At 46.9% G+C, this 538,280-nt stretch overlaps 11 protein-coding genes and 1 long non-coding RNA gene across 21 annotated transcripts; 1 reads left to right on the plus strand and 11 right to left on the minus strand.

Moving 5' to 3' along the window:
- Positions 1 to 6,212: 6,212 nt before the first annotated feature.
- Positions 6,213 to 20,883, minus strand: ST6GALNAC6 (ST6 N-acetylgalactosaminide alpha-2,6-sialyltransferase 6). 3 transcript variants are annotated; one of them, XM_090022909.1, is made up of 7 exons: positions 13,767 to 13,955; positions 11,932 to 11,994; positions 8,681 to 8,860; positions 7,530 to 7,616; positions 7,219 to 7,424; positions 6,649 to 6,756; positions 6,213 to 6,554 (listed from the first exon to the last, which is right to left on the minus strand). In XM_090022909.1, the coding sequence occupies exons 2-7, from the start codon at positions 11,944 to 11,946 to the stop codon at positions 6,365 to 6,367; spliced, it is 786 nt and encodes a 261-aa protein (XP_089879035.1). In that variant the 5' UTR covers positions 11,947 to 11,994; positions 13,767 to 13,955; the 3' UTR covers positions 6,213 to 6,364. The 3 variants fall into 3 exon arrangements, with proteins under 3 accessions (XP_089879035.1, XP_089879034.1, XP_089879033.1); XM_090022908.1 differs by lacking the exon at positions 13,767 to 13,955 and adding an exon at positions 20,831 to 20,883 and having other exon boundaries at positions 7,219 to 7,616; XM_090022907.1 differs by having other exon boundaries at positions 7,219 to 7,616; positions 13,767 to 13,954.
- Positions 20,819 to 30,321, minus strand: ST6GALNAC4 (ST6 N-acetylgalactosaminide alpha-2,6-sialyltransferase 4). The gene is made up of 5 exons (XM_090022906.1): positions 29,993 to 30,321; positions 24,327 to 24,512; positions 23,137 to 23,549; positions 21,792 to 21,899; positions 20,819 to 21,008 (listed from the first exon to the last, which is right to left on the minus strand). Exons 1-5 carry the CDS (start codon positions 30,002 to 30,004, stop codon positions 20,819 to 20,821), a joined length of 909 nt encoding a protein of 302 aa, XP_089879032.1. The 5' UTR covers positions 30,005 to 30,321.
- Positions 30,322 to 31,533: 1,212 nt separating this feature from the next.
- PIP5KL1 (phosphatidylinositol-4-phosphate 5-kinase like 1) lies at positions 31,534 to 44,410 on the minus strand. 2 transcript variants are annotated; one of them, XM_090022905.1, is made up of 11 exons: positions 41,799 to 44,410; positions 40,299 to 40,434; positions 38,811 to 39,005; positions 38,197 to 38,247; positions 37,623 to 37,777; positions 36,664 to 36,788; positions 36,215 to 36,249; positions 36,002 to 36,057; positions 35,425 to 35,537; positions 34,222 to 34,378; positions 31,534 to 33,626 (listed from the first exon to the last, which is right to left on the minus strand). In XM_090022905.1, exons 2-11 carry the CDS (start codon positions 40,299 to 40,301, stop codon positions 33,194 to 33,196), a joined length of 1,323 nt encoding a protein of 440 aa, XP_089879031.1. In that variant the 5' UTR covers positions 40,302 to 40,434; positions 41,799 to 44,410; the 3' UTR covers positions 31,534 to 33,193. The 2 variants fall into 2 exon arrangements, with proteins under 2 accessions (XP_089879031.1, XP_089879030.1); XM_090022904.1 differs by having other exon boundaries at positions 41,710 to 44,410.
- A 146-nt stretch (positions 44,411 to 44,556) lies between these two features.
- Positions 44,557 to 48,054, minus strand: DPM2 (dolichyl-phosphate mannosyltransferase subunit 2, regulatory). The gene is made up of 4 exons (XM_090022910.1): positions 47,935 to 48,054; positions 47,752 to 47,841; positions 46,029 to 46,131; positions 44,557 to 45,746 (listed from the first exon to the last, which is right to left on the minus strand). Exons 1-4 carry the CDS (start codon positions 47,935 to 47,937, stop codon positions 45,688 to 45,690), a joined length of 255 nt encoding a protein of 84 aa, XP_089879036.1. The 5' UTR covers positions 47,938 to 48,054; the 3' UTR covers positions 44,557 to 45,687.
- Positions 48,055 to 55,151: 7,097 nt separating this feature from the next.
- Positions 55,152 to 96,701, minus strand: EEIG1 (estrogen-induced osteoclastogenesis regulator 1). 2 transcript variants are annotated; one of them, XM_090021870.1, is made up of 12 exons: positions 96,331 to 96,701; positions 94,900 to 95,582; positions 74,140 to 74,260; positions 73,494 to 73,523; positions 69,006 to 69,122; positions 68,312 to 68,358; positions 64,556 to 64,713; positions 62,994 to 63,098; positions 62,483 to 62,672; positions 62,178 to 62,299; positions 61,223 to 61,292; positions 55,152 to 60,431 (listed from the first exon to the last, which is right to left on the minus strand). In XM_090021870.1, exons 2-12 carry the CDS (start codon positions 95,043 to 95,045, stop codon positions 60,386 to 60,388), a joined length of 1,152 nt encoding a protein of 383 aa, XP_089877996.1. In that variant the 5' UTR covers positions 95,046 to 95,582; positions 96,331 to 96,701; the 3' UTR covers positions 55,152 to 60,385. The 2 variants fall into 2 exon arrangements, with proteins under 2 accessions (XP_089877996.1, XP_089877997.1); XM_090021871.1 differs by lacking the exon at positions 96,331 to 96,701 and adding an exon at positions 96,034 to 96,304.
- Positions 96,702 to 101,135: 4,434 nt separating this feature from the next.
- On the minus strand, positions 101,136 to 107,070 carry NAIF1 (nuclear apoptosis inducing factor 1). 2 transcript variants are annotated; one of them, XR_016438555.1, is made up of 3 exons: positions 106,284 to 107,070; positions 104,473 to 105,163; positions 101,136 to 103,311 (listed from the first exon to the last, which is right to left on the minus strand). XR_016438555.1 is itself a non-coding variant. In XM_090022600.1 (2 exons), the coding sequence occupies exons 1-2, from the start codon at positions 106,792 to 106,794 to the stop codon at positions 104,691 to 104,693; spliced, it is 984 nt and encodes a 327-aa protein (XP_089878726.1). In that variant the 5' UTR covers positions 106,795 to 107,070; the 3' UTR covers positions 101,319 to 104,690. The 2 variants fall into 2 exon arrangements, 1 of the variants encoding a protein (XP_089878726.1); XM_090022600.1 differs by having other exon boundaries at positions 101,319 to 105,163.
- A 529-nt stretch (positions 107,071 to 107,599) lies between these two features.
- SLC25A25 (solute carrier family 25 member 25) lies at positions 107,600 to 149,832 on the plus strand. Of its 3 annotated transcripts, none has more exons than XM_090022233.1 (10): positions 107,600 to 107,971; positions 141,094 to 141,220; positions 141,315 to 141,402; positions 142,394 to 142,505; positions 143,244 to 143,402; positions 144,159 to 144,311; positions 144,744 to 144,851; positions 145,128 to 145,295; positions 145,651 to 145,801; positions 147,260 to 149,832. In XM_090022233.1, exons 1-10 carry the CDS (start codon positions 107,714 to 107,716, stop codon positions 147,442 to 147,444), a joined length of 1,509 nt encoding a protein of 502 aa, XP_089878359.1. In that variant the 5' UTR covers positions 107,600 to 107,713; the 3' UTR covers positions 147,445 to 149,832. The 3 variants fall into 3 exon arrangements, with proteins under 3 accessions (XP_089878359.1, XP_089878360.1, XP_089878357.1); XM_090022234.1 differs by lacking the exon at positions 107,600 to 107,971 and adding an exon at positions 131,223 to 131,900; XM_090022231.1 differs by lacking the exon at positions 107,600 to 107,971 and adding an exon at positions 138,013 to 138,680.
- A 2,603-nt stretch (positions 149,833 to 152,435) lies between these two features.
- On the minus strand, positions 152,436 to 160,850 carry LOC149855442 (alpha-1-acid glycoprotein 1-like). Its single transcript, XM_090022656.1, has 6 exons — positions 160,555 to 160,850; positions 159,802 to 159,944; positions 158,858 to 158,931; positions 157,443 to 157,553; positions 154,799 to 154,902; positions 152,436 to 152,591 (listed from the first exon to the last, which is right to left on the minus strand). The coding sequence occupies exons 1-6, from the start codon at positions 160,666 to 160,668 to the stop codon at positions 152,505 to 152,507; spliced, it is 633 nt and encodes a 210-aa protein (XP_089878782.1). The 5' UTR covers positions 160,669 to 160,850; the 3' UTR covers positions 152,436 to 152,504.
- Positions 160,851 to 170,949: 10,099 nt separating this feature from the next.
- Positions 170,950 to 177,689, minus strand: LOC149855443 (alpha-1-acid glycoprotein 2-like). The gene is made up of 6 exons (XM_090022554.1): positions 177,496 to 177,689; positions 176,076 to 176,218; positions 174,540 to 174,613; positions 174,068 to 174,169; positions 172,515 to 172,615; positions 170,950 to 171,362 (listed from the first exon to the last, which is right to left on the minus strand). The coding sequence occupies exons 1-6, from the start codon at positions 177,607 to 177,609 to the stop codon at positions 171,279 to 171,281; spliced, it is 618 nt and encodes a 205-aa protein (XP_089878680.1). The 5' UTR covers positions 177,610 to 177,689; the 3' UTR covers positions 170,950 to 171,278.
- A 1,267-nt stretch (positions 177,690 to 178,956) lies between these two features.
- Positions 178,957 to 185,407, minus strand: LOC149855444 (alpha-1-acid glycoprotein 1-like). The gene is made up of 6 exons (XM_090022492.1): positions 185,219 to 185,407; positions 183,336 to 183,478; positions 182,475 to 182,548; positions 181,820 to 181,921; positions 180,723 to 180,823; positions 178,957 to 179,369 (listed from the first exon to the last, which is right to left on the minus strand). The coding sequence occupies exons 1-6, from the start codon at positions 185,330 to 185,332 to the stop codon at positions 179,286 to 179,288; spliced, it is 618 nt and encodes a 205-aa protein (XP_089878618.1). The 5' UTR covers positions 185,333 to 185,407; the 3' UTR covers positions 178,957 to 179,285.
- Positions 185,408 to 193,995: 8,588 nt separating this feature from the next.
- Positions 193,996 to 428,617, minus strand: COL27A1 (collagen type XXVII alpha 1 chain). Of its 2 annotated transcripts, none has more exons than XM_090021040.1 (62): positions 428,404 to 428,617; positions 427,235 to 427,514; positions 413,363 to 413,433; positions 404,667 to 406,108; positions 389,412 to 389,465; positions 374,988 to 375,041; positions 366,812 to 366,865; positions 364,743 to 364,796; positions 356,289 to 356,333; positions 355,344 to 355,397; positions 350,728 to 350,772; positions 348,010 to 348,063; positions 346,853 to 346,897; positions 329,366 to 329,419; positions 324,208 to 324,252; positions 317,777 to 317,830; positions 317,288 to 317,332; positions 307,649 to 307,702; positions 305,898 to 305,951; positions 305,687 to 305,740; positions 303,536 to 303,589; positions 303,228 to 303,281; positions 301,125 to 301,169; positions 299,475 to 299,528; positions 297,927 to 297,971; positions 288,306 to 288,359; positions 285,574 to 285,627; positions 283,710 to 283,763; positions 279,006 to 279,059; positions 263,516 to 263,569; positions 261,882 to 261,926; positions 261,648 to 261,692; positions 261,375 to 261,428; positions 259,690 to 259,743; positions 255,534 to 255,587; positions 253,161 to 253,214; positions 251,725 to 251,778; positions 249,069 to 249,176; positions 229,716 to 229,769; positions 229,472 to 229,579; positions 226,633 to 226,686; positions 226,251 to 226,304; positions 219,570 to 219,626; positions 219,332 to 219,385; positions 217,759 to 217,812; positions 213,313 to 213,366; positions 211,722 to 211,775; positions 211,539 to 211,646; positions 211,001 to 211,108; positions 209,625 to 209,732; positions 206,586 to 206,639; positions 205,867 to 205,929; positions 203,922 to 203,975; positions 202,814 to 202,849; positions 202,363 to 202,380; positions 201,814 to 201,849; positions 201,433 to 201,459; positions 201,087 to 201,152; positions 199,525 to 199,693; positions 198,428 to 198,537; positions 196,385 to 196,603; positions 193,996 to 195,853 (listed from the first exon to the last, which is right to left on the minus strand). In XM_090021040.1, the coding sequence occupies exons 2-62, from the start codon at positions 427,285 to 427,287 to the stop codon at positions 195,707 to 195,709; spliced, it is 5,241 nt and encodes a 1,746-aa protein (XP_089877166.1). In that variant the 5' UTR covers positions 427,288 to 427,514; positions 428,404 to 428,617; the 3' UTR covers positions 193,996 to 195,706. The 2 variants fall into 2 exon arrangements, with proteins under 2 accessions (XP_089877166.1, XP_089877167.1); XM_090021041.1 differs by lacking the exon at positions 428,404 to 428,617 and adding an exon at positions 427,946 to 428,222.
- Positions 428,618 to 448,694: 20,077 nt separating this feature from the next.
- Positions 448,695 to 451,906, minus strand: LOC149855446 (uncharacterized). 2 transcript variants are annotated; one of them, XR_016438500.1, is made up of 3 exons: positions 451,638 to 451,847; positions 451,307 to 451,465; positions 448,695 to 449,376 (listed from the first exon to the last, which is right to left on the minus strand). It is a non-coding gene; the product is annotated as an uncharacterized LOC149855446 (long non-coding RNA). The 2 variants fall into 2 exon arrangements; XR_016438501.1 differs by lacking the exon at positions 448,695 to 449,376 and adding an exon at positions 451,885 to 451,906 and having other exon boundaries at positions 450,355 to 451,465; positions 451,638 to 451,793.
- Positions 451,907 to 538,280: the final 86,374 nt, after the last annotated feature.

Consider the following 538,280-nt stretch of genomic DNA (forward strand, 5'->3'; position numbering starts at 1 on the left):
GGGGTGAGACGCGCAGTTTATTAGCAAAGGTCAGTCCCATGCCGTTACCAGCAGGTGTCATCATGTATCAGCCTGTCTCTAGAGCCTCACGAAAGATCCACATTCATGGTCTAAAAAACAGAGGCTGAGACTGCAGCAACAGCTTTCTCCTCTATGGAGAGTTACAAAACCATCTCTCCTGGCTGGTTTGACAGTCAGGAATTACTGGGAAGCAGAAATGCACATCAAGACTTCCAGACTCTTTGTCTCCCCTTGGCAATGGCAGCTTTCCAGAGGGGTAAACAAGGCTCACAGTGCTCCTGTGAGCCACATAGCTGATTCCTACGGTAGGGGGAAAACTGAGGCACAGAGAAGTGGCACCATTAGTCAGCAGTAGAGCCCAGAACAGAGCTCAGGAGACCCAAGTGTCAGGGCATGTTTAGACATAAGCTTCTCTGTATTGGAGGTGCCCAGGACAGATGTGGTTTACATGTCTACTGCTCCATGGCTGAGAAATTCATTACAAACCCCAAAACCAATTGGCGCCATATAGGCAACCATCATGTGTTCCTTCAGCTGTCTGCACAGCAACAGCACTGAACAAACAAATGCTATTCCCACCGCTGCTGTGACGCCATCCGCGATGCTGATGCACAAACAAGGATGTTGTGGCAAGATAAGGTGCCACGGAGGTTAACGCTGCTGCTTCGTGCAGAGGCTGCGGCGAGCGCCATTCCAAACACTGGAAAATGTGCCTGCCTGCCAGCTGGAAGGGGACAGAGCCAGGAGGGATGGAGATTGCATGCCAAGCTCCTGTGCTGCCCAAACAATGGGAGGGGAAAGCGACGCTCTGTGCTCCATCTCTTTGTACCATGTGTTATTCTTTGAGTGCGCTGCTTAGCTCAACAGCACTACTGTTGAGTGTTCCCAGATTCTTTTCCAGCTGGTACTTTCTATTAAAGCTCCATTTGTAGTAAATGGTTAACAAATGATTAAGTGATGTTCCCATCACAGCTAATTCATTGTTAATTATTACAGGCGGCTTCTCCGCACAGTTCTGCCATTTCTCACACTTCAACTCAGCTTCATTTAAAATGCACGCTACTCACATATGTAACATACTTTTAGCAGCAGCCACTCATCATCTGATGAGCCTATGGAATTGTGTATTATATTGACTGTGACCGATTACTGACTTGTCTTTACACTTACCCAGAGCAACAGATCCATTCAAATAATGGTTTAACAGAGTGGTTTAATCAGATCAGCTCTTTACAGAAGCACAGAAAAGTAGCAGCAGCAAGAAAACAAAACAAAAGGGACCAATCTAATTTCTTTAGAATCCATTTTCCAGCACCCTAATGGGCTTCATAGAAAGAGCCAGTGCAATAAAAGGCATGTGGCTGGGATTTCCAAAGGCTCCTAAGTACCTTAGGTTCCAAATCTCATTGAAAGCCAAAGGGATTAGGCAACAAAGGCTTACAGACCTCACCCTATATGACCATGTTCAGACACCAAGTGCCCACAACTCTGGCTGATAAAGAGGGGATAGAATGGTTAAGCAAGTGCTGGTACTGTCCTTTGACAGGCTCTGCCCCCGAGAGTCCATCTCATCACACTTCTTAGTTTTTAAATGTAATAACATTATTTTAGGAAGCTAATGCAAATACAAGAAGCAAAAACCCCCCTCTCATCCCCAACCCCTTTGTAAAAAATACCTGGACAGTGTCCCTTTTAAGTACCTCCAAAGGTCCAGGCTATGGCAGATTAGCAGCTCCATAGCCTTCCCAAGGACTGGATAGATCAGGTGCCTGTAGTGGCTGAGTTCAGGTCTTGTCCAAACTACGTCCTGAAGGCAGTGAAGTTTAGCAGAGGCACCGCTGAGCACAGCCAGAGTCTGCGGAGGCAGCTGTGCTGTGAACTGGTCACTTCTTGTGCTCCTAGAGAGAATCTCGGGTCATATGAGGCTTTCAGGTCCTGGTGGTATAAGTGCAAAGCAGCCCCAGCTCAGGGCACTGGGTAGAGGCCAGAGGTGGCTCTTCCTTCTCCCAGGAAGTTCTTGGAAGTCTCAAGGTTCCCCACCAAGCAGCCCCAAATCTCCCCCACCCCTCCCCACAGCACCCTCCAGCTTCTGCATTTAAACCCCATGCTGGGAGAGAGACAACTCACGTGGCATCAGAGGAACATGGAAGAGACCTCCTAGGCCCAAACTACTGGCTGAAGCCCAAGACAATGGACTGAGGATCCCTCCTGCCTGTAGGTATCAGAGTAAACAGGGGATTTGCTCCCATGTTACAGTCAAGATGCGCTATTGCATGGACCAAGGGAACCCACTGAGAAGCGTCTCTGCAGACCTAGGGATGCTCCTGCTGGAAGGAAGGGAAGCAGGGAGCAGACAGAGGCCGGGAGCTGGTCAGCATCTCTCACCATCAGTCATTCCCTAGTCTGACAAGCAAATGATGCTGTACGCTGCAGTCATGGGACCAGTCTGACCTCATTTGTGCTGGATTGACACTGGCTCAATTCCACTTCCATTGGTTAACCTAATTCACACTGGGAAAAATGGAATCTGAAGCAGGCCCGTGGTCTACACATAGCCAGCCAGTCTGGTAACTCCAGGGCCCAGTCCTGCCCCAGACCAATGCCCTGGATTTCAGGGTGGAGGGGTTGCCCAAGCAAGGATCTGATCAAGGCTCTTCAGTGCTGTCCCTAGAGAAGGCTGCAGTGTGCATTTGTTTTAAACTTGGCCATAACTGGTAAAAATGTCCGAGGAGCAAGGAAGAGCCAAATCCAATTGTGTAGCAGATCAGAAAGTGTCTAATGGCACCAAACTGCCAGACACTTTCAGAGCAGACCCTGAACAGCGGGGCGAGATAAAGGAAGAAAAGTGACCATGAGTCCCAGTAGGAAGCATGGGATAAGAGGGAGATATGAAGGGAAACTGTAAGGTGATGCACCTGGGCAAAAATAACCCAAATTCTACCTACAGTACAATGGGCTCTACATTAACTGTTACCACACAAGAATGAGATCTGGGAGTCATTGTGGACAGTCTGCTAAAAAACATCAGCTCCGGGCTCAGCAGCTGTCAAAAAGGCAGACAAAATGCTAGGGATTATTAAGAAGGGAATTGTAAACAGAACAAAGTACCATCATGCCCCTTTATAAAGCCAGGGTGTATCCACACCTTGAATACTGTGCCCATTTCTGGTCCTCACACCTCAAAAAGGAAATAGAAGTACAGAGAATGGCAACAAGGATAATTAGTGGTATGGAGGGGCTGCCATATGATGAGAGACTAAACAGGCGAGGCCTATTGTTTTCAAAAGAGACACTTGAGGTGGGACATAACGGTTTACAAACTAAATGGCAAAGAGATAGGAAATAGGGATTTATTATTTACTCTCTCTCACAACACAAGAACCAGGGGTCACAAAATGAAACTAGTAGGTAGTTGTTTAAAACTAAAAGGAAGTTCTGTTTTCACACAGCATGTAATTAAAGCCTGGAACTCATTGCCACCTGATGTTGTGGAAGCTGACAGTTTAGCCAGATTCAAAGATGGAGTAGACACATCCTTGGAGGAAAGGGGCATCAGTAGCTATTGAGCACCAGGGCTAGGGATACAGTGTCTCAATCAAAACTTCCTGGACCCTAAATGCTGAAGGCTGCAAGTGAGAGAGGAACAACAGGAAAAACCGTGTTCATACCCAGGTCACTCATCCTTTCAGCACTCTCTCTCTGCCACTGTGCAATGCAGGATATGGGGCAAGATGGACCTATGGTCTGAACCAGTAAATGGCAAGTCTTATGTTCCTATGAGAGGCTGCACCAGGGGCTCAATTCATGCTGTTGTGCTGCCCCTTGGGTGGTTGTTGTCTCTCCCCTCGCCCATTTAGAGTGGGGTCCAAGACAACACGCAGGGCCGCACAATGCAGAATCAGACCCCAGACATGCCTGCCTTGGGAACAATCACTTCTGGGTCCCAAATCCAGTTCAGCAAGCCCCGAGGAAATCTCCCATTCCATGCAATCGTGATCAAAGAAGCCCACTGCCTGGGTGTTTCCTGTCAAGTCTCAGGGTTGTGACCTATGGAGTTCAGGCCAAACAGGTGCAGTGGCAGAGAACGGAGGCAGCCAGGAGAGTGGCACTGCTCTTCACAGGTTGAGGAGCTGGCAGCATGGTTTCCATTTCCAGTGCATCCCACAGCCCCTCACTCAGGCTGCAGAGACAGGTCTCCCTGGCAGGTGGGGAGGCAAAGGACCAGGGACCCCACAAGCAGCTGCAAGGGACTGTACCCCAGAGGGCTGCCCAAGAGATGATGTGGGAGAAGCCACACAACAACTAAAATGAACAACTGGGGCCACAGTGGGCACCACCACCCCACACCAAGCCTGGGCAAGCAACAGGATAGTAACCTTACCGTGCCTGCCAGGGAGCAAGTCCACTGGGAACAGTGCTGGGTCGTGTGCAGCCCACCCCACCCCAGTGCTGAGGGACATCTTCTCTGTCTGCCCCTTGCTGTGCTAGGCAGGGCTGCAGCAGCTGCTCTCTGCCCAAAGAGGCTTCAGCACTTGCTATTTCAACATTCACATAATGAGGGGGCCTCATACCCTCCCTTTCATTCTCTGCAGCATACAGATGGGGCAGCAATACGTGGAGCATGCCATGTGCCCCAGACAACCGCCTTCAGCGCTCCTGGCTCCCAGCCCTGGGCGTGGTCAGTCCCCTGCAGCTGATGATCCAGCCCCCAGACCACTCCACCCCCAGCTGCACGGCTGTGGCTAACCACCACTTTCAAAACTGTGAGATAGGGGCCTGAAATTCAGAGCTGGATCCTGAATACCCAAACCCTGGGGGGGGGGGGCTGCTGGGGTCAGGGCCCATCCGCAGCTGACTTAGCTTTCCCTGTAATCAGTTACGAAAGGGAAAAGTGGAGCATCGTTCCACTCGCACCACGTGTCCCTGCCCTGCTTCTAGGTAGCTGCACTTCAGCTGTTGATGGCACTGCCCCCCCTACTCCAGCACCAGCTCCTGGAGCATTCAGGCACCTTTACAACAGACACAGAAACCCCCGTGAATACAAAAACAGACCAGAAAGCCATGGGCAACTCAGTCCAACTGGTTGCCCCAGCAGTAGTTAGGAGCCAGCATCAGCCCATCAGTCACTTCTTCAAGGCATCTCAGCTCCTGTGAACAGAGCACTGGGTGAGGGGAACTGTCTTAAGAGCAAGCAGAGACCATAACTCCAGCCTAGGCGTCAGAGCAGCAAGCCCACCCGCCTGCTGCCAAATCTCCATTTCACAAGCAGGCTGAGGAGCGCTGCATGAGCCTGTCCGCCTGAGGAAGGAGACAGCGCATGGCCCAGGATCCCAGGAAACCAGTGATGCCAAAGCAGAGTCTAGTGAAGCCTGTGTACACCCATGGGGACTAGCAAGGCCCTCTAAGCCACGGTACCCCTTTGAGATTGTCACATAAAACAACATGCCTCACAGTATCTGTGACACATGTATGCATGCACAGTGCAAGACAACACACCCAACCAACACAGTATACCCTGCTCTGAGCAGCCACCTAGAAGCTGGGCCAACCTCCGTGGTGGCCAGCCAGGCAAAGCACCTGAGGGGAGAGCCAGCTCCATCACTGCCTAGGGCTCACAGAGCTTGGCTGGGTGTTTCTCACACTTCCCAAGCAGACCTGCCCAAGGATCTCTGGGGCTCCTTTCCCTGACACTCATCCTCTTCTCTTTAAGCCTTGGTGGATGGTGTTTGCAGGCCTTGCTGGCAACCTCAGGGATGCAGAGGCTGCAAGGGCAGGGCTCTTGCTTTTAGGTTTATGCTCTATGGTACATGCAACCTCCCAGATGCGCATCTGACAGCCTAGCAGAGCTGAAAGGAGGAAAGTCCTCCCAACTCTAGCCTCAAATATCCCTCTGAGGTCAGGAGGGCTGAGAAAAAAGCCCCACGCAGACAGCTAGGACAAGGGCAGCCTCAGGGCTGATAACGAGCATGGGGGAGGCATCTTGTCACAGAAGTGGTGCCGTCACCCTGAAGCACAGATCCTGTGATGTGCGTGACTGTGTGTTACGGGGGTGTAACACGAACCAAGCCCAGTGTGTGGCTGTGCTTCCAGGGCCCAGCCTGTGTGTTCAGTCACAGGCACTGTCCCAGCCTGTCCCCCCTCAAGCCCAGTCCTTCCTGAACATATAGCCCCTGGACAGAGAATCCTGATAGCAGCGGTCTGCAGTATGTGGCCTCTCTTACCTCTGAGCCCCTGGCTCAGAGGGTTCGTACCACAGACCTTCTCCCTTTGAGTCAGAGACATCCCGCTCTTGACACCAGTCACATTTGGCACTTGACTGACTCTGTGTTCCCTGGCAAAGCCCCTAGGGCCAGGATGGGTGGGAGAAGGTGATGTTATAGAGGCTTGCCCAGCTGGCAAAGACCCGTTTCTCAGTGATGAAGCGGTGGTGGTTGCCTTTGCGGCTGCGCTCGTTGTGGATGTAGATTGTACACTCATCCGGACTCTTGGGCTCGTAGTAGTGATATGGCATCTTGTGGGGCTGAGACCTCTTGCTGTGGAGGATAGAGATACAGGGTGAGCCACTTGGGTGAGGGCAAAGTGCTGGGGCCCAAAGTGAGGTGGCTGACACAGAAGCTCAGGCCTTACCTGCAGTAGTTAGGAGGGACCATGCCATAGACATGCACCTTGTCACACAGCTCCACAGCAATGACCATGGTAAACCAGCCTGTGCTCAGCCATGACCGGGACTTCTCCCTGAGGGACAGAGAAGAATGAGTGAAGGCAAGGGAAGACAGAGGGAGAAAGAGAAGGGGAGAAAGAGAGTCAGCCAGAGAAAGAGAGGAGAGGGGATAAAAGGAGGCAGAACAGTGGAGATGAGACAGGGAGAAGCCAGTTGGGGGCAGAGGAATGGGATGAAACAGAATTACACCAAAGCCTTGCTCCCACCATTCCTCCATATCTGCTCGTCTAAGGTCCCCCACCAATCCAAAGGGCCTGGATCCTCCTGTCAGCTCTGAATCCAGTGACAGACAGCGAGACAGATGAGTGGCTGCAAGAGAACTGCATGGCTTCTTGTCATGGGGATGAAAGGTGATATAGCAGAGGTAACAATGCAGCAGCATGGGGTGTGGGCAGGCTGGTGGGGTGGGAGCTGACTGGTAAGGCTGGGATGCTGATGGCACCAAATAAGAGGTCAGGAAGGAGGCCCCTAAGTACCTGTCTTTCCCAGTCTCTCCCCTGAACAAGTCATCAAACTGCTTCATACGACCAGGGGACACAACGTAGGCTGACATGTTGGGGAAGGACATGCTGACACGCTGGATGATCCTGAGCAGGCTCCTCTGCATCTTGCTGGGTGGCCCCCAGAAGATGAAGATGGTTTCCGGGGTCTTGTTGACAAACTCCTGTGGCTTCTTCAGCACCTGGTAGATGCTGGAGTGAGCCACCACGCGGAAACTGGTCTTGTTGCCCACGTCTGCCTCATAGCCGGTGGTGGGGGCATCGTTCATGCGGATGGTGCACTCTACCTGGTTGATCTCTGAGCCTAGCTTGCTCCCCAGCAGGTGGCTGGAGCTGGTGATGATCACACACTGGTGGCAGTGGGAATTCAGAGTCTGGGGAAGAAAGAAGAGACAGCAGTGACTTTATCAGCTTCCAGCTTTGGCACTTCACCACTCCCTTGCACCCTCACTGCACAGAGCAGCAGCCCTCTTCCCCAAAGACACGGTCTGTGCCCCCAAGTTCCTGGAAACCCTCTGGCTGATGACAGGAGCAGGAAGGGTGAGGGGATAAGGTATTGGATGGGGACTCGAGAAATGAATTCCCAGCTCTGCCATAGACTCCCAATGCAACCCAGAGGATTCTCCTAGTGTTTCCATAGTCCTCTCTTAGCGTGCAAGATGCTGAGGATAACATTTCCATTGCCTACTCAGACTGGAAGTGCTCTGAGGCAGCACCTGCTCTGTCTGTGTGCACAGGGACCGCGGGGCAAGGGAATCCGATCGGACAGCAGTGCTGTTCCAGACATAACTGAGAAAGGAAGTTAACCGTGTTAGTCCACCCTGCTTTCTGCCTGAAAAAAACGGCTCTGCAAGGCTTAGGCTGGCAGTTCTGCTTGCAGGCAGTAGAGGGCTGTTCTGCACGCAGCAACTACTCTTGGCTCCCGATAAGCATCTGAGAAGTCCAGCCTGCTGTGCAGAATTAATTAACAATTCCTTTTAATATGTCTGTGAATTATTACCCCTCTCTGACCTATGGGCCGACTGGGGCGCAGGCAGGCACAATAACTCATTAAGGGCTAGTTAGCAAGTGGGATGGCAGTAGAAGCCAGGAGTCCCAACAGCCAAGGGCCTGCTCAGAGCAGCGGCTGGAAGAAGCTTGAAGGTCAGACTTCCATCTGAGACACGCTGCAATCTGCACTGTAGTGCCTCTGCTCCTCAGTCCCTCAGACAGCACCGTTGTTAAGCACAAGCAGTGCAGGGTGGCATGGAGGCAAGGCAAGGAAAGCTCCTTTAAGCTCCTACTGCACCAGACTGTTAACTGCTGTCAGAGCCAAGGGATACCAATCTGCTGAGCCCCCGCGTGGAACTCCTGCAAGCTCAACCTGGAGCTAGTCTGCAAAGCTCCTTCCTCCGGTGAGGGCAGGAACATGAGGGAGCCTCAGCTGGATGCCCCATACCTTGTTTCCATATACAGGGAGGTATCCGTTCTTCAGCCCCCATTTCTTGAGGTTAGGTGGACGATGGGACTTGCTCCGCAGGTTTGTGTAGTGAAAGACTTCGTTCCCGCTGTTGGAGCTGTAGATGATCAGTAGCATGACCAGAGCAAACAGAACCACAAAGATCGCCGTGTGTTGGCCCTGGGGTTTGGGAGAGGGAAGAGTGAGATTAAAAGAGCTCAGACCCAGGGGCAGCACTCAGACAGGTCCGCAGCTCTCAAGAACCTCCAATTTTAGGCACCCACCCACTGAGTACCTCTGACAGTCAGGACACAGGGTCCCATTCTCACACACAAAAAACAAAGTCCCCCCTCCAAAATCAATGCTGCATGGAAGATGTGCTCTGCAGCCGGGAGGTAAAGGCCCCTCACAAAGCCCCTATTGCTCCCCCTTTCTGGGATCTCACTCCCCTGAAGCAAAAAGCCCAGGAAGCACAACACTGCCTTTACTTACCAGGCAGCCAAGCCCAAACCATCCCTTCTCAGCTCTGCTGCAATGCACAGATACATATATATGAACGGAGGGCTCTGTTGCAGACAGCTTTTTTGCCCTGCAACAAAGCCCTGACTGGACTCCAGACAAATTAAAATCCTATCCCCGTAATTGTCTATCATGGTCAGCAGCTCCTGAAGCCACCTGCCTCTGAGCACCAACCACCTACTGGGCCAGTCTGGTCTATGGCAGCAAAGCAATCAGGATTGAGAGGGTTACATACAGGATGGGGTTGAGGGGATACTCCAGAGACCTGCAGCAAAGCCAGTGCTGGATGCTGGTGGCTAGGAGGTGCTGGTGCTGCTGAGGGGACAAGGACCACATGCAGGCCAAGGGCAGGAAGAGGCCTGTACTCCCACTTGCCTGTATTAGCACAGTGTGATCCTAGCAGAGCTGGCAGCTACTGAGAGAGCTGGGCCCAGCCACTGCCTTGACAGTGCCCTGTGCCCCAGCAGCAGTGGTCCAGACCCCTATCAGCATGCCCAAACTTTCATCCCAAACCCTAGGGTGGGCATACGCAGTAACACAGCAACAGAAATCCACCTTACCCAGCTCTGGGACAGAGCGGGCAGCAGCCGGGTGAGCTCTCCCACCAGTGGCTGTGACTGATAGGGACTGGGAGGGAAAGTTCAGTGGCCAGGACCTAGCTGGTCCTTGGCCCCTCCGAGGAGAATGCCAGCGTGAGCACCAGCTAGCGAGACGTTCTGCGATGGCAAGAACAAGAGGGCAGGGAATGTTAGCCAGCTCTTATGAAGGTACCCGTTATAGATAGTGGATAAGTTTTCACACACACAGGCACCCATGGAAATTATAAAGATCAGAGAGAAAGAGAGAATCTGGCCGATTTTTAGTTTTTAATTTAGCCTCCTAAATTAGAAACGTTCTGATGCTTTTGTGCATTCCTGTCTCAACAATAATGCTTCACCCTTATGTAGTGCCTTTTGGCAGGTGCTTTCCAGGGGCTGTGCAAAGTTGGCCAAATATTGCCATTACCCCCACTTTTCAGGGTAAATAACTGGGGTGTCAGAGATTAGAATTTACACGCCAGGGGGAGAACCCAGGAGTCCTGATTCCCAGGGCTGGGTGTGAAGCAGCAGTCAGTGCTACCTGCGACCAGGTACTGGTTTGAAAGTCAAGATAAGAGACTATGTAAATCAGACCCAGGCAGTCTAACGGTCCTCAGGAAATTCAAATGCGCCAGAATCCCTGGGGCTAGGTTACTGGATGTCAGCTTGTAAGCAGAAGCAGACCCATGGATGTTGGCTGTGCTTGCAAACCCACGCAGACAGACAGGCACATCTGTTTTCCTTTTATATTTCAATTACAAATGATTTTTAAAACATCAGACACGTTGCTTCCGGTGCCATAAACACAAATAGCTTCTTTCCAGGGTTCCACATCCAGAAAGGGAAACTGGAGAGAAACATGAGAGATTGACCTGGCTGATTTGACTGTCCAAAGCCAGTTCGAAAGGGGGAAAGTTATGCAGTCTCTCAAACAGGCATAAGTAAAATGTGAGGTTTTAAAGCTTGGATATTTTTCTTTAATAACTAAGAGAAGGATTCTAGTCTCAAAGTGCAGCATGTGGGGCAAAGTCTCCCCTGTTACACTATGCAGGGTTTAGGAGCTGGCACTTCAGGGCACTGGGACTTTTGGTGAGATTTTCACAGCAGCAGAATTATGCCACTGCCGACCAGCTCTGAACCGACAGGCCAGTCTCTCTAACATCAAATTGCCAGGACTTTCTGCGCCAGCTCTTTGCTTCCCTGCTCCCTCCCAGTCTTTGGCTCAGTCAGAGATGGGAGCCAGTTACTTGAGCCACGTTCCCCTCTGCCCCATGGCAGACTGGGGCCTCTTTTATTCTACCCAGCCTGTTTGTCTGTTTCTCCCCACAGCCACCCCTCTGCTATTCCCTTTTTGAAGTCTGTTGGGCACCATGTGCATGGGCCAGCTCGCCCGATAGCTGCTGTGATCATCCTTACACCTGATCCATCAGACCTGCCTGGCTATGAGAAGCGTTTGGCTGGTCGAAGCTTTGCACGAGAAGTCTCACATTCAACTGATCCTGCAGCGTGCTTATAAGCCCCAGGTAAACCGATTAAATTGATAATCCCCAGGCATTAGAGCCATCAGCGCTCAGCCCCTGCCCCACTGTCTGGTGGCTCCTACATGTTGTCTCCCTTCTTTTTGCATGCCAGGGATGGGATCTCACTTCAAGTTGGAAGAAGTCAGGTTCAGGAAGCACCAAGAGGCAGATAAGCAGAGGGAGCCATTGTCCAGCTGCTTAGGGATGACCGAAGTCCAGACCCCAAACACCTGACCCTTCTCCAGCCTCATTCAGCTGGCTTCACTTAGGAAAAAAGATCTCACAGCAGCAGCCATGATACTTGGCAAAACCTCGCTCAGCTATGAGAATATTCACCCTCAGTGGCTAGTGCTGCCAGGCATTGCCTCAGTCCCCATAGAAGCCGATAAGCCAGCTCTGAGCTGGAAGGAGCTGGTACTCAGCAAGTTACCAAGTAGCCCTGGGCCCCAGCCCCCTCCATCTATGAGGGAGGGTCCCTATAGTATGCAGGACTGCATGGACCACTCAGGTGCGGATGTCCTGCAGATGAAGCACGCTTGCTACCTGTGGGCGGGAGGGTCCATGACACTGTCCAAAGGCCCGGGATGGATGTCCGGGACAAGGACAGCAGGGCTGCTTCGTGAAGAGGACTTACCGTGTTGTTACTCATGTCTCTGCCAACGTTAGCATGGAGTCTTCATCAGCACAACGCGGGCACCTGTGGAAAATCCCGGGGACACGGTTATGATCAGAGCCATCCTCCCCTCCTGTCCTCAGCACCTGATCTCCATGCTCTCCCATAGCACAGCATGCAGGGCGCAGAGGCAAGGGGCAGCCTAACACCCCATGCTGGTGTGAAGCAGTCATGTGCTCTGATCCTGAATGTGGTGAATTTAAGGAGGGGGGGGACCTTTCCATGGGTCTTACAGGCCTTTGGATCAGGCATTTTGGCATCGTGCTGCCCTCCCAGACAGGTGACATCTGCTTGGCAGCACATCACAGCCTGAGGCTTTCTCCAAGCACTGGGACATTATCATCTCTCTGCACTGGGGTCTGATCTTTATAAGCCACCCAATCCCTCCTGCTCTATCCCCCAAACACATTCAGGCCCAGGGTCCGAGTAAAAAAAGCTTCCACCTCTCCTGACCTGCTGGGGATCAGACCTTCTTCCTACAGCATTTAATGAAACCTGGACGGGCAGTAATCACATTGCAGGGACCTGAATTTAGGGCACCTTTAGGTACGTCCCCCATCAGCCCACCCTTGCCCCTGGAGCCAGGGAAAGGAGTGCTGGTTTGAAAGCTGGATTAGCTATAGGCAAGAGCAGCTTGTGTCATTTGCTGTTACAGCGAGCACAACACTATGGGTTGCAACATGGGTCTCGGAGCCAGGACTCCTGGGTTCGCTTCCCGATTCTGCCGGAGCCCCTGGGCAACCTCGGGTGAGGCCCTGAATCCTCTGTGCTTTGGGTGCCCTATTTGCAAACGGGGACAACAATCTCTGCGAAATACTGGGGAGGGCGACGGGGGCAGGGCTGGAAGAAGTAAGTTCATTGTCTAACGCCTGTGAAGGGCTTTGGGGCTGCCACAGAAGAAAGGCATCACACGACAGAGGAGCCAGTGACCCCCTACTTAGCAATCCAGGGCAGATCCTTCCACCCCCCAGGGCTTTGCTGCAACTTTCCTTACTGAGCTCGCACTGGGGGAAGGAGCCCTAGATCAGAGCAGCACTGGCATAACAAGATCGTGTACTAGGGCTGGTTGTCTGACCTGCTGAAATCCCATCCCAGGCTCGTTCCCTGGCAGGGACAGAGCTCCTGCAAAGTTAAGCAACTCAGCGCTAGCTGGCCCCCAGCCCTTGGCTTAGCGCAGCATGATCCCACGCGGGCTAAGCCTCGGAAGGGGATTATCCTCCTACCCGTGACGCCAAGAGAAATCCACTCAAACAAATATGTGATCGGGCAACATAAACCTGTCCCAAGGTAGCGCTCACCCCTGATTGCTTCCACCCAGCCTCTCCCAGGGACCAGATCCTATTCAAGTAAATAGCGGAGAAGCAAAGCAGCCGGGCACGGGAGGGGCAGAGGCAGCGAGGCCAGCCCAGGCGAGAGGGCCTCCGGGCCAACCCGTGGCAATTCTCGGGCAGCCTGTGCAGAGCGGGCGCCCAGGACGAGGGAGACGCAGATCTGAGGCGCTAGCCGCTGCCTGTCGCCTTGGGCCCCGATCCTCCAAGGGATTTAGGCACCCAGCTCCCATTGATTTGCCCCTCCGGGGCTCGGGCCCCTCCTATAACGCCCTGCCCTCCCGCGCCGGCCCGCGCCCGCCGCCGCCGCCGCCCCTCCCGCGTCGGACGGGGCAGGTCGTGCTCCGGCCCGGGCAGGGGCGGCTCGGGCTCGGGCCCCGCGGCCGGCTGCGCGCAGGCTCCGTTCACGCGGGGCTCGCGGCGCCCTCCCCGGCACCGAGCCCCCGGCACCCCGCTGCGGACACCCGCCTGCTCGCTTTCGGCGCCGCTTCCACGTCTCCCCCGCGGTCCTCCAGCCGCACCGTCTCCGCCGAGTGCCCGGGGGTGGGGGGCAGCCCGGCAGCGCTCGCCCGGCGCCGGGCCGGGCCGGGCCCGCACGCGGCGGCTGCAGCGCGCGCCCGCCTCAGCCCCGGGCGCCGCTCACCTGCGCGCGCCCGCGGCTCCCGGCCGGTCCTGCCGCCGCCTGCCGCTCCTCCCCCGTGCACCGGCGGTCCTAGCGCCGCCGGCCCGCCCGGGAAACTGAGGCAGCGGCTCTGCCGCGTCCCCCGCTTGCCCCGAGGACCCTGCCCGGGCCCGTGGCTCCCTCCGCAGGCGGCTCCCGGAGCTTGGCCTGGGGGGGCAGGGCCGGGCCGCACCCTGGCAGAGGGGAAGCTGGGTTCCCCCCCCAGGGCAGCCTCCAGCATCCTCTGGACGATGCCCCTTTGCCCCAGGACCGCGTCCGACCCCCTCGCGAGTCTGGCTGAACGCCCCACGTCTGCCACGCGAGCGCCACGCTCAGCGACCCGCTGTCCGAGACACCTTCCTCGTGTTAGTGTGCCACCGACCCCCCCCCCTTCTCGCACGGTGCGAGAGGCGATACTAAAGCCCTATTGACTTTCTCTCCCCCCCCTCAGGATTTTGTAAACCCAGATCACGCATCTCCCATCTCAACGGACTAGGCCGAGCCTCTTTAATCGCTCTTCGCAAAGTGCCCGGGGGCGACGGGAAGGTCCCGTCGCTCCCCCCAGCGCCGCCACGCCTCGGTCCCACGCCCTGGTGAGTCGGCCCCGGCCCCTCGCGCTGGGACGCCATCTCCTCCCTGAGCAGAGGGTGTTATACAGCCAGGAGGCGAGGGCAAGCCCTTGCTGGACCACGGCGAGCCGAATCCTGCTCAGCCGCCTCTGATCTGGGGCGAGTATAAATAGCAGTGAGCGTGGGAGCCGCCTCGCTCCAGGGTCGTGCTGGCTGAGTGCCCGCCGCAGGTTCGGGACGCGCAGCACCCGCCTGACCCGCGCTTGGCTTACCCAGCCCTGCAGGCCCAAGGCCGGCCTGGCCGGGGTGAGACCGCTGGTGCGGGACAGGCCCTCGCTGTCGCGCCCACGTCACGCGTTCCTGTGCTGATCCCCTTGGCTACCTGCTCTGCAAGCGTGGTTGCCATGGCAGCGCTGCGAGCTCCCCCACACATCACATTCTCCTGTGGGTGATGCATTAGCAAAGCTGAAGATGGCAAACAGCACCCGTCTCGCCAGGAAAGCCCTGCTTCCCTCCCCTCCCTTTGAACACAGCTGCACCCCTGCAATGGGGCAAAGGGGCTGGGGAGGAGAGCTGCAGGCACACCAAGCGCCCTGCTCTTCAGATGACAACTCATGCCAAGGCAGCGGGGTCTGGAGCCAGGAACTCAAGAGGCTCACGAGGACAACTTTCCAGGAACCGCAGAGCACATTCATTGACTTAGCAAGTCGGGGGAGGAGGGGGAAGCAAGCAAAAAGCAGCAAGCCAGCTCCCTGCAGCAACCACCCATTTATCCATCAGGCCCATAATGATCTATGCAGGGAGTCTGTATCCGCACCTGCAGGGACCCTGAGGCCCAGGAGTTCAGACCAGTTGTTTGTAGTCACCCTGCAAGCAGCCCTAGGGTTCGACCTTGAACTGAGGTCACCAAAGGGCCAGATGGGGGCACTGGCCACTTAAGAAACACCACCTCCCAGGAGCGCCTGCCGTGGTGTTCAGAAGACAGACTGAAGATCAGGACTCCCGGGATCTATTCCTAGCTTGGTGCGGTGGGCAAAGAAAGGGATTGCAACTCAGGCCTCCTGTCTCACTTTGCCAGTGGCTGAAAGAGCAATACTAGCCCCCATGGGATGGCATTTCCTCATCTGTGAAATAACAGGGATGGTCATAAGCTTGAGGGGGAAAGAGGAGACTCAGCTTCATAATGCCTGTAAGGAGCCCAGCACCCCTTCAGACCAATGTGCCGCCAAGGGATACATATCTGAGGCAGGGTCCCAGCCTTCCTGAAACTCACTCACCTGGCACCGAGTGCACTGCCAGCACCTCGGCAGTAGATACGGGCAAGCGCAACCCTGCGTGTTCCAGAAGTTTGGTAGCGTTATTGTTGAACAGGCTTTAGCTGTGCTTCATTTGGGGCTGCCTTAGTACGATGCTTTTGTAAATGCACCTAAGATCCATACAGACTCATTAGCCCTGGGTGGAGGGATGGGGAGGATGCCCGAGAAGAAAACAGTAGGTGCCGGCACCACCTTGCTTACATGTCTCATTCACTGATTTCACAATCCACCCTGTGCACTGCGCTCACTTCCAGGTCATCAGGGAGAACAGGACACACCAAGGCAGGTGCTCAACTCATTTACCTACTGTCAGCTCCCAGGACCATGTACTGAACTCTCCTGCCGCAAGACAGGACTGATGTCTCAAGTGAAGCAACAGCATGTGCACCTTGGCTGACAACAGACACGTTCAGCCAAGGCCAGCCCCTTCTTAATGAGCAATACTGTCTGATGGCGGCTCTGAAAGGGAAGGCGGCAGGAAACCCACTGTTTGAAGTGAGAGCAGCAGAGGAGGACTATATTTAAATGGTTAGTGTTCCCAGGGAACGGGGCCAGCAGCTCAGTCAGGGATCCTCTTTCCTGTATCTTCCTCCTCAGTGACTGCACAGAATATCCACCGTCTAACTGCCTGGGGTGTACCAGCTCAGACCAAGGCCCCGTTGTACTCTGCACACAGGCCCTGCCTCCAGGGCATTACAGACTCATTAGCCCTGGGTGGAGGGATGGGGAGGATGCCCGAGAAGAAAACAGTAGGTGCCGGCACCACCTTGCTTACATGTCTCATTCACTGATTTCACAATCCACCCTGTGCACTGCGCTCACTTCCAGGTCATCAGGGAGAACAGGACACACCAAGGCAGGTGCTCAACTCATTTACCTACTGTCAGCTCCCAGGACCATGTACTGAACTCTCCTGCCGCAAGACAGGACTGATGTCTCAAGTGAAGCAACAGCATGTGCACCTTGGCTGACAACAGACACGTTCAGCCAAGGCCAGCCCCTTCTTAATGAGCAATACTGTCTGATGGCGGCTCTGAAAGGGAAGGCGGCAGGAAACCCACTGTTTGAAGTGAGAGCAGCAGAGGAGGACTATATTTAAATGGTTAGTGTTCCCAGGGAACGGGGCCAGCAGCTCAGTCAGGGATCCTCTTTCCTGTATCTTCCTCCTCAGTGACTGCACAGAATATCCACCGTCTAACTGCCTGGGGTGTACCAGCTCAGACCAAGGCCCCGTTGTACTCTGCACACAGGCCCTGCCTCCAGGGCATTACAGACTCATTAGCCCTGGGTGGAGGGATGGGGAGGATGCCCGAGAAGAAAACAGTAGGTGCCGGCACCACCTTGCTTACATGTCTCATTCACTGATTTCACAATCCACCCTGTGCACTGCGCTCACTTCCAGGTCATCAAGGAGAACAGGACACACCAAGGCAGGTGCTCAACTCATTTACCTACTGTCAGCTCCCAGGACCATTGATTAGAGCCTCTCAGCCCTACTTTCATACAAATAAACAGCTCCTCCCAGGCAGGAGGGTAGAGGCTGAGAGAGCAGAGGCCAGGGCTCCTGTCTATCTGACTCCCAGTCCAGTGCCTTTTCAGGGTTGGATGTCACACCCCTATCTGCTGGGGCGATGTCTCCACTCCCAGTCCATAGTCTCCTGCCCAAGTTCAAGGTCACCATGCAAGATTTCTGCTTCCCAAATAAGCCTCACTCAAAAGTGTAATGCCCTGGAGGCAGGGCCTGTGTGCAGAGTACAATGGGGCCTTGGTCTGAGCTGGTACAGGAATGCAAAGGACAGCAGGAAGTACAGACCAGTTTCCCTCCCCTTCGTTCCTGGGAAGCCGCCCTCCCACCCCAGGGCTTGGCAGCAAGCTTTGAGAACAGCCTCCTCGAGTCACAGGCTGAAACCAGCTGCTGGGTCATACTGATGGCAGAATCAGGCTGTCTCCGAGCAAGCTAAGAGTCCGATTTGGCTCTCAGTGAAGCCAAGTGATGATTGACTCCAACAGGAAGGGGATCCAAGCGTAAGGGCTGAAGACACTTGGGCCATTCATTGTTCCCACAGACAGATGTGACATTCTCCCCTGCCACGTGGGTGAATCTGTACCCAGGGAGCTGAACACGGACCACAGCCAGCGCTCTCCGTCTCTGAATTCCTTCCCCTCAGACAACAGGCTGTTGTGCACTTCCTCTTTCTCCAGGGGAACCACATGCCCTAACTTCCAGTCTGGGCTCAACAGGCCCTGCCAACGCAGCAGGGAGGAGAAGGGCATGGCGGAAGTGAGGGGCTCTGCTCCAAACAGCCAGCCTGTAGCAGAGCCACTCCCCAGGGAGGCAGGAGTGGGGGAGCTGACCGCACGTGCCAGCTGACACCTGCTTAAATGTAAATGAAGATCCCAGGGCATCATCCAGGAGCTGCGAAGTGCTCCCCTTACAGGACATCAGATCAGGTTGCACTTCAGGACAAGGCTGGCATTTCCAGACAGGCAGAGAGCTAGGAACAGCCCCTGGCGTCAAGGTGACCTGGTGCTGTTGAATGGGTAGTGCCTTGGGGCCCTCCCTTGTGGCTGGGAAATGCCTGGAAGAATCCTGCCTCAGTTTCCCTCTCATAAACCCTCACATCCAACAGATTCTCCCCCTGGGGTGGTCTCCTGTCCTACCCTCCCCAGCCTCTCCACTTCTACCCCAACTCAGGATCTCCACAGCCTCCCTCACAGGATCATGGTCTAGCCCTGGCCTCCCAGGAACTCATCTCCTCACAGCAGAGCCCAGGATACCAGTGATCCCTGGCAGGGCAAGGCAGCCCCATTGTAAGGGATACAGGAGGAAAATGTATCCAACCCTGTACTCATAACTCAACCAGGGCTAGCCAGGAGGGGAGCTTTGCCCCACTCAACAAAGCTCATCAGTCCAGGCCCTTAACAAGGTAGTAGCCTGGATACCTTTCCCCCTTACTTCCCCTCCAGCACTACTGGGGGACCTGGGAACCACATCCTTTCTGAGCAGTGCCTTTATTCTTCCTTCAGCCATCACCTGGAGCTTAAAGGGCCACATCATGGAGCAGGTTTTGTCTACGTCCTGCTTCCTGCTAGAGACAAGCCAGGGCTGGATGGCAGGAGAATCCAACTTGATGGGCAAGTTAAACCAAAGGCTCCATTAACTAGCCTGCCCCACCTCCTCCTGTCGCACAGCCACGAGGGAGCAGGCAGAGACCCAAGCTGCATGAAGGCACGGCACATGGGCGGCCCGAGCATGGATTATTACAGGAAACGGCTGAAGGAATGCTAGTCATGTGTTGGGAAGGAATGCTGAGAGCAGAAGTTTCTGCAGGAGCAAGCATCTCACCCCCCCACACACGCACACAGGCCTGGAGTCTCAGCAGCAGAAGAATCTGTGGGGATGAAGACTGCTGAAGGACAGCAGTAGGACCATGTGGGACCTTTCTGACTGAGCCCAGGCAAATAAACTCCTCCAGTTTGCACAAATGCTGCGAGATCAGAAAATTTAAAAGGACTTTATTAGGTCCAGGTGCTTTGGTATCAATCCAAGGGCACTTGGTAACAAAGGCAACACAGGGGCCTGAAGGGGACCCACCCAGGAAAAAGGGACAGAATCTAGCCCCAGGGCCTTCCCCCACTGGATGCCAGGGTGGCTGTGCTCAGCTGCAGTTAAATAAATACCTGCAGGTTTAAAGTGCGATTGATTCGGGGTACTATTGGGGCTGGCACCTCTTCTGCAGCAAAAAGCTGCCAATGCCACTGAAGTCCACAGCAAGCCACTGCCTCTCTGAGAATTCAGGCCATGGAGGTCTCAGGTCATGGGGCAGGCTAGGACACTGCAAAGTGCTTGGAGATGCATGTTTCTCAAACTCTTAGAAAGGTAAGAATAGGACTCACCCTTAAGTGCCCAGACCAGAGCATGAGGTCAAAACTCCCTGCACTTGGAAACAGAACTGAGACAAGAAATGTAAACTTCAGCTTGCCAGCCCACAATGCAGAGTTTGAAGAGGTGCCCTTTCTAATGTGGCTGGCACCAGGACAGTTGCTGCCCTGACTGGGAGATGAGCAGCCTCTTCTCTCAGGTGAATAGCAGAGCAGGTACCACCCACCACTTGCTAACAGGCTGTTTCCTTCTGCTTGGCTGAGTCCAAACAAGAGAAAGCTTTAGAAGGAAACTGAAGGAAGCATCAGAGCACTGAAAAGTCATCACTCCCCATTATGTTTCCAGTAGAGGAAAATCACCCACACAAGCCTCGTGTGCTGCTTTATGCAAGACCATGGGAATCAGCGTGGCTCAGAAACCCCAACAGAGATCAGGACCCCCGTGCGCTAGGTGCTGCACGTACAGATGGTAAGAGGCTTGCAGTCTAAAGAGGGTGGAAGGGAGAGATACTACATCCAAGCAGAAGAGTTGAAATGGGAAGAGAAACTAAGGGCCCAAGCCAATGCCCATCGAAATAAATGGGAGTCTTTCCACTGACCTGGATCAGGTCCTAGATAACTTGTCCATGATCACACAGGGAAACTAAGGCAAAGCTGGGATTTCACCTCCACCCCTCCTGAGTCTCAGGCCAGCGCCCTAATCCTTCCTTCCGGGCTTGAGGGCACACGTGAACTTTGAGCGGGGTATGGCCTTTGCAGCACAGTGATGAATTCCAGCCCAGATTAAAACATTATCAAAGATTAAAACATTTCTGAGGCAGCTCCTCGGGCCACAGCTCAGCACACTGAGGGCCTATGAGATGCAGGCTCCCTCCAGCTGAGGCCTCAAGTGCTCTGAACTGCACCCTGGGGTTTCTCTGCCTCCCTCCAGCTCAGCACCTTGCCTGAGCAGAGACCAAAGATCAAACCTGCAGAGAGGCCAGGCCCTGTGGTGCTAGGCTCCAACACAGACAGAGCCTCTGGAAAGAGTGGGCACCTGACACCACCTGAAACATGCCTTTGTAGGTTAGTATGGCTGGTAAGCGCCCCCCCCTACCCACCCACCCATGAGGGGTGGATGAAGACCATGTTCCTCCGCTTGGCCCAGCGAGAGAAGACAACTTTCTCAGTGATGAAGCGGTGCGCACCACGCGGGGCTCTCTCGTGGACCAGGTACATGCGGCACTCGTCCAGCTTGCCCTTCTCAAAGTAGTGGTACTGCACGGTGGGGTGGTTCTTCTCCCTGGTGACAAGAGGGGGGGTCCTACAGCTCCTGCTCCCTGGGTGAGGGAGATGCCAGCCTGAACAGCTCAGGAGCAGAGAGCCCTCAGGGGCCAGCTGCAATCAGGGATCTCTGCTCTCCTCTCTGGGCACGTGGGACTCTAGATCCCACAGCTACACAAGGCCATGGGGGTGCATCCTGCCCTCCCTGAGCCTCAGCAGTAGAGGATTTTACAAGCAGGCTGGATAAGGGACAAGTCCTGTCCCCAGGACAGGGCTGGGCCAGAGGAATGCACCAGCAGTCTCTTCCCACATGCCAGAAATGCCGGCCCTGCTGGAAACCCACCTCCCCCCCACCCCACCAGCCCTTCACTGCTTCAGGCTGCAGCTGGCCCTGGGCCCTCCTCCATGACCTCCCCTGGCCCAGCTCCAAGGCTCCAGCTGGCACAGTCTCCACTCAGAGCAAGGCTCTGCCTGTGGCCAGCAACCTGCTCCTTACTCACTTTGTGTCCCTGCTGCACACTGCCTTTTCCACTGACAGGAACCCTTGAGAAAGCTCCCCAGCCCTGGACTCCAGACCCCCGCATCTCACTACGGATGGGGCGAGGACCTTCTCCTCAGCAGCCCCCATATCTCCAGGCGTTCTCAATTGCCTGCATCTCCCCACATGTCTCGGCTTCTTTTTACTAGATTCCACGCCAAGACTTGAGGGAAGACTCTGGACCTTGCTGCACTGGTGTGACAGCCATGGCGTGCAACCCCAATCTGGACCCGCAAAGCATCACGCCCTCCCTTGCAGCCATACCTGCAGTAGCCATCGCTGATCATGCCGAAGATGTGGATCTGTTCGCACAGCTCCATGGCCAGAACCATGGTGAACCAGCCAGTGCTTAGGTAGGTGCCAGACTTCATCCTGCAAGGCACAAAGCAACAGAGCTGGAGGGCAATTGCAGGGGAGGGGGGTGGCTCCATGAGGTTCCCCTGCCCCGCAACAGCAGAGGTGCAGACTGCAGGAGGGGCCCCTGGCACCTGGAGACTTCCACAGAAGAAGCTGACAGTACTGCCCAGTCCTGGACTGGCTCAGGGCATGGGCATTTGGAGCAGTCACTGCAGCAGGAAGCAAAGAAGAGAAAGGGCACTGGCTCTTAGCCCAGGACAGCTGCTCTCTGCAGAGAATAAGAAGTCCCACCCAACTGATTAGTACCACTGGGGACCAGATCTCCTTGCAGATTCCCTCTTCCCCATGGGCTCTGTCCCAAGAGCACACAGCATCTTGCAGGAGCCGACCCAGCCGCTGAGATCTGGTGTTAACTGGGGAGCAGCTGATGGGGACTCAGATAATGCAGCACAGATAAAACCTTGGAACAAGCTCCAGCAGAACCCGAATGAGACAAGGCTGGAAAGCACGAGGGAGGGGAGTTCAAAGCAACTGACATCTGCAGTGGGGGTGAGAGCTGGGGAGTGGATACTATACGTACTGTATCAGCAGCCAATTGAGCGGAACAAGTCCTTCACCCATAAGCTCATTTCCTCTGGAGAAGCTGTAGTGCAAAGTTCAAGGCCATGCCCCTGTAAATAGTCTTTGCATTCAGGCTGGAGGAAACCAACTCAATACCAGGAGTAGGAGGACGCAGGCAGAAAAATACCAGCACCAGCAGGATGCATGAATGTCCTCAGACTCGTTTTCCAGTTGGTCTCTGAGCACCTTTTTCTCCTTTAAGTGAGCAAAGTGCTGCTGTATGAGGCTGAACGGACAGCTCTGGAGACTATGACCGCTGTTTGTCCACAGCTCTAGTATAGGACAAGCTACAGCAAGGCAAGCATCCTCAGACTGCCCGACCATCCAGCCCAGTCAGTCAGTGCTTGACTTCTCTCCTGAGACCGCCAACTGGACAGAGCCCAGTGGGAGACTAGCGGGCTCTCGGTGCCAAGTACAGAGCCTTGTGCACTGTGGCCGCCTTGCTGCCAAGATCTGGAAAAACCCCTTTAAGCAGGGGGCAATGACTTGCAGTCTCTCCTGACCTGTGCTGGACAGGAACTGACACCCCACAGCTGGAGAGAGCTCACAGACTCGTCACCACAGTGAGTGGTGTGATGTGGAGGCCTGGGGACCCGTGCGAGGAGGGGGAGGGAGGGAGGCGCTTGCTCACCTGTTCTTGCCCGTCTCGTTCTGGAAGACCTCGTCACAGTATGCCATCATCTTCTCGGTCAGTGTGTAGATCTCCAGGCTGGGATACATCTGCTTCACCTTCAGGAGGCTCCTATAAGTCCTCCCCACCTTCTCCCTGCCCATCACCTTGGCAGGCCCCCAGATGATGTAGAGGGTCTCCAAAGACTGCTCGAAGAAGTACGAGTGGTTCTTCACAAGCAAGGGGATGCTGGTGTGTGAGACGACTCGGATGGTGCTCCTTGTCCCCACGTCCTCCTCATAGCCAGTGGTGGGCGCCTGGTTCATGCGCAGCACACACTCCCTTCGGTCAATCTCCTTCCCCAGCCGTGACCCTAGCATCTGGCCTGAGCTGGATACGATGGCGCATCGGTGGCACGGGGCTCGGACAAGTGGCTGCAGCAAGACCAGTCGTTAGCAATCGCCAGAGACCAGAAAAGAGAGTGGGGCACGTCTCTCTGCTGGCAGCAGGCTCTCATCACTCTCCACAGCTTCCCGCCCATTACCGCATGCTGTTTAGAGCCATGCCATCCTTACAGACACTTCCATGGCCTCTTGTCAAACCTCAGGTTCCCTCATTGCAACTCCCCAACATTGACCCAGGCCATGCGGCTTTCCACAGAAGCAGCATCTACACAGGAACTGCAGTCATGTCACTGGACATGCTCTAAAATGCAGCCCAGAGAACTGCTCGCACTGGGGAGACGAGAGCAGCAAAAGCAATCTGCCACTTCCCAGGCCACACGAGCTCCACTGCTGACACTTTGTACTTTCTTTCCCACCTTAGGAGCTTAAATCACTTTGCAAATATTAACTGGGTCACTCCCCTTCCAGGCACAGTGATACATGCAATCTGTTCTCACCAGGGAGAAGCTGAGGAAGTGATCACTGAAAGGACTCAAGAAGGAAAGGAATCCACGAGTTGCAGAATCATAGAAAACGGGGTAGGAAGGGACCTCAGGAGGCCCCGTGCTCAAAGCAGGACTAGCCCCAACTAGACCATCTCATCCAAGGATTTGTCTAGCTGGGTCTTAAAAACCTCCAAGGATGGAGATTCTGCCACCTTTCTGGATAACCTGTTCCAGTGCTTTACTACCCAGATGCCTGGCCTCTTGCTCGAACCACTGACACTCCCCAGTTCACCTGGAAAAGTATTAACAGTACCTTACTCACCTTTCCATCAGGAACGCGGCTGTAGCCCTGGAAGCTGCGGGTGCTGGAAGTGGTGAGCCGGGAACTTTCCTGCTTCTCCCCAGGCTTGAAGCTCAGCCAACAGTGCTGCAGACAAAAGTGCGGGCAGAGCAGGACACAGAGGATGGTACCAGTAGCCACAATCAACAGAGTCACGAACGTACGGACCTGAAAGAAAAGGACAAGGGGGGCTAAGGGCTCTGATCCCAGCACAGGGGACAACTGTGCCATGATGACAGGGGCTCTCTCATCACACTGTTGTTACAGCACAGGTTTTCTAGGGAACACCGCCAAGGACAGCAGGTCCTTGTGTTTCCCCAACAGGTCCCCCCTCTCCCTTCTAGGGTACCCCTCTGTCTTGTAGGATGGAAAAGGGGGGGGGTTCTCACTCATGCAGGATCTCCAGGCTTATTTACCCGGACATAGCATCACTGCAGCCCCTCACTGCAATGTGGTTGAGAGAAGGGAAGAGCCAGCTGATATGGCTGGAGCAGTGGCTTCCAGGTAATATGGCAGGAACCCATGTGGGGTCATGTGTCCCAGCAAGAAACTGGCTCACATAAGTAGAGCCATGAGCCCAGACAGACTGGGAACTGATGAACTAAAGAATAATGGAGGCAGGGGAGAAGCCATATTTTGCAATAGAAGTAGGGGCTTAGGGAGAGATTGACTGGGGTTTTCCACACTTCCGCAATCTTTATAACATGAAAACTCATGTGGGGACTTCTGTCAGGGCGCTTTGCTCTGTGTGCTCTGCTCAGAGCGCTCTCACAAGGTCACATCATCCTTGCTTGCCCAGGGAAAGAAAAGCTAAGCTGTGGGGCAGTAAGTGGCCTCCTGCAGTCACACAGTGGGTTTGTGGCTGAGAACCCCCCTTCCAGATTGCCTGCGCCTGCCACAGGACAAGGCTCCTTCCCCTGTAACACCTCCACATGGTATCCCATCCCAGTGACAGGAGGGCAGGGCGTACACTGCAGGGAGTCCCTGCCGGGCGAGCACTTCCCTCTCAGAGCAGAGACCTCTGGCTTAGCTTCCTCGTACAACCACAGGCTTCACTGACCCTGGCTCAGCTCCCAAGAGCCGGCCAGGGGATGGGCAGCACAGCAAAGTCAGCTCAATACAAAACCGTTGCTTGCAAGCCAAAATTGGCAAGTGTTGGCACAGAAGCTGCTTCAGAATGACTCATTTCCTGTCTGGCAACAGCCAGGCAAGCAAACCATGGCTGTCAGGGAGAGGAAGAATGGTACTGAATGAGCAAAGAGCAGTGTGTAAGGCCTGGTACATGCAGGGTGTGACAAGTTTGCACTGGATCAGCACAGTTGTCCCTCCCGCACTGGCAGTCTTAGCACACAGGCAGGCCATGGAGGCTGACCTGTGGAGCAGAGCACATGCGCAGGGCCACATGGGTCCCGCCATTGCCTGTGCTCAAGCGGCCACTCCCTAGGCTGTCTATCAGAGGATCACAGTAAGGAACCTGCTCTGGACGCTTTGCACTATCAGCCCCGGCACTAATCACACCCCTCTCCACAAGTCCTTTGCAGATAAAGATGTCCTTTGCAGTTCTCAACCTGCTTCACACTTACTCCAGGTGCCTCTCCATAACGTGTCTGCATTTAGCAGCACTCCATTTCCAAAACTAATTTTTTTTTTTTTAACAGGGCGTAAACAAATACCATGACTGGAAACACATTTCTTAAACAGCTCAGTGGGTTTTTGACACTCTGGATTCCCGTTGGAAGCCTCTGGTTTTACCTCATGAATCACATGTAGGTGTTTGCACACCTGGTCGTGCTAATACTTCGCAGCTTTAAAAGGATCCCAGGGCACCCCACCTGAGGATCACTGCTCTAGGGTGTCAGCCTGCAGCCACTACAGCCTGAAACAGAACAGCCATGTGGGAGCAGCAGTCGTGGCCCCCACAACAGCATTCAAGGGGAGGACAAACCAACCACCCTACTCCCAGCCAGAGCAGGAGGCTTTCCTCAGTGCTCTCTGCTTTGAAATGCCCTGTGCCCAAGCATCACGGGGTGTTTGGAAAGTTGCTTCCACTCCATGCTCTAAATGACTTGGATGTTCCCTCCACCTCTGGTCTGATCACAGCTGCTATCTGCTGAGCGCTTCCAGCTTCAACAGAAAGGGGCTGATAGCAGAGCCGTTGCAGTGGAGGGTAATGCCCAGATGCGTCATCTTCCGGGGCACAGAACAGCACTGTGGGGTGGAGCGAGTTGGACCCAAGATGACTGATGGAGGAGGGCTTTGAATACTTGGGAGTTGGGAAGGTTGTGGTGGATTCCTCTACACAAGTGTGGACTGCGCAGTTGTAGCAGTGGACCTGCATAAGCAAGCACTAAATGTACCATCACTGCACATTTTTTTTCCAGATGCTACTGCGCTGTAGCAACAAATTACTGTACAACAGCTCATTACTACTGTGCAGTATCGTCGCCAAACGGTTAGTGTCTGGCAACGCTACTGCATGGTAGCAACAAGCTACCGTGCAGTAGCATTTCATATAGATGCACCCACAGAGCGCCAGGACCTCAGGAAGGCACATTAGAGAAATCAAAATACAGCACAATCTGATGAATTGCATCCTGTTATTTGCATAGTCTTGTTACTTACAGGAAAACATGCAAGACCAAAACCATTAATTCACCTGGTTATTTGCACATCATTTTTTCACATATTTCCATTTACCCATATTTTTGCATAAGCCAAAAGTAGGACAAAAAGATATTTGATTCGCTGAACCTTTGTTGCTGCAAAGATCAAGCAGTGCTGAGTTAACCACTATCTTGAATCATGGTTTCGGCAAGTCTAAAAGGAAGAGGGGAAGGAGGACTGGCACGTCCCTTGGAGAAAAGCACTAAATTCTGAAGTGGCTGGATCACAAATTAGCCAAACCAAGAAAATGGCAAGGCTGGGATGCTCCCAGTCATCAAGATCAAGACTAGAGCCAGACAGACCAAAATGGTCAGCAATTGCCATAAAGCCCATAGCAGAAGCGCTCATGTTGCAGCCCTGTCAGATTCTCAAGAATCTGCAAATTCTGCTAAATACCTGTCATCAACCATCTCAGACAGGACATGAGAAGCAGCAGCAACAGGTATGAGAAAAATGAAAACCCTGCCCGAGAGCCAGCAAGGCCACAGACATCAAGGCAGCTCTGTCACAGGGGATTACACATGTCAAAGTTGGAGATGTTCCCACATCAGGGTCAGTTTTAGAAGGAAAAGCAGAAGACTGAGTGCAGCCTCTGACATTGCACAGCAGCAGAGAGAGGCACTTTCTACAAGCTCTTCCAGACACATCACATGACTTTAGAAATCAGACAGCATCAGTGGCTGTAAAAAAGGCAAGGGGCAGACTGACCATACTGGTATCCTGCATTAGGGCAGGGACAGGGAAACGGGAATTACAGGAGCACAGACATGTGAAAGGAAAGGCAGTTCCCCAGTCACTTACACTGCAAATTAAAAAAAAACAAACCCATGGGTGACTGGGCTTGGAGACTTCAACCATGAGGTGAACCAAGCACAGTGCAATCTCCCATTTCCTACTAACTGCAGTGCCCATCCAGCCAATGTTGCTGGGAGACTTAAGAGCACAAAAACTGGTTTTCCTACCCCCTAACACCACTGCAGCTATTCAGCCAGGTGACCAAGGAGTCAGTCGGCACTTTACCAGAGCCATGCTGTGCAGATGATTATCATCTCAGGCACCAGCTCAGACGCGTCTGCTGACAAAGCCATGAAAACCAACACTTTTGGACCCATTACGTAGGATCAACAAAACCTGGAAAAATGTGACACCAAATACCGGCACTCACCTGCTTCCACTGGTATCGTGCTATAGCCAAGTAACAGTGGAAGAGCTCCCACAATATAGTTCAGCATATATGCAAAGACTTGCTATGGTATGAGGCACCAGATGTTGAAGGCAGTATGAAGCCAACTTTCAGGAGGGCCTACAGAGGCCCCAAAGGATGCTGCTAAAGATGCCGGTACCCGAGCACCCATCTTAGCAACTGATCCACACAACGCTCAAAACACATTTGGCTGATTTATGGAAGAGACTCTCCATGAGGACTCAGGCTGTTGGGTTTTTTTCCAAATAGAAGAGCTGCTCACAAACAAACTGAGACAACGGATTGTTTCTTGAAAGACAGCCTGTCTTTTCCGAACTGCCCGAAGCGCCTTGTTGTGACTCAGTTTGCTGGATTTGCTGCAGTTCGCACCATTTGTTTTTCTGGGTTCTTTGACCTGGCGAGCCGTCTCCAAGCTGCATTACTGAGCTGGCTATATTTGTTACTGTTTGCACTACTGCAAATAAAGCAATGCTGAGGTTATTTTTAGGGACACCCCGGATGTTTGTGGTAAGGCAATTCTGTTTCGGGGGGGGGGGGTGTTGTTCTGTTCCATATATTAGCAGAGTCTGCTCCTTCGCATTGTTTTCCTGGGAAGAAAGGAAGCCAGGACTGACTGCATGCTGCGCTCTATAGCAGTACTAAGTGAAGCCCCACTGTGCCAGACCCCACATGAACCCTCATGCAAAAGGCATCTCCAGCCCACTGAGCTTACAGGGCAACACAACAGGGGAACCAAACAAATGGGGAGGCAGAAAGCATGGAAAGCAGAGTAACAAGACAGCAGGGACAGTCTGGCTCAATGAGCACTTGCCGCAGCCCTTGAAGACACAAGTTTGAAGGAGGAACGTGAAGGCAGGAAGGAGGTTGCCCACTTGGATTTGCAGGAGGTTACTCAACTCCCGCAGGCCCTGCACCACCCCCTCCATGTTAAACTCTTCAAAGACGGCTTTGCTCAATAAGCCACTGTGCCAAGAGAGCAGGACTACCTGCTCTGCAAACACATCTCCTCCAAATACTGTGTAACGCTCAAGCAATCAATAGCGGGTAAGTCCTGGATGCGAGTGCCTGCCACTCTCACTCCTTGGGAATGGGAAGCTTTGCCTTTGAAATGGCAGATCCTGTGACATGGCCTGCAGACACCTAGTCATTAAAGTCACATAGGGAGAAACAAGATCCAGCTGCTTTTGTGACATCTTCCCTCAGCTTTCCCTGCCAGCCCGGTCTATTGTAGCCCATTCCTGAGACAGAGAGACTGCTCCGTCCCATACGGGAGAAGAGGAGAGGCATGCCTGCTTGCTAACGGCCTTCTCAGCCCCTCGTCTCCCCACAGCCTCCCTCGTCTTCGCGGTTCCTTCCCAGGGAGGGTCAGCAGTCCTAGCGCCACCCTGGAACGTGAACATGACATGCCTGTCCAACAACGCTTTTGAGAGGGTGGCCATCATAGAGGATGTTCTGGTTTTCTGCTACTCTGTCCCCTATTGATACAAAACCCAACACCTTTATGTCCTCTATTTTTCTCTTCAAGAGAGGACATAAAGGCGCCGGGTTTCATATCAATAGAGGGCAGAGGACAACCGGGCTGTCCTCTGCGACGGCCACCCTAGCTCTTGATAAGTTTTGATCAACTGTGACAAGACACCAGCCGCTCCCGGCCCCCACCCACGACACGATGTCAAGAGCGTTTCCTTAGCGCACAGATCTTAGACCATTTTGCCACATGTTACAGGCTACAGTCCCAAGGTGCGGGACTATCACCAGGTCAGGGGGTCTGGCTACTTACCAACACCGTCATTCTTCGGTTTCTGACTCGTCACAGGTCCATCTCGGGATTCAGGGACTGCACCCAGCAAAGCTCCAGCGAGTTAGCCACCTGGCTGCAAACCAGACACGGGGCAGAGGAAACAAGGAGCACCAGGGCACTTTGTCACCCACCCCATCCTCTGGGCAGTCAGCCCCGGGAGGCACGTCGAGGGTTGCCGACAGGATGGCTCTGCCCGCTGAGATTGCCCCGCTCAGGCCCAGATCCCATTAAACAACTCCTCGTCCTCACAGCCCCCGGACTCGCTCCACATCACCCCTCGCTCTGGTCCCTGCCCCCGCCCCAAGCCCCGCGGAGCTCGTCGCCCGCGGCGCCGCGGCCTCCCCCCCGGCGGCTCTCCGCACCTCGCCCCCCGCGCGCCAGGCCAGGCCAGGCCAGGCCTCGCCCGCCCGGGGGCCAAGACGCCGCCACCTCCGCCGCGGAGCCGGACAGCGGGCGGGCGCACAGCGCTGGCAACCGAGGCCGGGCGGCCTCCTTGGCAGCACGGGCTGGGCGCGGCTCTCCACGCCCTGCCCCGGGGTGCACCCCGGCCCGCCACTCACCCCCGCGGGGCTGGGCCGTCAGCTCCGTGCCTCCGCCGCCCGCATCCCCGTCCCCGTCCCGGCAGCGCGGCCGGAACCGCCGCCGGCCCCGGCAGCAGCGCAGCCAACCGCGCCGCCGGCCCCGCCCCGCCCCGCCCCGCCCCCGCCCCCGGCGCTGCGCGGCCAGGCTTTGGGTGAGGGTTGGACCCCCGGGGCCGCCGGCTCGTAACGGGCAAAACCCGGCGGGTGCCGGGCCCCGGGTTTCACCTGCCTGCGCCGCCGGGCCGGGGCCAACGGCCCGCGCCCGCGGCTCCTCCGGGCTGCAGCAGAGCGCCGCCCGGGGGCAGCACCACCTCGCGGCCAGGGCGGGGGGCGTCAAGCAGAGACCCGCATACGGAAACCCGCAAAGCCCTTCCCCGCCCGTTTTATAGATGGGGCAACTGCGGCAGAGAGGGGCAAAAGGATTTGCCCAAGGCACACGAGGAAGTCTGTGGCAACGCCGCGGCTCTCTCTCCGGCCCCAGCCACAAAAGCAGCCTCCCTACTGCTTGCCTGCTGGGTGTCAAGGGAAACGCCAGGCCCATACAGCTCTGCGAGGCCCAGTGACTACTTGGATTGGGGACACAAAGCCAGGTCGGGCTCTAACCAGCTCACATTATTCCTTTCAATTGCTTTGGAGAGGCAGGCGTTCCCTGGAGGGAGTCTCAGTAGGTTTCCGATTCATAAGGTCACTTGGCCGGCAGCCCAGGGTCTTTTTGTCCCGAAGAGGAAGTCGGCACCCCGTGGGGAAAGAGCTGACTCGGTCTTAGTTTCTAGCTCCATCGTTTGCAGCAGGCTGGAGCAGGTGTGGGAACCTATGGCAAACGGTGGTTGGCTTGTTTCACACATTTGCACTTGCCCCCAGCATTTGCCACACGCATGGTTGCGGAAGTGTGTGGGAGATGACAAACAGCAATACACGGCTGATTTGCATCCAGCTAGATTTATCATCTAATCCGGTCAGGGCCAGCCTGCGTGCAGTGACATTTCAGAGTTGTGCACTGACTTTTCAGGAGCTAGGTCAGGGACTGCCAAGCACGCGCAAGTGTCGTCTTGCCAATGCCCAGAATCAGCACTTGAGTGAAAAGTGCGCTTAGCCTTGGTCTGTACAAAACCGGCCCAAGAGAGACCAGAAGGGAAGATCTGATGCAGTGCAGTTAGTCGCACAGTTTGGAGCATGGGACTTCTGACAGTGGCTCTGAACCTGGCTGGAGCAGCCTTGTAAGCAGTTAGAGCAGGATCCATTGGTTCTGTGCATATACAGCACCTTGCACAAAGGGGTTCTGGTCTAGAAGCAGGGATGCTAGGTGCTAGTCTACCCAATCCAAGTGATTTTTGGTGCAGACGAGTCCTTATGCACCACCTTTTAGGCAAGGATTAAAAAACGCTTTTTAGACATTAATGAGCAAAGCCTCAGTGCCACCATAGTGAAGCAGAGGAATATTTTTATCCCCATTTCAGAACTGGGGAAATTGAGGCACAAGGAATCCAGGTCACATGGCGAATCAGTGACAGAGCAAGGGAGAAACCCCAGGAGCCCTGATAATTAGCCCCATACTCTAACCACTGCATAGTGCTGCCCCTTCCCCCTTTGTGTTTCATTGTCTGTTTAGTGCACTGGCATTTCGGACTACCTTTTTAGGCACTGTATTAGATGCTGGGTGAGACTCTGGAGCTACATGCTCTCGGCTGCCTTTAGGAAAACATCCCCGATTTAAAATTATTATTGGTTTTGAGTTTCCCCCTGCCCCCCATCTTATTATTTAACTCAACATATCTGAATACTTAGGTTGAAATAAGCCCAAGGTCTGCATTCCTTAAAAGCCTTATGTTTCTCCCTGCGCTGACTGGCAAATCTCCGTGGTTCTTTACCTGTCTCAGGACTGCAAATCCTTCCAGTTACAGAAAGAGAGCGCCAGGCTGTCAGCACAGAGGGAGCAGCTCGGCCCCTTCTAATGCACGAAGATGGAGCTGGTGCAGGACTATCAGGACAGGGACACTGATGCAGGCAGGAGCTCCCAGAGTTCAGCCAGGGTCACCCCTCCAGGAGCACTCTCCGGCCCTGTGCTTCCCTGGCGGAGGGTTGTAGGAGCATTTGACAGCCTCCTGACTATCCTAAGTTCCTCTACCACAGTGTGAGCAGCTTTGCTGGGAGGAGCACAGCCCTTCATCAGACCCCGCTCAGCCTTAGGGACAAGCAAGAAGCATAGCCCTTGACCACACAACCACTCCATGCTGGCACGGCACCATCTCAGACCACCCCCACCCCAGGACCTGGGCAGAGACGCAGCATGCTCCCTACCCAAGACACAACCTGGCCACCCACAGATCCCCCAAGACCAGAGCAATGTGAGCTGGCAGCTGGTTTGCAGGTTGCCCATTTACTGGATTTCTGGGACTTACACTGGGCCCTGTCCTTGCTGCTGCTGCAGGGCAGAGCTCCCCGCCTGAGAGAGGCTTTCCTTTCCATCCCAGACCCGCTCCCAGGTGCCGGCTGGGTTACTTTCCTCGGGGCTGTGTCGATCCTGCCCCCTGGTGGCAGGAGAGAGCAGTGCCAGGCGGGGGGCTGGCGGATGGGGCTGGCTGGGAAGCCCCCACGCGGGTCAGAGGGTGTGCGTTTCCACCCACTGGCAGAGGCGCCGGGCGTACTGGGCTGGGCAGACAGTGGAGAAAGTCTGTCCCCGGTACCGGATGCACTTCCAGAGGTGCTCGAGCCTCTTGCGCAGGCTATACACAGTGAAGAGGTCGATGATACCCACAAAGTAGCGGAGCTCCGGCCCGTCAATGACATGCAGGGGGTTCTTGTAGTTGGGCAGCAGGCGCCGGTTCTGGGCCAGGGCCTGGGACAGCTCAGGGCTGGACTCGGGGCTGCTGCGGAGGCTGACGTCTTGCAGGTTGCCCTTCCCATCAACAGTGGCCTCACATGTCTGGTACACGCTGGCCCCCGAAAGAAGATCGGATACCAGGATGGCAGACTCCTCGCTGATGGCCCCCGGCACCATGGCTCTCTGGTGGCAGCCCCATCCATCGACAGACCTGCAGAGGGGGGCGGGGGGAAGGCCAGCATGGCAGCATGGACACAGCCCATATCGGGCAGGAGCATGTGCACCAGTGGCTGCTTTGAAGAGCTCTGGCACCAGGTACTTTGGGACGTGTAGGATCTCTGAGGCTCGGTCACCTACAGCCGCACACTGATCTGGAGGCTCTGCCTTGTTAGGGGAAAGAACTGCTAGGGAGAGCCTCACCAGCAAGTGGGATAGAGGCTCTCTCCTGGGCCTCCTCTTAGCCAAGGTGCATGTCAGGAGTGGACAAGGACAGGCAGTGAAGAGGAGGAGCTGTCTGATAGCTTTTTTCTATGTCTGAGGCTCATAAATATCCCGTAGGAAACAGGATATCAGTTTAAAGCAGCCTCAAGGCTTCTCCTCCTGATAGCAGGGTGCGGGCAGGCCCTCCAAGAGCCCTGAAGCATGGGGAGGATGGAGGCTTTGAGTTTCAGGACTTTCACAGGCTGCACCCAAGCAGCCTGGCAGGCGCCTGCAGGCACTCTTGTTTCTGCTGCTTCCAGCCACTCAACTGGACCTGCAGAAACCCAGCTCAGCCATGCCCCCCCCGACAGAAGCTGAGCACTCACTTTGCAGTCCTGGTGATGATGCTGGCAAAGTTATGGCTCAGTTCATCTGCGTAAAGTGGCTGGAAGGCCACCAGCAAGCTGTAATCCAGCACGTTCAGCCCCTCCAGGAACTGGGTGTCCAGCTTCACCTGGCGGATGAACCAAGAGCGCTGATGACCTGCCAGTGGTGGGAGAAAGTACAGAGAGGCTAAGAGAGACCAGATGGGAAGCCTGGCATGGAGGGGAAGGGCACAGGAGCTGAGCAAAGCCTGGCTGCACGAGGGACTGAGTATGGGGATGGGCCAGAGGCCCCGCTGCTGCTGAGGCAGCTCGCCTGTTCTTTGCATAGCACCACAGCCATCTGCAGCCATCCGTTCAGTGCCAATGCAAGAATGTGGCCAGACCCTCTTTCAGGCCGTGGACAGGAATCCAGAGCCCCCTGCTTCTTGCTGGTGAGTGAAGCCAGCAGCTCCAGGCACCCTTGGCAGGGTCCACATAGTGTCCCGATAGACGCAGCATGCCCTGGGAGCTTCTATTACAAATGGGCTCAAAGGGCAAGAATCTCAGCAGACAAGCTGCAGGGAGGAGAAGCAGTTGGTGCAGACAGGACTGGCGCTGATGGGCAAGGCAAGAGAGGAGGGAAACACCAGCTGAGAGTACCACAGCCCTGACAGGCGTTACAGTGTGGTAACAGGGCATCTACCCCTTGGCTGAGACACTGGGGACTGAACGGGAGACCACAGAGCCAGAAGCACAAAGCTCTTCAGCTCCTGCTAAACATCCAGGCTCCAGCCACCGGGTTCTAGTGGCCTGAGCTTTCATGTGGGGGCTCAGCCCAGTTCAGTGTCCCAAGCATAAAGCCACTGCAAAGCATGACTTGGCCTCCCATGCTGACGGTGAGGCCAGGAGCAAACAGGAGCACAACTCGAGCGACCTGCTTGTCCCTGGAGGTGGCAGCTCCAGGGCAGCAGGGCAGGCAAGTGCCATATTCCTTTGGTGGGCAGAGCACATTGACCCAGCATCTCCAGCAACAAAGGGTCTCTCTTTCCCCTCCTCTCCCCTCCCAGTGCCTGTGCACTGACCAGTGGTGCAGGGAGGCTCTGTGCAGCTGTCCACTGGTGCTATGTAGGGACATGGAGTTCCCTGGTGGTGGGACAGTATGAAGGGGCAAGTGGCCCAGCAGAGCCCATTGCCTCCATGAGCCTAGGCCAGGGAAGGACTCACTCAGGCAGATGGCCTTCCCTTCGAAGTTGAGGTCCTTCAGCACCACAATGACCTGTCTGCCCTCCGGGACTGGCTCCATCCAGCGGCTCACCTGACAGCCCTTGATGTCATACCTGCATGTAACAAGTAGGACAGGTGACTCCCATGGGACCGAATGAGACTCTGCTTAACCACTGCTGTGCCTCACCCAGCTCATGCCCATGTGACATGACAGGCATGGCTCAGAGAGCAGAGGGGAAGCCTCGTGCTGTGTTGCAGAGTCTGAGGCAGTGAAGTGGGGAAACCCAGGACTTTGGATGGGGCTGGATGCTCACTAATTTAATCAGGTTTACCTAGGACATGTTCACACTTGACCTGCTCCTTGGACTTATCTCACTGCAGCCACCAGAGGGCAACCTGATGACCCACACCTGCTGCTTGTGCTTTACAGCTAGGAGCTGTAGGTAGCTCTGGATGTGTGAGCACTGGGGCTCCTGGACAGACAGGCAGACCCTCTGGAGTGGGGAGCACTGCTGGGGAGAGGAGATGACCATGCAAAGCACTCTGAGCCCTTGAGCCCCACCAGCCTGGAGCTCACCGCTCGCTGATCCTCTCGTCAGGGTAGAACACACTCTGCATGATGATGAAGTATTTCTGGAGGAGAGAGCAAGAGCACGCGTGAGCTCCTGGCCCAGAAGCTTTGGCTTATAGCAGGGGAGATTTCAGAGCGCAACAGAGAGGCAGAACTGGGTGCGCCCAAGGGTGAGGCAGCAATGTGGGTGGCGGGCTTCAGCAAGCAGGTGAAACATACCTTCTTCCTCCCAGCTATGATGATGCTGTGGACACCTGAAGGGCAGGACACAGGAGCAGAGTTCAGAGGAGAATGGCCTGGATCCAGAATCTCAGCCAGAGGCAGCTCCATCTGTTCACAGACACTACTCTACCCAGGCCGGGGCAGCACCTCCAGGGTCCTCCTTCACCCAGGTACAAAAGAGCCAAGAGCCCCTAACAAGGTGGGATCAACATGGGGCAGGGCCAGGCAGAGCGAGAGCAGGGCTTGCAACCACCTGCTGCAATCTCTGTCCCTCCCCTGGATGGCACAAGGGGCCCACCTCACTGTTGGTCTAACTAGTGATCAACCCACGCTTGGCTCTAAGAGGGGTTACACTGCCAAGCCAGCTGGATCAGCCACCTTTGGCTCTTGCCTATGCTCAGCTTTTCCTTCCAGCCACTTGCGTGCTCCTCTGAGGCTGCTCTTACCCAGGAACTTGACAAGGAGGGAGTGCGGGTATCTCTCAAGGTGCTGGAGGTACTTGGGCAGATGGGTAAGGAGGAACTGGATCTCCCTCTTACTCTGTGTCTTGAGGAAGAAGCCTTTGTTATTCCTGCAGGGCAAGGAGGTGGGAGGTCATGGCAGGGGTCCTGAGGTGCCCCTAGCTCCCCAGCCATGTTCCCCTGGGCCCATGCCATGCACAACACATCTGCACACAGGAAAACCACTTCAACTCCAGTAATTGACTTGCGGTCCCGTTCCCGGAGAATGGACAGGAACAACACCCATGGCCAAGCACATACAGCCGTGCAGCCATACCCCAAAACCACCTTGCACTGGGTTCCAAACACCACCCTTCACCCCACTCAACACCCAGCACTTCTGCCCCAAAGCCAGGTCATTAGAAGTGCTGTCCTCCAGCGCACCCGCTTTAAGGAACATACTCTCACAAACCCTGATGCACTGGGTACCTGTATGGGGCCTTCACAAACAACATCCACCCATTCATGTGCATTTCCTACAGACAAGCACATACAGCACAACACACCCTTTATGTGCGCACACGTGCATGCATTGTCGTCAAGGGTGCGCATAACATTCATGGCTGCAGCAGAAGCAATGCGGTCTGCTCTGCTCTGTGAGTAGAGGCCCTCACAGAGCTTTCTGGTCCCTTGTGCTCTTGACAGTTCACTTAGACAGTCAGGGACAGCTTTTCAAAGGTATTTAAGGCCTCTGCATCATAGTAATTTCCACGGGTGTTAGGCACCTGGCCACTTTTACAGGTCTGGCCATCAGGTCCTCACAACACAGGGTTAGTAGATTTTGGGGCTGAATTCTGCCAGCAGATATTCACGGGCGTCTCCCAGGGATGATAGTGGGACTTGGGTAGAAGCAGTACGAACCAGTGGCCACCCTGAGAGCATAGGCCTGTCTGGCAGAGACTCACGTGAGGAAGAAGTCTGCCTTGCTCTTGGAGTTGCTGATGAACTGCAGGTAGGGGCTCTCAGAGGACAGGGACAGCTGGTATTCCTTCTCCGACATGCCCAGTGAGCGTCTGAAGAAAGCGAAGGCAGGGCCAGCATATGTCCGCATCTCAAAGCCCTGCAGCAATACAGAAGGTGGAAGCAACACTCGCTTCTACCGCCCCCAGGTATCTGATCCACCTTTTATCTGTTGGAGAGGTGGGGAATGCCACTACTCTGGGCTGTCAGGGAGACAGGCAGCAAGGGCCTCAGGAATGGCAGCAGCATCCATGTCCTCTGCCAGGGCTACCAAGTACAGATGTTGCCACGTGCGGGCCAGAGATGTCCACTGGCATAAGTGCACACATGTGGGATATGAACTGGTCTCTGCATGCGTGCAGTGTATGTGCACACAGGTATGGATGTGGGGTGTACAGGGGAATGAAGGTGTGGGGAAGAGGGGGAATGCAGGGTAACTCTCTGGCTGGGTGAGTGAGGGTCCAGCACCTTCCCCATGTACCCCATGCTTCGTTCTCCTCTGCTGAGGAGAGTTCCTACCTCATGGACCTGCTTCAGTACAGCGGCACATTCTGCTTCAGTCAGGACATCCTGGCAGAGAGAGGCAGAGAGAGACTCAGTCCTGCTGGGGCCTTCCTACGCACCCTTCTCTGCACTCAGCCCCCTTAGCAGTCCCTGCTACATGCTGTGCAAAGTCATGACAGGGGGAGAAGCTGGCCCTCAAGAAATGAGTGACAAGTGCAATGGCCACTCTAGGAGCCATGCCTGCCTCTGCCTGCCCCTGCCTCCTCCCCTTGGCCCCATGCTGTGCATGGAAGTGAGGTATGGAGAGGGTCACTCCTGTTCCTGGCCTCATCTCCTATCTCTGATCCAGATGGGGAGGAAGGAGCTGCATCCTCTGTCAGCAGGGCAATGCAAATGGACCTCGTGTCCTAAGCCTTGTGATGTCCTTATGAGTCATGGGCTGTCGGAGGGGGATGCAGCCTATCTGGCCATGGCAGGAGATGCTTTAACCCTCTCCCTGTTTGAGCCCTGCTTGGGGAGGTTGCAATTGGCTGCCTGCACCTAGCCCCAAAGAGCTGATCTGCAGCAACCCCTACTTCTCCAGCCCCTGGTCCTACAGGTGAATGGTCTGGCCCCCAGGCCGCACTCACCACAGGTGGGTTGTCAATGGCATCCTGGACAGCAGCCTTCAGCCCTGCCTTCAGCATGCAGGTCAGGTCATAAAACTCATGCTCCTGGTCAATCTCAAAGAGGCCCAGGAGCTTCCACTGCTGGCGGAGCCTCCAGAAGGACCTTCGCTTCATCACGGAGGACTGCCTGCTCATCCTGCTGCCTGAGGCATTGGCCTGGAAGGGACAAGGTACCACAGGAGGTCAAAAGGGAGAGCCCTGCCACGTGGAGGAGGGGAACACATGGCTCCTGGTCTTGAAAGCACCATCCCAGTCCTGGCACTTATGGCCATGGGGCAGAGGAGCTGAGAGTGAAGAGGTGGGAGGAAATGGGGAAGAAGAATCTTGTAAGAAACTTCAGAGGGCAAGAGGATAATAGGGAAGTGCGGGGAGCTGACAGAGGACACTGTAAGAGAGCAGAGAGCTGATGAGGTAGATCATGTGCATGAACCTTGTGCCCCCGAGACTGGTGACAGCTACATAGGGGATGCAACAGCAAGGCTAGCCCAGGGGCAAGACAGCAAAGGGGAAACATGGCATGTGCCATGCCTTGGGTGAAATCCTGGCCCCATGGGAGCCAACAGCTAAAGTCCCACCAACTCCAGTAAGGCTGGGACTTTGGCCCGGGAACATTTGAATTGCTGGTGAAAAAGCAAAGCACACAATTACTTTGCAGACAGGAGCTATGTGCACACACCACTCCAGGCTGGGCAGATCTGATGGGAAGGGGGGTTATACTCCAGGGGCTAATGGTAGGAGTTTACTTCAGTGACTATCCCGGAGCTCATTAGACAGCTGCAGACCTCAGAGGCTACCCAGCAAAGCACTAAGCCCTTTGGTCAGCAGGACCTGGCCCAGGTAGCTTAACAGGGTTCCTCAGTTGCAAATGCATTGGCTAAGATATTTAACTGCAAGCTGAATGTGCTAGACAGAGAAAGGGCAAGACGGCAAGAAGAGACCAAGCTTCTCGGGCACTGGACTAGCTGGAGGGATATACCCAGGGATTTCTCTGTGAGAGAACTGCCTGCTGCTGGCTATTTTTGCTGTGTCCAGAACAGGGCGCCGCGTCTCATACTGGTAAGTGAACAAGGCTGCCTCAAACAAAATGCCTCAACTGCATCATTGAGTTCTCCTCCTAACAGGAAGAAACCACTAAGGCCCTGAATGGCTCTGAGCACGGTCGCAGATGAAGCAAAGGGTCCCTAGTATAAGAGACCAGGGATCTGCACCTTCTGCCATGAGTGCAGACCACAGGACCACAGTCCCCTGGAGAATGCGAATTCTCACCTAGACCTTGCCACTTGCTATCGCACAAACCCATCTGCCCCCACCTTTTGCCACCACATGGCCATGCCTCCTCTCTCCCCCGTACACCATGTTGCAGACCCAGCTCCCCTCCCACAGCCCTTCCAACAGACAAGGGGGATGAGAGCCCCTCTACCAGGCAATACCGTCTTCTTGATGACTTACCATGGCTCCTGTGTGCGTGTCAGGCTGCAGCTCAATAGCAAATCCTTCCTGCTGGGGCAGCTTAGCGAGGGATTCCTACTAGCGAGCCCGAGTCTATTGTGCATCGGGTGCTCCACCCATACCGGGGACAGCCAGGCTGCACAGAGAAGAGCACAGGGTGTCGGCATATCAGTGCACCTGAAAAAGGGCAGCTAAGCAAAGCATGCATGCAGTGGGGGAATGCAGCGTGCAAAACTAGCCCTATAGGTTACCGTGTCATGGGACAGGTGGGTATGAATCCAAGTGGAAACAGAAATCACAGCTTGTAGCAGGACTCCAAGAGGAAGTGGAGCTTAAGTGAGCTCTGAATAACCAGTGGAAGCTCAACACTGGGGTGGGACTGACTAGGGAGAATCTAGTCTCCAAAGGGACTTAGCAGCTGGAGGGGCACAGAAATGCATGGCAATGGGAGACTGAGCCGCAGGAGGCTGCAAAGAGGAACCCACAGAGTAGCGGAGACTGGACACCCACACGCTCAACAGGGCAGGGCCACCAGATTCAGGAAGGCAAATCAAAAGGGCCATTGGGCTGGGTGCATCACTGCAGCTGACGGGCCCGTCTTCTCAGTGACTCACCCCAGCTCACGGCAGTGATGGGCCTCTCTGAACAGGGACTTGCCTACAGGGGAAAGTGCCCGGAGCCACGCAGGCGGGTGGGCCAGGGCCAGGGCCAGCTCCTTCCGGAACCGGGACACTTTGTGAGCGCAGCGCGGGTTCCAGAACGCCCGGGCCCGCGTCGCCACCGCAGTCTCCGCTGGGCCGAGGAGATGCGCCCAGCTCCGGTGGGTGGCCAGGGACCCCTGGCAGGCCAGATGCACCCAGCCGGCAGCAGGCTCGTGGCTCGGAAAAAGCCGCAGGCAAAGTGATGGAGCTGGTACCCAGGATTGGAGCAGGCTGGAGTGGGGGACCCCAGGCAGGGCCAAGGCGGCGGGGGGCGGTATTCCCCTGGGCACTGGGAGCAGGGGGGTTGCAGCCGGCTGCCCCTGACCCGGCCCGCGCCCAGCACCTACCTACGGCCGCCCCGCCCAGGACTTGGCTGCCCGGCGAGCAGTGCCCGCAGCAGGGCAGGATCCTGCCCGCCCCAGCAGGGAGCTGAGCCGGCCCAGGCGATGCGGACTCACCCCCGAGGCTGCTGGCTGTGAGCTGCGCCCGTCCCTCCCAGCCCGACTCGTCGCCTTGGAGCCGGAGCCCGGAGGGAGGCAGGGATTTGGAGTAGCATGGGCTCAGCTGCCGGGGAGGCATTTGCTGGCCAGACACGGGAAACCTCGCTGGGATGCAAGGCCCTGGAGACCCGGGCAGGACACGAGTGGTGCAGACCAGGGGTCGGTTTGTCTTGTGGCCTGGGAAGTGACCTCCCCACCCACACCCCTTACCTGCATGGTAAGATGCCTTGCAGGGGATTATCCCTGGCCCCTGAAGAGCTGCGGTCTCCCCCCACCCGGGGTGCTTGAATCCCAGCTACCTGGGCCAGGCCGCCGCTCCCATGACTAGTCTCAGCTCCGCTCAGCCACTGCAGAATGGGAGAGCCTGGTCTGGGGATGCGAGGCCCTCAGCCAGCACCACAAAAAAGGCATTGTGGGAGCCCTCCAAGCTACCGCCTCCGTCAGCATATTGCAGTGACAGCCTGCTTTCGCCTGTGTGTGGCGCAGAGCCAGGCGCCTGTATTGACCCAGAGCTCTTTGAAAGATGTGGCTCCAGGCCTGCGGCAAGCACTGGGAGGGGAGCAGTTGTCACTCATGGTTCTCTCCATACCAGAGGGCCACTCTTGATCTTCTCCCAGGCATAAGGGAATCCATCTCCTGGGAGGAGATCCCACCTGTCTGCATCCACCCTGAGAATGAGTTTGCCTTCAGGGCTTTCCAACTTAATAGCCAAGTTTTATTCATTCTTTTGACTGTTAGAACAAAGAGCCCCTCATTATTGTGTCTCCTCCCCCAGCAGGACTTTTCACCTACAACAAAGCACTTCTTCCCTTGCTTTGAGGATCCTGCTGAGGGAGACCCAGCAGATCTCACCTCCCAATGTCCCGAGTGCTCCACAGGCTCACCTGCCCCACACAATCTGAGATGGGAGCTCCAAGCCCTGAAAGCATTAGAGGCCATAACCTGACAAGAAAGGTAAGAAAGCAGAGTGCAAAGGAGAAGGCAGCAAGGACACAAAAGTTCAGCACATACCACACACTGAGCAGACAGCTAGGAGGTAGCTCCAGGGACCTGCACATTTTGCTAAGTGGGGGAATCTCTTCTATTGCTTTAAGAGCAATAAAACACAGATGGAAAGATGACTAAGGCTCAACTGACCGGAGTCACTGACTGGGGAAATCTCCACAGGCAGGCGGCTGCTGCATACAACCGAGACGCTTCCTGCAGGGAGGGAGGGGGATAAGCACTTGCCACAGGCCAAATTACTGCCCATTCCAGAATTTGTCAGGAGGGAACAGTTCCTGCTTTTTGGCCAGTGTCCTTGTTCTGTTTCAAGCCCATTTTCACAGCACAGCCATGCAAGGCGAGCAGAATGGGACAAAGCTGCTGGGCAGCCTCCTCAGCTGGGGCATCGCGGGTTTAGCTGGATGAAGTACTGGGAGGTCGGGACCCCTGGCTCCTGGTCTAGTCATCCCCTCCCGCCACCATCCTCCTCACCAGACCTACCCCACCACCCACAGCTGTTTGCTCCAGGCTGCTGTTCTTGTACTGATTTGTGGATTTCCCTGCTGAAGATGCCATGGAAAGGGTCTCTGGGATCATTCAAGTCATGCAAGCAGAATCCCTACTTGGCTCAGTGTCCTCAGGCTCCTAAAGCTAGAGTGTGACACAGGGACTGAAAGCTGGAAGTGGTGGATCAGCAAAGACAGAATGGGAAGGAATGAGCCAGCAGCCACTCCAGGGCAGACAGGCTGGGCAAGTTGCCTGCAGCTGCTAAGAGATGTGGCTTTTTGCTCTCCCACCCCTTCACTCCTGGGTCTAAATGTGCATGGGGGCTGGTTACTGTTTCCAGTGCTGAGGAAAGGGGAGCCAGGATAAAAAGATGGAAAATACACTAGAGGAAGCAAAGCAGCTGGAGCATGATGCAAAAAACTAGGAATACCCTGGCCCCTGCCTTGCCCCAGTCCAGCAGCACAAAGATGGTCAGGCTGAAACTGCAGGGGGGGGCGCAGGTGTCAGTGACAGGAAGCAGTGCCAACGCAGTGCAGCAATCTCGAAATAGCAATCTCCTGGCTAGAATCTCTGCTCACCTCCCAGCCCAGCCCCAGTGCAAGAGCTGCACTTAAGCAAACAGACATGACCTTCCCAGAGCACAGGGGCTGCAGCTCTTTGGGAGCTAGGAAAGGTTTTCTTTCAAGAGCATTCCCCAAGCCTCCCTGGTGTCAGTTCACCTGGGCACAGCCTCCTGCACTGGCCCAGTTCAGTGAGGAGCAGGAGAGGAGTTACTGAGTCACTGCTGTGGCACAAGGGGAACTCGTCAAGCTGGCTAGAAGAGGAACTGAGCTTCTCCTGAAGGCTAAATTCTGCCCCCTCGCACAATATGACAAGTAAATCAGGCTCTTCATGTCCAATTGGAGCAGGCTACAGACAGATCTATTTGGTAACTGCAGCCTTTCCCTTGGAGCATCATTCACTGGGCTCCACACTATCACTTTACCGTCCATCTCCAGGATGCTCCTGTTACTAGATTTGCTCTTTGGTTGGTTAATCCTTTGACAGGCATTAGTACAACGGCACAGAAACGCTCCTGGGATCAGTGTTTTCTCAGGCACTTCTTGGGTAAGGAGGAACAGCATCAGGTTGCTTTGTTCCAAGAGCCTGGCTTTGAAGGGATCCCAGTAAAGGCACTTCCTTGAGAACGTTAGTGCTGCGTTCAGGTAAAACAATGCCTGCACCCCAAGATCCAAGCCTGGGTCCCACCCTCACACCCCACAGGCCACTGGGTTTGGTCCGTGAAAGCTGTCGGGGCCTCCTGCTTGGCATCTCCACGCACAGCTCCACTTCATTTATATATCCATCCCTTAAACACACAGTGGAGCCAGGGAGAGGATACAAGAGCAACCCCAGAATGAGAAGCAGGCATAACCTGGGCAGGACCTGTCCTAGGCCAGGACCCCTGTGAGCTCACATAGCTGCAGACTGGTTGCATTCCCCAAGGTTCCTCCTGCTGGAAGGCTGTGTTCCCAAGGCCCTTTTGCACCATTTCATGTCCCCCCACATTGGCAGGGCACACAGAGAAACCCTCTGAACACTTTATTGAGGGAGATGCTGTTGCTTCCCATTCTACTGGAGCTGCTGGAAACAGGCATCCAGGTGCTAAGGAGCAAAAGCCCTGTTGTCCGAGAAGTGCCTAGCACAGAAGGAGCAGGCAGAGGCACTCTTTTTTCCCCCACCACCTACCAGGCACACACACAGCTGGCTGGCACACAGCAGAGCCTGCACCATCTTGTTGCAGTTCATATCATGTTCATCAGCCCATTATTCAAGCTCCTTCCTTCTGGTTCCCAGTCCAGGAGAGCCTATGATTTGCTTCCACACCCCTCTCCAATGCAGACACCAGGCTGAAGAGTACAGCACTGAGGACAAGGGTAATTCTTTTACATGCCAGGATGGGGCCTCAGGTTTCCACTACCTCCCCTGCCTTCTGGCCAATAAGGGAGCTGGAGGAGCTGTGGCTTCTCGCCAACATGTGAGGGATCATGGAAGTGCTACCTGTGCCCTAAGATACAGCCAGAGAGCCTGGGTGAGCTCCGTGCAACCCTCCTAGTGCTATGACTACCATTAGCACAAAACAAGGTTTGTTGCACCCCCTACAGGCAAGTAAGAAGGGATCCACCCCTAGTCACCAACCTTGGTCCACAATCTCTTGGTTTTTCACATAATGGATCTGATTTGTAAACTCTAAAATACTTGAAGGAGAAAAAAGAGAGCAACAGAGCAAGAGGTGTTGCCAGAGGCAGAGATCCAACGGAGCCAGGCAGCCAGCTATTTGCTCTGCTCACTAGTGCTGCCTTCTCCCCTTAACACAGGGCAAGTGGAGGCTGCACAGAGCTCCCCGACTGCAGAGCCCTAAGCTGTCAGTCTGTCCTGGTCAGCCCTAGCTGAGGTAGTTTCACTAAAGCCGAGGCTCTGGTCCCTGTCTAGATGTGTATGATATCTAATCAGTTTCTCTTTCATTTGATCAAGTGGCTGGATGTGCTCCGCAGGGTAGGAAGTGCTAAGAGCATGGTGAGGCCCAGCATCCAGGCTATAACACAAAGCAGTCTTTGGTTGCGGGGGGAAATGGCCACCTGTTACTGCAGGTCAAAGTATTGGCCCCATCAAGACACTGCAGATAGTTTCCTGCACCCGTTCCCTGGCCCGCTGTCTTCAGTTCAATTTCTTGGCAGGTTTCCTGTTCTTCCACATCACAATTGCTATGAAAGTCCCTGAGAGAGAGAGAGAGAGAAAGAAAACACATGTGAACAAAATGGCCAAAAACCCTGCAAGTACTACAGATTTCTAAACACCATTGCTACGGGGAACAGAACCACTTCACAGGATGAGACCACGGCAGCTCCACTGTGCAGGAGCTCACAGCTGGAGCAGGCAGTGCTATGAGAGAGGTCATGTGGCAAATTCCTATCACTTCCAAGTAGCTGAGCCAACAGTGACCAACCAGCTTCTGTAACAGACTTCTGATCCCCAAACAGAAGAGAAATGTTACCCACCTATGAACAGCAGCAGCAGGAGCCCTGCAACCACAGGAATGGTAACAGAATATTCCCTGGGCAGGAAGTACTTGTGAATCCCGTGATTGCTATCAATGAAGGGCTGCAAGAAACAAAGAGGGGCATCAGCAAGCTGGGGCAATATGCAGCTACTTGCCAACACTCAGACCTTCCTGCTTGTAGGGACAGAACAACAAGCCTTAAGAGTGAGAGTTAACAGTGATGCTGATGGATAGAGGATAGAGCCAAGGGGCCAGGAACTCTCCCCTCCAAAGCTTGTCTTGATTTCAGACTAGCTGCCTGGCACTAAACAACCTGTTCAACCTGGTGAGCAACTCCCATGTTTCACTGGGCAAAACAGAGACAATGTTTGCCTTGCTTTAGATGCAAGGCAAAGATCATCCTTCACAGAACTTAGAACAGACCGAGCGTTACAGAGCGGCACGTGGGTTGACAGCAAGGCATACGGACAATGAAAAAAACCCAAGCATACAGAGTTTACAGCCACAGAACAACGAGCTGAGAGGATGTCAGAAGCAAGCACCATTCAGAGCACGGTCAGGAGCTGTCAGAGATCCATATGCCAAGCAAACTGAAGCAAGTCTCCAGGCTGGCCTTGCAGCCTCAGAAAAATACTTCCTCACCAGAGATGTGGGTTTTCCACAAAATTTTGAATTGGAAAATATTCTGGAAATTTTCCCAATGGCCTAAATAGAGCATGATCTCATTTAGCATATTTATTTGACATATATTTAGTAAACAAAACTAAAAAAGCACCCCACGCTAATTATGTCCCAACAGCCATGAGTATTGCAACTGAAATATTTGATTAAAAAAAATTAAATACAGCACACTTAATGCGATTTAAATGTTACATTTAAACAAATTCAAAGCAAAGCTTTGATGTGGAAAGAAATTATTTTATTAGCATACTTGTAAAAATGTAAAGACAATACACAATAGCATGTACTTCCCTTACGTTGCTTAAATTTAAGAAAAAAAACAGCAAAGGTACTGAAAACTGCTGACACACTGATTTTAGCACACCCAAAAGCTGTGCATGAGATGCCGTGGTTTGGTTTAGATTTGGCCTGCACAGCCAATTAGGTGAATTCATAACTTGATTTTTGGACTGGAGGATTATGTGAGTGCATTTTCCCTCCTGCTAACACATCAATACAACATACATGTACTCTCTCTCTCGCTTCCTAGGGATAATCACCTGAAAAACATGAATGACAACTTTGACACTGCTGAGCTTGCCTAATAGGGCATTAGCATCCCTTCATTGTTACTAACAAATTTTAGGAAACAATGAATTTTTAGAAATGGACAATTCCCATGGAAAAATAAAGTACTGGACAATTTTCCACCCCACCATGCTCCTCACCCAATTCCCTATGCGTCTGCGAGGCTTTCCAGGACCAGATTCAGCTCAGTCGCTGCTCACTCGAACCAGGAAACAGGGGGACCCCAGAAGTGAGCAGCAATGGGAGCACCTGAAGCCCCCAAGCCGGCCGGGGGCTATTTGAAGCTGCCGACGACGGCCAAGGCAGGACGGTTACGGCAGCTCTTGCTTCCCCCACAACTAGGAAGCCCAACGCGGGATGAGGTGGTGACCCCTCGGCCCCTCCGCCACCCCAGCGCTGCCAGCTCGTGCCTCGCGCAGCCCTGACGCACCCCCCGGGCAAGGCCCAGGGCAGCCCCTCCCGCCGGACCGTACCAGCGCCACGATCCAGACCGTGTAGTAGGCGAAGAACGCGAGGCTGAAGGCCACCAGCCCGAAGCCCACCAGCTGGTCCGTCGCCGTGGCCTGCGGGCGGGAGAGCAGAGATAGTCAGAGCGGACCGGACCCGACCCTCCTCCTCCTCCCCGACCCGGCCCGGCCCGGCCCCGCCACCCTCACCATGGCCTCGCGCTGCGCCGACACCACCACCGCCCCGCCCACTTCCGGGAGCCACCGCCCAATCCACGGCCGGGATTTCAGTCCCGGAGCACGACGGGAGTTGACCCCAGCCGCATTGCACCATGGGAGCCGTCATCCGCGGGCCTTTCCTTTCCGCTGGGCATGACGGAAGACATCCGTCCCCTCTTTAGCAAAGCATCATGGGAGACGTAGTCCCGCCTGGTGCGGGGGCCTGATGGGAGATGTAGTCCCCAGGCTTAACCCCTTGGCTGTCATGGTTGGGGAGCTGTGCTGCTGCAGGCGAGGTGGCAGCGGTGCAGGGAGTGCAGCCAGCTCCGCACCTGCAGCCTGGGTGGCCCGGTGCGGGCAAACTTTTAGTATCGGGCCCCAGTCCGCCAGAGATCATGAGAATAATAATTGCACAATGGAAAAAAATACTATCCTTTCTGTAATTTGCCCATGCCCATGTCCAGCCCTTCGCTGGACAGGGCCTCGTGAGCCGGCTGGGCCGGAGCTCCGCCAGCCCAGCCCGTGCACCCGCAGAGGGTGGGGTTCAGCCCCGCGTGGGTGCGAAGGGGACCCTACAACCTAGCCCCGTGCACCTTGTGCCCCTCTGCCCTCTTCCCACCGGCTCAGGCCCAGCAGGGCCGTAGCCCGCAGCCCGCGCCTCCCCGCTGCCGTGTCCCGTTTTCCCGGACAGGATGGGCCGAGCCTGCGTGCTGCTCCTGGGCTGCTGCTTGTTCAGTGGGGCAAGCAGGGGGTATCCAGGTGAGCCCCTGCCCCTGCCTCGTGGAGAACGGGACGGCCAAGGAGCCTCCAGTGAAGGTCCTGGTGCACAGGGGCAGGAGGTCTTGGCTCTGTTCAGTCCCTGCTGCTCTTCCAGAGAGCCCATCAGCTTCACTGGCATGGCCCGGTGGCAGCCGTGTGTTGAATAGTCAAGCAAGGAAGAAGCCCAGCTGCTTGGGAACCAAACTGAGCTCAGCCACAGTGAAGGGAACAGAAAACGCCTGGTCAGAGCCGGTCAACAAAGCTGGAGGTTTGTTACAGCCAACAGGCAGGCGAGGGGCTGCATCCCACCGGAGAGCTTTCTCAGGAACCCCAGTGCAGACCTGTTTGCAGAAGTGACTTGCAGAGGTGAAAATCAGTGGGGCTTGGCAGCCTAAATCACTTAGGTGATTTTGAAAATGTTCCCTCAATCTGTTCACATTGTACACGTCAAATCCTCTGACGTGGCTGGGGGGAGCGGGGGTAGGGCAGCATGCAGGAAATTTGAGAAAGGATTTGTGACGCAGGCAGGAGCAGAGCAGTTCTGGAAAGAATCCGGCTCCACCCTGCCCAGCCCTCCGTTTCCTCTTGCAGGGACCCCAGCTCCCACGGTAAAGCCACCCACTCTGTTGGCCACAGCTGACTAGAGAACAATAAACCCAATTACAGGAATGCTACACACATTCTTACTGTTACTTATTACGATAAGGAGATGCTGTGCTGGGGGCAGAGTGTCTACGTCAGGAAGCTTGCCACCATGATCACACTGCATGAGATAAAACACTGGAATTCCCCAGCTGAAGGCTTTAAATCTGGAATAAGCCTGTCCATCAGGGTAGGATGTGGCAATTATCCTGGCAGCGGATGCCCCTGCATGGGCAAGGTGGAAGGCAGTGTCTCAAGGGGTGGTTCACCTCGGGGTCTGCAGACCCAGGGAAATGCTCCAGTTTGGAGCTCTGCCCCAGGAGCTATGCAGGGCTTTACTTGCATTTTTGTGCAGGACAATAGGGGTGGTCATGTCTTGGGGCTCCTGCCCTTCCCCTTGGATCTCCCAGTTCTTCAGTCTTGGCTCTTTTTAGCTTTTGGGTCTATGCTTACCAGTCCAGAGGCAGGTTCTGCACAGACATGGACAGACTCCTGTACACAGATCAGAGGCATGTCAGAGTCACCCAACCCCTGTGAGGGCCAAGGAGCACAAAGCATAGGATCACCACATTTGGGGGGAGAGATGCAGGGGCAGAGACTAATTCAGGGCTATGAGGGAGGCTTTGGGGGCCTCCAAGGCATTGGAAGCTGCTCCGGGATTCCTCTGGGATGGGACTGGGACAGGTTCTTGTGTGGGGGCAGCAGCCACTCTCCCTAGGTGGTGCTAACACTCCCCCGGTCTCTCTCCAGCCCAGCCCAGCAGCCCCTCAAAGACTGGCTCATTTCAACTGCAGATCCTTGCATTCTGCCTCTTACATCTCCAACCGCGCCAGCCCACACAAGCTGGAGACCTTCATTCTGAGCCCCTGTGCCTGCCCCGGCAGCTGCCAGGCCAAGGACATGGGTCCTGCCCAAGTCATAGCAGACCTGCTCGCTGCAGCTGTAGCCCTCTACCTTCTGTCCTCTAAGTCAGCCCTTCAGGCCCAACCTTCACTAAGGTACAGCAGAAACCACGTGCTCTGGGGAACAGTAGAAGCACTTTCCCTTTGCTCACAAGTTCTGCTTAGATCTAGAGCAGTCTGTGACTCGCTTCTGCTGGCATCTGGGTGGGAAATGATGAGATGACCCAAGGAGCTGACCAGTCTTGGGCAAGGCATGTCTGAATGGGGATTTTCCATATTGCAGGATGCTTGGAGTGAGCCAAGAGACCCAGCTGCAGACTGGGAGGCCTGGACTGTAGTCCACTTAGCTTTCTTGTGTAACAGAATCTACAGCAAAAGCAGCAGGAGACGTGCAAGGGCAAGCACTCAGGAGCTGGGAAATGTGGCACTTTGAGCAAGCCATCTTCATTGCCCCTGCACACTCACCTTAAGTTCTGAGATCACGCACCGTGTCTCTCCAGAGTCCTGGCCTTGCTCTGCACGTGGCTTGGCTTGGCTGGTGCTCACTGCACAAGGAGTTGGGCAGTACTTTGCTTGCCTTTTCCCCAAAGCATCTCTGGCCACAGGCTTCTATGCCCTCCACTCTGTGCACGCTGTTGCCAGGATCCACATCACCCCAAGCAGCGGCTCCAGTGCAGGCCCTGCAACACCATTAGTGGCTGGATGGCGAAGCCCAGCCAGATTGCAGCTCACCCAACAGGCAGCGGAGTCTGAAAAGAGGTTCCCCCTTCAGCAGGGCTGTTAGACCAAGATGCCTGGGGTCCCTTGCTGTGGTTCACAGGTGCCTGGGGCAGATTTCACTTTACACATACACCTCTGGACTTGCCTACAGGACTAATGCTGCAGACAGAGCACCGACATCCAGGGGATGCTCCAGCTGAGTTGGGGTGGTGGCATTAGACCCAGGGGTAAGGGATTGCTCAGGGTACCAGGCAGAGGAATAAAGCCACAGCAGATGGTGGAAAACACCAGAGTGCAAGAGTCCTGACAAAACATGGCACCATGTGTGAGTGGCCACAGGTCGGGTGTGAATGCCCCTATTCCATCCCCTCCCCAAATGTAAGCCAAGGGGACATTACAGGATAAGAAACCAGCAGCCAGCCCTGCCTTCCATATACCCCTGCCCCACCTGTGGCCCATATCATGCTTAGAAGCTGTTTGGAGTAGGGGCCATCTTTCTGTTTAGCTTTTGCCCCTGGTCTGGGCTAGGGCTTCTAGGTGCCACCCCAGTGCCAGCAACGGAGATCTGATGTACGTGGTTACAGCCAAAGGCTCCAGAGTTCAGGATGTGGGGGAGAAGTGTTTCAGCTTCCCATCAGTGCTAAACCCTTGTCTCTGTGAGCAGCAGCAACAACGGGACTTGTGGAAAGAGATGCTCCCTGGTTTTGCAGCACTAATTTGCTCTCTGCTTATTTGGAAGCCAGGAGGGAGTTTTCTAACCCTCAGAGGCAGGACCAAGGCCTGAATCCACATGGGACTGCCTGTGGTTTTGCTCATCTCTCCCTCAAGGGCACATGAGTGGGAAAACAAGCTTCCCACTTCCTGAGGAGTTGTTGTTTCCCACCGAAGTGCAGCAAGTTGCAGAGAAAGGGTTGAGATCAGCTTGCTGGTTTGAAGCCGTGTGGAAAGCATGAACTCCAGTGGAGCTCAGATGCAGAGACTTATTCAGCAGGTTTCAGTGATTGCAAGAACCACCCAAGAAGATAGAGCCCTGCTTCAAAAGCACTGTCACCCAAGACCAGCTGCCTCCTACACAGCAGACTGGTACCCTGAGCAATCCCGTATCCCTGGGTCTAATGCCACCACCCCAGGTCAGCTGGAACATGCCTGGTAGCGGGTGTTTGTACCTCAAAGCCACTTCCTCCACCCAAAGGGCTGACCTGCAGGATCCCCCTCCCTTCCCCAGGACCTGCATCTTCTCATCAGCCCTTTTCAGGGCCTTCATCCCTGCCCCAGGCTACCCGAGCCTTCATGTCACTGCAGACAGGTCCAAGACTTGCCCAAGCTGGCTCCTCAAATGCAGCCTTGAAAAGCTTGAACAAAACATTGATGTAAAAAAGGCTGAGGGAGCAGGAGCCTGGCAGGTCCACAGCACCCTTTGTGGGGACACCTACGCTTCAAAGTCCTGCAGATGCATCTGCAACTGGCTGCATCAATGGCAGGGACTTGGTTAAACCTAGACAAGTCTCCAGGCTGGGGCTGCAGCTTGAATTTAAGCTGCTGAACAAACCTAAGCAACAGCTGGAGGGAGTTCAGCTAACATCAGCAGCCCTTAGCAGCAGCCCTGAAGAATACAGTTACGTTTCACTGATCAGTATTAACCCCTAGGGCCAATGGGTGACTTTATTAGTAGGTGATCTCTTGAGCATGCAAATTTCCTACTAACACCGATTTAACAGATCACTCTTGTTTAGCACAAACTGGTGGGAAGACTTGATTAATTTTGCTGAGTAGGTTATCCCAATAAGCCAGTATCTGCTGTGTCCCAGGTCTGTCTACATGTAAATTAACATCTCTGTAATGGTATTAGCTCTTCCAATCACAGCTAATACCAAAGTGTGTAGTAGGGAGTGACTAATTTAAGACGTATCACCAACATAAGGGAAGAACTAGCCAACACACAGCTTTATCAACAATGAATTTGATTTGATTCATAATGTGGGGCTTAGTCCCATGTCTGGTCTGTGACTCCAGAACACAAATCCAGCTAAGGGGCCATTTGTACCAGAGCAACATCACTTAATGAAGTCAAGAGATGCGTCCCTCAGAAAAGCCAAGGGTGGAGCAGCAGTAGACACAGGGACAGGTAGTGCAGAAAAATACATTAATGTGGGGGGAAAAGAAAATTTGCTATAATTCTAGCTGTTACACATGTGGATTTGTGAAGTCCACAGAAAAGAGGATAGAAGACAACACTGGGAGTCCAGCTAGGATAGGGACAACTCCAACAAGTAAATTGTTAGCCTGATGCTGGATTAACTAGACAGTTTTCACCTGGCTCTGCCACAGCCTCCCCCTATGACGGTGGCGAGGGGGCAGGGGGTGATCAGTGCTGCGGTTGGTAGAATTCAGGGAAATGCTTAACCTAGAAAGTGAACAGAGCCATATTTTGTTTTTGTTTTTTGGAAAGTGTTTCATGTCTCAAGTCAAATCAATTCCAAACCCGTGAGTCATTCAAGAACCATACGTGGTCCTACTACTGGCAAGCATCCGCCACCCCCGCCTGGGGCTTCAGATGCTTCCATATCCTTTGGTAGGCATCCTATGTGTAGGCACAACCCCAGAGGCTTGGGGGTTGGATGTCCCCGAGTTTCACTTGCCCTCAGCTGTACGACTACAGGAGCAAGTTATAGGGGAGTCTCCCATTTCCATAAAGCTGGCTTGAAGACAAAATCTTCCTCGCGGAAGTGGGAAACAGAACTATGCTTCATCTCCATCAAGGTACTACCCCCTGCCAAGAAAGTGTTTTTCCCCAGCCACTCAGAAAGCCACCTTAGTGGTCATGGTATTTCCCCTGCCAGGTAAGCCAGATTTGTGTTTCACACCTCCTGCGTCCTATATCATGCATCCAAGGCCAGTGGCAAAGTGGTCTTTAAGAGGTTCTCATGCAGCAGCTCCTAGGCTGTAGCCAGGCTGCGAAAGACAGACAGAGGCACTGGCCTTCATTTACTTTTGCCCAACAGGTTGGTCCGGCTTCAGGTTCTAGAAGCACGGGTGGTTGTAAACCTTTGAAGAGGGAGCGGCTCATCTTCACTGGCTAGATTAAGAACAAGCTCATCCAACATAGCTGAGCTCCCAAGTGCTAAATATTTTATGTGGTCAGAAAAGGGCAATTTTGAAAATCCTAACACCTGTTTGCATGCAAAAGACACTCCTACTGCCTGAGGAGAGAAGCGAGAGCAGACGCTTGCAGCCAGGCAGTAGGTTCAGAAGGGTACATGTTGAACAAATGGGGCCTGAAGGGAAGAGGCAGGGGCTAAGGAGATTCACCTGTGTTTGATGTATGTGGAAGGAACTTCAAGAGAGGAGAACAACCAAAGTCTGTTCGCTCTTTCAGTGCAAACTGCTACAATCAGGGCCTTGGAAGTCACATAGGGCAAGTCTCTTTAGAAAAGACCACTCATGTTAGTTGGGATGTCACTACCTGGCCTGTCGCTTCCCCCACGTACAGTTGCCACAGGGAAGCTATGGCTTTCCCCATGGAAGGACAGCATTGGGAAGATAACAGGCTCCTATTCTTTTCAATGCAGTTTAGCAGGTGGCCATGGGGGGGACTAGCACTACTCCACCCACTCTGCAGGGGGCCAACAAATGCTTCATGGACCAAACATCTGCTAATGCATCGGCTGTGGTTTCTGCTAGGGAAGAGCAAGTACTGGGTGGATCTGAACTCTAGCCCTGCTGTTTCTGTGGCTGGGTGGGATGACAGCAGGTGTATCAAGACAGAAAGCCTCCCTCTCAGTGCAGGTTGGAGGTGCTTATAGCTCAACCTAATTGTGCATCGTTCTTACATTCCTAGGACTTTACACAACCTCCCCATGTGTGTATTTCAGGCTATCCCTAGCACTTTGCCATTAGGTTTGCACAGTTCCCTTCCCTCACCCCCACACTTTTAAGTTGCATAGAAAAATCAGTAGCAGGGGAGAGTCCTACTAAACTCCTCACAGTTCAGCTCCCATGGACAAGCTCCCAGCAAATCCACCACTGGTGCTATGGTGGCACCTTGCAATCCCATTCATGAACCAGACCCCATGGTGGCAGGCGCTGTACGTTCCCTCTCTGAAGTCCTTTATCCATCACCTTGCCTGACATGGAGAATTAAGAAAGAGTATTGGGTGCAGTTGAACATCATCAAGGATCAATATGTGAAGTACCAAAAAAAGAAACCAAAAACCTTTATTTTCCCCGAAACCGTAACAACATTTGACATTATATTGATTTCCTCATATATTTGTTATTTCTCTACATTAGGAACCAGATACAGAAAATACAAACACGATCTGTTGAATCAAAGACGGCACAGCATTCCGTTAGAAAAAGAAACAGAAAGAAGGGAAAAAAAAACCCAACGAACTAGAGGAGCAAGATAAAAATGGTGAAAATATAGTCACTCTCTCCAGCCCCCAAACTCTCCAAGAATCATCACCAAAATAGAGCAGTGGAAGTAACTTCTCTCTAAACGCACTTCTGCTTTAAAGAAAAAGAGTTAGAATTATCTTTAGATTTCAAAGTAAAAAAAAGTTAAACTATCTTTCAAGCGATTTTGGAAGTTTGCATAGACCCATTCCCTTTCCAAAAATATTTGCAATCTCTCTGTATAGATTCTGAGTATAAATCAAGTGTGCTTCTCATCTGAAGATCACCAAGCTCAATTCACTTTCAAGAAAATAAAACACGATCTCCCCTTTAACCCCCTACAAAAAAATATGGGCTTTAAACCAACGTGATCTACGTTTGAGGCCAATAAGACGATCAGCCACAACCTCCAACTCAAAGTTTCTCCTGAATTCCAAGGATTTGCCAGGTTTTTGATGCTTGCTCCTTCCTGGATAGAAAAGGGCTGATGAGAAGATGCTCATCAGGTCCTGGGGAAGGGAGGGGGATCCTGCAGGTCAGCCCTTTGGGTGGAGGAAGTGGCTTTGAGGTACAAACACCCGCTACCAGGCATGATGTTTGCAGGAACAAGCCCCGAGAGACCAACCCCGTCTACAGGACTGAGTCTCCAGAGTACCTCCCTCAGCAAGGGACTGGGTAGGGGGAAGGGAAAGGAGCAGAGAAGGGAGGACCAGCTCCTGAGGTAAGGCAGTGAGGGGTGGGGAAGGTCTGTTCAGCCCCCTCTCCAGGAGGGGGTCCGATTCACCTGGGCACTCTCGTCTCAAGCGTACCTGGAGTGCGGATCCCAGAGCTTCACGCGTGCAGAGTCCAGCTGCACGGCTGCCAATTTAAAACATGAAAAAAACAACTAAAAGAAATCACCTCCCTCCTGCATAATTTCAATGCAACAAGCTGCTGCTTGTGGTCTTGGCCCCATTCAGAGCCCTCTAAAACCCAACAGAAAAAAGAAAAGACCCCCCACTCATTTAAAAAAGGGCTCAGCTTCCCCTCCAGAGCGAGAGGCGAGGGGGTGCAGGGAAGGGATTCAAACCCGCTGCCCACGGCTCGCACTCAGGACAGCGTGAAGGCTCCTACTAAAGTGCCAATCGTAGGGTGAAAGGAAGAGGCAGTGCTGCCCCCCTCCTTCTCCCATCCCCATTCCCAGCAACCCCTGGGCCCAGCCCCTCTCTGTTACTCATTTATGTATATTCAGCCATCCTTATATTCGGCTCTTCACTTTATATGGTTGCTTTAACGCGTCAGGAAACAGCTAAACAAGTCCATATGCTCAAGACCCGAGTCTGCATCAAGCTTCAACGTAGAGAGAGGTCTAGGAAGGTCACTGTACAGTAATGGGGGAGCAGGGTCCTGCCATTCTGCTCTGACCCAGGACTGCATCAGGAGACCAGCTCTGCTCCCCTGGGGCCAGCCCAGATTAACAGCCCTGCTCCCCTGTGCAAGAGGCTGGGGTGGACACTACTGATAGGGGACACAGTCTTGCTAGCGAAAGGCCTTTTACTCACCTCGCTTACTTTTGGATCCCCCAAGACAGGGCAATTTGGAGAGGAAGAGTTACCTCTGTGAGCCCCCAGGAATATAATACCAACGAACAGACAAAGACAATGCAGTCAGAACACCCCAGCCTGCTGGGGTATTAAAAAGTAAAAAACTTCAGGACAAAAATGAAACAACAAAAAGCCCAAAAGGAAACTAAACTAAACCAGTGGTCTGAGTCTGACCAACCCACTGGCCCCTGAAACCTTCAGGGGACAGCTAACAACCAAAGACAGGCAATGCCACGAGAAGAAAGTGCTTGCAAGATACAAAGCTTCGAAGCAGCAGCAGACCTGCCAGTGAAATAGTCCCAGCTCCACCTCAGCTCCCCTCCATGCCATTACACCCACGCAAGTGAGGGTGGTGGCTATCGTGAGACGGAAGGCAGCACAGCTGGATTTCAGGGTGGTCTCTGGAAATAGGAGACCTCTTCCCTCTTTGCCTGGCTCCGGTTCCAGGTAGTGGGAACCCTGCTGCATCATTCACGTTTCAGACAACTAGGGCCGCTTTCTTACTCGATGCAGGTGTCCGAGTTCACAGGCTCTACAAAATCGTCAACAGCTGTCAGGAGAAACAAACCCCAAGAGGCATGAAAGACAGCCACAAATGCAAGCAGCAAAAAGCTGGACTGCTGGCAATGACACCAAGCTACCGAATGACAGCAGCCACCCAACACAAGGAGATTATGGCTGCCTGCTCCCCTGCTGAGAGGGAAAGGAGAGAGAGGCTTCTGCACTGCAAGTCAGCCCCGCTTCTCTCCTTGGAAGGGGATTTCTCTCAATGTCTGGCAAGCGCCTCCACCAGTAACATGTCCCTTGCCAAGCAGAGCCCAGAACAAATGGGTCCTGGGCCCCCACTGTTGTGAGAAAAACAAAAAAGATGGGTGGATGGCTATTGAGGGGAAGGAGCTAGGCTGACCTGGGCTCCTTCCTGCTGGATCTTGACAGTGCTGCTGCCAGGCTGCTAACATTTGGTGGCTGGTTTCCAAAAGAGCAGTACTGAGCCCAGCTGGAGCTCTGCACAGCAAATTCAAGCCCTCTCTCTGACCAGTCTGGTCCTCAGGCAAGGAACCGCATTTCTTCCAAAGCCCCGTGCTCTTGCACCAATAGGAACATCGAGACCCAGCCTATGAAGGGCCAGGGAGAGGGGAACAAGCAGGTCCCCCTTCTAAAGCTTGACACCCCAAGAAGTGCAAGGTCCTTCCTAAAGCCCAGCAGGCAAAACCCTGTCCTTACAACTAACTACCAAACAGAGCCAAGCCAAACGGAGCAGAGACTGCAAGACGCTTGCCAGTGTCAAGCGTCTTCGACTGGGGACAGGTCTCAGAGGCTGTGGTGCAATCCAGCACTCTTTCCCACATTAAGCTACAAGGCTTTGCCTGCCCCAAACCAATATAAAAATTCCCTTCTGGGGGGTGGGGGGGAGCACAAAAAAGACAAGTGGGGCAAACTGAACCTTCTCCCCCCCCAACATGTGGTTTGTACAAGTAAAGCAAGCAGCCCACTGGGCTCAAGAAGGGTTCACAGCATGAAACAAGATCCAGCCTTGTTATTCTGCCTACAGAATCCCCCTCCGATGACCCCCATGTGCAGGTGAGACCACTGCTGCCAGTTTAGCCTGTTCCCTTTCCCAGGTGCTCAGTGCGCTCTGTTCGCAGACATGCGACAAGGAGCCCCAAGGGAGGCTTGGCAACAGTAAGGATTCAAAAGACAAAATAAAACTGATTAGTTACAAAACCTTCTCTTCTCGCTAAATGGGACGGAGTGTGTGCACGTGTCTGAGTGGGTGTGTACGCACGCACGTCAGAGGCCACTTCATAGCCAGTGATCTGGAGTGTGCCATTAGTCAAAGTGCATGGCTGCCAAGTGCTACTACAGTACAACAGCAAAAATAAAGAGGAAAGGACACTACTCAGAAATAGCTTAAAGGCTGGAAGTATCTGTACAGAGGGCTGCGCATGCAGCCTGCTGCCAACTCCGGGCTGGAGTCTGCATAGATCTTCACCTGTAGTTCAGCTGCCAGGAGAGTTCTACAAATAGAAGTTGGAAAAAAAGACCTACATCTTTTCTGCCACAGCCCATGAGGAAGAGAGGCAGCTACAAGTATCCAACAACTGCAGAAATCAAACTAGAAAAGAGATCCATTGAGAAAAAGATAATCAAAAAACAGTTAAGTCTCATTTGTTAGAAGAGTTCACGCATCTAGAACCAGGCGAGAACAAAGGCTGTGGCCAAGGCAGGAGACAGCCAGTCTGCCCAAGAAGCAGAGATGCCAACATTTTTTTTGCATTGAACAAAACTCCTCTGCCCAAGAGGGGACAGACTCAGCCATAGGTCCCTTCTCACAAAGCACAAAGAGTCACCTAGGACCAGTGAGTCCCCTTTTTGGCCCAGAAATATTGAACCATTTAACTACTCCTGTCACAGCTGAAAAAAACAAAATAACCACCACACCTAGTTGCACCTTATCCTGGCCCAGAGGAGGGGTATCAGGATAAGATTCCTCTTTTGGTCCACCATGGGCAGGTAGAAGCACTGCAAAGCCTCCCACCCCGAGCCAGGCTGCCAGTCCCCCCCTCCCCAAAACTGCAACCACGACTATTTTGTCAAGTGAGTCCACAGAACATATTGTTTCAGGAACAGCAAGTGCGAGCCTCCTCCAGACACATCTGGAATCTTTAAAGTGCTCCTACTAATGCCAGCAACTGGAAGCTGCCCATCCATGCCCAGCCGTGGAAGGGATACTGCAGTTCATGATGTCAGCTAGCGCCAGCCTTTAACCTTTGTTGCCGAGTTCCATCTAGATTCCAGGTGCTTTCTGAAATGCACTTCTGGGAAATGTTTCCGATACGTAGGGGACAGTGGGGTTTGGTTTCGTTGGGTGCTTTGCTCAGTCAAGTGTTGTTTTGGGAAGTAAAAAGTTTCCTTGCAATCCATGATGCAGTCAGAGGAATAAAGCATTTTGTGAGTGGCCAGCTCACCATTTCACCACGCCAGATTTCTGGTTACATTCGTATTGGTTTTCCCCTTTCAGTGGTTTGAAAAAAAAAAAAAGTTCACAGTGGTACAACCCAATGGTTTGCTGAGACAGGAGGTGCAAAATCCCTTGCTGGGCATTAATCTATGGAATGAGGAACTGGGGAGAGGGGATGTGGGGTGGGGAAACACCCTCCAGATAAAAGTGTGCTCCCTGAAGAGAGACACCTTGGATCTGGTATGGAACAATGTGGTGAATGGAAGCATGGGAAAAAGGGGAAGTAATGCCAGGGTCAGGGAAAGTGCATGGTCTAGAGTGGTATGGTCTTGGAGTAGTTCTGCAGTGCAAATGTAAGGGGAGAGGTCTGCAGAAATCCCTTCTGGAATGTTGCATGTAGAGAGGTACAGATTGGCATCCGTATGGCAGCGGACGGGGCAGGAGGTCTGTTTCCAGCAGGTCTACCCTGTTCTTCACATTTAATGGGTTTCAATCACCACTGGCTCATAAACTCCAGATGAGACCCTGTGGAAGAAGGGGGAGAGCATGTTGGTTTTTTTTTTTTTATTCATTCAGATTCCAGAGCTGTAGCAAAGCACACTGCCCTCATGCAAGATATGGAGAATGACTAGCCAACCTGGCAACATCTCAGCCTATATAAACAGAAAGCAGACAGTCACACTGGCAATCCAGTGCTGAATGACTTGAAACTGTAACCCTGATCCTTCTTAAGGATTGCAGAAAGCACTCATGGGATGACCTTTGGAAAGGGGACGAGCACTCCTGGGCTCCAGGCTCAGCTTTGCGCCCTTGCTGAAAGTCCACTTTCCCCAGGACAAGGGAGGCATGATGCCTTCTTACCTAATGAAAGGTTGTGAGGGTTAGGGAATGTAAAAAGGGAAGTGAGGCTATGCACAAAGGCACTGCAGCAGGACACAGCATTATTATGTGACCAAATGCAGTAGAAAGACTATTCAATGGAGGAAGGATTATTTAAAATCAGGCAGGTGCAGTTTTGCTATACTCCAGCTGGGGGCAATAGGACTCCCATCTTGACCCAGATTTGAGAAAACCACCACAGATAGGCCATTCTCCCCATGGCTTTGTATTTCTCTACAGACCATTCCCTGCTCTAGCAACAGAGATCAAAAATTTTCCCATTAAGCTTGTACAGAGCTCTCCACAGCTGTAGCCTGTGAGCAGAAGGATCTCAGGGGCACTGATGCAGGAACAAAGCCGTCATGTACTGCAATGCACAGAGAACCAGGCAACCCCTGCCAGAGCACCAGTACCTGCCTGCCAGACAGCAGCCTTACCTGTTTCCCAGCTGAATACCACTAAGCGTAGTTGTGCCATCTCTGCTCACAAACAGCCGCAGGTTACTGTCTGCAGATCAGATGGGAGAGAGTAAAGAAGTGAGATCCAAAACCATGACAATCTGCATGCATCTCCTCCAAACCATGCTGCACCACATTGGGAGCGGGAACAAATCCCTTCTACAAGTGCTTCCCATTTCTCTGACAGCCATCAAATCTCTGAGTACTTCTCCACTTTGAAGACACCCTCAGGTACAAAGTCGGCCACAATATTTGGAGGAGTCAGCTCAGAGAAAGGGACGTTAAGAGGCAGGGAAAGGTCTTTTTTAAAAAATGTCTAAAGCACTGAACCTCATTTCAAGAATCCCAAAAGATGTTCCCTTGCAGTGGTGCAGTACTGGGACCATGAATGTGACGGAGGTTGTTTCCTAGCTCCACCCATATTTATTTGTGTTTGGTCTAGTTTTTCCCCTACCCCATACCTACTCACCCATCCATCCACCCACATAGGCATAGATCCCTTACCTAACCACAAGCTCCTCTGCTAGTGTTGAGGTGATGCTGCCATGAAAGTCCAGGAGATATGCAAGACAGGAATTCTTGTGAATCACCTTTTATTGGACTAACTATGGTTGGTACAGATGCAAGCAAGCTTTTGGGCATCACAGTACATCGGGCCTGAGGAACAGTGCAGCGATACCCGAGAGCTTGCTTATGTTTGGACCGACCATACAGTTGGCCCAATAGAGAGAGCTTGCCCACAAGAATTCTTGCCTTGCACATACGGTCTTTGTTATCCAAGCACACCTGCTCCAGAACACCTCAGCCAACCCCAGCAACATTTCAGGTGTGCCACATTTAAACTACATGAATTTGGGGATCAGAGGGTCAACAACATTCTGGCTGCTTCTCCCTTGCCTTCACCATCTCCCTTTTGAGGCTCGGAGTCTCTCACCTTCTGTATTGCTGACATCTGTGAAGTCCTGACTCTGCATGATTTTCTCCACTATATCATCAGCATCAATCCTGGTGTCATCCACCCAGGTTGGGTGACTCTCCACTGAATCTTTTTTTCTCCTGGAATAAAACCAAAACAGACTCAGCACATCTGAGACAGGCTGCCAGATATGCCATTGTGTCCCTTCACTGTTACAATGTTATCTGACAAGAGGCTGATCAGGTTGCAAAGGAAGGGCAAAGGACTCTTTGTCTCTCTGGATGGCAGAGCACCAAAAGCTTCTCCTTTGTAGGGCCACTTACCGGGAGGACCTATCCATTAGGAGGGCTGGTCTTGGGGGCCGAGGCGGTTTGTCCATTTTGTGGTCCTTCTCTCCTTCTGGACACTCAACTGTCATGCTGAGTCCCCCGGATGCACTGCTGCTGGTGGAGGTGTTCCGGCGATGGGTCAGGTCCGACATGCTGGAGGAACGCGAGTGCTCTGTGCTGTAACCTGTGGACACAGGCTCATCGTTACACACGAAGCCTGCCCCTCTGCCGCAGCAAGATATCAGTGCAAAATATTAACAGGCAAGCCTCCAGGACACAGAAGCTTCACTAAGATGGTCTGAGGCCTCTAGCCCCCAAAGGGGGCTACAGATTGGTCCTGGTGCACAATCACCCCAAACACAGGGTCCAGAAACCAGACCCTAGAGCGAGTCTTGGCCAGAGATCTGGCTGCCAATCACTGGAATGCACCACAGGAAAACAGGCTGGAGGTTTGAAGACTTGCAGTCTCCCAGGGGGTGCAAGAGTTTAACAGGTCAGTAATTACCAGAGATCTTGGACTGCTGACTAGCGTAACTGGAGTTCCGCGAGTGCCCCGAGTGAAATACTTCCTCTGGACTGGACAGATTCTGGTCTGGCTCCTCTGGTACACCTGCCAACAAACGATGCATCACTCCGATTATATCTCAGCCAGCGCTGCTCCGTGTTGAAGGATTTGAAGGAAACCCTGTCACACTGGACCAGGAAAGGGCGCTTCTCCACAGACTGCTGCAGAACTAAAAGCTGCCAGGGACTATTTATAACAGTAGCTGTGAGAGGGTCTATCAGACGTGTGGCAGAGTCCAAGGTCCAGTGCCCGAATATGCAGGGATGCAAGGTGTTTCAAGCCCACTCAGATGGTGGGTCACATCTGAGGCCATTTACATCAAAAACTAGCTGTTAAAAAGCATTATGCCAACTTGGTATGTGCCATGCAAGCAGCTAGATAGTATTGCTGGCTCCCATAATTTAGGACTACCTGTGCTGCAAAAGCTACAATTCAAGACCTAGTACTGGAACAGCAGCTGGTGATAGTAGAAAGGAGCAAGAATCTCAGTGTACAATGCAAATGTGGGAAGATCCCAGTGAAAAAGGATACACTAGGTATTTACAATGGGCTAAAACTGGACAGTGTACTGTAGGGACAGGTGGAATATAAACCTTAACTGACAAATCAGATAGGGCTCCAAGTCAGCAGAAATTCACCACTACCTACTGCTAACTCAGTGCAAGGGGCAGGGGGTAGCAGGACAAATTGTTATAAAAGCAAGGAAGGGCAGAGCCTGTGCAATGGGACACCTCCCTATTGACTGCTTTTCTGTTACAACCTCATCTTTCAAAGGGTGGGTCATGGTGGTGAGTTGTTCCACTACTGTTCACATCGCCTTTGAATTTGGCCCGAAGGATCAGATTTACCTCTGCACTTCCTCATTTACATATTAAAAAAAAGCCTGCCCAAGAGATCAAACTCCTGGGGAAAGCACTAGCCAGTTTTTTTAAGCTACTTTGCCCTTTGCTGTGCCATTAAAAAGTGAACTACGAAACATGCTATTTCTCCTGCAGTATGGATCTGCTGTGGTCCACGTAGGGAAGCACAATCTCTCTGGGAGAGAGCTGGGGAAGTACAATGCCCTTGAAAACAGACTTGTGGAAACTGAAGAATGCTGCTTCAGCACCTAAATGAAGGTTATTAGATCTCAGACCAAAACGCTAAAAACTGCACAGTAACTTTTCCAGAAGAGCAGCCTGAACAAATTGAACAGCCAAGCAGAGAAAAAAAAAATGTTAAGCTTTACTGAATATAAAGAGGAACCACAGCACTGGGTACCTTTAAGAGGACTGCAATACATATATCAATTATTAACTCCCTGGCAGCAGGAAGGAATGGCTTATCTCTCTGGCGAACAGAGAGGAGTGCTGCAGAGATTCAGGCTTCCTCTGCTTTGTTACATTTAGTAGGTAAGGAGCTTGCAAGTTCTCTTACTTAAGGGGGTTGAGAATGACCATGCAGTGGGAGCCCTTCCACTGGTGGAGAGAGCACTGCACAGTCCTAGAACCAAGGGCCTGTACCTGAGCTGAGAATGGTGGGTCTTGACTTGGTCTGTCGGACAGAGCCAATGGAGGCTGAACCACTTGTGCTGCTGCTGGTGGTTCCCTCGCCCTTGCAGGTCAACTGCAGGGTGGAGTCCTGTCCCGGGATGGTGATTGATTTGGCTGTCGAAGGAGGTCTGCAAAAGCCAAAGCACAGATGGTTATACAGGAAGTCAGACAGGGGCTGAAAATTGACAGCCACTTGCAAGGTCCAAGGTGACCTACAAAGGGAGCCATTCTCCTTTTGCTCCTTCACGCAGAGTGACTGGACTTGGAAGGGGACACACAGCAAGGCCTCTGCTTCTGCTGGTGTCTTTATATTAGGAATGCAAAACCTTTCTAGGTTTGCCTCCATGGTGACTGCAGAGCTAGCGAGACTAAAACAAAGCAACCAATTAAAAAAGGAAACGTGGGTCTCAGACTCATATTAAAGGAGTTTGGAGCCAGAAGGGACCGTAAGGTCCTCTAGTCTAACCGCCTGTCAAATTTCATCCTGTTCCAAGGCCAGCAACTTGTGCTTAGTTGAAATGAGTCATGCAGAGACGCAACAAGAGGTTGGGCATCCACCACCTCCCTCAGTGGCTTGTTACAAGAAGCTTCTGACTCGAAACAAAATACAGACCTTGGGTGTCCTTACACGTGCTCCTGGGATGGTGCAGGCGCTTTAATTAGGGTGGCTCTTAGAAGCCACTTTTAATTAAAGCCCATACAGTGTCTTGTGTATTCAGGGACCCATGCTTCAAAATGGTGGTGGGAGCACTAACTAAAGCTAATTCAACTACCTTTAGTTAAAAGTGCCCCTGCTGCCATTTTGAAGCACGGTTAAATGCACGTGATGCTGAGGCCGCTGGAGTGTGCCAATCCACACTCCAGCAGACTCTATTAATCAAGTTTGCTCTGACATGTGTTAATTAGCATGCATTAGAGCAGGGGTTGGGCATGTGTACAGGTGTCCCTTGAGTTCAATTCTGCTTGGCTCTAGCTTCCTGATGCCACCTTGTTATGCCTTTCTGCATGAAGCTAAGAAGTTCTTTCAGACCTGGTGTTTTCTCCTCATGAAGCCCTTTTACTGGAAGTCATCACCTTGAAACAGAAGTGAGGTAAGATTCTATTTCTAGCTCTGCCACCAACTCCAGGACCTTCAGCAAACTGCCCACCTCTTGAGTGGGTGGAATACAAGGTTGCATTGCAGATGCTTCCCAGGCAAAGATGTAACCCGAGAATCCGCAGCACAGAAGGATTTCTATTTCCCCCGCAGATGCAGGGTCCAAGGCAGCCCCAAAACTGCAAGCCACTATTTACATGTTTGCAGCTTGCTAATTCAGAGTTGTTGCTTTGTGGGTTAATAAGGCACTTGCAATGTCAGTCAGGCTAACTGCTCAGCAGCAGCCATCAGAGGCTCACATACCCGTCAGGCTGGATATACATGGATGCTTTCCTCCACCCCCGTCCTTGGGTTAGATTGCTACTTCAAAATGTTAGGAGGTGCCGGCTGAGTAGAGCCGCAAGCAACTTTCTCCTGTGGTTTTAATGACTGATACCCTAATGAGCTCTGTTTCTCAATGGTACAATGTATCGATGACTGTTTTACATGGAAGTCTCAACTGTGGAAATTTAAGCCATTAGCATGTGATCACTATACCAAGGAAAGCCAGGGAGCCAGAATGGGAGATAAGAGACTTGAGAAGGAAAGAGGGAGGAGGAAGAAAAGAACAACATTCTCCAATTCTGAAAAAGTTTCTGGTCCACAGGGAAGTTGAATGAAGTTGTGAACATCTTAAAAGGCAGGTTCATATTGGTAACAGTGCCTACCTAGGTTATTATGAAGTAGGCACTCACCTTTGTGACTGGCAATTACAACTAAAAATTGCATTACCAGAAAATGAGCACTTTACTGAGTTTCATTAATTTTATGGTTAATGGAAAAATGAGGCAATGTTGTTGTTAAAGTAAAACTAGATCTGTGCAGAGCTATAACTGCCAGGTTAGGCCCTCCCCATCTTCCCAAAAAAGAGCCAGTGGAGTAGGAGGAGAAATGTCCCTTCCTCATCTTACAAAATTCAAGGCTTTATCTACATTAGAAAAAAAAAAAAGATGGCAGCTTATAGCAGTAAAACAGTATTATTCCTGGCATTATTTATACATGTTCTGCAAATGCAATAACCCACACCAGCACACCTCCCTTGACAGCATAACTGCATCTGCTAGTGCAAGTCATAAATTGCCACCATAATCAATATCGTCATAAATCAATGAGAGTTTAGAGATGCAGTCCTGGCCTAGGAGCAGGCAGTAGAGCTAGAGATTTATTTTGTTGAACAGAAAAGCACAACAATAAATCAAAACATTTCAACCACTGCTGCTGTCAGGTTCTGATTCACTGCTCTCACACAGTGAGTCGGGACATCACTGAGCAAAGACTGAAAGCCAAATGTCAAATCTCACTCCACAAGTTGTCTGCATCTCTTCAAAGCCTTGTTTTCTATAGCACAACTTCCCTCTAGGTCCTCAAGCTTGATTATCACAATTCAAATTAAAACCCTGTGGTTTGTTGCCAGTATCTATTAGTCTCTAAGGCCTAACAAACACCAGGGGGGGAAAAAAAAAAAAAAAAAAGCGCCTTCAGTTAAAGGTACAAAATAACATATCATTGAGTTGAAACTACTCCTCATCCCCACCTGCTTCATAAAAATACTGCGTTTACTTGCCACCCTGCCTTGGAATGCATTTTTAAAGCAGGGATATTTATTTTTCTTTTTTTGCTGGAACAGAAACATGGAAATGCTGTGCTCTAAACAGCTCTTAGGAGGGCTCCTGCTTCTCTCTGGTCTGGCAAGCAGAAGGGATGGAGTCCAGTGTTAACCCTCTCACAGCCACTAGGGAACTGGCAGTAGCTCTTGGCCAACCAGTCAAAAGTGGCTATGAAGCCCTTAGTAGCTGTGAGGGTAAACGCTAGCTTCCATCCTGAGCCAGCTCACTTGCTGCTTTAGGCAAGTAAGCTGCTGCAGGCAGGTGGCCACAATTTGGGGGAGGGGGGGAACCTCCCCCCCAAAAACCCCCAACACACATACACACACAAAATCAACTAAAGAAACCGAAAAAACTTTTCTTCTTCATTTTGCCTTCCAAATAATATGATTCAATGTCTTATCTGGGGAATGTGGGGCATGTAAGAATATTGCAGTCTTTTCTGCAAAGCCAAGGAGGCCAATCAGACAAAACACTTGTGTTTTTTTTTTTGGTAAAGGTTGGAAACCCCCCCCGCCCCCACTTTAAGTTGGGTCTTCTGCCTTTGCTGCTCTTGAAAGAAGTGGGCACTCACTCAGCAGTCTCCTGTAGGTCATCTGGCAGGCTCCTGCCACCTACTACCTAGAGGTATCATCATTAACCCTTTGATACAGGATCGGGGTAGTTTTAAGAAGCCAAGTCCAGTCTTCGGCAAAATCTGAAGATGAATCCTTCAGTCCAGATTCCCAGTTTTAAACTGCTCTACTGTGCTCTTAGGGAAGTTTGTCAGCTTATAAAAATTAAACTAGTGATCTATGGAAGAGGAGACACCCAAGGTCACCCTGATATAAAAAAATCACCGGCCTCTTTCAGAGATCCACGTCAGTTCACGGAGCGGTTCTGTGACCCCTTAACTGTTCTCCTCCCCGACTGAATTTCACCAATATAGGATGAGACCCTGTAAATGCAACAAGTCCCCAAAGAGCAGAAAAGAATCTAGAAACTCACGTTTTGAAGCAGGGGTCCCCAGAGAGCAGAGACATCCCAATTGTGACCTATGGGAGACAGAAGGGGCACCAGTCAGAAGTAATAGTCAGTTCCAAGACGGTCCACCCATCAGTGACAACCATAGCTTGTAGGTCCTGTGACGGGGTGGAAGGAGATCTAGGACTAAGAAGCTAGCATTGCACTTGCACTCAACAGGACCACCTCTCTCCTGCATAGTATTTAACTCAGTACATCAGTCTCTCCAAGTCATGCCAGCAACTCTAGCAGCTTGATCCTGCAGCTAAGGCTGCTTTCCTGCTGATGTTACTTGCAAACAGAGAATATCACTGAAACATCATTGTTTAACTCAGTGGTCTCCAAAGTGGGGTGCATGCAAGATTATTTATTGGGGTGCAGGAAGAAAATATTAGAACTTCTATTTATATTTATATAAATATACATATATTGGGGGTGCGTGCTCAAAATTTTTTTTTTTTTTTTTTTTTACTGATGGGGTGCACGATCAAGAAAGTTTGGAAACCACTAAGTATCTAAGAGCGGCTGCTCTAGGCAGAAGCTGGAAGCTCTAGACGTGCCTCTGTTAAAGGATCCCACCATCGAGAGTTTACAAGTGGAAGGGCTAGGGACCAACTCCTGGACTAGAAACTCTGGGTGGGTTTTGTGTAGAGTACAGAGCCTAGGATAAAGCCTGTACCTTTAGGATAGAGTTGTCCTGTCGGGTGTTCTTGGTGTCATAGCCTTCCAGTAGGCAGCATCGGACTGTGAATCCAGAGCCAGCAAATTCTGCCAGGTTCAGATCAGCAAAACCCAACTGTGACCAAGAGAAAACAGGATTGGGTGTTTTATACACAAAGCAAAGGAGGACAGTGCATTTATGATGGAGGGCAGAAGCATATGCACTGCAGGCCACCATGCAAGTGTAATTATGAAGGTGCATCCTACAGTCATGGATGAAAAAGATCACGCTCTGAATCTTTGACAGTAGCATCTGGGAGTGGCAGAAAGCCCCCACACAGGGAAAGGGAACAGTTGTAATTCTGGTCAGGACAGTGTTAACCCGCCTGCAGTTGTTGCATAACCAAGGATATGGAAGGCACTAGGTCAATGATGTGGAAAAAACAGAAACGCACATACACAAACATAAGGCACTCTTTGTACTGTGACATCCCAGAATGCACTGGAGCATGAAAACCAGGAGATGAAAGGATATTGTTGTGGATGAAGCTGACGCATTGTTCCTGAGAAACAAGAACGAGCCTTTCAGAGGCTCAAGGGAAGAAGCATTTGGAGATCCAGTATTAAGCCCCCCCCCAACCATGCAGAAAGCAAGGGCAGGTCTGGCTCCCATCAAGCCTGCCTTTGCAGTCATTACGGGGCACGCCCCAAGCAGCAGAGTTCCTCATACCCCTGACAGCTGGGAAGCAAAACAGGAGAGAAACTGAAAGCGAGGGAATTAAGTTATTGCATTTCTACATCTTGGCTCTTTTCATAAGCTAGTAGAAGAGGTAGGTAGCAAAAAGCCAGGAGGACGAAAAGAAAGGAGGCAAGCGAGAAGTGTTCAGAGAACTGGGTCTGTTATTCTGCTTGCTGGTTCTTCGAGGAATTACCATGTTCCTAGAAGAGGGAGCCCAAGGGGCCACCAGGATCATTCTTTTGCTCTCCGAAGTTTAGTGATGGGGATAGATGGGCAGATTATACCCATCAACTAGCCAGGGGCATCCCTCCACCCCGTGAATAACCAAGTAATAGTCCCACAGCTGGGCAATGAGAACAAGCAGCTTGAACAGGTAGGCCCTTCACACATGAGGGTTAGAGAGACATGGTAAAAATGGTTAGGATAAGTTGTTATTCCAAAATACTTCTTTGCACAGTCTGAAGTACTTATTTCTTTTACAGGAAGGGTCATTGCCTCCTTTTAATAATAGACATTTGTCAGAGATGGCAGCTTCACTTCCTGATCTACTGCATTACTCCCAGAACTGAAGCCACTGTTATATGTTTAAAATTTCCTTTTAATGCATCCCTCATATTGTAAGCAAACAGCTGGCTGCCACATGAAGGTGGATTCTGTTTGAGCTCTAAAGGGGCAATACTACTATTCCCTTGCCAGTTTGAGCCCAGATGAATGACCTAGTTCATCAAATTTTTCCTCCGCTGACTTCTTAACAGATTTCTCCATCTGCAACCTGGGCTAGCGCAGCAGAAGTCAGGTATGTCCTACCAGAAGGTCTTACATCAATGAATTATGCACCTGGATCAGTGCCATCCTCATGAAACCTGGAGTTTTGTCGATCTTGGAAGCTGACAGGGCTATTCCAGTGCTATTGTAAATCACAATTATTGACTACTCTATGAATTTTGCATTTGGATGGGTGGAAGCCAAGCTCTAAATCATAGCTGGGATGCATTTGCACAAGAAGGATGACTAATGGGAAAGCAGCAGTGAGACTTCAAGCCCCTCCACCCCCCACCACTACACACCCGGAGGAATGCAGGGATAGTCAGACAGAATTAGGGCCAAGTATAGGAGGAAAAAGGCAAGACAAATACAGTTCCTTCTTTAACAGCAAAGTGGGAAAGCCACCCAGTCTTCCCACCAGCCTTTAAAAAACCAAACAAAACAGCTCTGCGTTAGGGAAGTGTTCTTACAGCTCCCACTGTACTAAGCTATCTGCAGGGTTCAAATTAATGCCCAAGGAACAGAGAACAAGGCTTCACCATGCAAGCCTGACACCAAAGCCCTGCCTTACCTAATATGCCATTAAACAGGACAGACTCCCAACGTGGACATGGCAGGGATAGCCCAGTGCGGGTTGGCAGATTGAAGTGGACGATCTATTCCCCACTGGTCCAGGCAGGCTGCGCTCCACCTACACTTCCATAGACAAGAGCTGTCCTGCCTATTGACTTTGTTTATCAGTAAAACACACTGAGGTCATGCCTTTCTAGCTCAGAGAATGGAGCAGAGGGAAACTGCTATCTGTCCTTTTTAAAGACAATCATATGGACTGGGGATCTGGGGGTCACAACTCTACCAACAAGATAGTTATGCAGCACACCTCCCATTGCCTCCAGGCACTGATGCAGGCCCCAGGGCCATCCCGTGAGAAGGTAGATGACCCCCTGCCATACACTGCCTGCTGATGCAAGGTTTGACGCAGTATGTCAAGGCCTGAAGCTTTTTCCAGGAAGCAGACTCCTAATGCAGGGAGTTGCCTGCTGGAAGGCAGAAGCTTCAGGAGGAAGGATCCCTTAATAAAAGGATGTTCTCAGCTGTAACCTTTTGGAGCAGTTTCCTTCATTTTTTCCAGTCAGCTGCCAGTGTTCTCATCCAGCCCCAGGAAAGCATTTCCACTTGGATGGTGAATCCCTCTGGCCCTGCTCCAGCACCTCTGTACCCAGTAATGTCAAGCCCCAAGCTCTACAGAAACCCAAGGGCTGCCCTTCACGTGGGGACAGCTAGAAGCACGAGCAATAGTCCAAGTCTCATGGCCCAGCTTAGTAAAACTGGGTGAAGGAGAAGAGAGTCAAGGTCTTGTTTCCTTCCCAACAAAGGGTGAGGCCCCGAGATAGCCTGATACTGGGGTCTCCACAAAACAAGGCTGCTTTTCTCTTGCCAGAGCTCAGGGAGATTTCACTCCCCAAATGCACAGCTGTGCTCAGGGAAGTTCAAGAAGGACTGCTCTGGATGCAGCCTGCTGACACTCATCATATCCCTACATCCCTAAACTTCGTGCATCTCAAGCTCTTAACCATACCAGGAGAACTTAACTGGGGGGGTGGGGGTTAGCATAGGGGATTGGCACCTACATTAAATCTCTCCTGCATGCAAGCTGCCATGCTGCAAAGCTTCTCCAGCTCACCTCTGTTGCATCTGCCTCTGTAACGAGCTCTCAAGCAATTTAGCTTGTGCCTCACTGACAAGTGGGTGAACTACTGGTTTGAAAGAAATCAGCGCTCCAGGTTTTCCTGAACCTCAGGAGTGGACAAGGCAAGTCCTTGCTACTACCACTAACCTCAGATGAGAGGAGAGCAGGCAGGAGTCTGACTAGAGACAGTGGCTAAATCAGAGCCTGGGTTAACCGCAGTAAAGCTTTTCCAATGCTCTCAGTTGCAAGACTTGAAACACATTCAGTTTGAACATAAAGGGAACCGGGGTGGGGGAGGGGGGAGCAAGTCAATGCACAAACTCTTCACTAGGCTGCACACATCTCTCCTCCCCCCAGTCACGCCACTCTTGCAGGGTAAACAGCTCTACACAGTGAGAAAACAGTTTTTCTTTCACTGAATTCAAATTTTTTAAAAGAACCTGACAGCCCTAGAGATTGATGTTGTAATTAGCCACAGAAAAGGAACAGCGTAGGCAGCAACAGCATCCTCCACCCATACACCTCAACCCAGGAGTAAGGATGCAAGAAATGCATTCTCCAGGGCAGATTCCTTTGCTTCAGATGCTAGTCAGCAAGGGTGCCTAATGAAGCGCGCTGTGACGGGGCTGTGCGTGTCCTGAACACCTGCACATTAGAAGCCAAGACCAACCCATCTCATACACGCCAAATAAAAACAATCTTAAAAATGCAAGCAGCTGGCTTTGGGATCTGGGCAGATACCCCCCTGAAGCCAACCTATTCTCTCCTTCCAGTGAGACCAGAGAAGGAAACAATTCAGCCCACTGCGTCTCTGGTAGACTCCTAAATTACACTGGCCTGAGAGGAGGAAGGAGGCATCAGCTCTGTCTATGTAAAGCTCTGTCAAGTCCACAGTACTGTCATAAGCCTATTTTGCTCCAACCAGACCTTCAGTCTGGCTGCATGATCCTTGCCCAAGGGTCAGCTAACCCAGCTAGCAGCCCTTCTTGGGGGAGGGTAGTAGATTGCATACATGGTTCATATCTGACTCAGAACTTCCCCAAAGTTTCAGGCTGTGCCAGTCAGCAATTCTGGATGAACCCAATTCCTCTCTCAAATTCATTCATTCAGTGGGATCTGGAATCCATCCTGGCAAGTCTCAACCCTTTGGCTTCAGGGAAGTAAATAAATCTGATCCCTGGCTACATACAAACACAGCCCTGCTTCCTGAGAAATTCCTCCCCTAGTCATTTGTCATCGTGCTGATGGGCTTGAAGCATGAACAAGACCTAGGAAAGCCCAGTCTGCTATGACTGTCCTTTCTGTGCTCTTACCTTGGAGTAGGTCTTTCCTCCCTTCAGTTCCTATAAGGGGAAACAAAAACAGAAACAGGAAAAGCAGCCATCAGTTTTTCTTGTGGGAACAAAGGAAAACCCATCACCCTGACAGTGCTGGAATTTGTTTCAGGGTTTTACAAGCTGCTCTGATACCAAAAGGCAGCACCTCCTTAGTCTCCCATTCAGACAACAGCTGGAGGAGGGAGTGGGGAGAGGGCAAAAAGGGGGGGTAGGGTGGGGGGAGGAGGAGACTGTGTGCAAAAAGGGGTCCAATTTCCATCCAAGTAACCCAAGCATAAAAATACCTTTCCTTTTACTACACAGCATCCATGTACCCACCCATGCCACCAAAAGGCAGCCAGGCAACAAATACTGCGCAAACCCATTTTGGCTGCCGTGGTTCCCCCGATTCACCTGTGGCAGGCTAGGGGATTATGCTTTGCATTGTGTCAGAGTTGACAGTAGTTTTACTAAGACATTAGATTATGGATTTGTATAGGATAGTTTGCCTAGGGATGATCCTGCCTCAGACAGGGGGCTGGACTAGATGATTTATGGAGGTCCCTCCCAGCCCTACTTCTCTACGATGACTTCCAATTTCTCGCTGACAGTAGCATCTTCAGGGGTAGAGGGTGCTACTGACCTTACGGACAGACACTCTGCAGATGCAAGGATCCAGGAGGCCTGTGGCAGGGTTGGCACTCATTTTACATACAAAGGTGAATTTCTTCTTCCAACGAACACAGTTCTCCTGAACCTCCTCTCTGTGAAGAAAGACAAAGCAGTGTGAGGAAGCTACATAGCGGATCAGGTCAAACCCAGCTCCATAATATTCTTTTGTGACCAGATGTCTGGCTGGCAAAGCCCCACTGTACCGTGTATTAATCCTCACCAGTCAGAGCCGAGGTCATTGCTATTTAGGTATCAAACAATCATCTTGCCTGTATAAACAGAATAAAATCCGGGTCAAACTAGATGACATCTCAAATAGAGGGCAAGAACTGTGTTTAAAACATTTACCAGCTAGCTGAACGAGTTTAGCAGGAATGTGGATCAGGTTCAACTTGGCTCTAAAACAGAGGTTTTCAAACTGTGGTCTGCAGACCCCATAGGGTGCACAGAGTAAGTCTAAGGGGTCTGCAAAAGATGACTATAACCAAAAGTATGTGAATACCCACACTTACAATGCAAAGGGGTCCACACCTCCATTCAACATTTCTAAAGGGGTCTACAAATGGAAGGAGGTTGAAAACCACTGCTCTAGACTCGAATACAAAAAGGCTTCCCACCTAATGCATTGTTGTAGCCTAATATGGCCCTCAAGTTTCACCTCATGGCTGAACAGGCAAGCCATTTCTACTCACGTATCTGTCCTCGAGGAGAGGATCCTGTTATACTAATAACACTGAAAGGGCACAATGCACTTCCAAGAAGGATAGAGGCTGCAAGTGGGAGCATATGCTGGGTACAGACAGCAAGATGATAGTATGTCCAGCTATGGTCCAACATTAGCAACTACTGACTATCCTGTCCAGGAGAAAGAGCATGCTGCTGCCTACCTAATCCAAGCTCTGCTTTATTCCAGCCAAGCAGAGAAGCAAGAAGTGTTTAAACTGAAGTGCTGCTGCCTTTCTTCCCTGTCATGGTTCAGGCTAGACCATTAGAAGGCTTTGGGAAATGTGAGAATTGCTCCCATTTTCTTTTCTTTTCTTTACAAGTTTGGTCTTCCACCTTCTCAGGGTCTCAGAGGAGACTGGATGATGCAAGTTCTCCTTGGGGGGACAGGATAGAGGAGGGAGGTTGTCATGTGAGTGGAGGGAGAGTGTGAACAGGCATCAGGGAGAAGCTGCCTGGAGATATGCAGGATGCTCACATTACCCCAGACATTTCTTCTCTACGTGAGCAAGCCTGCTCTCATCTATTTACAGCTCTGGCCTCGGCCACGAGCCAATTAAGTTCTCAGGGTATTTGGGCTGGGGGTGGGATGAACATTTGAGAATGGATTTAATCAGCTGAGGTTAGCCATCATCTGCTCAGCCTCCCTGCACAGGACAAAGGTTGGGGAGAAAGAGGAAGGGCACCTGGCACAGCATGTGCTTCAACAGGAAAAAAAAAAATTCTGATTCATCTTATTGGGACATAAAACCTCGAGCTGTGGAGCTCCATGGTGGGAAGAAGACAGACCCTCAAGCACCAACCGCAATGCCTCCCCCCGTGGTTTCTGTGAAAGAACAGGCAGAAAAGTAGTTTGAGGAATAGCACAAATAACCTCTTACATTTAAAGCTGGGAATATACAACTCCACTGCCTGCAATAGCAGGGGACCAAACTCAGTGACTCATGAAGGTCCCTACCAGTCCTATGCTCCTATTTGTATGGTTCAAACATAGTGGTTAGGGTACTAGGAGGGGACCAGAAAAGGGTAATGGGCAAATGACTGAAAGATGCATATTATATTTGCTCTTGCCTCCCTCCCAGGGGGCTGCTTCTATCCCCATATTACCAACAGGGAACTAAGACGAGATTGGCGATTTCCTCACAGTCTTTGGGAATCGTGCACCTTTATTCAATCTTTGATCTGTGAAGTTCTGGCTCCCAGGCCTGCGCTCAAACCATTGCAGACTCTTGGGTACAAAGTTCTCCCTGACAATGAGGTATCCTCTGCACTCACCGAGTTGGGAAAAACTAAAATAGGAATAGGAAAGCTAATCTTAAAACACAACCCCTCCCCCCGAAAACAAACCAAAAAACCCAAATACTCAAGCATGCAATGCCAAGGATTAAACCCAGCAGGACCACATGCAACACGAGCTAATAGCTCAGAAAAGGAAATTCCCTGGACACTGGAACAGATGAAGATCCATCAGGGCAGAAATGCCTGCAAAGAGCCTCAAGTGCTTCAGGAACCAAGGCAGGCATTTGGGATGCAGAACCCTGAAAAACTTTGAAGCAGAGAGTGCTTGGCATCCAGATACATTTTATAGCTCAAATCTCTAGAAGTTAGCAGGGAGAAAAAAAAATCACCAGCATCAGGGAAGTCGTATGGAATCAGGCCCATTTGCTAGCATGCAGGGGAACTGGAGAGAAAGGATCCAATGTCTAAATAATCACTTCCCTCCTTCATTTAAGGGGCTCGAAATGCTTCAGATGTTTTACGGGATGTATTTGGTAGCTGTGTTGGTCTGAGGAAGGGCATGTGTGCCCGAAAGCTTGAAGAAAAAGATAATTTTTTTGTGATTTCTCAGTCAGTCTAATAAAAAGGTAACATCTCTGAACCAAGAGTTCTAGAGTTTTGCATTTCAGACGTTTTAAGCTTCACAGCCGTGGGTCACAGTTGGGGCAGTCAAGCGCTTTACAGATATTTTGCAAAGGAGTAGCTTTAGCCACCTGGGGGTGTATTAGGATAAATACATTGCCTCAGCAACAACTCAATTTGCCCCCCCTCCTCTGAAAGGAAGGAAAGGCACAACAATTTGTTAGTTATGCTCTGCCTAACAGGTTCCCCCACCCCTCAAGACCCCCAAGAGCGAACATGCGCTTTCAAAAGCTCTAGGAAGAGTGCATTCGAACTGTTTTGGTTTAACAAATGGGTACCAGCAGGCCTGTAATTTGCATGTAATCTGCTGCAGGTAAAGCTCCTTGGCCCAGCAAGGCATTTAAATGACTGAGCTCCAGTGCATCAACATGCACAGTTCAGAATCCAGTCAAACGTCTGCAGCTCCCGACACTTGCTGCAGCTGGTTACATCTGGTACGATCTGCCTTTGGACTGTACAGACTGATTTTCTTACCTGTAATTTTTTTCTCATATTACACCGGAATGAGGTTTAACCCTCTGTAGCAAGAGTCAGGATACCAGTGGATAAGCAGCAATCTGCAGATGTGCACTGATCTTCCAACTGAATTTTTACCATATTTTAAAAGACAGACAGGGACCTGCTTAGCACTGATTTGTGTAACAGCTAGTTGAAACCCTTGGAATGGCTGCAGTCCTTACAAATCCTGTATTATTCTGCAGTTTCCAAGTTCCATCTTGTGCTGCACAATGTAACAATGGGCAAAGAACAGGTGAGAAAGCCTCTTCTCAAAAGGAGCACCTTGTGCAACGGTGGGCAAGAGGGAGGCTTGCAGGTGGATGCACTGCTGGGGTTCAATGCGAGCATCTCAAGTCACCTGCTTAAGGTGACGTTTGCAAGAAGACTTTCAGATCTCCATTCCAGTCACAAATTTTTACAATACTTCAGGAACCAGTTTCCTCTCTCCCCACAAACAAGCAGTTTGAAACCTCCAAATGTCATTAGAAGAGCAAGTGAGGGGTGCAGCATGCATGCACAAGCGTGCGCACACACCTCCCACCACAAAACCTTGTTTAAACAGTTTCTTGATAGTCTGAGTGTTAGGAAGTGACAAACCTCGTCTGCCTCATCTCCTGACATCAAACTGCAGCTGGGCAAATGATTAGAGGGAACATGGTTTTAAAAAGGTGGCCTTGGATGAGGGCCAGAGTTTTGCTTTGAACTCTGGGGGATGTACAATTAGAAAACATCACATGCAAACCAAGAAGAAGACAGAAGTGTGGCGAGACAACGCAACAGGAGTCCCCCACAACCCTGATCACAAAGCATCTCACAGTCTAGCAGAACTAGGAGTTTACGGGCAGATGTGTCCAATTTTAAGAACTTCTGTCTGCATTTAAAAAGCCAGAAATAGACCAGACCAAGGCCTGGCTGTAGGTGCCAGCTAGCTGGGTCTTCAGAGATCCTATTTTAGAAGCTGTCTTATTACAGCCTGCTCCTTTCTGCATCCCCAGAAACTTGAGTCCCTGCCAGGCAAGCTTCAGCCCCCACCAGACTAGGACTTACATATAGGCTATATTTAGCCCTGGAGAGTAATTCTAGCACTCTCACAAGAAACCCAATCAAGCTCAGAAGTGCCAGTGTCTGCAGCCTGCATGGAAAGCCCGAGTCTAAGGGTGCAGACAGAAGGAAGCTGCTTTAGAAACTTGCTCTTTCAATGCAGCCATAGCCCCCTAGCTAGCTAGCAAGATGGTCCAATGGATCCTTTTGGCTAGGGACCCATCAGATTTAGAAGCGCAGCACAATCAGCATGAGAAAGAAGTGAAAGCAGCTGCCATGGTGCACTGCAGAAGATGGAAGAACATCTCAACATCCCACTGGCTAACCTGCAATTTGGGGAAGGCAAGTGTGAGACGGGATACTTTGGGGAGGAATTGTACGGCCTTAGATCTTTGTGCTCTGGCTTTACATTGGCTATGCCTAATCAAAGGCGGTAAGTGCCACATGGTTTAAAATAGACGTGCTTGGTAGAATACCTCTGCCACACAGTGAGCAAAGCCACAAAATGAAACAGGACTTTAAGACAGCTAAATGGGGCACTCAGGAAATACCTCTAGAATAGTCCATGCATGCAAATGCAGTCCCCCCCACCCCCCCAGTGCCAATACCCAACAAGCAAAAGACCAGAAACTAAATAGATACCAGTTTTGTTTTGTTTTTTAAATGGTTCCCCTCAAAATCCACCCAACCTACTGACAAAAAAGTAGGTACCCAGTTTGGAGCAAGTCCCTTACTAGTTCACCCAAGAAGAGCTATAAATCGCCTTTAGTTCCTCACAAAGAGCAGCCTGTGGTCTTGTTTTGGAAAGCATAGTACTATTTTCCCCTCATTAAGAAGATAGCTCTTATTGCCTGACCTTTCACTATTGTAATACTGCTTTGCTGTGGACTGCCTGAACTTTGACACTCAAAAGGGGATAAGGCAGGAAAAGCCAAATATCTGTGTGCGGTTAGCTATCATGTCAGCAAGCAAGCTCTGGCCCTTCACACTTTTGCAGAAGGAGCCAAGCCGCGTTAGCTCTGCGCACCGATTCTGAGCATCTTTTCTTGTCATTCCTGCTTTCCAAGATGGGGATCTTTGTCAGGCTCCTCAAGCAGCACTAATCCTCCTCCTTGCATGCAGCAGATGGGCCCCTCTGCTTTCTGTTTGCTGGTTCACAGCTCCATTCGGCAATACTCCAGTGACAGCTCTGCAAGCATGAGCCTTCCTGTGCCAAATCAGATCAAGAGAGCGATACCATTTTAAAAGAGGTCAACCAGCCACCTCCTAGCAGAGATTCCTAATATATAGGCAGCTGGCTGGAGCAGCTCTGGCTGCCATTTCCAAGCTTTACAGAGGTTTCTTTCTCTGTAGCAGAGATGGTTGGTCCAGTAGCATCAGTGAAGCTGGGAGAGGCCTCCACTCCAAGCTATTGGTAAAAAGTTATTCCTACAAGCCAATGCCAGCAAATAAATTCTTTCCAATTTTCCCCCTTGCATCCATAGCACTACAGCTAGAGAGAACTAGAAGACTAGTTATAACTTGCAGTCCCTAGCCTAGTTAGGGACCTAACTCACTTAAACATCAAAAGCTGTACTGTAGATGGGACCACGCGTGTCCCTGTAATTAGTCTGTAATCTAGGACAACCCAGGGTTTTAAACCCTGCCGTTTCCCCTTTACAGTACGATATATATCATATTTCCATTAATATTTTTAATAGCCCGGTCAAACTAACTATAGTGTTATTGTGGCTCAAGTCGGAGCTGTAGCCTGACTGAGGGTCCAGTCAGACACCTCAGCAGCTCTGGGGAAAGGTTTCTGGAGCTAGCCAGGTCTGGGGTTGCTATGGGTTTGCAGTGTTCCCATGGGCTATTCATGCTCCTGTTATTTACTGAATCTCCAAACAAGACACCTGACCTACAGAAACCTGGCATTTGGTGCTCAGTCAGGAACAGGCGGGCTCACTACATAAACTTAAAAAAGAGTGTTGTAAAGCAGATAAGCCCCTGTTCACACACAAGTCTCGACTACTGCATCACGAAGCAGACCCCTGTAAAGAGGTCATGGAAGGCCAATGTCCTACCTCTGGCTTTTGACAGGTTGCGAGCTGTGGCCCAGAGGCAGATGGGTGCATGTAGATAAATTCAGGGCCAAGGGCTTTGGTTACAGAACAGCCGTTACAAGAGGAAACCCTGCAGCCCTGAGGTTCAGCCACCTCCGGATGCCGTGCAAGGAAACAGGGGGAACGAGATCAGCAGCAAACACGCTATGCAGTCAACGGCACTACGTGGCAGCTTATGCATGGTCAGCAGCTGGCTAAGGCTGGCACACCTGTAAGCCTGTTGCAATGGGTTAACTCATCCTAATACGCTCTGTCAAGGTGCACTGTAAGGGCCCAGAAGCACTAATTCTGGATCTCAAGTGCACCAGGTATTGGTATCTTGAAATCCTAACAAGAAGATGCTTCTTCACCAGGTGGTTTACAGCTTAAAAGCCACAGAAATATAGCAATATAGACAGGAAACAATGGAGACCATTTTTGGTCTGCAGGATAGACTGCCAATGTGCTCACTGCGGCTTAACTGTTGTCAAGTGTTCTGCAGACAAAGCAAAGGAACTTAAAATAATACATCACACAAAGGGGGGGAGGGGGGAGAAATCTCAGCCACTCCCGATTCTGCAGAAGATCGAGGACCAGAACTGGAGAGAGATGGAGAAGGCACCCGTAAATCAAGTTGTATGATCAGCCAGGACAACTATTAGCTCAATGTTTAGTTCATTGTTGGGGCTCACTGCCCCCTGCCCCAACTCAGAGGACTGCAGGGGAAGCAGGCACAGACGTGTTTCACAGCAAGTCCCAATTAGCATTTCCAGGACTGTAGAGAAGGGCAAAGATGAGGCAGTAAATGGGCTATGCCTATTTCACTGTGGGAACAGCTGGGCAGAGGTGCAGCTTCCCAAACAAGCAAGGCCAGTAACTATTAGTCACCTTCAGAAAAGCCATTTATCACAGGGAGAAGTGGTGCCGATGACTCAGACAAAAAGCACCCAAACCTGGTTTTAGGAGGAGATGCACAGTCCTGAGCACAAGTTCAATAATGCTTCTAGAAGTGCCGTCATTGTGAAGGGACTTTACTCCAGTATTCTGACCAGGATCCCAACCTGAATGATTACATTTGGCCTACTTTCATTTCCCTGCGGTTTCAGACAACGGTCACCTCACCCAGACTATGCCTTTCACTTCTTTAACTGGGGCTGGGTATCGTTCTGGTGTATGCACAAGAGCCTCACATGGCCACCTACTTCAGCTCCCCCAAACTTGGTCTCATCCTTTTCATATAGCAGCTTTAATGCTCGGCTACTTACAGACATTTCAGGTCCAGGTGAAAGCCATAAGCCACCAAACCCCAATTCTTCTGTTTTGTACCCGCGCACTTGGACTTCCTCCCCTTGTGCAGGACACCGACACTTCTCAGTACAGAATCCATTTCTCTATCCTGCATTCTCTCTACTTTAAATGCCATACCCCTTGGCTCCATGGTCATTGCATCTGCCCTTGCACCCCCTGCCCCCAAACTGGAATAAAGCTGAATGGCTTGCGTGTGGGGAAAAAAAGAAGCCAATTGAAGAGACTGACATTTACGTACCACATGCTTGGGGAGTTGGTGGTACCAAAGCATGACTAAAAAATTAAGCTTCTGGGATATGGTCCCACTAAGTAGCCCTAGAAAAAGATGGAGTCCTTACCCCTCGAAAGGGAGGTGGAGGGTGTAGGGAAACATGGGACATGCTACCAACTGGTAGCAAACAAGAACTGGACCCATAATGCACTTGAATTCAAGGCAATAAACTTCACAACACAGCAGTGTACAAGAGACTAATGGTGAGCTATTTACATCCTAGATCTGTCTCTCCTGGCCCAAAATACAAAGATCCTGGCTATTCAACAACTCATGCTACAGTCACTGAATTATGACCAAGCTTACGTCACTTATTAAAACAATAGCCAAGCTAAATAGATGACTGTCAGCTGTTAGCAGACACGTTTTTCCATCAACAACCCAGTATTCTCCAACTAAAAGAGATGGTTGTTGTGGACTAGACATTAGCAGCTATGATGGAAAAGAATGGCTCAGCGACAGATGATATAAACTTTGTTACTAAGAGAACTCAGTAAGTCTTTATTGTTTGGAACAAGTTGTTTTTGATGTTTTATAAAAAGCGTTTTAAGCCAAGGACTCACTCCCATGGGTCAGCACACCCACACTCCTCACAAGACTCAGGCATGGGCTCCAACAACCTATTTACCCCTGCTGCATAGGCAAATTGCAGTAAAGCAACAGGCCTGTTCATGCTCAGATGGGATGAGAACTTGCACGTTTTAATTCACTCACTCCACGCCAATACCTGGATCAGTAGGGCTTCTCCTTCAGGAACTTGCCCATAGACGGCACGGATGTTAGAGCTGGCTGTTCAGCCAAACGCATTAGTCTGTTTGGGGTCAATGGCAGTAATAGTTTAATGACATTCTCAGAGTGCTTTGCAACCTATTAAACCCGCTCCATTCCTGGAAGTGAACATACATCTATTTCTCTTGCTTCTCTGTGACATTTGTGGGGGGTGGAAATGAGTGTGAAAGCCTCTTTTCAATTACTGCCACTTAAGCAGAACAGCCTGGGCAGGGCTCATCTAATTTGAGAAGTTCAGGAGGGAGGTGTACCAGCAGTTGGATAACGGAGAAAGCAGTAACAGAAGCAGCTGTAGTCGAAAGTGAGACGGGGAACAGCAAGGAACAAACTGCTACCGAGCTCAGTTGAGGAAGAAGAGAGTCACGGGTGGAAGAGCAGGTAAAGCTGGAGGGACATGACAGAACGCAAGACAGGAAGAAGAGGTTGGGAAATCCCCAGAAAAATAAGGAAGCACCTAGTTCTCACTGCCCTGACTTTGAAATAAGATAGCAGCAGTGATGCAACTCATTACAAAGAGAAGAAAAAGCCCATACCTACAGCTGACCTAACCGATGAGGAGTGTGCAAACCAGGGGAGTAATATTTCTCGCAGAAGGCCTGGGGCTGCAGACAGTTACCAGTAAAGAGTTCCAGAGGATCCAGCTTTTGGGATGATTAGGAACCGCGTGCATTTATTTTACCAGCGTCTTGCTTGTCCAGAGTTAGGTACACAGGCTTCTGGGCAGACTCCTCCCAGAGGTTTAGGATTGTGCATTAAATGTACTTCACACAACACCCCATTAAGCCAATGAAGCGTACTAGGGGGCATTTGATCTAATCAAATAATCATTCCATAAGAGCCCAAACGCAGACTTAACACATATCATCAAGGCACAGCCAGGGTCTCCAAAATCCCGAATCAGAAGTATACACTGCAGCATTCCTAACGACTCCTGGCACATCTGAACTAAACCATTAGGAGAGAGTTGGCTTAGAAGTCAAAATGTGTTATGACAGCATTTGAAATGTTTGCTGTACTTCAAAAAGGTCCGTCTCTAAGCACAAAGCTTCCATTTAAGTTTAATGGGAGTCAGTCACAGAGAGTACAGAAGTCTTAAAAGGTCCAGATCCTTAGAACAAGCCAAGTGAGTTGACTGCCACGTCCTTCAACAAAAGATGCAAGGATATTCAAGCCGACTCAGTTCCACAGAAACTATATACAGTATAACCTAATGGGCTTTGAAGCAGGGGACAAGCCCCAGCTATGAGGAGTTTACAAGCTATTTTCACATACTGAAGGTTGGAGGGAAGGAGATATTTCCCCCCCACTGAATAAAATGACTGTGCTTGAAAGAAGAACTTATGACCAGCATGAAGCACAAATGCAAGTCCAAGGTTTTACTGCCACATCTACAGAAAACACAAATTCCTTTTGGTCTGAGGCCAGGGATGTGGGCCAGAAGGAAAAGATCGAGTCAGAATCACACTAAGACTAAGCAGAGAGTAAGGAAGAGTTGGATGAGTGACTCGGTTCTTGAGATACGAGTCAGTAACACTGTGTATATTCAACAACAAAAAAAGCAAGCACATTTGCCAGCGAACTCGGATCACCACGCACTGAGTCACTGTACAACAACTCCTACTCGCAGCACCCTGATGGCAAATGCAGCTCCAGTGTCTAAGGAGCAACAGCTTGCCAGGTTTCAAACACACAGCCATTGCTCTCTTATAAGCGGGCTGTGGCTGGAACAAGGCACTAAGGGCAGACTCTTCACTGCACTGTTCACTCAAGTACAATGATCCCTCCTGATAACTGGAGCGTGGCTGCTCATGCTTAGGCTCAGCTCAGTCACCAACTTCTTTTTGGCCAAGCCAAATCATTAGACGCAAAGAGGAGATGCAGAGAAAACGTGCGCGCAGACTGCCCAGTACCAAGCAGTCTGGGCTGGGTAGAAGGTAGTGTTGTAAGCAGTTTTGAATAAAAATTCGTGGGATTGAGACCAAGTTTTATAACTACAATGGCCGCTGCGAGACATTCTAGGTCAGCTCCTTGCTGCCTAACCCTGGCTCTGGCTGAAGAGAGACTGCAGCGTCCAACAGAGAGAGTCTGATCACATTCCTATTATTTAGTTGACAAGGGGCTGTGTCACCATGCATCCAAGAAAAAGCTGTCAGCCCTTGTACAAAGAGGCCTATGAAGCAAAAAGGAATACCAAGAAAAGGGAAGGAGCCTACACTGTGAAGCTTTGCTAGTCTCAGTTACATCACTTACAGTCATTGCGTTGGAAGGGACTTAAGGCCATCTAGCCTGATATCCTGCACACATTTGCTATTTTGAAACCAATGATATGTGCCCATTTATTCTTCTAATTAAGTCTCCAATGAAGAAGGTTCTACAGCTTTGCTAAGCAGCTTGTTCCACTGGGCTACTCTTCTTATGGGGAGGGAATTTTTTTTTTTAGATTTGATCTAGATCTGCTCTGCTGCAGTTTGAAACACTGCCTCATATCCTGTCCTTTGTGGAAACGGAATAGTTTCTCTTTCTTTATAGCAGCCTTTCAAATATCCGAATACTATGCTCCCTTCAATCACCTTTTCTCCAGACTAAAAGCACCAGTTTTTTCAGCCTTTCCTCACAGGGCTTGTATTGCAACCCCCTGATCATCTTCACTTCTTGCCTCTGGACCATCTCCAATTTATCTTTTTTAAAGACCCATAATATTCAAATCAGGCACTGCTCCATATTACTCTGCAGTGCTGAGCAGAAGCAGTACTATATCTCCCTCTATCCATGCATGGTGGGAAAACCCATGCCTAAAACTCACAGCTCTGCCAGCAAAACACCTGTGCAAGTGAGGCTTACATCAGCAAAGAGTCCTTTTTACCAGTATACTGTCTCAGGAGAGGAACTCCTTTTGTTGCTATAGGCGGTCTCCACCAGGGAGGTTGCTGGTATCTGTCTGCCAACAATACCTCTGTCACATAGGTCAGCCCTTGCACCAGAACAAAGGTTACACCAGGTATTAGTGTGGCTCAAGGCCCTAGTGCAAAAGCATTAGTCCAGGCAATCTGAAATCAAACCCAGTATGAATAGTCTGGATCACCCACAAGGTAACACCCAGACTTGTCTGGACAGGACCCAACCCGAGTCACTCCCAGGCAGGGCCCAAGTTTACAATCAAAGAATCAAACACAGCCCAAAAGAGGGCCTTTTTTGTCTCTCTTTTTTTTTTTTTTTGGCAGAGCTGCCCTCTGACATCAGGAGGATTCTTGCGTGCTGGCCTGCAGCGTGAACATCTTCTGGAAGCAGTCACCAGCAATCCTGGTACCAGGGCTCAAGGTACAAAAGGCTATTTCTAGATGCAATATAGAATAAGGAACACTCAAAAAGTCAGGGAGTGCGGGGAAGAGGGAAAAGTTGTCAAATCTCTCTTCTCACAGCAGCTGAGGGAGTTTACCCGCACAGAGGTTACTCTTTTTGACTCCTTGTTAAAATCTGCAAGTTGTAAAAGGATGCCAAGCTTGCACACAGCATACCCCCTGGCCCTTCTGCATACTCAGAAGGGAAGCTCCACCAGGATGCCCCCAAAAGAATATTTATCCTGCATCTTCCCAGATTGAAACAATGTGGGATGTGGTCTCCAGACTGCATCTGGAACCGTGAACAAGGGTTACACCTCATGAGTTGCATCGAGCAGAAGTGGAAGGCCGAAGAGCGTGGTTCGCCAAGGCCGCTTCCTTTGTGAAAGGGGCAGAACTCAGCCCCCTGCTGCAAGCACCTGCCAGTGAAACCAAGCAACTGGAAGAGAGCTAGGAGTAAAAGCAAGAACAAACACCCCCCCCCCAGAAGTCCTAGAAACCAGCCTCTTCCACTTTCCCCCACTGCTGCCTTTTTTATTACTGAGTGGGTGGATCTGCACAGCAAGCTGTCACAAGCCGAGCCCAAGTGACAAAAAAAATTATGAGGAACCCTGGCTCCATTGGACAGAGCCAGAGGGTGCGACTGTCCTACATGTGACCCCAAAACAAGTACACAAAACAACGGGGAGATTTCCTTTCACCCATCTTAGCCCTTCTCTCCAGCTGCAGGGCCAGCGCATTTGGCTCCCCAGAAACAAAGTAAGCAAATCAAGACTGAGGCGGGGAAGGAGGAGGAGGAGGAAGGGAAATCAGCTGCTTGTGTTTTGTGGCACTCCAAGATGGAGGGAAGGATGAAGGAGGCAAGACCTTTCCCAGTGTGCAGCTTCAACAAGAGTTACCTCCCAGAGAAAAGCTTCCTGCCTTTCTACATGGATTTTGCATTTGAGGTATGTGATCCAAAGTATGCAGTGATCGGCTCAAAACTGCTATTTCATGCTGCAGCTCTGTGCACTTCACCCCATCTCGCAGCCTTTCTTCCTTCCTTGGAGGGAAGGAGCTCTCCGGTGCTTCTCTAGGCCAAGTGACGAGTCGACAGCCTGTGCTCATTTTTTATTTAGAAGCCCACAGACCCCCTAGCATAACACAGTAGAGGGGAGACTCCTCTATTATAGCGTGTGTCCTGCATCATAATCCAAAGACAGGACTGTCTTCCAGGCATCCCCCTCACCCACAAACCCTGATCAATTCAGCCACAGGGAAGGTCTGAACCTGATATTTTCCCAGCTCAGTTATTTCTGTCTGAAAAGAAAAAGCATCTGTTCAACACAGACTGCCTTTGCTCTGGTTTTATCTAGAACATCCTGTTGACCCCAATACTGCTGCCTCCTCCCAAGCCTCTGGTCTACACGCGTTTCCTCTTTCTCCATCCCCTTACCCCATCCCACTTCCCTCCTTTTTTCTAGAGATCAGCTGTGTCAATTGATCTCAAAGGGAGGCCCACCAAAAGTACACAAGAAGGACAGCCATGGGTATCAGCAAATTTAACTCCTTTTCTTGTCAATGACAAGATTAAAATGCACTGAAATAAAACAACAGGGCTGTTCATCCAGCAAACACAAGCACAACTGTTTGTCTAGTGGGAAGTGCCTTTCAAACCCAGGCACTAAAGCGAGATTCAGAGTTCTGAGCTGTACGGTACCAAGGAGAGATCACCCTTCGTTGGGAGTTAACACACAGAGACACAGGCTATTCCTACCAGCAGGTGCACAGAACAAGATAGGGACACAAAGCATGAGAGACTCGTATTTCCCTCCATCACAAGACACTAGTTTGCAAAAACTCCCATATGCCAGCAATTATGGACCTGCAGGCCTAGGCCACTACCAAAGGAACAGACTAGGTGAAGGGCCCAGCGTGCACTCAGACTGAGGGTCTGATGTTTCCTGAGCCAATGCTAAGAAGCAATTCTTTATCCATTTCAAAAGGAGCTTGTAATCCCAGAGGTCACATGGCACAGAGCAAGGGATCCACAGACAAACATGCCCAACAAATCCTGTCCAATACAGAAGGTGATATCCACCCACAGATGTGACCCTATGCAGTCAAGGTAGGGAATGAATCCTGGAACAGCTCACTGCACATTTATCACATAGCCCAATGTTTAAACTTACACAGAAAAGGAACAAGCTCTCTCATTTGGAACAACAGAAGTGGGTGCCTGTCTTGGAGTACTTTGAAACAGCAGATGCAATTTCCTGCAATAAGAAAGTCTAAGCCTTCCATGGTACTCATCTAGAAACTGGAACTAGAGCAGCTTGCCACTGGCAACTTATGGCCTACTGAAATACCAACAGATGTGCACCAAAAATCACAGGGCCCCAGTGGCACTCAAGCATCCTTCAAGTATTTAGGCATTAAATCAACACCGATGGCGGTTAAGGAGCATGAAGGAGAGGCAGCTGGTTTTTCTCACCTCCTCCCTCAAGCAGATAGTCACAGAAGTCAGGAGGGAGGATAGACCTCCCCACCCTTTCCACTTGGGATTTAGCCCCAGCGCCAGAGGTGTGGAGAATGCCAACATCAGCATCTATGCCATGGGTTCTTGAACCCCAAAAGAGAGCATTTAAACTAACGAGTATGCCCAGATAGGGGGTTCCCAAGTCATACAGAAGAGGCTGAAGCCAGAGCTTTCCACAGCATGACTTGCACTGTGTAGTCAACATGCTCTGTATTCTGCTGGACAGCCCCTGCCCCAAGCTCATTCGGCAGAACAGAAAACCGAGCTGTGATGTTCACCGAGCCTCCTCCTCGCACAACAGGATATAGCCCCGTCACAGGGAAGTGTTTAACGTAACTTTGTGCAAGACAAACAGAAATCTGGAACTGTGACCCGACAGGAAGAGACCAGTTCAACACAAAGGGTCTGTGTCTGAGGCTGCAGGTGTATGAACCACAGCCCAGGAAAGTGCCAAGAAAATATGCTGTAAGTCATCAAACAGCCTGAGGGCAGTGTTGAGGGGATTTACCACACCTGATGAGTCACAGGTTTCTCCCTCCACTGTCTTGCCTTGTCTCACTAGCACTGGGCTCCTCTGTAACAATCCAGATAGTTCGAACTGCAGAGAAAAGTCTCTCCCACGGCAATGGGACTGACAGTCTCACTGAGTTATGCATTTTGAACTTTACCAGAACACAGTTCTCTTGTCTATGCCTTCCAACTTCTGTCTCTAGGCTTGGAAAGCAAAAAATGCATGTCTGTGTGCGCACACATGCACAACAGACTGCATCCTGGATAAGGCTGCGAGATACTAGAAGAAAGAGCTCACTCCAACCCCTCCCCGGCCCAAAATCAAGTTGCTTTCAAAAGCCTCCCCCACCAACGCCCCCATCTCCATTCTCGAGACGGTAGCTCAGAGCACATGTTCTAAACCCTGCTATCTAGAGAAATGCACACAGGCATAATGAGCTCTCTGTCCCTGCACAGGGATGGCCTTTCCTTCCAGTTAGGCCTGTCCAGGAAGGTGACTTCTCAAGTACATGTCACAGATACTTGGATGATACAAGTCAGGCTCTACTGTACAGGTAGGACAGTAAGTAACCCTTCCACTAAAGCCACCAGCCCCAACTAACTTAGAATCAGATTCTGCCTTCATTTACAATTGAGGTCAAAAGCAGAATTTGAGTCCAATTCCTTCCCAATTCTACAGACAGCAGTCTCTTCCTTGGCTGAGAGGGACTCCAAAGAAAGCTGTTTAATTACCCAGGTTTCAGGTTTGCGATACAGAGGCCAAGTAAAAATGGAGGTTAAAATGCCAGCAGGCCAAGGGCAGCTCTTCATTCTCTGAAGAACAGTACACAACTCACTGTGTTTGGCTCTGCAAAATGAAGCCTTGAGAAGCATCTTGGTTACCATGTATAGACATGGACCATGCCACAAGCAGCAGAGGTTTATGGAGCTCTTGAGCAAAGCTCCCCAGAGCCCTCATGTGCATTAGCGGGTACTACCCATCTCCACCCTTCAAGCAGCTGCTTTTCAGTGGTGGCAGTATCTTGCAGGAGGAGTGCCCTTAATGCTAGAAAAGCCTGCTATTTTGAATGGAGAATGTCAAGGTCAGCGCTGCACCGAGTCCAGCTCAAAAATCACATTGGGTGAGCAGCTACAAGAAGCATCTCTCCCAATTCCCACTTCTACATCCCTGCCTTCAGCATCTCTGGCAGCAAATTTGAGTAAAGCATGTTCAGCAGAGGAAGTTGCCTTTTGCTCTCAGTGCATTTGGTTGAAAGTCATAAGACTAAGTCAGCAATTTCCTTAGAGAAACCTACAGCACTGGGTGGAAAAAAGTCTTAGTGGGCCAGACCACCCTAATGGGGTCAGCTCTCAGCTTATTTATGAACAGCTGCTGTCATGGAAGAAAGAGGGCGAAAGGCCTGGTTCCCTGGCATGAAGTGACGTCAGAGGTAATTGAGCTAAAACGCTGCTCAAGTTCAGAGGATCATGCTCCAAGGGCATATAATCCCCAATTGAAATTAATGGAGCTGCTAAATGGTTAGGAGCGTGAGATCGAAACCTCTGGCACCTTGCAGGATGACAAACTGAAACAGCTCAGTTATGAGCAGACATCCCTCCATGGCAAGTCATCCAGTAAAGGGGCCCATGAATTTCAACCCTCTCCCTCAATAGGAAGTTGTTTCTCTGGCTTTCCAGCAGCATGGGCTGAACATCCGCAGGATGCAGATGACACCTGGCTCTCCATTTCCTTCATATCCCATGTAAACCAGCATCATCTCTCAGCTGTCTCAACACAGGGCTGCGATCTGCACTCAGATGAAGAACATGCTCAACTCAGACAACAGCTCTCCTGTCATTTGGAAAGGAGAAGTACTTTCAACTGATCACTTACCTCTAACAGGCCTCATTACCAAGGGTGGAAGCTCTCAAATTCTCATATCAGTCAGTAAAATTTTAGGGTCTCTTTTGGATTTTGCAGTGCTTTATCCAGTAGCAAAGAGCCACAATGGCAAGAACTAGCCATTTCTACCTGCAAGTGGATGGCATCCCATACTCTTAGGAGATATCTGGTCATGGCAATCCATGCAATTTAGATCTCTAGACCAGGTTATTACAGTATCTATTTAGAAATGAAGATATGCACCCTGGGGGGGGGGAGGGGAAACAAGCTTCAACTGGTACAAAATGCAGCAGTCCATCTGTTTAGCAAAACTGGTTGCTTTGAATACATCTTCCTAGTGCTCTGCTCTTTATTTCTATTTTTAAAAGATACTTAGGAGGCACTCCGATCCAATGGTGATGGGGACTACGTAAATGCCTTGATAAGCATACATTAGATAGTTGTCTTGGTAGCTCAGTGGGGAAACACACAGTAATGACTTGCCCTACCCCTGGCTCTAACCGAAGCTTTAATGAACACAAAGTCCAGCAAGAGAGCAATAAACCAACTGAGATACAATAGCCTGTTATTCAGCCTAGAACACTAAACCTGACACTGATAAGGTAAGTCTTATCCTCACAGGACCCTTCCCAGCTCTACTCAAAAGGACATGAATGGTTGACTGGAGGTGGGGGTGGAGGGGAGAGAAAGGCAGGGGGGAGGTGAAAGGGAATTCACAACTTGCAAGTTTGTACTTTAAGATATTCACAGTCTAATGCAGAGCCTCAAGCCACCAAGAGCATATAAAGGGCACACTTCTGAACAAACAGCCCTCCACACCAATGGAGAGTGCTCACGGGACTTGGACCTTTTCCAGGATGTTTTGAATTCCTGAGAGCATTAAGTCTTAATGCATTTTGGACAGGTTTCCCTCTCAGCAGGGCTGTTTTGCTTTCCCCCTGGTCAGAGGAGCTGCTGGCCACTGCATCAGGCAGAGAAGTGGGGCTCGGGCTCAGGGCGTTACCATTCCCTGTCTGGAATCTGCATGGCCCACAACCCTTTGCCGGCCTCCTTCCACCTCTACTGTATGGAACAGCAACATATACATGCAGTTCAGGCTAGAATGAACTTGGATCAAGAACATGCTGCTGGGGATAAAGCTTCCTGACACCTCCCTTCCTTGCAATTCTGGCTAAGAGACTGTTTGATCACATCAATCTGACCCACTCAATGCTACCTACCATGTGACAGATCAGATCTACCACTTCCCCCAATTCTGACCAATCTCTCTCAGTTGTGCCCACAAGTTGTTCAGCGATGAGTCTGTTCCAAGTGCCAGAGAAGGTCTCTCGCAGGTCGAGTTCCAAAAGCAGATTCTTTTGCTCAGACTCATTGCAGAGGGCTCCTTCCACATTCAAGACCAATTTAGGGAAACTCCTAGCAGATTTTGCAAACGGCTCCTTTAAACTAGATTTTCAGGTCCATCACCAGTCTTCCCCGCTACACACCACCTCCCCATAGCACAGAGCTCCACATTTGAAGGCAGGTTCCACCTTAGTTCCTTTAGAGAAATCGAGGTAGGTGTTGTTCTGTTTGCTCACATTTATAGAAGAAAAAGATCTGAAACTTTATTGCCATCCAGACTTTCAGAACAAGAGGGGCCTGCCCGCTGTGCAGAACAGCAGGGCCAAGGCCCCCAGGGCCACTTACACCAAGCAGACTTGTAAAAGAAAGCTTGTCTCAGGAAGTGCTTCAGGTTTCTTTTTGGAGATGTGTTGATACCAAAGAAATCATCAGAAACCTTAACTACATCTTAGTCAGGTTCAAACTAAGCATCTTCCTTGACCTTTTTCCATATTCTGAGACTGAGGGGAGGGGGGAGATGATGGGAAAGGGAAAGGCAGCAAAAGAAAGACGACAAGACAAGACTGGGAATGCCTTGCACACGGTAACTGCGTCTGGCTGTTCCTAGCAGATGAACATTTCTTGCAGTTAGAGATGGGAAACAAGGGTTTTGAAGAGGTCATGTAGGTCAATACCACTGAGCCTAGTATCTTTCCAAATAGGAACATGTTTCCATGTGCTTTCATTTAGACTGGAGACAGGTTAGGGGAACGGCAGCAAACCCAACAGCCAACTTCTCTGTGGCTGGTTTACGGGCAATCAAGCCTGTTGAGAGCAATGTATGCGTTTGGTTTAAATTACACACAATTTCTGCTGGAACATGCCTGTGATCTACAACACATACTGCATGCTGAGAGAGCTCCTGAACCTCAGTCAGCACAAAAAACAACACACCCAGCACACAACCCACCAGGCTGGCGGCAGCACCACACACCAAAGCTGCACTCTGACAACCTGATTTCAAAGACCAGAAGTTTTACACCTGGACTGAGAGAACAAGACCACCCAGCACTTCCCAAGTTAAATGAGCTGATCTAGGAAGTGAAAGGGTTAATTTCTCCCAAGCTCTCACACAGCTCAAATTCCTTAGATAAATCTGCTTCCACCAAATCCAGAGATGTAGCCACAGGGGAGGAAAAAACTGTAAGGAAAAGTTGTTTTGGTAGACTCTTCCTCTCAAGAGAGATTCCTTTAGGGCCAGCTTTTCCAGAAGTGGTTGGTGCCCAGAGCTCTCATGCACTGCAGTAGGAGCTAGGGTCATTGAACTACACTGGAAAGTCAGGTCTTGGTGCTCTGTTTAAGCATTGCTCACACTCACACGAAGAGAAGAGACTTAAATGACTCACCTTCTCCTAGAATCTGCAATCACAAAACTGTATTGCATCTTTAGATCTCTATGCTAATATCAAAACAAAACAAAAAAACCCAAGACGGGTTCTGGAAATTGAGGGCTGCCCTCACCTACAGAGGCAGTAGGAAAACAAGTCCAGGGCTGTTTTGGAATTTGTGTTTGCACGGCGCTAGGTGATAATCAATGTGCATAGTTGGCAACAATGCAGATTTTGATTAGCAGTTCAGAGAAGGAATTGGGGACAGTCACTGCTTAGACTAGTCAAGAGAAAATAAAAAAACCAAGCTAACCCACAGAGGGGAAGGGGTTCCACAAAAAAAGAAGAGTTTCATACTTAGATTGGCCAGTGTGACGGATCACGTTATTACTGCAGTGTTTGACCCACTGCTTTTACTATTTTCTTTAAAACTAGGAGATGCAATGGCAGCCGAATAAGAAAAAAAAAAAAGTTGTGGCTTTGAAACTAACACCTTTGACTCCCAGGCAGCAGTTTACTACGCAAAATAAATTTGCAATGCAAAGCAAGCTACTTCAACCCTTACCAAGGACAGTAACTCAAAAACAAAAACAGGGAGAGCAAAGTGGAGCAGGGTTCACTTGTTCAGTTTAGATGCAATTTTCTGAAGAGGTAAGTTTCTAATTAGGCAAAAGTGCAAGGCAGCTCTTTCTTATGGATGTCCTTCACGCAAGCTCGGGGGAGAAGCATGGAGGATTCTGTGAGCCCAACTGTCCACCAACAGATCCCAATGTGTTTCAGAAGAGTCACCAGTAAGCCTCCAAGAATTGAATCCAATTCTGATCGGAGGCCACACACACAGCTGGCCAACAATAACCAGCCCCTCCAGGCTAGCCTCTTCCCAAATGGAGGTGGGGGTAGAAACACCCTGTGGGGCCCTGTGCCAGGACTATTAAAGAAATGCAAAAATCTACAACTCTTGCAGTTTTTTTGCATTTTTTTTTGGTCTCAGACCAACACAGCTACCAAATACAGGACTATTAAAAAGTCACATGAAAGCAGCAGGCAAGCACTAGCCCACACTAAACACCTCTAATCCAACCAATGCAGGAATACTGAAACATGAGGCTGGTGAGAAGAGCAAGTAGGAGAAGCTCCTTACCTAGAAGACAAGCTAACAAAGTCCCCTCCATCCAGCAGCCTGATTTTGCAGAAGAGAACCCCATTTACAAAGGGGACAGCAGTCAGCTCCTCCAGGGTGAAACTGGTCTGAAATTTAAACTTCTTTTTCTTTATCAGGAAAGCCATGGGCAGGCTCAGCAGCAGAAGCCCGGGGACTTGCAACAACAGTCAGGAGCCGCTCAAGCCACACACAGATGCACAAAAAAATGACCACTGTTTCAGGAGTAGAAGCAGGGGGTTAATTTCAGTTTAACGATTGGTCAGCTTCAAAGTAGGATGCTCTTCTCTCGCTGGTGGTCGGATCTGGCTGTGGGATCATTGCCACGACGGGCTTCAGGTGAGGAGGAAAAGCACAGATCAAGGCTCTGGAACATCTCCAAGAAAAGAGGGAGGGAGAAATAGCTAAGCTCCAGACCAGCAGGAGCTCTTCTAGCCACAGCAGTCTGGATTAGAGGCTGTGGTGGTCTGCGTGCATCAGAGCCTGTCCAGAAAGCATGTCCGATAGGAAGTCATCCTGAGCCAGGTCTCTGCAGAAATCTTAAGTCTGCGGGCAGCACATTGGACTCGGAAAGCCCGAGTCTCCTCTCCTCCCCTTGCCTGACCAACGGGCCTCACATAGGTGTCTGCGATCCGTGCTACGGCTCCCACAGGTTTGCGTTAGCCCTGGGAGAGAAAGCAGTACATTAGTCTCAGCCAGTCTTGAGCACCCCCCCTCAAAAAAACCCTGTTTCCATGGATAAAATTCAGCCCAGACTCATCCCAATCAGAGGAGTAATCCAGTCATCTCAGCCCAAATAGCCTCTTCCCCCTTCCTAGCTACAGCAATCCTTACCACCCCAGGCCTGCGCATGCTCGCTCGCTCTCGCTCTCTATTTGGGGATGTTTAACAACAATTAGCTTGTCTGTGACTTTCTCTCCAGAGATCGCAAAGCAGTTTACAAAGGAAAACAAGTAGGAGAGCAGCTGCAATGAGGAAAAAAAAATGGAGAGGGGAAAAAAAAAAATCAGAGCAGGCTAGGAAGTTTTTAACGAGGAGGGATTTGCAAGTAATCTCTGGCTCTGAATCCGCCCTAACCATCCTCTTCTTTCACCCGGCAGGGGCCTCGCTCCGCACCTGCAGAGGGGCCCCGCGACGGCAGCCGGGGGGCTCTGCCCCAGTGCCAAGGCTGCACCGGGGGTTTCTGGCGTGGCCGACCCGCGGGTAGGGCCCGGGCACTCTGCCCCGCAGCGCGGGACAAGCCGGAGCCGGCTCCTGATGTCCGGCCGCGGGCGCCGCATCTACACTAGGGCAGCGAGGCTGGCCGGCCGGCCGGGCACCCCCCGCCCTGCACTAAGCGCGCCCACCCCGGCCACGAGCTCCGCGCCGGCTCTGCCTGCAGCGCCGAGCACCGACCCCGCCACCGCCGCTCACCTCCCGCCGCCGCTGCCGTCCACAGCAGCCTTTGCCACGGCTACGCCAAATACGGCCACTACGCTACCAGCGCAGACAGCGGCCGAGCAGAACGAACCCACCACGCTTCGGGAATACGAAACCCGAGACAACATTCCTTCCCGCGGGGAGGGGAGAGCGGCAGCGCCACCGCATTGGCTAGCTCCGAGGGGAGGGAACGCCTGAGCCCGGGCTCCGATTGGCCACTGCCGCGCGCCCAGAGGGTGGTGCTGCGGGCTCAGTGATTGGAGGAGGCACCTGTCAGTCTGGTGAAAGGCCGGCCTCTTACGGCGGAGGGGAGGAGGGGGTGTAGGCAGCATCCTTTGACTTCCAGACCTTGCAGAGCCCTTCGGTCCCTGGCACCTCTCTGTGCCCTCCGTGGGGTGCTTGCGCTGCGCTTGCCAGCTTCTCTGGCTGCAGGCTCTGGCGTTTTAAAGCAAACCTTGGGCTCTCTCCTGGTTATGGGACTCCAGGAGCTGGGGCTTCGTAAAGCTAATGCAGGCCCTGCTGATGCTAGTATGGCAGTAAGGCTCGGGCCTAGTCCATAACAGCTGCCAAGCCCTTCCAGTCATGCCTCTGACCCAAGCGACCTACTGGTCCGAATTCGGGAAGCTCCCTAGAGGTGCCCCTGGCTTCGGCCCTGCGAACGAGTCCTGTCGCCGTTCGTACTGGCGTTGTGGTAGAGCCAGGACCCCCTTACCAAGGTGCATGGGGCCAGGACTCAGCCCCTGTCTCCCGGGGCCAGCCCGATTTGACCTTCTTAGAGTTGGGCGTGTTTAAAGGCCTTCTTGAATGACGGTCACTCCTTGCATGGTACAGAAAGAAAAACTGAGGCTCAGCCAGGGTAGGCAGTTTGCCCAAGGTCACGTAGCAAGCTTGGCAGGGCCTGGATAGGAGCCAGGGAGTCTCCTGTTGCCATGCTAAGGTGTCTAGACTGCCATTAACCCTAATCACCAGCGGTGACTACAAAAGCTATCATATTATTTTCCCCATCTATGAATCCTTGTTACTGCAACTGAAAAAACACATGGAAACTACTTTGGGGTCTGATTAGAGTCAAAAGCATTGCCGTGGGGGACCTTGCTCACATGCTGAGGGTGGAGCTAGTGTTGGGCTGAAATCATTTGTTTTCCTTCCAGCCTCTTGACAGGCCCCAGCCAGGGGAGGGGTGTGGAGGCATTAGTCCTCTGGGTGAGGTACCTTTCTCCAATTTAGGGGGTGTTTTATCTCCCTTTGAACTGATGTTTTGCATTTACATGGCCATCAGCTGTTGATAGATCTTGGCCCTTTCCTGACCCTTCTCTGTATATAATAGGGATGCTGTGGCAAGGAATTAGGGTCTGCTGGATGTGTAACATCTGCAGAGCTGGGAAGGAGGAATTTTAGAAACATTTCAAGGTGGAAAAAAACCCAACCCCAAACCCTGACACCTTCTGCTTCTCCTCCCCAAGTCTTTAGAAACATCTATGGCCAGCCCTTTGGTGCTTAACTTCTGTCATCAGAGAAAAGACTAATGGTCACTTTATCAATGTAGGAGGCAGGTGAAGGATATCTTGTGAGTCACACTAATAATAAATCTCCCTTTGGTACTTCTTGTTGTTTATAGCAACAGAGCTGGGTGTTCAAGTTAACAGAGTTTAAGCTGTTCTCACGCATATTTACTCTGTAGCTTTGTCAGAAAGATCTCTTGAAAACCTCAATGTTTGCTTTGTAATTAACTGAATAATGTGACTGCTGTTAAAAATAAACTAACTTGGAAAAATGCCCAGAGAGCTGCTGAACAGCCTGGATTCTCCAGAGGGTGTATATGAGTGTATGTGTGCACATACATTTATATGTATTTCCCTAACACAGGCAGTTTCATGAAAATGGGATTAAAATCCTGGGCCATAAATACTTGATTATTCTGAAATTCACTGGGTTGCTATTTCTGTGTGTTCACCATGCCTTTGTAACTGTATACATTTGAAAAGCAAAATAATTAGGAAAATATGACTTAGTATCTGCTGGCAAGACAGAAGGTACAACTACTGTGTGTGTTAGAGTTCCATGAAGCTATTATGTAGGAAACAGAACTGGAAGGACATGACATCTCTGAGTACTTAGCTCGTCCAGCTACAGGTGCAGAATACTACTTTCCAGTTTCCTACAGGTAAGGAGCAGCATAGTTACTTCCTCCCATCCTCAGCTTAGCTAGCTCCTTTTCATATTTTGATCCAGGTACTCACCTTGGACTAAATGGATGAGTAGCAATAAATCCATTTAAATGGATGGAGTTATTCTGGAGATGAAATTGGCCCATGTAATCAGATCCTCAGGTCTGCCTATGCCATTTCTGAGCTCAGGACCAAAAAAGGGTGGGTGGATACATAGGAGGGTTTTTTCCTGGATGGATATACAGCAAGAGTCTGGAAAGCATAAAGCATTCTGGGATATTTCTAGTCCTATCACTTAGGTTGCAGGGTTTCCAAAATAGAAGACCACCAAACATTGTCAAATAAATCACCCATTTCCTCCTCTGGAAAATACCTTTGGATTAATATATTTGGCCTAGCAGCCAAACACGGAAGCTTTGGAAACCAAATGATATATGGTCGTTATAACAATGTAAGCAATGGATCTGTTACATTACCATTTATGACTACAGCTCCAATAGCTTTAATGAGCTTTCAGTGTTATTATACAAAGACCATAAATGTTAATACAATATGTATTATGCTGCACAAATGTGTTCTTCAGGCTGCTGTCTACTGTATACCTGCTGTGCATCTGCTTAGTGGATGGGTGAGGGAGGTACCCATAGTGCTGCCATGCTTAGAGAGAGCTCTGTGCATTGACTTTGGATAGTTGTGCCTCCAGAGCAAGATGATTAAGGAGGTATGTTGTATGAGTAAGTCTACAACACCAGTGATAGTTCTCCAGTGCAGACAAGAGCCCCTAGTCCTGTTACTCCAGAGAGACACTCCATTTATAGTAGGCAGGACCTGGCGAGCCGCTGAAAGAAAATGCATGTCTATCCCCATTAGGTAGGATTATCTGATGATATGGAGTTAGTCTAAGCTTGTATCTTCTCAGCTTAACTCAGTAACAGCCTGTGAGCTCCTTTCTGATCCGCTTGTGTTTTTATGAGCTCCATACGTTAATAGTGCTTATAATGATCAAGGGCCATGCACTGATTTCACACTTACCGTGCCAGAAAACAGTTTGATTTGGGGAATGCAGTGGACACGCCAGCAGTGTGCTCCCAACTCCAAGGGACATGCAACACCGTGATTCCAGAGCAACTGAGCACAGGGAGCTGGACTAGTTGGATTCCTTTCCTCAAGCAAACAAACTCAACTCTCCTGCAGCTTTATCATTCCTATTCACTGGTCTGCATGTCTTCCCTGTCTCCTTCGGGATGTTAAGTACCTGGTCAGGCTCTCCTGGAAGGCTTCTCAGCACAAAAGAACGGAGTTGTTTCTCCTTGTAACTCCAGTCTGCACTGGTGCAAATTGCTATGCAGGGATGCTAGTTCAGTAGTTTTCCTGTTTTAGAGGCACCAGGCCCAGCCCTAGTGCTCCCAAGGGTTTGTATCCATCCTGCAGTTCCTGGTGCTGCTTTTTAAAGACTCAAACAAGCAGTGCCTCCTGTCAGTAGCATGCCACACCTGTATGCATTTGCCCATGTGTTTTTGTCCCCATGGGTGCTGTGAAGTTATATATTGCTTGAGGAGCCACGCATGTGCTGCAAATGGTAGTAGCTCCACCTTGTACTTGCACTGAAGATGCTGGGGCACAGCCCCCAGCTGGCAGCTGTCCACGTTCACTTTGAAGTCCCTGCCAGGCATCTCTGTGCCTGTCTGCCCCTGAGGAGGCAAGGAACTGGTGGCTTAGTACTGTTATTCTTTCAATGTTGTTGCATAGTTTCCCTCTTTTGATTTCTTTGATGGTGGAGATTTTGGCTGTCCTGCTTTCTTCTTTCTGTGTCCCCTTAGGAGGCTGAGACAGGGGCTTTATGATGCTATTGCTTCCAGTGCAGGGTCCTGCCAAAAGCAAGGAAGTAACTGGGAAATTTAAGCTGATAGGATTTGATGCTGATCTACTAACTACTTCAGCCTTGGCCACATCCCTCTCTTGTTCTTGGCGACAGACAGAGCTCACAGCTAGGCCTGTAAGTCCCCTGATAGCCCAGCCAATGTTAAGCTCTGCCATCTCCTTCGAAATAAGAGGAGAGTTTAAGAAAAGCATTGTTTTAGGGGTCAGTCACCAGGTCTGGCTGTAACAGGGGGAAAGGAGCCTTGTTTATTAGGAGTGCTGAGAGGAAAGAGATTTGCAGACAGGTAAGAGGAAGGCCTGCTTGTCCTACCCACAGCTCTGATCTATAAGCCCCACTTGCTGGGGTTCTGGACCAGGGCTGGGACTACCTGCATGGATCACCTTGCAGGACTGGGACTCACATGGCCAAGAGTGCAGCAGGTTATGGATGAGGGACCCTTCACTGCACTCTTATGTGGTTACCAGCCGTGAAACACAGCAAAGGAGCAGCACAGCAGATCTCTGGGAAAACTGCCTGTCTGTGACTTGAAGGAGTGTCCAAGAAGAGTGGAGGGGTGAAATGCTTACTTTCCTGGCCAAACCCAGACCTGGTCTAACATCACTTGAGTCAGGGATGAACTTGGCCAATAGGTTTGACAGTTAAGCATAAAACATATGCTGTTGGGAGGCAGGGAACTTAATCAGATATTCAATAATGGTCATGCTATGCCTGCCTTATCACTTTGCCAATTATAAGCAACTGGAACCATAAGCTAAGTGTTACATGCAAACCAGGCAAGTGGGATGGTCAGGCCTATTTATGGACTGTGTTTGTCCCATTGCTTGTCAACAACAAACTTCTTTGCCAGAAATATTGCATGTGCCCAAAAAGAGAGTTCCAAACATTCAGGCCTTTTGTCTTCCTGGTTTTGCTGGCAGGAATGGAGATCCCTGGTTGCATTTCCAAGCTTCTGCCTTTTATTTAGTCACAGGCGTTCTTTTTTCCTGTGCTCAGGTGACTTTCTTCCCTGACAACCTGTTAAGAGGAGACAGGAGTGCAAGAGAAGCCAACCAAATCATACAAGAATCCTCCCAGTCTCTCAGCCAGCGCGGGGCTCTAAATATACAGGTTAATTGTCTGTAGCTGAACGAAGGTCTTGGTGCTGCCCATCAGGCTACAGGCTTAGCTGCTGCAGTTGTCCCCTTCTGGTACGCAGTGCCATCTATTGGAAAGAAGTGAAACGAATTCTGTATGCTCCCAGCTGGCTGAACACCTATTTATTTGCCCAGGGGGTGAATTGGCATGTTGAAAGCAATTTGGCAACTCTGGTTAATGGCCTGTGACAGACCAGAGACCATATCTAGGTTTATCTCCTGAGCCTTCAACTCTAGAAATGTGTGCTACATCTAACTGGCAAACTTATGATCCCAGCAGCACGTAGCATATAGCTTTAGGGGCTTGTATGATGTAAACTCTCAGATCACGTGTGCTACGCTCTCCCATCTGCTGCGTCCTGTTGTAGAAAATCATCTCTGTCTAGTGCCCTCAGTTCAGTCAGCTGGCTACCAAGAAACCAAAAGGCTTGGAGCACATGGGCTGCTTTCCTCTGCCTCTGTTGTCTCCATTGGGCACCAGCTTTGTACTGTTACACACCTCGGTTACATTCCCCAAGAAGGTTGGGGTTCCTTGTTTGGCCACTTCCCTTTTATGCTTTGGTTCCTTTAATGAGTGTTAATTTTGCATACTATTAACATACTAATTAGCACTTACTTAAACACCCCATAATAGAAAAAGGGGAGATTCCCAGTGCAAGGGATTCAATTGTAAGAAGTAACAATACTCTATGATGAGTTACTAGGGATACACACAGAGTAGAGCACAGTAGAGATCCCAGCTAGTGTTACAGCTGTGGTAGTCAGGAGTGCCACTAGAAGCAGGGTATCACTACACCTCACTTCCATCCACAATGCACTCATCCCAAGTGAAACACAGCCAATAGCTGCAGTCACTGCAGGAGTTAATGCCATGGTTTAATGCTAAAGCTTTATAAAGGCAGCGTATAGTTCTCTATTATTTCAGGTTGTTACAGCTCATCCAGATCATGGCGGATGAGTATAGCGTACTGCCCAGGGGCTCCAATTGTGTGTCATACACAGCATAGTTACCAGTACTGCAAGATAAGGTTGCAGAGTTGATTGATATTTGAGCAACAGAATGTGATCATATCACCAAAGATTATATTCTAAAGCTTGTGCCAAAGGAGAAGAATTAAAAGTGCACCTGCTTTCAGCAACCTCAGCTAGCATTTCCTGATTTCTGAATACTTTGCGAGTTGTAGGTGTGGCACTTGGATGTGGTTTGTTCTATGGAGGGGAAACCCCCCCATAAACTGAAAGAGCCTATTTACCAAAATGTGTATTTTTTATTAAAATTACTATTTATGGAGACCGTTCTTTTTACAAATGAGGTAAAACCAAATCCACTGCAATTTGCTTTAATTATAAACTTCAATTAAAGAAGTGATTCGCTTCCACCAGGTTTGAATCTGCCTGAAGAAGTGTACTCCTGTGGTTAGGTTAAATGCTGAGCATGGTGGGAAGCCATTACTGTTGCTGTTCTGACTCGGCACGGAGATGAGGGTGGATAGCTCGTATCTTCCACAAGCCAAAACCTTCAGTGGATGCTGTTTGCTCTCTCTCACTCAGTGACTCAAGACACACAGAAGAGGGGGTGCTGAGTTCTAGCACAACTATAAAATACAGCAGTATCCTATGGACTGCTCTTGCCAAGGTTCCTATCATGAAACATTCAGGGGTCTATAATTAGATTGTCCAGATTTGTTCCTTCACGAATTCCAAATCTACGACCAGTTTTGCCTCAGCATTAGAAATTCCATTTCAATAGTGATGTCTGGCGAGTGATTAATCCGTAATTTTGGCTCTGGTTCTGCAGCGGGGTAAGGTTGGGAGGGAGGAAAAATTTGACAGTGAAGTTATTTAAAAAAAATCAGTTTCTGTGCAAGTACAGGCAAGCTTTTCAACAAGCAATAAGCTTAGTTAGTTCATGAAGTTAGTGTGTATCTATGACAACCACATTCACACATAGTGATTAACATTTCATGGAATTAAGCACTTTTACTTGGGTTTGCATGAAACCAGTTTGTAAATGAGGCAGTATATGCTAGGAAGTGGACAAGCATTTTTCCCAGTAGTCTTAAAAAAACTTTCAGGGCAAAAATCCCAGAGTCCTCAGTCCAAATGCCTGCTACAGTCAACTGGCATACTGATGGAGTAAGGACTGCAGGATTCTTTCCAGTTCTTTAGAAATACAAAACAAGTTTAAAACTGCAGAAAAGGGGAGAGTGGGGGAAGAACCCTGCCCCAATCCATACAGTTGAATAGTGAGTCACTGAAACCCATGCTTGCCAAAATTTCAGCATTACCGCTCTGCTGAAACCCCATCTTCAGCTCAGCTTGCTGTGATATTGGACTGTAGAGGTTCCAAACTAAGCGGCAGCACCAGGCACCTGGGTGACAGAGATGGAGTTTTGGCTGTAACTCACCCAAATAAAATTCATATCTACTCATGCCCTCAAGTTCCACCCCAGACATTTAACACCGTTTCCAATGCGTTTTCCAGGATGGCAACTAAGACATAGACAAAGATGCCTCTCCCAGCCCCATGTGTGCAAAAGGCTGGCACCATTTAACCCTACTTTGAGGGCTGCAGCAGGACGTGCAGAATTTGGGTTGTTCAGAGGCTTTGTGCCGGTCTTCTGCACAGGAGCGAATTCCACCCTTGAAGAGCAGTATCCACAACATTCCAGCACAGATGCCTGCCTGCACTACCTCAGATATCTATATTTTTTTGTACTTAAAAATGTCCAGCAAAAGACAGGAATGCATTCACTCCCCTGTACTGCAGCATGGGATCTGGGTTCTTTCAGCAACAGGATACAACTCCAAGCCCCCCACCGTGTTAGGAGTCGACTAGAAGCTGCAAGCCCTAGGTGAGAGGTTTCCTTTTTTTAAGATCGGCCTTCACACAGACATAAAAAAAATAATTGTCTTTTTATAAATCTAGATTTTTTAAAGGAACCAAACCCACCAACATTACGTTTCAAGTTCATCGCACATCCTGGCTTCCACTCTGGATGGTAAGTCCATCAAGGCTCAGCGCAGAGAAGGAAGCTCTCCAGGAACAGTTTTCTACTCCAGAGGGCTACAGCTGAACCACTCCACTGTGACGAGAGTGATCTGTCTCTGTGCCCTTGTGTCCTACAGCAGCAAAGACAGTTTTTTTGAGAAAAACAGCCAGCCCTTCCTTCACTGGATGATACTGTCTTGTTGCCCATTTTGGGACACTTGGCTCGGGTCAGAAGTCACCGAGGGATTGGGTGTATTGCTCTGCAGGAATCGACGGAAGTCCTTGATCATGGGGCGCAGGACCTGGATGAGAGCACTCAGAGCAGCCTGCGTCCCCTCCATGGCCTGCGCCTGCCGCTCCTGTGCACAGGCCTGCACCTCCTGGGAGCGACGGATCATCTGCAGCAGGTCATTCTGCTGCTCCAGGTGCTGGGCAATCTCCTTCACATGCAGGTTGGTCACTCGCTGCTCCTGCAAGAGCTTGGCTGAATTTAAGGCAATTCTGCTTTTCAGCTCCTGGGGCTTGGCAGACACCTCAGGTTGATGTGCCATCATCTCCAAGGGAGCTTCAGCAGTAACTGTGGTGGGAGCCTCTGTGGTACAGTACTCCACGACCCCATCATCCAGACTGTGATAAGTTGTCTCTGTGGGGACTAGAAACAAAGGGAAAAAAGGGTCAGAGGCTGTAACACTTTATGTGAAGGGTTTCACCATTTTTCAGCCCTGCCTCATTCAAGAGGACCTCTCCAAGGAATATTAAAAAAAGGACACAAGGGAGTCACAAGAGATTAAACAGCACTGGTCAGAAAGTCTTGACTGCTCAGATTTCCCCTGGAACATCTCCGAAGACCCAAACACCTATTTTTACTTGTAGCACTGCAGGTGGTAATGGAGGAACAGCTTGGACTGGACTGAAAAAGAAGTCTTAAATCTATTAATCTCAGGCTCAGAAGGACAAAATAGCTTTAATTCATTCACCCTTATGTCTGTACAGCTGTGTGTGCCTGTGAACATCTAAACACTGTAAGTTATAAATAGTCTCCCATTTTGCTGCACCCTGTCCATTGGTTTTACAACCAGAATATAATCAGTAGACATTGAGAAGGAACATGTAAAAAGAGAACTGCATAGGTCAAGAGAGATCTCTGCCATTAGGTTTTATTTTGGGTTAAGAAAAGCTTACTGTTCAAGTTCTCCTTTTGGCTACACTAGCCCCCTTTTGCCAATCTGCTTCCTACTTATGCTGATTTGTACCCACTCAGATTCAGCTATAATAAAACCCAGTGCTATATCAACTGTAATCTCAATGTAGAGCCAACAGCCATCCATTCAAACAGCCCTATAGTCCCTGGGGTGTCTGAGATCCCAAGGATGAAGTATGGTAGTATGCTGTATCCCACAGGACCAGCTTGTTTGGCATGGTAGTGTGTCCTGTCTGCTCCACAGCCTGCTGAGGGAGGCTGGAGCAGCTCGAGATGGGCGAGGGCCCCCTAGGACGTGCAGGCCCAAGACAATGGTTCACATGAATTGCGCCTAACGTGTCCTTGCTGTCGAAGTTGGCCTTCGGCACCTGCACAGCCTAGAGGCGCCCGTCTGCAGCATGCAGGCTCACGGGGCTGCCGCATCCACTATGCTGAAGACGCCGCGGCTTCGTTTTGCCGCTCCCTGGGGCCGCGAGGAGGAGAATCCTCCATATGGACGACGGGCTTCCTTGCCGCTGGCCAGGGCCTGCCTATGACCTTGCCACTCAGCCCCTGGCTTTCTGGCACTCACTCTGCGTCAGGGTGACGGTGGTGGCAGAGGCCGGGATAGGGATCTCAGCTGTGTCCCCGGCCGTGCAGTCCCCGGCCGGCAGGCTGATGATGGTGGCTTCTCCCAGCAGGTTGCAGATGCGCTGCTGCATGGGCGTGAGGATGACGGGGGCAGCGACAGCGCCCGCCGGGTCCTCGCTGTCCTGCCCGCCGCCGCCAGCGGCTCCGTTCTGGCCCTCACCGCCCCCTTCCATGGCGGCGCGCACCTGGGCCACCTTGCGCCGCACCTCGGTCTTGAGGTCCGACCACTTCTTCTTGACCTCGGGCAGCTCGCGGCGGCAGGTGGCCACAGCGTTGACACGCCGCAGGATGTCGTGCCAGGCAGCCGCCTTGGCTGCCAGCGGGACGCCCGCATTGAAGTGGTTGATGAGCAGGTGCTTGCCCCGCTCCAGCTCCTCCACGATGATCTCCACCTCGCGCTCCGAGAAGTTCATCTTGCGCTTCTTGGCCGGGGGCGCCGGTGGTGAGGCCATGGCAGCAGGGCTGGGCCCACCAGGCCTAGGGCAGGCCCAGGGGCCTAAAGGTGGGGGGGAGGGGGGGCCGCCTGGGGGCCCCCGCCCGGTCCCTGGGGGATGAGGGGAGGGGGGGGCGGGGCCTGCTGGTCTCGGGGCCCGAGGGGGCCCCGGGGTGCCACCCCCCCTCCCCCTTCCCTTTCCCTAGCGAAGGATACGCAAATTGCGTACCGCCACCACCCGCCAGGCCCCGCTCAACGACCTCCGCCCTGCGGCACTGGCGTAATGGCTTCCAGAATCGGCCCCTTTTCCTGCCCCGGTGGATTGGCGCGCGCGCTTGCCCGTCAGGCGTTGATCCCGCCTCCCGTCACCCCAGGCCAAAATCCTATTGGTCAAAGCTGAAGCTCCTCCTCCCCCCCACCGGTTGTTTCAGTTTAATGGGCCGTGCGCCTGTCAGTCAGAAGTTGTGGCCGCCTTCAGAACCCAGCTCAAGAAGCCATTGGGTACCGTCTGTTCCAATCAGAGCTCGGTAGGGCTCCAGTCTCTCCAGCTATTGGATCCGCCCTGCGACGTCAACACACAAGTGCGGGAGACCCATTGGGTCTGCTGCTGCCTTCTCCCCGCCTTCCTCGGCGGCCCCGCCAATGGGAATCCTCCCCTGCTTTCACGCCCACGCTCTCTCCCCTCCTACCGCGCTCCAGTGGCTGGCTCATTCCAATTGGTGTTGGCGTGCGTGTGACGTTAGGCGAGCGGGTTGGCGGAGGCTGCTGGTAGTGCGGCGCCGCCGGCCACGCGGCTCCTCACCCACGCGCTCTGATTGGCGGCAGGCGAGTCACATTGGTTGTGGCGGGAAACCGGAAGCAGGTTGAGTCATTTCCTCGCTGCCGCTCTGACGGAAGGACGAGGCGCCGCCATTTGCCGGCGTCTCGCGAGCCGGGGCATGCCAGGCCCGCGGCGCTCGCTGGCCTCGCCGGTGGTGAGCGGCGTGTTGTGCCAGTGCAGCCCCCCGCGCGCGGCAGCCGACGGCGGCGTCCCGGGCCCGCACGGGCGCGCGCTATGCGGGGCCCCCGAGCAGGAGCGGCGCCTCCACGCGCTCTTCCAGAAGCTGGACGTGAACCGCGACGGCGCCCTCTGCGTGCACGACCTGGCCGTGGGACTGGGCCGGCTCGGCCTGCACCGCACCGAGCGGGACCTCTGGGTGAGCGCCGGCTCGTGGACCGCGCAGGCCTTCCCCATGCCGTCCCCGCGCGCCGGGCTGTCATCAGGGGGTGCGGGGTCCTTTTAACCCGTTGCCTGAGGGGGGCAGGCACCCAGAGATTTAAACGGGCCCCGAGCAGAGGTGTGGGTTTTCCGGAAGTTTTTCCAGTGCCCTAAATAGCGCGTGATCTAATTTTGCATGTTTATGTGACTTATATGTAGTAAACAAAACTAAACTACATGAAACATGCTGCATTTACTACTCCCCCCACCACTGATCTGCTATTTCAGTCCAAGTACCTGTTGCTGTTGGGACATGAAATGAACAGGGGGGTACTTTTTTTAATGTTATATTCAAAGCTTTATGTGGGAATCGATTATTTTTATTGGCATATGTACTTGTAAAAACGTAAAGGCAGTACACAATAGCATGCACTTTCCTTACGTTGTTTGTTTTTAATGTAAGGGAAGAAGAAACAAAGCACTGAAAACTTGTTAACACACTGCTTTTAGCACATGCAAAGATGCTGTGCTTTGGTTTGGATTTGACCTGCACAGCCAATTAGGTGAATTCATAACTTGATTTTTGGTTTGGAGGATTAAAAGAGTGTATTTACTCTCCTACTTGCACATCAGAAAAACATATGAGTGAGTAGTCTCTCATGCTTCCTAGGGATAATCACCTGAAAAAACATGAATTACAACTCTGAAACTACAAAGCAGTGTTACCTGTGGGCTGCGCTCACACTGCGCTCCTGGGTGAGCCTGCACAGCCGCGCACGCCACGTGACACACCTTAGGGAATGGTGCTGCCAAGCTTGCCTAATACTGTATTGGTATCCATTTGTTGTTACTAATGAATCTTGTGAAACAATGAATTTTTAGAAATGGAAAATTTTCCATGGAAAAATTAAGCACTGGAAAATTTTCTGTTTTGGAAAAATTTTCACCCTACATGTCTGGCCGCAAGAGCCTCCAAATGTTTTGCCTGACTGTGATCTGTCCGAGTCCTGTGCAGCAGAGGCAGGCTTCTGTGGTTTTCTGTCGTCAAAAAACAAGCAAAAGCAAAGAGTTGGTAGTTGTCAAGGTTTTAAAGGCAGTCCTGGTCACTTTTGACACTGAAACTGCAGTGACCCATGTGTTTCTGTTAGTGTCTGTGATTAGGTGTAAACTGAGCAAAAGCAAAGGTTGAAAAAATGTATCTCTTCCAGAAAAAAGAACATTTAAAAGCCCATATTTGTGTTACAGGGGTGTAGGTTGTAGCTGTGTTGGTCTAAGGACATAGGCAGACAAGGTTCTTTGGGTGAATCTGATATCTTTTATTAGACCAACTTAAATAGTTGGCAAACAATTTTTAAGCAAGCTTTTGGGTTCAAAACCCCTTTGTCAGGCTAAGGAAGTTTCAGCAGTTGGTGTGTGGTCTTCCTGGATAGAATGAATAGTAAAGAAGCCAGAGGCTGGGCTGGTATGCATACGAGATGGGCAGTCAGTGAAGATGTAGATTGAGGAGTCAATGAGTGAGAGACAGGCTGGGGGAGGGGGGCGGGGGCAGGGAAGTAGGGGGATAAATAGTGGAGAGGTACATGGGGGATCCTGTGTCATAAATCCAATGTCTATGTATAGTCCATGATTTAATATCCACGAGGTTGATGAAGAGGAGTTCATAGGCTCGTCTGCGGGAAGTGTTGTGTAAGTTTCCTTTGAGGATCCGGACTGAGAGATTGGAAAGAGTGGTTTTCTTGTGAGAAATGTGCCCCCACAGGTAATTGGGTATTCCTGTCTTTGATAGATTTCCGGTACGCATTCATTCTGGTGCACAGTTGTTTTTTGGTCTCTCCTACGTATTTTCCATTAGGGCATTCGGTGCATTGGATGAGATGCAGTACATTTCTGGAGGTGCAGCTGCAAGATCCGGGAATGCTGATGGCTCTGTTGTGGGGCATAGTAATTGTGGGGAGGGGTGGAGATGTGTTGGCAGGTTTTGCATGTCTTGTCATGGCATGGTCTGGATCCATTTGGTGCGTTCTGGGCCTGAGGAAGTTTGCTTCTGGTGACGAGGTTAGTGAGGTTCGGTGCTTGTTTGAAGGCTAAGGATGGGTGGCTCTGGGAAGATCTCTTTAAGAATGGGTTGCAATTGTTTGAGGATTTTTTGTACGGGTTTGAGGGAGAGGTGATATATGTCGTAACCAGTGGTGTGCGATTTGTGGAGGGTTTTCTTCTGGACTGCAGCAGTTCTTCACGTGGTTTCCAGGTGGCTCTTTCAAACGTGCGATCTCTCTCTCTCAGAGAGTGTCCTTGTTGGGAGAGAGCCTTTCTAAGATCGGTGAGGTAACAGTCTTGCGTGCTCACTTCAGTGCAAATTCGGTGGTATCTGAGGGCTTGGCTGTATATCACAGCTTTTCTGGTGTGTTATGGGCGATTGCTGGTTCTGTGCAGATATGTATGTTGGTCTGTGGGTTTCTTGTATAACGAGGTCTGTATTATCGTTCTGGATACCGATCATCGTGTCTAAAAAGGAGATGTTGGTGCTGGAGTATTCTAGAGAAAGTCAGATGGAGGGATGGTGATTGCTGAATTTCTGATGGAACTTGATCAGAGATTGCAGGTTTTCAGTCCAAGTGATGAAGGTGTCATCGATATATCTTAAGTATAGCAAGGGTTTGATGGTGCTGTTCTTGAGGAAGTCTTCATTCCATTCAGAAAGACCACACACCAACTGCTGAAACTTCTTTAGCCTGACAAAGGATTTTTGTAACCTGAAAGCTTGCTTAAAAATTGATTTCCAGCTATTTAAGTTAAAAGATAGCAGATTCACCCAAAAAGCTTTGTCTGCCTATGTCCTTAGACCAGGGGTGGGCAAAATGTGGCCCGGGGGCCAGATACGACCCACCAGGCCATTCTATCTGGCCTGCGGGGCCTCTAAAAAAAATTTAGAAAATTAATATTAATCTGCCCTGAGGTGCCTGTCATGCGGCCCTTGATGCCTTGCTGAAACTCAGTAAGGGGCCCTCTGCCCAAAATAATTGCCCGCCTCTGCCTTAGACCAACACGGCTACCACTCACACCCCTGTAACATGGAAGATATCGAATTCAGCCATTTGAAATGGAAAATGTACAACATGAAAAAGAAAGAAGCCAAACTTAACAGCGACATATATTTTTGTAAGCCTATCCAAGAAGCACATCTTCGTTCCCCGAGCACTAAACATTACAGTCCTCTGGCTACTATACACAACTCCAAAACTTCACTGCTATGCAGAAGTACGTCAGAGAAAATTAGAAATCATCTACTTCACCTAATCTACTCCAAGAGAGAAACTCTGGAAGGAAATCATCACATACTACAACAACTTAAAAGACAGAAATATAATATACAATGGATACAAAGAAACTATGAAAAAAATTCTACAACCTTCATCCTACATAAAAAGAAGAAATGGAACAAATTACTCCAAGAACAAGTTCCCTAGCTACAAAACAACCGTCTGAGGAACACCACTAGCACCTTATGACGTTCCAACCTCAGACTTGATGAAACATCAACCAACCCTCAAATATTATCAATCTCTCCACACACTTGCTTACCTAGACTGAAGAATCTGTCCTTTCTGAAGTCCTAAATTTCTGTCCAGAAAAATACCCTAATAAAATACTTCAGAGTGGAAAACTAGAAGAATTCTTCCGACACCTCCACCTCAAGGAACATTTCCATGACCAAACTGAATCCACTCCCAACAGCAACTCATCCTCTGAAAACATTCAGGAAAAGATCAACCCCTAAAACGCCCCTAAAAGTCAGATTGGACACCTCACAGTGGACAAAACCCTAACCATGACCACTACATTGACTGCTTCAGGGAAAGAATAAACAATTAAGTAATCAACAACACATGCCACCATAGCAATCTCTCTACCAGTGAAAAAGGCCATAGAAACTCTCCAGGAACTGGGGGAATGTCTGTTCACCACAGCACCCCAAGGAATGACAAGGTCAAATGGTCACAAACTCCTCCACGACTGTTTCAGGCTTGACATAAGGAAGAACTTTACTGTCCAAGCCCCCAAGGTTTGGAATAGACTGCTGCCAGAGGTGGTTCAAGCACCCACTTTGAACACCTTCAAGACACTATTGGATCTTCATCTTGCTGGCATCCTATGATCCCTGTTGACTTCCTGCCCCTGGGGCAGGGGGCTGGACTTGATCTTCTGAAGCCCCTTCCAGCCCTAATGTCTATGAATCTATGAACCTTCCCAGCAACACCCTCCTAGCCACCATGGACATTACCAGCCTATATACCAACATCCCACACCAGAGTGGCATCCAAGCCTGCCTTACATATCTTCAGGAACAAGATTACAATTCAGAATACGGAACCAAGGATATTACTGACATTATACACTTTATACTCGCACACAACTATTACACTTTTAATAACCAACACTTCCTCCAGACGATGGGAACAGCTATGGGCACCCAAATGGCTCCACAGTATGCCAACCTTTTTATGAACTACCTGGAAGAAGACTTCCTCAAGAACAGCACCATCAAACCCTTGCTATACTTAAGATATATCGATGACACCTTCATCACTTGGACTGAAAACCTGCAATCTCTGATCAAGTTCCATCAGAAATTCAGCAATCACCATCCCTCCATCTGACTTTCTCTAGAATACTCCAGCACCAACATCTCCTTTTTAGACACGATGATCGGTATCCAGAACGATAAAATACAGACCTCGTTATACAAGAAACCCACAGACCAACATACATATCTGCACAGAACCAGCAATCGCCCATAACACACCAGAAAAGCTGTGATATACAGCCAAGCCCTCAGATACCACCGAATTTGCACTGAAGCGAGCACGCAGGACTGTTACCTCACCGATCTTAGAAAGGCTTTCTCCCAACAAGGACACTCTCTGAGAGAGAGATCTCACGCTTGAAAGAGCCACCTGGAAACCACGTGAAGAACTGCTGCAGTCCAGAAGAAAACCCCCCACAAATCGCACACCACTGGTTACGACATATCACCTCTCCCTCAAACCCGTACAAAAAATCCTCAAACAATTGCAACCCATTCTTAAAGAGATCTTCCCAGAGCCACCCATCCTAGCCTTCAAACAAGCACCGAACCTCACTAACCTCGTCACCAGAAGCAAACTTCCTCAGGCCCAGAACGCACCAAATGGATCCAGACCATGCCTTGACATGACATGCAAAACCTGCCAACACATCTCCACCCCTCCCCACAATTACTATGCCCCACAACAGAGCCATCAGCATTCCCGGATCTTGCAGCTGCACCTCCAGAAATGTACTGCATCTCATCCAATGCACCGAATGCCCTAATGGAAAATACGTAGGAGAGACCAAACAACTGTGCACCAGAATGAATGCGTACCGGAAATCTATCAAAGACAGGAATACCCAATTACCTGTGGGGGCACATTTCTCACAAGAAAACCACTCTTTCCAATCTCTCAGTCCGGATCCTCAAAGGAAACTTACACAACACTTCCCGCAGACGAGCCTATGAACTCCTCTTCATCAACCTCGTGGATACTAAATCATGGACTATACATAGACATTGGATTTATGACACAGGATCCCCCATGTACCTCTCCACTATTTATCCCCCTACTTCCCTGCCCCCGCCCCCCTCCCCCAGCCTGTCTCTCACTCATTGACTCCTCAATCTACATCTTCACTGACTGCCCATCTCGTATGCATACCAGCCCAGCCTCTGGCTTCTTTACTATTCATTCTATCCAGGAAGACCACACACCAACTGCTGAAACTTCCTTAGCCTGACAAAGGGGTTTTGAACCCAAAAGCTTGCTTAAAAATTGTTTGCCACCTATTTAAGTTGGTCTAATAAAAGATACCAGATTCACCCAAAGAACCTTGTCTGCATATTTTTCTTAAGTCTATCAGGGTTTTCGGTTAGAAGTTCTAGATTTTTGTTTTTTTTTTTTAAAGTGCTTCTCTTTGGAACTGTGGATGTTCTTGTTTTTGGGGACCCAAACAGTCTTTCCTGCCCAAGTGCAGCGGGGCTGGACCCGATGATCTTGTAAGGTGCCTTTCAGCCCCAACATCTATGAATTCCCCAAGGCGTTAAGCTACTTGTCGTACTTCAGACACTAAATGTGTCTTGTTAATTGCTGCAAGATGGAAGCTTGGGGATTAAAGTGTTTTAAATTTTGAAAGACTGAAGTACTTGCATGTTTTTTCTATATGGCTTATAATAAATATGTGTTACAACACACTGGTGTTTGGGGCTCTCAGACTCTCTTCATAAAGCTGTAAACCAGGGATTTTAGACTTACAGGTTGATACCTGTAGCTGTCTTGAATTATAATTGGTTCCAGTTGTATTTTTGTGGGTCAGTGTAAAGGTCTTGTTAAAAAAAAAGACGCACGGCATATTAGAGACAAGTAACCAAAGTTCTCATTGCTCTGTCACCTGTGTATGTGTACCCCTCATAAAGAAGAGGGGTATTAGGGATTAGTAATATATGAATAGGTGAATGTTACTCAAATTGCCAATTGCTCAAATCACGAGTGAGATTTTTATAAAGTGGGATAAGGTAGGGTGGCACGTTTATTGATCACATGAGTTAGACATAGAGGTTCGGGCACACCATTCATACAAATGCACACAAATCGTCATACACATCATTACACACAGGCATACACATATACACAAAACAACCACTTCATCTCCACACGCTAGATATAATTACTAGCAATAGTTGCTCAATATCAGCCCAGGGTGGCCAACCCGGGCTTATTGAATAGATCAGGGGTAGGTAACATTTTTTGGACGGAGTGCCAATAAACACCATAATGCCTACCTCGGAAGGTGCCGGAGTGCCCATATGGCGGAAAAACAAAATGAGGGCAAGGGATACATGGCAGGATGCCCTGCTGCCCCTTGGCCCTCACCCAAAGCCACTGCCCACCAGCCTGGACTCTGTGGCTGCCAGCAGCTACCCCAGCTCTGGGTAGCTGCTGGAGCCCGGGCTGCTCCCAGCAGGGCTTGCAGCATCACAGCTGCCTGCTGGGAGCAGCCTGGGAACCTGGCTGTTAGCAGCTCCCCACAGCCAGGGCGGGCTGCAGCTGGGAGGCTCCAAACAGCTGTGCCAGGCTCTTGCGTTAGCTCCGCACTGGCACGTGCAGCCGCACCTCAGAGCGTATGGGCTCATCACCTCCGTTCCGGGAGTGGGGGAGCGACTGGGGCTGCACTGCCTCAGGCCCTGCTCCCACCGCCCACTGCAAGGCATGGGTGTGCACGCTCGTGCAGAGCTGATGCAGGAGCCTGGCACAGCTGTATGGAACCTCCTGACTGCAGCCCACCTTGGCTCTGGGGAGCTGCTGCCTGCTGGGATCCCGGGCTGCTCCCAGCAGGCAGCTGTGATGCTGCAAGCCCTGCTGGGAGCAGCCTGGGCTCAGTCGTTGGTAGCAGCTACCCAGAGTCGGGGCTGGCTGAGGTGTGCCAAGCAAAATGGCCTTGTGTGTTACACTTGGCACGCGTGCCAGATGTTGCCGACCCCTGGAGTAGATGACGATTTGAAGATAACAGCTGGAGTGGGGTGAACAGATGCATCTGTGCTCTGATGAAACGGCACTAGAGAAAGAGACTCATCCAACTTGGTATTTTTAAAATGTTTTTTATAGGGATTGGCATCCTTTGTTTCAGTGCTTTGAGGTTTTTGCATACCCAGCTTCTGTTTTTGCGGTTGTTCTTCGTCTTCAGCTTGTCTTAGCCTCGGTGTGTTCTTGCTGTCCATTTGGCAGAATAGTTGCATTCCTTCTCTTCGTTATCTTCTTTGTGCCTTAAGCCTAAAAGGGATTCTTCAGCCATTCGTTAATTAGCTTACTGACTGGTAACTTACATTTGGCGCCTTGTTGCTTACATAAACAGTTAAATCTTCTCCTCCTGTCTCTATGCCATTCTCTCACCATTCACCCTTTTACACACACTCATACATATATGAATAAACTCTGCAAGCAGAAAGATACAAAACTGAGTTTTCAAGTTGCTTACAGGACAAGACTAACATGGTTATATTTCACTACTATTACACTCTATGTTAACTTCAGCTTACATTGGTTCAGTTTATGCTGCATGAAGCCATATATGATCTGGCAGTGTTCTTAATCTTTAATGTGAGGAAAGGTGATGTGTCGAAAGGTGGTGTTGGTGAGTTGAGTAAAAATGAATGTGCATGTTCATAAAGTTGTTATAATCTTCAAAGGTGGCTGTTGTGAGGGCAGGTATTAGCAGATTCAATTTGACTGGGTGTACATTGACCATACATTTTCACCCTTTCCAACCTTCCTGCTTTTTTAATTCCAGCTTTCCAAATTTTTAGCGTGCATGTGGCCAGAACAGTGTTCTTACAGGATTTGTCCAAAGCGGTATTATTTTCAACTGTAATGATGTTAAGATGGGGGTTTTTTCATTGTAGACTGTTTTAGGGTTGTTTTATATGCAAGAGATTTTGCAGCATACACAGCTGTGAAGAAACTTGCCACCAGTATAAGTATTTTGTTTCTGAACATAACTTTCAAACCCTGTCTTTGATTAGTGATTCTCTACATTGAAAAGTGTTTTAGGTAGTGAAATCTAATCATAACAGTGAACTATAAATCACCTATGCTTACTCTCATAAAATACCAGACCTGCTGCTGTCCCTGGGCACTGAACCTTTTAATTCTAGGAAAACTGTTTCCTCCTCCAACAGAACAGTCTGTGCTTGCATCCACATGCCCTCCTTGGCTTCCAGGCCCTTTTTTCCCTTTGAATGCTATTCTAGCTGTCTTGAGATTTTGCAGGGAGCAAGGGGTAGGGGAGTGCATTGGGTGATGACACCCATTTTCACTCCCAACTGATTCTTCTGTCCCTGCCATGCTGTGGGGAAAACCAGAGTGCAATATTTGGGTCAGGAATAGACACTGTATGAACCCTCTTTTGTCCAGCTGGTCCTTCAGTGCAGTCTCTCAGTCCTGTCCCTGCACCTCTGTTGGTTGGACTGCTGAATTTAAAGTATTATAAAGCCTGGGAACATGCAGACAGTTTCAGTAAAGCTGATTGGACTATATTTGCTCAAGTAACTTTTACTTGAAGAAACTTCCTGTTTTCCAGTCAGTTCTGATTCTTCTTTTCCCTCTTCTCTCAAAACTGTCCAGAGAAACCAGTATTAGCTGGGTATGGCTCATCTGGCATTATGGTCAAAAAGAGAGAATTAGTGAGAAGATTTGAATCCCTGTGTCTGCAAATGCCATGTGTTACATCTCGGGCATTTTAGGAAAATTCTGTCCTGGCATCAGTTCACATCCGTGAAATTTCATGTGGGTTGGCTTTGGTTCAGCAAAATATTCCATGGCTTGGGCACCTGTGACACTTTTTTCCTATCATCTCTAATCAGTTGGAGTTCTGTTCCAGTTCTTGGGAGGCAGGCAGAGGGACTTGTAGGCACCTCATGTTTGGTTGGCTTCAATGTTAATTGGGGTTCAGGCTAAGTGTTTTGTAGACATTAGGGCTGGAAGGGACCTTGGAAGATCATTGGGTATAGCCCCAAATCATTGGGTCCAGCCCCATGTCAGTAGGCTAAATATTCTCTGTTCTTGACACTGCTGCTTTTTGTGCTAGGTGTGAACAGTGAGCATCAAAGCATGCAGAATCTGGGATAGTATTTTGGTTATCTCCAGGCATCTCTTGGTCATTTCTATGCCTAAAGAGTTTTCACCATTTTATAATGTAGTTTGGGCAGAATAAGTGCTGCTTTCTATTTCTAAAGTAGCTTTCAGTGCTGTGGGATTTTGTATGCAAGTGACCTCAGTGACCGTTGCTATGTAAATGATGTAGTTTTATCCCTACTGTTACTTCTAACCTATATAACTTATTGACATATCACTACATTTTCCAAAGGAACAGCTTGTTTTCGCACTATGGGGCATACAAACACTGAGATGTATATTAAATAACTGTGCCTAATCATGAAAAAATCTCAATATTTTACTGTACTATAGGGATCATGCTTTCACCACTGAACCGTTCCTACCTCTGAAACAATCATTTTCTAAGAGAGATTAGATAAGTTGTTGTTGTGTTGTGGTTTTTTTTTTTTTTTTAATGTGGGAAAGTCAAAAACAACTTCTCCAATGGAAATTATAGTGTGTTCAGATGGGAAACCTTGACTAAATTGTAACTGAAAAACATGTTTCTCTACTGAAGAGGCAGATGTTATTGTTGCTTCTCTGTTTGCTAATTCCCATTTTTTTTATTACCAAACTTAGTTGCAGGGCCGGAGTACTGTTCTAAAGACTAGTCTTGACTGGAGCTAAAGCTAGTGAACTGGTGGGATTTGTTGGCTAGGCACCTAGGTGCAGAGTCTGATGTGATGAGCTTAGTCTGCAGTAACTGCTTCTGAGATGGGGGAGAAGATGTTTTACATGGACTAACCAGTCCCAAGTTAAAACTCTGAGTCAAGCATAACAACCCCTTGCCTCTTTCAGCTGTGACTGCCTCTGCTGTCTGTTACCACGATGTCCCCTCTGACCTTGAACTTTGTCGTCTTCCACACGTATATCTGAAAATCTGCCAATTCCCACCTTCATGCAGTTTCCTCTGCCTGATACTACTTCAGCTCCAACTGTAGTGAAATCTTCATCTATGCTTTCACCTTCTTTCATCTGTCTTATCTATGATCTCCAAGCACCATCTGTGCAGACCCTGGCCTGTGAGTTTTGCTGCTTGTGTAGCAAGAAAGAAGCTTGACCATCACTCCAGTCAGACTTGACTGCTTGCTGTTGCTTTAGATTCAACTTCAAAATTGCTCTCCTCTTTAAATCCTCAATGGAATTTTTCTCGTTTAACTTGAAGAACTTGTCTGCCTGTACTCTTCTGTGCTGGCCTACCAGTTGCCTCCTCTTCAAACAGATGGATTAAGAACTTTTGCTACTGTAGCAACTACAGTCCTACATAGACTTTGATATTTATGAAACATGGTCAAATAATAATTTAGGAGTAGAGAAAGCAGGGAATTCTGCTCCCAGCAGTGTGCAGAAAAATCTGGTAACACTTGATGCCTATAATAGGAAATGTGATGGACTTTGTGAATCCACTGTGACTAGAACAAAGAACTGGTGGGATTTAATCCCAGTGCCGCCAGGTACCCGGTGCAGCCCCGGCTTAATGTCCCTCCTGCACCCATGCGCTGGGAAGAGCCAGGGCTGCACTGCGTAGCTGGTGGCGGCGGCGCTGGGGGTGGAGCGGTGGTGAAATTTGGGGTGTATGTTGAAATTTGGAATATCCTCCCAATCCTGCTGGTGCCTGCTCTGAGCCCAGCCCCTGCTGAGAAGAGCCCTGGCTGCAGCTCACCCTGGCCCACACAGATCTACTGCCCCCCCCCCCCCAACACACACACACACACACACACACACACACACACTCCCCCTGTGCCCTTCTGCTGTGTGCACAGCAGCGGGAGCCCTTCCCCCCCCCCAGACATGGCTCCAGCTCCCCCCCCCGACCTGGGCAGCGCTTGCCCCTGCCCCCTCCCTCACCGCAGGGGGTGTTGAGCTACCTGTTCCCCTTCCCTCCCCCTCCCCTTCCACCACACCAGACTTAACCAGCTGCTGGCTGTGCTCCTTGCTGCTCAAGTGCTGCGGCTGTACGCAGCACAGCATTTATCATCCAGATTATCAGCCTCATTGGGCTGATATCCGATACAGCCAGTTTTCTTTTATATCCGTACTGATCTGATATTGGACCAATGTAATGGTGCACCTTTAAAGACCTGTTCAATTATTCCAACATTTTAAAGCTGAAAGTATTGGAATTTGGATGATGCTCATAGTTGTTCTTTAAACAGGCCATAAGACCTTTAAAACTCTGTATGCATTTGATAAAGTATATTTTATGGTAAATGTGCTGGGACACTTTCAGAGCTGTTAGAAATGTGTGATGACTTTACACAATGTTAAACAAGGGTTTTGCAATATATGTGAGCGCTAGCCAATTGCCTGTCAAGAATGGCGGAGGGGGAGAGGGCTGGGATGGAGTGCTGCCCCCTAACGCCCCATGCTACTGCTGTTCTGCCTCTTGCAGGGAGCAGGGTTTGGGAGCGCAGCTTTGGAATCATGGAGCACTCCCCCACGCTTGGCGCACTCTTGCTGTTTTCATCAGCCAATCGGTGTGTGAATAAAGTGTTATGGACAGACGGACAGATTTAGGCTTTTATAATATTAGAATACTGTTGCACTTCAAAATCATAGATTGTAGCCCCTCTGCCTGTTGCAGTGTATTTGCCAGAGAGTTCTTCAGCAGTCTCTCTTCTGACCAGTGCTGAAGGAGTATTCTGGATGCATTAAACTGGTTCTAGCATCAGGGGAAGTTGCTTTCAATGAATACATTAATAAAACTTTTCAGAGCTAGGTTAAGTTAAGACTTTTGGGTAAAAGGTACCCTCAGTTGTCAGGATATAGGAATACACTAACTTGACCTCTAGTGGAGTCTCTCCTGTTGTGGGTGATGAGAAGTGTGGTTTGACTATTCTGCTTTTGCATACCAGGGGAGTACTGGGCAAGTTGCATAGAGATGGTGGGTCAGAGTTCTTTTGGCTGCAGTGTTTGGGAGTCTTGTAGGGACTGGGCGAGGAATCCAAAATTCATGCTATTTTTATCAGTTTAGGAACACTGACCGAGAGACTAAAATTCTCTCTTTATAAGCACTCCAAAGAGTTCTTGACAGCCACAGCAAAGACTCTCTTTAAGGAGAAATGTGGCAATTGGCTTTGGCACAAGCAAACCCCACAGCTGCAATGCCAGCTTATTAAAAGATTTGGCTGTTAGCCTTGTAAAGCTGGAACTGTGCTAGAGGGTTGGATTTGATGGTCTATGTGGGGAGCCACCTGGCTTGTTCACTGTCTGCAGTGCTTACTCTGCCTTGATCCCCAGGGCTAATGAAACATTTGACTGGGGCATAAGATGTGGGGAAGGGATTCTGCATACCTTGGGCTCACTGAGCAACAGTAATGAAAATCTTCATCCATGCTGTTCAAATTTTGGCTACCAGATATTGGCCTCCATGCACTTATATGTATACACACTGCAACATATGGCAATTCTATATGTCTTAGAGGAAAATACTTACAAAATGTAGATAAAGGAGAGCCCCACCCTTCCTTCCTTTCTCATTTCAATAAACTTCAGGCAGCGTGTGCAGACCTAATTTCTTATGCTGGTGTACAGGAAGTCCTAGATACGAATTATCGGGATAAGTGATCACGGAACATTCTTTAAATTGCACAGATCATTCTAGTCTGCACTTGCCAGTAAACTGGAGGAGTCTGGTGCTTATCAGGTGTACTAGCCAACTGCCTATCAAGAATGTGGGGGGACGGGAGCGGGCGGGGATGGAGACCTGCCCCCCCTGTCTGGGCCCTCTCCCCTTTCCGTCCTGCTGCTTGGGGTCTGGGCCCATTCCCCCCCTCTGGGCCTTTTCCCCTCTCCCCTGCACTGGGCCTGGGCCCACTCCCCCACCCCACATTACCTGCAGGGAGCAGGAAGGTGGGGCTGCATCCCCTGTGTCCCCATCGTCATAGTGGTGGGCTGTCTTCTGTCAGAATGCTTCTTCATGCTCTGATCAACTGTGTCAGCCAATCAGAGTGCAAATAAAGCATTACGGACAGACAAACAGATTTAGGCTTTTATAATATTAGAATTCAGCTGAAGCTTTTTATTCATAGATGTTCGGGTCCGAAGGGACCTCAACAGATCGAGTCCAACCCCCTGCCTAGGCAGGAAAGAGTGCTGGGGTCATGCCTATCCAGTCTTTTCTTAAAAACCCCAAGGTAGAGGGGACAGCACCACCTCCCTTGGAAGCCCATTCCACATTTTGGCCAGCCTTACCATGAAGAAGTTTTTCCTGATATCTAGCCTGAATCTGCTCACTGTCAGTTTGTGACCATTGTTCCTTATTTTACCCCAAGAGGTGCCATGGTGAACAGAGCATCTCTGATCTCTTGCTATGTTGATTAATTCTGGCAAGTGGTAACCACCTAGGAATTTGGACCTGACTTTTATGGGTTGTAGAAACAACAATATCTCTGACATGATGTGACTTTCATGTAGTGAGGGGATGTCTCTTGCGTGAATGTACTCTGTGTTGCCAGCTTGTTTTTGCACTGTTGAATTCTTACTGGATAGTGCACTTTTTTGCTTCTCTCTCAGATGGATTGGTCAGAAGAAACCTGCCAGCTTGCAGAGACTTGTTGGAGACTAATCAACAAAAAGTAAAAGATCTTAAGCATCTGTTGAATCTAGGAGCTGTGTAGCCTTGAGCAAGGGTCAATGGACAATATTGTTGGTCTTTCATAATCAGCACTTTTGAACTGGCAAATAACTTGGGGGGGGGTGTAATTTTCTCTCAGTTCTCTTTGCTGAAGTCTCCTTTTGAAAACAAGTGTCATAATCCTGGCTGTAGGGGAGGACAGTGTTAAACTAAAGAATGGTGTAGGTGTTGTGCTCTTCATTTTAAAAATAGGTTGGTATGTAAGATGGCAAGATTTAGTACAGTCATTGGTACTCTTCCAATTAAAGAACTTGATTTAAAAGTAAAATCACTTTTAAATGTCTGAAATGTGCTATGTAAAGTGCATTAGGGTTTGCACTGTTATTTGGAGAGAGCTTTACAAAATTATTAGTTATATAGCATCTGCTATATTCTAGCATTCAGGGCCACGCTGTCATTTTGTAAAGTGTGGTTTGTGAGTGCACTTACAGTGACTAGGAAGGTGTCAACCTTTGTTCTTGTGCACATGTTGTTAGAGGATATCTCTCTGAGCCTTAGGCACAAGTGCAGTTGGAGGGATGTTTGTAAACTGCAGCATCTCTTCCCCCAAAGTAGATAAGCTAATTTTAGTGCCATATCAATAAAGAATGTAAATGATATGCAACTCCAAGAGACATTTCTGTAGGGTAAAATTACTCCTCAAGGCAGCTTGGGTTAGAGAAAATACTTTTGCTCTAAGAATGCTAGGCTGTTAAAACATCAGGTATGTGAAATGGCGGGACCCATCAGTACTTGCACTGGGCTAAATATGTTCCCCTAAATGCTTCAGATGTCACGAAGAAGAGCACTAGTGCCTTTCCTACACGGCTCCTGGGGTGCAATGTTGCCTAACGTCCAAGATTACTGAAAGAGAGTAATTTCACACTAGTTCTGTTCTTGGGGTTTAACCTGCTGCAGTTGATAACTGGATGCATACTGGGAGGTTTAAAATGGTACTTGCTGGTCCAGTTAAATCAGGGATGGCAAAATGTGGCCCACCAGGCCATTTTATCTGGCCCACGGGGCCCCTAAAAACTTTAGAAAATTAATATTTATCTGCCCTATGCTGCCTGTTGTGTGGCCCTCGATGGCTTGCCAAAACTCAGTAAGTGGCCCTCTGCCCAAAATAATTGCCTGCCCCTGAGTTAAGTGGACAGCTCTTTAATATCATGATATTCAGTCTGCCCTTCCTCCTGCCTACCTCCTCTCCCCTTTCATGTGACTTACATGATCTCATTGAGAACTCACTGTTCAGTGACCCTGCTGGATTCTGGCTGTGTGTCAATTCCCCTCCTCTGCTATCATATTCTTCTGTATTTGTCCCTGATTACCAGATGACTTGTAACATATCGACTGAAATACTGGAGTTTATTGTGGCATAAGCTCCCTCCAGAGGTGGTGCAGTCACCTACCCTGGAGGCTTTCAAGAGGAGCCTGGACAGTCGCTTCACTGGGGTTGCTTGTTCCCAGTTGTCTTCCTGCCTAGAGTCAGGGGGCTGGACCTGATGATCTGCAAGGTCCCTTCCAGCCCCTAACAATCTATGAATGAATCTTTTGACTTGGTAGAAATGATAATGCCATATGGGAGTGTACTTACCTATAGTTAGAGCATACACTCCCATAAGGAGCAGTGTCTTGTAGCTTTACTGTGTTGTGCCCTGTAACAGCTTAAAGCTTAACATAGTTGTCTGTTACTAGAGCCTTTGTAAGCAGTTTTTTGCACCAGACAGTTTAATTACCCAAGAGGTGATGGCCAAAATGTCTGGTTCTGACTGCCTGATGCAAGAAGCACTGCCGGGTCCATTCAGCTTCAGCTGTAGAATGTGAAAAGGTCGGGCTAGATCCTATTTGTGTTTGCAGCAATTTCAGTTTAAAATAATTGGGATGTGTTTGTCTCGCACTGGAACATGAAGGGCTAATGCACAGGGTTGCTCATTTGGAGCCAGCACTTATATTCTTTTTGGCTGGGTGTACTGAGGAAAGCTTTGAAATCAGATGAGTCATTGCTCATTCCTGTGGGGTCACTCGAGGAACTGGAGATGGCCTCATCGGCTGCTGCCGTTCCTCCCTCTTGGAGTCAGGGGAGGAGAAAGATGCCGGGACAGGAAATCCAATCAGCAGATTTGAAGCAACCCTTTTTTTTTCCTTTTCTTTTTTTTGCTTCCCCCCAGGTCCTCTCTTCTGGAGCATTGGCCAGCTGTGACAAGCAGATTCTACTTCTTGTTGCAAACTGAAGTGTTGGAAAAACTTCCTTTAAAACCATCCTAAGAAATAAAAAGGTTTACAAATCAGTTTCCCAAATCACATAGGGGCCTTCAATCACCCTGGCATTTGCTGGGAGAACACTACAGCAGTGCTCAGGCAATTCAGGATGTTTTTGGAGTGTGTTGGGGACAACTTCATGGTGCAAATATTGGAAATGCTTTTCTTGACCTGCTGTTCACAAATGGGGATGAATTGGTGGGAAATGCAGAAGTGGATGGCAACTTGAACAGTAGTGACCACAAGATGATTGAGTTCAGGATCCTGACAAAAAGAAGAAAGGAGAGCATCAGACTAAGGACCCAGGACTTCAGAAAAGCAGACTTTGACTCTTGGGGAACTCATGGGCAGGATTCTCTGGGAAGCCAGTCTGAGGGGAAGAGGAGTCGAGAAGAGAAGGATGTACTTCAAAGAAGCCTTATTGAGAGTACAGGAAGACTAGCAAGTACGGCAGAAGACCAGTATGGCTTAGCAGGGGAGTCTTCAGTGAGCTAAATCACAAAAAGGAAGCTTATAAGTGGAAACTTGGACAAACAACTAGGGAGGAATATAGGAGTAGTATTGCTTGGACATGGAGGGATGAAGTCAGGAAGGCCAAAGCACAATTGGAGTTGCAGCTAGCAAAGGACCTGAAGGGTAAGAAGAAGGGTTTCTACAAGTGGTGTTTGTAACAAGGGAGGATCAGGGAAAGTAGAAGTCCTGGACAATTGGAAAAGGGCAAATATAGTGCCCATATTTATAAAAGGGGGGGGAAAAAAGAGGATCCAGGCAACTACAGATTTTTCCTCAGTCCCTGGAAAAATCATGGAGCAGGCCCTCGAGGAATCTATTCCTAAGCACTTGGAGGAGAAGGTGATTAGGAGCAGTCGGCATGGATTTGCCGTGGACAAGTCATGCTTGACCAGCCTGATTGCCTTCTATAATGAGATGACTGGCTCTGTGGATGTGGGGAGAACAGTGGATGTGGAATACCTTGACTTGAGCAAGGCATTTGATATGGTCTCTCACAGTGTCGTTGCAGGCAAGCTAAGGAAGTATGGGTTGAATGACAGTAAGGTGGATAGAAAACTGGCTCGATCATTGGGCTCAGAGGGCAGTCGTCAAGGGCTAGATGTCTAGTTGGCAGCCAGTATCAACTGGAGTGCCCCAAGGGCCAGTCCTGGGCCAGGTTTTGTTCAATATCTTCATAGTGACCTGGAAGATGGCATGGGGTGCACACTCAGCAAGCTTGCTGATGACACCAAGTTGGGGAGAGGCGTAGATATGTTGGACGGCAGAGATGTGGGTTTTCTGGAAAAATTTCCAATGCCCTAAACGGAGCATGATCTGATTTAGTATGTTTGTTTTACTTTTTTTAGTTTAGTATCCCCATATTAATTTTGTGTCCCAGTAGCCCCAAGTATTTGAACTGAAATACTTGATTAGAAAAAAAAAATAAATACAGCACACTTCATGTGGTTTAAATGTTGTATTCATACAAATTCAAAGCTTTATATGGAAACCAATTATTTTTATTGGCATACTTGTAAAAATGTTAAGGCAATACACAATAGCATGTTACTTCCCTTACATTGTTTGTTTAAATTTAAGAAAAAAAAAAGAAGAGACTGAAAACGTGACATACTAATTTTAGCACACCCAAAGAACTGAGTATGCCATGCCATGGTTGTCCACTCATCTACTTCAACAAAGTTTAACTGTCTTCCAATAAGGTCATTGTGGCACCTCCATTTTCCCTGTCGCTATCTGTAGAATCGCTTGCATTACTTATTAGTTTCATTTCAGAATCGGATTCAGGCAAATCTGATTCAGAACTACTTGAATCACATTCTCTTTCGCTAAAGGATGGTTTTACCACTGAGTCTATGGGCAAGGGCAACTTATCACACTGCATCTTCTTCACTAATTGTGCTTCTGACTGATTCTTCAGAAGCAAGAGATTTTGAGAAATGGAAGCAAGCTTAGTGGTGCGTTCATTTGTTAGTTTGTTCTTCTTTTGCCTTGATTGAGCCGAAAACCTTCCAGTTTAGTTCACAAGAAGCTGCTGTTGGGGAATGCTTAGGATCCTTAAAGCAATCTTAGACAGCAGTCGGGTGTTACAGTATCCCTTCCAGCATGAGAGGAGACACGATCTCTGCTGCCCGCCAAATGATGTCTTTGCTCTAAAGTTTTTTTTTTTTTTCATTTGTGTGGTACTTGGCATTGTCTGTCATCATGGCTATTGTCATCCATTCATTGTTACTAATGAGTTTTATGAAACAAAGAATTTTTAGAAATGGAAAATTTGCTGTGGAAAATAAAGCACTAGAAAATTTTCCACCCCACATCTCTGCCGCATGGTAGGGTTAGGATTGCGAGAGACCTAGACAGATTGGAGGATTGGACCAAAAGAAATCTCATGCGGTTTCAGTAAGGACAAATGCAAAGTCCTGCACTTAGGATGCAATAGTCCCATGCATAGGTTCAGGCTGGGAGCTGACTGGCTGGGCAGCAGCTCTGCAGAAAAGGCCCTGAGGGTTATAGTGGACAACACGTTAAATATGAGCCCATAGTGTGCCCTTGTTGCCAAGAAGCTAATGGCATCCTGGGCTACATTGGTAGGAGTGTTGCTAGTAGGTCAAGGGAAGTGATTATTCCCCTCTTTTTAGCACAGGTGAGGCCACATCTGGAGTCCTGTGTCCAGTTTTGGGTCCCCCACTAAGGAAAGGGTGTGGAAAATTGGAGAGAATCCAGCAGAGTGCAACAAAAATGGTGATGGAGCTGGGGTGCATGATTTCTGAGCAAAGGCTGTGGGAACTGGGCTTAGAAGAAGGGAAGATTGAGAGGGGATTTAATAGCAGCCTTCAACTACCTGAAGGGTGCTTCCAAAGGGTATGGAGCTGGGCTGTTCTCACTGGTGGCAGATAAAACAAGGAGCAGTGGTCTCAAGTGGCAGCAATGGAAGTTCAGGTTAGATACAAGGAAAAACTTTCTTAGTAGGAGAGTGGTAAAGCACTGGAGCAGGTTATGCAGAGAGATTGTGAAACCTCCATCCTTGGAGGTTTTTATGACCTGGCTAAACGCAGTCTTGGCTGGGATGATCTAATTGGGGCTGGTCCTATTTGGAGCAGGGGGTGGGAGTAGCTGACCTCCTGAGGTCCCTTCCAACCCTAATTTCCTATGATTCTAAGATGCTGAATTTCACTTCAGGATCATGTAGGCAGAAAGGGAAGGAGACAAGTTTGACACTCTGGTGTTGGAAACAGCAGGTCATAGAAGTTGCCAGGTTCGCTATGACATGGGCTACCTTCTGAATGAGCAGAGAGAGCATGTGGTCTTTTTTTCTCTCCACCCTTCTTATTTCCTAATCACAGAACTTCCCCATGGCAGCTGACACCATCATTTTAATACAAAAGTGTCATGGAAAGAGCTGTTCTATATTTAGCTTTCAGGAAGTAATTAAAACAACTCAATTGTCCTTTTTTCTTTCTTTCATCTTCCCCCTCCCATCTGTTCTCCTTTCTCTCTAGTTGGAGAGACTGCCTTGCTCTCGTCTTCTGTCTGGATATTCTAATCCCATTTTTGGCGATATGGTTTAGTTTCAGACACTGGAGCTGTAACCCTGGGTGGTCACCCTAGCCACCTGTACCACATCCAGTGGGCTTAAGGTTGTTGTAGGTCAGTTCAACCTTAAGTACCACCAGCAATTTTTTGTCATATAAAGTAATTATAATAAATTTGTTAGTGTGTACACTGACAGGTTGTCTGCATGCCACTGGTGGTGCCTGTACCACAGATTGGGAACCACTGCGCTAGGTGTTTCTCTTCCTTGGAGAGCCTGGACTGGAAACAAAAAGAGCTAACATGAGACCAGCTTATTCTCAAGGGACCATCTTCAGGGCCTTCAATATGGGACTGTTGCTATATGGATCATCTAGTTCTCGATTGCAAAGCAGATGGCACTGAATTGTGCTGTTGGTCATCATTTCAGTGTATGGGGGTCTGGACATCTCTGGTTGGTACCAGATGTGTTTGTTGCGTCTCTAATTACTCAGTTGGTTTCGAGCAGTCTTGTTTTTTGGTGCCTTTGCTAGATGGTATTTTATAGAAAACCCAAATTTTGTTAGCCAATACCTCAGGTCTAGCAGAGCTCCCTTTAGGCATCCAACCATTAACTGGCTTTGTATTTTGTAACTTTCCTTTACAGGCTTGCAGGGTGAGGAGTGCACAGCTTTCTTATACGTGGACTGAAAAACAGGAGTTACAGTGGAAGAATTCCTTTGAGGCTTAGCTTGGGGGACAAAACCCAGAGGGCTTGGCTGGATTTCTGCTTTAATTGCACCTGGGCATAATATCATCCCCTGCACGGGCTTCTGTTTGTGAATTACTGGTCTCTTCAATTCTGTGCTATGTCAAAAATTATATAATCTTAACAGTAGGTTAGTTCAGCAGAGAAAGTATGGAAATGTACTTCAGCTGCCTGAGTAGGCAGGGAGAACAGATCATAATTAGAAGTCCACTGGGGACAGGTCAGGTATTGTTGCACCTGTGTGCATGCTGCCTTTGCAGCTTCACTCTCAGGCTTAGTGAATGGAAAGCTGGCTTGCAAGAAGTCTAGTTTAGACAACTAGGTTTGTTCACAAAAAAATAATTTGGTGCTTTAGCTGAGTGAGGATAGAAACACTTGAATCTAAGGGATTTAAAATGGGAATAGTCCCCCCCCCCAGCTTATGTTTATAGTCATTGTGCCTATTGCCCTGGCAAAATTCTTCAGACTAGTGGCAAGGCGTTAATAAGACTCTCCCTGTTTCTGCCCCTCCTCTGTCCCCCCACACACTTTTTTTAAAACCAGAAGCTGGGTGTCTAAGTAGACTTTTTAAAGCAGAATTATCTTGTGCACTCTTAACTAGTAGGAGGGGGTTTTCCTGCATTTTCATAGTTTTTTGTGTTAAGTTCTCTTTTCGGGGACTCCTAGTGTAGCAGCAGTAAAATACTTACTTGAAAAGGGGGTGTAATATTGAAGCATAAGATCAGCATTTTGTAGCTTGAAACTCCACAGACACATTGGCAATGTGAAGCCTCAGTAGATTTTTTTTCCTTCTTTTTGGAGAAGACTGACCCCAGGGAACCTTGTCTCACTCTGTGCATGATTCTTTAAGATTTGAAATATTGCTTAAGGGTTCATCGACTTGCTAATGTTAGTAAGTCCATTGAGGTGTAATGTTTCACACGCAACTGGAAAGCTTGCTTGCAAAATGAGTTGCTACTTAAAGCTTATAATTACTCTGGCACCTCTTGTTGCTATTTTCACTGGTAACATCTGCAGAATTAACAGGCTACTCCTATAATTTTCTGTAACCCTTTGTTCCAGTAATCATAATGGGCTAAAAACCTAAAAATAGATCACCCTTACTGAGAAGTCAATTCCATACTTTTCCTCCTTCCTGTGCCTGTGGTGTCTGTGCATAAGGATGGAGAGAAGAAAGCATCTAATTGTATTCTTCCCTCTTTTCCAGCATCACTTTTGCCTGATATCCATGACCATGTCTGTGGATTCCTGCTGGTGTACTATATTTTGCTTATTTTAAAAATTTTTCTATTCCAAAATGTCCAGAATCAAAGTAATAATATTTTGCTTGATACAGACTGCTGCTGCACTTGTTATAGTAAGAACTCTAAAGCATCGCACAAGGGGGCTACATTACTGCTTTGCTGGGATCCAGAGAGCAGCATTTAATAGCCATAAAATGGAGAACTGTAACAAGTCATCTACCGTGGTCCGGCCAGTTAAACCAAGTGCTATATGGTGGATCTCATTTGCACATTTACTACAGAAGTACAAAGTGTGAGCATCTGGAGAAGTCAAAGCACTTTTACAAAGATGGGTGTTGTCCTTGTTTTATATTGGGAAACTGAGGCACAAGGTAGTCTGGTTTCTTGTCTAGGGCTATGTCTGGAGATGGTTGCAGTTCTGGACAGAAATCGGGAGTCCTTGTGTCTTCTGTTGTGTCCCCTAGACTGTACATCCTGTTGGGTCGGAGCATGCAGAGGCTTCAGAGAACCCTGCCTGGATCTGACTAGTAGGATGTAGTTTATTTAGAGTATATTGGGTTCCTTATAGAGGAGAAATTATGAAAGCTGTAAAACATGCTGTGTTATTATGGCATTAACTGCCAAATAGCACCAGTGGAATGTAAAACAAAACTGCTAGCGTAGTGGCTATCTATAATAGACTCAAGGGAAGGGCACACAGCTAGAGGTCGGCTTAGTTATGGGTGAGGGCAGTGGGCTGTTAGCGATTGAGACACCATCTGCTTTCCAACAAAGACTCCACCGTAGCCAAGTTTGATCAGTGCAGCGTGTGATTATTTGGGGTTTTTATAGTATAAAGAAGCTGTGTCAGGGCGCAGTTAGGAAGCTCAGAGCATTTCTTGTAGAGGGGGTTTCATCACTGGTACCTGCTAAGGGAGCCTCAGACTTTCATTCTAGCGGTTGCAGTTAACGCTTCTCTGCAGGACCGCCTGGCTGCATGTAAGAAATCAGCCGGTTGTACACTCTTCTGATTGGGCGAAGATTGCTGGTTTGAATAATGAACATGTTAGTGTTGGGAGAGGTGATTGGCTGGGCACTGCTGCAGTGAGAATGCAGGCTGGATGCTCAGGGTTTCTGCTTGTTTGATGTGCTGTTAGATGAGCCAGGGAGAGCAGATTAATTGGTAGCTCTGTGATGCTTCCCAGAGTGAACGGGTCTATTCTAGCTTTCCTGTTAAATTCAGCATCTGGGCTTTTCTCTACAACCTTCTTCTTCAGCTCAGCATCGTTTCCTCCATGCTAGAGATCCTGTGCTTTCTATTCTGTGCCACAAGAGCTCTGATGCTTTTGTACAGTGAACTGCTTGTCAGGCCAGGCACGACTGCAGTAGCAGCAATTTCAAAAGGCAGGAAGTGGCTGTAGGAGTAGCCTGTTAAAAATCTGAGCCACTGGAGTTACTGGGTTGAACCTCTTTCTGGCTGCTGTGCAGATTCCCATTTTGGGGTGCTTGGTAGTACAGTCACATCTTTGGCAGCCGGCAGCCACTGATTGTGCAGGATTTCCCTGCCTGGGACTCTCACTGAAGCAGTGATGCTGCAGATCCTCTGGCACTTTCTGTCTAGCCTCTTTCTCAGGGCTACGTGCCAAGGTCCTACAGAAGGAAAAGAGGATAAGGCCAAAGAGATGACCCCAGTTCCAGACCCAGGGGACAAGGGCCCAAAGCTGTTGGGGAAGTCACAGGACAGAGGAACTGATTCTGCTGAAAGGAGACCAACTATCTTGCTGGTGGTTGGACCCGCAGAGCATTTTCCACAGGTAATGGGATTTTGAGGGCCTTGCTGAGGGTTGGCTTGTTTTGGGAAGCTCAGAAGTCTGCCTACCTGAACAAAGGGAGGTGAGGAGGGGATGTGCGAGGGGAGGTAGAATGAGAGCTGCCAGGAAGGAAGAAAGGGATCCTGGGCGTGGGCTTTCTAGATGTGTACTTGTGCAGAAGGGGGTGGGGGAGGACTTTTGTAGGAGAGATGTTCTCCTGTTGTTTTCCCCCAAAATGTTTTAAAAGGCGACTTCACTAAGGATGCTGCTGCTTTGAAGGCAGGGTGGGATACCGGGGGGCTCCAGAGTCCCTTGGCAACTAGAAGGGGAGGTCTAGTTTGAGAAGACAAGGAGCAGTAATATTGGCTACTAGAGTTGCATGTGCCTCTGCCTTTGTGATGGTGACTAGTTAATGGGGTACATGGGGTATTTTGGATATTCTGAAGATACTTTTGTAACATGAGTATGAGGAATGAGTGCTCTGTAAATACAAGATAATTCTGCTTTTTGAACGGGCTAAGTGCTGACAGTGTTACCTGAATGCCGGAAAGAACTCAAGTCTGCTAGAAGCAGGAGGGATTTGCCTCTGGGAAGTCAGTAGTTTTCCAGAGAGCATGGAGAAAAGATACTGAAATGAGAATGGAGATAGAAACTTCTTGTGGTGGTGGTTGGGGAGGAGGCGGGGAGGGATGGTGGGCAGGTCTAATAGCTGGAGATCAAGCCGTGAGCCTATTGTCTGGGGTGGACAGACAAAAGCTGTGTAACCAGTTGCTTGGGGTGCTGCAGCCTGGGGTAGTGTTACAGTAACAGTTGGGTACAATCTCACTTCTCTTAATTCTGTTAACATTTTAAAGAGGGAGAGAGAGACTCCATGTTGTGGAAGTCAGTGTGGGGATGAGAAGGAATGAGCTGTGAGGCTGCAGTTTCTGTTTGTTATAAATGGAGTGATCTGGAGTGTGGGGAGAGGGGGAGGTGGTACCAGCCAAACTCCAAGTTTATGGGGGCCAGAGAAAGAAAGTATGCTGGGAGAGTTGACTGGGCTTCAGGGGGAGTAGTGAAATCTGGCCCTCGAGCTGCCTAACCTGGTTCCCTGCAAGGTATAAAGGCTGTAAGTTGCTTTATCAGACAGCTCTAGTCTGCTCGTCCCATGTGGTGCATGCAAATTAAAATCCTTGCAGCTTCTGGCTTTGGATGGAAATGAGCAAGGTGATATAAGAGGATGTTATATTCCCTGTCAGAGTCTAAGAACATGGCAGGGACTCTGCTTCTCTGCTGGCTGGCCTGTGATGGGTGCTCCATGCCCTTTGTGAGGAGAGCTGTATATGCCCACTGAGAGCAGAAGAGGGGTTGAGTATGGAAATGACGGTGAAGAGAAGCTTAAAGAGGACGTGAAGGAAATAATGAGAGGAGCCTGGGATTAAAGCTCTTAAGTGTAACTTCTTGGAGGAGGGTGACAACCACTGAGAAAAGTCAGTCTGTTCTCCAGCTGGGTGTCATTCCTAGTGTGGTGATGAAGCTGATATCTGTCCTATTGCTTTCCTGTATGATATACAGAGTCCGTTCCCTGCATAGGGCGCTAAAATTGGTTAGTGCAGAAAGAATTGACTACACCTCAATCTGCAGGAGCAAGGAGTAGTGAAGGAGTCCAACTCAGCATCCAGGTGGGAATTCTAATTGTCCTTTGCTGTCATAGAGGAGATCACTGTTGTTGGTTTTCAGAGTATGGGAGAAGAGGGGCGTGTTGTTCCTGCTTCTGTCGCTGAATGGCTATGACCTTGGGTGAGTCTCAACTCCTCCAACTACAGTACTCAATTGCTATACATATGTGAAGATTAACAACTGTGACCCAATTGCTGTGATGGCTTCACTTGTCCAGACAAATCTGATGAATCAGGTTCCAGAGCTGAGACTCTACAGACCAAAGCTTGCAGTTGGCCTGGCTTTGCTTGTGTGTTGGGTTGGCTTACAACTGCACATGTGAAAAATCTTGGTGCACATGTGATGTGCTGGCATGCTTATCATGTGTGCACAGAAAATATCTGATAGTGACGCCACCGCCAGGACGTGTCATTCTGATCTGTGTGTGTTGTCAGTGGGAGAGGTCAGCTTTCCTGGCACTACCTTCAGGTGAGATGTTGCTGTTCTTCTGGTGTGGCCCTTTCCCCATTTCCATGGCTAGCAACTGTACTTTGGGTCAGCTCAGCTTGTTGCTAACAAATGATTAATTCCATCTCCTGCTTTGGATCTCTGTTCACTCCCCATTCATGACCTGTTAGGATTGTACAGTCAGTTATAAGCCAGCTTCCAGGAATGAAAAAAAACCCCACAAATGAATAGGCAGTGCCTTATTCTGAGCCCATAGTAGTTCTCAGATACCTTCATGCACAAGTAGTAACCCACCAAGTGGTTTCTGTCACAGTGAAGTAGTATGTTAGTTTTCCAGCTGGTCACAGTTTCCCAGTCCACTTTTTTTTTTTTTTTTTTTTTTCAGAGTCTGTAACAAAGTAGATGCAAATCTGTACAACTACCTTGTGAGCTGCTTCATTTTCTTGAGTGGATGTGTTTTTGCTGCAACTTCAACTATGATCTGATGAAGGGATGGTGGTAAAACTGGAGAGGAAGCAGATGCTCAGGAAACTAGAACCAAAGGGACCTGGAAGGATTAAGGTTAAAGCAGCCACAAGGAGGTTTGCTTCTTGCTGCCAAGTCTCCACCAAGAGAAAGGGGGAAAAAATGAAACCATTAAATGGTTGGCATTAAAGCAGGTGCATTCATTTTAGCCTAGGATACCCTGAAGAGAGGGAGAGGCTTTGAGAACTGCTGGGATAAGACATTTTTGCAACTGGCAGAGATGGGTCTTGTGGTCTTGGGTTGGGCTTCCAAAAACTGTCCTTGTAGGCAGGCTGTGCACAGCAGTAGCTGACTTGCACATGTCCTTGGCTAGGTGGTGCAGCCAAGAACAGAACAAATTCTTGCAGTGCTCAAGGTACCTGCTACATTTTTTGAATGACCTTAAGAGTAAACTTGTAGTTTTCTTGGTAGAAGTTGCAGGAAGTTCATCAAAAGAGACTAATGTAACTATGAATCTGTCCAGTGATTCTTAGGAGGAGTAACTGGGGGGATTAGTAACGAAAGATCACAGGAATGGGTAACTGTCAGTGTCTAGCTTCTACCTGGCATTTGACAGGTAAGGAGCAGGAGAGTCTGATGGTGAGGTAGGCATCTGGTGCAGCTTTTCACTTCTAGGGCCCTCTGCGTTTGGGTGTGTCGTCTCATCTGTATGACTGTGCAACTTGGCCTTGCACACTGCAGGAGGATGCAGACTGGGGCAGGCAGTCATGCTGCAGCTTCAAAAAGGCCGTTGTTATAATTGTGTGAAGTGTGGAGAAATCGATTGTTACCCAAGTAATGCAGGTCTCAGATGCTTTAGAGAACAATTTGCTTACCTATGCCAAGATTTCGAAGGTCCCTTGAAACGAAATCCTGACACATGCTTATCTCTAATAGCATGTGCAACCGTGGAAGTCAGCTGCACTCTGGCTGCTTTTCTTAGCTCCATTGCTGTGCAACTAATACCCTCTTCAGAAATGTCTTTCGTCTCTTTTCTTCTGTGACATAGGGGCGTGGGACTTTCTTCCTGGAAATGCTTAGCATTCCCATTGTCTCAAGATGCCTTGCGTAGGTGGAGTTCACGAGAAAAAATCTGCATCCTGCTGTCATAGCAACTGTGCTGTCAGGCAGTTGTAGCAAAAAATGGCATCTGGGAACCTGTGGAAGTTGGGAGGGGGAGGGAGGCTGTCATGGACGGGGTAGTGGGGTATGTCTTGAGTAGCATCTGCTCCTACACCTGCTGGGGGAAAACCACTTGTTTCAGTTAGTCTGTATGAGAGATTTGCCTTCAGCTTAGGCAGAATGTTTTCCAACATTGGTTTTAGTGAGGCTTGGTCTTGTGGGGAAGGTGGGGTACACTGTTGGCTTGGAAGTAGCCCAAGCTGCTGCAGCTGATCTCTAAGAGGATCAGGATTCAATGAGAGGATCCTGTTTTTTATTGAGATGGACGTCAGAGAGGAGAAGGTTAAGCCCAGTTAGGTAACTGAAATGAAGGGTCATGAAGGGTGAGATGGCAAGGAGAGGGGTTAGGAAAGCAGTAGTGTAGTCACGTACTTGGAACTGGAGATGGAGAGGGAACCAAGTTTTGCTTAGTGGAGTGTGACTTGCTTTTGTAAAATCCTAAAATTAAAGCCTCAGATTAAATATGCAGTGTGTGCAACTCAACCACTGTTCCATGATCAGCTTGTAACAACACTTCAGAACTGCAATAATCTGGAATAATTTTAAGACCTCATGTATTCCTGAACGGTAGAAAATAATTCATTTACTGATCCATGTTAAATTGTTGCTGGCCAAACAAACCTTGTGCCAGAATGGACAGAGCAGAACAATTCAGAAAATGTTGCTTGGTCCCCAGTGGCATGTAAAATATCTATTGAGGTGGTTTAAAGCAGTTTAGCAAAGAGTCTTCCACTGCATGCAAAACAGTAGTGCTTTGGGAAGCTGGAAGTTGAGTGATTCATGTATCCGTTTCACTTGATAGCCTTTCTGTGGCCAATCTTGGGAACAGAGACCAGCGAGCCCCTTGGGTCTTTAACTTCCAATTTAAATTCCACACTAATCATCTGGAGAATGAAGCAGTAACAGATCTGGTGTGCACTACTACTTTTCTCTTTGTACTTCAGTACCAGACAGCAGGGTGTGTGACATGGGCCCTATTTGATTCGGATTTGGATTCGGACCGAATTGGAGACGGAGATTTGATTAGTTGATTTGGGTCACCGTCCGTGATTAGATTTGGCCGAATCTGAAGATTTGATGCTGATTCGGAGAGGTACCAGGTGTGGCTTGTGAATGATACGATGCTGGGGTGGATGGAGCATCCCACAGGAGTGTGGGGGTGGTCCCCTGCATGCTCGGCAGTGAACCTGGAAGTCGACCGGAAGTATGGGGGGAGGGAGGCACAGGTGGGGCCCCAGTGCACTCCCTGGTGGACTTGTAAGTGCTGCCAAGCACACTAGGGAGCCCCCCATGCTTTTGTGGGACACTTCATGTGCCCCAGCATCGCAGCATTCACGAGCCACCTGCTACCTAGAGGTATGTAGAAAAAACATTTAAAGCTGTCTGTCTGAATTGCCGAATCAATTTGGAGGGTTCCGAATCGATTGAGAGAGATTGAAGGGTCTCCTGATTCGATTTGGATTTGGAGATTTGGCCACCAAATTGGTCTGAGTCTCTGCCAAATCGAATTAGGGACCGAAACTTCGCACAGCCTACCAGACAGTACTCAGGACCCAGTTATCAACATCAGCCTTCCCGGAGCCTGCAGTCAGGGTATCAGTGTTGTAAAGGATGCCAGACTCCTCAAACCACACCCTTCCCCAGTCTGACAAGCCCTCCTTGCACAGGTGCTTGCTTACCAATTGGCTTAATAGTAAATTGGATAAGGGAAATGGGATGGATATGCAGGCAGGTGCTGCCCTATGCTTTTCACAGTGTCATTAATTACACACACAATACTTTTCCTCTCCTCTCAGCTATAATTAAATCGCTTGGTATGAGAATGAGTTGTCATCTCTGCTGTACTGAATTTCCCAACACAGAGATGAAGAATGGATTTGAAGCATGTGCAGTCAATCTGGTTTTTGATTTAATGGCATCTTGGAAGTCTGTTGCAGTAGCCGACAGTCTTTCCAAACATCTCATTGCTACCGTATATTAACATGCCTCCAAACAGAGCTGGCATCACCCAAACTCCTTCACAGTTACTCTGGATATTTGTAAGTGATTCTAATGATCCTTTTGCTACACGGCAGCTTCCTCCACACGTGGACCCTTCTGGGTTCTCAGCAGAGCAGACTATTGAGAGGGGTGTTGGAAACAGTGGATACATGGAGTATGTTGCTTTCTATACATTTTGTAAAAAGAAAACTAAGAGATAAAGACAACAGATACTGAGGATCAGGTGCTATTGTATTGTGCTCGGTAGAAGCACCTGGAAAGGTATGATTTCTTCTGTTCCGAAGAGACTCATTTGAATTTGAGGCCAGAAATGGCATCCGAGCATTGTTATGGGGATGATGAAAGGTCTCCTAGGTTCTCCTGCTTTTGCTCCTGTCTTCCCTCTTAGGAAGAAGTCCCTTGGTGGCTCTGCCAGGCCCAGTTCTGCATGGGATTGTCCTGTCTGGGGTCAAAGACAAATTTGGGTGAGGATTGATCTGGGATTAAGTGAGAAGCTTGGGAAGAGTTAACTCTGCAGCAAGCATGACGTGAAACTGCCTGGTCTTTCCAAAAGCCTTGTGTTAAGCAATCGGCAGCTCGTGTTCTTGTCAGGGATCCAGTGTCTAGTTGGCAGGCGGGGAGGGGACTGCACAATGAGCCCTTCCCTTTTAAGTAGAAGGGCAGGGCCTGTGTGGCCAATGGCAGGAGCGCATAGACCGCTCATAGGCATGTGTCATGAGACTTACCGGCATTTCCTCTGCACTTCTCACTGAAACTAGCCCCACATCATTCCACTCGCTTCCTTCCTTGCGTGGCTGTATAGGAGGGCACCTGAGTCGCTGGCTCAGAAATATGCTCTGCCTCTGTTTGTATGTGCCAGTGTTTGGGGAGTCCAAGGCAGAGTTTGAATACTTTGAATCGAAGGGGCTGCCTGCTCAGCTCAAATCTATCTTCCGACTCAGCCTCTTCATCCCTTCCCAGGAATTCTCTACCTACCGGCAGTGGAAACAGGTATGGCTTGAAGGGGGTGTGGTGGCAAGGATGGTGAGGGTGTTGGGAGGAGAGGGGTGGAAAGCAATGTATGACTGACATGCATTGAAATGAATTGAACTGAGGGGTGGAAAGCAATGAATTGAACTGACTGACTAATGGGAGCAAATTCATGTTGGCCCTTGCTACTAATAAATAATCAAAGCCAGAAGGCCTATGCTTTGTTCTCTTCTCCTGTCCCTTGCTGTATGCTGTTGATGCCAGCATGGGGCATTTGTCTTTCTTCCTCCTTAACTGGGATAAGCGAACATGAGGAGCATGAGCTAAATGCCCTTCCCCCAGAGCTCTAACTTCCTGTATATATCATCCTGCTGAACTAGGAAGTCAGAAACCGACTGATTAACTGCAGAGTATTGTGGTGCGCTCTTGAGAGTTGGTCTTAAGTTTGTCTTCTCTGCTCTTAGAAAATCTTTCCTGCCTTCCTTCCTTTTCATGCTACTTTCCCTCCATCTCTTCTTGTGCCATGCAAGCAGCTCTCAGACTGAACCCCTCCTGAGAGATGAGGTTGCTGAACCAGAGGCACACTGTCAGCAAATGAAGATGGTGACAAACTCAGCACTGTTTTAGCAACCATCCTTAAACCATGCACTGAAATGCAATGGCCTAGTCTACAGTACAACCATTGCCATGTAAAGTACAGGCTGAAAGAATAAACATATTAGAAATGTAATGTTGTCCCCCTCTTTTTTTCTTCTTTGCACTCCATCCCCTCATGTTCAACGTGCAGTTGCTGGCACTAATTTCATGGCTAATGGCCATGCTATCAAGGACACTGGCAGCTGATTTTTTTTTTTTTTTTTTAATTGGCAAGCGTGACAAGTGGCTGGATCTAAGAAAGATGTGTGCATAGCAGGCTTGGGTATGAGGAATTGGGTACCCTGCCTGGGTACCCTATACAAGTAGTCATGAAAAAATGCATGCCACTGAGCAAGCATAGATGTCAAGCTGGACCTGCCTGTAGACCACACTGTGAAATGTCTGCAATGGTTCCTGTTTGCTTTTGAAGGCAAGAAGCCAGATGTATATGTTCATCTGTGTCCCTGTTGAAGACAATGGAAGGTGATATATGCGTCCTTGCATAAGCTGGAAAGAATCCAGGCCTTTGATATGAGCGTAGACGTGTAACTTTAGAAGCAGTTTGTGTTACTACTAACCTAATGAATTTTGGGATAGTTAATTGGCCAGGCCTGCATCTAAAAGATGGTGTCAAATTATCAAGGCTCTTGTAATCCCCCCTTTCCCTCTGCATTGGACTTCTCTTTGACACACTCTTTATGGAGATATCGTGGGAGGAAGGGAATGTAAGCATTTTACAATGGCTGTGATTTATGGCCGTGAATTGCTCAGAGTTATTGGCTAGAGGGAAGCCCTGAATCAGCTATTTGACACTGATCTGCTGACATGCCAGAGGTGTTGGTCTATCTATAGCCTACAGATTGAAAAAGGGGCCCTATCTGTGTCCTGTACAGCAGTCATATGATGGTCTGCAGACCAGAGACATTTTGGGCATATCTCAAAGGTCACTGCAGCTGGGGACAGCACCTTGCTTTTTAAAGCTCACAAGCCTGATAAGAATGTTTCTGAGGTGCATTGGGGCCAAATTGACCACAGGCTGAAAAAATTGAAGTGAAGTTGGCTTTACATATTGCCTTTGAAATAATGCCATTCTGAAGCAAACACATTAGAGTGAGTTTTAGATATGGATAAGGGCGGGGACCTGGGGGTCCAAAACAGAGCCGTCACAAAAGCCATGCATTATTTGCATAGTGATTTGAAAAGCAGATGAAAGAGGTAATGTGACTAGATAGTCACTTGCTGCTGAGGATAGGTCACTAGTTTCTATAGAGGAATTTCATGTAGTCTAAGGCAGTTGATAAGCATGGAACAAAGCAGGAGCTGACTGAGTCGGATGATTGCAGGCCAGTGCTTGCCTACATATTAACAAGTAGTTGTGTGCCTGAATACAGATCGGGTGTGGTACTGCCACATGTTAGAGGGAGTTAATTTCAGGTTTCCTGTCTTTCTCCACTTATTTTAAGCTCTCCATCCTACAAAAGTAGTGTCTTGCTTAATTTATATCTGTAGGGAGCTTACATAGTTTCAGTTTACATAGTTAAGCCATCCTGCAGGTATGTACTGCCTAAAGGCAGCTGCAGTGCCAGCCTTAGCTTTGGCATTGTCCCCTGGAGCTGGACTTCAGTTTGACCACAGGCTTTTGCTGGTTGGGACTGGTTATTTCCCAGTGGTGGTTTCACTCGGTAACTTGGTATGAAACTTGGCTTTGACTGTTCTGCTTAATGATGTGAACGAAAGTGTAAATACACCCGAAGGGGCAAAGGAACTGAGATTTTGTTTATTTTTATCTTCCAAACAGAAAATTGTAAAAGCTGGAGACAAGGACCTGGATGGGCAGCTGGACTTTGAGGAGTTTGTTCACTATCTCCAGGATCATGAGAAAAAACTGAGGCTGGTCTTCAAGAGCTTGGATAAGAAGAATGATGGTGAGACTCATTGTGTAATAGGCACAGATCACTGGCTACTGCAGGCCAAATTTGCAAAATGTGTGCTATGAGTTCACTGCCTTCTTTCTTGCAGGCCGTATTGATGCCCAAGAAATCATGCAGTCCCTTCGTGACCTGGGAGTCAAGATCTCTGAACAGCAGGCTGAGAAAATCCTCAAGAGGTGAGTATTTAGCTGGCATGCACGTTTCAGTTGGCACGTAAACTCTAAGAGGGTGGTGTAAAAAGTAGCCTTATCTCCACTTTTCTCCTTACACGCACTCCTTACCAACTGCAGCTTCCCCTCCTACTTACAATCTCTTGTTGCTCTTTGACATTTCTGTGTATTGAAAATTATGATGCCATATTGCATTGTGAAGGGATAAGAGCAGCCACCCACTTCCTTGTATGCACTCTTATCTGAAACTGCAGGGCCAATTCACTGGTCTGGTACAATGCAGTAGAGCAATGATCTGATGCTGAATCAGACTGCCGGGCTGTGAAGATGGAATTCCATCTCTAGCATGGTGACCACATGATGGATTGAGAAGATGTGACTTTCATCTGTGCATATTCTAAACTACTGGACAGTAGTTCCTTGCATCAGAATCACTGAGCCTGGCAGCTAGGGTCTGACTGCCTTGCTAGCTTTTTGTGGGGAGGAGCATGCATGTGAGCCTGTCAGCATCCCTTACTGCCCCGTTGTCCACAACTTGCTGCTGTCCAGAAAGACTGTTTACTGTACTGAAATGCTTAACACTGTATGCATGTGGCACTAACACATTAACAACCACTTATCTGCACTGTTTTTCCTATTTCTTTCTTTTGCACCCTTTCCTCTGTCTGTCAGAATAAGGATGGGCCATTTCTGGGGTCCTGTCACCTAGTAAGTATCTGTGGAACTTCAGTCTCTGCCAATTACTTACCTTCCCTGTAGTGCTAAGTTTGTTCATATATTCATATGAGGGGGCTTGAATCCTTTGTGGCTAGTGGGGAGAGAAGAAGGAAGATAGTTTCCCTACCCCCTGCATGGTGTGGCTTGAAAGATTCCCTTAGCTATGCCTTATACTCCAAACCTTGGAGCTATTTTAGTAATTGCTCTGAGCTGGGAGGGGACAAATAATATTACCTGTGGTGCCTGATGCTCATTTTCTGTTTGTCATTAATATTTGCAGCATGGATAAAAATGGGACTATGACAATTGATTGGAATGAGTGGCGCGACTATCACCTGTTGCACCCAGTAGAGAATATTCCTGAGATCATCCTGTACTGGAAGCACTCCACGGTAAGAGCCATAAAAATTGACTCTTTAGCACAGCAGGCCTGATCCCTTCCCCAGCTTCTCAGTAAGGGTCCCACTTCTCCACAGCTTCTATCAGCACTCTCCATCTTTTTTTTGGTTCAATAGCTGCCTTCTAGCCCCAGAACCTGGCTGGTTATCTTTTATATATCGCTGGCATGGTTTCTGAAGTCCCTGGCGCAGCTGACAACTGTACATTCCGAGAGAGGGGAGAGTGGGTGAACAGGTTTACTTGGATCACAGCTCTGGGAGCTAATACTAGTGACCAGCTTCTGCTAGTTCAGAACTTGCCAAGACTAGAAACTGATATGACAGGCACCATTTTTTTCAAGATATATTTATTCAGTACTGCATATAAATACGTAACAAGATCAAGCTGGCTGTAAGCTCTAGAGAGGACCAGATCTCTTTCAGCACCTGACTGCTCTCGGCTAGTAAGTTTGATCATTAAAGTGATGCACTTTGCATTGGTACAGCCGAGGGCATTGGCAAGCCTCCAGGTAGCTGAATAGGGCTTATGTGAAAGGTTTCCTTGGGTGTTTTGGGTGTCTTCTAGCAATGGCAGTTCTTGTTTTTCACTGACCACTTTAACATTTGTGGGCAAGCTGGGGATTAAAATAGCAAGCTTGCGTTGACTTTGCTGGAATGGTATTGATACTGAATATGGTAGCCTTCTGAAATAGTAGATTCATTGGGCATTCTCAACACCATGTTCCCTTGCAGATCTTTGATGTGGGAGAGAATCTGACAGTCCCAGATGAGTTCACAGTGGAAGAGAGGCAGACAGGGATGTGGTGGAGACATCTGGTTGCAGGTGGAGGTGCGGGTGCTGTGTCCAGAACCTGCACAGCTCCCCTGGACCGGCTGAAAGTGCTCATGCAGGTAGGACAAAAGCAGAGGGCAGCTTGAGTCTGACGGTGTATGGGCTAATGCTGTAGGGCCCTGTCCCAGTGAAATGGAACCTAAGAACCGTTTCATGTTCCTCCAAACAGTGACTCATTCTGGTGGGGCTCAGTTTCAGTACTTCCTTATTGGAACATAGAAGCCTTTGGTTTGTACCAAATACCTAGCCATAGAAAAGCCACTCTTGACTAATTAATCATGTGCCTTTTGGACCTGAGCAGATGAAGGTCAACAGCTGCTGAACCTTGTGCTTAACAGCATTGGGAAACACTGACTTCCATGAAACTGGGTTAACAGTCAGTCTCCTGAGGCTCCCAGTTGGCAGGGCTACTGGTTCTAGGTTCATAGCGATAAGTGCAATCAGTGTTAACAGAGTTGTGAAAGGAGGATTTTGGACTTTGCTTAGCAAGACTCAGCATCGACTCCCTGAGAGCCCTCTTCACCCTTCCTGGTGTCAGGGTCTGTGATGGGTGCACGAGTGATGTTTCTCTTGCTTTTCCTGTTTCTTTTGGGGGATGGGGTGGGGGCAGGAAAGGGGAGGCTCAGGTGGATTAATTAGTTAATTGAAGTCAGGCTTTAAAAGAAGCTTTGCTTACCTTTTGTAAATATGTAGGCAGGATTAAAGCCTTAGTAAATCTCGGGCCATGTAAGAAATGCCCTTTGTCCTAGGATTACACAGGCATGTAGAACTGTCGTAAGCAGGACTGGAACTGATCCAAGCTTTCTCTCTTCCAGGTCCATGCTTCCCGCAGCAACAACATGTGCATTATTGGTGGCTTTACCCAGATGATCCGAGAGGGTGGGCCCAGGTCATTATGGCGTGGGAATGGCATCAATGTATTGAAGATTGCACCAGAGTCTGCTATCAAATTCATGGCCTATGAACAGGTGAGATTAAAAGCATACAGGAGTTTGGATACAGAAATGTCAGAGGACCCTTTTTTCATTTTGGATTGGCTGTACATGGAATAGACAGCAATCTGTCAGCTGGGATACATGTATGGTGCCACCATGACCACTATGTTGGTGCTTAGAAAACTCTATTCTCCTTTGGTGGGGGAAGAAGTCTTCCATCCCAAGGCAGAGTTGGAAAAACTGGATGGCATGAAGTCAGAGTAAAGTGATACTAGTCTATGGTTGAAGGTGAAGGGAATGTTCAGGTCTGACAGAAGCTGAATAGGGAAATGAGGCATGAAAATGGGGAGGTATTTTTTAGGCCAAGTTAAAGAGCGGAGAGGGGGAATGTAGCCCTGTGGGTCAGTTTGACACCACTATGGGAAGCTACCAGCTAAAGTCACTTTTCTGTCTTTGACTCTACAGATCAAGCGGTTCATTGGCAGTGACCAGGAAATACTGAGAATTCACGAGCGACTACTGGCTGGGTCTCTGGCTGGGGCAATTGCACAGAGCAGCATCTACCCGATGGAGGTGAGGTGTCTGGCCAACATCCTGTGGTTGGCAAAGTGATTGTGTGGAGAGATTAAAATGTGGAAACAAGCATCGTGCTTGCTTTGCGGTTTACTGTGTTGGACATTACAAGCACCTTTCTGAATGGGCTGCCAAAAGAACTTGCCAAATAATGGGACTGTAGTGATACAGGGATTGGAGGCATTTGTCCTTCTGCCATATAGCTTTACTCATAATAAAGGTATTGGCTGTTTTCTTCCTTATGCTAAAGGTTTTCATGTTCTCTTGGGCTTCTAGGTTCTGAAGACACGAATGGCCCTGCGCAAAACAGGGCAATATTCGGGCATGCTGGACTGTGCCAAGAACATCCTCTTGAAGGAAGGAATGGCCGCTTTCTACAAAGGCTACATCCCGAACATGCTAGGAATCATTCCATATGCCGGTATCGACCTGGCAGTCTATGAGGTACGGGGCTTAAATAGTTTCTGGGGGAGGGGAGAAATGCCAGTATGCATGGGATCATCCATGTTAAGTTCTTCACATAGCCTGAAAAACCCCAGTCTAGCACCAGTGTCAGCCTTGCGTCCTTGCTTTTTGATGAGGATATCAGCACCAAAGGTGTTAATCACCATCTCTCCCAGGCATTTTAGTGGCAGCAGATCAAGAAAATCTGAGAAGCTAGGATCATGTCCTTCCAGTCTTTTCTGGCTGATATTGCATAGATCATTCTGAATCTTAGCCCAGGATTCTTCATTACCTGGCCCACTCTTGCTGCCTGGTGGTCTGTCCTTCTTTGCTAATCTCTGGCTTGTTCTTTTAGACGCTGAAGAATGCTTGGTTGCAGCGCTATGCTGTGAACAGTGCTGACCCAGGAGTCTTTGTTCTTTTGGCCTGTGGCACCATGTCTAGCACCTGTGGGCAGCTGGCCAGTTATCCTCTGGCTCTTGTGAGGACACGCATGCAAGCTCAAGGTAAAAGCAGTTTTGGACATGCTGGGGATACTGTAGCGTGGGGGTTATGCAGTATGAATTCATGTTGAGCTGTGTGAATCACAGGTGCTCTGGTGGAGCCTGCAGCCATGCAGAATTCTTACCTGTGAGATTCTAGGCTGCCTGTTTGCCAAGGATGAAGGGGAGCATAGGCTTTGTGCTATCTGTTGCCATATGACAAAGTTTGTTTCACTAACTTTTCAACCTTTTGGCTTTGGTCAGTCTATGAGCTCTCTGAGAGATGGCAAGCACACGTGGCAGGGCTGTATTTTGCTGCCTAATCGGAGGTTATGCACTGTCAGTACTATCAGCAGAATACAGGAATCTCCAGCTTGTATGAATGCAAATGCTGTATGCTATGCAGGGATCCTGGTTTTCTCTGCTTTAAAAAACAAACAAACCACTCTTCAGTTAAAAAAAACTAATCCAAAATCCACTTTTTCCCCATAGTTTAGTGGTGTTTCAGTTTAATCACAGATAAATGTGATTTTTGAGTTACTTTTTTAAAATCAGAAAGTGAGGATTTTTTTTTTTTTTTTTTTTTTTTTAAATCGGAGAAGACCAGGGTCCCTGGCTATAAGTAAACTGAGCAGTAGGGGTGCGCGAAGTAGGCCCTATTTGATTTGGCTCGAATCGGGGACAGGGATTCAATTTGGCTGAATCTGAATCTGAAGATTTGATGCTGATTTGGAGGATCAGCGATTTGGACACAGACACAGCTTTAAATGTTTTTTCTACATGCCTCGGGGTACTGGTGCAGCTCATGAATGCTGTGATGCTAAGGCACGTGGAGCATCCCACAGGAGTGCAGGGAGGGGGCCTCCACGTGCGTGGTGGTGAGCCCTGAAGTGGACTGAATACTTCTGGTCCACTTCTGGATCTGCCAGGGAGCATGCTGGAGCCCCCTCTGCACCTCCCCGGCTTGCCAGTCGGCTGCGGGGGGGCCCCGGGTGCCCCCCTCAGAGCCAGGAGGCATCAGTTGCTGAGCTGGGGAAACATGGTGGGGGCCCCAGTGTGCTCTCCAGAGGACCCAGAAGTGGACTGGAAGTACTTCTGGTCCACTTTTGTATCTGTTGTCAAGCGTGCCTGGGGCCCCCCGTGCTCCTGTGGGACGCCCTATGCACCCCAGCATCACAGTAATCATGAGACCCTGCTACCTAGAGATATGTAGAAAAGACGTTTAAAGCTGCATCTATATCCAAACCTTTCCAAATCTCTCCAAATCAATTTGGAGGGTTCCACTTTGATTCAGAGAGATAAAGGGTGTCCTGATTCCATTTGGATTCAGAGATTTGGCCGCTGAATCGAGCCGAATCCCCACCGAATCGAATTGGGGACCGAAGCTTCGCACAGCCCAACACCTGCCTTTTGATAAAGGTTTTAAGAAAATGCCCATCACAACTTGCAGTCTCATACTTTGTGTGGCTTCTTCTGTTGCAGCTTCAGTTGAGGGAGCACCACAGGTGACAATGAGGGGACTGTTCTCACACATTCTGAAGACAGAGGGTGCTTTTGGCCTGTACCGTGGACTGGCTCCAAACTTCATGAAGGTGATTCCAGCTGTAAGCATCAGCTATGTGGTTTATGAAAACCTGAAGATGACCTTGGGGGTGCAGTCTCGGTGACAAGGACTTTAAAATTGAAAATCTTGGGATATGATCCCAAGGTGTATAGCCATCTCATTCTGCGAATGTGTCAACACTAAGCTGACTAAGCAAAGCTGTGAAATCCCAGACTGTGCGTGTCAATGGTGGCAAGAATCTGGTGTTCTTTGTCATCTTGCTACTTAGGGCACTGCATAAATCCATCAGGTGGTCCTTCAGATGTCCAAGGGACCAATTGGGAAACTGGGGGGATCGACTCCCAGGTGCGTCTCAAACCGCATTGAAACCGGTTCCTAGGAGGATGGTGGTGCAGGGATTTGGGAACAGGTCTGCTTTCAGCATCTTACACATAGAAACAGAGCTGCTAGCCTGGAGAATGTAGCAACTTCCAAGTCTCTGAAAGGGCTTCTGTTTCTGTTCAGTTGTTAACCTCCTACCCATTGTTTAAATTTGTAAAGACTTTGTGTAGGAGTTGCTGCCTCACCGGGCTTATTTATTATGTTTACACATCTTCCTTGGGGTAGGAGGCATCCATGTTCTGCTTCCAAGACTTGATGACATGAAACATAACTTTAAACTATATTGGTTTAGGGCACTGGTGGGCAGTGGTGGCTTTGATCTGGCTGAAGGCTACTTACGCCAGCCTAGTGAAGAACTAGGTTTATTTATTTGTATAGGTCTTATTGAGTATGTCTCATAAACCGCTAACAAAATGCACTTACTAACAGAAGCAGCAGACTAGAGCCTGCATGCCTGCATTGTTTGCATGCCAGATTGGCTTGTCTTGTACCCAGCAGGATTTGGAAAGGGGGAAAGTCAGAGAGCCCTAAATGGACTGGCACCTTGATGCATGGCTTTACTGAATAACTGACACTATTCTACTGCTCATGTCCATGTGTACCAGTGTGCCCCCAGCTCAGTGGGAGGAGCCTCTATGCTGCCTGTTCAGCATTACATGGAGCCCTGACACTTTTCAGCCTGTTGCTAAAGCTGGATGCAGTCTTCCCCCAAACCATGGGCCAGAGCTGCTATCTGTCTCTCTCTTTAGATCTCTTTGTAGGATGGGATTTTACATTTGAGGGCTGGAGCCTCTTGGCTAGAAGGTTTGCTGTGGGCAGGGGTGTTAGGGAGAAGAATTAGCTGACGTTGAGAGAAAAGTAATTTTCATCACAGGGTTGAAGATGACTGCTTGCTTTTCTTCCAGAGGGTGCTTTTCATGGGGGGGAAGGGGAAGAGATGGCTTTAAAATTTCTCTGACTGTATGTTATGCGCCACTTTAGGATTAGGCTCCTGGGGCCTGAAAGATCCTCAGGCAAATTTTCATTTGAGGCAAAACGGACCAACATCACATTCCACTGTTTCACTGCTTAAAGCATATTTATTTTGTATTTATTTGAACAGAGGTATGTCAAACTATTTTTATAGACTTGTTTAAATATTGTTACCATGTGCTTGTATTTCTCCTGTTTTTTAAGAAAAGGTTCTTTATTTATGTTCTTTTGGCATCATGCAGTGGAGCAGCAAGGGAAGACACTGAGATGTCAATAGTGCTGTCTCCCTTCAAGGCATTAGCTGCCTTTCTTACATCTGTGGCTGTGGATGGCAGACCTCAGTCAGTCCAGAGAAATTCCTGTAGCAAGAAGCCATAGGATGGAATGGGACTGAGCTACAAAACAGTCAATTGGGATGGGGATTGGGAGGAGTATACTTTTGAGGCTCACCTTATTTTGGAATCGTCTCATTTGTATGTGGCTGGAAGGACTTTACATGAATGGTTTGAGTTTAGGAATGGAAGGTCTGTGTATGTTGAATGTTACATTGGCTAAAGGAGAGAGAGGTGGTGAGAATTGTATTGGGAGGGAAAAAATCTCAGGGATTTAAAAAGAGAAGCTGCCAGTTCCCCAAAACATGGAAGGAACTTTACACTTGGACCCACACTGTTACAGCTCTGTGAAACTGGGCTGGTTGATGCACTGCAGAGTCCCAGTGCTCCTTGCATACAAGCATGCACTGGAGAAGTTTGTGTGTGAAAAGATGGGAAGGGCTTTCTTAGCACTCCCAGCAGTTGCTCTCTACTTGGTGGGCTTTGGCAGTGTGGAGGGCCTTGTGTTCTTAGGTACTCTGCCTAAATTATCCAGTGCTGTCAGTAATAAACACTTGAAAAATCTAATTTTGTACCTGGATTAGTGATATGATTTCTTTTATTTTACATCCCCTTTGAGACCAGCTGTAAAAAATCAGCAGTGACCCCTTCTACCAGTGTGACTTAATGGGAATATTCAGAATGCAAAAATCAATGCAAAATGACAACTGTCTTTGTAGCTGTAACCAGAAATTGTTCAAATGGAAATCTACTAATGAGATTCTCTGTGTAGGACACAGTCTGCTAATAAAGGTCTTTCAAAGAGATACCACTGAGTGTGTTTTGGTTCTGTGTGAGGACATGAGGCCACTGGTCTTAAAACCCTTTTCACTGAGGATAATTGGGAGCTCTGCCAAGAAAACCTCTCAAAGAGCAGAATTCCATTTGAATTTGAACTCAAGGAAAAGCTTGACTCTATCGAAGATTAAATGGTAAACTTTGGCGATGGAAGTCCTGTTGTCAGCCCCTCTTGCACGAAGCATTGGAGAACTCTGGTCCTCATCTGTTTTGCTCAATAGCTGGATTCTTTTGTTGAGAATTTTAACTTTTAGAAGATCTGAAATTCCTTTCATTAAAGCTAATTGCATGCTCCTAATTTCAACATTTTGGGTTTTTAGGGGATTTTCACTGACAGCTGCCTCTGTACAGGCTTTTTGAAACTGAAATATTCTAATACAGCTATCCTGGAAAGAACAGAAGCAAGTATACAAGCAAGCACTTCTTGCACCAGCCAAACAATATGAATCACATGGGCCTCATTACATGAGTCCTCCAAGGTGTGCTGTTTACCTAGTGACTTGCAGTTACAATTCATGGTTTGAGTTTTAGCTGCCTCAGATTGCCTCCTGCAAAGACGCTGTGACCTGCAGTTAGCTGGGGCACTTGAGTTAGCATTTCCTGGATGGAATCTTCTAAGCCTGTTGGCAGGACATCATCGGTCAAGAGGCTTTAACATCTGGTTCCTCACCATAGCCTGACTTTCAGGGTATAGCACCAGGCTATGCTAGATGAGCTTTGTGGGTATGGTTTTAATTTGTGGGGATGATTCTGTACATCTCTCAGACCACAAGGGTCATGCAAATGTTTAAAAACCTTTTCCATTTTCACTGCAGGACATTTGTAGTGGCACCTACTTCTTTCCCCTTATTGAAGTTACAGTGCCCCATTACCTACCTCCTAGAATGTGTGAGTAATTTGTTATCTACATCTGTTTCCTGACATCCCTTCATGCTCGGCTTTATTTTGAAAAATGGGGAGAGGGCAGCCTTAGAGCAGTGGTTATCAAACTTTTTAGACTTGAAGCATCCCTTGGAAAATGTCAGTTCCTAGTTTTCACTTGATTTTTTTTTTTTGACTGCAGAAAAATAATAGAACAATTCTGTCGTGAAGAACTCATATCCCAACAAGGCAGAATGCTTTTAACACTATGGATTCCTATTTGAAATCCCTGGGTTTATCTTGTGAATTATGTTTGCACACCTAACAGTACTAACTAACATTGCTTGGTAGCCTGCAGCACCCCTGAAAAGTGCTCAGGGCAGCCCAGGGTGCTGCAACACCCTTGTTGAGAATCACTGGCCTAGTGGGTGACATCCCTGGACTAGGGCTAAAGCTTTGTTCTACTCCTGACCTGTAGTAAAACTTCTGTTGGCATCTTGGTTTTACTATTTGTGAAAGAGGCCACTAGTATTTCCCTATATCACAAGTCTGTGGAGAAGTGACATCAGACACTTCCGTAGCGAAGTGGTGAGTGTTCTGGGAAACTGCTCTTCTGGGAAATTGCTGTCTGACCTGCTGGGCTTCTCATGAAGATGCTTTTATCCAGGCCATTCTGCTTTTAATGTTAGTCTTCAATTGTGGGGGTTTTTCTTGTTTTTAATAGAGTCTCCCTTGGAACTGAACTATTTCTGGTGGCCAAACTTGTGTGCAGCAGCATTTAGCTGCAATTTTGCCCACATCTCACTAATGTTATTCAGGCTATTTCAAGGAATATAGAAATGACATTCTATTCCTTTGGATTATCTATTACTTAAAATATTTATTGACCTACTATTTCATAAAATGGTAAAAAGTTCTCTCTGCTGGCTAGTCTTGATATTCTCTGATACCTAAGATACCTAAACACAGCATTTATATTCTTATCTAGTTCAGTGGTCTGGCTGGCTGCACTCCCCCACCTTATTTTCTGTATATTGCCTACTCCCACCATGTCCCTGTATCTTATGGTCAACCTGCTCCTGGGCCTGACCATGCTGTCCCTCCACCAGGCAAGGACAAAGGCCCTGGGGGGAACCCAGTCAACCCTGAGGCTGTCTTCTTTTCACTCATCAGTGCATGGCTCTGGGCATTTTCACTAGGTGAGATCCACAGTTTCCTTGTATTTGTTCAAGGGGCAGTGGGTGCTAGCTGGTGTTCTCTACTTGGTGTCTTCTCTTGGCACTCTAATTATTAACCTTTGACCTGCAGTCCCGTTTCTGTTTTATCACCCTCTGTCCCATGGAGTAGTTGTATATGCATTGGCTTCCCTCCTAGCCGTTGAGGGGGTTTGGTGGGCCCAGGCCCATGGGCTGTATGCAGTTATTTAGACCTCTTTCTCCAAGTGGATGCTAAGGGGAAGAGCATTTAAGCAGGGAAAGTCCAGGCTGATCCGTCCCCCAACGCCTCTCCACCTTCAGCTTCCTATACATGCTTCCTCATTAGTGAAAATAAATGAAAATAAAACTGCTTTCTCTTTCCCATTAGGAAAGGTGGCCTGTTAACTGCGCATTTGTATAAGCTGTAGTTACATTTCTACAAACCCATTTCTCCTCTTTCTGGAAGAGCAGGTCCTGTGATCCATGGCACTTGTTCTGCCAGCAATACCCATTCAAACAATGAAGAAAAACTTTATTTACTGAAGAGGTGATAAAGCATTTGTTTTGGCTTGCTAGGCTCAGAGTTATCCTTGGCATGAAGCTGTGACTGCAGCTGGGTGCTCCTGGTCTTCGGAGCTGCTTGGCTTGCTTTCTTCCTTTGGACACGGATCCTTTCAAGACAATGGTTAGCAGGAAATAAATGCAACTGGTGTGGGTATGGCACTAGTAAGAAAACCATTTCTTTTTATTGAGCTTTTTTTCAATACTGGACTGGAAAGGCCCTCCTGATTATTGCCAGCAACCAGATTAGGTATCGCTTCTACAGACTGATCAAGCTGGTAAAAGAACTTTGGCCTCTAAATATGCCGATAGCAACACCTCGTGGGAGGAACTGGTACTGTATACATTGCATTTTCCCACTGCTAACATTTAGTGCATGGAGGGGACCCCATTCCCCAGCTTCTGCTGCTGATTGACCACAGAATGCTTCTGGAAGGAAGGGTAAGGCAAGCTGGGTTCAAAGCAGACCTTTGAGTGTAATGTAAAATAAGAACTTAACTTCTGTAACACCTGATAGCAGCACTGCATTGCAACTTGCACAGTCTGGATACTCTGAAGAAAATAGGGGAAACTCAATAGGATGAATTAAAAAGGTTGAAATGTAGTTTTTAGAATCACAAGGAATTGAGTAGAAGGCTGTACTCTTATAGAAGGCCTCAAAGCAATTTTAATATATTGAATTGAACTGTTATTACTAATCCTGAAATGACTGAAAATATCAGAGAAGGTCATTCTACTTCTCATGTCATTTTTAAGGGGATGCAATAATTTGGGTCTCATTTGCTGCAGAGGAAGCTTACTTGTCAAAAGCTTCAGAGGAAGATAGACCTGAACTGTTCCTATTGTCTCTGTTTTTCTAGGAGTTAGGCTTAAATTCTGGTAAAATCAAACGCAAATACAGGATTGTATCTTTAAGTTCACAGCAACCTGCCATTAACTCAATAGAAACAAGCAGCTGCTCCCACAGGTGATTCCAAATTGACTAGAGAGAGGACTTGCTGCTCAAAGTGGAAAGAGAGCAAATGCAAGTCTGAGGAGGTCTGTTCTCCTGACTCCTTGGGATAATGGCAGCAGTCATTTCAGAGTTCTAATTCTAGCACTTCCCCTTTGGTGTCCCCATACTTTCATATTAAACGGGGACATTCCCCAGGAGGAAATCCTCTGCTTCTCTTGGATGAAAATACTGAATTTTTCTCTGGGACCATGCTGTCTCTAAGATGTGAACTGCTTGATTTACCTGGGGATGGTTTTTTCCCTCCCTACTAATGCAGACATCTGTGAAGAGACCAAGCAGATCACACTTAGGAGAAGGAGATGCATGACAACATATGGAAAGACTTACTTCTCCATCACCAGTTTTTCTGGAAAAAGATCCTACTGGTATTATCAGTTTTGGACACAAGTCCTTTAACCAGCTGCTGATATGCAAGATGGTGTGACTGCCCAAGTTCCTATCAAAAGTTTCATGGGCCTGGTTACTTTTTGGACAAGAGACTTTCAAGGGAAAATTCCACTTCTATAAGAACCATGGTTGGTCTTTTGGTAGGTAGCACTTTTTTTTTTAAAACTAAATAAATACTTTGGAATGGGGTTGGAGAAGTTGCTGATGTGTGCTTCCTTTCAGCTGACACTTTTTATGACATCAAGGTGAAATGAGTTGATTATGGCTAAATTCAAGTACTTCCTACTTGAAATACCTCTTGTAGTTTCAGGTAAATATGTCATTCTTAACTTTCAATCCTAAACCATCTGGGTAGTTGTGAATTGTACAACTGGTGGCATGTTTTACCTCAGAGGAGGTTGCATTTTAATATTAAGAGATGTTTTCCTACAATGTGTGACTTATAAATTACTCCGATATGAATAATACTATAGAAATGCAAGATCGAGTTAATGGCCTGGGGGGAGTATGGTTAGATTTCTTTTTCTTTATTTGATTCCTATTCCAGGCTGTAAGAAGGGGTTTGATTGTGTGGTTGTTTTTAGTGTGCTAGTTGTTGCACTTGTCACATGGAGATTTCTTTGCTGGGTACAATGTCTTTTAAAAACACAGAAGTCTTGTTTTCAAAAGTACTCCAAGCACTCTGGGATGAAAATGCCAAGTCACCCTCTAAAATGGGACTTTAGATTCCTAAGTCACTTTTGCTTTTGAAAATTTCCTCAAGACTATATACCCTTTGGTGATGTACAGCTATTGACTCATTTTAAGTAAAATGCTTTGTAGCTTTTTATTTTCTCCCAGTTGCAGGGTGTTCTGATGTTTCAGGACACTGCAAACAGGGCAATGACTCTTAGGAATCCCCGAAGAAAACTTTACCTTCTTCCACGGTGCATAAACTATTTTCTCTTCACTGAGGCCCAGACATTCAGCATGGTCCCTGAGTTCATTCAAGTGAACTTTACTTGGGGGTTGATTCCGGGCTGTTTAGAAAGAGAGAAACCATAAGCTTAAGTACTTGAGAAAGTACTGAGCAGGACCTGGATGTGTATCTCCTTATCATACATAGGTGTATAATTATGAGGTCTCATTTCCTGTTCCTATTCTCATGTCTGGATTCCCTTTCTCTCTTGACACACTTAATTCTTTATCTCCATTCATGTCATTCCACCTGTGCTGTATATGAGATATAAGCATATACCCTGTGGGAGACTAATATCCCTGTGAGGAGTTTGGGGTATTCCCTTCTGATGGCTGGTCTATGTAGTATGCTTTCACCTTCCAGCCCTGGAAGCCAATGGAGGCTTTGCTTTGCTTCGGTGGTAGAAAATCGGAGCTGTAGTGCTGAACATCCCAGGCTCAAACCATGGTGCGTCTCAGACCTACTTTATCTTAGTTATTCTATCCTCTTGGCTTCAGTAGGGCCAGCCCTGCCGAGAAGGGGATGTGGTGCCTCCGGGGAGCACAGGTGGTTTCATTGTGTTCCCAGGGAGGCAGGTGGAGGCTTACCAGCTCTCCTTGCTCCCCAGCTTTTCTGAGGGGACAGGCCAACGAAGTTTTTGTCTGACTTCTAATAAGCAACCTGGGCCAGTAATAATTGGCCCTGCTGCATTGCAGTCAGCTGCTCACTCCAGGCAGCCTCAACTCCCTGCATCTTCCCTGGCAGGAGGGGAGCCAGGCAGGGCTGGGCAATGGGCATGCCAGCTTCTTCAGTACTCACCCTTGCTCCTTCCCTTCTTCCTCAAGTCAGAACAGGCTTTTCCAACTCCTGCAATATTTGGGACTTGTTTCTTTGGAATGGGGCGATTATAAGGAGGCCCGTCATCTTTTGGTACTTTCAGGGTATTTCTGCAGGGCACCACATTGAGCTTATAGCTTTTGTATGTAGAAGTCAGGCTGTCCTAGCAAAGATGGCAGTCCAGTGGGAGGGAAGCCAAGCTGCTGCCTGAGGAGGCAGGGGAGAGACTGAGTGGTGTGGGAGGGATGTGAGCTGGGGGCAGGACAGAGGGAAAAGATGAAGGAGGTGAAGCTATTAGATTTCACAGACGCTAGAGCTGGAAGAGACCTCGTGAGATCGAGTCCAGCCCCCTGCCTAAAGGCCACGAAGTCAGCTGGAGTCAAAGGTCCCAGCAAGGTGAGCATCCAGGCATTTCTTGAATGTATCCAAAGTAGGTGCTTGCACCACTTCTGGGAGGAGTCTATTCCAGATTTTGGAGACCCAGATGGTAAAGAAGTTTTTCCTTGTGTCCAGTCTAAAATGGTCTTCCAGCAGTTTGTAACCGTTAGACCTTGTCATCAGGAACAGTCGTTCCCCCAGATCCTGATGCACACCCCTGATGTACCGATAGGCTGCCACCAAGTCCCTCCAGAGCCTGCACTTCTCCAGGCTGAAGAGTCCCATGGCTCTCAGCCTCCCCGTATATGGCTTGTTCTCTTGAGCTCTGATCATGCACGTGGTTCTCCTCTGGACTCTCTCAATCTTTTCCACGTCCTTTCTAAAGTGTGGAGCCTAGAAGTGAATGCAGTACTGCAGCTGCAGCCTCACCAAGGCCGAGTAATAATAGAAGCAAAGAAAGGACAGAAAATTGGGGGCGCATAGAGGGAGAATGTAGCTGGAGCAAGGAATAGCATGGCTGCTTCTCAGTCCTAATGTAGGTGAGGGTATGTGGAGTCCCCTTTACTGAGCTTGTTGCATCTGGGTTGTGATGATGAGGGGGCCAACCTGGCAGTGCGCCTGTTGCCCTGGTTTGAGTTTTTCCTGAACACTGTCAGCAGAGGTGACCCCAAAGGGCAACAGCTGCAGTTATCTGGGCTCAAAATTAGGCTCAGGCATTGCTCTCGCTCTCCGCTCCATATCCTTCACTTGTGCTCCGGTGTTACCCCTATTATTAATATTCCACTGAGTAACTATTATTAATAAAAAAGTTACCAGCTTTGAGGGTACAAGCACGAACTGTGCTTGCAAGTTCTCTATAGAACCACTGTGGGGAGAGAAGATGGAGATATTACAGGGTAGACTTCAGCCTGAAGTGGGGCTAGAGAGAATAAGGCATTCTAGAAAATTAAGCGATTACTTAAGATTTTTTTTTAAACTATGCCTTGTGGAGGAACACAGCACTCTCACTAGTGACAGGGTTTTATACCAGCCAGTATTGCCAACCCCAAACTATCTACAGACCAGGAGTCAAGCCCTCAAATTCCTGAGAAGGGGGTAGAAAAAGTTATAAAAGATCTAGGAAAACATCAGATATGAGGTTATTGCATGCCTTTACCTTTTGAAAACTTAATTCTCAAAATTTCCTTTGCCATCATGATAGTTAGCAATTGACTTTAATTAAAAAAAAAAAAAAAAAAAAAAGCTGACATTCTCACATATTCATGTGACTGCCAGAAAAGTATCAGGCATTGCAAGAGTTACCAACACTAAAGTTCTGCCCCATAATTTCATTTGGCAGGTAATATGTGAGAAACTTCACGCCATCGGAGTGCAGCTTCAAGAAGTTTTGTTCTGGGGTTTGCTTACCGTACAGATACAATCCTGTGTAGTTCTTCTCCTTTTGCATTTCAAATTGAATTAGCAAGATGTCTTCAGAACTGCTGTTCATAAGCTTCCCCATGGTGCGTCGGTTCTGGACTTCAAGGGAACAGAATCAGAGGTTGGGGGCAATTAGGATATTAATTCAGCTCAGCTTTCTATAATAGAAGGACTCTGTAAAATCTCTAGGGATTAATATGGAACAGTCTTACCACCTGCTGAATAACTATAACTCCTTCAGTGGGTCCCAGTACAACTCCTTTCCATTGATTTCAATGTAAGCTGCAGTGGGTCCTCAGTTTATCAAGCTTTGTTTAGACAGAGGCCTGGGATTTTAAGGAGCTAAAGGTGCCTAGTTCTTGTCTTTAGGAAAATATTTGCAGCTGGCTTATGAGTCCCTGATACATGCATCCACAAGCGGTTGTATGTTGATCCCTAACTGTATTCTCTTACGTGATCTGCTCTGAAATTCTGCCTTTTGGATTCCTGTTTGAAATCTCTGGGTTTATCTTGTGAATCATGTTTACACACCTAACAATGCTAAATTCTGTGGCACCCTGCAACACCCTTGAAAGTCTCTCAAGGTACCCCAGGGTGCCGTGGCACCCTGCTTGAGAATCACTGGGCTAGATTCATAAAGATACTTAGGCTTCATAGACTTTACTGTGCTGAACATTAACTTAGTAGACGTCTGTGTAGTGTCTTGAGGCGACTCTGGCAATGAAAGTAATAAAAGCATTGTTCTCCTTTTCTTTGTGGTGGATCCCTCTTCACTGCATGGCTCTGTCTTGTGCTTGGAAAGGACTTCTATTTTTTCCGGGGTTTTATGAAAGGGGAGGACTTTCTGCACCAGCCCCTCTGGCCTGACATGACATGGGTTCATTCCTGGCCAGTGCCAGAAAATGATGCAACACTCACCAATGTAGTGACACACTTGGTGACACACTCCAATGATTAGGAATCAAATTCTGGAGTAAGATTTTTAAATATCTTGTTGGAACATGTTTTATGTAGTTTTAAAATCTGCCTTTGAAGGAGAAGAAAAACTATTTAAAGTGACTGTCTTTTTTTCTGAGCGAGGGTGAGCAGGACGGTGGTTGGTTTCTCTCAAGCTGTGTTTCCATGGACAGATTTGTAATCTGTCATGATTGTTTTATGGATCAAAAACCCCTTAAATGTCTGCAAGAAATTGTCCCACTGAGGAAGAGATCATTTCAACCCACCTGTTAGATTTTAGGTGGGGTGGTTTCTGTATTCCTCCCTGAACAAACTGTGGAATGGGAAACAAATCTTATCAGAAGTAAAAATCTGTATAGTACCACCCCTCCCATGCACACACTAGCCTTCCCTTTCCCTCCCAAATGTTCATTATGCCTCTGCGTGTTTTGGCACTGGATCCTTACCATTCTTGATTAGTATTGCATTATCAACAGTGACTTCAAAATAAGTTGAATTGTTTGTGAGACATTCATCCATCCTAAAGAAAGAGAGAGAGAAAGTGTACATGTGGTATAACTGGGGTATGTGTATGTAAAGAGGCTCTTGTCTGAAAAAACCCTTGGAGAGCATAGATTTTAAGTTTAGAAGGGATCACCAGATTATCTAAACACACCTAGATCATTAGTACGAGTTGTGGAATGGCATCTACTTGCACCCATAAGCTAAGTACAGTAAAAAAGCCTAAGGCTGAATCGGTTCAGTCTTTGCAGGTTAGTTTAAAATCCAGAGATTAAACTGAGAAACAATGAACACACATTTACTTTTGATTCAGGCAAGGCAGCCACATGTCTGCAGTGGCTCAGGCCAGAAGCCTGGGGGTGCTAGAGCGCTGCTCTTTGGCACAGCCAGCTGGGCTGTGTGTTCACTTCCTCTTTCTGCTGCCCCTAAGGTCTCTGGGATTTGCAGTCCAGACTCACAGCAGGACCCTTCCTGCTTCCACATGCTTCTGGGATTTGTAGTCTACAGTTGCAGCCAGCAGTAAGTTTGAGTGGGGGAAGAGGTGTTTAACTCCCCCTCCCTGGCCCCAGAACCTATCTGAGGTTCACTGCCAAGGCCACAACAGAGGCTAGAAAAGTCGAGGCAAAGATGTGATGTTGATAGTGACTTCTGGCATGATGAGCGCACATTCAGCCACGCATGAGCAAGCGCTGGGGCGGGAAGCCCTTTAGAACCTGTCCCTTCTCTGTCTGCTGAGCTTATGCCAATTAAACCTTATGTTGAGAAGTTTGTGGAGAAAGTGGGGTAACAAGATGTAAAAATGGCATTGTTTGGAAAGCTGAATCCTAGGGCTTCATGATCACCAGCGAAGGTGGGGTGGGACGGGGTCATGAGGAATGAATGATCTTACGCTGAGACATGCTGGTTGATGAGTAACTCCTGCCCCTGCTCATTTGGGTCCACCTGGAGGTAACCATGATCAATCAGTGTCATCTCCAGCCAGTGAAGGGGGAACTGTGAGGCCCCAGCCACGTAGAACCATTTCCCCAACAGCTGCAAAAATAAAAGGATGGGTAAGGAGAGACTCAAGGATTCATTTCTGGTCTTCCACAGTGGGGAAAAATAAATGATTTTCCTCCAATCCTAGGGTAAGCAGCTGTCTGCTCCTGCCAAGTTCTCTCACTGACAAATTGGTAAAAAATATATACAATTTTCTCTTTTTCTACAAGCTCTTCTAACAACTAATATTTTGTACTTGTATGTTGACTTAATATGCTGTTTAATAGGATTTTGATGCAAAAGTAGTGAAAAGGTCAGGCAAGGAAGTACTTGAAGTTTAGTAATGTTAGTGTTTGGTAGGGTAGGTGAGAAAATATTTTACCTGTCTTATAGATGAAGACAATTGAGGCACAGAAGGTGTTACAGCTAACTTGCTGCAGAAGTAGGAGAACTTGGGTGTCCTGGGATCCTAATTCTGTATGTTAATATACTGTCTAGGATTGTAGGTTTGAGAAGTTCTTCTTATAATGTAAATTGTATTTGCTGTACATAAGAGTCAAACATTTTAATGAACTTCTTGCACTCTGTGGTTCCTATCTGGTCTCTGCATACATGAGGAGAGCAGGTATCTGGAAAAGCAAGACTCTCACAGGGTTTTTCTTACCTTGGAGCCTGTAGTGTTGTCCGGGATTTGTGGAACTCGGAAATCGCAATGCAGGGGGTTAGCACAGAGGAGAGGCAATAAATTGAGCACCGCTACAATGCAGCCCAGTACCATGGCTTCTCTTGAAGATAGGTGAGCAAATGTAGGTTGAACCCCTCCAACTGAATCTTCTCAGCCCGGCTCCAGGATTTGTGTTTATAAATGTTAATTTTTGCACAGCAGAGATTGCTGATCAGCTGTCTCGTTGTGTCGGGGCAAATCTGGGTACATGGGTCAGGAACAGTGTGTTTAGGGATGAAGCAATGCTGTCCCTTTCTGGGAAATTGCTCAGATAAGTGGTGGTGCTAGCACTAAATTCCATTCTTTTATTTGACCTGAATACTGTTTTTGAGCTCATCCATATCCTGCAGTACTTTAAAGTGGCTCTGTGTTTGTCTAAGGATGTGTACATTATGTTCCCAGACAAGTGGGCCTCACTGAATCTGTATCAGACCCCTAATAGGTATTGAACTGCAGTGCTGTGTTTGCCTTCACAAAGAGATGACTGGGATTTTCTCCAAAGCCCCGAAGGGCAGTGAACTCAACCCTGTTTTCATTTTCTACCCCTCCAATACTTCTTCCCAGGTTTTCTTTTTCCTGTAGCTTGCCTGTCCCTACAGTTCTTCCTCACACCGCTAGTGGATTTCAGTAGGAGTTAGACATGCACATGCACGTGCACCACCGACCTTCAGATTCCCACTCAACCAGTTCAAAGCTGACTTACTTAAACCTGTTAAAGTGACTGATGCTCTCATGCAGTGGTTCCCACCCCTTGTTAGATGCAAAGCACTCTTGGAAAATGCCAGCCCTCCATTTTCACTCCATTTTTGATTACAGGGAAATAGTTGAGCAATTATTCTATTGCAAAGAGCTTGGAAAGATCATAACAGGGCAGAATGTTTCCTTGCAGAAACTGAGTAGCAGGAGCTAGGGAGCTGAGGCTGCCTCCAGCCATGTTCCAGACAGGGCCCACAGCCAGCCTACCATACCACCAACCTGGCATGCTGGGTATTGGGCCATGGACTGGGTCTGACCCTCTGCCAGCTCTGGAGCCATGTGCCTGGGTCTAGCCTGACATGTTGAATTTGACCCTGTGCACCAAGTTCAATCCAAACACCAGGTCTGGGGCCACATGCTGGGTCTGATCCTGTGCTGGCTCTTGAGCCATATACTGGGTCTGGTCTCATGTGCCAGCCCAATTTGGCGCACAGGGCCATGTCATATAGTTAACGGGCTCCCCACTGTTAAGTCATGAAATGGGATTCAGGACTAGTGTATAAAAGATTTGACATGACAACTCATTCAATGAATAACAGAAAGGCTTTATTTAATACAAGTATTCACTGTTAATGAGCCTAAAACCATGCGAAGTCCAGTATATCAGTTGATTATAAGGGGTAAAGAGGATCTTGCTCGCAAGACACCAGGATGTCAGGGGTCCCGTCCATATAGCGTGCCCTTTCGACAGTCCTTCTGTCCACAATCTGTCCTTCAGCATATTCCTTGGTTTCACAAGCCCATCACATGCATACATCCTAATTTGGGCTTTCCTGGTCTTCTAGTTTGGTCTGTTCCCCAAAATCAGCTGCATTTGGGCACGGTGAGCTGGAGCCACCTTATCTCATGTTGTGGAAGAGTGTGGTACATGCATACAATTTCCCAGCCTGCGTGTCTACCCCTATCAGACCCAGCAAGCCCTGGAGGAACTTTCTTACAGACAGTAAGAAATCAGTTAACTCTTGCTGTTGCCCTGGACCATTATTCTAATGTATATCTACTTTACCTATAAGCCAATTCCCCAAAGCAAGCCTCTAAATGCCATTTTCTAGGCATCAGCTAAGACTGGTGTACAGATGCCAGCCCACTTGTAAGAGTTTTCTCAGCTGGACAATCTGGTTCCTTTGAAATGGTGATAAAAAGGAGTAGGATTTATTACTCTTTTGGGTAAGACGTGCTAGCCTTGAGTGAGCCTAGCAGATTTAATTGATTGTGATGATCTCCAGTAGGCTGATGTCTTACTTGACCCTGACTATATTTGGCAAGAAAGGAATTGATCTGAAAGTTTCTCAATTGTTGGTGTTGAATCAACCTGACTGTTAGTTTGAATGAGTTTGTGTGTTACAGGAATGCAGTACTAATTCTCACCTTTTCAAAGAAAGAGTTTTTCAAAATGCCAGAAACAATTCCTATGAATAAACTTCCCTTCCCATTGAAGCTAGGCTGAGTTGTGCCTCCTTGCATCAGGGCTCAAATCAGACCTTTCTTTCCCAGAGAATGCCATTTAGCTGATCTCCAGATTCATTACAGCTGTCTGATAACATTGCCTATTATTAAAGTTGTCTGATATTTTAAATTAGCAATCCCCTTTTTTTCTGTTTTATCTATGTCATATTTTGGGATGAGCTGTTAGATACCAGGTGTCTCTTTCAGGCTGCTTAAATGTAAACTTAAATTTCATCAGTTTCAGTGCAGGTCATCAATTTCCAAGGAGTCATCTATGGCAAAATGCATAGTTTTTCCTGTTAAAATTCTGGCAGCCTTTTTTGTTAGAAGAGGGCAATGCTTAAGCTTTCATTACAAGGATGTGAACTCTGCAAGGAAACCTAGCCTTCATCTCATGTGCTGTTGTGATCCCTTTGCTCTTCCTGTGAAAATTCACTAGAACTTGGTCAAGTTATGTTTGAAAATTCACAGTTCACATACACTCGGTAGAAACTTGGAGTGAGATGGGTGAGTGCGGATGAGGAAGTGACATGGATGGTGGCACTAACAGATAAGGGTGATGGGACTGGGCACCAATGTGGTTGGGAGAAAGAGCATGGTGTGGGGACAGGAGACAGATCTGACAAAGAGCCAGGGTGAGGTGGGAAAACGGACTTCTCGAACCTAGGGGTGGCATCCTGTTCTGCAGGTCGGTGTTCTAGTTCTTGAAACACGAAACAACCACCTCTCTCCCAGCAGTTCTAGATCTAGTTCACTGCGTGCTTACAAACACCTGTAACAAAGAGGCAAGGGTCCCACAGACATCAGTGTCCATCACTACTCAGCTGTGATCACACCACAAAGCAGGGTGGGGAAAAGTACGTGATCATGTAATTAAAAACTACTGTGCGCTCTCTCTCTCTGTCTCCCTCCCTCCCACTACACACGCACGACATGATCACATAACTATTGCAATATATATTGTACTATTTTTTATTTTTATATGTGTGTGTGTGTGTGTGTGTGTGTGTGTGTGTATATATATATGACACGATCACATGCTATATATATATATAGTACTATATATAATACATATATACTACATATGTAATACTAGGTGCGGCTGGGGTAAGGCTGCATAAACATACTTACTATGTTGTGATTGCAAGTTGACCTTTTTTTTTAACTTCCAACAGGACCATGACAATTCCACTGAGCTTATACATAGGGTCAACCTATACTCAGCCCCCCCAACAAGCTCTACTTTTGTAGGTGCGGTATTTTAGTACCTTCAGCAAAAATGGTTATTTGATTCTCTTGTGAAATTTTGTGTCAGCAATAGCAGTTCAAGGAGTTATACCTAGAGTTTATTTGGGGGGAAAAGTTGTCTTTCCTAAATGGAACCTGAAAATTTGGGGTTGATGTGTAATTGGAACACACTACTAATTCTGGCACTACTGGTGTCTGGAGAACTTGACTTTCAAACTTTAAGAATCCCCTCTTCCACATCCAAAATGGGATAGAGCTGTAGGAGCTGACATACAGATTTTTAAGTGTGAGCCATGGGAATTCTGCAAAGATCTGTGCCAAAAGGGAGGAGAGGATCCCCTGTTGAAGAGGACCTGTCCCTGGTTTTCAGTGAATAGTGGCCAAATTCCTCCCTCTATGCCCCAAGCAAACAGAATATGTTATAGAAGTGGGGAGTGAAATGCATGAGGGAAACAAATGCATTCTCCCACCACATATCTCCAGCCCTTCTTTTCCTGACCAAACCCCAGCCACGTGCAATTCCTTGTCCTCTGGGACCAGGGTTCTCACTGTTCTTGCTATTGTTGATAATGACTGTGTTTGACGAGTTAAGTGCATGACAGATGCCCTCAGTTTTGTGTTTCCACCATCAATGTGTGAGTCTAGGTGTATTTACGACATTTATAAACTTTGGGTACATTTGGATGCTTATCTTGCTGGGATCCTTTGACCCCAGCTGACTTCCTGCCCCTGGGCAGGAGGCTGGACTTAATGATCTTCACGGTCCCTTCCAGCTCTAATGTCTATGAAATCTATGATTTATTGAAGTAAATTAGCCCAGTGACTTTGGGATAACTCATCTGTGATTTTTACTGTTTAGCTACGTTACAGGTCAGATGAAGATATTCAGGCTTCTGGGCCTTGTGGGAGTGGTTTAGAGGAGCAACTATCTGCGCAACAGCTTTTACTTTAAAACAAGAAAGAGCAAGAACTTGATATGCATTTCTCAGACACACAGGAACCAGCTACCTTCAGTCAGTTTTATTTTTACTTTAGATTAAGAGAAGAGAGAACCAAGGTGGCTTCATTGGGAAGAGATGAGTACATGTGCTTCTTATTTAAAAGTCAGGGGCGTAGGCTGTAGCCGTGTGGTCTAAGGACATAGGCAGACAGGGTTCTTTGGGTGAATCTGGTATCTTTTATTAGACCAACTTAAATAGTTGAAATTTTTTTTCTTAGCAAGCTTTTGGGTTTAAAAGCCCTTCATCAGGCTGAGGAAGCACCTGCAGTTGGTGTGCACTTTTCCTGGATGGAATTTCTACAATTAAAAATAGTAAATTTTTACTTTAAAAAAATCCACACCTTTCCTCCACTGCCACTGTTATGCACTATTACAGTACATAGGACAATCGCTAACTCATGGCCATGTACTTCAAAGCTATGTGCTGCTACCACCTAGCATCAAACAGGTAGCATCAAAATTTCTTTTGAGCTGCCTTTCAAAAGCCAGATGGTGGAATTTGTATCATGACCTTGAAGAAAACAGATGCTTGTGTAGGGTGTAGTTAGAGTATTTTCTCCAACTCACTGGAGCTGGGCTTTTTTGCTCATAGTTTGCAAATGGGGGCACTGTGTTTAGGTGAAACAGGCTCAGCCTATGTGGGCCTCGGAACCAATGTGTAAATACGTCATGAGCTCAAGTTCACTTCATCAGGTGGTGTGAAAGGACAACATGGAACCAGCGGTGGATGAAGATTTACTGGGGCCCTGGGCGAACAGAAAATTGGAGGCTCCCCACCAGGTGAGGGCAGGCTCCCTCTGTGCCTGCCAGGGGGCTGCAGCTGGGTCCACCGGGCCTCCTCCGCGTGTCCGGGGCAAGCCAGGCAGCACAAGCACTGCTGAGGTGAAGGCAGCCCCCGCCCCAGCTTGGTCCTTCCGCTCGACGGGTGTCGCGCAGCCAGAGCTGCAGTCCTTCAGCACCGCGGGATGGGCCGGGGCTGGGGTTGGTGCCAGGACTGGCGCCAACTTGGGGGGAGCTCCAACCCTGGCTGCCCTCCTGCCTGTCTGCTGGCCTGGGCAGGGCAAGATGGGGCTGTCCCGTCCTGTCCCAGTGGTGCTGGTGGCCTCCCGCAGATGGCAGGGAGCAGCAGTGGGGCTGCCCATGGGGCCTCCTCGCAGCAGACTGCTCCGGGAAGCTGCCATCACCTGCAGGAAGCCCCACGCCTGCCCTTAGCCCCTGGCCCTGGTTCTGGCCCAGCCAGAGGGGAGGAGGCGCTTGCAGCCAGGATGTCTGCCTGGGCTGTGCTGTCGCTGGAGCCCCCAGGTCCAGGCCCATGCATTAATCCACCCCTGCACAGAGGTTAAAGTGCATTAATCCACCACAGAACAGAGGTTAAAGTGGTCCCAGCCCCCCCCCCCACTTACCAGCTCCGAGTCTGGGTCCAGCTGCCTGCTGCAGCCGTGGGGGACTGCCCAAATCACTGAAGCCTTTTCTGAAGATTCAGAGATTAGGAGAGCTTTGAATCGATTTAAACCTTTTAACTGGTCCCCTGATTCAATTTGGATTTGGAGATTTGGCCACCGAATTGGGCCGAATCTCCTCTGAATTGAATTGCCACCTGAAGCTTTGCAAAGCCCTACTGGACACTGTTGCTGATGTCAGGATTGTTGTTTGTAGAAAAACTTTTAAAACCCGTTTGAACAGGAAATTGTGGAATAAAAAATACACAAACTGGACTGTGTCAAGTAAGCTTAAACAAGAGCTACAGTTTCTTAGCTTGTAACTTGAGTGAGCTTTTGCGACTCCTTTCTTCCCATGGGTTCTTTGCTTGTATGCTTTTCTCTCCCTTCCCTCCCCACTTTCCTACATATTTCGTTCTGACCACTTCCTCCACTTTATGTTCTGCTCTATGCTGTCCTCACAGCACCTGATGAAGTGAACTTGGCTCCAGGAAATCTTGTATTCTCTAAGATATGTATCTTAGTTAGTTAGTCCATAAAAGTGAATATGTACCCTGTCTTCTGAGGGATGGGGATCAGAGTTAGGGTGGGTAGCAGGTGGGGAAACAAGCTGGTTAAAAAGAGAAAGAAAGTGGAGGGCAGGGAAGGGCCCAAAGGATGAGTGGCAGAAAAGGAAGGTGCCAGAGGAAATGGGAAGGAGAACTTGCACCGTGGCACAACACTGGGGCTCCGAAAAGTCGTCTGCCAATCACCACTATGGCTTCAGGAGAGTTTCCAAGTCCTGTGTTCTAGCTGCACCTGCGTGGCAAGCACTGGACAGCCAGGACCGGCTGCCCTGCATGCATCCTTCATCTGCTGCACCCCTCCTGTTCATGCGCCCAAGGGAGGCCACAGCAGGGAGTGATGGAGTTGTACTCTCTTTTTGGTTTCCTACTACCCAGCAGCCCTCTATGGAAATGTCGAGCTTCTGTACAAACCGACTTGTTGTGGGCCTTGTGGCGTGCCCTTCAACTCTGACCCCCCCCCCCCCACGACTAACTCTCCTTCAAACAGCCTGAATGGAAATCCCCACACAAGGAGCAGCAAAAGCAAAAGGGTGCTGTGAGAAATGATAGTTGTGTTAGCTGCTCTTTAGGAAGCGGCACAAAAGCTGGAGACCCCATCACGTGGAGCACTAGCAGCAAGCAGTGTTTTGCAGGGAGCAAGCCTGATTTGGCTAAAGGCGGGGTCCTGCCTGCCGTGCATGGACAGTCACAGCAGTGTCACTCAATGCAGACACCCACATATTGGGTTGTATTAATTTGCATGGCATTACATATCATGATCTTTCTTCCCATTCAGTCATTTACACTTATGGGGCTACTCCCATTCGTGCTCTCAAAACAATGGTATCCAAGTGTCCCCATTTATGAGACTCTTTATTGAATCATAGAAAAGTAGGTCTGGATAGAACTGCAGAAGTTCATCTAGTTCAACATGCAGCTCAGTACACCATCATCCTTGACTAAATGATCCTATTCAAGTATTTATCTAATAACAAGCCTTTGCTGTTGTCTGTCTTACCCAGGGTTTGAATTACATGGGAGCTTGCGGGGGCTGAGCTCCCCCCACCTAAGAGATGAGAGCCCTCCTATAAGATTTGAAAATCCTAACCTGTGGAGTCTCCAGTTTTATTATGGCATCATGATTGGCAGCCCAGTGTTTTTTTGCAGACCCTCCTTCCCACCCCCGCCCCACAAGAATCAAAGTATTATTCGAACCCTGGTCTTACCTTGAAGTTGTAGCATTGTCCAAAGCTTTAGGACCTAGGGGTTCTCACTCCAATGATTTAGCAATGAGGAGATGGGCTAAAGCAAAAACCAGGGCGATGCAGGCAAGTGCCATGGTTTCTGTTCAAAGGCAGCTGTGAAGCAAAAGAATAAATCCCTGGACAAAAGTTTCTTGCATTGGATCAGGTTTCTGGATTTATATACATCTGTAATTTCAGGTATTCTGGCCATGAGTATATGGCTTGACCTCTATCTTGTTTGCTTAAGGATGAAGCAAGGGGAGGTGACCTTCCTAGATAAATCGCTAAGTTCATGGTTCCATAAGTCCTAGCGTATTGACTTGTGTTTTGTGTATTGGTGAGAACGCAGGTGTTTTTCTATTGCTTGGAACTTAGAAGCCATTTATATGCATCGCCCAGAAGATAAATAATTTTGTCTAAAATTATTTGTTTTTCTGTTCACGTTGACCTTGATTACGTTTCCATTACAGTTGGTATAAGCACAGTGCTGACTGTATTTCAGATGCAAGTGGACAGCACTCCGAGTACAGGCTGGGATTGCTCTGCTCCATGTGGAGGCTGTCGTCCTAAAAGGGATGAAATGTGGATTTTCCCCCAAAGTTCTGTGAGGCTTCCCTGGGATGTTTGTTGGAATGAGCCCTACCGTGAAGCCAACCATTAGTTTTAAAGCCAATGTTTGCAAATGTCCTGAACACATGGATTGGTTTCCTTTCCATTTCTGCCCCTGGGTGAGGACGAGAGGTGCTGAGAGAGCACAGAGTGAAGGGAAGCATCTTGGAGTCGGCAGGTCCCTTCCCAGCTCCTCTCTTGGCTATTATTTCAGAGGTTGAAGTGCTGGGGCTCGCTCTGGGTCCTGCTGAGACCAAAAGAAAGGAGTGTTTCCTTTGCCTTCCTCAGGCCCCCCAGGGAGTTTCAGTGCCGCTGCTGTGCCAAGTGCCTGCGTGGGGGAGCAGAGGTGAATGCAGGAAAACCAGCCAGGTGGTAGCGAACAGCAAGAATAGCAACTTGCTTGCTTCATATTGGGGCTGTAATTCTGATCTGTGCCAAGCCTCTTCCATCTCCTTTTTGCTACGCAAGTGTAACCCATGCTGGCATGCTAAGACTGGGTGATGCACCAGATTTTGGGTCCTCAGGGTGCCACTTGCCCTGGGAGCCCCTCAGGCAGACTACTGCATGAGGTGTCCTGTGGAGAGGTGAGTGCCTCACCCTCACTGCCCAGGAATTTGCTCTGAACCCGATGGACACGCTATTCTTTATTATACACAACCAGTTTATGTACAGCAAAAAATAAACAAAAATATAATCACAATAGTTAATAACAAAACTAACAATTTAGATAAAGTTTTCAACTACAAAATTAGGTGGATAATTCCAGCGCAGTGCGTGGTCCCACTTGTGTTAAACAACCTGAGTAACTAAATTCACCTCATAAGTTCCCCTCCCCCCATAACCCAATTGATTTCCTTCTTGTGACAAGCCACTTCATTACACTAAATAGCAACACGGCTCTAACAATGATCCACCAGTAGGCGGCGAAGGCGAGGCTTCTGCTGCTCTGGGGAAAGTGAGCTCCTTTAAGCATTTCTGGTAACACAGTGAAACAGGCTCTGAACAACTGCTGCAGACAATGGGCTCTGTTTCTTATACTGGCAGATTGCTTTCTTGACCAGTTTCCTTCTGAAAATACACTTACTGCAAACTAGTGATCAGGTGTCCCCTCACACACCCATGCTGGTTTGTTTTCTCTCAGCCCACTCCTTCTCTGGGCTGCCTCCCCCTCCCACCACATCCACCCTCAGACAGGGGTTTCCCTCTGCAGGTCTCTGACTCTGTGGCTCGAGCCTTCCTAGCTTGGATTTCACCCCAGTGTCTTAGTCAGACACAACTCACAGCCTGGTCATTAACATTTTAAGGGCTCTGCTGCTTCTCCCGCCACCAGCAAGCCTATCAGCATTGCTTACCAACCCCTCATTTTTTTCCTTGACACCTGTGTCCTTCGTTGCACACCTCCAAATTTGGTGGGGAATCAGCTTCTTGTGAGATGACACAGGCTCTTCCCCATCCTGACGCCTGCTCCCTGGGCATGTTTCAGTTCGGGTCTCCCCTGGCTTGACCTGAGTCTGCGCCCCTCTCTCCGGGACTGGAGTGTACTCCTCCTTTCCCTCCTCTGAGTCTCTCTTCTTTTTTTTCCTCTGTTTCCCTCCCTCAGCTTTTATAGCTCAGTAGCAGCCAGTCAGAATCCCTGGTTTGCAGTGCGGGTCTGGTCGCAACTTAAACACTCCAGTAAAAAGAATGCACTGTGCACTGCATACCTTCCTATCTGGTAAAAGGTTATGCACCCTCTGCAAAGTTATTTCTTGCAGAACTCTTAAGCACAGCTCACCCACTTGGCTTGCAGCCAGATGAGCTTTGCAGATGTTATACAAGAAAATTAGATGTCTCCTATTGGCCAGCACAGAGGTGCTGCAGGCTTTGAAGGGCATCGCCATGAACTAGTGATTTGTCCTGAAGCACAATGATGCCACTGGGGTAAAGGTCTGATTCTTTTAGTCTTCAGCCCTGTTAAATGGAGAATGGACATGCTCTAGTTTCTGGGGATTGCAATGCCCGGCTTCATAAAACAGTAGATGCCTGGCCTAGGTTGTGAGACCCAGTACTTTGAGTTAACTTGACCTTTATTTTAGAGTAAGGCATGAAGAACAAAAGCATAATTCTTGAGGAAGGAGCGGAGCACGTGCGCTTCTCATGTAAGAGTCCGTGTGAAGTGTGAGAACAAAACAGCTGCTGATGTGGCCGGCAGCGCAGAGCCTGCTTTGAAGTTTAAAGGTCCAGTGCAAAGAAAACATCAGTGTTGGGAAACGGTGCCCAAGGGACCACGTGAAGAGATTTGAGAGGAGAGGTGAGCTTTTGTGGAGAAACTAGTGGCGGAAAAAAGTTTTGGTCCTGACATCCATTGTGGGAGGGCAGCGTAGCTGTGAAATGTGGATTACCCTGCTGTGGGCTCCACTGTTGGCTCCTCTTTGCTGGGGTGCTTCTTGTCACCGTTGTCGTCTTCCAGGGGACATATAGCCTGTGCAGACAGGGAAGGGTGAAATGTCAGTCTTGTGTAAAATGCTGTTTTGGGATTGCAGGGTTCATGTCCTGTAAAGCTTGTACTTATGCTTGGGTGGTTTAACATCCTTTATTTTCATTCTCTCACACTGAAAGGGCTGGAGAAGTTGTCTCCAGCAGGCTGTGTGGGGGCGTATCTGGGGAGGCAGAAGAGTCTGTACCAGGAGAGGGGAGATCGCAAGAGGGAACTGCTGCATTTTTGCCTGGAGGGGTTTGCAGTTTCCTACCATTAAGCTGATCTGGGCTGGCAGCACCTACGACAGACATGTGGGAGAAAGAGGTGCCTCAGCAGTCATGGGAGAGGGCTGGAACGTGTCTGGCCACCGGCACTGCAGAGCCTGACTCCGTGTCTTGGTCATGGGAGACTGGTGCTTCCTGAGTCTGGGGGGGCACCCGCAGAAGCTGGCAGTGGCAGCAGGGATGGGACTGGTGAGCATCTGCAGACCCTGCTGGCAGTGTCTGCAGCAATGGAGCTGGTGAGCATGTGCAGACACTGCCAGTGGTGGGGATGGAACTGGTGAGCACCCGCAGACACTGCCAGTGGTGTTGACGGCAGGGACATCCCTGTCAGGGGGCATGTGCCCTCCCCCCCAGTCACCTATGGTCTTGGTGGCTCTCAGGCTTTGCTCTGCGGAAGTTCACTCTAGTGACAATTGATTGTCATGTAATCGTGGCAGACATACATTGGTGAACCTGGAGGTTGAAGGCCCCTAAGAACAGAAACCAAAGGGTTTGGACCTGGGGGGCGGGGGGAAGGCTCCCATTGCCCACCAGGGCAGTGTTCAGTGAGCTTCTCCCCACTAGAGCAGGGCAGCAGTGTGTGGACAGCAAGTTTTGGACCCCAAGTCTTCAGTGTTGCATGGGCAAAGAGTCTCCCGAGCTCCAGGTGCTCTCACTCCACTCCCTGTCCTGCTGTCGGGTTTTCTTCTTTCTTTTTCCTAACGAGTAGCACACTCACTGCTAATCTCATCCTGGCCGCTGGGGCCCATCTCACTTGTCCCCCAGTCTTACCCCTGGAAGTTCAGAGGCACAGCTGTCCTAGAGACTCCTGTTGTACAACATCCCCCCCCCGACTATGTAAGCGAACGGAGAATCACTGTCCACTCGGTACCTCTGCTATCGCATAGTACATGTCGTCTTCGGTCAATCCAAGGCAGGCCACTCGAGCTTTGAATTCTTCCAGTTGTTCTTTGCTCACGTTTTGGGACCGAGCTGTTATTGAAGAGGAAATGCGAAAAGCAGAAATCTTTCATAAAGGTATTTTAAGACGGGCCAGGGCTGCAGGTAGGTTCTGCCCAAGACCTTCACAACAACAAAGGATAAAACACAGACCTCTGGCTGAGAAAGCCTGAACTTAGAGCAAAGGGGGCTTTCCGGGAGGTATATGGTATAGAGCAAGTGTGGTGTGTTCCTGTCCTGTTTTAGTAAGTTTGTTACATTATACATTTAGGGAAACCACCCTTCCTGTTGCCCTAGTATTTGGTGAGCTAGTTTGCTCTCTGGAGCTGACCTTGTAGTATGCCTTTGCTACTGTACTGATAACCAGCTGTTTTTTAGGGAGCCGTACAGAGAAAATCTCCCTGGGAGCATCTCCTTGTGTAATTAGCATGTGGGAATACACGCTGGCACAGTTCACGCTGGAGTTCATCACTCCTTGGCGCCGTGTTTATACGTACTCCCAGGAGCGCAGCACAATGAGCTTGGGCAGAGCAGCCCCATCTTACTGGAGGCCTGGGGCTGCTCCGCCCTGGCTTAATGTGCCGCAGCCCGCCCCTCACCAAGGCAAGTGTGCGTCTTTGTGCCCTAGCCTGCCCTAGTCACTGTCTGTACATGCGTTTTAGTGCACATAATTACTCTGCTATAGGACAGCATTTGTCCTGGACACTACTATCCTACAGTTGAGTTAATTAATATAGTGCACGCTAATATGGATGCGCATGTATATGGTGAGGCTTTGCTGCAGAGCTAATTAATCAGCCCCTCAGTAAAGTGTGCATGTAACTATATCTCCGCTAGTGTGCCTGAGAGGTTAAAAAAAAAAAAATCTCCCGTCCTGCATTCCTCAGTTTTCTCCACTTCTAGGCTCTTTTCTTTACCATCTTTCTTCCATGGTAGTATGAGAGGAGACTTTTCTCATGAATGAAACATGTCTGGGAGTTAGCGGGGCTGGAGAGTGATGGTTTCCAGTGGGTCTTGAGGATCAAGACCTTTCCATTCATATTAATTAGTAAAACTCCAGACATGACAGTTGACCCCAATCAATCTTCTGTTGAGGCCTTGCTAATGATTGGGTGCACACACCAAGCTTTGAGGAAACCTAAAAGGATTGGGTAGCTACTGTCTCTTTCTTCTGTCTCCGAACCATTTCTGGAGGAGCAGAGGGGAGGAAAGAGTGGGGTTGGAGGTTAGGGGGCAGGCGCTTGGGGAAGAGAGACATGGGCTAGAGTAAGGGACTGGGCCAGAGTCGGACAGATGGAGCCTGGAAGCAATCCTTGGTGTCTCTCCTACAAAACAGGAATAATCAAAGCTTTTGGCCTCATGGGGTATTGTAGCGATTTCCTGTTATTTTTTGTAAGACGTGTGGATACTGTGATGATCAAGTCTATGCAAGGACCTAGGCAGATGAGGAACGGGGTTCTCAGTTTTGGGATGGGGTTTACTCACCTGAGAGTGTAATCCCTTTTTCAACCTGTTGAACGTGGTAAGTTGTCAGACTGTCCTCAAAGCTGCTGTTGAGGAGTTGCACTGTGTCATTTACATAAGACCCTTCAGGAAAACAGGTATTTAGGGAAACAGTGGAGTATTATGACATAAACGTGCTGAGCCTTTTGCCTGTTGTCTATGAGATGCTGTCTCTAGATGTATATAGCTCAGTTTATATGGACCTAGACAGCTCGAGAGAGGCAGATGAATGCTTTGTCATAACAATGTTGCAAGTGGCTTGGACTATTTCCTGCTACCTGATTCTGTTGCTTGTAGCCCTCTGCTGTGGGATTGAGAGAGGCATGGTGGGGATGGGGATTTTAAATGCCTGGGAGAAGTAACCAGTGCACTTTTCTGCTCTCGACTTAAACCCAGCCTCTTTTTTGGATGCCAGATGATTTCTGCTTCACCCCCTTGCATCTTGGATACGTACCTTGAATTTTCATGGTAGAATTGCTTCTGTCAATTGTGATATAGCTATTCTTGTCCACAATGCAACTCTCATTACTAAATAGGAAAAGAGCAAACATGGGTTAACCACTGAAGGGTGATGCTCCATATCTTTCTCGGTTAAATTCTGCTATGAGCTAATGTGAGCTACCTTCCTGCATCAAGGCGAGCATGACATGTAGCCTTTATGAATGCATACAACTTTGTGGGGAGTAGTAGATATGCTGGTGGGTAGGGCTAGGATTCAGAGTGACATGGACAAATGGAAGGATTGGGCAAAAAGAAATCTCATGAGGTTCAACAAGGACAAGTACGAAGTCCTGCACTAGGACAGAACAATCCCATGCACCAGGACAGGCTGGGGGCTGACTGTCTGCGCAGCAGCTTTGCAGAAAAGGGCCTGGGAGTTACAGTGGACAATAAGCTGAATATGAGCCAGCAGTGTTGTTGCCAAGAAAGGCTAATGGCACATGGGGCTGCACTGGTCGGTGCGTTGCCAGCATGTTGAGGGAAGTGATTATTCAGCATTGGTAAGGCCACATCTGGAGTACTGTGTTCAGTTTTGGGCTCCCCACTACAGAAACAATGTGGACAGGTTGGAGAGAGTCTAGCAGAGGGCAACAAAAATCATGAGGGGCTGAGGGACATGACTTCTAAGGAAAGACTGAAGGAACTGGACTTATTTTGTCTGGAGAAGAGGAGACTAAGAGGGGACTTAATAGCAGCCTTCATCTGCCTGAAGTGGGTAACAAAGAGGACGGAGCTGGACTGTGCTCAGTGGTGGCAGCTGAGAGGAGGAGGAGCAACGGTCTCAAGTTGCCGCAAGAGAGGTTTAGGTTAGATATTAGGAAGTATTTTTTCACTAGGAGGATAGTAAAAGACTGGAACAGGTCACCCAGAGAGGTGGTGGAAGCTCCATCCAACCCGGTTAGACAGCTTTGGCTGGGATGACAGCTGGGGCTCGTCCTGCTTTGAGCAGGGGGTTGGAGTAGATGACCTCCTGAGGTCCCTTCTAACCCTAACTTTTGATGATCCTATGATAAAACGTTAATAGTCCACCCCCCAAAATAAATCCTGGAGTTTCAGGTTATGTGAGCTCTGTTCTGTTCCTGATCTGCACAGGTACATGCTCTTTCTAAGAGGTGTTCACAGCCCTGGAGAGCTCAGGGCCCTCCCCTGACACAGGGCATGCACTTTGCACACCAGAAATGCTCAGAGGGTTTACGGTAGAAGCCAAGGCTTGGAGGATCAGGGACCGTCCTGATGGAAAGGGGCTGTGAAGGAGAGCTGGAACTAGGATAGTCTTCAAGTGCAGCTCCTGCTAGTGGACTACATGAGCATGACACATTCCCTGGCTGCCTAAATGTGGCCTTGAGACCAATTATGTGAAAGGGATCTCTAGTTCTGGTGACAGGGACAATGAGAATCCCTTACAGCCTGCACCTATTCAGGGAAAATATTAGTATAAATAGTTAGACGTAACTAAGGGTGTTGGACGGGCCCGTGTTATTGTTCTTACAATCTTATGACTTGTGTGACTTGGAGCTCATCTTCGTGTTTGCCCGGATAAAAGAAAAAATAAACGTTCTTCATCATTTCCATTTCCGCCTGTTGAGGTCTGTAGTGTGAAGCCCCAGCAATGTAGAACCATTTCCCCAGCACCTATGAAAATGAGGCGAGAGAAAGAAATGCATTATCAGGAGATGCACAAAAGCCTTGTGCTCTGTGTGTATTCACCTTTTGCTTGTTTGCATTACACAAGCACAAGCACATCATGATCCCAGCTAGGACGAAAGTGGGAACGCTCGGGGTAGGCACACAGGACAGGTCCGTCCTGGTGCTCTTAATCTACATTGGAGCCTTTTTGGATAACGTTTGGTTTGTTTTGATCATGCTTTTCTTATGCCCGGTGCTGTTAGTCTTTGCTAGGGTGTTGAGTTAAAACTTCTCTTGACAAAGGATTAAACTGTCACAACTACAACCTGCTGCTTATTTCATCAGAGCCCTGTTTGCAACTTTACTCTGTGCAGGAGAACACCCACCTCATACCCCCACACCACAGATGATCTGCCTTGTTTCTAGGGAAAAAAGGTGGAAGCTCCCTGAGGTAGCCCACCTTGTCTTCCTTTCCCCTTATGTACCTGCCTGAGGGAGCAGGCCATGTGCACAGGGACGCAGGCTCCACTGGCTGTGCCAGGCTTCTTGACATTGCTTGCACAGTGCTTAGGTCTTGTTTGGATGACAACTATGGACACCCCTCCATGCACCCATTAGCATGCGCTCTTCTGGAGTGATGGCCTGGGAAGGGGAACCAGAGGTAGCAGGGGTAGCAGGCAGGGAGGCAAGCTGGTGAAACACACTGCTCCAAAAGAGAAAAGATAGAGGCAGAGCAGGGAAGGGCTGTAAAGGCAAGTGGCAGAGAAGTGAAGTGTTGGAGGGAAAGGGAGCCCTGGTGGTAGCAGGGCTGTGATGTGGTGCACAGCTGGGGTGGGGAAACTCTGTGGAGATCTTGCGAACAAGAAGTATCAAGAGGAAGAGGTTGCTGTGTGGGCTGAAAGTTGTATTGCCTGTTTTTTGGGATTGGCATGTGACCTGGAGCTTCCTTTGGTTGGGAAACATAAAGCAGGGTTTGGGCAATGCACTAGAAAACGTTCTCCGGGGGGAATCCGAGGTTGGCCAAGGGATGTGGAGTCGGGGTCTGGCAAGTACATGGCTACCTATCTAGTCTCTCTGGGCAGGGTCACAGCTGCACCGCCTGCATTGGTGTTCTGGGATCTAGGTGAGCAGATTGTCATTGTTTGGGTCTGCTAAATGGTCCTCTTGTCCATGCTTAAATATCTCAGACCATGTACTAAATAGTCTTCCCCACACACAGTCCGCATGTCCTGTGTAGAGAACAGCTGGCAGAAATGTGGCCCTTCAGAGAAGGGCTTTCTTACCTTAGAAATGGTAGCATTATCAAGAGTTTCTGGAACAAGAGGCTCACAGTCCAGAGGTTTAGCACTGAGGAGATGGGCCAAGCCAAGAAGAAGAGCAACGCAGGCCAGTGCCATGGTTTCTATCTGAAGGGTGGTGAGAAGCAGGAGAGTCAAAGCCACTGCCTGAAGCTGCTTGACTGAATGGAGATATTTAGCAGTATTTAGAGGTATTTGTAGCTGAAAATCTGTGATTTCCCAAATGTGCCCCAAATATTTGGATTAGTTACTGTAATACTCTGTTTGCTTATGGATGAAGCAAGGGAAGGTGACCTTTGTAGATAAATCACTAAGTTCATTGTTCCCTGAGTCATAGTGTATGTATTTGTGTTTTGTGTACTGGTGAGGACATGGGTATTTTTCCATCGCTTGAAACTTAGAACCCGTTCCTATGCATCACCCAGAGAGCTGATGACAAATAATTTTGTTACAGTTATATTTTTTTCTGTTCACATTGACCTTGATTATGTTTCCATTACAGTTGTTATAAGCATAGTGTTGATTTGTACTTCAAATGCACGTGGACAGCACTCTGAGTACAGGCTATGTTTGGTCTGGTCCATGTGGAGGCTGTCGTTGACCTAAAAAAGGTGAAATGTGGATTTTCCCTAAAGCTTGGATGCACAGTGGGAGCCCCAGGATGCACTCCCCTGGCCCACCCCCTCCTGGTTGTGATACCCATTTTTGTAGGATCCCTTTAACCTACAATATGCTCTGATCCTACAGATGTTTTGCATGAGGGCACAGATAAGGTGTTTTGTGAGGCTTTCCTAGGATGTTTATAGGAACAAGCCCTAGTCTGAAGCCAACCATTACTTTTAAAGCCAAGTTTGTCAATGATGAGAGATGCTGAGAGAGCACAGGGTGGAGTCAGCAGTTGCCTTCCTCACCTCCTCTCTTGGCTGATTTGTTAGGGGCTGAAGTGCTGGGGCTCGCTCTGGGTCCTGCTGCAACCAAAAGAAAGGAGCGTTTCCTTTGCCGTGTAAAGGAAGTGGGATCAGGCCCCCCAGGGAGGTTCACTGTCCCTGCAGTGCCAAGTGCCTGTGTAGGGGAGCAGAGGTGAAAGGCCAGGTTGTAGTGAACAGCCAGAATAGCAGCTTGCTTGCTTCATGTTGGGCTGTAATTTTGATCCATGCCAAGCCTCTTCCATCTCCTTTTTACTAAGCAAGAAAATTAGAGGTCTCCCATTGACCCTCACGACGGCACTGCAGGCTTTGAAAGGCATGGTCGCTAAACAGTGATTTGTGCTGAAGCACAGTGATGCCACTGTGGTAAAGGTCTGATTTTTAGTCTTCAGCTCTGTTAAATGTAGATGGACATGCTCTGGTTGGTGAAGATGCTCCGGTTTCTGGGGATTGCAATGCCTGGCTTTAGAAAACAGCAAGAGCCTGGCATAGGGTTGTTAGACACATTGCATCTAGTCACTCTGAGTCAGCTTGACCTTTATTTTAGAGTAAGACAAGAAGAACAAAAGTATAATTCTTGAGGAAGGAGCGGAGCACGTGCGCTTCTCGTGTAAGAGTCCGTGTGAAGTGTGAGAACAAAACAGCTGCTGATGTGGCTGGCAGCGCAAAGCCTGCTTTGAAGTTTAAAGGTCCAGTGCAAAGCAAACATCAGTGTTGGGAAACGGTGCCCAAGGGAACGCATGAAGAGATTTGAGAGGAGAGGTGAGCTTTTGTGGAGAAACTAGTGGCGGAAAAAAGTTTTGGTCCTGACATCCATTGTGGGAGGGCAGCGTAGCTGTGAAATGTGGATTACCCTGCTGTGGGCTCCACTGTTGGCTCCTCTTTGCTGGGGTGCTTCTTGTCACCGTTGTCGTCTTCCAGGGGACATATAGCCTGTGCAGACAGGGAAGGGTGAAATGTCAGTCTTGTGTAAAATGCTGTTTTGGGATTGCAGGGTTCATGTCCTGTAAAGCTTGTACTTATTCTTGGGTGGCTTAACATCCTTCATTTTCATTCTCACACACTGAAAGGGCTGGAGAAGTTGTCTCCAGCAGGCTGTGTGGGGGGGTATCTGGGGAGGCAGAAGAGTCTGTACCAGGAGAGGGGAGATCGCAAGAGGAAACTGCTGCATTTTTGCCTGGAGGGGTTTGCAGTTTCCTACCATCAAGCTGATCTGGGCTGGCAGCACCTACGACAGACATGTGGGAGAAAGAGGTGCCTCAGCAGTCATGGGAGAGGGCTGGAACGTGTCTGGCCACCGGCACTGCAGAGCCTGACTCCGTGTCTTGGTCATGGGAGACTGGTGCCTCCTGAGTCTGGGGGGGCACCCGCAGAAGTGGCAGTGGCAGCAGGGATGGGACTGGTGAGCATCTGCAGACCTTGCTGGCAGAGTCTGCAGCAATGGAGCTGGTGAGCATGTGCAGACACTGCCAGTGGTGGGGATGGAACTGGTGAGCACCCGCAGACACTGCCAGCGGTGTTGACGGCAGGGACATCCCTGTCAGGGGGCATGTGCCCTCCTCCCCAGTCACCTATGGTCTTGGTGGCTCTCAGGCTTTGCTCTGCGGAAGTTCACTCTAGTGACAATTGATTGTCATGGAATCATGGCAGAAATATATTGGTGAACCTGGAGGCTGAGGCACCCTAAGAACAGAAACCAAAGGGGGCGGGGGGCAGGCTCCCATTGCCCACCAGGGCAGTGTTCAGTGAGCTTCTCCCCACTAGAGCAGGGCAGCAGTGTGTGGACAGCAAGTTTTGGACCCCAAGTCTTCAGTGTTGCATGGGCAAAGAGTCTGCAGAGCTCTAGGTGCTCTCACTCCACTCCCTGCTTCTTTTTCCTAACGAGTAGCACACTCACTGCTAATCTTATCCTGGCCGCTGGGGTCCATCTCACTTGTCCCCCAGTCTTACCCCTGGAAGTTCAGAGGCACAGCTGTCCTAGAGACTCCTGTTGTACAACCCTCTCCCCCCTTCCCTCCCCCCCCACACACTATGCAAGTGAACGGAGGAGCTCCACAGTGGTTATCACAGGGGGACCGTATGACGGGAAGCTGAGCAGTTCTGCTTCGGTTCAGTCAAGCACATGCTGTGCTGGCCAGTTTAGCATTCTGGGCTCCCCCTAATGATTTTTAAGCTGTTTTTGAGGGACAAACTTTGAGCATTCATTTCTGGTCCAGCTCCTATGGATGTTTCTGTGGTTTGAAAGGGGGTTAGCAAATAGCATTGGAATCACTGTCCACTTGGTACCTCTGCTATTGTGTAGTACGTGTCGTCTTCGGTAAATCCAAGGCAGGCCGCTCGAGCTTTGAATTCTTCCAGTTGTTCTTTGCTCACGTTTTGGGACCGAGCTGTTATTGAAGAGGAAATTGGAAATAGCCGAAGCCCTTATACAGGCCTATTTTAAGAAGGGCCAGGGCTGTACGTAGGTTCAGCCTTGAGAGCTTCACAACAACAAAGGATAAAACTCCAGACCTCTTGCTTCTAAAGTTTGAGCTTAGAGCAAAGGGGGCTTTTCAGGAAGTGTTGGGAAACATCTGTGTATGTAGTGTAGCACAAAACTTAGGAAAACCACCCTTCCTGTACCCTTGTACTTGGTGAGCTAGTTGTGCTCTTTGTTGCTGACCTTGTTCTATGTCCTTGCTACTGTGCACTTCAGCAGCTGTTGTCTTGGGGGTAGTATGGAGAGACTCTCCCTCTATCCTGCATGAGTGTTAGAAAAGTCTCCCATCCTGCTTCCCTCCGTTTTCTCCACTTCTGCGCTCTCCTTTACAGCTGCGACAGAGGAGGTAGGAGAGGAGACTTGTCTATGAAACTTCGCTGGGAGTTGGCAGGGCTGGAGACTGATGGTTTACAGTGCATCTTGAGACTCAAAAGTCTTTCCTTCCTATTGAACATTAAATCTCCAGACATAACAGTTGACCCCAAAGCTTTTGTTGGGGCTTTGCTAACTATTGGGCACTCGCATCAAGCTTTGAAGAAATCAGGTGCAGTCCTAAATGGATTGGGTAGCTACTGTCCCTCTCTTCCCCTGGTTTTGGAGTCCTTTTTGGAGGAGGAGCAGAGGAGAAGGAAGGGTGGGGTTGAATTTTAGGGTGCTGGTGCTTGGGGAAGAGAGACACAGGGCAGAGTACGTGACTGGGCCAGAGCCAGACAGACAGAGCCTGGCACCAATCCTTGGTGTCTCATCTACAAAACAGGAATAATCAAACCTGTTTATCTCATGGGATAGTGTGACAAATTCCTGTTATTTTTGTAAGATGTGCGGATACCGTGGTGATCGAGTCTGTGCTAGGACCTAGACAGATGGGGAAGGGCTTCCCATATTTGGGATGGGGTTTACTCACCTGAGAGAGATATTCCTTGTTCAGCTTTTTGAATGTGGTACATTATCAAACTGTCCTCGAAGTTGCTCTTGAGGAGTTGTCCTGTGCCATTTTCACGAGGCCCTTCAGGAAAACGGGTATTAGGGAACAGTGAAGGAGTATGACATAAACCTGCAGGGCCTTTTGCCTGTTGTCTGTGATTAGAGATGCTGCCTTCACATGTACAGGGCACAGTTCACGTGGGCGTACAAGCTCATGTTTAAGCACGGCTGGACAGACTGTTGTGGCTGCATCAACCCCGTTAGCGCTAGCAGGCTAAACCTTGATGAAATGTGTGTTAGCTGGTACCACGATGGTCATGTGGCAGTGGTATTGATGTACTCGATGTAGAAATTTTCCCCCTTGGGCCATGACTGGGTGAGTAGATGGCCAGAGAGAGGCAGACGAATGCTTTGTCATTAGAATATTGCAAAAGGCTAGAAATTATTTCCTGCTCTCTGGGTTCGGATGACTTGCAGCACTCTGCTGTGGGATCGATAAATGCATGGTGGAAATGGGGAGTTAATATGCCTGGGAGAAGTAACCAGTGCACTTTTCTTCTCTCAGCCTGAATCTAGGCTCTCTTTGGGATGTCAGATGCCTTTTGCTTTTCCCCCTAAAATCTTTGGGTTGTTACCTTTTATTGTCATTGTTGAATTGCTTCTGTCTATTGTGACATAACTGTCCTTGTCCACAATGCAAGTCTCATTGCTAAACGGAAAAAGAGCAGAGAGGTTAACCACTGAAGGGTGATGCTCTATGGCAGGGGTGGGCAAAATGTGGGCTGGATGCGGCCCTCCAGGCCATTCTCTCCAGCCTGTGGGTCCCTAAGAAATTTAGAAAATTAATATTTACCTGCCCCTGGGTGCCTGCCATGCGGCCCACAATGGCTTGCCAAAACTCAGTAAGCGGCCCTCCACCCGAAATACTTGCCTCCCTCTGCTCTATGGCTTTCTAGGTTACGTTCTGCTTTTAGCCCATGTGAACTACCTGCCTGCACTGAGGAGAGCATGGCACATGGCCTTTTTGAGTGCATAAAACATTAATAGCCTGCCCCTCTTCCCCCAAATAAATTGGGTCGTTTCAGGTTATTTGAGCTCAGATGTCTGTTCCGGACCAGCACGGGTACGTGCTCTTGCTCGGAGCGTTTGATGCAGTGCTGAGAGGCCTTGAGAGCTCAGGCCCGTCTCCTGACACAGAGCATGCACCTTACATATCAGAAACACTCAGGTGGGATTACAGCAGAGCCCAAGGCTTGGCTGATCGGGGACCCAGAGAAGTGGAGTTACTTCTAGTGGACGACATGGGCATGATACGCCCCGCTGGCTGCTTGAATGTGGTCAGGGACCTCGAGGCAATATAAGCAAAAGGGATCTCTAGTTTTAGTTAACAGTGACAATGAGAATCCCTTACAGCCTGCACCTATTCAGGGAAAATGTTAGTATAAATAGTTAGACGTCACTAAGGGTGTTGGATGGGCCCGTGTTATTGCTCTTACAATCTTATGACTTGTGTGACTTGGAGCTTATCTTCGTGTTTGCCCGGGTAGAAGAAATAATAAGCGTTCTTTAGCGCTTCCATTTCCTTCTGGTGAGGTTTGTACTGTGAAGCCCCAGCAATGTAGAACCATTTCCCCAGCACCTATGGAAGTGAGGCGAGGAGAGAAAGACATGAATTTTTAGGGGATACACAGAAGCCCTGAGGTGTGTGCACATTCACCTTGTGCTTGTTTGCATTACGCTGGCACATAATGATCCCAGTTGGGAGAAACAAGTGGGTAGACTTTGTGTAGGCACACAGAAAGACAGGTCCACTCTGAAGATTTTAGTCTACATTGGACCCTTTCTGGGTAACGTTTGGTTTCCTTTGATCATGCTTTTCTTATGCCCGGTGCTGTTAGTCTTCGCTAGGGTGTGGAGGGAAAACTTTCCTTGACAGAGGATTAAACTGTCAAAACTACAACCTGCTGCTTATTTTATGAGAGCCCTGTTTGCAACTGTACCCTCTGCAGAAACCCCCCTCATCTGTATAGAATCATAGAAAATTAGGATTAGAAGGGACCTCCGGAGTCATCTGGTCCAACCCCGCACTTGAAGTAGGACCATCCCCAACTCTATCATCCTGGCCCAGGCTTTTTTTAGCCATGTTGTAAAAACCTTCATGAATTGAGGTTCTACCACCACTCTGGGTAGCCTGTTCCAGTGCTTTACTACCCTCCTAGTGAGAACCCTTTTCTTCTAATATCTGACCTAAACTTCCCTTGCTACAACTTGAGACCATAGCTCCTTGTTCTGTCATCTGCCACCGCCAGCTCCATCCTCTTTGGAGCCAGCCTGCAGGGAGTTGAAGGCTATTAAATTCCTCTCAGTCTTCTTTTCTCAGCTTGTCCTCACAAGTCATGTGCCCCAGCCCCATAACCATTTTCATTGCCCTCTGCTGGACTCTCCAATTAGCCACATCCTTTCCCAAGTGGGAGGCCCAAAACTGGACAAAGTACTCCACTGTGCTGAATACAGGGGAATACTTACTTCCCGTGACCTGCTGGCAAAGCTCCTACTAATACAGCCCATTATGCCATTAGCCTATATTCAGCTTATTGTCCACTGTAATCTTCAGGTCGTTTTCTGCAGACCTGGTGCCTAGTCGGTCAGTCCCCAGCGGGTACTGGTGCGCTGGATTGTTCGTTCTGTCCTAAGTGCAGGAGTTTGCAATTCTCCTTATTGAATCTCATGAGATTTCTTTTGGTTCAACCCCCCAATTCCTTGAGATCTCTCTGAATCCTAGCCTTACCCTCCCAGGAAAAAGGAGCCCTGGTGATAGCAGGGCTGTGATGTGGTGCATGTGGGTGGGGGAGGTCTTCTGCCAGCTGGCACCACCCCATGCCTCTTGTTTCCTTCATGTGACTTCACCAGCTAGTGACTGTACGTCAATGGGAAACTTAGTGGAGATCTTGTGAACAAGAAGAATCAAGAGGAAGAGGTTGCTGTGTGGGCTGAAAGTTGTATTGCCTGTTTTTTGGGATTGGCATGTGACCTGGAGCTTCCTTTGGTTGGGAAACATAAAGCAGGGGTTGGGCAATGCACTAGAAAACGTTCTCCGGGGGGAATCCGAGGTTGGCCAAGGGATGTGGAGTCGGGGTCTGGCAAGTACGTGGCTACCTATCTAGTCTCTCTGGGCAGGGTCACAGCTGCACCGCCTGCATTGGTGTTCTGGGATCTAGGTGAGCAGATTGTCATTGTTTGGGTCTGCTAAATGGTCCTCTTGTCCATGCTTAAATATCTCAGACCACGTACTAAATAGTCTTCCCCACACACAGTCCGCATGTCCTGTGTAGAGAACAGCTGGCAGAAATGTGGCCCTTCAGAGAAGGGCTTTTCTTACCTTAGAAATGGTAGCATTATCAAGAGTTTCTGGAACAAGAGGCTCACAGTCCAGAGGTTTAGCACTGAGGAGATGGGCCAAGCCAAGAAGAAGAGCAACGCAGGCCAGTGCCATGGTTTCTACTGAAGGGTGGTGAGAAGCAGGAGAGTCAAAGTCACTGCCTGAAGCTGCTTGACTGAATGGAGATATTTAGCAGTATTTAGAGGTATTTGTAGCTGAAAATCTGTGCTTTCCCAACTGTGCCCCAAATGTTTGGATTACTTACTGTAATACTCTGTTTGCTTATGGATGAAGCAAGGGAAGGTGACCTTTGTAGATAAATCACTAAGTTCATTGTTCCCTGAGTCGTAGTGTATGTATTTGTGTTTTGTGTACTGGTGAGGACACGGGTATTTTTCCATCGCTTGAAACTTAGAACCCGTTCCTATGCATCACCCAGAGAGCTGATGACAAATAATTTTGTTACGGTTATATTTTTTTTTCTGTTCACATTGACCTTGATTATGTTTCCATTACAGTTGTTATAAGGATAGTCTTGACTTGTACTTCAAATGAAGTAGGTTGCACTCTGAGTACAGGTTGTGATTGTCCATGTGGAGTCTGTCCTTGTCTTAATAAGGGTCAAATGTGGATTTTCCCTAAAACTGTGAGACACAGTGGGAGTGCAATGATGCCCCCCCAACACTTGGTTGTGATACCCTTTCTTGTAGGATCCCTTTAGCCTTCAGTATGCTCTGATCCTGGAGGTGTTTTGCATGAGAGCACAGCTGAGGTGGTTTGTGTGGCTTTCCAGGGTGATGTTTGTAGGAACAAGCCCTAGTCTGAAGCCAACCATTAGTTTTAATGCCAAGATTTGTATATGTCCTGAACACATGGATTGGTTTCTTTTCCATTTCTGTCCCCTGGGTGAGGACGAGAGATGCTGAGAGTGCACAGAGTGAAGCGAAAGCATCCTGGAGTCAGCAGTTCCCTTCCTCACCTCCTCTCTTGGCTGATTTGTCAGGGGCTGAAGTGCTGGGGCTCGCTCTGGGTCCTGCTGCAACCAAAAGAAAGGAGCGTTTCCTTTGCCATGTAAAGGAAGTGGGATCAGGCCCCCCAGGGAGGTTCACTGTCCCTGCAGTGCCAAGTGCCTGTGTAGGGGAGCAGAGGTGAAAGGGCAGGTGGTAGCGAACAGCAAGAATAGCAACTCGCTTGGTTCATAACAGGGCTTTAATGTTTGATCTGTGCCCGGCCTCTTCCACATCCTTTTTGCTACGCAAGAAAATTAGAGGTCTCCCAATGACCATCACGGAGATGCTGCAGGCTTTGAAGGGCATGGTCACTAACCAGTGATTTGTGCTGAAGCACAATGATGCCACTGGGGTAAAGATCTGATTTTTAGTCTTCAGCTCTGTTAAATGTTGATGGAGATGCTCTGGTTTCTGGGGATTGCAATGCCCAGCTTTAGAAAACAGCAAGAGCCTAGCATAGGGTTGTCAGACACGCTGGACCTAGTTACTCTGAGTCACCTTGACCTTTATCTTACAATAAGGCACGAAGAACAAAAGCATAATTCTTGAGGAAGGAGCGGAGCACGTGCGCTTCTCGTGTAAGAGTCCGTGTGAAGTGTGAGAACAAAGCAGCTGCTGAATGTGGCCGGCAGCGCAGAGCCTGCTTTGAAGTTTAAAGATCCAGTGCAAATCAAACATCAGTGTTGGGAAACGGTGCCCAACGGTCCACGTGAAAAGATTTGAGAGGAGGGGTGAGCTTTAATGCAAGACTAGGGAGGAAAAAAGATTTTGTGCTGATGTCCATTGTGGGAGGGCAGTGTAGCTGTAAAATGTGGATTACCCTGCTGTTGAGTCCAGTGTTGGCTCCTCTTTGCTGGGATGCTTCTTGTCACCATCATCATCTTCCAGGGGACATATGGCCTGTGCAGACAGGGAAGGGTGAAATGTCAGTCTTGTGTAAAATGCTGTTTTGGGATTGCAGGGTTTATGTCCTGTAAAGCTTGCATTTATTATTGTGTGGCTTAAAATCCTTCATTTTCATTCTCTCACACTGAAAGGGTTGCAGAAGTTGTCTCCAGCAGGCTGTGGGGGGAGAAGCTGGGGAGGCAGAAGAGTCTATACCAGGAGAGGGGAAATTGCAAGAGGGAAGTGCTGCAGTTTTGCCTGGAGGGGTTTGCAGCGGCCTCCCATTAACCTGTTATGGGCTGGCAGCACCTACGACAGACATGTGGGAGAAAGAGGTGCCTCAGCAGTTATGGGAGAGGGCTGGAACATGTTTGGCCACGGGCACTGCAGAGTCTGACTCCGCATCTTGATGGCTCTCAGGCTTTGCTCTGCGGAAGTTCACTCTAGTGACAATTGATTGTCATGTAATCGTGGCAGACATACATTGGTGAACCTGGAGGTTGAAGGCCCCTAAGAACAGAAACCAAAGGGTTTGGACCTGGGGGGGGGGGGGAAGGCTCCCATTGCCCACCAGGGCAGTGTTCAGTGAGCTTCTCCCCACTAGAGCAGGGCAGCAGTGTGTGGACAGCAAGTTTTGGACCCCAAGTCTTCAGTGTTGCATGGGCAAAGAGTCTCCCGAGCTCCAGGTGCTCTCACTCCACTCCCTGTCCTGCTGTCGGGTTTTCTTCTTTCTTTTTCCTAACGAGTAGCACACTCACTGCTAATCTCATCCTGGCCGCTGGGGCCCATCTCACTTGTCCCCCAGTCTTACCCCTGGAAGTTCAGAGGCACAGCTGTCCTAGAGACTCCTGTTGTACAACACGCTCCCCACCACACACACACACACACACTATGCAAGTGAATGGAGGAGCTCCACAGTGGTTATCACAGGGGGACCGTATGACGGGAAGCTGAACAGTTCTGCTTCGGTTCAGTCAAGCACATGCTGTGCTGGCCAGTTTAGCATTCTGGACTCCCCCTAATCATATTCAGCCTTTTTTTGAGAGACAAGGGTTGAGCATTCATTTCTGGTCTGGCTCCTATGGATGTTTCTGTGGTTTGAAAGGGGGTTAGCAAATAGCATTGGAATCACTGTCCACTCGGTACCTCTGCTATCGAATAGTACATGTCGTCTTCGGTCAATCCAAGGCAGGCCACTCAAGCTTTGAATTCTTCCAGTTGTTCCTTGCTCACGTTTTGGGACCGAGCTGTTACTGAAGAGGAAATGCGAAAAGCAGAAATCTTTCATAAAGGTATTTTAAGACGGGCCAGGGCTGCAGGTAGGTTCTGCCCAAGACCTTCACAACAACAAAGGATAAAACACAGACCTCTGGCTGAGAAAGCCTGAACTTAGAGCAAAGGGGGCTTTCCGGGAGGGATATGGTATAGAGCAAGTGTGGTGTGTTCCTGTCCTGTTTTAGTAAGTTTGTTACATTATACATTTAGGGAAACCACCCTTCCTGTTGCCCTAGTATTTGGTGAGCTAGTTTGCTCTCTGGAGCTGACCTTGTAGTATGCCTTTGCTACTGTACTGATAACCAGCTGTTTTTTAGGGAGCCGTACAGAGAAAATCTCCCTGGGAGCATCTCCTTGTGTAATTAGCATGTGGGAATACACGCTGGCACAGTTCACGCTGGAGTTCATCACTCCTTGGCGCCGTGTTTATACGTACTCCCAGGAGCGCAGCGCAATGAGCTTGGGCAGAGCAGCCCCATCTTACTGGAGGCCTGGGGCTGCTCCGCCCTGGCTTAATGTGCCGCAGCCCGCCCCTCACCAAGGCAAGTGTGCGTCTTTGTGCCCTAGCCTGCCCTAGTCACTGTCTGTACATGCGTTTTAGTGCACATAATTACTCTGCTATAGGACAGCATTTGTCCTGGACACTACTATCCTACAGTTGAGTTAATTAATATAGTGCACGCTAATATGGATGCGCATGTATATGGTGAGGCTTTGCTACAGAGCTAATTAATCAGCCCCTCAGTAAAGTGTGCATGTAACTATATCTCCGCTAGTGTGCATGAGAGGTTAAAAAAAAAAATCTCCCGTCCTGCATTCCTCAGTTTTCTCCACTTCTAGGCTCTTTTCTTTACCATCTTTCTTCCATGGTAGTATGAGAGGAGACTTTTCTCATGAATGAAACGTGTCTGGGATTTGGCGGGGCTGGAGAGTGATGGTTTCCAGTGGGTCTTGAGAATCAAGACCTTTCCATTCATATTAATTAGTAAAACTCCAGACATGACAGTTGACCCCAATCAATCTTCTGTTGAGGCCTTGCTAATGACTGGGTGCACACACCAAGCTTTGAGGAAACCTAAAAGGATTGGGTAGCTACTGTCTCTTTCTTCTGTCTCTGAACCATTTCTGGAGGAGCAGAGGGGAGGAAAGAGTGGGGTTGGAGGTTAGGGGGCAGGTGCATGGGGAAGAGAAACATGGGCCAGAGTCGGACAGATGGAGCCTGGAAGCAATCCTTGGTGTCTCTCCTACAAAGCAGGAATAATCAAAGCTTTTGGCCTCATAGGGTAATGTAGCGATTTCCTGTTATTTTTGTAAGACGTGTGGATACTGTGATGATCAAGTCTATGCAAGGACCTAGGCAGATGGGGAACGGGGTTCTCAGTTTTGGGATGGGGTTTACTCACCTGAGAGTGATATCCCTTTTTCAACACTGACATTATCAGTGTCCTTGAAGCTGTAGAGGCAGAGCAGCCTGGTGTGCCAGGCAGGCAGGTCCTGATGATGCTGTGCTGGAGCAAGGCAGGCGTACTGGAGTGGTGCCCAGCCCAGCCCAGCCCAGCCCTTGCCTTCAGCCACCGCTTGCGAGGATCTGGGCTGAGCACACGGGGGCTGGGAGTCGCCTGCTCCAATGCATCCATCTTGCTCCCACACAGCAGCAGCGGTGCCTGCCTGGCACTACATGCCGCTCTGTCTTGCTGCTGGACTGCACCTCGTGTCCCTTTCTGCCTGCCTCTGCCTGAAGCATTGGCACTGACTTGGGGGGCCGGGGTGTGCACCAAAATACAAGTTTGGCCAGGGTGCCATTTCCCTAAGGCCAGTCTCTGTCACACCCTCCTCTGCAGTGGAGAAAGAAAGGATCATATTAGATGGCTGATTCTGGGGCTCTTGTTTAATTTTTCACTAACTGACCTGGATGCTGGGATGGCCTATGAAATCTGGGACTGTGCTGGCCAAACCAGGAACTATTTTTACCCTATTTCTAGGTATTTGTAGCTGAAAATCTGTGGCTTCCTGTATGTCTCCATATATTCTTAGATTCGTTTATGTAATACTCTGTTTGCTAAGGATGAAGCAAGGAGAGATGACTTTTGCAGATAAAAAGGTTAAGTTCATTGCATACAAGGTCCATGTTTATTGATCTGTGGTTTTAATGTGAAATAAGGGATTTCCCCCTTGGTCAGAATTTATAGGCTATTTAAACTTCCCTCTGGTCTCTTGCTGATGAACTAACCAAATCGTTTTGTCTCCTATTCCTAAAGAAGAATAGCATTTTAGCTCTTTTATTCCCATATTTACTCAGTTTTATAGGATGACCCTGAATAGAAGATGACCCCCCCCCAATAGTTAGATTCTATATATGGAAAATGTATAAATTTGTTATAATTTTCCAGGTATAGAATCCAAGTATTAGACTTAGAGGGCAGCTTGACTCCCTCCCCCTACTGCTACAGGAGGGAAAACAAGGGGGAGATCAGGTGGCCCTTTTTCCCTGCTTACTTCTTCCCTCTGCATCCTTCCTGTCACCTGCTCCCCGCACCCCCCTTCCCCTTTTACTGTCAGATGTTGCTCAGGTTTCTCTGTCCTGGAGCGCAGCACAGGGAAGCTCAGCCCTTGCCTGGCCCTGCAACAGTGCTGGCGCTGCTGATCCTCTGGGCAGGCAATGCACTGCATTGTAGAAGCTGCAGTGGGGAAGTGGGGTGGGGCGAGGGAGGCAGGAAGGTGCTGTGGGTCTGACCCTGGCCCTGACTCTGGCTCAGGGCCAGAGTGAGAGCCACAGCATCTGCTTGCTCCTCCCTGTGCTTGATATGGGAATATAAGACCAGGGGCTTTTGTCTCTCATGCTGATTCGGGGGGGGAAAAGCTCATCTTATTTTTAAATAAATCTTTATTTTTTGCATTAGCACAAGGGCATTAGTACTACTAACGCATTCTTGAAGTTGTACTACTTGTTTCACCAAATTAAGGGGTGGGGTGAGTGGAAGTGAAATGATCAGACAGACTATTCCGGTCTGAAATCTTAATTTATTGAACACATAAGCAATACCAGTATTTAAGCAAAGCTTTATGCAGTGCCTAACCCTGGAGCAAGCCCTAACAGTTAATACAGATATTCTTATGCAAGCCTTCCAAAGAATACAGTAAGTTCAGCTGGCCGGGCGTCCTTTAGTGTTCTGGGATTTGCCCGAGTTGTCGTCTGGGATTTGCTTGAGTCATCGTCATCTTGGCTTCAAGTTGGTCCCAATTTGCATTTTATACTGTTTCTTAGGGGGGTGGGCAGTTTTTGTGGTTACTTTACACACAAGTTCTGGCTTAGAGCAACAGCCTTTGTTGTTTGTTGCTTGTGCTGTACCAACGTCCTGTCATTTTTTTTGTTCATGTGCTGTCCACGTTCTGCTGTCTTGAACAGTTAAACCACATCTTACAACTTTTGCGCTGGCATGATTTACCCAAAATGTAACTCGCTCACTCTGCTTTTTCAGTGGCGTTTAGGTAGTTGCGTCAAGGCACACAATAGCATTGCTTATTCGAAGTGTTTTGCTGAGGCGGCTCTCAGGGTGCATACTAACACATTCTTGTAGTTGTACTACTAGTGCATTCACACCACTAATGCATTTGTGCAGGTGTACTGCTTGTGCATTAGATACCTATAGTATCTGAGCCCTTAGAGGTGGCAAAAAACAAATCACGTCAGTGTGTTAGTTTTGCTTTGTTCTTTACAACCTTACTGGTTTCCTTGTTCTCCATCTATTGCATGGAAATTCATTCTGGACTAACAGCTCTTGCTTGCATTGCTCTAATGGTCTTCATACCCAGCCTTCCTCTGCTGGCACAGTTTCTCTGAATGCTGCCAGTCCTGTTTTCTTTATTTAGCTATTTATCCCTCATCCTTGGAGGACAGAGACCGACTTGTTAAACACCGGTTGTAGACATAAGGAAAAGGAACTGCCAGTGCAATGTGAATGAAATCCTTTCCCTGTTGTGACTGCTTTAGATAAAGATGGAATTGTTTTTAGTCCTTGTGTTTTGTAGCCTTATGCTTAGTGGGTATAATATGGGGTTAAGATGGTAGCCCCTTAGCTCTATGTGTAGCTAATAGTGTTGATTTTTCTTATTCCCAAAACATAGACATCTCTTCCTTGAACGCCGCTATCATTCATATGCAGAAAGCCCGACTTCCATCAGATATATTCAGCCCCTTAGTGACTGCTGCTTTTGACGCACTGTCAACATTTATCTGGAGCAGTTTCCCATCTATTCCATTGCATAATTACAACACAAATTCCCCAGCTGTCTGTGGTTACATTTTCCCTTCAAAATTTTCCCGGAATAAAACGGGGAGAGGGGATGTCTCATAAAAAAACACGCACGTGAGAGGGCTGTCCTTTTCAGTCCGACCCACGGAGCAGGATATTTGCTTTCAGAATTGTGCACAGTTGAAGGTTTAAATGCAGCTCTGTCCCAGAAAAGAGAGCTGTTGCAATAGCGGAAAATGCAAACTGGTTTATAAGTTCATTGAACTGTAGTTTGAAATTTGGGTAACCGTTGCCAGTAAATTGGTTAGCACTCTTGCTCCAGCTCCATGCATTTTCCGAAACTTGATTGCAGTGGCAAAACTAGCAATTTGGTGTGTACCTGTACTAAGAGACTGCCCTCGTGTGGGGGCTTTGTCTTGTAGATACCAAAAACCCCATTCCTGTTTCAGAATGATGTTAGAACTGTTCTATCCTGTAAATAGAGGCGAACTGAAAAGATAAGTGCTGTTTTTCTTTCTTTTCAGCAGCCTGCAAGGAAAGGTGGGTAAGAATCAGCGGAGGGGATAGACTGTCCATCCCGCACTTGCCTAACTCCTCTTAACTGGGGCAAATAACTGAGAGGTAAGAATAATGTCACCTTGATAAAACACCTACAGAGCTAAAGATGGGTGGGCAAATAGTTCTTAATACCTGGGCTGTTGAATCTTTCACGAGAAGGATTTTTAGGGTCAATCTGTTCCTTGCTAACAGACATGGGTCTGGTCTTGTAATAAGGAGGACTAACTCTTGCACCCATAAGGAGCCTCGCTGCAGTCTGTGCATCTCCATGCAGGTGCTGGTTGCAGGATCAACGAGGAGTGGGAATCTGTGTTGCGTCTTTGAACCCGAGTATATTTCTGCTCCTCTCTCGCCCATCTGAATTTTTTCTCAGAAGCAAAAAACCATGAAAATCCCATTTCATTGCCTCAGTTTTAATTATTTATTTAAAGTCCAAAAAAAAAAAAAAAAAAAGAAAGAAAGAAAGATTAATGAACACAAGTAGGAATGCCAACCTCATGAAAGGTACAAAACCATTGACAAGAGGATGAGAGGGGGAGTGGGACGGAGTGGGGAGTGGGTACAGAGGAAGAGAAGCAAGCGAGAGATGAGATCATGGTAACTTTAACACAAAGGCACTTAGCATTTGGAGGATGATTTGGGGTGGGAGGCATTTACTGACTGAGCTCCGGGCTGGCAGCGTGAGGTATTTTGAGGGGAAGCACACCAGAACTGGAGAGGATGGACAGGGGTGAGGTATTTGGAAAATATTTTGTTAATTTTTAGCTTTGATTGAAAATCAAACTGAAGACAGTAGTAAAAAGAGAGACTCACATATATTTTTTTCCTCCAAAAATTCCATAGTCCGTACAAGACAAGAAAACTCCGAAACAGGCACTGAAGCATTTCCAATACAGTACAGCTCAGATTACATTAATATTACTCCTTGTATAGAATAAAAAGATTATTACCATAATTATCCTCTGTTTCTCCTTTTTAAATTCCAAATTTACACATAGAGACTAGATTTCTACACAATTTAACAAAACAAGACTCCTCCAAGCCTGGTTGGGTTCTGAAGCAACAAGGTACCATGATTTCAGTCTTGACAGACAGGTCCTGACAAAGGACGTAGCGTGTGTGGGGTTTTTTGTTTTGTTTTGGGGTTTTTTGGGGTTTTTTTTGTTTTGCTTTTTTCCTTAAATAAGAGATCAGCTGTTGGATCCCATAGCAGGGAATGACTGAATACAGAAGAGCTGGCAAGGACACTATACACGCGGTCAACACAGAAATACAGCAAAACTATTTATGTAACAACCCAAACTAGCTCTCTTCAAGGCTCCCCTATGATGTAATTCTTATAGCTTCTGTGGGTGAGTTGTACCCAAAAAAATAAAGCAAAGCAGTGAAATGCCATTAAAAACCCACCATTTGCTTTAAAAAAAAATCCCTTAAGTACATTTATTTTAGAACATTTTGCATTGTGCATTTATTGACTCCCATTTCAATTCACTTTAAAAGCCATTTAAAAAAATCCCTTAACGTAGTTAAATGCACTTATACTTAACAGGTTTTTTTTCTGATTAGCTGAAGATCACAATTCCCCCCCTCTCATTTTAGAGAGCAGTCCCCATCTGGTGGTTTCTGGGTCTGTGGCAAGACATTGTAGCACCTTCAGAACCTTAAATAGTTTAGTCATATATAAAATAACACATTATCTTTTTAAGAGCACCAGAGATTTCACAGTGAGAGGTAGAAACGCATCAAACGGGCCCATCCTCTCTCTCTATCTTAGCACCAATCACTTTCTCTCCTCCTCCTTCCATTTTCCCTGGTCAGTTTTGGGACTCTCCCTCACCGCACCACATGTGAGAAGGGACATTTATTAGACTCACCCACGGAAGGAGGAACATACTAATTTTTTTTTTTTGCTTAAATAATATATAATATTTATATATATAGAATTTTTGTTCTAATATTGCACATCAAAATGCTTCCTGTACACAGAGCAGCCAGCTTCAACTTGCAACTCCACCTACGAGAGCCTCATTTGATTTCTGACTCAGCGCACAGCTGTCGAGAAGATGACCGGCTCTGAATGGGAAGCGCTGGGTTTTCATGGAAAGAACATTTGGTAACTCAGGAACCAGGTAGGACAAAAATATGCATTGCAAACTTCTTCTCAGGGTCTCTCAACCTTTCTTTGGTCATGGAAAAAGCTTTGTGGGTGGAATTGCTTACAACATCTGGCATTGGAGTTCCTGATTCCCCTTTACTGTTCATGTCTTGTCTGATGCCAACATCCCCCACTTTTTTGTCGCTTGTTCTTCTTTCGAGAACGTGCTGGAGAAGCTGCTGAGTTCGATAGACCGAGGGTTCTTTAAGACGTTATGGGCTCTATGGCTAGAGCAACAGTTAACCGAAAAGAACAAGGCCTAGCTATCTACGGCGAGGAGGGGTGGGAGACCCTGCTTAAGACTTAGACCAAAAAAGGGGTCAGAACCTTGGAGTGCTGGAGAAGTCACTGTTCAAAGAAAGCAGACGGGTCCAACCTCGAGGTGATACTGTTTCCCTGGCTCGGATGGTGGAAGGTTATAAATGTTGACAATTGGCAGCTGGTTAGGGTTCTGGGTCCGAAACAGAAAGAGAGTCCGATGCCAGTGACCATCCTGGAACTGATCAGAGGGGGACAGAAAATGGAAAAGGTCAGTTAGCTGGGTGACTAGATCCCTGCGGAGAAGAATTATTTCCAGAAAGATAGGTGGCTGAAAAGCACTTGCTACGGACGTAAGTTAGTTTATCCCCAGTTTAAAATGGTAGATAAAATCAGAGAGTGAAGCATGGAAAAGTTAGAGGCCACTTTTGAAAATGTGGCACATGGATTAGGGTTGACTCTATTTTTGGACACCAGCTTTAGACATTTAGACTAGCCAAATGCAAGCTGGAGTTTGTAGTGATTTTTGCTTTCCATCCTTCCTAGAACAAAGATGCTCCCCGAGGATTCTTATTTTTACTAATGCTGAGGAAACAACAATAAAAATGGTTTTGGCACCATGATGAGGTTTTGGCATTTGGACCTTGGTTTTGACTTTTGTGTCACTTTTATGGCCCTGTGTTCTGACCGGAAACACTGCTCTATCCCAACCGCTCCCACTTTTCCTCCCAGGCATTATGCTTTTGTTGGCCATACTCCAAAGGCTTCATACCTTGCAATCATCAGCTGCCACTTCTGGTTGCAGCTGCCCCCCTGCCTCAAATATCTGTCCGTTCCAAGCCTTAAAACGCAGAGCTTTTTCTGAAGGCTTCTCAGATGAACCTTCCCTCCACACCGGTGTGTTCAGGCAGTGGATGGTGATTTGCTGAACCACCTCCGAGCTCAGAAGGTGAAGGAAGTTCATCTGAACTCTACCAATGTTGAAATCCACCTGTTAAGATAACATAGATATTAACTTACACCTCCCTCTGGACTGGCAGTATGAAACAGGGCAAAATGATGGGATGGGATATTAACCACTGTATAACAATGGCTGTTATCTAGCATCACTGGTTTTTTAGAAACTGCATTTAAATCAGGGTTTTAAAAAATGATTTTTAACTGGAGAAAAACTGCAGTATGGCACAGGCATCTTCAAACTGGACTGTTCCCTCCTTGAGGAAGTCCACAAGGCAAGAAGCAGGTGTGTTTTCTTGTTGTTTTTTTAATGGACCAGGAAGATATGTAAGTCGTCATCTTTTGTTGCAACACTGAGTTCAGAGCTTAAAAATGTGCAAGCCAGGAGACTGAAATGCTACAAATTAGGTAGGTGGTAGGGACATAGAAATATTTTTTCCCACAGATTTTGCAGGCATTACTCGCTTTTGTGGGCAATGCTGTTTTTTGTGTTTTCTACAAAATCTGGGAAATTGCAATTTTGGTAGGTCCCTAGTTATAGTTGAATGAATAAAAGGCACATCATTCTTCTTAGTAAAGAAAGGAAAAGGGTATGGTTTTAAAAGAAAGCTGGCGTTGGCTTTAGTGGGCAGATTTGGGTGAAAGCTGAGTGCTTCTAAAATCCCTTCCAGGCCACATGGGTTTCCTTCAACTTCTACACTGCCTCTGTTTGTGGGGGTAGAGCTACTGGGCAGCGAGAGAATTACACACTCATTTGTTTATCTAGAAAAAGTGCATGGATGCTTAATTGCACTTTAGTCTCCAGAGAGGTCTGTAGTTCTTTCTTCTCCTCCAGCCAGGAATGACTCCCCTGAGAGATGATTTTTGCTGCCGTTGCAGCATGGGGTAATGCTGGCTGACTTGTGAATGGTGAATGGGCAATACTGGAATTAGATAGTCTGTCCATCCCCTGAACCTGTGTTCTAAGGCAGAAATGACAAGGTTACAGCTATTAAGTAATCTGTAGAGAAAGTACAATATGATGCAGGAAGAGGGTCTTCACCATAGGCTCAGACAGTTTTAGGCTTTCCCATCTTACCTGTGTTGGGTTTTATCTAGTTCTCTTCTCCCCATCTTCCTTCCATTCCTCTTTGATGTGCTACTTATACTCATTAGCACTGATTAGAGGCCTCTCCCATCTATGGAAGTAGACTACCAGTTCTTCCCATTTACCTGGCTTAGAAATCTATTTATTGGTTCTGGGAGGCAAATTTCTTCCCTTTAGTTTTTTTTGTGCACAGAACTCAGACCAGATGCAGACTGTCATTGCTGGTCACCAAACTGAATCAATGTACCAGCACTTTTGATGTAGATACCTGAATAGGTGAGATCCTAGTGAAATCCATTTAGAATGAAATCCTGACTTCACTAACATTAGTTTGCTGAGTACCTGTACATTTGAGTTGGTTTGCTGAGTGCCTGTGCAATGCTTTCCATAAGCACTTACAGGAGGTGAATGCAGTAAACATGAGCATGAATGAATGACTTGATATTCAACTAAATGTATGTGGGAAGCATATTTGCAATGCTCAGTCCCTCTCTACTAAAAATATGGATAAGTTAAATGTGTCTACTAGAACCTAGTGCTCCATTCCTGACCAGTGTAATACTAATATTAATCAGTGTAATACCTGTTGCAATGAAGAAACTAGTACCAATCCAATTACAGGGGTAAAACATTAGTAGTTTTACCTCCTTACATATTAATTCAAAGGGCATTGTTCTACACTGGTCACCAATATAGTGTCACGTGCCAGTAGGTGAATAGTCTGCTGCAGTGAAAGGAAGCCTACTTTGGGACAGCCCTAGGTGTGTATACCTTTGAGGCAGTGATAGGCTTGAGACACGTCTGTCCACCTTTGGTAAAGTTACAGATGACCTGAATGGTGTCTGAAGAACAGCCAAGATTTGGGTCAATCCAGTAAGTACCTGAACAAATGGAAGAGCAAGAATCAGTGAGTGGAGAAGTCTGAGTATTTCCCATGTGTGGGGACAAGGAAAGTTTCTGCAGAGTAAGGACAGGATGCTACTTCCGCTTTGTGTATCTGAAGCACGTACAGGAGGCTATGCTCTGGCCAGACAGGTATGTGGCTACATACACACACCCATTTATGGATGCATACCTGGGTCTGAGTCCCAAAACTGTAGCTAGCTAGAAGCCTACAATTAGTGGGGCATTAGACGGAAGAGGAGCTATCCCGTATCTTAGCCCCAAAAGCTGAGTAGTTAGGGCAGTTGAGCAGAAAGCCAGAGACTTTGTTTCTAGGCCTCCTTCTCCCAGAAGGGGATTGACTCTGCATCTCCTACTTCCCAGCACAGCGCTCTAACTCCCATACCTTTGGTTAAGCATTATCTAATCCACTTTTCAGTGCTTCTTTTGAAGCTGGCCTCCTGGACACCCAAGAGGAGGAGATCCGTGTGGACAGGGGAAGAGACTGAGCCAAGTGGTGTGGCTCAGTAAGAGGGCTGCTGGCTTTGAAGGGAATAGGTCTTGGGTTCTAACCTGGGCCTTGCTTCCAGTGCAGGGATTACTTTCCATTTTATTTAGTCGCTTTTAAACACAAGGGGCAGTTGTTCAGCTTTAAAGGGGGGCACTGGGGAGGGACTGGATAATCTAGCATGCCCTCCAGAGGCATGGAAAGGCTATGAGTGTAGGTAGTAGGGACTACAACCCAGGGGATTACCCCCCACACTGGGCTACAGAACTTGGCCCTTCCCAGACTGCCCCTTAACTCTGCTGCTCTGAGCCACCCAAAGCTTGAACAAGAGTCCGGAGTCTACCCTAAGTGACTAGCTTTTTTGTATAGCATTCATGTGACAGTGCTGGTCCCATGAAAAAGGGCCTCTGAACTTCTCCAGCTGGCTCTATTCACATTTGCTGGGAGCCATCTCGGGTTTCTGGCTGTGCTTTCTTACCATCACCCATCTGCTGTTCACAGTTCATGAGGTCTCGACAGATGCGTGCGGGGTTTTCCTTGGTTCCCAGGGGTCTTTTGATGCTCTGGATGAGGTTGCTGAGGTAGTGTAGAGTCTTAAAGATCTCCCCTTCCTGGTCCAACATCAGAAAGTCTGAATGTTGATAGCCCTGCAATGAAGGGGAAAAATGAAGTCAGCTCTTGACAACACTGCTGCATTATGATGGGATTTCAAGCATCAGATCCTACAGGAAACAGAACCATTCCCATTGGAGCAGTGGGAAGATGCCACGTGCAGAAGACATGTCATGCTCTCCATGATGCTTAGTTAGCTAATGCTGCTTGGCACTGCTTTGAACTGGGGGCATTCCCAACTGTCTGCCTTAAATAAAGGAAGCTTGACTGATACTAAATGAACCCAGCTAGTCATCAAAGAGAGAAGCAAAACATAAAAGTAGAAAACAAAATCTTACAGGATTCCATTAAGAGCATTCAGATGTTCACAGAAATCAGCCCAACCCCTTGGCCCCTCCCTGGGAATACGGTACACTGACTAGGCTCTAGCACTGCCATGCAGTTCTTTCCAGTAGGGGATGGTGCCTCCGCATCTTTCTTCAGGAGAAGAGCATAAGCCTTCTAGGTGCTAAGTTTCATGTGAACAGGAACCGATACAGATCTTTTCTTAGCATCAGTAGGAGGATTCTTTAAGAATACCATTCGTGCATTTGCAGTGTTAAGCATACATTTCCAAACTGTACCATATTTTCGCACGTATTGTCCATGGGCTATACACGTTTTTACAAACTTGATGGATGGGTGCGGGGTACACAAGGATGCAGGCTATGCAGAGTCTTTAGAACAGCATAGCCCGTCCCTGCCCGTCCCCGGCTGTAGGCTCCAGCTCCGGCTCCGGCGGCCGTGCCCAGCAGAGCCCGCGCTTGCGGCCATGTCTGGGGGGGAAGCTGCAGGCAGGCGGTGAGAGTGCGGGGAGCAGGGCTCGCAGCTCCTCATCCCTCTCCTCCCCTGCAGAGCCCACAAGCCCAGCAGAGCCTGCACTTGCGGCCATGTCTCAGGGTGCAGGGAATACATGGACTATTTTACAAAAATACAATTTTCCACAGGTTATACATGGGTGAGGTTATATCAGTGTGCGGGTTATATGCGCAAAAATATGGTAAATGTTTTGAACGCAGGATAATTTGGGGGCCTGAGCTACTTGGTTCTTTTTATGGGCATAATGAAGAAGAATGGGAATCTTCCCTGAAAGGAGACAGTCGGGAGGGTGTGCACAATTTTTTCAGTTCTTTATTCAGCTGACTTGGATAGGAATTGTACTTGCACAAGAACCAACCATTCCAGCCCTGTATATTATGCAGCTAGAGGGATAAGATCATAGGGGGCTAGAATCAGGATGTAAGGCAATTCCAAACAGGGAGAAAGTGTTTCATTAAGAGAGGAGGGAAAGAACAAATAAGGTGGCACGAAGAGGGGCTGTTTTCTGATCCTTAAGAGAGGACGCGCATATGGATCAAAGGTTGGTAGGTTGAAAGGCACTTTGGGTACCTCTGTCTTGAGCGCAGTATTTGAGTCTATCAGCGTCTGGAAGGCTGCACCAAAGTCATCTTGTTGCTGGTAGGTAGAGGAAAATAACATAATTGAGATTTAGATCATTAGACCTGTTTTTAAAGAAGCTGAATGCTCCTGACAAGCAAGTACTTCCCTCTACCTAGATGCCAAATACAAGCATTGCCCTGCCTGGGACAGCGTCTTCTCAGCCCACGCAGGCGGAAGATGCTAGAGGGTGTTTTGGGAAGCTCCCTATTGAAAAGCGTTTTCCAGATTTTCATATATTCACACCTGCCTGCCTATTTCTTTTTATCAATATTAACAATAAGATGAAACTACTTACAAATGAAGCTGGAATTCCCGGTGGGCCCTAGAAACCAAAAGAAGAAAATGTGTCAAGTGGGACTGAATTTTATGATGGATAATTAATATTGCTTAAGGATTTCTGTTTAGCTTTTGAGACCCTGTCTCTTCTCTAAAAGAGAAGGATTCCACATTGCAGATCAGTAAGAGTAGCAATATTTTTTTTGTATGATACTATGTCCAAGGAGTGCCAAACACTTTACAGAAACTGGCTCATTCAGACTTGCAATACATCTGCGAGAACTTATTTTACGGAGGGGGAGTGGAGTTAGTGTGATTTCCCAATGAGTGTGGGCAGGGACCTAGCTAGTTTTGGTGATAGGGTCTTATCACCCTCTCTGCTCTTCTCACATGTACTTACTGGAGGTCCAGGGTGCCCTCGGGGACCTGGGGGACCCTAAGGAGAGAGACATCAGTGAGTAAAACATCCTCAGTTTGCAATGAAATTAATCACCTCTGTGACTGAGAGTGAGGAGACTTTCCTCAACTCTGTTTTCTTCAAGTCTGTCAACCTTCAGTATTTTATTGGTCCCCTTCCTCACTGCTTTGGGGCAAGAGAAATGGCCATGTATTCTTACTCTCTGGCTTTTTGCTAGCTTATATTGTCTTGATCTAGCTGTCATGCTTTTTCACCGTCACTCTTTATGCACGTGGCTTCATCTCTAGTTCAGTCCCATCTCTTTAAATATTTTATTTGACTTCTTCATCCATTCCTCTAATTCCCCAGTTATGCTCATGTCTGTTACAAATGCTCCGTGTGGTTCCTGCACTTTCCAGTCCGTCACCTAACAGCTGCCCATTCTCCTCCCGTCCTTTATATGCCAGTTACTTTCTCAGTCCCTGATCTTGCTGTGCTTCATTTTCCTCAAGCTCTGGTATTGGTAAGAAAATGGTAGCCTTAAATACTCACCCTAGGACCTTGCAATCCCTGCAAAAGAAAATTGGAAAGAATATTAATATGCAAAACACCTTTCCACTCAAGGGTCCGAAGTGAAACCGTTATGGATGTTAGCAAAAAATAAGTGCAAAGCAGAATGCAGGGCAACAGAATTCATGGTCAAGGCTGCTGTAGCAGAGTCCATGGTTATTTGAAAAGCATCTAGGGATCTTTGCTATCAGAGCAGAAGGGGTAGCTGCTTATAAGAAATTGCTCTTGAAAGATGCACCCTTCCCCACTGAAACTGCTTGAGACTTGGCCCTTCATCCTTCCCAGGCAGATCAACCAAATCAGCTCTGGCAGGATCTGAATACTGAATCCCATCCTAGCTCGTTCCCTCTCTGTCAGGTTTTCTGTCTCCCCAGTAATGAAACCAGCCACATGCACAGCTGAGATGTGTGAAGGATCCTGGAACGGCACTTACCATTTCACCACGGCTGCCTTTGTCCCCTTTCAGACCCTATTTAAAGAACCACAGAGCATGATTATCAGGCAAGCTCCTAGTAAAAACCAGGAGGATCTCTGCAAGTAGCCTAATTTGTACCTTTAAACAAAATCAGCTTTTCTTATTTTATCACTTCTTTCTTTGGGGGAGAATATAGGTATCGTGGAAGATTTCACCAGTTACAAATAGGAAGAGGAAGAAGAATTGTTTAAATCTTCCACGATGAAGTACAGCTTACTATATGCATGGCAAGGGAATAGCCTCCAGGTAAGCTATGCCACAGGGATACACCCTCCTCATGCTCCCCGGGTAGCAAGGCATCTACCTGCTCTGACCCCATGGGCCAAGCAGGAATTTACATGCTATCTTTCCCGAGACATGAATTCAGCCCGCCCCGCCTACCTCCAACAGATTAATCTGTTTCTCCCTGCACCTCTTTTTCATTGTTATCACTGTTAATTCCTGTGTGGGTTGTCTCTGCTTTCCCTCCTGCGCTATGAGAGACCACTTGAATTACCTTGGAAAGCTAGTGTTTTTAGGAAGTAGTGAGATGGATTTTAAACTCTGTTCAATGCCCTTGGTGTTTTAGGAGACAGGACGGCGGGGTGGAGTGCCAGAACAGATTATTTAAAACACTCCAGAGCCAGCAGCTCCGATGCCGTACTACTACTTGGGATTTTTTGTAAGAGCTCAGTACTCAATACTGGGTGATTTGAAAAGATTTAGCAATTGGTGGAGACTTCTTTTGACAATGTGGACCAGAGCTTTAAAAAAACCCCCATCACTTGGTCTGAGCCTTCCCACTTCCAAACTTATACTTTCATAGAGTTGTGGCTAATTTATAATTTAAGGACTTCCTTGCCAACCCCCTCCCCACCAAACATAACCCAGTGGCTGAAGCGTCACTTCTCAAGTTATTCATTCTGTGACGGTGATAATATTTTGCTCTGTCTATTCAGAAAAGGCTTGGGTTTATATAGCTGGGAAGTGAAATCTGGGGGCTTCTCTGAGGAAGCAACAAGTATGGACTTAAGCAACGCCACAACCTCTGGTCTTTCAAAAGTAAAGGCAGAAGAAACGCACTTACCGGGATTCCTGTGGGACCCAGCATTCCTAGGGGACCAATGATACCCTCCTTTCCCTGAAAAGGAAGTGAGACAGCATTTATGAAGCAGGTTCTTTTAAGTGCCAAAGTAACTTTTTCCTGACTTAGTCCTGCAGACTAGCACGAGCCCAATAATCCATAAAAGAGAGCAATTTCCCTTTTTCCTTTTGATAGTGTCACTGCTGACCCCCAGATATATTCTGAGAACCACGAAAAATTCAAAGAGCCAGTCCCATCAATATTAAATACTCATAAACATAAAGGTAGATTCATTTTAATAGCACATCTAATAACGACTATATTATGAACGACTGAACAGTACAGATAAGGCATATCAAGCAACTAATTAAACATGCATAATGTGTACACTGATCTAAAGAAATAACAATCTTGTTCACATTTGAGAGAGTTTAAAATTCATTTCTCTAAAGTCTTAAAAAGGCTCTAACTGGTGGCCTGCCTGCCTGTTAGAGAAAAGGACTTTTCATAGTTCATATGCAGATGGGCTATCCAGCAAGAACTGTAGTTCTTATCCCCTATATAAGCTATATTTTGTCTAGAATTAGCCTTGTCTTGTCACTTAAATGTACTTTAAGGGAACTTTAGGGAAGCCTCTAACCTAGTTTTTTTCCCCATTCCATCGTTCTCAAATTTGTGACATCCTGTGGACTGATCATTTCCTTTGCCTCTTCTTTTCTTACCCAAACATTGATCAAGCAAGTGCTATACCGTATGGGCATTAGGCAGCCTAGGGTTTATTGAAGTCTATACACTTTTCCATTCTTTACAGCTGAACGCAAAACATTTTAAAGGTCATTTTGTTAAGGTAACACTCATGTGTTCATAATCTGAGGCTTTAAGAAGCATCCTTGGAGCCTTGTGAAGTTTCATAGATTTCACAGACATCAGGGCTGGAAGGAGCTGCAGAAGATCATTGAGTCCAGCCCCCTGCCCCAGGGGCAGCAAGTGAGCTTTGGTCAAAAGATCCCAGCAAGATAAGTGTCCAAACGATTCTTAAAATTGTCCAGAGTAGGTGCTTGCACCACCTCTGGGGGGAGTCTGTTCCAGACCTTGGGGGCTTGGACAGTAAAGAAGTTTTTCCTTATGTCCAGCCTGAAACGGTCTTGGAGAAGTTTGTGACCGTCGGACTTTGTCATCCCTTGGGGCGCTCTGGTGAACAGGCAGGTCTTTCAGTAGGGCTTTCTCAAGTTCCTTGTCTTGCTTTCCTCAAAACTCAGCTGCAGCATTAGGGTCTGTCCATCTTTGGGAATTTGGTTACGGTGTCCCATGGGGGTCCTTCCATTCACCGCTTGGGACTCCTGTCCTCCCTTCACTACAGAGCTCCTGAACTGGAAAGTGTTTCCTCCATTTCTTCACTGGAGTCATGTTATGGGGCTACTACAGGCAGGTTATAGTAAGCTACGACTGTCTGAGTACATAAAAAGACCATACCTTTTGCACAGCAGAGTTCTCATAATGAACATTTTTAGAGGAAGATAGCATGCAGCATAGTAAAAATAAAGTATTATCTTTCAGGTAAGCCAATATGGTGACCACAAGTAATTTAAAGCCTCCATCTATAGTAAACTTTCTTTAGTGGCCACTTGAGTGCTCAACAAAAACTCGGTTGTTCAAGAAGGCAGTTTTCTCATAAAGCAAGAGCAGAGCAGTTCATAGTGTATTTGGGTAGACCAGAGCTGTGGCTGAGACCAAAGATGGGTTAAAAAAGGTAGGGAGCCTTGTATGTATGATACTGTATGGCTGCTGAACTGAAGCTTCTACTTAGCCTGTGCATCAAGCATGGCGCGTCAGTAAGCGTAGTCCCCTTTTTTGTGCTGCACAGGACTTAGCCAGTCTTGACCAAACCCAGCAGATTGGGGAAGGAATGGCAAATTCTAAGATTAGCACAAAATTCAGAAGAACTCACCATAAGACCAGGGGGTCCCCGTGGGCCCTGAATTCCTTTGAACCCAAGGTCTCCTGGAGGTCCCTGTTGATAAAAATGAGTGAGAAATCCAGAACTGATGCATGCAAGGTTGTCTCCCTTATTGTCTCAGAAAAGGCAGAAACACCCCCTGTCATTTATGGAAATGGGGAGTCCTGATACTTAATTTTTTTTTCTTATCTCCTAAAAATCTCCCCATTCCTTAGGAAACAGGATGGCTCTTTGACTGGGCCTCCACTCTGAAAGCAGCGCTTAGTTGCAATGTTTTTGTCTGGAAACTTAAATCTAAGCTTACATGAAGAAAAACTGAGTTTTTAAAACAAAGTCAAGCCTTACAACAGCAGTGTACACAGGACAGCCTCGATTAGAGGTCTAGAGAGAATCTGCAGTTCATCCTACCATCTTTCCCAGTTGGCATGAACTCAGTAGCGGTAACTGAATATCAGTCTTTTAAGGATGATTTCAGACATGGAAAGTAGTTTGTTAGGAGGCAAAAGCAGCATGCACTAAGGGAATTAGGGATCATCATATGGGTTCAATCGTTTCTTCAGAGGTACCAGTAAAGAACGTGCTGCCAGCTCCTAACTAATATTCCCAGTACTTGGAACCGCGGGAAGCAGCTGGCTGTTCCTAATTAAGTAAGGAAGAGAACATCTGCATTATACAGACAGAAAGCCAATGAGACACAGAACATGTCTTACCTTTGGCCCAAACATGCCTACGATTCCTGGAAAGCCTGATTCACCAAAGTCCCCCTGGAAGTAAGAGCCGAGACAAATGTAAGAGCAAAACTTTAACAGCAAGTGGTTGATCATAAGACAACACAACAAAGAGAGGGAGAGAGAAATAGACACATCCACAATCATTTTTCCAAACCAAACTGGAATTATTAATGAAGAGTTTGAATAGAAATTGAGATGTCAGTCATAGGATCATGGGATTGTAGGACTGGAAGGGACTTCAAGAGATTGTCTTGTCAAACTTGCTGCGGTGATGTAGGATCAAAGATGCCACGCCATCCCTGATAGATATTTATCCAACTTATTATTAAAGGCCTCCAAAGAAGATTCCACAACCTCCCTATATCTCTGCCAGTGTTTAAAGTTTTTCCTAATATCTAACCCAAATCTAGTTGCTGCAAATTAAGCTGATTTCTTCTTATCTTACCCAAGTGGCCAAGGGTAACCACTGATCACCACCCTCTTTATAATGGTCATTCTAGCTTAATTAAGGTTTCAGCAGCTCAGGGTGAGGACATGCTATGCCAGGAGGTAATGGAGTATGGCTTGGGAGCTTCAGCCAGGGTTAACAGACAGACAACAGAGAGGACTGTTGTGCCATACTCTGTCTGTAAAGTTCCCTCTAGACCATACTTAGGACACAGTTCTTCACCCTTGTAATCCTGCTTTTATTCTTTAAAACAAACTAAGCCAAAGTTGTAAACCTTCTAAAGAACCATTTGAGACGGCACCCAGTGTATAAGGAAAAACAAAAAAAGAGCACTTAGAACTTTAAAAAGCTGTTTTTATTTAAACACTCATGCCTGTTTCAAATATGCCTGCAAACATTTTTGCTCAGCTTCTCAGGGAATACAATCACCTCTGGATGGATACCAGCCTTGGATTAGCATATAGCGCATAGTGTCATAATCAGTAATAATAAAAATAAATTAAGTTCACATGCGCATTCTAATTTCCGTACTTTGAGGGGTATGCCCTTTGATATTAATGGACTTGTTGGATAGCAAAGTGCAAAGTGGCTCAGGATGTTTGGGAGCAGATTAGGACAAAAATAAGTGAGATGACTCATTTAGAGTCCTACTAATTTAAGAGATGGAAAAGGACTGTCTGGCCTCTGGGATGTATTATGTGACTTATGATGGATTCTTCTTTACAGGATATTTTTATAGTGTTTTGTTCAGCCCAACTGTAAATGACTCCAATGATGGGGTTTCCACCACTTCTCTTACAAGGGTATTCCAGAATCCAATAGACCTCGCTATTAGGAAGCTTTTCCTGCCATGGTAGTGAGAAATTGCTTGGCAAGTCAAGGTCTGTTTGGAATCTGTTGAGTATAAGAAGCTTTCCAAGGATACAAAAAACTTTTAACTACCCATTTATGGATCCTGGAAAGGAAATAAACTGCTGCTGCTAGCTAACAGACAGCTTAGGCCTCTCCTATAGTAGGAGAATTTATCAAATACTCTCTCTTCATGGAGTGGCTGGCCCCAGAAATAAATGGGAAGTAAGATTTCTAGAGGAAAAGGGAATGTGTACTCAGTTATTGGAACATTTGTCTGAGAGGCCTTAATCTTTGTAGCAATCTGATTAGAGAATATTAGGCATGTGAACCTGCCAGACATGTGCACAGGAGAAAAACATGATGGAACCAATAAATTAACTCCGCTTCCTGAGCCAGGATCCTGTGACCTACTTGGCCATGAAGACCCTTCCTTCATGTACAGTTGGGCATATGCTGTACTAGCTTCTCACTGACTCTGAAGTTGGACTACAAAGTCTGGTTTTATTGCTTTTAGCTTTGGCATTTGAGTTTATATATAAAAAGTAGGTCTGGAGTATCCAGGACTGAGGGTCTGCTGAAGGGCAACTTTTCAGAAAAAAGAGTCTATTATCTCCAGCTACTGTTCCTAAGGTAACTTTTTGACTGATATATTTTGCCATATTTCTATGCTGCCATTAGGAGTCATGCCTGCAATGCATGTAGGCACACCTGAATAGGCTTTAATCTAGATATGTGGGGCACCAGTCTTTGGTGTAAATATAATAGTAGCATTGTCTGCAGAAACCCACTGGAGACTTTGGGCATGTACTTATTGGAGCTTGCACTACCATATCTTCACTGCTAGTTTAAACCTAGATGAGAGATGCCAACACATGCTGTTATCACACCGCCTGACTGCATTGCATAGATAGCCTTCATGCCTGTGCTGACTTGGGATACAGCAACTGTTAAAGCAAAGGAAATATTTAATCAAGAAGGCAATCAGCTGAGTAGGAACAAGGCTTTATGAATCTCACGTGAATTTTAGGATGGTTAAACAGCCTAGTCACTGTGTGGGTCACAGAGTGGAACTATTTATTAATTCCAGGGGACGGTGTATTTAGGGCAGTCCTTAAGCTTGTGACACGATATGTATGTGGGTTTTAATCTCTAGAATGACTACCCATTTAGAGGGGGAGGCTCTCAGAACTTCCCATGATAGTGCATCTAGAGCAAGGAAGAGAACTAATCATCCCGGCCTACCATGGGTCTGTCACTGGGGAAAGCAGGTATATTGGCCTGGCCTACAATTTTAATGTCATGGTTCTACAGCAAGCCTGATCTTTCGTAATACATTGCTAGATATGTATGCGCAGCGTGGCTGCATGTGCTATAGTGGTACGCTCACAGTTTGTGATGCTTGGTGTTGTATTAGAGCAGCAGCCTGGTCAGTGGCCTGACATATTTCAAAACATCTGGAGATCCCACTGAATGCAAATACAAATAGACAGTGAGCATGCGTGCAGTGGGGTGAAGGCGAATGCTGGCAAGTTAGGAAATGTGTGTTCTGGAAGAACAACTGCACCGAGACTCCTAGGTCAATGAACAGGCCACTTACAAGTTCCTTCTTCCTCTACTGTTCCAGGACTCGGTTCTTCTACACAATCCTGGGGCCTTGTTTCCCCTTTCTGCAGTAAGGGCACATTGGCATATGCAACCATTTCACCTATACCACTAACCGGCTGTCCTTTGGGTCCAGGCTCTCCTGGGCTTCCTGGAAGTCCCATTCCTCCTTGTGTTCCCCGTTTCCCTATTGGACCAGTTTGCCCAGGCAATCCTCTTTCACCCTAAAAATAACAGAATAATCCCAGGTCAAAACAAATCATTAACAGATCAAATCGAAAAGTACGCTGCAGACGTAGGCATATATGAAGAAGCAGAAAATGATGGCCATTGTGGTAGGGAACTGGGCTTCATCTGTGGATCCTTCAGAGCCGGTGCAGATTATTTCAGAACATTCAGCATAAGACCAGTAATGGACACTAGTGTGTCCCTATTTATTATTCACCCAGACGAACAGCCACAGGCATAGCCATACAAAGAGTGCCCTTGAGAGTGTACTGGGAATGTAGCATTTGAGGAGATAAACTCATTTCCCACCTTCCTTTATACCCTTGCCCGAATACTTGTCCTGTCCCACAGTTTCCCATGGTTTCTTCCCAGGACAAGGCTACTGATTGATGATTAATCCATCTGAAATGTTGAAGGAATTCCAAGGTTTTAGTTTAATGACTTTAATCCAAAGGCTACAAAGCTAACGTTTTCCCTGGCACCAGCCTCCTCAATCAAAGGCCGTAAACAAGCCTTGCAGCTCCTTTCCCTGTGTGCCCCTTCTCCTTGCAAAGCTCCAGGGACAGAAAGTGTTTCTGGCAAGTGTGGATGGACAAAGAGTCTTTGGATGGCTGGGTCTGGCGAGTCTGCTGAGATAAGACAGCAGGTGCCCTGTGCAGCAAGGAGACAAATCCAAATACATTCCTAAAAATCTGCAGCAATGCTTAATGGTCTTGCCTTGCATTTGGTCATGTGTGGTGACCGTGTGTTATTCTCCCCAAAGCAGCTGGGGGGCAGCAAGTGACAGTGATGAGTTAAACGAGTAGAATTTAATTCAGATTCTTCTGGCCTTTCCGAATCCAGCTGGGCTCGCTCTACTTACTGTACCTTTTTACAAATGGCTGAATTGTTGTTGGGTCTGATTTGTATCCTGTGACCCACCTAGGATAGGGCAAGAATTAGTGGAGAATCCACTAACTAAGCCTTTTCTTTCTGCTGTTTGTCCACAGCAGTGCCCAATTCAATCAGTTTAAGCCATGTCAGTGCTTGCTGAAAACTTGAGCAGCACAAATTTCCTTCCCGCAGTGTAGGCTTCCAAAGTGCCCCAGCTAGGACTCCTGAGCTTTCAAAAGAGGTGCCCTGTCATGTTCACTGAAACTCTAGCAGCATCAGCTCTCAAAGAGTTGTGTGGATCACGGCTCTAGCAGTACAATTCTTCCTGGCCATTTCACCAAGGCTATAGGGTTTTTCTGTGACAGTGTCATATACCGAGCTGAACACTGACCTTGAATCCTGGTGGTCCTTGTGCTCCAGGGAGACCAGGTACACCAGGGTTCCCTCTTTTTCCTGACATCCCTACTATGCCTTCTTCCCCATCATCTCCCTGTTCTCCCTGTAAAAGAAATCCCGGAGAGGAAAAAAAAAAGAGAAAGTTAGTCTGTTCACCTGAGCATGTTTTCCCCTTTGCGAAGGCAGGAAGAGCAGTGTGACCATATCTATGGAGGGCAAATGCGGCTGGGATGGTGCGTGTTTGTGTACGGTTGTGTTCATGTGCTCACATACCAGCTCCTACACCACATGGGTCCGTGCATACAAGCGCCTGTTTGTCTGGCTGAGTGTCGGTTTGTTTACAGACTTGGCCACAAGGAGACATCTGCCTGCGTTTGTGCGTGTGAAGTCTCTGTAAGAGTGCACATGACCCCCCACCCCCCGTATATAAAAGCCTGTCTATAGCAGTGGGTGTATCGGTTTCTGCTGCACTATCCTTTGCCCTTCTTCCTCAAGGGTAGTGTTTGATTACAGTATCACAGTTACACACTTACCAGCAGCCCTGGTGTGCCATCTTTCCCGGGCACTCCGTCCACTCCAGGAGCACCCTCCTGACCTTGCCGTCCCACCACTCCTCTAGGACCTGGTAATCCAATAGGACCCTGGAAACAGACAGGTATCAGTGAGGGGCTTGGAGGCTGGGGACTTGAAAAAGGAAAGACTGAATTGTCACTCACTGGTGAGCCTCTGCTGCCAGTAGAGCCCCGTGTCCCCTGCTTTCCTTTTTGACCCTAAAAGCACAAAGAAATAATTCTAAAATTACAGCAGCTCGAGTGCAGTCCCATTTGGGGGTCAGATTTCAGCGTGTACATTAGAGAACCGTTTAAAAAGGAGATGTATAAATGTAGTTGCTACAGCAGTGAGAGGATGAACTATCATTTGGTTTTATTACAAGGGATTCTTTAGTATGTCTTGAGAGTATCTAGGGCAGGAATTAATAGCTAGAAGGAAAGGACCTACATTTTCCTAATGTAGAGCAGATGAGGACAAATAAACAAGGATGAACATGAGAAAGGGCTCAACAACTCTGGTGTATATTACAACTGGAGGCTTAAAAGCCTTCCTTTTTGACAGTTCTCTGACATCATGAATCAGTCAGCATCATGGAAAGCAAGCTTAACATCTATCCTTCTTTAGAAGAGTCCTAGAAAGCAGGTCTTACTCTTTTTTCTGTTGGATAACCCTCTCTGTGCAGTTCAGGAGGGGTGGGTAGGAGTCTTGGGGCTAAAAATATGTAATGCTGCTTTGTCAGCATGGGGTAAAAGGAGCCGTTACTTAGCCCTATGGTGTGTTAGTAGTAGCCTCATTACCTTCACTAGACCTGCTAGGCTATGCAGCTCTGTCATGTACTACCACTTTAAAAAAATAAAACATAAATGCTTTCTGTGTACTGCTTCTCCATATGCAGGCAGTCGGGCCAACTGTGCAAAGCAAGAGCTGCTGGGGATGTTGCTGCTGTTATTCATTAGGCGTGACAGCAGTTTCAGCTCTCTAGTGGGCAGCAGGGTCAATCTTCCTTTGAAGGCTGTGGCCAGCTTGCTCTTTGCTTACACTATTTACTGGAGATTGGACATTATGCCCAAGGGGTCAGATTAAGGATTCCTGCAACCACCAGAACGGAATGGGAATTCCCAAGTTTTGGGGCCATGCACTTACATTTCAGCAAATAAAGTCTAATGATTAAAGAGTTGGGAAGGTCTTGAGATGAATGGGATGGGAGTGGACAGTAGTGCGATATGTAGTTCAGATGAAATCATGTGTAGTGGGCTCTCTTGTTGAAGAGGGAGAGGAGCAGTTAATGGGTCACAGAAGCAGGACAAATGGTGAACCATATGGATAACGGACTCTGGATCTGGAATGGGTTAAGCCTGCTAAATGTTATGGTTTAAACCTAGCAAGGAAGAGACAGACACTTATCTGGTTCAGATTTCCTCAGGGGTAGGCAAGCCAGTTGTGGGCTAGAGAGGCAGGAAGCGCAGAGTTGTGGGAAAGAGATGCAAACCAAGTCAGTAACTAAAAGCCTGTCTGGGATTCACCAACATTGCTGGTACTATAATTCTCTTGATCTTCTTCAGCTCCACAAGGCCAAAAAACTAGTGGGTTTGGATACTCAAATCAATATTTGCTGCCCTCCTGCTGGGTTCTCCATGGCCATTCCAGCCACAGACCATGGAACAAGCCACAGACTTTGGGGAAAAATCACGACAGTCCTGATTTCCCATCATCTTTAAGCTCTGAATGCCATAAATCCACTGCTTTGAAACCTACCTCATCACCTTTGGATCCCTTTGGGCCAGGCTGGCCTGGTGGTCCAGGGTCTCCCTAAAGAAGACAAATTAAAATCTTTTAAAGATTCTTTTCTGGTGCTACCTTGCATGAAACGCAGAGCAGCGTTCGTTGGGCACCTAACAGCACTAACCATACAGAGCCAATTAATGGGAACAACCTTTGGTCTGACATGCCTAGTGGGAAGGAAAAAGCAAAGGAGCATCCCCCACTATGGTTTAATGGTGTCACTTTTTGGCTAAGTAACACTCATCAAACCCTTGTGCAGCATTTGTGGTTGGGGTAACTACTAGCTGATCTGGAGAAATACAATGAAGAGCAGGTGGTTGGATCAATTTTGCTGCTGTACAGTTAGCACTCGGTTATTAAAACAGATCCTTCAGTTTCTATAGGAAATACTATCTTTGTGGTATTTCCCATCCTCTGACTTTCTCCTGTGCCCCCTTCCTCTCTTGGAGCTCAACATCAACTATCTTAAGGCTAGCTATTAGGAAGGAATTAAAAAACCCTCAAATTCTCTTCTTTGTTATGTGGATACTTCCTTGCTCTTCCCTTTTGCCATTCTGTTCTTGTTTCAGTGTATTTTGCTAATAGTGAGAAGGTAAGATGATTATTTTTCTAACCATGAAACACTCTGGACTTATTTCAAAGAGGACTTGCAGGTTACTGCGTATTTGCAGCTCTCTTTTACAGTTGTTTATAGCTGCCTGCTGTTTTTGAACCTTCTGTTTCTAAATCTCTAAGGTAAATCCAGCGCTGCCTGGCATTGATGATTATCTTGGGTCATTTCAGAGGTTGAAACCCCTATATAATATAAAGTATACATTCATAGTAAATGGATCATCTACCCACTTCTAACCGTGTTACAGGACTTAAAACTGGACCCCTTAACATAATTTCTGTTGCTCCCAAATATAGAACACCTTCCATACTTCCCCCCATAAAGAATGGGAATTCTTTCACATTTGATTCACAATTTCTAATACTTTCTAGTATGTTATTGCTCTCCAAGGTGTACTGTTCTGACAGGAGTAAGGGAAAGGAGCCAGACAGCAAGCTGACTCTCAGGAATGAAATTCACTGAGGCTTTGAGTTAATGCAACTCAGGAACCAGAATAAACACACATGGCACAAGCAATTTGCCCTTCTCAGGGATATGTTACATATGGATTTCTTGAAGGTAGGCACGGTATCTCACATGTCTACAAATGGCTTTAGCGACTTTGCTGTTCCTACTATGTGACAATAAGAATAACATGCTTGAGACATGAGAACCACACTGACATGAGAGCTTCCCCTGCTGACATTTTGGCCATGGTACCAGCACCACAGACTAATTCTCTGAGGTAAAAGCAGACAGGAATATCCTGTGTATCAGCTGCTTTGTGGTAACTGTGCACGTGCATGTGTGCACTCAGCAAGGGCTAAACTACCAGGCTTTAGCTTTCATCTACTGTAGGATAAGAGCATGCATACTGCAGAGCAAGCTGCATGATAAAACCCTGCCCCCTTTAACTGCAAGTTAACCAGTTCCTGTACAAATGCCCTCATGCTCCTCCATGCCTGAGAGCTAACAGACTCTTGCATTATTTGTCTACAACTAAGCAATATTTTAAGTTACAGAAGAATTGCAAGCACCCTGTGCAGAAAAAAGTGTAACTTCATGGGGCAGAATGCGAAAGTGTTGCTTCATTTCATGACCTGTCTTCGAACAGCAGCCTCCTGAACACAGGTCTGAAAGTTTTCTCCAAGAGCAGTATAAACACATCCTCAGCTGACACAAATCAGCAAAGCTCCACTGACTTCAGTAAAGTAGTGTCAATTTATACCCGCCAAGGATCAGGCCAAACGGATTGAATGCACTTTCATCGTAGTGTTTGCCATTGTTAATATATGAACTATTTTTTGTAGAATGAGCTGCTAGGCCAATGTAGAGAGCTTATTTCTCAGAACTTGGGAAGCTCAGGGTTGCATGCATTTACCGTTTAATTTACAGGTACCATAACCGTAACTGCATGTAAAAATAGTGTATTTTAAAGCATGAAAATCCTCAGTGGTTAACTTGATGCTTGTGTGTGTATATAATGACAATAACTGCATATATAATCTGAGAAGATCAAATTTGAAAAAAATCAGTCTACTGACTTTTGACCAAATTAACCTTCATTCAGCATGCTAGATTGGGAACAGGTAAACATGGGGAACCGGCTCTGACTTGGATGAGACTCTGCAGGGGGCAGAGGAGACCCTGGTAAGACAGCCACCAGGGCATACGGGGATAGTTGTGCATTGTGAAGTCCACCTGTCTGGTGAGAACTGGACTGAGATCAAACTCATTCTTATGTGGCAAAGATATTCATAAGGCATTTCATAGTTTCATAGTTTCTAGGGTCGGAAGGGACCTGAGCAGATCATCTAGTCCAACCCCCTGCCATGGTAGGAAAGAGTACTGGGGTCAAATGACCCCAGCAAGATGTTCATCTAACCTCCTCTTAAACACCCCCAGGGTAGGGGCCTGCACCACTTCTCTTGGAAGTTGGTTCCAGACCCTAGCCGCCCTGACCGTGAAGTAGCGCCTCCTGATATCTAGCCTAAACCTACCCTCTGCCAGCTTGTGACTGTTATTCCTGGTCACTCCTGGCGGTGCTCAGGGGAACAGTGACTCCCCCAATGCCTGCTGATCCCCCGACTAGTTTATAACAGGCCACAAGATCCCCCCTCAGCCTTCTCTTTTGGAGGCTGAACAGGTTCAGGTCCCGTAGCCTCTCCTCGTAGGGCCTGCCCTGCTGCCCCCTGATCGTACGAGTGGCCTCCTCTGGACCCTCTCCATGTTGTCGACATCCCTCTTGAAGTGCGGCACCCAGAACTGGACGCAGTACTCCAGCTGCGGCCTGACCAGTGCCGCATAGAGGGGGAGGATCACCCCCCTGGACCTGCTCGAGATGCATCTGTGGATGCATGACAAGGTGCGGTTGGCCTTCCTGACTGCCTCCCCACACTGCCGGCCCATGTTCATCTTGGAGTCAATGATGACTCCCAGATCCTTTTCCGCCTCCGTGCTGACAAGAGGGGAGTTCTCCAACCTGTAGGTATGGTGCCGGTTGTTCCTCCCGAGGTGCATCACCTTGCACTTGTCTGTGTTGAAACCCACCCTATTCTCGTCCGCCCACCCTTGTAACCTGTCTAGGTCTGATTGTATCCTGTTGCATCCTTCCAGTGTGCCCACGTCCCCCCACATCTTAGTGTCATCAGCAAATTTGAACAGGGTGCTTTTTACCCCCTCGTCCAAATCACTGATGAAGATGTTGAACAGTGCGGGCCCGAGGACCGAGCCCTGGGGGACCCCACTGCCCACGTCCTTCCAGGTTGAGAAGGACCCATCCACCACCGCTCTCTGGGTGCGGCCCTCCAGCCAGTTGGTGACCCATTTGACTGTGTGGGTGTCTACACCACAGCCCCCCAGTTTCTTAATGAGAACGGGGTGAGAGACAGTGTCAAAAGCCTTCCGGAAGTCCAGGAAGACTATGTCCACTGCTACCCGTGCATCTAATGATCTGGTGATCTGATCGTAAAAGGCCACCAGGTTGGTCTGACAGGACCTGCCACTGATGAACCCATGTTGGTTGCCCCTAAGCATGCAGTCCCCTGCTGGCCCCTCCTGGATGTGTGCCAGCATAATTTTCTCGAACAGCTTGCCTAGGATCGAGGTGAGACTAACCAGCCTATAGTTTCCCGGGTCCTCTTTCCTGCCTTTTTTGAAGATGGGGACCACGTTGGCCCTCTTCCAGTCCTCCGGTACCTCACCAGAGCACCACGAGTGCTCGTAAAGCCATGCCAGGGGACTTGCAATGACCTCGGCCAGTTCCTTTAGAACTCTAGGGTGGAGATCATCCAGACCGGCTACCTTGAATACGTCCAGCCCCTCGAGAAGTTCCCTAACTAAATCCTCGCTAATTTCTTAGAGATTATCATGCAGACATTGCGTCTAAATACTTTGGGTCACTATTAACCTGTCCTGGATTCAGACCACAGATTTGCAAACAGATGCCCCATGTTAATATACAAATAGCATGTTAATTTTCCAAGCTTTCCAGTCCTCCTCCTGTTGCTAAAACATCCAGTAAAACAGGCCTACAGATACCTTATTAGAACATGTGAAGCTTTCCATTCCCCACTTTTGTATACCCCACTTCATGAAATATTTTGTATATTCAGAAGCATAAGTTTAATAGGTATAGATATAGATAAAATATCCCACTAAAACCTGGCACCTGGAAATGCATGTATTGTACTTTGTGTCTTACCATGTTTATTGAAGCTCCCTTTCTTATCCTGCTTGTTCTATTTCTTCTTTTCTCATACACAACACAATAAGAGCAGGTTGTAATACATGCATTTAATTAATCAAATAAAATAGAAGTCCCTTACAGGTAAGCCTTGCTGTCCAGGTTTTCCTCTTTCCCCATCAAGCCCATCTTGACCCTTAAATACAAAGAGAGAGAGTTATTTCTCTGGATTCTTTCTGTCAGTGCGTAAGCAGTAATGGGTGCTGCTGTGATGGTCCACCCGGTCCTAATGGAGGGGAAGATGGAGGGTGGGGAAGCTGCAGTGCACACAGCTGTGTTTTGCTAATTCTGTGAAGACCAAGCATATGGGTGGTGCAATTCAGGAATTCAGGTGGTGCAATCTCTCAGAAGCACGAGTGTCTGTCTTAGTGAAAAGAGCCCTCTTCAAGTTAAACTCCTCTTCTCTAATTTCTTTTTCATCTTAGAGTTTCCATCTTTACTATCTTGCACTTATTTTTGATTCTGAATTTTCCCTTTCCTCATCCCATAGTTCCTCGGTATCTCACGGTCTTCCTGTACCCCTCTTGTCGTTGACTCATCTCATCTCTTGTCTAGCCCAGTTCTTTCCCAATATTACAGTGCAACTCTGTGGCTGTCTCTCAGTTTACTTTGTGCTCATGTTTGAAAGACACCATGGAAAATTTAGCTGTATGATCTAATCAATACTTTTCAGAAATGTAGATGGCATCTTTTGGGAAAAAAAGGGTAAGTGGCAAGAAAACATGGCTTCTCTAACATTGCTAAAGAAATGGACATCTTGGATTAAGACAGCTGGCTCCTCTTCCATTACAGCGTATGGTCTTTTGTGGATAGTCGTAAGAAACATGCAGTTGATAGTAATACCTATCCAGTACATCACAATATAAGTCGGAAATGGGTTTATCTGCTGCATCCCTAAATATAGACACGATTAGTTTGACTGAACATTTGGATACTGATGCACTATGGACTATAAGAGTGCTACCCATGAAGAGACATCTGAAGGTTATCCATTAGGGTGGTTGATATGTTATTATAATTAACCACTCTCAAGGACAACTTTGGTGCTAAGGTTAGATCTGGTCCTTAGAGTCTTCTCAGACTAGCTCAGTTATTCATGCTGAAAGCCTATGGATGGGAGGACTGGAAGTCTTTAAAGAGATGACACAGGAGTAAGGAGTACTCATTCATAAATTTAACTGTGGCAAGGTTGCTCCTAGCTGACAGAGGGGATTTTGGAAGCTTCCAATTAATTAAGTTAACAGGGATCCCCATAAAAGCACCCAGCTCATGTCATCATACATAAGTTCACCAATCCTGAATCTTACTCAACTTTATCAGGACAGGTCTTGTGAGCTCTTTCACAAACCTCATGAGCAAACTCCTCATTGTATTTCCTTGAGATTCAAAAGGATCATTGATCAGAAAGTCCTGCTCTTTCTCTTTTGACTCTTGGGAATGTTGGCTTTGATGAACGGGACTTTTCCTTGCCTTCAACAAATTCTCTCCCACTTTAAGGAAAAAGATCTGGACGATTGTTGCTCTCACGCGGCGTAACAACTGTGAATTATCATGTATCACATGAGGCCAAGGCAAAGGGCCTAATGCTTCATAGGCTAATACAACTTTCCTCCAGATGGTTAGTTTTTTAGCAAGATGTTAGGGATAGGACTTACAGGGTAACCAGGGTCTCCGGGCTCCCCTCGATCTCCTCTGTCACCAACTGGACCCTACAAAAATACAGCAAAGGTTCAAGGTACATGCAAAACATCAGCAGGCCACTCTGTCCCAGCTTTTAAGGGCAGGATCCTCAATGACCAGGAAAAAGAATCCACCTGGCTGTTTCATCTGCATGTGCATCACGTGCAAAATCTAGTCCACAACGATTAGAGAAAGGATCGAGCAATATCTTACTCTGTCTCCAGGTGGTCCCTGAGGGCCTTCTATCTTCCCATCATCACCTTGTTCTCCCTGTGGACATAAATATTAGCATTAAAATAACCCAGAGCACACATGACAAGTGGTTTTATAAAGACCTGTTCCAAAGTCAGTGGGAACTCTTCCCAAGGACTTCAGTGGGATGTAAATGAGGCCTTTGATATTAGCAGATGGAAAAAAAGCTGTTTATGAAAGGAGAGCATCAGCTTTTAAAATGAAAAAAAAAATCACATTTCTGTTTGAAGGGTTTTTTTCAAGGTAGTATTGTCATAAATAGCATCTAGGGGTCCCAAAAAGGAATGAGGGGAGAAAAGTAAATCAAATCATTTTTCTGTCTCTGTCTACTTGGTTAAATTTGTGCAAAAGAAGCTTCACACCATTTTGCTGTGCAGCCTATTAGTTGGTTTCTCCTATTTGCATGCCTGTTTCCTGCAGAGGACTACGTAAGTTTTTAAATAGTCATACATGATGGCAAAACCACCCAATAGGCTGGGAGGACTCCAACAGGACTAGTTCCTGCAAATTCTTTTCAAAGAGATTGTGGCAGTGTTGGTCCAGGCAATGTGGGAGGGGAGAATATTTTGAGGTGATTTAAAGAAGAGTACTGAGACCTGAAAAAAGCTTGAAAGATTGTCTCAAATTTCTGCCAACTGTGCAGTTGGTCCAATACAATATATCACTCCCAAAAATACCCTTGATTTTTTTAAAATAGATTTTTAAAGACATGTTTCAGATGGATAGATCCCCTTTAAAGTTAAGGACAGTATATTCAAAAAATGCTTATGAGGCCTAAGAATTTAAGTCCTGTTTTCAAAAGCAGTCTAGGGACAGATAAATAAAGGCTTTTGGGGCACTGATAAGTGCTTTCAAAGCACCTGTGGCTATGGCTATATAGCAAGCAAACCAGCCAGGCTGGGCAGCAGCACCCTTCAGCACATTATCCTGCTGCAAAAAATGTGTAACTCCATTCTCATGGCATGGTAGACAAGCTAATTAGCATGATGCTGGGCAAATTTGTTCTGTTACTCAGCTGTGCTGAGCAGCCTGCCTGAAGTGATGGAGAGATGCAGCTACATTGCTTCTAGTTGAAGAGGCCACCTCTTTGCAGCACTGCAGCAAGCTTGGGGGTACTGCCACTGGGCATAGTGAACATGTGGCCTAAGTGAGATGGACACTCAGGCCCTCAATAATTTTAATGGGAGGTATTTGTATCAGGGCCAGGTACCTGAGCAAATTCCACCAAATGCCTCTCTGCATTCTTATGTGCCTCCATGCTATTGAAATTCTGAGTAATCTCAACTTTAGAGTGTAATGTAGAGATATCCAAGCTAGCTGTAAAGAAACCCAGTTAGGTATCAGAAATGGTTCAGGCCTGGCAGCAAGGGGCGCAGTGCAGGCTTATTTATGCTATCAAGAAGCTTGTTTAGAGACAGGTTGAGTATCTCTGTGCCATTTTGCAGACCGCAGTGTACAGATACCATAAATCTCTTAGGAAGCCAGTGGAATGTAGACTCTCAGACATTATTGAAATTTAGCCCAAGCCTCTTTTGCATCCAGTCTTTTTTTTCATTTAAAGAAGATTAAACTAAAGTTATTTGTAAGAAATGCATGAATACCTCAGAGGATGAGGTTTATTGAAGGGAATATCGCACCTAAATCTCCATTAGGATAAGCACTATGAAGGCTGAATCATAGCTATACTCCTCTTAGGCTAAGGATAGGGGAGTATTATTGGGTAACATTTTCCTGAGTATCCTTTGATACAAGGAAAGAGAGGTACTTTCCTGGCTGGATTTATGATAGATGAACTGATGTGGATTCTGTTCAGATTAATCCTCCAAGTTGAGAGTTTGGGCTCAGGCAAAATGGAGATCTTTTCTGAGTCTCTCTCATTATTTCCTGGACTTCTTGTTATTGGTCATACTGGGACTACTGCTCATAGACCTCCTTTTGGGCATTTCCACTCTTCTCAACTCCATTGAGATCTGAAAGTGGAAATGTGTCTAGGTGCTCTAAAGGAACAAGGGAGCAGTTGGCCTTTTGAGCTTTCAAGATTTGGGTTCATGTTTGGGAATGGTTTTTATCTGCTGGTTCCAGTTTGCTCATCCTCAACCAAGCAGGAACCAGCAAATTTGTGTGAAGCAAAGCTGTGCTGCAGCACATGCAACCTTAAGCACATCCTTCTGCCAAAAGGGCTAGGTAGACAGATAGTTTCTGGGGAAAATCCTTATTGCACTAAGAAGGAGGATTATTATAAAGAGCTAACATACAGCATGAGGCCAAGGCAGTTGGTAAGCTGATTTCTAGTGATGCATGACTGATCTGCTGGATTTTTTTTACCTGGTCTAGTTACCCCTTTCTAAGAAACCAGGTGCACAGAGCTATTTTTTTGTTGTTGTGTATAAAATTAAGCAAGAGACCTGTAATAGAGAGGATGCAGGATGCTTCTGTGATTTTTCTGAATTTTGTTGCTTTGACAGTCAGTGTAGCATTTTAACCAAGCCGTGCTTTTCCCCACCTCACTGCACATTCCCTGAGCTATAAAGGGAACATGGCTGATCCAAATACCTAGGTGACATGCTGCTATCACAGTTTTTGTAGTCAAGGTTATCCCCTTATGCAGCCAATTATGCAAGAACTCCACTGACTTCACTGGGATCATTTGTATGGATAAGTGATCCCCAAGCTAAGCAAAGGGCTTGGCCTGGCTCTCAGTTAGCAATACCTATGTTCAGAAGAGGCTCTGGAGCAGTGCAGACTACCTGATGACACAGGATCCCAATCCGGTCAGATGATCCTGTTGCATTACTACAGTTATGCACTGTAGTCCACAACCAGTGGTGCTTTGTTGGAGTGGGAGCCTGAAACTGAGCCTTTCCACCAGGCCCCAAAAGGTGACTTCTTCCATGGCCCAAATACCGCTGTATTTCTGACCTTCGGAGGCTCTGCATTCCAGACTCTTCACATGCATGCTGTTTTGCTGCTGCTGTTTTAAATTCACTTGCATAAGTTACTTGGGGCTACAGTGGCCTATTTTCTCTGGAGTCCAGCTCTGAGACGGCTGTTTCTTATCTCTCCACACAGCACAGCTACATTCCAGCTCCTTTGGTTTTTGACTACTTGATGTCACTGGATATTTGGTGTCCCGGCTTTTCAGGATTACTGTTTCACAGCTCGTTTGGGCTCCAGCTTTGGGACTGTTCTTTTGTGGAGTTTGGGGGTAACTTGCATCCTGGCTTTGTGGGCTGTTGCACCAGAACTCGTAACATGCACCAAAACCCACAAAGCAAATTCACACAGAACCAAGTATTTTATGGACTTCTGTAATGTTCAGGCAAATGGTCAGAACAACCCTTTTCAGTGTCTTAACATCTCCTTGGGGTTTTGCTGCAGTCTTCACTCTTCCATCCTGCCAGCCCTATCCTTCTGCTATCCTTCTCTTTGGTGAGCTGAATAGCAGTAGTGTACTTGATCTCTGTAAACGCTCAGCAGCTCCACCACCCCAGAGAAGACCTGCACAGCAATTTGTCTGCACTTGGCTTTTGGCAGTGGCAAAGCTGCAGTGGCCAGTGTCCTGCTGCAGAAAACCTCTCTGGCTTCAGAGTCTGATGGTTGCTGGTGCCTTCTTTGCTGGCGGGGCTTGGCGGGTTATTGAAAAGTATTTCGGCCACAGGGGAGAAAGGACGGCCCAAGCTATGTTACAGATTTTCAGGCTGGGGTGAGGAGGAGCTTGTGCCAGTGTCAGCTTTTGTAGGCCCACAGAGGTAGATTCCTAAAGGCTTTTGCAGACACCCTTTGTCTATACACTGCCGTTTCAAAATTCAAGATTGTACTGGTGGCATCAGTATCGTGTCTTTAATAGAAAGCATTCTGGGTGGTGCACTGATCACGCTTGTTGAAGTGTTAGGGGAGCTCTTGAAAAAGAGAACATAGGAAAGGGCTGTACAAGGGCTACTTGTCAGTAGAAAGCTGGATAGAGACATTTGGGTAGTTGATCATTGATGAAGAAAAGATGTATTTTTTAGACACCCCTGGGAACTGTCTAAATATAAAGGAGAAAAACCCCTCCAGCCTCAGTGGCAAGTCTAACAAAGGTCCTGAGATGCAGAAGTCTTGATATCAGATACCTCTGTTCAAGGAGGTTCCCTTTCAGAGCCTGAGCAGGCATGGGGGCTGTACCTTAAAGAAAATTTAAAATGTAGGACTTCCTCAAAGATTATCAGGCTCTTCAGAGCTCACTGCTAGACACAGGGGGCAATGTTTTAGATTCAACATGTGAAACCTCACCTCAGGTCTTCATCAGTTTGTGGATGCCTTGCTCTGAAAGACTGATCTAGTCCAGTACTATGAGGCTGAACTGCTTCAGGACTTCTTGATGTCTGGGTTACTCACAGAGGGGAAGATTAACGTTTTTTTTTGTAATTCTCTGGAAGTTGCAGTAACAAAAAAAAGTAAAAGGGCAGAAAAGTAAACATGTTGGGATACAAATGGAAAATGCATGGAGAAGGGGAGGCTTGTTGTTGTTGGCTCCTTTCCCACAGTGAGATACACCAGTTTGTAATTTTTAAAAGGATCCCATCTGGACAGCTCCATGCTGCTGCCAAATGCAGGCATCTGCTCTGAGCAAGGCCTCTTTGAGGAGCTTTCAATGTATTAAATGCTGTAGAGTAGTTAGCTGGGATGGCACCATGGAGATGAATGCCAAAATGACGGATGTAATCAGTCCCATTATTTCTCTGGACAACAGCAGACCTTCTTCACCATTAAATATCCTTCTTCATCTGTATTACTAACTTACCAGGAGATAAAAAAGTCACAGAATCATCACAGCCCTATTTCCATTTCCTCTCCAGCTTTCTGTTCACTCTTTAATTTTCAAGGCCCTCCATTCTTCTTCTTTTGTTGCTCAGGTTATAGGCGGCCTTAGGGAAATACTGCAGCATCTGCAGCCATGCAGAAGAAAAACCAAAAGACAGTGATGGAGATGAGAAAGCAGCAGAGACGCAATCAGTTGCTCTAGTGCTGGGGATGTCTCTTATGGCTGGAAGGCAGGAACGGACAATGAACGAGTTCTCGGTAGCACCCACCATCTTCATATGCAGGGTGTAGCCTCTAAGAGGAGTGCATATCTACAGCTTGAACAACAACGCTCCTTGCCAGTCATCCACCGTGGATTCTCACTGCTAGTGTAGCTGGAGACGAGTGTGGTATGAAGGAGACACATCGCAGAAATTCATGTTAAGGTGGAGCACGTTCAGACACAGTGGCCTAGATAGGAAATCCTGAACCAATGTGATGGGGTTCCATGTCCTGGCAAATGTGTGCCCTTGGGATTTCTTCTCCGAGTCTCAAGAGCCCCTTTAAGCAAAGAAATTATTGCGTGCAGATGCACTTGTGCAATCATGTCCATATGTTATAAGACCAGTGCAAAGGGAATGCCAATGGCTTGCCTGGCTGCTGCGCTGAGTTCTGCCTGTGGTAGGAACGCTAAGTGCAGAGAGGAAGAAAACCAGGCGCAAGAAAATGTCAAGCATCTTTACACTTCATGGGGACCCCATTTACAACTATTTCCAGTTACTACGGCTTTCCTTCCTGTACGGGGAGCAGGGGGGAGGGGGGAAAGAACCGCTGCTGTTGCTACTGACAGACACGTGATTGACTCTGGCAGCAACGTGAGCACAGCCAAAGCCAGCTGGGATCATCCTCAGAGCACTGAACGGTAAGCCATGCCAACAGGAAGCCATTAAAAGATGAGTCACTCTTCCAGCCTGAACTGGTTGTGATTAAGCTGACTCAGCAAAAGCCTTGAAGCGGGGCGGGGGGGGGGGGGAGAGGAAAGTAGCAATGCAATAATGGCTCTTACTCATCCCAGCTGCAGTCAAGTGGCTTGTCAAGGTGTGTGGGTGGATAGGCAGGTCAGGGGTGTGGGAGGAGATGAGTCAAATGGGGAAGAGGGGAAAGAGCACTTCTGCTTTATTTATGAAGTGCAGAAGGCTAAACACACCAGCAACTGTAGACAAGTATTTGAAGAGCAGAGTTCTTGGGGCACATGTGCAGGGTGTTATTTTGACTTGATAACAAAAAACCTACTGATCTAATTTCTTTCGTCTTGAGGATTCAGTAGGATTTCGTTAGAACCAAGAAACACATGCCCTGAAATTCATGCCTACAGGCCTTTTCAGAGATGCAAGAGCATGTGGATGCCTCGAAAGTATGTCCTGGTAGGCTGTGTATCCTGATGTTGACTTGCATTGATAATGCACTGGTTGGTATGTCAGGGATGCGATTACTGTCTACTAGATGGGATGCCAGACTTGTCCAAGTGTTTATTGGTATCCTGCAGTACATCAATTGGAGAATGAGGAGGATATAAGTCATACAGCTGTTACTAATGATGCTTATACTGTGATTCAGTGCAAGCAGTAGAAGCCTGTGTTTTTCAGACAGGATGTCACAGGTTCTAGTTCTCAGACTACAGCACGTGGCTAGGTTACCACCAGCATATGACTCCCCTGGCAGTGTTGGGAGTGCAGGTGCTGATGCCTATTTATATGGGTATAAAGAAAATAAAACCCATTGTTATGGCTCTACCAGGTGTGAATAGGGTTGGTTTGCACATGCAGAACAACAGACAGCTACAGTGAAGTCTTCCCTTACCTTTTCACCTTTTGGCCCTGGTGGTCCAATTGGACCTGGTGGTCCAATATGGCCCTGCAAGAGAACAGACAGCATATGGTAAGAGTGCCAACAGAGACATTTTTAGAGATAGAGGTTGTTTGATGCACTGCTGACAATAAAAATGCCTGAATTATATGTACAGGCCTTAAGAGGAACATAGTAAAGCATTATTTGTAGCTGAAAGGCAGAGGAAAACCATATGTGAAGAATTTTTAATAGCACAGAGTAGAAGGCTATTTGTGTCCCCTCTCCAAACTGAAAATATAAATATGTTCAAACTATTTTTTGCATTGTGGGCAAGTTATTAGGCTATGTTTGGGACTGGGGAAAGCCAAGTCTAGAGTCAAACATGCAGGCTTACCTCATAACCCCTTAAGCCAGGTTCTCCTTGAGCACCCATTCTTCCTGGGGGACCCTATCAAAGCAATTGAAGAGAAATGCCATTACAAAAGGCTGCTGTCATTCCTGACTAGTCTCATGGCAGCAGCATGCTGCAGCATTCCCACTGGGCAGCATTCCCTCCATTCAGCCATCAAATTGACATGAAAGTAGCTACACCAAACAAACTCTCCGGCACTGCATAGCAATCAGATCCCCAGCTCATTCAGATCCCCAGAAACTTCATTATCATAAATGTTCAGTTTCTTTTTCCATCTGGGAACAAGCTCACATTTCTGGTGTGCCTCAGGCTGGAAATTCTGAATTGTGCCCTTTCCTTCTGGGACCATGGAATAGGTATAGATAGGTGTCAACAAGCCCCCCAAAATTAAATTCTTTGTTTTATCAAGTGCTCTCTGATATGTTTGTGTTTACAGAGCAAACTCTTAAGACAATGCAGGGTGGATAACACTTGCCAGTTGCTAATCACGCCTATGCCTATTGCTATCAAAGGCAGATGTGCTTGTTTGTTCATGCTCTATTCTCTACCAGCCCTGTTCAGATTCCTCTTCTAGCTACTATCCAAAGTCTTATTTTTTGGCCAAATATTCCACCTGTGATGATTTCTGTTCTAATGAAGGACTTGATTGTAAAGCACGTTGACTGCCTCTTGCTTAGCTTTGTGGTTTGAGGCTGAAGGAGGAGTCCACCTGAACTGTGGTGGGTGGCTTGCAGGAGGTAAACACTGACATTTTAGGAGTCTGAACAAAAGGTTAAAAAACATTTTTTCAAACTCTGATGTTCAGATTAAAGCTCTCTGTTGTTAAACTGCAGAGAGTGGTAGACTCCAACTTTTCCAGCTAGCTGAGGGCCAATTTAGATTGTTGTAGGTTAGGCAAATTTCTTCTTCTGGCGCTTTATATTATATTACCTGATAATCTCCACACTTCATTTGACTGTGTTTTGCTATGCAATAAGTAAAATATATCATTCTGGGTAACGGAAGGAGTTGTACGCATTAGTTATTCCAGTGGCTAGAAACCGCTACACAAGTTACAGTTTGCGCTTCCTATTTGCAGCTGGAAGTTCAAGCGCTGGCATGCAAATAGCACACATTGGTGTGTGCTGTTAAACAAGGTGAGCTACAGGGGGCTAAGGATGGCTTTCTGTACTGGAAGATATTTTGGGTGATACAACAGAATTGGAGTGTGCTTTGTACTGGGGGAAAAACAAGACTTCTGTCATTTGAGGTCCTTTGGATCTGCCAATATCTGAATCCTGGTGTCGGTGGAGCTAGTTCCTCCTGGAGTCCATTGATACGAATTAGCTACAAGGACTGCTTCAGTGTGCCATATGAGAGATTTTTTCATAGGACCCAGTTGTCACACTACTTCTAGCAGACCCCACCTAACAGGTAGCCTTTCCAGATCATCCTATTTTTAATGCAGAAAAAAGCCATTTTCTTAAGCACAGGCTGCAAAGGCAGGCTCAGTCTAGTGAACTGCTAAATAAACAAATAAATAATCCATAAATTATCCATGGAGAGTCTGCCAAAAAAAACCTTCAGGGAGGTTCTATGCAAAGGCCTTAATTTTTAATGCAGGACTTGTTACTCAAGTCCCCAGGTACTTCTCTCCGTTACTCAGGCACTCATTGCTACTGTTCTGAAACATCTCAGCAATTCCCTGTTCATAACAAACCTTAGTCTTTCCTGCCCTTTCAGTACGTGCTATAACAGCAAAGTAAAAAGAAGCAAGGGACGCCATGATGCCAGTTACCCTACAGGTCTAATACGTATGAAGAAATAATATAATCGTTTATCACCGTCTTGAACCCACTATCACATTTCTGAAACAAACGAATTTTCTTCACCGTACTTTTGTTGTTCCTTCTCCCAGCCTCACCCCAATGCCTTGCCTCAAACCCTTCATCATAGTTGTTCTCACTGTAGGTATTTGAGATAAGTAGATCAAGAGTGGGTGTATAGTCAGGGAAGAAGTCCAAGGCAGAGTTCCACATAATAACATTGTTTGACTTGGAAGTTTCTCTCACCGTGAGCATGCAGTCTCACAGGGACTGCTTTTCACAAAAATAGCTTATCAGTTCACTTCCTCCTTCCAGAAAACCAATCCTAATATTTCAGCTTGTTTAGGAGTGTTAACTAGTTCTGCCTGCCATCGGTGCAAAGGAAACTCGAGAGTTTTTCTTATGCCACAAAATGAAATACTAAAATCTTGGATGATTAATGACTCTGAGAGATCAAAAAAGTTGATCAAATCTCCATAGGAATTTTGAAAAAAGTCCTTACTAAGCAATCTAATGAAAAATTGCAGTTTTGATTAAAAAATGAAAAGTGAATATTTTTTCAAGTTTTGATATTTTGAAAATAAGTTTTTGTTTTTTCCATGTACAACTTCCTTCCTTCTATCTCTTTTTTTCTCTCTTCCTATAAAAATTTGCCACTGACAGGAATTGAGGAAGAAAAAAGGGAAGCCTCCTTACTGAAATGTTGTTAAAAAAATAAATTCTGATTAAACTTTTAATTTAGGAAAGATACCCATTTCCTGTTCAAAAAAATCATGAAGAATTGGTTTCAACTGACTTCAGTTAAGTGAGGAATCAAGAAAAGGAGCAAGCAGTACAAGAATATAAACCTGTCCTTCTCTCTGCCTGCTTCCTTACGCTCAGGGCCCCAAAGTGCCTCTACCTTTGCTTGGACCTCCCATGCATATGCCCACTTGCCATTTGTGTTCATGCTCCCCACCCTGCCCTCATTCCTGTCTCCATTTGTTGCATTCAATCATGGTCAGATCTCTTCTCACCATAGGTCCCAGGGTACCTCTGGATCCCTTAGGGCCTTGAGTTCCCTTTGGCCCTGTCTTTCCTGGAGATCCTGTCTCACCAAGTTGTCCTTGATGGCCTTTGGTGCCCTGTAGAAGATGCATATATGCATTACTGACAGAACATGAGAAGGCTTCTGCAGACAAATGTTGAAGGAAAGAAGTGAGAGCAGGGAATAAAAAAAGAAGTGGCACTGGCAATGGAAAGCAGAGAAGATGTTCCTACCTTCTGCCCCGGTTTGCCTTTTTCTCCTTGTTTTCCAGGTTTCCCTTCTTGCCCCTATGAGAAAGGCAAAAGCCATAAGGAACAAAAGTAAGGCATCCATCCAAGAATGAGCATCCCCACCCCCTGGCATGATGACTTCCAAAACGGGCAGAGCCCAGGCTTTGATGATAATGTCAGGCAAGAGTCCTTCTGCCCACTCGTTCCTATTCCCGTGGGGGCTGAGAAAGGGGGAGTAAAAATGGTTAACGGAATAATCCAACTGGCCACATGGAGCATCAGAAAATAAACTTCATTTACAGACAGTGTGGCGGAGCAGGAGCAGGGTCAACATTGTTCCTGAACTCCCCTGATGCAGGACAGTGGGGTTTACCCATCACTTCAATGCTGAAAGATTATCATGCAAGGAAGACTGCCTGTCTCTGTGGAAGCATTCATGGGAAGGAGCAGTTTTAATCTTTAGATCGCATGTCAGGTGTAGACTAGGACTCTGGTGGCTGGAAACCCCCCATCTGCTGACTGTTGTTGGTCAGCTGGTGGGAGGGGAGTGGTAGGTCTCGGTGGAATGACTTGTGCAAAAGGGCCCCCAGAACCAAGCTGACGTCTTCGCTGCCCTCCTCCGTTAGTGCTTTCACAACAAAGTGTGCTACCATCTCACGTTCAGCAAAATATTTCCTACCAGTTCAAGTGTAGAGAAAGATGCCATGCTCTTGACTGCTGTACCTGTCCTAGACATAAAAGGGCTTTTACTCAGTCAGTCTGGCGCCTTTCACCAGCAGTGAATGCATGTAAAACTGAGGCTTTCGTAGCTTTGTAAAAGAACAGCACTCGGCATCTGTTGAGGAGCCACTGCTTAGTTAAGCAACATCCCCTTGTTCCCTAGTAGATAATTAGCATACCGCCAAATACTCCTTTTCTGCTTGCTTTTTGTATGCGTCTTTTGGCCATTATACACAACAGTGTTATTTGTACTATTTTTAAAACAAGCATGCATGCATGCATATAAACAGACCCCATTATCCACCTGCTCATTTCCGCAGAAATAGGCTCAGACATGCACATACAAATGGGCCCAGAAACAGCAAGGCACACAGCTACAGGCCTGTTGCACACACCTGTATTCCCTTTCTCACATGCAACAGGCCCTTAACCCATTCATGCACATATAGGACAGGAAATGGGCTGTTGGAAGACTGACACTGGAGTTTTAAAGACAACTGAATACTGGATATTCAAAGGTGCCTACAGAGGCTCTGGGTATGTCTGGAAGCACATTAAATGAATGAAATTAAAGAAATGGGGCATTAGGAGTTTTACAGGGATGTCTCTCAGCTCCTTTCCATCAGTTGGACATTAGGAGCACAGGGATTTGGCATTTTATCATCAACTCTAGTGTCCATGGGCTGCAGGCCAGGAGACAGATTGTGGATTTGTTTCGAAGAAATAAGCTGTTGGAGGGGCACTGAAAAAGAGCTATTGTTTTTTGCCTGTTGGAACCTAAACTTTTCATCAGTGTCTTTGTATCAGTCCATCTTGCTGTATTAATCTGGCATTTGTTTCTGCCACACTCTCTCCTCCTGAACTCCTGCATTTTTAATTCAACAAGGTATTATTTGAACTACTATTGATGCTGTGGAAACAAACTGCTCTCTTGGCCAGATGAAAGTAACAGTAACACCACGTGATAAGCCTAATCAGATGTAGTGTTTTTCAACTTTGATCTGAAATGCGTCTCAGCTGCAACAGTGCAGACAATCCAGACCCTCTGCAGTTCCCTGAAGGGGATGATTCTGTTCCGCATGAATCATATATTTCCAGGGAGCATCATGTAAATTCTGGGAATTAAATCTCTTGCAAAGGTATCATTGCTCCTCAGGAGTATTTGATTCTTGCTATCTGATCTCTTAAAACTATGGAGTTTGTTTTAGGGCCTCCAAATTTTTTATTATAACTTCTCTAATCCTATGTGAGGACGTTGACAAGGTGCGGTTAGCCTTACCGACATGCATCCACAGATGCATCTCGAGCAGGTCCAGGGAGGTGGTCCTCCCCCTCTATGCGGCACTGGTCAGGCCGCAGCTGGAGTACTGCGTCCAGTTCTGGGGGCCGCACTTCAGGAGGGATGTGGACAACATGGAGAGGGTCCAGAGGAGGCCACTCGCATGATCGGGGGCAGCAGGACAGGCCCTATGAGGAGGGGCTACAGGACCTGAACCTGTTCAGCCTCCACAAGAGAAGGCTGAGGGGGGATCTAGTGGCCATCTATAAACTTACCAGGGGGGACCAGTGGGGAATGGAAGAGTCCCTGTTCCCCTGAACACTACCGGGGGTAACAAGGAATAACTGCCATAAGTTGTTTGACAGTAGATTCAGGCCAGACATCAGGCTTCACAGTCAGGGCAGCTAGGATCTGGAACCAACTTCCAAGGGAAGTGGTGCTCGCGCCTACCTTGGGGGTCTTCAGAAGGAGGCTAGACAATCACCTAGCCAGGGTCATTTGACCCCAGTACTCTTTCCTGCCATAGCAGGGGGTCGGACTAGATGATCTGCTCAGGTCCCTTCCGACCCTGCCAACTATGAAACTGCACAGGTCAAGCTGCTAGAACCAGAGTTGTCCCCAGAAGGTTTTATGGTTTATCAAACTAGTGCCACATTTAATGTGTTGGATACCAAAAACCTGGTATTGCAGGACTCACATTAGGAGAAGGTAATGATACTCTTGCAAGCTTTGTTCATGAAATAAACTCTGCCCACACGAGGCATGGCTTCAAAGGACATTTTGTAATGTTCAGAATTTGAGCTGCCGTGTCCTCTGGTGTCCAGGGATCAGGTTCCTCTTAATTGTGTTGAAGTACATCCGGGGGCTGTGTGCTTGGCTTCCCCAGTAAGGCTCACATGGCCCGCTGGGCATTGACATCATCCTCAGGCAATGATAGCTCAGATGTCCCAACAGGTGTTGATAAGCAGCTTGGGCCTGGCTCCTTTGTAACTGGGGGAAAAAACAACTGGCCGTGTCTCCCAGGCCCACTTGACAGTGATCCTAAATGAGTCCTCGCTGAGATCATGCAGATTTTACATAATTCTTGCATTCTGTTCATTGGCCTGGTCTGCTCTTGAAAAGTTTTGCTAGTACAGATGTGCCAAAAGTGCTGTACTGGCACTAACCCGAGTGGAGGCACAACTTATAACTGTATAGTTTCCATCAGCTCCCTGACTGGCAGGAGCTACCTCAGCCAGAGGACTTTGTTGCTGCTATCTGCCTCTACACTGGGGCTTTTGCTGGCACAGCTCTTTTGGACCAATGTGTAATTTCTCTTCACTCTCCTAACTGCCTGAGCCATATCAGCAGACCTGAGATGTTTGGACAATCTGTAAAACTTTTCATGGTGTTGATGGTGGACCAAAAGAGATCTTATAGGGTGTGTCCAGATTTCATAGACATTAGGGCTGGAAGGGACCTCAAAAGATCATCGAAAGATGAATGTGGCCATGCACTTCCTCGGGGGCAAACAGTGGCACAACTACGTGCCACTGTGCCTGGCTCTGGCCAGCCAGGCTCTGGTTTCAGGTAGTGCATGCTGCCATCATCCCACTTTTTTCAGGTGCGGGTTTTTTTGGCCCCAGGTTCTCCCGGTGTTAAAAAAACCTGCCATGCTGCAAATCAGCAGCACAATGAAAGCCTGAATGTGCAGCACGTGTGGTCTGGTGGGCCGCATGAGCATGCTCCTCTGGACACACCCATGAGGTTCAATAAGGAGAAGTGCAAAATCCTGCACTAGGATGGAACAATCCCACGCACTAGTACAGGCTGGGGACTGACCAGCTAAATAGCAGCTCTGCAGAAAGTAGGAGCATTGCCAGCAGGTTAAGGGAAGTGATTATTCCCTTTTATTTGGCCCTGGTGAGGCCACATCTGGAGTACTATGTCCAGTTTTGGGACCCGCACAACAGAAAGGATGTAGACAAATTGGGGAGTCCAGGGGAGGGCAGTGAAAATGGTGAGGGGTGGGGGGCATCATTTACGAGGACAAGCTGAGGGAACTGGGCTTATTTAGTCTGGAGAAAAGAAGACTGAGAGGAGATTTAACAGCAGCCTTCAACTCCCTGAAGGGTGTTTCCAAAGAGGATGGAGCTGGACCATTCTCCGTGGTGGCAGATGACAGGACAAGGAGCAATGGACTCAAGTGGCAGCAAGGAGAGTTCAGGTTTGATATTAGGAAAAACTTTCTCACGAGGAAGGTAGTAAAACGCTGGAACCCAGAGAGGTGGTTTAATCTTCATCCTGGGAGGTTTTTAAGACCTGGCTAGACAAAGCCTTGGCTGGGAGAATATAGTTATAGCTGGTCCTACTTTGAGCAGGGGGTTGGACTTAGATGACCTCCTGAGGTCCCTCCCAACCCTAAGTTTCTATGATTTAGAAAGTATTGTCATTGGGCATGCAAGTTAGAAACCAGCAAGACATACTGAGCAGCTCTTGTCTTTCAACTACTGCTTTAGGTTCTGCAAATGCAGAAATTGCTGTCCTGAGTTCACTTTTTAGAGGATCTCTCAGTAATTGGAACAACTGTGGACTTTCTTTTTTGTTTAAAGCAAATGATTAGTTCTGGGGAACAAGATGACAGAAAGAAGCAGGAGTTGGTAGGCTGGCTCTCCATGGTCTGGTTGTAGTTGAGTGTTGGTGTAGATACTCTGCGGGGCACCCAGACCCCTGAAGTGTTCATGTAATCTTTTTGGAAAAATCAGGGTTTGTATCAAACCATGTGAGAAAATATTGTGGAAGCCTGGTACTACTGCGTCTGAAAGTCTCCCAAATGGGAGTCTAGTTTTTCTTGCTACCTCTTGTGGTTTGTTGGTGTAGGTTTTCTTAGCTACTGCCCTCTTTACTGGAGACTACAGTGAAGGGCACTATAGAAAAGCCCGTACATAAGAGAAATTCACTTTAAGTTCTTTTTGCTGGATGGGAATCAGATGACTGTGGGAGCCAAGACACTAAACACTTGATGCTCTTTATTCTTTGAGGAGGTTTGTACACATTTTGGTGTGTACTTTGGGTATCCTGCTAAGAAAACAAATCTTCTTTCCAAGCTTCCTCTTCAAGTGGGATTATTTATAAAAGAGCAATATCTCTTTATACACTGTACTGTTTATCAAACCAGTAATAAAATATATCATGCCAGCAACTCCAGGAGAAGATGGTACTTGTGACCAGAGACAGTGGGAAAGCAGCATTTTTAAACATAAAGCCACACGCCATTAGGTATGCAACAATATTTGTTTAAGCAAAAATTTACCATGCTGTGTTGCTCATTTGCAATTTCATTACAAGTTTGAGAAAGGACCTATATTTCAGGAATATTTTTTAAAGGTATGAGATACTTTCCTAATGAGGGAAAAAGGGCTTATTTTCTAGTGCAGATGAACTAGTTCTCAAGCAAAGGGGAATGTTTTTAACTGCCAATGGCATTGTCAACAAGAGTTGTATTTCTTGCATGAAATGCAAATAAAGCAAAATCTGAAAAGGGGGCAAAAACCCCCATGACATTAAATCTCTGCACCACAAGGACAGTAGGTCCTTAACAACTCTACAGATGGGAGGTGAAATTCAGCCACCACAGACTAATGCGCCATTTGAGTCCTGTTTTGAGACACTTGGGTCATGTGCCTTGCCTCTGGACAAACAGCATTTTTCATTTTGCAATGCCATCTCCACTAGGCTTAACAGTAGGAAGCAAATGTTCTGGTTTCAGGGTTTCGTCTATTCCTGTCCATCAACGTCCTTCACCTCATCAGAAACTTTTGGTCCTTTCTCAAACTACCCTGAGCAACATTCAATCCCATTGCCTTGTGCTTCAGTGTTTGAGGGTTCCTGACTTTTCTGAACAAGGCATCTCCTTTCTTTGCTCTTCACAACAGCTAAGTTGTCATTAACTCTGTTTAAGATTCTCTAAACTCTGGTAACTTCCCACGGTCTATACCATCCAGTTATGCCTTCACACGCTTCACTCCATCATTTTTCTCAAGGGGTTTCCCACTTCTTTCCTTCAAGAGAACATAGCCTGTCTTATATGGTGCCTTTACTTTACATAGGCAACTGAGGCAGTTGCTTAACCTACCTATCTAGAAACTTTTCGTGATCTCTGGAGTCTGTGAAGTTCCAAGGACCCTTCCAAAGGTGGAGAACGGTGCCTGTACCAACGGGCCCAAGACTCTTCTGTTTCACAACTCTGAACTCAGCTTTCTCTTCTTGCCCCTGTTGGCATCTTCTCCAACCCCACCTCTCCCCGCATTCAGGTATATAACATAGTCTAAGGCAGAGGTGCTCAATCCTTAATCCGTGCGCCACATTTTCATCTATCTCACAAGGTTCCCCATGGGTCCAAAAGTGTGGTGGCGGGGAGTGCTAACCACTCCCCTGCTGCCAAATTTGCAGACCCATTGGGGAGCCCCATAGGGCAGGGGTGGCATGAGGCCTGATCTGGGTATGCAGGTATGCATGTGGCCAGTATCTGGGTATTGCCACTCATCCAGCCCATGGAGCTCAAACATTGAGCACAACTGGTCTCAGGTATGCAATCAGACATTAAGTTGTGATTCACTTTGTACATTTTCCGTCAGCATCTGGAAACGTTTTATCTATGGTTGCGGTCTATTTGAGTTCCCTCAGCCAACGAGAGAATACACAGCATAGACATCAGTGGTTCCCTTGTTTTTGGCCTGCTGTCCATGTGCTGTTAGGAGCAAATGCATATATTCTCCACGATAAAAATGATATTTGCATTAGAGTCGATAGGGCTCAGCAGCACAAGACCGTTACACACATGGTGTCAAGGTCAGCTACCAAGAATGGAAACACTCTGACATTGATAAGAGGCCAAATGAAACAGGGCATTAGGATCTGAATACAAACTTCCCAGTAGTTTAAGCACATGGGGCACCTAGACATATGCTGGATGCCTGCTGTGACGCAGGCTAATTAGCATGATTAATCAAGTTGTCTGGAAGTCTCCATGTCATGCCTATTCAGTGACCCCGCGCTTCAAAATGGACGGTGGGGGTGCTTTAATTCAAGCTCGTCAAACGAGGTTTAGTTCAAGTGCCCATGCTGCCATTTTGAAGTGTGGGACACTGAAAACACGAGACACTGCAGGCGTTTTAATTAGATCAGCTCCTGGAACTGCTTTAATTAACTCCTCCCTCCCCCCACCTCCACCCTGGAGCACGTGTATAGATGCCCATGTGGACATAGATCCACAGCAAGCCTTAATGAAGATATGATCTAGCTGGCCTGACTGGATCATCATAATCCAGCGAGAACTGCAAGTATTCAGTAGTTCACATGCAGATGCCCCTGACCTTTCTAAAACAATGCAGCTATGAAGGAAATAGCTATTAGGAACATTCAGTTTGGTCTTAAAAAGCAGTTTTATCTGGATGCCACACTCTACTAAATCCCATGCATCAGTCTTAGGCAGCTCCCGTTCCCATTGAATAGAAGCTGCAGGGTGACTTCCTCTAATCAGAAATCAGGCATTCAAAGAGAAGGAAATCAGAATGTGACTTCTGTAGTAAAAGATGCAGCCATGAACAGAGAGGGAAGTATGAGATGCTGGAACTGAGGGGGGATTCAAGGGGTATAGGAAGGCAGAAAGAAACTAAAGTTGCAATAATGCTAGCAAGAAAGACATGAAATGGAGGAACCATAGTATGACCCATGCCCATACTGTTAAAGGACCTGGCCAGCCGGTTCCTATAAAGGAAAATGAAAAAGCCCCCTATCATTTCCTACTGCTCAGCAATGTCTCCATATGAGGACTACCATTTAATAAACTTTGATTGAGAGAAAGCTTTGATTGAGAGAAGCTTTCCCCCTATACAGGACAGTCAACAAGCACTCAGGAAATTAGTGGGATTATTGGGATGGGGCTCTTGAAGCCATAAATGTTTCAAATTTATAAGAAACACATTTTATAACCTCTGTCTAGCAGTAGTTTGGAAGAGGAGGAGCTCATGAATGGATGTGGGGAAAAAAAGATGCTGCTGTTCTTCAAGGTTTAGAGGGTTGGGAAGCAGCAAGGGGCTGTTTTGCCATAACTGGAAAGTGGGGTGAAGAGCCCAGGCTGAGATCACTGGCAGTAAGTAAATGAAAAATGCAATGAAAGATCCTATAAGAAGAGCTAAAACTCCAGCTGCAAGGCGGCAACTGGGACCACTACTGTGATATCCACTTAAGTCAAATTATTCAGCTTGAAACATGCAACTCCAACCAAAACCTCAGAACCCAGCTCCTCAGATTCTGCAGAAGTTCTTAGCTGTACTTACATTTTAAATCCCAAGCCCATATTCAGGTGAAATACACAACTATTGGTTTCCTGCATTGGGAATGTGCATCTGAATGGAGTTATTTTTTTGCTGAGATCCTAAAGTCCTAGTGTAAAATGACAGAATGGCATGTCCTCTGTACTGTAAACATGTGATGTGATTTCTGAAGTTAACTGCAGGAGTATCTTTGTGGTCAACAGTGTCCGTCTTAGGGCAGTGGTGTGCCCCGGTAGGCAGAACGATTTGGCTTGTAGTGTAATTGCTGGGCTTGATTCTTGGCCCTGCCACCGACTTCTTGTGTGGCCTGGGCAAGTCTTTTCACTGCTCTTTAGTTCCATTTCCCTTGGTTGGGAGAGTGAGACTTGTTTATGGGAGAGGGTGGTAGCTAGTCATGGTTAGTAGCTGGACAGAAGATGTGGGAGAAGTGCAGAGCATTACTATGTACTGAACTGTGAAGCTTTCATGCAAAGCAGCACCAGAACCATTGTAAGAATCAGCCCTTTTATGTTGAAAGATGGGGGGAGGGTGGGGAGAAGAGCATGACTCTCATTTGTCACTGTTAGGACTGCGTGGGTAATTTTTTTCAAAGCACGAGGGGTTAATGCCTTCCTTCTGAAGGACATGAATGCCCTGGGGTTGTGGAAGAGGAAGGGAATAAAATCCTGTCTCTCAATAAGGAGGGGAATCTTGGAATAGCTGTAAGGCAAGAGAAAGAGTGCGTCTCCTTCGTCTGAGTCAGGAAAGAGGCTCTGCCAAGTAAATGGGATTTATTTCAAATTCTGGCTCATTTCAGTTCCTATTAACTCTAAACGAAGACCAGCTGGGAGCGGCTGTGGCCCTGAGCAGCAAAAAGCCCAAGCAGAGCTGGCTAATTCTTTGATGGAGGCAATTGGCCCCTCTCAGCTGCAGAAGGCTGATCAGTCTCAACTTGTGAGCAGTGGCGATGGACTGCCCCCGGGGATTTCTGGGAGAACGCTGTGAATCACCGCAGGATCCTGCTGCTTGGAGGGGATTAGATTCCACGAAGGTTACAATGGATTTGACAGGCTGAGTCACAAGTACCAAAATAGCAGACTAAAAAAACCCAACACACGCACCCTATTAAAATACAACTGTTTACAGTTCCTGATCAGAGACCAAACCGGTGCCTTCAGAGTTGCCTTGGCTATTGTAGTGGGAGTGGGAGAGGGCTCTTTGTAGCATAATTTGGAAGTGCATGTGGACTGCAACACGGTTTGCAGAACGAGAGGGAGAGAAATGCCTGTGGGTTGAAACCACAGAGATTCAATCACTCAGGCCCTGATTCAGCAAACTAACTACATTCAAAACTAAGAACTATGTGTTCAGCTTCAAGCATACATTTAACTCCCTTTGATTTCAATGTGATACGAGTGCATGCTTATGTGCTTTGTTGAACTGAGCAGTGGTTTGCTGCTTTGCATCCATTTTAGCAAGGATATTTAGAAGTTTCAACAGCATCGAGAACTGACTGGGACCCCCGGGCCCTGCAGTCTACTCTCTGCCACTAATCCGCTGGATGACATTGGGCACATCATTTCACCTCTCTGTTTTCCCATCTGCAAAATGGGGATAATGGTATTGACCTTTACAGTGAAACGTGAGGTGTACTGATGAAAAGCACTGCATAAAAGCTGGCTACCGTTGTTGTGGAGCCGCTCCATGAGCTGTCTGAAGTTGGTCTTTTCAGCAATCCTCCTTTTTGCCACCACACTCCATGTTTTCTATACTGTGGATCGTTTGGTAAGAGTGAGTGACCCCATGCTTACTTCCCACAGCGTCTATCACTGTCCAAGTTGAAATGTTCTCTTTTGTATGGGCTATAGAGAGGTAGTACAAGAACCATTTTGTTCAAGAGAGGCAGTTTTTGTGCTTTACTAGGGTTGGTCAAAAGAAGTTTGGTCAATTAACTTGTCAAAAATTGCCAATAAGTCCAAATAATACACAGAAAAAGTAACCATTTTCCAGTTACGAAATGTGTAAAAAAAAAATATATTCCTGTCAAGAAAACTACAGAAAATATAGGGTTTTTTTGGTAAAAAATGTATAATCTTTTAAAAATATATGCAGTCAATTGACAATATTTTAATTGGTCAGTTGACCAGCTTGCCAACCCTACGCTTTACAGAAAGCAGAGGTTCTCTGAGCACTGACCCCTTGAGTTAAAAGGAGAAGAGATTGTAGAACTGCAATTAAGAGCCACACTATTTGAAATTGGTCAGATGCCGTTTAGCTCATATGGCAATGTCAGCTGTTTCTCACTTCCTATGGTGAGTGAAGAGTTAGATTGGTTGACCACAAAAGAAGATAACAAGATGGTTTAGCACAAAAGGAAATTAACCCCCCCCCCATTCTTAGCTTGCAACAAAACCCAATGGTAGGGCCACTTATTGGGAGCTCTTGCTGCTCAAAGACTGATTCCATGTTGATGCTTTAAGTAGGGAGTCTTAAAGTCTAATTCACACCCATGTAGGCAGCTGGAGCCAGAACCAGTGCAGCCCCACTGACAACTTCCTCAAGGGCTCAGTTGGTGCAGTAGCCTTGTACTGTCCCTTTGCAACGCACTGAGTTTCCTGTGTACTTCCCCTGAAAAACTGAACAGACCTTCAGTCCAGCCCTGCTTTATTATCCTCCCTCCTACACTTTTGAGGGCCCTTGCCAAGGAGACAAAGTTGTGCAGGCCCCAGGCCTTGTCACACGGTTGTACTAAGAAGACATTTACCAGTCCCTAGAGCTCCTCTGTTTTGCTCACTTATCTAGATCCGCTGCACCAGGCCGGGAGACGGCAGTGATGATGCATCAAGCCAGATCTTCAGCTAATGCAATGGAGTTGTGACCATTTACGCTGGTAGAGGATCTGGCTCATGGGCTTTCTTATCTGTGACATGGCTGCAAATGACACTACAGATATAATTTAAGCTTAAAAGCAGAGAAGTCTAAAGAGAGAAGATTTAGCTCCCCATCTTGCTGTAAAATGAGGGATTTTCTTGTTTTAGAGCATGGCGTATTTCATTACCTTTTGTGCTCTACAATTACTTTCCTGGAATTGTAAAACCCCTGCTATCAGATATCCGACTTGTACGAAGACCAGCACATTACGAAAACCACAGTGCTCAGATATGGAGAGCAGCTGGAAATCCACTACCATGTTCTTGCCAATTGGCTTGGCCCTTCACACAGCCACTGGCTGATTAGTTGTTCTCAGAGGGAAGAAGCTGAAATGCCGGATTCTTTGCAGAATGAAAATAGAGGAGGCTTACAGAGGAATATTTTAGTTGAGAGGGGTTACTCTCAGCTGCTGGCTCTTCATGTCCTATTCCTGGCAAGCTGCTGCTGTTCCTGTTATATAATGGTGATTTCAACTGTTGGTTCAGCTCAACCGCAGTTATAGGGAGCAGAATAAGTCACCAGGACCGGATGGCGTTCACCTGAGTGTTTTGAAGGAACTCAAAGGTGAAACCGCAGAAATGCTGGCAATAGTATCTTAACCTTTGGTTGCAAACAGCCTCTGTGCCAGAAGATGGGTGGGCTGCCAACCTAACACCCCTCTTCAAAAAGGGCTCCAGAGATGATCCTGGGAACTACAGACTAGGGCATGGTTTCACTTCCATCCCAGGCAAGTTGGTGGAATCTATAATAAAGAATAAAATCAGCAGTCACACGGACAAATGTGATCTGCTGGGAAAGACTCAACATGGTTTTGCAAAGGGAAATCCTGCCTTGCCAATCTGCTGGAGTTTTCACGCCTGTGGTCAAGGGGCGTCCAGTGGACATAATATATTTGGAGTTTCAAAAAAGCTTTCAACAAGTTTCCTCACCAGCGGCTTTTAAGGAAACTGCACTGCCTTGAAACGAGAAGAAAAGTCCTTTTGTGGACTGAGATCTGGTTAAGAGAGGAAGCAAATGGTTGTGCTAAATGGTCCTTTTTCAGAATGGAGGGAGGTCAAAAGTAGGGTTCTGCAGGGAAATGTGCTTGTCCCAGTTGTGTTCAACATTTTCATCATCGGCGTGAAAATGGGAGCACATAGTGAAATCTACAAGTTTTCAAATGATACCAAATCATTCTGGATGGTCAAGCCCCAAGTTGATGGAGAGGATCTGCAGAAAGATCTCACCAAGCTAAGTGAATGGGCAGCAAACTGGCAGATGTCAACAAGTACAAAGTAATGCACCTGGAGAAAAGTAACCTCAGCTATACAGGCACAATGTTGGATTCTGAACTAGCTGTTATGACTCAGAAAAGAGACCTTTGAGTCATTGTAGATACCATATTTACTGAAATATAAGAAGACCCCCCCCCCAGTAATTAAATTCTATATATGGAAAAGGTATAGGATCTAATTATTGGAAGTCTGCCTTGAATTTGTCCCCCTCCCATCTCTACAGCAGGGAAGATAAATCTGAGGGGAACAGGTGGCCCCTTGTCCTCTACCCCCCTCCCTCAACTTCAAAGCTTGGCACTGCTCAGCATGTGTGCATACCCCAGATACCACCCCCCTGCAAAGTATTCATGTGCTAATTAGCACCCCCCACTCATAACTGGAACCAGGTGTTCTTGTCATGACTCCTGGGATCCTCCAAAAATGTATATGCAGATGAGACACAGGGCACCCTGGTCTGGCCACCTCATGGAGGGTGGGGCCACACTAATATGTGACAAGCTGAGAGGGGGGTAACAGGTATTCTGGGTGAACTGTTTGGGGCCTTGTTTGGTGGTGTTTGACAGCCATTTAAGGCTACTGAAGAAATAAGAATCATGGGAAATGGGAAAGAAAGGCACAGCTCAGCTGTAGGAATGAAGAGGTAGTCAGACTGTATACAATACAGTGGCTCACCATGACCTGAAAGAATTGGCACTGAGGGAGACTGTGCACAATGGATACTACTGTGTATCTTTTTCAGAAGGGTGATGGTGGCAGACATGCAGGTGCATTGCGTTGATATTGTGATGGGAATGCGAATAGTGTAATGGTAGTGATATGCTTTGGAGTGTCAGGTAAGCCATAGCGGCCACAGGACACTTTTGGTAGAAGTACTGTGACACTGAGAGAGAGATATAAATAAATAAAAATATGGGCCATATGTTTTATAGTCATGCTCAGTGTTGGCTACACTTAATCACATTCATAGTTAGTTTCCATTATTAAGCACACGCTGCTTTTGGCAGCAGTTTCATGATAGACAATGCACTTAATGAGGTTTCCTTGTATGTGAATGTAAGATGAGGGGCTTCCTCCCCTCCCCCGGCATGCTGATAGGGGGAAAACACCTGATTTTGTATTCCAGTAAATATAATAGTTCTCTAAAACTGTCATCTCCACATGCAGTGGTGACCAAAAAAAGCTAATAAAATGTCGAGCTTCATTAAAGAGGGAACTGAAAACAAAACGGAGAACATCATGTCATTATTAAAAATTCATGGTGCACCCTGATCTTGAACACTTGTGCACAGCTCTGGTCCTCACATCTGAAAAAGGATGTAGTGGAATTAGAAAAGGTACAGAGAAGAGCAACCAAAATGATCAGCGGCATGGAGCAGTTGGCATAGGGACTAAACATGCTAAGACTCTTCAGTTTGGAAAGGAGAAGAAAGGCGGTGGGGGGATATAAGATAGTGGTTTATAAAATCAAGAAGGCCGTAGACCAAGTGAATAGGGAACTGTTGTTCACCAAGCCCCAAAATACTAGAACTAGGGGGCACCTGCTGAAATTAGTAGGTGTCAGGTTTCAAATTAACATGAAAAAGTACTTTTTAAAAATCAACACATTGTTACCTTGTGGGGTTCATTGCCATAGGAGGTGGTGCAAGCAGATGACATAGGTTCAAAAAGGGACTGGGTAATTTGTAGGTCTGTTAATGATTATTGAACAGAACAGCTGGAGATGTTTCCTCTGCCATCTCTAAACCAATAGTGGTGGATGCCAAGTAGGATACTGAATAGGAGATAGATCACCCTATAGATTTCTGGCTCACTGCTCCACCTCTACTGCATCCACCTGGAGGTAGGATACCGGGTTAGATGGACCATTGGTCTGACTCAGCATGGCACTTTCTATATTCTTATCAATACACAACAGGGATTTGGAGTGAGTGCATGCTGCCCTCTCACAATGTTTTTTTCTTGCTCTTGGGGCAGAGACATACAAGTCACCTATTACAGTCATGGGGATGGCAGATGCATTGGTACCAAATTCCAGAAAACCACATTTTTGCCCTACAGTGATAATCAGATTGCCTCACCCCTGATTTCAGAGGGGCCATGGATCGCAGAGATTCCTTTGCTCAGCTGAAAACACAAATGGAGTCTCTGACCCTGCCAGCGGATGCTATTCCTGCACTTGCTTTGTTCACCTCTGAGCCAACTTATTGTACCCAGACCAGTCACTTGGGCACCTCTTCTCTAGCTGCCAAAGCTCAAACAACTGAATAAAGATATAGTATCAGCTTCATACAGCTCAAACAAGCCAGGGATCCTGTTAGACAAAATGAGCAAGGACCTGGGCTCAAATCACTGAGTGCAGAAGGGAGTCAGCAAGATGCAGTAGGTATGCATTAGAGGAAAGAAGAAACCAGCCAAAGGTTTCCAGTACAGAGATGCATAAAAGAACACAAGAGCAGGGGTAGGAAGAGATGTACAAACCTGCAAGGTTATTCCACTACCCCGTTAGGTTACACGATATCCAGCCAGTGATTGTGCAGCAGAAGTGCAGTGTTACTACTGCCCTATACCAATGGTAACTTTGCTCCTTTCCTAATCTAACACCTGTGAAATATTACAAAACTGCTGACATGGTTAAAATAAAGACTTTAACACAAGGGCTGACCATCCTGGGTCATCCAAACCTCAGTTCTCTGAAACTCCTCCTCTTCTCTAAAACAGGCATGCAGCAATGTAGACTCAGACAGGCAAACCGCTGAAACAAGCACTTACCAATCCACAGAAATAATGCAACTCAGAGATAGAGAAAGAAAATGGAGGCAGGTTGTGGGTGTCCCCACGGTAACATTCACAGCTCTGTCATTGTTTTTTGGGTCTTCTGTTATTTATGTAGTGTTCAGTAGGGGTTAAAGTTCATTAGAACTACGGTGAGGGTGATATGAGGCTCTGGCAATAAAATTATGTTCCTGATTAAACCAGAATCAGAAAGTATTACCATGGAGGATTAAATAAATCTCCTTTGAGTGGAGTAATACTGTTCATGCTGACCAAAAGATGATTGCATCTGAAGGGCTTTACTTGACAGGTAAAATGAGTTTGGCAGTTTTAGGCCTAGTTCCTAGTGAAAACATGCCTTTCACAGAAGAACTTTAACTTACCATTGGATGTCTTGCTAAAATAAACATGCTCTGGCTCAATCATAAGATATTGGCTTGATGCGTGGACTTTGGGATGAAAGATCACGGTCATGGTATAGCAGAGGTCGGGTAAAAAGTTCTAATGGTCCTTCTGGCTTTACGATCTACAAAGCTGCCATTATGACACATTCTTGGTGACCCTCATTGCTTGCCGTCTGTGGGGACCAATATCTCTTTTCACATCTAGATACATGAATGCAATCATTATGCAGGAGTTATGTGGGACAGAAAGTTCTTGTGCAACAGGAGCTCCTGACGGGTTTTGTAGCTTTGTTGCAATAAATACTAATGTGGAACCACCACTAACGGTTCTACCAGCACTAGTGGCAGGGTGAAATATAAAGTACCAGCAGCAACTGTTTCTTAGGTTTCTGGCACAATGCCCATCATAAAATCAAGCTAAAATATCAGTTAAGCCATTTCTGATAGTCTATTTAATGCATGCAGCTTGTGTTGTGTACATGCAACAACCCCTGCACTGTGTGTGTAAAATACATGCATTCTCATTCTCTTCCCCTCCATTAAGTTTCTTTGCTGACTCTAGTTTAAAAATTTGCAGAGATTTTTTGTGAGACTGTCCGAGAAAGGATTTAGGTGTTAATAGTCTTATGAGATTTTTCTGATGAACTTTTCCTGAACCTTTTGCAATATCTGCAAATTGCCCTTTTCTGCTTCATACTGTAGCAGGCTGTGTGAGCTGGCTGTTGTGGCAGCCCCCTAATAATGAAAGGCCCAAATATTTGTTTTTATTCCACCTCATTTCAAACCGAGGATTTGCAGTGGGATCACTGTTATCTCTGCTGGCATATGCTGTTGGTTTTCTAAACTCTATTATGGTGGAGAGTGGAGGAGGGACCTGATAGATATTGTGCATTTTCTGTATGAGACATTAATAAAAAAAGCTTGCTAGTAAGAAAAGTTGGGGGAGAGAGAACTTCTGTCAGAGGACCTGCCTCTTTAACCTACTCTGCTGGGAACAGGAATGCCAGCCTATAAACTAGAAAAGGACCAATAGTTTAGCTAAGGCAGGTTTACTACTCTGTGTAGTTTGGGCTTGCTATAAAAGTTGCCTGGTTTTTGACGACTGGGATATATAAAAACAGTTATTAAAAATATTAGAAGGCTCTATGGTGCCTTGCTGTAAAAAGCAAGTGAAAGTAAGTAGAGGCAGGCATCTTCACTGTATCAACATTTTCTTAAAAATAAACCAGAAAAGTTACCATGTTCCCAGGCACAACTTGGCAAAAAGCAGTGTGGGAATGTGCTATAACCTATATTTTAGACTCTATCACTTAATAAGACTTGCATGATTTTTGTGTTTGTACCAGTTTAGAAACATGCAGAGTATAAACAAGTGAACCAGCCAAGAAAGAGCACGCAGAAGGCAGGCAGCAATGCTGAGCAACAAGCAATGCCAGCCTGGAAATACAGGTGAAACTGCAGCATTTGTTATCATGCCTTAGCATGTTCTGTCTTACTAGGATTACTTCTGTGAGTGAGGGGTTGCGGGCTTGGACCCACATATCCACTCCTGTAGAGCGCTCTTTGTAGGTGCAGGGGTGAGTTACCCATCAGAGGCTCAGACTGCAAGCTCTTTGGGGCAGGACCGGTGGGGCCCCATTTGTCTTGCGAGTACTACACAATTATAGTGCTGTATAATGTCAACAAGATGGTATATTAAGACATTTCAAATTTCCAGTCAACTCAGTGTCAATCTTAACCTTGACCCAAAATAACATTAGCATAAATCTGACCTACACCTAGTTTCTTTTACTCACACACTTCCACTACCTCAGGCACAGGAGGGATCAGGAGAAGCTACATATTTCAGCAACAAGGCAGCAGCCACCACCTGTGCTCACAGATACTTGACTCTACAGTTGCCTCCTCTCTTCAAAGATATCAACACCTCAAAACCTCAGTTCTTTTCAAAATAGAGAGCTTGATTATATACCTACACCAGAACTAGTTCAGTGGAGAGGTGTGATGAATGATGGAACCAATATATTTTTTGGCTGCAAAAAGAGGCAGATTTACACAATGTGCAAGGACGAGAGACCACCTGGGAATGATGGTCAGATTGGCTAGCATTACTGAAGGGGCTGTGCCAGTTCCTTAAGGAACGATAATTCAAAAGTCATCACCACACCCCAGACAGACTTTAATCCACAAAAAGGAAAATTGCATTGCTGACAAACCTGCTTAATAAACCCTACTTTGAAATGCGAACAAGAGTGTCTGACTTCTGTTCTGGGCCAGTCTGGACAGACAGCCCAATCCTGAACTGTTTTATGCTCCATTTCCTGCACCTCATTTGGGCAGAGGACTATGTTCTTCATTTATCACCATCAGCTAACTTTCAGCTCAGATCCTCCCATGTGCCTCTGGCCCCATCTCTGGTCACAGAGCCAGCTGTGATTATTTTGTTATGTAATGATGAAGTCAGACCCCCAGTTAAACCAGATGCAAATAGGATTTTTCTGTGGGAATCAGCACTCTCTCCCTGCCAGTTTCTCCCATTTGTTATCTATATTGTTAAGAACAACAACTGAATATAGGCAAGGAGTTGGGAATAAGAGACTGCAGAAACAGAGTGAAACCCTTTAAACATCTAGACTGCTTTCAGATGTTAAAAAAAGATGTTTTACTTTAAACTTGGCACGTTCTTGCGCTGAGCCCAGTGCATACCCCGAAGAGGCAGTGCATTACTGGACTGGATTGCCCAACATCTGTATAGATTGAGCACTTTAGTGTGTCATTTTTGGTGCTTTTATTTAATAGCTGATTGAATCAGCTTTAGCTAAGAGTGCCAAAAAGACCTATTGAAGTGCCTGATCAGATGCTGCAGAGCCCACTTGAAGCTACATCTTCCAGTAAAGCTCATGTGTTTTGTTTTTTAAACATTTGCAAGCAGTCCTAATTCTAGACATTAAGTCAGGGGTATCTAGCTAAGAACTTGTGTGGTCCCCATTGCACAGAATATGAGCTCCATTTGAGGTAGAGAGGTGGTATCATCTCCATTTTACAGATGGGGGAACTGAAGCACAGAGAAGTTAAGTCACCTGGCCAAGGTCACACAAGCACCTTTCTTTTAAAATCATGCTCTACTGTTCCTAAATGCTAATTCAGAGAACGCAGGTATTGACATGTTGTCAGCGCAGACTTGGTGAAACCTCTGTGGGTGTCTTTACACATGCTGCGGGGTGGGTGCTTCAATTAGAACGGCTTGCGGGAGCTGCTCGATTGAAAGCGCCTGCATCATCTTGTGTATTCAACATCCTGCGCTTCAAAATGGTGCTCACTGAAGTTAACACAAAGATTTGATTTCACTCGTTTAACTTGCGCTGTGGAGTGCCGTGTTTGAATTGCTGGGGGCTTCTGTCTCCCACGATGACTGAGATGATCATCATTTTGTGTGCACAGGTTTAGAATGAATATACAAATGCTTTTATCGCTCCTTTGAGGAAGGAGCACCACTGCAGATTCAAAATCAAATGCAGCAGAATGCAGAGACAGAATGCACAAAATGTTGCTGGGCTAACACTATTTGAGATACACAAAATGAAACAAGTGCAAGTTTTTGGAGCACAAGTAACCATCCCTGTAGAAAGAAAGTGAAGGACAGACAGACAGAGACAGGCAAACTGGTTTCTCAAACTCACTCGGACACCTGTCATGCCGGGATATCCAGGAGGCCCCTCCTTCCCCTTCAGCCCTTCAGAACCTTTTTCTCCTCTCTCTCCTTCTGGGCCTTGTTCTCCTTTGTCTCCCTGTGAAAGAGTGGAGGGTGTGAGCTTTTCAATACCAACAAACCACCGATCAAACATGCAAGAAAACAAAATGAATTTAATATTCAAGTTTGAAATATTAAATGAGTACTGAAATATTGAATATTGAATGAATACTGAAATAGTAATTCAATATTTCAAACTTTCTTGTCTAGAAAGACAGGAACTCAGCCATGGGAGAGGCTCCCTCCCACATATTCATACTGCATGCAGTGTTTCCTCTAGTCCCTACAAAGAACAAAACAGTAGTTTCCCACATAGAATGAGGAAGTCAGGTGAAATGTCAAAAACAGAGTCTCTTGATTCAACCAAAAGCCCCAGAGTTTTGTATAGTTGCAAAGTTTGCTGACACTGGCCTGCCAGAAGAGGTTGTGGGAAGCACCTCAAGTCCTGAATGAACATGCTGTAGAACAATGTCATTTTGCTCCCATAACGGATTTGCTCCCATAAAGACTCATGTCAAAATGCTGTTCTCATGATGGATTACATGGCTTTTTTGGGGGAAAATTTAAGGGTCAAATTCTACTCTTATACCAGTTTTATGCCAACTGACCTCAGTAGCGTTGCTTCTGATTTTCACCTGCCTTAGTAAAAGTAGAATCGTGTCCTTTACACGCTGTTGTTAAACAAATATTTGCACAGTGAACAGCAACAGTTCAGTTGTCCAGAGAAACACATAGGCTGGGAGGAACTGGAAAGGTTCAAGGCCTCTTGGAGATGAAACAGCACCATGGCAAGAGAATATGAAATTCTCGATCACCTTGTAAGGAGGGAGCATTTGATTTGATATCTAGCGTTAAAAAGAAAGAGAGAAGCAATAAACTGCAAGCCTTTGTTGTGGGACTGGCCAGTTTTACTTTCCATGGAATAAAACTCTTGTTCTATTTGGACCGATAGGCTACATGAACACAGAGGTTTGGACTGGCTTCCAAAGGCAAGGTGGCAACTTCAGAGGAGTTTGAGAAATGATGCAATGAAAGGATGAATCAGTGGTTGCAGGTACCACCAAGAGGAGGAAGAATTTATTACATCACTTGCAAATAGTGATATGGCCAGTGGGGCTGTTAAAATCTCCAGACACACCTTGATTTCCCTAAGGAATTTTTGATCAGTGAAAAATATAGCCTGTGGAAACCGACACAAGCGAAATGAGCTGTTGCCACTCTGTTGAAGAAGAGTTTGACCTTTCTGGAGATGTACAAGGAAGCTTATGAGCTGCACCAAAAATGTGGGTAGAGGTGCAAAACCTGAATTGGCATAGCAACATGTGGACTGGGGATTGTAATGTGTCCTGGGTGCTATCCAGACATAAAATGGGCCCCTAATTCTGCAGCGCAAACGTAAGGATGCCCCCAGTTGCTGTGTTTCTGAGGACTGAATTTTGGAACTTTGGATCTAAGTGCAGGAGCTTCCACTGGTTGAGTGGAAGGACCTGTTGCTCAAGGGCACTGGTTGATTCAAACTTCTTCATGAGGCCCAAGCCGCTGGAAGAAGTTGATGCATTATTGCATTAAAGGCATTACATGTTAAATGAAATCTGCATCTACATAAGTGGGAAAGCTAGAGGCCAAAGTAATGCTGTGATGAGGAAAAGTCCAAAAGCATCATCTTGGAGGGGCATTGAAGGACTGAGGTGTTGGAATCCCTTGCTCGAGAGCCCGTTTTGGGGGAGCGTAGGAGGCAGAGAGGCATCCCCGGTAGCTGCATATTCCTCTCACCACTGGGGAGCTGTTGGGAGTCTTTGGCAGACAAGATTTTAAAGACTCAGTCTAATTCTGGCTGAGAATGGCATCTCTCATGGAGGAGGTAAAAGGCCTCTTCAGCTTCCTTTTAATTTCTGGCTGGATGGCGAGGGAGAAGAATGTGGGTTCACTTCCCAGAGACTGGACTGCCAGTGGGTTTGTACAGAGAAGAGAATATGATGGAAAGGGCTGTTGTTAGCCATAAATTTGGTAGAAGTTACTCTCATCCATCCAGGTGGGGCAGTATAGACCACAAAGCAAAGAAAGGCCCCACCAAGCAATCCTGTAAGGCCCCAATTAGACTCAAGTTTGGCTGAAAGCATCTACAGCTTCCTGCCATACACAAAGCCTCGGGAGTGGTTGTTTATAGAACAGAAATGGTCTGGGAGAAGGGGGCTGATCGGAGTGGTACGTAGACAGTCTGAGAGAGCCTGCATCAGAGAAGTTACAGTCACTTAATGGAAACCCAGAGCTGGGGGCTGATGGGGGCGCATAGGCTTCCAACAATGCAAGATAAACCCAGCAGCTAACAAAGAAGGAAAAGTTTTGCCCTGGATTCCTGCCAGGTCATTCTGGGATTGCTCCTCCAACCCTAGCTACTGGGCTGGGCATAGGGAAGGGATCTGTGGTACATGAGTCTTGGGACTGGGGTCAGGTAGCTAGCTTAGCTTAGCGCTTTTGCTTGGTACTTGGTCTTTCTGGCCCTTCTGCAAAGGAGGACTACATATGGTCAGATTTGTGACAGGGAAACCTGTGGACCAAGAACATGCTGTAAAAGGGAGTTTTACCTTAACACCATCTGGTCCGAGTGGGCCACTGTCCCCTTCCAGTCCTGGCTCTCCCTGCAACAGAGATAGAGCAGCTTAGTACAGTATCTCCCACAGTCTCTGTGTCTCACACCTTCATCAACCAAAACCTTTCAGAATGGGAATGACTTCCCATTGCAACAATGGGAGCTTAATGCTGAGTGTGCCCAGTGCAAATATCTTTGGTGCAGGGTACAAAACCTGTACTGCCAGGTGTGGGCTGACAGGGGGTGTACTGATCAGTGTGATTTAGGACTATGGTCAAGAGAGGAACAGGATCGAGCTTTTCCTGGACTGAGAGAAGACCCTTTCTCTCTCCTTGATTAGTTCTGGGATTCCCTCTCAACAGGCTGCATCCCTGACCTGCAGGAAGCCCACTCTTCTCTTGGTTGAGGGGTTATTTCAGTTTCTGTATTCATCCTGCCTGGAGTTCCCCATCCTTCTCCAACAACTGACCTCTGTCCTGAGATCAAGGGATAAAAACCACTGGCCTGGTTCAATCTGTGTGTTCATTCAATCTCTGGCTCCCTCCCACATATTCATACTGTATGCAGTGTTTTCCCTATTAATGCTGTCCTTTACCTAGAGAATTTTCCTGCCACCTGTAGTTACTCACACCCAGGCAGTGCACAACTCGGGAACAGAATAGCCTTGTTTGTATATAGCCCTTTTCATACCCAGAGGAGCTCAGAAGCACTTTAAAACATAGCATGTCCAGTACCAATTGCATAATTACCCTGCAGGCAAGTGGAGCTCACTGATAACTCCCATGCAGTTATCCGTTTTTATTGGGAAGAAATGGCCAGGATACTGGATCATCCTCCCCACTGTTATAAAACTCTCCCTGTGATCTTTGTGATTTCTAGCTAGACTTTTTCAGAGGTGACAACAGATCTTAAACGGATCCCATCACTGTGGGGCCAGAGGATATACACTGGAGAATATATCTCTTTGTAACACCTGTAGGGGGTGCGATTTTCCTTATATCACAGTGGAGGAACAGGGATTACATTATTCACCTAAAAGAGCAGGTACACAAATTGTGAACTGAATGCAAACCCCTAACTCCCCTAAGTGCCTTAATTTCAAGACTGTCCTTCCTTTTATGGTACAACCTTCACTCCCATCCTTGCCACAGCTATACCACTACCATGGGCCCATGCAATATAGCAATGATAAAGGATTGTAGGATAAGGTCCAATTCCAGGATGTGCTGTCCCAGGGGTAAGAATGTGCTACTAGCTGAAGACTCATTTCATCCCATATCAATGCAGACACATAATGTCTCTACCAAAGGTTGGGAGTATAAACTCACCACTATCCCCTTCTACACCTAGCTGTGCACCATGGTTCAGCCTGCTCAGGTAGCAGAGTCCACAAAATGAAGAGGACTCCAGTAAGAAGTTAACAGTACTTACTCTTTGACCAATGAGGCCTTGTTCTCCTGGGACCCCCAGTTGTCCTGGATCACCCTAAAAAACACAGACACAATTTGCTTGTTGACAGTATTAAACACACAGGGTGAGGGTGACTCTCTCCTCCCTTGCTGCATGCACTTATTTCTTATTGTGTTTTGACTTGTCCTTTATCTGATCCAGTTCAAATGTGATTGTCCATTCTTTGGGGGAGAGAGGGGTGTCAGTGGGGTACCTAGAATCCCCTTCAGGATCCAAGCTGCTCACCACCTTGGGGCAAGTTCTAGGCTGGCATGCACCTTGTAGAGTATATCTGATTGCTACACAATAGGCTGAGGAATCAGCACAGCTGGTAGCCATCAAAAAAGTGGACTTTTGCAAATAAAAGGAATTCCCTGTGCCCCTCAAACCAGGCAGCGGTTCCATACCAGCTTATTACAGCAGCTGTGACACCAGAAGCTGGGGCTTAATGCTGCACCACAACAGATATGTAACTGGCCTGAGAAGGAGAGCACACACATTGCAGGAAACAGCAGTGTGATTGATCCTTAGCATGACTGATCATGGCTAAGAAGAACGGGAATTAAAGGTACTGCAGAAAAGAGTGACCCAGAGGTGTCCCTGGGGCTGGCAGTTAAGCAAATAGATTTTGGTGAAGTGCTGGGGGGGAGTCTGCTTTATGTCGAGATCCACGTGGCAGTTTTGCAAAGAATTCCACGCAGGAAGCATGTCTTTTCTCGCCCAGCGCCCTGCCGCCTCCCTCTGAAACACCACGCATCTTTCTAAAACTAGTTCTGCCTGTGACTTTCCATTGTACATCTGCACAGGGCTTTTCACTCCAAAGTGCTCTTCAAGCTATATACATATGTAGTCTCACAGGGATGCAGCCAGCAGCCAACCAGAGGAGGAAGAGACGTGCAAAGTATAAGAAAGTTTGGCCACAGCGGCCTGCTCTGTAGTGGCCTGTTCCACGCTCACCACCCTGCAGCTCCAGCACGCACAGCTCAAAGATCATTGCTGCTTTGAGAGGTCCTAGTATGTCCCAAGCCTTGTGAGGCCAAGGAGAGGAGAGCAGCGGGATTCTCTCAGGCTGTGAACTCACTGCAAGGAGCTGTTGTGCTAAGGTCGGTTAAGTGGGAGCTCCTGACATTTCTGCATTGCCAGAATGCTCCTCTCCGTCCTTCCTTCCTTTTCAATCAAGCTCAAGTAGTAGGATATTGTCCAACAGGTTCAAAAGCTTTTTCTCAGGAACTAGCACTGCGAACAATATGCTCATGTTTGGCCGACATTCCTTGTCAGCCTGGCTCAGCTGAGGCAGCCTGTCCAGAGGATCCAAGCACCTGCCCTCCTTCCTGCTCACAACGGGAGCTGCAGGAGAGCTGCCACTGTCAGTCCCGTGGATGGGGATGCTGGCTCCCTGAGAGGATCAATGGCGTTCTGTTCCCCAGGAAGGTAATTAAGGCGCTGAGTGGCAGGCAGAAGCAGTAGCACTGAAACATTAGAGGAGTATCAGGGATCCAAAGACACAGTAGCTCCAGTGATGTGTCAGAAGGCTTGCCAAAGAAAACGTGGCAAGGGCTGGGAGTGGCGGGGAGGAATTGTATTTAATCCCAGAGTTGCAGGCGGTTTGAGACTGTCTATACAGTAGCCCCCTTCAAAAACCAAGGGGAGCATGGAAAATCTCTGAGCTGCTCTGCATAGAGATCACATTTAACTCTAGCGATAAAAGTTACAAGGCTCATTCAGGGGAAAAGATGCATTTGCAGTCCCACAGCAGTGCAGCAAGCCAGTTCTTAAGTGTGCCCAGGGCATAGACTCTTCTTTTTTCCAAAGCTGTTATGCCCTTACATCCCAGTCCTCAGGCTCCTCTCTCTGATTTTATGCCTACGTGCCAGCCCAGCCCTTCCATGTGAATAAAATAGCTGGATTACAGGTTTGCAATGAGCCTTGGTTTCTGCATCAGGGTCTCCCTTCCTCAGTCTCCCTCACTATCCAAAACAGAGGTCAAAGGGCTCCTTCATATGACCTTTTTTTATCAAAGAGCTACAGCAGCCCACACTGGGGAATTGGGGGCACAGGAAATCTAGTAACATAAAGGGTTTTCTTCACTGAACTATATCAGCCGGCTTGGGCTGACTGAGGGTTAACCAGCTTGTCCACTTCTACAGTACATACCTATCTACAGCATCTAACCTTAGCAGTTCGACCTTGCCCTCTGGAACTAGACAGGCTGCCCCCCGTCCCTTCACGTGATACCTTCTTCCAAAACACTGCCTGTGTCCTCTAGCAAGCTGGTGTAACAGCAGACTCCCAGCCAGAACAAAAGCCTCCATTATCTCTCTCCCGTAGAAAAGTAGTGCTAAGTGTTTTTCTTACCTTCATGCCAGGTTCACCTGGAAGGCCAGCTTGTCCCATTGAGCCAGGCGGTCCCTGTGGAAAAATAATGTTGCTAAGTGGAGAGCAAGATCAAAGACTTAATCCCTTTAGCAGAGCACTTTGGGGACAGAGGAGCCCTGGTTGCAGTGTAATTACCTCCCTGGAACTGGCTTAGTGTGCACAAAAGTTAAAGAACAAGCCAAGTGCCTCTTTGTGTCCTGTTTCCACAAGGGTGTCTCTCCTTGCCTACTCCCCCCAGCCTGCAACACACTCCTGACCCTGCTTGCCAAGCAATCTCCCTCTAACTCCTTCAAACTCCTGGCGTATTCAAGGGCTGACCTCCAGCCCTGGGAAAGAAAAAGAAGGAAGGGAGGAGCCCAAGCCTAGACTTGAACACTGTATATAAAGATCACCTATAGAAGCGAAGATGATGGGTCACAAAAACATTCATCTGCTTTGTCCCTCCTCTTCTCTCCACTCTTGTCATCTGCCCCTTTGTTTTAACAGACTCAAAGGCCCAGTCTGTGCAGTCTTGTACCAGTATAACAATTCTGCTTAATGTCCATTCCTAGTGTGAATGCAGTTACAGCAGTATGAAGGAGCCTTATATTGGCATAGCTTACTCCGCATCTCTTACAGGGCAGGCTATACCATTATATGCCAGAAAAACTATGTCCATCTGAGTGGAGGTAGATGGAAGGGATTGATCCAGTATAGTTTAAGTGGCATAATGCGTGTGTGGTAACTAGGACTGGACCACTTGGGTCAGGGACGAGGTCTCCAATTTGTCCATCAAATGCTACCTACCTCCTGTCATGGGGAGGAAAGGGATTGAGGAACAGCAAAGCTACACTGGAGGTGGGTGGAGCTGGTGCCCTGGGGCCAAGCCCTTCAGAAAGAGCTTGCCAAACTTCTGATCTGGCATTTGAATTCACCATCTTCCTTGTCTGGCTGTATGAGAGGTTCAAGACCCCAGCATTATGAGCAGGGTTGGAGTCAGATCTATAGCCACCCCGCAGTTAAGCTGTGTTACATGAAAGAAAGGAGCTGGAAGATGGGATAATGCAGGCCCTTCTCAGAACCTATGCACTGAGGACATACGGAAAGCAGCGTCTCCCAGCAAGCCTTGATTAAACACTTGCTGGAAAGTGGGGAGTAGGGAAGTGGTAGCAGCACGTGCCTCTTGTACTAGCTCTGCATTTTCCTTCCAGGATGTGTTTAATGTTGCTATGAGGAGGGTAAAGCTCACGCAACACCTCCTGCACCCCAGCGATGAGGGGGAGCGGTGTCTTTAATCTTTGCACATTTTACACTACTTCCTGCCAGCTCAGGGAGCAGGAATCAGTAAGACAAGCCCCAAGGTGGCACAGCAAAAAATGGCTTTACAGAGTTGTTTAGTTATTTGTTTATGGCATTTTCTCTCCAGACCACAATCTCCCTCTTCACTGAAGCTCGGAAACAAGAGCTCATAATCACAGGAGCTCTCAGCAGCCAGGGGAATGAAGCCAGTTTCCAGCTTTATGAATTGGAGGTGGGGGGTGTGTGTGTGGGGGCATGGTGGGTGTAGGAAAAATGTGGGAATGTCCTGCAGTGAGAAGAGCCAAGCTCTGGTGAAAGTAAAACCACCCCGTCCTGGTTTTTTCCAATAGTGCAGGTCCAAGAGAGAGGCTGCTGGAGGAGATATACTAATATATGTAGCTCTGTGCTTTCATGGGAGGCAAGGACCTAGAGTGCTCAGTAGCAGCTTTCCAGATCCCCAGTGTGGTTTACCTCACCGCGAGCTTGCTCTGTCCAGTCTAGCAGGCATGAGAATGGAAAAAAAAATCCCATGACTCATAAATTTTGCAGTGGGCTGTATTAAAAGGTACCTTCACTGCTGGTTTCAGCACTGAATGAACATCTTGACTATATTACGGTCTCAGAGCAACTGAGAGGAGCTACATGCAGCTGATCAGGACTGACATGATCAGCTGGGACTGTAGAGGTGGATGGTCTCCAGGTTCCAGGAGAATAAGAGGAAATTCTATGGAGCAAACTTTTGCCATGCCGTACTTTCAAATCTGGCGGCAACATTCAAGATTAGCTCCCCTCCTTTTTCTGCAATATGTCACTTTGGCTTCATGGCCATGGCAACACCAAATAAATGTGGCCTGCAGCATAGGCATTTCCTGAAGTCTCCTTCATCCAGTCATAGGAGTTAGATTGAGACTGGGTTTAAAGATCAGAACATGCCAAGATTGGGATGAGTAAAATGGTAACCAGTCAGAGATGGGAGTAAACCTCACTAATCGCAAGTAAACCTGTTACTTGCAAGTGCAAGTACCAAATTTATTTGTGATTACTTACTGCACAGTAGTGCTCGTGCAGATGCCTGACCAGGAGTAAATCAGCTCTCAGTCAGCCAGTGGCAGGAGATTGCTCTCTGCCCCACAAGAGCTGCCTGCTGCCGGGCCAGGCTCCACCACCGGAGCCTGGCCGAGTACTATGTCCCCCTGCCCCAGCAGGAGGGAGCTCCAAGCCTCCTGCTCCAAGAATTGCAATCTTTATATCTCCCTCTGCTTTGCCATCATGATTGGGGCGTGGGGGGCTGGCAGATCCTTATCCCCCAGCACCAGTTCTGTGACCAGTTCTGCGGCTCCGCAGTCACGGGGCTCAAGCTGAGAGATCCATATCTCCCAGTATGAGCTCTGTGATCGCGGGGCCAGCACTGAGAGATCCTTATATTTCCCAGCACTGGCTCTGCAGTCGTGGGGCTGGCACTGGGAGCTGCCTGCCGGTGGGGGCTGGGAACCTGTTCCCTACCCAGCTCTGTGATTGTGGAGCTGGGTGGGGAACAGGCTAGGGAGTCTGTCCCCTGTTTAACTCCACAATCATGGAGTTGAGCAGGGAACAAGCTTTCCAGCCTGTTCCCACCCAACTCTGTGATCACGAAGTGGAGTGGGGAACAGGCTTCCCAACACCTGTCCTGTGACTGTGGAGCGGGGGCTGGGAACTGTCCCAGTCTGTGCCCCAATCAGGTGATTGAGGCACAGGGCTCGGAAAGAGTTGCAGGGATGGAGTAGATCTGCTGGTGGGGCAGTTAACAGCGAGCTAGCTACTAGTTGCCCTACTGGCAGATCAGAGCAGGGGCTGGGACTTCTCACTCTTCTGTAGCTCTTTCCAAGTCCCCTGCCCCTGATCTGGGAGCCAGGCCTAGGAGCTCCCTGCTGCTGGGGCAGGGGGACATTGTCCTTGCCCTGGCAGCAGGCAGCCCCCCAGGGGCAGGGTGCAATGTCCCAGTCCCAGTTAGGAGACAGCCATCTCCTGGCCTGGTGCTCCCTGCCGGCCCCTGGGCTAGCACCCAGGGGGAACCTAGAGCTCCCCCTGGTGGCAGCAGGGGCCCACTGTAGGGCCCTAGGAAGTGGGAGCAGTTTGCTGCCCATTAGCAGCAAATCTGCTCCTGCTTCCCTGCACCTGTGAATGCCTGCCTGGGAGTGTTTACTCGTGAGTAGTTTACTTGCCAGTAAACTGCTCCTGGATCTAATGCATGTGTCAAAACACCCATTGGGCAATACCATGTTTGGTCCTGCTTGTAAAGAGGTCTTTAAAATGTTGCTTCTCTTATGTAGACTGGACTGCCCGTCTAGCAATAGGGGCTATCCAGTCTCCTGCCTCCTAGGTGTCTGTGGGAGACCAGCCCAAAATGCATTGCACCACAGGATCAATGCTTAGCTACTGGTTTCAAGGGATGAAGCCATATGAGGTACATTGCCAGACTTTCCCAGAATGCTCTTGGATCTGTAGGGTGGCAGAAACATGACACATACCTGCTGCAGATAAATGCGTGTGTGTGTGGACATATTCAACTATGTTACCTATAGCTAGGGCAGAACCTAGTTAATCCCAACATGGCTCTGTCTGTACTGTGGATGAGACCTGGATTTGTGCTGTTCTTCTTGCCCTCTTCACACCGACTTTAGAACTAGTTTCAAACTTATAAAACACACAGAAATCTCCTCTTTCTCCCCCTGACCTCAAGAGCTTCTATTGGGATGCAAGGCTAGAAATGTGACTGGGCAGCTACTACTCCTTCTTGATTCTACCCTGCTGGGTGGGTGAGGGAGGAATGCAGCAGCAGACAGATGTTCTGCACAAATTGGCGAAGATCACACTCTACCTTATGTCCGATTTCTCCCAAGGGTCCAGGTCGCCCCTGTGGTCCCTGCGGCCCCTGCAAGACAGACACAAAGCTCCCTTCATGCAGCCATTTTAACTTCTGAAGAGCTGCCCCCTAAGTATACTAATGGAAAGTATAGTTAGCGTTTTTCTTGGGCTGCTCTCCCTGCAGCCCAAGGAAACCGCAAAGGTGTTCAGGAGAAGGCCACAGAGGTAAAAGAACCAGGAATGGGCAGCAAAGTACTTGAGCAGCAGCAAAGGAAGAGTCAAAAGAACATTTAGGGTCAGAGGAGGTCAGGTGACTGGAGCTGGTAATGTTAGTGTCCCTCCTCTAATCCACTCTCACACATCCCTACTGTATTTCCATTCCTACAGCAACAGGATCCCTCCTTCAGCTATGACAGAGCCTTGCTTTGTCACTCCAAGACTGCAGCCCTGTGTAGTCTATCAGGTTCTGAGCTGACCCCTGGATGGATGGGTTCTGGATGGAGTCAGGCCCTCTTCCTCCATTTTTCTGATAACATCCAAGGTATCCAATTCACCATTCTCAACAACATGGCCTGATCCAGTCCATCCTCCCAAATGCAGAACTCTCTGGGTTTGTCTTCTAACAAGCTGACGAGTGTCTGGCCAGGTTTTTCCTGAGGAGTCTACTGGACTAAGACTATCATCTTTGCCAATCCTCACTGCATGCATTTGGTTTATTATTTAACACTCAGGATTTCCAAGACCAGGACCTTATTGTCTGAGGTGCTATGCAGACACATAGGAAGAAACCATTCCTGCCCTGAAGAGTTTACAGATAAGACAGAAGGACAGAAACTGGGATGGGAAGGCAGGAGTACTATCCCATGTTACTATCCCATTTTACAAACGGAGAGCCGAAGTATTAGGATTCTAGGATGGGATTCTCTTCCCCTGTTAGTCTGATTCTGTCTCACTCTGTTCAAGTCCCAGAAAATCCAGTAACACATCTACCACAGTAATGCACCATCATTTTACCCACAGGACTGAGTCACTATAAAGCATCAAGAAGGAGGAGAACCTACCCACTTTTGACATTAGCTTTTTGCAGGGACTCCAGCAGGTGGAACAGCAGTGGACTGAGGTACGTAAGTTCACGCGTGCGTCTAGCAAGTGGACGACAACGTGGCCCGAAGTGACTTGCTCAGTTTCACAACTCGGGGAGTCTGCAGCAAATTTGGAAACTGAACCCAGATCCCCTGAGTCCCAGTCCAGGGCCTTCACTACAAAACCATCTGTTGTTGCCAGTCTCCTCCGTCTGCTCAGGTCTGCTTTTTCAGCCATTCCTCACGCAGGCTCTCGATCTTACCTTCAGTGCCCTGGCAGAGTCAGAACCAGTCTCTTTTCTCATTTTCCATGTATAATCTCACCTGATCCCTTTAATTCTTCCAGAATCCAGCCTTATCCCTCCTTCCTGCTTCCCTGCTGGGTCCAGCCCATTCTGTACTCCGCACTCTCCCTGCCTAATTAAGTGCCTTCTTCAGCTTTTTAAGGTCTGCTTTCATTCTTCCTCCCACCTTCCTGGTCCCTGCCGGAAGTCCATCTAAGCTGGATTCACCAGGAGGGGAGGGGGGAAGACTGGGGACAAAGATCTGGCAGAGGAGGAAATGAGAGGAGGGAGAAAGAGCCAGACAAATGAAGGGAGAATGAGAAGAAACTTGCCGGGTCACCAGGAGCCCCTTTAGGTCCTTGGGGTCCAGAAGGGCCTTGGATACCCTAGAATAAGGAAAGACACCATGATCAGCTCCTAACTGTTTACGCCTCCCAGCATGTCACATTCACCTCATAAACATTTAATAAGAGAAACACAGAGGTTTCCCTTCAGCCCATCACTGAGACACTGTTCAGGCTTTTCCTTCTGGGGCAGGAACCAAACCGAAGGACTCCAGTTAAAAATTAGTTTATAAAATGAAATCAAAGGTGTTTGGCACTTACAGGAAAGCCACGTGGTCCTGTCTCCCCAGTCTCTCCCATCGCCCCCTGTAAACACACAGTGACTGGAATTAGAGGCTGAGACCTCGCGGGAACGCTTTGGGGCAGCTTGGCCAGGACAGTCGATCAAAACTGCAGTTCACAGCAGTAGGGACTGTGCCTGCAAGTGTGCGCACTTGTGTGGCACTTGGGAGCCTGCCAATTTGCCACCTGGCACCAGCTCTCCCATGGACATACCTGCTGCCCATCTGGCCCCAGCTTGCCTTGCTCTCCCGGGTGGCCCTAAAAACGACAAAGGCATCAACATCAGCACAGGCCGGCTGTTTAATGACTAGCCGCCCCTTATGTCCAAGCCTTTCTGTCCTCTGAATCACCAGCAGAAAGCCTCAGGCTCAGTCGTTTGCCCCCTGCCAGCATGTTAAAGGGCAGCCGAGTGGCATGTGCCCTGTCTGTCCTCTGCCAGTAGGGAACATCCCTGCCTCATGTGGCATTTGGAGTGCGTGGGGGCCGCACAATTCAATGTTTGGTGTTTAGCCACTGCTCTTCAGGAAGAAGCTAAAACCCCCAAAGGACGGAAGAAACTCCCTGCCTCTGGTGGGAAGGCAAAAATTGTAGCATATTTAAAACTGCGTTTTGTTCTTCCTTGGCGATCAGCGGCAAATGGCCTAGCCAGCAGAGTCCCTCTGCCAATCTGGGCTGGGGTGGGGGCAAGCGGCGAAATGATAAAAATTAAAGGAGCTACTGAGAGGAGGCACATCCTATGTGATTTCTGGAGATCCCTACTTATAGGGAGTTCCTCCATCCACAGAAAAACTAGGCCATTCCTCAAAGGGAGTTTCCTTGCCAGCATCCATCTGGGGACAGGCCTCCTTAAGAAGCTGCTCAGCACGCTCAGTTTGCATAAAAAAATTCTGCCCAATGCCCTACTCTACAGCAAAGGTAGAGTGTGGGGAGGATAACAGTCCCGTTTGCCTTTGATTTACACTCTGTGGGTGAATCCTTAAGTGAACAGGCATGGCAAGGCTTAGTCATCATGCAGCTTTTGTACCACGCTAACTTTGGGTGATTACTAATATAGTTAAACTGGTCAAATGGCAGATGTAGACTCAGTTTAAGGATGCATTATGCTGCTGTAGCTTGTCCCCTTTCCTATATGGAACTCCATCATACGGAGATAAGCATCCTTATACTGGTAGGAGTGTGCCTCCACTGGGAAGGCGGGCTGGGGCTTGTGCTGTTTTGACTGTCCCAGTACAGTTGCAGCAGCACAGCTTGTGTGTGTGCAGACAAGCCCCGGGTTACCTTATGGATGCCTCTCACTTGAACAGCTAGGACTTTATCAGGCTCATCTCTGAGCTTTCATTTCTGCTCAATGGCGTATGCCTGGCCATAAGCTTACCCAACATTTCTTTCTTGGGTCCTCCTGGCTTCTCTTGCAGATGGAAAAGGTTTTGGGAGACCTGGCAATTAGCATTGCTACTGTCAGGGCACTGAACTGGTGTGAGCAGATCCTGATGCTGTGAGACAGTGGAGTGGCTGCACGTTCGGGGACAGCCAGGTACTTTAACTCTAGCAAGCCTTGATGGTGGCAAGTGTCAGATCCTGGAAGCTGAATTTAAGGAGGTTGCCATTGTGGAAGGCAACATGCATTGCTACACAGAGGACCAGTGGCTGGGCTAAATGCTGCTGGCATGCACTGCATGCTTGGTGTGAATGGAATTAATGCTATTCAACTTCATTGCAGCCTTCTAGATCCTGATGGCATCAGGAAAGGCTGAGAGCAGCAAGAGGGTGGCGATGGGAGACATCTCAATTCTTTCTTGGGCCAGGAGGGGAGCTATTAAGCACACTCACAAGTGGTTTTATCTTACCTTGACACCTTGTGAACCTGGCTCCCCTGCTGGCCCATCAGGGCCTCTGGCACCCTAGAAAATAAAAACATAAAAAATACTGGTAAAAAAGGAAAGGAAAGAAAAGAAAAGAGAGAGGGGGAGGAGAGAGCAGAGATCCATACCATGACTGATCAGCAGGTGTCTCTCTTGTGCAGCTAACAGAGTTGGCCACAGGGAAGGATCCCAGCTTCCCCCATGCAGCCTGCCCTCCTACCCACTTCGACACACTTGGGGCCAGGAGGAGGCTGGCTCCGAGAAACAGACACCCTTTCTTCGCTCCCACCCCTTTGTCCGATTCTTTGCCTTCATCCTTCCTGCTTTTTGCCTACAAAGATGTACAACAGGAGAAGGGTGATGGGAGTCCTGCTTGGTGGGTGATGCTTTTTAGTCACCTTAATTCTCTTCTCTTAACCCTCAGGGTGCTAGCTCTTTACACCCAGATGAATGTGCATGTATAGCATAGCTGTGGTGTTCAATGGGTTTAAAAGGCTGGGTTTATTGGTCTGTTTGTAACATTCACCTTGGAGTCAAGGCTGCTCTCTTGCTGCAGTGCTCCTCATTGCAAGACTCATCCTACTGCAGGTAGGGTGTGTAGCTCACCTGAATCCCAGCTTCCAATGTGCTGGAAGCCCTATCAGAGCATCATGCAACAGCTGATTCTCAAGAGATCAGAGGACCCTCTGGGTCTCTGGTTGGTTTTTGGTAGTTTGCCTCTCCCCACGTAACAGGGCAGAACACTTGTTTCTGTCTTGCCAACCTTCATCCCAAAATGCAAGCTGGAAGAGGAAAACAGGTCCTCTATATCTCCCTAGTCCTACAGTTTTAACCCTTTGGGTGCTGTATGCTTTAAGTCACATCCAGGGCCACATCCCTGTTACTATACATGAGCCCAAAGAGATACGCAAGACCTACTATAAGCTGTACCTCCATAACTCGGATGCTGGGTCCACAGGCCTCCCTTAGAATTGGATGTCCTTAAAGTTCAGTGGAGTAATTTTTCATTAGGTATAGATAACTACAATTTAGACAGCTGACTGTAGCTACCTGCTGCTTAAGGGCCCATACATTGCTACGAATAGGACCAGGTATTTATCTAATTACAGAATGGGTAGGAATACGTATGGGCTGGCCCAGTTCTGATATGAGTGCTGCTTGTGTGTACAAAACTTCTCCGAACCATGAGTATGGGCGAACCTTATTAATGTGTGAGAACATACCAGGTGTGCATGGTAGTATCTTGCTAAGCGTATCTGTAAGAGTTAAAAAATCTTGGGAATATGAATCTGGTTAGCCAAAACCTGCTGGATCACTCCATTCATATATCATGGAAGTCATGCTCATCACTTAAGATATGTCCTTCTTTTTTATGGATGTGGTAATAGGATAGGACAGCATCTCTCTTAAACAGTGGAGAATTAAAAGAGTAGCCTTAAAATGATCTCAGTGGAACTCCTTTCTTTCTTTCTTTCTTTCTTTTACACATACACACCCTCCTTTGTACCATCCTACTCCAAGTCTAAATTCTGTGATGGTGATAGACAGTAAGAGGATGGGGGAGGGAGGCAGAAGAAATAAAAGAGAAAAAAAAGATAGCTCAAAAGATGGTACTAATGTATGTCTTACTCACAATAGGACCCTGATCTTAGTTGGAGTTTCTAGGTGCTACTGCATTACAAATAATAAATAATAATACAAAGCAGTGGTAGAAATGTTATGGTAAAAGGAATTCAGAGATTGGGCCAATGCGGAAATAGGGAAAAATAAGAGCCAATTTGCTTAATTGAGATGCAAACTGAGAGCCAAATATAATAACGGAGTTGGAAGCCTATATATTAGCAAAGCAACTACAGTGTGACAGCCCAAGAGAGAGATCCATAAAGGGAGGTAGTGTAATAGCAAAAGACGTAGGGGAAACACAGCCAGTTTATTACAGCAGACAAACACTATCAATATAAAATAATACAGAAAATTCTGCTGTTTTTGGCAAACACAAGGCTGTATAGAGACAGGATAACCTCAAACCTGTACAGCATGCCAATAAGGACATGGACCTAAATAATGGTCTCTGAAAGAGCTGGACAACAGGAACAGTGCAGCCATGGTGGGTATGTATGGCTGGACACGTGACACACCATTTTAGGATTCTCTTAACCAGGTCCTCAGCTAATACCATTTCTACCTGAGCCACATACACAGGTGTGTGCTCTCAGCACAGTGGGCGCGTCTACATGTGCGCGTTTACTGCATAGTAACCGAAATTACTGTGCAGTACAGACTCGCATCTACACATGCACACCTGTACTGCGCATGATAACTTATGCTGACTTGAGTGTAAATTTGACCACCTTTAGTCCCAAGTCAGTCCACACACAGCATTAATACGCTTTAATACCAGCATGCGTAAATGCCAACCTATTTCCACTTACTGCGCAATAAATTTAAGCCGGTGTAAATGCATATGTAGACACGCCTAGTGTCAGTGTCCCCTTTCAGGGTATAGTGAGGAACACGAAGTTTATTTGTTAATGTTGACCAAAGCCTGAAGAACAGTGCTATAAAACAGCAAGTCATATAAAATCAAGGTTATACACAGAATAAAACCAAAGCAATTACCCTCAGGAGGTCGGGGTGGCTAGAAGACAAGAACAAAGCAATGGGGCCATGCCTGGGGTTATTTTTTGGTGTTAGATAACTGGAAAATTAAGTTTACATGATCCAAAGCTCACTGAAGTGCTCCCAGTGCCTTCAGTAGGTGCTGGATCAGACTGGCCTTAGGATGCCAAGCACAGAGAACATATATCAGTACAAGTGTCCTCAGCTTCCCTCCAGCTTACATCTGCATGAGCAAAAATAGTGCTCAGGTGCCGTCTTTCTTTTACTGAGGAAGAGTCAGTGGAAGTATTCAGGAGCACAACATGGAAACATGGTCAGGGAATGCCAGAGAGGAATATGGTGACAGATCTGTGAGCTGGTGTAACGGAGCTATAGTGAACAAGACAGGGTAGTCCATATACTACAACAGCTGTGGACCAGGCTAGGTGGCACTGGCTGCATCAGTGTGTACAGGTGTGCATACCTCTGTGTGCACATGTGGATTCTACGAACACCTGGATGTATTTACTTCCACAAGGCTCTGAGAAATAAAAAGTAGGTGATAAGAGTACATGCGAGTATGGAACAGGCTTGGGGTGTGTGCTTCACACAGATATGGTGCAGCATACAAAGTGAATCTTGTCAGGTATCAAGAACAGGTCAGGACCCAGCCAAATACCATTTCAATTACCAGGGGCTTTTTGCACTATGAAAAACTCCTGTGACTCTTTATGGGCTAGGGCAGCCACTCAGCTACAGGGAGGCACATGCACACAAGCTGATCACGATGCCTGGCTGGTGCCATCATCATCTGATCCTAGAACATAAGGCTGTAATGAAGACACTAGTCTCATAAATAGCTCAGGATCAGTGGGATCATAGAATCATAGAAAATTAGGGTTGGAAGGACCTCAGGAGGTCATCTGGTCCAACCCCCTGCTCAAAGCAGGACCAGCCCCAACTAGATTATCTCAGCTTGGTCTTAAAAACCAACAAGGATGGAGATTCCACAACCTCCTTGGGTAATCTGTTTCAGTGTTTTACTACTCTCCTAGTGATAAAGGAGAGTGATGAAGTTTTTCCCAATATCTAACCTAAACTTCCCTTGCTGCAATTTGAGACCGTTGCTCCTTGTTCTGTCATCTGCCACCGCCAAGAACAGTCCAGCTCCATCCTCTTTGAACCCCCCTTCAGGGAGTTGAAGGCTGCTATTCAATCCTCTCTGTCTTCTCTTCTCCAGACTAAATAAGCCCCGTTCCCTCAGTCTTTCCTCAGAAGTCATGTGCCCCAGCTCCCTCACCATTTTCACTGCACCCCCCCGGACTCTCTCCAATTTGCCCACATCCCTTCTGTAGTGGGGGGCCCAAAACTGGACATAATACTCTAAATGTGACCTCGCTGGTGCTGAACAGAGGGGAATAATCACCTCCCCCAACTTGCTGGCAACACTCCTACTAATGCAGCACAGGATGCCATTAGCTTTCTTGGCAACAAGGACAGGTTGCTGGCTCATATTCAGCGTATTGTCCACTGTAACCCCCAAGATCCCTTTCTGCAGAGCTGCTGCTTAGTAAGTTGGTCCCCAGCCTGTACGGGTGCAAGGGGTGTTCCAGGGCACGGCGACCACCTGCAGGCAGTGGCAGCAGCGGCAGTGGCGGGGGCATGGCGGTGGCGAGCGGGGAGCTCCTGCAGGCGGCCACAGCGATGTTGGTGGTGGGAGTGATGAGCGCTGCAGACACCGCCAGCAGCATCGGCAGTGAGGGGGGTGAGCGGCGACTTCCCGCAGGTGCTGCCAGCAGCGTCAGTGATGTTTTTTGCAGGGGGGCACTGCCAAGCTCAGGGGGTGCACGTGCACCCCCACGTGCATCACCAATGGCCCTAACTGCACTTGACCTTATTGAAGGTGCTGCAGTACAGACCACTGCCCTCCTAGAAGGAACCCCGCAGAGGGGAAGCCTACACGCTGAGGTCTAGGAAATCATGGTGAAGCTTTCTTAGGTGCAACAGCAAACCTTCCGCTTTACTCGGAGCCTCCTTTGCTGTTTGCATCGCTGTGGGCTGCAGAACAGTGCAGTGCTTGTGCTTCACTTGGGGAAACACGTAACAAAGAGAGACAAGCAGTCCAGCAGTTTGTGCTCTAAGTCAAACTGCCCAGCTCTGTGAATTGAGCTTTTGCCTTCCCTGGGTTGCCGGCAAACAATGAGCCCCTGTTAGGCAGAGAACTCTTTTCCCTAAACTCTGGCACCACGCAGCCATCCGTCACTGCCCCGTCCAAATTTTCAGGAGAAACAAACACAAACAAAGAAAAAATAATATCCTGAGGGAAATTAAGCCCCCCTAGAAGCGTGGAGGCTTAGACCAAGAGATGTGATGCTCTGCTGGATAGAGGGAAGAGGATCCCGTGGTGAGGAGGAGGAACTTTCCTTAGCGGGACTGGATGTGAGGAAGAGCCGTCCCGGATACTCTGACCTCGGGTATGCAGGACTTGCTCTCTCTTGGCTCTGATGGGAGAAGAGGGTCATGGCAAAATTGACTGATTGAAACATGTTTTGTGTGTGTGTGTGTGTGCATGGGGGTGGGGAGATTTTCAATTTAGCACTGCAGTCAGCACCTGGAGTTGCTCCCCAGCAGACAGGAACCCAGCATTCTCCGAGCGGGTCGGACCCAAGGCCCATCACGTTTAGCATCTGATCCCCCACAGCAGCCAGGATCAGCTGCTTTAGCAGAAGCAAGAACTCGGTGCTGCCTGCCCCCATGCTACGCTTCATCCTGGTCTCTAATACTTGGAAATCATGTTGATAGCCTTTCCAATTTCACTGTTATTACCTAGGGCTATCAAGATAAGCATCCCGCCTCCCTTTGCATCTTGCTAAATTCCTGGTTCGCTGCCCAAGGGATCACGGAGGCCACTCCAGTTCTGTAAGGCAGGCTCAGGACCAATCTTATTGAGTCTGTACCGGCTCCTCCTTTTCTTTAGACCATTACAACCATTCTCCACAAGTCTCTTTCCCCACTAGCATCTCTGCCAGGCCAGTAAATGGACGGGAAACCTCAACCCTATAGTGTAGTGAGCTGAATTTCAAGTGCAATCTGAAATTCTGCTTTCTTGCTGTGCTACAAAAAGACAAATAATCAGTGTAGACAACGCACACACCAACTACTTCTATGCGGACTGTTTGTCTTGGGCTGAGGCCTAGGTCCTCATCCCTGTTGGGAGTGCTGAAGTGTTATTCTCTTTCCCTGGGAAGTTCAGAGCAGCAGCCTGCTTCATCCACCACATGCCTTATCCTAAGCCCATTCTCCCCAGGCTTTACTGAGCTACAGACAGCCAGACACAGAGACATCGAGCAGGCATCCAAATTAGCCCTGGCCCATGCCGCTATTCCATTCGCTTACAAGTCCAGCCTCCTCTGGTCGTAACCCCCCTCCTTGCCTCCTTTTCCAGTCACTCCAAGCTGTATTTGGGGTGAGCAGTCACTGAAATGGATGAAGTCCCCAGCGAGCTCCAGAGTGAGACCGAGCCCCGTCACGGCACTGCAGCGTGGGCAGCGGAGCCTGAGACCCCCGACAAGGCAGCCTGTCAGTACGAGCTCGGACACGGCAGTGTTTACAATATTGTAGTTTCTTCCAGCGGTGCTCTGTCACCAGGAGCCCAGGATCCATCAGGACAACCCCCATTGCAGTGGTCACCTGGCTAATCCCACTGCAATACGCTCTGTCAGCCTCTGACCTAAAGAAGGTGAAACCAACTCTGGATGCAGAAACAGATGATGAAAGCCAGACTAAACGGCTTTCCCTAATTCACCCTGACAGGAAAAGCTACATTTAGCCAATTAGTTAAATCTTTTGAACTCCTTTCTTCTGACAATGGCAGTTACAGACAAGTGAGGGAAAACGTGGCCAATCTCCAGGAAATGTTAATGCCAGCCAGCTGCAAGGAGCGGGACCTCCAGTGCAATGCATTCTCGCTGCAGACCAGGGGCCTGAGCGCAGCCAGGGGAGCTGTGATTGCTTAATGCCAGCTGTAAACTTGGTCCCTAGTGAGCTAGGAGCCAAGTCAGCTTAGGTCTCAGGTAGAGGTACCCAAGCCAGGTACAATCTAGACATATTTTGAGAATGGTGGATTGGGATAGTCAAGGTTAGAACTACTCTTATGGCAACTTCATCCCTGTTGTCAACATCTCGTGAAGTGGCCTCTGCTGTGACATTAGCTGCACAACCTAAGGTGTCATTTAACACATTATAATTATATTGTAGGAGCTCCCAGACACCATGGCTGATAAGATCACTTGTGCTGGGTGCTAACGAAGGCTTATAACTTACATTGGCCAAGAGAGAAAAGAAAGGGAGGACTGAAAACAGACTATGATCTCCATTTTCCAATATGAAAACGGAGGCACAGAGAATTCTAGGCCTAGATACTGCAAATTACTTAAGAGCATGTGTAATGACTGCTGATTTCATAGACGTCTGTGGCACCTAAGCTGGAATCCACTAAGTGACTTGGTCATACAGGAAGTATAGCACAAGCCGGGTACTGAGTCCAGATCTCCTGATTCCCATTTCAGATCATTAGCCTCAAGGCCAAGCTTCGTTTCTATTTAAACAAGCTCCTGGCCCCTTTGGTTATGCAGGCTCCATGGGTGGAGAGGTGGGGAGGCATGTGGCTCTGACCTGGAACGATACCATCACTTTACAGTTCATGTGCTTGACTCCAGAAGCAAGTGGGGCTTCGCCATTTTAACTGGGGTTCACACTGACACCACAGACCCCAAAATGAAATCCAAAGTGGGGGAATGTGTGTGAGGAAAGCCTGCTAAATAAAACTGCTGAAGTTTATTAGAGTCCTACTTCACAGTCCTACTTAGTTACATTTCTTGTTTAAAACTCAGTATTGTGCCTCATGGGCTATACAGGGGAAGCTCAATGGAGATGTAGCTCCTAAATCATGTAGGCCTATTCACACATCATCTTGTCATGCCATATTTACTTGTTAGTCTGTTAAAAAACCTAGGCTCCTCTGACTCTCACAAGTAAGCTCAGAGTATAGTATCACTGGCAAGTGTGTGGCCTCAGTCAGTATTACCTTCAGAGAGCATCATTAGTGAGCAGCCCTGTCGACCAACTGAGATTAAACAAAGTGACAAAGTTGTTCATAAGATGTGGATGTCACTAGTTCCCAAACTGCAAAAGTTCAGTCTCAAACTTAAGGCCTCAGGTTTATTTCTAGTCTGTATTAATCAAGTAGAGATCTACCATAGTGTTACAAAAGGGATAGAAAAGACCCAGCAAAGGGTTTCAACAAGGAGGACAAAACATATATGTCTTTTTAAAATGGTGATAAGGGTCAGGTAGTGGTGAAGGAGAGACCGTCAAACTTTGATATATCAAAGGGAGAGAGAGACGCACAAAACCTGCAGTGGGTTAGTTCTTGCCTCCTGGTCCACATACTAAATCCCCACCCCTCAATGCTAGCGGTATCTGGTAATGCACACCTTTGGCACCAATGCCTGATGAAAGATTTATCTGGAAGTATTCTGGGGTACTGAATTGTATCTCTGTATCCCGGGGATAAAAAGCTTCAAGAAATCTAGAACTTTAGTTTATATGCCCTGTGGCTCCTGCATGCTCCAGGTAATAAATAGGGAACAAGCTCAGCGTTTGTTCAAAGGAAATGTGGCAACCCAAGTACTGGGAAGATGTGTGGAATGAACAAAAGCTTTCACCACTGCATCTACTGAAGGACACTTATGCGGGCAAGGTGGTATCAGAGACAAGACATTCCTCCTGGAAATCCAAAGCATCTGTTCTCATCCCAAGTGTCCCTGGTTTATTACCAAAGGTTCAGCCAAATGAAAAAGATCTTGGTGCTTTGACTGAAGGCATCAGATGTCACAGTGAATAAAACCATGAGCACAGCAACTGCTGCTGGATCTGCCCCTGACATCTGCAACTAACCTGGGGAGCATCCCTCCCCACACTCACTGTCAAATGCACTAGAGACTGATGCTAGAAACATGAGTCTAAAATGTACTAGTAGTGCTAGAGACTCCTGGCACAAGCAGAGGTCTTCCCCTGGACTGTGGGACCAAAATGTTTCCCAGAGAATGATGCAGACTATATATAATTGAAATACTGCTCATTTGTGATGAGGGTTCAGGTACTTATTGCTTTTGTGGAAAAATACAGATTACCCTCTGTCCACAATCCATGCCCCTACCACCTCAACAGTCTTCATATAACGAGACCATCCTTTTCCAAGGGAGACTGACTGTAATACATATTATATTAGGCCAGAAGGTCCTGTGCAGCCAGGAGGCTTTCATGCCAATCTTTCAGCCAGCTGAAAGGTCACTAGAGAGCAAAACAAGATGCTTTTCCACCTGCAGGTTGCCAGCAGCTTAGCCCTGCCAGCCCAGGAATACAGGAGTGATTTCAGAACCCAAGTTCAATTAATTCCACTTTGCAAGATGCCTGAGTTCAAGAAATCCTTGAAGCCCACAAAGCTTCAAGCTATAATGTGTATCCAAATAGCAGCAAGAGTCAGCCTGTAATCCCGGAGCGTGCATGTTATTCAGATCTTCACTGATTTTACCTGGATATTGTTTGATCATTGGTAGTACAATTGCAATCTAGATATACTCAGCCAGTTCTGGCTCTGGACTGCAGCTCTTTTGAATTTGTTGAGTAAAATCCCTGGACTACGGAGAGACATCCTGGCGGTGAAAACAGGCCCGGATTTGAAGCTAGCCAGAAAGATTTCAGCTGAAGGCTTTCAGATTGTGTTGCAAAGTCATAGCTTCAGTTGATATTAATGCTCCCATACAGGTTCCCAGTTGGTTTCAGGGTTGAATTAAGAAAGGATGATGAAGCCAGGCATGTTCCTGCTGTGAGTAGTTGATTAGCAGGAGCTTGCTCCCCTGTACACTGTGCACATTATGGTCTGTTGATTCATTAGCTGAGTGGGGCTTATTTTCCCTGGCAATGTCCTTGGGGTTCCTGGGATGTGTCGCTGATGGTGTGAAGAGCAATGAAAGGTAAAAAATGTCATAGGTTCCTCTGGTTTTAACATTTGTATTCTGACATTTCCAACATGTCTGGCTGTTTTCATTTATTTTTTTAATCCTAACAGGTGTCATTTTGTAAGTGCCAGACCTCACAGGTCACGATGGCCTCATTTAGGAAGATCATCTTTGGAACAGTGGATTTAGAGAAAGAGAACCTATTGCACAGTGACAAAGTCAGAATAATGTTTTCAAAGGGAAGCACTAAGCAAAAATGTGCTTACTGCTTACAGATTCTGAATACCTGCAGCTTCTAGTTTTCTTAGCTGAGATAGCGGGTGTTTAGCACTTCTGTATATCAAGTACTTTTATTTAGGTGCCTAAAGCAAAGACAATTCAAATCTCCACTATAATGTCTTCAGCACTAGGTCCTCTGCACAGCCACCACTTAGTACTAGCTTTTCTTCCAGTCAAAGAAACTCAACTATGGAAGCAATCTGAATTCCTTAATGGACTAACAAATTGCCACATTTTCTGATCTGAAGTGTTAGGTAGTGAGTAGCGTTTGATAGGAAGAGAAGCCAGCTAGGATCCACTATGGATCTAGGAGTCTTGGTATATCACAGACTCAGTATAAGTCTGCAGTGTGATGATGTAGGGCAAGTGCAATTTTAGGGTGCATCAGTAGAAACATTAGATGCAACACACAGGACCTGATAGGGCCTCTTTACTTGCATTGGTTAGGTCTCATCTAGAGTACTGTGTGCAGTTTAGGGCTCTACATTTTAAAAAGGACACGGAGAAGTTAGAAAGGGTCCAAAGGTGAGCAAGAAAAATGATAAAGGGTTGAAGGCAAGCCATGTGAGGAGAGGTTGAAAAAAATAAGCCCATTCAGCCTGCTGAAAAGGTGCTTAAGAGGGGATGTTATAGCAGTCTTCAAATACCAAAAGGGCTACCATACAGAAGAGGAAGAACACTTTCTCTCTCCTGTTGCAGAGAGCAGGATGCTGACCAATAGTTCGAAGTTGCAGCAAAAGAGTTTTAGACTGGATATTAGGAAAACAGTCTTCACTGGTAGAGCAGCAAGGCAGTTGAAAAGACTGTGGGAAGTTGTGAAATCTCCGCCAAAAGGCATTTAAGAAGAGGTTGGACAGGGATGGTCTAGAAGTCGTTATGCCTATGTTGTCCTATGGGTATTTCCAATGCTTTTGGGCTATGCCACAGGGGCCTGGGAAGGAATCCGCTCCCCTGCTGTGTGCATCAAGGATTTTTTTTTTTACCTTTCTTAGAAGCATTGGGGGTTAGCTACAGCGAAAGCTAGGGATTTTGACTGCGGTGTGCCCATGCTCCTGACTTAAAGCTGGAGGTTCCTGGCTAGAGGGTCTTGTCCTGCTCAGGGTCAGACCGATCATCATATTTGGAGTCAGGAAGGAATTTTACCCCGTGGTCAGACTGGTACAGACTGTGGATGTTTTTGCCTTCCTCTGTAGTGGGGGTCATGGCCCTCTTCCTCAGCTCTCTTGAACATATTTTAACAACCATCGTAGCAGAAGTGCATTGGCTGCTGTAGTTCACCCTATGTTACCTGCGGCAGGTTAGGGTGTTATGCCTTGGGTTCTGCCAGGGTTGACGTCGCAGTTTTACTAAGAGGTCAGACAATGGATTGGTACAGGATGGTTTAGATATGAATGATCTTGCCTCTCGCAGGGGGTTAGGCTAGATGATCTCTGGAGGTCCCTTCCAGCCCTACTTCTCTATGAGTCTATGAACTAAGCAGTTAACTTTAATCATGCAAGATATGGGGCTGTTCAGCCTAGAAAAGAGAAAACTTTGGGGGTGGGGGGGTTTGGTGGCAGCTTACAAATGTATCAGGGGAGAGCATCAGGTGCTAGGTGAACAACTATTCAGCAAAGTGCCCCAGCTGACAACCAGGAGCAACAATCATAAACTCCTAGAAGAAGGTCTCAGACTGGATATAAGGAAAAACTTCTTCACAGTCCGTGTGACCAGACTCTGCAATAGACTCCCAGCCGGGGCAGTGCAGGCACTTACCCTGGAGATCTTCAAAAGGAGACTGGGCTCACACCTTGCTGGACTTATTTGACCCCAGCGGTCTTTCCCGCCCAGAGCAGGGGGGCTGGACCCGGTGATCCTATGAGGTCCCTTCCAGCCCTAAACTTCTGTGAATCTGTATGCTTAATTCTCCTTACCTTAACTTCAAGCACATGCTTAAGTGTATTCTGAATATGGATGGACTTAAACACATGCCTTAAGTTGAGTTGGGCCCTCAGGGCAGAGAGAAGAGGAATATTGCATTTGTAGAGGATTCTACACTATTGATTTGATGGCTAAATAAAAAAACAGGAGGAGGAAATGATACTCTGTCTTTGTAGTAATAAAAGGAGAGTCATGCTTTTTAAAAGGTTTTCTTGTTTAAATTGCTATTTGTATCTTGACAATACAATAGCTTGAACAGCTTAAATACAGACTCTAAAAGACTGCATTGTTCCTTACAATCAAAACCATATTCACTATTTATGTTTTCTTCAAAAGTGAAATTATTATAATGAAGTATCCACAAACACAGATCAGTGGAATCCACAAACATCTGGCAGAGAGTTGCATTAATGTTTCCATTCTGAATTGAATTATGTCTCTTCTGTGGACTATAATAGAGGGGGAGCTCTGCAAAGGGCAGTGTCTGAAATTACAGCGAGGGGATCATTTCCCAAATCCTCAAAAACTCAAAGAAACCAACAGCCTGAGTGGTGAGGATGCTTAGCAAGGAGGGAACACTAGGCAACTGAGAAAGAGGCAAACAGAAAGTTTCCAAGGCAAGAGAACCATTAGACTGAGCAACCCTGTTGCTCATAGGGGTGAGCTCGTAACTGTTAGACTGAGCAACCCTATTGCTTATCACTCAGGTTATCATTCGACAGTGACCTTTGTGATTCAATAGCAAAGCTTTAATTCTCCATTGCTCTCTATTGGATGGTGCAGGTATTCTTTAGAAGGGATATCTGTCACTCTCAAAGTCTGTATTTTTAAGAATCCTATTCCTATTAAATGATAAAGGTCTTTTCCATGAGGCAAGTATGTCAAGCTATACACCACCATATATCACTGGTTTGAAAGACAGGTTCTGCTTAGGATGTGAGTAGTTAGGTGAGCTGCAGAGCACTACCTGCAACTGCTACAGACAAACAAATGACACCTAGCTGATTTAACCTGAGTAATAAGGGCCTATACAGACAGAAATGATAACCCCTTTTCTTTCCTTCACAATGGCTCCTCAGCTCCCTCCGTGTTTTGTTGCTCCTGGTCTAAAATGGCTTTTTGCAGGACTTTGCAGCCAGGCCAATGCCTGACTACCATTTTCAGTCCTTGGGACTTTGATGTGGTTAGAAGCCTGGGCCTTCTCAGACATGAGCAGAATTCTTGAATGCAGGAATGTAAAGGAGAGCACAACTGGGATCAGAGCTGCTAGGTTTGACATCTGGAAAGGAAATGCAGCTCAGCAATGCCAAGCAACATTTCTATAGCATATGGTACTCCATTGCAGAAAGGAATGGACCTGGTAGAAGAAGCTGTTCAGAGTAGTCAGATGGCTGGCTGCTGAACTGCTCCAGGGAGGCTGGCACCTTCTTTGCCTTTCCCTTGCTTCAGTGTGATGGCATCTGACACCCAGCACCCACTGGGATTAACTGCATCTTTAGAAAAGGGCTATTTCACCTCTATGTAAAGTTGCCATTTCCTATCCTCAGTCCTTCTATCAACATACTCATTTAAGAGACTAATGCACTAGTTAGGGCCTACAAATAGGTTCCAGCCCCTCTACACATCACATCCCACAAACAAGTTAGTTCCTTATAGAAACTGAATCTATTCTAGGGTCCAGCTCTCATTCCAACTGGAGGAAAAATTCCCACTGGAAATCAAGAAAAAGAAAGAAATAATTAGCTGCTGTAGTTCTACCCCATTAAAAATGGAGTTTTACCCAGCAGGATAATAAATATCACCTTCATCAGTTCTAAAAATCAGAAAACCTGCAAGCTGCTCAACCAGCCTGACTCCTTGTTGTCCAAGTCAACTAGTTCAGCTAGAGAGTAAGGCCCATAGGGCCATCCCAAGCAAGTCTGAGTCTTGAGGCAAGCAAGAACCAAGTAGCACAGTTGTGCCCAGCCGGCTGCTGGAAGCCCAGGGCACTTTTACCCAGATTAATCGAGTCGGCTGGAGCGTTCTAATCCGAACGCTCTGGTTTGCTGCAGCATCTTGTGTATTCAGTGTCCCATGTTTCAAAATAGTGGTGGGACTGCCTAAACTAAAGTTCATTGAACGAGCTTCAGTTAAAGCACCCCTGCTGCCATTTTACAATGTGGGATGCTGAAGACGTGAAACACTGCGGGCATTTTAATTAAAGCGGCTGCAGTCTAATTAAAGCCCCCGCCCATGGAGCATGTGTATAGGTTCTCCCAGACTTGGCTCGTGCAATGGGGTGCATACTCCAGAACTAGAAGCTGAGAGAGAGAGAAAGGGGAAGGAACTTGGACTCCAATCCTGCCATTGCATGCATTACAGTACTGAAGATTACACCTGAGCTAATATCTCTGAGGGTCTCCAGGGAACTCCACAGAGCTTGTGCAGTGGCCGGGGCAGGGCTCATCCACAGTTTCCAGCCTGTTTAGCTTTGCCGTTGCGCATCAAGGTATTCATTCACAACCTTCCTCAGAACGAACGTCTCCAGTTTCTCATCAGTCACGCTCATGAATACCCTGACCAATTCTATTAGTTCCCGATGTGTAACACAGAGAATCTGCAGCTCCCGAGAGATTTCTTCAGAACGGGAGTGTTGGAATTACAATGTGAGGCCTTCACAAGGCAAGGTATGGAGGCTGTGTGGGGTAGAAAGGAAGCTGGTTTCTCCATCCAAAACCCAAAAGTGGACACTGTGATTTAACTGCTGGGGTAGGACATTGTTTAGTGGCCTTCTAGCATGGCTTTTAGAACTGAAAACAATTCATGGTTACATAATGCTGTGATTATAAAACTGTCTCATCACATTAATCCTTTTCATTCTACCCAGCTGGTTAAGGAAAAAATTAGCTCTGGTATAGGGAAATGAATACGAACATTGATCCTAAGTTCCCCAGGCAGGAATTGCTGCATGAAACGGTTTAGAAGTGTAGCCTGTGGCAGGCAGATTATAATGTTACTCCAGCCCTAGCCTTCAACACTAAAATATGCAAAAGTAAATACTTTGAGATCATTAGAAAGAAGGCCTACACAAATACAAAGAAGTCTCATGTTCTTGCAGTCCTCCACAAAACCCATGTGCAATCACTAGCCATTAAAACTTTGCAAACATTAGCTGGGTGTTGAACCAGAAGGGGGATGGGTGAGAGCAGAGGGGTTGGGAGCAGGGGGCATCAAAGGTATGAGCAGGAGCTCTTCCAGTCATCTAATTGAAGCTTTCACTCTTCCTAAATTCATCATCACTAGACTTTGTATTATCCAGCTACCCAAGAAAGTGCTGTCATACCTGACTGGGAACCACAGGTAGTTAGAAAATGTAATGAATTTTAACTTCGTGCCTTCTACGGAAACCCCAGGTCAAGACACCGAGCTTGAAGCTAACACTGCCCTTATATTTTAGCTGCATTAACGTTTTCTTCAAGGTTCTTGTGCCTCCAATAAAGGCAGCTTTTCTCTTCAACAGTTCATCAGCCAAAGAAACAGACCACCCTCCCCATATATCTTGACATCATCTCTACTTAATACTAATCCTTATTTCAAGGAACTAAGGCCCTAAATTTCTCAACAAAAGGTTGAAACAGGAGAGTTATGGAATTGATACTTAGTTAGCAACTGCTTACCCGATGGCCTTTGACTCCTCTTATACCTGGGGGTCCACGGACTCCGGCAGGGCCCTACAACAGGAAAGGGATTTTAGAGGAAACAAATGGAAGGCAAGGAAAGGCGACATACAGGGGTCAAACCAGAGAAAAGATTTATACGACAGTCCAGAGTTACATACTCGTGCACAACCTTCATGCATTTTAGCTATACACGCTTGAAATACAAAGTTGACGCAGTGAGGGCTGCCAAAGATACTGCCATGTCTTCAAATCTTGTAGTGCTACCAGGTCATATCTAGAAGTGTGGCTTCGTGAATATATCAGTGATCTTTAGTTTATTAAGCTCTTCAAGGCAGGGATCATGACTGAGATTTTCAAACCTGTGTCTGAAATATTTGGTGGCTGAATCTACAGAGGTGTTGAGCATGCACAGCTCCCCACTCAAAGCTTCTAAGAGCCACTGGGCATGTCTACATGAGACAGTAAAGTAGTTATCTGTGCAGTAAATGTCTCAGCATCTGTGCATGCACCCTTGTTAGGCTATTAGGAATAAACTAATTTACTTTGCAGCAGGGTAGTACTTGTATTTACTTAAGAGTAAAAAACTCAGCAGCAGTGCACATCTAGACTCTGGCTAGCCCTGTACTGAAGCACCCTTGTGTCCCATCCAGCCCCTCCACCGCACAATGAGCTGGGGGGAACAGCCCCAGGCTGGCAGGCTGACCCCTGGGGTTCCCTGCCAGCCAGGGCTGCTCTGCCCTGGCTCAGCATGCTGCAATCCTGGGTGCATGTGCAGATGTGTGCTCAGCAGCAATAAGCTCTGGAGCGATAAGTTCTGGAGCCTATTGCTGCACATTAATAGGATGTGCCTACTGCTTAGCACCTTTAAAAGAAGTTAGGTTTATTATTTAGGTAAATATAGAATCAGCCACCTTAGTTTAGGCACCCAGCTTTAAACTTTTTGGCCAACTACAGATGACTTGTCTTTAAGTGCCTAGTGCATTCTTGGTGTTGCATAGATAATCATCCTCAGATATGGAGCTCCTTTTATATTACCAGGGCTTTGATGGTCATGCCAGTAGTTGCAATAAGATCTCAGAGCTTAGTCAGTGACCTTGACATCTCCTGTGTTAACATCACAAATGCAGGAAATATACAGAAAATGAAATATTTTCTTGTTAAGAGTCTCTTAGAACTGCAAATGAGTTCAATTACTTTACAAGGATTAGATAAATAACCATGCATTTCTAGCCTGTAACTTAAATAGTGTATTAAAAACTGAGAATGACACAGATTCCATATTTACTCTCAGAAATTCCACGTTTTGCTATTTATATACTAAAGATTTTGCCAACTGTCAGGCCCTGAGAACTCTGCTGAGAATCCAAACAAAATCAGATTGTGATCCTTCTGCTACTTGCATCACCACCACTAATAAAGCTTCTGCTTTTGAAACACAGTTACCAGTTTGAAAAGTATAAAAGTGCAATGCACAGTTGCTTTACCGACAGTACCCAACACGGAATAGATTCCAGCCCATTCCCTTGTAGCTGCTTGATCTACAGCATGATCTGTAGTAGAGTCTTTATTTTTTGGGTGAAGGGAGTGTATGTGACTGAGTCACACAAGGAGCAGCTGGTTCAGATGCACATTTTTAGAGTTATTTTTGAGCATAAACACACATTAAAATGAAATACTCTTTTGGTGTTTGGAAAATCCTACACATGAAGTATTTTGCCCATTCCAAAGAGCTTAGGAAAAAACCTAAATGCACAAAAAAATCACTCCAGCAGTAAGACCTTTCAGGACAACTGGCTCCCACACTTAGTGCTTCAAGGAGCTATTAGTCAGTGAAGGTGGATGACACTAAAGTGATTCCATAAATTGTTACAGAGGCTGTATGTTAACACAGGAGATGCATCAGAATGGGGCAAGGGAGTTTGTTTAAAGGCCAAAATGGGTTGAAACTATGGGTAGAGTTTCATGTCTATCAACTACAGCTCTGCTCTCCTCTCCAAACCAGTGGAGTCATCAATGCTACTAAGGCTCAGTGGGCTACTCTTGCCTCTAAAGGTTCATTCAACAAGAAGAACAATAAGATATAGGTCTGGTTTCAGAAGTAAATAATAAAGGCTTGTTTGGAAGAGAAATAGGCAGCAGCAGCTGGAGGTAATAAGAATGGAGATTTACTACCAAGAGATTGATTCATTGCCTGGCTGGGTAATATGGCCTATCTAATTAGGACTTCGCTTTTGTTTTAAGTGAACTTGTGGAGAAAACATTTTGCTTGGATGATACTACTGGTTATTTTATGGCAGGAGAACAGGTTACTGGAGGAAGCTACAGAGCTTCCACCCTTCAGATGCTCTCAAGAGACCTTTAGAGATCTGAGGATGTGTTGCTTCCTTTGGGCAAGATTCTGGTGCTCTTACTCATGCCAAGTACCATCTTATACTGCATGTTGTCCCCCAACTCCCACGGTGCTGCTGGCAATGCACTGTGCTGTGCAGCGTTGGGAAGGGTGGTGCACATGCCCCCCCCAACAATTAGCAGGTCTTTGCTATTGCACAACCTGATCTCTGCTGAGAGGGAATTTAGGGGCTTTTCTCACCTCCTTCCTCGTCCCCTGCACTCAGGCAAGAACAAAGACATATATCTAGCTAATGCATGTATTTGTGGCTCAAAGAGGTGCAGGGTAGCACCCCACCTACAGTGCAGCTGGTGCTGCCAGTAGCCACCATGGATGCTGCTACAAAGAACAGGGAGTAGTACGCTGTAGTGTGATGCCTTGAGTCTTCAGTCACATCCTGCAGCTGAAAGCCAGCTGTGGAATCAGCTGCTGGCCAGCCCAGACACTCTGGTCAGGGCAGGATAAGCAGGCCACACCTCAGTACTGCTCTGCTCTTCTGACATCTCAGGCTGCTTAAAGACATGAAAAAAAATGGTGCTTTACTTTCAGCTTGTTGCATCCCTGCACCAAGTGCAGGTCATGCCCAGAAGAGGCACCATGTTAGTTTAACCGGGCTCACCCAATGCCTGTATAGATTGGGTGCTTCAGCGGGGCTGATTGAATCAGCTATTAGATAAACACACCAAAAAGCCCTGCTAAAGGGCCTGATTTATACAGATGCTGGGGAGCCAGGTTGAACTAATGTGCTTCCTCTTCCAATAAAGCGGGTTTTTTTTCTTTTTCACATCTGTCAGTGCCCCAAGAGACTTCTCTTTATGTCAGTTTTAGGGATACATCTATAAACTGTTACTGTTGCGTGCCACTGGGTAAAGTGTTAAACTCCTGGTACCCAGCCAGTTAGCTGCAGTTGGCAAGAACAGTGACCAGCAGCATCTGGGAGCTGTCCGAGTGGGCAGAGCTGTCAGCAGTCTTTTGGAGGCCTAGCATTTTGGCAGTGATTGGACCAAAGAAATGTGACTCCTAACTAACTAATTTGTAAGAAAATCCACACATGTGGAGGGACATCAGTTAGTTCCCTGCACTTCCCTTCTCTCTGTACAACTGTCTTGTTATTTCTAATACACTATGCTGGAGAACCAGTGGCAGTTCTGCCAGCACGACAGCAGGGCTGTTGTCCAACCAAGGACTGCAAGAAACTAAAACCCGAGTAAAATCTGCCTTCCTGCCAATTCCATGCTCCGCTCACAGCTGTTCTTGTACCATGGCAGCTCTTCCAAATAAGGGGTCCACCTGGCACCAGCTGCTCCGATGCCCCACACTGTATACTGCACATGTGGTACTTTCTAGTGACAGGCTCCAAGGCTGCAACAGAGAAGGATTTCTGTGTTGTCTGAAGGCTGCAGACACAGTGGAGCCAGGGCCTCTCTCTAAGGAGTAGTGTCCCACTTCGAAGTTCAGGACTTGGATTCAGGAATTTGTCTGTTCCCTTACAGAAGAATGAGTTGCAAAAGTTTGGATTCACTTTGGACCTAGAGCTTCTGCTGCCTTTAAGGATTTCATCTCTCCTTTCAATCTCAGGAGCCCAGTGACCCAGGTAGGGGCACTGCAATGGGGCAGAGACACTTCAGGAAATGGTGATGGCCGTTACTAGAACACCTGAAATGTTTACAGCAGCCGGGCAGCTCACTGCAGTGATCACAGCTGTCACATGCACTGCTCTACTGTGTTAGTGGATGAGCTTGTTTTCAGACAACTACAGTCTAAATGAATGTGGGATGAATTTACTAAGTCTCACATTCTCCCTGCCTCCATTCTTCATTAGCAGCTGAAGGTAGATCCATCCATGCAAGGCACCAAATAAGCCACGTGGCACATCTTGCACAGCAAGGCAGTGTGCTGCTTTGGGGAGAAGCAGAAATCTTCTGCAGGTTTGCTACATCAGCAATCAAATGCACAAGGGGCTAAGAGCCTTTCTGCGAGGCACCAAGCACCCTGTAACCTTTGGCCAGATATGCCTGGTGCCCTGCGGCATCAGGCCTGCAGGCAGTGTTTATAGCAGAGTCCGCAAGCTTGTGGACTCGTCCCCATAACTCAGAGTCTTACTGAAGTCAGTGCTGTTCTTTGCCTCATCTTCTTGCCCTCACATAAAGCATCATCCCTTCTTAGTGTTTCTTTCTCTAAGTCCTTTGTGCTACCTTTCTCAGTGTCTCTTGTTAACAAACTGCCAATTAAACCTATGGCCAACACAATGGCCTTGGTTTTGAGCACAACACAAACTCTGTGCAGTTACGAGATGACTCGGTTTTACTTACTGGTGGTCCAGGAGGTCCTGAAAAGCCAATTCCTCCTGGTGCTCCAGGATGCCCCTACAAGATAAGAAGAATACACAGCATGAATTCCATGGAAATCTCTCCCTTCTCCCTTGGTCAGTGGAAAGAGCAGGGGACAACAGAAACTAAGGCAGCATCAGTCACTTGCCAGATCAGGCCAGCTCAGCTATTTTGCTAGGGCAGAGTTGCTCAGGGACAGATGTTTCAAGATCTCGGCACCCTCAACTGGGGCTACATTTTTTAACGCACTCAGCTCCTGCTATGGCTACAGTATGAGCATCTAGATTTTCAAAACAGATGGCTGCAGACTGTGAAGGTATGCAAGTACGTCCTTTTGTCTTGCATCAGGCCACAGAGGGAGGCAGTGGCAAAGGCGTAACGAGAGCTCAGGTGGTTATTAGAGCCGGCCTTTCGACCAGGCAGGGCGCTGCAAACAAGAAGTGCTTCAAGTGCCCAAGTATTTTGCGGTTACCTTTGCTTGGTACAACAGATCCTGACTTGTTGCCTTATAGAAAATGCTTCAAAGCCCAATTGTTTTTTCAGGTTGTGGACACATGACAAGTCTCTTTAAAAGCACTTGGCTGGGATGGTTTAGTCAGGAACGAACCTGCCTTGAGCAGGCTGCTGGATGAGGTGACCTTGTGAAGTCCCTTCCAGCCATACCTTCCTATGACAATTATGACAAAGCAATTTACCCCAGACTCCAGTAAAATTGCTCTGCAGTGGGTGCCTCTCCATGAGATGTTTTGCTGAGCATTAGGCGAATCTAATGAGAAGTAAAGCATCAGTACCTACATGTGCACAGCAATTACTGCACAGTAGATTAGTCTAATGCACCATTTTGTAGTACCTGTAGATATTCCTGGTCAGCCTAGGTGGCAGGGGCGACAGGGGTAGGGAGAGCTGTCCTGGCTTGGCGGGACGCTGCCTCCCAGCCACATGAGATCAGGATGGGGCTGGAAGCAGCTGCTTACCAAGCTGGGACAGCTCCTCCTGCCCCCAGGGCTTGGGAGGGGCTGGCTCTGATTTCCCTGTGGCTGTCAGGGAGCTGACGGCTGAGCCCAGAACAGTTTCCCCCTGCACAGATTGGGGCTGCCCCAGAGTCGGGAGGGCTAGGGGCTGGCACCTGGGGGAGCTTCGAGCTCCCCCTGGCTGCTGCAGGCGGACAGAGCAGGGCAGGAGCAGCCCTGGACTGAGCTGCTCTGTCAGGTGCAATTTGCTCCCAATGTAGGTGCACATGTAGACATACACTCGGGAACGCTTGGATGAGCCTGAATTTTCTGCGGAGAAAATTCAGGCACATTAATTGCATGCATAGATGGACCCAGGAAGGAGGACACATATAAGCAGTTCTCCCAAAGTGGCTGCCCAGAGCAGGCACTGTTACAGAGACTTGCCGCTAGGTGGCAGGGAAACAGGCTGCATTGAGCAAACTGCTGTTTCTGGATGTAGTGGGAGCAGATACGCATCAAACATTTTCAGCAGTTAATTCTACCCTGGATTGGAGTGATTTACTATGTAAATAGATCTGTGTGTTGTGTCTGCTCCACTTTCCCTACATAGGGAACAGGTCATGTGTCTACACCCTCAGTAAACAGAAGAGTAAATGGAGTGAACAATGCTAATAATCCTGGTGGGGGAAATGATTGGAGGTGTTTATAGCTCAACACTGGTCAATCAAATACCCACCCTCTCCATTTCCATGGAAACAGGAAGAATTTGTAGTTATTAACATTTCACAAAAAGGTTGTCCGGAGTTGTAATTTCTATTGAGCCGTCACCACAAAAGATGGGGAGGCATTAGTCAGATAGAAAGTGAGAGAGAGAATGCAGACTTACTCCTTACCATCGACCCCTTGACTCCTGGTGGGCCCGGTGGGCCAACTGAGCCTCGGTCACCCTAGGAAAGACAAAAGTGCATAAAGCACAATAAGTAATTTTGTTAATGAGTGCTATAAAATGACAGGGTGGGAGAATGGGGATGATAATACAGCAGTTGAAAGCATGGATGATTCACACATTACAACATCTGCTACTCCTACTTGGATCTGGGAATGTATCTGACATTTCCACAAAATATATAAATAGCGCTAGGTTTAGTGGCTCTTCCTTTTAGTCAGGTTTCTGTTGTAGTGTCAGGACAGTGGTCACTGATTTTCCACTGAAAACATGCTTACTGCTAAGTGATCGTCCTGCTACAGCTGCATACTTCTTTCAGAAAGGTTTCCTCCAAAGGCTGGTAGCGTCCGAGAATGCCAAAGTGCTGGACATAAGCATGATTCATTCTCTGCACTGCTGAAAGGAACTTTTTTATTTTCCTTTTGAAAAGATGACAGAGCTGAGGCACAGAAAATGTAGGCATCACACAGCTGAGACCTGAACTGTGTAGGAAATCTTCGTTCCTCATTGATCAAATGTCTAAAGGACACTGCCCTCTGAAGCCTTGCTCTTCCTAAGTGTCTGTTATGTTGGAAGTGGCATGGCCTAGGAAGCTTTAGTGGGGCTGCAGGGATTGTGAATGGGAAACGAGACCACTCCGTGTTCAGAATGAGCATGATGATTAAGGCCAAGATTTTTAAAAGTGGGTTGTAAGTGTTTGGGTATAGGGATGGTTTTCTGGTCTGTTTGCAGAACCGTGGGGTCCTGCTGGGAGCTCCCAGGTCCCATCACAATAAGGAGAGTAAATAGCAACAGCAACAATAATTTAGGAAGCCTGAATTTTGGAAGCACCCAATTTCAGCCACCATAAAGGGGTCAATTGTGAGCAAATCCTCAGTACTCACCCTCTAAAAAAATCAAGCTTTAAAAAAAGGTGTCTTATAAGAGGCACTAAAAAATTCAAAACAGCAAGTCATTTATGAAGCTCTTGGTTGTATAGCTTATTAACCATGCACACATTTCCCCATCTTTCAACATAACCTTGGCTCCTCCACATCATACTGTTGTTCTTTGCAGATATAGAAAGCCAGGAGCCTTATAAGTAGTATTATAACTGGTATTTATCAGTAATCCAGCAACTTACTGATGTCTGACAATACAGCTGCAGCACTAACCAAGGGTTGTTTGCTCTCTCTGTCTGGATGGATTGGAGACATGTACAGCAACTGCATCCGCTTCAGCTGGTAACACACTGTGATGTTGTGTGTGCGCGTTTTGTGGGCTGGGATAGGGACGAGAAGTAAGGAGCTAAGAGACACACACTACCAACTAGGTTACGCCCAAAATTTGACCTATCTTCCAACTGTCATATCATATTGGGGGAATATCTTAGATTTTAAGTAGCTATTAAAACAAATCCAAAGAAGGCATTGTCTCCAGTTGGCTTTTGTTAATGGAAGGCTTTCTTCCTGAATGCATAGAAAGGACCTGTTAGTTATATTATCCTTTCTGATAATAGTTGGATTCTGTTTGATTCAGATTTTCGGTTTGGAGTTTTCTGGCTAGAGACTGCTGGCTCAGCTATGCCTAATGAAAGTGTATTTCCCACTTCATTTATTGCAGAATAATGTAGGAAGTCCTACAAGGCAATTTCAGTTCAAGGTCTGGTTGATTTTTTTGAAGTGGGTGGTAGTTACTTTTGCCATCTGTAAGCTTGCCTTGGTAGAGAAAGAGTGAGATAGAAAATGCAGCTGTACTGAGGTCTCCTAGGGCAGACTTATGGGACAGCCTGAGTTTGTCCTCACACTGATATATCATCTAGAACAGTGATTTGCCACGTGGGGATTGGTTTTGTGGATAAGATAATGGAATAGGACTCAATGTACCTCCTTTAGGTTGCTGACCGTGCTTGCTGACCGTGGGCTGGCAACTCGGCTTCTCTGAGTAGCTACAGCGGGCAGTGCAGTAATAGCGTCTTAGTGACAAAGCAGGTAGAGAGGACAGAGCTTGCCACTGTCTGTTGTCTCTCTACATGCTGTCCATTTCATGAATCCATTTAAACTAAACAGTGCTGTTAAGACTGATGTTTTCTTATTCCCATAGCTACTCAGAGCACTTTTTGCAGCTGGGATTCAGTTACTATGTCTTTGCTCAGGCCAGGATCCTGCAGAGCTCCTGGGGAGCTCTGTGTTGACAAAGGGATCTGCATGCATGGATCAGTTTGCAAGCTAAACTTCCACTGAATTAATGCCTGGTCAGAGTGTAGGATTGGGCCCACATTCCCAGGTTTGAGGTGATATGATCCATATTACCAGTCCACAAAGAGGCTATCAAAGCCAGGAAAACTTTGCAATGCAGGCTGGGGAGGGGGCAAATATTTGCCCTAAGAAAAAGGGGAAAAAAAAATCAGTAGGGATTGTTCTTACAAGACTCTGAAAGAATGAAACAAACTCACTAATCTCTATTAGCAAAAACAATTCTTGTCAGTGCCCCTCTAAAGAAGAAGCGAGTGTTAGACCTTTACACTTGAAACAGAACAGATGCTTTCCACCTAGCACAAAGCTACTTTTTCAAATCCTAGAATTCTTCATTTAGCTTTGAATTAATGTGACCATAAATCTCATAGTTTTCCATACACTACACACACTCACATGCTGGCCAAAAATTAGAACAGCTGATTTATTTGCAAACAATTCTTACCTTCTCTCCTACTATTCCAGGTTCCCCTACCGGACCAATGAAACCCATCAGGCCCTGAGGACAACAGAAAAGTGCAATTAATTTTCTGATTTATTTGCTTACAGTGTAAACAATTTATTTGGGTTACCTTGCTGGCTGAATTAGCATAGCATCCCACATTGTACTGCCCAGGAATTCATATTGGCGACTATAGAAGACAAGAGTTGCTTCTAGCTATAGGAGGAGCTAGCTCACCAGCTGCTTCTGCTTTATAAGCCAGCTGGAGATTTAGCACTAGCATCTATAAGAGCTACAACATACAATACCAGGGACAAACTGTTGACTTGGCCAAGAGCATTTGGTGGAGAGGCCTACTCCATGGCAGGGTTTTCCTTTGCTAACATTTCCTGATGTTAATCCTGCCTGTGCAACTCCACCAGGAATATCAATAGCCGGAGCTCCACACGCCGGTGGTCACCAGCATTTTAACTGCTGCATTGTTTAGACCTGCTCTGGGTTAGGGGGGATTAAAATGTCTGCAGATGCTTAGAGCCCTGCATTAACCATCATTGCTACCGGTGGAGCCTTACCATTGGGATGTCTGCAGGGAATTAAGACCAGAGCAGACACAGCTAGCTGGGCTAAAAGAGCAGTTAGATTTGTCACACTAATCAAAAACCCTCTCAAAAACAAAGCAAGATGCAGGCTCTCTGGGATCCAACCTCATTTGGGATAATGAAGAAACACAAAGAACTGCTTTTAATTATGAAGAAGGAAATGGATACTCTCAGCTGAAAATTCCTGAGAGACTGTTTACAGACTCTGGTTAAAATATGCCACCCCCCGCAGCCAACTTCAAACAAGAGTATGGCTTTAGAAGCACATTAAGCATTTTCCAATCAAAGCTGGTGCCATTTTTGCTCTTGTTGCAGGGCTGCTGGAACAGCTAATAGTCCTGACTGTGATCCTTAGGCTTCTTACTGGATATGGGGTCTTTTTTAGATCATCCAATAGGTGCCATATTGATCACTCCAAGCATCTACCACTGCTTGGGCCAGGAATGAAAGCTATGCTCCAGCTTGCATAGTTAGGTCAAAGGCCTGGCTGCAATGTGGATGAAGCTGCTGAGTGTGTCCCCGATGATCTTTTGGAGGAGGACGTGAGACCACTGTGGCAGAGCCTGCTGGCCACATCCACTGTGCTTCTGGACATGGGCTTTTGGAGTGGAAGGCTGGGAGATGGTATTTAAACCCGCTGTGCAAACAGGGGACCCTGATCATGAGACATTTTGGTGGACAGACTCATGTTATGGCAATCTACAGAACTGAAACATTTGCAGAAGGAAGCAGGTGGAGGGCATTTAAATAAACAGGGATTTCTTTGGGTTGTGAAGTGAAGGGGGACAAAAAGAACCGTCCTCTTTTGTGAATTCTGCATTGCAAGATGAGGCTCCTGAAAAGAGAGCAGGAGGAATGGCTCCATGAAGCTTAGTAGGATCCTCCATCAGGTCTTTGTGCTTGTTTCAAGCCAAATGGAAAAGGTTCTTCAAGTCATCTTGGTTCTTCTGAGATGGGCACGAACTGCAAGGACTGGATCTGAGCCTTAAAAATTTCAGGCTGTTGCGATCTAGGATTTTGGTTAGGTACATTAGAGGACAAGGAGTGTGGGACGAAGTTCAGATTCAGTTATGACCTTCAAGGCTCTGGGACCATCTCAGTTGCATTTAGCAAGATAGCAAGTAGGCAGTATGCTCCCATGGACTGAACTTCAAGGAAATCTGTTTCTAGCTCTGTTGCTGCCTTGCTGTGCAACCTCGGGCAAGTCACTTAGCAACTCTGCATCAGTTTTCCTATTGGTCTGAGGTCCTTTCACTTCTATGGTACAAAATGCTATGTGCATTATAAGTATTATTATTAAATCAAAACATATTAAACCATGTACACTGATGACATCATGTAATCTTGAAGTCACGCAACATGCCTGGAAGGATTAATTAGAGTGTTACAGTGGTGAACTGGGGAGAGGCTGAGGGGGCTTTTTTCTCCCTGAGACAGCAATGGAATAAGGAGTTCTTCTCCTAGCACTTGTTTAAGAGGAGGATGGAGGAAAATAACCATGGGAATAAAACAGGATGCAGAAAGCACAGATGGTAAACTCTTTGGGGTGAGTCTCATCTTTTTTTGTATTTGTAGCATCACAGGACTCTAGTTCACAATGGGCTCCTAGGCACTTCTGCAGTATAAGTAACCCTAGTTACTATAATAGTGATATTATAATCCAAACTGGACTCAAGAGAGAGTGTGAAACCCAATGTTTCTGTCTCCAGTACTCTTGATCCAGTACCTCTCACAAGAGCTGAATCCTTTCCAGACAGTTTTACAGTTCTCCCTGCCATGCCCTGGCCTGAGGGATGGAACTGAAAAATTCTCTGTACAAATCTGCATTGTGAAAAAAAAAATCCACCATACACAGTGTGACTCTGATGCCCAAAAGTGAAACTGGGTTTATCCTAAAGGCAGAATAAATTGAAGCCTGAACTGTTCAGCACTGGGACACAGCAAAGGAGGGTAAATCCATGACAACAGGCAAGCTGACCACAAAGGGGCATCATCTCTAGAGGCTGACGGACCACTTATCTTTTTCAATTCGATACAGGTATCTATACGCAGTTGATAATTGATATTCAGAGCGTGGATTATTTATTGATCCAGGGCTTGAAACATCTGGTTGGTTTTAAGGCATAGACTAGAATGACCAAGGAATTGCATAGGCTGACCACTAGCATAAAAGATAAAAAGCTGAACAAAACATGTTTTGCAGTTTGTCTGACAAACCAGAGATGACAGATCCTCTCACACCAAGTTAAAAAGGACACAGAAAATCTTGGGTGCTTCTAACCCATTCATGCAATGAGCATGCTATTGAGACTGCTGAAAGCAAAGTGGTTTTAAAGTATTTCCAAAGGGTTTGGTGCACTGGAGCCTCTGTCAAAATTCAGGCTGAGGAAACTGGATTACCAGTGAGTTGCCCACCATGCAGCATCAGCTTTTATGACATGAAGTTGTCATGGAAAGAGCACAAGAGGACAACAAGGTTTGGAAAATCAAGGAGGCCACTAATTGGATCAAGAAGCAAGATGGAAAGTCTGAAGGAAAAGGGATGCACTTTCTGTGGTTATGGATCCTTTGGCTTGTGCTTCTTGGCACCCTCCTTCCAGTGCCATGCTGATGGGTTATGAGATACTGGAAGAGAAATTCAGTAGGAATTGTTAGGAAACTGGAAGGGCCGAGGGAAGGAGTGACGACTGGATTTCAGTTCTTGGTACCTCCAGTCAGAGAAAGAGCTTTCTCTCTGCTGGTGGCTTCTGTGCTCAGTTATAACTCAAAGGATAACTTGATTGCTTCCTGCAAATGAAGCAACAATTGGTCTGCTCTGCCAAGATGGCTAGTCAGCAGAGAAATCCCAATGGTGTAAGATCAGTTCCAGCACAGGTGGTCCTCCGGCTCTTGCAGTTCATGCTGACATTCTGCAATGAATTAACCCATGCAAGGGACATATTTGAGAGCAGACACAAACAGGATAGTTGTGTCTAGGTAAAAATAAAGACCCGGTGGCTGCATCTACACGACATGCTACTGCGCAGTAGCATCAGAAAAAACCTGTGTGGGGACACCACTGCTCAGTAACACTGGTTATGTGCAGTCATTGGTACTTGGTTATGCAGGCACTGAATGACTGTGCAGTAACAACTGTGCAGTCCCCTGCTCACATAGACACGGCCAGTGAGTTTATTGAGGGCATGTGAAATAATTAGGGGAAATTGGCTCACAAAGCTCTTGACTGGCCAAAATGTGATGGAGACACTGAACCGAATGCAGGAAAAAGTAAGTCTTGAAATGCCCCAAAAGAGCCAGCGGCAGTGGCAGATACCGAGCCAGGAATCCATTGAAAATGGTAGGCTCCGGCTGTTGCCACTGCGACAAAATGGATCTTGCATGAAGCTTTTTGCTTACTTCAAGGAGAAGCCTTGAAATACAATGCTGCTGAAACACAACTTCAAGAAGCGTGTGTAACCACATGTGAAATGCCAGCAGCAAGAATCCCATGGATAACAGTCACTGTTAGGTTTACAGTAACAGTTTAGGATACACTACAGCCAGTAAAGTGTTTACATCGGAGGAGGAGTTCAACATGCCATTCATGATGCTGTCGGCTGCATTCATCCAGCGATGACAGAGAGAGAAAGGGATGCTGATTCTTGCTCACAGGGAGGGAATCAGAGATTGTAATTCTTATCTTAGTCTGGTTTCCCTGGCTCTTCATGCAGCCCCCATCAGAATTAAACCTCTTCCCTGCTTTTCTGCATCAACAGCAAGCAGCTCAGCAGGGACGTCTTGCCTAAAACACACCGCATTTGAAGAAACACGGACGAGCAGAGCTCAGCATGAACAGGAGCGCCCAGAGACGGACTGCCCATCAGTCACTCCCAGCGGGACCTGACCACGGCCCTTTTCTGTTTTCCTGGTTCGTTAGAGCGGGAAACAAAACAAACGAAGGCACAGAAGGACGGGGGGCTAATGTACAATAATCCTATTCAGATGGAAGCAAGGGAAAGTAAAACAGTAAATAACAGAGACTGGGGAGGATGCTCTGACCTGTGTTGTGCGTCTGCAGAGCAAATTCAATGTGCCTTGAATTCTCTGCACACCAGCCTCTACCCTGTGGCTCTACCCACTTCTTAAGCACTGAACAAAAGAAGGGTTTTGACCTCACGTCTCCACTTGATCCAGGGAGAGCACAACACAACTGCAGACCCTCCCTCTGCCTGAAGAAGGGTGGTTGTACCCGAAAGCTTGCAAAGGTGAATATTTCCAACTAGTTTAGTTGGCCTAATAAAAGGCGTAAGATTTACCCAAAGAACCTTGTTTGTCCACTTGAGACAGCTCCTACCCCAGGGGTCTTTAAGAGGAGGCTAGATGAACACCCTGCTGGGGTCGTTGGACCCCAGTGCTCTTTCCTGCCATGGCAGAGCTTGGACTTGATGATCTGCTCAGGTCCCTTCCAACCCTAGAAAGTGAAACTATGAGACAGGAGTTTCCATATGCCGAGGAAGACTGCTGACCCTCAAGAACTGGATAAAAGTGAATTGCACTTGACCAAAAGATTCATGGAGGCGGGGCTGTGACAAGTGCAGTATTCAGCAGTCCAACAAAAGTAGCGGGTGTGGGCAATACAGACAGGGTGATATAGGCACAGGATCTTCCCCACGGTGCCTGCACAGATCCACGTGTCGAATATCATTGTACCGTCCCAGCAGGATGTGAGCGGTACGTCACTGAACATCATGACCTACATGACAGCAGGTGATAAGGGTTACTCCTCTGTTAAAAATGAGGGAATCCAAGGAGGTATTGTTGCTTCAAGATCTCCTTCCTACTGAGCGCACGTGCCACGCTCAGGCTCGCCTCGCTGGTGTTTGCAGAACAAGGCAGGCAGGGAGTCTGTGCCCTTGTGGCACCTCTGCCTGGCTCGTTACTTCGCTTCCTGTTGGCGGAAGGAAGGCATCTCCTCTTGTGCGGTGGCGCAGCAGGTTGGTTGCTGCCTCCAGCAAGGATCCTCAGGCAGGTCATACCCTTGCGACGTGTTTCCGCAGGTCCACAACGAAGCAGGCGAGCCGTCTTGGCCCCTTTGACTTCTTTCCTCAGTCAGCATCTGTCTCCACCTACTGGCAAGGAAGGGTTAAGCCGGAGAGCTCCCGGCTCCCGGCAGCTGGAGTCCCTTCCGCGTGGTGCGGCTGCGAGCATCTTATGAATGAACTTCCCGAGTCAGTTTCTTTGCAGCGGAAAACCAGCGTTTCAGGGGCCACCCCCCGGCTTTCAGAACTCTGTCTTCCCCACGAACGCTCAAATAACGCTGGGAATCTTTCAAAAACACCCATGTTTGCTTAACCAGATGTCCACGAAAGCAGGGAGGAAGCACAGTGAGGAGACGCGTACGCGATCTTATTTCACACTGTCCTGCTGGGAGTTCCCAGTCAGCAGCAATTTTTGCCGAGTGCTGGGCAGACAATATGAAAAGTCTCATTGCTCGCGTTATGCCTATGACACCGAAAACATTGGAGCGTCCGAGTTATTGCTTGTGTCTCGGGAAGAAATGGAACAGGCAAGGACCAGACCTTTCAATGCCTGAGGATCTGGGGTTGCATTTTTTTCCCCTTTCCTGCCAGTCCTCCCACCCAGCTGTGAAAATCTGCTGACATTGGATAGTCTTGACTCCAAATGATGCCATTTGCAGGGGGAAAATTACTCCAAGCATTGTGCAGCAAAGATATGATGAGAAAGGAGGTCATATAACATGAATCTAGTGTGACGTTTTTTATACTAATGACTTAACTGATAAGGAAATAGCATTTTTTTCTGGGCGATACTTCTAGACAGAGACTAACTAAGTAAAAATAATATAGCCAACTTCCCTCCCTCTGTTCTGGTTTCAGTGTCAGCAGAGGCCAGCTGTGTTTGCTTTTTAGTGAATAATGTCTAGAGTTTTTATCCAGAGTTGGTTCTGAGTGACTTTAGGCTTTCAAAGCACTTTCTAAACTTCCATAATTATTTGTAATGCAACAGCATCTAGAGGTCCTGTCCAAAATCAGTGCCCTGTTATGCAAAGTGCAATTCATAGTAAAAGCTGATCGAAAGAGATCCCAGCCTTGACAAGGTTACAATCTCCACTGATTAAACCTCTCACAGTGCTGGCTGAAGTAGGGTGGCCTTCCATTCTGTCATGGGGAAATTGAGGCATGGAGCATTTAAAAGAGGTGCCCAAGTCCACAGAGAAAGGCAGTAGCAGAGCCAGGAAACTGAAGCCAGGGCATCTGATTTCTAGTTCATGGCTTTCAAACCTCTGTTATTTAGCCTTCCTAACTTGGGCTACAATTTTGTATAATTATCACTTTTTTCCTTTGATCGAGTGTACCACACAGAGGTTGGTGCACAATGAGGTTCTTGTTGTACAGTTATTTTCACTCTCCCTCTCCAGCTCTCCAGAAGCCCCACAGCAATCTGTCCAAACAAACGAGTTTAAAGTAATTGAAAAGGACACTATGCTAAGCATTTCCTCTTCGTCAGTGGTTCTTTGTGGACCAAATGATTATTAAAAGCAAACAAATAACTATCCCATGCTACCAGGAAGAGGTTAGCACGCTCCACTTCCAAGGAAGCCATAAGGGGTTGGAAGCTCTCTATCCTGAGATCACGGTCCTAAGTGATTCAGTAAGGTAAGCTCAGTGAGAGCAGCAGCAGGTATACAGTACTTAGCTCTTATATTGTGTTTGTCATCAGTAGGTCTCAGAGCACTTTGCTGTCTTTAAGGTTGGGGTCACTGAAGCACAGAGCGGTGAAGTGGTGTGTCCAGCTGAATCGACTGGCCTGGGTCCAGAAGTGTGTCACCCAAGTCTCTATCCTAGTGCTCTACACACTGCACCACACCGCTTCCCATCATTGCTTCGTTTTTCCCCCCCCAGGGGTGTGGTTTTCTTGAACAAGTATTTAATTGACAGGCTCTTTTAAAGAGAAGCTTCCAAGAGCATGTGAGTGTTTATGAGCGGTTACATGACACCTATGGGAACCGCCGTCCACTAGCAGGCTGGCCAAATCTCGGAGAAATCCTGCTGGTAGTGCAAACTGCTGCCTTGATCCTTTGGGTGTGCTTGGTCAGAGACCCATAAGACCAACAATCTCCACTTGTTAGATACAGTAGAAAAAAGAGCTGGGGTGGCTGACAAACCGAAGTACACAGACCAGAAACACTGACTGACAGGCAATGAAAAGTTCGCACACCCCTTTGCCAATGGCCAGTCAGCCTCTCAGGAGTGCAGGCAAAGTCCTCGGCATCCGGCTCCATGTGGTCATGTCAGAATGAGAAGAATGCGTCGGAGGCTCGGTGGCTGTGATTTCAGGGTTGGCGGTGGGTAGTTGGGTGATTTCAATCACAGAGAGAGGTGAACATTTGCTGCTTTTTCCCTGATGCCTGTGGTTTCTCAGAAGCCTACAGGCATGACATATCTGCCCATATTTCCCAGTCCAAATGTTCTTTTCTATGACGGCGAAGCAGGGCTCTCGTCTTTGTTTTGTTACCCAGGGCCCGATCTTCCCAGTGTCAGGTGCCCGCTGCTTCCAGCGATCGAGTGCACTGTGAGGAAGCTCAGAACCGTACAACAGAGCCCGCACATGGCAGGATGAGGCAGACGTGTGAAGATGCACTGACCAGTAAAAAAATGCAAAAAGAACTTGGGAAACATATTTCTAGTAAGTTTATGAAGGGAAACAGCATTTGAATCTAACTCTTAGTCATGCTGTGTAGTTTACTGACCAGCAGCTACCCTGAAAAAATTGTCTAAGCAGTCTATAAAAGACTGGAGAAGAGACAAATTGTAAGGGACAAGAAGGGGAATCACAAGAGATTCGGGTTTTACAGCACAAATGTTAAAAGCACTGGATGCCATCGATGCAAAACTGAAAATGTGGCCACTTTGTGGGAGGGTCACAATCACCATATGCTCTGTTAGGATTTTCTTGGAAGCACTTTTAAAAGGTGCACGCCTCAGCACCCCCTCTGCATCTCAAGCTGTACAGAGGAGAGACTGCTTTGTAGAAGCTGCCTACAGAGTGCCTGGGACCCCTATAAATACCACTGATAACAACATCTGGACATTAGAGAGCCACCGAATGCTTTGGGTACAGGGCCATCAATGCCCTGAGCCAGTCGTGTTAATGGGTTAGTGAATCCATTTTGATGGGAATGAACGATTTTGCAACACAAGCTGGGAGGCCTGTTAAGGGTCAGAGGAAAGCAAAGAGGCAAAGAGAAAATCCATTTTCTTTTGGGTTGAAGTTATGGGGCTCCTATATCGATGCACGGTATAGTGGCTTCTATACCCATTTCCTGGTCTGACACGCTGGAAATCCAGTGCATCAGAGCAGACTTGATTAATTGAATCTGCTGGGCCTCAGTTACAAGATTAATTGAGTCTGCTGGAGCACAGGAATTAATACATTCCGGCACCCTCTAGCATCATGTGTATCACCGTCTCTGCGCTGAAAAATGGCGGCAGTGCTTTGAACTAAACCTCGCTCAGTAAGCTTAGTGCAAAGTGTCCCGCCACCCTTTTTCAGCGTGGGGACTCTGATACACATGACACTTGGGCACTTTTAATTAGTGCAGCTCGCTAATTAAAGTGCCCCCCTACGCCTCCCAGAGCACATATAAAAATGCCCGTGATGTGTTCCTGAAAAATAACATCCCTATAAACTATATCCTCTTGTATATACTGGTATTATAATATCCTGGTATTAATAATAATAAAACATTTTCATAAATTATAGCATTTACCCAGTATTCCCTATTTATAGATTGTCACCCTGGTTAGAACAGGCTGTGTGCTGATGCAGCCTCTGTTCACTGGGACCCAAAGCCTGCAATAAGGAGGTATTTGTAACATCAAACTTGCGAAGCTGTGTGTTTGATTTGTGTCACTGTCAGAATGACTTTAGGCAACAAGTCAAGTTTCTCAGCCTGAAATAGGAACCAATGTTGAAAGGAGTATATGAGAGATGTTCAAATGGGCAAGGAAAATGACACGTTTACCTGCTCACCAACTTTCCCTGGCCGGCCTCGATTTCCAGGCTCTCCCTGTATGAAATGGAGAAAGATGTCACAGAGGTTACTGAATGCTGCTGCAGCAAAGCTCTTTCCCTGACAGGTTAACTGCCTGAGACATCTCCAAACCTCAGCTATGGCATGACAGGTTTAACCTGAGTGACTGTATCTTTTGTTCACCTGGGGGCCTCAGAACTGGGCCTCAGTTACAAAATTAGCCACGATTAGCAACCCTTGTGCAGTTAATTTGCATAAGGCCTGTGAACCAATTTGCTTTTTAGGGAGGGGAAGTCTCCAAAAATGTCCTTCCAAGCTGTCTGAATCTTTCAGGCATCTTATAATTAAGGAGTAAAACTCAGGGTCTGTAATAACGGGACAGATGTTACTTTTTAGCAGCAGATTTCCAGAAGTGGAGGCATCAGGTGCACGTTGGGATCAGATTTCTGAAAACTTGCTTCTCAGGTCCTGAGCAATTAAAAATCTGGCAATGAGCTCTCTTGAAAACTTAGTCTACTTACACTGTTGGTTAACTTTTGTGCTCACCATTAAAAGATTAAAGTCTACCAGTGGCTGCCACTGGTCCTTGGTAAACCAGAGAGAAATGCAAAGGGATATATAGGGCATTTGTACACATTTGCGCCGCAGCACTGGGCACTTTTTAAGTTGTAAAAGTGGCAAAATGTGCGCCAGTGCTGAGAAAATGGCAGTAGTGCGCTTTTGAACTACAACTCATCGAAGGTGTCTCACTGCAAAAGTGCGCCGCCACCATTTTCGGCGCACTGACATGCACATCGCCGCTTACACAACTGCACACGACGCAGCGCAGTGTGCGTCAGCTCACATGTGGAGCAGACTCAATTAACCGAGTCTGCTCCGACCTGCTGGATCTCTGGCGCATCACGGGATGAAAAGGTATGTGTATAAATGCCCATAGAAGCCTGTAGTGATCATGGGAAACAGTGGGATGTGGGGGAGTTACTCAAAGGAAGTGCATCTGTGTTTCTCAGGACAGGATGTCGAGAAGCCAGTCCTAGCCGAGCAGACATTGTTTCTGGTGACAGCAGCTGTATTTTCTCAGTATACAGATAACGTGACTCCAAACGTGTCGCCAGACCAGACTTTTGTTATTTACTTGTTTAAAGAGCTTTTGGGGAGTGGGGGTTTGAAAAGTAGACTGTCCCAGGATGGCTTCTGCTGCCAGTTAGACAACAGAGATACGAATGATTTGCGTTGTTTCACAACATAACCATTGAGGAGCAATGGAAAAAATAGTGTTTGGCTAATATCAGCCGTGCTTGTTTATAGTACTACACGCGGTTTAAAAGATGCTCTGTCATTCCTTCTGCCGCAGAAGCTGAGGCAGAACAAGTCTTCACTGTTCCAGTTCATTTCTGTGATGAAAACAGGAAACTAAGTACGCATTACCCCTAGGAAAGCAGACTTTGCCAAAAGTTAACTCCAGTTTTGCCCTCTTCCTCTTTCTGCTTCCCACCTGAATTCATCATCTCTTGTATCATGAACCAACCCCCTCTTTACCTTTAGACCATCAGGACCAGGTCTTCCAGGAAATCCCTTCCAGCCAGGACGACCCTGAAATATAAAAATAATGATTAGTACAAAGGGGGACTATTAATATCCTTACTCCCACCCACTGCTGATGCCCTCGACCTGTTGCAACTTGCAAACCACAGTCTCTCAAATAATCCAGCACGCAAGGGACCCTGGCAGCCCTACGACACTGTGTTGTGGACTGGAACTACTCATAGTGGGAACAGGTTGGGTCCCAGGTTTAGACAGCTACTGCGTGACTGAGGATGTCTCTGCTTCTCCATTAGAAGAAGGGCACTAATGTGGGAGCTTTATCATGGCAGTGCTTCATGGAAACCAGCTGGGATTTGGATCATGGGCTTCTGGACAAAAGTACTCACTGAAGCCAGCAAGGATTTGCTCATCAGAGCCTCCTTCTTTGCAGCATCACATCATTGCTGGGTAGCACAAGATACTTAATATCAGGGCCCTGGGGATTTGAACCCAGACTCTTAGCATTTGTAGACAGAAGCCTAAGCCACAGCCCCACCAGACTACTAGCCAGGTATTACCCCTTATTCGGCCTGGACCCTCCCATAAGGTGTCTAATGGTGAATCAGGTGACCTGGGTGGACCAATGGGAGCCACACACCCTTGATTGGAAGGCTATAAAAACTTCCCACGTCCTGCAGTGGACTTTCCAAACACAGCATCACCTGGTGTTGCTGCCTTGGCTTTGGTTAATCCTGTTTTTGTCTTAGACCTTCAGGCCTTGGTCGTTTGCTTTGTTCTGACCATAATCCTGCCCTGAGCCTTGGCTCAGTGTCCGAGGACTCAGACGGATACCTGGTTTTGGTCTCGGTTGCTTTGATCATAAGGAACAGGTCTAGGAACACTGGCCTCAAGCTTCAGCAAGTACAATTTAGGTTGGCAATTGGGAGAAAATTTCTGACTATAAGCATGGTCAACCTAGAAAAACTGGAATCTCTGTACTTGGAAACTTTCAAGAGCAGGTTAGACAGACACTTGGCTCAGATGGTTTAGTCAGGGATTATTCTGTGTTGAGCAGGGGCAGGACTAGGTGACCTCATGAGGTCCTTTCCAGCCCTACTTTCCTATTATCCTCCCACACCAGTAAACCCTCAACTCAGACCCTAGTGTGAGCCACTAGGTTTTGGTAAATTCTCATACTTATTTTGGGAGGGAGTGAGTGAGAGAAAGAAAAGGGATATTGCATGCCTTGCTGCTTCTACTCTGCAAAGTATGATAGGTCAGATGAAGAGCACTGTTCATTCTGTTGTCAATACTTTCATGTTTCTGGATCTATTTAAATGACAAGCATAGACCTTCTTCCAAATCAGGGTAGCCAACACACGGGTTAATTATGGAGAAAGGATAGAGTCGTAGAATTTGGACCTGGATCCAAATGATTCCATTGTCAGAGGAGATTTAGATTCATGGCTTCCATCTGAGCCCACTGTTAGTTCAATATTACAGTGGTATAAAGTAGTCTCACCAGTGCCCAATGGAAGCCTCTCCACTGACTTCCTGGGAAGAAAAAGGTTCAAGTCCTTCATTATTATTTCAGCCTCAAATGCTTGACGAGGCAGACGGGGCTATTAGTAATGAACTAGAACTCTTGAGACTCGTGAAACCTACCTCTGGACCAGGGACCCCCGGTGGTCCTAAGGGTCCTTCATCACCCTGGAGGGGGAAAAAATGAAATTAGTGACAAAGGTTTGTAGATCTACCAAGTGCTAGAAATGAACCAACTCTAGAAAGCATTCCCTGTGATAGGTATTTACTGGCTTGTCATCACCTTTTAACAGCTCATTCTTAGCAAATCGGAAAGCAGGGTTTTACCAAGGTGCTCTTATTTTTTGTAACTGCATCCCCACTGAGGTTCCCCCATAACCTTTCAGTTGGGCAGGGTCTTTCTGGTCTAACTTTTATAGAGAGATGTCTTGGTCTCAGAGGAAAAACTCAAAACATAACCTGATGACCAACAGCATCTTGACATTTTTAACAGAAATCAGTGGCAGTTTGGTGGGTTTATCAACAGTAGAAGTGAGCCACAGGAGACTTGTGATTGCTTACAGGGTCTTGCATAGCTTGGTTAAGCAGAGGATGTAAGGTTTGGAGAGTTCCTTGCTCTCTTGTTGCCAATCCCTTCCCTTGGAAGAGGTATTACCAGGCTTCTCAGAGTTAGCTCGTATCAAACTGAGCAACATGCTGAGGTTTTTCATTTTCTTTCAAATATGGTTCAAAGGTATCTAATACTGAGGTACCTTAAGGGCTTACATGACAATTGGACTGGGTTTTGCAGTTTGGTCTGTTATCAATTTCTGCACCTATAGGATCAGATGTAAAATGTCTAAGAGATTTTCAGCTAAACTGCATAATGATAATCTCAAGGGTCTAGCCTGACGGGGAGAAATGCAAAGGTGGTTTTGAGTTGGATCAATAAGACCGCTGAAAAAGGGACTGGAAGCCATGGAGATCAGCGTTCTCATACAGGTTCTGACAGTGATTCCCTGTGTGACCTTGGGTACCTATATGGCAAGGGAAGATGTAATTTTGCCCCTTATTCAGCAGCGATAACAAACAGCGATGATGTGGCAGCATGGGCTTCAGTGATCCAGGTAAACACCTTGGGGTTTGCAATGGCAAGTCTAGCTTAGACTGGAGCCCGTACCACTGCATCTTCACTGCTCCTGTTAACCAAGCTAACCAGGTGCCAGCTAGATTAAGGTAGGCCCAGCCATGCCACAATCGCACCTTTTTCTGTAGTACAGACACACTCCTTAATTTCTCTACATCTTAATTTCCCCAGACGTAGGAAAGGATTATTATATCCATTTTATCTCAGAGAACCTAGGCAGACCAACTAGTTAGTTTTTTAATTAAAAAGAAAAAAGTCATTAAATTAAAAAGCATTAAATGCTTGCTATTACAAAATGCCCTTGGGTCACGCACTGAACTAGCATTTGTTGCACGTGCTACAAGGCTCTTAGCAGACCAGTAAAAAATGGGCCTGCCTCCCCATTTACCCTGGTGACATCAACTGGCTTATGCAGGTGTAAGCGGGAGGAGGATCAGGTCCCACTTTCTCTTAAAACATTTCCCTACCAAGGGCACCAAAAGATATAGTGGTCCCTTTCCCCTTTCCCTGCATCACTTTTACAGGCCTGGAATTGAGTGCTAAATTGCAGAATCATGTGATAAGAAAAGGCAGCAGACATCAGGAAGTGCAGAAGCAAGGTCACTTAGATACCCTGGATAATAGTGGGACCAAGGTCTTTTAGTGTATAAGACGTGGCTCTGCAGGGAAGGCCAGGGTTGCTCAGTGTCCCTGTAGAAAGTGTATTTTTAAGCCACGCTTGAAGAAGCAAGGAGTAGAAGAACTGTGGGTTTGGGCAGGAGAAGGGGATTTCCTGGTATAGGAGCCTGCCTGGGAGATGTAGAAAAAGGCCACTAATAGAGATTAAGCCTCTTTTGATGCCAGGAGGTCAGACACATGGTTAGAGAAGACTATTCCTCCCGCCTCCCAATGCTGACTTAAGTGGATTTGTTATTTTGCAGGTTTCTGATTACTGAATGTGCCCAATTACTTCTTCCCTGGTGCAGCTATGCTCAAGGGCTTGAATCTCCAGCACCAGGGAACAATTTGGTCAAAAAAATTGACCAAAAAATGGAAATGGAAAGGGTTTCTTGAAGCAAGAACAGCATGTATCCTTGGAAGCACCTCACACAGACACTCACCTCTTGGCCAGGCTGTCCTCTAGGCCCAGGTAAGCCTCGTGCACCGGGCTTCCCCTGCAAGAGAAGGATCTTAGAAAAGTGAAGCACAAGCTCTGAGGGTCCGCTTTTGTCAACGTACACTGCCGGCGGACAGCGTCCAATGTCAATTTTGTTGCAGGGGGAACACCACGCTCTTGGAAGGCCCTCAATCTGAATTCGCAGCCAGAACGATCCGCAGGAATTTCTAGCCCCCTTCCTTCCTTCCCACGCCTTCGTTTCCTTTAGTTATTTCCACTTTGGCACAAAACTTCAAACTGAGCTCAACTCACCTTTAGGCCTTCGGGGCCATTTTCTCCTGGTGGGCCAATATCCCCTGGAAAGCCCTAGAGAGAATGAGAAACGGTGGAGTTGTACGACAGGACTTTCTAGGCAAGCTGCCTATGCCAAGATTGAACTTGATGCTTAGCACTGGAATATTTGGTATTTGCTAACACAGTCTCTAAACAGACTGTTGTGAGGTGCCTAGATGGATTGAAGCAGCCTTCTAGTAAGCTTGATGAAGTCCAGAATGCAGTAAGAAAGGAACATATTAAAGGAGGCTTAGTTTGATTGTTTTAATTCTTTGTCAAGACCAAGGCAATTGATTCCCCACCAATCCCTTTGTAGTTCATCTTTTCAGAAAATTTACTATTATAAGGACTTAATGTCGCCACACAGCTAAAATGGGCAATTTAGGCTTTAATTAACCTTTGAGTCAGTGTGTCATTCCCTTTTTCAGAGAAATAAATTGCACACCTCCAAAGACAAAGGGAAGCAGACTAGGAATTAGGAAAGGTGCTGACATACTCATTAGCTGCTGTCTTCAGCCAAACAGTGGCCCTTTCCCACCCACAGCTCGTTCATTGAGAAAACAAAGGAATCCATAGTTATTTCCAATAGAAACAAATAACAAAGATTAACTGATACCACTGAACAGAGAGCCAAATCCAGACCCAGAAAATCCCAGAATGCTGCGAGCACAAAAGCGACCCGCCAGCACTGCAACTGGTTCTCAAACACTTTATGAACGTGTCCTTATTGTTAACAGGAGTACAAACCACAGCTTATTAGGGAGGAGCGGATCTTTTATTTGAAGGTATTGTCTTAACAAGCTTGTTGGTGGCATTTTCTGATTTGAATAGTGCTTACCAGGGGGAAAAAAAATCCCAGACTATCCACAACATACATCAGTACGATGAAGAGGGAAGGATGGAGACCCATTAGGGAAAGGTGATGAACCTGATGGACTTGCTGAGCAAAAAAGGAGCCTGCTGTTTTTCTCGCTACTACTAACCTCGTCCAACCCTGCCTCTACCACTCTCTAATCCACTCCTCTGGCCAATAAGGGGTGGGAGATATGAATTTTATTGAAGGGCTGAAGTCAGATAATGGGCTCTCTACCCTAGAAAACAAGAGCAGGAGAACATCATAGCAAGCAGGAGGCCAAGTGACCTACCAACTCTGGGGTATGGCTTGAGGAGAAAACAGCTATTCACAAGGATTATATCTACTGGGCAGAGGGCTGAAAGATTTTGATTCTACTGCAGTCTCTGTCACCGACTTATCACAAGTCCTTGGGCAATTCCCTGCAGCTTTGAAGACCTCTGATCCTCCATTAATAAAATAAAAACAAAACCCTTCTTTGTGGGATTTAAAATCTTTGGAGGAAGAAAAGATGAAAGCAATTGTTTATTATTTAAGTAAATGTAGTGAAGTTCTTGGTTCAGGCTCAGCTAATGACAGTTACTGCCAAAAATACTGAAAATAAATGGATGGAGGTAATAATGCTGAACAGACTGTTGCTGGGGCAAGTACCCTATTAGGAAAGCATTTGAAGGCCCATCTTTTGAATGGCGAGAAAAGGGGTTACAATAAATGAGTCTTATTTATTCCGGACTGAGGGAAAAAAAAGCATACTGAGAATAGTGGATCAAGATGGCTCCATCTTCTTTGTTTTATTACGCATCACTTCAACTTAAGTTGGGATGTGGGAGGTACTTATTTTATAACACCTGGTGTTGACTTGTGAAACACCCGGTGAGGGGAGGAATGGTATTGTATGGGTGTAACTCCCAGAAGAAAGGTCTTGTCCATAGTTGCAACACTATAACAAAGCAGCAAGAATTCATTGGTCTTTTGCTGGGAAAGGCTTTGGTCCTTCATTCACATGAATTATTATTGGTTAAGTCAGAAGGAAAAAATATCACCTAAACTCTATTCAGACCCATGCGAAGACTCAAGTGGAGATCTTAAATGTAGCCTAAAATCTATACATTTCTAAGACGGAGTTTGTAGCAGGCTTAATCACAGCTGCAGAGTAGGCTGCAGTGATCAAATGATTGTTATGACAAAAGGAAAATGAGAAAGAGCTTCTTGGAAAGGTTGGGGATCTAGCGGAGGCTAATGAAAGAAAGATCAGAGCGCAAACTGAAGGAACGTACCTCGGGGCCAGGTGGTCCTGGAAACCCAACTGGACCTTTATCACCAGCCCTTCCCTGGAAAAGCAGAAAATAATGGTGAGTATGAGACAGCTGCTAGTTGCTGATGCTCTGTTCAGAATAACACCCACCCACTCAAAGGTCTTTCTAGCTGGGCCCTGGACTTTTTAGGGGTGAGATAAGGAAGCAGAAGATGTCTAAAGCAGGTACTTACAAGGGGGCCCGGCTTCCCTCGTGATCCTGGTAACCCAGGCAAGCCCTGGCTGCCCTGGGAAAGAGAGAATATATTTCAGTAAAAATGCAAAGCAGCTACAATACATTGACTAAAGCCCACCACCCCCTTCTCTATCCCGAGCTCCTAAACAGAACGGAAAGATCTTTCTTTCAGGAGACTTCAATCCCATGCAATGTTTGTGGAGCAGAGACCAAAGCATGGAAACACATGGTGGGACAGTCTGAACATTTTATGCTTAATGCTGCTCCCTTTTCCTTTGTACATAACATAAACCAGCACTCAAGAAGGGCCCAGGGGAAAAGAGGTAGTCAGCAGGCAAGCAGCTGTTGTCCCAGTACATGATGAACTGGTACATGGAGAAAACTTCCCACAAAGCTCAAAGGCAAAGAATTCAAGCATCCCTCCACAACTTGGTCTTAAACAACCCCATAGCTACGGTTGCTATACATTTACATCTCTATCTTTCTCTACTGTCCTCTCTTCTTCCTCTGTCCCACAGACTGAAGATCCACTCTTCTCAACTCCTTTCATTACTGGTTTCCACAAAGGAAAATCCCAGCATCCAGCAGGATAGCTTTCCCAGCTCCCTGCCTCATCTTCTAATCTACAGAATACCATGTCCTGCTTTGTACCCAACAGTCACTTGCAGAGCTGCACAAACACCAAACCTGTGCTGTCAAGTCCTCAAAACCCACCAGACAGATCCACATCTACTTCCTGGGACCTGGAATACTAGGTTTTGTCCTTTTTGCTATATGTCTACCAAGCTAATGCAGGTAGCATTAGCCACACCTACTACTCCTAGAGATCCAGCTCATGTATCTGTATCTTTCTGATGGTGCCTAGCTTATCCTTGCACTACTCCCTGGCAAACTGAAACACCTACCCTCTGCATCCTTATCCCAAACCGTTCACAGGCCTTTATATGTTGTGTTTTGCTCCCTGGTACTTGGCATGAAGATGCTCAGGGTGTCATAGGTCAGGAGTCTGATATGCATCATCTCTGATCCTAAATTCCCTGCTGTCTGATTCTGTTAGTATAGACACCAGCTAAAGATCAAGAGACTTTAGGCACCAAATTCAATCCTGGTATAAGACAGGACAGACTGTCACTATTAGTGAGCTGTATCAGCTGAATCCAAGGGATGAATTTGCCCCTAAGAATACATGTACTATTGCAGCTGGTGTTACTCACAGCCATACAGGCCCCAATGCAGCAATGCATTTATGAATGTGGACAGCATTAATCCCAACAGCAGTCAACATCATAAGGAAACCAGTGAGGCTAGCTATATGCTTAAAATTATACACACAGTTAAGGGCATTCCTGGACTGGGGTTTGTCTCTGGGTTCAGTAGACAGATTCCCTGAGCTTGTAACCACTGGCCTACTGACACTGACCCTTGTCTGAGTCGCCTGCTCCCATACATTCAGGTTTTGCAGGAAGTTATGGCACTTTCCACAGAAGGCACCACGCTGACCCTTGTAAAACTGCATTTTAAAAAAATTCTCTCCTAGTGACTTCAGTTCTAGGCGGTCTCGGCGAATTGTGCAGAGCAGAGGGGAATCTGACCATGTCATACAAATAACTATGTACAGGGTCTTTATGATAGGAGTAATCCAAGTTTTCAAAATGAGCATGGCTTGAATTTGAGCTGAAAGCCAGTAGGTACACACATTATCTACAGAAGTAAAAAAAAAAACCCTGATGGGTAAAAGGAAGCAATTACCTTATCTCCTTGGAATCCAATATCTCCTGGAACACCTGGCAGTCCCTGATCACCCTGAATACACATCACCAAAGAAAGTTACAATATACACCATCAACAGCAAAACCTGCCCAGATCTAAAGGAAATTATATGTGCATTTTATGGCAGACGTTTAATTTCTGGTTTCTTTCAGACAGAACTAGTGATAAACCATAGGTCTTTTTCTGCAAAATAACAATTTTGAGCAAAATATGTATTTTCCAACAGTAAATCTGAACTGAGAAATGAAAAACACAGGAGAGAGAAATAAGAAATGTCTGAGCCTTGGGCCTGCTGTGTAAAATGTTAGATGGAAGGGCTGCAGGCTCCTTTCCCCTTGCTAACAGCAATCCTATGGGTGAAGAGATGAGCGAATACAGCTGAACTAGAATAGCTGGCCGGCTTTTTACCAAATGGGATCTTTCTTTTCATGTCATCTCCTTTACAGTCATGATCCCTGGGATTTCTGTGGGCTTGTCTTGGAGTTGGGAGCAAAGATGAAGCCACTTCCACATAAAAGCACTGGTTGTCTACAGCAGCCTTCTGAGAAATCAGACTGAGATTTCCCTACAGAATTGTTACAGGTATTCAAATCTGGCTTTCAGAAAGACATGGGTCTCTTTGGGAATCCCACCCAGGAAGTCGTGTCTTACTTGGGCAGGCTGGCATTAACTTGTGAACTTCCCGTCTAGAATATCCTGTTCTGATTTCTACCGAGAAACAAACGTCTCGTCAAAGGGATTGACTGCTCGGAAAATCAGACAGAGATGAAAGGTGACAGAAGGGGTGGTGATGGAGGGGGTTGTTTTCTCTGCAGTATACATATCTAAGAAGCAGATGCCTTAAAAATTGAGGTGATCCAATAGCAAGAGACATGATGGAGGCTATGTCCCATACATTGAGAATGCCACCAGCACATTGAAAAACACACACAGCTACACTGCAAATGTGAAATGTGTGGAGGACATATGGACTGCAAATATAGAGCCACAGATAGCAAAAGCTTGGGAAAGAAATCCAAGTAGCTCTCGTCAAACAACAAATAAAAACCCTGTTCTTGCAGAAATTAATTAGTATAATTGCTACTGTTGACATTCAGGAGAACAATGGAAGGGCCATTATGTAGTCTAGATTACAGCTGGGTCACATTTCTGGACAAATCCTTTCGTCACTAAAAAGTGCATATTCAAGTTGACAGAAATGTTTAATGGATTCAAGTTGAACTTGCTGAATTGTTCTGATTTAAAAAAAAATTCTGAAAAAAAAAATCAAACCATTTTATTTAGCCATTTTCAAATCGAAACATTTCCTTTTTTGTTTGAATGATTTCCTTTCAAATGAACTTCAATTTGATATTAAAGAACAAAAACCTACAGAAAACTCAAAACTAATGTACTTGGCTCATATAAGGATTTTTTAGGGCATTATCTTTTACTGGACTAAATGTGTAGCTGGGATAATATTAGACATGTTTTCAAATGCAAAGCACTTAGTGTGACTCGAAACAATACATGTTAATTTTTTGGTAGTGCAAAGAAACAAGCAAAACAAATATTCACACAGCTCTAGTTAAAATGAACCCTGTGTATTTGGGAGGGGAAAGACCACTCATCCACCCCTCCACCCATCTCCTTGCCACTGCTAGACTGTCCCCATTTTCCGGTGCTCTGTATTTACTATTCCTTTATCCAGTCCAGTCTTAAACATGCAAACCACTTGGCTGCCTTGTTTCAGAAAAGGATGAGAAATTACCCTACGGTCACACACAAGATTTGTTCCAAGACCCACCTTGCCTTTGTGATCATTCTGTCAAAGGGCCAAAAAGGGTTGGTGGTGGCGAGTGTGATGGAGATGGCTGGTTTTGCTCTTTGTTTTTTAACCTATCCAACTTTGAGGGCTAGTCATCAAGAAGTGACTTTAAAAAAAATGGAGGTCACAGACTTGCCTACGCTATAGAGGATGTCCTAGGAAGCAGCTAAAGCCTGCGCTCATAAATGGGAGTGAGCCTCTCTTCCATACTGTAGGAAAACCTGTTTATAGGCGAGTGGTAGACATCATGTGGAATGGGAATCCATTTCAGTCAACTCTGAGAGAGGGTTTAGGGAGGCTGTCAAGATTTGCAGGTAGCAAACAAGGCAAATAACTTTCTAAACTCTACTGGGGGGGGCCTCGAGTAAGTCAATACATGTGTTATTACATGTCCTACACCACGGTTTCTTGGCACAAACAGGCAATTCAGCCACCTGCAGTTACATTAGTCAAAGCCAAATTATATTTTAAATGTAGGTTTTTAGAGTTAGGAAATGCCTTCACTGCCTGGAGCATATCAACTCTGAATCCAGATCTTCACGTTATGACTCAGGCTTGTGTCCTTAAAGTTTGGAACAAAATGATAAGAGAAATGAGCAAACTACAATTGAAAAAAAGAAGTGCTGTTGAGATAAGGAAAAGTGCTCCAAGGTCCTGATTCACAGGGCGTTTACACACATGCTTCGGGAGGGGGGGGGTGTGGGAGCTTTAACAAGCGTGGAATGAGCTTTAGTTAAAGCACACCCGCTGCCCTCTTTCAGCATGGGGACAGTGATACAAGTGACGCTGGAGTCTGCTGGAGCGCAGTAATTACAACACTCCAGCAGACTCAATTAATCGAGTCTGCTCTGATGCGTTGCAATTACAGCGCATCAGAGAAGCTTCAATGTATGTGTTTAAGCAGCCTTAGAGTGAGGAGGAACACTTAATCTGAGATTAAGGCAGGAGAGTTTGTTCATCATGTGTGGTGTTGCATATGTTTCATGTGGTATCTATACAAAGATATAGCAGCACTTCACAACAACTGCCAAATGGAATGGGGACTGGTTGCTAAACTTGTGCAAGGGTGGGTGTTTAGCTGTAAGGAAGTTAGTTTTCCGAGTGCAGGAATACAGTCTGCTGCTCTGTGAAAAAGACCTAGTGTGCCCTCAGATGCTTTGAGGCTAGCCATTGTGTGTCCCTCTTGCCAAGAGTTTGTGTTTGGCATTACAAGGAGAGTTTGCATTTGAGACCCAATATAAGTATTTAAAAGAGCCAGGAGCTCCAGGACTTCCAACTGGATTGGTTCACTAAATTCTTTCATGCGTGCAAGTAACTAATGACCCCATCATTTTTTTCCCATTGCATGGTTTTCCCATGATCTACAGCTTATTTCATCCAAGGGAAACTGTTGGGTTTGCACAGCAGCTCAACCAATTCCTAGTTGTATGCACAAAAAAAACTAGGCCAGAAGACAGAGGCCAAAAGACTCCACCATCAGTTCAGGAAAAAAGGAATGGCAGTTCATGGGAAAATAGAAAGCACATATTAAGGAATATTGTAGTTGCCAATGCTGGTGTGGAGAAGTGATACTGCTTCTCAAAAAGATTACCCATGGACAGCCCTATTGCATCCATTATTAGTAATAACGGAGATAAGGAGCAGGGGAGGGCTTCCCCACAGAACATAATAATGGACAAGTGATCCTATCTACTGGAAGGGGTTGGGTTGATTTGGCTTATGGGAGAACAGAGGTTGTATGCACTGTTGTTGCCCTCTGAAGGACAAGGTATAGACCCTCGCATGGGATGGGTTTAGGAAGCACTAGCCAACTTTGGCATGTCCTCTGCATACCTGTCCATCTAGTTGCCACAATGCCTCACTGATGATATAATTGCAGAAATATGACTAGAAATTTGTCCTTCCTACCAGTTGAGATCTCTGTTCCCTTAAATCTGTGTCACAATGAAGATATGCACATGTTTGGGATTAAACAGCTTACATCTTGCTGCAATGACTAAATTCCTATGCTGCTTTGCTCCATGGAAAGCTTAGCAATACACATTTTTGGAAACTATCTCAATATGTTGGCACAGATTCCCCACGTCCCTCAAGGGAAAACAAAGATGGCAGTGAAATTTCTGTGACTGTGGTATTCCCACCCAGAACCCTTCTTTCAGACAGATCTCAGCAGTGCAGTCGAGTCTCATGCCTTTATAAAGACGAACATATGACCCAACTCTTGTTCTATTCTAATGCACTCTGCGAGAGCCTGGGGGTGAAGGGAGCTTTCCTCAAGTTTGAAGCATGCCAGAAAGGCATGTGCTTCTACTATAATTGTCTGGGTTAGAAAAATGTAATAACTGATTTCAGCATGACACGGCAGATGTATAACCAAAAATAACTTTAGCTGTCCTTAGAAAGACATTATAAACATCAGCTCCAAGCAGACAGGCCAGACCTGCCATGAATTCTCAGCTTCCCTTTGGAGGTAGAGGGCTCTTGCAGTAGGAATTTCTTGCTTGTTACCACCTAGGGCTGCCATATCTTGCCCTGCTCTGCAGTTCCAGGGCAGCAAACTCCAGCAAGGCATAAGATTCTCCGCACGGACCCACAAGTGGGGCCAAGTACTGAAAGCCATGATGGGAGGTGTTACAATCCCACCCTGCCAGGCAGGATGTGGCATACCCTCAAAACCATAATTCCCTTTCAGACCTTTGCGAGTCAGCAAGAAGTGGCAGATGGAAGGAGTTAGGCCCTTAAAGGCAGCACTCATCTGACTTAAGTTATTAATTATGAAAGGCTAGGGATGACTTGCAGAAAGGAAGAAGCAAGCTTGCCTGCTGCACCATGCCTGCTGATCCAGCATTTCAGTCTTCAGATGGTGCCTAATGTCTGGGATTCTTTTTTTCTTGCAGCCCCATTCAGGACTGGGAGCTTAACTCCTATTCCCAAACATGTACAATGGATGGTAGTGCCCCCGGAAGAAAGCCAAGCTGGTTATGAAATGGGATGTGTACACACAATCTCCCTCTCTCCGCTGCCAGTCCCCCTCCCATAAGTCACAAGGCCATTTTCTAGGAAAGCCTCCTTCTTATTCTTTCACACTTTCACTTGCCAGAGAATCCGCTGGGGTGTTTAGAGAAGAGCTACGCCATGCTGGGACAGGACTGTGGAGTTTGAAATAGAAGACCCTCCTGATGCCTACCCAGGGCAAACATGTTCACCTAAAGTGATGGTTTCTTTCTTATGAGCCTCTGAGCCACTTGCACTATTTATTATCCAGGTTGTAAGACATCTGACTCCATGCATGGCTCATATGCAATATCAACATGAGTAGCACGTGGGCCAAGACTGGTAATTTCGGTAGCCCAATTAGATATCTCATAGAATCATAGAAATACATAGACTACATCTATGTATTCAGAGGTGCCTACTCAAACCTTCTTGGATGTTGGGCCCTGTTAAATTAGGTAAAGACTGGGCATCCCAAATCCTTTTGAAAAGTTTGGTTTCTATTCTAACTGTGTTCTGACTCCAATTCATGAGAACGATTGTAAACAAGATTGTCAGGCTAATATAATACTTGCACTATATCTACTGTGTTTTCTTGTATGAGGGGAAATCAGTTCTTTTAACTCCAAGGTGTGCGTGTGTAAGCACACCAGAGAGGGCAACGCATATCCATCCAACTTGGCAGACCTTACATGAGAGAGTGCATTCTTCTGAGGGACTCTGGACAAATAACACACATGCCTGTTTGGCAGATGAGTAAGGACTGGGAAACATATGCAGTTGTGAAGGGAAAATGCTGTTGTGTCGAAGCTGAACTGTATCACCCAAGTGTGTCAGAGCTCAGTTATGCTCTATCAGAGTTTAGTTTGCTAACATGGTTTTAGCCATGATACAGATGGGGTCTGCATTCATCAAAGAAGCTCTCAGTAATATTACCCACCATATCCAATGTCAAGGAAGTGCATTAGTCAGACATTACAAATTGGATCTTTGCAGAGGCAGAGCTAAAGCCAGGTTATATTCTGGCTATCTTCCAGGAATGGTGGTAGACAAACTTTCAGACCAAAGATTCAATATGGGAGCCAAAGAAGATTCTTAAAGCTCTGCCCACTAGGGCAAAGGGGGGGAAAGGAGACCGCAGAGGGGTATGATGAAGCCAAGGTCCAGCAGATAGGAAAGAGATTATTAAGGGATCAGAGAATGACCATGTAAAAATTTGGCCCATCAACATAAAATGCAGGACAGAGATGGAAATTACCAGTGAGGTGAGTAAGGGAGAATGCAGAGTAGAATCTGTTTGTATTGAGGTCCTTTCCCCTTGTCCTCCACGCCATTTTAAGTAGAGCATGCAAGGATTCAATAAAAGGGTCAACGAAAGACCTAGGAGGCATCTAATGGAAGAGATGAAAGACAGAAGTAGAGAGAGAATGATTTTAGTATTAACATGCTGGACCGGGGCTTAGGAGATCTGCATTCGATTTCTATCCCTATTTTCTGTGTCACTTTGGGCAGATCTGTCTGTTCCTCAGTCCCCCACATGAACAATGAAGACAATGAGTCCTTCTTCTTTGAATCTTTTGTTTAGTTAGACTGCAGGCACTTGGGCAAAGACTGACCCCTCTATACATACTAACCACAAGCAACAGTACCCTCTTACTTGATATTATAATACAAATAATAAAAATATAATGAAGCAAGACAGGGAAGATGACAAGTTTCTTGCTCATAGTTCCCTACATTTAACAAAGACAGAACGTACAGTCAGATGAAACAAGTGACTCTGCTAAAGTGGCACAGGAGCAAATGAGTGCCTTCCTGATCACCTGGAAAGAGGATGTCTACATATTATAAAACGGGCCAGCAATCTGCATACAAATGCCAAAATTCAAGCGCTCTAAGACTTGGAAAATACAAGCCCGAACAGAAAGCCTTCCCCCCCAAGGGCAGATCTAGAATTTTGAAAAGCAGGGTGCGGATGGTGAGGTGCATCATCATCTATAAAATGGCACACATTTTTCTCCATTTAAAAGAAACTAGAAACTTTACTAATATGCTATGGGCTTAGGGCTGTATTACTCAGTTTAAGACTGAAGTGAAAACAAACATAACTTGATTGGAATGACCTAAAACGATCCGCAGGGCTGTGAAATATGAGCTCTGTTCCCAGGAGCAGCTAACACATAGCAGAGTTGCAGAACAAAGGCTAGTTGACTGGTGGAACATCAAGGTCATTAAAAAGAAGAAAAGGTCATTAATGCCTGTGAACGAGGAGTTTAGAAGGGGTCAGGTAGAATTTTATAATAAGCCAAGAGGTCAAGTGACTTCCTCAGCATTGCCTGAATAGAGATGCTACTGCCGCTGCCAGGCAGTTGGTTTTAAACTTTGGGTGGGACAAGAATCAAGGGGGGCAGGGTGCAAGTGTGCCAGTGCACCCCCCACCCCCTTGGATCAACCCCTGGGTTTCCCCAACTTACTGTACACTGATAAGTCTGGTAGATATTCATGCAAGGGAGTGCAGCAGATTTTGTGGTCTGACCTTTTGGATAAAGGGGTTTATACCTGAAAGTCAAAAGTGCCTGCATACACCTGAGCGAATAAGAATAAGGCTGTCAGTCTCACTCGGTTTTACTGCCTTGGCCCTGTGTTTCCCAGCACTTTGGCTGTGCAATTCCCAAAAAAGATGCACCTATGCTGTTTGGAAGCCCCCTCTGTGTGTGATAGCACCCCTGGTTATTCAAGTGCTAACTCAGCACTTTATGGATGGAGGAAGTCTGACCTAGATAGGTTGTCATTCTTCGATAGGGAAAAAATTATAATGAAAGTCAGGCCGTGAACATGTCCTGGCAGAGGAGGGTGCAGTAGGAGAGGTAGCCAGAGGCACAAGAGGAAAGTCCATGCTCTTCTGATCCTTCCTCAGAGGCAGGAGAGATGCTGGAAGTAGGATGGGAGTTAAACTATCTATGGAAAATAATTCAGCAGCAGGCTGATTTTGGGAGGAAGGACAGTTCAGTGGTAAGAACAGTAGCATGCCCTTTGGGAGACTCAGATGCAGCACTGTAAAGCCTTCCTAATTCACAGGAGTGGTGTGAGGAAAACTGCATCAAGGTAACCGATGAGTGACTGTGGTAACAGGGGCCATAAAAATATCTGAGAGAGACACGATGGTTTTTATAAAACAGGGATCGAAATATTGCCTGCATGGCTAAAGACTTAACTCCTCCAATCCTGACCAGTCCTTAACATCTACAGCCAAATCTTTCAGGATAGACGGGAGAGTCTGTGGCCACTGGAGTCCTGACCCAGAACTGAAGTGATCTGCAATTCTCTCTTGCAAGAAATTCATCCTTTTGGCCAAAAACACCCTCTCACCTCAATCCCACCCCAGATAGAAAGGTGACCGAACAGAAATTAAATCTGGGGATGTGGGAACACTGGCCCTGAACTGCTAGCACTATGTGAATATGGGAGTAGTTGCTCCTCAACACTGCTTCCCTACCCCCAGTTCAACTATTCATTAGAAACAGCTGCAAGTGAACAATGAGGCAACACAATAAAATTAATGCCCTCTTTTCTCTACCCTCTATGCAATCCTCATCACAAAATCAAGTACTCTTGATCTTGTTTCCCTTTTCTTAGGAGGATTAAATCCTACAGTGCATCCTACAGGAGCAGGTTGCATGTGAGAGTTAGACTCATCCAGACCTAGAACTGCAGGGGTTCAGCTCAAAGTGTGTTTCTAAACCAATTTTCTGGACCACTGCAACCACCGGTCCTCTAATTTCTTTTTAAAAGCAGCCCATATCACTTAGCTTGCTGATAAGATGAACTGCCTTGAGACAAGTTGACATAAGCCACTTTTGAGCAGACATACATAAGTGTTGGCACAAACTTTTGCAATAACTTCATTAAGTGAGTTTTCCCTGGGGCTCCAAATGTTATGTCTAATCCTGCTTCTGCACTGAATGGAAAGGTCTTGCCTTTTAATCACCTTCTTCACTATAAGAAGAATATTGCTTGGATGTCTATCTCGTGTCAGGTGATACCCTTCAACATGTCCTGAAACATGAGAATGGTAATTTCACTGATAAAGCCTTCATCCCACCACAATCCGCCATGGGAAGAGCCACACCAACAAAACCGTATCAGCAAGTGATATACTCAGTAAAAACCCAAATGCAAACATCATCACCATAAAAACAGAGAAGCCCAAGAGAGGAGTGGTCAGTAATTAGCACAGTTAGTTTATCTAAAAGGGAAATTTATATTTAGTGAGCTTCTCTGCTTCTGGTTTTAGAAATGCAGCCGAGCTGAGGCAGAGACTCTGAGGGAAGTAAATGTTCACGTGCAAGAGGCTGCTCATAGCTAGAATTTGGGTCCTCAGAGGCTGGTGCCAGGTTCACATACATATTGGGACAGGGCTCAAGGTTAGGGTCTTGAATCCCTCTAGTTCTTTCTCAAATTAAGTAGAGCAGATTAAGATCCATACTGATCTCAAACTTCCACCCTAAGAACTGTGCCTGTTTGCTGCCAGGAAAAGGGTAAAACCATATGCACTGCAGGAATGTACCCTTCCCATTTTGTAATCAGGCAAGAGGCCTTCTGACAAGGTGGAGGGCTGATACCTTATTTAAAAAGAATGAGAAATCAAAGAGAAGAGGGGAGTCAAAAAGGCCTTAAGAGTATAGGATCTGGGGAGAGAATCAGAGCAGAAGGGAGAACGGGGCCCAGAACATGGTACAGAATAAAGAAACAGGAGCTAGAAATGGGATTTCACATGCAGAATAAAACACAGTGCAATAAGGGAGTATTCAGATCACCTTATCACCTTTCAGTCCGTGTTCTCCAGGGTTTCCTATCACTCCCTGAAAAAGACAAAGCAAAGAATGAGCCCAAGCACTGCAACCATATCTACTTGGAAGACTCGCATCGTGTCTAGGTCATTCATACAGCTAATGAGGCTGTGGACCAAAATCCATGGTATCCATAGCCATCCAGCACAGGTCACAGGCTGAATACCAGGCCTTTTTCAAAGCAGCCTCTGAGCTGCACTCTCAGTTTAGGTTAACTACCAAATAACCTGTGGTCTGAAGCTGCACGGGGAAAATGTTCCTTGCATACCCCAATAATTCATACCTGACATAATAATTCAGAGTGACATTATGTCTATCAATCCTTTACCTGGGTCAGTGGATAACCACTACTGCTGCCCATCCTGCTCTTTGTAAGGATGCCCACTTTCATCCAAAAAACAAACAGAACAATCTTCAGTCCAGACAAGAGAGCACTAGGTTAAGTTACTCTCTTACCTTTAGTCCTTTTGGTCCTGGAAAGCCTATTGGTCCAATAATGCCCATATCACCCTAGTAAGAAAAAGAAAATAAACCAAATTCAATATGTGTATGGTCAACAGATACCCTTGTGTGGTATGAAAATCCTCCTACCAGAATCCTTCATCCACTCCTTTTAAGGTTAAGTTTTGCCATTGATTTGAATGGAAACAAGATCCTGATACTAGTCAAGAGAATGATATGGTGTAGATGACTACTAACTAGAGACACACCACATATGTATTTTACAAACAGACGAATGAAAAGAACAGCCTAACTTGTGTCATGGCTTTTCACCTAATAGGAAGGAACCCAAAACACTTTGTAACCGAGACTTCAGTTCTTGACTGCAATCACTTCACCCACCACTGATGTTCAGTCCCGTCGGCGGCCAGCTGTGCCGACTCTTCAGACAGGTCTTGTTCCCATGGAGCTCTATGAGCGTCTGTGCAACTGAGGCCAGGTGCTAGTATACGAAGTGATAGCACTTGCATCCACTTGAAGCTTACACAGGGAAACAAAGCCCAGCTTTCCAAACTGAATATAGGATTAAGACCAGAGTAACCCACAGTGAAAAAGTTCTGCCCAGAGAAGGCCTAAAATACAGCTCGCAGAGACTGGTGGGTGGTTGGAGGGGAAGGAGGGGTGGATTAAATATGAAGCTAACTATGTGAAGTTAACAAAGCTATGGATAAAATTCTATTAATTAATTAATACAATTCTATTAATTAATAAATCCACATTCAGGTCTAAGGATCAAATTTAGACCTGGTGTAAGGAGGGTGGAATGCCAGTTTGACTCAATTCCCTCCCATACAATCTCCTGTAGAGACAGTGTACGTTACACTTGTTTTAATACTAAAAAGTACTTCCAGGGCAGTCACAGATGGATCCTCTTTTGCGGAGAAAAATCTTTGCTACTGAAATTCTAGGTGTTTTAACTGAGTCCCAGCTCTGGCACATCCTCCAAGCTAGCAGGAGAGTGAATGCTGCAATTCACCCCACAAGATTTCCACATGCAGGACCATCTCTTACCACGCAGGGAACAGCGTATGCCAATATGCAGTGTACAGGAAGGTACTTTCAATGAAAGATGCTGCTCTTGGGGAAAGGGAAACAATGGATAGCTCCTTCTGAGTTTGGAAGTGATCTCCCAGTTCCTGCCAAAAACAGCATCCAGTTCCCAATATTTTATGCCTGAGCCCTAATTTCAGGACACCACTGTATCTGAAGCTCTAGTGGTCCCACAGGTGTGGAAACAATCTAACTAAATAACATCTTTTTTAAGTGAGTCTCTGATTGACTATGGTGTCATTTTAATGAGGAGCTTTCAGCATTTCATGAACGACTTCGACTGAAATAGAGAAATGGGTGGGTTAGTTGAGAACTTTCATTTCCTCCTCTTTTCTATTGAGCTGGGACGTCTAGTGCTAGTATAAAGGCAGAGCTCGGGGCTGCGGTTTTCTATTCTATTATTTCAAGATTTATTTGGAACTTATGAGTGCTATGTTTGGGTTTAAAGATCTCAATATGAGATACCAAACATTGTGAAGTATCTTTTATAAGCCGTTCAGGAAACCAAGATTTAATTACTTGGGAAGGTCTGGGCACAGAGGTATAGTTCAATGGCTCTTTTAAATGAGTTATGTTCACGTTCAGCTAGAAATGATCCTGAAGGTCTGGATTTGATGTTGCATTTGATAAGTTCTCCCATTCATTCTCCTTAACTTTTGAACACTGATGGGATTTCCTCTTCTATTGTCTATAAAACTAACCTGTTATAAGAGCCACCTGAAATAAGAGCTCTATAATGCACATTTATTCACAGTCTTGCCCTGGCACCTACTGAACGTACCAGCTCCAGGCTGTTTGCTGAATTTTATATGTGCTCTCTACAGAGGACTGACTTGTGAGCTATATCAATGCCAATACCCCACAAAGCTATCTTTCACCTCTGGTTACATAAAAGTATTTTGCGAATTCAGAAGGTGAGCTGAAAGCTCCCTCAGATGCACAGCTCTTTTATCCCACGGTGTCTGTCTCCCCTGGCACGAAGAAGGAGCAGAACTTTGCTGCTTCCTTAGAAGGTGTTGACGGCAACTTTTTCAGCACTTGTCTGAGTTGATTTGTTTTTACAGAAGCCGCTCCTTTCCACAAAGAGACTTAACACAATATTTTAGTCTTCAAGAACTTATTTTTCTTCTTCAAAGGCACCTTTAAGCATCTGTTTAAAAGAAGAGTGAAACAAGGATGGATCCAACCTAGAAAGCAACACTCCAAGACTCCGGAGCACTTTCTGGTTCATATTTCTAACACCTGTGGACAGGAGGAGTGGCGAGGAGATGGGGAGAGGATGAAACTATGGGTATAAGTAGTCGAAGACAGCCTGGAAATTCTGCTGCAGTGAAGACTTTTCCCCACAACGCATGAATGTGTCAGGTCTGTGAATAAAACCTGTAGCTAGGAAGGACACTAGAGTTCACGGGGTGTACAAGCTATATACATATAAAAAAGAAACCCTTCACAGAACGGTATTGAAATAGGCTTCTGATGGCTTTGCCCCCATGAAGGGAGCCAGTGATACAGTGTACCGAGCTCTCCTGTAATGTGCAAATAAACAGGGAAGCCTTTGCTGAAGGAATATTTCTATAACAGGAGGTCACGTGGCTGCAGACGCACCATGAGAGCTGAGCTGTGGCTGTAGTAGAACAGATCCCCTTTTCATCCCATCCAGCATAAAGACTTCTTGTAGGAAAGCGTTTGCTTAAAGCTTGCCCGCCCAGTTAATTATGAAGGCAAGAGGCTCCAGTTACATCTAATTCTGTTCTTTCGCCCTTTAACAGTAAATTAAACACCTGCAGTGAGCTCGGAAACTGTTTGAAAACCAAGGCATTTATGGCTGGGAGGGAAGGAAGCCATCCAATGGGGTTCGGCAAGGAGCATGTGGGATCCCAAACACCAAACACAACACTTTATCATGCACTGTCATCCAATCCATTTGTGGGATCTGCTCTGCTCTCTGTGCCTAGGCAACCTGCTCTAGGAAACGAGGCCTCTTTCCACCTGATGGGAAGAAAAAGGAGAAGGTCTGCCATCTTCTGCTTCCTTCCCATGTACCTGTTTTAGAAGAATGAAGGTTAAGTGTAGGCATATATTAAAGGGAGAGGAAAGCAGGTGGTCTTTCCTAGATCAGGCTCACTTGAGGTTTCTCAGAATCCAGTACTTTTCCAAAACCAAGATTACTTAATGGTATTATCCACCAAAGCCAGCTCAGGGTCCCTTACACAAGCTAGGCAGGGAAAGACTTTGCTTCTTCCTGGGCAAGCTATGTGAGATCAAGGGAGCAGCCTCTGCCTATAGCAAGGTGCATAAGAGAAGGCACTTCTTTCTTAGAGACCCCATTTCCCAGAGCCTCCTTAGGTTTCTGAGTGGAAGCCATCTTCATGGCTGGTAGTAGAGCCACTAACTCACACTTGTAGTGCAAATATATTGACATGTCTAATGCAAATGAACCAGATCTGCCCTCGAGTGGCTCACTCTTACTGGGGCTCTGGAGCCTTAAGAAGGAATGGCGCACAAATTGCAAGGAAGAAGTGAATTGTGAGGACTCTCAGTGATGGAGAATTGCTGTGTTGCCCTACCCCCTGCCAGGTTATTCTTCTGTAAAAGTTCACTGTGTTTTTTGGGCCATAATGTTATTGCCAGTGGGGCTGTATTGGAGACACAAGGGATGAATGGTGACTGCTAGGAACCAGCCATGAATGAAATTCAGGTTGGAAATAAAGTCTCTTTGGTGGATTCTGGTAGGTCTAATTTTTGAGCTGTGGCTCATGGCCACATTGCTGTGAATTCAAATAATTCTGCGTGTGGCTTCATTACCAGGCTGGGGCCTTCTTCATACAGCCTCCAGGTGGATGAAGACAATCATATAGTGCTCTGGGCTCACTGATTCAGTCTGTATGCTGTGGACTAGATCCTTCTTCCTTTTCATTTGGAGGTTAATGCAATTTGGAGAGATTTCTTGGTGTATCCTTCAATGGGGATCCTGGTTGTGATTGTTAGGTGGCCAAAGATCATGTAGCTGGAGTCCAGCAAGTGATAGCATTTCCTAAAGATGCTCAGAGATACACAAAGGTACAGACACAGAAATCAGAGAGAAAAGTGTTTCCTGCTTTACCAGCACTGCAGAACCTGTCATGGGAAGGGAAATTGCATGTGGAAAAAATAGCAAACTTTAAAAATATAAGCATAAAAATGGGTCTTTGGGAAGAAGAGATGCCATTCATCAAGGTGTTGGTCTTGAAGTAGATTGCCCCTAAGAAAGAATTCACTCTCCCCTGCTCCAGAATTGGACAGGCAGTCCCTACAGATGCCTTAGTACTGAAACAGGTAGAGGTATGGAAGAGAAAAGTGGTTCTAACACTTTCATCGTCTTAAATCAGAAGCCTCAAAAGAAAAAATCGGAAAGTAAGGAGGAAAGCAAAATGAAAGGCTGCAAACTTAGCAGGTGATCTCCCCAAGCCGGTGTTTGAAAGAAGCTCCTTTCTTCTTTGGAAGCAAAGCCAATGCAATGGCTCCCAGCTGGATGCAGGATGCTGGGACAGACGCTTTGCCTGAAAAATGTGAAGGCTTCGAGTTGAAGACGGAACAACATGAGCAGCAATGAAAGAACCTCTGCTTTGGTCCTTACTCAGCTGGAACTCAGGGAAATTCTGATGTTGCTGAGGATAGTAAGATGGAGGTATCAGAACCGGTTCTTCAATCAGCATCTAGTCTCTGTCACTTGCAGTTTGATCTTCGAGTCAACAAAGGTCATAACTGGGCTTTAGGGACATTGACGGCTTGCCTACACTGAGCACAGAATTTGCTGTCATCTTTGTTGCTGTCTTGGACATGGAATAGTCTGCAAAACTGCCAAGGGGAGGCTACTTCTGGTGATTCTTAGCTCCTTTTTATCACCTCTGGAAGCAGGAATGGGATCCTTTTGAAACCCTAGTCATATCACATTTTTAAATAAAAAAAACTTGACTGACTGAGTGATGGTATCCGTGATAACATAAAGGGAAACTAAATAGAAGGTTGCAGGTCTCTTCTGAAGAGGAAGGCATGTGTTGGAGCTTAGATCCATATGATCCTAGGCTTGGGCCCTTAAGTGAATGAGGAATCGGAGTGTAAACCTGGGGATACATGGCCATGTCCAATCCTGGCACATGCTTTACAGTTAAAACATGGTTGAAGCTCTTTCCTTTGATCTGTCTGAGAACTTCAGGAAAACTTTTTGGTTTATGGTTAAATACGTTAAAGGAGAAGGGGCTCAGTTCCTGGTTCTGTCAGGCTCCCTGTGTGACTTTGGCTAGTCATTCACTCTCGAGTTGCCTTGGTTCCTGTCTGTAAAATGGGCATAAATTATCTCTCTCTCTTTCTCTCTCTCTTTGACTCTTAGGGGCAGGGTATCTCTACCACCACAGGGCCCCAATTCCTGCCTAGCACCACAAGACCCCAGTTTCAGCTGAAGCATCCAGGCACTACTGCAATACACAGGAGAATTCTTAGCTGCCTGTGGCATGGAAGTTTACAGTTTGCTAGACATTATGAGGAGGCAATTCTGAACAAAAGTCATCTTAATAATAGTAGAACCTGATGCTTCTTATCCATCCAAAGCAAAGGGCTGGAAATAAGTACTGAGCCCTAAAAAATAGGGGACGTGCTACTTCAGGACCAGAGGGAGCTCATAGGCCATTAATTTACCCAAAGCACAGGTCCTTATGAGAAAAGTACTACTCCTTCCTGGGTCGATGAAGACATATCAGAAGGCAGAATTGGACTGGATGTTTATCATCATTATTCTTACTCATGCTTTACCATCTTCAGTATCTTTCTTATTAGTGGCAATTTGGGAGTGGGGGTTGTTCAATTCCTACCTATCAAAACGGTAGGATATTCTTTAGTGCAAAATGTCACTATTCAAGAACAGCGTGCCTTCCATCAAACCGTCTCATTTGCTGGTCAAAGGTCTGTTTTAAAGATGAAAACAGATTCTGGCCTGGAATAAAGACACTGTCCCATCTTTACAAAATACATTGGCTAGTAATAATGAAAGGGCAAGCTACCTGGAAATGGGACGTGGGGCTGATTTCCAAAACCGACCCTTCTGCCTAAAAAGGGCGCACTCAGGAATTACATTACGTTCGCCCTGCTCCTTCCTGCCCCAGCACCTCCGCTTCCCCTCCCTCAACGGCGTCATACTTCTGCTCTGCCTTCACCCATAAACAGAAGTGCTGTATCCCCTGCAATGCCCAAGGAAGGAGGGGAAAACCCCCCCAACTCTACAGCAAATCTGTGCATGGTTACTGTGCCCTGAAAGGGTTAAAGCCCGCAGAAGCCAAAGTCCCATTTGTTTTCGTACTTACAATGAGTCCAAGGACTCCAGGAGGGCCCGGGGCTCCCAATTCTCCCTAAAAGGAAAGACAGACCCACATGGTTACAGACTCTTTGTAGACAAACAGAGGCTGAAAAGTGGCTCAGTGTTTCAAGGACTTGAGGGAAGGGAAAAGATCAGCCCCCTCCTTCCGTCACCCCCCACCCCCTTCCAATAGCCTAAGCAATCTCGAGCTTCCATCTTCAGAAAGCACGTTAATGAAGGAGGGCAGCCTTTGCAGACAGAAGGCTACTTGTTGTTCTGCTGCCGTCCCCACGGTTATGTGCAAGCCCGGCTTCCCCTCCCAGGAGCAGGCAGGATAAAAGAAGCATTTCACTGCCTGCGTGCGAGCGTGCGTGTACGTGTGTGAGTGCGCGCGCGTCCGTGCGCACACGCACACTCATGAAGGGGGAGGGGGAAGCAAAGAGAAGGCATGGGGAGTGTGTGTGTCAGGTGAGAGCAAGGGGAGAAAGACAGGATGAGGGCGAAGCAGGAATGGAGAGAGCGAGCAAAGGATGAAGCAGGGCAGGGCTGGATAGGGATGGAAATGAAAACAGCTGCGTTAATCCCCGGACAGCGCAGACCCCGAGGAGGGTGAATGCCTGGGAAACGGGTAAAAGGGAGGCGGTACGGCGCGGTGGGGCTGAAGAGCAGGAAATCCAAGTTCCAGCCACGGCTCTGCTCCCAGACTCCTGCCTGCCTTGGGTGAATCGCATCTTTTTGCAGCTCCACTTCCTCTCTGTCAAGCAGGCAATGAAAGCTGTCATTGAAGAGGCCGCTCAGATGAACATGACTTCCATGAAGTGGTGGGGCCTTGGGGAGGAGTGGGGATGGTAGTCGGGACTTCTGGGAGCGCTGCAGAGCTGCCCTGGGACTGGAGGAGATGGTTACTGGTAAGAGCAGTCCCTCTGCACGCAGAGGCAGGAGCTGCAGAGCTGCCCTGGGACTGGCGATGCTTCTGGTTGTTCATGGGAGTCACCTCTGCTGGCTGGTGCAGAGGGCAGAGCTGGGCCAGGGCACGGCCTCTTGACACAGTCAGAAAAAGAGAGTGGTTTATTGGACCCTGCAACCTCCTCACGCTGGGCCTGATTTACGCCATACCATCTTGCAAACCATTCATTTTCAAATGGAAAACCAGCCTTATTTCTGCACTGGCAACTTCTCCACAGAGAGGCTGCTCAGGCACCTGGATCATGTCAGCAGGGATCTCTCTGCAGGGATCCTGCTGTCACTGCCCAGTCATTTGAACTGATGTAGTGAAAAGCAGCTCTTATTACTGGCTAGGCATGAATTCTGTCAGATTCATCCAATTCTCAAAGAGCAAATAACGGGCGATAAATATAGATGAAAACATCAGTGTAAGAAAGAGAAGCTATTATCCCTAGTGTACCCCAAAGGCACACCCCAGGGTGCTGCTGTGATTGAAGTTACAGCTGATTGCCAATAACCAGCTTGGTGTCACTGCACCCAGTGGACAGGGATGTTTACTCTGCCTTCTACTTTTCAGCAACTACTGTGAATGCCCCTCATGCAGGTGGTTTTGGAAAGAGCCTGCTCCTCTTCATGGCCTTTCAATAACAGCGTGGCCCTGACCATTTATAAAGACAGACTGCCACCTGAGATTTGTGGTTAGGAGCTCAGGTCATGGGGGTTTATTTTCCAGCTCCACCAAAGGTGCATTCAAGGCACCCTCAGGAGCCTTCTGGTATGTTCAGACATGCCCTAGACTAAAGCCCCACAAAGTCATCTGTATCTCCAGGTGCCTAAATACCTTTGCAGTTTCACTCTACGTGAAACACAATAAGCCACCTATATCCTTCCATGCCTCAGTTCTCCATCTGAAAATTAGGATAGCTATGCCTCCTGGTTGCCTGAACTATTCCAGCTGTGAGCTCTTCGGGGCAAGGACGGTCTGAAAGGGTGATGTTGCTTGGACTGTCAGGACCTCTGGGTTCACTTGGACTGTTGGGACCTCTTAGAGTTACTACATGTTAGGATATAACTGTTGCCTGAAAAGGAACAACTTTGCAACACCATGAGGGCACTTAACACACGCTAAACTGCTGAATGCATGTCTGCTCACGTTTTAACCGCACTTAGTGTTAAGTTGAATGCGTGACACCACCTTTACTTTGCCCCCGTACAGAGTTAGCATAATGTCCCATCTCGTTTGAGGCCTCTAGAGGCTACAGTAGTACAAATGACATGCTCTTTCCACATAATCTGTGTTGGATTGGACATACTTTACCTTGTTCTATATTGGCTGGGTAATTTGGCTACTTTCTTTGACTGCCTTTTGCTGTGTGCCTGGTAGATCCCATTTACATAGGGCTCTTTTATGTGGAAGTTAAGTGAAAACCCTATGTGATTTCTAATGCACAGCTCAGTACCAACAGCCTTTGTGCTGACAGGGAGCTTGTTTGGTGAATTAGTGATTTTTCTGAAGGCCCCGGTGTGACTTAGAAATGGAGCGAAGGAATATCATGTGCATGCATACAAAACGGTTTCATAGCCTCAATCTCGACCCCCACCATTGATTTTTATGGCCAGGTCTATTCCTACATACTTTGGACATCTGCCAAGCCATTGTTCTCTCAAGTGGGATTCAGGATGGTAAGAGCTACTGGCATAAGGTCTGCCTTAAAAACATTCAGTTCTGGCCCCCTCTCTGCTTGGTTTAGCAAGGAGGGAAAAACATGTTTGATATTCTCCAGCAGACGGACTGGATAATATCCTTGTTCCTTTGAATACCCGATGACTTCTATGGACTCTGCTGTTGGCAGGGGGTTGGGTTATACATTTTTTCTCCTGGTCTATTGAGTTGTTGGTGTGACGGGCTGGATTTCCAAGTGAGCGGTGGTGAGACTGCCTCAGGAGAAGGGGCACTGCAGTGTCAGTGGACAGCACGAACCCAATGGTTGTCAAAATGTAGCATAAGATTTTTCTGGTGGGGAAGGGAGAGAGTGCATTGTGTGGGATGGGAAGGAAGGGTTAGTCATGCAGGCCAAATGGGGATCGGCTGTCGTTAGCTGCAACCTGGCTGCAGTGGCAAAGGATGCAACAGAATCGAGGCTGACGCACTCCAGAGAGAGGACGAGGCAATTCAGGTCCCAGCACTGTCTGCCTGCATCTTCACCACATATTCTACCTAGCAAATTCAGCATATCTGGGTGTCCCACAAACAGACCTTGCAGAATTTTTCTATGTCTGTGACTCCACTTGTGACCTCGTGAACCTCCCTTCAAGTAAGCTGAACAGGCTGTTTTCATTCTGCAGGCTTCGAAGCACATTAATATTTAAAAGCTGTTGATAAGATGAAAGCAGAGCGCTTCTTCTGGATGATTTAGTAGAGGGAATATTTGCTTCCTTTAGCATCTCTTGCAAGCACTAGGAACTGGCATTTGTCTGCCATTTGACACGTCTTCTGATTAGGCTTTAGACATCTTGGAAATTGAAAAACACACATTCTTGGCACAGAAAATCTCTGTGAGCATTATGATCTCCCTAATTCCTAAAGGACTGTGTGGTTCAAGGGATTGATAATGTGCTCTGTAAAGCCTTTTGCTTCTAGGCTCTGGTTCCAGCCTGACCCATGTCTAGAGCTGAGAGAAGAATGATGGAAAAAAAAAAAAACCCAAATTTTTAAGAATAATCCTTTAAAACCTACAGGTCTGAACCAACGGTGTTCATGAAGTTCTTGTGTTCACTTCCCATGAAAGTCGGCGCTACCAAGCTTGACCAGCAGGGATTACTTTCTTGTGAAAAATGAATTAGTGCTGAACAGAAATTTCAAGATGTTGCTGAATCAGTTGCCTTGTTTGGATGACTTGACTTGCACAAGGCACAGAAGCAATGCTGTGCAAGTATTGATAAATGGCCCGGGCACCACTAACTACAAGAAGCAGCCAGGAGCTGTTCATATGCTAATCAGGAGGAATAAATAAAGAGTCGCAAACAATTTTGAACAATTCATACATTTCAGAACTTCTGAAGTCCATTAGGAAACAGTTTGTGAGCAGAAAAACTGTGGTGCACATATTATTGAGTCTGAATTATTTTGCTTGGTTCTAATAGAGATTAAATATTACTAACATCCAGCTGGAATATAACACATGCTGGAGAGTTTCCGTTCCCATGAGAAATGTCCACTTCTTGAAAGCCAGGGCAATTTGAAAATCTGCAGGACTCCAAAACCTGCATGGCCTCCAGAAACCTCTCACTCGCAATCTGAGACCAAGGCTGGGGCACGTCTACAAGGCAGTGTGAAGCTTGGTCAGCCACTTCCTATGCTGCATCTATTCCCTGGAGCTTTCTGGTTCCAGAGCTGGCATCCTGACACCGTCTTCGCTTGTATTAAAGTTTACTTTAGATGAGAAAGGATCTTACAGCTTCCTGAAAGTACTCTGGATGCATATTTTATAATGACTTGATGGGCTGTGAAGCCAGGTTGAGTGTTCCCGGGTGTGAAAAATGAGATGCAGCAAAGAGAACAGCCCCTTTCAGTTTTAGCCTTACTCGCTGAGAAGTGAGTGGAGCTGAATGTCAGCCAAGCCAGTTCTTCCTCGTCCAAGGGGAGTAGTGAAAAGGACAGACGTTGGCTATTCCCTAAAGCAGCATGGTTAACCAGTTGTCTCTTTATCTCCACCAATAGCTCTGCACAACTCCTCAGCTGTTCCCATAAGCAGTGACTGCTGAGAAAAACTGTCTTCAAAAGTCTGAAAAGGACAGAACTTAGGATGCTGTAAAAGCCAGACGGTGACCTGCCACGTTCGGCCCAGTTTCTGTGTGACACCTACATGACTCAGACTTTACAATGTTAGGAAAAAGAAGTCCTGGTGACTTTTTAGCAGGCCTTGGATGGAGCCCAGGGTGTACAAATTGATACAGAAGATATTTGAATGACCAGCATACAGAAAGATAAAGACCAAAACCGTTCCATGTCCATGCTTTGGATTCCTCACAGTCACACGCTCAGGCCAAGAAAGTATTCAGCAGAACTGGGGTGCAACAAAAGGAAAGGGCCGAGAGAAAAGTGGAATCCAGAGTTAGCGGAGAGCTTCCCTTGCAGTTCAGTCGCCCAGCATTACAGAGTATATGCTGTAAAGTGAAATGGGAAAGAGGAGAAAAATGATGAAGATTTGGCAACTTACTGGATTCCCATCAATGCCTGGAGGTCCTCGTTCCCCAAAGTCACCAGGAAAACCCTGAGAGAAGGAGGCAAACACAAACCTTGGTTATTGCCACATATTGGGGGAAGAAAACAGACATCTTAGCGCTAGTCCCATTCTGCTCAGTGCAACATTTTGCAAGCTGGCAGGTGACAAAGCAGAACTGAATACACATAATCGCAGTGGTTACATGAACTTGCAAGTTATGATTAAAATAATTCCTATAACGCAAACACGCTAGCTTGAGGAAGAAGCTCTGCAGGGCCCTGCAGGACATCATGAGGTTGTGTCCTTACCGCACTGGCCAGTGCGAGTGCTGAAGTGAGAATGTATTTGTAATATCACTTGTACCCATTGGCCAGGAACCAGGTATTAACCAATAGGATCTGGAAGAAGATGAAATCACTGTAGAAAAAAGGGAGTTTTCAGTGTTATCCAGGTCATGTAAAAATTGCAGATAACAGATGTCAGCAAGGAGGTAGCTGAGGACAAACTTAGCTAAGCACTGAGCAGCTGTGGTCAAAAACTTGCAGTGTCTGAACCTGGCTTGTCCTCAGCTATTCCTGCAAATAAAGCCATATCCAAAGCCATGATTAGCTGCACCCTTTGCTATCACTGGTTATAAGCAGAGGTCATAATTTCATATTCTGGACATGGCTTTTGAGGCTCCAGTTAGGATAGTGGAGGTCTTTGGAAAGGGGGAAATCAACATTTTGCCCATCGTGTAGATAAGCTGGCAGGTTTTGAAGAAGTGACACCATAGAAAAACAGTGTTGAATTCCTTACCTGAATATAATCAGAGGGAATGAAAAGAAGTTGTTCGTCAAGAAAGGACATGGACAAATTAGACAAAGTCCAGTGGCGGACAAAAAAAATGGTTAGAGGGTAGACGAACTTGACTTATGAAGAGAGACTGAAGGAACTGGGCTTACTGAGGCTGGAGAAGAGAAGATTGAGAGGGGATTTAATAGCAGCCTTCAACTACCTGACGGGTGGTAACGAAGAGGATGGAGCTGGACCGTTCTCAGTGGTGGCACATAAAACAAGGAGCAGTGATCTCAAGTTGCAGCAAGGGAAGTTTAGGTTAGATATTAGGTAAAACTTTCTCACTAGGCAGGTAGTAAAGCACTGGAACAAGTTACTCACAGAGGTTGTGGAGTCTCCATCCCTAAAGGTTTTTAAGACTCAGGTAGTCAAAGCCTTGGCTGGGATAAGATAGTTGGGGATGGTCCTGCTTTGAGTAAGGGGTTGGACTAGATCACTGGATCTCAACCTTTTTGGCACCAGGACCCATTTGTAAACATTGATGGCCAGTAAATATTTTAAGTAGAAAACAGCGCCCTGGCTCTGCTGGTGCCCCTCACTCCCGATCCACTGCTCCCCACCCCCAGGCTCCAGCTCCCCAGTGTGTGGACAGGGGTTGGTAAGCGTGGGGCAGGAGGGTGTGCATGGGGTGGGGGGTGAGGCATGGAGGGGCCCCAAGCAGCCTGCAAGGGAAAACCCACAGTTTCCCATGTTTTTTCTCATTTAAAGGAGAATCCATTTTTAATGTTTGTTGATCCGTTTTTAAAGTTTGTTCATGAACCTTTCATATATTCTTGTGACCCACTTTTGGGTTGTGCCACGGGTTGAGAAACTAGATTAAACGACCTCTTGAGGGTCCTTCTGGCCCTAATTTTCTATGATTCTACATTAAACCAGGAAGTTAGAGGCTTCCAATGATGTTAATACTGTTGAGGTCCCTGCAAGCTACTGTTGCAGTACTGCTGAAGTCCCTGCTGGCCACATCAAAGAAGAAATGTATGGTCCTTTCCCTAAATAACATGTCATTGAGTTGAGATGTCAAGTGATAAGTGAGGATAGCAAACAGAAGTTGGGAGCTCCCTTATTGGCAATGCCACTAACAGAAACTACCAACTAGATCAATGGATAGCTCAGGAATAGAGTTAAACCAAAAACATGTCTTGGTAATATCAATGGTATATAGCCTGGTCAGAAGTGCTGTTCAGATGCATGCGTTTTTAGGAAGCTGGACAAGAAAAAGAAAAGGAGGATCGTTTGCCTTTAAATTCAGTGGGATCTGGATTTTCCTAACTGTTGTGACTGCGTGCTGCTTAGAGCAGATGCGACTTCCAAAAGTCAGCTTTCTCTTTGGGCTAATGTAGGTGCCCCCTCACCCATGCAGATCAGTAGGGCTTTCACTGGGAAGAGCTGTACTGGAAAAGGCGTGCATGGCTGTTTACAGAAGGCAGGAAAGAATTTTACACCTTTCCCAGTGACGTTTGACTGCGGGAAAAGAATTTAACAGCTTGAGGCAGTGCCAATTAGAGCCAATTAGGGCTTGACTGACCTGCCTTGGCTCAGAGTGCATAGCAAAATCCTGACTCTGTCCTTTTTGAGATGGAAATTTAGCTTCTATCCACGTTCGACTTCAGAAGCTGGCCATGTGCAGCAATCGTACAGTTGGTATTCAAATCTGGAGACCCCCACACATTGCCTACCAAAGCCCCAGTGTCAAGCTATGAAGAAGACAAGGCAGCGAGGCTCTATATGGGCTGGTATTAGCCTCCAGCTGCCCATGTTCATCTCCTAGACGGGCAGGATTGTGTACCCTGCTGACTCCATTTGAGAGATTGCAATTGCTTCTCCTGCTCCTGGAGGAATTCCTTTGCTTTAGCTGTGCTTGTCTGGACACCTGCTCCTTCTCTCCTTTGGTCAGGTAGCAATGGCAGGCCATGAGATAACTACAATCAGAGATGAAATGCAGGAATCTGAAATGGTAACCAGCACAAAGGCTAGACACCAAGTAAGGCCTATTTCTAAGTTTTTGGTAGTGTCTAGTCATGGATTTCACCTTCTAAGCTCCCTCCCCGTAAGATAAATTGCAGAGAAGATTATTTGTGTTGGCTTTCAGCACCCTCAGTTCCTTAGCACTCAGCAGGTTCAGAGCCTAAATTCTCTTTCCTGCACTTGCTGTGAGAGCTAGTAGTATATTTGTTTCAACAGGGTAATTTCCCTGCTCAGGAGCAATTTGAGCTCTGCTATGCTGGGGGGGGAGAGGTAAGTCAATGATCCAAATTGAACCATGTACTGCACAGAGCTGTGCATCACCTCATTTTATGAAAGACACTAAATGGAAGAAGGGCTCATTCAAGATGCTCAGGAACCAGAACAAGACAGTCGAACAGTTTCCCTCTCTTACCTCCAGACTGACTCTTGGCCTCTATAAAAACCTAGCAGAATTTGATACAAGGTCAACTTTATGGTGGAAAAGCCTGAGCCCATCATCAGAGAAATGAAATCCACTTGTTCTTCTCCTTTCTTTTTCTGTCCCCAGTCAGAAAACTACAGGAGCTACAACTGTACTATATCTTCAAGGAGAAGGTTGTTTTGTTTAAGATGGCTGTGGTCTTATTCTGCCCAGCATGGGGATGCATAACGGGCATCAGAGGTGGTTGCAGCTTACTGATTCTGTGCTGACTCAAGTTGTGAGTGGTCTGTGGACTGATCTAAAATTACCCCGGGGGTGCAGCAGTCCCAAAGGACATTACACAGACCTCCCTCTGCCATGCTTTTTACAGCAGTAGTAGTAGAGGTAACCTGGTACTTGCTGTTCTATTAGGCAAGCACTCTGTGGATGATAACTAGAGCTAGAGCCCAACTGCTTTGCACTCTTCAGGCAAGAGCCTAGTGGAGACTCTGAGCAGCTGACTGTATGTATGGTCGCATCCAGTCTTCCTAAAGAAAAGTTGCATGTGCCAGTGCTATAGTGATGAGAACCATACAGACGCGCGTGCACGCACACGCACACACACGGATTCAAGTAAGTAACTGCAAAACTGCCTTAATCCACCTATCTGGCTCCAAAAGATGAAGCCTGATCTGAAGTTAGGGTGCAGTGGGTGATATTACTGTGCTCTGCAAGGCCAGAGGAGAGCGTCTGGAGATGGGGAAGGGGGAGAGGGAGACTCCATTCTGGTTGAGTGAAGGGGAATCGTGTACATGCCTCAAAGAGAAGCAGATTGGGAAGGGAAGAGCTTTGCAGAAAGTGAGTCAGGCTCCGAATGCCGGGTCAGCTCATCTGATCTGACACAAGCTACAAAAAGAATAAAAAATAGGCTCATATACAATACTTGGGAGCCAGAACGCGATGGTGTAACAGTCCTTTCCAAGCAGCTTCTATTTTGTTTTCTCTTTCTCTCACCCCACAGGCTTTTGGTAGCTTAATTGCTGGCATGCAGTGTAGCTGCACCCGACCAGCTCCTCTCAGCGCTACAGACACAGGCTTCTTTGGAAAGTCAAGTCTAGAGAAAGCAAAATACAGTGGCCAACAGCAACATACCATTTGGAAAGCCATCAGCAAGACTGACACGAGATGTTCATAGTGGACAGAACAAGAAGAAATGGTGAGCAAAACCCTGAAATTGAGGTGTTATTTGAGATTTCATGTTCTTTCCTAAAAGTTTTCAACCAGAGACCAGTACAGTTAGGTGACTAGAAGGTTATTCACACCCACAGTGAAATCCAGGCTCTCTTTAAAGCCGTGGGAGGTTTGCCATTGTCTTCACTGGAGCCGCGCTTTCATTTCTTCTGTACCAATCACCCATAGCAAGCTGAGCCACGTTAGCAAAAGGATGCAAACTGATTGTTCTCTTGGTTGGGTTCAGGTTGCACACTTTAAGGGCATCAGTGCAAAAGGGAAAGTTGTGAACCTTTCCAACTGGGCACTGCCTCTCCCAAGCCTGTGCACAGGCCAAGACACTGTGGTGACCAACTGCTGGAAGCAGCTTTCTAACATCGGCTGGCAAAGGTATAAAAATGGGCTGTCTTTGAAAAAAAAGTTAGGAAAAAGTAGACTCTCCTACATACTGAAGCAATAAGGGTAGTATGGCGATGTATACGGAAAACTCAGAGCTCAGTCAAAAAAGCGCTGCCTTGGAATAGTCTTTTGTTTATGGTCAAGAAGACTATCCAAGGAAAATATGAATGTTCACAGAAAGGACATTATGCTGCATGCTCCCCTATCATAGCTCATAATACTTAAATAGCACTGCCCCTTCACCAGGAAAGCACCATAGCACAGGTTCTCCAAGTAACCTGGGTTTACTCTCAAACTGCCTCAGAGAGAGGAAGATCAGGGTATATCTGGGGACTCAGGAGTCCTAGATTCGTTTCCCTGCTCTGCTCCTGACATTTGAGAGGACTTCGGGCAAGTTGCTAAGGGATGTCCTACTCAGGAAACTTCTGCTAGTAATGCAGGGTTCCCTAACCAGCACCTCTGGGACACGACCTTCTGATGTTTCTTTGATGCCACAAACAATTTTGCTTTCTAATGATGGATGTTTCATTACTATGAGATTACCCATGGGGCATTACATGCTCAGCATTGCTGCCCATGAACCCATGAATGTTGGAGACCACTATATATACTATATCAATACAGCTATATCCTCAGAAGGCCTCATATGAATACTCTTATTCCAAAATAAAACTGGCTTTTTTTCAGTTTAGCTTGAACCACTTTCAAAGTGACATAAACTATCCTGGAAAGAAGCATTATTATACCACAATAAGGCTGCCTACATGGTCAGTTATATTGGCATAATTATCCTCTTTCCTCTTTCTGCTTTACAATCCAGTGACTAGAGGAGCCACATCAAGCTCCATCTCTGCGTTGTTTTTGGCTTGCAGTATAATTATAGCAGTCGACACCTTAGTGGATGCTGTTGTAACTTTTTCATATAAACAAGCTCTTAGTTTCTCTGTGCCTCAAATCTCTGTCCAGTATTGCCCAGCCTCTCTGTCCAGTATTGCCCAACCTCTAAGGGGAGGAGGATAAATGCTTCAAAGATTGTGAACCACTTGGGCAGTGAGGGACTAATAATAACAACTGTACCAAGTTCTTTTCAGCAGTAGATCTCAAAATGCTCCAAGGAGGTCAGTACAATTATCCTTGTTTTATGGGTGGGGAAACTGAGGCGCAAAGAAATCCTCTGTCTGTTGACAGGACCTAGCAGGCTGTGGCAGAGCTGGGAACAGACCCCACATCTCGTGGGCTCTTGTGCAATGCTCTCTCCGGTACGCCACAATACCGCCTCACACAAAACAAAGTACGTCAGCGTGTAAGCGTCTGAGCGGAGAGCCCAGACACTGGTAGCCCTGTTATTATTCAACTTGAAGGGAGAAAGCCAGAATGCCAATAAACATCCTGATCCCAGAACAGGGCCATCAGCACTAACTGGTAGACTAGCCAAGCTAGGGGGCCACTGGACGAGTGCTCTCTGCTCACTGACAACACTTCTCTCTTCTCCCAAACTACGCAGCTTCATGTTACTTCAGAGGACTGCCACGCTGCAGTCTCGGCTGCCTCAGTAACTGCGCTATTCCAACACTGACGGCCCAGGTACTTAACATTTCTTAAAGCACTAACCAGGAGTGACTGGACACACTGCAGTGAATTATGATCACTCCTGTATTTTGAAAGTTGATTATTTTTTTATTTCTTTTGGATTGAGGAAGTGTATAAGATCTCACATGCATCTGCGGTTTGTGCCTGCAGAGATGATCTCTTCCTGCTTGCTCCTGCACACCGGCCATATCCCATAGCTTTGGAAATGCCACAAATTCAGCGCTACCCAGAATGGGTTTGGACTGAAGCGGAGGGATTAGAGGGGGATGTTACCTCCTCTTCTTCCCCAGACTCCTCCTATTATATGCCTCCTTCTAGTGTCCATAAACTCTATCACATCCACTCAGTTCTGCTCTATGCCCCAAGGGGGTGTACACAAGTTGCTTTTTTCGCCATTTAAAGTGCTTTATTGCCTGGACTTAACAGAAGTGCATGGCTTTACAGCACTTAAACATGGGTACAGCATTTTAAATTAACCTTTGTTAAAATTGAAGTGCTGCATTTTACACTTTAAATAACTTCTGTACACTGGTCAAATTTCTGGCCAGTGGAGAAACCCCAGGAGGCTGCAAAGTGCCCCTGACTTCTAGCCTGGGAAGTGCAGGGAGGCTAAGAGCTCCCCCCACCAACACTGCACTTGTGTCCTGTTTAAGAGCACTGTAACTTCACAGTGCTATAAAAAGTGCTCTAAATTACACTGCTCTAAAACGTGCATGGAGCACTTCCGTGCACACTCCAAGAGTCCTATAGGCCAAATTGGAGGTGTGCAATTCTTTCCTAACTTTGGTGATTTTAAGGCATAAAGGGTGAAGGCCAATTACATAAGATTTGTGAAGCAGATTAATCAGCTCACACAGTTAAAATTCGCTGACCCCTCCCCTTCTCCCCAGGAGAACAGAGAAAGGCCCCGTTCTTGTAGTCGTTCAAACCTCCACCGTTCCAACTCGTGAGTGCCGCATGGAGACTGCAGCTGTTTCTCTCTGAAGCACAGCCCCTGGAAAGCATACTCAAGAACTGGGATCAAGCAGACAACCATCACTGTGAAATGCGCAGATATACGCCCTGCCCGCGACACGATCCAGAGCCAGGGACTGGGAGGAGACAACAGAGAGTAGTGGAGCAGAGAGGGAAACTTCTGACTAACAAGTTTTTCTGGCCAAGTGCCAATGGGGCTCCTCTGCAGACTGCTGAAGTCAGCATGACAAAACTTTTGGCTCTAGTTTCCAGCTAAGAAATACAAAAACCTCAAAAACAAGAAAAAAAGCCCCAACCCTGAATGGATTTCACATTGTCTGAGAGAGAGCAGGGGGAGCGGGGAGTGGGGAGAAGCTCCCTGAGAGCAGTGGGATTTCGAAGGACAGCATGCGAGCAGGAGCAGATAAAGCCACTATGCCTAGATATCTCAGGTCCTCACTTGGCCCCATCAATGCAGACCTGGGCACCTTCCAGGCAGTCCTGCGCATATGCTCGCAACATCCTGCTGATGCAGGGAAGTGACATTTACAGATGGGAAATAGGGCACAGAGGCTAAGTGACTCAGGCCAAGTCTCGCAGGGGATTTGGGGCAGGGCTGGTAATGGGACCCATGTCTGCCATCTCCTAGGACAGTGTCTTAAGCTCTGACGAACACTTCCCTCTGAAAGGCATCCTCTGATACACCAGACTCACCTGACAGCCAGGCTCAGATAGACAGATGGACATGCATGCACTATTGCCCCCTCTCCATTTATATGACGGTGCTCAACACGAGACACTCCCTCTCCTTTTACTCTGAAAGGAACAAATGGCACCCTGGTCTCTTTGCCACCATTATTGGAAGTGCCCTGCAGAGGCACACGAGAACGTGTGACCTGGTCCTGGGGATCAACAATCCTTGGGGAAACGAAAAGGGGAAAAATAAGAGGTGAGACCACTAGATCTGACACACCTCAAAGACTGTTTCAGAGGTGTGTGTGTGTACACACAACATCTGATTCTGTTTAAAACTCTTTCCCTGCTGGAGTAAGGGAGGCAATCTGGCAGCTGCTGCTCTGAGGAGTCCTGGCAGGTCTTGAGGCCGATAGAATCCTTCTCCAAAAATAGGATTTTATTTTCCTGTTGGCTCAAGGTAAAGCTGCTCCAACCGCCTGGCCCTCCTGTCTTGTTGTGAAAGGCGAGGTCTGCCAGTTGGCTTATACCAGGTGAGATACTGCCCAGCAAGTCTCCTCAAGGGATGCAGCTTGCAAGTCAAATAATTTAAGAAAAAAGAAGGGGATAGGGGAAGAGAGGAGGCGCTCAAAAAAAGAAAGTGTGGGAGAATAAAATAAACAAATGGCGCTTATTCTGGCAGCCTGGGTTTCTGGCAGCATCTGAATAAAGCAGACACGAGGCTCTTTTCAGGTGGGCATGGGGGCAGGCAGGCATGGCTCAGTGTCCAGAGGTGTAAGAGTTAAGTCACTCCGCAAGGAACGAAGCTGCAGACAGACCCCTGGCTTTCCCGTCACGTTCATCCATGCTCTTGACTACAGACATCGAGCCTCTCCAGGCACAATAAAAGCCTTCACCTGCTTCTCCTTCCAGAGCCAGAATCTAAGCAATTTCCTCTTGCCCCAAATGATGGGGGAGGCTGTCCCTCTGCCTTTAGGCTTTGCCACAGTTCTGCACTGTTGCTTCTCAGGGAAGAGATATGGGCACCTTGCCCTTCCTCTGCCATGTGGAAGCAGATACATGATCTTACTCTTCCATGTTTTACACTCCCTCCTATAAATGATTCATGCTATCTGCTTATGTACCTAGACACATGCCCACCTCTGAGAAACCTGGGAGCTTAGGCAAACAGGCAGCACCGCCTGATCCAAACTCCACTGAATCCAGATGGAAGGACTCCCTTTGACTGAAATGGGGTTTGGATCAGGCCTTCTGATTGCCTGGGTCACTAACAGCTTAAGGAAATTCACTTGGAAATGACACGGCCTCTTTGCAGTTCTTGCTTTGCTGGCACCCCAACCAAGAGCTTAGATATGGGCCAGAGGGACACTACAGAGACCCCAATCATCTTAAGTCCCTCTGCGACTTTTCTGCCAATGCTTGTAATTATGAACCGAGGCACCCGAACCATGCAGTTTCTTATTTCAGGAACGCTGGGCGTGTCTATACGTGCCCCTTCGGCGCTGTTCCTTCGTGCAGTATGGAAATGCAGTAGCAACTGTTACTGCACCGTGCCACAGTGCTCGGGTAATTTTTAGCTGCTACACCGCCGCAGCAACACGCTATAGCAAGGGAGTGTGTTGCTACAGCAACTTAGTAGTGACATCAGTTTGTGCCCACCGATGCTACAGCGCCATAATGTGTTGCTATGGAGACAGCATCTCATGTAGATGTGCCTGCTGTTGAGTAGCTTAGACCCAAATGTAATGCTTGTAAAAAAAAAATGTTATTTTAAAATGTAAGGTTTCTCCCCCACCCCGGCTGGAAACCACTGAACTGCAGACAGGTTGAGTTCCAGGCTGGTTTCTCAACCAGCATCTCCCTACAGGGAGGATGGATGGTCTGCAAGACACTGGGCTGGGTCTCATGGGACCAGGATTCCTGGATGACTCCAGGCAAGTCACTTAATCCCCCTTCACAATCAGAGCCTCATTCCCCTGCTCGTTAAAAAAGCAGCCTAGCAGACTTTCCTACCTCACAGGATTGTTCGGAAGATACAACCCTAATTACTTGGGGCATTCTCATACAGGAGTGATAGCAACAAGTACCGGAGCTGGCTGGATGTTGGAAACCCCAACACATAATCTTCAAAACCAGAAGGTGAAGGTACATGGCAGCCTGGCAAATCAGTGCCTGGCAGAAGTGAAGATGAGCAGCCCAATTTCTTTGTCCACTTTGAGGCAAAGGAGAAAGTAAAGAAACTGGTTAACTGTCACAATACGTTCAGCTTGACCAGACTAGTGCTACCACCAATAAGAGAGGACTTAGAGAGACTTACTGTATTTGGCCAGATGGCATAATGCAGTTAAAGAATTAACACCCTCTACTTGTGAACAAAGCATCTGCCTACACTGCACAGTGCAGTGCTAAGCAAGCTTCATGTGAGCTAGCACAGAGCACATTTAGCTAGACAAAACAGCTCCTGACAGGGCAGCAGCACATGTGGCCATCTCTTCGCATAGCTGCAGAGGCCTCCTACTCCCCTGAAGTGGCCCAGTTTGGCTTGGCTTGCAAGATCCATCTTGAGTTTGTGCTGCCCCATTGTGCTAGATGCTGTACAAACACTTACTCCAAACAAAATGTTTGAAAAACAAACCGTTCTCCATAGCTTGCCAAGACAAGCAGCTCAGGTCTAAGATCCTGTCCTCCCAAATACCTACACCAGCAAAGGAAACAGGATACCCCTGGTTTTATCACAGCTTACAGTATTAAACTGTGGATTAGCATCAGTGTGTTGTCTTAGCTGCTGTTTCCAGTATTGCTCGTTCTACCGAGATGGCTCAAGCCTTTTGCCACAAAGGGCTAGTACAAGTAAATTCTTAAGTAAGTTTTATGTTCAGTTGTAAAACATATTGTCCTCTCCCGCTACCCACATCACTTAGACAAACCACACCTGCAGTCCTACAAAGTTACTTGTACAGACCTCTGATCCTGGGAAGAGCCCCATCAACTTCAACTGCTCACTTTTCTTAGAGGAGGGGTCCTTGCACACAGCCCATAGCCAGTGTCTGAACTCCTTCCCAGGTGATGGAGCAATGCTAAAAAACACAGTGGTAGTTGAGAGTTTGGGCCAAAAGCCAACCCTTTGGGATGAATGCTGAATCCTGAACTTGTGGCTTGGCAGGTGAAGGGAGGAGGTGAAGCTGGTGGCATGAGAACTGTTTTTCTAGAATACACCTTTTATCATTTGGGATCTCAAACTGTTTCAATTTAGGGAAAGTTTCCATTCTTGGAACTATTCATTCTGAGAGCCGAGCTGCTGGGTCAGCGTAATAAAACACTGTGCAGCCAGATGGAAAATGGCCGAAGTGAAGCCTGCAAGCATTTGGGATCTTTTTCCATCATGTGGTTGTTGTTGATAATAAGATTAATAATAATAATATTCGTAATTAAAACCTACTTATTTCTAATGTAGGGAAATATATTTTAGAAAAAAAATTCTCTCAAGTGCAGCACTGCATAGGCCCAAAGCTGAAACCCTCACTGGCCATGACATTCACGCACAGAGTGCTCAGGGTCTCAGCTCAATGTCATAATGGGCAATGGCAAAAATCCCATTGATTGCGGTGCGACCAGCAGCAGCAGGCAAGATGGACGATGAAAGGGCCACACGGTCAGATTTGTTGCCCTTGACAGGAGCATTTGCTGGGCTTGCAAATCAGACATCTTGAACTGCAGAGTCCATATCCAAGATTTCCCAAAGCCTGGGATTGCATGGATCAGGAGGGTTTGGTTTGACTCATTCTGAAAACAGGAAAGAGCCAAGGAGTTTGGATTCCAGCTGCACCTAAGCTTATAAGCACTCAGATCTGGGGTGGGGGCTGGAGGAGAAGCGAAGCTCGTTCAAGCCCCAGTCTGCTCTGACAGGAATGAGGCTTATTTTTGCAGTGACTTGCTCTTATGCCAGCCCCTCCAGACACATGGCAAAAAAACCCATCCCACCACTGTTTGTACGAACAGCAGAGACTGTGTAACTTGGCACGACCACGTATGCTTATGTTTGCCACTAAGTTATCTCAGCTTTGTAGCACGAGGCGGAGGAAAGCTAAAAAGCTAACTCTTTCTAATAAAAAGATGCCCAATATCAAACTCAGCGGTGTCGTCTCAGGTAGGGAACTGGACCAGCTATTACATTCTGGGGAGGGAGCACTGGATGCTTGGACTTATTGTTGGCAAACCACTTCCTCTGGAATTAAGGAGGTAGAGAAGAAAACAAGTGTCCCTTTGGGTTTACTGTAAATGCAATGCAGGTATTATGTTTACGAGTATTGACTCCAAACTGATATGAAACCCCTTGGTAAGACAGGCGTTGTCACATTATGAGGTGGGAGGCCAGCAAACAGGTCTAAAAACTGTAATCAGCACACGGCATATGGATGCTCAAGTCTGCACCTGGCTCTAAATGCTGCTGCTTTGCAGTCCTCATCCCTAGACTAGTTCTCTACCTACTGGACCATGTAGTTTCTTTTTAGTTTGTGCAGACAGGTTCCCACCAGTACTCGCTGTCATGGTAAACAGTGTGAATTACCAGGCCCCACAGCTTTGGTTTGATCCCTCATTCTCGGCATGGTAGTTATATAATCCAAGCCATCTGTCCAATTACCCACTGGAAGCAGCACTTTGGTCAACACGCTGGAACTTGTCAAAGGGTTTTCTAAGCACAATTGCTATGACTGCACTGTTAGGAAGAGTCTGCCCGGCTGGCGCACTGGCTCACAGGAACTCTCCCTCCCAACATGCAGTCTAACCCGGGCAGGACAAAGCTGATCATTCAAGTGCAAAGGCACAGAAGAGAGGAAACCACAGGAATGGTACTATCAGAGCACAGCAAGGCAGGTAGAAAGTCCAGACCTCTGCTTACAGTACTAGCTACTTGTTTGCTTCACTGTCACCTTGACCTCCCCACTCCAGCAGTTGTTCTCACCTCCTTCCAAGGGTGTTTTTTATCACAGGTTTGGATAGCACCTCACAAAATCAGTTCCGTAGCACTAGAAGAAACATGCAATGATAGCGCAGGTAGGGAGAAAAACTGGCAAAAAAATGCAATGGATAACTTCCATATCAGCAGGCTGAGATTCCTCCTTCTCCTAAGTAACCTGGCTGTGTAAGAACAAAGAGTTAAGCAAAATGACATGTTAGTGCCAATAGCAGGCTGTTTGCCAGTGAAGGACAACAGAAGACTATGTGCAACGCAGGAATGTGAGTCAGTAAAGACCTCCTAAGAGACAGAGGTGCACCAGTCAGAACAGCATTTTTTAAAAGAATGGAAGATCATTATTTTGCCTAGCTGTACATTAAAACAAAACCCCAGCTCCAGGAACTCATTGCATGGCCTCCTCAGGATAATGCAGGCTAGGACTACTGCAGAATTTGGAGCTGATAAGTGCATGTGAAGTGCTTTTTACTCCAAAACCCACATGCATCCACACAGCAAATGACAAGCATTTGATTTAATCCATTACCACTTAAACCATTGTTGAAATTATTTAAAGTCATCTGAAACTAAATAATTCCAAGCCTCCACAAACCTATTTCTTTATCATTAAATGGGCCTCAGTTCATGCCTTAGAAGTTGTTCAAACTTCTTTGCAGGAGCTTTTCATTTTCGCTCATCTTGCCTTGCTTTTTGTGCAGATCCAGTGCTTTACTTCTAGAATTAATGTAAATCATTTGTCTAAAGGTGTGAATGAAAGGAATTATGTATGGATCCCCCTTCTGTTGTTTCCAGGTCTTTCCCTAACATACAAGACTCTTCCGCTCTCCTTCCTGATTAACAGATTTGCCTGTTCATTTGCAATTCATTTCTGAGCCCTGTACATCCCATGACTCAGTTTTCACCTTGCAGAACCTCTTACACCACCTCATTCAAGGCAACAGGTAATGGCACGGGCAGAAGCCAGTACTGCAGTCTTTGCAGACCCTTATCTAAGGCACTTTCACAAATCAGACTGATACGCTTTTGCAAATGTGCTCTCTGCAATTCTGCGTTCTCTGTGTGTGGTTTACAGTGCTCACTGCAGGTTTGAAGATGCATTTAGTGAATTCCTATACTTTAGACAAGAGTTTCACAGATCACAGCTCAAATCCTTCTTTCCCCTAAGCAGTGGCATCTCTCTCCTAGAAGTTAGGCCCATAGACACTATTTTCTATTTCCTACTAACAGAGAACCTGGCATTGTTGTGTTAATTCCTTTCTACGTTCAGGAGCCTTCGGGTGACTTCCAAAGATGAGACATGCATTCATCTCTGTTCACAGGGGCAGAGAGACTCCTCTGAGCTCAGCCACCTGGGAAAGGTAAGGTGGAGGGCCATATACCCTTCCACAGACGTATGTTCCTCCCGCCATCTGTCTCATGCCCTGAAGAAAGAAGAAATGTTGTCCTTTTAATGAGGCATGAGCATTGGCTTGCCTCTCTGGCACACACAAAGAATCAAACTTTTAGCTCTCTTGTTCCTCCCGTCTCCCGATCTCCTCTGCATACCTGGACCATTATGCATTCCACCCTCGCACCAATGAGGTTACCATTTCACATCCTTCTCTCACTTGCAAGCACTGTGTTGCCAGCTGCCCAGCGGGGGACCATAAAACCTCAGTGCTCCCAGCCATCACATTGCTAAGCATGAAGATTTAAAACCAGCCATGCTGGTCCCAAGGGTCCAGCCTGCCCTCGAAAGAGACAGCGGTCCTGTAGCTATCATGCACTTGTGTTAGTCTAGTCTCCCTGAACATCATATTTTAACAATAATTCTCCCTACAGTTTGCCCCCAAACCTCTCTCTTCAGAGCTTCTTAGTGCCACACAGTTTAAATGCTCCCACTGCAACGTTTATGATGCGCTGTAGAGAGAGGGTGGGGGGGTCAGCTGAATGGCTGCTCTGGGGACATGCTCACCATGTTTCTTACAGCCCTGCTGGGCTTAACTCCACTGGAATGGTTTCAAAAGCTGACTCGCGTCCAGTTCGTCTGTTTTAATCTTTACACTCTTACATCATTCCGGGAGGCCCACAGTACAACACACAAAATACCCACGCTTAATCTCTCCAGGTCGAATACCAAGCAAAGCTAGGTACAAACACACATCTGGCGCAAACTCCTTTCCTCCTTAACCACTTAGGATGGCAGCTGGTGCAGGCTGCAAAAAGAGTTCTGTCTTGCAAGGACAAACCCACGCGCGAGCAGCCGTAGCAGCGTACTAGCAGCAAACCTAGCAGCACAGGAGTGTGGCAGGCAAAATTGTACCAGGCATCCTGACGGCGCACATCTCCCAAGGGGCAGCATGTCCCTAAAGATAAGGTACTGGAGTGGGAGTTGGGTAGGCTGGGTTTTCTCTTCTGCTTTATCAGGGATTTGCTGAGTCAGCTTGGGCAAGCTGCTTACCCTCCCCACCTCTCGATACCATGACAATATACTCACCAGCGGGGCTTTGAATTTACATCAGCGCATTCGCAATTTGTGATAAATCCCTTGTGCTGCGTGGTGGAGACAATGCTGGCATTTTCCCAAGGAATTTAAGGGAATTAGGTGCTCGGTGAAACCCCACGTGTATACCTAAGTTTCCTTTGAACTTTTCAGCTCAACTGCCCGTGTTTTTGCAAGTGAGAATCCCATTGATCTCAGGGGAGCAGGCTGTTTGTAACACTGACCGCTGGACAAAGCCTTCCAAGTGGAAGATTGGGGGGGAAAAAAAAAGGTTAAACAGCTGGAATGTGTTGAGCATACAGCATGCTGTGTGTGGAAACACATCAGAGCCCAGAAACCCTCAGCATTTCCCTGTACCTAACGACAGTTGCCTTGTTTATTTTATTCTGGTCAATAAGTCATAGCATTTCGACTGATCCTTTGCAGTTATTCGCTGTAGAGGTTCCTGATGTGACTAGCAGTCTGCAGAAGTATAAGGCAATCTGGCAATTTCTCCCCCTATCCTTTTCCCTCTTCTCCCAAAGAGAAGAATAGTTAACAAGGATGAATGTGGGATTGTCAGGATGTTTGCATGGCTTTCATTGTGAGAATGACACAAAGTGGTAGGCTTGGGACTCCTAGAAAGCACATGTTCGCATGCAAGGATGAGCAAGCGGGTGCGGAGGATTTTTCTGCAAGTGGGTGAAGGGGCATTTTACAAGGAAACACAAGAGCATAATGACGAGAACAGGGAGACAGGGCAGAAATGTGCATTACGGGACAGACCGGGCGCAAAAAAGGTACTAAAATACAAGAGAACAAGAATGAGCCAGCCCAGGAGCTGTTGGAGAGCTAATGACACCACATCTGCCAGTGGATGTAATGGTCCTGGCAAGACAAGCACATAGGAGATTGCTCACATAGGAGAGAATAGGCACAGTAATGGTGTAAGAGTGATGAACAACTAATACAGGAGAAGGGAGCACACCCAGGGTGCCAGGAGTACAGCTCTCCAGCCTGTGCAGCTGTCTTGTATGTGCAGGGAAGATTCACCCCATCAAACTCACCCAGTCCAGTTTAGGAGACTGGAACTAAAATTCCTTCCAAACAATTGTAGTAGGGTCACATTCACTGCTGAACACAGTCCCACAAGCCTTGCCCTTCTCTCCTCCCTGCTCTGTGTTCTCTGCTCTGCTCGCTGCTCTCCTTCTGCTTCACCACTGCATGATTTGACTGATGGTGGCACGGCAGCCTCCGCCTTTGCTGCTCCTGCCCTCCTGAAGAGCCGTTTTGCAGCCCCCTGCTTCATCAACTCCTCTTTATAGTTTGAAGCCTTGTGTCACTCTCTCACCTGGATCTCAAACTTCCCTTCCCTGCTGAGCATTTTTATCTGATTCAGCCTCCTCCTGTCTAATGAATGCTAAATATGTCATAAAGCTCATTAGTGGTACAGCTACAAATATTGATCACAAAGCACTCTTGTATCTATTTACATGCTCTGAACAAGGAATGCTGCTGCACGCATGATACCTGGTGAGTATAGTCATGGGAAAGAGCGAAAATTGCTCCTGATCTGGGACGGCAATGGCACTCATGAGTAGGCAGAAGGGAGTGGGGCTAGGTAGGTAGGAAATACTATGACATTGGAGAAGAACAGTCAGGAGGAGGTTGCAACAACAGGATGTGTTACAAAAACCTGAATGCTTAAGAGTAACCTACAGAAGATAAGAGTTCGGTGAGTGTGAGGCTTGTCTGACAATAACAGAGGCGTGTAAGAGAGAGAATGGGGAACAGACCATGAAAGAAGGGGAAGAAAAAGTTAAAATCCCCAGTTTGCTTAAGGAAAGGTATCAGGATTTTTTTGATCCCTCCAGTTAGCTCCTACTAGAAGTTATGGGAAAGACTCAGTCAGCATCAAATATTTTGTTTCCAGTTTCATTCAACAAAGACTGCATAATAGACAAGGAAAAACTTTACCGGCCTACCCATCTTGCCCCTCTTCCCAGGAACTCCAGGGATCCCCTGCAAGGAAAACACACAGAAAAAAAAAAGTCTGGTTGGGGAAAAAAAAATCAAAACAAAACTAAGAGGAATAAAAACAACCCAATAGCTGCAGCATTGTTCAGAAACCCAAATGTCAGCTATTTGCAGTCAGCAGTAAGAGCAAGGGAGTGTAGGAAGACAATTAACCTTAACCCACTGACTGTAACCTTCCCATAGTGCATGCACAAGCACCATCCACACCCAGGGGCAGAAAGCTGAAAGTGCTCTGCAGCAGCAGTAATTAAGCTACTGGGCGGGAACCAAATGAAGACTACAGCCAAAGCACTTGCTGGAGAGCTTCTGTTTATGTGTCTTATTTTGTTATACAAGCATTAAATCAGCCATTTCAGAGCATTAGATACTTCCTCCCATGCGTGCGCACACACATGCACATGCTCCTGGGGTCTGTCTTGTTTCTGGAGCCTGTGTTTGTCAACGATGTGGAGGAAAAATAGAAGTAATACAATCCACATCTTACAGTGAACCTCCTTGGATGTGGTTGGGGGCTGAGTGGGCCCTTGACTGCATGGATGGCCAGTGGCAGGAAAAGAAGGGCCTGTGAAGCTCTTTTCAAGATCAGAAGTAGTGACATGCAGGAGGGGATGAGGACAGAGGGATCTATGACCCAGGACTAGGATTCCCAGAGGTGACTAGCCATACTCTGTGCTTCAATTTTTGGTTGACCAGCTTGAGATGCTGGAAAGGAACTAACTGTCAGACAATGCCTGTAAACCAGGCCCCTTCAAAGGGTCTCCAGTTGGCCATCCAAAATCAACAGTCACAGTGGAAAAAGGGATTGTTCACTTAAACACTGGTTTCCTTCCATAAAGATGTACCAAAAAGAAAAATACAATCCATTTGAAAACTCCCCTCTGTTGAATCAAAGGGTAGCAGCTCCCTGCTTGGAAGCCATCTTCCATACAAGGAAAGGAGCATGATGAAGAGGGCAGCTATTTCTTTGTCCCAGCCTGTACTCTGAGTAGTGGGGAAGGCAAAGGATGAGTCACATCCAGAACGGGCTGCAATAGGTACTGGAGAATCTGGAGATGAATAAAGAGCACGTGCCAAGGCTTTCCTCGCAAAATACTCACTCGTTCTCCGTCAGCCCCTGGCAGCCCAAATAATCCTGGGAGACCAATATATCCCTAAGGAGAAGAGGAAACAAGAAGTCAAATACATTTCTTCTTCCTAGCTACCAATCTGTCTGTCCTTCCTGAACAGCAGAGGATCCTCCAGCGTTGATCTATGGCAGTCGTGATGAAATAAACCTTGAGGCAAGTGTATATGCCCATGGACTGCATGGTGCTGGCTTCCACGATGTAGTCCAAGGGCACATACCCTCACACCAGGGATCATGAGAACTCCGCGCAGGAAGAGGCCAGTCGGATGTAACCTTACCTGGGCTGGGTCTGACTGTACCTGAGGGAAATGGAGCTTGGTTTCAGATTAGCAGGAGTTACAGCCACAATCATCTGCATGCCCATGCCAAGCCAGAGACCTTTAAGGCCCTGGTCTTCCTGAAGGTCTACAAAGATTTTTTTTCCCCCTCTACTCTTGTTGTCACCCAGGGATACTGATTCCAGCCACACTACACAACAGCCCATCAAGTTCCCATGCTCCCTGTCTCCAGTTGCCTGGTATCATACAACTGTCCTATATCAAACAGTCCCTAGAGTCTCCTCCCAAGCAGTCTATACTGATCTATGAGCCACCTCACTTGGCTTGGTATCCTTCTTCTGATGCGGTGCGGTGCTACAAGTATGCAACACCTGAACAACGAAATGATAGTTCGGTTCAAAGCCATAAGTTCTTTCAATACCAAATTCCTTTGCGAGTTCTTTCCCGACCTTCTCTCCACGGGAGCCAAGGACCCAAACTAAAAAATGCCTGGGTGCAGGAGGCCAACCTGTGTGCCCAGTTAAACTTCTTAATGCCCATTCACAGCAGCTCAGCTTTCAGTGTGCCTACATTCCCTCTGAAACCAAACTGTGAAAATTAATGCTCTGCTTAGCACAAGGTTTGCTCCATCTAGGTTCATTAGCAATCACTGGGGTTCAGGTCTGTGACATTTCTCTAGTGCTTTAGGATCCTGCACGGGCAAAAGCTGCTGTCAAAGAGCTACGTTTCCTTTCACTTACAACAATCAGAGCCCCGTGCTTAATTTGCTGCACTCAGCAATTAAAACAAAGTTACCTTGCATGCTATCTTTTGCAAGGGACTATTTCTGCCAAACATGCTGAATCAAAAGGAAACAACTTTTAACAGAAAGTCACTTACTGACTCTCCAAAAGTCATGTCACCACACAGTAGGTACGAAATGCCAACACTGAACCACTCCTCTACCCCAACACCAGCAACCCCTCACTGCCGCCTACACTTCTACGCTTATTTGTCACAATGAGGCTCCTGCTCTTTGGAGAATCCATCATACTTTTACATACTGGTTCAGTATTTCAGCTAGTTAGTAGCTCCTTATAAAACAATACTCTGGTGGTATGTAAAACTGCTCAGAGAGGGCCAGCCATCCAACTTGCTATCTGCTTCCTCATCTTAGATCACATACAAATTCATTGAATTGCTGCGTTTGTTCCCATGCTCCCCATTGAGAAAAGGCTGAGACAGTCAAGAATTCAGTGTCTTTCACTCATAAAAACTTGAAGTCTGGGCTAAGAGATGTCAAGGCCCAATTCTAATCAGTTGTAAGAGAAGTGAAAAGTTCCATCCTTGGGGAGCTCAAAAAAATCTCAGCCCCCAGTATTCAGAAGTCTTGATGGACATTTGAAAGTCTTACTCTGTGTCAAAGACCCTAAACAATCACATCAGTACTCAAAACCTACAATTTTTAGTGATCAGTAATCACACAAATCTCTAGTTCAGAGTCCTGGTTAGGTCAGTAAACTGAGAGTATCAGAAACAGGGCTACTAAGAGAAGCAAAGTAGGTAAGTAAGCTGTGCTATCACAGATCTGTCTCTACCGCAGTATATTAAACAACCGATCCTTCCTCCCACCCCTGCCATTTCTCTCCCTAGTACAGGAATAAAGTTAGCTATGGGGTCAGCCTTTCTTTATTGTTTGCAGTTTTTCTAGTGATGGAAGCCAGCTGGTAGCATTTACTGATGCTGGGGAAAGAAACACGTGGTAGGGAAACCGGCACTTTTATTGGCCCAGAGTGTCATTATGGATTTGTAATTGCTGGCACAGAGCAGAAGGGTGGTTATCTGTTGTTTTAATTTAAAAAAAAAGAAAAATCATCCTTCATAGGCAGAAGGAATCCCCCCTCTGTGTGCTCAGTACAAAAAGCCAACCCAAGCTGTGGAGCCGGAGCACTATTGTTCTTATTTGCATGTGGTTTCAAGATGTTGGCTTGTTATACACACAGATGTAAACTGGTCCTAAATTTTGCTGTTCACAAAATTCACGACCAGCCTGCACCCAGAAGAACCCATCTTTATCATGTTCCCAATATGCTTAATCACCACATTTGTCAAAGCTGAAGAGGCCCTACAGACTGAAGCTGGAAAACCAGACCTCTGGGATTGGTACCACATTTGCCCCTCTCTACTTCTTAGCTCTTGGAGAGGGTTGACTAAGTGATGGCACCATCAGCATTGGGAAATTTGCTTCTTTGATTCTGGTACATTTCAGTTTTGAACAGATTGGGAATTTCATGATGCACTGATTTATGAGCTCTGTGTCACATCAATAACTTAAGAAGCTTGTACTGGTTGCAAAGTTGAGTACAAGGAGGGGGAGGTGTCTGGTGGTGAGTGTCAGGAGAGAATACAGTGAAAAGGAATGGAGTACTTACCCGATTGCCTTTTGGACCGGCTCTGCCTATTGGTCCAGGTAGACCCTGAAACACAAGAGTAAAAACAAAGACAAATGTGGACAGGTTTTAACTTAACCCAAGTGAACACTGCCAGATTTACAGCACTATTCCCACTGTGCTTCTGCTGCTTTGGAGACTAACCCAAGGGTTATCATCAAAGGAGAATAAAGAAAAAACCCAGAACAATTCCCTAATTGTTGTGGAGAAATGACTCTACAAAACTTGGTAATTTTAGAAAACACAGAATGCATGGAACGGGACCCAAACCATTCACTCTAAACTAGAAAATTCTGGTCACAAAGACCAGGAAAGCTGGCACAGTGGGGTGCAAGTTACATTAGTGGCAATATAAAATGACACTATGCAGACTGTATCCCTTGCTCAAATGGCAGGGTTGAGTTTGCAGCTGCTGAATCATATATATAAGGCAGGTCTTTGCAATGACAAATGCACCTTAATGCCTGTGAGGGGAACAAAGATGAGGCCTGACCCAAACCACACAGAAAACACTGGAAGAACGCACTTTGACTTCCATAGGCTATGGATTAGCCCCACGCTACAGATGCTGTATACAATTAAACATTGATTGTGGACTTAAGAACTCCAAGTTGTGAATGACCATTTGATCATTAGCATCTGGCAGATTTGTAACTAATTAATCTACTTTTCTAGGTACAAGCTGGCCCCAAGTCCTATTCCTCTTGATGTCAACAGTCAAATTCCCATTGGTTTCAACAGAAGAAATGAAAGATCATCCACCCAAAATGAGTTGCAGACTCTGCCCAGGGCATCAGAGCTTATGGAAAGAAATAAAAATAAGCTTCATTGTATCTCTGTACTCATCACTTCTCCCTTAAGTACTGTGAAAAGGGATCCTGTAAAACTGCATAATGAGCTTCCATGTTTATTGTCTTTCATCAAGTCTCCAGATTGTATTAGTCTACTCTCCAAGTAAAAAGGATTAATTCATATTTTCTTTAGTTGGCAGCTCTGTGTACTCAACCTGGGATCTGAAAGTCAAGCTGTGTTTTCTTCTGGCTCATGTATCGTCACCCAGAAGAAGTTTTCTACCATCAAAATATAGTTAACAAGTCTACCTATGGTGCACGAACCAAAATAAAGCCAAGTTCCCTCTCCCATACCACTGCAGAGCCAGCACAGCTGACAGGAGTAACAAGCAGTAAAATCTTAGTAAAATAATCAGCTCTGATGCTGAGTACACAGTGTCATCAAGTCTGTGGAGAAAACATGTTGGGGTTTTTTAAGTCACTTTCCTGACCAAGCTTGCATTTTATAAAGCACTATTGTTCTCTGTGTATTTGGAAACATATTTTGCCCAGTTTATCTGCTAGGGTGTAGGATACCGTTGAACTCTGTTAAGCAGCACCCATTTTCTTGTATGTTTTTTTGTTGTTCAGATGGTTTTTATAGTGATTGAGCTGATAACTTCATGCTCATGGAATATTCTCAGGAGCTTTGGTGGGCAGCATGAACACAGCATTTGCAATCAGATGTATACAAATCTCAAGATTTTTTCCAATGTATGTCTGCACATTTATGCCTGAGATCCACAGACTGAGGTATCTCTTGTAAGGTGTCAGTTTTATATTTCTAGCGTGTATTAAGTGGACCCGCAGTTACTCATGTACTTTGTAAGATGTGTGAATGCAGAAAATATAATCTAATATATGTACTAGGTCATTATCAATAATGAAATTAACCCTGCATCTGTATGACATCTTTTATATAAGTATCCCTACAGTGCAAGTGTAGTGTTTAGGCTAGGTCAAGGTCTAGTGCAATTGTAGGTGGGGTCTAAACCCTAGCCAGCCCTAGTACATGCATATTTAAGCATTCAATTTGAAGCACAGCAGTGTTTGGATCTGCACAGAAAATGCTTGATGCATTTTGGGCCCAGCATCCTTAGCCCAAGTGACTAATTCTACAACGACCAGTCGAGCATCACTGGCTGCTCAGCACTACTGACAAATCTCGTTCAGGTGCCTGAATATGGATCCGGAAGCACACATTTAAGGTGGCTGTTTTTAAAAATCTTGATGATCTGACCTGGAATAAATAAAATATTACAAGTTCAGGCCCTCTGTGACAAAGGTCCATGGACATTTCCATCTGGAGCCACTGGCAAATTCTCTACCGTCTTTCCATGTCCACCAGCATCGCTCTAGAGCCATAAGTAAGCAACACACGCAGTTCTGTTTTCTTTCCCTCTACAGACTCTTCCCTTCTTAAAGTGTTTCTGGCAAATAGCTTGAGAAATGCTATTTTCTTATGTTCTCTGTTTCTTGTATAAATGATTTTTGTGCTGGTGGGCTGGCTTAATCAGTGTTGCTTGCAATGGGCCTACACAGGAACAGAAACTGATGTGGATTGATGGTTTGTCATTTAGGCCTCATGTGGAGTGAGGGTCACTTCTGGCATCCCTGATCTAGAGTTATCTCCATTATAGCGTGTGATTTTATAGTGGTTATATTTTTATGGCAGTTGACCCAAACTGGTTCCCAGTATACAAGCCTGTGGAATTTATCTGAGGCTATGCAAACTGAGCTCTCCTTTAGGTACCTTTGGGTGCAACGTGCACAAATTGGAGGGATTTTTCATGGTTCATAAGCATTTTACTTCTTTATATTATAACTGTGGCTGTCAATTAATCACAGTTAACGCATACGATTAATGTGTTAATTGTTTTTGTGTTAATTTTTTTAAGGCACTAATTGTACATGTGGCTTTGAAGCCTGCACCCAGGCTCCCTCTGCTGCCGTCTCAGTGGTGGCAGTGCAGTGGCTGCCAAGTGGGAGGGGTGGCGGGTGCGCTGACACAGACACAGCTGCATCAGAGCAGCCGCAGCGTGCGTACAGCCAGGAACACACCTGGCAGAGTGCAGAACAGCACCCTACAGGTAAGTCTGCGGAGGGAAGGGGCATGGGGGAATGAAGGGGCAGGGAGGGCAGATCAAGGCCCCCATGGTAAGGAAGGGAGTGGGGCAGGGGTGAACGGGAACTCAACCGGGGCGGGTTGTGGGACTGAGTCACGGTGGCTTGTCCAGCAGTGCGTAGTGTGCAGCTCCCTGCTGCTGTGCGCACCCATGGGGGAGGCATGGGGGGCACGTGCCTCCCATTTGTGCGCAGGGCAGAGGTGGGCTGCCCGCTGTAGGCTGGGGCTCTGTGCCCTGCTGCCTTTGCCCTGGGAGCCGCACAATAACATGTTGTGCCTCCCGCATCCATGTTGGCAGGGGACACGTGGCCCAGCCAGCTCACAGCTCCCGAGGCAATGGTAGCAGGGTGCAGAGCCCCAGCCTGCAGCGAGCAGCCTGCCTCTGCCTCGTGCACAAATCCAGAAGGCACGTGCTCCCATGCCTCCCTCAAAGGTGTGCTCACCGTGCCCCCCTGCACTCCTGGACAAGCTGCCCACAGCTCTGTCGCATGACCTGCCCTAGCCCCAGGCCCCATTCACCCCTGCCCCACTCCCTCTGTTACCATGGGGGGCCTGTGTGTGTGTGTGTGGGTGGGTGCGTGCATGTGTCTGCCCCTTACCCCCAAGCCACAGCCCCCTTGCCCTTCTGCTGCTCCTCACTCCTGACCCACAGTACCCCGCATCCTGCCAGGGCGTGTAGGGACCCTCCCCCCATCCGCAAGCTTCAAACCTCGCACACAAACCCACAGCCCCCCACAACTTCACAAATCCCCCCATGCACACACCTACCCCCAATCATACAAAGTATCTGCATAATTTTGCAAAATTTTGAGTTTTGCTGCACCTAATTTTGAATTTTTAGCTGTGTGATTAAACTCATGATTACTTGCAACTAATTTTTTTAATCACACAACTAATCACAACCAAAATTTGTAATTGTTTGACAGCCCTAATTATAATACACTAATTTCACAGTAAGTGTGTCTCTTGCAGGGCTGGATGATTCACCAGTGCTTGGATATAGATAGTTACTGGGAATCTTTGTGACAAGTCAAGGGATCCTCCAGTATTATTGTTCCAACCCTTGAACTTCATAGACAGTAGATGCTGTGTTTTCTCTGCATAACAAAAGGAATACATTTTCCATATCCCTTAGCCCTATCTTTATTTGGGATATGGGTATGTGCCGTGGATGCCATACGCATGGAATTTCTAACTCTTTGGAACATATTCAGCAGGGTCTCATCTGTAAGGGATTTTGTGTACAGAGTGGATGCTGCAGTACAGAGTCAATATCTGTGAATAAGCAAGACATGCTTAGTGGCTTTTCCTTTGCTTATGTCTGTAGCCTGTTTCTCTGACACCCAGTGCAAGCATAGATCCTGCAAAGACCGTATCTGCATGAGATCACCCAATATCCTGAGCAGATTCTCCAGTGATCACAAGTGTGTTTGTTTCATAAAGGCAATGACAATACGGAAGGGACAATATTCACTACCAAATCCAAAAGGACCACATAATTTATGCAAAAGCTAGGGGGAGGAAGGGAAGAAAAACCAAACACATTTCAAGGAGCCTGCGTTGTATATGTTGGGGGGGATGCTTGTAGCTACCTGCACACCCAAATCACTACTCTGTGCACAGCACGATAAGATTTACTGCACCTGCCTGCCAGGATAACCTTTGGCACCTGGGCTCCCATCTGGTCCTTGTTCACCCTTTAATAAAAAAACAAAATAACAGATGAGTACATGAAGGTGATGCTAGTTCCCCTGCCTATGAGTTTTTAGCTACTTTGTCCTGGGGAAGGGCTGCAGATTCACTTGTTCCAGATTTATAAAGAGAGAGAAACACTGGATTAAAAGCAGCAGTGGGAATAAATTAATGAAAGGAAAAAACTAACAGAAGCCAACTTGACAGGATCTGAGCATTAACTAAGTGTTGCTGTCCACCCCCCTTCCCCCCCCTACCCCCCCAACCTCTCCCGTGAAACCTGCAGATAGTTTGGAACAAGGAGCCTAAGAGAAGGTGTAAGTCTGTGTCTATATCTCTGGCATATGGAACTGTTTTACTAGGGTAAGAGCTCTGCCAAAATTCTTTAAAACTAAATGAATTCATGTATAATATCCTTTAACATCATCTCTAACAGGCCCTGCTATTCATTGCTGTTTTACTGCAAACATCAGACTTATCCAAATAAAAATGGTGGGGGGGAAGGAGGGAAAGAATTACAACCTAGTAAGATGCGGTTAGTAAACTCCAGCAGAAAAATTAATGTAAAGGAAAATGGGTAAGTATGAGTCTGTGCCTATTTCAACCATGCACACTTATGCCAGGTTGGGCAGTAAAGACTAGAAATAAGTCAGAAGCTTAGCTTAAGTCCTTTCCCACCATCCCATTGATGCATAGTCAATGTATGTGCATAACTCCCAGTTGGCATGAGCAAACTGCATTAACTGTCTGCATCAAACTGTCCCCAGAAAAGCATATTGACTGTACCAAGCAGGTTGATAAATGACTCGACTTCATTTCAGGATATCATCAGATAAGAAACATGGAACCCAACCCTCTTGGTAGGTTAAATTTTCAAATCTGGAAGGAGCACTCACCTGGTCTCCAGGATGACCTGGTGGTCCAGGATAGCCTTTGTATCCCTATTTAAAAAAAAATCAGAGAAGGGATCAGAATAAAATAACATGTGCTTCGCTTGAATTTCTCATCAGACCTCAGAAGAAAGCTCTATGGAAAAAGAAGATTTTAGATTTGGAGGAAAGATAGGAGTCATGCTGACTTTTCACCACCCACCTTGCTTTTATCCTGCTTTTTTAGACTGCAAGTTCTTTAGGGCTGTTTTCCAGGATTTACCAGAATCTTGCTTTGAATATTGAGTAATGGTTTGGGATGGCAGGCATGTGAGAACTTTGCTTTTCCTATAACGTTGCTGTAGCCATTAGAAATAAACTTGTCTTCACCAAATAATCAAACTAGATTAGAAGATTAAATTCAGTTGCAGAGTACTAGTAGTATTATGCAACCATTGATCCTTCTGGATCATGATGTATGCACACGAGGTCACCCAGACCTTTGACACGTATGCCCAGGCAGGGCTATGGAGAGAGAAATGTTGTAATTGGGTTAGTCATAAGGTTATAGAGAACAGAAAAGTGTAATTTGAAACAAACCTTGGGAAAAATATCAAACCTTGACATAAAAACTACAGGAATAACAAAATACCTTCAGGTTGAGCTATAACCATTAACTATTTCCTGATCTCTAATCCCTACGCCCTGTCTTGGCATAGGGATCCCAGAAGGTCACTGTGCGGTAGTGGAACATCCTATGTAATATATTTTTCCTGCTCTAGGAGTCACAACTGAATCCTTTTTGGCAAAGTACTTTGGTTCACTCACCAGACGAGCCTGGGACTTGTCCTGTTCTACAGTTCTGTTCAACTGCCTTTTTTATTCTTCCCATAGGATCTTGTAGAACTGCTGGCTAATTTTCCCTGACAGCGGTATGTGGCCCTCATAATGATCCCTGGGTTTCAGCCCAGTCTTCTTTACATTCCTCTTTATTTACTATTTCAGGTATTTGGATTTGGAGAAATGCTTAATCCCTCATCACCCGGTTTCTCCTGCTCGAGCTTACCATTATATTGCAACCCTATGTTTTCTGTCTATAGAAAAGAAAGTGATTTCCTTTCAAGATCCTGTGAGTGGCAAGAAATGAGCCCTTACCTGAACCTCATAGAATTAGGTAACAGAAGTCCTGATCCAGAACCTGTTTGGGTCAATGTGGGCACTGCTATTGACCCAAGGGTTTTTTTAAAGAGACTTGCAAAGAGGACTGACTGGCTCAGGTAACAGGATAAAGTTTACCAATGGATCGCCACGCAGGTAGTGACCTAAAGTTTGTATAATCCAATGGCTTTGGGTGGCATATGACTGTCTTTGTTTCCTTCTTAGATATTTCAAAATCAGTGCTATCCCGGTTGGAGAAATGGTCAGGAGCTTAATGCTTAGCCTTTTTCTTAGAGATAGCACCAGCAGCTACATTTGTACCACACTCAAAACCTCAATTAGGAAGGATAATGAATAACCTGTGCTAATTTTAGATCCCAGATACTATGTCCGTGTTGAGGCTCTTGCTGGGTGACAGGTTACATATGGGACAAATGCACTGGAGAGATTCTACTTCTTTAAGAGTTATCACCGGATGCCTGGGGGTATTTCTGTCTCTGGGCGCTGTCCATCCCATACTCTACAGGGACAGTGCAGATGTGAGCTTTCCACTCTGCTCAGGCACCAAGACTGTAGGTAGCTGACTCTAGGGCTCACAGCTAAAGTCAGTCACTCTCTAAGTCAGGGGTGGGCAATTATTTTGGGCAGAGGGCTGCTTACTGAGTTTTGGCAAGCCATCGAGGGCCGCATGACAGGCAGCCAGGGCAGATAAATATTAATTTTCTAAATTTTTGAGGGGCCCCACGGGCCAGATAGAATGGCCTGGCAGGCTGCATCTGGCCCGCAGGCTGCATTTTGCACACCCTTGCTCTAAGTGCATTCATCTGGAACCAGCAGCGCACTCACTATGATTGCCAACGTCCAAACAAATAGCAGGAGCCAAAACCAAAAGTCCATAGAGCAACAGTTACTCTCTATCATAACAGCTCTTCCTTTCTTCATAGGCAACTGTTTCTATCACCTTTGCTCATGGGGCAGGCACTACTGGGGCAACATCATCACACACTGAAGTAAATGGATGATCTTCACCCTAGGGTTCTACAGGAACTGGCCGAGGTCATTGCGGGACCCCTGGCGCAGCTCTATGAGCACTCGTGGTGCTCTGGCGAGGTGCCGGAGGACTGGAAGAGGGCCAATGTGGTCCCTATCTTCAAAAAGGGAAAAAAAGAGGACCCGGGAAATTACAGGCCAGTTAGTCTTACCTCAATCCCGGGTAAGCTCTTTGAAAAAATTATCCTGGCACACATCCAGGAGGGCCTTGCGGGGGAATGCATGCTCAGGGGCAACCAACATGGGTTCATCAGTGGCAGGTCTTGTCAGACCAACCTGGTGGCCTTTTACGATCAGGTCACCAAATCATTAGACGCAGGGGTTGCTGTGGATGTAGTCTTTCTGGACTTCCGGAAGGCTTTCGACACTGTCTCTCACCCTGTCCTCATCAAAAAGCTGGGAGACTGTGGTGTCGATGCCCACACGGTCAAATGGGTCGCCAACTGGTTGGAGGGCCGCACCCAGAGGGTGGTAGTGGAGGGTTCTTCTCGACCTGGAAGGACGTGGGCAGTGGGGTCCCCCAGGGCTCGGTCCTCGGGCCCGCACTGTTCAACATCTTCATCAGTGACTTGGATGACGGGGTAGAAAGCACCCTGTTCAAGTTTGCTGATGACACTAAGATGTGGGGGGATGTGGGTGCACTAGAAGGGTGCAATAGGCTACAAGCTGACCTTGACAGGTTGCAACGGTGGGCGGATGAGAATAGGATGGGGTTTAACACTGATAAGTGCAAGGTGTTGCACATGGGGAGGAAGAACCGGCACCACACTTACAGGTTGGGGAACTCCCCTCTTGCCAGCACGGAGACGGAAAAGGATCTTGGAGTCGTCATTGACTCCACGATGAACATGGGCCGGCAGTGTGGGGAGGCAGTCAAGAAGGCCAACCGTACCCTGTCATGCATCCACAGATGCATCTCGAGCAGGTCCAGGGATGTGATCCTCCCCCTCTATGCGGCACTGGTCAGGCCGCAGCTGGAGTACTGCGTCCAGTTCTGGGCGCCACACTTCAAGAGGGACGTGGACGATATGGAAAGAGTCCAGAGGAGGGCCACTCGTATGATCAGGGGTCAGCAGGGCAGGCCTTATGAGGAGAGGCTACGGGACCTGAACCTGTTTAGCCTCCACAAGAGAAGGTTAAGGGGGGACCTTGTGGCCTGCTACAAACTGGTCAGGGGGGATCAGCAGGTATTGGGGGAGTCCCTGTTCCCCCGTGCGCTGCCAGGAGTGACCAGGAATAACGGTCACAAGCTGGCGGAGGGTAAGTTTAGATTAGATATTAGGAGGCGCTACTTCACAGTCAGGGCGGCTAGGGCCTGGAACCGGCTTCCAGGGGAAGTGGTGCAGGCTCCTAGCCTGGGGATTTTTAAAAGGAAGTTAGATGAGCACCTTGCCGGGGTCATCTGACCCCGGTGCTCTTTCCTGCCAAGGCAGGGGGTCGGACTAGATGATCTACCTAGGTCCCTTCCGACTCTAGCTACTATGAAACTATGAAACTATAAATGAATACCTCCAGGTGAGACCAGGGCAATGCTTTAGGTGGCAGATGGAAAAAGCTGTTTGCAGAAGTACTGGACAAGAGGAACAATTTCTCTTCTCCAGCCACTGCCCAGCATCAGATCCTAATCATCACGTACATACCCTGAAGTCAATGTCTTGGAAGCTCAGCTTTGACACCTGCAATGTGCCTGACATAAACCTACAACCATTTCTGAGATTTGAATAGCTATCCAAAATCTAGACTAGATGTCCTTTTTCTCCTCCCCTATCCCAAAGAAATAAATGGGCCTTTTTAAGGTTCCCCTATAAATACACTTTCTGGAGATCTAGCTGCATGGAGTCAAGTCCAGACTTAAAACTTCATGGGTTCTCTCGTGTGTGAAGAAATCCAAGCCCGGGCATGCGCATGCACGCTTTCTTTCTCTCTTTCACTCTCTCTTTCCCCCACAACCCCCTCTTTTTAATTTTCTTGCTGTACAGCACCCTGCAATGCAAGCAGCTGGGCTGGCATTTGAAGGACCAGCTGTGAAACAGAGAGCAAATGTATTTGCATCAATGCTGGATTTTCTCTTCCTAGCTCGTGGGTGGAGGTAGCATCTCATTATTAATGCCTTGTGTAGTGCAACAAAGTTGGCACTAAAAAAACAGATATAATCCCTTTCAGAAACTATCTCCACCCATGGAATAAAAAATTCCTTCTTCCCTAAGGAGGAAAAGGTCTCTCTTTTAACAGCCCCGTCAAGGATCTGATTTGGATTTCAGAACTGGAATATCTGTAAGAGAACTGGAGCCAGGTCTATATCAAATCCAAATCGGGTCCTAATGCTAGGTGCAGAAGGTCACTGGAGAGCATTGTGCAGGCTAAGAGAATGAATCTCTTTTGTGCCCCTAGACAGAAAGTCAGGGAGTGGGGAGAGAAACGTTTTAATTCTTTCCTCTTCCTTTTCAGCAACTTTTCTCTCCCTCCTAAAAAATAAAAATCAAGTGTAAAAGTTTCCTTTGGAAATGGCAGATCCAGAACACTCAGGAATTGGATTGCTCCTCAGGGCTGTGAAAGCACCATGGTTGGAAAAGGGAGACTGTGACTATAAATACAAGTCCTGAGCTAACGTCTGCGCTAAGCATTGCAATGTTTTATCTATAAAGGCTAGTGAATAGCTCTTAAGCTAAATATACATCTAGCCCATTATTGCTGTGTCCTATTAAATATAATCTTCATTGTTTAGAGTGAACTCAGGGGAGTTTAAAATGTGTGTTTCTGCACATTAACCTGTGATTACCACTGTCTGAGGTTAATTGCAGTGAGGACAAAAAAAGCTTATGTATTCAAAGGCTGGCTGGTATGCGAACATGTTTACCTGCCGCATTCCTCTTTAAATAGCACTAAAATGACAGGGAAGAGCATATGAAAACAACTGCATTTGCTTTCCTATCCAAACACTTCCTGATGATTACAGGGCATTAAACATAAAGGGCTGCGATTTCAAAAGGAAATTACACTTCACTGAAAGATTTGCTCATCTGTGACGAGGTTTATATCCATGCTATCTCTAGCTACAATGCCTTGCTTTCTGTGGGGACTGGAGGTGGTCTGACAAGCTGATCTGGCCAGGCTGGAAGAGGCTGCTGTGTGCTGCCTCTTTGGAGGAAAGGGCTTCGGGCTGGATCCCTGAACTGGGAATTCAGTAAATTTAGGTCCAGTTCCTAGCTCTGTCTCCACGACCTTGGGCAAGTCTCTTAATCTCTCAGTACCGCAATTTGTCAACCCTTATGTTCAGCTACAGCTGTTCAGGTCTCTGTACAGTTTGTCTCAGGAGAATCATACCATTTTGATAAAATTATTTGCAAGGCAGTCATTGCCTGCCTCCAACTGCCAAAAACCACGTGACATTCATGGGTTCTTAGGCACCAAAAGAGAAGCCCTTTAAGCTAAGGTCTTGCCACCATTTTCTAAAACTGCTGTTCAGCAAAAATAAAATGTGTTCCATGTGAAGAGAATGAAAACTGCATCTCTCTTGCACAAAACCACAGCATTTTTGGTGTCCCATGTCTGAGCAGCTGGTTGCAGTTGGGCACAGGCAAAAGGTTTTTGTGGGTGTCCTGAGGCCAGAGCATCCAAATCTGCAAAGAAAAGATGCCCTCCCCATGCATTTGCATTGCGGAGGTGTGCTTATGGTGCAAACCGTACCATGCAAAACCATGTCCTTTTGGTAGTGGCTCCAGCTCAGACGGCAGGGGAAGGAAAAATGTCTTGTGGTAGAGGGAAAATGCCGTCTCTCTGGAACTTCTTACACAGCACTTGCACATGAATGGAGTGCCGGTCCATCCAAGCCACAATGTGCAGCTCTTTCCCATCAGTCCCACAAAAGGAGAGTGCCATTTCCTTCTTGCTTACACCAGTTTTCAAGGCTTTGCCATTTTCTTGTAGCTTAACCGGGCTCCCAGCCTGCAGCCAAATGCCATATTTTCACTGGGGCGATGCCAGCAGGGAATTGAGATTGAAAATTGTTTTGTCCAAATATTTCTCCAACAGCTTTTAATTTTTTTCTTAATTTAGAAGTCTAATAAATTCCAGGCAGTATCAAAATGCCTGCCAGGCTAGCACTGCTGTGGTTTCAGTTTATTTATTTATTTATTTATTTTTTTGTGCAGTGCACCACAGGAAAATCTCATCATCCACCTTACTTGTAGACTTGAAGAAACAGCATTCCCCTTTCTCCCCCACCAACCCTATCCATGAACGAGCTTCAGGAGTCTGTTTGCCAAGATCAGGTGTGGGGGCTACGCAACTGGGTTTGGGAAATGTTTGTTTAATCTCCGATTCCTTCTCCACGTTTTCCACCACAGGCCTATGCTCTCCTGACACTGCATTTTGCTGATCAAAACCGCAAGGTTTTGTTTTATGAGCTGTTATGCTGAGAAAACGATGTTCTTTACCCTTAATTCATAAGGACTAGTTTGTGACAGTGGAGATGGGTAAGTCTTGATCACTGCACTCTTTGGCTCAATACCCAAGACTGAACAAGTATCATCACCCCTGCAGATGGTTTACAACCCCAGCTCCTGTTTTCCTGACTGCCTGGTGATGGGATGGATCGGCCCAGCAGCCCATGCTGCATATATCATGCAGGTGAAAGGTATCCATTTGCCAGCCCTGGAGACTGAAGGCCCCTGCACAGCAGAAGCTCTTCCAAGTGGCTTTAGTCCCTGATCTCAGTGGGCGTTTTTTGGTAGGGCTTATGGTGTGGCACTTACTTTGAGGGGAGCTTTCTCTATGGCCCGGTCACTCCTGAGATAACCAGGAAAAGTGGAGAGTTTGGTGTTCAGCTTTGTAATGGTGATACTTGCTCACTGCAAATAGCACTGAAGCCCACTAACCCTATAAGCCATCAAGTAGCTTTTCACCATTCACAAGGGAATTGCTTGAACCCAGCAGGGGAAAAGTATGATCCTTTCTCTGAAACATTTAGCAAGGCCTCTAATCTATTAGACTGTAAAAATATGACAACTGGGAGTCCCCAGCTGAGGGGCTGTTCTTAAGCATCCCCATGATGGGGATCCATTGTCCTCCAAAACCCCTTTTCCAATCCTCCATCTATTGCATTAGGCTGGTACTTCGTGGTAGGGTAAAGAAACAAAACAACTAAACTAAAATGCTTAAAAAATAAAAGCTCCCCCACAAGGAGAGGAGCAGAGTTGTGGAATTTGCCACCACCTGAAGTGTGAGCACACTTAGGAACGTGAATGTGGCTGATGCAGGGATGTGAGGTGGTGCACGCTGTTGCAGACACAAAGGGCAGAACATGGCAGTGAGGAATCTCACACGTTAGCCCTTGACATCAGTCTTGGGGACAAGCCCATTACTGGAGACATTAGGGCTACTGATGCACAATACAGAAGCAAACAAAGCAGACCTGTGTTAATTTTGAGCTCCACTCACAATGAAAGAGAGAAAGAAAAGCTTTTCCAAACCAATAAGGGTTTGTCTTGCCCAAGAAACATGATCAAGCTGAGGTTAGGCTCCATTAACACGTGCGTGATAGGCAGTATCTAAACTCAACCCTTCCTTAGCATGTATGCACAGAAATGCCTTGTAGGTTAATTCAGCTCCTGCCTTGGGTAGAACGATCTGGGATACTGAGATAAATGATATAGTCCTGCATATATACAGCCTGGGGAAACACTGTGCTTAGAGGAGGATATTCTAGCATATGGGGAGCTAGTCTTTGGAGACCTGGGTTCAATTCCTCTCCCTACCATAAACTTCCTGTGTAACTTTGAACAAGTCACTGGGTCTCTCTGTCTCTGTTTCCCCATCTGAAGTGGTGATAATAGGACTGCTCCATCTCATGGGAATGGCATTAGAAGATTGTGGGTGCTTTGATAACAGGGTTATGGGGGCAATGTGTAAGTAGCTGAGATAAAGAAAGTTTAGATTGGACTTAGCGTGTCTTAACTAAACCTGGCTTAAACCAAAGCATTCTTCCTTCAAGACAAAGAGTAAGAAGCCAGAAAGGCAGAGGATCACAGTGCCTAGAAAAGTAGAATGGAGGCAGGGCTGTCTTCCCTGCTCTGACATGGGCGTACTCGTCTCTGTGCCTCCCTTCATCCACTTGTAAAATGGGGATACCAACTTGCTCTCCCATCCCTGCATGCCAAGGCATAATTAAATCTTCTAAAGTACACCAAAATCTTTCAAGCAGAGATGTTTGAGAAGGACAATTCTTATTTACTGGCAATCGTTTTAATTCACTAATAAAGAAAATACTCTTACCTTCCGACCAGGTGGTCCAGGCAAACCAGTCAAGCCGGGCAAACCCATGTCTCCCTATAAGAGATCAGTGTGTCTCATTAATTTTCAGCAGCTTTTATTGGCATCTCCCATACGGTCTTACCAAATGTTTTTGGCATAGAATTCCTCAGAAATACACTGGAAAATGATTCGCCGTTCCAGAGATTAAAAGCGGACTGTAAATTCACGCGCGCTACTAATTAGATCACGGAAACAATGGGCCCAATGAATGAATGGACGCCTCTAGCCAGGACAACACAACCTCCCTTTGCAATGGTCTCCTTCACTCACACTATATGCATTTTGACAGGAGTTGAAATGGCAAAGGAAGGACAGAATCATACTTTTCAAATGAATCAATGGATGTCCACTGCCAAATCCAGTAATCAGGCTCATTTACTGTTGCTGCTGCTGCAGCTACTACTACTCCAGTGACTGCATTCAAATGGTCTGACAAAGCTATTTTATTTATGTATACAGTGCTGATCAATCCCTTCCTGGCTGCTTGAATGGACGTTGTTTTGGTTTCCAGTCTTGGGATAGGATCACATTCAGCCCCAATTGCCGTACTGGAAACATCTTAAGAACGGACTGTCCTTTGTTGCTAGCCATTTACATACCACATCCGGTCCCTAAGTTTAAAAAATGTCTGGCTTCCTTTCATCATCCTTAAAGAACCCTTAGGATTCCCCACATGCAGGCAAGGCACTCTGTCTGATTATTCAACATGCATTTGGAGGAAGAATTAGGCATCACTCCAAACCCCAGCTGGAAGTTCCTTGTTTCTATTAACAGAAACAAGGCCTTGTTAACAAAAACTAAGGATAATCTGGGTCTTCCCCACCCTTACAGTGAGCATGCTTTGGGAGAAAACTGTTATTGAGCTTTCTGTTAGATCTTTTCCATGTGATGCCAATTCTGATGCATCAGAAAGCTTTGTGTGGTTCAAAAAAATCACTGTGTGTGGTTTAAATGAAAGACTCATTTCAAAACAGTCTCAATGCTCTCTAGGGTCATCATCCTTGTTGCATCCTTGCTTAATGTACTGCATCAAGACACTGGGCTTCAAATTAATTAACTGAAACCCTTCATAGCTGATACTTTCTATTAACTGCTCATTAATAGTAAGGCTCATAATGTGAGTGAGGGAAAAGGTTTATTTGCATTGGAAATAAGTTATGAAGGAAAGAAGAAGTGAGTTGGCACAAAGAAAAGGGTAAATCAATATAGATATTAGAGAAGCCTGATCATTCCTCTATTAACTTCAACATTTATATGAGCTTCTATTGCCAGGCATCAATAAAAAACCAATCAACTGTGAAACAGCACAAAATTCAGCTTTTAATTTATTGAAATGAGCTAGCAATAGAGCCTCTTGATCCTTACACAAGAGCTAAATAATCAGGCCTTGCTAACTGGCCTTGCATGGATTTCATTGATTCCAATCCAGCTTGGTGCAAAACTTCTGATTATTTATTGCACAGTAGGGTTGGCATATGCTAACTGGGGGACTTTTCTCTTTCTTAACCTAGACAGCAAGATGGCTGTGAAGTTAAGACACTGGCCTCCAAAGATTTCACTTCGTCACTTGGCTCTGCTGCAGACTTTCTGTATGAAGTAGGAAGTAAATCAATTCCTCAGGTCCCCCACTTATGAAGGGGGAAAATGTTTCCTTTAAACCCAAAGCTTTTTGTGCTTAGACTGCTCACTCCTTGAGTTCAGGGATTGGATAATGTGGATATGTCTATACTACAATCAAGCTGTGACTGTTGCTTGCACAAATATACCTGAGCTCAGGTGCCAATCACAGGGAGCATGGAGCTCAGCACGGGCTACAAAACTCATCTAGAAAGTGTAACTCCTCATTCAGCGAGCCATTCCTGCTGCCGTCAATACACAACCCAGTGAGCTAATAGCTCGCTTGGGTACCCCTCCAGGTGCTTTTGTCACACCTTCCTAAATACCCACTATTCGTACCTACAACATGGAGCACATGCTGATTCTCATCTGGTGGGCTAATTCTCATCTGTTAAATAAATAGTATGGCTTACCTTCTGTCCATTGCGAGCTTTTCCGGGTGACAGCCCAGGATCACCTTTTTGACCCTAAAACAAAGAATCAAAGTTCATGACCTAGTTCAGCGAGAACACTCCTCCTTTCGTGCACAGGGTCTTGGTTGACATTAGCCTTGGAATTCAAAAGGAGTTTTATTTCCCCATTTCATCCCCACCTCCCAAACATTTTAACATTCATGTTTTCTGGATCTGGTTTACTAGGACAGAACTAAGACTGTTTTTGGAATTGTTCATAGCTGCTATAGCAATAAAGATTTTAAACTAAGTTTGACTGCATAAATTGACTGAAGAGAGTATATTTGAAAGAAAGGAATACCACAACTTTAGTTATTTACTATATAGTTGTGATTTCTCTCCCCCATCCCCCTGCGCGCACACACACAAATTGCTATCACAACAAAACAGGTAAGACCATTGCTACTGCTATTACTAAGTAGTCCTGTTCTGCAGCTTACTAGATGCTGCTCCTTGTTTTAACTTTTGGACACACTTGAAACCAGAAGGAAAAGTTACAGTAACTAGAAGTTAGAAGCAAGAAGAACAGTGGCAAAGCTTTTAGGCTGGCGGAAGAAAGAGGCACAGTGTGTTAAGTAGCCATATTCTTTATTTCCCCTTTCCACAGCTGAGATTTGAGTTCCATATTTTCTTCTTCTACAGAGGAACCTGAATTCAAGACGGTGGGTGAAAGGAGGTGGTGGGGAGGGAACTTCAGGAACTGAGGACGCCTATATACACACATATGTGTACATGCGCACGCGTGTGTGTAGTGAGGCTGCTCCAACACGCTGTAATTACAGCGCATTGGAGCAAGCTCAATTTACTGTGTCTGCTAGAGCATGGTAAACTGCCATACTCCAGTAGACTCCAGCATCTTGCCTATCAGCATCCCTGGGCTGAAAAATGGCAGTGGGGGTGATTTAATTAAAGCTCATTCGACAAGTTTCAGTTAAAGCACCCCTGCTGCCACTTTTCAGCGCAGGGACGCTGATACACGAGATGCTACAGGTGCTTTAATTAAAGCAGCTCTCAGAGCCACTTTAATTAAAGTGCTTCCCCCCACTCCCGGAGCACAAATGTTCTGAGTGGCCAAAATGAATCGATTCCTTTAGAAACTCCAGCCTGAAACTTAACAGGTGACACCAGAACACAACAGAGGGTAAGACTGAGCGGAGGAGGAGGGTGAAGACCCGCAGAACACCCAGCTATTCCAGCATTTGGGATGTTGGATTCAGTCCATACAAAACATCTTAGATCTGTGTAGTATCCCCTGTGCTGCAGCCAAGGGCAAAACACACAAGTATCCCAACACTGTGCACTTGCCACTTTTTCTCTCTGGGACAAACAACCTACAAATCCTGTGCACTTCAACTTACCCATGGGAACTAATTACCTACCCATGCACAGGACAGCTGGGAGGGTTAATTACTGTTTGTCAAGTGTTTTGAGGGTCCTTGGCTGGAAGGTGCCACCATAGAATCTAAAATATGAGTCCCCTGATTATTTATTAACTAGCCTTTCTCATTAGTAGCACAAAGATCTAGCTACAGCTGGATGATCAAATCTGCCAGCAGTTCACTGTGACTACATTTGTATTTGGCACTTATCCTCAAACTTCCATGGAATGGAAATCGCCCATTCTCTCTCTTTCTCTCTGTCCCCACCATCCAACACAAGTGGAGAGGTTTGGTGAGCAAGAGACTTCTTGGATACGGACTGCAGAGAGCACTGCTGATTCGATGCAGATGTACAAATTCTGAATGAAGACTGCTGGGTTTGCTAAACAGTAAATGAAGTCATGCAGATCATCTTGCTTTGCATTTAACTGTTATCAGAGCTGTAGTGCCAAGCTGTAGTGTATGGGCTCCACAATTCAAAAAGGATGTGGAGAAGCTTGAGAGAGTCCAGAGGAGAGCCATGCGCATGATCAGAGGTCAGGAAAACAGATCTTACGATGACAGGGTGATCTGATGGCCACCTATAAGTTTATCAGGGGTGACCACCAGGATCTGGGGGAACGTTTGTTCACCAGAGTGCCCCAAGGGATGACGAGGTCGAACGGTCACAAACTCCTGCAAGACCGTTTCAGGCTGGACATAAGGAAGAATTTCTTTACTGTCCGAGCCCCCAAGGTCTGGAGCAGTCTGCCAGCGGAGGTGGTTCAAGCACCTACATTGAACACCTTCAAGAGTAAATTGGATGCTTATCTTGCTGGGATCCTATGACCCCAGCTGACTTCCTGCCCTTTGGGCAGGGGGCTGGACTCGATGATCTCCCGAGGTCCCTTCCAGCCCTAATGTCTATGAAATCTATGAAATCTATGACATCCTTCATTTCAGGCCTTAGAGCGACTTGTGTGCTCCATGACTGCTGAGAGCAGGGTGATATGGTCCTTGTTCCTTCTGGACTGGAGGGAATATTTTATTTCGTAAAGGTAGGACCCTACCCCGACAGGCAGATGCTTACTCTTTCCTTCCCAGACACGTTTGCTTCCTTTGGTGACTTAGAAGCATGTAAAGTAAGTGTTGTGCTTCCAAAGCACTGTCTCTTGAGGATCTCAAAGCACTTGACAAAGATTATGTCTCATCATTTCTGTTTGGTGAGCACGAATGTATTTGTTATAGAAGTGGGTAAGCTGAGGCACAGAAAATGAATTTTCCCAAGATCTGTGGCAGCATCAGAAATAAAAGGCAGAAGTACCGATGCCATTTCTTGCTTTAACTTAGACCCCTGGCAGATGTTACACTTAAGACATGATTAACTACTTAATTACGTCTTAATGACCTGGCCACATGTTTATGCAATTTATGACATAATAAAATGGGAAATAAGCTACAAAACTCTTCCACAAAATCTGTGTATTAATTCTGTGGCTGGTTTCCATCGTGCCTTAGATTGAACGTGTAACCAGTAGGCAGGGACTGCCAATCAGCTGACTGGTGGCCCTACCCCATGGGAGTCTTGAACCAGTTCAGGTGCAGTCCCGCGGCTTGGACAGCCAATTAGCTGATTGGGGGTCCCAGCTGTGGGATCATGCTGGCGTCTTCACCTGGCTCCGGGGTGGTCCCAGGGCTGAGATCAGCCATGGGACTGCATCAGAGCAGTTGAAGAGTCTGGTGTGGCCCCAGGGCTGGGACCAGCAATTGGCTGATGTGTCATATCAGCCCTGGGACTGCACTAGAGCTGGTTCAAGACTCCCGGGTGGTCCCAGGGCCGGGACGGCCAGTTGGCTGTTTGAGGGTCTCAACCCTGAAACTGCACTGGGATCTTGAACACCGCCAATCAGCAGATTGCAAGTCCCAGCTCCAAGACTGTACAGGTTCATCAGGAACCCAGCTTCCTACTTGGTGGTACAGGGGAAGCCTGCATGATCGTGATCCCGGACTCCCCCTGCACCAGCAAGCATAGCACAATTTAAACCTGATGCCCAATGCCAAAATTGTGTACCTGGCCATGCACGTGTGGCAGAGGCACAACTGTTGGTATGGATGATCAGATCCTTTCATACCTTTCAATGAACATCTGTCAATGGCCTAGCAGATCACACTACCTCCCATTTTACAGGAAGAAAGGTCTTTTCCTTTATAAAAACTGCACAACCAAAATACACCAGCCTAACAATCCCAATACTAGCAATGTTTAAAACATCAAAGTTCCTGGAGCCAAATCATGCTCCCAAAGGAAATTTGTACTCTCAGAATAGAGGATTTATTCAGAACAACCACCTAAGGAAAACAGTTTAACATTTCAACCCAAAGCCTCCGGATGAGAGATATAACCCTCACTCCTTCAACCGCTTTTACGCAGCTTTTAAAAAATGCATTAGCCGATGGCGAAACTTTCTCCCCTCTCCCACCTCAGTTCTGAATATTTTTAGAATATCCTCAAAGCTACGTCAAGATCATCCATACCAAGCATTTCTCTGCCCGCCCCCCCGCAACCTCCCAATCATACCATGAGTCAAGACCTTGGTCTTAGCACAACAGCTGTCCAAAACAAATGAAAAGGTTATCAAATACAATCATAGCCTTCATTAACTAGACATGAAGTTACCATGGTTGCCAAAGACAACACAAGAAATCTGAAGTGGCAAGAGTACCATTTAAACAGTTATATAATATAAATAGTGGAGGAAAAATGAGATGGGCCACATTCTCTAGTGATGCAAATGGGTGGGACTCCACTGAAATCAGTGGGGCTACGCCCACTTGCACAACAAAAATGTTGGCACTATAAATACATATACTGTACTGTTTAAAAGAGCAACTTTCTACGTAAGGCTTATTAAACTACTAAGAGTCACCATCATGATGAAAATAAGGTGGAATTCGTAATATGGGGAAAATCAAAACGTAGACTAGTTTGACAACAGAACATGAGAGCTCTATGGTGCAATAAACTATTACAAATACAAACACATGCATGCGCCTGCACACAAATCTTGGTCTGATACAATTAAGCATCAGATTCCTTATGTACAGCTGACTGCTGAGCCTCATCTGCACCCTGTTAATTCAGTTGAAAATCAGCAGGGTCTTGGTTTATATTCTCAGTGTCACTGGCTTTGTGTTAGTCATCGTTTCCAGGCTCTATCTGTTTGGGAAAATTTGGTTTCATTTGTTGGATGGCTTGTTTTTTCCAAGCTATTTATTACCAAGTGCTGCCTAGGAAGACCTCATCTAGCAGCTCTTTGACTCTCTTATGTCTCAGTAGAAAAAGCTACAGACAGGACTGCTTAGTTTACCTATTCATCAAAGGATTTTTAGAGGCACTGAACTCCTAGAGCTCATGTTAACTCCATTCACTGAGGTGCAGCAACTTGGGAAAAGTCAGGCCCTTGATGTGACATCTCATCTGTCGAGACTAGAAGTGAGAGGGAGTGGTAGAAAATCTAATCTGCTTCCCTGCTACACGAGTCTGAAAAGTTGGGCTTTGAACACCAGCTACGTTCATGGGAGGTAGAAGAGAAGAGAAAGCTACAGTTCTCAGTATGTACCTGCCAAGAGGATGTAGCGACATCTAGTCGGTGCTTTGGAAGAACTTGCAAATACCTCTCTTCCACTGCTGGGTGAGCATTCATCCTTAGCTTAAGACTTCGCTGCAGCTTTCATATGACAAAGACAAACTGAGTTATCTCACTGTTTAGAAGGTCATTGTGATGAACTGGTCATGGTGGTCGGCATAGAGGCTCCCTCCCTTCCTTCCTTGGTTTTTTTCAAACCACCAAAGAGAAGGTAGGCAGATATAACTAACCAGGCAGCACAGAGCAGAATACAGAAGCCCTACTGGAGTCATCCTTATGGCACTATGTTCCACAGCAGTCTCCACCTTTTTCTGGATACAAGTCATGATGCTAGCTATAAACTATGGGTGGGTGCTGGCTTCTTTGAAACAACCTCACTCTGACTGCAGCTTCAAGCAATGGAGATGAGCTGGGATGTTTCAACCATTGGAGAACAATGATCAAGACTGGCGTCAGCTGCCAGGTCCCCAGATTTGAATTCTACAGAGCTGAAGGCAGAGTGGTCTCAGTGTGTGTGTGTGGCAGCAGGGGAGAGATGGGACAGGATGGGGGGTAGCAGGGATGCACGTGAAAGCTCCTTCTCCGCATTGGAGCGACAAACCACAAGATGCATCAGAGCATGCTGCAAAGCGCAGCCTGCCTTGCAGGAGATGTGCTTTTCTCCTGGCTTGGGAGGGGAAGGGAGATCTTGTCCTCCAAGTGTTCAATTGTATTTTATCTCCTCTAAAACTCTGCTCTATCTTAGCAGGGAAAAAAACCACTGTAACTAGAATGTGTCTCTGTTCCAGACTCATTTATCAATCCATTGAATATTTATGTCTCAAGCCCACCTGTCCAGCATGATGTAGGAGAAAGAGCTGCAAGAAATTTTTATTTCTATCAGGGGGCCAAATCAATGCAGCTGGAGAGGAGAAAGCTCAGAAATGTTAGTGCCAGTGATAATTTTTGATGATGTGCAGGGCAGAGGCCGGGGGAGGGGGGTGGGGGAACCTCCAACCCCAAACCCAGCTTGAGTCTGCAGATTGGACAAGGCTGAATTTGCAAGGACTATGATGAAAAGATCTTGATTTGATGTGTAAAACTCCACATGTGTGATCTGGAAGTCATTGACAGGGAATAAATGTAGAACACTAAAATGTAGAGTTTTTACAGCCTCACTTTTCAGGCCATATAACTATACTTTTAAATTTAAAACAGCTGCTGTTTGCCAGCACGTCTCTAATGCCTACTTCTTAATCACGGACGGGCAGAATGCCAGGTCTCTAGAATTTTTTTCCCAGTGCATCCGTTAACGTTTGTAACATTTCTGCCTACCAAAGGGCAGGGATCTGGGTTTTCCATTTCCCACAGAAAAACGGAATAAAACGCAGATTTCCCCCTTTACTAAAGGAAAATGTGGATTTCTCATTTTAGCAGAAAAACCCGTGGATTTTGCAGTTTTGCAACAAGCGTCTGCAGGCTGGCAGAGTTGCAGCTCGTGGGGAGGGAGCGGGAAGAGGGCAGGCAGGGGGCTCCATGTGCACGCATATGCACATGGCCACCAGGCAGCCTGGAGAGCAGCTCCCACAGGTAAGTGATGTGGGGATTGAGGCCCCCATAGGGGGGGAGTTGGGCAGGGCTAGGGCTGGGGCTGCCGCCCAGTTGGGCAGTGCATGGGGCTTCGGGCCCATGGCTGCAATACGTGGCCACAGGGCCCCAGTGGGGAGTGGGATGGAGCCGCAGACAGCTCGTCCTGTGGGGCAGGGGGCAGCTTCCCGCTGCTATGTGCACTTCTGGGGGGCAAGGAGGACCTGTGACTCCCAGATTTGTGTGCGGGGCAGGCTGCCTGCTGAGGGCTTGGGCTCCTGCCCTGCTGCCCTCCCCTGGGGCCTCTGGTGCGACCGGCACTGCAGGGCAGAGCGAGGCTGCGTGGGAAGCTCGTTGCTGTTGTGAGCTCCACACTGCCCTGGCTGTGCCTCCCCTGTGGGCAGAGCTGCAGTGATGGGCACAACCCCGTGCCACCGCCCCTGCTCCTGCCACACATTCTGGGGATGTGTCTCCAGGGCAGTGTGGAGCTCACAGCGGCAAGTGGCTTTCCTGCATGGCCCCGCTCTACGCAGCGCCAGGTTGTACCCGCTGGGCTGTGGAAGCCCTGGGGGAGGCAGCAGGCTGAGATGTCCAAACCCGCAGCGGGCAGCCCATGGCCGCAGCGGGCAGCCTGTGTCTGCCACCACCCCATGCGCAGATCTTGGGAGGCATGTGCCCCCCCCCGGAGTGTGTGCAGCACAGGGAGCCAGACCCCCCCTCCCCCTGAGCCTGCAGCATGGCGGGGGGAGCTGGGCTCTGCTCCGCTGCCGCAGCCACAGCCTCCTGCAGGGGGGGCTTTCATTTTATTCATGAATTTTGCAGTTTTTATCAGAGAATTTGCAATTTTTTTTTTATCAGGGGAAACCAGGATATCTGCTGATGAGTTCATGAAAGGAAGCCCCTGTGGTATGCACCTTCTTTTCCATTTGATAGGAAATCCTACAGCTTTCACTTTGTTAGCAAAAATCTTTGTTAAGTCCTGACTTCCCCATCCCCAGACAGCATCCTAATCATTTTCTGGTCTCATGTATGATACTATGATCAGTGTTACTTGGATTTCCAGGAGCTCTAAAACTACTTCTGATTAGATAAAGTCTAAAAGAGAGTCCAGCTTAGCTTTCTGGAATGTGTCTACGTTTTCTAAATAGCACAAAGTATGGTATAAATTCTACGATGCGATGAGTTGGATGAGTAGTAGCACCAGTGCAAATATGGAGAACAGAACTGTCCAGCCCAGAGAAGTGGCGCAGAAGAGGACAGGAAGCAGCAAAGGGCCTTATTTAAGGGATATCATATCACGTGGTGCTGTTGGGAGCTTCCTAACAACTTTGAGGGAAGAATGATGTATCTTCCAATATGACAGCAAGTCTTACAGGGTGCGGGGAAAGGACTTTTCAGTGTTGCTGGAAACATCCCCAGGTTGTGGGGGGGGAAGGAATGGGGATGGGGGAGTTCTTGTTATCAGCCCCTTCTTGGGTTCAGTAGCTTTATGGACTTTGCTACCCCCCTACTGATGTCTCCTCGAGAGCCAACTGGCAAAAGCTTTTCACACTAGCAGATACTTACTTTATGGCCAGGTGGGCCAGGGGAGCCAGGGTTTCCATGGGGACCAGGAAGACCCTAAAAAAATAAAATACACAGTTAGAACAAGTCTTGAGCTAAGATGCTAGCTTCACACAGCCCCTGAACTGTGAGGATGTTCAACTCCATGCTCAGGATGCTCCCTAGAAATGATACAGTCAATGAAACATCAGGAATTTCACACAGACAATGGTTTTATAGCTCATTAGAGTTTATCTGCTTCCTCGGGTAATCTCTGCACTCTACAAGTCATAATCTTCTTTCCTCTTGAACAGACCGACTCTTTTACATAATTAGGGTTACCGACTGTAGTGGTTCTCTCCATGTCCTGTAGCCACTTCTGATAACTTCTCTTTACTCTACAGGTCTCTAGAGCCTACAGGTTTACTGCCCTCGTCCCATGTTAAGTGACCCTTTTTCTTTCACATAATAGGGTTAAACAAAAGTAATAATTTTATCTCATACGTGGCTTAAGCTGTGTCAGCTTCTTTCCCAGACCTTGGGCGGGACATCTGGAGCCTGAACACTTGTCCATCATCCCTCCCAACTGTAGCTGACCCAATATAAGATACTACCAAACTCATCTCATTTCCTACATATTCCCTGGACCATTATAGCTAAAACCACACACTGCAGCCCTCCTACAGACATGCTTGTAGTTAGGGAAAGCATCAGCAGGAAGAAAGAGCTGGTACAAACATTTCAGAAAACTTTCCCTTTCGGAGTCACCAGCAACAGTGTGCCCCCACACTGAGGGGCCCAGCTTAGGGAGGACCCTAACGAAGCAGCTTTTTAATTAGCCAGTATCAATGACTGGCTACACACAAATAAGCTTGTAACTGTATTTTTCTTGTGTTCTAGTCATGCCTGCAGCCCAGCTGCAAACAAGGGCAGTTTACAATGGGCAGTTGCAAGATGTCAATTTATTGAAAGGTGGTTTCAAAGCCTGCCTTTAAGTGCACGAGTTTCCCTCTGGACTATGAACATGCAGTGCCAACAAACCCTTTAGAAAGCAATCTACTGCAGGTGCACTAACAGGGGCAGCGAAATGCTGACTGCTCTTAAGCATGCTGAGCTTTGAGATCCGGGCCAGATTTTACAGTGGTGTAAACTGGCATAGCTCCATTGTCTTCAGTTTACACCAGGCCTCAAGGCTAAGAGCTCTGGAGCAATAACGTTTTCTGTGCGATCTGACTTCCTCCCTAGGGAAACTATTTGCTAGCAGACAACATAGTCTTTAACTTTTTTGATGTGGGGGTGGCCAAGACCTCTCAGGCCGTATTCCCAATGACCTTGCAAGCTTTGAAGTTAGATTTACAGGCACCATAATGCAGAAAACTGAGCCACCAACTCCTGACTGTACTGATGGTGATCCGCATCCATCTATCATCATGAGACAATACACAACAATAGGAAAATCTAACCCTCCACCCCCACCTATGAATGAACTCTGCTCTGGGATTCGAGAGCTGGACTTTTGCAAAAGCTCCAGAAAAAACAGAGAAATTGAGATGGGCAAGTGTGCTCATAGTCATTTATTTGGAGTTTTAACAAAGCACCAGGAGCATTTATGGGAGTTGAAACAAGAGGAAAGAGAAGTGGGTGAAATTTTAACTGTTTAATTATTTGTTTAACCTCAAGGGCACATCTCATGCAAGGCACTTGAAATTTTGCCTTTTCAGAGGCTCTAAAGAGGCTGGAATGTAAGCCCATACCCTGACTGGAATACAGTAATGTCCCTGTTTAAAATAAGCTTCAGTTTTCCCACGTGGCATTTTAATGATGTTTTAATTTTAACAAGAGACATTGATACCTAAAAATAGTCAGTGGCCTCTGTTCAAATAGCTATATTTTTTTGCACAGATACCATGGGCAATTAGTAGTGTAAAAAGACCTAAAAGATTATATACATTAGTATAGCTTTTCAGATCATATTTTGAAAGCATTCTGCATGTTTTCTCAATACTATTTAAGGAGATCTCTGGAATAAGCTAAGAATAGCTTCTCCTAGGCTTGTGTACAGCAGATGAAATCTGCTAACCTTTTAGGCAGAAGTAGTAATAATCTTAAATCTCTTAAAACAAGTTCCTGGGAGATGTGGCAATCTTTAGATTAAATTCAGAAGATTCATCTTTATGTTGAGATGTGCGTATGGGCTTTGTACCACATGTAGGAGTATTTTGTTTAAAAAGGAGTGTGGGATAGTGGAGAAGTCAGCATCGGGAGAAACGTTTGCTATCCGCAGTTTAGAACATTTGGATGCCAAATCTTTCAGACCGTGATTTTCAAAGGAGCTGAATGAAGATAGAAGTCCAAATAAGACTAAACTCAGTCTCCTTTGAAAAAAAAGATCACCCTGCTAACATTTATTGAGTTTTATTTTTTTTCATTATACTACAATACAAAACGGCACTCTTAGCTACTTAAATTTTCTTTTTATTGCCTCTTGTAGCATGGACATTGTTTGAGCATACGTCATCATATTTCAAGATTTCACTCTTCTGTAAGAGGTTATTAAATTACAGTGTTGTGGCTGGCATTTCCAAATGAACTCAGAAAGTTATTCGAGTGCTGTTAATATTAATTGGAGTTGGCCACTTCACTGCTAACTTCTGTTGAAAATCCCAGCCTGTGTAAATTCTCTTCCTCAAGTTCTCTTAAAGCCCACATTCATTATTTTTACCAATCCTTATGGAGCAAGGCATTGCAATGAACCCCATTTTACAAAGTCAGGACTAAGGCAAAAAATAGATGACTTATCCATCTACACTTGTCCAAGATGACTGTGGCAAAGCTGGGACATGACCCCAATGTCCCAAGCCTACTACCCTAACTACTGAACCATCCTTCCCCATCTCAGAAGTATCTCACTAGGGTCTTGAGAACAAAAATAAATGTAGATTGGAACGAGTGAATGGTACACAGAAAAATTATCCCAAACCCAGAGGGATTTGTAAAGAAAGACAGAACTTAATAGAAACATTACTATAAGGCAAGACCTTTAAATGTCTTCATGCATAAGCAGTTAATCCAGGATGTTCTGAACAAGGTGTCAAACAGAAGGCTGGATTTACAAAGAAAAGCAGTTCAGCTGTTATTTAATTTAGGAGTAAAAAATCCTGGCTCAGACCCCATTTCACATATTGACATCCTTTGGGTTGTTTGACATTTGTTATCTATATGAAGTACAATTATAAAACAATAGGCAGCAGCACAAGTTTCCAACTGGGAATTTCCACTGGTGCCATTTTTAGCCACCTATGGTACTGCTTCCAAATGGAAACCTAGGATCTATGGCTAGGTTTCTAATCCGAAACTCATGTTTAAGCTACTAAGCAATAATGAAAACGTCCAAGTGGTTTTATCCTAGCAAGAAGCATCCCTGTCTGCTTCCCTAAGTGAAAGGCAGTGATTGAGTGGAGGTGGAAGTCCACCTCAGCAGTCAAGGCACTGCAGTGAGCAGGGCTAGAGATTGTACTAGACATTTTAAATTATGCTTTCGTAATTGTGGAGGAAAAAGGGTGTAGTCTGGCAATAGTCCTAAAATGGTAAAAATAACTCAGTGCAATCTGTTCCAGCACGGTGAGCTCCAAATCAAAGATTACGCCCACATTCTTGGCAGCAGAGGAAGATTCAGTGTGGTATGGCCAGATGGGGTATGGCAACAGAAGGTACAGGATGGCATCTGCCCCAGGAGCTGTTCACAATGCCAAATCTGAATGGGCATGCCCCAACACTGAATCCACGTGCCAATCTGCAAACCAAGTGGAAATGATCAGTAGCAGCACTGTAGCATCCTTCAAACCCACACACATGCTGAGATGAATGCCAAGATGCTTTCTGGGCTGTACACTGAACCAGCCTTAGGTGCAATTCTTCTTTTCCAATCCCACAGGCAACTTTCCACTTCCATTTCATGCTGTCCCATCACCACCTACCTCTTTCCCCAAGACGGCAAACTTCTCTTCATTACAGAACATGTCTCCTTCCCAAGCCAGCCTGCCCCAGAATTACCTACTTCAGCACACCAACCAGGTAAGGAAATGGGCAAAAAAATCCACTTACACCTGCCACTATTTAATGAGCTGGTCAACTCATTTGAGTCCCTGCTGCAACCCTATCCATGTCTGCATCATTACAATGAGCAGATGTATTGGTACCCTCAGCACAGAGGCTGATAACTAAATGGATGTGGGAGGGAACAACCCCCAAACTTGTCCTGCCAGGTCAGAACTCAGTAATGCCAGTACTTCAGCTGTAAACTCTTTGGGGCAGGAAAGTCATTTAATTCCGTGTTTTGGTAGTGTCTAGGACAATGGGAACCTGATACACTGCTGTGACTGCTGGACACTAAGGCAGTAAAACTACTAATGGATAGACTGTCCTGTGAAAAACCAGGGACCTCTGGTCTATAAGAGCTCTACACACTGAGAAGAGCCCCATGAGTATCCAGTACTAGCTCCCTCTGTGAATGTGCATCTCTTCATAGCCTAGTCTACTTCAGAAGTGGCCCACAAAAAGACCATTCAGTGCAGAGAATGGGCATGGCCAAATGGGGAGTTAAGGAGGTATATCTTGCACTTCAAGTTCATGCCCTGCCTAGCTCTTAGCAGACAAACTCTCAGCCTTGCCCCTCTCTCACATAAACGCCATAAAGAACATATGAAAAAGAAAAAAGGCAAACCAAGCCAAACCTCATTTTTAGCCAGAGTCTCATCATTGACGAGACTCCAGCAAGAATCATTTTCAGTTATTCACAAACAAACCAACCAGCCACAGAGGGAACCGGAGCACAGGCATGTTTATGAAAGCTTCTTAGCAGACAGACCACGTCAAGCCTCCGGTTGGCACTTCTCATCTCAGTCACATTTACGGCTGTTGCCACACCTCTTAAAAGGCTGCTTCTACTAGCAGAGCCAAACAGGCATAGAACTATCCAGCCTCTGTCACCATCTTCACAGAGATGTCTCCGTTCAGTCTTCCCTCAAGCTAACTGCATCTTATTCCAGTCTTAGTTCCCGTTCTCTCATGCCATCCTTCAACGTTACCCATCTCTGAACACTTTCTCCCAAATGTGGCCACCTCTTTATGGATGAGACGTTCTAGAGGTAGTGGCTACACTTCACTCCTGCTCTCCTGGATTTACCTCTACATTTTCCAATCAGCTCTAGGTAAGAACTAGTATCCTCATAGTATATCAACACTGCTCTCTTATTTGCGTGAGATGGGACAAGGTTGAGTCCACTAAGCTAAGAGCTGAAAATCCGCAAGTGCCTAGTCTCATTTCTGTACATGAATGTGCACACACACACACACACACACGTCCTCTTGACTGCCTCTGCACTGCTCAATCAATAAAACTCAGCAACAAGTTGACTTACATCTGAAGTCTTCCAGCCTCGGCACCAGAAATTCCATGGAAAATTTCATCGTGGGACACTGTTTTAATCATCAGCAGTCACCCGAGGATCAGCAGCATGGAAGACAGGCATTGAGAACAATCCCTAATGTGTTCTGAAAACGGGGGGAGAGCAGCCGAGGGGGGCGGGGGTCCCAAAGGTGGCTGGGCTCATAATCTGGATGGAATCTCTCACACGTGAAAGCCATCTACTTGTGAACTCCGCTGTGCCCGCCAGCCCATCGGCAACACAGGCAGAGATGGGCCCTCTTTCACAGAAGCTCTTTTATTTGTATTGGTTCCTGGCCTGCACAAATTAACAAAAGTGCAACTGTGTGTGACTCCCCACCCCCCAACATCCTCCAACATTAAAAAAAAAACGCATGCAAAATACTAAAATGCTTCATCCAAAAGGATAGCCACTCATTTAAAGCTCATTATGCTCTGAGGCTTTGCTGTGTAAAGTGCCTTTCTGCTCCTGACCTACAGATTCCACCTTGACCTTTGCCTTACTGAAAAATGAGCCAAATATTTGAAGCAAGGCCAAACAAACTGTTTCTTTAAACACTTCTATGTAGAAACCAAAAAACCTTCCTAGTGGAATGAGGAGATGGGAAAAGTCTTTACAACAAAGTGAAATGTTACCATCTTGGGGAGGGAAAAGCCCTGCGTTTTGAAAAGAAAAAGGGGCTTCTTGCAACAGAAGTAGAAATATAGCCAGGCTGGCTCAGCATCTTACATCACTGCAGCTCAAGCATGGATGAAGTTAGTGTGCCTCAAATAACCAACAAATGCAATAGCAACCTTTTACCTACTTGCATATTTGGACTGCTCCTGTTTGTAACACTGGGTGTTAAGGCTTTGTCTAGCTGGGTCTTAAAAACCTCCAAGGATGCAGAATCCACCATCTCTCTGGGTAATTTGTTCCAGTGCTTTACTACCCTCCTAGTGAGAAAATTCTTCCTAATACCCAACCTAAACTTCCCTTGCTGCAACATGAGACTGTTGCTCCTTGTTCTGTCATCTGTCACCACTGAGAAAAGCCCAGCTCCATCCTCTTTCAACCCCCGCTTTCGAGATGCTTTCCTTGCAAACCTGTGCTGCTGTACACACGTACAACTGAAGAGTACTTGTTCTAACATACAATCTAGGAGGCATTTTCGCATCACACAAAACTTGGCTAAAACCTTTAACTCCTAAATTAATTGTTCTGTTCAAAAGGGCCTCAGATCCCAAATCAGTGTTTGCCAAAGGGCGGGGTGGTTTTTGTATGTGTTTTGAAGGAAGTCTCTAGCTATTACGGTTGCAAAGAAAACTTTCAAAACACAAACTGTTTCACCAATGAGGTGATGTGTTCCTCGGTCTACAGAGCACCTGAAAAAAAAAGCCTTGTCAATATTTCCAGTTCTTCTAAGCCTTGCAATCCTTGGTATTTGCTCCTTAAAGTCCCAGCTCCTGGAATCATGTGATTGTGAATTTCAACTGTCATTTAAAAAAAAAACCCCTGCAACCAGGAATGCAAAAACAGAGATAAGATTTGAATGTGCCCTTGACCACCTTACATGTTTCAGAGGTATAGGTTGTAGCTGTCTTGGTCTAAGAACATAGGCCGACAAGGGTAAATCTGATATCTTTTATTAGTCCCAATCAAATAGTTGGAAAAAATTCTTCTTTGCAAGCTTTCGGGCACAAACACCCTTTGTCAGGCTGAGGAAGCATCTGCAGTTGGCCTGTGCTCTTCCTGGATGGAATAAATAGTAAAGAAGCCAGAGACTGGTATGCATTCAAGAAAGGCAGTCAGTGACAATGTAAATTAAGGAGTCAGTGAGTGAGAGACAGGTTGGGGAAGCAGGGTGCGGAATGAATTTAGCTGGCAAATAGTGGAGAGGTACCTGGGCAGGTTATACTGTGCCATAAATCCAAAATCTATATTTAGTCTATGATTTTTTGTATCCAGTAGGTTGATGAAGTGAAGTTCATAGGCTTACCTGTGAAAGGTCTTTTGTAAATTCCCTTTGAGGATTAGAACTGAAAGATTGGAGAGAGAGTGGTTCTTTTGTAAGAAATGTGCCCCCACATGTAATTGGGTATTTTTGTCTTTGATAGATTTCTGGGGTCCTCAGCCTGACAAAGGATGTTTGTGTCCAAAAGCTTGCAAAGAATATTTTTTCCAACTATTTGAGTTGGTCTAATAATAGAAATCAGATTTACCCAAAGAACCTTGTCTGCCCTCGATCACCTTAGACACCAGGAAAGGTGTCAGACAGGGCAGCAGGGATAATCCATGAATCAACTGTGCTGGCTAAAGCATGTTTATGCTTGTAGAAACACTGGAAGTTTGGGGCTGGCCACATTGCAGTGGTTTTGAGATACAAACTGCCATGTTCATTGCAACGGATGTTAACTCAGGCTACTAAAGTCACTCCTGTTATCAGCATCCTTAGCTCTCTCACCGCATTTCATGTGCATATGAAAATAGAGAGAAAGCAGCATCTTATTGAACTTCTGCACCAATGGTTCTTAAAATGAGGAGCGGATGTACCCAACTACAGGGCACAGAATGTGCAGACAGGAAAACATGTAGATCTATAACAGCAGCACAGGGATGACAGGGCAGCTTCACCCTCTTGAAGCTGGGCTCAGCTTTCTGAACGCTAACCACACAAAGGAGGATTAGGATTCTGAGTGAGCTCTCAGTCTCAGCTAGCTACACTCAGGGCCGGACACAGGTGTAGGTGAATTGGGAGGTCGCTTGGGGCCCGGATAGAAAAAAATGGTATTTTTTATTATAGCATTGTTTCTGGCAAAGGGGGGCCTGATAGTAAAAGAGGGGGGAGGGGGCAATACTAAAAGTTTGCCGGGGGCCGCCAGGAATCTAGGTACAGTGCTGGCTATACTGCAGGGGTTTTTAAGGGCTTGCATCCATCTACCTCCATTCCAGATAACTTTCGACTACCTGTAACTACTGGACTTTCTCCTTTGTACCTGACTACAGTTTAAATACTGAGACAGGCTTGCAGACTATCTCCCCTCCCCTTCGCCGCTACTGCATTGACCTCCATACACAATCACACAATATCCCTGCGGCAATGTCAGAAATTGCTTACATGCAAAAGTAACATATGGAATGTGCAGGAAAAGAAGCCTTGAATAATTTATCTGCTAGAAATAAAGAGTCAGCATCATATGACCAGCCAGCTCTTTCTGCAAACCACCAGTGGGCCACTGACCCCAATTTGACTCTAGAAAAGTGAAAGCTGATCAGGGGCTTTTCCCCCCTTGCAGAATATCCAACAACTATCAGGGTTATGGAGCTATACGAAGAGGAAATACTAGGCTGCATCAAAACAGTCACCCTATGGAATTCATCGCTACAGCAGTTCATGAGTCAAATACTGCGACTGGAGTTTCAAAAGAGCCAGATAATTTTATGAGCATTATCAAAACTGAAGTTATGCAAGCTCAGATGAGGGCAGTTATGTCTCATACTCTAAGCCATAAACTGCCCAAGCTCCAGATACCACATCTGCCTGTACAGCATTGCAAAGCTAGTTATGTGCATTGCTCATCCTTCCTCTGAAACATTAGGGATTAATTTCTGTTGGATTCGAGACACTTTATGTGACAGACAAGTTGTCTGGTACACGGGTGGCTACAACTGGGACAGAGTCTATGCAGCTGCCAAGGTATTTCATGGGAGGCCCAGGTTTAGCAAAGAGAAACAGATATCCCCTCTGGGACTGTGTTTTTATTTCTACAGGGTTCATGCACGACAGTAACAAAGACACAAGACAACTTCCAGCCTATCTAGTCTTGGCAACACTGCCTTCAGGCACTGCAAATGATTAAAACTGAAAGAAACACAAAAAGAGAACTATCTACAAAGACAAAACCATTCATGAGATGCTCCCAGGCCAGGCACCTACACAGTGACCCCCTATCCCCTTAATTAGCAGTCTCCTTCTCAAAGACCTAAGCCAATTTAGGCTCAGCTGCACCTGATTACTTCCCAAGTGGGACTGTAATTTTGAAGGAAGTCTCTAGCTATTAAGTTTGTTTCTTCCAAGGGTTTCCCATGGATGAGTGGACACTAAAAGACCCTGGGCACACAGACGTAACCTGAACAACACTTTTTTTCCTAGTAGTACTACTGAAAACATTCTGTTTTGTTAAGCGGGGGAATTTGGCTACAGAGTTGAAATTCAGACTTTCACACTGCGTGTGGGTATGCAGCTGGCGTCTCCAGACACTGGGTTTAGTTTACATACCATAAGACTGCAATAAGTGCCGCAGGACACCTGCAGTAAGTGTAATGAGATGGGGAGAGAATAGATTTTCAGCCTTAAATGGGAACATCCCAGCAGCTACAGGCTAAGATCAGAACGCTAGTGTTATCTAAGGATGGTCTTTGCGAATTTATTTGTAAATATAGGAGTATGTAAAATACTTACCTGTAGCTATGTCAAACCGTGCCTGTGTCACTAAAGAGCCCTACTTGCTAGAAAAGTAAATGCCAGCTATGCCCGTGCATGACTGGCTGTGATGCACAGGCGTGAGCTCAAAACACCACCTGCCCCTGCATTAAGGGGTTACCTAGTATCAGGGACCCAATAGTGCAAACCCAAAGGTGAAATCCATTAGTCTAACTCCAATGTAAATCACTGGATCAAGCAAATAACCTCTTTTGAAGGCATAAGGCTTGATTCTCATTTATGTTTCACCTTTACATAAATCTGCCAGTAGAAAGGGGCCTCAAAGTTGGACACAAATTATATGTTAAAATCTGTTCTATGCTGCACACGCAGAGTCGAGGGTCTGGAGGGTAAATGAGAGCAGTGCCCACTAGACAAGTACACGAGAGATCCTGGCATGAAAACACAAATCCTGTCAAGCTTCCTTGCTCAAGCTTCCCACCTCTGTATGAATCCTCTATTAAAAGCATAGTTAAATGACTTGCAGCGCTGCCATGAATCAGTGGCAGAAACTCCTCTAGAAACCAGGAGTCTGCTCTAAGCTACACATGCTTTTGCATGTACCAGAACAAAGCATTTCTTGCTGCTGTGCAAATCACCAAGACTAACGTTCACGCCCTTGCTAGACACGGTCTGTGCCAGGTCAGCTCACTCCTTGTGTGATGTAGGTAAAGACTCTAGCTCATAGCTAGCTAACAAAATACATGTAGCCCAATGGCTCAAGTGGATTTGGTAATGCTAGCTGTGCCCCACAAGAGAAGGGCTTTAGTGGGAATAGTGGACGATATGGAAAGAGTCCAGAGGAGGGCCACTCGTATGATCAGGGGTCAGCAGGGCAGGTCTTATGAGGAGAGGCTACGGGACCTGAACCTGTTTAGCCTCCACAAGAGAAGGTTAAGGGGGGACCTTGTGGCCTGCTACAAACTGGTCAGGGGGGATCAGCAGGTATTGGGGGAGTCCCTGTTCCCCCGTGCGCTGCCAGGAGTGACCAGGAATAACGGTCACAAGCTGGCGGAGGGTAAGTTTAGATTAGATATTAGGAGGCGCTACTTCACAGTCAGGGCGGCTAGGGCCTGGAACCGGCTTCCAGGGGAAGTGGTGCAGGCTCCTAGCCTGGGGATTTTTAAAAGGAAATTAGATAAGCATACTATGATACTATGATTGGAAGAGAAAAAAAATCAGATTATTCATTGTTTTACTGTACAGCTGTGGACAAGTGCACCACATTTGTATTTACTGTGAGTTCTCACAGGACTATAACATGTACCCTTTCTCCTTGGCCTCCTGGTCACCTGTCTGGACAATGATGGCCAGGCATAGATTCATAGATTCATAGATGCTAGGGTCGGAAGGGACCTCAATAGATCATCGAGTCCGACCCCCTGCATAAGCAGGAAAGAGTGCTGGGCCTACATTACCCCAGCTAGATACACATCTAACCTTCGCTTGAAGACCCCCAGGGTAGGGGAGAGCACCACCTCCCTTGGGAGCCCGTTCCAGGCCACTCGAACTGTGAAGAAGTTCCTCCTAATATCCAATCTAAATCTGCTCTCTTCTAGCTTGTGGCCATTATTTCCTGTAACCCCCGGGGGGGCCTTGGTGAATAAATACTCACCAATTCCCTTCTGTGCCCCCCTGACGAACTTATAGGCAGCCACCAGGTCGCCTCTCAACCTTCTCTTGCGGAGGCTGAAAAGGTCCAGTTTCTCTAGTCTCTCCTCGTAGGGCTTGGCCTGCAGGCCCTTAACCATACGAATGGCCCTTCTCTGGACCCTCTCCAGGTTATCCGCATCCTTCGTGAAGTGCGGCGCCCAGAATTGCACGCAGTACTCCAGCTGCGGTCTGACCAGCGCCCGATAGAGGGGAAGTATCACCTCCTTGGACCTATTTGTCATGCATCTGCTGATGCACGATAAAGTGCCATTGGCTTTTCTGATGGTTTCGTCACACTGCCGACTCATGTTCATCTTGGAGTCCACTAGGACTCCAAGATCCCTTTCCACTTCCGTGCCACCCAGCAGGTCATTTCCTAGGCTGTAGGTGTGCTGGACATTTTTCCTCCCTAGATGCAGCACTTTGCATTTCTCCTTGTTGAACTGCATTCTGTTGTTTTCTGCCCACTTGTCTAACCTGTCCAGGTCTGCTTGCAGCTGCTCCCTGCCCTCCGGCGTGTCCACTTCGCCCCATAGCTTAGTGTCATCTGCAAACTTGGACAGGGTACATTTCACTCCCTCGTCCAAGTCGCTGATGAAGACATTAAAGAGTATCGGTCCAAGCACCGAGCCCTGCGGGACCCCACTGCCCACACTCTTCCAGGTCGAAACCGACCCATCCACCACGACTCTCTGGGTGCGACCCTCCAGCCAATTCTCCACCCACCGGACTGTGCAGTCAACCAAGTCACAGCCCCTTAACTTGTTCACCAGTATGGGGTGGGATACCGTATCAAAGGCCTTCCTGAAGTCCAAGTATACGACATCCACCCCTCCTCCTGCGTCGAGGCGTTTTGTAACCTGGTCATAAAAAGAGACTAGATTGGTCAGGCACGATCTGCCTGCCACGAACCCATGCTGGTTTCCCCTCAGCATAATTTGTCCTGCCGGGCTCTCACAAATGTGAGCCTTGATAATTTTTTCAAAGACTTTGCCAAGGATGGAGGTGAGACTAACTGGCCTATAGTTGCCCGGGTCCTCCTTCCTCCCCTTCTTGAAAATGGGAACCACATTGGCCCTTTTCCAGTCCTCCGGGACTTGACCCGTACGCCACGAGCGTTCAAATATTCCCGCCAGTGGCTCTGCAATGATGTCGGCCAGTGCCTTCAGTACCCTCGGATGGAGCTCATCCGGGCCTGCCGACTTAAAGGCATCCAGTTCTTCCAAGTGACCCTGCACCACCTCAGGGTCCACGCATGGCAGTCTGGTGCCTTGCTGCTGCCTCCCTACACTCCCAGGGAGAGACTTGTCGTGCCTCTCGCTTAGGAACACTGAGGCGAAGAACTCGTTGAGGAGTTCAGCCTTGTCCCCTCTGTCCGTCACCAATTGTTTCTGCCCATTTAGCAGAGGTCCTATTCCTCCCTGGGCCTTCCTTTTACTCCCTATATATCTAAAAAACAATTTCTTATTGTCTTTTACTTGGGTTGCCATCCTCAGCTCCATGGTAGCTTTGGCCTGTCTAACTGCCTCCCTACAAGCACGAGCAGAATAAAGTATGTCTCCCTCTGAATAAAGTAGCTCTCATGGGTCAACTGCCGAAGCTGACTTTGATCATAAACTGTTTCCTCCTTCCACCCCAACCACAGATTTCAGCAATCCCCAGTTACTAAAGACCCAGTGTGCATGGGAGCGTGCTGAGGATTCACACTCAAATGCACTCTACTGATGAGCATCTTGCTACAATAAGAGGCAACAGGCTCAGAAGACATTGCACTATGGGACACTGCCTAGCGTTGAGATAGCATAGCTGTAGCACGGGGCGGGCAATTATTTTGGCTGGAGGGCCACTTAACGAGTTTTGGTGAGCTGTTGAGGACTGCAATGGTAGCCCCGCCCTTTAACAGGTGCCCTGCCCCATGGTCACCAACTTGGGACTGGACGTCCCGCTTCTAACCCCTAGAAAGGCAGTCCAGCTGGGGGGCAGCAGGGTACACCATGGCTGGACGCTGCCTGGGCCAGGCGGGACCCAGGGACCTGCCACAGACCGGACAAAGCCCCTCCATGGCCGGATGTGGCCCGCAGGCCATCATTAGCCTACCCCTGCTGTAGCAGCAGTTAATGCAAAAACTCAGTCCATCCTGTTTAGCTCAACTGATTATAGGATTAAAAGACCAGCTTCCCTAGCAAGGCTCCCAAGTCTCTTTGTCACCAGATTTATATCTGAAATTAGCAGGGGTGGAACGGTAAAATGTACAAGGGATTAGCAGATTTTCAGCAGATTTTGAAGATCTGATCGGGGATTTTGTCCTAGATCTTGAAATAGACTGGAAGCAAATCAGAGGTGCTTTCTCTGGCAGATGTGTCTGACCGTGTGTTGTGTTTCTGCTTCCAGGCTGGGATGGACAACCACATTTTGGGCAGAGTGAAGGGTGAAAGCTGATAAAGGACCATAAAGGAAGGACTGGAAATCAGTTTTACAAGTGTATTCTGTTATAGCAGCCATTTGGACAGCCTTGTGTGCGAGAGTAAAACTCACCAGTGACAAATATGCTTAAAGTCCGGGAGGAAAGCCAGAGGCAAAAAATAACCAAAACATGTCTATGATAGATTTGCAACAACAAATAATTTGATGACAAAGATTGGGAAGATGACAACAGAGAGTAATGCTGTCCTGCAAACCTTAGGGTCAAGCCTGACAGGCCTACGGAAAATCTTGGAGGAAAGACGGTAGGAAATTTCACTTTTCTCTGAACTGTGTCCACCTTGACAACTGTGTTAGAAACTGTCATTAGCTCAGTCACTGCTGTGAAACCCATGCTAGCGTGGGGATTACTAGAGGAGAGCAACCAGATGCTAGGGAAAGGAGTAGGGTTAGAAAGCCACTTACCCGGGGGCCTCTCTTGCCAGGTGGTCCTGGTAAACCTGATAGACCAGGAGGACCCTGTTAAAAGAGATAAATATTATTCAGTCACACAAAAAGCTGGTTTTCATAACAGTAGTTTTAAAAGACCCAGGAGATAACCACTGAAGCAGGCATGGGGAGAAGGACTGATTATAACCATGACCCCAGAGTCTCTGTTCAGCTTATGCTATTGCCATAAAAGAATAAAAAAACCCACGCGACATTCAAAGAACTACCTATTTCCAAAGGCCAGAGACAGTGTTCACATTGTGCTGTTATGGACTGCAGCTCTCTTACTGCAGTTGTGTTTCGCTTCTGCTGTGTCCTGGATTTTGTGCTGTAAAGTAACAGAGGTAATGCAACTAAACCTCAGCACGAGAGTTTCCTGCTATAATATAGCAGAACTAATGAACTATTGTTTTGGTGAAGCGGGCACATTGTATGTTGTATTATATACCAGCTGAGGAAATGCAGTCATCTCGGTACGCTAGATTCCTAAATGAACTGTGAGATATCCATACCTCGGCATTGCACTTCCCTAGATTCTGCATTATAAAACAGAGGTAATAAATTTGGTGTCAATGCTGGAAATTCTTGCATACAATGCGGTCGTACAATAGAAGTAAACTGAGTCAAGTCATGGTGGCGGGGGGTCTTGGATGCTGGGTGACAACGCAATAAAGATATAGGTTCCTTGCTGTGTCTGATCGGTAACAGTTTAGGGGAAAATGGTTAATCAATGAGGTTTCAGATGCTGGAGTCAAGCTGTCAGACCCTCAAAATGTATTCTCATGGACTAGAGAATCGACATTTCCAGAAAGCTGCTGCAACTCCTAATCATTCTTGCAACTCTGCTTACAGAACTGACATTAATAACTGTTAGCTACGGTGTCTCCCTGAGGATCTATATACAAGTAGCCTGGTATGAACAATGGGTTTTCATTTATTTCAGGAGAGAGAGGAGATGCAGAGCAGAAGGCTAAAGAATGCTTGGAACCCGGCCCAAACTTCCCAACTGAGCTGGAGTCCAAGGCGCTTCAGCCTGAAGTCAGACTCGGAGGGGGATAGCGATCAGATCGGTTACATAGCAGGTGCAAGGTTGTACCTCGCTGCTCCAGCCCTGCTCCCTGCATTCCTCGCTTCCTCAGCAATTCTTCCGCAGACTCACGTATGCTCTGTCCCTACAAGCTAAGCACATTGCAAGGCTGACTTTGCCTCTTGTAAAGGTTTCCAGACGAAGCTCAGACAACGCTCAGACTCTGTGGGGTACTGCTGTGCCAGCGGAAGCATTACAAGGTCCAGATCCCTAGCAACAGATCTCAACACTGCAACCTGATGTGCAAAGGTTCGAATGAACATGAGCCTCGGAGTCCCTATTCAAACTCCACGTTGGACTAAAGTGTCAAATGAGTCCTAATGAAAAATGTCTCTCCTCAGAGAAAACTGTAATGGATAAAGGCTGTTTTCAGATTACCAATCCTCAGGTTTAGCTCAGAAGTGAGATGGATCCAGCTTGAAGCTTGATACCGTTGGAAAAAGTTTGAAGTCCAACCCCCGCCCCCCCCCAAACAAAAAAAACCCTGTAGGCACTGTAATCCCCCTTATCTTGCCAGTCTTTCCATGCTACTAATTTGAGCTAGCTCCAAATACATCATCAGCATTTCTCCTTCTGCTGTACATCTGCCTCAGCTGGATTTGGACAGTAGTGAAGACGTTGCCTGTTCCAAAAGCATAACATCCTACAGTTTAGTAAGGTCCTATTGTTTAGTATGGCTAATTTTACACAGTGCCTCCCGGAACCATTTTTAGGGCCATCCAACATCTTGACAGATGAAAGGCGATGCAACAAAGTCAATCAATCAGCGATGCTTGGCAGTGGTGTGGGAGAAGAGCCCAATGCATGAGCAGCAAGTCTTCGCACACCTCCCACAGTGGCTACAGATCCACTCATCAGATGGAGGTTGAAGCATGCTCTGCTTCCTGGCTTGCCTGTGGGCCTCAGCCTGGACTCTGATGGCTCTCCCTGGTGACTGTACCAGCCTTGACCCAGCTTCTCCAGACTGAGCAAATATGGGCAGGGCTCTCCCAGTTGTCAGTGGAAATGCTGAATTTCTTGAGACCTTGTCACTGTATTAAAGCTTTGGCCTTCCTCTGCACCGTGCGTGGTTCTTGAGTTGGCCATAGAGCACAGCTGTTGGCAGACGACCTTGAGGTACGCGCTCCACATGTCCCAGCCAGCAAAGTCTGCGAGCGTCCAGCATAGTCTGCATGGACTATAGGCCACTCCTCCTAAGGATCTCATTCTTGGTGATCCCAGACCAATCTAAGGTGTAGATTAAGCAAGCATTGCTTCCTATTCCCCTGTTCTGACCAATTCCTTAGTCTGAGCTACTGGATGACTATCTGACACTTCTGAGAGTTACTTATCGCCAGCTAACATAATATGTCCAGTTCTTACATAAACATTTGGATGCAACAAAACCTCATGTTAACAATAGAAACATCATTTTAATGTGCCATTGTGCTAGCTCAGGGCTCTATGGATAATATGCATATGCACAAATAGAGATAATTGCAGTGTTTTTTAACCTACCATATAATTGTACTCTAAACCCCCAACTTTGGTTAATAAAAGCTTATAGCTGGGAAGACAGCTATCAAAACACAGATCAAATGCATCTGACAACTATGCTTTGCTTCCATCCAGCTCAGGATACTGACCTCAGAGTATCATGTTGACAGTGTAAATCAGTATTCATTTCAGTTCATTTTAGCAGCAAGGTCTTAGTCATTATTGCTCAACATAACTGTAGCAAAGAATGGGGAGAAGTGTAAGCAGAGATTGTCAGATGGGATACCGAGGAATTCTACCCCTCTTCCCCCTCATTAAAAGTCATCTCTATGTCTTCCAGAAAAAGAAGGCACCTTTCTCCAAGTATTATCATTGCTCCAAATACAAAATCCAAAGCCATGTTCCCAAACAGTCTTTGGTGCCCAAAGCCCTGGATGTCCCCTTCCCCATTGCCAAAGACTCCTAAACCTCCCCTCTAATAATTGCTACAATCCTGCTAGCATTTTTCCAAATAAAATGCTCCAAATTTGGGGGATAGTTTAGAGTAAATTCAGTTTAAGCATACGAATAATCAGATGCCGTTCTGACTGCGCTGTACAACAGTGCGGGGAAGGGGGAAGTGTGGCATTGGTGGACTGGGACCCTGGCAGCAGGAGCACGAGTTCTGCATAATTCAGCAGTTTCTGATGCATAATTTAGGTATGATGTTGTACATGAACACAAGGCCTTGCATTTATTGTTCCTTCCGCCACCTGAAGATGTACATCCTTTCTTTCTACTGACTCTTTTGCTTTCTTTCTGGATAAGTACAGACAGTCAACAAGGCCAAGGCTGAATTGATTCAATCTTCACAGGTTAGTCTAAGCTTCATAGAAGCAAGTGAACAGACATTCACTTTTGATTCCTGAAATGCAGCCACTTGCCTGCAGTGGGTCAAGCAAGAAGCCAGGAGGCGCTACAGCACGGCTCCCTGCCAGCCTGCAACACAGCTTGGGGCAAGCCTAGCCTGCCCAACCTGTGAAGGGGGGTTTGTAGGGGAGGTGCAAAGCATCCTGGGATGCTAGGGGACTGAGTTAACTTGAATCTAGAGGGGATCTGGAACAGAAGTTCAATAAACCAATTTAACCTACATCAGTTAAGTCTGATCCCATCCAGGTTTATTGGTTTCAGCCACTTTGAAAGTGGTTTATGTACACTGACCTTCTGTTGTGTTACAGATTTGAACCAGTTTCTGATCACTTATACCGGTTTATGTGTAATTTCTGTCCCTAGCCCCAACGTTATACCAGTATCTGTTTCTATGAAAGCCTGAAATAAGCAGCCTTGATGTGAATGATCTGACAAGGGAGAACTGGGAGAAAGCTGCCCTTGACTACGGAGCTGGGAGGCCAGTGTACAAGCTAGGCACTGTCTAAGAAAGAGCCACATCTAAATGCCCCCCATTCCCGGGTCCTGCAGGGCTTGAAAGTTGCAGAATATCACTGACTACCGTCAGCATGTAACCTTGCCTTGTCGCAGTAGCTTAACAACAATGCCAGCCCTCCTGCAGCCATAATTCTGGGGTTTCTTACAGTTGCACAATCATTCCCAAGCAGGGAGGCAGGGTAGGGTTAGGTTGTGGCTGGAGTCTCTACAATAGTGTTGATGCCACCTGCAAGACAGGTCTCTCTTAACTGCTACAAGAGGTTTCAAGAGGCAGGAGGTTTCCTCTCCTTTCAGTCCATTATACCGAGATAGCACTGCTCTCCTTCTCCCCCCAGCACTGTCAGCACTGGGGGATCTGGGAAGCTGACAGCGTGTCTTAGCGAACAAGCATTCCTAGCGCTTTTGATTCCTGGGCCTGTGGCTTTTTGCCTGATCCTCCTGTGAACTGATGGTGGAGAATTCAAACCCCTAGCATCACCCAAAATAAAAGGAGAGATCAAGGAGAAATGTAGAAGAAGCCGACTTTCTCTCTTTTCATGCCAGGCAGCAGAGCTGCTTAACTAGCCTACACAGTTTTGAAACCATCTAAGTGGAGCCTCGTGAATGTTTAACTCTTCTTGCAGTTTCCCATGACAGCATTAACAATACGGACTGCTTCCACCCAGTGATTATGATTTCCTCTCAGCTGACTTTTGGAAATGTTCTGGAGCAAAAGGGACTTTTTTCCCCTATTTTCCTGGATTTCAACAGCAAAGGGAATTTATCTGGGTTCTCTGAAGACACATACACACTGGACAGAAACTTCACCATTTCCTCCCATTACATTTATTAGCCTGCTTATCCATCTGCCTCTTCCATCCCCGTACCCTCTTCACTCTGCCAGCCTTGCCTGCAGCAATATCAGTGTAAGCCAGGATCCCTTTAGATTTCACAATATAGGCAAGGTGCAACCTGTCCTGGAATGGGAAACCTTAAGAAAACCCAAACTAATTGCTAAAGGAATTCATGCCTATGATTCAGGTGATGACTCCCTTCCATCTGAATCACTAACTAATTGATTTTATAGCACGGTGCTAATGAATTGCACTGCTGCAGTTGGCACTCATTGGGCAAGATATGAACACGAGTGGCCCTTTATGGTCATCCACCTGCCGCAGAACGAAGGGCGCTAGATGAAATCCTACCACCAGGAGCTGTAATCCCACCCCTGCCAGAACGTCCCCTGCACTTGCAACTGCAAAAAGTATTCTTCACATCCTCTCCCAGGCTGCTGTACAAGTGTTCCTAGGGCACGGCAGTCTACCCCAGAAGTGGCTGCATTTCACTGGTGGGCAAAGTGGTCACAGTGCTACAGAGACTAATGGGGAATACAGAAAACTAACATACTGCACTGCTACCTTTCTTTTCCTCTCAGATACGCAACAGAAACCATCTCACAAATAAGTCCAAAATACATGTTAGAAAAATGTTTCCCCTACATTATGTTTGCATTTCATTTGGAGGCATCTTTCAAACACACTGCTGCTCTGAATTACAGAGGTGCTGTTATTAATTAAACAAGTAGCCACATCACTGGAGAGCACCATGTAAAAGTAGTTCAATGGTGAAGCGGATAGCTGAAGGGGCAGTACTGGAATTAATAATCTACCATAAAGAGAGAATGAAAGCAGAGGGAAACAATTTGTGTTCTTTGTTGGCTGACAAAGAAAGAGAGAGAGACAAAGAAAGAAAGAGGCACTTTCAGCATCTAGAGGAATAATATCCCCTGTAAGGCACTTTTCAGGTAGGGTTAAAAGAAACAGAGATTTTTCAAACTAACTTGAACCACTACATAAAAAAATATGTCTGGAGGTTTGAAAATGTTTAGTTAATGTCTCCTCCCAACCAGCCATTTTTCTTTTAAATTCAGGCACCTCCAGGTTTCAGCCAGGGTAAGAACAAACTGCCCCTAAATTCACATGGAAAACTGTTCTTGCAATGTATCTCTATACTGGACACATATATTTGGTCTGGCTGAGTGTACAGCACCTAGCACATTGAGGTCCTGCTCCATAATCCCAGCGAGACCTTTCAGGATGGAGCTTCTCTGTGAGACGTCAATTTGGCTGGCCCAGGCAGCTTGGAGTAACGTTATCACACTTGCGTTTTGCCGGTCTGTGCTCCACGGAAGGAGGACTGGCAGCGTGTGAATGAACTTCTGTCCATCCTGACCATTACGCCCCCTCATTCTACTCTCTCTATAGATACTCTATATCGGGCCCCTTCCAGCAGCTGTCTCTTGGCTGTGCTTTTAACCCGTTGATACCAATTTCATCTTACGCAAACGAAGCCCTTTCATGCTTAAATCACATGCCTAAAACAACAATCTCCTTTGGATACATTTTACTTGGTCCCAATAGCTAGCTGTACAATCTGATTTGTGAATGAAAACCTGTGAAGAGTGACTCGGCGCTCATTTGCAACGTTTTCTGAAAGAAGACATTTCAGAGTCACCAAAAATGCACGCCATCGGCCCCCAGGAGAGGCAGCAGTATACAACTGGAGTACGTACTGGGCTTCAAGTGTTTGGGCTTTGCTCTTCTGTCTGGCAAGAATCTCTTGTAACTCTGGACTTATTACATTAGGGAAAGGCCCCCTTATTCCTTACTATAGATTGTATATGCAAGTCCCATCAAGCAACCAGTGCATTATTAGCTGAGGAACTCAAACTGTTTATCCAGACCATACCCTCTCCAACGGGCTTGCAGGCCTGCTGTACTCTTAACAGACTTTTATTTTTCTTCTGCGGTTTTATATACAACCTGCAACCACAAACTGCGTTTTCCTCCATTTTTACAGAGTAAGCAAAGTCAGGCTTAGTCTCTGCATGGAAAATCTGTAGCTGGAAACTTGAGATGTGCTGGAGGAAGTGGCAATGATGATTCATAAGAAAGACGCTGAGTCAGTACCGAGTTACTGACTCAGCATGATGTTTGAGTGCCCTTTATGCTGTTTCTGCGATCCCCCAAAGATTTAGAAACAGAGATTCTGACAAGCCGCCGTTACTAACAAACCTCTGGCGATTTTTTTCTCAAGAGCACGTTACCCTTACTGCCCTAGCCAAATTGCACGTAAGCAGCCTGTCAACTAGTATTCCTAAGGAAGTTATCCTGAAGTTTTAGTGGCATATGAGATAGCGTTTTCACTTCCTGCTGTATGGTAATGATGAGTTGCCATATAAAACAGCTGCCATATAAAATCCCAGCGGGGAATGTGTTTTATTGATTACTGAAGTGATTCTTTTAGGACACAATTTATGGCCTCAAATGCCTCTACACTAATGCTCACAGTATGGGAAACAAGCAGGAGGAACTTACCCTCCTGCTAGCTAACACAAGCCCGGACATAGTGGGGCTCACTGAAACGTGGTGGGACCCAACGAATTACTGGGGGGGTGAATATCGAGGTCTATAGGCTGTACAGGAGGGACAGGACAGGGAGGAAAGGCGGGGGTGTGGCGATCTACATCAAGGAGGAATATACATCCTCATCAGGTAGCATAGAGTCAGAGGAGAGGCACATGGAAGCGCTCCGGGTTAGGATACAAGGCAGTCAAGGGGAAAGAGACTTAACAGTGGGGGTCTACTACAGACCTCCTAACCACGGGGAAGAGCTAGACCAGGAATTCTTCAGTCAGCTCACAGAGGCAGTTAAGTCAAGGGACATGGTCATCATGGGGGACCTGTACTATCTGGACTTGTGCTGGGAAGAGCAGTCAGCCAGGTCTGACCGCTCATGTAGGTCCCTAGCCCAAATGCAGGACCTCTGTCTAACCCAGGAGGTGCACAGCCCCACCAGGGGAGACGCCTTGTTGGACCTAGTGCTGGCCATGGGTGACGACTCGGTGAGGGGGCTGCAGGTGCTCGTCCACCTGGGCGACAGTGATCATCACCTGCTGGGATTCACCATCCAGCGCAGGGTGTCAAAGGCCTGCAGCAAGGCAGCAGCCCTGGACTTCAGGAGGGTGGACTTCAATGAGGTAAGGAGACTAGTCAGGGAGACACGGCGGTCCCGGAGGGGAGGGGATTTGGAGTCCAAGAAGAGTGGTCATTCCTGAAGGAGATGATCCTCCAAGCCCAAAGGGTGACAATCCCCATGCAGATCAAAGGGGGCAAGAGTGCTCAAAAGCCCCCATGGCTCACCAAAGGCATCCAGGAACGTCTCAAAGCCAAAAAGGAGGCACACACCCAATGGAAGGGAGGGGCCATCACCAAGGAGGATTATACCTCCATTGCTCGAGATTGTAGGGGGCGGTCAGGAAGGCCAACGTGGAGATGGAACTGGGACTAGCGACCTGGATCAAAGATAACAAGAAGTCCTTTTTTAAATATATAAGGGGTAAAAAGAAGGTACCAAGTAATGAGGGGCCTCTGCAGGGCATGCTTGGTAATCTGGTGGTAGCTGCAGACGACAAAGCTAATCTCTTTAACAGATTATTTGCTTCCATTTTTCTGAGCAGAGACAGGGACATCCCCCCCACCGGGATCCTGGATGGACCCAGGGGAGGCGCAGCCAGGCCCAGGGTCAGTGAGGACCTAGTCAGGGAACTTCTGGAGGGACTGGACATGTTCAGATCAGCTGGTCTGGACGATCTCCACCCCCGAGTGCTGAGGGAATTAGCTGAGGTTGTTGCGGGACCCCTGGCACAGCTTTATGAGCACTTGGGGTGTTCTGGTGTGGTGCCAGAGGACTGGAAGAGGGCCAATGTGGTCCCCATTTGCAAAAAAGGGAGGAAAGAGGACCCAGGAAACCATAGGCCTGTTAGTCTTACCTCAGTCCTGGGGAAGCTCTTTAAGAAAATTATCCAGGAGCAAATCTGCGAGGGGTCAGCAGGGGAGATTATGCTTAGGGGCAACCAACATGGGTTTATTAGAGGCAGATCCTGTCAGACCAACCTGGTGGCCTTCCACGACCAGGTCACAAAAGCCTTGGACGCAGGTGTTGTGGTGGACGTAGTCTTTCTGGACTTTCGGAAGGCCTTCGACACTGTCTCTCACCCCATCTTCATTAAAAAATTAGGTGACTGTGGTGTCGATGCCTACACAGTCAGATGGGTCGCAAACTGGCTGGAGGGCCGCACCCAGAGAGTGGTAGTGGATGGTTCATTTTCGACCTGGAGGGATGTGGGCAGGGGGGTTCCCCAGGGCTTGGTCCTTGGGCCCGCACTGTTCAATGTCTTCATCAGCGACTTGTACAAGGGGGTGAAAAGCACCCTGTTCAAGTTCTCAGAAGACACTAAGATGTGGGGGGAAGTGGGCATACTGGAAGAGAGGGACAGGCTACAACTAGATCTGGACAGGTTACAGGGGTGGGCAGATGAGAATAGGATGGGATTCAACACTGACAAGTGCAAGGTGCTGCACCTGGGGAGGAAGACCCAGCACCATACCTACAGGCTGGGGAACTCCCTTCTCGTCAGGGCAGAGGCAGAAGAGGATCTTGGAGTCATCACTGATGCCAAGATGAACATGGGCCGGCAGTGTGGGGACACGGTCAGGAAGACTAACTGCACCTTGTCATGCATCCACAGATGCATCTCGAGCAGGTCCAAGGAGGATCATGCGGCACTGGTCAGGCCACAGCTGGAGTACTGCATCCAGTTCTGGGCGCCGCACTGCAGGGGATGTGGACAACATGGAGAGGGTCCAGAGGAGGCCACTTGCATGATCGGGGGGCAGCAGGGCAGACCCTACGAGGACAGGTGACGGGACCCGAACCTGTTCAGCCTCCACAAGAGAAGGCCAAGAGGGGATCTGGTGGCCACCTATAAACTTGCCAAGGGGGACCAGCAGGCGATGGGAGAGTCCCTGTTCCCCCGAGCACTACCCGGAGTAACAAGGAATAACGGCCATAAGTTGACTGAGAGTAGATTCAGGCCAGACATCAGGAGGCGCTACTTCCCTGTCAGGGCGGCTAGGAGCTGGAACCAACTTCCAAGGGAAGTGGTGCTTGCCCCTAGCCTTGGGGTCTTCAAAAGGAGGCTAGACAGCCATCTAGCCAGGGTCATTTGACCCCAGCACTCTTTCCTGCCCATGGCAGGGGGTCGGACTAGATGATCTGCTTAGGTCCCTTCCAACCCTACCAATTATGAAACTATAATTTGTACACATCATCTAAGTTTGTATAGCCTGGGAAGCAATGGAAAAGAGAAGCCCTCTGTGAGTCTAAGATTATATCGATATGTTTTATGCTGTATGTACGGTCAAAATACCATTGAGGGCTTGATGCAAAGACTATAGGGTCTGAAGTCCCACTGCCTTCCTTCCACCCACGTAATAAGCATGCATTCCTGGAGGCACTATATGTAAAATGTCAACAAATCCAAATTAAACAGCTTTCTCTTGCCTAGCTGAAACTGTCACCCCAGGGATGGCATCCACAACTGCCTTCCCCAGCTGGCACCCTCCGGCGGCTGTACGTGGTACGGTGAGGTGTGACGAACCTTTCCCAGTCTGTGCTCCGGTTCGGACTCCTGTCCTCCAGTGGAGCGCTTGCTGTTTGTCTCCTCTCAAGGGAGCAACATGTCTGGCAAGTTGGAAAGCCATTTCCCCATCCAAAGTCCCCCTGGGTTTCAAGCACCTTCACGCTAATAACTTAGCATTAATGCCCCTTGGCATTAATAACTCCCTCACTGGAGGTAGTAGGTAAACCCAGGCTGGCTTCTCTGCCCCCAGACCTTCCCTTCCTCCTCCCCTTGTCCCAGCCCTGGGACCCCAAATGAAACAGGTGGCACTAGCTCCTCCGAGCAGCAGCACAACTGAGCATGGGGAGAGGCGGGAATGGGGTGCCTAGGGCAGGACCCCAGGGCACAGGCTTTGCGAGAGCACAAAAACAGCTGGCCGCGCCGCCTCCAGCGGTGGTACGGCAGTCAGCACCCCCATGTGCCAGAGCTGCCCGGGGCACAGAGCTACCCTGCTACACCTCTGTCTCCTGGTTCCTCGTGGCTTCCTACCTCGCCTTCTGGGGAGGCCAGTTTTCCCCACGTGTGTCCTGCAATTCTCTGTTCCAGCTACTTGGGCAGCTCCTCCAAAGCTAAAAGGAGGCTCCTCTCAGCTCTCTGTGCCCCACCTCGCTGACCCACGGCCTTCTCGCTTGCTCCGGGTTTGCAGAGCCAGGAATCAGCCCCACCAGAGGCAGCAGTTAAACTCCTTGGGCTAGCACGGGATATACGTTTGGTGACAGGAAACAGCAGTGAATTGAGACAGGTCACAACGGCTCTGTGCTCATGCACAGGTACAGTTAGACATCTTCCCTTGGCAGCTATAAACCTGTGAGCACCAGGCCATTATCGGTTCCTAAATCTTAAAGGAGGAGGTGGGAACTATCGGCCAGCTATAAGGGACCAAGAGTCTTGGCCTGGGTGCTCTTGTCAACAGTACCCCCGTCTGCTGGACACCTCTTACATCTCAACCTGAACAGGACTTGACTGTCTGGGGGTGGGAAAGGTGCAGGCAACATTTTTGGCAGGCATGCCAGAAATTGGCTGCACCCCCCGCAAAGTGGAACAGTTTTCAGAGCACTTTCCTGTGGGTCACTGCCCTGCCCAGCAGGAAGGGAAACTTTCACCAAGTTTCAATGAAGAAACTTCGTACTGAGTAACACAATTCCACTAGTTTGCTGTTGCCTTCCTTCCACCCTAGTGTATGGCATTTTCTGGTTCTCGGCCCATATCCTGCTCAATCAAGGCAAGATTGACAGGAAGAGATACCAGATACCAGACCAGGAAGGAGTGTATTAGGAGTCTGACCTCATTAGAAATCCCTGCCCACTAGTATGGAAATGGTGCCAGATTACTTACTCAACCATAGAGCGTTTATCAGCTCTCACTCTGAAGCACGCTTGTCCAGCTAAATAAATGCTAAATTAATTTCTCAACATGTCATCCTGATTAAGTTCTTTTCCCTCTTTCTCTCGTGTCGGAGACTTTCAACAAAGCATCGTACAAAGATCCCCAAATGAGTCACAGGAGCCATCAAACCACACGCAGCAGCCAGCTCCGATGAAGCTATAACCTTTCCCTCTCAATGTGCTGACTTTATTCCAGAAGTCAAAGAGCGTTAAGCTAGGCAGGGGCTCAGTTGTTCTCCTCTCCCCAGATTTAGGACCCTGGTTGTTCTCAGAACAGATGGAAAAATTCTGCCCATCTATTTTGCCCCGCTCTGTAGCCTGAATCAGTATGTTTGCTATGGGTCACAGGCTGAGTGGTATTTTCCGCTCCACTTTAATAACAAGTTCTTTAAGCTGTCAGGGCAAAGTGAAGTGGGGAGGGTGGGGGCAACACAATAAAACTAGCATGTTCAAACTCAATACATTTTTTGAGCCAGAAAATGGAGAAGAGAGGCTAAAAGTTCATTGGAGCCCAGAGCAACCAGATGCACACAGATCCATTGGTTACAGGTAATTTGTATTTTTGGAGATAGGACACATAGTATAAACTCTGAAATAAAACTGGTAAGTTCGTGGGGAACTACCACCGGCACATGCTTTCCAGTTGTGGGGAAACTAAACTAAAATTGTTGGGGGAATGTTTGCATACCCAGGGAAGCAGTACAGACTTTCTGTATCCACATCAACAAGTGGGACATGCATATGTATAGGTATAAAATTAATATCCACGGCCACTTGATGCTGCAGCACCACAGTGACAACGTAGTGACCCTGAGATCTCATAAGAAGGAACACTAAAAGAAAGTGAGATCAGTTGGTGGTGCCCTCCCCTCCCCTAGCAGAATACCACGTGGTAAAGCACACCCTGGTTTGAAGCTTGACATAAATGGGTCCCAAATCATAAAGCTAAAGTATGCTGTGTACGTGCCTGCAGGGCCGGGGCTATCTTATTTCAGATGTTACTTGTTACAGTGGGCAGTCCATTTGTTGATAGGATCTCTTAAGTTCCTCTCCGTTTTTCCATTGTAAACACTTCCGTCACTATTTTAAGAAATCAGCTGTAAAAACTTGCTCTAGGCTGGAACTTGTAAATCCAGGAATCTGTCTTGGAGCAACTTATTTTACATGAGCAACCCCTTGCCCAAATTTGCAGCACAGCAAAACGCAGCTGGGAAGTAAAAAGACCCCAGAAGTTAGCCAGTTTTAAGATCCTGTTTGCATTTTTGTGGTTTGCCTTAACTGTAAACAGTTAATTAGTCCTTAAGCGGGATGTAACTGCTTTTTTCACTTGCACATTCATTTAACATTTTATATAAATGTGCAACATAGGAAAATGTAAATTATGACATGAATACACAGATATTTCCCAGAAGTAGTTGTTGCCCTATCCATGCATTTGTTTGAAAACATAACTTGTATATACTAGACAAATTATATGCATTGAATGTAGTGAATGCAGGGTGAGTGATTTTGCATGGCTGCCCTCCAATTACTTTTTCAGCAAGCGCCCAATGGACCTGTTTCCTGGGGATTACAAAATCAAGCACCTTTAAAGGAGCCTCAAGGTTGCGCACTTAATAAAGTCACCAACCATTTTTTAAATTAAAAAAATTGATCAGTGGTTTCATTTTTTTATCACAAGCTTTCCTAAAGTATCCATCACTGTGGTATCTGAGTGCCTCTACAAGGCTGAAGTTGCAAAATAGGGGACTAAAATCACATGGGCATACATCACTCCAACACAACCATGTGCACTATGGGGGTTAAATTCCCTAGGATGGCGGAGAGGGCTTCAATTCACGGGTTGCATCATGTATTTGCAGAACCTTCCTCCCCTCAGGGCAGCAGGAATTTCCTGGTTTAATGTGTTCCTGTATCCATGGTTTTAGGCTTCAATTTTCAAAGAAGTGAAGGCATCCAGACTCCCACTGCTAGATACACATCTCCTGTAAGTGCTTTTAAAAATCCCAACCTACAGAGTTTTCCAATCAATCAGCTAAGAGATGAGGGCTTGATTTCACTGGGAGCTCAGCACCTCAAAGGATTATGTATTTAACCAGTCAGGAATACCGCAATATTGTGGGGGGGAGGGGGGGAATTAACATTTTACTACTTATTTAAGCAGTTTCTAACACAAAGGATCACTCATTCTGAAAAAGAGGCACTAGGTAATACTCTAATGCAAAATAAGCCTGCAAAGACAAAAATCATCTTCCAGCTTGTTGTAGAACTTCCAGGTTCCTACTTCAGCAGCATTTTTAATACATTTTACATATGAAAATATCAAAGACGGACCATTTTTGTGATATACAAAACACACAGCATTTCTAGAATACATTTTTAATATATGGCACCCCATGCTCACTAGCTGGTTTTGTAATATCTTCACTAGCTTTACTAAGCTGTCATGCACTGAAAGGGATGTGCACTGTGTTGTATTGGCTGAACCTGGCACAAAATGTCTGGAAAATGCACTTTTGCAGAGTGGCATAACTGAAACACAGTGGAGATTCAAGTGAAAGAAGTCACCCTTGATGCCTTTCTGAGCCTCTCCGCAGCCCTGAGGGGGTGTGAAGGAGACAAATGCAATTTCATGGGGGTTCCCCATTGGTTTGTGTCCCAGGCCTTGTCTATACTTACCTACCTTTAGCAAGCAAAAGTGGCACATAGTATAGTTACTGCTGCCCAGGAGCCAAACTGCATGACTGTACTTCAACCCCTGTGCTGCCACAGTGGGAAGTGTACCCTGGAGTGCACCGGTGGCTGATGGACAAGGGCAGCCCCCAGAAGTTGTTGGAGTGCCTTCTGCCAGCTGCCAGAAGTGTAACCCCATTTGACAGATGAGGTGTAACACCGGGGGCCCAGAGGAGGCTGCAGTGTAGATGCACATTCAGTTCTGCCAGCACAACTCTGTAATGGAGGTTAGGCCTCAGCCTGAATGCACTTACACTTGCTCGCATCACATCCACTTCGCTTGGAGCAGGGATGGGCCCAAACCCTCGGTACCACCTTGTAGAAATTCAGTTATGAACTTTATAGCTCAGGCACTTCTTTAGCAGACAAAAATATTTTGCTCTGATGTAGCAGTTTTCATGCAGAGACCTCAAAGCACTTAAAAGAGCAAGGCAAGCATTACCCCTATTCCATAAAAGGGACAGTGGAAATGCAGAGGCAAAGGGACTTGCCTAAGGCAGGTCCATCAAGTCCTTGCTCAAGAGTGAACAGCAGACCCTGGTCAAGAATTCAGATCTGACTGACCACTGACTATTCATGGGGCTGTGCCAGGAAGAAATACATTATTAAAAACTTGGACTTACCGGCAGGCCTCTGTCTCCTTTAAGTCCTGGAAGTCCGAGTAAAAATGGAAACAGGGTAGGTCCAAAGGGGTCAAAGATCTGATACCCGTCAGTGGCAGCAGGTGTCGTGACATTGAAGACTTGCACACTGGTCCTGGAATTAGGATGAAGAGATCCAAGTGTTGGTCTGGTGTGCAAGAAAGGAACAGTAGTAGGATCTGCTTTCCTGGTTGGCAATGGCAAAAGCTTCTTTGGAATGGGTCCACTGGTGACGTGCTCTGGGGTTTGCTTTAGGGTAATGAAATGGATGCTGCCAGTTGTGTTCTCCATGTTATTTCTCATTGGCTTTACAGTGCTGGGCATCTCAGAGAGTTTAGGGGTTGTTTTTTGGTGGATCTTCTTTTTGGTTTCTGGCCCAGATTCTTTCCTGCTGCCAGCAGTGGTGTCTTGGCCAGTAGGCAGGACATGCCTGGCGGTGGGTAGGGAGGACTTTTCCAAGCTTGCACTGGGAGAGGGTCGAGATATCCTGAGGGCTCCTGTAGTAGTTTGAGGGAATGAACGGACTGATGGCCACACTTGAGCACCTGATGGAAGAGGAGAATGCGCCACTGTAACCTTGGTGGCTTTAGTTGTTAATCTTGGTGATGGCTGTTTAGATGGAAGCAGGGTGACCGACGCTGCAGCTGATTTCTGAGTCTTGAGGGGTGGGGTGACTTTGTCAAGCTCTGATGGTGGACTCACAGTGGTCAGGTTCTTCAACCCCTGTAGCGGGAACTCAACCTGCAGCGGGGCCCTTGGGGAAGCACTGGGATCCCTGGGTAAGAGTGGGATGAGTGGAGGCAGATTCGGCCGGTAGGTATCTGCTTGCCTGCATTGCTTTTTCAGGTATTTACAGTAATTATGAGCTGCCTTGGCGGAAGGATAAATATCAAACTGGCAAATGGCACCTTCAAACTGTACTGAGTTCTGGTTCATTTTTCCTAAGAGGAAAGATCCTTGTGGATCCAATGCCTCGTCTTTTTTAAAATGCAAATCTGCATGTATTCTTTGCTTCCCACAAGAAGTAAATAAAGTGACCGTCTGCCCCCGGATGTGAATAGCCATATTGTGCCACTGGCCATCATGAACATTGTAATCAAAATATACAGAACGCTTGTGGCCTATGTACACTATGATCTTCCCAGGGACAAACTGGACCCCCAGCTGCAGTTTTTTCTTTTTGCTCTTAACAGCGAATAGAAAAGCATTGTTGATGCGGTGGGAGCACAGGCTCAGCACTAATGCCAAGTCAGTGCCAAAGGCAGCAGGAATGATGGAGCTGACGGGAGCTTCAATGCGCGCTCGCTGAGTGAAGATGACCCCCAATTTGAAAGGGATGACCCCCTGAGGAACTGAGTGCATTGAAGACCACCCGCTTGATGGCCTCTTCCCTGCCAGGCCCAGTCTTTGAAGAATGTCCACATCTGAAAGAAATAGAAAGGGAATGTGAGTACTTGAATTACAGCCTGGTCCAACACACCTTCAGGTCTTTTCATGGATGCCAGTGAATTGTTGATCACTCAGTCCCTAAATGCAGTGAAGTAACAGCAGCCCCTACACTCCCCCCAAGTCAGCTGGTTCAAACAATCAGACCATAGATGCAACTAGCTGTTTCTTCCTGATTTTCTATCTATGAGCAAGTGCGTTGTCACAACGTCTTGGAGGAGATGACAAAAGAGACCAGATGCAGAGTCCATCTAGCCCAGGGTTTTGCCTCCAACAGTGACCTGTGCCAGATGTATCAAAAGGTGAATAGAGCATTATGCCCAGAATGAAAGATTTTTCCCAAATCCCAGTCTTACACACAATATGATTAAATCTTTGGGATTAACACTGGTTATCTTATGGTCGTATGGGAAAAGTGGAATTATGATTCAATGTAGTCAGACATTTTTAATAATATGTTGATTTGAGGCAGGGAGGTTTATTTTCTGCAGGGGCTTCTGGAGTGAAGGCCCTTATCTTCATCTTTCCAGATTCACAAGCACCATCATTTGCAATGAACTCATGGCCCTTGGTGACACTGTAATGTTTCAAGAGAAAAAGAAATAGCTGGCGGCATGAGAAAGCTGCACTGAGACTTAATCGAACCACTGGAAGAATTTGCCCTGTGGCATTAGTTACAATGGATGATCTCAGAGGTTTACATTTCATGCAGAGCTTGAAGGAGCCATACATGTAAATGAAGTGTTTTAGAAATAAAGTGGGATGGGGCTTAATAATCTGAGGTCCACTAGTCAAGCAAAAGGCATGTAATGAGCAGGCTAAGGCATCGTTTCATAGTGCTTAGGGTCAGAAGGGACCTAAACAGATCATCAGGTCCAACTCCCTTCCCCAGGCAGGAATGGGTGCCACGGTCATATCACCCCAGCCAAACATCTGTCCAGCCTACTCTGGAAGACCCCCAAGGCAGGCAGTACCCCTTTGACTTCTGGCTCCACAGTAAAAACAGCCTTACAAGAGTACGGCAAATTAACAGGCAGCAAGCAGCAGAAACTCCTGGCTTCTGACTGGGCTGCAATGCTTAACTTGAGCAGATGCTCAAGGTTTTGGGAGGAAGAGGAAGAAAAGGGTCTGCGTGGAGGGAGAGAAGGAGCCTTGAAAGTGAATTCTGGGGTGGAAATAAGAGGGTTTTAGAACCTAGTTCTGTCCCCACTCAGATCAATGGAATAGCTCCATTGACGTCAACCCCAATGGAAGGAAGGCCCCTAAAACGTAACACCTTTCTTCAGAAGGTTTAAACCAACCAGTAGAGATCTACAGAAGTGACTGGGTTCTTTAGTAAATACTGTTGGCCCTAATGGCTACAAAAACCTATTGGCTTCCTCCCTATTAAACACCATAGGTGCCATAAGGAGTTCAGGCTCTTATCTCGTTTCCACTCTTCATGTCAAGGGCTGTTACTCTACCTTTGTTCTGTTAGCTCAGCGGGGAAAGTACCTATTCAGAACTGGGCAGACAAGGGGTTTTATTTCCTTTACATTCACATAACTGACAAAGCACACTCCCTGTCTCCTGATTGCCAGCTAATCTTCCTTTTTAAGTTATCAGTGAATAATTTGCTCTGGTAGAGGGCGACTTGCCTGGATTGCTCCATCCAAATATCTGTATCCAAAGGCAAGCTTTTAAGAATGAGAACGGTAGTAACACCAGCCACGGACACGCATCAATTAATGTCACAGGACTTTCAGGGTTAAAAAAAAGAAATTAAAAGAAAATCCAAAGGTTGCTCAGGAAAGGACATGCCCTGAAACGGGCCTTGGGATGTGGACTCCTTCACCCTTCGCTGCTACACATTCAGCGCAGTTCTTAGTATTTGTGGAACTGGCACAGAAAAAGTTCCTCGTTGTTGACTAGAAAAGTGGAAAACTCAAGCCAGTCCAGGCCTGTAATAGTCTCTGGCCAGGAAGGGAACAGAGTGGAGAGAGCTGCTCTGTTTCTCAACTCTGGCAAATCATAACCATTTTTGTATGCTAGAACAAGGAAATCAATACTTAGTTTGCTTGGTACCAGATTGATTCCACTCTCACCCCTTTATTTTTTTAAGGCATTAAGGCTCGCTTTACAGCAGAGATGTCTAGGGGTGACGTGGGAAAGAGGATGGGCATTTTCTTTCAGTTACCTCTAGGCTGAGGAGCTAATTTATTGTATGAACGTGTGTTATTTATTAATACTGATGTTTCTCCCTGAGTCAGCAAGTCCTTGGTTCCCAGACAGGCTCCTCTCCTATTACACAACAGGGATTTCTTCCACCACGGCAATGGTAGCATGCCGTCCATGTTTGCTGAATGAAGGGTGTACAGAGCTAGCCTAAAAGTCACTTCCGTCTTTTGGATCTTTTCCCAAGGTCTTTCAAATGCTTAGGGCCAAATCCTGACTCTAGTATAGTCAAGTGGGAGCCTTGCCATGGACTTCAAAGGGTCCTGGATTTGGCCCTAAAGAAATAAACTTCCTGCTTATATCTTCCAATTGCTAGATGTATTTTTAAGTTTTCTTCTAGAGATATACGGCAGGGACAAGGCAAAAATACTTTGTGCTCTTGGGAGTTATTCATTCGGTAGCTGTGCAAAGACATAACAGTTTCTCCTGCTCTGCTGGTGCTGCTGCTGTTTGAAATACAAATCCAACGGCCTTCTTAGCCTCCATACAAAACGGTGCTAAAAAAAATGTGGGCTATATCCTGAATGCCTGCCTGAAGTTCGGTTAAAATGGACCTTGTGGAGGGGATTGTGTGGATTTTCCTACCCTGTGTCCAGCCACACAGTCTGGAGCTCTTGCCTGCTGCTACATCCCATGCCGATTTTCATATACGGGGAGGCATGTCCCGGCTGTCATGAGCAGGGATCCAAGTTTTCCGTTTCCCACAGAAAAACAGAGAAAACCATGGATTTCCCATTTTTATCAGAGAAAACATGGATTTTCCCTTTTAGAAGAGAAACCCGCAGATTTCCCCCTTTTGCAAAGAGCTCTGCAGGCTGGCAAAGCTTCAGTCTACAAGAGCTGTTTGCAAAAGGGGCAGGAAAGCCCTAACTCTGCCCGGAGGGGAAGGGAGAGGGGGAAGCGCAGGGCCCGACACTCGCACTTACCAGAGGTTGGTTCAGGTTCACTCCTCTTACTGGAGGTAAGTGGGGCTTGGGGGTGCGGGGCAGGGCTGTCGGGGGGAAGCTGGCTGAGGGAGTGGGGAGATTTGCAGGGGGTTTACAGCCTGCCCGCTCCCAGCCAGAGTGCTCAGCGGGCTGCAATGCCCCCCGCCCCCCCGCCAGCTCCCAGCCAGCTGCAAACCGAAGTGCCCGACTGGCTGCAAACCTCCCCGCTCCCTCAGCCTCCAGCCAGCTTGGGCACTCCCCAGATGGGCATGCCGGCCGGGAGAGGGTTTGCAGCCTGCCTGTTCCCGGCTGGCGTGCCCGACCAGCTGCAAACGCCCCCTCCCAGCCGGAGCGCCCAAGCTGGCTGGGGACTAAGGGAGCGGGGAGGTTTGCAGCCGGCCGCACACTCCAGCTGGGAGGAGTGAGGGTGGGTTTGCAGCCTGCAGCCCCCAGCCAGATTGGGCACTCTCTGGCTGGGAGGGGGGTTTTGCAGCCAGCCAGGAACTCCGGCCAGGAGCGGGGAGACTGCAAACCCCCCCACCCCGACCGGAGTCCCCAGCCAGCTGCAAACCCTGCGACGCAAAGGCTGCCCTCGCCACCCTGCTGCCCTCTCCCAGGCCCTCTGGAGTGAGCCATGTGCAGCCGGTGCAGCAGGGCACAGCGGGGCCATGCACAAAAGCTGCCTGCCGCTGCAAGCTCCGTGCTGCCCTGGCCACACTTCCTTTGTGTGCACAGGGGCAGCACACACCTGCCCTGCCCCCCTCCCATCTGGTGGCACGGGTCCTCCCTGCCCCCGGCAGTGCACGCTGTCACTGGGAGCCGGCCCTGCCTGCGCCTGCCGCGGGTGGGGAGCCGGCTCATGCTCCTGCTGTAGCAGCGCTGCCTTCTGCTAGGGGCAGGGGGCTGCGGACCTGGGGCCCTGGCCCATAGCCCTGGCAGCTGGGGGCCCCCTCCAGCAGAGCTGGGGGGCAGGGGCTGTGGGTGGAGGGCAAGGGGCACAAGCAGAGGTGAGGGGTTGTGGGGGGGAGTGAGGGACATCAGAAGTGCTATGGGGGGCATTTCATTTTAACCACGGATTTGGGGATTTTTATCAGAGAATTTGCAATTTTTTATCAGAGACTTTATGATTTTTTTTATCATGGAAAACCAGGACCCCTGGTCATGAGACATCATCAGCTAATGCAGAATGAAAGATGACCAAGTGACAACTTTGACTTCTTTAACTGGTTATATGTTTATCAAAGCCTTTTCCCTCTTAAGGTACTTCATCAAGACATATTGCTTTAAAATAAATTGCCTAAAGCTGTCCATTTCCAAGCCCTTTGAAACCAACTGTGTTTTCCACACAGTGTGTGATGGAGCTGAGGGAGAATTTTTATATAATGTATAAAGTGATAAGCAGAAGAGATTGCTGAATTATCACAACCCTGAAAGAAAGGATCGCTAACTGTTTAACTTGTTCCCCTCATGTCAACTTTATAACAAACCAAAACACAAAGCCAAAAAGCAGGAGAGAAATCAGTCTTAATTTACTGGATCCTACTGGCTGAGATCTAGTGCCTATATCCAATATTTAGTTGAATAAACTTCTAATTTCAAAAGCTTTTGCTAAGATCCTCAGCTGGATTTATAGCTGTTCTTTACCTGGTCTATTGGCCTTTGAATCTGTAACCTCTATGTAGCACTTCATTGCTTTCCAATGTATGGGGTACCCCTCATCCCCCGTTATCTATAATGATGGGATTTGCAAAAACACACAGCTTTGGCCTAAGTCTATTTCCCTTCAAATCAGCATTGAAATTTACATGAGTTTTGCAAATCCCACCATTATATTCTCGAGTAATAATATATCCTAAAATAACGATATTTGCTTGCAACATGAGCCTCCCCTAAAAGTTTAACGTGGGCATCCAAATGCCAGAAGCAGCTTTCCCTTTGGTTGTTAGGAAACAATCCTTCTCTTCTCTGCCAGCCGTGCTGGATGTTCTCGGGAGAGAAATGACACCACAGTGGCAGGATTTCCACTGCGTCATCGCACACAGTGGAAGACTTCTTCTGTGAGCAAAATGAAACAATTTATTTTATGTGAATGGCAGGAGCCAAAAACATTTCGACATCCCATAGTGATCCTGGAAGTTAAACGATCAATAAACACGACTCCAAAAACAGAGCGTTAAAAGCCTATTTGAAAAGAGCTAAAACACAGGATTTGTTCTTCTTTTACCATTGAACTTAAAACGCAGTCCGAAAACTGCTTGACTAAGTGATTCAGCCAGATGTTCACCTCCTCTGCATAGAAGCAGAATTTGGAAAATATTACATTTTTTGAAATTGCTGATGGCAGGGGCAGGTCTTTTTTTTTTGTTCTGCAAAAACTGCTCCATGGGCTGCTGTACAGCTGAGTTTGGACCAACTTTTTATTTTTCCTTCATGTTTTGAAGCCTAAGAGGCCTGGAGTCTGCTAGTTCACTTATTATTGCCTACTGATTGCAGAGGAAGTTATTCCATTCCAGCCTGCACTCCGACTAAATCATGTGGAGGAGGTGTTGCTATTTTTAAGATACAGGAGGTGGCTCCCTGACAAACAGATGTTGGAGAGGTGTTCAGTTTCTACCATCCAGCTGTGGACACAGAAATATTTTTATCAACATCAACCAGGGAAATTCCTAGCTTCCTGGCTGGGTTACTAGTTATTCTAAAGAATGATCAGCTAGGATAGAGAAATACAAAAGCAAACAAACCCATCTCTTGAAAACAAATGTGAAAATGTAGCATGTCCAATTTACAAGCCCCTCTCATGACAGTGAAGTCAAATAAAAGACCTGCATGGGCTTCAGTAGCAGCCCAAGCTGGTCATGAATCATTTGAATTTTTCTTCCCATCCCCAAATGAACCCTCTCTGTAGCAGAAACGGGGGAAGTCACTGAAACATAAAGGGGAAAATCAAAAGGAAATTGGGTTGCATGGAGGTGTAGGTGACGGTGACCAGATTCTCCAGCGATCCTGACCAGTGATCAATACGCACGTTTTTATACTAAGTATTGCATCTGCTTCTAACACAACTCATACCCTGTACACAATAAAGTCACCAGGAATGACTGTAGTCCTGCACATGATCGCTGGGCAATTGCTTCCTCACGGGAAAGCATAGTTTAAACATCATCTTCTGCATCATTCTGTGTGTGCAATGGTACCTTAAAGGAAACTGCATGTTTTCCCAAGTGAAGGGCAAATGCAACTATGAAGGGTGAGGAATTAGATTAAACCAAAGAAGAAAAGGCATGACCCAGTGTGAACAAGGAGATGAAAACCAGATGTACCTACGTCCCTGCCAATGCCTGGCTATAAGTTGAATCATACCCTGGGATGCACTTTGGCAAGTGAGAGCCCGGGTTTGGATGCACTAGACTAGTACTCTTGGCCTCAACAATAAATCACCTGTCACAGCTTTGGAGAACATCAGGGTTACACTGCACCATCAGCATCATCTCATGCAAGTAACGTCGCTTGAGGTACCTCAAGAAGCACAAAACTGCAAGCTTTCACTTATCTGAACAGCAAGCAATTTCACGGTATGCTTCTCAAACCTGGACAAGTTTCTTGGACAAGTCCCTTCCTATTCTCTGACTCTGGTTCCTTGTCTGTACAACCAGGTTGGTCGTACTTACCATCCTCCAATGGATGCTTAATTTGTTCGTGACCAAAGCCATTAGATGAAAGGCTCAATGGGCCAATTTTTAAAGGCATTTCAATGCCAGTAGATGCAGGGAGATGTCTACTGGGATTGTTTAAGGAGTTTGGCACATGGGAGCTTTTCCTCAAATACCACTAGACACCAATCTATATCTTTAGGGAGTTTTAAATGCCTTTAAAAATCAGGCTCTGACTATCATGTATATTATCTGTATAGCTGACACAGGCCAATAATTAAATCCTCAGCAGCAAACTCATTAAGTTCTGCACACTGGGATCTTGATTAGAAGTTCCTTCGACTGAAACCAAATGCCTTAGTTATGGTTATAATTCCTTTACACAATTCCTTTTTAGGGAAGGGGAGATGAATGAATGAATAAATAAGTAAGTATAATTTACCTTCAGGACTTCCCTGTGTGACTCCCAGGAAACAGGTAAAATATAAAATGGTCCAGAGAAAGAGGGAGCCCCTAAAAATTGGAAAAGAAGAAAAAGGGTCAGTTCTTTTTTTTTTAACCATAGTTATAATTAAAATGCATTTTCTGCCTCTGACTGCTAAAGGCTTTGTGCTGCATAAGGAATCACTCAAAACCAAGTGGACGCAGGATTGGTGTTCCCACTGACTGCCAGGGGGCCGAGAGCAGGAACCTAACAGAAATGACTGCTTGCTTTTTACTGGAACATCACACTGGCACTTGACAGCCTGGTTGAAAGCCAGATGATTACAGCAGAAGGGTTTCCTTTGACTTTCATGATTGGGCAATGAATCAGGACCAGACCACTGCTCTGAGACACAGCAGTCACAGTCTCCACTCATCACTTCTCCACCAAAGCCTTTTGCTAGTTCCCGTGCTGTCCGGGATAAAACCCCAGAATTCAAGAGGATGGAAAAATAATTTCAAGTGAGGAGAAAGGAGAGCCATGACAAGAATGTGCTTGTGGATAGAATAGGATGCTGTATCGCAAGCAACATGTAAGCTACCTTTTATATCTGGGCAAACAAAATGGGAAGCCTACTGCTCGCTCACTCATTTAGAACCTTTTTTTTTTTTGACAAATCCTGTCTGAATTGATTTATTTTCTTGGAAAGAAGGGAAACAAGGAGAGGCAACAGCATGTTGACCCTCCGATACCCAGCCGAGTTGGAGCATTGCCACTAATGTGTTTCTCATTAGTTCGATGTGTAGGGAAATCCTCCTTACCAGTGGAAAACCAAAAACAAAAAGCCCCACACAGGATTTGAGGCGTTTCAAGCTACATGGAGGCAGCTCTCTGGAAGATTGTGTTTCACACCTGTGAGACTGCATTTGGCAAACCTTTCCATTAGGTAAACTTTAAGCTACTGGGTGCTAGTGCAAATGATAGCTAGAAGGAAAGACTATACCAGAAAATGTAGTTAAAACCACCCCTTGCCCCACAAATTCCTTGATCTGTATCAAAATAATGAAAAGCATAAGAAACTCCTTGGTTAAGTTCACTTAAAACTGTCAGAGGAAAGTTATGAGATTAGATTCTCTCAGCTTCTAAAGAGGAGATTTAATAGCCTGATTGAAGTAGCAAGGCCATTAGGCAGCTGGAGGAGCCCAGGCAAAAATGTAAACTAAACAAAATCCTCTACCAGAGGAAGAAAAACCATGGATCGTTCATCGGTTACGACTTCATTTCAGACAGACCAATATTGTAGTTAGGAGGAGCGGGGGTGGTGGGACTGAGAGATGACTTACACCCTGTCCAGATCTGGCAAATTCAGCTAATTGTATAGCTCAGTATTTTAGTTTTCTCCTGCCTTTGAGTTTCAACTCTTGCACAAGAGATTGTACATAGTGATTTTTGTGTGTGTTAGGCCAACTCCTCACTGTGACTCCATTGGCTACAATGAAATGACAATGATTTACACCAGCTGGAGAATCTGGCCTAATGGCAATAGTAGAGAAATCCATGCATGAATCCCATTACTTGCTATACTTCAAGACTGGAGGAATAATCCTATGTTGGCTGAGAAATGGAGTACATGGACTATAACCTTCTTTTGCAGTCCCTACCAGCCTGATTCTGAGTTGTGCCCTCCAAAAGCTTGTAGGCTTCTGTAACTTAGGTCCGAATGGGCCATCTGGTAGCCTGGACTAGCCAAAGCACAGTACACTCTAGCCACATCCTCTTGCTCCACCATGATGTTAGCAATATACTAGCCAGGGAGCTCTCCCTATGTCAAAGGAATTCCCAGTGGAGACATCTGACTGCTTTCTGGCTCCGCTATGCAATAGAAGTGATTTAAATCTCTGTGGCCATGTCTACACATATGCTTCACTGCAGAGCAGACTAATTAGCTGCAGAGTAAAACATCATCGTCTACACATGGTACGCTATTAGGCCGCAGTAAACTAATCGATGCTGCTGTAAGAAAGTACTGTCTGTGATAGTAATGGTGCAATGTGCAATTAAATGCATGTGTAGACTCTGACCATGGGCAGAAATTATGCCCGGTCGGTCCAGCCAGCAGGGGGCCAGACTCCTGCTTGCCGCCTAGCCACACGGCTCCGCGTTTGCAAGCACCCTTGCACCCCAGCCAGTCCCGACACCTCCCAACACTACCACTCAGAGTCTGGGGATACCCTGCCATGCTCCCAGCCCTGGCATAAACTGCTCCACCCTGGCTCAAATTGCTGCTGTTCTGGGAGCATGTGTAGATGCTGTGCCCAGGAGTACTTTACTCTGGCTCAAACTGCTCCTGAGCTTATTGCTTTGAATTAATTGCACGTGTAGATGTACCCTCTGGGTTTTAGCATAAGCAGCTGCATCTCGGAGACCTGTTACCCCTTCCAAGTTGTACTTAATTCTGCTTTAAAATGGGGTGGGGGTGGAGAAGAAAATACCGTATTTTTCGGACCATAAGACGCACCTGACCATAAGACACACCCAGTTTTTATGGCAGGAGAAACTATGTGTGCCGGTGGCCGGCCATTTTTATTGCCGGCTCCCGGCCACCGGCACGGGCGCCGGCTTCCGGTGTAAACAAGCGGCGGATGTCCCGCTCGGGCTCCGCCGCCTTCGCGGGCAAGCTCCGTCCCGTCTCCCCGGGACACGGCATAAACAAGCGGCGGGTGTCCTGCTCGGGCTCCGCCGCCTCCGCGGGCAAGCTCCGCCCCGTCTCCCCGGGACACACACCTTCGGACCATAAGACGCACCCTCGTTTTCCCCCCACTTTTGGGGGGAAAAAAGTGCGTCTTATGGTCCGAAAAATACGGTAAGTCTCCATCCCTACATTCCTATAATTCTAAAAGGGGCAGCACCCAGCTCACAAACACGATCCTCATTCCTGCGGCTCTGTACCAAAACAAACTCTTGTTAAACTCAGATGTGACTAAACATGCTAGCTGAGCAGACACATCCAAGATGTGCAAGCTGAAAAATCCTTTAGCCTGAGTGGCACATGCATCTCCCCTAACAGGAGGTAAAATTTTGGCAAAGATAAGACAGTTTGTAGCTTCCACACGTGTTGGCAGGTCAAATTCAGACTATGGGGACCCGTGATTTACCTCCCCCGCTAACTTGCATGAAGAGTATGACCACCTTGCCCTCACTCCAGTGATAAGTCCTTTGACCTACCAAATGACATCCCATGGGTTAAGACCATGTTTCCTAAGAAGGATGAAGCCTCTGGATCTATACACAGGACAGAACAAACACGATTGCTTTTAGAGTGCTCAGCAGGCTACAATCCAGCCACAAGTCACAGCACAGCAAGCTGAAGTCTGCTAACATCGCAAGAGGCAGAGGTGTGGGGAACCCCACGGATACGCATACTAACAACTTGCTTCCAATTTTCCTCGCTTTCCAATTGACCAACCCAGGCAGGGGAGTGGGCTTTAGGGGAGATCTCCCATGTAATTCCATTTGAGACACTGACTGGGGGGATGGATTCACAGCACAGGATCCAGCTGGCACTGGACTTACTGCCGCACTCCTTAGCCAATACTGTACAAGACTGAAGCAGGGACAAGTGCCAAAACACTGAAGAAAAGCACTTTGGCAAAATAGACCAACTTAATGGAAAAAGTGAAAGCCGCTTCCAAATGGCAGATCTGTGACTGATGGGGGCTGTTAATTATTGCAGGTTTTTTTATAACGTGAGCTTTTTTCCGTTACAACTCTGGTGACAGGATTGCATAAGCAATCTGACTAGCAGTAATAAAGAGAAAAAAATTCTCCTTATATAGAGTTATCAAGCCCACCTTTTCCCAATATCTCCACTTCATCCCACCACTAGTGCTGTTCATACTGTCTTTCACAACAGTTACCCCACTGTGAGTGATTATCATTTATATTGTGCCAGTGCATAGGAACCCAAGTCGAGGCCCATACCACCCCCTGGGTATCAATCACTGTGCAAAGACAGGACAGAAAACTGATCCTTGGTCCAAAGAGCTTAAGATCAAAGTAAAAGTCAAGAGATAGCAGATGGATCCAGTCAAACAGGGTGGATAGCAAAACAATACTGGTCAGCAAGCTAGGTAATGGCTTCAGTAGTTTAACTGTGAGTGCTGAGTATGCTGCAGCCATAAGGAACAACCAAAGGTGCCTTATTTGGTTTTTGCAAACCTTTACAAAAACCAGGTGAAAAACACACCCCAAGACCTATGAACCATTTATGTTCTGCTTTCAGGATTTAAAGAGGATTGTGGGCCTTGTGCTGGACTCTGAACAGGAGTGACTTGCATCTGCCACTATCCCCATTAAAGACAAGGGAAATTGTGATTTAGTGGTGTGTCAGATCATCGCAGCCAGTCATCACTTTTGCAACAAAGGTTAAAGATCAAACTCTCAAAGTAACAGTCTGACGGGCCCCTAGAGCCAAGAGAGGAGCTAGTCGTGTCTCTCTGTGCAGTCTGTGTAACATCATCTCCCTTTCTGAAGAACCCGTACTAGTAGGTGCCATGTAGAAGGCAACTGTCTGAAGGGCAAAAAAAAAAGCATGCAGCAACTGTTTGATCACTACTGATTCTTTGTACCTCCTGGATACTGCAATATAACAATGCATTGCTACAGCGAGGACAATGGCACCGCTAAAAAAGATGGTCTGACCACTTAAGAGCAGATGTGTTTGGGAATTTATCAACAGAAAATGCTGATTTGTTAAAACCAAAACTATGTGTAAAATGTGCTCGGTTTCAACAAATTTCCTCAACTCAAACAGAGTCTTGGAACAAAATTCTGAAATGGTCCAAAATTTCCATTGCAATTTAAATAAAAAGTTCCATTTTTCTGAACCAAGAAGACATTATGTTAAAAAAAATTGGTACATTTACACTAAAAAAAAAAAAATTGAAGGTGAAAAAAGATAATAATTACCAATATTTGAAGTAACCCAAACTATTGGTCTTCGGTTTGTATGTTTAGAAAATGTTTTCAGATTGACTTTTTGTCTTGCTATAGTCTGAGAATTATAATTCTTATTATTTTAATTTTAAAAATGTTTGCAGAACAAAATATCCAGTTCCCTTCAGCCCTTTGGAGCAGTGATGTCTGCTGCACTAAGGGCTAGGCAGAAATCTGGCTGTTGAGAACTGTTCTTCAAAAGGACTAAATCAGTGTTTCCATCAGTCTGTCAGAAGACAGACACACGCACACTTAAGCGCCTGAACTTTATCTGGTTAGAACTGAAAATCTCAGCCTACATACATCGACTTACGAACACCCCATTCTCCCTTGCTAGCATTCTGTCTTACAACCCTAACCCAATCAATATTCATCTGATCATTTATGTAATGACAACCAAGTGTTGGGGGCAAGTGGCTTTTTTGAAAGGTTAGTGACATAGCATTCAATTTGCCCCGAGACAGGTACTGTGACAAAACCCTGAAGTGTCGAGTGCTCCCAGAGATACACCCTGGACTTGTGCAAGCTTAGCATTCCCCCACTGCTGAATGGGCATGGCCAGGCTATTAATTTGCCCAGAAATCAGGGTTCACCACAGGCTCTTGAGTAAAGAAACAAACACCCCTCCCAACCCCATCCCCCCGCCCCCCCCCCCCAAAAAACCCAGCCAAAGAAAAGGTTTATTTCAAGGAAGAACAAATGGTCAAAAACACATATATAGAAGAACTAGAGAAGGTCCACAGAAGGGCAACGAGGGTGATTAGTGGCATGAGAGACCGAAGAGGCCAGGCTTATTCAGTTTAGAAAAGAGACAATTAAAGGAGCATGTGATAAGGGTTTACAAAATACCGGGCACATCTACACATTCCTAAATGTGTCGTAAGTATGGTGCATTAAGTTTAGTACCTGTAATTACAGGTAGTAGCTTAATGCGCCATACTCGGCGTTACTGTGCATTAGCGCCAGCGCGTGCTTTTTAAGTGATGCTAATGCACACTAGACTCATTCTACTGCACACGAGATCTTTTTTCTGTGCTGTGCTAATGTGCTGTAGAATTAGCCTACTGCACCATTCCCGTGACGGGCAGACGTGCCCGCTAACTTGCAGAAAGACAATACATAAGGATTTATTATTTACTCTCTCTCGCAACATAAGAACACAAAATGAAACTAGTAGGTAGTTAAGTTTAAAATTAACAAAAGGAAGTTCCTTTTCACTCGGTGGGTGCGTCTACACACAACGCTATGGAGCCATAGCAATGTGCTACAGCAACATAGCGTCCGCGGGCAAAAACCATGATGCTGCCACTACATCGTCATAGCAATGCACTCCTTCGGTACAGCAAGTTGCTTCCTGCACTGCTGGCATGGCTCAGTCCGGGCTGTTACTGCACATCATTTAGTACTTCCAAAAGGAAGTCCAGGCAGTCCTCGGACTTACAACACAACTGGTTTCTGAAAATTGTTTCTTAAGTCACAACATCGTAACTCAGAACTGATTTTCCCATAGGAACCAATGTTATAAATGTTTTCCAACATTTATACCAACATGTTAACCAATGTTTTCACCAAAAATAGCCCAGAATTTTGTACTCAATCAATGACAGATGAGTAATATAGCTGCATTAATGTATTTATATTGTAAATAGCAATCATATTGATTTGGAAGGACTTCTTTGAGGTGACTGCTGAACTTTTTGAAGGGCTCTTGTTTGGACTTGTTGAAGGGCTATTGGCTGGAGTCTTCTCAGGAGTCTTGGCTGCAGGTTTTTCTGGACTCTTGTCTGCTTTCTTAAAGAAAGTGTCCAAGGAAGTTTGGACAGATGTTCTCCAGGGAGACTGGCGATGCAGTGAACTTGTTCGCTGGTGTGGCCTGGCACCAGATCAAGCGTTGTAAAGTCAAAGCTGACGTCAGAAAGTTGAAACAGGGTGTCAATTTATAAACGACGTAAGCGCTGTCCATTGTAACTCGAAACATCTTAAGGTGAGGACTGCCTGTACTAAATGATGGTGCAGTAACAACAGCAGTGTAGGGGCATGTGTGTCGTTAAAGTGTGGAACTCATTGCTACCAGATGCTGTGGAAGCTGAAAATTTAGGCAGATTCAAAAAGGGATTGGACACATTGTTGGAGGGAAGGGGCATCACTAGCTACTGAGCACGGGAGTTAGGGATGTAGCCCCTGAATCAAAACTTCCTAGACCTAAAATACTAGAGGCTGTATGTGAGAGAAGAACAGTGGAAAAACCCCCCGGTCATACCCAGTTCACTCTCCCTTTGAGCATCTACCCTCTGCCACTGTGTGACAAAGGATACTGGGTAAGATGGACCTATGGTCTGACCCAGTAAATAGCATTTTTTATGTTCTTATGATGTCAGCTAACTACTGGCAGCACGCTGCAGGGAGTACCAAGAGAAACTGTCTGGAAAGGCTCTTTTTCCAGCATCTCTGGGTAAAACAATAGCGTGGGTGAGAAATCAGGCCAGGCAGAAACTCATGCCGTGGATGATCTGGAGCCCCATCGCTCCTCCCCACCACACGGTTTTGAATGCTTGTGTGATACTACGTTGTGGGACACAACGGTGGGAGTCTACTACAGACCTCCCACTCAAAGTCCCGAGCTTGACCAGGAGTTCGCCTGGGAACTGACTGAGGCCGCTTGCTCCAGGACCTTGGTTGTCATGGGTGACTTCAATTACCCGGACATCTCGTGGGAAGATCACTCAGCTAAATCTGAGCGGGTGCAAAGCTTTCTCTCGTGCGTGGATGACCTCTACCTGACCCAAGAAGTCTATGGGCCAATGAGAGGCAAAACGCTGCTTGACCTGGTACTGGCTACGGGGGATGACCTAATCGGCGACCTAGTGATTGATGGGAAGTTGGGTGACAGCGACCACGAGCTGATCACCTTCACCATCCGCCGTAAAGCTGGCAAGTCAGTCAGCAACACAGAAGTCCTTGACTTCAGAAAAGCTGACTTTGACAAGCTCAAGAGGCTTGTCGGTCAGGCCCTCAGGGACCATGACCCCAGGGAGTTGGGAGTTCAAGAAGAGTGGTTGCTTCTCAAGGAAGCGATCCTCAGTGCACAAGCTAAATCTATTCCAACACGGAGGAAAGGCAGCAAGAAGGCACAGCAGCCCCCCTGGCTCTCCAGAGACCTAGCGGACCTACTGTGGCTAAAAAGGAAAGCCTACAAAGGATGGAGGATGGGATTCACCTCCAAGGAGGATTACTCCGCGCTGGTCCGGTCCTGCAGGGAGCAAACCAGGAAAGCCAAGGCTGCAACTGAACTCCAACTAGCTTCAGGCATCAAGGACAACAAAAAGTCCTTTTTCAGGTATGTGGGGAGCCAGAGGAAAAGCAAGGGCAATGTTGGACCCCTGCTGAACCAGATGGGGCAACTGACAACTGACGCCCAGGAAAAAGCCAACCTATTAAATAGGTACTTTGCGTCAGTCTTTCATCAGTCACACGGGATGCCCATGCCTGCTATGGGACAGGGAAATCTGGGTGAGGGGAATCCCCTACCCTCCATCAATGCTGACCTCGTGAAGGAACACCTTGAGAAGCTGGATACCTTCAAGTCAGCCGGCCCTGGCAATCTGCACCCCAGGGTACTCAAGGAGCTGGCGAGAGTCATAGCCCAGCCCCTGGCACGGATCTTTGAAAACTCCTGGCGCTCTGGTGTAGTGCCCGAAGACTGGAAGAAGGCCAATGTGGTGCCGATCTTCAAGAAAGGGAGGAGAGTGGATCCGGCTAACTACAGGCCCATTAGCCTGACTTCTATCCTGGGGAAGATCTTAGAAAAGTTTATTAAGGAGGCCATCCTTGAGGGACTGGCCCAGGCTAACATCCTAAGGGACAGCCAGCAAGGGTTTGTTGCGGGTAGGTCTTGTTTGACCAATCTCATTTCCTTCTATGACCAGGTGACCTAACACCTGGACGAGGGAGATGAGATTGATGTCATATATCTTGACTTCAAAAAAGCTTTTGATCTGGTATCCCATGATCACCTCTTGGCCAAACTGCCCAGTTGTGGCCTTGGCTCCACCATGATCCCCTGGCTGGGAAATTGGCTCCGTGGTCGGACCCAGAGGGTTGTGATTGATGGCAGTCAGTCATCATGGTGCCCTGTAACCAGTGGGGTCCCTCAAGGCTCTGTCTTGGGACCCATACTGTTCAACATCTTCATTAATGATGTGGACATTGGAGTTAGGAGTGGACTGGCCAAGTTCGCCGATGACACCAAACTTTGGGGCAAAGCATCCACACCAGAAGATAGGCGGGTGATCCAGGCTGACCTGGACAAGCTCAGCAAATGGGCAGACGAGAACCTCATGGTGTTTATCACCGAAAAATGCAAGGTTCTCCACCTTGGGAGGAAAAACCTGCAGCACCCTTATAGGCTCGGCAGTGCTATGTTGGATAGCACTACAGAAGAAAGAGACTTGGGGGTCATCATTGACCACAAGATGAACATGAGCCTGCAATGCGATGCTGAGGCTAGTAAAGCGACCAAAATGCTGGCGCGCATCCATAGATGCTTCTCGAGCAAATCCCGGGACGTCATTCTCCCCTTGTACTTGTCCTTGGTGAGGCCGCAGCCGGAGTACTGCGTCCAGTTTTGGGCTCCACAATTCAAAAAGGATGTGGAGAAGCTTGAGAGAGTCCAGAGGAGAGCCACGCGCATGATCAGAGGTCAGGAAAACAGATCTTACGATGACAGGCTGAGAGCCATGGGACTCTTTAGCCTGGAAAAGCGCAGGCTCAGGGGTGATCTGATGGCCACCTATAAGTTTATCAGGGGTGACCACCAGGATCTGGGGGAACGTCTGTTCACCAGAGTGCCCCAAGGGATGACGAGGTCGAACGGTCACAAACTCCTGCAAGACCGTTTCAGGCTGGACATAAGGAAGAATGTCTTTACTGTCCGAGCCCCCAAGGTGTGGAACAGTCTGCCAGCAGAGGTGGTTCAAGCACCTACATTGAACACCTTCAAGAGTAAATTGGATGCTTGTCTTGCCGGGATCCTATGACCCCAGCTGACTTCCTGCCCTTTGGGCAGGGGGCTGGACTCGATGATCTCCCGAGGTCCCTTCCAGCCCTAATGTCTATGAAATCTATGAAATATAGCACAACACTTCCCAGGGTTTCTTGAGCTTTCCACCAAATCTAATTTTAATTCAGAATGAAAATGCAGTTAACGCTGTCTGTGAGGTCCTTTCAGAGCTTTGGCAATATTTATCTAGTTATCATGGACCCAAAGGCTGCCCTTCCTTTAAGGGGTGCCACCTTCCCCCCCGGCCTAGCGGAAGAGTGATCTAACGGAGTACGATGAAAGACAAGAATCAAGTTCACACGCGAGTGGGCCTTGGACGCTGGCAAGAGCATTTCAGCAGATCCCAAGCACTGCAAAGATGCTTTGCTTTCCCGAAGGCATAGTTATCAACCATTCTGCAAAAGGGTATCTTACTTGTTTCCTCTGCAGCTCCCATCTAGGTGCTATTTAAACAGCATGCACAGCAGCTTTCTTTGGTACACAATGTGGCACACATGCAGTACACAGACAGTGAAGAAGACATGTCAGCTGTGCATCCTTCTTTTACAGTTTAAGCTAGCTACCATCCACACATAGCACGCAGGACCATCTATTTTAACATCTCACCCAGAGGCTGCAGTTGTGGGGCTGAGTTGATTCAGATGGGATTTGAACCACTTGCTCCAAGGATATTTCGTATTTCAAACCTGAGCTTTGCTTTCTTGACAGGCCAGGATTGGTACATCCCTTAATGTTGGTGCTCTTATATTTCAGAGACTTGGGGACATTCTGTGTAGCAGAGGTGATTTTTTTTTTGGAGTAAGAGCACATGCCATTTCCTCAAGATTTTGTTTTTTGCCCTTACCATTGAGTTTGAGGTTCCTAGGCATGTGGAGCAGATACGGACAGTGCTGAACTCTTTACATGCAGCTGACTTGAAGGATAACCTGTTTTCTGAGCTCCCGCATGCAGGCAGGGCAGATTAATTTTGTTGAAGCTCAAATGCCGTTTAGATGATCAGCAAATAAGTTTCAGACATGGGCTCGTCTGCTGCTGCCTTTTTATTTGAGCTCCTCTTTGCTCAGCATTATTACCTCCCTGGGCTATTGACTTTGCTACTGTGTGACTTGACATCATAAAACAAGACCATTGCTTTTGAGCTCTAAATTATGTAACCAGAGCCCTTGAGTGCTAAGTGTGTTCTGTCATCTCACTTCTGTTCTTCCAACAGCTTTCTTTGCTCCCTGACTTTGTGAATGGACTTTGATAGAAGCACACAGAATTCCTATTTGTTCTCATTTTCACCTAAATAAATGCTTGTCATGTATAGCTGTGCCCCCACCATGTGTAGCACAGTGAAATAAAGTGCGCACAGTATCTTTCCACCCTCTTTCCCTGAGCACCTTCACTTGGCATTTATAGTCATCCAGTAAGTGAGCATCTCACAGCTATCCACGCACAACCGCAACAATGCCCCTGTGTTATAGGGAGCTCTTCCCCACCTTTTATGGAGCGGGAATAAAGGTAGAGGGGAGACTGGATGATTTGAGCACAGGGACACAGCCAACCTGGGAAGCAAGCTCTGATTTCTGAAATCCCTGCCTAATGTGCTGTTCTTCTGAACGTCCATCCTACCCTGAGGCCACTCCCATACCCGGTCCCATATAAAAACCTGCAGAGATAGATCTCATGCCTCCCTGACTATCTCAAACTGCCAGTGAACACTCTCCACTCAGGCTCAACGTGTTACTCCTGTTGTTCAGTCTGTCCAGTTTTGCCATAATTTATCACAGAATTGCCTGCATAAAATGCTGGGGGCAGTAATTTCCTGCTACATATAAGCTGGCACCCAAAATGGGCTTTCTAGGCTTCCTTAGTAATTGATGCATTACAGTCTGCCTTGGTGGCAGCCAGGGCTGCAGGTAAATACTGTACGTCAGTCTTGAGGTATTCTTGTTTGGCACACGAAGAGCCAACAGATGTGAGCAAGTACAAAGAAGCGTGTCTCCAAGATGCCAGTGCAGAAGTGCCGGGACAGAGAGCAGGCAGGCAGCAGAGGCCTCCAGAAACATTAGGCAATCCTCCTCCATCGTCATTAGTTGGCACTTGTGCAACGTGGGTCCAATCAAGCAAATGGCTGAGGACCATGCAATTCTCATGGCCTGGACACAGTCATAATCAATCAGCGGCAGAGTATGCAAACTGGCTCTGTGGCTTCAGAGAGCTGGTGTACATTGAAAAGCCATTGCAACACACCATCAAAAGGAGCCCCTTAAGCTTGTAAAGCCTGCGATGATGCTGGATGTCCTCATGATTTTACAAGCTTTGGTTATCGGGGCTGGGATGCAGCCTTCAGCTCCACCCGGGGAATTGTTTCTCTATAGCATAGGTGCTGGCTGAGCTAGTCCTCCAGACTCCATCTGCCATAACTGCCTCCCCCGCTGCTGACAAGACCCCTGGCCACTCTGCAAGGGGTGCTTTAGGGGCACTGGGCTGCACTGGTATCAGCCGCACAGTGTGTGGGTGCACAAAACCCATCCCACTGTAGAGCAGCGCTGTGATGTGAATGAATGAGCGTGCAGTCAGTACCGTGCCTTGATAAAGACACAAGCATGCTCAGGGGGAGGGGATACTTGCTAAGACAAGAGGCCTCAATACATACAGGGAGCCGCGGAAATGGCATATTTTAGTTGCAGCCTTCTCTGAGTGCACATAAACACGGACAAATAAAAATCGGGGGAGAATGTGAAGGGTGGCAAGCGACCTCTGCTGAGGAGAGAAAGAAGCAGCAATGTGTTCGCAAGGTATTTCGCTAAAAAAAGATAATTTGACCAAAAAATGACACACAGCTGCACATACACATGCAATTTGCTGGGAAGGACAGAAGCTGAGACAATGTCACAGGACCAGGCTGGAGTCTCACGCTATCTCAGGGTGTGCACAGGCTGTCCCGGCCCATCAGAGACTAGAGTCGGAGTGCCGGGCGCGCCGCTCGGGGAGCCACCACGCTGCAGTCCCCTGAACCCGCTTCTGGGTTCCTGACTGACTGCCTGCTTCCTCAGTGGTATCTGGATCCTGCTTTGGGCTCCAGGAGCATCTTTCTGCCCCCATTAAGGGCGCTCCCCTAGCACGCTGACAAGCTCCAGCCCAGAGCAGTGACCTTGCCTCCTTCCGCCCCCGAGGCCTTTTGCCTTCGCCTTGTCACAGCGGGTCCGTCCAGCCAGCCCCGGCTAACCACCCCCCGCTCCTCCACTCCTGGCAGGCAGCTCAGCCCCGCGCCCAGAGGATGCTTCGCTCAAACCCACGCCCAGCACGAGGCAGAGGGTGCGCTTGGGAGACGGCCAGGCACCCGCAGCTCCAGCCAGCTCGGGGCCCAGAGGGAACATTTACAATTCAGCGCAGAAGCACGGGGGCGAGGGGAGCCTGCGGGGCAAGCACCCCGTCTCCCCCCGCCCGGGCTGAGCCCCCTCACTCTCCGGGGCGCCCGCGAGCTGGCGCAGGGTGCAGCCCGGCGGGGCGCGCACACACCCGCCCGGCCTGGCCGGGGCACCGGGATCCGCACACGGCTCTGCCCAGGCGAGAGGCTCCCGGCCGCGCCAAGGGAGCGTCTGTAAATCATCATCGCATCCGACAACGCAACCGGCGCCTTAACCCCTCCCCGCCCCGGCCGCGCGGAGCGGAGACCCCCGGCCGCGGCTCCCCCGCTCGGGGGCCCGCGCCCCGGCGGGCGGGAGCCGCTCCCACGCAGCGCGGGGCCCGGCTCGGAGCCGCCCCCCCCGCAGCCCGGCCCGCGCCCCGGCCCCGCGCCGCCCGGCCGCACCCCCCCGGCGCGGGGAGAGCCCGGAGTTTGCACTCACCCCCTGGCCGCCGCCGCTCGGAGTCGGGAGACCGGCTCCGCTCCCGGCTCCATCACGCTAGTGCATTGTCTCCGCCGGGCGCGCGTGGCGGGGACCCATCAGACCGCGGGGAGCCGGCCGGGCTGCGGGCGCATCCTCCGCTGGCTCTCCGCGGGGCTCGGCCGTGCCAGAGACACCCCCCGGCCCGGGCGGCCACCTCCTTCCTCCTTCTCTTCTGGGGCCTTTGGCTCGCACGGGGCTTTTAATCCCATTTAACTCCCTCTCGGCAGGCGGCAATTACCTTGGGGAAAAGGAGACACAACACAAAGCACAAGCTGGGAGGAGAGGCTGGCCCATGCCGGCGGGATGTCTTTCTTTTCTTTTTTTCTCCTGAGTGCAATTTCTGCGGTCCCTTATTTCCAAAGTCCTTTGGCTGAAAGGGCTTTTTTTTTTTTTTTTTTTTTGGTTTGCTTTTTTTCCCCCCCCCTCTCTCTCTTTTTCCTGAGTTGTTACACTGGGTTTTCGCCTGGCTTGGCTTGGGGGCTTGCACTGCTTATCTTTATTTGCCAGGCAGACGGGCTTCCCGCCCCCCTCGCGGCTCTCCTCTGGACGCGGAGGGACGAGGGGGGGGAGAAGAAGAAGGAGGGAAAAAAAGGCAGATTTGGAGAAATGAAAACGAGTTCAGGGATGCCTCTCGCTGCTGCCCTCCTCCGCCCCGCTGAAGCCACGCACCGGCAGCGGCAGCCCGGGAGCCCCCGCCGCTGGCCCGGGGGAGCGGAGCCGGCCGGCCCGGGGGCTCGCCCCTGGGCTGCAAACCTGCGGGAGCCCCCCGCCCCGGGCAGCGCGGCAGCAGCCGGCGAGAGACACAAAGCGAAGGGCCGTCGAAGGCTTCTGCCCGGCTGCCGGGGGTGTGAGCGAGAGACTGATCCCTCCCCCGCTGCTGACGCCTCCTCGGCTCGGGCTCGCTGGCAGCTGACGGGGCAGGTGGCTGCGGCGCTGGGAGCTCTGTCCCGCGCGACCCCCACCCCCAGACGCCCCGGTGCAGGGGCGGGCGGCGGGGCACTGTCCCCTTCCCTCAGAAGATCCCTGGGAAACGTTGCCATAGCCCGAGGGGACGCGGCGGGAGAAGCGCTCCGCTTTAGCGCGCTCAGCGGAGCCGACAGACGTTTGCTCCCGGCCCGGGCACTTACTGCGCGGCGCGGTGCGGCCTCCGGGCGCCTGCCCCGGGCACCACGGGCGGGCCGGGAAGCAGCCGGCGCCCCGGGGCATGGGCCCGGCGAGCTCAGCAGCTAGTCCTGGCCCGGGGGCTGGGCGGGCGGGGGAGCCCCGGGCTGCCCTGCCGGCGGCTCATGGACGCGGCCGCGGGGGCGGGAGGGGCAGGGAGCGGGGCAGACTCCTGATGCGCAGAGCGGGGGGAAATCGTAAGGGCTGCCCCGGTGCTTTTAAATAGCGGCGGCCGGGGACTCTGCGTTGGCTGCAGGGCGCCAGGTGTCCGGTTTCAGCAAACAGGCGGCTGAGGACCGGCCTCCCGGGGGCAGGTCCAGGCTGCGGCCGGCCGGGGGGCAGGGACAGGGGCTCCCGAAGGGCGGGGGGAGGGAGGGCACCGGCACACATCTCAGTTCTGCTAGAAAGCAGCTACCGGTGATGGCTCAGCACAAAAGATGGGATGCCTCCTACTGCCAGCTGTACAGCACCGGGCAGGTCCTGCAGGATGCGGAGCTGTCTGCCACTGCCCTTTTCCAAACTCCTTGGGTGATACCCTCAGGAGGGTCTTGCAGAGCGGCCCAACTCACAGCTGCCGGGTGGCTGTTCGGGGTGGTCGGATCCTTTGAAAATAGTCAGCCCCAACAGTGTTTCCATCAGGGATGGGCGGCCTGCTTGCAGGGTGGCTGAATGGCGGGTTTGTAGGAGACACGTGACACTGCGTGCAGGTCAGGAAATGCCAGGCGCCGGGTTCCAGCGACCATAATCAGGTGATGGAAGCTTTGCTTAAATAAAGACCTCATCGTGTGGCCCAAAACCATGGTTTCTGCCATAACTCATCCTTTCCCCACCATATTCCAACACATTGTTTTGGACTTTTCCTCCTTAATGTCTGCCTGCACTTTGGCGGAGCTATGGTTGCTTCTTGGAATCTTGCTTTGGCCTCATCCAACTTCTGTAGGCATAAAAAACCTAGAATACCTTTCCTCTGAAGTCTTGGCATTTAATTTCCTTGTTTGTTTCATGGGATAAAGTCCTGAGCAATGAAAAATCACAAGCACTGTGGATCCAGCTACTTGCTGGATAAGTTGGATGATTTCACATTTCTTTGTTCTTGTACACAAGGTAGAGGAGATGGTATATGTGACTAAGAGAAATGTACAGACATGCAAACAGAAGTATGTGCATGCGCCTCTACATCTGGATAATTGGGAAGAAATGAGCAAGTTCAGCCTTAACCCAATGCAATTTCATTAGCGCAGGTCGATTGCAGCATTCGTGCAGGGACCTGTTTTAAGTTTTGGGATCAGGGTTATGTTCTTAGTCACTGAGAGGTCTTTAAAGCATAAAACACACCCTTCCCCTTCCTGCCCTGTATTTGCATATATAACCCTTCCAAAACCAGTCAGCATCAATTCTACGAAATCTTCCTGGTCCAAGAAATCCACCATCAGGAAAAGAACAAAAGGTGGCGTTTCAGCCCAGGTGGGGAGGTAGCCTATCAAAGAGACAGAGCAAGAGAGGAGAAAAAGTATTGAAGAGCAGTGGAAGTAGAAGCATATGCACATATATGATTTGCATGTTATTAAAATGGAGCCATTCCCAACTCTTCAGCGCCACAGCAGTTTCCCTAGGACAGGGGTGGGCAAAATGCAGCCCGGGGGCTGGATGCGACCTGTCAGGCCACTCTATCTGGCCTGCAGGGCCCCTAAAAAATTTAGAAAATTAATATTTATCTGCCTTGGGCTGCCTGTCATGTGGCCCTCGATGGCTTGCCAAAATTCAGTAAGCGGCCCTCCGCCCAAAATAATTGCCTGCCCCTGCTCTAGAACCAGAAATGAAACCGGCTCAGGCCCTGATCTGCAGAATCTTACACATACGTGCCTGAATAAAATATTTGAACTCCCAGAAGATCAAGCTAAGCATAAATATAAAGCATCTGTAGGATGGGGATTATGAATGCATTCCCAGGACTGGTTTCTTAGAAGTTAGAAGAAGTGAATTATTTCACACAAAATAAGAACCCGTGCCACGTCAGCAATACCGAATGCCATGTAAATTCAGGTTTGGAGTGTAGAAATTGTTCTTTAAAAAGAAGCAAAACAAATAAACAAGCGAAACACATTGCATAATTAGCATGGAAATACATTTTACAGGTTCCTGTTTCCCAAATTTCAATGAAAGCCACTTACAAAGGTTTTATAATGCTGTATTGTGAACTCACGTTCATTAGCAGGGTGGGGGAGCATGAGAAACTGAACCTCACCCAAAGCCAAACTGAAATGGGCCATTCTCGTTTCACTAGCTGAGCTAAGGAAAAAATAGGGAAGGGAAAAAATACCATCGCCCACCCACCACACAACACTGTAAACAGTGAGGAGTGCATTGGATTTTGGAAAAAAGTGTCCCTTCAAAAAAGAAACATCATTACAGGGGGAATAAGCACCCTATTTAAAATATTTGTCCATATTTAGTTATCTTCCAGGAAAATTAATCCTCACTTCTCCTTTGGAGCTATACCCTGGAATCTGGTTAAGCATCAAGGTGTTTATTAATATAATAAATGTCATAACCTTGTTTCTCTTGGAAGATTGAGAGAGAAGGAGCCCAGGAGCAATGGAAAGATTTGCATTGCTGCTCTGCTCTACAACCAGCAATGTCCAACTCAAGGCAGAACTTGAATTCCAGCAGCTAACCCTGACGTGCCCTTCTCCAGTTTGGCTCAGTCCTAAGACCTGGTCCCTGCTGAATCCCGGTGCAGTCATTTTAACCTGCGTCACTCCTCTCAGACCAGATTCTGAATGGTGTCCTGAACCACTTACTGCCCCTGAAATTCACACAATAAAGATGCGTAGCTCCAGTTTAGATAAGTGCCTTCTTCAGATTTAAATCTGCAGCGTGACCAGGCAAAAGGCATGGGGGCGGCCTAAAATCTGAGGCCCAGGAAAAGTCTGTGTCATGCATCATCCCACAGAACAAGGTGAGGTCGTAGAAAGAGCCTTTCAGCTCCTCTTGGCTGATGGTTCCAATGCAGCCCAGTGTAGATACATTTGTTGCCCCTTTTGACGGTTGTTCAGTGGCTTGCACAAAATTTTGCATAAAAAATACTACTACCCTGGAACATAGCTGCTCTCCCTATATGCTACCTTGGCAAGACAAGCACAAAGGAAGGACTGAATAAGCCACTGGGATGGAAGTCTCCTCCCTACTCTATAGACAATCCTTCTAGCTCGTGAGTGCAGTACATACAGTCCCCCTGGAGTAGTGAATTAGACCTGTTTCCATTGGGACTTTCATCCTGCATCCGTGCATGTAGGTCTCCATTTCATACATGTCACTAAACAGTTGTGAGCAGGGAAGCTAGTTTTGGTCTCTGCCAACCTGGGCTGGATTTGAGTCCTCTACAGAGAGGTGAGACGTTCTTCATCCCATTTCACCTCCTTCAGTGGCTGATTTAAGGCCCCTGAAGTCAATTGGATTAACACGGGGCTCAAGTCATTGCAGGATTTGGTGCCCAGGGTCCTTTATCCACAGTACAGCACAGTTGCTAAGCAGGCATCGGTAAACCCAGGGAGAGATACATTAGCACCAGAAAAAGCTTCATTTTTTCATTTGTAACAGGGACCAAAATATGCCCCACTAAGTTTTACCACAGCAGCTTCTGTTGCCTTTGCTATGGATCATGCCATCACTAAAGGAGCAGCAAGTGTGGTTTTACAATTATACACCGTCGGGCTTCAATCCACTCTCTCCAGCTATTGCTTTATTACACTGAGGGGCCAAAGTCATTCACTGTTTTGTGCAGTAGCTTCACAGGAGGAGTATGCCCAACACTGATGGGATAACCAGGCCCCAGCTGTCTGGAGCTCAGCCTTTATAGCCGGTGGATGGGGGGATGATCCATTCACTCCTTTATTACTCTCTAAAATGTTGGGCCAGCTTCACTGCTGGAGTAAGCAGGCACATCTCCATAATGCAGGTGCCGCTCCTTACTCCAAGTGGTGAATCTGGCCTGTTGTTCCACATGCTATCGCAACCCACTTCTGCGTGTTACTGATTCACTCATTAGAGCCAGTCATCCTTGGGATTTTCAAACTCCTGCATTAGTTGCATGCTTGATAGCTTCCATTTTCAATGGCTCTGGTCCTGATGAGTTCACTGTAGAGTTTATGGACCAAGATCTTCCCCGAATGACACACAGTGGCCGCCACCCTGAAACAAGCTGTTCTTCAGTGGACACCTTGCATGTGCGGAGGGCACTGCCTATGATCAGCTCACTGCAAGACTGGGGTCTAACTGAGTGCAGAATTCAGGTCCTGGCATCGATTTTTAGCCAACACTTGCATATTTTAAGGAAAACTCCCATGCTCCTTCCTCCTTTTCTAGTTTCCGTCATGACATCATGTGATCCAGGGCTTTGGGTTTCTTCAGAATAAGGAGCAAAACATTGCTTATGAAGTCCTATTTTTTAATACCCAGCATCATTGTTCAACCCCTTTTGAGAGGTGCAGAGAGCTGTTATGTGCTACTAGTATGCGTCGCATTAACAGTGCCTCAGGGACAACTTTGATTATACAGGAGCTGCACAGTAAGCTAGGAGCCATATATGGATCTGAGTTACTGCCCGGTGGTTTTTTTCCTCCCTCTGCCGCCTTTTTGACAAATTATACCCTATTTTGTGCCTTCCAGTTGGCCTGGCAGTTCCGCAGGCTAGCGGTGACACGTTTGAACTCATGCAGTCATTTGATGTAGCAAGTTTTACATTCTTTGCTGGAACACTAAGGGCCATTGTTTCTTGACCATCGCTGATGAGATGCCATGTCTGGCAAGGACGGATTTTGTGTGCATTCCTGCTATGCCGCATCACACTGGGCTGGACAGCACGGCAGTCGCTAGCGGACTGGAATCCCTGTTAATTATTAACGTGGCCTTTTTCCATTGGAATGGAAATAAATCACAGTGCAGTGAAACACATCCAAGCCTCCTTTCCCTAAGGAAACACAGGTGGCTGGTCACGGCTTTGTTGTGCACTTCTATTAAGACTTTGAAGAGCTGCATTGTAATTTCATGGCTTTGCTTTAATATGTGTTGGCCAACCCATGCTACAAACAAGAAGCACCTTAGATGGACAACTCAGGTCATGCCAGACAACACAATGGTATGTTTAGATGAGTATATAGGCTGTCTGCTATCAGATATATCCCTTTGTTGCATTGACAGCTGTTTCTGACATAGGTTCAAATCATCCACCTGAGCTTAGGCTTCTTCCGGAGTGTGATGGTATTGGGCACTACTGGCAAGCAGAACATACTGTTAGCGGGTCCATCCTCTGGGCAAGTTGTTAAATGAAGCTTTCCTGCCCCTCTTTACCATGTGCCAGGTAAAGCACCTGCCTTGTAAACAGGAGCTCCTGGGTTCAAAGCCCAGCAGGGCCTACTTCTTGCATTTGGCATGGCTCTGTAGCTCAGGGTGTAGAGGCCTGGGCTGGGGAGTTTAAATCTCCCCATTTCCTTGCTTTAGGGCAGTTCCAGCTTTGAAACTCTGGACTCTAAAACCAATCATTATTCAAACCGAGGCTTGGCAGAATTCCATTTTTTATTTTTTAATAATTTTGATTGATAAAATCAATGTTTGTCTTTAAGCATTTATTTTGATTTTTATCGATTGAAAGTTTCAGGCTTGTGCAGTGTAAGCGCCTGCTGCGACAAACACGACTCTTGTCGGTCTGCTGCCAGCTGCCACCAGGCCCACTCCACTCCCCCATGTCTCCCTCATCTGCTTTGTCACTTCCTCTTCTCGTGTTCCCAGTCCCCGGGGGTTTCTGGGAGTTGCAGTCGGACTATAGTCCACACAGTTCTCTAGGACTGCTACCCCATCATCACGTACTCCGTCAGCCATCATTTTTCATACATCCCCTTATAAATTTTGATTATTAACGACGGCAATATTTTTTTGTTGGTCTGTGAGTGAGGTAAAAACAACGTTCACTGTTTACCCATAAAAATCGTATCCTGACAAGGCTAGTTAGAACGATCCTAAATGACATTCTGAAATGAATAGAGGGACACCACAACCCATGTTTCCTTCTCTCATTGAAACAAGTGTAGGGTACTGAAGTGTTGTTCACATAAACTGATAATTAGTCCACAGTCCTGAAGGTTTGCTAGGTCAACGTGGAAATGTGTCAGCAAACACCAAGGGCTGTTGTCAAATGACTGTAGCATTTGATTACAGGACACCGATTGGGTGGGAACTAATCAATGTCTGTGTTGGGTACTATTCAAGTAAAGCAATCTTTTTCTACAGAAATTTAGCATATTTTCTTCCTGGAGCAGTTATGCTCCAAGGGCATCTTTGAAGATAAAAGAACTAACCCAGGTACTTTTATTTAGCTCCGAATAAAATATATTCCTGTACAAAAGGGATAACTGGTGGGGTTATACTTCCTTTCAAGGGAAGAGCTGACTGTTTTAAATGGTAGAAGGTGGAAAAGAAATAAGTATTACTGTTCATGCTAAAGCATAATATAATCCTATTTATTACCATCCAGTTTGCACACTCACTTGAATGAGATAAGCCACTGGGACCAGAACAATCATGTCCTTCTAGAGATGCTTCAAAGAAAACCATGCAGTATCAAGCAGCCAAGTTTGAGGACCTGCCTGTAGGAGAACTACTCTTCAAGTAGACAGCCACAATGAGAGTTGTCCACCCACCCCAAAACCATTGCAAGATCTTGACCCAGGTGAGATGCTAGGACCTGATCCAATGCCCATTGAAATAGAGCTGGGAGAAAATTTTCATTAAAATAGATTGTTAACCAAAGAAACACAGTTTCAGGTTCACCAAAACAATCTGCAAAAATGGTTAGGTTTTTTTTTTCCTGCAAAAAACAAAAAAAATCATGAAATAGTTTTGACCAAAAAAAGAAGGGAATTTTGAGAAAATCCAAATGACATCCGGATGAAAAGTTAATTGCAGTCAGTTGACTTGAAACATAAGGTATCCATTTGGCTTCTTAATTGCAATGTTTTCTGTCATGAAGCAGTGAGATCCAATAGACAGGGCGGTAGCTGGAGAGTCAGAAGGCATGGAGACTGTTCCTAGTTGTGACACTAATCTGCTGCATGGGCATGAAGACCTAACATCAACACCTTTGTGCTCCATCTTCCCTATCTATAAAATGAAAATGATGATAGTGATTATCCTTTGGGTAAACACCTTCACCATTTACACATAAAAAGCACTGTACCTGAGCTAAATGTTAGCGTTAGTAGCAATACTTCTGATCTTCAGGATGAGGTTCGAACTTATTTCCCAGCCAGCCCTTATATCCTCCATGGACTTTCAGCACAAAGATGTGTAGTTCATTTAGGATCTGTTACTTTACAGCCGGCTGCAAAATTGCGTGCTAAGACATTTGATATTAACCACCAAGTTCAGCCATATTTTCTGGCATCCAGTAGGCAGTTACACTGCTGTATAATGCATTGGATTGGCTTGATCTGAATCACTTTAAGCAAAACGGTGCTAGATTTTCATTCTTTGTCTTGCATTGTTGCATTATCCATGTATGAAAAGGAAGCATGGCTCATTTTACAGTGAGATCCTGTGCCAGAATGCCCTCTGTGTTAAGTGAGAATTTACACATCTTCATCAAAACTAATAGGCCTTTCTCCTTACAGCAAATAAACCTCTTCACTTCTGCGTGCTCCCTCTCCTGCCACTTCCCCAGCAATAGCATTTGGTAAAGTTCTTCAAACTGGGGCCATTACAGAAAGGGAGTATTTACTGATGTTTGGATAAGGACTAATAAGAGACCTGGTTGTGTGTCTATTCCTCCAATTCCAAAAAATCAAGTCAATATTTATATACCCAACAGTGAAATAAATCCCTTCTCCCGGGGGGAGTGTGAAATAAAATGAAGTGATTGAAACTGATTTTATGGAAGATTTTTAATTTTTTTTTTAATTTAAACCTAATTGTATAGCATGCTATTCATTAAGAAGTGATTTCACCGCAGGAGCTGCCAGCAGGGGACAAAAGCTCATTGGTCATTGTACTATGATAAAACAGATACTGTATTTGCTTGGATAGAATGGCTTGGTTATGAACAGTACTGATTACACACTACTGCAAATGAAGTCAGTTCAAGACACTCAGCATCTCTATGGTTTAGGCTGAACACTTCAGAAATAGAAATGGTTAACACTTTAGCAAGTCAGATAAAATATAAACTAATTTATCAGCACTGCTGTTGCTCTTCTGATGTAGATATCGCATCCAAAGGAAATTAGGGACTCAACAGAAAGACTCTCATTGACTTCAACAGGCTTTGGATCATGCCCTGACTTCAATAAGATTTTTACTAGCATAAACCCACTCCAACCTATACCCCTCCCAAGCCGGTTGTTCCATTAAAGGGAAGCTCTTTCGGTGCAGGATTTGTTCTTTGCCCCCCAATGTCAAGTCTCCAGGGCATGTCTATCTGTTCTGTATGAATTATAAACTCTTTCATTTAAGCAATAATCAGAGCATTAGGTTCCCTGATCCCATCTCCTATGTCCGAGAAGGTAGTTTCTCAGCCAAAAGCAAATCCTACTCAGTTATACACCTGGATCAGATCCCATGTGGCTCAGTAATTCTTGGAAGCAGCTTAGGCTGAAAAGTCATGGCAGCCAACGGGAGTAATTTGATGTCTGCTGCATGATTAGGATCTCTCCAATGTGATTAAGGATGGAACAAGAAACCATTTTTTCAGTTATGATTTTCCAGTCAAAAATATCTTGCTGTTTAATCCTAGATAATAGGGTCACTATTACTATAATGTCAAATCAGTTTTTAAAAGGGACTTTCTGAATTCTCCTGCTTCGAGGTATCTACATTCTTACTTGAAGGAGTTAGTAGAGGGAGATTTTTTTTCTTTTACCAAAGGTTGTTGGGAGACTCCTAAACCAGCTACTAGGTTTAGGTTATATTGTCTGTTAACATGTGTTCAGGGGGCTTCAACAAATGCCAGATCTACTTTCTTCCGGAAACGGAGCGCTCCTCTGGTTCCAGTAGAGCTGCAAATGCTGATCCCAGCCAAAAATTTGGTTCAGAGTTTTCAGAGATGCCTAGTCTTGCATATTGGTAAATAGAAATAAGTAACTAGATGCACTGATCATCTCATAATGCCTTTTTTTTAACAAGCGGTGCTTTGGCTTACATTACCAAACTAAAACATTAGAAAAAAACCAAACATGTGCAACATCCCTATTATGTGTTAACCCCAGCCAAAAAATGTTCCCAGTCTCACTGTGATCATTTTCTTACAGTTCCTTATGGGCTGCGAGCAGGACTTCTCACGCGAGTTTCATTACAGGGTGAGGAAATTATAACTCTCCATGTGGAGAATCCGGCTTACCATTACCGCTCATATAAATGCAGTTGATTTCTGCAGAGTTGCTTCAGATTTAGCAAGGGAGGAACTGAGTGAAGGATTTGGCCCCTGTGCATTATGATCTTTTTAGCTGTGGAGTGTGCTACTCATTTGCAAGTCCCAGTGGCAACAGTTAAAGATCCAGTTATCAATTTGTAGGTTTGATCGCTCCCTCCTTCAGCCTTGAAAAGCCTCTGGGAGTCAACGAGGGTCTTGTAACTGCCTGAACAGCTTTATATCAGGGCCAAGTTTTATACCCCAAAACAACAAGAACAACGACACTAATCATTCTTCCAGTATTTCAGTGAATAGCTAGTGATTTAACGCCAAGACAAGCTCTCATAATACAGAACGTCTCACTCGCGCATCATCAAACTTTTCCACTGGCAAACTGACCTCACCAGCCTTAAGATTTTCTTTGTAAATAAGCTAAATTTATCTTTTGTCAACTTCGGCTGAAGTTTTCTGTCCAGTCTGCTTTTCTCCTCCTATATTGTTCCCCCTGGAGTTCCTTTGATCTGTCATGTTAACTCCTTTTAAGCAGTTTTTAAATTGAAGAACTAGTTCCTTTTGTCTCTTCCTGTTTCTCATTGTTTCATTATAATTACCTTGCTCTGAATGGTTTAAATAGTGTTTTGTTAATTAGCAAGTAGACCAGATGTGCATTCATCATAACAAGTATTGAATTAATTTAATCAAGTGGAGGGGAGTAGGAGTACGTCATACTTTACTTCTTCAAAACCTGATAATAATACTGAAAATATTAATATTTTCTTAATATTCATACCAGTCAATATGTCATATGCATGAGGAGATATAAAGCATCTTCCCTGTTATGCTATGCACTAGCTGATATAGTGCACCCCATAGCCATGCCATGTCAAGTGGCAGACTTGGGCAAAACACGGCCCATGGGCCAGATGCTGCCCACCAGGCTATTCTATCTGGCCTGCGGGGCCCTTAAAAAATTTAGAAAATTAATATTTATCTGCCCCTGGCTGCCTGTCATGCGGCACTCGATGGCTTGCCAAAACTCAGTAAGCAGCTCTCTGCCCGAAATAATTGCCCGCCCCTGCGCTAACTCATTCTCAGTTTTTAAATGGTGCAGGTAACACAGGACTCAGTCCTCTCACCCCCCACCCCAAAACCCCTGACCTGTCACCCCTAACCACATGATGATCAGACGGTTATAACACTCAACATTTTTAACACACCATTCCTCATAGATTTCATAGATTTCATAGACATTAGGGCTGGAAGGGACCTCAGGAGATCATCGAGTCCAGCCCCCTGCCCAAAGGGCAGGAAGTCAGCTGGGGTCACAGGATCCCAGCAAGATAAGCATCCAATTTGCTCTTGAAGGTGTTCAATGTAGGTGCTTGAACCACCTCCGCTGGCAGACTGTTCCAGACCTTGGGGGCTCGGACAGTAAAGAAATTCTTCCTTATGTCCAGCCTGGATCTAGAGGCATTTTGTAATTATGAGTATGATCCTTAATTCAATACTCTTGTGAGTTAGGTAAGTCATTTGCCCCTCCATGTTATAGATGCATGTACTGAAAGCCCCGAGTTAAGTGGTCGGATTTCCAAAAGGCATTGAGCACTCACAGCTCCAATGGAAATCCATGGGAACCAGGCATGCCCAGCACACCTCTGAAAACCAGGCCGTGAATGACTTGTCCTAGGTCACGGAGAACATGAGTGGCAGAGCAGGGGAAAGAATCCAAGAACAAGGCTTCCAGGTCCCCAAGCCCAACGATTTTCCTTAAATGCCCAGGTCATTCTGTAAATTTCCAAGAGTTTGCATTTCTAATGATGGGAGGTAGAAAAACTGCGCCTGTCCAGATACTGTGTCACTGTTGAGAGTTTGTGGAGAAAGTAAACAGCTTGTCTGTGCTTCCCCACTCCACCTCCTCCGTCCTGAATTGTCTCATAATGGAAGGCCAAAAAACCCCCCACGGGAAACAAACTAGTTTCTATGCAGAACGTTCCCCCGGTGCTACTTGGAAGACAGAAAGAAGCACAAGCTTTTTCAAAGAAAGAAAATAACACGGAGTTAAACCATCTGTAAGTGTCAATAATCAGCATTTTACTTGATGGTTTGATCCTTTTTTTTTTTTTTTTGCAAACTGACAAAGACCACCCTCTCACTTGAGGAATATTAGGATGAGAGCTTGCTGAAAATGATAGCTTCCAGAGTTTGCAAGAGAACCACAAAATCTTAATTATAGCTATTGACACACCAAGCACCCACTGAAGACTTAATCTTCCCTTCGCCATAAATAACCAAGCAAAGTAAAGGTAGCAAACCAACATCAAACAACCACAACTAGGAGGTGCTTATTACAGCAATGGAGCATGAAAACACGCCTTGCCTGCCTGCACAGAACAGGGCATAAGGGAGGCAGAGCTGGAAAGAGAGGAGGCTGCCTCCTTGTGTAAAGTTGGGAGGGGGGTGGTTTCCCTTGGGTGGGTTTGCACACACATGCCTAGCACGGGTGATGCTGGCTATAATGATCTGTATGGCAAAAACCACCACTGTGCAATGCAGTGGTTTAGATCTGTTCATTTCCATACGTCACATTTTCCCATTCCCGGGTTGTGCTCCCCTCCCCAGTGTGTCAATGGCAACAGGAGCTTTCAGCTGCAGTTGGAGGTTTACAAGTAGTGGGGGTAAACCCAGGGAGAGCCTGAACCAGTCCATCCCCTGTCTGCTCTGCCGTGCTCCTTTCAGGCCAGCGCTGTTTGTTCTTAGGCTGTCTTGGCTGGCTCTTAAGGAGCGGGGCTTGTGGGAACCCTGCAGCGCCCCTCTGGGCAGACTTGATGCCGCCAGCAGCTTCACATCCTGTGGTCAAATTAAAGCCCCCTCCCTCCTTATCCCCAATCCAGTGTCCCTGCCACAAATCTATACTGCCCCTCGTCTCATACTTCTGTGTGCCATCATCATCTTAATGGGTCAGGTATCCAGGCTGTAGCCATATTGGTCTAGTGCAGGGGCGGGCAAAATGCAGCCCACAGGCCGGATGCAGCCCACCAGGCCATTCTATCTGGCCCATGAGGCCCCTAAAAAATTTAGAAAATTAATATACATCTGCCCCTGGCTGCCTGTCATGAGGCCCTCAATGGCTTGCCAAAACTCAGTAAGTGGCCCTCCACCCAAAATAATTGCCTGTCCCTGGTCAAGTGGCAAGAGGAATCAGAACTTGTTGTAGAGGTGATACCTTCTATCAAAACAACTAGATTTTTGCAAAATAAATAAAAACCTTTATTTGCTGGCTTTTGGGCACACGCATCGTTCTTCAGGCACAGGAGAAAAGATTGTAATGTTCTCCTAGGTAAAAATGAACTTTTACGTCTACCTAGGAGAACTTTTGCAATCTTTTCTCCTGTGCCTGAAGAAGGGTGCTTGTGCCTGAAAGCCTGCAAATAAAGAATTTTTTTTTGCAAAAATCTAGTTGGTCTCATAAAAAGTAGCACCTGTACCAGGAATTCTGACTCATCTTAATACACATTTTGTAAATGAACATGCCATCCAAATAAACAGACATTTTCATTCAACATGGACAGAGTGGAAATGAGGCTGGAAATAATGCCTTGAACCATGCATTCATGGCAAAGCTAATATATCCATATTAGCCTAATTATAATTAGAATCCTTGATAGCTTTATGCATGTGTCACTTTATACAGCTAAAGGCAGCACATATTTAATAAGATTTGACCAGGCTTCTGAAAGCTCTGTACAAATAATTAAGGGCCTGATTGTCAAGTCCTTGCTTATGGTGGCTAGAAATCATTCATGCAAGAAACCACACTGTAGTCACCAGGACCTGCAGGAGTAAACAGTCATCAGTGGGAATGTGTATCCCAAGCTCAGGCCTGACAACTCACAAAGGCTCCCTTCTGTAGGTGTCAGAGCCCATACAGGGGAGGCATCTGAGGTACATGGAGGTTAAGGGCCAGATTTTGTCCCCTTGTCCAGATTGTAGTTGGGAGGCATGGCTGCAACATGGGCTGGCATTTACCTGAGCACCTTTAATCTAACAAGCTCTGCAGAGTAAAGCCACAGTGAAAGGGGTTTATTGCAGCTGTGCAACGCCCCCAGACTCCAGGGTACTCACTGAAGTAGTAACCCCACATCATGCCACTATATTCACAGCTGCTGGTTACCTAGCTAGCTGGATGAAAGCCAGTTCAGCATTGTCTACACATATACTGCAATCATACCTCTAATTGTGACATGGACACAGTGTGACCCTTGGTCCTTACTGCTCAGGTAGTTCCACTGATTCCCCTGAAAGTACTCACAATGCGCTGCTACTCTTAATGAGTTACAGTGTCAGAACCTGGCTCAAGCAACTCCGCTGAGCTCCCACGGCAAATCAGCGACACGGAACGGAACTGAACTAGGAATTTCAACTCCCCGGCTGGGTACAGATGGTCAAAAGAGCTCGAAGCTGAATCAATTCAATCTTCACAGATTAGTCTAAACAGTGCAGATTGAACCGATAAGCAAGCGAACAGACGTTCACTTTTGATTCTGGAAATGCAGACACATGCCTGCAGTGGCCCAGGCCAGAAGTCAGGGGGGCCAGGGGGTGGGGGCGCTAGAGCATGCCTCTGTGCTTGGCTGGAGCAGACAGCTTGGGAATTGGGAGAAAGCTAGTCCACACACACTTGGGAGGCATAGGGTGCAAAGCAACCTGGGATACTGGGGGACTGTGAGTTAACTTGAATCTGGAGGGGAACTGGCCCAGAAGTTTAATAAACTGATTAACCTATATCAGTTAAGTCTGATACTCCATCCATCCAGGTTTATTTTAAACCAGTTTTTGCCATTTTGAAAGCAAAATGTGCACTGAATTTCAGTGTTATGGATTTGCACCAATTTCTGATCACTTATACTGGTTTATGTGTTATTTCTGTCCCTATATCCTACTGAGACCCATAGCCTGTATTGACAGTTACTATTTTACATAAGTATCTAGACTGGGGATTACAGGAACACCACTGAATTTATTACAACAGCCCCAGATCCTCTATGCTTTGCTCCTCCCGTTATTCTGACATAGTACACATGATTGGGAGTGGACTATATGTGACGAAGTCCCTACCTGTTCATTTTTAGTTGAACAAAAATATTTCCCCTTGCCTCGTGGGCCATTAGTAGAGCACTCTACTGGTGGCGTTGTGTAGCAAAGCATCTCTTCATCACAGGAGTTCATCCTCTTCAGCAGCGTGATCTCATTAGGTGAGTGCCTCTGTATTCCTCCCAGGTCCCTGTGGATTTTGACACCATATCTGTTTTGTGCAAATGTGGTCACATGACACGCTTTGATCTGAGCTGTTCCCCAGCCAGCACACTGGATGGACAAAAGGCTTTTGTAAGGAGGTAACAGACTGGATTAACCCTTTTCACATTGAACTTTATGGCAGGTACCCCCAGGAAATATGTCACTTAACAGCACAGCCCAGTGCTTGTGGTATAACTTAGGCTGATGCTCCATCCTCTTGAAAGAAATCCATCTGCAGGGAAAACTGCCATCTAAGAGATGCCCAGATCTCAGCAGCAGTGAAAGTTGTGAGGAAGTGAAAGCACAGGTGCAGCAGAGCTGTGATCTATCCAAAAGGGTGCTACACATAGAAACACTGCACACCTGACTGCAACAAAGCATTTATACGCAGGATTTCTTTAGCTGACTGAAGAAACGCAGTGAAATATCCTTAGCATGGAACAGGGAAATAAAATCTCAGTCCTAATGTGGCAGGCGATAGCAAAGAGCACACACTGGTCTGTTTCTTACCCTGCTTACATCAGTTTTACTCCACTGTACCACCAGAATTATTTCTGATTTTACAGTGGTGTAGGGAAAATGGTGTAAGCCTCACACCTCCGATACTTTGTTTAGTTATTGCTTGTTGAGCTAAACAAAGCGGCTCTGCAGACCCTAACTGACACAGAACATATACAAAGATTTTACTCAGCAGATCTGTTTAAAAATGGGCTACAACATTGGCACACGGCCTCTTAGGCAACAACCATTTGCATCCAATTTGTTATCATCTCCATCTCCCCACAATAGGAACTCAGGCTACTTCTGTTTTTGTTGCTACAGAATAAGCAGCTTTGCTAACCCTCTCCATAAAAGCAGGAAATAAAGTGCTCTATAGGCAAATTCCCTGGTCGTAAAAAGAACAAAGCCAGGAACAGATTAATCTCTGGATGCTATTTCTAGTGCAGAAGTCAAAGCAGAGAAGCTGCACCTTTGTTATTAAAACAGTGACATTCTCCCCTAAGAAACCAAGACGCCTTTTGTTTTTCAAGGGAATGACGTATTAAGTGGTCGGGTAAGTTAGGCTGTCTTGAAATGAGCATGGCTCACAAAGTAGCAGGGCATGCATTGATTTGGTGTTCAGTGGTTGTACAAAATAGAGGTCGAGCATTTTGCATTGATACTATGTTGTGCAAGGGTCAAATTTCTACCTCTAGCATATGGAGGTAAAGCTCCCATTGGAGTCTTTGCTTTTTTTCACCAAAGCTGGGTTAAGCCAGGGGATAGCTGCTAAAGTACATTGGAACAAGAAGAAGTCATTCATGTCTCCAAATAGTGGAAGGTAAGGGCTACATTGATCTGTGTGGAACTGGAGAGAGATGCACAGGTCATGGGCAGGGAAGAGCCTGGAGGAAGCACCGAGAGGTTCGACGGTATGCACATGGTTTGGATGCTGGCTGTAGCTGAAGCACATCTGTAAGCAGTTCTCTTAGTAAAGAGCCAATTTCATTTTATAAGCAGAGAGTCATTTCGTGCCATTACTCAGAATGCGATGCATTGCAGAGAAAGGCTGCCAGCCATTTAAATTGCCCTATTTACAGTTGTGCTGTTAGCGCAGTGCTGCTCAACTTTTGGGCCTTGTGGAGCTAGTCCACAGTTAGATTTGGCGTATGTGGTTTGGTTCACAGATGTAATCCAGCATGGTGGCTCAACCGCTTGACACCATGTTCATCCTGATCTCACGCAGTGGATCCAGGCGCTTGCCCTGGCCTTAGGGGAGGGAAAACCAGGTGACCACCCGGTGCCCCACACTTTAGGGGGCCCAAATTTTTGTGGGGGGTGAAGTTTTAGCAAGGAAGTGGCTCTATTTGCTTTTTAACACTCAACTATTTATCTAATTCCCCCAAAGAATATTTAAAAGATCCATTATACAACTGTGGCGGGTTAATATTTGCCTGCGTACATACCTCTAAGGGGCCCCAAATGACTCTCTTGTCCAGGGCCCCAACAACCCTAAGACCACCACTGCTGCAGGCTGGATCCACCTGTGTGCCAACCTGCCCCTGCACACCTAATCCAGCCACTCATTAGTTTGACTCCGTGTGCCAGCCTCACTGAGCACTGGCAAATAGCATGCAGGACCATGTTGTCTGACCTATGGGACTATTCACAGGTCTGAAATTTGGCAGCAGGGGAACTGCCACTGCTCCCCCACTCTGAAATTTTCAGACCCATGGGCCAGATGGCATGGCCTCGCACACTGGAGGGGTAGACCTCTGTATGAGAGTAACAATTAGGTTGATTCCAACTGATGTGTGGGGCCAGGAACTGAAAACCAGTAAAGGAAACGCCCAGTGCAAAGGATGTGAAATAATCTAGGATGCTCCAGTGAGTATCGGACATGACTAATTTTATTTACAGATTCTGCAGATGCTAATCACAAGCCACAAGCCTTTGATACATCCTACTGGTGGGAACGGTCAAGCCCCAAACAGGCATTAGAAAGAGCAAATGAAATTGTAGGTACTATTACTCTTCAAAACAGCTGGAGCTCCAGCGTGGTGCCTCAGAAGTAGTCCTGCAAGGACACTGATACAAAGCCAGCAGCTCATAGTGCATTTTATTCAAACCAGGGCTTGTAGTAGTTGCAGGATACCCGATAAGGAGAAAACAGCTCTGCCAACTCCCATGAATCTGGAGCCTCGGGAATCCTGTGATTGTGAGAGTCTTTACTGCTTTTAGAAGAAAATGGTACACTTCCAGCAGCTGTACTTGCAAAGAACAGCTTGAAAATCCAACTTGTAAGGACTTAAAAGCTAAAAGGAAAATAAAAACATCCAGGATTTATTTACTTTTTAAATCTTAATATTTCTGGGCACTCACTCACTGGGATCTGTGTCGGGATTGGTATTACTGAGCATGCAAGCTACAGGAAACCAGTATGAGGCTTCCTGCCTCTTAGGCAGGGGCAACGAACAGAAGAGCCAGGAGAGCCCTAATGGTGGGCTATCCGTAATAGCCAGGAAAGGTAGTAGAAGCGGGGAGCATCTCCTGTGCTTTCCTGTCCTGATCCCTCTCCTCCGTGCTGGTGGAAGCTGGGAAAGCCACAGATGATTCATTCCCTGGATTTTGGGTTTATTTGTTCCTGTTTTGGAACTCTTGTTTGCTAATCCAGCCAGCCCTGAGGAAAGCGTCTCACATTCACAGTGTGTTCACAATTTTTATTCTGCCTTCCTGACTGGTGAATTCACCCACTGGTTTATACGTACACCTTCTTAAAGCATGCAAAAGTGTTACGTAGAAATCATTCAATAGAACCAACTCTCAGGGTTTAATCACGAGTCTTGAGATCTTTGGCACTTTTCATCACGCTTCAGCTTCAGAAACCAAACGAATGAAAACTGAGATCTTCTAGTAATACTAAAAATCATGATAAGATGTTTCTATCAATTGTGGATAAAAACTTGAAGGGAGACCTTACCCCCACAAATATTCTGGCCCCAGAAGACAAATCAAAGGACCAATGTTTTTATTTTCTTTTTAAGCAAAATTGGGATGTTTAAAATGAATCTCATCAGTGTGGGGTTCTAATTCATCTCTTGTATGTTCGTGATCTCTCATGTTGGTGGTCCAGTACACTGGATTTTCAGCTGAGGTGGTGATTAGTGAGGAATCCTGGAAAATTGCAAAGTTCCTCAAAACACCTTGCTCATTGCAATGCAAATCAGCGCAGGCTAATTAATTTTGTTCCTATTACACCTGCCATACTGACATATGTCAAACGGCTAATTTAAGCCGTCATTTATGGCACTGCAGAGTTTAGACCAGTGACTTCTATGGGAGATGCACCTCAGATTCAAGCCGCACTTGGCACCATTTGCTGGTATCCTGGCACCTGCATTTGGCTATTTCATTAGCAGCACACTGACTTTTTCCATATGGGTGCCTTATATTTATAAATCTTTCATATTTATAAATCTTTCTTAAGTTGTTCTCAGACAAGGACAAATTGGGTGCAAGGTTAAAGGCCTGCTTTCTATTTCTCTGAAATTGTGCTTGCCATCAAGACTGAGCATTTGATTCCTAATCCATTGCTTCATATTCTAAAATATCAATTGTCAGTTACTCCCACCTTGGTCCAGGACTTATTCCCTGCATACGGCTTGATTAGGGATTGTCGTAGATAGAAAGGCACTTGCAATTGAACCCTAGAGCAGGGTGTAATTTGGAGGATTTAAAAATCACCAGCTCAGTTTTCATCAGGCAATGCAGAAAGAGGCTGCTGATGGTATGAAATGTAACTTTACTGGCAGTAAATGTGTAACCCTCACACTGTGGGTGTGAGGATTAGCACTGCTGGTGTTTACCTTTGCAGGAAAATCTTCTCACAATCATTGGCCCTCTGCAGGGCAGAGAAAAATCCAAGTTAATGAAGTCACCCCCCCAATAAACAGTGATTTATGGGAGTAAAGTGGGCTGCGAAACACCCACTCGCACTGTTGCATATGCATGGACAGGTACCGGGATGACAACCCTTTATATATCACTGATCAATTTGGTTATAAAGTGCAAATCTACCCTGCTTCAACCTTTTGTGGGCGAAAGACAGGAAAGAAATGCATGCTTAGTGTGCTACAGCTCCTCGGGAGATATTCAGAACAATGGCTCGTGGATCAGACAGCACAGCTGTTGCAGTGTCCACACTGGGAAATGTTACCACAAAATACAATTTTGCTGTAGTAGTAAGGAGGGGCAGTTTTGCTTTATTCATTCCCAGGTTAGAATCACACCAAGAAAAAGTGCTGGGAGGCTCAGGGAAGTGATTTTGGTCTCTTGGGAAACAGGCCACTGTGTACAGGAGATGGGGCAGGTTTCAAACTTTTGAGTTAGAATATCCATTCTGCCCATCTTTTTTATGGTACGCAGGTCTGAGACACCAGAAAAAAAGTTTGTGTGCAGGTATCGGGTCGCCGAATCCGAGGGAACTTCAAACAAACAATTCAATGGAAACCCATGCGGTTGGCGTGTCACGGTCCTATTCCAAATGTGAGAGATTCATAGATTCATAGATTCATAGATTCATAGATGCTAGGGTCGGAAGGGACCTCAATAGATCATCGAGTCCGACCCCCTGCATAAGCAGGAAAGAGTGCTGGGCCTACATTACCCCAGCTAGATACACATCCAACCTTCTCTTGAATACCCCCAGGGTAGGGGAGAGCACCACCTCCCTTGGGAGCCTGTTCCAGACCTTGGCCACTCGAACTGTGAAGAAGTTCCTCCTAATATCCAATCTAAATCTGCTCTCCTCTAGCTTGTGGCCATTATTTCTTGTAACCCCCGGGGGCGCCTTGGTGAATAAATACTCACCAATTCCCTTCTGTGCCCCCCTGACGAACTTATAGGCAGCCACCAGGTCGCCTCTCAACCTTCTCTTGCGGAGGCTGAAAAGGTCCAGTTTCTCTAATCTCTCCTCGTAGGGCTTGGCCTGCAGGCCCTTAACCATACGAGTGGCCCTTCTCTGGACCCTCTCCAGGTTATCCGCATCCTTCTTGAAGTGCGGCGCCCAGAATTGCACGCAGTACTCCAGCTGCGGTCTGACCAGCGCCCGATAGAGGGGAAGTATCACCTCCTTGGACCTATTTGTCATGCATCTGCTGATGCACGATAAAGTGCCATTGGCTTTTCTGATGGTTTCGTCACACTGCCGACTCATGTTCATCTTGGAGTCCACTAGGACTCCAAGATCCCTTTCCACTTCCGTGCCACCCAGCAGGTCATTTCCTAGGCTGTAGGTGTGCTGGACATTTTTCCTCCCTAGATGCAGCACTTTGCATTTCTCCTTGTTGAACTGCATTCTGTTGTTTTCTGCCCACTTGTCTAACCTGTCCAGGTCTGCTTGCAGCTGTTCCCTGCCCTCCGGCGTGTCCACTTCGCCCCATAGCTTAGTGTCATCTGCAAACTTGGACAGAGTACATTTCACCCCCTCGTCCAAGTCGCTGATGAAGACATTAAAGAGTATCGGACCAAGCACCGAGCCCTGCGGGACCCCACTGCCCACACTCTTCCAGGTTGAAACCGACCCATCCACCACAACTCTCTGGGTTCGACCCTCCAGCCAATTCTCCACCCACCGGACTGTGCAGTAATCCAAGTCACAGCCCCTTAACTTGTTCACCAGTATGGGGTGGGATACCGTATCAAAGGCCTTCCTGAAGTCCAAGTATACGACATCCACCCCTCCTCCTGCGTCGAGGCGTTTTGTGACCTGGTCATAAAAAGAGACTAGATTGGTCAGGCACGATCTACCTGCCACGAACCCGTGCTGGTTTCCCCTCAGCATAATTTGTCCTGCCGGGCTCTCACAAATGTGAGCCTTGATGATTTTCTCAAAGATTTTGCCAAGGATGGAGGTGAGACTGACTGGCCTATAGTTACCCGGGTCCTCCTTCCTCCCCTTCTTGAAAATGGGAACCACATTGGCCCTTTTCCAGTCCTCCGGGACTTGACCCGTGCGCCACGAGCATTCAAATATTCCCGCCAGTGGCTCTGCAATGATGTCGGCCAGTGCCTTCAGTACCCTCGGATGGAGCTCATCCGGGCCTGCCGACTTAAAGGCATCCAGTTCCTCCAAGTGACCCTGCACCACCTCAGGGTCCACGCATGGAAGTCTGGTGCCTTGCTGCTGCCTCCCTACACTCCCAGTGAGAGACTTGTCATGCCTCTCACTTAGGAACACTGAGGCGAAGAACTCGTTGAGGAGTTCAGCCTTGTCCCCTCTGTCCGTCACCAATTGTTTCTGCCCATTTAGCAGGGGTCCTATTCCTCCCTGTGCCTTCCTTTTACTCCCTATATATCTAAAAAACAATTTCTTATTGTCTTTTACTTGGGTTGCCATCCTCAGCTCCATGGTAGCTTTGGCCTGTCTAACTGCCTCCCTACAAGCACGAGCAGAAGAGGTATATTCCTCTTTGGTGATCTCTCCCTGTTTCCACTTTTTATGTGCTCCCCTTTTGGCCCTTAGTCTGCCCTGGATTTCTCTGGTCAGCCAGGGAAGCCTCCTGGCCCCTTTCCCTCTTTTACCTCGCACGGGGATCGTCTCGCTTTGTGCGAGAAGGATAGCTTCCTTAAGGCACAGCCACCCTTCTTGGGCTCCCATCATTTCAAAACTACTACTCTGCAGTGCATCCTTCACTAATCGCCTGAGTTCGCTGAAATCAGCTTTCCTAAAGTCCAGCACGTTCACCCTACTGGTTACCTTACCCACTCGACGCCTTATGTTGAATTGTACTTTTAGGTGATCACTGTCCCCCAGATGGCTACCGATCTGTAGGTCCCCTACTATGTCATCCCCCGTTGCCAATACCAGATCCAGTAAGGCATTCCCCCTAGTGGGACCATGTACCTCCTGCGTCAGGTGGAGGTCCTGTACACAGGTTAGAAACCTGCGTGAGCGGTGGGACTTTGCTGTCTGTGTCTCCCAGCAGATGTCCGGGTAGTTTAGGTCCCCCATGACCACCGCCTCTTTAGCTTTTATGGTCTCTGAGAGTTGCCTCAGGAGCCCCAAATCTATTTCTTCCCCTTGATGTGGGGGTCTGTAGCAGACCCCTACCACCAAATCCTTTTCTCCTTGCCCTCCATGTAGCCTAACCCACAGTCCTTCTACTTCCTCATCCTTTGATTCTGTCTTGATGAGGGTTGATGTATATTGCTCCTTAACATAGAGCGCAACCCCTCCCCCCCTTTTCCCCACTCTGTCCTTTCTGTACAATCTATAGCCCTCAATATGTACCGCCCAGTCGTGGGATGGATCCCACCAGGTTTCCGTCAGCCCCACTAAGTCGTAGTCATTTAGTGCAACCAGGAGCGCTAGTTCATCCTGCTTGTTCCCCATGCTCCTAGCATTAGTATATAGGCACTTGAGCCCTGTGACTGGTGCTTTTGCTACCCCCTCGCTCCAAGTCCTAAAGGGCTTTTTGTCTCTAACCTTCCCGTTCCTTACCTGTGCCGTATTGCTGTCCACCCCCTGTCTTTCACGTTCCCAAAGCTCTCTTTCTTCAGGCTGGGCTGTCCTTGTGGGTGCCACCTGGTTTGGTGGTCCACAGCCTCCCCCACCCTCATCTTCCCCTCCCCCCGACGAGCCTAGTTTAAAGCCCGCCGGAGGAGATCCGCCAACCTGGAAGAAAACACACGCTTACCTTTGGGGGACAGGTGAAGCCCATCCCAGCTGAGCATGTCCCTCGTTGTAATGTGTGGGTCATTGTCCAGGAAGCCGAAGCCTGCCTTGAGACACCAATTCCGAAGCCGCCAGTTGGTCTCTCGGATGCAGTTCTCATGCCGTCTTCCGCGTCCGTTCACTGGTAGGATGGAAGAGAATACCACCTGTGCACCAAATTCCCTCAGCACGCCGCCCAGAGCCTGGTAGTCCGCCATAAGGTGATCGGGGGTTCTCCTGGCCGCATCATTAGTACCCACATGGACAAGGACCATGGGGTAGTAATCGGTGGGCTTGATCCTGGCCTGGATTACCTCCGTCACATCCTGAATCTTAGCTCCAGGCAGGCAGTAGACCTCTCGTGCTGAAGGGTCCTGGCGACAAATGGGCCCTTCCGTACCTCTCAGGATGGAATCGCCTATGACGAGCACGCGTCTCCTCCTCTTCTGGGTCCTCTCGGATCTCTTGATCTGTTTGGAGTGTGAAGAATGTGGCATTTCCTCCTGCCCAAGGGTTTCCTCCTCCCTTTCCATCTCCTGCAGAGTCGCCAAGGCCTCGTACCTGTTCTCCAGTCGAACTGGAGAGCTTCTGCTATGCTTGATTTAAGCCAGAAGCAAGACCCGTTGACTCTTTTAGATAAACTTGAGGAGGAGAGCATGGTTTATGCCACACAACGGCACCTCTAAAGCAGCTGGGAAATGGAGCAAGAGAAAGAAAGTGGGATTTGATGTTCAAAATGTCATGTCACAGGGTGGTGAAAGAGCAGTCTTGCCCTCATTTGTTTGTTATAATCTGCAATTCTGGTTCCCCCCCATGAAATGTCCAGAAAGCCTTTGCATGGCCGGGTGATTTATCAGTCCATTATCTTACAGTTTTCCTTCCCCCCCAAATGAATAACATTTCTCATGATATAAAACACATCAGTTTCACGAGGTCCCTTTATGTGTTATTGTCTTGTATTCTGATGCACCAGTAATGTGAGGAGATCTAATCTGCCCCTGTAATTTTCCAGAAAGGAAGAAATGACAGGCTAAAGACTGCCATTTCAGCAGTCAAACCAAATGCTCCCCTGGCCATAATTTATTCATTCAAAGAAGATCCAGTTGCAGCAGCCGCTGGGTTGGCTAAGGCGGCACAAGGAGGACAGATGCCTTGTGTAAATGACTCCGACTGGATTAGAAGAATCCCGTTCTCATCTGGCTTCCCTCCTTGGGTTCGAACCACTAGACCACATGGGCGTTGGAATGAATGATACTTTCACGGAACAGAAAATCCAGCTCAGCCTCCCACATACTATGCCTCTGACTATGTTAACCAGTAGTATTACCACAGGACTTCACGTACTGTATTTAGTAGCCTTCCTATGCTGAGCCTGTTCATACCACTTACCAAGCAGAGCATGAAGGTAAAAGCTAACAACGCTGCGTTCTGTGTAATTCTGGCACTGCCCTAGACTCCTAGGGCATATTCTGAATTAGTTCCTGGTGGATGCATCTACACAAGACATTTACGGTGCAGTTGCCTAATTAGCTGCAAAGTAAATGTTGCGCATGTACACATGCGCCCTTGTTAGGCCGGAGTAAACAAATTTACTCCGCAGCAGAACAGTACTTGTAAAAACTCTGCAGCAGTGCATGTGTAGATGCTGCTCCAGCTGGCTGGGGCACAAAGGCGTGTCAGTGTGGGGGCTGCCTGCTGGCTAGGCCTCCACTGAAGCACCCTCATGCCCCAGCCAGACCCTCTGCAGGACATTCAGCCAGGGGAAGTAGCCCCAGGTTAGCAGGCTGACCCCCCCCGGGGTGCCCTGTCCCTGGGGCTGCTCTGACCCAGCTCAATGTGCATGAATAAACTCTGGTGCTTATTGCTCCAGAGTTTATTGCTCCTGGGCACATGTTCAAATGGTGCACCCGGGAGCAATAAACGCTGGAGTTTATTCAAGCGCATTAATTGCATGTGTAAACATGCCCTGTGGGAATCTAACATGATCTAGAATGCCGATGTCTAACTATGCTTGGGGCTTTGCCTCTGAGTGTCAGATGATCCATACTTTCTTCACGTTTTGCATTGAACTCTGACAGAATCCAGGTGTTTCTTCATGCTTGGCTATAAAGGGAGTGTGTATGGTTTCTTACTGATTTGCTCAGGTTAGATCCAAAAAAAATCCATCAGGGGGCTGTGGATTTTTTAGACTCCTTGTGTTAAATCCAGAGGTCATGTAAAGTGGTGAAGTCTGCACATCATGGGTATAAGGTTTCTGGGCAGGAGGGATTCCAAGCAGGTATAATTTACACCTGGCTTTTAAATAATGTGAGGGGTACTTGAAGTTATGCATCCTCTTTGATAGCTACACTCTCCCATTGATTGTTTTTTCCATCATGTTCTTTTCTGTCAACTCCCCCCTCAGTCCAGGAAGTTACTTGTGATTCTTTTACACCTAGGCTAGATACAGATCTTCATAAAGCTCAAGGAGGAATCGATATAAGTTATGTGGTTTTCTGTAAGCGGCGTAATTTAGATTAGTAGTGAACAAAAGACACATTCGCCCTCTCTGGGGAGGGGAGGGCAAATCTTAGACCAGGTTCTGCCATTTTTAAACCAGCCTGCGTGCGCTGAACTTCTGTTACGGGTATAGACTGGTTTCTGATCACTTATACTGGTAAAACTGTGGTCTCTGTACTTGGCCCTACCCCCCAGCACAAATTTTACACAGCTCTGCACATTTTCTTAACTACTGTTACTTCTTTACTTCTGTATGGATAATGTGAAGGTTTCCCCTCCTCTGTCCTAGGAAAGCTTACCAAAAGAAATTCAGTCAGAAATGTATTCTTTGTATTAGTCAAGATTGTTCCTGAATACATATGGCAGACAAAGCAGAAATGAGATTGGCCAAAGGTTACGCAGAATATCAGTGGCAGAACTGGGAATAAGTAAGAGCAAGACCAACTGTTTGCCTGTGCTGTAAAGGGCAGGAGCCCATGGACTAACACTGAAACAAAGCAGAGTTAGATCAAATACCAAGAAAATTTAGCAACAAACCATAGAACAGGCTGCTCAGGCATTTGTCTGAGAAGGTATAGAAATAGCGCATCCTGCAGTGGTGCAGGGCGTTGGACTAGATGACCCTTGAGGTCCCTTCCAGGCCTAGGAGTCTATTATTAGGATTCACATCCTCCAGGTCCCAGCCCAGTGTCCTACAGTAGATCAGGCTGCCAAAGGATGGAACTAACTGGAAACACAAAATAGAAGGAAAATCCTTCCCAGTAGTCTTTCTTTTTAGCAGGTTGAAACACCTGTAAACAAAATAATAATTTTTTTTAGGCCACTCAAGCTTCACCTGTATTTTATCTCTATTCTGTTTTAGCAAGTCTGAATTGCTGGTAAATCTCTCCAGTTCCGACAGGATTTTGAGTAGTCACTGCATTGAAATCCAAGTCAGCAATGAACTAGAAACCAGAGTGTGTTCATCCTACCATCACTGAATTAAAGCTAAGATAAGCAAGAACAAGGAAGAGACCCTCCTCAGTTACATGTTCCAGAGGATGCACTGACCCATGGATTTCCCATTATTTGTGTCCATACATAATACGACTGAAGCCACTTTAATGCTGAATCAAGTCCTTTTTATTCCAGATTTACTTTCTGTTGAGTTTCTCCCTCTTTTATACCCATGACACAACTTCTCCTCCATCCCTCTCACCAATAGCAAGAATTCATGCTTGCTCAGAAGGAATCTGACTGCCTTCTGTTCTGTCCCTAAAAAAACAACCCACAATCTCTGGTTTTCCTTTCATTGAGTTTTTCATGTGCCAGCCTGGAGTAATCATCGGCTAACAATACCACATGAAAACAAAAAGGTACTACTACGGATTTAGGGAAATCCCCAGGCTCTGTCTCTAAGAGCAAACAAATTTCTAATATAAAAACTGGATAGCAGGATAGAAATTCTTTCCAACATAATAGTTTCCCCAGATTGGTTTGCTTACCATTTTACCATATCTGGCAATTAGAAATCAGCAGAGGCAAGCAAATGAGCAGACATTACCTAGATTTTTATTCCAAGGGAAAAAGTGTTCTCTCTGCAAAGGGCCTGCCATTCAGAGACTCTCTTCCCTCACCCTTGCTCTGAAAGCCTCTGCTCGGTGACGTCCAGGGAATATTGCAAAGCCTATTTGTTTATCCAGGTTTTTCCTGAGGGGGCTGATTAAGTGAAGAGGGCTCTTGCCTTTCTTTGAGGTTGGGGGGAAGAGAGTTATTAGACTTGTGCACACTGTTTTTCAATGCGCTCAGGCTGCATGCACAGTGTTTTTACAGCAGTTATTGGATTGGTACAGATGCAGGGTATAATTGGGAACGACGTGCTGATGTAGCCTTGCTACTGACATTGTTCCATCCTTTTATTGGGAAGCAGCATTGTCCAGTGACTACAGGATGGGGACCAGAGTCTGAATTCCTGCATTTTCTATCAGCTTTCTGACTCATTTGGGTCTCAGAAGTCCAGCTCTTCAGAAGTCTCAAGCACCTCTACCTCCTGCTAAAGATGTAAGAGATGAAGGTGATCAGTGCTGCTCAAAGCTAAATCATTAATCCTACCCATTAGTAGAGTAAACAAAGAGATTAAGGCAATACTGATTTAATCCACAGGGCATAAGAGATTACCACTTTGCATTCTTAAGTGTTTATTTCACTGTCAAGCATCATAGGGTTCTCTACAATGCTGTATACACGCCTAAGAAAGTCTTAATGCAAAGTGAAGATATTTGCATGTAATGCCAACCACTATTCACTAAAAGACGTCATTCTTAGAACAGGAAGCCCACGCTATTCCTAGAGGGGAATGATTAAATAAACAACCTGCCTATATGGCTGGTAGGAACCGTCCCTTGGAAGAATTTGGGCCAAACAGAAAGTATCAAACCATCTTCTAGAAAGCAGGGGGATGTTAATTGTCCCAACATTTGTATTTCATTACTTCTGTGAGCTGTCAATCAAGCTCCATAGGAAGAAAAATAAACACTGAGATTTCTTACCCCTTCATTATTTCAATCGGAAATTAAATGCTTTCTACCTGCCAAGCTGTCATTTCAAACTTTTCTGCATTTCCCCTGCAGAAGATGACAGCATTGCTACCACCTAAAAAAGTGCGCACAGCTGAATTCCCTTCTCCAGTCTAGGGGGAAGGAATGATATCTTTTGTGTCCAGGGACATAAAAACAGTCAGGTCTGTGCAGATAATTAAAGGGGAGATTAGGTTTTAGCCCCAGTAGAACCTCTTCCCTTCTCACGGACCACTAGGGCTCCTTTTGTGAACAGGTGAGTAGCTAAACATACCTGTAGGATTCGAGGATGGCATAGCATAAGGAGAGCTTGGCTTATCTGACAAGGCAGCTCAGAGAGATATTTTTTATGCTAATACTTTGTAGTTAATGAGCGTGTCTACACATGCATTTATGTGGCTTAAATTTACCGCACAGTAAGTGGGAATAGGCCGGCATCTACATGTGCAGACATTAAAGTGCATTAACACTGTGTGTGGACTGATTTGGGACTAAAGTTAGTCCACACACAAACTGTTACTGTGCAGTAAGGCACCTAGCTGTGCATTAATATGCAGTAAATAATCTGGCATAAATCTGATACCTGCATAATCTGGGTATCAAATTGCCACTTAAATCAGTGTACGTAAATGCAGGAATGCGCATATGAAGACACACTCAGTATTCTGTAACAATGTCAACAGATTCCTATCAAACTTTAGCCAAGAAGCTGGGAAAAAAGGCAGGGGTGGTGCAGCAAACTTCTTGAGTTTGACTATGTAGCTAATCCGAGGTGGGCAAGCAGTAAGGTTTAAACCCTTGGAACCTTAGAACTAAAATCATGAAGTGCTAAGGGCCAGATATTTAAAGATATTTAGGTGCCTAACTCCTAGTCAAATCACTAGGAGTTAAGTGCATAGACACCTATAGTAACATGGCCCTGACTCCCTTTGACAGATTTATAAACGTCTCATGCAGACCAACCACTAGAGACTCCTATCCCTCTCCATGGATTTCAGCCACGCTGTTTCAGCCTACATCTATGTATATTAAAGACTACACATCTGTTCTCTTCTAAGCAAAAATTGCCTCCTTTCCTCCCATGCAAGCAATGGGCAGTGCATTCTGCGGGGATAAGTGACAGAATTCATCCCTTGCCCACTGAGAGGTGGTGCAGCGCAGGTTTTCCACGGCCACAACTCCACTCACCCAAACAGCGACTACACCCACTCCGCACTGCCAGTGCTGCCACTCGGCTCGGAGTAAGCACAAATTTAGTCTTCCTGCCTTACCTGAGACCAGCCTCTTTGAACCTCATCTGCAGTGTACGAGCCATTCCCCTTGTACTGCATCCCTTTGTGCTGTTCTTTGCATTTAACAGCTGCACAGGCTTTTGTTGCTTTAACACTATCTCCATCTTAGCACTATGTAACCCAGAAACCAGTGTTAGGTGCATGCAGTGGCCTGATCTGCTCCCTGTAGTCTGGAACCCCATCTGTTAAAATGGTGGTTGGCTTGAAGCCCCTGCAGCCAAGTCCCACATTGTTACGCAGCAGTAGCTCCTCTTTGCATCCTTGCTGAGTGTCAGTGTGGGAGGTAACTGGTGCTGATGGGCTTCCATACTTAGGTGGATTTCACAGTTCAGGCCTGAGAAGTTTTCCATTAAATTCAACGCAAACCTTGCTGGTAGTGTTTAATGGGATTCATGTCAGGATTTCAATGATCAGGATCTTAAATAGGTTTTTTTTTTGTTTGCTTTCTAAATAAGGCATGAGCCCACTTTAAGCATAACTTCCAGCCAGCAAACACTTGTGTCGTGTGAGAACAGAGATATCTGTCCATTTTCTGTCCTGGTACCAGTGAGCTAAGTGGGCATGGGAGCAGCACCCCCAGGCAAAGCCTTGCCTCTGGAATTTCTCAGTTCCCAGGATTGCATGGTGGCATTTCTCCATAGCACGCTCACTTACATAGAGTTCATAGATTTCATAGACATTAGGACTGCAAGGGACCTCAGAAGATCATTGGGTCCAGCCCCCTGCCCCAGGGGCAAGAAGTCAGCTAGGGTCAAAGTATCGCAGCAAGATAAGCATCCAAATGTTTCTTAAAAGAGTCCAGAGTTGGTACTTGCACCACCTCTGGAAGGAGTTTATTTCAGGCCTTGAGGGGCTTGGACAGTAAAGAAGTTTTTCCTTATGTCCAGCCTAAAACCATGTTGAAGGAACTTGTGACCTTTGGACCTTGCCATCTCTTGGGGTGCTCTGGTGAACAGGTGTTCCCCCAGATCCTGATGCACATCCCTTATGTACTTATAGGCTGCCACCAGGTCCCCCCTGAGCCTGCGTTTTTCCAGGCTGAAGAGTCCCATGGCTCTCAGCCTCTCATCATAAGGCCTGTTTTTTCCCCTTCTGATTATGCATGTGGCTCACCTCCAGACTCTCTCAAGCTTCTCCACATCCTTCTTGAATTGTGGAGCCAGAATTGGATGCCGTACTTCAGCTGCGGCGTCACCAAGGCTGAGTACAGTGGGAGGATGACATCCTGCGATTTGCTTGAGAAGCATCTATGGATGCAAGCCAGCGTTTTATTTACTTTACCAGATGCAACATCGCATTGGTGGCTCATGTTCATCTTGTGGTCAATTATGACCCCCAAGTCTCTTTGGCCATTTGCTAGTGAGCGTAGCGCTGTCGAGCCTATAAGCGTGCTGCGGGTCTCCCCCCACCCCGTCCCCTCCAAGGTGGAGTACCTTTCATTTTTTTGTATTGAAGGTCATCAAGTTTGTATCCACCCACTTTCTAAGCCTATCCAGGTCAGCCTGGATCATAAGCCTATCCTTGGGTGTGGACGCTCTACTCCAAAGTTTAGTGTCATTGGTGAACTTGGCCAGTCCACTTCTAACACCGGTGTCCACATCGTTAATGAAGATGTTGAAGACCAAGAAAGCAGCGCACACACAGAATCCACCACTGTTCCCATGCCTGCCAAGTGGTTAGCTGATCCTCCCTACTTAATCTTCCCAGAGACAATTACATCTGCTAGAATAAACCTGGTTTCTATAGTCCTAGAAATAAATGCCAACTCCTTTGAGGCAACAAAGAAGATACCTAATACCCTCAGTTGCTTTTTAGCCTAGCATAGGAGCACACCAACTGCCACCTTGCCCGACTTTGATACCCCTCTCCTTCTTGTCCCCCCATCTGGATTTTTCCCCCCACATATTTTACTTTATTTTCACATATAGATTTTCTTCTAGACTGGAAAGTAAAACCTATAAAACACACAGCTGTTGTACATGATTTATGCCGTATGTCAGAATTAAAATGAGCCGTGTTTATTGTTATTCTCCATGGGACGATGCAAGAGCTATGCAGAAGGGTCGTCTTATTCACGACAGCTTAGCTCAAGGTCTCCCTTGTCTGACACGAGTAAATTTGGATTTTCCCTTTTGCCCCTTGGCAGTCTTGAGCGTGGGACTGTTTGGGTACCAAAGGACATTTGCACTATACAAGGGCCAACTTCTAATCTGTACTCCTCTCAATGTCATGGGGGAGGGGTGTCCAGGGTATTCAGATTTAAAATCTGGATCTAATCCAACCTCTGTTACTTTGGGTCTGGGTCAGAGCCAACCTTTTAATGGGCCTAATTTTCCAACTTTGATCAAAATCTGATCAGAAGAGTAGATTTTAGGAGATTTTCAACCGTCTTTGTAAAAAACAAAGCAATTCTGGGAAAATAAAGAAATTTATGAGATTTGCTTCTTCTAATCTACACCTAAGAATAAATCTACTCTCAACATCACTTCCCTTAAAAAGGCCAAAGCCAAGCAAGAATTTGTTAGGAAATAACTTCCTACACATTCAACCTCTTTTTCCACTTGCCAAAAGTTTGCTGGTAGATGGCAACATCCTCATCTCCAATAATTCAAATGAATCATACGACTCTGTGAATGTGGGTTAGCATCAGAATTCAGTATTCACGATTTGAAGTTCAAGATGCAGGTTTAGCCGTAATGGGTTACGCAAGTCACACAGTCTTAACTCTGTTGGCCAAGTGGATAAAGGTAACTTCTCCAGAGAATGGCTTGAGAGGCATACCTAGGATTTGAATCTCTCAGTGCAGAAGGATCAGAATGAGGGAATTTTAGAAAGTTGAATAATTCATTCCTCTCTGTGCCAAAAAAGCCTTGCTGGAGATGGCATTTTGGAAAAGTCAGAGTCCTATAAGGAATCCTTATAAAGCAATGTCCTGCTGCATGCAGAGTTGCGAGTGTAGTGCTTTTTTCCATAGCACTCGCACAAGTCTGTTACATGTACATAATCCTAGCTACTAGAAGTGCCGACCAAGCTTTTTCAGTCTTGTTCAGAGCTGCAGCTGAGAGCTTTGGGAAACCAATGTCAAGGATGCATCTAAAAGCATCGTGTGCTACAGAGTGCAGGGCATGGTGGCACCTTTTAGACTAATTTCTTCAGAAATGCATTATCTATAAAGTGCCACTCTTCCTTGCCTTCTGCCTTATTCAGACAAACATAACTAACTCCCTTTCTCTAATCATATGGAACAACTGCTGACTACAAGCATGTATGTGACTAGATCTAGTCTGGTCACTCATACCAATGTAAAAGGATAACGAGGAAAAAATGCAACTGACCCACATCCTTCTCCAAAAAAATGGTGATACTTCTGGAAAATCTCTCCTCCTGGCTTCTACCCCCATCTGAAACACAATAGCATCATTTGAGAAGGTGACACCAGGTGGTGCTATTACACAGAGCTGTGCAAACCTCTGCATTTTCTACTGGCTGGATGAATATGGGAAAAAAAAGTTTTGGGGAAAACTACAAAATGTCTCGTTCAGTTTTCAGAGCTGGTTTTAATACTTTTTCTAAAATACTGTAATTTGGAAAACTCCAAAATAAAATGCAATTCTAAGCAAATAAACAGCTTCTGAAAATATCAGCAAGAAACATTAGGGCGTTTGCCTTTTGTTTTGTTTTTCATTGAAAATATCTGCCAAATTGGATGCAGATTGGCCAACTGAAAAGAGCACTTGTTGGTGAACCAAGTATTCATCTAAGAAAGAGTCATCCAGCTCTGCTGTTAGGCTTCCAGGTTCCTCCTCTCAGTGTGCAATGAAGTCCTTAGTTTGGGCAGAAACTCTTGGGGTGATGCCAGTTATCCTCACTTCAAAGTTTTGTATAGAAGCAGCTGTGCTAGTATCCATTTCCTCCCCTCCTTGATCTCTGCTTACAATCAGTTCTTGGGACAGAGCTGTTCCATGGGACCCAACTGGACCGATATGCCTGAAAGAAGGGATTTCTTACATCTCTGTTCTAGGACAGACTTATTTGTTTAAGTCAAAGAAGCTACACTTAATGCCCTGTGGCATTTTAATCCAAATATGACTTTTTAATTTAAAGGGTAATGTACTTTTTGGGGGAAAAGAAGTGGTGGGGGGGGGAGGATTTGAGAGAGAATGGTGCAAATAAGCCAACTGATGAAACATACTCCTTAATTTTAGGACCCAAAGCTACTCCAGTACTACTTCTTCAGTAAGGCAGGAGGGATCATAACACAGAAAAGAGCCAGCGCAGCTGGAATGAAGGCTGAAGTGGACAGAGGCAGCAGAGATCCCTCAGCTCTTAGTGTTTATACTTGGTTTTAACATTTGTGAAGCCAAGAGGTAAATGAACGGACACCAGCATCAGTAGAGCAGCACGTCTGTTTTGTAGCTGGGGTCAAAGTGCCTTTCCAAGGACTGCCATGCATCCTGTCCATTAACTGACACAAATCCTCTCCCGGCTGCCAAGCCTTTCTATTTTTTTCTATTTTTACGGCAATCCATTTGCAGCAGAATTGCCAAAGGCCTTTTCCTGACACAGGGCCATTGGTTACAGAGAACCTGATCACTCTGCGCTGGGGTGTGGGCCAGGGTAACATTAAAGAAAAAAAAGTCAGATTTCAGATTGCTATTACCTAACCCTGTGCCATTAAGCAGATGTGGTTGGGCAACGTTTTCTAAACACCGGTCATTCTGCTTCAGCTGCTGCACATGGAGCTAAACCTGTACTGCTACATAGAGAAGACAGGATTTCCATGGACGGTAGAGCAGCCAAGGAAGGGCTCTTTCAACCTCTGAAAAAAGATGGCTTATGTTATTAAAATCCACTGGAAAGAAGTATGCAGTCATCACTTGAACGCAAACTTTTCCGAGCAGCATCTGAAAGATTTTTGTATTTGCATCCTCAAAGAGTTTAAAAACTCAGGACTGTTGAATGTCTGCTTGGCTACTTAGTGGTGAACTGCTGCTTACTTAAGACACGCAGCCTTTCTGAGTTCAGTACATCCATCCAAGCAACAGATTTTTTTATTGAGTCAGTTTGTTTAGAACCACAGTAAAGTTTTGTAACAAACCCTGCAACCCTTGTGTCTGATGTCTGTCTCAAAACTCAGCCCAGGGTCACAAAATCCTTCCCAGGGACTTGGACCAGGGGTCACGCGAGCCTTTAGAGCTGCAGTTGGTTTAGAGCTGGCAACATTGCAGGGTTTGTTCACACATCCCAAGACATGTGGCATATTTCTTAAGGCTTCGGCTTGCAGAATCTGGTGCTTATGCGAAAAATCTGTTTCTAGTCCTTGGGGATATGGAGCAAAGCTTGAAAACATGAATCCCTAAAGGTTTGGAAGCAAGAAAGCAAATAAAGTGAACATAAAATGTTAATAAAGGGAAAGTAAAACGTTATCATTTTTAAAAATGTTGTGGTTTCTCAAGACGTGACTTCATATCTTTAAACATTTGGGATTAACCATCCGGGGATGCTTTTGGATCACAGTTATGCCAAATCTGACAGATTTGCCACAGAACCCTGATACCGGTTTGTTTGTTCTGACATTTGGGATGCAGTCCAAGAGAAGTACAAAAGGGCACAGGGGTAAAATAAAACAATAGGAAAATGTGTTGAAATCCTGTAAGTAAAAAAAATGGAAATGTTCCTTCTCGAAACAGAGCCATGCTCCAAACGTCTGATCCCTATCCAGAGTTTGAAATCCACCATATAAGTCGGGGCTATTCAGATCCATCTTTTTTTGTTTGCCCCAGAACAGGTACCAGGATTGGACGTGGTATACAGGTGCAGGTCGGACCCAGTCACCCAGGGGATGGGGAGCACTGGATTTTAAGCCCCATCTCTAACTTACAAAAGTATTAAACCAATTTGTGGGGGAAACCCACAACCAACACAGCCAGGAGACTCACTCCAGATATGCTCCAGAACCGCAGCAGCAGCTTGCCCTGAAGTCAGTTTAGAAACAGTGGCTACAATTTAGGCCTTGAAAGAGAGTCATACCTGTGATTGCTCTTTAGCTTCACTAACATCATTTGCTTTCCAGTGCTCAGATTATCTTGCTCTTTTCATCCTTGACTTTTTTTTTTCTCTTCCCCCTTCACAGTAGCTCTTTCATCTGTTTTCAGTGGGTGCTGCTTTACCTAATTAATTGAGGACTCAACAAGTGCACTTTCTAATTAAAGCAAATAAGCCCGAGCTCGGAACAGTGGCCTACAGTGTTACCCAATGTTCCTTCCTCAGGAACAGGATATCGCAGGCTCCACCTCTTCTGTTCCAACTTAATGGATTAAACTAATAGAGCACAGCAAAAAGGCTCCGGGAGGATCATTTAAAAAGGATTCTGGAATCTGCGGCGGTGGGAATTGATTGATCATTACAAAGAAGTTTAAAGGGACCTGACCCTCAGTGAATGAAGTAAGTAGAAACAGGCTCGAGACATCTGGCAAGTTAACTGAGCCTCCAAGTCTGAAGTTAGGCTTGAAATCCGGAGACACTTGTACATAATTGCCATCTTGCCAGGATGTGAGCCTTCCTATCCTGCTGCACACAGTTCTCGGCGTTTGATTTTGCTCACTGTAGAAAACATTTCTCTAATACACTTGTGACACGGGTGAAGGGACAGAGGCTAGCACAGGCCCTTACTTCAGTCCTACGCTGTTTAGATTTCTGGAACGAATTAATTCCCTCGGGGCATGCTCTGAGGCACAGAACCAGATTTGCAACAGTCCCACATTCCTGGCATGTCCCAAGAAACGTGAGTGAAACCACTTCAAGGGCATTTCCCCTCTCCCCGTCTCTTGACTGATGCCTCAAGTCTTTGGTTCCTAACGAGGCTGAGTGTGATTTTAGGGAAGATGCTGCCAGACCAAGGTTCCCCACAAAATATTAGGTTTTGTGAGTGGAAGTGGGTGGGCTGGTGTGTTCGGGAACGTTTCTCCTGGGAATGCACATGGCCTGGGGGGCTGGACCCGATGAGCTGCAAGGTCCCTTCCAGCCCCTAACATCTATGGATCTATGAACCTTAGGCACCAAACAGCTTGAAAGGATCTTGACTGATTGAAGCGAATTCTTTTCTTTTCTATCATCAAGTTGTCAAACATCATTGAATTTCTAAGGGGAAATACCAAGAATTGTAGATATTAGGGTTCGGCAGCATAAGATAAAACACTAGACAGCACAGGTACTCCCATGGGTAAAGAAAGGTCATTGTTTAAGGATGTGCTCTCCCTGAATAGCATCCATCCAAGGACCTTGGGATGCTGTGCAAAGAATTTGTTCAAAGTAGTGTGAACATCAGACTTATCCAAGGTTCATCAGTGTGAATGGAAGGACTCTATGTACTTGGGGTTTTGGATCTGGATCTACGTTAAGTACAAGGGCCTTAATCCAAAGCCCAGCAAAGTAAATGGGAGTTTTCATTTCCTTTAGTGAGTTTTTAGATCATGCTATAGGTCTAGTTCCACCCTAGCAGTCATGTTTGAGGCACTAACAGTAATCTGGAGGGGAGGCTGGAGTAAATTAAATCGTTCCAGAGGTAAAGAAATGGCAAGGATACAAATGGGATGGCAGAATTATATTCTCAGCAAGCTGTAAACTCCCAGCAGCAAAACATGAATGTAGAAAACAAAGAGTTGACACTCCTATAGCAGTGGTGGCCTTAGGGTTGTTGGGGCCATGGGCAAGACAGTCATTTGGGGCCCCTTAGAGGCTTAATTTTGATGACCTATAAGCAAGTCAGACATTTTTAGTTTCAATTGCTCTTTGCCTTACCCATGAAACTGCAATGAAAGTATCTTGACACAATATTGATAATACAAATATTCAGCATAATTCATTTTTATTACAACTGGAGTGGAGAATATTACATAATACACTTCATCAACACAACACTCTGAACACACGTCATAACAAACCTATTTAATTGAGACACATATTATGAATATATAATGGCAGATTTTAGCACCAAAATAAATTGAAGTCAATGGTCAATCCATTGCTCCAAACCCCTATTTCTATAATCAATATTCATAAGTTGGAGAAAGAACAAAGTTTTTAATAATCTGAAGAAAGAAAGAGGTTTTTAACATTGAGCTACATTCTAGGTACATTCTAGGTTTAAAATCTGGGGCCCCCTAAAGTGTAGGGCCCTGGGCGGTCACCTGGTTTGCCCTCCCCTAAGGCCGCTACTGCCTATAGTCTCCCACTCTCCTGGACACTAGACAAGCAGTGAAAAAAGATGCATTTACCACACTCTGTTCCTGTCACCGATAAACATCATTCAGAAAAGGTCTCATTCCTCCTGGCAAAATGAATTTCAATTTATATAAATGCTGGAAAACAAACACAGTGGGCAGGGAAGATCTAGAATCAGCCTGCCATTTTAAACCTAAGATTCATATTCATTCTAGAAGCCTGCTCATAGATCCTCATTCTCATCCGCAGAACTGAAACAGGGAATCCATCCATCCTCAAAACTTGGTTTAAGTTTGGATCTGGTTTCTAACTTAGCAGTGACAAACCACATACATGTTTGTCATATGCTCTTTGATGCAACTACCCCTTTCATGTACAGCTACTTCTGGACAGTGTTTAACTAGAGAAAAGTTGGATGCACAGATGTGCTGCTTATATTAAATGTGTATTTTTGACCATTTTTAAAGGAATGAACATCAGTTTCTAAGCCTGAAGCTGTCACAGTTGTCGTGCTGTGTTTCATCGTTTCACAGAACAGAGCGCTCTTTCTTTAGACGCGAGCGTGTTCCAAAGCTCCCAGAATTACATTTCAAGATTTATGGGTCCATTTATCTTTCCATTGTGTTGCATTACACCCATAAATAAATTATAACTCTCTTGAATGCAGGCAATCCTGGCTGCCTGGATGACCAGAGGAATGAAGTTGCAGAGTAGATGGTACAGAATACGTTCAGGATACGTACTCATAACACCCATAGAACAAGCCACTGCTGCTATTTGGTACTTTGTTAGCACTTTCTCCTATGTTATTAATTCATCTAAGAACCTTTTCAGATAATTTTTTAAAATAATAAGCCTTCTCTGTTGAACAACTTCCTATTTATACAACTGGAGACTTAGTAGGACTTAGAGGGAAATAATGAATGTCCACAATGGGCTACATCTCTTGTTTGCATATTTTTATTCCTCTCTTGCCAAAGCAGTAGGCTTTTCATACTCCCTTCCTTCCCGCCTGGCACTCTGACCACTTGCAGGACAAGTCACCAGTCTTCGTGCCCGCCACTAGGTGTTGGCTTCTGGTCATTGCTTTGCTGTCCTGAGCTGATCTTTATATTCCACATGACTAGCCCCAAATATATTTCAGCTGACTCGGTGGCCTTTCTATTAAAATCTAAATGAATCACCATCAGTTTATATAGGGAGAGAGGGAATCACAAGTTGCTGCTTATGTCAGGCTCTGTTTGTCCAAAAGGCCAAAATATCCACCCTTGCTTGGGTGTTTTAACCACTAGCATCACCAAAAAAACCTACTTCAACAGCATGGGCATTTTCATGCGATTTCCTTAGCCAACAAGAAAATAAATACCCTGAATCACTCTTGACTTCTCTCTTTGTGGCAAGCTCCTAAGAACAGCCTCCTGGCTAATTTTATTATCCATCCCCAGGCTGTGTTTTTTGGAAATCCTTTCTGTTTATTTGAAATCCAAGTGCTGGGTCAGTGCCCCTGAATATTTTTATTCTGCTAATAGGGATACTTTGTCTTTGACCAATCTGAAGAACAGGGATCTAATGAAGATAAAGCCACAAGAGGGTTAGGACTCAAAAGTCTGTGTTATCTTGGTGTCAGCTTGCTCCAAGCTACTGTTACATACAACGACCTACCCAAGTGATCCACAGTAACCTCAGTGGATCATAAGAAAAGACAAAACTTCCTTTTGCTCTGGCAGATTTAGATGACAATTTTTACTGCTCTAGTCATTTATCATAGTCTCATCATTGATGGGGCACAGAGGGGGAGAGGTAAAGGCGTCTCATTATGGCTCCAGAGGTATGAGTAGAAGCCAAGTTCCAGACTTGCAGTGAAGGCTTCCAGTGGAGCTGGTTGTGGTTTTCCAGACTGTGCAGACTCAAAGGCCAATAGCAATGATGCCATTGATTACAGACACCCATGGGTGGCCTTTAACTCTTTCAGTTCACTGCTACACATTCCGAGCACTCAGAAAAATGTCAAGCATGAAACAGTGGGAATCGGGTGGTAGGACTAGAGCCTGTATCCTTCAGCACCAGAAGTGAAAATATGGTTCTGCTAAAGTCACTGGGAATATCGTCACTGACTTCAGCAAAACCCGGATGAAACCTCAGGTCCCCACGTAACAAAAACACAGATTTGTTCTAGTACCGAGAACGTGAGCTGGTAAAAAGGCGGAGATTGCAAGCATCTTTCCAACAAATGTATTGCAGTTCAGCACTGACCCCTGATATGTATCCTTGATACGGTGAAATGACAGAACATGTAGATTAGAAAACACCATGTGAAAAGCGCCCCTTTATGTGACCAAACACAATGCGCCTCGACTGATGGAGCATCTCCCCTCAGATGTAAGTTGTCGTCATTATACATTTAGTTTACATATAAAGATTCCCTTGTAAAATTGAAGCAGGGACAAGGTGTTGTAGTTTTTCCTTTGAGGTAGCAGCTAGGCAAGGTCAACAGTCAATATTATGTCCTTGCTCACAGTCAGTCTTGCCTAATTTGTACAGTGTGTTACCTTCACCAAGGAAGTTATTCTGCAATAAGGACATAGCTTTGTTGGCAGTAGGTACAAATTGAGAGACCATTTGGCAATGCTCTAGGCATGGTCCAAGCATCCAAGCAGAGCAGTCTTGTTCTAGAGAGCTTACAGCCTCTGGACAGCCAGACAGGCAAGAGACTGGATTAGAAAGGGGGAAATACTTTTGCCTATTTACATGCAAGTCAATGTAATTCACTGCAGGCAACATGGTACAAGTGGGGATTTAACACCCACTGTTTCCAATCTGTACTAAGTTAAACACTGGATTTTTGCAAATTTAAGTTGTGCTCCCTCAGAGGGATGCTGTTATCAATACTGCCCAGAGGAAACCAACGTTGTGCCTAGTATTACCAACAACAGTAATTCAGAGCACTGAGTGGCTATAATGCATTTCTAAAATTTCCTGGATACAGTGAGTACCTCAAAGTGTCATTTTGACACCACAGACATTTTAAACAAAAGCTGTGAGACCTACTGCACTTCCAAACCACAGGAATCATCACCATCTAGTCATTTATAGTGCCTGATATCTACAGGCGTTCGCAGTGAGAAGGTCCTTCCCACAGGCCTGAGGATGATCCTTTCACCTGCTGGAACCCAGAAGAGCTGGTTATTAAGAAGGGGCTCAAGATGCATGGGGCTCTCCTGCCATCTGGGAAAGGTTAAGGCTTTGTTTTACTCGTATTAGGCATTCATACACGTGCTCCAGGAGTGGGGGCGGGGGCACTTTAATTAAAACAGCTCCAAGAGCCGCTCCAATTAAGGCAACTGGAGTGTCTCAGCATCCCTGCGCTTCAAAATGGCAGCAGGGGCACTTTAAGGCTCGTGGAAAAAGCTTTAGTTAAAGCACCCCCAGCACCATTTTGAAGCGCAGGGATGCTGATACACAAGACACGGAGGCTGGCCAGAGCGTGCTAATTAACACACTCCAGCAGACTTGATCGATCGAGTCTGGTCCGACATGCTGTAAATACAGTTTGTGGGAGCGGCCTCTCCACACAACTACAGGCACCCATTGCTGTTTGTTTGGGGCAAGGACTATGGGGAACAAAGCCAGCCTGTGAGGCAGTAGGCAACCAACCTGCTCACAGCTACCTTTCTGATATTAGAGGTTGCGGGGCTATCTGGATTGTCTCTTAACACAGTAAAACCATTGGCAGGCTGGTTCAGTTGCTGTCCAACTAACACAACTCACGTACACATCCAGCCCCAGATCTTTGTGTCATAACTTTGCAGGCTAAGTTAGCCGAACAAATGCAGTGTGAGATGGAGAAGTGGTTTCTTTAAGACTATGCTACACATTTCACGGAGCCAGGCAGTAGCAGCCTGTGCCGTCAGTACATCTCCTTTCCTGCTTTGCTTTTTAATCCTAGGGAGTCCAACCATAAATGAGAGAAATGTGGCTGGTAATCTTCAGTACAGTCCTCTAACTTGGTGATTTTCAACCAGGATGCTGTAGCACCCTGATGTGCCTTGAGATCCTTTCAAGGGTGCCCCAGGATGCAATGCAATGTTAGCATGCTTCAGTGTGCAAACATTATTGACAGAATAAACCCAGAGAGTTCAAATAGGAATCAATAGTGTTAAAAGCATTCAGATAGCTGTGGGCTATCTGAGTTCTCTGTGACAAAAAAACTGCTCTATTCATCTTCCGTAGTCAAAAAATGAGTGAAAATTAAGAGCTGACCTTTTTCAAGGGGTGCCTGCAGTCTAATGAGGGGTGCCTCAGATCTAAAGAAGTCGAGAATCACTGTTCTACGTAGAACCCTTGGACCGTGACCTTATTACTTGCACTGCAGTAGTGCTGAGGGTCCCAAAGTATGGGCCAGATTGTGCTTGGTGTTTTATAAACATAACCAAAAGCTGGCCCCACTCCAAGAAGCTTGCTTTTTTAACATGTGTTATGCAGGAGGCTAGACTAGATGTTCCAAGGTCCCTTTCTGGCATTCAGATCTGTGATTTAAAATTGAATATGAACTAGCTGCATGTTGTTACTGGCTCTATCACTCTTCAGGCTTACATTCCAGTCTATGGCCATGCATGAAGAAAAAGGAAAAAGAAGGAAAGAGAGTACCAGAGATCCTCAGCAACTCATTTAAGCTGGTGGGATTCAGAAAAGTAGAAACAATGTTGTGTACTTGTTTAAAAGCACACCCCTGCACCCCAACTTAAATGCAAATATCAGTGCTGAGGGATGTTCATAAGGGATGCAAGGGCTTTAAAGCTCCTTGTAGTTAAGGGCTGGGTGAAAAACTGGCCCTATTGAAGTTAATAGCAATATTGCAACTGACTTCAATGGTCAGGATTTTCCACCCTGAAGGTTTAGAGATGATATTCTGCCTACAATGTTGCAAGCATCTAAGAATCCAAGTAGATTAATTGTGCAGACTCATCATTTCCCTACAGTTAAGCATATGCCAAGGTATTTGCAAGTCTGGGCCTTTAGATAAGGAAGCAAGGAAGGATGCTTTTGTTGTCAGAGGTGTGAACTAGGATTTATGAGATCTCAGGTAAAGATTCTCAGGAGATCTCTGGTTCTCTGCCAGACTCTCTCATGGGGCTTCCTTGGGTAAGCCAATCACTTTCTATAAGGCTCAGCTCCTGTATTGTAAAACTGTGATTATGCAGATAATAATTACAAGCAAATGAAGATATTACCAGGTAATAGTTGGATTATTAAGATTAGTGTAGGGTCCATTTGTAGGATCTTGAAAGGTTTTTTTGGGTAGGGGTAATTTTTTCAGTATATGTGAGCATGTGTATGCCTGTTTGTGTATACAACTCATGCAAGGGGGTCCAAAGCCCCAATCACAGTCCCTAGGTGCTTCTTTAGTACAAGTAAAAATGTAAAGTTATCTTTTCTGAACAGACACTTACATATTAGTATCTGGGTACACCACAGATGGCATGGACAGAAAGCAAATAACATTGCCCCAAAATAATGAGCAAATAGATGTGGGAGGCAGCATGATATTAAAAAGTAGGGCTTCTAAAGGAACTATTTGAAACTATTTTGAAAATCATGGGTGTGCCAGGTTGGGGAGAGGAAGGATGTTTGGAAGAAAGAGTCCAGTTTTTATGTTGGCAACACATGGTTTGGAAACCAGGATGTGAGGTCTGAAGCCATATATAGAGCAACACTCAGCTTTACTCTAGAATGGGAGAGAAAAGAAACCTACTGTGTAAAGTACTTCCCAGCAGTGGACTCTGGGAAATGGTCTGTACTATGAACAAAGCAGATAGAGCTAATTTATGAAGTAAAAGGAAAAAAAACAAAAAACAAAGCAGTATTTATTGAGAACGTATATTCAAACCTGTGAAAGGTGCTTCAAGAAGAAGCAATGGCGAGTTTATTAATTTTTTTACATATTCAGATAATGCTTTTTCCTTTCATATCAGATAAGGCATTTGTGCCCAGTCAGGGGAGTGAGGAGGTTAATGTGGCTAAAAAGCACTCAGTACCTGTGATATATTCAACTCTTTACCCCTTTTCTGGATCCCAGGAATGTCCTCTATGAGGGAGATCTCTCTGTTCTCGCCTGCCATGACTTATTGAGTAAAAGAATTTGAGAGAGGCTCCAATTTGGGAGGTACCCTTTCCTTAGGGAGGCTCCATTAGGTGTTTCATGGGGCTCTACCTCCCCTACACCCTTTCCACATGCCAACCAGGATGTTATTGAAATGGTACATTGTGACCCTGAATTGTAACAGCTGGGCAGGGCTTAGGTCACTTTAAGCTTTGAACTGAGAGCTGTTTGTGTTTAAAGTGTCTTTCAAAAGGAGTATTAGAATGGACGTTGGTCCTAGGTCCTCACCCTGTATGGATAAAGTCTGTCCCACTAATTTGGGAGCTATCCCAGGTTCCATGAGGATCTAGCCTCCTGACATCAAAAATCAAAGGAAAACATCGCCCCTGTAGCGTCCTCCACACAATACTGGTCAGGGTTTCTCACTCACGCATCCCCTGCAATTGCTCTGCTGAGGTGTGAGGTCCCACCCTCATCTCTGCCTTTCTTGGCTACAACCTTTGAAAAGGAGAAACCCTCCAGGCTCTCTGTTCATGGGTTTCTGCACTGGCTCCCATGGCATCTCATGCTCTCTGACTCACTGGAGTCAGATATCTTCCTGTGCCATCTTCAGCTGGCTTGGGATCCCAAGTCCCCTGACATGCTGGAGTCAGGAAACAATGCTGGCTGTCCCTGTCCAGCTCCACTGCCTGGGCCATCGGACTCTCCAGGCGCATCTTCAATACATCACTCCCTGTACATCCTCCTATGCACAGGGAACATGTACTTTTCATAGATTTCATAGACATTAGGGCTGGAAGGGACCTCAGAAGATCGTCGAGTCCAGCCCCCCACCCGAAGGGCAGGAAGTCAGCTGGGGTCATAGGATCCCAGCAAGATAAGCATCCAATTTACTCTTGAAGGTGTTCAGTGTAGGTGCTTGAACCACCTCCGATGGCAGGATGTTCCAGACCTTGGGGGCTTGGACAGTAAAGAAATTCTTCTTCATGTCCAGCATGAAACGGTCTTGCAGTAGTTTATAACCATTCGACCTCATCATCCCTCGGTCCCCCAGAAACTGGTGGTCATCCCTTATAAACTTATAGGTGGCCATCAGGTCACCCTGAGCCTGTGCTTTTCCAGGCTAAATAGTCCCATGGCTCTCAGCCTGTCATTGTAAGGTCTGTTTTCCTGACCTCTGACCATGCGTGTGACTCTTCTCTGGACTCTCTCAAGCTTCTCCACATCCTTTTTGAATAGTGGAGCCCAAAACTGGACGCAGTACTCCAGCTGCGGCCTCACCAAGGCCGAGTACAAGGGGAGAACGATGTCTCGGGATTTGCTTGCAAAGCGTCTATGGATGCAAGCCAGCATTTTGGTTGCTTTACTAGCCGCAGCATCACATTGCTCATCTTGTGGTCAATGATGACCCCCAAGTCTCTTTCTTCCATAGTGCTAGCCAGTGTAGCACTGCTAAGCCTATAAGGATGCTGCAGGTTTTTCCTCCCAAGGTGGAGAACCTTGCATTTTTCTGCATTAAACACCATCAGGTTCTTGTCCGCCCATTTGCTGACCCTGTCCAGGCCAGCCTGGATCACCCGCCTGTCTTCTGGTGTGGATGCTTTGCCCCAAAGTTTGGTGTCATTAGTGAACTTGGCCAGTCCACTTCTGTCTCCAATGTCCACATCATTAATGAAGATATTGGTCCAAGGACAGAGCTTTGGGGGACCCCACTGGTCACAGGGCACCATAATGATTGACTTCCATCAATTACTACCCTCTGGATCCGACCACGGAGCCAATTTCTCAGCCAGCGGATTGTGGTGGTCCCATGACCACAACTGGCCAGTTTTGCCAAGAGGTGATCATGGGATACCAGATTGAAGGCTTTTTTGAAGTCAAGATATATGACATCAATCTTTTCTCCCTTGTCCAGGTGATGGGTCACCTGGTCGTAGAAGGAAATGAGATTGGTCAACCAAGACCTAGCTGCAGCAAACCCATGCTGGCTATCCCTCAGGAAGTTGGTGTTGGCCAGTCCATTAAGGATGGCCCCTTTAATAAACTTTTCTAAGATTTTCCCTGGGATAGAAGTCAGGCTGATGGGCCTATAGTTTGCTGGATCCACTTTCCTCCCTTTCTTGAAGATAGGCACCACATTGGCCTTCTTCCAGTCTTCAGGCACTACACCAGAGCGCCAGGAGTTCTCAAAGATCTGTGCCAGGGGCTGGGCTATGAAGCTTGCCGGCTCCTTGAGTACCCTGGGGTGCAGATTGTCAGGGATGGCTGACTTGAAGGTATCCAGCTTCTCAAGATGTTCCTTCACGAGGTCACCATTGATGGAGGGAACGTGATCTCCCTCACCCAGACCTCCCTGTCCTGTAGTGGGCATGGGCATCCCAGGGGACTGATGAAAGACCGATGCAAAGTACCCATTTAATAGGTTGGCTTTTTCCTGGGCGTCAGTTGTCAGTTCTCCCGTCTGGTTCAGCAGGGGTCCAATGTTTCCCTTGCTTTTCCTTCGGCTCCCCACATATCTGAAAAGGCACTTTTTATTTTTCTTGATGCTCGAAGCTAGTTGGAGTTCAGCTGCAGACTTAGCTTTCCTGGTTTGCTCCCTACAGGACCAGACCAGTGCAGAATATTCCTCCTTGGAGGTGAATCCCATCCTCCATCCTTTGTAGGCCTTCTTTTTAGCCTCAGGAGGTCTGCTAGGTCCCTGAAGAGCCAGTGGGGCTGCTGTGCCCTCTTGCTGCCTTTCCTCCGAGATGGAATAGAATTAGCTTGTGCATTGAGGATCGCTTCCTTGAGGAGCAACCACTCTTCCTGAATTCCCCTCCCCCTGGGGTCGTGGTCCCTTAGGGCCTCATTGACAAGCCTCCTGAGCTTGTCAAAATCGGCTTTCCTGCAGTCGAGGACTTCAGTGCTGCTGACTGACTTGCCAGCTTTACGGCGGATGGTGAAGGTGATCAGCTCGTGGTTGCTGTCACCCAGCTTCCCATCGATCACTAGGTCACCGATTAGGTCATCCCCAGTAGCCAGTACCAGGTCAAGCAGTGCTTTACCTCTCGTTGGCCTGTAGACTTCTTGAGTCAGGTAGAGGTCATCCGCGCATGATAGGAAGCTTTGTGTCCGCTCAGTTTTTGCTGAGCGGTCCTCCCATGAGATGTCTGGGTAGTTGAAGTCACCCATGACAACCATGTTCCTGGAGCATGCAGCCTCAGCCAGTTCCCGGGCGAACTCCTGGTCAAGCTCAGGACTTTGGGTGCGAGGTCTGTAGTAGACTCCCACCGTTGTGTCCCCGTGCCATGTTCCCCATGGATTTTAACCCAGAGGGTCTCCAGTCATCCACCTTGGTCACCAATATCAGTTTGCAGGGACATGTAGCTTTCCTTAACATAGAGAGCTACACCCCCGCTCCTTTTATCTACATGATCCCTCCTGTACAGGGTATAACCATCTATACCCCTGGTCCAGTCCTGGGTGGAGTCCCACCAGGTCTCCGTTGTCCCTATGATGTCATAATTATTAGCATTAAGCAGGAGGATGCGCTCCTCCTGCTTATTCCCCAAGCTCCTGGCATTTGTGTATAGGCAGGCAAGTGTCCCCTTGGAGGCTACCAGGGCTGGGGCAGGGGTGGGCTTCCTTAAGTGCCTTGGCCTGCTGGCTTTGCAAGGGTTGCACAGTGGGCCAGCAGTGGCGATAGTCCCCCCGTCCCCCAGCAGGCTTAGTTTAAAGCCCAGTAGAGCAGGTCAGCCAGTCTGGCTGAGAAGAGCCTCCTCCCCAGCAGAGAGAGGTGAAGGCCATCTCTTCCCAGCAGCTCACTGCCTCTCTCACCAAAGAGTGGGCTGTGGCCATGGAAGCCAAAGCCTTCCCGATGACACCAGTGCCACAGTCTTTGGTTAACTACCTGGATCCTCCTATCCCTCCTCAGCCCATACCCCAAGACTGGGAGGACTGACAAGAACACCACCTGTGCCCCCAGACCTTTTAGCCCCGCTTCCAAATCCCTGTAGCCCTCATGACCCGGCTGGGAGTGCTCCGAGCCATGTCGTTGGTGCCTACATGAACAAGGAGCACGGGATAGTGGTCTGTGGGCTGGAGGAGCTTAGGGATCCTCTCCGCAATGTCTCAGATGCAAGCCCCCAGGATGCAGCAGACTTCCCGGGCTAAGGGGTCAGGGCGGTAGATTACCCCTTCATTCCCCCCCAGGATGGAGTCTCCCACAACAAACACCTTACGTTTTGTGTTGGGGAGAGCCGGGGCGGTAGCTGCATTTGGGCCTGTGTTGCCTACAGTGTATCTGTGCTGTGTGCCACTTTGCTTCCCTGGCTCTGGTGTCTGTGGGTCAGTTAAGCCCTTCACCTGCCCTTCTTGGGCTTCTGTCCCCTTTGGGCTGAAACCATTTGGGGTGGGATTCTTGCCACCCACAGAGCACTTGGTTCCTTGGCCATGTTACACGGTGACAACACATATGAAAGAAACAAGATGGGCAAATTCCTGACTTCCAGGTTCCATAATCTCACAGCAGACTCCACTTGTAGGAAAATGTGACACTTAATCATAATCCATTATGTCTATTGGCTTTTCTTCATTGATGTTTACTTGTAAACTTTAGAACAGAACAAAGCACAGGCAAGAACCCACCCCAGCTCCACAGCACTCAGGGTGAGCATAGAGACTGCAGGGAGAACATTATCTAGCACAGATGAAAAGTTTGAATGAAGAGTGGTGAATGGAAAGACACGGCCACAGTCTCTAGTGATCTGTCCAGCATAGAACAAGAAAAGATCAGATTAATAGCTCCAGAAACATAGGGATTATGGGAAAAGAGCTGTATTTCCGAGTCAGTATTTTCTCTTCAGGCAATTCAGCTGCATATCTGCCTTTACCCAGTGTAGGTATGAAAGCACCATCTGTCCCTTCTACGGAGGGGCAGCCTGTCCTGTGGACATGCCAGGTAGTTAGCCAGGACAGCAGCATTGGAGGAAAGGCATTTTTAGATTGTATTAGTGATTAACAACTTTTGACTGGTCAGTGCAGTGAGGTAAGTTGAAGTTGGGGGGGAAGGTGGCCACATGGTCGGAGCAAGGAAATAGGTAGGAGTGGCCCAGCCTATGCGAAAAGCTTGGAGCTGCACAATACCATCAAGGAAACCATTTCACTAAAACAACTGGCCTGGGTGTCTGATAGAGATGGAATAGGCCCATTGGAAGCAGCAACTTTCCCTTTTTGGCTGTCTGTGTGTCTCTGGTCCATCAGAGCGCCTTTCAGTCCTCTATTCCAGTTTACTTGACACAAGCTTCAGCTCCCCTCCTGCAGCTTGAAGCTTTAAGACCGATATTAGAGACAACAATAATGATCAATAATAATTATCAACCTTTCTTTAAGACCTCAAACCCTTAACTAATACCATAACTGCACATTTGGGCATCAGTGTTGGGGAGAAGGGTGGACCACAAGACCTTAAAAACAAAAGCAGGCACTTCTGTCATGTAAAGGAGTATCTCCCTTGGCTACAAGCAGTAGTAGAGCAGGGTACCTAAAATACTCTGAACTGTCATGGACTTTTCTAAGTAAAGCTACTCCCTTCCTCTTATGCACAGTAATGTATGGTGAAGTGAAGGACTTATAATTTATTACACCGATATACCCCGATATACACAGGCTGGGACACCCCAGAACCTGATCTGCAAAAGTTGCTCTCCTCTTCTGGCTGCAGTTTCAAGTGTGCTTTGGGTAGGCAGCGCTGCCATTTAATCTTCTGCCTCTTGAGTAGACCTTTAAATATTTTTTTTTAAATTCCAACCAGATTCTTGAACTTGGCAGATAAACTGTGGGTCCCATAAGAGTCATATTTTCTTTGAAAGCCTTGAATGAAGCCTTTATAAAAAACCTCATTAATATTTCTACCTATATGCCTGCTCCCCACTTCCTGTTCAAATCCAAACAGATTCCCCACACAGAAAGACTTTTGAAATTCACATATTTACTTCCCCCCAAACAGTGAGAGTGCTACTGAGGAGTGTGCAGTGGAGTCAATTCACATGTGTGATGTCCTGCTGCCGTTTACAAAGAAGAAGCCTTCTATTCATCAGAGATGAAAAAAAGTAGAAGCAAAAGACACAGATTATAAAGATGAAGAGATTGGGACTTTTGAGTTCTATGTTCAGGCCCCATGCCACTTGCAGATTTTGGTCCGATTTTCAGTTATAGGATAGTATATTATAGAGGCATTACGGCTAATACATTCAAGTCCAGAAGAGAGGGTGAAAGCTGTTTCCAGGAACAAGAACAGAATAAAGCAGTTGTTTCAAAGCTAGCACGGTGAATTCAGGAAGGCACACAAGCATGTGCCTGCCTTCCAGCACACAAATCATCCCTCTGAAGCCCAGGTGGGGACATGTTGAAGTGTCTTGGTGTATCAGGAGCCATAGGCCAGGTCCATTCGCTAGTTAAATCACTAAAGTGCTTCCATTGATTTGAGTGAGAGCTGGATCTAGTCCAAGATGCAAAGCTAGAAGCAGAAATGTAATGCTTAGGAAAAAATAAAGCCATGCTTTATGCTAGGCTTTTAGTTTTATAAAGGTGCTGATTAGCAGCCTTGGAAGACACGTATCCCAGATTGAGTAGCACTGACAACAAAATGTGGGCAGAACAGTTCAAAAGGGGTAGTGTTTCCATATTCAGTTCTGTCATCTATCATGCCTTCATTCCTTGGTCTGAAAAAAATGGGTCTAAGGATACATAATCCAATGTGTGAAGTGCTTTGGAATCTGCAGTTTAAGTGATATTCCATGCAAGTGATCCCACTAAAGACTGTTCGTGTAGTTAAAGTCACACTCAGATTATGTTATATGATTTTATATTAGTGTGTTACAAAAGAAAGCCTAGGTGAAGCATTTGAGAATTCAGTCTGTCCCAAACTCAGGCTGGTAAAGTGGCTTTTACATGCCAATCAGCAAGGAGCAGAAGCATACTGTTTGGGGATGTGAACATCACTCGAAGACTCTCATCTGTCTATAGGGCCCAGGGACAGCACATTCCCAACCTGTGAGCCAAGTATATTTAACAAACATAATATACCCATGTTGCTTGGTTTCTTTGGTTTCTGTCACTACTGAAGAGAAGGAGTTTTATGAGGCAATGAAGTGGTTTATGCATGCTTTTACTGTGAATGCTACCTAATACCTTAGTGTTTTAAAAATTGCCTTTGGTCCAAAATAGCAAATATGTTGACCCTAAGGCCACACTACAAAGACTATCCCTTTGAGTAGGTGTCTGGGGAAAGTCTGAAGCTTCAATTTTTTTGCATGGGATTAAGGTTTGGGGATATTTTGGACAGATTGATTGACCTCATTTGTGCAGAGGAAGATGATTTAACGGGGCTGCTGTTTTTCTGTCTCAGCTGCTGCTTTTCAGTGGAAAAGTGGGTTTGGGGTAAATGACATTCTTTAGGAAAAGCATAGGTTTCCCCTGGAAATTTTTCTTTTCCTTTTTTTTATTGGGAAGGTGTTTGGAGGAAGGGGTATAGGGTGGAGAGCAATGCACAGAAAACTGTTTAAATTAGCATATTTGGCATCAGGCTCTAATGGGAGTTGTAGTGCAGTTACTGTATATCCCTGCTTTCCTCCACAGGCTGTGCTCCCTTGCTTGACTACATCTCCCAGAATGCAGTGCCTTCCTAGTTCTAAAAATAGGACAGTAGTGCATCATGGGATATGTAGTTCAGTTGGCCAACTTGGCCTACAGGAGAGAATGGGTGCATGGGGCACTGCAATGGCATGTATGGAGCTGGAATTTCTAATCTTTTTCAAAAGACAAATTCCCTCCTGAGACTTTTTTCCAACCAGCTGAGTTTTAATTGATTAACAGATTCACAGATTGTAAGGCTGGAAGGGACCTTGGAAGATTGTCGGGTCCAGCCCCCTGCACCAAGCAGAAAAGACAACTGGGGTCAGATGACCCTGTCTGGCAAGAGTGGCTGAAGGCTAGGACAGCTCTTGGTTTTTCTGCATACTCATATATTCAGATCAACACAACCAAGGGTGCAGATTTTGATGACTGAAGGGAAACAAAATGGACTGTTTGATACGACCACCAGGGTGAGAGTAAACTTCTGCTGTATTCTTTGGCCAGCTCTACCACCAAGCTCCTGGGCAGTTCATTTCTCTGATTCTTTTCCTGAGATGTTCACTAACATCTCTAATGTGCTCTGATGGTTTCAGACAGAAGGTGCGACAGAAGTACAAAGGGTAGAAACAGGTACTCTGCAGTTCTCTCTTCAAAAGCTATTTCTTTATAGTGCTTCGAATGGGACAGCCTGAACTTCATGCAGTCCCATGCATTGTAGTAATCAAAATGGTAGACTATAAGGTCCCTTATAGTCTACCATTATACTTATACTTTTCAAAAAAATTACTTGCTTGACATTTACATGCCACGTATGTGGCAGCTGTAAAGCTCCTGATGCCTGCAGTAGTACTGTATTCATCCTCACTGCAGCATTTACTGTGTCCCTTGTACTCGGAATAGAAAGTATCACAACGGTGCTGCTGAGAAAAAAGGGTAAGTTTTCAGTTTTTTAATGGCAACCCGCTGGGATTAGAGAGAAAATCCAGTGGTAACAAATACTTTGAAAGGGGCAAAGGCTTGTAATTTATCTCAGCAGAGAGTATTGAAAATGTAAATATCTGTGTACAGGATAGCCAAGGAGCATTGTTTAAAAAGTAGTTGACCGAACAAATGGAGGACTGAAACCTTTAGAACTTCTTTGAGAAGGCAGGAACATCTGAGGGAAGCACAATGCACTTCACAGAGTCCCCAAGGGCCATCTTTCCAGTGGGAATAAAGCTTCCATACTAGGTGTTTGTTAACATTGTGACAGGGATCAGACTCATGCACAAAAGCCCAATTGTTGTGTAATGACTTGCTGAGATAAGGCAGTCCCTTATCAGCAATACTGTTTTCTTTCAGAAAGGAAGGGACTCTGTGTGTACAAGCAGGGGATGCAAGTCAATGAAAACAGAAGGCTGGAGAGGTCTGAATGGGTATTTTGTGCAGTAAATCTAGCTCGGGGCTGCTTTTTTGGGTGTGGAAATATCAAACACTGACCTCCCACTGATGGTCCTTGGCAGTGGGATAAGTCACTCATTTATTTTAGCTCGGCCACAAAGCTGCTGTGTAACATGGCAGAGGTCCTTGTGAAGTTACACAGGCCTGATACATCTAGCAGGCAAACAGCGAGCACCTCGCCGTCACCCCACCCAGACTTTACGTGCCCCTGCTCAAAATACCACCGAGCACAAGCCTGCTACTGGGCAATTCCCACAGCACTCATCAGGCAACTCTTTGAACCAGGGAAGAAAAGAAGATTTGTGCAGAGGGGGAGAGGAAGAGGGGGGAAAACAATCTTTCTGTTTCCACTGACAAATGCCCTCTCTGGCAAGAACAGCCCTTCCAATAGCCTTCTCTCCCTCCTTACCTGGGACGTGAGTCATGTGCTGGCAGTGTAAATCAGTTCGCGAGGGAGCTCTGCACACACACGAGAGAAATAAAGCTGGTCAGGACATTTTCTTTTTCTTTCCCCTCTTCCTTGCTACTCCCCCAAGAGATAATGGAGACAGTTATTTTGACCAAAATAGAGCACATTGCTTACATCAGCACTGCCTGGGATTTCAGATTTGTTCAAGTGGAAGATCTAGGAGTCTTCTCTGTCCCAACTCATGAGTACGGGAGCACTTGCATGGATACAGCTTAGTTTTAACACCAGTGAATATTTGGCATCACGCAGAAGGCCAAGCACACTAGGGATCTTTGTAAATGAGGGCTGGCTTCTAAGAGACGAAGTATATCATTCCAAAGACACTACATTGTGCTTTGTCGCTCTTCCAACAGGCGTCCAAGCAGACAAGATCTAACTTAATCATCTCTGCTAAACCAGTTGACAGTTCTCTATGGAGTCGAGTTATCCAGCAAGATTCAAGGCAACTTTCAGAAGAACACCTCAAACAACATTTTAAGGAGATTTTAAAGCCACATAGGACTACCATGCAGTAAACATTCTTTATCACCAGGTAACATGCAAAACATCAAAAAGCCGTATGTTAGTGAGCGTCTGTTATAATTGCTTTTTATGGGCAACTTTGTGGAAATTGCTGAATAAAACCGCTCCTTATAAAAGTGAATGTTTCTGAAAGGAGGTTTCTTATCAGCTGACTGGCAGCAGGAAGGTTGTGGCATTTTTCTGGATGCCCACCAGGAGCAATAAGGAGTCAACATTTCTGGTGCAAACTCTTTCCCTTTTCTGAGGGTTTGATGATCAAAACTGTCAGCTTCTATGGGGGAGATTCCTATATGATAACTATATAGGTGTGGAGTCGTGGTTCTGGGGTCACCACGGTCTCCCTATGTCAGGCACTGCTTCCCGGGATTAAGGGTCGCTCACCTGTGGGTTGCACACGTCTAACTCACCTGCCACGACTTTGATGGTAATCTGGTTCAGTTATATTGTCCGACACATGTCAGTCCAAAAGTGAGACTCCTTGCCTCTCGGGGTCCCATGTTGTTGAGGGCTCCGCCACCCCTACACCTTCGCCTGTACCACCGGGCACATGACCGCCGCTTATGAGTCTGTCACATCGTCTGATCTTCGTCTCTCGGATTAATCCACAGCAAAATACAGAAGAACAACACAAACACAGCGCCGAACCGGCGCGCCAGAGCGTGGACTCTCACTCCAGTCCTCAGCGGAGTCCACCGCTCTTTCCCCGGTTTCCCCCGAAGCGGTTCTTCAGCCCTCCTTAGGGCTCTGCGAGATTGCTTGGTCCCTTACTGCTGCCGCAGTGAATTCACTGTCTGAGTGCCCCCTTATTAAGGTATATGCGCCTGTTGGGTGCCAGCTGCTCCCGGCCAACTAAATTAGTCCTTTAGCTTGTTGGGCTCTCCGCCCGTGTTCACGAACCCCACGAGGGGCTTACCCTTGCTCCAAAAGGTGCGGCCGCGGTACTGGAAGGCGCTCATCTGCCCGCATGAGCTCCTGCTGGCGTCCGTCTCCCTGCTGGGCTCTTCCGGTTCTGCCAGCTTCATCTAGTGCCGGCATCTCATTTATACCGGCCCTCTCTGTCCGGTCCCCTCCTTCCTCCCTACACCTGCAAGAGGTAGGTTCATGCCCCGTACTCAGGGTTGGGGAGGGGTGTTGCACGGCAACTGCGCCGGGGAAAGAAGTTTCGGCATCCGCCGGCTCCTTCCCTCCCTCACAATAGGCATGATGATAGATTACCACCTTGGCTTGAAATGGCCCCCTGTAACAGGGGGCCTTCTCAGGGCACATCTACCAATGGCCCGCCCACCTGTTTCCGGGCCAACCACCTGCGTTCTCTCCTGCCATGCCTTGTTGCTATCTAATTAGGATGTTAATAAGGAGGGAGACTGCCCATTTCTTACCCGGTGCCAGGGGGCACTATCTGCGGCTGTTTCTCCCCTACACTGCAGCCCAAGCCTCGCAGATGGCATCCATGGATCTTAACCTCCCTGGCCCCACACTGGGCCCCAGAATCCTCTACTCCAGACCCCAACTGGATCCTCCACTCAGGCGGCCTACTCCGCCTTCATTCTGGGCTACCTAACTCCCTGAGCTGTTCCCACTTCTGGGTGTAGTTCCCCCGGGACCTTTGGCTACACAGGCCCTGGCCCACCTCCAGGCCAGTCGGAACCCCAGGCCCTCATCTCTGGGCACCCCTCGTGGTCAGCCCCTAGCCCTTCAACCCTTCTGGACCTGGCCCCAGCATTGACCAGTCAAGGGATTTCAAGTCAGCCCTCCAAGTCTATAGGCCCACTTTCTCTCCTGGGTCTGTCTTCTGGACCCTACTAGAGGGTAACCCACCCAGTTGTGGGAGCTAGGGTTATTAAGGTGCCCCAAACCAACTTTCACTGGGGTGATAACTGGCCTGGCATTTCCTGAGGGCTCCCGTGCCACTGAGAGCCCCACCAGGCCACCCACTCCTGGCAGGGTGCAGTTTTAGGTCATGTCCAGGACCAGGAGCCTCCTAGCCATCTCCTACAGCTCCTGCCCTTACCTCCAGGATGTCCAAGCAGCTTTGCAGCCAGGTGATGTTACTGCCTGTCTGCCAGCAGTGAACTGTTCTGTTTATGTAGGCAGCCAGGGATCTAAAATGGCCTGCAATCAAGCACCTGCTGGCTGCTTGGTTGGGTCCTTAAGTGGCAGGCACAAACAGTGCCCTGCCACACCCCCAGGTATGTGCCATGTTCAGAGGTCCAGAATTCAGAAGGAACTTTGAGTCAGCACTTGTATTTCCACATGTTGGCATCTGTCTGGATTCCCACCATAGGCTCAAATGCTTCAGCGGTGTTAAAATGTAAACTCCAACATTTGCCTGGCTTGCTCTGGATCTTTAAAGTATAGAGTTCATGGGGTCTTTGAAAGAGTTCCTTAAGTTTTACCAAATGTTTTGAGATCTTCGAGCAAAAGGTGTTATTAGAGGCCTACAGCATTATAATTTCTGTACATGGTATTTTGCAATATAAGGAAAGGACTTTGCATTTTGTGTTTGATTATTGGGGTGTGAAGGGCTGCCACCCAAGGATTATATTGCTGTGTTCTTAGGTGAAAGCATGCAAACTTTCACTTTGCTTACTGCTTTTCTGCTTAATACGAGACGCACTGAACTGCATTGGCTTTCATTGCTGGTAGATGTGCTAGGTATGCCAGGATAGTCCACTGCAATTTCTTCATAATCCTGCTGCTGTGCAATGCAGCCAGCAGTGCTGTGGTAAAGGCATGGATTATATTTGATCTAGTGGCATTTCTGCCTGTCATAAATTTCTTATTTACTTAGCTCCTCCTCTGTCCACTGTAACGTTTCCTTTGTTTATCTAGTTTAGGCTCCAGTCTTGCAACAAACTCTAGACAGAGTCCTATAGAAATCAAAGGGGCTTCCTGAGGATAGAAACAATATTGCCAACCCCATTTTTTTTTAAAAGCCACAAACCACCCTTCCAATATTGTTGCAGTTTTAGGACAAAAGGTGTTTTTTCTTTGTTTGTTTATAGTGGATTTGGCATTCTTTCAAACTTTGCCTCCTGGTATTTGAACCTCTATGAAGGAAAGCTTAAAAATTAAATCCTAAACACATGTGCTAGAAACTTACTGTAAGAAAAAATGCATAGAATATGAGAAGCTACAGCTTTCTTTATAAAGCCCCAGCTGCCAGAATCATGTGAAACACTGGATATCTCAAGACTATAAGAAAGTTGTGAAGCCTGACTTTGAACCCTGAACTCATTGCAAGATCAAAGCCTTCAGTTGCAAGTTTCACAAAACAAGGACCGCCTCTTTATACAAACATGAAAATAAATAGCAGTACCTCCTCCAGTACGAAGGTATTTCCAATAATGTCATAAGGCTTTTCAGGTGCAGTCTGACACTAGAGAGACTTCAGTTTGTCCCCATTCTGGACATTACTAGTATGGCTAATGTAAGGGTTAAGTGCAATATGGTTGTGGCCTGTGCCTGCCCGGCATCTTACTGGAATAAGCCATTGGGGAACAGGTCAGTACTGCCACCACCAAACACCCATATTCTTTTCTCACTTGCCACCTCTTAATGTTCTTTTAACTATTGGGAGCTGGGTGTGTGGGCTGACAGAGATCCTGACTGGTCCTCCACCTCCCCTAGCACCCCAACCTTACCACTTTATGGATGATACATGTCAGGGCCTGGATCTTGTATCAACCCCCTATGGTAAGCACTGGCTTACCAAATTAATGTCTAGGAATTTAAATACATTTATTTGGGCTCCCCAAGACCTTTTTTAGATCAATCACTCACTGGTTCATAGAATCATAGATAATTAGGGTTGGAAGGGACCTCAGGGGGTCATTTAGTCCAAAAAACCTCCAAGGATGGAGATTTGACTGCCTCTCTGGGTAACCTGTTCAAGTGCTTTACTACCCTTCTAGTGCGAAAATTCTTCCTAATATTTAACCTAAACTTCCCTTGCTGCAATGTGAGACCATTGCTCCTTGTTCTGCCAACTGCCACCATTGAGAACAATCCAGCTCCTTCCTCTTTTGAACCCCTCTTCAGGTAGTTGAAGGCTGTTATTAAATCCCCTCTCAGTCTCCTCTTCTCTAGGCTAAATAAGCCCAGATCCCTCAGCCTGTCCTCATAAGTCATGCCCCACAAACCCTCTCCATTTTTGTTGCCTTCTGCTGGACTCTCTCCAATTTGCCAACATCCTTTCTGTGGGGTGGGGGCACAAAACTGAACACAGGACTCCAGATGTGGCCTCACCAGTGCTGAATAGAGTGGAGTAATTATTTCCCTTGATCTACTGGCAATACTCCTACCAGTGCAGCCCATTAGCTTTGTTGGCAACGAGGGCACTCTGTTGGCTCATGTTCGGCTTGTTGTCCACTGTAACCTTCAGGTCTTTTTCTGCAGAGCTGCTGCCCAGACAGTCAGCCTCCAGCCTGTACTGGTGCATGGGATTGTTCCATCCTAAGTGCATGATTTTGCACTTGTCCTTGTTGAAACTCATGAGGTTTCTTTTGGCCCAATCCTCCAATTTGTCTAGGTCACTCTGAATCCTAGCCCTACCTCTCTAATCAGTGTATCTATTACTCCCCCCCAGCTTCGTATCATCTGCAAACTTGCTGAGTATGCACTCTATGCCATTTTCCAGGTCGTTGATGAAGACACTGAACAAAACCAGCCCCAGAACCGACCCCTGGGACACTCCACTTGATACTGGCTGCCAACTAGACATGGAGCCATTGATTACTACACCCTGAGCCTGATGCTCCAGCTAGTTTTCTGTCCAGCTTACAGTCTATTCATCCAGCCTGTACTTCCTTAACTTGCCTGTGACCATGTTGTGGGAGACCATATCAAAAGCCTTGCTAAAGTCAAGGTAACGCCACATTCAGTGGTCTCCCCACATTCACAGATCCAGTCACCTCATCATAGGCCCTGCTCAGTATAGTACAGGATGGCCAGGGTGAGGCAGAATTGTTACCTTTCATCAGTGTAGACTATGTGAAGGAGCATCTTGAAAGGCTGGACACCTACAAGTCAACTGGCCCAGACAGTTTACACCCCAGGGTACTTAAGGAGCTGGCAAACATCATAGCTCGGCCACTGGCACAGATCTTCGAGAGCTCATGGTGCTTGGGTGAAGTTCCCGAAGATTGGAAGAAGGCCAATGTGGTACCTATCCCCACAAAGGGAGGAAAGTAGATCCAGGGAACTACAGGCCTATCAGCCTGACCTCTATCCCAGAGAAGATCTCGGAAAAAATTATTGAAGTGACCATTGTTGACAAACCGGCTGATGGCAACATCCTGAGGGATAGCCAGCATGGGTTTGCTGCAGGTAGGTCTTGCCTGACCAATCTCATCTCCTTATATGACCAGGTTACATATCACCTGGACGCAGGAGAAGAGGTTGATGCCATATATCTTGATTTTAAAAAAGCTTTCAGTCTGGTGTCCCACGATCATCTCATGGAAAAATTGGCCAACTGTGGCCTCAGCTACATCACAGTCCAATGGCTGAGGAATTGGCTCCAAGGTCAGACCTGGAGAGTGGTAGTTGACGGAAGTCAATCATCGTGGTGCACTGTGACAAGTGGGGTCCTGCAAGGCTCTGTCCTTGGACCTATACTCTTTAACAACTTTATTAATGATGTGGACATTGGTATCAGAAGTAGACTGGCTAAGTTCACCAGTGACACCAAACTTTGGGGTAAAACGTCCACACTCAAGGACAGGATGGTGATCTAGGCCAACCTTGACAGGCTCAGAAAATGGGCAGACATAAACAAGATGGTATTCAACACTGAAAAATGTAAAGTATTCCACTCCGCAAGGGATGACAAGGTCTGACAGTCACAAACTCCTGCAAGACCGTTTCAGGCTGGACATAAGGAAGAACTTCTTTACTGTCTGAGCCCCTGAGGCCTGGAACAGACTCCCCCCAGAGGTGGTGCAAGCACCTACTCTGGACTCCTTTAAGAGGCATTTGGATGTTTATCTTGCTGGGATCCTGTGACCCCTGCTGAATTCCTGCCCCTGGGGCAGGGGGCTAGACTCGATGATCTGAGGTCCCTTCCAGCCCTGATGTCTATGAAATCTATGAATTCTCCCTAGTTGTTTGTCCATGCTCCCACTTCTTATAAGCTTTCTTTTTGTGATTTAGTTTACTGAAGAGTTTCCTGCTAAGCCAAGCTGGTTTTCTGCCATACTTGCTAGTCATCCTTCACATCAGGATGGTTTGTTCCTGCACTCTTAGTAAATCTTCCTTAAAGTATAGCCAACTCTCCTGGACTCCTCTCCCCCTCAGACTGGCTTCTCAGGGGATCCCCCACATGAGTTCCCCTAGCGAGTCAAAGTCTGCTTTTCTGAAATCCAGGACCTTACTCTTCTGCTTTCCATCCTTCCTTTCTTTAGGATCCTGACTTCAAACATTTTGTGGTCACTGCTGTCCAAGTTGCCAACCACTACTACATTCTCCACCAATTCTTTCCTGTTTGTGAGCAACAGGTCAAGAAGGGCCTGGTCCCTAGTTGGCTGCTTCAGCACTTGCACCAGGAAGTTGTCTCCAGCACTCCCCAAAAACTTTCCAGATTGCCTGTGCACTGCTGTATTGCCCTCCCAACAGATGTCAGGGTGATTGGAGCTGCCTATGAACCAGGGCCTGTATTTGGGAAACATCCGCTAGCTATTTGGAGAAAGCCTCATCCACCACTTCCTCCTGGTCTGGTGCTCTATAGCAGACCCCTACCACAATATCACCCTTCTTGTTCTCCCCTCTGACCCTAACTCAGAGACTTTCAACAGGCCTATCTCCCATTTCATACTAGACCTCTGAGCAATCATATGGCTCTTGTACATAAAGTGCAACTCCTCCTCCTCTTCTCCCCTGGCTGTTCTTCCTGAACAGTTTATACCCACCCATGACCATGCTCCAGTCATGCGAGCTCCCACCAAGTCTCTGTTATTCCAATCACATCATAGTTTCCTGACTGTACAAGGACTTCCAGTTCTTCCTGTTTGTTTCCCAGCCTCTGTGCACTTGTGTACAGGCACCTGAGGTAACTCAGTGAGTGGCCTGATTTCTCAGGAAGCATGAGAGCACCTCCCCTGTTGCCCCAATCTGCTTGCTCTTCCTCCAGGTCTCCCACTTCCCCACTTACCTCAGGGCTTTGGTCTCCATCCCCCAGTGAACCATAGGTCCATTAATTACAATCAGTCTGCCTAAAGTCCTTAAGACAAAATGACCTTATATTAATTCATCCCGGGTTCTTGCATTTATCCGTCCAGATCAGTCCCTTAAGGATCTAATCAGATAATCAAATAGATAATCAAAATGAAGTCAATTATCCCAGGTTCGTGAGCCAATCAACTGAACTCAGTCCTTTAAGGATCCATCAGATCATCTAGTGGAATAAATTCATCCCAGGCTCCTGGAGCAATCAACTTAAACTAGTCCATCAAGGATGCATCCAATAATCAAACAGGATTAATTGTGCTGGGGTTCCTACCCCACCTTGGCTCCTCAGTGTCAGGACCGATGGGCACTTTCAAGGAGGGGAGCTCTTCTTTTTGCTGCTTCCCTAGCACTGTCAGAGGGAAACACAATCTCAAAAAAAAAAAAAAAAAAATCCAACAAAAAGAAGAGAGCAAAAAGCAAAAGGGGCAATGCCTCTGCAAAACTCATGGACCCATTTACTGTGGCTCCGCTGCTTTAGTTTGTGCCTGGCTGTCCTTGAGTGTTTCCCGGCTCGGTGTGTCCAGGGGTTTGTCAGCGGTCCTCTGACCACTCCAGCCAGTGGGCCTGGTTTCCTCACCCACCGTCAGCCACAGGATGCCACTGGGTGGCAAGGCCTCCGGCATCGCCTCAGCCTGCTGGCCATGGTCCTCCTCTGGGTGCCCCCTCCAGGGCTGGAAATACCTGTCCTTGTGCTCCCTCTGCCAATCCACAGGGAACACGTGCTCTGGAAATGCAGCAGCATGCTCCCTACTCCAGTCAAGTTTCTCTGTTCACCCGTGGTGACTCCCTCCTTCAGGTTTCCTGGGACTTTCCTCTCGCCCTCCTCTTTTCACCTCATTGTTAACTTAGTAGGAGACCATAATTGATTTTTTTTGCAGTGCAGGAGGATTGCCTTCTTGCTGTCAGAGCTAAGAAGCAACCCCTTGGGTTTCTCCAGGGGAACAATGTAAAGCTTTCTCACTAAGCTCTGTGAGATCAATTTGATCTCCCCTAGCTTCAATAGGAACAGATCTAACGAATTGGCAAAAATATTGCTAAGCCGTGGAAGAGTCAAACAGCACTTTAAAAAACAAAGTAAATCATTTCCTAAATGTTACTTGCTAGCAATCTCATGCTTATCTGGTTTGTAGTGATACAGTGCCATTAGCTAATGATGGATGGATGATGGATTTTCAAACCTCCCTCTTTGAGTTCTTCATGCATTGATAAATAATTTACTGTCCTGTCAAAACCTAAGTGTATTAGATTGCAGCCCTCTGTTATTTCCAAGGGATTCTCACCAGGCAGAGATCTTCCAAATATTTACCTGCCTACATTGAACAGTATCAGGAAATCATCATGTGTGAGACATATACAGTCTATTGGTGCTGTGGTGGTTTTCCAGAAAACTAACCATTTTCTTTCCAGGTCACTACTAAGAGATAAGCAAGACTCATCTTTATTAACTGGATTCAAGCAAAAATGTGTCCAAATGGCTAAGTTTTGCCGTGGATATGAACTTTCCCCAAATTAAGGAGGTTTTACAATGTTACATTTTTGATATAAAGCTAACTCTAGTTTTGAAGTAACCCAACATCATGAGAGTTGGGTTTTTTTAGCTAATCCAAGTTGGATTGGTGCTAATATATTATTGTGTATGGGTCTTAATTCAGGAAAACCAAGGGAAGAAATGTACACAAATTGCTCACTCTCCAAGTGCATTCCCTCTCAAGTTATTCCCTTTTCTGGTAACAGGAGGCAAATTGCTTTGTCTCATGGATCATCCAAGGGGCCTTCATATGTCAGTCAGATATTGTGGGAAAAAGCTAGATAATATAGTTTAAATTTCTTTTCCCACATGGCAATACTAACAGTTAGTGCAAATACAGCAGTGGGAAAGCAAATACAGCCTGGAAATAGGTCTGGAACACATTGTCTGTCCGTTCTCTGACCAACTATCACACCGCATGATTGAGAAAAAAAATCAAAGCTTGGAAACTTGATGCAAAGGTCTCCAAAAAAACTCTGAGAAGGACAGTTGTGTGAAGTAAGGTCATGAGGGATGGGGAACGCTGCATGTGCTGGTGCAGTATGCTTCCTCCCATCTATATGCTTTACACTTTGCTTTCTAACCATGTTTTCAAGATCCTGGTGTACAAACTCAAAAACCTCCTCACCAGGACTACTGGAGGGAGAAAGCCTTGCATGAGTTCATATGTTCCTTTTAGGAGAGGGGAAGAGTGAGCAGAGAGACTTCCCAACTTGCTCTTTACACTAGATCTGTACACTTGCATGAGTCCAAATTCACCACCCTCTCCAGGAGTTTCAGCTCTGGTCTTCCCTGGGAGGTCCCTTCCCTTCTCTTCTAAGGGCCTCACATCCTATGCTTTAATTGATCATTAATTAATCAGCCCATAACTGCATCTTGGGCTTTTCTGTGCTGCTCCTTACCCTCATATCAGAAGACCTCTTTTCTCCCCACAGCCTCATATTAATATATAACAAGTCACTGCATCAGTGACTAAGCAGAACACGCTCTTTCCAGAAGCATGGGCTGTTTCAGACAGACACTTCCACCTTCTGCTGTGGGCTAGTTATTTCTGCCTTTGATATCCCACCTCTGTTATCCAGTGGATGGAGAAGGTCTAACCCTCAGCTCTTTATCTCCAGACCTCAGCATTCGCCTCTCATACCTCTTTTTTTCTCAGTGGGGATCACCAATCTGCCTCAATCACTCTGAGTGAATCACTCAAGCATATAGCCTGGGTTTGGCTTTCTTTCTAGGCCTATACAATACATTCTTACAATGTGCAAATCTATACAGATTCTGCCCATGTGTGCTTCTAAGACCCAGCCTTTCTTATCCATTCACATAGCTACAGTTCTCACTGTTACATCTCTCAATTGCTGCAACATCTTTTTCCCCGGTTGTAACTAAAGCAGTCTTGCCCTGCTCAAATCTCTTGCTGCAGAGATCATTTCTGTAGCCCAGGGGTGGGCAAAATGAGGCCTGTGGGCCAGATGTGGCCCATCAGGTCATTTTATGTGGCCTGCAGGGCCCTTAAAAATTTAGAAAATGAATATTTATCTGCCCTGGCTGCCTGTCATGCAGCCCTTGATGGCTTGCCAAAACTCAGTAAGTGGCCCTCTGCTCAAAATAATTGCCCGTCCCTGCTCTATCCTGTCATTGCGGGACCCCTGGCACGGCTGTACAAGCACTTGTGGTGCTCTGGTATGGTGCCAGAGGACTGGAAGAGGGCCAACGTGGTTCCCATTTTCAAAAAAGGGAGGAAGGAGGATCCAGGGAACTACAGGCCAGTTAATCTTACCTCGATCCTGAGTAAGCTTTTTGAGAGAATTATCCTGGCGCATGCCCAGGAGGGGCCAGCAGGGGACTGCATGCTTAGGGGCAACCAACACGGGTTCATCAGCAACAGGTCCTGTCAGACCAACCTGGCGGCCTTCTACGACCCGGTCACCAAATCCTTAGATGCAGGGCAGCGGTGGACATAGTGTTCCTGGACGTTAGGAAGGCCTTCGACGCTGTCTCTCATCCCGTTCTCATTAAGACACTGTGGGGCTGTGGTGTTGACACCCACACAGTCAGATGTGTCGCCAACTGGCTGGAGGGCCGCACCCAGAGAGCGGTGGTGGATGGGGTATTTTCGACCTGGAGGGATGTGGGCAGTGGGGTCCCCCAGGGCTCGGTCCTCGGGCCCGCACTGTTCAACATCTTCATCAGCGACTTGGATGAGGGGGTAAAAAGCACCCTGTTCAAATTTGCTGATGACACTAAGATGTGGGGGGATGTGGGCATGCCAGAAGGGAGGAATAGGCTGCAATTGGACCTGGACAGGTTACAGGGGTGGGCAGATGAGAATAGGATGGGATTCAACACTGAGAAGTGCAAGGTGCTGCACGTGGGGAGGAACAACCGGCACCATACCTACAGGCTGGGGAACTCCCTTCTCGTCAGGGCAGAGGTGGAAAAGGATCTTGGAGTCATCACTGATGCCAAGATGAACATGGGCCGGCAGTGTGGGGACACAGTCAGGAAGGCCAACCGCACCTTGGCATGCATCCACAGACGCATCTCGAGCAGGTCCAGGGAGGTGATCCTCCCCCTCTATGCGGCACTGGTCAGGCCGCAGCTGGAGTACTGCGTCCAGTTCTGGGCGTCGCACTGCAGGAGGGATGTGGACAACATGGAGAGGGTCCAGAGGAGGCCACTCGCACGATCAGGGGGCAGCAGGGCAGACGCTACAAGGAGAGGCTACGGGACCTGAACCTGTTCAGCCTCCACAAGAGAAGGCTGAGGGGGGATCGTGTGGCCTGTTACAAACTAGTCAGGGGGGATCAGCAGGCACTGGGTGAGTCCCTGTTCCCCCAAGCACTGCCAGGAGTGACCAGGAATAACGGTCACAAGTTGGCAGAGGGTAGGTTTAGGTTAGATATCAGGAGGCGCTACTTCAAGGTCAGGGCGGCTAGGGTCTGGGATCAACTTCCAAGAGAAGTGGTGCAGGCTCCCACCCTGGGGGTCTTTAAGACAAGGCTTGACAATCACCTTGCCGGGGTCGTTTGACCCCAGTACTCTTTCCTGCCGTGGCAGAGGGTCGGACTTGATGATTTGCTCAGGTCCCTTCCGACCCTGCCAACTATGAAACTATGAAACTTTTGCCCTGTCACTCTGCTCACATTTCTCTACTGGTTGCCCCTTTCCTGTCATATATCATCAGCTTTTTGTCATCTTCTTCCTAGGCCCTTTGTGGCCGGCGCCACCCTACCTAACATCTCTCAAATATTATTGATGTTGACTCCAACCAAACAATGTCAGTCCCTATCATCTGTTCGTTAAATTTAGGAAAAGCCATCTTTACGCTTTCTCCCGTGGAGCTGCTCATACTTTGGAGGAGCTCCTCATAAACCTCTGCAAAACCACTTCAGTGATCTCCTTCACATGCCTCTTTAAAAAAACTCTTCTTGGTGACCTACAAAAAAGCCTTGACAGTGATTTGCTCGCTGACATGTTAAGGCTGCTGCCTCCAGATTGTTGCCTTGTACTTTGTCTGTCCTTATCCACGTGTGCTGTCTCTTGCTTTACGTGGATGTTGAAAGCATTCTGGAGGAGGGGACAGTCTTTTTGTTCCACATTTGTACAGCACAACAGGGTTATGGTCCATGATTAAGGTTCTTTGGTGTCTCAATAGTGAACATTTGGGTGGCTTTCCCCTATTTTCTTTATGAAGGAAAAGATGCTTAATGTGGCCAACTTTCTCAAACTCTAGTTATGGAAAATAAATTGATAGTCCTGGCAGAGGATGCATGTTTTTGTTGTCTTTCTTATATAAAGTGAAAGTCTCTATTATAAGTTGCTTTCACAGAGGTTGCCAGCTAAGTTTGTTGAAGTTTAGGGAATTACAGATAATTGTCCAAACTCTTGTCATTTGCTGCAAGCAGGCTGAATGATGAATTGTCCTTCTCACTGGCAAGTTAGTATTTCATCATAGATTGTTCAGAGGAAATTTTGTGTTTCATTTACTTTAAGGCATGACACTGTGACTCTAACACGTCTGCAAGATGATTAATCACCCTGGAGAGCTGGATCTTTAAAAATAGCTGCATTGCAAAAGCCCAATGTTCTTTATTCTAGTGGTGGCGGACTATATATTGTAGTTAATAAATAACAGGCTCCCTTAGGAAATTAGGTCACTAAATTATTCTATTTGCAAACAGAAAGTTCAACCAAATGCTGCTAGTAATGTCTACAATATATAGAATAGACAACAATGGAATCGTCAGCGTACTTAAATTAGCACTGGCAGTGAAGAGCAGAAATTTGAGTGTTTGTTGGGATTATCATAAGAGAACCAGGCCAATTTTTTTTTGAGTGGCCAGAAATTTTGATTTTTTCAAATTTTAGAGGAACCCAACTTAAAACAGACTGAAGTGGTCTGTTTTTTCAAATGCTCAGCACTTTTGGACAATTCAGATCCTTAAAAAGTGCTCAACTCCAGCCTCCTTCAAAAAACTGTTAATAGGGTTTGAGAAAACTTAGCCTGGTTCAGTTTGTATTTTCAGAGTCCTTGGATTTTATCCAGTATTTGAATCCCAGATGCTTCAATTTAAAAGACATTAGCTGATGTACTGGGTCTAATTGATTAGACCTACCTGATCAATTGTCTCCAGACTAGGTCTTTGCCCATAATAAACTTCATTCTGACCCTAAGCAGCCATTCCCTTTGGTGCTAATGTAGGTGGGTTGATAGCCCTTGTAAACTTAGGCTGCAAATATAACCACAGAATATATTCCTTTTTATACCCAATATCTCCACAGTCAATGGTCTCTAGTCTCACCTCACCTATACTTTCTGGTGTTTTTAATTCAAGTTCATCCATGATCATTGTCAAAAGAGGGGCTATTGAGAGACATGCTCAGTGTTTGCCTCCTTACCTGCCCTAGATCCTGCTGGTGTCAAGTTAACCCCAGCTGACTCTCAAAAGCCCCAAATCTACACTCCCAACCTGCTCCTTTCTTCATTGTCCTATATAAAATTCTTCTGCTCATCTATTATAAAAGGGGCCACCGCTACTAACTTCATTTTGCCAGTGACACTAGCCTCATCTGCCTATTCATCACCTTCTCATGCAAGCATGGGCACAGAACTCATGGGCACAGAGTGCTCAGCCTGAAATGATCCATTAGGTCACTGCAGTCTCCTTAGTAAGAGCCACTTCTGTTGGAAGCCTTGGGAAAAAAATCCCCAAACCCCAACAATAAAATCAGCAGATAGTAAAGATGGCTAGACTGAAAGGCTGCTGGAGAGAGCTATCAAAATGATTACTAGTGTGTAAAAACAGTGCGTATATTCGATGGTATCTGTCTCTGATCAACTTTTCAAGTATAATGTGATTTGAAAGATGTGCTTTTCAGGGCAGTCAAAGGCAGTCAAAGAATGCAGAACCCAGCACAAAGGAATCCAGAACCAGCTGGCAGACACACAAGAAACCAGAGAGTTACTCTCCAGCTGAAGGCCAAGGTAGTAATCCAGGTTACTCTGAAGTCATCAGGCAGAAGGTAGGGTATGGTGGCCTCATAGACAGCCTCATATGCTAAATGGCTCAAAGGCATGATCTTTGGTATGCAATAGCCTACTTCATCCAAAGAGTGAATGTAGGTTGTTGCCTACAAAAGAGCATGTCTTTGAACCAGTTAGTCTCTAAGAGGCCAGGCCACCTTGCCCTACCTTCAAGCACAAACATAGATTAAAAACAACCAGGAGCATGCACATGCCTTAGCAAAAACTTCATAAAAAGCTTCATAACCAAATTGTCTATCTCATAGTCTTGCCTGGGAAGCCAAGCAAAGGAAGAGATCCAGTTAATTTCATTTTGCAACTTGCACAAGCCTGAAGAGCAAGTCTCTTCCTTCCTTTGGAGATGCCAGAACTCCCTTGGCAAAAGATGGTAGAACATTTGAGCAAGAATTTTTTGGCAGGAAAAGACAGTCATTTGGAGCTGGTTTGATGTCCCTGGGAGCACACAGACAAACAAGAGAGTATTAAATTGCCATTTTAAATAGGTTTGGCAGTTCAGGGCCTTTGGTAAAGGGTTCTTGGCTGTGGTTCACTACCCGTATGCTCAGGATTTGCTGTGGTTGTCTGTATCCCGTAATTCAGAAAGACTCTACAAAGGAAAGCCCTGAAAAGTGCTGATGGGGTAAAATGCTTAAATCACCCATCCCTCCCCTAAAGGATGAATGAAAACTGATGTAGCAAGAGGAGATGATGCAGAAACAAATAAATGCTGCAGCTGGGAACATTTGATAGAAATCCTCAACAAAATTCTGCTGTTAGCAAGTCCTGAATGACTGCAAAGTGATCGCGTGATGTGGTTGCCTGCAGCAGGAGGGTACTGCTGGACTCTATAGGTACTTCTACAAAACATAGTGCTATGCAGAGATATCCAGGCTAGTTCTGAACAAAGCACTTCACTCTGGCTAACAGAATCATGCACATGGAGCATTTGTGTGTAGATCAAGGGCTGGGGAAGAGAGGGGGTTATTACATATTTATTATAGGAAGCAAAGTGCCTTGCTCACAACTAGCCTGGTTGTCTCTACACAGCGCTGCGTGGTCTGTGCAGACATCCCCTATGACCCAGAAGGCCCCTTACAGGACTTCATTTCTAAAAGGAGACGAGGAATGACATCAGTGATGAGGAATGACCATTGTATACCAGGGTCAGATGTTGAGCCTGTCAAGTAAGAGGCATCATAGTTTGAAGAAACTGCTGGCAATGTCACACCTATAACCAAAGAAGTCACTCCAACATGTCATCACACTGGCTGTGCACTGAACAGTAGGAGCAATAGTTTGCTGGTGTCAGAAGATGTTTCACCTCCAAAAAAGAGTTTATGCTATCTGCAGAAGTAACTCACTGTCCTAATAGCTATACAGGAACTTAGAAAGCTGAGCCAATTGGCTGAATCGTTTGTAATAATAGACACGAATTATCCAGATGGATGTGGGGGGGAGGAGGGAATCCCTATCCTTTCCATGGGAAAGCCTTTTAATCTGCCCATGTCCTCACTTACCACCGAACTGCACACACAGTGAGTGGACTTGGGAAAGGAAGGAGGCTTTCTACCAGAACTTGCAAATGTTGCTGCTCTTGGTAAAGCTCTGAGCTTTGAGGCTAGGGACAGACATTACATATAAGCTAGTATACGTGGTCAGGAACCAGTTTAAACTTGCAACAGAACAGAAATTCAGCGCACACGGACCAAGTTACCCTAGCAAAAAGGGTTTAAGATAGACCTTGGTGGATGTAGTATCAGACTTAACTGATTTAGGTTAAAATGGACTGTTGAACTTCTGTCCCACTTCCCCTCCCAAAACACATTAGGTCTCAGTCCCTCTACATCCCAAAATGCACTACAGCTCCTGCTAACCCCGCCTTGTGGTCACGTTGGCTAGCCTCTGCCCTGGCTTCCCTGCTCCAGCCCAGCTGAGTGGCCCTGCCTCTGGCTGCCACAGCCTCCCCAGCCCCTCTGGCAGCAGCAGGGAGGTGGGCTAGCAGGGAATGAACCCCTGCCCCGACTCCAGCTCCCCCCGGTGGGCTCTGCATAGTGGGGGAGTGGGGAGAAGCCCCCAGAGGTAGGGGCTTTCCTCCCTGCAGTGTGGCTCTGCAACCCCAGCCCTTCGCCCTCGTCCCCCCAGCCTTCAGTCTCAGGGGACAAGCGGTGGTCTGCACAGTGGGTGGCAGGGGGAAGGTGTCTAAGGCGGCAGCTTCCCCTCCCCACCACAATGCAGTTCCTCCAGGCTGCAAATGCCCCAGCCCTGCCCCCTTGCCATTGCACAGGGTGTGGGTAGAAAAGCCCACCGGGCGGGCACTTTCTTCACTGAAGGGCGGTTCTGCTATGCTGTGAATGCCCCAGCCCTGCCCCGTCACCAGCCCCCACACCTGTCAGCCTTGGGGGCTTCTTCCCCCACTGTGCAGACCCCAGTTGGGAGGCTAGAGGGGGTCCATTCCCTCCCTTGCCATAGCTGAAAGGTTGGGGCTGGCGAAGGGGCAGGCCTGAGGCATTTGCAGCGCTGCAAAGCTGGGAGATGTGGACAAGTGCCCCCCTTGGCCAGGACAGGCATTTGCCTGCCTTGGGTAACCCATGAGTGAATGTGTATTCGTCCCATAACAGTCCAATCTACACAGCCTAGACTCTCTGTGTGTGTGTGTGTGCGCACATGTGCATGTGAGTCCACATGCATGCATATGTCTCTATGCACTTGTGCATATTCCTGGTGCGTGAAGCTAGTTGAATTACCAGAAAATATGGCACACATTAGCTGCTTAGACTCTGCACTGAGGGTGCTTTCCTACTCACCCTTTAAGACTCCTATTTTAATTCTCAGCAGCTGAGTTGCAAGGGCTGGTAAACAAATCCTGCTTTGCTATTGAAACACAAACCTGGCCTGCATATGTGGATTTTTTTAAAAACTCTCTGAGGTTTTTCTGTTCCTGTTCAGTCTCCTAGCTGGGACCCCATGCTTTGACCAGCTTCTGCTCCCAACACATTTTTGTTTTCTTAAATAGACTGAGAAGTTCTTTCATATGGTTCACCTGGGGAAAAACTAACTTCTCTGAGGATCCAATCCATTTTCACCCCAGCACCTCACTCGGCAAGTGGGCAGCAAGTCTCTCTCACAATGGCCTGTAAACTCCACAACATTTTTTAAAAAGAAAATCCTTTCTGATAAACTTTTCACATGTAAAACTGTTCAAAGACAGACTTTCTGGGTGGATGTAGTTGATAGAAAAAGCAAAAGGCTCTCTCTACTGGGCAGCCTGTAGGACAATAGTCCTTTACCATCCGTAGATAGATGGATTCTAAACCTAGTCCCAGAGAATACAAGAAGCAGGCCCAACATTTTCAGACTTGGGTACCTCTATATATATTTGCCTATTGGTGTCTTGCAGTTGTTCATTGCCTCTAAAGATCAAGGGCATTAGTTAAGTGCTTAATAATAAATCACCATCTTTTCAAACGTGGCTATTTCATAATAATAATAATAATAATAAGTAATAAAAAGCCTTCCATCATAAGGACTCCTTCACTTATTTTTAGTGATACCTTCAGTTTCTGGGGTCTCTTTTATTCAAGGAGCTCAAAGCATTTTGTAACCTTTACTGCTTAACACCTCCTAGCTCCATCTGTTAGGGAAGCCTCATCCATTCACCTACATTTTACAGCTGGGAGCACACAGGGGCAAAGCAAGCTGGTTGAAACAGCTAGAAAGTGGGATTAGGATCTAGAAGCTCCAATTGCTAGCCTTCTGCTTTCAGCATTGGATGGCCACCCCCTGCCCCTTCTTCACTGAGTACTTAGCATGCATAAGCAGAACTGGTTCATAGCAAACCACCAACACACCCCCTGGAACAAACTTTGTCCTAAAACTTTAGAAAGTTTAGCCAAACATGTCCCCCTTTCCACACCCCCGCCCTTGCACGTACTTTCTCTTCTGTTTGACATCAGAAGCAGAAATACGAGGAGAAGAAAGCATCTCTTCACATGGCTGTGGGGCATTGTAGGAGATGAAGACAATAGAGGAAACCAGAAGTGGGACAAGAATGGGACAGACAAACTACAATTTACATGATGCACAGTGTTGGCATACGTGGATCGAAATATTTTGATTTTCACTAGCTCAGGTTTTTCAACAGTAAGATTGCAATTGCCCATAGAAGTAGATTTTTTGCATGTGAAATATTCTGTTCTTTTGGAAAAAAGCTTGTTTTCCACTGAAAAATCATTTTGAGGGATAATCAGCCAGATTTGGTTGCATATCAATTTCAGGTCTGGCTTGAGTCATTTTCTTTTAGCTCATTTTAGTTGATTTTTGCTGCCTGTACATGGTTTTTTAATTAAGAGCGTCCCTGTTTTCATTGGACTTCTGCTACCATTTGACCTAGACCACGTTCTGATTTGTGGTGTGTGTTCTGTCGTTCCGGTGTCTCCTTCTCTGAACGTTTCAAAATGTCGGCTGAAGAAAGTGATGCTAGGGGCACTTCCACCCACTAGGAAATCCATTAAGGCCCTTGGGGAGCACAGAGAAATCAAACCAGAGGAACCCTACTGATGTTCTTCACTCTGGGCAAGAAGTCAGACCAACTTCAAATCCTGCCACAGCTTTACAGGCACTAGACAATTTACATAGGTGCTCCCTTCCTGTTGGGTTGTAAGAAGCTGGAACCACTGGCTATTACCAACTGCTTCCCCGCTGGGCTTTCCAACAAGACTTAGCTCATCCTGGAAGAATGTAGCTCTTACACAAAATTTAGTATCCATGAGCTGGAGCCGGACTTTCCTCACTTAAGGCAGAACATCAAACTGAACTGGAGATATTTATATGAGCACCTTCTTAAAGGACAGGAGAGAAAGATGGATATCAGGAAACTATTACTGCAGAATGCTGCTACCAAAAGCAAAATAGGAGGTGGGGCTTGACAGGAAGTGAAAAACATGAGTTGCTCAAATCTTGTATTCTTGGGTTGAAGCGGCATCGTATGAAAGATGTGACCAATGAGGACTTTTTTTTCTCTACCCTCTCCATCGCATGTTGACCTCCAGAATCCATGCTGAGAGTGTGAGTGCTGGAAACTAGATAGAAAAAAAGGCAAAACCTCAAGAGCATTAGTTTCTCCCTCCACAAAGAAGGATGCAGCTATTAGTGACACTTCTGCGGGTTCGCCATTCTTAGTGGGCAATACTCAGGATGGTTACTTGCTTAGACACAGTTGTTAGATGGGTGCTGTGAATATTGCTTTTGAATTCAGAGCAATGTCATGTTTTTTATCAGCCACTTCTTATACGTAGTGACTTCTTATCACTAGGTTCAATAAATACAGGGATCCAATGAATTAGAAGAACTGAACAAACTTTAATAGTGGAGCAGCAGTCAACCTCTGCAGACCCTTGGCCTCTGACTGACCGTCTAACTGGAACCATCCCCCAATTCCCAACTTCTGTAGTCTTCTAAGTGAGGGAGGGTCTCTAGATTGTAACTTCTATTGCTACATCATGGGAAATTAATCGGTTATGCACTGGATTTCTAACCCTTTGTTCATATCTGTCACTGCGGATGGCAGCAATCATTTTCTCATGTGATGCATAGTGCAAGTTTGGAGCATTGTAAATCTGAGCTGTTAAAAGCAATCTCCTTGTCTTGAGACATGAGACAAAGCAACATCTGGCACAAATTTGCTATGTGGCAGCAAGCCACCTCTCTTGACAAAACCACACACCATTTGCACTGCCACAAGATGCAGGTCTACTAGACACTGACAGACTTCCCTCCGCGGGACAACATGTTCTCAGAGTTACACACCATCTTTGGGCGTGTTAGCTGGTTTGTAAGAGGAAGGCAGTGCATGTGCTTCCCATCCCTCACCTTTCTCCAGTGTGCATAATATACACTCATGCAAGCCAGAGCTGACAGTATTTGCTGCCTTGGATTGCCCCCCCGTGGAGGCCATCCCACACTACAACATTACACTTTCTGTAGTGGGGTAGAAATGGGTGAGGAAAAGTGTCTACATAAGAAGTTTTTGGGAAAACAAGCTTTAAAAAAATTCTCTGATACAAAGTGCTTAAGAATTTTAAACAATAAATAACAAAACTGAGAAGTTCAGTACACCAAGAAAACACAACACAAATGGCTTGGTCACTGCAACCATCCGTGAAAGAAAGTGAGTGGTAGTCTCCCTCTGATGTCAAGACTAGCTAAAGCATATCTTCAAAGATCACAAGTGATTGGGTCCAATACAGAGCTAAATGGATAAATTTGTGCAGCTTGTGGGTGCATCTACACATGCACTTTAAAGCACATTAGCCTATTCAATGCACATTAAAGTGACACCAAAAAAATGGGGCATTTTTACGCCCAGTGCTGTGATGCATGAAGTTGTATAAGCAGCAAAATGTGTGTCATCACTAAGAAAATGATAGCAGTGTGCTTTTGAACTAAAACACCTTGGAGATGCTTTAGTTTAAAAGCACACCACTGCTGAGGCGCATTCACTCCTTATATAACTGCACATGGTGCAGTGCAGTTCACCTCAGCTCGGTTGTGGAGCAGACTCAGTTAGTCTTATATTAATCAGAGCAGACTTGGGGCAGAATCAATTAATCTTGTGTTCTTCTTGGGATGAAACAGCATCATAACAAAAATGGATCTCTCTCTCTCTCTCCCCTCCATTACATGTTGCCTTCCAGAATCCATGTTGAGAGTGTGAGTGCTGGAAACTAGATACAAAACAAGGCAACACCGCAAGAGCATTGGTTTCTCCCTCCACAAAGAAGGATGCAGCTATTAGTGACACTTCTGCGGGTTCACTGTTCTTAGTGGGCAATACTCAGGATGATTACTTGCTTAGTCACAGTTGTACCTACTGTTAGATGGGTGCTGTGAATATTGCTTTTGAATTCAGAGCAATGTCATGTTGTTTATCAGCTACTTCTTACAGGTAGTGTAAATACACGTTCAGTAAATACAGACATCCAATGAATGAGAAGAACTGAAAGACTTCAATAGTGGAGCAGCAGTCAATCTCTGCAGACCCTTGGCCTCTGACTGACCATCTAACTGGAACCATCCCCCAGTTCCCAACTTCTGTAGTCTTCTAAGTGAGGGAGGGTCTCTAGATTGCAACTTCTGTTGTTACATCATGGGAAACAAATCCTTGATGCACTGGATTTCTAATACTTGTTCACTATCTGTCACTGCGAATGGCAGCAATCATTTCGTCATGTGGTGCACAGTGCAAGTTTGGAGTGTCGTAAATCTGAGCTGTTAAAAGCAATCTCCTTGTCTTGAGACATGAGTCAAAGCAACATCTGGTTACTCTGATTAACCAGACTCTGATTAATCGAGTCTGCTCCAAAGTGGTGGATCTCCAGCAGGTCCCTAGAAATAAAGTATATGTATAAATACCCATGCACTTTCGCTAATGTGCATTAAAATAGCCAAATGTGCCTTTTTCCAGTATCTCACAATGGAGGTACTAGAATTAATGCTCATTAGCAAAATCACTTTAATGAACATGTAGACTCACCCTGTGTTATACAGGAGGTCAGACTAGATGATGTAGCGGTCCCTTCTAGCACGAGGAACTCTGAAGATGTGATGTAAGACAAGAATTTCAGCAGAGATGCTGAGCATGAGCAACACACAGTTCCCATCACATTCACTGGAGTTTGTGGCTGTTCACTCACAAGTCTTGAGAGGTGATCTACAACTTGTATGGACTCTGCACTCAAACTGTGAAAAGAAGCTGTCAACACTACAATGTTCTTCTAGTGTGTGAAATGGGGGAGGGGGAAAAGGCGTTTTACAACTTCAGATGCACGGGGAATGGGAGTGTCCTGCTGCCAGCTACTGTGCAAGGTGGTGAACATGCATCTAAAATAAATATTTTTAGTACTGGTGCATAACTGGCATACATGTATAGATGATGGTCGGCATGTTTGGCTCATCAGAGGAGCCCGACAACAGCTTGTTATAAAGGGAAGGTGAGCTGATGTGCGATGCCTGAGTAGTTTGGGGTTCTATTGTACTACAGAGGTTTTCCCCTTTCTCAAATATTATTAAGATTCCAAGTATTCACTTCTGTGCCTCACAAAGGTTAGGAGGTAACAGCATGTGAGTTATTCAGATGACACACTCCAGGAAGCTGAACTCTTACAGGAAGCTACCGTTAATGAGAACTTCCTAGCAGTTCCTTTCTTGTATGGCAATTACCATATGTGGTTCCAAGAGGAGGCAAGGGGCAGCTGGTGGCACTCATCCAAGCTCGACCTATACAAGTCAACAAACTGAGACACATTCAAAAGTCATGCAGATGTTTAAAACAGGGATGTGCTCTCCAAGCACTGCTGGGCTCTTCGTGGATGAGGCATGGCTACCATATAGTCTTCAACAGGGCTTAACTGGGATTCTTAAGCTGTTGTCTTTCTTGCTTGCGGGGTAGGGAAGAATGGGTGGCATCTCCCTCACGCCAGCCACTTCAGACCCCTCCCATAGTGAACGCGCAGATCTGCAGTCTTTCTCCTTCTGTGTGGAATGTAATGGCTCAGATGAACCCTTAAAAGCCATCATCATTGGGTTTCTAAGTGAACACCTGGTTGAAGTAAACGAGAGAGTCCATACATCTCAGAGCTACTGCTATACAGTCTGGGGCAGACCAACCTCTCCAGTGATTACACTGTGTTCACATTTTTAGGCTCTCTTCCACCTAGAACCTGAAGACCTATTTTTGTTTTTAAAATAAACTCTGAAGGATGCTAGCTAATGTGATGAAGCCCTGCAGAACAGCCCAGGAAGAGCTATGGGTTTAACCAGTAGGCTTTGAATATGTTTGGTGTTTTTCCTGTTTAACTCCATACATTCACACTGTCTCCTAGAAAAAGAGCGCCTCATTCTTGTTTAGCCAAATCCCCTGATCAGGAGCTGCTATTACACATCAAATTGACACCCTATTTTACCCTGTTAGCTTTCTGGTTTCAACAAGCCCTTACAAAATTAGTGGTAAAGCACATCTTAAGTAGAAAGCTCCAGGAGAGGACCACCCACGTGGAGAAACCATCCAGTCATATTACCATTTTATTCACACTTTTACTGTCATTCCAGAGAACAAGATGATTTTTCCCAAGCTGTCATCACCACACATCAGATCTGAAGGAGAAAGGCACCTCCTACTGCTGTCCCACAGTAACAATAAAGGGACCTCATCCCCCTACCCCCTACCAGAAGATCTACTGCTGTAGGTTTAAAATAGCAGCTGTCTGAATAGGGGATAATATATATATATATTTTGCGTTACCATAGCACCTTTTATTGTAGATCTTCAAGTCGCTACTTGAATGTTTCTTCCTTGAGATAAACTGTCCATAACTCTCAGGTATTACTATCCCTACCGGGCAGCTGAGCTGATTGAATGATCATCGTCCCTGAGAAGTTGCACTCTTTCAGTTAAACGTTTCATTCAAGCCAGAGAAAACCACAGTTAGGTGACACATTTAAGTTAAGCTAAAATCTATTCCTGGTTGAATTAAGCCAGGTGGATTGAAGAACATCCACAATAGCTTTTTGTACCACGTTAACTACAAGGATTTTAAACCACTCCTTTATTGAAATCAGTGCAATTTTGTCTGTTTGCAAATCCAGAGATGCAGATTATGGGTCCATTGGCTTAAATCACAGAAAGAGTTCTTCACTATGTGATCTTTTCCATGGATCCAAACTGGTAACCACCTGCCACCTACTGCAGAGTAACAATTCATGCTGCTTGGTACTCACATAACATTTTCTATATCAATATCTCCTAATTTACATTTTCAGCCTCATTACAGAGATAGGGAAAGTAAGGCAGAGCAAAGTTTAATGGCATGCCCAACAATATGTAGCAGATTTATTGGCAAAGTCAGGCCCTAAACCAGTCCCCATGCTACACCCATTAGTCAATGCTTTTTCTCCATTTGTCAGTGTGAGGTTATGGTGAGTTCTTCATCTCTCTTTAGTCTCCTATATAAAAGAAGAGCACTACATGCATTTTTACACTCAAACTCCATATATCACCCAAATCAGTCACTCTTGAGCTAACACAGGCACCTTAATGGCAGAGATGATAAATCAGGCCAAGTTCCAAGGTATTTTGTGAGGTGAACCACCACCCACAAGGAGCTGAGATGCAAGACACCAGCATTCAGACTCCTATTTCCAGAACAGAAATAGGACACCACAAACCCCAGACCATTTTGTGCAAGGAAAGAAGGTAGGACTCGCTGTTTTGGACAGTTTGTGCTCCAGTGTTTGGCACAATGTAGTGTCACCTCGCTAGGAACTGAAGAACAGTTACCTATCTCACCAAAAAGAGTCAGGAACCGTACAGACAGATCAGCATGTGCATTCACAGCTATGTCTATTTTTTCCTAAGTGTTATGGAATTCTTGTTTACTAAGCAACAGCGGTAAGCGGCCTCCAACTCCAGTCTGTGGTCATTAACCTCTCATCACTGTGCCCAGCATCATTAGTTTTGCCTTAACGTGAGTACCAGAAATACACCCCGCACTGTCTGCAATGCTGTTAGCAAGGCTGCCCTTTTCCAGGCCCACTTGAATTCCCATTATGTTTCCTGGTTTCTCCTATCTCACAACCAGTGTCTTCTTCCAGGCATTTTAATTCTTACAGGTTTTCTCTGAGGCTGGTTTGGGCAGCTTTAATTGTGTCCTTGACTAGTTTGCTCTTTTCCTTTCCACAGTTATCCTAAAGGTCACTTTGTCATTCCATTGATCACAAGTGCCATCTGTTCCCAGTTCTGGCCATTCTCTAAGCCCTCTCCCCTCCCAAGCCCCCAACCCCCTAGGTGTTTCTTATTACTTGCACCTTCTGCTTTTGACTGCAGCTGCCCCAGGCACACAAAATCCTTACAACACATAACATGCAAATATTAAATGTGGCTAAAGCTTAAGCCACATTTAACGGTCTCTGCAGGAAGTTTCTAGCCTCAGGGTATATCCTAGAAATGATCTAACAATTAATTAGCAATTAATACTTGGCACTTGTATAATTCTTTGCTTCTGGAATATCGGGGCATTTTAAAAGAATTAAAGAACCATGCCTCAGCATCCTCAGGAGTAGCAGAATAATAAATCTGTAGCCACCTAGGACATGCCAGTTCCCTCTTTCTTTGGAACATCAGTGACAAAAAGGACAGAACTCAAGTCCTTTTCCTGAAAGATTCATGTCTCTGCTCTACAGGAAAATCCCCTTGACTGTTAGTAAAGGGCCTATTACACACATGAGGAATTTTGATTGCTTCCATGACAGAGCAGTGATGCACACACACACACACACACACACATATTTGTTAACCAATATATTATATTAGCAAACCCCTTGCTACAGACTGATAAACTGAAGAACAAAAAGGTTAAATGAATTGACATACTTCAGTCAACCCAATGTTGGCAACCCAAGATTTTTTTTTTTACTGACAATCTGCAAACTTTTTACTGACATATGTTTCATCTAATATAAATTTAACATTTCTGCCAGGCCTTGAACATCAGTAGAAAGGGCCATTTTCAAATTTAGGGGTATAACACCAACTTTTAACACAGTCTTACTTGACTGCACCAGTGGTTTTACACAATGGTGCCCCCACCAGTTTGAATCCTTGGGCTTGGGCGGTGCTCCCCAGGACTCAGGATGATACCTTCCATATGAATAACAGTTTCTCCACAGTGCTGAACTCTCTGCCCCTCATAAAAAATACATACTTTGCCAGCTGACTCTATGCCACAAAAAGCTATAGAAAAAATAAACTTCTCATTAGTCTTCCCCAGAGGTTAAGATATATCTGTATTTCCACTTTGATAACATCAGAAATATCACCCACAAGTGGAAAAATAACAATAAATTTCACAAGAATTACAGCGCTGTAGGCTCTCATCCCTGCGTGGAATGTAATTGCTGTCAAGCATGCTTCATTTTTCCCTTCTTGATTTTTTTTTTTTTTGGTCAACAAGGCTTTTATTGGTGAGTTTGAGCAGAATATACAGCCGGCAAGCGGAGTTATTAGACAGTGCGTGGGTGGCTCAGTAGGTGACATTCTTCCCTCAGTCAATGGCCCCAGTGTTCTGCTACAAAGATTTGTGTTGCTGGAGGCAGCAGGAGTGCTTCTGCAATCCCTTCCACTGGTGCAAATCAGGAGTAACTCCCCTGAAGCAAATGGACCTACACCAGCTTGGTAAACCTGTGCAAGGGGGAGAAGAATATACCCTCATCTTTCAGATGAAGCCCTGACCATTCGTGGTTATTAAAACCTCCTCGATGCTTTGCTGTGTTTCAAGCTAACAATCAGACAGCAAGCTGTTATTAACCTCTAGGGCATGGCCCCTCAGACACTGCTGTTTCCAGCCAAATAAACATATCAGGAGGAATCACTACTGCTTTGTCCCATTGGATAGATTGATGGCTTTGATTTGAGGTCGAGGGTTCAGAATTCTATCCTTAATATTAAGTGAATGCAATCAGCTTGCAAGGAAGAGCATATGCAGAGTGCCATGGAGGCATGCATGTATGCGCAGTCCGTGAGGCTGAAAACAGTAACTAGAAGTCGAACAACAAACTCTCCATTTACCTGTGTGCAAGCCAGTGGGTATATCTCAAAAGAAACACCCTGTTTACTGCTGAAGAACAGTCCTTATTATGCCACTCAATAGCCTTTATTGAACAGGGCATTGGGGTACATCACTGAGTGCTTACCAATGTCTTAGTCCACCCACTGCTATCTTCCATCACCTCTCTCTGTACAGCCGAAAGGAGAAGGGAAACACCATCTAGCAGCCAGAAGGAAGGGGTTAATTTTACTTTTAATCTTTTAGTGGAGTCCATGGGTTGCTTCCAGGCCCCTTTTTCCTCCACTCCATTCCCGCTCCCTTCCTCCCATCCCTAACAGACGACAGTGCAGAGTTTTCTCCATAGAACTTGAACTGAATGAGCAGCTCTAACCCCCCTGACCAGTCAGCATGGTTTTCTTTCTCCATTGCTAAGGGTACTTGAACAACGATGGGGTTTTAGTCCTTCAGGGTTGCATTCTGTGCCCCCTAAATTGAAATGGTGAGTTTTTAATTGAAATGGTGGGTTTTAATTTTCCATCACCGTATGTATACATGTCATTGTCCAGACGGCCATAGGTCCCTGCTGAAGGCAGAAGTGGTGGGGAGGCCTGATCCCTTTTTTTTTTGGTGGACTTGCCCGCCTCTCCCACCATCAGGGGGTGAGCTGCTGGAGGGCTGGCCAATCCCTAAACGGTGGGGAGCCCTTGTCCTTCCTTCTGCAGTGGCAGCAGTGCCCCCTGGGGCCACCTAGGTGGACTGCTAGCAAGCCAGGTGCTGTCCCACCTTGGAGGCACCCAATCTAACTCTTCCCTGAGCCCACCTGGGCTTCCAGCGCCCCATGCATTGTCCCCATCACTTTCTCTGGCTGCCAGCACACTGAGCCACCCTTCTTCTGCCTCCCCTTCCTGGGTGGCCCCAGGTTTCCTGGCAGCCGTAGGCACCTGCTGAAGGCAGAAGTGGTGAGGGGCCTGACTCTTTTTTTCAGCGGAGCCTGTCCACCTCTCCTGCGGCCTGGGGATGAGCTGATGGAATAACGGCTGCAATGTTCCAAGTTGCACTGTCCCAAACTAAACTACACTGGGATCATACAGTTTGCATCATCACAAACTAAAACACATCCCAGTGTAGTTTAGTTTACGATGATGCAAACTCATGTAAACCCCCTAAAACTCATGTTCATGTAAAGTGTGATGCCATTAAGCCACACAAAGGGAATTTTTCATCACGTGTATATGGTAACCTTGTCACATGTACAAGAGCCTGAGGTGATTGGCTTGATTGGTACATAACAAGGGACTGAAGTCAAGTACAGCAGTAAGCTGAGATGGGCTACAGAGTGGCAGTGTCCAAATGGAAGCTGAACTGGCCACTGTCCAAGAGAAAGAATAAGGAGTGAGACTCAACCTTGAAGTCCAAGGGGCACAGCAGTCTGAAATCTGGTTTCCAACAGGTGCCTGGTTGAGGCAGATGATGGATAAGATTTTTAGTACAGATTCCAGTACTTTTTTCAGTAAGCATCCACTGCCATCTTCGGTTTGCAGGTGTTAATGTTGAATTGAGGGAGCTGTTGGACTTACATGAGCCACCTCCTAACTTCAGAAGGAAAGAAGGGAGATATAGGACATCTGAAAGAGCAGATCAGACAGAAGAAGCACTCAGTTTCTTTCCCTCACGTGACCTTTTATGCATGCTGTCAGCCCTGTGGACTTTCCTACATTTACCTTTAAAGGCCGGTGGTTCTGAGTGGACACTGACAGCCTGGTAGCAAACTGTGCTGACTTCTTGTGACTGGCTCTTCCCCTTGGCCACAGCATAACTGAGATCTTGCCTTTCAGTAAAGGATGTAAATGGCAAGTGGCCAGCAGTGAGCAGCCAGACTGGATGGACTTGGAATCAGCCCCTCCATGTTGCAGCTTTGAACTCTCTGGATGTCATAGTCTGCAAAGGAAGTGGCTTCACAATCACTTGCAGACTTGGAAGACAGGATGGGATGTCTTTCTGATAGAAACACTTTGCACAACTAGAAGTCATGCAGGAATTGCTGGGTGAAGTTCCTTGGCCTGAATTTTGTAGTAAGTCCGGTCTGGGTGGTTCAGCCTGGCCTTCAGATGGTCCAGCTTGGCCTCAGACATAGGCCCTTCACTGGAAGAAGACAGATTCCTGAGTTTGCAAGTCATTCCAGACTCCTGTTATTTGGAGGCCAAGGTTACAGCTTCCTTTGGGCCACTGTGAGCATGTCTGCCCTGCCTTAGTACCGCGCCAGAGAATTGTACACTGAGTTATGTCACACACTACTTCCCAAACCAAAACTAACATACATGCTGCAGTGTGGTCCTAGGAGAATGCCAAAAAGTTCTACTTCAGCGTTGTGTTGAAGCAGTTAGATCACTTCTAATTTGGGATACAGTGTGTACAAAACAGGCATGCCATGCCTCAGCCCAGTGCTCCCTGTCACTAAATTACAGTAGTTTTTAGACATGCTCCATATGTGGCTTCTCATAGCACCATACATGCCCCAGTTAATACTGATACAAAAATATCCTTCCCAAGTGGTCAGTGCTTCTCCAGGCAAACCCAGCAGAGATCCAGGAACCTGCAGCAATGTCATACCCTATATTCTTGTTTTTTAATTCTGATTGTTGAGTTCAGCACATATCTTCTGCATCCAACATGTGGCAGAAAGCACGATATTGGCATAAGGGATGCACAACACAGCAAGTTGTTTCTAACAACAGAATCATCTGATAAGTTGTTCCATGGGGGTTATAACTTGTGGTTTTTTGGATTTAAACTGAAAAATGCATTAACTCTTGTTCCATAGATTTGTTTCCACAGCTAGAGAAGCCTAGAGGCATTCCAAATGTAATGTGGATCCCAAAGAAAATTCCTTGGTACCATGAAGACCTCTTGACATACAGACTATGTATTAGAGTTGGGCTCAAATTGGAACCCTTGGTGCAGACTAGTAAGTTGGGGCTGATCCTACTTTGAGCAGGGGCTTGAGTAGATGACCTCCTGGGGTCCCTCCCTACCCCAATTTTCTATGATTCTACGATCAGACAATGACAAAGTGCGGTAGGCTGGCTAGAGCACCGGACTAGAACTCAGGACAAGGGTTTTATCAAGCTCTGGTATGGGGTAACCTGGGGCACAGAGTAACAAAGCGACTTGCTCCACCATCTTAGGGATAATGATTTTGATCTCCTTTGTACAGTGATTTGTGATCCAGAAATTGAAACAACTAGGTTCCTACTATCCTAGGAACACATATCCTTCCATATCCAATGCAATAAATTGTTCCTGAAACATTTTTAGGCACAGCATTTGTTTATGCAGCATTCCCTGTTGACTTCAGTGGCAGCTTCCCACAATGACTTATGTCAGGACACAGCCTTCAGTGCTTTTGGTAGCCTTTAGGAAAAAAAAAGTAGTGTTTTGGTCCACAACAAATATGTATCATTAGACCTTGGCTGCTCACATTCCAGCTTCCCCAACACAGAATTAGTGCCTTTACAGCTATCATTACCCCTCACCCCTTCCCTTGTTAGTTTGTTTGCTGTGCTTCCTGTGTGTCCTTTGCAGCACTGCAAACATCAAAACAGGCTGTTGCTGATCCATCTGCTGTCTCCACCACACCACATGCCATGGTATAATTAAAAACAATATTATTAAAAAACTACCCTTTTCTTGCATCTCCTCTCCTTTTATCCCTCTGTTCTTGTTCCCACGCAGCCTGCTGCAGTTGGAGTAAATGATGTTGCTAGATCTAGTCTTAACAGCATACCTACAGGGTTTGTTAATTTAGGATCTAAGTACTTGCTGCACGTTCTAGTTTTCCCAGGCTTCTGAATCTCAAGAGCCGGTGCCTCCAAGTACATCTGATTTACTTGTATTCAGTGATTCGGAAATTATCAAGGCACTGTGACCTGCTGGGTGAGGCTCTAGCTCGCCTCGGACGCAGGGGAGCTGGCTCTGCTGCTAACCTGATATGTGACCCTGAAAAAAATCACTTCTCTGCTTCCTTTCCCATCCTATGTTTGTCTTGTCTATTTACAGCATAATCTCTTGGGGCAGGAGCTTTTAGCACAATAAAACACTGATCATGACAGAAGCCTCTGTGGGCTACTGGTATGCAAATAATAATACGTTTTAATTTGAGAAGAGGACATGGGAAGAGTCTAAACTTCAGCTAAGATTGTTATTTCTTAAAAATCTGCCCCGGAGGAAAGCTTCAGCCTCTGGACAGTCACCTTGATAAGGGCTCAGCTGTCTTGGCTGCTCTTCATCTTCCATGCCTGGATCTTTGAAGAACCCGCTACAGGTTCAGGGACCCGTGTGTGGACAGGGCTGGCCAGCAGATGGGTTTGCTCCATGCATTGCTTTATTCCCACCAAGAGATCTGTTTGAATGCCTGTTCCTAATTTTTAAACACTACAAAGGCTTTGATTTGCAGTAGATCCTGCCTTCTTCTTTTGCAAATAAGTAGGGCTGTGTAAAACTTCGAGGGGTGATTCGATTCGGAGGAGATTTGGCCTAATTCGGTGGCTGAATCTCTGAATTTGAATCGAATTGGGGATCAATTAAAAGGTCCAAATCGATTTGAAGCTCTCTGAATCTTCGGAAAAGATTCACAGAGTTTTGATGGTTCGGACAGTCCCCGCAGGGAGCTGCAGCTGGACTCGGAGTGGGGGGTAGGGGAAGGGGAGAGGGGACCATGGGGGGACACCTACCAGCCCCCATGCCCTGCCTCACATGTGCTGCTGGGCGGGGCACGATCCCTGCTGCCCCCTACTGCCCCACCTGCATGGGGAGCTCTGCACGAGCCCCCCCCCTCGCCCTGCTCCTCCAGCCCTCCCTCCCATGGCTGCCGCACCTGCCCCGGCTCTGGCCCTTTAAGGAAAAAAAACAACTGAGAAACCCCCCCAGTCACTGCTCCTGCAGCAGCCTTGGGGCTTCTGGGGGCTCAGGAAAGACCCCCCCCATGCAGTGGGGGGCAGCAGAGATCTCCCCCTCCCCCCCCCCCCCCCCCCCCCCCCCCCCAGGCAGGAACAGTGAGTTTGAGGTTTTTCTCTTTTTTTTTTTTCTTAAAGGGCCAGAGCCACAGCAGGAGGGGCAGCTAACAGGAAAAGATATACCATGACGGTACAAAACAGAGGCCTGCAGCTTGTCTCCTGAGACACATCTTTATCTTTTGTACAGACATAACTGCGTTGCATGTAATGAGACGGTCCTTAACGTGTCCTGGCTAACTGTGTGTCTCTGGTCATGGAAAGCTACAGAGAGACTAGAGCAGCCAGGGACAGACTCAGTGTGAGGTCAAAGCAAAGTGCCACTGATTTCTGAAAGGGGATTAATAACCTTCCCACACAAATTCTACTGGTGTTGCTTCAAATGCTTGGCTGATGCAGTCTGGCAGGCTGGAGACCCGGTTACTACCGTTCATTCGCATTAGGACACTGCTCACATTAGGTCCTCTCTCATCTCTCCATGGAGCGTTTTGATGCCTCTCATCCATTCTGCCTACATGCTTGGAGCTCCTCTTGAAACGCATGTGATAAGAATGGGAGCTTCCTGCATGAAGGGAGAGCAAGACAGCAGCACCGGGAGAGACCCAGGCTTCTTTTCTGCAATGTCTCGTAACATCTAATTGCCTGTACAATGTGCCATGTCCTGTCTTTGCACGTGCAGGGCTTAAGAGCTGTTCTTGGAAGAGCCTGCTGTGTTTGAATCTCTGAGCAGGAGTTCAGGGTGGGGGATATGATTCATCCCAATGAGACAGGCTGCATGAATTTCATTGCTTTGCGTTCTTTTTAGTCACTCAGTTCACTGTTTCCCAGCTGCAGTTTTGTGCCAACCGCACAATTTCACACCTTCCTCTATATTCTTCACTTTGCGTCATTTACTGCCAATGTGAACAAGATGGGGGCTGACACCGATCCGTGTAGCTCTCTGGTTGTGGCCCCCTTCCAGCCTGACCTCTGCCCATTTGTAGCTTTTCTCCCGCCATGGTTACTAGGTCTCTGTCTTCACATGATGTGTATCAGGGATTTCATGTAGATGCTGCATCATTCCTATGAAAATGTAGAGTGTACGGTGGGACTCACCATTCTGGTGCATGCACAACAACACCCTCCTGTTACATGGTTGTTATATGGGCAGCGCACAGGGGAGAGGAGAGACGGCTGAGGGGAAGGCAAGAGGAGAAAATAATAAAGGAGTAAAATGTAAAAAGGAGGTTTACTGTCTTCAGGAGGGTGTGTAATGCAGGGGTGGGCAAAATGCGGCCTGCGAGCCGAATGTGGCCCGCCAGCCATTCAATTTGGTCCATGGAGCCCCTACAAAATTTACAGAATTAATATTTATCTGCCCCTGGCTGCCTGTCATGCGGCTCTCGATGGCTTGCCAAAACTCAGTAAGTGACCCTCCACCCAAAATAATTGCCTGCCCCTGGGTAATCCCACAGAGGGGGACTAGGGTAGGAAACATGGATGCTTTTTCCTAGCTCTGCTTCAAGAACTCTGACAAGCTGCTGCTTCTCTTGGTGCCTCAGTCTCCCCACCTGTAAAACTGGGATAATGATACAAGATCCCTTAGTAAAGTACTTTGAGCTATAAGAGTTAAGCATCACTGTTATTTAGTAATCTCATTCCCAAAAAGGCTACCATTTCACTAGCCGTTCATAAATTCATCCACTTTTAGCCTAGTCTCTAGAATAACTTGACAGCAGGAACTCTTCGGCACTTCAGTTCTATTTCTCACAATGGACTGTACATGGGAAGCAGCTATTGTGCCACAAACCCTTGCTTAAAAGGCAGGAGGGAAATGCCACCAGCTAAAGTATCTGTCTTCATGGTATCTACGTGCTGATGGTGAACAGGAAGAAGGGTTCTAAACCAAGGTTATATTGAAGAGGCAGATTAAGTTTGAGAAAAACTAAAACAAGCATACTGTACAAGTGCCATTTCTCACTTCAGTTTTCTCTTATACTTTTTTTCTGGCAGCTACACGTGATGGCAGCAGGATTTGGGACCTCTTCCAACTCCCACTGCTGTCAGTGGGAAGACCCCCATTGATCTGGTGGGTGTTGGATGGAACCCACTCTTCCTGAACGCTTATGTGTTGGTGCTTCTCAGAGAAGAAGCACTTTAACGGAGTTTCAGCTGACTAGCAGCCTAGTTTTGAGTGCATTAGGGAAAGTGCTGAGCATCCTCAACTCCTGCTAAACTCAGTGAGCGTTTGAGGTGTTCAGTATTTGGAGATGTACGTGTGCTAAGGACTACAGACTGGATGCCATTTGCAAAGAACACCAACTTCACTGGACCTCCACTTAACTCTCTGTATAAGGAGACTTCATCTTATCTAGACAGACACTTCTTTTTCGCAGGCCACTCTTCACACATGGTACCTTACTGGGCAACTTCTAGAAAGGTGTTGTCAGCCCAGTGGAACAGAAATGAGTATATAAAGCATATGCCTGAGATTCAGTTTAGATTTCCTCCAGTCAGGGCTGTTTCCTTGCTGCAGTTGTCTGAATTTCTGAACTGATGTCTGCCCTGGAAGGTAATTTAGAAGGAACAGGGTTTAAATATAGCAGTGAGCTTGGATGGCCTGCGGTTCAGCGTCATCCAACTGGAAGCCAAGCTGGCTGATAGCCAAACAAGAGTGCAGAGACAGAGGCCTGAGTATGAAGCCCTGCTTAATATCAAAGAGACACAGTAGGCTGAAATGACTGCCTGGAGAAGATGCCTGCTTGAAGTTGATGAATTATTAATAAACAGATTATTATTTATTATTGTTATTACTCACTGGACACACTAAATAGATTTCAGTTCTTTCTTCATGTGCATAATAAGTATTTGTTTCCAGATGTAAAATATGGAGAAGCAATGTTCTCCCAGGGATTGTGGCTAAATCATAAACCTTTCACCACTAGTCTATATTAGGTATTTATTATGGCTCTGGTTACATTGGCCATATCGCCAGATACAACAAAGATTCAATCACCATGAAGATGAAGAATAGTGAAGGGTCTTTTATTTGACTCCAGCTGAGCTAAATCAGATATTTTGCATAGGTTATTATTCATATTAATTGCAGCAATGTTTAGATCAGAACTATAACACCCTGCAAATACATGTCCCTTTCTAGTCCCTGCCCTGAAGAACCATTGGTCTAATTGGATAAGACATACAGGGCGCATCTACATGTTCCTTTAAGTACAACTAAATTTGATGCGCATTAAATTAATGTGCATTAACATTTTTTGGGCAGGTGTCTACATGTGCAGGGACTTGGCACTAATGTTAGTGCCAAGTCCCTGCAGCCCTGCCGTGTGTCTCTAGTGGATGGGCAGACCCAGCTCTAAAGTTAGGGCTGGGTCGCATCTTCATGTGTATTAATGCGATTTAACTAATCACGCCTAAATTTGATACCTGCATTAATGCACATTAAGGGTGCGCATGTGTAGATGTGCACCCATAATGCACACTAAATCATTAACATGTCTCATGTAGACCTGCCCACAGAGAAGTGAAATGCTGGAGTCATAGAGCAAGTCAGTCAGACACAGAAGTTAGGTGTTTTCCTAGGCTTATGCTGTGTCCTCTAGACCACACTGCCTCTTAGCATGTTAGCATCTCCAGTATTTGCTATAGCAAGCCCATCATCAAGGAAAATCCACTGGGAGAAGAAGAGATTTCTACCACCAATAAATGGAGAAAAACAAGAAAAGATGGGGAGTAAATGCATTCGATACTTGCAAATGGTAGTGGGCTTGGGGAGAAAAAAGGAAAACAGCAGAAGCACAAGGAAGAGAAAGCACTTGCATCTCTATGAGCTATGTGGACTATCCAGATTAACTCCACTGATTGCTTACTAGCATCAGTCTCACACAGGGTAAACAGGCACATCATTAAGAAATCCAGCACTGCTGAGGAGGACTATGATCTTGGTGCAAGGACTTGATTGTGAAGAGTTAAGGAGCACAGATGTTGCCATGGTGTCTCCCCAAAATAAGTTGGGGCTTCTGTTCCTGTCTTATGCCTTCTCAACTTTTTAGAGGAGCTGCAGTTGTTGCTTTAAGATATCTGCAAGGCCTGAAATTGTTTCAGTCTTTCTGAAACTACTTGGTTCATTCAGGCAATTAATATTATCTAGTATGGAAAAAACAGAGCCTTCATATTTGAGATTATTTGCACGAGCCAAAATGTAAACAGCTGTCAGTGACATAAGGAAGAAGTAAGTTGTCTCACTGGGAGTCCAGTGTTCACAATCAGAAAGCAAGAGTAATAAAATCCTAGGATTTAAATAGGTTGCATGGCCTACTGGCTTTGTGCATAACTAAACTGTTCCAAATTGTTTGACGGTATTATTAAATGAGTAAGAGTATGAGCTAAACAGACTATGGCACCACCATGCCATTGCAAATATGAGACCTTGGAGGGATTTGGAGGAAGAGAGGGTAGCAGTTTTATGCATCAGTTCAGAGGGAATTCCCTTGTCCAGGTAAGTGAAGCAAAGGCGAAAGGGTAAATGACTGGTAGACAGAGGATGCTACTTAAGTATAATGTCTGTGCATGTCTCTTGTCTGGGTCTGCATGTAAAATGGACCATCTCCAAAAGACACGGCTCTTCCAGACATTTAAGGAACAATGGAATTCCACCCAAGGGTTACAAAAACAGGGCTCCTTGGGCTATAGCCATGTCTGTGCAGCCGCTCAAGGCAGTAAGGGAGTGAGTCCTTTCTCCCTCTCTGACCCACAGGACCTTTCCAGATCATGGCTCAATGCTGCATGTGGAGAGCAGGGATACTTCTCTTCCCACAAGCGTGCACGGTGGAGCCTTGGCTGTGCTTCCTCTCCTCAGCACAAGCCAACAGTGCTGGATGGATATATCCCAGGGTATGCTTTGTCCAAAGAAGACGTGTAACTGGGACCTCTAACTCCTGTTACTGAGTGCAGGGTGAGGGCTGCAGTGAGGCAGATTGCAGAGTGCAGAGTTGTAAGCCTGCAGAGAGTTAGTTTGCAGGTGGAGGCCACAGAGGCAGGCTCTGGAGCAGCAAACCTGCCTTTAGGGAAGGGAAGCCTGGTGATTGCAAGCGGTGGAGTCAGGCAGGGGATTTAAACAGAGTGCCTAGGCTGAGGACCTAGTTTTGATCCAAGCTAGGCCCAGGGAAGGAGCTCCGGTGGGATTGAGAAAAAGGGTCTCACGGGACGATGTTTGGTTATTTTGCTGATGGTTTCTGTATGTGTTTGCCAAAAGGCATTGGGATGGCTTTTGGGGATACAGGGGGCCACTAAAGATGCCTAGAGGGATGTAGATTGTACTAATGGATCAAGCAAACTGAGCCTGAGGATGGGCCTCAAAGGGACAGAGGAGCCTGACGATGAGCAGGGCAGAGTGAAGCACTCCGATGCTCTGAGGGCAACCTCCCAAATTTATAACAACCTCAAAGGAATAGCACCCAAGAGCAAAGGAGATGACTGATGGAGCAGACAGAGTGCCTAATAGGCCTCAGCGAGCTGCTGGAGGCTGCAAAGCACTGCAGGGAAGCTGGGACCTGTTCCAGGGGTGTCATAAATTACTGTAGTCTTCCCCACCCTCAATGCCACAAGGGCATCTGGGGTGCAAGTGCAGTTCTAGAGCAGGTTATGATTCTTCGACAGGGTTTTTTTTTCCCCTTGGAAAATTCCAGCTCCTTGAAAGCAGGATGTTTTACAGCAGCTGGTCTCTTTTGATAAAGTTGAATTTAGATCTACAAAGACGCCAAGCATTTAAAATCACTGAAATATTCAGCTTAGCCATTTTGGAGTGGACTGTTTTCATTTTTACTTTAAAGAAAAAAGGTCTTGTTTTAGAAATCACAGCTATTTTTATGTCAGAATAAAACTGGAAGCGGTCAAAAGAGTCAAAGTTGGAATAAAATGGGTCTACGGATCCAGAGAAGAATTTTATTCAGGACTTCATTTAAAGGGAAATTTCAGCACTTGCTGTTGTTGCTCCAGGATATTTAGATGTTTGAACTCTTAGAATTTTCCACAAAATGGAAAATCCCGTTCATGTGCCTTCCTGGTGCTCTCTTGGAGTACTTGGAGCTAAATACCACCCCTTAGCAGAGTTCAGGCAAAAGGTTTGATATGGCAGATAGTTTTGAAGGATTTAAAGGAATTTTCCTCCTCCCCTGCAGCCATCTCTGCCTATATCAACTATTGTCGTATCACCACTATTCTCTTTCCAGATAATGCAGGTTGTAGGACCTCAAACCTGCCCTATTTCAGAAAAGCAACAAAATGCTGTGTAATGCACTGAGTGCAGATTGATGTATTTTACCATTTCAAAGGAGGCATTAGCCTTTAAACAGAGCAGATAGCCCTAAGAGGAGCTAACAGAAAATGTCTACCTGTGCTTCTGTTGCTTTCATTCTTCCTTTGCCCTTTCAATGCAGTAACCACCATCCTGCTTTCTTCTATTGTATTATCAGTACTGCGGCCACTGCTGAGTTTCAAAAAGCAGCTTTTCCTCCTCTAATATTAATGAGATTATAAATATATATTTTTAAAGATCAAACATTTAAAATACTTTGGGACATCTGCCATCCTCTGTCGGTGGAGGTGAAGAAAAGCTCTAAAGGCTTGTTATCCAATACCATAGGCTTCTTGAAGCTTTCTCTGAAGCCTCTGGTGCTAGCTGTCTCAAGACAAGTACTGACTAAATGGATCATAGGTTCTCCCTATATTTCTATATTAAGATCAGCAATATGATCTCAGTCCTTTCCACTTGTGGTCAACAGACACTTAACCAATTTGATAATTCTAGTTTAAAGGCTGGTAGATTCTCTTTCTTCCATGGAAGGGAATAGGCCTGGCTTAAGCCCAGAGCCACCAAAGAAAAAGATTATGCTGATGCCCATTTTTATTTGCTAATACACTAGACTAGATCTGTTTCACTCTTTCTTTCCATTATACATAGGCACTAAAGAACCTTTTCCTCTAATTACTGGAATCTCAGATTTGCTTTAGAGTGTGTGACTACATGTATGGCTCTATAGGAATATGTAAATAGATGTGGGAGAAGCCCTGCAGGCACTATTACAGCTTCAATACTCCTTAAAGTGAGAGTTTTCCTTTAGCTCCAGTGGCAGGGGGTCCATGGTTTTTAAACAGTTTGCGGCACTGTCCTGCTGCTGTGGGCAGTTAAATCTGTGCAGCTGTGCAGTGCAATGCAATTGCCAGCCATCGAGTCTTGTGTATGTACATTATTTTTACCCTGCACTGAAGTGGGAGAGAAGGGCACGGTTATGGAGCATCAGAGTGTGTCCCTCCTTTTTTTCCCCAGGGGCATGGTCAGTGCTACCAACCAAATGAACTGCCTTGGTGCTCATGATAATCAAATCAGTCACAACAGATTATATACTTAGATCTAGATGGTAACACACCATCAGCAGAAATAAGGGTTAGTATTTTTACAGTGGACAGAGGTATCTGGTCGGCAGGAGGTCTCAAGGAGAAAAGGTCCTTTGCTACTAATGGCTTCTACCACAGATAGCAAAACATAAGTGGTACACTGCATCAGAAGCTGGGTGAACAACTGTTCACCAGGGCACGCTGGGGGAAGACCAGCACCAATGGATACACTCCTGGAAGGCTGCTTCAGGCTTAATACCAGGACAAACTCCTTCACAGTCAGGGTGTACAGACTGTGGAATAAACTCCCTCCAAAGGTGGTGCAGTCTCCTGCTCTGGAGGTTTTCAGGAGGAGACTAGACAGTCACCTTGCTGGGGTTGTTTTCCAGCCTAGAGCAGGGGGGCTGGACCTGATGATCTGCAAGGTCCCTTCCAGCCCCTGACAATCTATGATCCTATGAACTATGAGCCCGAAATACAAAACAGCACTGAGACAACAAATTGCTCAATGTTATCCCATTTTCTTGGAATAGTGTCTATTGGTGCCAGTTCCAAATTGGGTCACCAAACACTTCAGAGTGAACAGAGAAGGAATTTGGAGTGTATTATATTGAAGCATGTGTCCAGTGCTGTGAAGCTGACAGCTATATTAGTTTTAGAACAGGCCAGTATATTTTCCAAGGATATCTCTGTCTTGCTCAAATAATTTAATTTTTCAGTTCTCACAGTAGGTGTTCCTTCATGTGCTGGTGCTAGATAGACATTTAATGGATAACAGCATTGCCTGCAAAATCTTAGAAACAGCTGACCTGTTAGGGCATCAGAGAATATGTAGTTTGTTTTCCTATCTGCAAAATCCATTCAGACAAGATTTCCCAGTGTCCTGGACACCTCTTTTCACACTAGCTGCCTCTACAAGCATTTTAGCTGGAATGCGAATCTAATTCTCTCTCCTTGGTTACTTACACGATTGTAATTCCCATGCTAGCTGAACACTTTACTGTCACTAAGGGGCTTTTTTTCCCCACCAGATCCTTAGTCCTGTGTCTGTCATCTCAGACTCACTCACGCCTCTCTTCATGTATCTAGGTGGGACAAATACTCACTAGCTACTCTGAGGGTGCATCTACATGGGCAATTAATTCAAAGCAATAAACTCCGGCACTTACTGGGTGCATCAGCATGTGCCCACGCATTGCTACTGTGCCGTGCTTTAGTACCTCCTCTTGGAAGTACTAAGGCTCGCTGCAGTAGCAGCCCATACCGCCCTGTATGCTGGGCGCATGGTTACTTTTAGCTGCTACTTCACCATAGAGGCACACTATAGTGAGGGAGCACGCCACTACGGCAGAGCAGCCCCTGGCCATGTGTAGACACATGTGGTCTCTATGTTGCTGTAGTGCATCGCTACGGTGATGTAACATCACGTGTAGACGCGCCCACTGTGCCGGAGTTTATTGCTTCTGGGTGCACCATTTTAACGTGCGCCTGGGACTTCGGCATGTTGAGCCGGGTTTGAGAAGCCCTGCCAGCCTGGGGCTGCTCTGACCCAGCTCAGTGTGCTGTTGGAGGGGCTGGCTGGGGCACAAGGGTGCTCCAGTGCAGGACTAGGTGGCAGGCAGCCCTTGCACTGAAACACTCTTGTGCCCCAGCCAGCTGTGTCAGCATCTACACATCCAGTGTTGTGGAGTAAAACACTCTGCAGCAGGATAGTACTTGTATTTAAAAGTACTACTCTGCTGCAGAGCTTATTAGTTTTCTCCAGCCTAATAGCCCTGCACATGTTCAAGTGGAGATGCTTACTATGGAGCTAATTAGGTAATTCCACAGTAAAGCTCTCATGTATAGTTTCATAGTTTCTAGGGTCGGAAGGGACCTGAGCAGATCACCGAGTCCGACCCCCTGCCACGGCAGGAAAGGATACTGGGGTCAAACGACCCCAGCAAGGTATACAGCTCAAAGTGCTATCTCCATGGGGCAAATCCCTCCATTAGCTTCAGGGCAATGGAGAAGTAGGGCCTGTGTATCTAACCCTGCAGTGCAGATGTGCCCTGAGTCAACAGAACCTTCTTCACCCTTGTCCAGAAGGATCAATGTCCAGAGGCATACATTTAAAATTTGGCACCCTGAGCAGGTCAGGATGTGTAGGGGGAAAGTGAATGTTTACCTCCCCACATAGGGCCTACTGCAGTTGTGGTGGCAGCACGGACTGCTGCTGCCACTGCAGCAAGCTCCCTGAATTGAGGACTGCCCGGAGCTGGTACTCTGCTCATCATATCCCAGGTTATGCTGCTGGATGCTACAGGAGCAAGCTTGCAAGCTGCTATAGGAATCTACCCAGACAATTATAAATGCAATTTATAAAGCTGCATTGGGCTTGAGTGGTAAAATCCGGATCCAACGCTGACCAACAGTTAGGACTCAGTTAAATTCAGTGTATCAAACAGCTATCTTATGCTGAAAAGCATCCAGAGAGAGGAGAGCATGCTCAACATCTTGCAGGGTCTTTTATTTATATCTTAGCATTTATGAAGTATTAATGTGCCATTCTCTGGAATGTATTCAAGGCAATATCTTATCAATTCCAGAAGGAGCTTACCTAGCATAAAGACTGCAGGGTTAGATACACAGGCCCTACTTCTCCATTGCCCTGAAGCTAACGGAGGGATTTGCCCCATGCAGATAGCACTTTGATCTGGAAGCATTTACTTCCCATAATGTACTCACTTGGGTTGATGCGAATGATTTACACTATGCAGAGCACAATGGGCTAACATGCAAAACGCAGCATAACAGAGAATCTGACCAGTCTGTTGCATTGGACATGTCTCTGCTTGTTTTGTGAGATAAAGAGGTGATAAAGTCCTTACTTCACAAACTCCTAATCCAAAGGCCCTCGGTTCTTCTGAACATAGAGGGACTTTCCAAGAGAAGCCTGCATGTTTGCCTTTTCTCCCCTGATCCACACATGGGCCCCTCCAGAGCCATTCTTGTACAAATTACTCATACTTTTGGTGTGACTAATCTGCGGGGGTGTCTGCAGTGGGTTATGGGATCTCCTGGGCTGACCAGAACAAGGTCACATATTCCTACTATCTTCACAGTTTTAACTTGATTGCTCCCTTTTGGGTTTAAGCCTGACATAAGCCAAGATTTGGTCTGCAATTTTCTGGGAAAGTAAAAGTGTGCTGTTGATATTAAACCAGCAAATTCACTTGGAAAAAGGGTCTTGTTAACCATATTTTAGTATGGTCTGGATGGCTCAGACCATGGTAGGAAGGGCACGTCATGTCTACGTTGCTTTTCAAAGCATCCTGATTGGAGTGAGAGAGCTGTTTGGTGGACGTGAGCTTGGCAGTGACTTGCTGGGAGGGGGTGGGGGGGAAGCACCACTCCCCAAACTAAGACACATTGGGAAGGCATCAAGCTAGCACTAAATGCACATGCAAGACATTCCAAAGCTTTTTACCTAGCAGCCCCTTTCCATTGTAATCTAAGACCAGCCACCTGAGCATATTTAATAGTGCCTTAGTTACCATCAGAGAAAACTGCCACATCTCAGACAGTCCAATAAAAAGACTACAGGGAGTGTTCAGCAAAGCTACATTTCCATGATACTTTTACTAAATAGATTTGTATAGCACTTGAGATCCTGTGAGTGGTGGGAGCACAGTAAATATAAAATATGCCCATGGAAAGGGGGGATGGAATGGACCACAGTGTTACTTGCAAAGCCAGATGATAGTGCTTGGCCTGGAGGGTCTCAGCTATTACAGTCATTGGAGAGTTGATATTCACAACACTCCTGTGAGGTGGCCAAGAATTATTTACACTCTCAGGCTGTCTCTACACATGCGCTTTACTGCGGAGTAGACTAACTAGCTGCAAAGTAGAGGGTCATCATCTACACAAGTGGTGGTATTAGGCAGCAGTACACTAACTTAAACCCATTGCAGTAAGACAGTACTGTTGGGGACAGTACTATCTTAGGCTGAGGTAATTTACTATGATTAAACACACGTGTAGATGCTGACCGTGGGTGTAAAATGTGCCCAGTTGGCCAGACTCCTGCCTGCTGCCTAGTCACATAGCTCTGCACTTTTAGCACCCTCTTGTCTCACCTAGCCCCCCTGCTGCCTGCCACTGCCACCCGGAGCCTGGGGCTGAGCAGCCCTAGTGCAAACTTCCCTGCCCCAGCTCAAATTGCTGCTGTCCTGGGCACGGATGTAGATGCTGTGCCCAGGTGTAGTTTATTCCAGCTCAAACTGCTCCAGTCTACTGCTTCAGATTAATTGCATGTGTAGATGCACCCACAGATACAAAAACTGAGGCACAGAGCATTGAAGCAGTTTCACCGAATCCCACCCAGATCTCTTGTTTTCCTCGCTTTCATTTTAAGAGTCTGGTCCTAAGGTCATTAAATAAGTGGAAAAGAGAATTCCATTGACTGGAACGGCTTTGGGTCAGGCCCTAAGGAAACACCTGGACAAATCCCCCTTTTGGTAATTCATGTAACTCAGGAATGCAGCCAGCAAGCAACAAATCTGCAGCCTTTGATCAATCAAAGCTCCCACCGAAGTCAACAGGAGCTTTGGTCAATTAAGGATAGCAGAATTTCCAATGCCTAATAAGCACCCCTGCATGAGGTGCCTTTGTTCTCCCTGTATTGTTGTTCCACTGAACCAATGGAAAGTTTGTTCTCCAGGTCCCTATTTTATCTTTTGATGAAAGTACTGTACCACCCTGGCAACCTGCAGGCTTCATCAGGAAGCTGGGTTCACAGCAGAGTCTGTGAGAGCTTATGGAGTTCCCATAGCAATCCATTTCCCATGCTTTCTACCAGCTTTTCTTTATTTGCATTTTTTATTGAAGGTGGTACATGCAGTGAGAAATGATACTACTATGGGGATAGAGAGGCCACCCACACACCAATTTATGGGCATCACCTTCAAGAAGAGAAAGTAGAAAAAATGGAAATTTAGAGTAGGATTTTTGATAGAAAGTGCTTGCTTTCTATTGCCTACTGATGACATTGCAAATTAGGACAGCGTTCTTTTGAAGCTGCCAGCTGTAATAATCGCATGTCAATCAATATCTGCAGTGCGACTCCCTCCTGCATGTTAGTATAGTTTTTTCCTTGGAGGAGAGCTGAGAACACAACCCACAGGCAGCCAGTGTGGTACTCCATCCCCCTCTAGCGGGGATTAGACCACATGCAGAGATTGGGGATTAGTCAACCCTAGCCTTGAATGACAGCTGAGTCTTTTAGTTTAAGTGAAGACTCGGTTTCAGGGTCTTCAGGTTTGATCTCCACTGCCAATAACCCACCCAAATGTGTGGTGTCTCATGAACACAGAACTGAGAGCCAGCGTGAGTTATAAGGGGATCCCTATCTGACACTGATGTTCACTGAAGCTGAACTCTCCCTTGGGTGACAGTGAGAGGATGGGACAGCAATGCTAGGTGATCATACCAGAAATACTACTGACCAAGACAGGAGCCCATATGGTGGGACTCCTTGGATGCAATGCCAGGTGCTGATGCCCTGGAAAGGAGCAGTGTGTACCCCTAGCAGTCTATGTGCCGCAGTCCTCAGGATATGCACTAGCAGACTGAATATGCTCTGGTGGGACAGCACTGAATAGATTGACATGTGATCCAGTCTTCATTCCTCAGGACTTCACCAGCACTGAACAGATACTGGCCTCCTGCTCTCCATGAGAAAGAGGATCGCTATGGCATTATCATCTCGGCCTCATAGATTTCATAGACATTAGGGCTGGAAGGGACCTTGGAAGATCATCGAGTCCAGCCCCCTGCCCCAGGGGCGGGAAGTCAGCTGGGGTCATAGGATCCCAGCAAGATAAGCATCCAAATTTCTCTTGAAGGCATTCAAAGTAGGTGCTTGAACCACCTCCGATGGCAGGCTATTCCAGAACTTGAGGGCTTGGACAGTAAAGAAATTCTTCCTAATGTCCAGCCTGAAACGGTCTTGCAGGAGTTTATAACGGTTCAACCTTGTCATCCCTTGGGGCACTCTGGTGAACAAATGTTCCCCCAGATCCTCACTTAAGTTCAGTGTGGCAATGTGGGAAGTCAAGTGTGGGGCATAACATGCAATAAGATCAAGTAGGGAGCGTAGGGCAGGGAGCAAAAGCAGAGGAAAGATATTGGAGTGGCAGTCAGGGAGAGGGCAGGCTTAGTTTGCGGCATGCCTGCCAAAAAGGCTGACCTCCATGGTGCTATGTAATAATTGATTGGAGTCAGAAACCTTTTAGACCTGATTCCCAATAAATAGACCCCAAGGAATAAGAGTGGATTTGTCTCTACTGTGTGCCAGCTCCAACGCTGAAAGCTCTGCTTTCTCGCCCCACTAACCACAAACTTCCTTAAGCACAAGAGAGTTTGTATCCACTGCAGAGCAATTCAAAGGGAGCCTCTAAGTCCCCCAGTTCCTGCTGAGACAGTGATGCTACCCAGCTCCTGTCACTATTCATGGAACAACACTGACATTCAGTGGCCAAACACTGTTATCTCAGCTAGCAGTCTCTCCTCACACAACATCCTTCTTGTCATCTACTTGATAAAGACCATATCAAAGGAGAGAGACACAGAACATGTCTTTGATTCTGTTGTAGAAAACGCAGCTGTATTCCAATGGAAAAAGGTTCCAGTTGGTCATTTCCTCTTGGTGGGGCAGCATTTATCTCAGAGAAGTGAGCTGCGCATCGGGTTGCATTGATTGCTGTCTTCTTCCAAGCAAGAAGTGTTTTATTTAGAGCAGGATTAGGCTTTTTAAGACTGTCCCATGCACTTTAAGAGGAGTCGGGTTGCTTGCAGCCACAGCAACAGTAGGTCTGAAATTAAGAGCATGAGTTCAGTTCCCAATCCCATTACACCAGTTTGATGCTAGTGTAACTCAGCTGGAGCCAACCTAGTGGCCCAGTCGCTCACCAGAGAGCAATCTGCGGCAGCCCCACACTTGCATTGGCAGCCCATGTCATTTTCAGGAGGCGAGATTATCTGGATTTTCACAAGTTTGGCCAATTTCATTCTTGAGGCCTGATGAGAATGTCATTTTATGCCTAAAACCTGTCTAACCTTTACATAGGCAACTCAAAAGCCAAAAGCTCTCGCTCGCAAGGTGCCAGATTCAGTGTCCTTCCTTGTTCCCCCTCATTTCAGACTGCTCTGCCATTCCAGGGAAGTGTTAAATACAGTGCTGGGGAGTGAATGCAGAGCTGTCACGGGGACTAGGGAGTTCCTGTTACTCACCCACGGCTCTCATCGGCATGCCAGAGCTCATCAACAACAGGGAGCAGTGGAGCATGCTAAATACTGTACTATCAATTTGGCTTCTCCCTTTGGGGCCAGGGTGACAGGGAGGCAACCTGCATATCTAGGTCTGGCAGCATGATCTGTACTAGTGAGTAGCTCTTACTCACATGTGTAGTTAATGGGACTTTGCAATTTATTCATAAAAGGGTTTGCAGGGTATGGGACTAGACTGCTCCAAGCCATGGACCTTCTAATAAGAGATGGCAAGGCACTTAAGGCCAAACCCTGTTCTCAGTGGCACCCAGAGAGCTTGCACAGAAATCAGTGGGCCAGTGTTTTCTAATCTGGGGAAAGCAACCCATGCAGGGCAGGTAGAGAGATACAGTAGGAACTGAGTCTGATTCTCACAAGAGCTCAGCCACAAGCAGCTGTGGCAGTGTGATGGATGGCCAGACTTTTCAAAAGACCTCAGCAACTCATTGTATCTCTGGGCCTGTTTGAAATCTGGCTGCAGTTGTGGGTGTTGGCTTGTTTTGAAATCAGGCCAACAAAGCGGCGTGATCTTTGAGCTGCCCCAGCTATTAACATGCTCCCATGGCCTTGGATAAAGTGGCAGGTGTCTCCTTGCCTGAATTCCCTTTCTAATCTTCCAACATCCCCCAGTGCAGCCAGCTCACATATGTATACAAGACCACAGGCTCAGACAGCAACTTTTCTGCTCCTGCAGACCTCATCTGAACCCTGGTAATGCAGGCTGGCTGGCCTCAAGGAGCCAACACTGAATGGATATCTTCCATCTGCAAGCAACCAGAGTAATATGGAGGGGAAGGGGAGGAAGGAAGGGGGTTAAAAGAGTGAGGATAGTAGGAGGGGCAGGGAGGAAAAACAAGATAGGGCAAATTAGAAGAGGAAAGACTAAGAGATAGAAGCCAAATAAATCAAAGAGAGAGTACGCCAGAGAAAGGGAAAAAATGAAGGTGGCTGTCAAAACATGGTACGTAAGGAGTGGCAGAAATGAGCACTTGGTGCACCTTAGCTATCTCCTCCACCCCTCAACCAGCACTCACAATTGCAAGCAAGCAACTGACTCCCTCCGCGTGGCAGCAGAAAGTGGTGCATGAGTATCCGTACAGTGCTCCATGGATCTGAGTCTGGAGACTACCTGCTACCAGTGGCTCTGACTCCCAAACACCTGTGAGTGGCAGCCTAGCCTCCTGTGTGATTCCATCCATGGGGAGCAGACCAGCTTGTGATGGTTAGTCTGGTGCTTATTATATGGTCCTAATAATCTCTCCCTGTGGAAATCAGGAACCCCTCACAAACAGCTCCAATAAAGCTTCCCTGCCATGAAAACTCCAGAGCTTGAGAGTAAAGGTTGTTAGGTCATGCCCATATTCACCAATTTCAGCTCACCCCTTCCCAGCCTTGTCTTAGCCTGCACACTCAACTGCAACAGTGATTAAAAATGTCCTTATATACCTACATTTTTAGGTATGAGGAATGCAGGCTGTACCTACAAAGGGGTGGGGGAGACTATTTCCTGGATATCAACAGAATTGTGTTCACACAAGGGTGGGCTTTGGTTCAATAAGTCAGTTAAAAAAAACAGTATAACTAAACTATTGAAAATTCTGTGAACGGATATGGCCTTAGACCAGGGGTGGGAAAATTGCGGCTCGAGGGCCGGATGTGGCCTGCCAGGCCATTCTATCTGGCCCCTGGAGCCCCTAAAAAACATAGACAATTAATATTTATCTGCCCCTGGCTGCCTGTCATGTGGCCCTCGATGGCTTGCCAAAACTCTGTGAGTGGCCCTCCACCCAAAATAATTGCCCGCCCCTGCCTTAGACTCAGTTAGGAATGGGAGTGCTGGGAAGGGCTAGTGCTTGTCTTTGGAGACATTTTCCTTCCTGCTCACAGCCCACACCTGGTCCTTTTTTTCCTGGAGCATACAAAAAAGTCAATACCCTTCTGCTCCAGCTCTCACTGCCACACTTGGCCCTGTTCCCCCTTAACTCAGCTGATAATACTTCCCTTTCAAGCTGTTTAAATTGATTTGACTGTCAACTGTTTCCTGTGCTCCTGACAACTAAAAATAATGGTCTCATCAAAGCCACCATTTGATCCTGGAATAAAACAGTATCTGGTGAGCCCCTGGTCAGTCACTGCCTGTGACAATGAAGTTCAGCCCAAAGAACCTGACACAGAAGCAAAAGCAATGCAGTTAGGCTGCCCCTCTTTACCCACTAAAGAGTCTTCTTGGAAAAGCTGAATCACCACTTGCATAAATGCCAAATACGGACCAGAACCAGAACCTAGAATCTGCACTCTTGTGAATCCCAGGGTCTGCCTGTTCTGCACTCTGGTTTTGACTCAAATCAGATTTGACACCAGAAAGAAGACTTTTTTTTTCTAGTTCCTGCATAGAAGCAGCCAGGATCTTGCAAGATGAGCAACATTTGGAGGCTGATATAAGATACTGGCATCTTTAATATTTTTAATATCTTTTGTGTCAGACCAGCTTAAAACAACTTTCTTCTGTTCTCTGATGCTATCACTATAATACCTTAGCATCTTCCAGGGGTGTGTTAAGCAATGTGACTAATATCTGTCCTCTTCCCATTGGAAGCCACATGTGTGGGGGAACGTTTTGTTTTAATAAGCTTTCTGGTTTGCTGTCCTTTCTGGATTTGGTAGGGACAGGGGATTTGTTAGTTGGTTTGTCATACAATATACTTGTGTTTTTGTTATATTAGAGAAAGCCACATGAGAATTTGAACATGGAACTGTTTTACGCATCACCTGGAACTGTTTTACCCAGAACCGTAGCACTTAAACACTGAAGAAGTTTGAATCATCCCCATTCCCACTGACACTCCTTAGTCACTTCAGAATTGACCTCTGAATGCAAACCTGGGTGTTAAGCAAGTATCTTCTCCAGTGTCTTATGCAATAAGGCTCCTGCCATTAGAGAGGATAGAGAGGATATTGCAGAGATCTATAATTTTTTACTGATATTCAACTCAAATATATACTTGCTTAGCTTATCTGATACCTTCTAACTACTCACCTTTATGCCAGCTTCTCACTGGTTAACTAGCATCAGCATCAAAGCATGTCTGTATTTTTTCTGACCATAAAGGTAGCTTCTTTTTGTACAGTCTTCAAATAAAATATTTCTGTACCACCAACATGCACTGCTGATCTTGCTCAGGCTCAACCCAACTACCTCCATTAGTTCACCCAGAATCTAATCTATTGCTATGCTGGAGGAATGCTAACAGAAGTTGTAATAGGACAAATCAGTGTCTTGTCATGACTAGAAAAAGTTCGTTCACTTGGAATACCCAGTTAACATGAATTCTTGCATAAATGAAAGAAACGGATAATAAAATACACATTAGGTATGGTGTCAAAGCAATCAAAACAATAAGGAAAGAGATGATAAAGGCAGGGTTACTTTAGATAGACATCTGCCACTGAATCAGGAATGGACAGTGCCAACAAATGGAAACTTTGACAACTTCCTTGGGAGCAGGATGAAGCCTGTGAAATAGGTCCAAACCTGAACAACAAATACTTGGGGGCCTAGTGAAATCTGAATGTGGATGGGGAGTCCCAGTTTGGCCGTCAGCTCTCTCTTAGTGATAATCTGGACCCCAGAATCCTGGTTCTGAGCTTCCAGGTGTTCAAAATCTGTATTTAGTCCTAATGGCTTGAACCTATATGGCAAGGAACCACAGCACCAGTGTGCATTATGGGTAGTTTATGGAGACTGCAAGAGCTCAGGAGCCTCTTTGGAAATGGAATTAGTTACTGAACTGGCATAACCAGCTAAGACTCACAGGAAACACAACACTGACAGCACCTAACCCTTGCACAACTGCCATCATCTGTTTTGCCAGTCTCCTCACATTGATTTAACTATTATTTCACATCAGACACCATAATAACAAATTTACAGGCTACAAGCACTACAAATGAAAAATTCTGCCTTGTGCTCCCACCTTGTAAAACCCAGTGGGACCTGAGATTAGAAACCGGGCTTTTCAGGTCCAGAAACTTTGGGCCTCCTCTGCACTGGTTAAATGAGATCCCTTGCAGCTGTTAGCAGCACAGGAGTGGGAGGCGCCTTGCGCTCTCTCTGGGATTTGTAACAGAAACACCTGGAAATAGGCAATGACAAAAATTGCATTGACACATTTATAAGAGATTTGGAAGGAAAATGATATTACAAGGAGACACTATAATCCCCAGGAATCCAGCAGCTCCATGTTTAAGGCCTTGCCTCCAGGCTTTAATTTATAATAAAAAGGAAACCATTCTGCTTTGTCTCTTTTTTGTCTGTGGCATAAGGAAGCCCTGTGGGTACTCTGGCCCTTTAAGAAAGATAGGCAGGCTTGTAGAAGCTGAAGGTTTTCTGTCAGTCGGGAAGACAGAGGGGAACAAAATGAGGTTGCTGGGGCTGTTCAGCTCTCCGCTGGAGCCAAGAACAATTACACAGAGAGGAAAAATCTGGATGCTTTCTTCTGGCTGTGACTGCTGGAGAGAAATGTCACTGTGAGAGAAAGTGTGTGTGGAAGAGAATTTGTGCATGTGCATGCGGGAGAATCTGGATGTGTACAAGGGTATCTGGATATGTGGACTAGAGATCTTGTGGGTATGTGAGACAGGGAGAAGGAATAAGGGGAGAATGCATGTGTGCCAATGCATGCATGTGTGCCAGCGAAGAAGAGGAACTGTGTATGTGTGTGTGTGAGAGAGGGTGGGACGTGTGTGTTTGTGTCGAGAAATAAGATGTGACACAACGTGGAAAACATCTTCATCCAAAAAACTAAAACATATAAGGATATATACCCTGAAAAGAAAGAACAGAAGATGAAACCACCCCAAGGAAACATTGACCATTCATCATTAAAGCATCATTTTATTGATTTCGCCCAGGACTTTTTTTAACACGCCGGGTGACCCCAACAGTATCCCATTTACAATTCTGTCCATATAAGACAAAGGCAAACTATAGTCAGTCTATGACCAGTGTATGAAACATCCCTAGTACTTTACACTCCTCCACTCTTGCCATTCTATCCTTGTGAGATTTCAGAAGGGCCAGTTTGGCCTGATTCAGCCAAAATATAGTGAGGCAGGAAAAAAAAAATGTGTGGGCACTGTATCTTGCTCCCAGAGTAAACAGAGCCTGGAAAAAAACAAACCCAAGCCTCTAAAAGACTGTCACAAAAAATCAAGGAGAGAAATCAAGTAAGAACAACGGAGAAAAATTGAAACACCATATGTGAGGCTGCTCAGAAGGTGTGTAACTTGGCCATCTTTGGGCAATGCAGCTCATAAAACAAGTGGATGCTACAAGACCCTGCAAGACTTATCACTGCAATCTGCCTGCATGCTGAAGGAGATTAAATGTATATAGTGCCAATAATCAGTCATTTGGACATCTATCTGCATGAGCCATACTGAAATCAGAGGGTGGCATAATGCTGTCCCCTTGACAGGCTCCATCAAGCTGCTTTTAACTCCTGGCCAGAAAAGAAACGTTGACAAGACCCTTCTAAGAAAAATCGCTGTCCAGTGACACACTAATGCTGTCCACTGAAGCCCTCTGCAGATGACAAGCAGTGTGCTGAGGAAATGCTGCCTGCAAATCTAAAAGGACCGTATCCAACAAACTGAACAGCCTGAATTCCAGAAAGACTGATAAGATCCACCCCAGATTTCCAAATTCACCAAATTGGATGAAACAGGTAGGACAGTTTAGTCAACCCAGCATGGGTTGGGTATAGATTAAAAACCCAAGGTCTGAGAGGAGAGAACCTTAAAGGTTAAAAGACAGTGTGGCTCCTCCAAGAGTCACAGACAAAACACATCTCAGGAGCTGCCAGGCAGCAGAGAACAGCTAATTCTCACCTGGGGACCCATAAGAGTGGTGGGAGTGGAAGCTGCTGAAGGGATGTGCTGAACCAGAGTATTCCTGAGTTGCTCTAAGTTACTCTTCCTATACAAGGGAAGGTTATAACCACTTCTTCATCCACATGTCTATACCAACAAACGCAATTTCTGTCTGTGCCCTTATGGAAGACTTGTCTGTGTTGGGGGTTTGGCCATCCACATGTCTATACCATGACTGCGCACTTTAATCTCCAATCTTGATGGAATTCCCACTCATACCTGCCCTTACTCTTCTCAGTGGTTTGCAACAGACAAAAGTTTTCTACATTAAGAGAGCTGACAGACATCTAGGCCCCCACTCTAACTCATGGCACTTTACATAAAGCATCATATGCGTTACAATTTATGTTATGAGAATCTCCCTTGCCCTGCTGTATTCCTGACATCGCTGCAACAGACTATGATTTTACAAAAGCAGAGTTATTACAAGTTAACTGTAAAATGAAGCAAGAGGAAAAAATTAACCTGCAAGGAAGAAAACTGTCAAGGAAACCAAAATCTTTGGAAGGGAGATATATAAAATAACTTTCCAGAAGTGCTAGTTTCTATAGCTTTCAGACCAACTCCAATACAAATGTTGATCTTTATAGAAGGAAGCTGCAGAAGGACAATAGCCTGGTAGGCTGGTAATGATAAAAAAAAATATTGTAGCAGAGGCAAAGCTACTTAGGAACACTGCTGTTTACCTTGACCATTCAGCAGTCCATCCAGGGCAGGAGGTTAGTAGGCTGAAGAAGAATCACTTCCAGCATTGAATTGGTTGAACAATTTTCAGTGGAAAAACTTTCTGCTGGACAAAGCAGTTTTGTCAAAATTGAAGCAGTTTTATCAAAATTGAAGCAGTTTTTGCGATCGTTCAATGTGAAAAAAATTATTGAGCAGAAAGAACCTGAAACCAGTCATTTTGTCTTCCTTGTTTTATGTAGATGTCAATATATTTAGTTTTGATAATGTCAAAATATTTCATTGTCATAAAGCCAAAATATTTAGATTTGATTCCAAATGCTGATAGCTTTAAGTTTAATTTTAGAACAAAAGATTTTAATGTTAGGTAGAATCTATTGCATTTAATATTTTATAACACACTATCCTGGCATTTTTGAAGCAAAACATTTTGATTGCTCTAGGATAAAAATGTTGGGGGAAAAAAATGTTTGAGGAAATTATATAATTTCTGCTAATAATTATGATTTGGCTTTAAAAAGATTCAAAGTCGCCAAGATTTCCTGCATAACAGAACTTCCAGTTTGTGGCCAAATCTACTTAGCTGTGTAGGGTCTTTAACCCGCATGTCAGAAATTGTGATCCAATCTAACAAGACACAATAACAGAAGCCCATTTATCACACCATATTACATTTATGACAGATCTTTTATGTCAAAGGACTAAAAAAAAATATGGCCCCAAGCCTATATACACATGCTTAATTATACACGTGAGCTTAATGTGCTTAAACACCTGATAGGCAGGATTGGTGCCTATATGCAATACGCATGATGTTGCCAGAGTGCATATATATCTGGGCTGGAAAGAAGCAATCAGATGAGCGTTCAGCATGCTGTAGAAGAAGGGGAAATTGTGGCTTAATGCCTTCTGTTGTGAAAAGCATCAAGGGATCTTTTAAGTCAAAAGAGTAGCTTATCTATTTCCCTCTCAAGCAAAATGTATCGTGTTCAATTCTCCAACCTCAAAAGGATGACGAACAGCCCCATTGAGATTTGAACCTATAATTCTGAGGAGGCTGGCAAATCTATAACGGGGGCCTGAGCTGCTTCTTGCACTAATGCAAACCGGGCACAATTTGGTATCCATCTCATTGGATACTTTGCACTGGTGTAAAGAACTGCACATGAGGCAGCCTAAGAGACAAAGGGCCTCTGGGGTTTAGGCAGCTAAACCATCCCCTCTAACTCTAGTCACTGAGTCTTCAGGGAAAAGGCTTCAGGAGGAATCCCAGCGGATATAAACTGATAATTGTGTTTATTTGGAAATTACAAGGGGCCTGTGTACTTCTTGGCCTCCCTTCTGTTTCTGTTTACATTCATGTGCTGGGGGTAGCTGACTGTGGCTCTCCTCTCTGTATTTAAGTCCTACTAGCTGGCCGGCTGCAGCACTTCTGCTGCTCTCTGGAAAAGCTGGGAGAAAGATGCCAAGAATTTGCTAATTAACTGATTAAGTTTCTTTTGCAAAATGGCAAATAAGAAGGAGTAACCGTACAAGCTACTAAGCAGCTCTGCGTCCACGGCGAAGAGCAATTCTTTTCCTACCTACCCGCTCTGGAGCTGCCCACAATAGTAGGGTGGCTCTGCTCAGATCAAGGCTGTGGACTGATCTGAAGGAAATGAATCCATGCTAGTGATTGCTTTATGGTGAGGAAGAATTTTCATATCTCCTGTGATATAGAAGCCAGGAGCAAGAAAAATTTTAAGGTCACTTCACTGATGCTTTGGAGAACTGTTTTATATATGTAAGAAAAGTGCAGCAAGATATTCTGTGTGCACCTGGTATAAGGAATCATTGGCTCTGCTCAGCTCCACACAGAATTCCCCCTTGCAGCTGAGGTGTGCTCCTTGATCTGTCTTTGAACAGGTCTGATCCTGTTAATATTTATACACGAGTTCCAAGGAGTATCCGTACAAATAAACTTGGGTAAGGGCCTTGTCACATGTTACACTTAGTAGGTGTTAACTGCACTCGAAACACGAGCGCAGGAACATTCAAGCATTAAAACGCATGCTGGGTGTCATTGTAGTACATCTGTTTGTTGGCTCTTACCCCCCCTCCCGACACACCATGGTGCACACCAGTATCTTCAATGGTTCTGGCACTTGCACACATTTTATTTAGAACATAGTAAGCATTACCATGTGATAGCTCAAAATTTTTTTCTAATAGTAATGCTTGCTAAGACTTAAAAAAAATATGTTCTAAGAGCAACATGTGACAAGACCCTCATAGAAATGTCTATAAGGACATGATTTAGAAAAACTGATGGGCATCTCTTTTGCATGGACTTACCCTTCTCAGTGGTTTCCAATAACAACAGTTTTCTACATTAGGGGTGCTGACAGGTGTGCAGGCCCCCACTCTAACTCATGGCACTTTACATAAAGCACCATGAGTTAGAGCACCCCCCCACTCAAAAGATGTTTGCCTGTTGGATACGGGGTGGGTGGAGGAGGGGGATTTATCCTGCCTGCAGGACCCTCCTGCAGTGGAGGAGCTGCTCCTTTCTCCCAGCCCTGCTCCCCTCCCAGCTCCCATACTGTCTGTAGAAAAGGAAGGAGGAAGAGGGGAGGGGGAGCAAGTTGTGGCCTGGGATTTGCCCGGCCTAATCTGGAGGGAGAGGATTGGAGGGGCACGAGGCAGGGGGCTCCACTCTACCCACCCTCTCCAGCTCAGGCTGAGCAAACCTCAGCCCTGGCAGCCCCAGGGGCAGGGCGGGGTTACGTCAGTCCAGCCCCGATCGCACAACACAATAATTCTAGGGAACGCAAGTTCCCTAAGGCACTGGAAAGTTGAGCACCTTCATCCGATTCCTCATTTGATGAGAATTAATTTGTCATGCGATCAGCCACTTTTAAAGTGCTCTGCAGCCATACATGTGTGCCTTCTCATGGCTATGGAGCACTTTCAGGGAGCTGATCGCATGACAAATGTCATTTCTGTCTGTGCCCTTAATGGAAGATTTGTCTATGTTGGGGGTTTGGCCATCCACA

This window comes from Crocodylus siamensis, chromosome 11 (assembly GCF_052110815.1).
Source record: "Crocodylus siamensis isolate JL-2025a chromosome 11, ASM5211081v1, whole genome shotgun sequence".
Lineage (NCBI taxonomy): Eukaryota > Metazoa > Chordata > Crocodylia > Crocodylidae > Crocodylus > Crocodylus siamensis.

Bases quoted from the DNA above. Each gene is read 5' to 3' on its own strand.
- PIP5KL1 (XM_090022905.1), bottom strand. The intron at 38,248-38,810 runs GTGAGTGCGGCC...TCTCTCTGCCAG, and splicing joins CCATTGACAACCCACCTGTG to GATGTCCTGACTGAAGCAGA. The intron at 35,538-36,001 runs GTGAGCTCCAGG...TGTTACATGCAG, and splicing joins GACGAGAGGATCAGCGAGCG to GTATGACATCAAGGGCTGTC.
- SLC25A25 (XM_090022231.1), top strand. From the start codon at position 138,405: ATGAGACTTACCGGCATTTCCTCTGCACTTCTCACTGAAACTAGCCCC. The intron at 144,312-144,743 runs GTGAGATTAAAA...TTGACTCTACAG, and splicing joins AATTCATGGCCTATGAACAG to ATCAAGCGGTTCATTGGCAG. The intron at 144,852-145,127 runs GTGAGGTGTCTG...TTGGGCTTCTAG, and splicing joins GCAGCATCTACCCGATGGAG to GTTCTGAAGACACGAATGGC.
- ST6GALNAC6 (XM_090022908.1), bottom strand. The intron at 7,617-8,680 runs GTATGGGGCATC...TTTCTTCCCCAG, and splicing joins TCCCTGTATATGGAAACAAG to ACTCTGAATTCCCACTGCCA. The intron at 6,555-6,648 runs GTAAGGCCTGAG...TATCCTCCACAG, and splicing joins GTCCCTCCTAACTACTGCAG to CAAGAGGTCTCAGCCCCACA.
- LOC149855443 (XM_090022554.1), bottom strand. From the start codon at position 177,609: ATGGCACTGGCCTGCGTTGCTCTTCTTCTTGGCTTGGCCCATCTCCTC. The intron at 174,614-176,075 runs GTAAGAACAATA...TTTCCTATTTAG, and splicing joins GTCACACAAGTCATAAGATT to TAATGAGAGTTGCATTGTGG. The intron at 174,170-174,539 runs GTACGTATCCAA...GTTTTCCTGAAG, and splicing joins TTCTACCATGAAAATTCAAG to GGTCTTATGTAAATGACACA.
- EEIG1 (XM_090021870.1), bottom strand. From the start codon at position 95,045: ATGGCTTTCCTGATAAAGAAAAAGAAGTTTAAATTTCAGACCAGTTTC. The intron at 62,300-62,482 runs GTAAGTGGCCCT...GTTTTATTCCAG, and splicing joins CTAATGGATAGGTCCTCCCG to GAGAAAAAAAGATTCAGTGG. The intron at 61,293-62,177 runs GTGAGAGACTCC...TCTGATCTGCAG, and splicing joins AGATGTCAGCAATACAGAAG to ACAGTAACCTGCGGCTGTTT.
- ST6GALNAC4 (XM_090022906.1), bottom strand. The intron at 23,550-24,326 runs GTGAGTAAGGTA...GTCTTGCTGCAG, and splicing joins GCCGCGTTCCTGATGGAAAG to CCACTTGTCCGAGCCCCGTG. The intron at 21,009-21,791 runs GTATGGCTGCAA...TCTTGTCACCAG, and splicing joins ATCAGCGATGGCTACTGCAG to GGAGAAGAACCACCCCACCG.
- COL27A1 (XM_090021040.1), bottom strand. From the start codon at position 427,287: ATGGAGCCGGGAGCGGAGCCGGTCTCCCGACTCCGAGCGGCGGCGGCC. The intron at 366,866-374,987 runs GTAAGTATCTGC...TCTTTGTTTTAG, and splicing joins CTGGCCCACCTGGCCATAAA to GGTCAAAAAGGTGATCCTGG. The intron at 198,538-199,524 runs GTAAGAAAGCAC...CCATTTGTTCAG, and splicing joins TGAACAGCAGATGGGTGATG to GTACTTACTGGATTGACCCA.
- DPM2 (XM_090022910.1), bottom strand. The intron at 46,132-47,751 runs GTACGGTCCGGC...TGTTTCTTGCAG, and splicing joins CGGTCTGGATCGTGGCGCTG to CCCTTCATTGATAGCAATCA. The intron at 45,747-46,028 runs GTGGGTAACATT...TCTCTCTCTCAG, and splicing joins CCTGCTGCTGCTGTTCATAG to GGACTTTCATAGCAATTGTG.
- NAIF1 (XM_090022600.1), bottom strand. From the start codon at position 106,794: ATGGCCTCACCACCGGCGCCCCCGGCCAAGAAGCGCAAGATGAACTTC. The intron at 105,164-106,283 runs GTGAGTGCCAGA...CTTTGTTTCTAG, and splicing joins CACCGTCACCCTGACGCAGA to TCCCCACAGAGACAACTTAT.
- LOC149855444 (XM_090022492.1), bottom strand. From the start codon at position 185,332: ATGGCACTGGCCTGCGTTGCTCTTCTTCTTGGCTTGGCCCATCTCCTC. The intron at 182,549-183,335 runs GTAAGAGCAATA...TTTTCCGTTTAG, and splicing joins GTCACACAAGTCATAAGATT to CAATGAGACTTGCATTGTGG. The intron at 180,824-181,819 runs GTGAGTAAACCC...CTTCAATAACAG, and splicing joins ACAAGGAATATCTCTCTCAG to CTCGGTCCCAAAACGTGAGC.
- LOC149855442 (XM_090022656.1), bottom strand. From the start codon at position 160,668: ATGGTACTGGGCTGCATTGTAGCGGTGCTCAATTTATTGCCTCTCCTC. The intron at 157,554-158,857 runs GTAAGGATCCAG...GTTCCCTTGAAG, and splicing joins TGCAATACTAATCAAGAATG to TCCAGAACCGACGCACCATG. The intron at 152,592-154,798 runs GTAAAGTTTTCT...TTGTCTTGAAAG, and splicing joins TTTATGCACCGTGGAAGAAG to GATCCGTGTCCAAAGGAAGA.